We start from the raw sequence: 557,891 nt of genomic DNA on the forward strand, positions 1-557,891 counted from the left end.
AATTAATACACAACCCTGTGTATCACAAGAGATCAAAACATATTGATGTAAAATATATGTTTATAAGAGAAAAAGTTGAAGCTGGTATAATGTCTATTAATTATGTAAGTACGGTGAATCAAATAGCAGATTTTCTTACTAAAGCATTACCAGTAACTAAATTTGTCAAAAATAGAGACCAAGTGTTAAGTTGTTTTGAGTAATAGTTGATTGATTGTTGGTTTGTTTAAGATTAAGCATAGGGTTGTCAAGTTTGTTAATTTTTTTTAAGCATAGGGACATAAAATTTAAGTGGGAGTATTGATATGTAAATTTTATCTGTATACATTTATTTGTCTATGCCCTATGCTCTCTTGTGCTCTTGTCTCGAACTGTCAAAGTGCTGAAATATAGTTGCTCGTATTTAATCAGAATTCTCGTTTTAATTCAAGTACCTAAACCTGCGACTCTGCCTGTTACAACAGTTCCCTTTATTTTGAGATTACGGAATAATATAGTGTTTGGGAATTCTCTTTTGTTTTTGGAATGAGAGAAAAAGATATTATACCTATCTTTTCCTTTTAGATAGTATCTAAATACATATAAAAGGAAAAGCTGACTGACTGACTGATTGATCTATACTGTCTATCTGATAGCTAAAACTACTGGACGGATCAGGCTGAGGCAAACAAATAGCTATTAGGTATAATGTAAGACATCCGCTAAGAAAGGATTTTTCAAAATTCAACCCTTAAGAAGGTAAAATAGGGGATTGAAATTTGTGTACTCTACGCGGTGGAAGTCGCGGGCATAAACTGTTATAAGATAAGACTATGATGCTCGGGACTTCGTCCGAGAGAATTTAAGTTTTTAAAAATCTTATTGGCACTCTTTGATTTTCCGAAATTTTTTAATAAGATTTATTTATTTATAAAAATACGACGCGCTGGCCAAGTGCGGATTGGCAGACTTTCACACACCATTATGGAGAATGCTCAGGAATACAGGTTTCCTCACGATGTTTTCCTTCACAGGTGAGTGCCTATAGGATCGAACCTCCGACCTACCGAGTAGGAGACGGATGTCTTAATCATTTAGCTATCACGGCTTCTTGTATTACAACTTCAAAAATCCGCTGGCTAATGTTGCGTAAGGTGTATGATATAAACCTGCAAGAAAATAGAAACACAGCCTCTTTGTTTTGCACGTCGTCAGTGTCACACACAGTTGTAAATATATGTACAGTAAAATGTACACTATGTCTGTATGTACAAGTTCATACATAGACACTATGTACGCACGTGTGTGTACACACAGCCACCGTGCAACCGCTGTCTGGCTTAATCTCACTTGTGCTGCGCTCAAAGTCTCCTTCAAAATGTGTCATCACACTGAAAGGCACTATTTTCATACGTGCATAGTAAAGCCACAGTGGATTGGCTACTTCCACAATTCACGACTATTATGAATCCATTCTAATATTATAAACGAGAAAGTGTGTCTGTCTGTCTGTCTGTCTACTATCCTTTCACGGCTCATCCGTTTAACCGATTACGAGCTCGTTCACATAGGCTGCGTAAGTGTAGACGTAGCGCGTACCATTGCGTTGTAATGTATGGAACTGTATGAAACATGGCATAGGTACCGCTTGCGTGGCGTGAACGTTCTCGTAGATGTAATACGTGCAGTTACGTCTATGGGTTCACGCGCGTCACTACGCACGTGTCACGTGTACGTGCTGCATACGCAATTGGTGTGAATCAGCCATTAGGTACATGAAATTTGGTAATTTTATCCCGGAAAATCAAAGAGTTCCTACGGGATTTTTATAAAAGCTAAATCTCCGCGGACTAAGTCGCGGGCATCATCTAGTAGTAGAATATCAAATGTTACCTATATTTGAGGCTAGGTAGACTATGAAACGACTAGGTAGGTCGACGACGAATCTTTGATTTCACGTTACCCCTCGCAAAATATTTGACAGATGTCGATTAAGATGCTCACTGTAGTTCACTCTGCTACTTCGCTTTTTGAAACGAAGCTTGTCGTATGCTTGTCGTTCATTTTATTTTTAGGGTTCCGTACCTCAAAAGGGAAAACGGAACCCTGGTAGGATCACTTTGTAGTCTGTCTGTCCCCATGACTTTTAGGTCCCCATCTTGAAAGTCCGTTGAGAAATAAGCTTTCATAATAAGCATTTGAATTTCGGAAGCAACGGCCATTTCTCTAGCGCCTTACCAAAGCCGGGAGTACATCCGGGCGCGGGAAGAGATCCGGTTTATTTGCGCTTATATTGTGTGGACACAATACTTGAGGGGATAACGTCGCGACTGTACTCCGGCTCTCTCTTGCGCGGGTGTAACGACGTATGAGCTGGCTGTAGCTAGGCTGAGTATTGTGCTTTGTCTCTATACAATTCTTTGACGATTACGGCTTATACCACCTCTGTAGAATAGGCTATGTGTTTCATCTTTATATACCTGCCTACGTTTATTTATATCTCTTATCTTCAACACGGTTCTCTGACTATGCCATAATTCCCAACGAGGGTATTATATAGTTTACCATCCATCCATTAGCTTGGGTCTACTGCTGGACATTAGGTATTTTTGAGAGCGCGTCACCACACACGGTCCTCCTTCCTTGTCTATATCCGTTTCTATTCCTATCACATAGACTGACCACCTCTAGGTCACGTGATGACTGTTGTCTTCTTTTAATTGGGAGGTTCTGAGTTCGATTCCTGACAAGGGCTATTTGGAAATTTCAATATATATTTTTATACATTTAAATTCGACTTCATCGGCGTAGAATCAGGTTTTATTTTCTAGGATAAAAAGTAGCTTTGTCTATCCTCGGGATGCACGCTAACCCTGTAACAAATACCGTTATAATCGCTAAAACGGTCGGGCAGTGAAAATCTAACAGCTAGACTAACAGACACACATACCTACACACACTTTCGCATATTTTATGATATTGTGGATTAATTTCCACTTTCTTAACGTAGATTCACTTAGATATTTCAAAAGCACAAATAAATGGTTAAGAAATTGGTAGTGCCCGTACTTACTCCGTATTTTCGTTTCCCGCAATACCGTCGGTTGGGAGAACGGCGCGCAATTATAAATATTTCAATTATAAACCAGACGGATTCGCACTCCTGCCAGTATTTTCAGGAGGCATTCAGATTGCGCTACGGAATTTACCTGAAATAATAAAACGATCTGTCGTAGAAACTAACGCGACGGCCGATAGGGCAGCCGTGTTCTGGAACTTCTAAAGTGGAGACCGCGTACTGGTTAAGCGCAGTGTAGGATGACTTCCAGCCCGTTGGACCGATGACCTGAAAAAAGCGACGTAGAGCGGGAGGATGAGGAAGGTGGAGGACCGTGTTCACTGTTCAGTTTTAGCAGACCTCCGAAAAGTCGGAGGTGCGCACTGGGAACGATTTGATGTGCAGCTCGCTCCAGCAATGCGCGGGACTTCAATTACTTTTATACATGGCTGTATATCAAATCTTTGAAAAGAGCAACCACCGAGTTTCTTGCTGGTTCTTCTCGGTAGGAAAGGCATTCCGAAGCAGTGGTAGATGCTTTTGACGATTCAAAAGTATGTACTTACCTCTAAAAGTTTTAATTGAATAACAAGTGTAAATTAAAAATTTATAAGACCCCCAACAAGTGAAGGTTACAGAAACTAGAAAAGAGCTGATAATTTTCAAATGGTTTAACCGATTTTCTTGGATTATAGCTAGGAACACTCTCTATCAAGCCACCTTTCAAATTAAAAAAAAAAACTAAATTAAAATTGGTTCATTAATTTAGGAGCCATGCCGATGCATGTCACGATGCCACAGACAGATACACAGATACACACGTCAAACTTATAACACCCCTCTTTTTGGGTCGGGGGTTAAAAAGGAAGGGGGATGAATAATTTTCATTATCCGCGAGTTAACACTTAGCACGGATCCGGCTCTGGCGGCTGACGCTTAATTTATTCCCTCAGTTACGCTTTTACTGCATTTCCACTTTTTATTTCATTATGGATGAATGCTTAATAAGTTTTTGTCTTTCAAGCGCCAATGGCATGAGCGTGGTATTTTATTGGGACTTGGGAGCGACAAATTTATTGATGACGGAACCACTCCGGCAAACTCATCTTGCGGATTCAAATTATACCTTCTTACTTTTAGGAATACTTAAGTTACCTACAACAATAGCAATTTCGAACAAAGCCTAAGACGCCTAAGAAAGTCTAAACGAGATAAGACTGCCTAAAAAAGTAAGTATCGTAAGTATACTTATTACGTTTCAGCTCTCGTTAGAGAGTACATTAGGTAGGTACATTCCTTGGTTTTCAGGGTTAATGTAAATATGTGAGTTTCTTTATTCCACCATTAGGGGTTTTCTGGGATAAAAAGTAGGTAGGTATGTCATTCTTAAGATCTTTATACATACCTAACATATATGACAACTCATCTAAAATTACCTCATTCTGTTGGTCCCTTGCGATGTTATTAACAGGGCTCTCTCCGTCACTCGTTTCATACAATCGTAGTTCCAATTTCATTTGAATATTAAGCAACCAAAGTCCATGAAATTTTGCAGACATATTCTAGAAACCTGTGTATGTGGTGTTTTAGATTTTTCTCAAAATATGTAGTTTTAAAATTACAGGGGTTCAAAGATTTGTATGAAAATTTTAAGACCGCGTAACTTTGAAACCAAATATTTTAACAGAAATCTGGAAAACCACAGACATAGATATTAGTTTCTAGAATATGTCTGCAAAATTTCATGGACTTTGGTTGCTTACTGTTCAAATGAAGTTGGAACTACGATTGTATGAAACGAGTGACGGAGAGAGCCCTCTCCACCAAAAAAACTTTTTTTCACAATATATAGGTTACTAGAGGGTGCCCACGGCTTCGCCCGCGTGTATTTCGGTTTTTTAAAATCCCGTAGGAACTCTTTGATTTTCCGGGACAAAAAGTAGCCTATGTCCTTCCTCGTGATGTATCCCATGTCTGTACCACATTAAAATTGGTTCAGCGGTTGGGTTGGCTCGTGAAAACGTAACAGACAGACAGACAGACAGACAGCCACACTTTCGTATTTATAATATTAGTATGGTTGATGGACATACATTATAATAAAGAATTAAAAAAACACACTCTGCATTCGTAAAGGGTAGTGAAAGTGATGTAAATAATAGGCCATAAAATTCTAGGAGTATTTATTTATTTATTTACAGAAATTAAGTAGGTACATCTACACAACGATACAACGTCCCCCTACAATATTGATATCAATTACAAGTATTGTAATTAGAAGCGCCGCGTGGCGCCGCGGGAGTGTTTGTGATTCACACTGGATTTTTGTCTCTGCTCTAGCTCTGCTTTCATAGAAATATGTATCTACGTGTTGAACTTAGTTATTACCTACTAGATGATGCCCAATTCTTCAAATACTCGGGCCAAATTTAAGTTAACGTTAATGTCCAACAACGCCATAATTATCGCGATAATCAACGCGTTAACTGAATGGCCACACTTGAACCGTCTAATGCCGATTGAGTTGAGGTTATAATCGTCTAACGCCAAACAGCAACGTGAATGCCATTGTACGTTGATCGTGGTTACATCTACGTTACGGGAAACGCCGTTGAACATCGCGTTGTTGGTTGTTAATATGGCCGTGATATAATTAATATGATATGGACGAACTCCCTGTGTGAGCGCTGTGGTTTATCAGTAGGAGGTCTCGGATTCGGGTCTGGGGAAATTTGGAATTTTACAATTTCTAAATATCCTGGTCCGGCACTGCCGTACCTACCACCAAGCGATTTAGTGTTCCGGTATCTAGGAACCAAAGCCTGCAACTTTTCATTTTCACGAAATTTCTTGAGTAAATACTTAAGTATAAAGATAAATTGGCTTCCCAAGAAAGGAGATACTGTGAATTTGTGATCAGAAAATAATTAAAAAAAAGTGCTATTTCTTCAATGATGGTACGGAACTCTCCGTGTGCGAGTCCGACTCCCACTTGCCCTGTATTTTGTTTATAGTTCACAACTACTTGCTAGGGTATCACGCTCTTAACATAATGAAATATTTGCGATGTGTTAAGCAAGTGATAAGTATGTGTAGACAAACAGATCGAGTGCAGAACGCGTGAAGACTACCCGTTTGATGTGTCGCGTGTCCCCAATCGTGTTCAATCGACGCATTCCATATTGACACACAGACGCGATTGTGTTTGTTATTAGATTTTTGGATGTACTTATATACTTTTTACTAACTGATCATCCTTCAACCCATCACCGGTCCATTACTGAGCACGGGGTCTCTCTCAGAATGAGAACGGCTATAGTCTGCCACGCTGGTCAATCCGGTGTTTGATAATTGGTCAAATCGGTATCTTTTTAACAAACGTCACAACATGCGCTTAATATGCGAGCTTCTATAAAATACTGGCATGTGATATCACAATGGTTTTTTGGGGCGACTGTGACAGACAGGCGGACGGACGGACGAAGAAAGTCGCATCAAGGGTTCCATTTTTACCATTTTGGTACGGAACCTTAATAAATTTAAAAGCAAAATATGTAGCTACTTAAAAAGATAATTTTAACATTCCACCGAATCCAACACTCGAGTGTGTTATCACAAAACGCTCTAACACGTATCCCGTCAAATTAAACGACAATTATCTCAACACCATCTCAATATTGCCGCTATCAGACCCCGTGGCACGTGCCCAGACCTGTGTCGATATTAGTTTTTTATTTGACTATACGACCCCCTTCAAAAGTTGTCAACGTGTATCGAAAACTACTATCGCCCACCACTTACATTTCCACTCCACTAACTCTTTACTAGCATCTATTATAAAGGTTATAAAGACTAGTTTAAAGTACGTTTCAATTTAGGAATAGTAAAGTTAAGTTGGTGTTTGTAATGTTTGTCGTTTGCTCATCGGATATTAGGGCTGGGATTGAGTGGCGTACTATTTGACAATGTTCTTTGTAATGGCTGTCCATTCCCATGGAAATTGTATTACGTACGGATTTTGTTGTTCTTTATACACCGTTTTGAGTCTGGAGTACCCCCGGGTATTGCTTTAGGCGATGAGATTGATATAAGTAGGTACGATGTTCGTATTTTAATAACACTTATTAGTTTTTTTTAAAAGTCTAAAACATAACTAGAAACATTAAGACATTGAAATTATGACCATACTTACTTAATAATAATAAATTTTGACATATTGTAAATAAATGTACATATACATACTGATCTTTTGAATTATATTAAATATAATAAAATATAAAATAATAATAGTTTATAGAAAAATTAATTAATAGTGTGTAATTACTTGCCTAATTTATTTTAACAATTAGTAATTAAGTAGTATGAATTGTAACAAAATAATAAAAATAATAATTGTGTCTACTGAAATATATGAATTATTGTATTTAATGAACAAATGATTGGAAATAAAGGCTTTATTTATTTTATTTTATTTATTTATTAGTTTTTTTTTATACAAGTTAGCCCTTGACTGCCATCTTTTTTGGTGGTAAGTGATGATGCAGTCTAAGATGGAAGCGGGCTAACTTGGAAGTGGTATGGCATAACTTACCTACCTCAGATACCAGAATGCTTTTTAATTGCTATATAATAAACGGATGGTAGTAATTAGCCACGGCCGAAGCCTCCCACCAGATCAGCCCAGTGACAATTTAGAAATTATAAACTTTCAAATTGCCAGAACATACCACTTATAAGAGCACATCACTCACCACTACGTCAGAGAGTAGCTACTTACCTGCTCTAGAGGACTTTTTATATTTTTATGTAGGTACAGGCATTTTATTTACATTTTGTTTTAAAACATAGTGGTGCCAAGTAAAAACGGCCAACGGCCAAGTAAAAAACAATTAGAAGGCCCCTATTCAGGTATCCAGGTTAGCGCATTTTTGTATAGAAACGTCTCCAAGCGATCAAACCAACAATCAACAACAAAATTAATGACAATCAATAAAGATAAGATAAAGATAAAGATAAATTTATTTGGCTCAGAAACAAATGTAACATAAACGTAACAAAACACAATTAGTTATAATAATAAACATTACTGCATGTGCACCTGTTTCCTGAACTAGTAAAAATTGTGTCTCGGAAAACAGGGCTTCCAAAACGGAGAATACAAAACAAAGTAAAGCACAAAGTAAAATAAAGATTTTTTGTGAGTGCTTTGGCACCCGTACTAGGAAAACCTGTGTTACGGGCACCGCAGCCTTCCCTCGGATCCATCGATTAGAACTTAACTATATCTATACTTATCAATAATATCAAATACTAACATGCATCTTGTCATCGAATGTAAAGAACGGAATTGTAACCGCGTAGCAACGTAGCGTGTAGCAGCTTCGTAGAGCTGTGGTAAAGCATATTATTTTCTCATCTTCTATGATAGGTTGTATGATGTAATGATAAAAAACCGGCCAAGTGCGAGTCGGGCTTGCACACGAAGGGTTCCGTATGAAACTCCCTAAAGTTTTTGTAACATCAAAGTCAGTGTTTTTTTTTTTTTTTGAAAACTTAAAAGTAGTCCTATCTAATTACTGTACTAATCAGCTTGCGCGGAATAGTGGCAAAAATACTAGCTGTATTCTTGCGCAAAAAATGAGCCAGCCCTTCTCTTATCAGATGAGGCTAGTAGCCGCGTTAAAACGTCTCGTCAAAAGCATTGAGACTCCATGGCTTCCATAGTCCCCCCGGCAAACGCAACAAATATTAATTATTGTTTGATTATTCATTTGTTATAAACAACTGATTTAACAAAAATACCGGAAAAATAAATATACTGAAAGTTATTTCAGTACTCTTTCAGAAGCACGAGGGTACATTAATTCTCCTCCTAAAAAAATTCTACTACGGCTTCATCAAAAAGGTATTTCATTAAGTCGTCGGCACTTGAAAGAAAAGATCGCACATTCTAGGATGCCATCGACTTTTCTAATGAAGAATGTCCATTTTAAAAAGGCCGCGACGTCTTTCTTTAGAAGTCTTTGTTTTTTTTGTCTCCGTCTTCGACAATTGACTGCGCTTTTCTTTTTGTTCCAATGAAAATCTAGCGAATGATATTGATATTGATTTTATAGATTTCTCTACGTATCACGAACACGTACCTACAAAGCGTTTGGCTTTCGCATTTGATTTTGAATGCCGTTCTAGCTCTCGTTTTTCCGACGAACTTTACTTTAGCCTTTAAATCAACTTAGAATAAACAAGTTCTAGGCTTACCTAAGCATGTAAAAAACCTAACGAAAACTTTAGGTATTAGTAGTTGGGTGATTCTATTGTTAGACTGTAAACAGAGAAGTACAACTAAGATACATCACGAATTAAACTAACCTAGCTTATCTTAGCTTACGAGCTTAGCTTTCAAGCAATTATGCGAGCTATAAATATATTGGTTCTAATATAATATAATAGAAGATAATATTGTAATGATTACGCTCGCAGCGCGAGGGTGAAGAGAGGCAGAAAAGCAACGTAGTTCGCTTAGCTTGGCTGGAATCGTCGGGTAGAGCTTAGATTACTCCTACCTACATTAACAGAGCTAACTCACAATTTAGCTTGTTTAGTTTAACTCTGTAGGTACTTAGTTCGCGGTATGAATTGAAATATGAAAAGATGTAGTTGTAGTTAAAAATAATACGGAAAATAAAAACAAGGTTATAAAATTAAAATCCATATCCATACTTCCTGCATACTAATATTATAAACACGAAAAGTGTGTCTGTCTGTCTGTCTGCTGCCTTTTCACGGCCCAACAGTTTAACCGATTCTGAGGGGTACACGGTTAGCTTATATCCTGAGGACGGTTATAGGGTTTTTGTCCCGGAAAATCAAAGATTCCCAAAAACCCATCCGCTTAAGCAATTTGTATGAGGTACCGAAGTAGCTTGCATCCATGTTATTGACATAGGCAACTTTTTGTCCCGGAAAATCAAACAGTTCCCACGGGATGTTTAAAAACCTAAATCCACGCGGACGAAGTCGCGGGCATCCTCTAGTATCTGTATAAAACTTAGAACTACAAACTAGGCATGGTGAAAATAAATAATGTTCAACGGCATCGGGCGGCCTTGCACCGTCCATCGGATTGCATTAAACATGCATTCGGCCGGTCGTTTAAATTTACAATTATTGCTAACAGAAAACAAGATGGCATTCGTTATTCAAATTTGGGATAAAAATCTTTAACCCTATAGATATAAAATAATGACTGAAATATACCAATGAAGTAAGTAGGTAGGTTCGCCGAAAACCAATTCAGAAATTAAAATTTTGTTTCTGAATTGGTTTTTGCCAAAAGGTTCAAAAATTGATCAAAATGTTTTCGGTTTTGGTTACACAGCTTCTGAAAGACGTTTATTTTTACTAAATTTTCAGTTTTTATGCAGGAATAAAAGAACCAGAAAAATTACATGATACAATAAAATGAATAAAAATTATTTTCTCCATCCTAGCAGATAAATTATTATTATTATGACTAGTTCTTCCCGGTAGCTAGATATGATTACAACCGGATTCGGATATATTACCGGGTATGATTACCCGGTTTTGGATAATCATAAAGCGCTATTGGTTCCGACATCAATACTGATAACAATAATTCATTCGATAATGAAAATCGCTTTGTATAAAAGTTGTATTTGAGTAAAAACTACGCCATTCTTCACATTCATTGCTTTTTATTTTAGCTTAGCGTTTTATACTGATTCAGAATTCCTATGTAGAATAAATCTATCTAGGTATAGTTAATAATATAGGCATACCATTTCGTTTCGGGTGTTGGTAAATTGCGATAGAAGCGGGGAGTATGGCGCATCAATAATGCAGGCAAGCGGACAAATCACTTAACGGACTGAGCGATTGGTACTCTCTATATAACTGTACATATGTATTGTAGATGTAGGGTGTATAGGGTAAACACATTGTCTATCGACCACTGGAAAGTAGAGTACCTTAATAATATTTTATTGGAATATATTCGCGTTTTGAAGGGATAGGGAATAGGGATTGGAAACTCAAAAGCACCTTCGTTTAGCAAGCTTGAGCTTTGTATTATAAAAAAAAAATATACCTACTTAAAAAAAATATTTGAAGCAACTAGGACTCATTAGTTAGTAGACATACTCACTTATATTTAATACTTATGTTAGTAACTACTGTACTTAATTGTGACAAAAAGACAGTTAAAAATTTAACACTTAGATATAAATGTGGTCTCACAAACACTTGAACAATTTGTATAGACATTGGTGAGTTAATGTTGCTCGCAAACATCTTCAGACTAGCTGATGCAGATTTATAGATGAATCAGTATTTAACTGCCATGTGAAATCAGCAAAACCTACATTCCAATAGAATCAATGTCTGCAAAATCCATAGAAATTAGAAGCAATATGTCTGTGTACGTATATTATCTATATTCTATGCCGTTTGCCAGCAGAGCGCCAAGTGTTCCGAACAAACAACCGCACAGCTTCATCGGATGAAGCTACGCAATGCAGTTCCAGCGAATTCAATTTGATAGTGGAGGAAGAATGGGGAGGGAGAGACGGTATACATTCTCAAATCAAACTCTAGATGCCCCTGTAAAAACGTTATGCCCTCTACACACTCGTAGATAGAACGGAATATTTTTTTATAGTTAAATGACGCAGAATTTTTTGAAATACAGCCAAATTTTTCTGTAAAAAATAGTTTAAAAAAAAAAATTAGATTAATAAATCACAATGAATGCATTGGTATTGGTACTGCATGATGCCCACGACTTCGACCGCGTGGATTTAAGTTTTTTAAATCCCATGGGAACTCTGATTTTCCGGGATAAAAAGTAGCCTATATCACTCTCCCAGTCTTTGATTATAAACATGCCAAAAACACTCTGATCCGTTGCTCTGTCGCAATATGATTGAAGGCCAAACCAATAAACCAACAAACAAACACACTTTGGCATTTATAATATGGGTTGTATTGACTGCATTACAGTAGGTACCTACTCCAGACAATCGACAGTAATCACCTTGAGTATTAAATTACATGTAATAACACCTAATGATTCACATTGTGATTCAAGTGACATCACAAGCGCATCGCGGTATCGTACCGTATAGAATATGAAGATTGAAGGTAGTAGCATAAGTGTGAAGCTAGTAGTATAATTGCGAAGATAGTAGTACGTAGTAGCAACGCGCAGTTGACGCGGATGCAACTGGATTCAATTTGATGAGACAAGTGGTGGGAGGGGGGTGCGACTGACGACGCCACGCTGATGGCTAAATCGTGTTCGATTTGCACCTGACTTGCGACTCTAACTGAGATATGCTCTACTTTACCATGTTTTTTTTATTTGTACTAGCAAGTTGTAACAGTAAAGAGAAAAGAAAGAAAAAGTGGACAGGGAAGCACTTATATAAGAGATCTTTACCAGTGACCCTTGGCAGTGCGAGAGGTTATAAAGCGAGTAGGTAGAATAGGTACACTAAAGATAGAAAGTGTTCATGAAAAATGCTTAATTTAGTCTGTTTGGAATCTCCAACCAATTTATCAGTGGGTTTCTGCGTAACTAAATCCAGCTACAAGTCTTTACCAGTTTGTAAATATATTATATGTACTAGTAACTAGCTGATTGATTGGGAACTCTTTGATTTTTCCGGGATAAATAGTAGCATATGTTACTCTCTTGGTTTTTGAGACTACTCATAAAATAGTCACGTCGATCCATTGCTCCGCTGCAACCTGATTAAAGGGCAAACCAAAAAAACAACAAACAAACACTTTCGCATTTTTAATATGGATGGTGTTTTCAAGGTGGAGTGTTTTAAGCATTTCTAAAGATTTCAAGCTCATTGCTGCAACGTTTACAGCGTTACAGCTCTTTTTAGTGAGATAGGTATTATTGTTTCGTAATATGTACGTAAATTATAATTTATAACCCAACTATTTACTAAAAGTTTTGTATGTGATACATGTTTTATAAGGATTATTAAAAAACTGAATATTGATTGAACCACCACCTGATGAACAATAAGTAAATAAGAGTAAAATAGTTTAATTTTATGAAAACGTTTTCTAAAATGCTTGTTTTAATAGAATTAAATGGCCAACTACTAATTTTAATTGTATTTTATTTTAATTGTAGTCTTGTTTTAATTTAATTTTAGTTATACTTAGTTATACGTATACCTTGATAATTATTTATTATACTTTGTTTTTTACTTATTTACGTAATTGAACTTACCAACGTATGACTATAGATGCAGTAGGTATGTATCTTTAATTGCAGATTTGCAAATATAAGTAGTTCCATAAATATTTAATGCAATCGGTTGGGCTGGGGAGGATATCGATAGGCTCAGTGAGGGAGTCCTTAAGAAGTTAAAGGAACACTTACTTAGGGACTCTCTAACTGTCTATGCATACTTACATACCTACATGCTTCTTAATGATTTATTTGTTTTTGTGTTTTCTTTGGTTTTTATTAGTAATGTGTTTTTCTATTCGAAAAATAATAATGTGTTACTTTGTGTTTGTTTATATTTCAGTAAGGTAGGTAGCTTTAAATAAATATATGTAGTATAAAGGTGTACCTATGTGAGATAGCGTTAATGAAATAGTAGTAAGATATGTACATATTAAGAGCGTCGCCAACAAACTGGCCCACCAGTTTGGCGGGTTAGTAATGTTAAGAACCTTGTAGAATTAATATTATGTAATATGAATAAATAAATTTAAAAAAAATTTCTAAATTTCCTTTAGAAAAATTGTTACTATTTCTCAATACAAAATAGAACTGAACAATAAAATAGAGCATCCTCCGTTTGATACCCCGCTACCGCAATATTCTCTACAAAGTTGCCATCACCTCCTAGCCTAACCGAGGCCGCAAGTTTGCTACACTCAACTCTCAAGTCGGGAGTTTTTGAAACTTCAGGTCACTTCCACCTTGCAGTTGAAACTGTAGTGGGATTAACATGTTCTTAACACTTGGCTTTTGAAATGCGGATTTATATTCCAGTTTAGCGAATAAGAAAGTTTACTTCTCTTGAAGTTGAGAATGGAAAAATTATAACCGTTTCAGAACAGTAGGTACCTAAAATGGTTTATGTTATAACTAGGTTACGATTTAGCTTATAAGCTCTAATTGGTTAGTTGCATATCATTTTGGTCTAGCTTACGACTTAGTGTGCATAACATTTTATTAACATTAGATTGAAGTGATGAAGATTTAGGTATATTACAGTTTAATGAATAAGTTTATAACGTTTGAAGTTGGGAATGAAAAAAATTATAACCGTTTCAGAATAATTACATACATGGTTCGTCACTCGGTGGACACGGTTTATGTTACGAGGTAATTACGATTTACCTAGTTCATAAATTGTTCAGAACTGAATAACAAACGTATAGCTAAAACTTATTTTTAATGCAGATGTGTACCTACTCTATTTTAGCCAGTATTTATTTTATTCTGGAATTGGAAATGAAAAAAATTGTAACCGTTTGAGAAATATTCTTAGTTGTTACCTACTTATACGGTTATGTTTTGCTAATAAGTCTACAATTTAGCTTGTTAACCGTATCATAACATATTTTTATCACGTGATTTTTAAAATGAGAATTTATTTTGAGTTAAAAGTGAAAGTGAATAAGAAAGTTTATTGCGACCAAATTGGGCAAGGAAAAGGTAAAACCACTTCAGATTTTTTAGTAATATTGTTGCCATGTCTGAAAGTCAGTTTTCAAACCATCCATACATTCCAACCATAACCTAGGTAGGTATGTCAACCATCATACTGAAAACATATTTACCTATAATAAATGGTAGAAAAACAGAAAATATTTTAACCAATTTTTGTATACTTACCTATTCCTTTTAGGTAAGATAGATATGAAATCGTAGATATACCTATTTACTTAGGTATTATTTTTCAAGAAATAATAAAATGTTTAATAAAATGTTTCCGTATTTTTAAACAAATAGAAATAAAAAATTCCTAAGCATATTCTGAATCGACTTTTATGATAAGTTTTATACCTAATGTTGTAAAAGCACATGTGTGTGACATACTTACCTACCTATTATAAAATTATGTTAATGTTATATGCAGTAGGAAAGTAGGTATACTTATTCAGTGAAAAAAACAAATCAAAAGAATTATCTTTAAAGTAACAACGAGTAATGACAGTTATTAAATAAAAACGCGTTTCATTACACTTACACTGTCTACCTATTAAATATTAATTCATAACGGCTACCTCCATTTCCGCTAAAAGGAACAAAATGCGGGAACGCTTGAAGCAAAATTAAATTTCATACCATATTATTTTGTTCACAAAAATCATTATCCGTTTACGCTTTCGCAGGCAATTATTTTAATCCGATAGCTAGCGCGGCCCGATGCGGAATGAAATAATTTAATAGCCCCCCAACATCCCCCGCACGGATTCAAGATGGCGCCGGGGCGGAGCAGGGGGTGGGGCGTGCCGCCTCATTTGAATTTCGAACCCGAGCTTTTCGAACGTGTGCTTGAATTTCCAAACGGGTTTTCGGCCAATTAATTTCAGAATAATTCGGTTTCAACCGCTTCTATTTGGCTTTATTGTTGTTTAATTGGTAATAATGTGGGGCCCATTTTTGTGGTGGTTCATTGAAGGACGGAATAATAAAATAATGTTACATTGTTATACCTAAGGTTTATTTAATTACTTAGGTAGGTATATTCTCCAGCATTTATCAGAGTTAACTTTTTTTAAATAATATTTTTGCCTTCAATTCGAACTTTTGCTTACAATCACCTATGTATTTTCCAGCAAATATCTATTAAGTTATACCTACCTACATATTTTTAGTCTAATATAAATATGTATAGCTAATTCTAAGATTTTCTCAAGTTATTTTGTACAGTCCACTACATAATTTTCTATTAGGGACGTAGGTAGGTACCTACCTACTCTTGAAAATAATACCTATCATCTACCTACTTACCTACTTCTATCATAATATCATAATTTATTCATAAATGAAAAAATCGTTACACAAAAGTATCTAGTTAAGTATCTATTTTTTACTCACTCACTCGCTGCATTAAGAAAAAAAAACTATTGTCCACATTAATTAAGGGATACCTGCTTAGTTCCTACAATTAAAAAAAAAATACTTATCTTTTTGATTTTCCACAATAATTAATACGACAAAAATAGATTTAGGTAATCCACAAATAAAATCACCCTACCATATACCTAAAAGCCCTTTAACCAGTACAAAAGACGCGAAACTACTACCAACTCGCAACAGCATTATAATTACCAAGACGCAAACACGAACCTCAAAGTCGGAAAGTTCCAGCATCCAAAACTAATCATCGGCGGCTCACGGCCTCAGAAAGATCCAAACAAGTCGCGATTCCGAACAAAAAGCCTCATAATACGTTCGCTGCAAACAGTGTATTGTTAGAACTTTCACAATATTATGTAGAGTGGTGTAATGCGCCACAAAGGCCCTCCCCGCTCGGTAAATAACGCTTTGTTCTACGAAGCCAAATTTTGACAATCACTAGCTCACTCGCTATATCTATGTTTGGCGGATTGTTGCCAAAGAGTAACCAATTCACGCAGAACCAGCAGATTTTAAAGCTTTGATAAAGCTTACGCGCTACTTGAAAGCAACTCAGATTTCAAAATGGCCGCCAAATAGAACAGAAGTTTTGAAGCCACTATCCTTTATCGAGGTGATCTTAACTACTTAATAAGTAATTAAGATACATCGGAAAAAGATGGCAGCTGTTCTATTTGGTGGCCGTTTTAAATTCGGGTCTCTATTGTTTCCTCATTTTCAAATACTAATTCTGAAGTTTGTTGCTGAATTTAAATTTAAGCTTAGCATTTTTTAACAAAATAGCGCTAAAACAAACAAATAAATAAACAAACGCTGTTAAATATTCCTTAATACCTGCCTACCTACACGCTCGGAAATAGCTACAGAAAGCGTTGGAAAGATTTGAGGAAGGCCTACGCCATAGAGGCGACTAATACCTATTTACGGGAATTGAAACATCCTTATAATTATTGCTGACTGACACAAAATTGTATTTTTTTTTTATCTATCTATTAAAACATGATTTGTAATTTCTAATAATACTATTTCTTCTAACTATACTATTCTAATTTTAATTCATGATCACTATTTGATTACTAATAAAATATTGTATTGTAATGTATAAACTTAATAAATAACCATTATAATTCATAACGTATTTAAAAAAAAGGCTTTTCATTATTTTATTTTTACTTTGTATTTTACTGTTGAAGAACTGTCATAGTCTCGAGATGCTGACGACAGATACGTACCTACCTATCAGACGAGACGCAAGAAGCCGCTGGATTCAGGCGGTACAATACCGTGGCGTGTGGCACGAGATTCCTATGTCGAACTCTGGGCGTCTTTAAATTGATGACTGCAACAACAATAATAACCTTATTCTATCCTATACCCCCATTATGATACATACTCTTCTTATTCTGATATGAGACCAGTGCTCAGTAATTGACCGGTACGGCTATGGATTGAGATACAGTTAATTAATGATGACAAATATAGGTAGGTATTCATTGTATAAAATACAGCCAGTGACTGTCGAAACATCGATACCACTGTCTACTCTATGACGATTTTCCGCTGTGTGAGTAGGGAGGCGCACCCATTGGGGAGCGAGGCAGGGCCTCACCCCGCCAGTCCAATGTTGACAATTGATGGATATCTCTTGTCTTCTAAAGGCAGGATTAATGTCCTGCAGCAGACTGACAATGGTGACGATTCCTTGAGGATTAGGCACTTGAAAGCGCGAACATTCACTCCAAGATGAGAAATGTTTTACGGACAATGGCTCGGATACTTTTTGTGAACCTTTCCGGTTTCATTTGGGCGGAATGGCGAGGATGTTTTTCAGCTTTTACGCATGACAAAGGTTTCAGAGGTACTAATCCTAGACTAACCATAAGTACCTACTTATTTAAAGGAAGTAAGGAAATAATTATTATGATAGTAGGTAATAAGAAACAGTAAAAACTTTATTTATTTTATTTACTGATGAGATCTTATATCAATGTTGCCACACTTTTAGTTTTGGTCTTAGGTTTTAGTTACTTAGGTAGTCTTAGGCCATCGACTTCGGAGAAATCTAATAAGTAGTTTAGGCCGTCTATTCATCTAAAAAATAATGTTCGTTATATTATTTACATATGTCGCTATAGTAGTTACGTACCTATGTCGATTATTTACATTTTCCTGCAATAAGAACATGCTGCTTATACTTAATACTCATAACATGAAGTAAAACAATGATAACCGTAGAGATCTATGGAGTCTGCATTCATTAAAATGAAACCCTAAAGTAAAACGCACTAGTGTGTAATACGGAACCACGCACTAGTGCGTAAAACGAAACTTTAAAGTCCTGTCAACGATGACATAAGAGATTCTTTACCAGTAGATAGTTGTAAATATTTTCTTACATAATGTTCATATTGCTCATAACACGTAGTCACGGCACAACGGTCAGCCCCTGGGGAGGGTTCACGTGTTCGGAACTCGTCAGCAATATTGCGATAGCCGGCGGCGGCTCATTTAATCACGCGACGGAATGTGTCCACATAGTCCACTATGGAGTCGGCATTCCATAAAATTAAAGAAAAAAGGTTGAAAAAAATAAATTGAAAAAATCACTACTGTATGAAAAGCTTTTTTTTCTCTAATGATGACATAAAAAACTGTTTAGGTGCCTACCGACTATTGTAAATATTTCCTACATATTACTTAGGTGCTCATAACATATAGACACGGCATAACGGATAGCTCCTGAGTAGGGTTGACTGAACTAACCTATACCTGAACCAAATAGATGCTCCCGCCCTCGCTCCGCATTGTGTACCACTAAAACTGCCTACTGCGCAGGTACAAGGTCACTAGTCAAACATGAAAAGAAATTTGTCCATGAGCTTTTGAAATTTATTTACCGTCAAACAAAAGGTTGACTGAATAAGCTATAAACCAAATAGATGTGTTCCCACCATCGCACTAAGCATTGTGTACCACTAAAATTAAAAATAATTAGTTAATTACCTACTGCGCAAGTACAACATCAATAGTTTTTTAAATGAAAAGAACTTTGTCCATGAATGTTTCTGCCATTTATTTACATTTGAAGTGTACTAAGGAAAAATAGATTTATAGAAGCAGTTTCCATAGGTGTCCGCAAGAAACTGGCACGTGGCACGCGGCGATCGCGCGCTTATTGGACGAGTCAATAATGTCGTAGCCGGACAGCGCATACTTGTGTGTAGAGGCGGCAATAACCGATGTCAACCATAACGTTGGCGTGTACATGGAAAATTATGTTCGGGATTTTGTATTTGTAGATTGTCCTTTATTGGGCTGCTATCGTTTGCTGGAACGTCTTAGAGAAATCTACTAAGGAGATACCTAATTAGAAACTAAACTGAATGGATTTTTTAACCCCCGAACCAAAAAGAGGAGTGTTATAAGTTTAAGTTGTATCTATGTATTTGTCTGTGGCATCCTAAACTAATGAACCGATTTTAATTTAGTTTTTTTTGTTTGAAAGGTAGCTTGATCGAGAGTGTTCTTAACTATAATCCAAGAAAATCGGTTCAGCCGTTTGAAAGTTATCAGCTCTTTTCTAGTTACTGTAACCTTCACTTGTTAGGGATGTTAGGTATAAATTTTTAATTTACACTTGTTTTAAGTTTGTACAAGATTGAGCTTTTTTAGTCATTTTTTGACGACTGAAAAGTTCTGTTGTTTTATTATGAAAATTAGAGGGCCGTGTGTGGTGTGGCCTAGTAGGTACTATGTGACAACGCATATCAATCGATTGCGATTGTTAAATAATAATAATAAAGTTTTTATTAAAGGCATAAGAACCCGGTATACATACATTACAAAAATATACAATTGTAAAAAATATAATGTAAGTAGAATAAAATAAGCTATAGGTACCTACATAAAACTTAGAAACTAACTAGGAATGTTAAAAAACACTTTCCAGGCGTCCCTGTCAACAAATATAATTCTATTTCTTATTACTATTTTGATGCACAGATAGCCAATATGTAAAAATATTACTAGGCATTCCGTCATAGACCATCTTTAGAATACTGTGTTAAGCAACCGACGACATTTTAGTCAATAATAATAGATTTCCTTGACTAAAATATCCGTCGGTGTTTCCACCTCACTTGCTCCGTCCCTTATACTAAGGTATATTACGGTAGTAGGTACAGTTAGTGGTCAGCATTTTCTCCGGTCAAATTCATTAGCGACCAAGTAATTTATTTAGGAAAAAACAATTCCGACGGGCGTTCGGGGGAATTGCTTTAGTCGGGGGAACGTTGTGTTTTTCTGATGACAGTATTTAATGGTCTTGTGGTGTGGCGTACACATATTATGCGGGTAGGTATTTTATAGATTGTAATTTAAAAACCGGCCAAGGGCGAGTCAGACTCGCGCACCGAGGGTTTCGTACTTGGGTATTTTTTCCGACATTTTGCACACACAAATAAAAATCAGTTTTAGAACGTAAGTACAGGTAAAGCCCTTTTATCTGGTGTAGTTACCTTACTTTGAAAATTGAAAATACTAGGTAATTATTTGTTGATGAACACAATTTTTTTTTTTGTGATGTAACCACAAATTCAAGTACAAGTAAAGACTAGCTATAAGACCTACCTACCTACCTGCCAATATTGAAATGCTCATAAACCTCTGAACCTAATTAGAACTTAAAATAGCCTCAAAATCAAAAAATGTCGGCTGGAGGTATTTTCCTTTCAATCGATATGCATAAGATAAGAACTAAACATTTGAGTTTTCTGCTAGAGAAATTAATATTTAGCTTTTTTATTTTATTTTTTTATTGGCTTAGCGGTCAGAGCGTCAGGCGAGAACCCAGAAGACGCAGGTTCGAATCCTGCCAGTTCCGAAATTTTTGATATGTAGAGTGTGTAAAAAAGTAATTTAGAATTAATATTTAGTTTGAATAATAATAAAAGTATCGAACAAACCGTTCACGAAGCGTCCAAAATTGGGCAACTTTATAAATATTCGCCCATTTTACGGCACAAAAAATGTATTTATTATAAAGCCAAACACAGATAAAGTAGACGCGAACGGCTAACGGAACATTTTTCAGAGTAACAAAGCGAATATTGGAGAGCTCCACAAAAGCCACCCGCCGGGCGAGGCTCGGGTAGGCCTGTGCCGAACCGTCTTATTATTTTATCGATAATAATATGAGTTAATAAAAAATGCAGTAGGTAATATCCTAGTTCTCAAAGTGTGGAGTTCGATCCCGGGCATGCACCTCTAATTTTTCGGAGTTACCTATTCGTATGGCTGTTTGAAATTGCCTCGATAGTGAAGGAAAACACCGCAAGGAAATCTCCCTGCCTGCGATTTCTTCATACCACTAAGTCTACAAACATATACCTAAAGGTTATTTCTGTAACTTAGACCCCCGCTTATAGAAAAGATTTTCCACTAAGAGAAATGATTTTCACATAAGTATACCCCACTCGAGTGAAGCTGGGTTAGTTATTAACACTGAGAGTTTAAAATTGAGAGTTAGGTTCCATAAGGTAGAAAGTTTAATAATTTTATATGATAGTGTTCTACATACTTATATTTAAGTACATTCATTTATTTGATACTGCATAATTAAAAAAAATCGGCCAAGTGCGAGTCAGACTCGCGCACCGAGGGTTTCGTTCTCGGATATTTTTTCCGACATTTTGCACGATAAAACAAAAACTATTATGCATAAAAATAAATAAAAATCTGTTTTAGAATGTACAGATAAAACCTTTTCATATGATACCCAGTTTTAATTTTTTTCTGTGATATAACCAGAAATTCACGGTTTTCGGATTTATTTCTTTACTTGTGCTATAAAACCTACCTACCTGCCAAATTTGGAGAAGAGAAGCCAACGAGAAGTACCCTATAGATTTTCTTGACAGACACGATGGACGGACAGACGGACAGACAAAAAAGTTATCGGTTAAGTTTGAGGTACGGAACCCTAATTAGCTAAAAGATTTTTAATCTACACTAAATAATGCAATAAGTATAAAATCAATGCTATCAGCATTGATTTTATACTTATTGCATTATTGCAATGTAAATGTAATTAATTAATTATTAGTAATTAATTTTGTAATAATAATGCAAATATATGTATATTTATATATGTATATTTAGTATAGCGTTAAAATTCTGCAATAAGCATAATAAACAAGATAGAAGAAACAAATAAGAAGACAAGTTGAAAACTAAAACCCGACTGCGATCGTCTTAATAAACGCTGAAATATTATGGTAAAATTGTTTTTCTGTCGATTGGTATATTTTAATATTGTAGTACATTTATATTTATAAACTCAAAATTTTCTCCTACAATAGCAAAAAAAAAAATGTTCGTATAAAATGTAGCGTAGGTAGGTATGTCTACCGGACCCTTACGACGAATCGATTGACACCTCATTCATCAAAACCGGCCCAGTTGTTTAGGCGCTACGGTGGAACACACAGAATCTGGATACAAACATACACACTCACATACATACACACATACATACATAGATTGCTAAAATCATAACCCTTCCTTTTGGCTTTGCCGCAGTCGGGTAATAAGAGTTTTAGAGTGTCACTATAGACTATAGAGACTACAGAGAAGCATCGTATTTTATTTAATTCATCGACAGCCTCCCAACCCTACCGACTGAGTCAGCTCAAACCAAGTGCCTCATAGTTACATACGTAGGTGTAATTGTTTGTAAGTACATTTTTCTTTGAGGTTACTCTCTATTAAACGCTCAAAGTCAAATAGGACGCAATGGGCTTAACCACAAAGGTGTAAGAGATGAAAGGGGACGTTAATTGTTCCTCAAATTATTATGAATTTGATACACGACCGAGTCAAAGGGCTATGTTAAAATTGCGGGCCCATTTGCCGGCGAAAGTAGATGTAAGGCAGCCTCTGAACTTTGATCTTAGGGTAGGTAGGAGTTGCCTCGTTGAGATGCGGGTTTTATTAAGTGTTTCATACTAATTTTCTATTTTTAAAATTGACTTTATAATTCTCTTATAATATTAAATGCCACGTAGGTATGTGCCTTCAGATTCGTCCGCTTTTCACTGAACTGAAAAGTATTTAAGTACCTACCTATTTTATTTTATCTAAGCATATTGTATCAAGCGATTTGCTTCCTCATTTCTGATTCGAATCGCTAGGGGCAGAACGCCTTTTCGGTATCAGTTTTTTCCTTCACTTTTAATAAAGGACCTTCAAGTCAAAAGTGAATAGGCATCTTTTAGGCAAACATGCTCCGTCTTAGACTACATCATCATTGCCAGCAAGTCTGATTGTAGCCAAGCGCTATGGTCTATACCTAAATTTAAAAAAAAATTGTAGGTTCCTTCCTATTTCTTACCTAAGTACCAACCAGCAACCTGGATAGTGCCTAGAAAGACAAATCATAACATGCTGTTCTTATAACTACGGTTTATGACGTCAACTATGAAGTCAAATAATATAATTACTTAGCTACCAAAAGATATCATAGATATCCATTTATATAAAAGGAAAAGCTGACTGACTGACTGACTGACTGACTGATTGACTGACTGACTGATTGACTGATCTATCAAACCACCTCAAACTAGCGGACGGATCGGGCTGAAAGGCATGCAGATAACTAGGTAGGTACCTACTTATGACGTAGACATCCGCTAAGAAAGGATTTTGGAAAATTCAGCTCCTAAGGGGATAAATTGGGGTTTGAAATTTGTGTAGGTACCTAATCTTTGCGGGCATAAGCTAACTAGTTCTATTCATAAGAATTGAAATCATATGACTGTCACAATTTTCACCCCCGACCCAAATCGAGGGGTGTTATAAGTTTGACATGTGTATTTGTGTATCTGTGTATCTGTCTGTGGCATCGTAGCTCCTAAACGAAGAAAATCGGTTCAGCCGTTTGAAAGTTATCAGCTCTTTTCTAGTTACTGTAACCTTCACTTGTCGGGGTGTTTTAATTTTTTACTTATAACACCCCTCTGTTTGGGTCGGGGGTTAATAAATACGAAAGTAGTGATGAGAAGAATGAAGATAACTTGAGAATGTTATAAGTTCTAGAAGCCGCGTTGGATTACCTATTATTTTCCGCCGTAAGCTAATGCCGCGTTTTGTACTTATCTGCCCAAGCCTTGGCAGAAAAACGAATATAAAGACTTATAAGCACACAGCTGCACAAGAGGCCATCAAACAAAATACTCTCTTAATAGCTCAATTACGATTAAGTTTTTATATTTGCTCACTTTGTTTATCCTACAACAGTTGTATCCCCCTAAACAACTGCCTTAGTACGTGCTAGCGCATCACGAAAACGATGATAGATTACGATGGTACGATAAATGGGCGTAAACGGCATTTTGACGTGACAACGTCTTATAATTCGATAGAGCCGGCTGCACGCACGAAAAAACATGACTCATACGGCGTTACCTCGCTCTGAGGCGTTCCATGTAAGGCTTGAAGTGCAAGCGAGAGCGCGGAACGAGTGACAAAGAAGCACAATCGGCCTTTGTTGTCACGTTCAACTATCGTCAGTAAACCGACTTTACAGACAACCAATTTTTTTAACAATAATGTGTTCGTCCATACAGTTACTATCAGCGTAAGTGATAACTTTTCTAAAGAAAATTACTACATCCTTATTACTTACTAAAAATGTACAACATAAAAACAATGGGAATTAGGTCCGTTTGAATCTGATTCCTTAATATCCTTTTCTCATTACAGGATAGGCTTGCGCTTGACAACAATCGTGCCACATAGAAAGTAATGATGAGGTCTATATTGGACCGCGCTTGTCTAGAAGATGCCTAAATTCGCTCTTGCCACGTGGCAGGAAATACGGATGCCGGAAAGGCATTCCAATTTTCCAAATCTTAGCGGTTCGAACAAAACACTTGATGCTAGTAGATGTCTTGGTCACGATTTCTCGCTGTTTTAGTGTTTCGAATAACATCGAAAGTTTCGATGTTCGAAATCCGTCAACGTTGTCGACATTTGCAAACTTGCACTAAGGGTAAGGTTATGAGCTATGGAGGTTCACACAGTAAAAATTCCATAATCCCCGCTAAGACGCGGACGCTAACCCCTACTGTAAATATTTACTGAACGTCATCTGTTTGCCGTGATTTCGTTAGATTACAGCTGATTTTAATGTTGGTGCCACTGAATTTTTGTTTCATAAGGTCATAGCTATTGTTGTTACTGTTTTTATGTTGCAGATTCCAGGATCTATTAATTTCTTGGAAACGATATTATGTTCTTAAGAGAGATTTGCGTAATTACAAAGTCACTAAGTATAGAATAATTATACGTATTCTACCTTGACGCTTTTTTATTTTATTTATCGCTTTAACACGATATAGTTATAAAAAAAATATTGATACTTTTTTAAAGATTGACTAATAATATAATTAATAGGACATAATTAGTTAGGAATTTCCATAACATTTTTTTTTTTATATATACTTGACATTTTATTTATGAATATGTAATCACTTTGCAGCGCCCTGACGGGGCTTCGTGTTGTAATATTATAATTATTTTTTTCTATTATGATGTAAAACATGAATGCAAATAAATAAAGAATAAAGAATAATTTTTAGACTAGCGCTTGGTCACTTCCTGGCAATTGATAATGCAGCTTTTAAAAAGATGCCTATTCATTCTTGCCTTGAATGTACCTATATTACCGAAGGTCGGTGGGAAACTGATGCCGGAAGGGTGTTTCATATCCTAGCGGTTCGAATTAGGAACGAGGAGGAAAATCACTTCGTAGGTAGGTACGTAACGTACCCATGAAATTTCGACTACGGTTAGATTACGGTTCGATAGTCGAAAATGAGGAGGCACCAGGTCAAAAAGTTCTTGGGATGAATACTACACATCCTGTGGGATACCGAAAGAGAGTTGCTCTAGATACTCCAGATGGTTCAAATTTTGATGTAACAATAATTTTATTGACGCTTGCTGCCCTTGTGCGGAAAATAAACATTTTAGTCTTTAAGAACCGCTAAGGTTTGGATTTTGGAATGCCCTTCCAGGTGCTTCCAGTGTCCTTGTTTTCTGCCACGTATAACTTAGGTGCGTTCAAGGCAAGAGTGAATAAGTATCTTCTAGGCAAGCGGGCTCCAAATTAGACCTCATCATTGACAACCTTAAGAAGGTAAGTAGTGGGAAGTGGGTGGATAGGAAGCTAGAACTGGTTGGAAGGTGAAAGACCATGTAATGTAGTGAGCTCTCTATAAGACAAAAATCCCCAACTTTGGACTCAAACAGGTTGATGATCTTTGCGATTTCGGAAAGGCGGCACTGCAGTCTGAGGCGTAGTGGAGACCAATCCTTAACCTAAGCGTCCAACTATCCGGATCATCCTTCGATATGCCCATATCTCCTTTTTACGCAACTCTTCCACTCAGGTTCATGCATTGCACGCAATTTAACCTCATACAAGTGCGCAATAAAAACTACTTAAGTATCAGCACTTGCCCAATCGGTTCATCGAATAAAACACCCACCAGTCATATCGATTAGAAAACAAACAATATTTATTGCTCATAAAGAATATACGCCCTATTAATACGTGCGGTATTATCCTCAGCCGCGCCATCTGTTGGCAAGACCGAAAATACCATGGTAAAAAACAAATTCACATAACTAAAATTAAGGAAATATAATCCTTAGTCGTATGTAATAAAAGTGTGTATAATATTTTTGGGGGGTAGTAATAATTTGGAAGTAAATGTAAAGTCAAATCGTGGTGAGCTTCCTACCTCGCGGGTGGCCGTTTGCAGCTGTGATGTCATGTTGAGGGCCACTAAAATGTTCAGTTATGAAGTCTAATCATAATTTCAGAACCTGTGAAATTAAATGAAAATATGTTTATTTCGTCGCATCGGGAAGCGCAGCGTTAGAAGAACCCAACATCAAAAGAGTCGCAGGAAGCCGCTGGATTTAGGGGGCGCAAAAGCGTAGCGTTTGGAAGTCCTTACAACTTTAAGTATAAGAAATTTATGTTCAGCATGGACGTCTATCAGTTGATAATGATCACAATAATTAATCACACTAATCACACTATCACACTAATATTATAAAGGCAAAAGTTTGTGTGTATGTGTGTGTGTGTATGTTTGTTACTTCTTCACGCAAAAACCACTGCACGGATTTGGCTGAAATTCAGAATGGAGATAGATAATATCCTGAATTAGCACATAGGCTACTTTTTATCCCGGGTAAAATCAAAGAATTCCCACGGGATTTCGAAAAACCTAAATCCACGCGGACGAAGTCGCGGGCGTCAGCTAGTATAGATATATAAGCATGGTAATACTGGCTGTTCCTATTAGGACTCATTAGTATTTTAGTACAGTATCTCCGCGGCGGCAAGTTCCTTACAATTTTGATACTTAGGTACCAATACTAGATTAGCAAGGCCAATTTATGGTGCCCAGGACAAAACTCCCATTCGGTAGCAATTTTTACCTAGTCTACGAGTAGGTAGGTAGACTCTTATATAATCTAAAACAATACTTATTTTAAGTATTTGTGGGCTGTAGGGGTCAAGCCATGTAAAAAACTTGTAGCTTGTCAAAATGTGGTTCGTCAGTGGTTCAACATGAGTAGGTACAAGGTTACCTACTGTATAGGGCAGCGATGAACAAAATCCAGTTAGCCTTAATGATTGCCAACCTTCGGTAGGAGATGGCAGTAGGACAAGAAGAAGTCAAAATGTGGATAAAAGTTACAAGGAGACTAATTACAAGAAATAGTTAGGTGTGAAAAAAATACCCAAGAAATTCTAGGTACTTTTAACGGATGCCCAAAAAAAGGCCTTCGACAACGCATCATTCTAGCGCTCCCTCGCAACTTAGGAATTGATGTCGCTATAATCTGATTCATTAAGCAGTTGCACAGGACAAGTGTGCTGTGCAGTAATAGGATTAGGTGTTTTGAAGCGATTATACGCGGCGAAGGGCGCTTACTGTCCGTTGGATGTCTGGACAAACTATTAATAAAGTAGCAGGACTTGCCGAGGTATTTGCATATAACAAATTGCTAGGTAATTATTATTAGTTAAGTTATTGCATATTAAGATACAATGAATAATACCGTATTATTACAGCGATACTTACAGGTTTTAGGAGTTTTCTTGGGGGTAAAAATCTGAAATGAGGAGATCCACAGGAAAACCCAGACCACATAACCAAAGTCAGCTTGCTGTCAGCAAAAGTCAGTAGCAAATTATTAGCAAGCTGAAACGGCAGTGGGCAGGCCATGCTTGTCGTAGAAGTGATGGCCGTTTGAGCCCAAAAATCCTAGCGTGGAGACCGTACTGTGGGGTAACCTCCGATGGATCGACGATGTAAAGAGGCTGGCGGGTAGTGGCTGAAGATCGGATGTGGCAGTCCACATTAGGGAAGGCCTATTGCTATGTAGGATGCTTAGGTCTGATTATAGCTCATAGTAGAAACAACTTCGTCAACAGGCTGACAAAATAATTAAGAAAGGCTAAGCAAAGTCTTCAACTTCAAAAGTAACTACATGTAAAAGTTTAATTCAATCAAAATATTTTGATTTCGATTTTGATTTTGAACTCTTCAACGAGTGTTTCCTTGCCGACCTACTTACCTATGGAATGGAAACATAAACACGTCCACGAAAAATAAGTACTTAGGTACTTATAAGTCACTGCGTGATATGGAGTAGGTAAGCTTTTAAAAGTCAAAAGTAAATAGGCAACTTCTAGGCAAGCACGCTCCATCTTATACTGCATCACTTGCTACCAGATCTTATTGTAGACAAGCGCTAGTCTGTAAATTTAAAAAAAAAAACTTTGTTGAGACTTGGGAGCTGACAGGATTTATATTCATAACAGTATTAAATTAATAGTTTACCCACATGCCAATATTTCAATAGGTGAAAGCAATATCGAATGACAAATTCTCGTAATGTAGATCCTGATAATACCACAATTTATGAGTTGTGGTGACATCGGAATATGCAAGCATTATCCACCCCTGTGCGTCTCATCTCCAAATGGTTAGGGCGTGAGTCGTGATGTTCAAATGGTGTGAGATCATTATGGGTTTATTGGTTATAATTTTAATGGTTTCTGGCTCGTTCAGTTATTAAAACATTTAAAAGTTTAAATTAAAATTTTAGGGATTAAGCAATCTATGATCTCTACCAGGTGTTTGCTTTGGGTTCACTAATCATGATCTGTGATTATCTGTATTCTAGCCCTTTTTTTTTGTTTTAATTCACAATAGGCTTGAAAAAAGCGCTTGACCACAACCACACCTGATGGAAAGTGATGATGCGGTCTAAGATAGGACGCGTTTACCTAGAAGGTGCCTATTCACTCTTGTTTTAAAGATACCCGGATTGTAATTGGTAGGAAAAACAGATCGCGGAAGAGTATTTCAAACCTTATCCATGCGTATGAGGAATGAAGACGCAAAACGTTTCGTGTGTGTAGATGGAATGTCGACGACATAAGGATGGAAACTCGCCCAACGTCTTGCGGTCTTGATTTTTAGATTTATTAACTTAGTTTAGTACACAAACCCTGAAACATGTCCAAAGTGACTCAAACGCAACATGGCCTGTAACTATGAGCCCCATAAGAAACTTAGAGCATTAGAGATAGAGAGAGCAGGTTCGAGGTTTCTCTACGCGATCAAATCAGAAATGAGGATATTCGTAGATAAATCAGGGTAACCGACGCAATAGTTCAAAGTATTGCAAAGCTGAAGTGGCAATAGGCGATGTTTGTTAGGCGTTTGGAACCCTCGTAGCTTTAGTTTTAAGTTTACGTAATTAATTATCACCACTATTACGTACAAATATAACAATTCTGACCCTAAAGTTGCCTAAACTACGGAAATATAATATATAATAAAATGTAAATATCGCTCACCCTACTTTGAAATGTCACTGTTCACACTTAGATGTAATAATATTACATCTAAGTGTGAACAGTTTAAAGGCAACTTCAAAGGGAGTAAAATAGTACCTACTTTGAATAAATTATTTTGACTTTTTGAGGTACAGAGTTCGATGATCCAATAGAATAGGGGTCCCAACTCCCAAGGTGTTGGAATAGCGACCTTGCACCGGGTCGCAGCAGAGCGTCGCAGGTAGGTAACTAGATCAGACGATACAAGACCGTTGCATGTGGAAGTCTCTACAAGAGATCTACATCCAGCGGTAGACGTCTATTGGTCGATGACGGCGACAACCACGATTGGTAGGCCCATTTTTTTTAATTGGAGGTTTTAAAAACAAACCAATGCGTTCGGAAACTTTAAATGGCATAAGTAGAAATGCAATAAAAAACAGCGATACACAAATAATTGCGTTAAACTCGCTGCACTTGAGTTAAACAATAGGTTTATTGGCGCCAAAATCGGGGTGCATACGCCACTTGGCCATCTGTGTGATTGCGGGAGTGAATGCGATTCGATTTTTGAATTATTTTATTCCAATGTAAAAAGGTTTGTGTACAAAAAAGTTCTTATTTGAAGTTGTGCATTTATGCTCCCTATATTATCTGACGTAGTACCTATTACTTAGGTAGGTAAACCATATATCATTATCATAATCAACCCATTGCCGGCCCACTAATGAGCACAGGTCTCTTCTCAGAATGAGTAGGGTTTAGAGTAGACCATAGTGGAATAGAGGCAAATTGGCAGACTTCATATTATCAACGACACCTTTGAGAACCTTATAAAAATCTCTCAGGTACGTAAATTTCCTCACGATGTTTTCCTGCACTGTTACCAAAAGTAACATTTTAAAAAGGACATAGCTAGGTAAAATTATTTACTCCGAATAAGTAGTAAGAGCGTGCCCGGCAGCGCTCGGCTCGAACTTTCCGAGTAGAAGGCGGACGTCCAAAAACCACTAAGTAGGGTATCACGGTTGATCATGATGAAATGCCTAAGCCTAAGGTAAATCATAATTGCCTATTATATTACTAGATGTTGCCCGCGACTACGTCCGCGTGAATTTAGATTTTCTCAAAATCCCGTGGGAACTGTTTGATTATCGGGATAAAAAGTTGGACGCAAGCTACCTCTGAACCTTCCATGGTTAAACGGATGGATCTTTAAGAATCCCATGGGAACTCTTTAATTTTCCGAGATAAAAAACAGCCTATGTCCGTCCATGGTATATAAGCTACCTCTACGTACCAAATTTCATCAAAATCGGTTAAACAGTTGGGCGTGAAAAACTTGCAGACAGACATATAGATACTAAGACAGACAGACAGACACACTTTCGCATTTATGATTAAAGTAATTAAAATAAAAATAAAAGTTCATCCAGTAGCCGTAGGTACATAGTGGTAAGCACTCTATGAGACTATGGTCAACCATTAATACATTTTATAGCCGGGTCTTTACGGCGATTTGTAGAGCCCATTCGTAACGGAGGGTTATCAGGGGTCGGAAAGGATTAGGGCATTACAATAAAGGGTGGTTAGGTTTAATCACCGTTCGCGATGCGCCCCGAATACTGTAGTTAGTCAACACAATTTATTTCTATTGAAATTAAACTGATATTAGTTTATTGATTTTATAAGTTTGTCGGTTTCGGAATGCCTCTGCAACTAAAGAGATCAGTTGGTAAGTAGGTAGGTACTTAGGTTGTAGGTCTTTTTAGGTAGAGGCGAGTATTTTAGGTCTATGGTAGAGGCACAAAAATAAGTGGACTACCTATACAGGATGTTTGGTAATTAAACTAGCGGCACGCTATGATGGCCGGTTTGACGTTTGTCCGCTCATGAAGTTCCGTATTAATTGATAACGACTTTGAAGGAAATAATTGTATTACTTTATTGACGATAGTGATGTGCAGAGATTCATAAATTTTATCGAATGTAGTTTTAGGTTTAGGACTCAAAATTTATTTATTAAATTGATTTCTTAAATGTATACAAGTGTAGAAAAATCAGTTTGCACCATTTAAGGGGTGAATGTACTTGTGAATATGAACAATTTTCACTATGTGGACAAACCTCTGAAATCGCAAAAAAATATCAACAAATTTTTAAAAATGGAATCTAATACGATCGTCACATAGGATCGCTGGCTAGCACAACTACTACCTCCGGCAAACTCGCGTCAATGCTCAATGCAAAACAAAGCAGTTTCGAATTGACGTTGCTTCGAAAAGTATAAACTGTCAGTGCAATGCGATTGTGATATAGTTTTGACCTGGCTTTGGATTTCAAATATTGATACTGCATTACTGTTGACCCTTGCTCGTTAATTTGGACTCTGTTCAAGCCCTTTGTTGTGGATTTCGTCGATATGACCGAACGTACGCAGAGAACTGTTCTAAATAGTCAGACACGTGAGTTCGTAATACGCCTTCGTAACTATTTCGATCGTGAAGCTCAAAATGGAGGGCCAATTTTACCTATAACGTCAGTGGTTGAACGCGTAGCTGATGCGCTTAATATTGGACAACGAACTGTTAGACGGATAACTAAAAAAAAATATGGCGAGACTGGCACAGAAGAAAATAAACTTCACACACCAAAAAAGAGAAAACGAGCAAAACCAGTCGTAGGCATCGATAGCTTTGATGCCGATGCTATCCGAAGACATGTTTACGGCTACTATTTACAGAAGGAGTATCCAACAAGAAAAAAGTTGGTGCATTCACTGAAGGAAGCTGGATTATTCTTCGGTGGGGAAAGTTCTTTAACGAAGATTTTGAAGACCATTGGATTTCGATACAAAAAATGTAACAAACGCAAAATATTGATGGAAAGATTTGATATAGCGATGGCAAGGTATACTTTTTTACGGCAAGTGAAAGAAATCAAAAATTGGCAAAATGTTGTGTTCTTGGATGAAACATGGCTTAATGCTAACCATACTGTAGGCCGTTCTTGGAACGATGACACAGCAGCATCTACTTCCAAAGTTCCTGTAGGAAAAGGATCGCGACTTATAATTTGTCACGCCGGAACCATCAACGGGTTTGTCGAAGGTTCTCTCATGGCTTTTGCGTCAAAAACCACTGGAGACTATCATGAAGACATGAATGGAGAAAAGTTTACTGAATGGTTTACCTCAATGTTGTGTAGCCTCCCTGAACCATCTATTATAATTATGGACAACGCCCCATACCACTCGATGCAAATTGACAAGCCACCTGCCCAATCCCAAAAGAAAGCTGATATCGTCGCATGGCTTCGTAAAAATGGCGTAGATGCAAACATGAATATGTTAAAAGCGGAATTAGTACGTCTTTTAAAAGAAAACAAACCAACCAAGATCCGATACGTCATTGACGAAATAGCATTAGAACATGGGCACAGAGTTATACGGTTACCGCCTTACCATTGTGAGTATAATGCGATTGAGTTGGTGTGGGCTCAAATTAAGGGATATGCTGCAAGACACAATACAGAACCCCCATTTACCACAAAAAAAATGCTAAAATTATTAGAAGAAGCTTGTGAACATGTGACTAAAGGAGACTGGGAAAAGGTTGTGAATAGAACTGTTAAATTAATAAGGGAAGATTATGAAAGAGATGTGAAAATAGATAATATTATAGAAAACGAACATATAATTATTAATGTATGTGATGATAGCAGTGACGACAGTGAAAATAGTAGTATGGACGAATCTGATTAATTATGGCCTTTTGTGGCACCTTTTTTGGTATCTTTTGTATTCATATGTTTCTTGTGTGCATATAAAGTATGTATATTCATTTTCGTTCAAATATTCAGTTCGTTCAAATAAATTAAATAAACATATACATTTTTGTTTTATTAAACCTATTTAATCAGGTACAAAAACAAAACTTAATTGTTTTTTGTTCGAGAATAAATTGACATTCCACATCACTATTGTAATGTGTCAAACCGGCCATCATAGCGTGCCGCTAGTATAGTATATAATGACGACACGTACCCATTCTACTTTGATCTGATAAACACAATGCTGAAGTATGATGACGAAATAAAATTATAATTATAATAAGATATAAAATTATATTATAATTATAATGGTTAGTTAATCATCCTAATCCCTATCTATCGTTAATCGATCGTTTTTTTTAACATTACTAACAGCATCGTTTGCTTCAGACAGACAGTTAGGGAGTATTGAGGGCGGAATAGTCATAATATTAAGTAATATATACGGTGTATATATATATGGTCTACAGGAATCGTAATTAGGATTTTTGTGGGTAGATCTTGGATTATTTCTATGGGGTAGATCATTGATTTTGAAAGAGCCACCCCTGGGTTATTCTAGGGAGTAGATATACCCACTGCCATCTCTTGACCGTTTTTTTATTGTTATAACTAGTTTTAGTACAATGATATGAAATGTAAATACATACATTTTGTGGTCATTTTTGGTCCCAGAAAAATAAGCAACCAATGTTTTTTGACGAAATTAATAATTATTTTTAAAAAATATTATCATTTTCACGATACGAATACCCGAACAGTTTTGACATCCATTTGTATGGCATTGACGTTTGAACTTTGACAGATTTGTCAATTGAAACTGACAGTTAGGTGAATAACGTAATCTAATTAATTTTCAGCGTAAAACTTTCGTGTTATCAATAAAACCATGAAAATTACTATATCTATTCACCATTCGTAATAACTACAACCACAAAAATGTGGCATTTACTACACGCAAGTTCTTGTAACATTATACGACAAAGGTTTATCTTCCTAACCTATTACGTGATAATATTTGTTATTTATCCTGTTTCATGAGGAAATAATAGTGTTATAATGATGTTTCCAGGTTACTTACGTTTAAAAGTAGTGGTTACTATGTAAATTTGGTGAAAAACAAGCCGTCTCAAGCAGTGAAACAGTATGTATTAAATGTGAAAAATTCCGCTGAAAAAGATGTTTCAAAAGGATTATTATTACTCTGTAGCCCATGGAAGCTGTGCTCAGGCATCAGTTTAGGGTTAGCTGCTCGTTTGTTATATAATAATTCGGTATATTGTAAAGCCCTGCCCTCTAGGGTTATACAGCGTAGACCAAACATAAATGAGGATAGTGCAAAGTTTGATTGGAAGCGGTTTTGGGAGTATCTCCTACCGCATAAATGGCTTTTGGCTGCTGCAGTTGCTGTAAGTAATAATTTAGCTGTTATACATCTCTTTTGTCTATTAAAATTATGAAAAAATATGTGTAGAAAAAACATTACATTAGAGAAAAAACAAATAAGTATAGAAATCTTGAAAGTTATGGCAAATAAATATCACTTACTTTAACAGTAAGAAAATATTGTGAGAAAATCTGCATGTCCGAGAGTTCTCCATGATGTTCCCAAAGGTGTGTGAAGTCTGCTAATCTGCATTTTGGCAATAATAGACTATGGCCTAAGCCCATCTCATTCTGAGAGGAGACCTGTGTTCAGTAGTAGGCCGGCAAGGTCATGATGTTGATATTATATGAAGTCCATTTTACCTAATTCTCCAAGCAATTAAGTTTCATTCATACTGTGGTAAGCTGAAGCTAAAACACTTCTAGGGCATATATTAATAATACATTTGGCAATAAATTCTTTCTATTTCATTCCAGTCAGCCCTAGCAGTGGCATTCCTGAATGTCTACATTCCAGCGATGTTGGGTGTCATAGTGAATATTCTAGCTGGTATGAGGAACAATCCCAATGCCGATTTTATTGAAGAGATAAAGTTGCCTGCTCTCAAGATGATTTCACTGTACATAGGACAGGTTTGTTGACATTGTACAAAATTCCACAAAATGTATTTTATTTATACGTACTTACATAATTTCCTTAAACTGTTTTAAACAGATGAATAAAATGTTAATATACAGACAGAAACACACTTTCACCTATGATTATTACTAGCTTATGCCCATGACTTTATCTGTATGGATTACTCAAATTTCACAACCTTAAGGCGGTATTAGGGGTTGAATTTTCAAAAATCCTTTCTTAGCAGATATCTATGTCATAATAGCTATCTGCATACCAAATTTCAGTCTGATCCATCCAGGAGCTGTGCATTGATAGATCAATCAGTCTCTTTTTCCTATTTTATATTTGGACTTAGCTTAATGATGTTATGCTAAAAATGGGTTACATGGATACACAAGTGTAAATTAAAAATTTATAACACCCCCGACGATCCAAAGTATTTGAGTTTTCCAAAACATCATTTTCAAATAAATAATTATGTATATTTATTAGGCAACGTCCATCTTGACAGCTTGACATTTGTCTATTGACATAATATTATGAACCTAACGGTTATCTAACCTTCTTTTCTACAAGAAAACTAGAAAAGAGCTGATAACTCTTAAACGGCTGAACCAATTTTTTTAGATTATAGCTAAGAACACTCTCGATCAAGCCACCTTTCAAACAAAAAAAACTAAATTAAAATCGGTTCATTCGTTTAGGCGCTACGATGCCACAGACAGATACACAGATACACAGATACATAGATACACAGATACACAGATACACAGATACACAGACACACAGATACACAGATACACACGTCAAACTTATAACACCCCTCTTTTTGGGTCGGGGGTTAAAAAATGATAATAATGTATGTATGTTTGCATGTTCCAGGCAATCTTCACATTCTTCTACATCCATCTGCTAGCCCAAGTGGGGGAACGAGTTGCAGCACAAATGAAGCAGGACCTGTTTGTGTCAATACTGCAACAGGATATGGCGTTCTTTGACCAGGAGAGAACTGGGGAACTTGTAAATAGGTATATTTATTTAGAATTTTAAACATGTTTGTAGTTGAGCTTTTTGAATCACTATGTAAATCCAATACAGTGCATGCATTTTGAGAAAGGTCTAGCCATAATTATTGCTCTGCGTCAACTGACAATCAAGAGTAATGATATACCCATATTACTACTCGTAGTAGGATTGGTTTTAACAATAAACGAATTCTAGTCCTTAATCTAAGGTCTGGTACTTTGAACATGACAGTTGATACAAAGAGTAAATATGGAGATAATTTTCTTAAAATTTGAGAATAATATTTTATTTAAAGGAATATCCCATTCCTGTTTCAGGATAACTGTTGATGTACAAGACTTTAAAAGTTCTTTCAAGCAAACTATATCAGGTGGTTTACGAGCAATTACACAGGTGACTAAGAATTATTTCTAAAAAAAATAGGTCTCAGCCCTAATTCACACGTAAAAGCATTGCGTTAAAATCCGGTGTTGGCGGGTATAAACGTTGTACGCGTTAAAAAAGCGTCGTGTGAACGGATACTTGGGAATACATGTGTTCTATTTGAACGCTTTTTAACGGACGTTAAAAAAGCTCTCGTATGAATGAGGCCTAAGAGCAGATTTTTTAATCATCAAATAAATCTTTAAATGAAGAACAAGCTTGATTTTTGATAGTTTTAGTATGAGAAATCTGTCTGAATTGCTATTTTATGAGATGCATGTAATTTACATAAGTTGGTAAAATTAGTTTTCACTATTTTACATAATAGATTTAGTAATATCCATAATAATATTTGAAGCCTCAATAGCTCATCAGTTAAAAGAGCGGACTGAAATCTAAAGGGCAGAGGTTCAAACCACTATTGTTGCACCTACTAGTTGCACAAACTATATGCTTGGAGGAGAAAGGAAAATATTAGACATGATTAACAGAGCTATATTCCTTTTTTTAAACATGTCCTATATTTTGTTTAAAAATTTCAGGTAGTGGGTTCAGCAGTGAGTCTGTTGGTCATATCACCACATCTAACCAGCTTGACACTTGTATGTGTACCGTCCGTGGTTATTGGAGGAACGTTCATCGGCTCGCTGTTGAGGAAGCTTTCCAGGGAAGCGCAGGCTCAGGTAATATTGAAAGAAAGAAAAGTATTGTTTACTAGCTGATGCCCGCGACCTCGTTCGCGTGGATGTAGGTTTTTTAAAATTCCCGTGGGAACTCTTTGATTTTCCGGGATAAAAAGTAGCTTATGTGCTAATCCAGGGTATAATCTATCTCCATTCTAAATTTCAGCCCAATCCGTCCAGTAGTTTTTGCGTGAAGGAGTAACAAACACACACACACACACACACACACACACACACACACACACACACACACACACACACACACACACACACACACACACACACACACACACGCACGCATACAAACTTTCTCCTTTATAATATTAGTGTGATTCACCAATGGTGTCACAGACAAAATATTGCACATAATATTATTATACAAAACAGTATTACAACTTTATAAGTTGCATCAGTAGAAAAGTGCAATCTCTGACTAAAACTGAATGTACTCCAAGGAAATATAGACCTTATTATTATGTATATTCTTTATTCTCTTATGTAGGAGTTATAGCATAAGTAAAGGAACAAATCCAAAAACTGAATTAGTGGTTTTAAAAATTAAAAAGCATGGCCAAATAATTACTATTTTCAATTTTGAAAGTAAAATATCTATGCCAAGTGGGGTATTATATGAAAGGGCTTTATCTGTTAATTTTAAAAGAGATTTTTGCATATAGATTGCATGCATAATAGTTTTTGATTTAAGGCCGATTCACACCAATTGTGTACACGTGACACGTGCGTGGTGACGCGCGTAAACCCCTAACACACCGGGTTACGCATACGTCCACGCTTTACGCAAGCGGTGTGCCATGTTTCATACTACATTACAACACAATGGTATGCGCTACGTCTACGCTTACACAACGCTTAGGCAGCCTGAGTGAACGAGCTATTATCGTGCAAAATGTCGAAAAAATATCTGAGTACGGAACCCTCGGTGCGCGAGTCTGACTCGCACTTGGCCGGTTACTTAGATACCTATACAAAACATTCTTTCCAGATAGAAAAAGCCACGCTAGTCGCTGAAGAAGCGATAGCAAACGTTAGAACGGTGCGGGCGTTCGCGGGTGAAGAGAACGAAGCTAGAATGTTTGCTGAAGAATGTAATGCCGCTGCGGATCTTAGTATGGAGCTTGGGTTAGGAGTTGGGATGTTCCAAGCAGGAACAAATTTGTTTTTGAATGGGTGAGTGTGTATTTCTAAATATCTAACTGTCTTTTACTCCATTCAGAATGGATTATCAACCTTTGGTTTCTTTTTAATAGTGAAATGCATTACATACCATATAAAAGAGTATTACTGGTTCACATTTACCACAAATGAATGCCTAAATGACATACTGAAATGCATTTTGCAGGGGTAAATGTAAAGTTTGGTTTATTTTGAATACTTCTGACTCTAGACTTCTAACTTCTTACTTTATGCATTATACATATTACATACCTTATATTTTGTCATTTTATATTATGATTTATCAATATACAATATTGATAAATGCAAGAAGCACAGATATATGCAAGCATATTCTAATAATCGCAATATATTTTTTTCACTCAAGCCGTGTGTTACCGTGGTTGACCATGGGTTGACCCTAATTTTTTTTAGTATGGTGCTAGCGACAATGTTCCTTGGTGGTCACCTGATGTCAACGGGTCAAATGACAGCCGGTGACGTCATGGCGTTTCTCGTAAACGCACAGACGGTTCAGCGATCGGTCGCGCAACTGTCGCTGTTGTTCGGCTCTGTTGTTAAAGGAATTAGTGCTGGAGGACGAGTTTTTGAGGTAAATCTATATACATATAATAAAATTGTAGAAAAGTGGTGTCTGTACAATGGAAATATATAAAAAAAAAGTAGCAGGGGTTGTTATTATATCGATGCCGAACCCGAAATTGTAATTAATTTTTTTTTTGTCTGTTTGTCTGTTTGTCTGTGTGTTTGTGCACGCTAATCTCAGAAACGGCTTATTAGATTTAGATACGGTTTTCACTAATATATTGTAGTAAGCTTCACTTAGGATTTAGTGTTTATTTCATGTCAATCGGTTCATAAATAAAAAAGTTATGTCAATTTAAAGAATCACGGCGAACATTTTTAACGTACAGAGTACGTACTACACGCCTCGCGCCTGAGCGTCCGTGGCTATATAAAGCGCGGCCACTATTCCACGCGAACGAAGTCGTGGGCACAGCTAGTAATAAAAATATCTGTAGACTAGCTCATGCCCGCGACTTCGTTTGCATGGAGTACACAAATTACAAAGACTTATATTACCCCCTTAGGGGTTGAATTTTCAAAAACCCTTTCTTTGTGCATGTCTAGTGTCTACTGCATAATAGTTGTCTGTATGGCAAATTTCAGTGTGATCCATTCAGTGGTTGGAGCTGTGCGTTGATAGATCAGTTAGTCAGTCAGTCAATCAGCTGTCAGTCAGATAGCATTTCCTGTTATATGATTAGATTTGCCCTAAATACCAATGTACTCCTTAAAATGTAATTGACGTGTATTACGAAATTTTAAAGTGGGGTACCTATATCAATTATATGAAAGAAAGAAAGAAAAAACGTTTAATTTGGATTTGTTTATTTTCCCTAAGTATTCATGAAATATAAATAGAAAGGCTTTCTATTCAAATAGTCTTTTAAAAGTACTTTTGAATCGTCAAATACATCTACAACTGGTTCGGAATGTCTTTTCTAGAAGAACCAGTAAGAAACTCGGCGGTTGCTAATCCTGTTCTTCTCCGGTTGATTCTTTCTTTGTTTCTAGTGTCAAAGATTCAATTTACGATAATATTATGCCACGTATAACAGTGATTGCAAGTATATACTATATTGTTTCAATTTTCAACAGTACATCAACAAAGAACCAAAGATGGACACTTCTGGCACTAGAATAATCAAATACCACGAGTTCCATGGAGACATAGAATTCAAGGACGTCACCTTCGCGTACCCGACGCGGCCTGAAGCGGTTAGTATCATCAACATGTACTCAGTAGTGGGCCATCGCTGGTTCGCTGAGGGTTAAGGCTATAGTCCACCACTTTGGGTAAGTGTGGATTGTCAGACTTCACACACCTTTGAGAACATTATGCGGAACTTGCACCCATGCAGGTTTTTTGACGATGTTTACCTTCGCTGTTAAATCTAGCAATAAATAATAATAATTAATTAATTAAAACGAACATTAACTCCGAATAGTTAGAGGCGCTTGGTCGGGATCGAACCTCGAATCCTCCGAATGGGACACTGAAGTCTAAACCACTAAGCTATCACCACTTATTATCGTTAGTATCGCAAAAACTTTAACTATATGACTAACGCGCTCGCTTCGCTCATTCTTCGCACATTCTTTAAGTCTTGTCCGTGATTTGTTTAAGTATACTAATTTCAACCGTATGCTTACGTTTATAAGGTTTAAATTGTTATCAAAAAGAATGTTCAACTCCGCTCCGTGTGTATGGGCCGGTCCTAAGGGCGACTGTGTTAATAGTTAATACAAATGTTTATGTTTTCAGATAGTGCTAAAGAATTTCAACTTGAAGATCCCAGCGGGCAAAACTGTTGCCATTGTTGGAACGTCTGGCAACGGAAAGTCCACGATTGCTGCTTTATTAGAAAGGTAAGGTTCTTATAAATTAATCTTAGTGGTGATAGTCTTGTGGTTAAGACTTTGGTTTCCTGTTTGGGTATCCGGGGTTTGGTCCAGTCCGCGTACCATTAACAATTTTATTGCATTGCTAGATAATGCCTGCGACTTCGTCCGCGTGTATTTTAAAAACCCAGGGGAACTCTGCTTTTCTGGGATAAAGAGTTACCTATGTCAATTTCCGGAATGCAAGCTACCTCCGTGCACGTAAATCGGTTTAACGGATGAGTATGGGTATGGCAGTTTTTATTAAATCCATACTCCTTTGGTTTCTACACGGCATCGTACCGGAATGCTAAATCGCTTGGTGGCACGGCTTTTGCCGGTAGGGTGGTAACTAGCCACGGCCGAAGCCTCGCACCAGACCAGACCAGAAGTTTACAAATAAAGCTCCAAATCCCTGCCGGGAATCGAACCCGGGCCCTCCCACTAATAAGACCTATCAGCGCTTACAACTACGCCAGGGAGGTCGTCAAAATCGTATATGACTTTGTTACAGATTCTACGATGTAAACGGTGGGTCAGTGACGATAGACGGTATAGATTTGCGTGAGTTTGATTGCCGTTGGTTAAGGGGCCGGGCGTTGGGCCTTATCAGTCAAGAGCCGGTGTTATTCGCTACTAATGTCAAAGAAAATATACGATACGGCCGACCGGAGGCCAGCGATGCTGAGGTTAGTATGTTTCAGGGTACCTCCCGAACATAGAAATAACAGACCAAAAACACTTTTTTACTCATCCTTTGGGGATCTCAAAATACATTTTTTTTAGATTTTTTATTTTTCGGAAACATTACACACAAATTACAGCTGCAGATAAAATGATTTAAAAACTTTCAAAGTGTATTCCTACTTGCATCAATGAGCATCTCTCTTAAGTAAAGATTTTCATTTCATTTTAGGTTTTGGGCATTTACAATTTGCGTATTATGTGAGAACTAGCCGATGCCCGCGACTTTGTTCGCGTGGATATAGGTTTTTAAAAATCTCATGGTAACTCTTTGATTCTCCGGGATAAAAGTAGCTTAAGTTTTAATCCAGCGTAGGTATAATCTACTTCCATTCTGAATTTCAGCCAAATCCGTTCAGTAGTTTTTGCGTGAAAGAGTAACAAACATCCATCCATACATACAAACTTTCGCGTTTATAATATTAGTAGGATTAAAAGTAATTATTATTATTTACAGACAGATGAATGGGCAAATAGACGGACCTATAAAGTGCCAATACATAGATTTGGAGAGCTCCCTTTGCTTAGTCAAAAAGTTATCACATTCTTTTCCAGGTATACCAAGCAGCTAAAACAGCAAATGCAGATGATTTCATTCGGGGTTTCCCCGAAGGCTACAATACGATGGTCGGAGAAAGGGGCATGTCTCTGAGCGGCGGACAGAAACAACGCATCGCCATCGCTCGAGCTGTGTTGAAGAACCCTCCCGTTATGATACTGGATGAAGCCACAAGGTAAAGCTGAACCAACTAATGCAGATGACGTCATCTAGGGCTTCAATAGGCACAATGGTCGGAGAAAGGGACATCTCTCTAAGTGGTGAACAGAAACAACGTATTACATTCCAGGCGTCATCCGGGGCTTCCTAGAAGGCTACAATACGATGGTCGGAGAAAGGGACATGTGTGAGCAGCGGACAGAAACAATGCATAAGTAGCGTTCGAACTGTATTAAAGAATTGGCCAGTTTCGATACTTGACGGAGTCCCGATACAACTAAGGGCTCTATTATTTAGGTCATAGGTTCTGAATATTTCTTTAAGAAGGTGTGGTGCATGACGATATAGCAAAAAATTATCCAGACATTTGTTTCGTTAATGTGGGTACCATTGGACAGAGAAAAATTGCATGAGTTGTATTTGGTTAATAAATATTTTTTCATTTTCATATAAGATAATATACTTGTACGTTAATTGTAGGTTATTCTTGTTGCTAGTATGCAGCAATAACTGGTTGTTATTGCACAAATAGTGTTCCAAGAAAAAAATTACAAACTTTGTTTATGTACTTCAATTTTCTTTCTCATTGTGAAGTTTGATCCTTGTATAGGTCGGCAAAATCTCATCAAGCAATTGTGATGGGGTATTTTAAAACACTTTTTGATAATTTCAGTGCCTTAGACTCAGCCAGCGAGAAAGTAGTCCAAACAGCATTGGAAACGGCGTCAAAAGGCCGCACGGTGCTGGTCATAGCGCACCGATTGTCTACCGTCATGAACGCGGACCTCATAGTCGTCCTGAGCAAGGGGAAGATTGTCGAGGTATCTATTTTTAACGTCCGACCCAAAAAGAGGGGTGTTATAAGTTTCAAGTGTGTATCTGTCTGTGGCATCGTAGCTCCTAAACTAATGAACCGATTTTAATTCAGTTTTTTTTTGTTTGAAAGGTGGCTTGATCGAGAGTGTGCTTAGCTATAATCCAAGAAAATTTTCAGCCATTTGTAAGTTATCAGCTCTTTTCTAGTTACTGTAACCTTCGCTTCGTCGGGGGTGTTATAAATTTTTTAATTTATACTTGTATTTCCTTTTATCTATTTAATATCCTATTAGAGGCGCCGGCAGCGCTCGAAGCGTGAAAGCGATTCGCGCGACGCGAATTTTTTCAGCATGACCACATAATAAATGCGGCATCCAAGTTTATGACATATCTAATTATCCGACTGCGGCAAAGCCAAAACAAAGGGTTATGATTTTAGCAGTCTACGAGTATGTATGTATGTATGTATTACTGAAATTACCAGCGGAAAAAAAAGGGTTTACTATGAAAATCGTAGTCGGGTTTTAGTTTTTAACTTTATTCGAACTGTGTGCCCTGCCCATTGCCACTTCGGCTTTGCAATCCGCTGAGACTTTGCTTAGGAATAAAAATATACGGATTTATTAATTTGACATAATCTTTGTGTTTTCGATCGAGATTTATGTTTGATTTTCTTATTATTGGTAGAGTCTTTATTAGTTGAGTAGTGGCACGTGAAATGAATAAATTGCATTTCATGTCATAATATTATTCCTATTGAATTTAAAATTTAGGCTAACTCGTGACTACCTTATTAAAATATATGACAAATAAACATTCAAAACATTCTTCACAGATGGGTACACACGATCAGCTGAAAAAACTAAAGGGTCATTACTGGAACCTCATAAAGCAACAGGACCAAGACGCCGAGGACTCCTCTAGGTCGTTATGAAGATAGTTGTGTGTGCTAGCCAAAGTTATTAGTTCAATTCCTTAAGTGCAATTAGATACATATTTAAGGCCGATTCACACCAATTGCGTATGCAGCACGTACACGTGACACGTGTGTAGTGACGCGCGTAAACCGGTAGACGTAACTGCACGCATTACGTCTACGAGAACGTTCACGCCACGCAAGCGGTATGTCATGTTTCATACAGTTAAATACATTACAACGCAATGGTACGCGCTACGTCTACGCTTACGCAGCCTGTGTGAATGAGCTCTTCTTCGTCGTAACACTCTTGGCAGAGCGGTCGTGGTTATCACGAAGCAACGACTTTGAGGGCAGATGTTATACGCCTAACAAGCATTCGCCACTTCTCCCTGCTGGCCTGGTACACTCGTGCAAGGGACCACCCACAGCAGCCTTAATTTGGTCGGTCCATCACATGGGCGACCTTCCTTGCCCTCTGATTCTGGTGCCTGGTTATGAGAGTGAGGGAATAGAGAGTATCATGTACACTTAGGCGCTTTAATATCTTCGCGGTTGACTAGTCTCCAATGGGAATGGCTGTTGTAGTTGGAATTTGTTCAAGAGAACATTATAAGTACTGGTTGCCAAATGCCAGTGGAAGGATAGGTTTAGTTGAGAAATTATATTTATTAAATTCGCTCTTGTAATTATGAAAAATAATTTATGGTAATTGTTAAAATACTAAGTTATTAATTTTATTGTGACTTGAAGTCCCTCAAAGTAATAAATATTTATTTTTGTTATAAACATGGTATTTTATTGTAACCTTGTAATTTCATTATTTTATCTAAGACAATATTCTTGATAATTCTAAATCTTGGGATTGTGGCCGAATTATGCTGTACACAATCTCTTAACTAATGAAAATGTATTACTATCCTTTTCTACAAGGAGCGTTATGAAAAGGATAGCAAAAGACCTGGCATTTTGGTTTAATTAAAAGATTTTGTACCTACAGCAAGAATTGGCCAAATTTTTAGCTTAGAATTGAAAATACATACGAGATAAAATCGATTTAAATACTCCGTTTCGTTCTGTAAGTAGTGCTATCCTATTTAAAAGGGATCATTTTGAAAGGGATAGCATTTAATTTCTGTCCTTCTAGTTTTGTCATTTTCGTTTATAATTTTTTTAAATAAAAAATAGCGAGCACTAGTTTGCTCGCTATTTTTTAGGCGGGTCACTTGATGTTAAGTGATTACCGCCGCCCGTGAACATTTGCAGCGCCAGAAGAACCGCCGCCGATGCGATGCCGGCCTCATATTATGCCCCATTTCAGTTGCTTTAGGAATATTACAACTAATAGTTGTAAAAATTAATAGTTATATAAAAAAAACCAAAAGTCCGAAGAAATATTTATTGCATACAGGATCACCAAAAATGTTTTTGTACAGAGTAATTTTAAATAACACTGACAATTTATTTACATAATAAATTATTATTATAACGTACCTATTACACTATTGCCTACGTTTAATTTTTACTGTGTAGTCGTATGTTTATTATAATATTTACAGATTAACAAATTTAGAATTACCTCTTAGAATTCAAATAGGTATACTTTTAGTTTTTAATTCTATATTCTCTATGTTTTATCATAAACATGTATCGTCTTATAGTTCATAATTACTAAAATATTCATCATGATCATCATGATCAACCCATTTCCGCCCCACTACTGAGTACGGGTCTCCTCTCAGAAAGAGAAGGGTTTAGGCCATAGTCTGCCACGCTGGCCCAATGCGGATTGGCAGACTTCACACACCTTTGAGAACATGGAGAACTCTCAGGCATGCAGGTTTCCTCACGATGTTTTCCTTCACCGTTAAAGCAAGTGATATTTAATTGCTTAAAACGCACATAACTGAAAAGTTAGTGGTGCGTGCCCGGGATCGAACCCCCGACCTCCGATTAGGAGGCGAACGTTCTAACCACTAGGCTATCACAGCTAAAATACTAATACTATACTAAAATATTACTCCTAAATAATATTCAGAGTATGCTACTCAGTAGTGTATCAGTAAGTATTTTTTCAAAATCGACTTTCGAAATAATCGATACTTCGAAGTCGAAACATAGGTATGTTACTTAGTTAGTAGGTACTAATTCTTATGTTATTTGAAATTTTATGAAGAGTATACGATTCATTTTATTAGTTATTCAATTTTAGCGTTTAAAGTTTAAACTGTCGTGTGCAATATCCATTAAAGGACTTCGTCTGTGTTGGCGTTTGCTGGCGCGCGTGCTCTGCCTTTTTGGAGTGTTTTTTTGTTAAAAGTGGCCGGTTTTTGTGTTTTACTGGTGTTTTTGGTGGTGGAACTGACTGGGTAAGCGGTCTAAAGGGGTGCCACGCGTGTGTCAGCGAGCGCCGGCACAGACGAATCCATAACTTATATAGTTTCCCTAATTTGTAAATAGCTCCAAACTTGACATTGGCTAATCTTTGTAAAACCAAACGAGAGAGAAAAAAAAATTATCCTTAAATAGATATTTCCGAAGTAGCTTAGGCCAGCGGCTTTGGGGGGAAAAATAAAGGGTAGATTTTAATGGTGGGGACAAGATTTTTTTTATATTTATAAGAACGATACATATTTATGGCAGGTATATAATGACCAGTGGCATGTTATGTTTTTGCAAAATAGTAGGTATTTTTTAAATGTGTTTGTGAATGGTTGTAAAATACATAATTATGGATAGTTTGTACAATTAAACGGTAGGGTATAGGCAAGGTATAGGCAGTGATTTCTGTCCTAGATGGATACTACGCCACTGGTCTAACCATAGCTTTATTTATCAAGACGTCATTTTTGTAAATTTTGGTATTTTACATTTTTAAGAGGGGTCTCTCCGTCACTCGCTCCATAAAAAAGTAGTTTTTTCTCATTGGAATACTAACCAATCATACCCAATGGAATTTTGTAGAAACGTTCCGGGATCTAATATCCATCTATGCCTGTGGTTTTCCAGATTTCCTTTAAAATATTTGGTTTCAAAGTTGCGCGGTCTTAAAAATTCACATACAAATCTTTGAGCGCCTGTAATTTTAAAACTACATATTTTTAGAAAAATCGAAAACACCACAGGTACAGATATTAGTTTCTAGAATATGTCTGCAAAATTTCATGGACTTTGGTTGCTTAATATTCAAATGAAATTGGGACTACGATTGTATGGAGTAAGTGACGGAGAGAGCCCTGTTAATGGCATAATTTATGAAATAGATACATACAAGTACGTTAGAACTGGTGTGACATACAAAATGATAGTTATTTTTTATTCAGATTCGAAGGTACTGCTAAGGTAAATACAATTGACAATTGTGTGAAATGGTCTTCGTGTTGACAGAAATGTGTCATTTAGTTCCGAGTACGCTAACAATATTATGTCGCTTACTGCTGCTATCAGCGCCAAAATGGCTAAAACTAAGTTCCTTCAAAAACAAGTATCTACCTATTAGTAGAGGGTTCGGGGTTACTATATCAGGCAATAGATATACCTATCTTTTCATTTGCTCGTTTGGTCTAAATCGACTTTTAGGTTAATAATTCGCCCACGCTTTTTTAAATATTTCATACAAACATTTACAAAAATGACACACGATAGTTAAATGTAACAAAGCTTTTTACAGTAACGCCAACTACGCTATATTAAATAATTTATACCTAAATCCGACTTATGTTAAGTTTTAATTCCATGGAATTTAATATCTTACACACTAAGAAAATAATTCTTTTGATTTGAAATTTTTTGCTCAGAGAGATTTAAGATATTTAAATTTTGTAATTGTAAGTTTTAACTTTCTATACTTAATATACTTAATATTTTGCCTATCAATAATAAAATATATAATTAATTGATAGAAAATATAACCTGCTGTAGTAAACCCAAAATTTAATTACTTAGGTAGATAAGTAAGTTTTTTTAACTCCTCTGATAAATATAATCTATTTTGAAAATAAATATTGCATAGAAATATATTTAATTGACCACGATTCGGAATAATATTTATTTTGTTGGTTATTATTATTACTAAACGCGAACATAAAATAATTCTGGTTTAAAAATAAGTTTAGATTTTCTTACATTGAGCTGTTAACCCTTCGACTCCCCTGTTAATAAGAAAATTAAAAAAAAAAAAATTATACTATTAATATTATTAATCATAATAACTAAATTATTCAAATATTGTTTTTATATTTTATAACGATATAACATTTTTATTTGATAAATAAACATACCAATTTTTGATGATTAAGATCTACCAAGATGGTTCAATAAGAAATTAATATAGGTACCTTTGGTGTTAATTTTAGAGGTTTTGTAACTGGTAAAACTTCAACTTAGATTACTTCTATTTTTTTATTTTATTTTATTTTCTATAATATAAATTCGAATACTTTAAGTGCTTTTAACTACATAGATATTTAAGTAATTATAATACATTTTAATTTTTTAACAATTTAGCCAATAATACCGAAGTTTATTTTTTGGAAAAAAATGAAAATTAACTATAAAGTTCCTACAATTATTTTTAATATCCAAAAAAATAAGTAAATGTAAAAATCGATAAAATAAAAATATAGAGCATAGACTAACGATCCAAAACAATTACGAAATAATTATTTCCTTATCCGTGCCGCATTTGGCTTAGCTACAGATAAAAATATGGGCTATGACTTGAAACGTACAGCAAATTCGATTTTAGAACTGTCTCTATCCACGGAAAGAAGTTAGTAACGCACATACAAATGATAGCCAAAAATCTCAATGGCATTAAGCATTTTGAGACACCAAACAATCACAGGCGAAACCATATTTTTGAATTTAACTTCTAATGTTTTTTGAAATCATTTTCGAATTGAATGTGGAATGTTTTTTGAAAACATGCTTGTGATTGGTTGGTGACTCAAAATGGTTAACAGTTAACACCCCCTGAAATTTTTGGCTCTCTCATTTGTATGGGATTAGAGAAAGTGCTAGCCTAACTTCTTTCCGTGGATAGAGTATAGATGTCGCTGTACGGATTTCAACCACGCTATACAAGTTTTCATGACCAGTCCATAGATTTATATGAGCCGCATATCCTACTTACATTTACGTATGGTATTGAAATGTTTAAAAATAAATCGTATTCTATGAGTGATAGAGCTTCTATTCGTCTAACGTCATCGCAGGCCGAAGTGTATCATCACGGAAGAGAAGAGGAGCAGGCAAGTGATGCTTGAGGTTATGCCGTGGATGGCGCTAGTGTTGCGACGGAGGATCGCTGCCATTTTGTTACCTGGAACCGAAAAATAGCATGTATTAATAAGACAATCTTTCCATAGGTAAATATTTCAGTGTTGCTAGTATAATAAAATACGTTGGTACTTTGACTGATCCTTTATTCTATTAGGTATTACATGTTCTAGTTAGTAGTTACACGTTAGACTCTAGGACTTAAGTATCGACTCCTAATTCTAGACATTTCTTTTGGTATGTCTGACATTGACAGATGACGTACATAGACTATAGACTACTTATAACATCTCCCTTTTTCATTTTTTTAAAAAGACATTAATATCTATCATCTATGAACATATCAGGACTAACCGAATGCGTGACAATTTTTTATAAAACTTACATATTGACAACTGACTTAATATTTACTTTAAACTTACAGACTGACAATGGTTTGACTTTTTTATAAAACTTAAAATCTACTTAAACGCTTATGATTAATTATTTTACATACAATCTTGAAATCTAACTGGGGCTTTGACCTGTCTACCACTTATTGTTCTCTTTATTCCCTCATCTTTACTTTCTTTAGACTCTTCCATTCTCATTTCCATCTTTGGACTGACATTCTTACTACTTACTGGACTTTCTCCTTTCTTTTCTTGACTTATATCCTTAGTTGGACTTGGAAAATGCGAAGATATGTGTTGACGATTTCTCCTGTATGTTGACCCGTCTGGAGCTTCAACTATAAATGATCGAGGTTGCTCACATTCTTTGACAATCTCTCCAGGTTGCCATTTTGACTCTGGTGACTTTTTAAACATAATTTTATCTCCTTTCTTGACATTAGGCAAAATTTTTGACTTTTTATCATAATAAAACTTTTGTTTATAATTATTCTGTTGTTTTATTTTCTTATATATCCTATGACTCATTACTTTAGGTTCCAGATGTTTTATAATAGTAGGTATGAGCGTTCTGAGACGACGGGACATCAGTAACTCAGACGGAGACGGTAAGTTGTTTCTAGGTGTAGTTCTGTATTGCAATAAAGCAAGATATGGATCATCGCCTGACTCTGCACATTTAGTAAGTATGCGTTTTACAATTTTTACTCCAGACTCCACTAATCCATTAGAACGAGGCAGGTATGGACTAGATGTGGTATGAGTTATACTCCATGACGCTAAGAACTGTTTGAATTCCTGGGAATTATACGGAGGTCCATTATCCGAATTCAAAAATACAGGAATTCCGTGACGACTGAATATAGATTTCAGCGCATTAATCAGAGCTTTGGCTCCTGTTGAACTGACATTAGCAATTTCAATGTAATTTGAATAATAATCTTCAATGACAAGTATAGTTTGATTTTTAAATTTTAAATAATCTACTCCAACTTTTTCCCAAGGAAAAGAACAAATTTTGTGTGACATTAGAGGTTCTGGTGGATTGGCGTTCCTGTGTGACAAACATGTTTCACAATGTTCCACACACTGCTGTATATCATGTGACATCAATGGCCAATACACAACTCCTCTGGCGAAATTCTTTGACTTTTCAATGCCTTGATGACCACTGTGTATTATTTTTAAAATTTCTGACCTTAATTTTGTAGGTATTATAAGACTGTTACCTTTAAGTAATAAATTACCGACAGCATGTACTTCATGACGACAGTTCCAATAGGGTAGTACTAGTTTATTGACTTCTGACTTTCTATCAGGCCATCCTTCCTTATAGTATTTCTTAAGTAGCTGCAAACATTCATCATTTTCTGTAGCCTGGACTAGCCACTGAAGACGCTCTTCTGAAATAGGTAAGTTTTTTACTAGCATGTTGACATGAACCATGACCTCTTCATCCAACTCATCTTCACTAGACTCGGGTAAAGCTGCACGTGATAATGAATCGGCAATGTACATTTTTGTGCCAGGTTTGTATTCAACCTTTAAGTCGTAGGACTGTATTCTCAGCATTAACCTCTGCAGACGTGTTGGGACTTCAGCTAAGGGCTTTCTAAATAAAGTAATTAAAGGACGGTGATCTGTTTCAACTGTGACTATTTTACCATAAAGATATTGATGAAATCGAATACATCCAAAGACAATGGCATACAGTTCTTTTTCAATCTGTGCCATGTTTTTCTGACTTGACGTTAATGTTTTAGACGCATAACAAATTGGATGTTCATCTTGAAGCAAGACTGCACCGACTGCTGACTGACTTGAATCAACTGACAAAACTACTGACTTTTTGACATTATAGTGTGACAAAACTGGTGCTTGACAAATAATATTTTTTAAACGTGTAAATGTAGCTTCATGACTCTCATTCCATGACCATTCACTTGACTTTTTTAATAACAGACGTAGAGGTTCAGTTTCCTCTGCCAAATTCTTTATAAATCCTCCCAGATAATTTAAAATTCCTAGAAATCTTTGTAGATCCTTGAGACAGACAGGAGACGGCATATCTTTGATAGCCCGGACTTTATCTGGGTCAGGGGACACTCCATTTTTTGAAAATATATGCCCTAAATATTTAACCTGTGTATGACCAAATTTACACTTACTTTTATTGAATTTCAGGTTGACTTCTTGAGCTTTCTTAAAGACTCTTTGTAAATTTTCATCATGTTCTTGACGACCCTTGCCGTAGACTAAAATATCATCAGCATACACCATGACTCCAGGTAGTACACCGAATGTTTCTGTCATAATTCGATGAAATATTTCAGGGGCACAGTTGATACCAAAAGGTAATCTTTTAAACCTGTAGCGGCCAAATGGGGTGTTGAACGTACACAACATTGAACTTTCTGTATCAAGACAAATAACCCAAAATCCACTGCTGGCATCCAGAGTAGAAAAATATGATGCTCCATGTAGCTTAGACCGCACAATATCAATAGTAGGTATTGGATAATGTGATCTACATATCGCTTCGTTCAAATTTCTTGGGTCAAGACAGACTCTAAGTTGACCATTTTTCTTTTCGACTAATAAAAGTGAACTCACCCATGACGTTGGCTCAGTAACCTTGGTGATGACATCCAGACTTTCCATGTGGTCCAATTCCTTCTTCAGTCTATCATGTAATGAGAATGGAATTTTCCGTGGTGGATCAATTTTGGGACGGACATCTTTATTGACAGTAATGTGACACTCACCAGGTAGACAGCCCAATCCATCGAATACAGATTTATACTTAGACAAAAGACTCTGTAAATTATAATTTTTATTGATATAGTATGATTTTGACTGAACATGACAATTATTCCCTTCATATGACTGTGACTGACAATTATTGTTGTTAACAAGACAGTTATTAAACTCTGACCTTTGACTTTGACTTGTGACTAAGTTTGACTCATAATTCTGACCTAGACTTTGACAATCATCTGACTTGACAATATTAAAGACTCTTTTAATAAGACCTAACTCTGAACATGTATTTTTACCAATGACAGTTGGAGACGACACATTTGCTATAGTAAAATTAATTAATTTTGACTGAGGTTGACTATTTACATAATAGGTACATTCAAGCTTTTGTTGACCTAATATTGGTATACTATTTCCACAATAAGATGTTACTTTGGCATGACAAGGTGAAAAATTTTCAATGACATTTAATGACTGAAACAAATTATATGACATGACATTAGCATCACTTCCAGTATCTAAAATACATTGTACATTTATATTATTAATTGAGAAATTGACACTCCAATCTGAATTTGTAGATAGACTTGAATTCAAATGTCCGACAAACAAATACTTTGAATCATTACCTTCATATGTATAATTTTCCTCTTGTTGTACATACTTTACTTGTTTAGACTTACACAATGCTGCATAATGACCTATAATAAGACACTTTCTACATTTTGCATTGCGAGCTGGACACTTAAATCGATGAATTTGACCACACCGAGTACATTTGTTCCTATTTTGAGACTGTGACCTTGTTCTTGACTGTGACAATGACTGTTTGACTGACTGACGTTGGAAGAAGACATTAGTAGACTCTTTGAATTCTGCTGCATGAGACTTGGCTGACACTATGCTTTTAGACAAATTTCTAGCCCGTTCTAAGGTTAAATTGTCTTCAAGTAAAAGTTTTTCCCTGACATGTTGATAATTTTCATGCATATTTGTTATGTAAATATCTTTAATCATCCTTTCTTGCAGACTTTCAAATTCACATGATTTACTTTTATTTATTAAGCGTGTTAAAAAATCTTCCAGACTCTCATCTACTTTTTGTTTAGTAGTAAAAAATTTATAACACTCATAGGTTATGTTTCGTTTTGGAACAAAATATTCTTCAAATTTATCAATTAATGCACTATATGTGATTTTCTCGATGTCTAGACCGAAAGTGTTGAATATTTCCAAGCTGTCAGCGCCTATGAAGTGTAATAAGACTGCGACTTTTCTTTCATCAGATTCCTGGGAAATGCCACTTGCCTTTAGAAATATTGTGAACGTTTGGTGCCATTTTCTCCAGTTGACAGCCAGATTGCCTTCCAGGCTCATCGGCTTCAGGTTTCCTACGATGTTTAGCCTGTTTGAAGTCGCCACCTCAGGTCGCCCACCATGCGGCGTGTCTTTTTTAGTGTCGGGCATGGTTATATTTCGAAGTCACTTCGTGCTCCGCTTCTGGCACCATATAATAAAATACGTTGGTACTTTGACTGATCCTTTATTCTATTAGGTATTACATGTTCTAGTTAGTAGTTACACGTTAGACTCTAGGACTTAAGTATCGACTCCTAATTCTAGACATTTCTTTTGGTATGTCTGACATTGACAGATGACGTACATAGACTATAGACTACTTATAACAGCTAGAACTGTATAGTCAGGTATGATTTTCCGAATAAACTGCCATACCCCTTCCGGGTCAGCCCGCTTCCATCTTAGACTGCTTCATCACTTACCGCTAGGCGAGATTGTGGCTAACTTGTGTATCTGAATAAAAAAAAAAACTTACTGCCTTCAGACACGAAGACGTGTATAGACGCCGGCTCAGTGTTGCTAGCACTGCACGTATAATTTCCCGAGTCTTTGAGCGTGGCTCCGCGAACTGTGAGCCTAGACTGCGTCCTAGCCCCCGGCTCCGTCTCCACCGTGATGCCGCCTCGCGTCGCATCGTAGTTAATCATGCGGTCGTTGTGGTACCAGAACACGTACTGTGGCGGCGTTGGGCTCTGGAATTTGAAACAATAATAGTTATAAGTAATTTGAAGCCTCGATAGCTCAACGGTTGAGGAGCGGACTGAATTCCGAAAGGTCGGCGGTTCAAACCCTACCCGTTGCATTTTTGTCGTACCCACTCATGGCCCAAGCTTTACGCTTAATTGGAGGGGAAAAGGGAGTATTAGTTATGATTAGGGTGGCTAATATTCTTTAAAAAAAAACTCATTGAAATATTTAAGGGAACCTATACTTACCTACTGTTTAAATAACTGTACCTACATTATGTACTATAGAAAGGCTGCTCCCTTGCAGCTGTCCTGAATAAAAGTTTTGGGTCTTGAATTTGTTATCCAGATTTCCCTTAATATGGCACAGACCTTCAAGTTACCTATCTATAGGAAAAGCGAGTTGCAGTCCATAAAAATGGAGAATGAGGTCATTGGTTTTTAATGTTTTTAATCTTGGAAAATATCACTGTCTAAACCTCTGAATATAACAGAACTGTATGTACCTGCTCCTCTTTATACAAGGAAAATGTATCAGGTAAACCTATTCAAAGACAGATATATAAACGCTATCCCTGTGGATTCAAACAACTCCATTATCCTTTAAAAACTTATAAAATATTCACGACTGAGATGGATGGGTTTATATGCAATACATGATCTTCGAGAATCCCACTGTGAATGAGCATAGAGTAGACCAGAGCGGTATTATGTCCTGATTCGATACAAGATTATCCGGTGCGGATACAAACAAACAGGACGGTTGATTGAGTACACATTGTATAGATACAATACATAACAATAGTATTATAGTGATGGATTTGGATACCATTTACTAGTAGGACCTATAATTAATTATTCCTTACCATTTACGTTAGGTAGGCTACGTATCACCGCAGTAAGGTGGCCGGCTTATTGATGTTTTATAGGATACTAGAGGATGCCCGCGACTTCGTCTGCGTGGTTTTTAAAGATCCCATGAGAACTGTTTGATTTTCCGGGATAAAAAGTTGCCTATGTCAATTACAGGGACGCAAGCTACCTCGGTACAAAATTTCATACAAATCGGTTAAGCGGATGGGTTTTTGGGAATGACAGACAGACTGACGGACAGACACACTTTCGCATTTATAATATTGGACTAGATGATACCGCGACTTCGTCCGTGTGGATTTAGGTTTTTGAAAATCTCGAAGGAACTCTGATTTTCCGGGATAAAAATTGCCTGTGCCCTAACGAACCTATCGAGCTATGGGTCCACTTTGAGCCTCAATCATCCCGCTCGTCCCGCTCCCGGGTCAAAAATCAATCTTAGAATGGAAACGCTAAGTAGCGTCCCTACCTGAACTAGACCTCTATAGTTTAATCAAGGACCTACATACAAGGTACAAGGACCAATGAGACCGAGTTTTTTTTTTTAAATAAATTCAAATTCAAAATATTTTTATTCAATTAGACTTTTACAAGTTCTTTTGAATCGTCAAAAGCATCTACTACTGGTTCGGAATGCCTTTCCTACCGAGAATAATTTAACTAAATAGCCTTGCGCTTGACTGCAATTGCACCAAACATGAGATGATGCAGCCTAAGGTGGACAGCACCTGCCTAGAAGGTGCCTATTCACTGTTGAAGGTACCAATGATTATAGCTAGCGGGAAAAATGGAATCTGGTAGTTGAACAAAAGTTAAGTACCCACCTTCTCAACGATGCAGATGAGGTGAATGACGCTGCCCAGGTCGACGTGATGTTCCCCAGAGCCGAGGATGAATGCCTCGGGCACCACTATCTGCAGCCTCACGTAGTGTGACACAATGCCTGTTCGAGTTGAGACCTGGAACATGTCAGATTCAGGAATGAGAAATACTAATTGGATAAATAAAAAAAAATTGATTTTGACTGAAAAGACCAAGGAGTTACATCATGATCAACCTAACGCCGGCCCAGATAACACTAATATTATAAAGGCGAAAATTTGTGTGTGTGTGTGTATGTTTGTTACTCCTTCACGCAAAAACTACTTGACGGATTTGACTGAAATTTGGAATGGAGATAGATAATGTCCTGGTTTAGCACATATGCTACTTTTTATCCCAGAAAATCATAGAGTTCCCATGTGTTTTTTTAAAAACCTACATCCACGCAAACGAAGTTGCGGGCATCAGCTAGTGCTTAATATAATAGTCGTAAAAAAATACAATACCTATCGTTCTACGTTAGAAATGTCGTACAAATTTAGAAAAAAATATTTTTTCGTTGAATATTTGCAATATGTATTTTGGATCCGCATTTCGTAGGCTTACAAATAAATAATATGGGTACTACGACTCATAACAAACTAAACCCAAAGGTTTATTTATAGGGGTCCAAGTCTTTCGTAAAAGCCTTGCACTAGTGTTCCACATTGCTCGCGAATTTATTTCCTTTTATTTCCACGTCACTATGTGTTCCCAAAAAAACTCTGAACAGCCCTTTAATACTTGAAATCATTTCATTTATGTAAATAGGATTATTCCGAACAGCAATGTCTCTCAACAAGGGGAGAAGCCAATCCCTTTTTTCACAGTATCTGACCACTGGGTCCATTTAAAGTGCAGCAGCAGGTGTAGGGCAGCGGCAGTCTAAAAACTATCAAACTTTACCTACCTACTTTTATTTTAATTTTATTCTATTACTATTTTTAACACCAGCTATGTGTTGATGCATGTACCAGTATTGCGGTTATTTGTATTTGTTTTATTTTATTCAGTAGCTTTTAATACTTAATTAGTAATATTTGTCAACTTCAGCCTCTCTTTACTCATGCTGTGGTAATTTGAAGTAGGTTTCAACTTTCAATCATATGTAAGTTTGTAATCTATTAAGTAAATCTATTTCTAATTTTAAGTTTACTGATTAATAATTAGTACGACCCAAAAAATAAATAATACATAAAAAAACTGATCTGTTTGGCGGCCATTTTCGGCGGAACTATGGACGTTACTTTGATCCAAAAAATGATTTGAGTTACTCTAGATTATAGGGTTATTCAAGGGCCGGACCAACAAATTCCTGAAAGGCCGGTAACGAATTGGCGGCACCCTGGTGCTGCATGTTCATGGGCGGCGGTAATCACTTAACACCAGGTGACCCGTCTGCTCGTTTGCTCACTATTTTTATATCTAAAAAAAAAGATTTTTTTTCAAAAAAAAAAGATTTTTTCAAAAACATGTATCTACCTACTTCTCGATGTGTCGCTTGACGTCTATTCCATGTGCATACAAGGGGAGGATACGCTGAAAGATTCAGGCTTGTTCCCGTTTTATCTCTCTTTGTTCTCTGTCGACTACAAAAATAGATCTAAATCGTTTTTAAGGCTTAGGTGACACGTTACCCGCTTAACCTTTTGGTACGGAGCGCTTTTGTCGATATTTTTAAACCCCAGACCCAAAAAGAGGGGTGTTATAAGTTTGACGTGTGTATCTGTCTGTGGCATCGTAGCTCCTAAACAAATGAACTGATTTTAATTTAGTTTTTTTGTTTAAAAGGTGGCTTGATCGAGAGTGTTCTTAGCTATAATTCAAGAAAGTCGGTTCAGCTGTTTGAAAGTTATCAGCATTTTCTAGTTACTGTAACCTTCACTTGTCGGGGGTGTTATAAATTTTTAATTTACACTTGTTTTCATGTAGGTACATTAGGCCAATCAGACGTTGATACTTTAAAAAGACTACCTTTATGTAACCAATTTTTAAATACATATCTATTAACAAGTGTAAATTGAAAATTTATAACACCCCCGACAAGTGAAGGTTACAGTAACTCGAAAATGCTGATAACTTTCAAACTAACTACCTAAACTAACATAGCTAAGAACACTCTCGATCAAGCCACCTTTCAAACAAAAAAAACTAAATTAAAATCGGTTCATTCGTTTAGGCGCTACAATGCCACAGACAGATACACATATGCACAGATACACAGATACACACGTCAAACTCATAACACCCCTCTTTTTGGGTCGGGGGTTAAAAATATTCAAGAAGAGTCAAAATAAAAAGTATGGAAAATGGAAAAACATCTAAAATTCATAAAATAATGAATAACAATTTATCTTTCTTTTCTAGAATCAACGTGAATCTTATAAATTTTTCACTAGAAGAAATTGTAAAACATTTTCAGAAATAAAACAGATACCCAACAAAAGGAATGATTACACTTTTCCACGATATTCCTTTACAATACGGGCAATATAATTGGCATTGGTGAAAATAAAGGCTGTTCTTTTTATTTGTTCGAAAGATTTGGTAAAAGAAAAGATATATTTTTACGTTTTTGCAAATCCATACTTCCATACCTACTAATATTATAAATGCGAAAGTGTGTCTGTCTGTCTGTCCGTCTGCTACCTTTTCACGGCCCAACAGTTTAACCGATTCTGACGAAAGGTATAGAGTTGCTTATATCCCGGGGACGGACATAGGTTATTTTTTATCCCGGAATATCCAACAGTTCCCGAGGGATTCCTAAAGACCCATCCGCTTAACCGATTTGTATGATATTTGGTACCGAGGTAGCTCGCATCCCTGTAATTGCCATTGGCAACTTTTTATCCCGGAAACTAAAACAGTTCCCACGGGATCTTTAAAAACCTAAATCCACGCGGACGAAGTCCATTCCATCTACACGCACGAAGCGTTTTGCGTCTTCATTCCTCATACGCATGGCTTTGGAATACTCTTCCGCGATCTGTGTTTCCTACCAATTACAATCCGGGTATCTTTAAAACAAGAGTGAATAGGCACCTTCTAGGTAAACGCGTCCCATCTTAGACCACATCATCACTTTCCATCAGGTGTGATTGTGGTCAAGCGATTACCTACAGTGAATAAAAAAAAAAGTCGCGGGCATGCTCTAGTACTTTGATAATCTTGCTTTTTAAAGCACTTCATAGATTATTAGTTTATTTTATGATACCTTAAGTTTATTACGTAAGTAGGTAAGTACTTAATTTACATTCAATTATAAGTTCTAGTAAGACGTGGGTGGGTTAGACAGCTAATTCAACTCGTTTAAACTAAATACAACCTAAATAGCATAAACGATCATAAAGCACCTTGTATGACCCTTGAGCCTACACTGAAGACTGGAGGGTCACACAAGGCGGTCCTTTATACCCACACACTTTCTATACTCTAGAGAGCCACATAAATACTATAACTAGGTATGAGGCTAATATGACGAACTGTATGGTTATTGAAATGTGACTTCTTACAGTTCAATTAGATACAATATTTAGAAACATCCATAGCAATTATATAATTACCTAGTATTAATATTATGTAGACCTAGTATGAATTAACTAGTAAAAATTTTAACTCTAGGTACATACTTCATGAGATAGGTACATCCCGTAATAGGGTCCTTGGGACCCTCAGGGTACGGAACTTTAAAAAGAAAGCTGAGTTTGTTGTGGACTCTTCTCTGACTTGGGCGCGTTTGGAACCCTCATATCTTTATTTTTAACTTTTAAGTTTAAGTAATTAACTATCACCATTACATCATTATTTGACAAATTCAACAATTGACCATCAAAAAGTGTAAAATGGTGCCGACCCTATAGGGGTGGCTCTTTTAAAATCAATGGTGCCAACCTACCTAATATACTTTGAATAAGTGCTTTGAATTTGACTTTGTAAAACTATTATCACTACTCATACTATTATTCATTACTCATACAAGTCCGTCCGTATTCACATTAATTTCTATATCACAACTTATGAATCCACATAAAATAGATTTAGCGTGGCGTATGATCACAATAAAGGGTCTTGTATTCGGCTCACGTAGCGCACTGATTGTTTGTGTATCTCTTTGTAACGGATATCTTTTTTGGCGGGATCTTTGCTCGGGTTATTAGTAGGCCGTTTAAGGAGATAGAAAATTGTAGGACCAACGTCCATCGGCAGTGTTTCCGCTAGATTTAAACATGGGTGTGAATAAACAAATTCCTGAAAATTCGGCACGCATTAAGAGGGGTCTCTCCGTCACTCGCTCCATACAAACGTAATTCGTCTCTCATTGGAATACTAACTAATCATACTCAATGGAATTTTGTAAAAACGTTCTGGGAACTAATATCTATGCCTGTGGTTTTCTAGATTTTCGTTAAAATATTCGGTTTCAAAGTTACGCGGTCTTAAAAATTTACACACAAATCCTTGAGCCCCTGTAATTTTAAAACTACATATTTTTTGAAAAATCTAAAACACCACTGTCTGTGATAATCTATACTGTCTGTGATAATAAATATCTGTGATATTAGTTTCTAGAATATGTCTGCAAAATTTCATGGACTTTGGTTGCTTAATATTCAAATGAAATTGGGGCTACGATTGTATAGAGTAAGTGACGGAGAGAGCCCTGGCTGTTAACATTGGGTGACCCACCTGCTCGTTTGCTCGCTATTAAAAATGAACTTCGGAAAGTATGCAATTCATCAGAATAGCCATACCCGACTACGGAAAGGTTTCCCAAATGGTTTGCAAATACGGTAAAACCTTACTTTCTCGAATTTTCTAAATGTTGTATTAATTCACATCGCTCGTAAGTAGCTATAATAATATACCTTTTTATTTCCACGTCAGTTTGTGTTGCCAAAGAACTCTCGAACACCCCTTCAATACATGAAGTCATTTTCTTTATGTAAATAGAGCTATTTCATCTACATACAACGCAACGGTTTAAGAGATTCAAGCTTCAGTCTCGTTCTTTTTTCTTTATTTTCTCTCTACTCCGGAAATGGGACATTTCTAATGGGTTGAGCGTATCGCTTAGTTAACTGTATACATGTTGTGATAGTAAGTAGGTAAATGGCCAAATAAAATAATGATAAATCTATGACTTGTAAGCCTCGATAGCTCAATGGTTGAGAAGCGGACTGAATTCCAAAAGGTTGGCAGTTCAAACCCCACTGTTGCACTATTGTCGTAACCACTCCTGCCCGGCTAGCATGGGCAGTAGATAAACATTATATCCCCTATATCCACTGATTTCTATGACATCAGTGGATATAATCGGGGGATATAATTTTTATCTACTGCCCATGCTAGCCGTGCTGGCACAAGCTTTACGCTTAATTGGATGGGAAAGGGGAGTATTAGTCATGATTAGCATGGCTAATATTTTCTTATATTAAAAAAAATATATACCACGCACTTTCTTTCTACACGGCTGAAAATTCTCCATAATGTTCTCAAAAGTTTGTGACGTCTGCCAATTCGCACTTAGCCATCATAGCGGATAATCATGGTAACCCTTTAGACAAGGTAAGTAACAGAAATGGTGGTAGCTTAATTGTTTAGACCATGATGAAAGAAAATTAGATTGCCTAAGACTAAGATCATTTAGGCAGCTTTTCGGTAACAATAGCTATTTTTCATTACAAGTGAGAAATTCAATTATTTCCAGTAGTTAATTAAATTTATTTCGTATTGGTTGGCGTGGAACACGCTAACGCTCGGATGAATTCAATTATTCATGTTGTAAATAAAAACAAAGCAAAAATTATCTCACGGATCCCTTGATCATCCTTTTACCCTTTTTAGGGTTTAAAACAAACAAAAAAACCATTAAGGTCAGTGTCGTCTCGACGTCCACTGCTGGACATAGAGGGAATATCAATATACATACTACTTGCGAATCATTAAGTAATTTACATCTGGTTCAGAATGCCTGTCAACTATCCTATGGAGTAAGAAACTCGGCAGCTACTCTTTAAAAAAATAAATTATGTCAGAAAAGGATTTCCACATTCCACAGTCTTGTGCGTTTGGATCCAACTTCTAATTTGATGTTCTAGTCTAGTCAAGACTAGTCCGGTGTGAGGTGCCCATTTTACTTACTTTTCTCCGTAGGACTGCTTTCTAAACCAGTAGTAGTATCTTGACGTAGCATTAGAGTCACAAGTTGTAAGAAATATTTTTGACTAGCAACCGCGGCTTCGTTCAAAATATAAAGCCCCTATCCCGTAGGAATTTCAGGTTTCGCTTAGTGAAAATATAAAGCCTCATTATTCCCTATCCCGTGGGAATTTTAAGGAATCGGCGTTATTCCTTGTCTACTTAATTGTAAAGAGAAACTCTGAGCAAAGCTTTCTAGATTCAAAGGTCGGGACTGGGCGTTGATGACTCAGTCAGTGAGTGAATCAGGACTTTTTTTTTTATAGGTATACAGTTATAATGATGTATCTGCATGAAATTGGAAAAGTTACCACGGGACAACTTACTGTTACTTCTCTTAGGCTTAGAACTTTTTAAATTAGTAGCCGATTCATAGACTCTTCACAATTTATAATACTTTGTAAGTCTAATCTTGTAACATGCAACTTACAGTTTCAGTTTCCATTTTTGCGGAACCCAACATTGGCCATCCGAGTCACGCTTTCCATGTTCCTTTTATTTGTTTTATTTTGTGATCAAAAATACGGTCTTCATTACCATTGGTATCATATCATGCGGATTCGTATTCAAAATACACAAAATTGCTTTATCCGTGTTTCTGTTTGTGGGTTTTGGACAGGGGATAATAATATTTGTAAATACGTGCCTGTTGGCGATTGCGAATGCCGACATTTTTATGACGGTCGAAATTAAATTCCTTTCTAATTATATTTTTTGTATTTAATTCCATTACATTGTAAGGATAAAAATTTCCTTTGATGCCTACCCATGCACGAGAATTTGTGACTGAAAGTAATAGAATTTTTGAAATACCAAGGTTCTTGCTGGACATCAAAATTTAGAGATTCATTAGTAGACCCTTATATTTTGTACAAGTAATTGGGTTTTATGCAAAACAGCTCCTTACTCTAATCTCTCAAGATCTCACAAGTTATATCTACTATTGTCATAGCTTTTTAATACGTCTAATCAGGTTGATCCTATGTTTTACTGAAGATCTGATGAATAGTTTCAGAGATGAAGGATGACACCCCTCAATGCTTAACAGATAATAAATAATCAATCGTAATCAGTAAGTAGGTATACCTATACTTATTATACAGTATTTTAATTTCTTCCCTATCAGTAACAAGTTCGATTTTAGTAACAACTTATGTCGGGAATAATGAATATTTAAAAATAACTATCCTGTAAGGTTATTTTTAAAAATTGATTTGAGTTGTCAAAAATAATATAAAATTATTAATTTACCTAATGCAGGTAGTTTGATAAAATCGATATTTGGCTCATTCGATGTCATACAATCTGTTGCTAGGAGGCCAACAAGATTGAACTTGCATAAATACGGGTGTTTCGAAGGTTTTAGTTCAGTCTCCTTCTGAGATTCGGAGCGATATCGCATATTTTCGGTATTTGGATTGTGAACTGAATAATTAGATGTTGTGATAGCAATCACGCTCTAATTAAATTATTTATTTTGGCATTAGTTTGTTTAGATTAAAACTCTCGGATAACCTTACACATTAAACTTGTGTTTTTTTGTGTTGGTTTTTTGGAGAGGACATTCCAATAATTCGATAAAAATATTTAAATAATACCTGCTTTTCTGAGTGACGCCAATAATCCTATCAGAGAAAAAATTAATTAGTGCCGGAAATTACTACCCCACCACTTGGTATAGTTATCCTACTTTGAAAATTGAAACACATTTTAAATTTTTTTAAATGATGTAACCACAAATTCGCGGTTTTCAGTTTTATTCCTTTACTTTCCTATAAGACCTACCTACGCGCCAAATTTCATTCCAGGTCAACAGGAAGTACCCTATAGGTTTCTTGACAGACACGACACGACGGACGGACGGACGGACAGACAGACAGACAATAAAGTGATCCTATAAGGGTTCCGTTTTTCATTTTGAGGTACGGAACCCTAAAAACTCCTTAAATTAAAAATTAAAAAAAAAAGTCTTCATAACATTTACCACCTTAACGAAAGGTAAGTACGAAACGTGAGTGCAAACTGACGTTTGAAACGGAATGCCGTCGCGAAATTCATTTTTCTTTCAAGACCCTCAAGAGTTCACTACGTAGAACCTCTTTGAGGAAGAGGTCTTTGGCCTGTGCGCCTTGGATATAAAACGTAGCTTGTATTTTCTCGCCATTTTTATAGCGTTTCTATACCCTATGGAGTCGCAATCAGCATAAGTTTTAATTGCTTTGATTTTAAAAGTCAAAACTAAGTGTTTTTAACAAATTAAGCCGCCTAATTGGTTTCTACTGAAAAATGAAAGCTAAGTTTATTTTATTTTATTCGTTTAAATGCTTTTTTCTTATATAAACTGTATAGAACCTTTTTTTTCCGACCGACAGAGGAGACCCGTTATCGGTAGTGGGTTGGCGATGATGATGATGATGATGAAATGTTATTTTTATCGCTTTTTTATTGATTAATTGTATTAATTATTTAACATCATGAGTATTTATAATATCAGTAGGTATGTTTGTCTACTACATCACCATAATTAACTCAAAAGAGTAAAAATGGGCGAATACAATAATTACTTACTCGTATATTTTTCATTTACACGAAAAATCCCAACCCTCAGCAGTCTGCCTTTATTTTCATACTAGCTGATGCCCGCGACTTCGTTCGCGTGGATGTAGGTTTTTTAAAAATCCCGTGGGAACTCTTTGATTTTCCGGGATAACAAGTAGCCTATGTGCTAATCCAGGGTATAATCTATCTCCATTCTAAATTTCAGCCCAATCCGTCCAGTAGTTTTTGCGTGAAAGAGTGTGCGTGTAACAAACATACACACACACACACACACACACAAACTTTCGCCTTTATAATATTAGTGTGACACTATTTGTAAATTGAACAATTGAAAAGAGCAACCGCCGAGTTTCTTGCTGGTTCTTCTCGGTAGGAACAGCATTCCGAACCAGTGGTAAATTATTTGACGATTCGAAAGCACTTGTAAAAGTTTATTTGAATAAAAATCTATTCTATTCTATTCTATAACTCTTTTTTTTAAATCAAAAAAATATTACAATGAAACTTAAAGCTTTCCAGTTTCCTTATCTAATTATTAGTATAAAAATCATGCTCGCATGGAATGGTGCCAAGAATACTGTTTGCATTTCCAGGCTGGACAGCCAGGCTGATCCGTTGCCCAAAAAATGAGCCAAACTCTTCAATATACATAATATTTTACATAGGTACTCTCACAATATATGTAACATTTTCCTTTTTCCAAAATAATCTTTTATGTTTGTTTTGCTTTGAACTCCGAGTTTGAGCATAACAACTCATACTAAGACGTAAAGCCTGTAAGTTAAGGGTTGAGTCAAAATACACCTCCATTCACTAATTATTCCAATGCTTGTCTAATAAGGGACTTTTAGTTTTACCCCGGGATAGAAACTCATTAAAAATACAACGTGTAAAGTCGCCCCCGTTATTATTTGCTCAAATCCAAACAACTTAGAGCTCCCACTCAAACACTTTGTAAGGGATCAGCTAATGGAAAAGCTAAGGCCCCTTATACATGTAGATACATAGGTAAAGGTGTAAGTTTAAAATATTTTGAGCATCAAGAACGAATAGGCATCTTCTACGAGGAGGTAAGCGGGTTTCAATTTAAGCTGCATCATCACTTGCTGCAGGTCTGATTGCAGCCAAGCGCTAGTTTGTAAATTAAAAAAAAAACCGGCCAAGTGCGAGTCAGACTCGCGCACTGAGGGTTCCGTACTTGGGTATTTTTCCAACATTTTGCACGATAAATCAAAGACTTTTATCCATAAAAATAAATGAAAATCTGTTTTAGAATGTACAGGTTAATCCCTTTCATAATGACACGACACGACGGACAGACAGACAGACAGACAGACAACAAAGTGATCCTATAAGGGTTCCGAACCCTAAAAAGAGCGCGGCGGACGTTCATTATAAGCTTGACGATCTTGGCGCAGTAGTGAGCGCTTTGATCTTATGAGTGGGAGGTCCCAGGTTCGATTTCCGGCAGGGGACATAGACACCGATAAGGGGTATGGGGTGAAACTGCCATAGCCCAAGTTAGTCCGCTTCCATCTTAGACTGTTAATCTGAAAAAAAAATTAAAATTGTACGATGGGTACAATAACAATTTTAAATTTTTTTTGGCGCCCATTTTGTAATTTTAATTTTTTTTTATAGCAGCAATATAAAAATACATATTTTGTGAAAAAAAAAACCAGGTTTTAAGTACTTATAACGGTTCACGGGATACAGTCCACTGACAGACAGACGGACGGTTAGCGGAGGCTTAGTAATATAGCGTTGGCACCCTTAGGGTACGGAATCTCAAAAGCTTTAAAAATTTACGCCGAAGCGACAAACAACAGAAGCATACAAATTTTGTTCATGTCAACCGAAAACTCATTTCATTATTTCCTTCATGTAAAATCAACCTGCAATCGTGTATGATTTTTCAGAGTTCAGACCCTTTTACAGAATAGCCGTCCTAAGAGCACATGCATACGTTAATTTTTTCATGCGCCACTCCGTCCCCTACATACAAGGGGACCACCCTCAGGGCGTTCATCCATGGACCGACGCACGACAAGGCACAATGCGATAACGACTCCATGAGTTCCATGGGACATATTAAGTTATTTCTAGGTACTTATTGTAAGTGCGCTGTTGTGTGTAGAAGTCTCTACAAGAGACCTATGCCCAGCTGTGGACGTCTAACGGTTGATAATGATAAAGATGACGTATACCTATACTATTTACTCATTCAGGTTTTATACATTTTGCACACAGCACAACGGACGTTTTTTGAACGCCTTTTTAGCTATGTCGTTGTTGTGAATGATTTTTCGAGTTTTTTGAAGTGACGATATTTTAAAATAGGTACAGCACGGAACAAAGATGTTGAAGATACACCGCAAGACTCGGATAGATGCCTTCAGATAAAAATTCTGTACGAAAACATTAAAAGGGGTATGGCTGCGCATACGGCCGATAACGCATCGGCGGCGGTTCTTCTGGTGCTGCAAAATGTTCATGGGCGGCGGTAGTCACCCGTCGCTTCGTTTGCTTGCTATTTTTAACCGACTTCCAAAAAAGGAGGAGGTTCTCAATTCGTCGGGATCTTTTTTTTTTTTATTTTTTTTTTTATTTTTTATGTATGTTCCCCGATTACTCAAAGACCCCTGGACCGATTTGGAAATTATTTTTTTTGTTTGAAAGGGTATACTGTGCAGGTGGTCCCATATAAATTTGGTGAAGATCTGATGAATATCTTCGGAGATGGAGAACAGAACTCCTCAATGGATAGGAGCAAATTGCTCGCGATCAGTGTAATAGCTTAGTAAACAGTAGGGTTTTAACTGGGCACAGCATATTATAGTACAGTAGGGCCACTAAAAATTGTGAAATAAAAAATTTTCAAAAGAAAAATAAAACCGACTTCAAAAACGACAAACACTAAAAAGTAAAAAATAACTTTTGTTTAGCTACACGTGTAATGTACCTAGGTATGAAGTCGGGCGAGCTTCACTCTTGGATTTCTAATTTTGTTTTAATATGCTCGCTCGACTTCATACCTAGGTGCATTACACGTGTAGCTAAACAAAAGTTATTTGTAAAAAACGCCCCACGGTTGCGCCTCATTTTGTACCACAAACTAGATCTGGTTCAATGTAAGCTATTTATTTGACAGAATGTATAACTAAGCTACATGACGTACTAAGCATCCTAAGCTACGTGAACTATCGTTGCTAGAATCACCGCTGATTAAAAAACGAACCATCAAAATGTCGTGTTACTTGTGTTTTGCATATCGTGATCGCAAATCGTGTCGTGTGGTGATCCGTGGACACAGTCACGGAATTAATGTAACAGTCGACAGTCGTCACATTAGCGCCGAATTGCAAATTGCGGTTTTATGAATTACAAGCGCTGACCTTTGTATTATGTATGTTTGTATATGTAATTTGGACGTCTGCATTCATTACATAAAGCGGCCTGTACACGATACAAAAAAGCCGTGAGATATTCTCAGTTCTTATGCATCAGACTCACTGGTTTGTTATATATTTTAATAAACAACACTAAAACCCATCGATGTATAGGTACTAAAACCCGACTACAAGTTAGATTTATTTATTTTATTACTTTTATTATTATTTTAGATGCGATGGATATACCTAGTGTAAAATTGTTTGTTTGTCGTTATAATATTTTATCTTTGTTTTGTACTATATTTGTATTTATGAACTCAGAATTTTTCCTTCTATCACTAAACTTATTTGATATCCCACTCGATAAATGCCAAAAAAAAAAAAAATTCGGTGTCCCCACATTTTGGATATAACGTCATTTTGATTTTTTCGTATAAAATGTAGCATATGTCACGCGGTACATAATAAGGAATCGACTGACACTTTTTTTTTCTCATTTAAAGAGCTGGGTCACTAGTGTGACCATGTGGCTCTGGTAGGTCCACACTCTCTTATTCTAACACTTAAAACTATATCTACATACTATTAACAATTACCTGCTAATTAACTGCTAAAATCATAACCCTTCATTTTGACTTTGCCGTAGTTGGGTAAAAAGTAGAGCTTTTAAAAACATTTTGAAACAAAATGCTCTTTAACTAAACCGTAATCGATACTACGTTTCTTCCAACAGAGACAGACTAAATCACTAATCGCGTTTAAGCCGCTTCAAGCGTATGGGCGCCTTTTGTTCTTAAACGGAAAAGGCTTATAGAGGGATTTTAGCATAAAATTTTCGTACGTTAATTTTCACGTTCTTCTACGAAATTCTGAGGATATTTACAAAACTTTTATTGTTCTTATTATTGTTATTGAATAGAAAATAATATTTTTGTCTGTCTGTTTGTTTGTTAGTTCCCACTATCTTAGGAACGGTTGAATCCATTTTGACGAGGCTTTCACAGGCATTTTGTGCAATCTAGGCTTCTTTTTACACCAAAAATTAGGTAAATACTTACCTAATTATGGCTATAATATGAGTCCATATTTAATCGTATTAGTATAATAATCTCTTTCTCTCTGTGTCGTATTTCTCATTGTAGAGGGTCATTAATCACATAATGGCAGGGGTTTTCTTGAGATAATTATGCGGTTGGTGTCTAGGTCCTTCCGCGTACCTATGACTACTATTTCAACTCGGATTTTCACGATTATTGTAAGATGTTAGTGATAATAGTTGATATCGAGCGCCAGCTTAATTTGCACGGAGTAAACAAAAAACGCCAAGGAGATTTGGACCTCCAAAGTCAGTCACCCATCCAGATATCAACGTAGGTCAACGTTGCTTAACAATCGCAACCGACTGATAAGTATGCGTTGTCACAACTATAGGTCTCCCGCTCCACAAACATTCGGAATTCTATCGCCGAAAATACTGTAGGTAAGTACAGTTTGTCGTACAAATCGTATATCGGAACTAGTCAATGATATTATTATGTCCAACTCTCCAAAGCCACTACTGAAGCAAATAAATTAAGTAACCTCGACTTCCTGGAAGTCGATTTAAAAACGAAACGTTTTATGAATTTAACATGAGTTGGCAGAGATCTTATGACGTATCCCGCGGTCCCTAGACACCGCCGCGCTATGCATGCAGAATTCGGATCTGAAACATGAATATGATAATTTGTAGGAAACCTTAAGTAACCAGGCACTATGTGAGATGAAACACCCAATTATGCAACTGTATGTATGCATAGCAGCAAGATAGTTTGACTTTTACTATGGGTTTTAATAAAAAGTGCCATACCCCCTCCAGGTTACCCGCTTCCATCTAAGACTGCATCATCACTTACAGGTGAGACTGCTTAGGTAACTTGTATCTGAATAAAAAAAGGACAACTAAAAAAACCGGAAATCCACTCACACTAGCTGATTGTTTTTTTATTCAGATACAAGTTAGCCCTGGACTGCGATCCCATAATTTGTTTGACGCTATGGTGGTTATGGAGCACCTAGGGTGACGAAATTTTAATTCACCTTAGAATTCACGAATAAGTCAATAGATACTATCACTTTACTACCCATTTTATAAATGCGAGAGTAGGTACTTAGTATATTATAAACTAGCTAATGCCCGCGACTTCGTCCGCGTGGATTTAGGTTTTTCGAAATCCCGGGAGAACTCTTTGGTTTTCCAGGATAAAAAGTAGCCTATGTGCTACTCCAGGATATTATATATCTCCATTCCGAATTTCAGCCAAATCCGTCCCGTGGTTTTTGCGTGAAGGAGGAACAAACATACACTTTCTTTTCTTCGCCTTTTTAATATTAGTGTGATGTGAAACTACTCCGCCTGGACAGAGGTAAAATTATAGGAAGGTGGTGGGACTCATAACACGGCATAGCCCACTAAACAAACACCTTTTCTAGGTGTCACCGAAAGTCCTCTGTGTAGGGCCTGGAAGTCGATGAAATACCGACGCAACCTGCTCCTGGAGTGCACCATTTGAGATCCCCAATCTCACTCCACGAAGCCCTCGGCAACTTAGACGGTCTACTCGCCTTCTGGACCGAACTTGGATGGCTGGAGTGACGATTTCGGCGGGGAGGGGCAACGCACGCACAACAGACAGAAACGTTTAAGTGCGGAAACCAGCCCTGAGAGAAGAAAGAAAGAAAGAAAATGCGATAGTAACAATTTCGCGACTGTTTGTCTGTTGGTTTGTTCCTCAATAACGTGGCAACGGAGAAACGGATCGATATTATTTTTTGCAAGAGTATAGTAACCAAAGACCTGGAGAGTGACATAGGCTACAACAACTTTCAAACAAAATTATACACACACTTTTTCAAGCCAATTTTTTCATATCTGAACTCTGAAGTCGATTAAAAAGAAAATCCCATGAATTAAACACAAGAAGTTAGAGAAGATCTTAAAATGTAACTCACTGCTTCCCTGAACATGCACGCTGAATAATTTCACCAAAGGCCATTTATTTATTTATTTATTTATTTATTATGAGGTACGCCCACAGCATGTTCACAAAACACTTAAAAAATACAATAGTATAGTCTTATTCAGTGTGACACACCACTTACGGGCACACACAACTTATGCGGGTAACACAATGTAATATAAATGACCGATCGCATAATATTAGTATATAATAAATTTGGAAAAATTATATAGCTCCGAAGGATAATAAAACAAAAACAAGATAATATTAACAAATATTTCCTAAAAATAATGACTGAATTTACTTATTTCTAAATATTTATTATCAGTTTTTAATTATTAACTATGCAAATAAATGTGATTGAAATAACTACAAAATTAATAAAATTAATAACTGGCCGATTAATTTCTCAAAACAGAGACAGCCGCCGCAATACGTTTTTTAAAAGTAATCAAACCCTGCCGAAAAATGTCGACTTCCTCTTGAGCGCAGGTAAGCTCATTGTAGATACGGCTTAAGCGATTTAAGGCCGAGTTGCTACCCAAGTTAGTTTTATACACGCTAATCCTAAAAGTTTTCCTAGAAGGTGTTCTTTTAGACTTCTTTGGAATAATGAAGTAAAGAATTTGTAGTAGGTCGGGAGCATCTACTATACCATTTACAAGTTTATGCAAGAAGGACATGTCGGCAATACAGCGACGATCACTGAGAGAGAGAGCATGTGGAAGTGCTCAAGCCTAGCTTCATATCCAGAACGATAAGGACAGGTGCGATCTCGGTAGGCTAAAAATTTTGTAAAATTTCGCTGTACTTTCTCGATTCTTGCGACGTGAACTTTATACATAGGGTTCCATATTGAAGACGCGTACTCGAGCTGACTACGTACCAATGTGTTGAAAAGTAATTTCATAGTGCTAATATTATTAAAAGTACTGCATTGTCGCTTAATAAAGCCGCATGTCTTGGATGATTTTTTAACTATGCTATCCACATGCTCCCTAAAGCTGAGTTTTGAGTCAATTAGAACACCGAGATCTTTTATAAGATTTACCTCTTTTAAAGTTATATTCTGGCCGAGGGAGTAGAAAGACCGAATGATATGCTTATTCCTGGTAAACTTGATGTGTAGGCATTTGGAGGCATTTAAGAGCATATTATTATCTTGACACCATTTCACTAAGGCATAAAGATCCGTTTGAAGCTTAGAAGAATCCTCCAGTGACCGAATGATATAAAATGCTATGTAGGAAAACTTAACGTATATTCAAATATTGTATGAACCTTCATTTTTGTCTAGGTACAAATTCTCCTTGCAATGTTGTAACATTTAATGTGCACTTACCTATAATATTATGTAAGTATCACCGAATTGAGAATAACCATAGAAATACTAGGGGCCCAACAATCTATAGAATAATACTGTACACCATAACTTTTAACTGTCATTTAAGATAGAGAATAACAGTTACATTTTCCTAACACAGTGATCAAATAGAATGTTACGCGGGAATTCAAGATGGCCGACACGTTTCAGAACATTATATTTTATTTGCGTTGTTTATTGTTTCCATTTGCATATTTTCATTGTTCAGAGAATAAGGTAAAGCGTTGGAAATTCATTTAAAATGTGGGCAAAATAAATATGATTAACTTGCTTACTTAAAAGTCCTTCAAACACTTTATTTGCGACCAAAAAAAAAAAAAGATCCCGACGAATTGAGAACCTCCTCCTTTTCTGGAAGTCGGTTAAAAATTGGCGCATGTTGGCAAAGGCAGCTGTTTAGTTATATCAATGGTTTGTAAGCTGTATTAATTGGCAACACATTTTCACTGGTAGAGTTATAAGCCTCCCTGATTAGACCAGATCAAATATCCGGCCAAAACTCCGGTCGTGCTGCACCGAACTATGAGAGTGACGGAATAGAGTGACAGTGCTGTCCTCCTGTGTTTGTTAGTCTCCACTAAGATTCGATTGGGAAGAACAATAGGTACCTACTTTATCTTTGAGTTGCTTTATCTATACATATAATAAAATTGTAGAAAAGTGGTGTCTGTACAATGGAAATATATAAAAAAAAAGTAGCAGGGGTTGTTATTATATCAATGCCGAACCCGAAATTGTAATTAATTTTTCTTGTCTGTTTGTCTGTTTGTCTGTGTGTTTGTGCACGCTAATATCAGAAACGGCTTATTCGATTTAAATACGGTTTTCACTAATATATTGTAGTAAGCTTCACTTAACATTTACTGTTTATTTCATGTCAATCGGTTCATAAATTAAAAAGTCATGTCAATTTAAAGAATCATGGCGAACATTTTTAACGTACAGAGTACGTACTACACCCTTATATAAACCAAACGACGGTATATGTAATTCAAAATATGCTGCCCGAAAAGTCACTATTCCACGCGAACGAAGTCGCGGGCACAGCTAGTTCGCAATAAGTAGGTACATTTTAGGTAGGTAGGTATATTTTGGCACACTCACTAATTACGATGTAGAAGCGTCAACGTCCATCTTGAAAGAGGACATTTTAACGCCAATGTAAACGGCATTGTAAATGGCAGTAGACGTGAACCGTTAGAGTGGCCACTCAATTCAACGCGTTGTTTACGGGCGGAAATTGTCGCATTGTTTAAGGCGTTGTAGGTATTGACGTTAACCATAATGTAGTCGCAGGATTACGATTTGACAGGAGTGCGAACATGTTGGTTTTAAAAATCCCGTGGGATTGATTTGTGGGAAATTGAATTTTGGGATAAAAAGTATCCTATGTCTTTAACTATAACCATTAACAACAACAAGTGTAAATTAAAAATTTATAACACCTCCGACAAGTGAAGGTTACAGTAACTAGAAAAGAGCTGATAACTTTCAAACGGCTGAACCGATTTTCTTGGATTATAGCTAAGAACACTTTCGATCAAGCCACCTTCCAAACAAAAAAAATTAAAATCGGTTCATTAGTTTAGGAGCAACCATGCCACAGACATATACACAGATACACACGTCAAACTTATAACACCCCTCTTTTTGGGTCGGGGGTTAAAAAATCACTTCAATCCGTTGTTCCGTTCCGACTTGATTGAAGGACCAACAAACAAACATTTTAGGTTGGTAGGTATTAATTTAATTCAATGAATGTAATTAAGTCATGACTGCTTAGCGCGTTAGGTTTCCCGTATTTAAACGGGTAAGTGTGTCTGAGTGTGCCGGAGCGGGCAACTGTTATGTTCACTTGATTGCAAAGAAACCCTTGCAAAATTATTTTAATGCGTTTAATTTAAAAGTGTTTGTTGGTTTTTGGCGCCTTCTAATGATTTAATATCTTATACGCAATTCAGAGTCATGAATTTTATACCGTGTTTATAAAAACCTAAATTGATAAACGTAGAAGAAGTCGTATTTACTATTTCCTCATGATCATTATCATCATCATCACCATCATCAGCCTGTGTACATCCACTGTTGGACATAGGCCACATTCCATCCAGCCACTTCCCGCCAGCCGCTTTAAGGTGCCCTCGCACTTGAACTGAACTGCGCGTCGGTGGCAGCGCCCCGCACGATATTCTCTCCAGCCGTGACGCGCGGCAGTGACGCGCTACGCGGTATGCGCGTCGCGGTTGGAGAGAATATCATGCGGGGCGCTGCCGCGACGCGCAGTTCAGCTGCAGTTCAGTTCGAGTGCGTGGGCACCTTTATATCGTCAGTTTCCTCTTAAGGGTTCTCTCCAGCCGCGATACGCATCTACGCGGTACGCGCGTCGCGGCTGGAGAGAATATCGTGCGGGGCGCTGCCGCGACGCGTAGTTCAGCTGCAGTTCAGTTCAAGCGCGTAGGTACCTTAATTCTTATCTTATCTTCTCAATTAGTATCAAATTAGTGCAGTTGTCAGACGGTCGGAAGAAATTGGTTGAATTTTGTAATATCAAAGCTCGGCAACTCTGATCTTTGACTAGTATTTCTTGGACAACACTTTCTGATTTTTTCCTTTACTTGTGCTATGAGATATTTGCTAATTGCCAAATTTTATGATCCTAGGTCAACGGGAAGGAAGAATAGGTTTTGAATCACTTGATAGGTCTTGACAAATACGACAGACAGACAGCCAAGTGATTTTCTAGGGTTCCTTTTTCCTTTTGAGATACGGAACCGTAGATCTGCCATACTCCTTCTAACTTGCTCGCTTCCATGTGAGATCGATCTTATTAACGGCTAACTTTTAATCGAATAAAAAATAAGATGAGATCGTGTTCAAGCGAAAACTTGTTATCGGTAAAAAAGGAGAAAAAAGCGAGCTTTAAAACGAGGTCGATGGATTTTTTAATAAACGCTGTGGAGAAACATTGGTATGTCCTTGACATAGCTGTCTGTGTTCCTTTCGAATTTTTGTGTGAAACATTTTCAATTGGAAGTGCGGGGAAACGCCAATAAAACCGACAAACAATGAAACTGGTGACAATATCCTCATACAGGTTGCCAATTTCGCAGATGTGTTCCGCGCCCGGCCTTATTTACCCAATTTCATATTGTTTTTACGCTACTGTTACAAAAAGGAGTAGGTAGGTATAGTTTTCGACAGGTCAACATGGCAATCGGAGTATGAGGCGGGACGTCTCCACCCCGATTGCCATGTCAACCCGTCGTGAACTACTTATAGGTTTACTGTTTTGAAGGGTGTATGTATAAGAATTTCTTTAATCAAGGTGGATCTTCTAAATGCTTGAACGAATTTGGATGTATGGGCTATGTATGTCCACCATAACTTTTAAATGCCTGAATGCATGGGCTATACTTGTTAGAATCCTAATAAAATCCACGTAAGAAGCATCATGAATGTACCTATACATGTGCATTGGAGACTAAGTGCCATTTAGGCGTTTTGATTTGTAGACGAATAATATCTAGGCAATTAGAAATTAGGCAAAGGTGATTAGGCAGGTGGGCAATCTGCTTTTTAGACAAAATCGCGTCATACAGCAGTAGCATCTTTCATTTTAAGTACTGAGCTCAGAATAGCGAAGTTTGTTACTACCATAGACATAGCATTAGACAAAATAATTATAGCAGGTAGGCACGCTAGGACATAAGAAGTTTAGGTAGGTACCTAATAGTAGGTCCATAACCATAGGTAGGAACGATTATAATAAAAGCTATCACTCTATACTACGGGTATTTTTTAATATCTGTTCAGGTGTAGGTAAATAAGTGTACCTATGTTTTACATCTGTCTCTTTATATACTATGCTGTAAATACTTTGCGTTTTACTTATAAGTGCAAGGTATTGAGTTGTAGGTACCTATACTTTTCACGAAAAACTTTGCGAAACTCCGGTTATTGATATTGGAATTGAATACTTGAAAAGAGCAACTGCCGAGTTTCTTGCTGGTTCTTCTCGGTAGGAACATCATTCCGGACCAGTGGTATATTATTTTGACGATTCAAAAGCACTTGTAAAAGTTTAATTGAATAAAAATATTTTGAATTTTTGAGTTTTGTATTGAATCCGGAACTTGTTTGCCATTATGTATCTACAAGTAAGGTATTTAAAATTGCTTCGTCAGGGAGGTTTTATGAATTAAAATACCAACCCCTTTTACATTAAATTTAATCGTTGCGTAGTAATAATAGCTCCTTTGTCATTTTCTATAGTGCCTTTTACACTTAATTGCATGTTTTTAATCCTACGGGAGCTTTTATTTGACTATCATCTAATTGCGAAATTGTAATTAGTTTTAAATGAGCATGTTACATGTTTATGCCAACGAACTAAATTATGCATGTTGAACAAAATTAACCTTACGTAAATAAAATTAATTAGGTACTAACTAATTTACTAAGCTGTGATAGGTTAGTGGTTAGAACGTCCGGCTCGTAATCGGAAGTCGGGGATTCTATGCCGGGCATGCACCTCTAATTTTTCAGTTATGTGCGTTTTAAGCAAATTAATATCGCTTGCTTTGACGGTGAAGGAAAACATCATGAGGAAACCTGCATGCCTGAAAGTTCTCCATGTTCTCAACGTTAGTAAAGTCTGCCAATCCGCATAGGGCCAGCTTGGCAGACTATGGCCTACATCCTTCTCACTCTGAGAAGGGACCCGTGCTCAGCAGTGGGCCGGCAATGGGTTGGTCATGATCATGAAGATAATGCATTTACTATAACTAGTAAAACTACTATATACTAGTAAAACTGCGGCTTCCTGTTCGGGGATCAAGGGTTCATTTTAGTTAATTTAATATAACTTGTTTTACTGTGAAGGAAAATATCGCGAGGAAACCTGCACCCCTGACAGGTCTCCATAATGTTCTCAAAGGTGCGTAAAGTCTGCTGATCTGCACTTGGTCAGCGTGGTGGACGTATAGCCTTAACGTTTCTCGTTCTTGTGTAAGACCCGTTCTCAGTAATGAGCCGGCGAAGGGTTGAGAAGATGATGATGGTGATGAAAGTTTCATTATTACAGCAGTTAGGGTCCCAAGTTGCTAGAATAGCGAACTTGCACGGAAAATGCAGCAAAAAAACATCATTTATTCAAAATAGGTACTAATGTATAGGTATACCTTTTGTTTGTCCGATTTTTTAGATTTGAAAGATGATATTATAGTGGGTATAATTAATTACGTAAACTTAAAACTAAAGCTACGAGGGTTCCAAACGCGCCCAAGTCTGAGAAGAGCCCACAACAAACTCAGCCGGGTATTCAAATTGCCAGCGTTGGAAGAGTCCCCCATTAGATGGACAGATGACATCAACCGAGTCGCAGGGAGCCGCTGGATTCAGGCGGCGCAAGACCGTGGCGTGTGAAAGCCCCTACAAGAGGACCTATGCCCAGCAGCGGAGGTCTATCGGCTGATAATGATGATGATGAATGTAATGAAGTCTTAATTTACTAGCTGATGCCCGCGACTTCGTTCGCGTGAATGTAGGTTTTTTAAAGTTCCCGTGGGAACTCTTTGATTTTCCGGGATAAAAAGTAGCCTATGTGCTAATCCAGGGTATAATCTATCTCCATTCTAAATTTCAGCCCAATCCGTCCAGTAGTTTTTGCGTGAAGGAGTAACAAACACACACACACACACACACACACACACACATACAAACTTTCTCCTTTATAATATTAGTGTGATAGTGTGATTCAAATTTCTCTCTAGTAAATAGGTATACCTATCCACTGTACTTAGAATAGTTTTATCTCAAACAGTGCCGCCTTTCCCGAGAGCACTCTAACATTTGCAATTTAAATTGCATGAATGTAAAAACCCCTTTTTAGCGACCATTTTCAAGGAATTCCTTTGCTTACGTATTATTATAATATTAGGGAGGTAAGAAGACAAGAGATTTATTTAATTTAAATGTATTAAAAGCTCTTCCAAAATTAGGAAACGAATTTTCCAGAATTTAAGTTCACAGGAAATGTTATTGCAGTGAACTTTTGCAACACCCTTGTTTGCAATGGATCAGCATTTTAGATGTTTCTCTCATCCTCTTTTCATCCTCTTTATTGCATATTCTGATAAATTCAGATTTTCAGTAGCCCACAAGGTAGTGTAATAGTTACTTGACTTACTGCATATTTCATTACATATTTGTACTATTTGTTTTTTAGGATTTCGTAACTCAAAAGGAAAAACGGAACCCTTATAGAATCACTTCCGTTGTCTGTCTGTCTGTCTGTCAAGAAACCTATAGGGTACTTCCCGTTGATCTAGAATCATGAAAGGTAGGTAGGTATATTAGCACAAGTACAGGAATAAATACCGCAAAGTTAAATCATTAAAAAAAAAACCTGTTTCAATTTTCAAAGTTAGATAACTATACCAAGTGGGGTATCATATGAAAGAGAACCTGTACATTCTAAAACAGATTTTTATATATTTTTATGATTTATGTCTTTGATTTATCGTGCAAAACTGTTGGAAAAATTCCCGAGTACGGAACCCGCAGTGCGCGAGTCTGACTCGCACTTGGCCGGCTTTTTTTAATAACTAATATTCTGGCTATAGGCTCTTCTTAATAGAATCTCCATTCCGAACCGGTGGTAGAGTCTTGACTTAATCATAAGTGGTTCATGATTATACGAAATAAATTAACCTCATTTCATAGAGATATTATAACTTCAAAACTTACAGACCTTCATAGAAAGTACAAAAGTTATTTTATCTCCTTGGTAGATGTTTAAAAAATCCTTTGATAGCGGATGCCTACTATATGTCATAATATAGCTATCTGTATCATGTATGCCACAATCCGATCAATCCAGTGCAAGGGGTTTGAGCTCTGCTTTGATAGATAAGTCAGTCAGTCAGTCAGTGAATCAGGACTTTTCTTTTTATGTTGATGACCTAGGTAGCATGGAACACTATATACATATTATATTAATATATATATGTAGTATTCATACATATGATGAGATATAATATGTAGGTCGGCAAACCGTAAGTATCGCCCAGTGACAGTAATCAGGTTAGTGTACTTCCACCCACTTCACTTACAATCAGATGAGATTGCAATATAAGTACTTACCTACTTTTCCGTCGAATAAAAAGTTAACAAGCATCTCTTACTACCATCCTTTTACTAAAAAGCCGTTAACCGCAAAAAATTTTTTTTGAGCTATCGACAAAAAACGTGGATATTTTCATAAACTGATGTTTAAAAAAAAATAATGCTATGTAGGACCAAAGTTATTTTTTAGAAGGTTTTTGGATATTCCCACATTTTTTGGCTTTAAACTTATTTTTTTTTGCAGACTTGGACGCGATTGGAACCCTCGTAGCTTTAATTTTAAGTTACGTAATTAATTATCACCACTGTATCGTACAAAAACAATTTCGACCATCAAAAGGAGTGCAATTGTACCTACTTTGAATAAATGATTTTGACTCTGACTTTAAGTGGCTTTTTAATTAAAGGTCGGCAGCCTAGAGGTTATTTAAATTTCATAGTCTAATGTTACTCTGTTTGTATATAGTACCTATAACCATTAATTGCTGCACTTCTGTGCAAACTGCACTCTAATCAATTACTAGCTACCAGCTATTATAGTAGAAAAGTGTTCCATAATATTAAGTGATACTGGAACATGGTAATGGAAAATCAACTACGTATGTAGGTTTCTACCTACATATAAGGTAACTCAAATAAAATAATATCTTCATTATCATTTACAAGGAACTAAAAGCTATATGGTACCACGCACCATCACAAATATTCCAAAACCACTCGACGTACTATGAGCCCTGCCCATTGCTATTTCATCTTCGTAACTCGTTGAGATGTGTCGGTTACTCTGGTTCTTCTACAAAATGAATAAGTATCTAGTAGTATCTAAGTATATACCTGACATTCGTAGGTACCGTTGTCTCTCTTCTGAACGAACTTGATTTGCAGAGTCCAGTCCTCCGAACCCTCCCCATGGAGTACCTGAAATAACATTAAATAAAGACTTTTGGTTTCACAATCAAAAATATGATCTGCTTTAACTAATTTTGCAGGCAAGATACTGGGCAAACGAAGGATAAAACAAGTCTTAGATACTTAATAAAAAAAAAATTAAAAATGGGCTAAAAAGTAAAAATGCAGCCATATTTAAATTTTTTCAAAAAAATTATAGCCAGTGTCACTTGGGAGTATGTAAGGATTCTAACGACACCCAATAAATCCAAATATATTCAGGCATTTAGAAGTTATAATGGAATAAAGACACTCACATACACACATACATGAACCCTGAAAAAATTAGTACACTCCTTTTTTTACCCGACTACGGCAAAGCCGAAAGGAAGGGTTATGATTTTAGTAGTCTATGTATGTATGTAATATGTATATATGTAAATATGTATGTATGTTTGTATCCAGATTCTATGTGTTCCACCGTAGCGCCTAAACTACTGGGCCGATTTTTTAGTTATCTAGTAATAAATACATCGACCTACACTTCGCAATTCATTTCACTGGATGGGTCGTGCTGAACGGGATATTATTGTTCGAAGAGATCTCGAAAATTCCATCCTGGTTTACCCACAGAAAGTCAGTCAACCATGTTTTCCTCGGCACACTTTAATAAACGAAATAGAACAGAAAATCTCTGGCGTGAGTTTGACATCTCTGGGGTCGGTGGGTTCTGTGTGTCTGTATGTGACAAGTACGGATATAAATCTCTCATTTGTTTATTATCTCATCCATACTAATATTATAAATGCGAAAGTGTGTCTGTCTGTCTGTCTGCACCTTTTCACGGCCCAACAGTTTAACCGATTGTGACGAAATTTGGTACAAGGTCAGCTTTTATCCCGGGGAAAATCAAAGAGTTCCCACGGGATTCCTAAAGACCTATCCGCTTAACCGATTTGTATGAAATTTGGTAGCTTACGTCCCTGTAATTGACATAGGCAACTTTTTATCCCGGAAAATCAAACAGTTCCCACGGGATTTTTTTTTTCACGCGGACGAAGTTGCGGGCATCCTATAGTATCAAATATATTCTCAGATAAGACTTATTTTACGTTGGTGAAATCGGCGTTTAATGTGATTTTTGGTTTGGTTGTTATTGCTGGGGTTATATAGTGAGGAGTTTGAAGCTTGCCGACGATCTTCCCAATTGAAATGCATAGTACACATGTAATCGGATGTAATTTGTCTGTTAAGATTGATTGAACCTGATACATTGTGCGTATCAGATTTGCGTGTTATTTACGATCAGTCAGCCTTCCTGATAACAATACACCTCCTCCTCCTGATAGTTACAGACTACAGTATCGTTAATAGTATTGGATTTTAATCGGATTGTGAAATATCAAACCTACAATATATTGAACTACACTCTAGTTCAATTATGAACTCATATCAACTCAATAATGAAGAACTGTTTTATTTATTTATTTATTTGTACCAGAAAGTTGTAACAATATAAATAAAAGGAAAGAAAAAGTGGACAGGGAAGCACTTATCTTAGCTTTTATTTTCTGGGATAAAAACTTGCCTATGTCAATTACAGGCACGCAAGCTACCTTGGTACCAAATTTCTTACAAATCGGTTTAGCGGATGGGTTTTTGGGAATCTCGTGGAAACTCTTTAATTTTCCGGGATAAAAAGCCGGAAAATCCTTAAGTGGAGACCGTGTATACGCAAGCGTGTAACCGACGACCTAAAGCGGCTGGTGGGAAGTGGCTGGATGAGGAAGGCTGAGGACCGGGTGTGGTGGCGCTCTATAGGGAAGGCCTGTGTCCAACTGTGGACTTCCACAGGCTAATGATGATGATGATGATGGTTTTCCCTTTGGGCGCCTCAACCTCAAACTATACAATAAAGGTAAAGTTAAAACTATAGGTAGTGAAATAGATGAATGTTGCACTTGCAATACACCCTCACACCGACTAAAGCAAAATTAATTAGCGAATACGGGAAATTAGACACTTCAGCACTATACCGTGAATGGGCACGAATCGAAAACCGCGAAATTAACGCTTCGGAGCACTAATGAAAACGTTAACCCGTTCCGCGGATTTTAGATGACTGTCGAATTAACTAATGCTGACTCGGCCCACTAATTCCGTCAAAATTCTCTATTTGTGCACTGGAACTACGTACTGTTTGTTCGATTTATGTTTTAGTTAGGTTAGTTTTGTTATATGCTATGTGGTATAACGACCCTTTTATTTTCTGCGTGAGTTAATTGTTAAAATTTTCTCCTAAGACACCTTAGAAAATGCGCTCCGAATTAGGACCTCCTCCTTTTTGAAAGTCACAAAAAAAGGAAAGGTTCAAAAGTAGGTACTAGCACCATAGCAACCTTACAAAATACAACTAAAACAAAACTAATTATTGGAAACAGTAAATTAGACACTTCACCAGTAAACCGTGAATGGGCACGAATCAAAAACCGCGAAATTAACGCTTCGTAGCACTAATGTAAACGTCAACCCGTCCCACGGATTTTAGATTACTATCAAATAAACTAATGATCACTCAGCCCACTAATTCTGACTAAATTTTCTATTTGTGCACTGGAACTACTATAAAAATCTGCCATAAGCAAATAAAAAATTAGGACAGTTATCTTAATATTCAAATAAATTTGGTTGGAAATAGAATTTTTTCAGCTACGGTTGCAAGTTTTGACTGAAGTAATTAATTATGTTCTTATTTAAAACTCCGTTTAGTGATTTACTTCAAGAGTTGCGTGTGTCGGTGTTCACAAGTAATCTTTATATGCTATTTTGTTATTATTATTATTTATAATAGACTAAGCAGCTTTCGCTGATGCGTCTATATCAGAAGTGCTTCGAGTTTTTCAAATGTTTGTACAATCTATTCTTGAACTGGTTAACAGAGCTTGATATAACAATATCCTTGGGCAATTTATTCCATACCTATATGAACAACTCTGTTGGTCAGTTGGTTGTTTTTATCATTTCATCCTTAGGCAGTTAAAGAAGTAAAGCTTCAATTTTGTTGTACTCGACATGCAGCAGAGTGAAACTAGAGTAGAATTAATTATCAGCAGAGACAGGACATTAGACACTCGAACACTAAACCTTGAATGGGCACGAATCGAAAACCGCACGCTTCGAAGCACTAATGAAAACGTTAACCCGTTCAGCTGATTTTAGATGACTACTGAATTAACTAATGATGACTTAGCCCACTAATTCCGACTAAATTCTCTATTTGTGCTGGAACTACTGTTTGTGCGATCTATGTTTTAGTTGGGCTTGCCATAAGCAAAATAAAAACCAAGCTTTAATTAGATCAGATTGCAAAAGGAATTTCATTTGCAACGTAATATTATGAGGACGGCGGTAATATTAGGAGGAATAATAATAAAAAAAAACAAAAAAAAAATAATAAAAAAAAAATGCAAGCAAATATGATCTTAAATTTGTTTCTTTGTATAGAATTATAAAAAAAAAAATTGCAACCCATCGTATGGAATATCAAATGAAACGTCTTTTCGAGCTGATTATAAAATACTATCTACATTATAATAACTCAACATTGATTTCTAAAAAGCAAAATATTTTCAAAACTCTTTCATTTTCAACGTAATTAAAACAAGTTGTTTAGTTTTAATTATTATACTTACTGTATTTTTTAATTAAATTTTGATATTTTGTAGATCTCAAACAGTTTAGTACTTGTGCCTGGTTATTATTTGTGGATTTAGGTAAGGATAATATTCTTATTGGCTAACCCAGATCAAGTTCTAAGTAACAAGCGAGACTAGGTATAATTAATAATATCGACCGGTCCAAATCCAATCTACAAACTCGAAGGACGTGATCTATTTCTAACAATGTTGGGTCCGCAACAGAGTTACGAAATTGCTTTTGATTATTTTTGCTACACCTCTCGGAAATAATGAAACGAGAATGATGAGATGAGGTTTTGAAGAAGGTCAGTGAGGCGAACAAAACTCCGTAAATCATATTATACTAGATAATGTCCGCGACTTCGCGTCATATTTTATCCGCGTGGATATATTATGTTTAAAAAATCCCACGGGAATCATGGACTTTTTGGCCTTATTTACACGAGAGCTTTTATAACGTCCGTTAAGAAAGCGTCCAAATAGAACAAATGTATTCCTAAGTATAATGTTCACACGTCAACGCTTTTTCACGTGTGAACAGTTAATTGGGAATACATTTCTATTTGGACGCTGTTTTAACGGACGTTAAAAAAGCCTCATGTAAATGAGGCCTTATGGGATAAAAAGTAGCCTATGTGCAAAAACGAATACTTTTTCGCATTTATAATATTACGTAATATGGTTAGTAAAGAATGGAGGAACTGTTATGTTTTTTCTTAAAATTATTATTTTATGTACCTATATTAAGAAAGACAGAATGACAGCGTTGATGATACATTTTGTATCCTTGCATTTATAGTATATAGTTATATAGTTCGAGCCTTTTTAACCGACTTCGAAAAAAGGAGGAGGTTCTCAATTCGTCGGAATCTTTTTTTTTGTTGACACATTTTAGACGCAGTTTAAGTTAAGTTAGATTTTAAGATGTACTTAATTTCTGTGATTGTTTATTGTGTGTTGAATCAACAAATAAAACGAATTCTATTCTAAAACAAATTATTTGAATTCAACTCACCTGAAACCTTTCATCGTTCGTGTAAGTGAACTTCCCCGAGCTCAGGATGTGCCAATCCCGCTTCCTAATCCACGACACTTGCTGCGAAATAAACAGGACGATATTAGTTCCACGTTGCTCTAGTACAAGAGTTACTGTACTGAATAATTTTCTAGGACATTATTTCCTAGAAAATATATACAAAACATCTAAATGATTGCATAGACTTTTCAGAGCTCAGGATCTACCAATCCCGGTTCTAATCCAGGACACTTGCTGCGAAATAAACAGGACGATATTAGTTCCACGTTGCTCTAGTACAAGAGTTACTGTACTGAATAATTTTCTAGGACATTATTTCCTAGAAAATATATACAAAACATATATACAAAATATATACAAAAAAATAAAAAATAATTACATAGACTTTTCAGAGCTCAGGATCTACCAATCCCGGTTCTAATCCAGGACACTTGCTGCGAAATAAACAGGACGATATTAATTCCACGCTGCTCCAGTACAAGGGTTTCGTTATTGCATTATTTTCTAGGACATTATTTCCTAGAAAATTATCTTAGACAAAACATAGTAATTACATAGACGTTTCAGAGCTCAGGATTTACAATTCGCTTCCTAATTCACGTCACTTGCTGCAATATGTACAAGACAAAATTAGTTCCACGCTGCTATAGAACTAGGGTTACGATACTGTATATTTTTATAGGATAATTATCATATTTGCAATTGAAATTTATAACGGCGTCTTAGAGCTGCCATAAACAAACATTTCGGGCAGTAGGTAACTGTTATTGCAGTCAGTGTCAATCGCTCAAACAGCTGTGCTCGAGTGGTCTGTTTATGACAATGAGCGCTAAACAACGTATACTGACCGCTCAAGTAGCCATTGCCCACTGTCCTTGCAGTTGGCGTCTACCGCTTGAGCAGTTCATGTATGACAATGAAATGAATATTGTAGTGCACTATGGTAGTCCCAGTTTGATGCAGTCAGTCTGGACTGCTTACAACTTTCCCGAGCTGTGTCAATAGTGCTTCTTGAGTCATATGGTGATGCAAATAGTGCAAAATTAGTTCCACATTGCTCTAATACCTATAATGAAAATATATTTGGTATATTTTATAGGGACAGTTATGTTTTATCTAATAATAAAAAACTTTGTTGTTCACGCTCTATGCTCTATTTGAATATTGCCTCTAAAACGTTGAATGACAGTTAATTATACGTATAGGCGACTAAATTATCGCTTACCATCAGATAAATTCTGCTCCAATTTAAGTACGCAGTCTCACTAGACGTATAAGCTGCTGGTTGGCTTGGAAATACTATAGCAAGCTATTCATCCAAATAGTCAGCCAAAAACTAACAATACCTTTGTGAAACTGAGTAAATTTTTATACAACGAACTAGCTGATACCCGCGACTTCGTTCGCGTGGATGTAGGTTTTTTAAAATTCCCGTGGGAACTCTTTGATTTTCCGGGATAAAAAGTAGCCTATGTGCTAATCCAGGGTATAATCTATCTCCATTCTAAATTTTAGCCCAATCCGTCCAGTAGTTTTTGCGTGAAGGAGTAACAAACATACACACACACACACACACACATACAAACTTTCGCCTTTATAATATTAGTGTGATTACCTTTCCTTGAACAGTCTTTTATCCCGCCTGCGTATGTAGTTCGGATAGATACCCTTTTAGATATTTTGTTCTCGAGTCTTTCTCGAGTAATAATTTATAGGAAAATCCTAGAAACTCAAATCACCTGGTCGCCCTAGTTAATACCAAACACAATATAGCATACGTTCCCTTTAACAAAGACTGTTGTGACTCCTACAATCTGCATTGCGACGGCGTGAGATTACGATCAGCGAAGTTCGTAATTAGCTATTTTCTCTTGAAGTCAAAGGATTTTCTTAGATTTTTGCGATAAGTACACATTTCGATATAACTTTTTGTTTTTTTCGTGCGTTTATTACTAAGACTTGAGCTTTGTTTCGGCATATTTCGTCGCGTAGTTTGGAACACTTTTGCTGTTCTAATAAAAGTTTTTCTTTGTCATAAACAGCTTGAAAAAGGAGACAGGTACTTACGCTTTCGGCAGGTGTTCAAGCTTACGGAGCGATATAATTAATGTATTTATATCTGTGTCGATGAGCTACCGAAGTGCGCTGTTGCATATCTGAGTTTTTCATTGTGACGATCTTTAGCTGCAGAACGTACGCGGTACAAGACGGTGTTCTTTGGAGATCCTTGTTAGGGACTTTAACTATACTTAAGTGGACATCTATCGGTTCGGACGACAACAACCACGTTTTCAGTATGAATGTATGCTTTGCTTATGAAATCTTTATAAATGGTACTTACGCCTCTTTCGCTCGAGTGTCCGACGAGACAGTGTAAGTAAGCCGTCCCGCCAAGCTGTACTATCATATCACGACTTACGTATCACGTGGTTCACGAAGGTTAGGGAACTTCAAACAAAACATCGCGGCGTCGACGTCACTGCCAGGCGCCAAGGTAGGTAGCCCTATTATAGCCCTATTTTTCTATGGTTTCCACCATAGCCTAATATTTGACATATCATCGATTCAGGATCTGGTACTTACGCCTCTTTCGCTCAAGTGTCCGACGAGACAGTGCAAGTAAGCCGTCCCGCCGAGCTGCGCTGTCACGTTGCTGACGGAGTTGTGTATTATGTCTCAATAAATGGTACTCGGTGGCGCTCTTTAGGGAAAGCCTATGTCCAACAGTGGACGTCCACAGGTTGATGATGATGATGATGATGAAATGGTACTTACGCCTCTATCGCTTAAGTGTCCGACGAGACAGTGCAAGTAAGCCGTCCCGCCGAGCTGCGTTGTCACGTTGCTGACAGAGTTGTGTATTATGTCTCAATAAACGATACTTGGTGGCGCTCTTCAGGGAAAGCCTATGTCCAACAGTGGATATCCACAGGCTGATGATGATGAAATGGTACTTACGCCTCTTTCGCTCAAGTGTCCAACGAGACAGTGCAAGTAAGCCGTCCCGCCGAGCTGCGCTGTCACGTTGCTGACGGAGTTGTGTATTATGTCTCAATAAATGGTACTTGGTGGCGCTCTTTAGGGAAAGCCTATGTCCAATAGTAGATGTCCACAGGCTGATGATGATGATGATGATGAAATGGTACTTACGCCTCTTTCGCTCAAGTGTCCGACGAGACAGTGCAAGTAAGCCGTCCCGCCGAGCTGCGCTGTCACGTTGCTGACGGAGTTGTTGGCTGTCACGTCGGCGGGCGGGGCATTGCCTCGCCAACCGCGCGCTCGCGACGTCCCGTGATGCCCTATGGATTTTAAATTGATGTAAGATCATTAATGTTTGCTAGTGATTTTTTAATTTTTTTTACAACTACCTACATAGCATTTTTTTAAACTTACATTACTAACAATTACGTCTTTAAACGAAAGCTTAAAATCAATGTCTGCACACTTTCAAGTTTTCTCAAGCTGTGGTAAAGGTTGCCTGGTGGAGATTGTTCTAAGCAATAAGGCCACCTTTGCATACGATTGTTTTTAGTTTTTAGTTTCTTTGTTTTGTCTTGATTATTTCATGTCTTGTGTGCAATAAAGTTTTCTATCTATCTATCTACATTCTACACTATAGTGATAAGATGTAACCACAGTAAAAATCTGAAAGATTTCAGCACCTTATCATTTTTACTATCGAACTCATACTCTAGTCAAGTTAAAACGATCTGGGTGCCCACCGCACGATTACCCCAATGGGAGGGATTATGAGCTTCAGCAATCAGAAATAAGACGTAGAGAGGCATAAAACTTGGTGCTCACGTATGTCTCCATTGGACGATGTGAAGAGGGGCAGCATGCAGAACACAGCAGCGGCGAACGGTATGCCCATCCCGCCAGCCACTCGCCATTTCATCTGAAACAACGACATCAAAAATTAAATTAAAAATTTAAAAACCCTCGACTCTAAAACCTCTAAAAATAAAAAGTAAGTATGTGTTGGCCGTATAAGTTTAATCTAATTAGTAAAGTTTTATTAGAATTGGCCGGATACCAATTGGGCGGATAGTAATACCTACCCGGTCTAATAAGAAAACTAGAAATAAAGCGCTGATAATTTCCAACGGCTGAATAGATTTTCTTGGATTACAGCTAAGAACACTCTCGATCAAGCCACTTTTAAAACAAAAAAAAAAACTAAACCAAAATCGGTTCATTCATTCGTTTGAGTGCTACGGTGCCACAGACGATATACAGATACACACGTCAAACTTATAACACCCCTCTTTTTGGGTCGGGGGTTAAAAATTATATATTTTTTTCTTTGTACCTAGTATGTATAATATTACCTTTATGCTTTATCTTTATCTTATCTCTATTCTTATTAATTATACTTTGTTCACCATCCCATGCTCTGGTAACTAAATCCGTACAGCAAAGGTTGCCTGTAAGAGTTTGCTATAGCAATAAGGGCGCCTTGTTGTTTTTATTGAAGACATCTTGAAAATTAAAATACGTCATTAAAAATTCAACCATCTTGTAAAGCATTTTAAAACGAAATTGAAATTCTTTCTAAGTAAAAAAAAAAAACAAATTTTAGGTGCGGCTTTGTAACTTTTCGTTTGCATAAAATATAAAGCTAAAAGTCCAAAAATTTGGTGTTTTCGTCAAAATACAAAAAGTTCTGGAATTTCTATGAGTTTGAAAAAATATTTTAGTATCATAAATGTGAAAATTGCAACTGTGTTCTTATCTGTTCATTACCTTTTAATGGCTTAATCAAATCCATAGACTTACGATTACGCTACGCTCAAAATCTATAATTTTTACAACCCTGTATATTGTGTTTGTTTATTGGGTTGTCCTATAACCACACCGCAACGAAGTAACGCATCGACGTATTTTTTGATTGAAAGAGTGACATAGGTACTTTTTATCCCGAAAAATCAAATAACTCTCACGGGATTTACAAAAATCTAAATCTGCGGACGAAGTCACGGGCATGAGTAATTGATAAATGGATTTTAATAAATAAAAAAAATGTCTTACCTACTATATCTTCAAAAGACAGTAAAAAAACTACGCGTACAAAGTTACCAGCAATAGCTAGTAGCAAGTATCTCAATAAAAATTTACGCACTTCAATATAAATTTGACCCAATGGCCCAGCATATTGGCAGAAGAAAACCTTCACCATAGTCTCTCCCCCTCAAGGAAAATGTCTTCGTCACTTTTTGATACAAAATAATTGATGGACTTTAATAGGACGGGAAAACATTTTTGTGCGTTCATCAAAAATGGCACAAAAGTTTTGTGTTATTGTTACGCTTCTGAAGTCAAACGAATTCAGTTTTGATGATTTCTCTTTTCGACTTTGGAATATTATTTTTGTCCTTTCTTGAGATAACTTTTGTGAACCTCTCTAACGCGGCGGAGCTTACCAGCACGAAGTTTTGGTTCGATTACGGTCAGAAAATACATTAAACATTTGACATACGGTTCAGAAAAAGGGCCGCTATGAGCTTATATATAAAGGATCTTGGAGGCATGAAAACTTTCACTTCCAGAAACTCCACGCATCAGGTGATCCCAGTGTTGGCTCTTATTTAATTCAATAATGGCATTCCAAACCAGTGGTCACTATTCAAAAATACTTGTAAAAGTTTATTTGAACAAAAATATTTTTATTCTAACAGCTAAGTCATAAAAGTATCAAGTTTGATGGCGCGCGTGCGGTGCCTTTTTGGAGTGTTTTTTTGTTAGAAGTGGCTGGTTTTTGTGTTCTGCTGGTGTTTATTGGTGGTGGAACTGACTGGGAAGCGCTCTAAAGGGGCGCCGCGTGTATGTCGGCGGGCGCCGGCACAGACGAAGTCCATACTTATACATATAGTTTTCCCAACTTGTAAATAACTACAAACTTGACATTGGCTTTACACTGATTACCAAGCCAGACTAGAGAGAAAAAAAAGTCATATAACTAATATTCTTTTTAAAATCCATTTGTATTAATAAAACTCGTTTAATCTAGTATATATCTTATCGATGGAATCGCTGCCAGACTGTCGGTGCTTTTACGAACGAAAACGAATCGAATAACTCGATTTCTCTTCAAAACTCCGAAAAATATTTTTCCATTTTGATGCCACATAACGATTCCATTGTACTCGGTGTTTGCTTTAATACCTTTTTGTGGGGCGGGAGAGAAATTTTGTTTATTTAGGGAAATTATTTGCCTTCCAAGTTCCCTGTTTTCTCAGAAGATCTGCAGGGATTTTCGTATTTTATGCAAATTCTGACACATCTCTGTTATTTTTATGTTTGGTAGTCATAGACATGGCCTCATCATCGTCAACCTATGGATGTCCATTGCTGGACATAGGTCTCTTGTGGGGACTTCCACATGCCAGTAGACTCCCCGCCACACTCGCTACGACTCGTTTAATGTCCTGTCCACCTAGTGGAGTACTAGTTCTTCTAATGCTGTGCCTTCCAATGCGAGCACCTTGGGACCCTCGTCTATTGGCTTTCTTAACTAAATACCTAAATACCCCCCTTTGACGTCCGCTAAGAAAGAACTTTTCAATCAATCAATCAATTATTTATTTATTTCTGTTTAGGGTACATGAGCGAGTGTTCATGAAGAGACTAATGTCTTGTGAAAATAATTTAATTTGGCGATATTTTCCACTTTTTTTACAAAGATTTGTCAGAATTTATCTTACCTTGTAGATAATACATAACAGAATAGTATAATTAATTGCACAGGCGTAATCACTGATATTAAGTAGTTGTTTCGAGTACCTACTTAAGCAAAGTACCTTAATTAGCTAATACATAGTACATACTTCACTAAAGTATTAAATAGCAGTAGATATCTAATTAGGTAAATATAATAGTAGGTAAATAGTATTGAATGAGTTGGGAAGATATTTTGTGATAATAATATCTATGTGAAAACAAAGAAAATACCTACTTATACTAATTATTTTCGTACCCATACCATAAAATAAATAGGTTTTTTATTCCATAGTTCGTAGACTAATTTTTAAAACTTGGGGACTACCATTTCAGCCTAATTTGTTCATCGAAAGTGTCTCAATATTTCAATATGTAATAGGTAAGTACCTATATTTGTTATTGCAAATAATTAAGTAATAATTTAATTAATGTTTTTTCCCCCGTCACTTTAGTTTTCTGTTATTTTATTTTTCTGTTGCTTCTGTTATTTTATTTTTGTAAACATTTTTATTAAATATGGCTAATTAGTATGAGATAATAAATAAATGAGAGTTAAATTAAGTAAATAAAATAATTTAGATAGCAGAATTTGCAGTAGGTAAACAATAAAATATTCATAAGTGTTAATAAAACATTGTGTAGCGATTCGTTCATTATTCGGTGCAATGGTTTAAAATAAGTTTTTAGGTTAAGGGTCTGTAGCAAAAAATATCGGTCAAATGCCTCTCCGGATTTATACTGTGCACAAATCTTTTGAATAGCCTGGGTAGGTACTATAATATTATTTTTCTTTACATTTCCCGGACTGTAACTGGGTCAGGACTTTCTATTCTAAGGAAAATGAGTGTTTAGAAAAGCTACTAAAGAAATATTTATACGTAGATATTATCTCATTTCGAAGTGCTTTTGCGGTTGCTAACTTACTTAAATGATAGTTGTAGATTTTTTATTGCAATTTTAATCAATTAAGTAATTAAATTATTTACTTGGTACGTGTACGTAATTGTCATTGCCCCCTTGAGAAGGGCTTCCGAGCGATAGGTACGGGGAATCTCGCTGGACCCCGGACAAACTGCATCTCTGAGTATCGAAGTTATTATCACTTATTTTAACGATAAAGATAATATCGTATGGGAACCTGCATGTCTGAGAGTTCTCCATATTACCCTCACCACCTGGGTCCTTGGTGAATCTCTACCACCCGTTGTGCCAGATCCTTTTTTTCCACGCACATGCAAACTGTGGAATCAACTCCCATCGGCGGTGTTTCCACTGGGTTACAACATGGGGTTATTCAAGAGGCAGACCAACAAATTACTGGAAGGCCGGCAACACATCAGCAGTACCTTTGGTGCTGCAAATGTCCATGGGCGGCGGTAATCACTTAACACCAGGTGACCCGCCTGCTCGGTTGCTCGCTATTTTATTTAAATAAAATATTATAATATTGTTGACATAATAGGTATTATATAATTCACACGCCAAGGCACACGTCACCGCCTGAATTCAGCGGCTCCCTGAGACTTGTTTGACGTCCTGTCCACCTAGTGTCTGGTTTTCTTACGCTGCACTTTCCAGTACGAAGTCTCCATTTCAGCACCTTGGGACCCCAGTTTCTAGCGGTTTTTCACTTCAGCTTCACAACTCGCTGAGTTAGGTCCTTCTACTCAACTAGTAAATTCTTTTCAATAACAAAAAATACGACTTTCCAATTGCATACGATTCCGTTAATTAAAATAAAATTAAAATGTAATTTCGCACCACTCTACAATTTCGGAGAGCTTGTCCGTCTCTCGTTGTGAATTGACATTATTTTCGTTGCGTTAATTGGATTTTTAACAACGGAACTTTTAAATTAAATTTAACTAAAAGTAAATGAGATTGTTTTTAATTCCATTAGAAGACAACCATTGACTGCAATCTCATCTGGCGGTAAGTGATGATGCAGTCTAAGATGGAAATGGGTTAACTTGGACGGGATATTATGTCAGTTTTATTAAAACCCCCCATCGGTTTCTACGCGGCATCGTACTGGAACGTTAAATCGCTTGGCGACACGGCTTGGCCGGTAGGGTAATGACTAGCCAAGGCCGAAGCTTGAGCCAGTTCAAAAGTAATAAATTCTCCAAAAGTTGAACTTGAGGCCTCTGTCATATTATAAGACAACACCGCTGAAAGGGACGAACGATTTGAATAAATGATTTGATTTTGACTCAAGGTCAGTGGTTTTTAGTTAACTAGATGTTTTTTTAAAAGTCTAGTGGCAACTGAGATTATAAAGACAGAGAGATAAAGTAGGTAAGTCTATGATAGGTTGTGATAAGGTAACACACAGACAGATAGATACACATTCTCATTATTTATAAGTATTTTTTAGTATTGATTAGTATTTAGTATTAGATTAGTATACGAGTAGCATCGATGTATAGATTTAGTTAGATTAAGTGGGACATGTATCTATTACGGAATGCAAATGTAAGCACAAAATTATGATAATATTCACAAGTAGTTATATTGTTTATCGCATACATTAATAAATTAATAGTACTCTGCCATAAGCTGTGATAGCCTAGTGGTTAGAACGTCCGCCTCCTAATCGGAGGTCGGGGGTTCGAACCCGGGCACGCACTAACTTTTAAGTTATGTGCGCTTTAAGCAATTAAATATCACTTGCTTTAACGGTGAAGGAAAACATCGTGAGGAAACCTGCATGCCTGAGAGAGTTCTCCATGTTCTCAAAGGTGTGTGAAGTCTGCCAATCCGCATTGGGCCAGCGTGGCAGACCCAATCCCTAAACTCTTCTCAGTCTGAGAGGAGACTCGTACTCAGTAGTGGGGCGGAAATGGGTTGATCATGATAATCTCTGCCAATTCGCACTTGGCCAGCGCGAGCGTGGTGGACTATCATGCTGGAACCCTGACCCTGAAGAACGACGGCTTCAAAGAAATAGAAGTATTTGTTTGTTCATCCGCTTGATACAAAAACAGTTTTTTTTTTTAAATAAGAAGATCACAAGACATCTAAGCAAGAGTGTTAAAACAACATTAATTCTTTTAGTAGAAAATCGGTTGATAAAATAGGTAATTTTCAATTAACCTTCGCGCTTGTTTATAACTTCTTGGTAATTTACCTCGACGATACTTCGATGAAAATTTCAACACAATAATTTCTAGTACTTACTTAGCTCAAAAAAATTACTTTAAGTACAAATATGTTACATTTGGTATCTAGTATCTAAAACAATTTCTTGTTTCAAATATGTATTCAACAAATCATTTCCACGAAATAGGTAATTTCGTTTAAGTGTATGTTTAAGACAGGATATCATTATACACACAGGATGTTCCTAATCTTTAAAGATTAGGAACTATATTATATAACTATATAAACTTAGGTTTATCACGTGAACTCCTTCGTAGGAACTTGAGATTGTCGCGTTGAAGAGTGCAGTGTAGCGTCATTGTTGGAACATTTATTTCATACCTATTTAATTTCTGCAGCATTATACTGAGGCAGTAGCCCCTTTAGCTCACCCACGAAATCGTTTCTGCTCTTTGTATTTTCTAGCTCGTAGTTTTAAGTTTAGTTGTAATTTTGTAGTTTTAACATCTTTTGTATTTTGTTTTCTTGTATTGTCCTGTGAGCTCAATAATCTTTTATTTATTTATCATTTATTTATTTATCATTTATTTACTTAACTCTTTGATTTTTCTGTATAACAGATAGCTTATGTGATATGTACGTTTTTGGAATGCAAGCTATTTGGTAAAGCGCTCATGTTATCTTACTCTCGTATCCTGTGGTGATTCTTTTGACAATCTAGAAGCAATTGTACCTAAAAGTTATTTGAATAAAATATATTCTATACTATTCTCGAACGGCTAAGTTAAATTTCGTCAAAATTGGTTATTCGGCTGGGCTGCAAAAAGGGTACAGACAGATAGACAGACTTTCGTATTCATAATATTTGTGTCCTGGTTGTGCACAGTTGAAAGAATTATAATATACAAAGTATGAAATTATATCACATAGTTTATGCTAAAATGTATCGCACCTGGTGCTCCTTTTGGGCGTAATTGTTTTGCTAACTCTACAGCCTTAGCACGGAAGAGTCCATGCATAGTATGGAATAAATCAGACATTACTGTGGTTGTGTGTTTTATTGCAATTCCCGCTTTAAATAAATTAAATCGCCGATTCAATTTTAGTCGAATCAAAAAGTTCATAATTCACTATCGCTCTAAGACAAGTCGGTAAGTTATTCATTAAATATTCATGAATAATTTAGCAGATAAACAATAAACACCCTGTATACAGCCCGCTGGAGCGTGACGCTAAACTAAAATAGTTGCCTTCAAGCTGTCTTATACTTACAAACAAACTGGAAAGTTCAACAGAGCAATTATCTTGTCTACTCAAACTGTTGCTTTTGTTCTACGTTTTGTTCACTCTGTTATTGATAGATGGAAATACCTATATTGAAACAAGCAGAACAAGGAGTGCCTAGTGGTCAAAGAAGTAGTGACAGCCTCGAAAAACCAAGCACCATACAGATGATACAGATCATTCAAAAACTTCGTTCGCATATAATAATTTATACCTAGCCTATCGCACTCTGGGATAACGTATGTCTATCATCTATCAATGAAAGAATTTCAGAATTGGATCGTTCGTTTCGGAGATTTCTCTCTACATCCAAACTATAAAGATGAAGAATATTATTATCATCGTCATTAACAACCCATCGCTGGTTCATTACGAAGCAAGAGTCTGCTCTCAGAAGTAGTCAGAACGAGTAGAAATGAAGACTAATATTATCACACTTCAGACTCACACTAATATTATAAAGGCGAAAGTTTGTGCATGTGTGTATGTGTGTGTGTGTGAGTGTGTGGGTATTTGTATGTTTGTTACTCCTTCACGCAAAAACTACACAATGGATTTGGCTGAAATTTGGAATGGAGATAGATAATATCCTGGATTAGCACATAGGCTACTTTTTATCGCGGAAAATCAAGGGATTCCCACGGGATTCCTAAAGATCCATCCGTTTGACCGATTTGTATGAAATTTGGTACCATGGTAGTTTGCGTCCATGTAATTGACATAGGCTACTTTTTATCCCGGAAAATCAAACAGTTCCCACGGAATCTTTGGAAACCTAATTCCACGCGAACGAAGTCGCGGGCATCCTCTAGTAATATTATAATTTATAATCTAGAGTGGTATGAAATCTGTACATAGTTTATAGCGAGCGACGGTAGAAAAGTCTTCAAAAGATCATCAAAATCCCTAGATGAAATTTGAATAAAACTTAATTAATGAGAGTGCGATTTGGTCGCCAGCTTCAGTTTAATATTCCTGAAACGTATCCATTATTATCGGATTTTCTTTTATATGCTAATTGCTCGCTCCGTTTCATTATGTAACTGAGAAAATGCTGAGTTATTGCCGGGCAGCTTTTATTTCACGGCGCTTGTTATTTTACTGCTTATACTTTGGAAAATTCTTTTTCAAGTCTTTGTATTGGCGTTTTCTTGGTAATTAATCAGAGCTGGCTCATAATTGTAGCTTTGGCCTTGAAAAAGACAACGACCGTCAAAAGAAAGTACTAATCCTATAGGTATATAGTAACATGCTTTTATCTTTTGAGTATTTTTTAAGCATGACTTGAGACTTGAGAGTAACTCAGATCTTTTACGAACGAAAGTAATGTTCGAGTTACTTTTACCATGATTGTCAAATAGAACAGCTATTTTGAGGCCGCCATCTTTTATCGAGGCGTTTGCTTTAAGGACGTCTTTGCAAAATGAATAGGTATCAAAATTGCACTACTACATAAGTACACTGCCCACACGCACACAGCTGCGTCAAAATGAATGAATCGACTTGATTTTGATACTTTGATATTTTTATTTTATTTTATATTTGGTCATCTATTTTTTTTTAACAGTTTTTTTTTTAAATATGTATCTTGACAATAATACAGTAAGTAGAACAGTGCCTACAGACTAAGGGTCTGATGATGAAATATTTCACCATGACTTCTTGGCAATGAACAACATTTCCATGCTTATGAAATTATGAGCTCCTACTATGACTAAAATAATCTGAGAAGGATAGCATTACATTACCTCCCGACTTGATGAAATTGCATACTTTGGAACCTACTACTGGAACTCAGAGACGAATAGAGCTAGGTGTTTCGAGTTTGGGCTCATTTTCTTAGTCATGATGAGATCTTACCTCCGGATTTGTGGAGTGACCTGATGGTATACCTCGGAAGTCACTATTGGAACTCGGAGACGAATAGAGCTAGGTGTTTCGAGTTTGGGCTCATTTTCTTAGTCATGATGAGATCTTACCTCCGGATTTGTGGAGTGACCTGATGGTATACCTCGGAAGTCACTATTGGAACTCGGAGACGAATAGAGCTAGGTGTTTCGAGTTTGGGCTCATTTTCTTAGTCATGATGAGATCTTACCTCCGGATTTGTGGAGTGACCTGATGGTATACCTCGAAAGTCACTATTGGAACTCGGAGACGAATAGAGCTAGGTGTTTCGAGTTTGGGCTCATTTTCTTAGTCATGATGAGATCTTACCTCCGGATTTGTGGAGTGACCTGATGGTGTACCTCGGAAGTCACTATTGGAACTCGGAGACGAATAGAGCTAGGTGTTTCGAGTTTGGGCTCATTTTCTTAGTCATGAAGAGATCTTACCTCCGGATTTGTGGAGTGACCTGATGGTACACCTCGGAAGTCACTATTGGAACTCGGAGACGAATAGAGCTAGGTGTTTCGAGTTTGGGTTCATTTTCTTAGTCATGATGAGATCTTACCTCCGGATTTGTGGAGTGACCTGATGGTATACCTCGGAAGTCACTATTGGAACTCGGAGACGAATAGAGCTAGGTGTTTCGAGTTTGGGCTCATTTTCTTAGTCATGATGAGATCTTACCTCCGGATTTGTGGAGTGACCTGATGGTATACCTCGAAAGTCACTATTGGAACTCGGAGACGAATAGAGCTAGGTGTTTCGAGTTTGGGCTCATTTTATTAGTCATGATGAGATCTTACCTCCGGATTTGTGGAGTGACCTGATGGTATACCTCGGAAGTCACTATTGGAACTCGGAGACGAATAGAGCTAGGTGTTTCGAGTTTGGGCTCATTTTCTTAGTCATGATGAGATCTTACCTCCGGATTTGTGGAGTGACCTGATGGTATACTTTGGAAGTCACTATTGGAACTCGAAGACGAATAGAGCTAGGTGTTTCGAGTTTGGACTCATTTTCTTAGTCATGACGAGATCTTACCTCCGGATTTGTGGAGTGACCTGATGGTATCATCGGAAGTCACTATTGGAACTCGGAGACGAATAGAGCTAGGTGTTTCGAGTTTGGGCTCATTTTCTTAGTCATGAAGAGATCTTACCTCCGGATTTGTGGAGTGACCTGATGGTATACCTCGGAAGTCACTATTGGAACTCGGAGACGAATAGAGCTAGGTGTTTCGAGTTTGGGCTCATTTTCTTAGTCATGATGAGATCTTACCTCCGGATTTGTGGAGTGTCCTGATGGTATACCTCGAAAGTCACTATTGGAACTCGGAGACGAATAGAGCTAGGTGTTTCGAGTTTGGGCTCATTTTCTTAGTCATGATGAGATCTTACCTCCGGATTTGTGGAGTGACCTGATGGTATACCTCGAAAGTCACTTTTGGAACTCGGAGACGAATAGAGCTAGGTGTTTCGAGTTTGGGCTCATTTTATTAGTCATGATGAGATCTTACCTCCGGATTTGTGGAGTGACCTGATGGTATACCTCGGAAGTCACTATTGGAACTCGGAGACGAATAGAGCTAGGTGTTTCGAGTTTGGGCTCATTTTCTTAGTCATGATGAGATCTTACCTCCGGATTTGTGGAGTGACCTGATGGTATACCTCGGAAGTCACTATTGGAACTCGGAGACGAATAGAGCTAGGTGTTTCGAGTTTGGGCTCATTTTCTTAGTCATGATGAGATCTTACCTCCGGATTTGTGGAGTGACCTGATGGTATACCTCGGAAGTCACTATTGGAACTCGGAGACGAATAGAACTAGGTGTTTCGAGTTTGGGCTCGTTTTGTTAGGTATGACGAGATTATACCTTGAAACTTGTTGGAGTGCTCTGAAGGTATACTTCAAAAGCCACTATTGGACTTTCGAGTCGAGTAGAGTTAGATGTTATGAGTTTGAGCTTGTTTTGTAAGTTCCAATAGTGACTTCCGAGGTATACCATCAGGTCACTCCACAAATCCGGAGGTAAGATCTCATCATGACTAAGAAAATGAGCCCGAACTCGAAACAGCTAGCTTTATTCGTCTCCGAGTTCCAATAGTGACATCCGAGGTATACCATCAGGTCACTTCACGAATCCGGAGGTAACATCTCATCATGACTAAGAAAATGAGCCCAAACTCGAAACACCTAGCTCTATTCGTCTCCGAGTTCCAATAGTGACTTCCGAGGTATACCATCAGGTCACTCCACAAATCCGGAGGTAAGATCTCATCATGACTAAGAAAATGAGCTCAAACTCGAAAAACCTAGCTCTATTCGTCTCCGAGTTCCAATAGTGGCTTCCGAGGTAAACTATCAGGTCACTCCACAAATCTGGAGGTAAGATCTCATCATGACTAAGAAAATGAGCCCAAACTCGAAACACCTAGCTCTATTCGTCTCCGAGTTCCAATAGTGACTTCCGAGGTATACCATCAGGTCACTCCACAAATCTGGAGGTAAGATCTCATCATGACTAAGAAAATGAGCCCGAACTCGAAACAGCTAGCTCTATTCGTCTCCGAGTTCCAATAGTGACTTCCGAGGTATACCATCAGGTCACTTCACAAATCCGGAGGTAAGATCTCATCATGACTAAGAAAACGAGCCCAAACTCGAAACACCTAGCTCTATTCGTCTCCGAGTTCCAAAAGTGACTTCCGAGGTATACCATCAGGTCACTCCACAAATCCGGAGGTAAGATCTCATCATGACTAAGAAAATGAGCCCAAACTCGAAACACCTAGCTCTATTCGTCTCCGAGTTCCAATAGTGACTTCCGAGGTATACCATCAGGTCACTCCACAAATCCGGAGGTAAGATCTCATCATGACTAAGAAAATGAGCCCGAACTCGAAACAGCTAGCTCTATTCGTCTCCGAGTTCCAATAGTGGCTTCCGAGGTATACTATCAGGTCACTCCACTAATCCGGAGGTAAGATCTCATCATGACTAAGAAAATGAGCCCAAACTCGAAACATCTAGCTCTATTCGTCTCCGAGTTCCAATAGTGACTTCCGAGGTATACCATCAGGTCATTCCACAAATATGGAGGTAAGATCTCATCATGACTAAGAAAATGAGCCCGAACTCGAAACAGCTAGCTCTATTCGTCTCCGAGTTCCAATAGTGACTTCCGAGGTATACCATCAGGTCACTCCACAAATCCGGAGGTAAGATCTCATCATGACTAAGAAAATGAGCCCAAACTCGAAACACCTAGCTCTATTCGTCTCCGAGTTCCAATAGTGACTTCCGAGGTGTACCATCAGGTCACTCCACAAATCCGGAGGTAATATCTCATCATGACTAACAAAATGAGCCCGAACTCGAAACAGCTAGCTCTATTCGTCTCCGAGTTCCAATAGTGACTTCCGAGGTATACCATCAGGTCACTCCACAAATCCGGAGGTAAGATCTTATCATGACTAAGAAAATGAGCCCAAACTCGAAACACCTAGCTCTATTCGTCTCCGAGTTCCAATAGTGACTTCCGAGGTATACCATCAGGTCACTCCACAAATCCGGAGGTAAGATCTTATCATGACTAAGAAAATGAGCCCAAACTCGAAACACCTAGCTCTATTCGTCTCCGAGTTCCAATAGTGACTTCCGAGGTATACCATCAGGTCACTCCACAAATCTGGAGGTAAGATCTCATCATGACTAAGAAAATGAGCCCAAACTCGAAACACCTAGCTCTATTCGTCTCCGAGTTCCAATAGTGACTTCCGAGGTATACCATCAGGTCACTCCACAAATCCGGAGGTAAGATCTCATCATGACTAAGAAAATGAGCCCAAACTCGAAACACCTAGCTCTATTCGTCTCCGAGTTCCAATAGTGACTTCCGAGGTATACCATCAGATCATTCCACAAATCCGGAGGTAAGATCTCATCATTACTAAGAAAATGAGCCCAAACTCGAAACACCTAGCTCTATTCGTCTCCGAGTTCCAATAGTGACTTCCGAGGTATACCATCAGGTCACTCCACAAATCCGGAGGTAAGATCTCATCATTACTAAGAAAATGAGCCCAAACTCGAAACACCTAGCTCTATTCGTCTCCGAGTTCCAATAGTGACTTCCGAGGTATACCATCAGGTCACTCCACAAATCCGGAGGTAAGATCTCATCATGGCTAAGAAAATGAGCCCAAACTCGAAACACCTAGCTCTATTCGTCTCCGAGTTCCAATAGTGACTTCCGAGGTATACCATCAGGTCACTCCACAAATCCGGAGGTAAGATCTCATCATTACTAAGAAAATGAGCCCAAACTCGAAACACCTAGCTCTATTCGTCTCCGAGTTCCAATAGTGACTTTCGAGGTATACCATCAGGTCACTCCACAAATCCGGAGGTAAGATCTCATCATGACTAAGAAAATGAGCCCAAACTCGAAACACCTAGCTCTATTCGTCTCCGAGTTCCAATAGTGACTTCCGAGGTATACCATCAGGTCACTCCACAAATCCGGAGGTAAGATCTCATCATGTCTAAGAAAATGAGCCCAAACTCGAAACACCTAGCTCTATTCGTCTCCGAGTTCCAATAGTGACTTCCGAGGTATACCATCAGGTCACTCCACAAATCCGGAGGTAAGATCTCATCATGACTAAGAAAATGAGCCCAAACTCGAAACACCTAGCTCTATTCGTCTCCGAGTTCCAATAGTGACTTTCGAGGTATACCATCAGGTCACTCCACAAATCCGGAGGTAAGATCTCATCATGACTAAGAAAATGAGCCCAAACTCGAAACACCTAGCTCTATTCGTCTCCGAGTTCCAATAGTGACTTTCGAGGTATACCATCAGGTCACTCCACAAATCCGGAGGTAAGATCTCGTCATGACTAAGAAAATGAGCCCAAACTCGAAACACCTAGCTCTATTCGTCTCCGAGTTCCAATAGTGACTTTCGAGGTATACCATCAGGTCACTCCACAAATCCGGAGGTAAGATCTCATCATGACTAAGAAAATGAGCCCCAACTCGAAACACCTAGCTCTATTCGTCTCCGAGTTCCAATAGTGACTTTCGAGGTATACCATCAGGTCACTCCACAAATCCGGAGGTAAGATCTCGTCATGACTAAGAAAACGAGCCCAAACTGGACACATCTAGTTCTTCTAGTCTTCAAGTTCCTGTCGCAGCCTTCGAAGTTCACTATCAGATCACTATCATGCTCAAGAAAAAAATCCAGCTAACGATAAAATGTGATAATAGGTACATAATATTATCATTATTATCTTACCTTGCCAAAATATCAGCACAATCACGGAATAAGTACCTATAAATATCAGTTAGGGTTTTGTCGAACTATTTTGTGTTCGTACAGCGATCTTTTCCACATCAAAAAATTGTAGCAACCGACGCAGAGACCACCCACGAAGGCGGCTGGCCGCTGACTGATATAATTTTGAAATCATACCATTGCCTGCCCAATATCAAAATAACCCTTAGTGCACTGTATTAAGGTTTGCGGTTGAAGCAAAATACGTGAAAAATTTATACACGATGTTTTTATTTATTTTTATACTATTATTAATATAATAATGCTATATTTTGAGGTGCACATTATGTGCTAACGGAAAATATTTATTAGAAGAATAAAATCCGTACGTAAACTGAGAAAAATGTACCTAAACTTGACCCTAAATCGTTAATTCTGCGTGGAAGAGGTGAAGGAAAATCGTTCTTATAGTATCAAAATTAATGATTTTATCAAAAAATTACTCGATCTCTGGAGATAAAGGACCAATCTATTTTTAGCAATCTGTAGTTCCAATTTACTTAGTATATTTTAGCCACAAAGCGTACCGAAAATCTATACAAGTGTGCAAATACGTCCTTAAAGCACCACGTAGTTAAAAAAGTAGTATAGCGGTGGCATAGAAGAAAACTTCTATTTTTTGAGTACCTACATTATTTTTACTTAAAGTTTACTTACCTACGAAGCTTGACCAATGATCGAGAAACTGACTATTCTCTTTGGAAAGTAACGGGAAATCTAAAAAGACCCATCACACATATACCACCACTTAAAGATTCAAATGGAAAATGGGCTATCAATAACATTCAAAAAGCTAATAGATTCGCTCAGCATCTGGAAAATATATTCCAACCAAATGAGGGCCATCCACTTGATCTTAGTGAAATTGAAGAAAGACTAGATGATCTGCAAAATATCAGACTTGTGACACCAAAAGAAGTATCTGAAGAAATAAAGTTCAATTTAAGCATAAAAAAATCTCCAGGATACGATCTCATTACTGGAGAAATTCTAAAAAACCTTCCTCGGAAAGCTTTAGTGAAACTTACCAATCTCATAAATGCATCATTCAGACTGAGACATGTACCTGAGTTATGGAAAGTTGCTGAAGTCATTATGATTGCCAAACCGGGGAAACCACCCCATGAAACAACATCATATAGACCAATCTCTTTACTACCAGTTATTTCAAAGTTGTTTGAAAAATTGTTACTTAAGAGACTAAAACCCGTACTAGAAGATAGAAAATTAATACCAGATCATCAGTTTGGATTCCGAGAAAAACACTCAACGATAGATCAAGTCCACAGAATTACTGATATAATAGAGAAATCATTAGAAAATAAGAAAGTGTGTTCTACAGTTTTCTTAGACGTAGCGCAAGCTTTTGATAAAGTGTGGCACGAAGGGCTTATCTATAAACTCAGAAATATGCTACCAAAGTCATTCGCAGATATCCTTGAATCATACAGTACAAACAGATGGTTTAGAGTTCGTCAAGAAGATGCGTATTCTGAACTCAAGGAAATTAAAGCTGGGGTACCACAAGGAAGTGTCTTAGGTCCGGTCCTGTACTTATTATACACCTGTGATATTCCAGCACTAGAAAATAATACCATTGCAACATTCGCTGATGACACTGCGATTATAGGAACTGGTGAAAGTCACGAAGAAGCAGTGGAAAAAGTTCAAGTTGCCATAAATAAAGTTAACGAATGGACTATAAAGTGGCGAATTAAGCTTAACGAATCGAAATCAATGCATATAGATTTTACGAATAAGCGACCGAAATATCACCCGATTTATCTTAATCGGCAACTTATTCCATATGTAAATACAGCAAAGTACTTAGGTATGACGCTAGACGCAAAGCTTCGATGGAAAGCTCATGTTAAAAAGAAACGCGAGGAGCTGGAACTACGTTATAAAAAAATGTATTGGCTGCTTGGAAGGCACTCAACACTCTCAATAGATAATAAACTTATGCTATACAAGCAAATTCTGATGCCTGTATGGACGTATGGTATACAACTCTGGGGGTGTACTAAATCGACCAATGTACAAGTAATACAAAGATTCCAGAACAAAGTACTCAGGGAAATAACAAATGCACCCTGGTATGTAAGAAATCACGATCTCCACAGGGACCTTAAGATAGAGTTCGTATACAAAGTAATCCAAAAGTTCGCAGAGGCTCACCAACATCGACTTCACCATCATGTTAATTTCGAGGCTGTGAAGCTTCTAGATAACTTGGACATAAAAAGAAGACTCAAACGAACCAAGCCGTTCGAACTAGTGTTAAAAAGTGCATAAATGCAGTGATTGTGTAATAGTGTTTGTGCTACTTTATTTTTATCTAGGTCACAATAACATAGTGGACTGTAAGCATATTAGAATAAACTAAGGACAGTTATTGGACTGAAATTAGACTTAGAAATTATTCATAAGTAGAAGTTTAAGCTAGAATAAAATTACTTATTAGCCCATAGGCTAGATCGTAGTAGGAATAAAGCTACCATTATATAATGGAGCTTTATGGAAAAAAAAAAAAAAAAAAAAAAAAAAAACTTAAAGTTTACTTAAAAACTGCACACAATAATATATAATTATTAATTATTATAATGAGAATCTTCAAGACTGTTTTTTTTACAAAATCGGTAGTATCCAATAACCATAATTAACAAAGTTAGGATTGCTACAGGCTTTATGCAAACTAGCCTAGAAAAAAAGTGAATAGGGATCTTCTAGGTAAGCGCACTCCAACCAAGACCCCATCATTGTTTTCCATCAAGTATGATTGTCATCAAGTACAGACCTTACTTGACATAAAAAAACCGGCCAAGTGCGAGTTGGACTCGCGCACCGAGGGTTCCGCACTCGGGTATTATTTGACATTTTGCACGATAAATCGAAAACTATAACGCATAAAAATAAATAAAAATCTGTTTTAAAATGTACAGGTAAAGCCTTTTCATATGATACCCCATTTGGTATAGTTATCTAACTTTGAAAATTTAAACACATTTAATTTTTTTTTGATGATTTAACCACAAATTCATGGTTTTCGGATTTATTCCTTTACTTGTACTATAATACCTACCTATCTGCCAAATTTCATGATTCTAGGTCAACGGGAAGTACCCTATAGGTTTTCTTGACAGACACGACGGACGGGCGGACAGACAGACAGACAACAAAGTGATCCTATAATAGGGTTCCATTTTTCGTTCTGAGGTATGGACCCCTAAAAACCTGCTACAGAATCTCTATTTATTTTTGCAACAAAAGCATGATGAACCTGCTCAGACAAAGAGCAGTTTTAAAAGCTTTGTAGAAGTAGCTCAGTGATAATGTCCAAATTGAATCATCTAGGCGTCAAAATTGAATAATGGTGGGTAAGATATACTTTAAGACGGGTCTCTCCGTCACTCGCTTCATACAAACGTAGTTCCAATTTCATTTGAATATTAAGCAACCAAAGTCCATGAAATTTTGCAGACATATTCTAGAAACTAATATCTATGTTTGTGGTTTTCCAGATTTCTGTTAAAATATTCAATTTCAAAGTCACGCGGTCTTAAAAATTTACATACAAATCTTTGAGCCCCTGTAATTTTAAAACTACATATTTTTAGAAAAATCTAAAACACCACAGACACAAATATTAGTTTCTAGAATATGTCTGCAAAATTTCATGGACTTTGGTCGCTTAATATTCAAATGAAATTGGAACTACGATAGTATGAAGCGAGTGACGGAGAGAGCCCTGTTAAGCGGTAAGCTCATTGAATCGAGATGTAGGTTATCTGGGTTAGATACCTAGAAACTTGGATCGAGTTATTTAGAGAAAAAAATTATATCACTTTGCTTTGAAAGCTTTGAAAGGTTACCGTGAAAGCTTTCTAGAATTGAATATTATGTAGAAATATGTATGAATGTAGGATAACGGTAGTAATATTATGAAGTACGTGATATGATAATAGCACAGAGTAAGTATAAATCCATATCTATACTAATATTATAAATGCGAAAGTGTATCTGTCTGTCTGTCTGCTACCTTTTCACGGCCCAACAGTTTAACCGATTCTGACGAGATTTAGTTCAGGGTTAGCTTATATCCCGGGGACGGACAAAGGCTACTTTTTATCCCGGAAAATCAACCAGTTCCCACGGGATCTGTAAAAACCTAAATCCACGCGGACGAAGTCGCGGGCAGCCTCTAGTTATTACATTTTTTAAATTCAGTTAGCCATTGACTTCAATCTCACCTGGTGGCAAGTGATGATGCAGTCTAAGATGGAAGCGGGCTAACCTGGAATAGGTATGGCAGTTTTTATTAAACCCATACCCCTTTCGTTTCTATAAGGTTTTTGCTATATATACGGCATCACATGCCGGTAGGTTGGTAACTACTTCAGTTATGTCGGTTTCTTTGCTTCTTCTACGGGTCTCCTTATTTACGGATTGATTTAATATTACGAAAATATTCGCTATTTTAAATATTATATTTAACATTATCGAAATATTGGTCATACCATTTTTATTTTTAACCCCCGACCCAAAAAGAGGGGTGCTATAAGTTTGACGTGTGTATCTGTGTATCTGTCTGTGGCATCGTAGCTCTTAAACTAATGAACCGATTTTAATTTTTTTTTCTTTGAAAGGTGGCTTGATCGAGAGTGTTCTTAGCTATGATCCAAGAAAATCGGTTCAGCCGTTTGAAAATTATCAGCTCTTTTCTCGTTACTGTAACCTTCACTTGTCGGGGATGTTATAAATTAGTTTACACTTGTTAAGTGTGAAAGGATGCTGTGTTTTAATTTAATTTGTCTAGAAGTAACAATCTCGCTCGTTAAAATGTACCTCTGCTCGTAATTCTATCCGAGATTGTGGAGGTAACAATAAACCTACTCCATATCCTTTTAAAGAAATTACATTGACAATCGATACATCAGCGTCCCACCCACATCTCTCTTCTTAGGTACCCGTTATCTTAACCAAGTTTATAAAGACGTTTTTGTTAGGTGTTTTGTTCCTGAATTTCGTTATTTTTAACCCCCCACCCAAAAAGAGGGGTGTTATAAGTTTGACGTGTGTACCTTGTGTATCTGTCTGTGGCATCCTAGCTCCTAAACTAATGAACCGATTTTAATTTAGTTTTTTTTGTTTGAAAGGTGGTTTGATCGAGAGTGTTTTTTAGCTATAATCGAAGAAAATCGGTTCAGCCGTTTGAAAGTTATCAGCTCTTTTCTAGTTACTGTAACCTTCACTTGTCGGGGCCGTGTTATAAATTTTTAATTTACACTTGTTTTATCAGTAACAGCCGGGACATTCGATAGGTCGAAGGTTCGATCCCGGGCATGCACCTCTCTTTTCGGAGTTTTATTAATTAATATCCCTTTGCTTTAACGATGAAGCGCTGTCACTAAATATAATATATTAGTTTAAAACTTCACTAAATATTTTTAAGAAAGGCAATCATTTTTATTTTACAACTTTTTAGAATTTTTCCTATTTTACGTGTTCAAAACAATCAAGTAATTTTTTTTAAAGAATATTAGGCAAGTTTATCAATATTCCCTTTTCCCCTCCCACTAAGCAAAGCTTGTGCTAGGAGTAAATACGACAACAGTGCAACGGGTGGGATCGAACCGGCGACTTTCAAATTTCAGCTCACTCGTTTAACCGTTGAGCTATTGAAGCTCTAGAGAAATTTTATTCTGTCATTTTTGCCGTCGCAGTCGAAAAATCGATACACTTATTCGAGTATCGATATCCTCCAAGCGAAATTAGAGCGACAATCGATACATCAGAGTTTCACCCACATCTCTCTTCTTAGGTGCCCATTAAGTTAACCAAGTTACGATAAGGCGTAACATTTTATGGCGCATCGTTTTCCTATTACCGTGTTCGTAGGTGATTACTGATATCTCTGCTTTAGTAAGTATTGGGAAGAGCCTCTACCTTTTCGCCTTTTGTGGGCGTTTAGTGAGGTGACGATAAAATACCTAGGCACGTAATAAAAAGATAGAGTTTTATCATTATTTCATGTGATTCTTTCTCTATACGATATTCCGGGAGCAATTTTAGATTTCACGACGTCTCAGGCTCCTAGGCATAGTGGTGAGGGGCCTTAGTTCAATGCCCGGTAGGGTTAAATTAGGAATTTATAAGTCTAGTCTGAGATCTGTCTGAGGAGGAGATCTGAGGGTCGTGTGGCCTAGTTGTGGCATATCAATCGATTGTGATTGTTAAGCAACGTTGAACCAAGTCAGTCACTGGATGGGTGCTCAACTTTGGAGGTCCAAATTTGGATTTTTTAATTCCGCCGTTGTCGGTCATATTATTATTATTCCACATTTATGATAATAGATTGCAATCTAGGACTAACTTGTAATGGAAAGAAATACACTTTTTAACCCCCGACCCAAAAAGAGGGGTGTTATAAGTTTGACATGTGTATTTGTCTGTGGCATCGTAGCTCCTAAACTAATGAACCGATTTTAATTTAGTTTTTTTTGACCTATCCAAGAAAATCGGTTCAGCCGTTTGAAATTTATCAGCTCTTTTCTAGTTACTGTAACCTTCACTTGTCGGGGGTGTTATAAATTTTTACTTTATAATATTAGTATGGATCACACTAATATTATAAAGGAGAAAGTTTGTATGTATGTGTGTGTGTGTGTGTGTGTGTTTGTTACTCCTTCACGCAAAAACTACTGGACAGATTGGGCTGAAATTTAGAATGGAGATAGATTATACCCTGGATTAGCACATAGGCTACTTTTTATGCCGGAAAATCAAAGAGTTCCCACGGGAATTTCAAAAAACCTACATCCACGCGAACGAAGTCGCGGGTATCAGCTAGTATCATCATATTTCCACTGGAGTAGTACGAGCCTTAACCTATCTCTCGAGCCGTGAACTAGATGTTTTAGTGGAACAAACCCAGGTCATTACCCGCGGTGCATTGATGCCGGACCTTTGTTCGCGCGATTAACTGCTTTGATCGCTCGCGCGTGAGCCCTGCTCACTTTTATGTTTTATGAGAGTAAAATTTTCATAGGATAGCCCGGAAAATATAATATTTCATTCAAATATGAATAGGCATGTAGGTTAAAAGGTAGTATAATCTCTTCTCTAAATAAATATAGGAAAAAGCTGACTGACTGTACATATCCTATTGTACGGATCGGGCTGGGCATGCACAAAAAATGATTTTTGGAAATTCAACCCCTAAGGGGGTAAAATAGGGGTTTGAATGTGCTAAGGCAGACTTATACAGTATTTTCCAATGATATTTTCCTTGCTAAAATAAACGTGTACTAAAGGAAAAAATACTAGAGAGTTGTAGAAAAGTTCGAATGGAGTTAATTTTTTTATGGCAGTTCGTTTGTACAGTTGGGTTCGTGAAGTTTTTTATACTAACTTTTAGTCATTCCGCTAAAGCGACATCACTCCGCTCGTGCTCAAACCATATTAGAAGTTAAACGAACTATTCCAATATTCCTATTACTAAAGTGTAAACTTTTACTCAATTTAAAACCAGTCACGGAAATTCCAGTCTCTAACGTGTAAAATCGCCTACCCCGTGCCTACTGCCTACACTCTATGTTCAAAGCGATGACGTCGCCTCCTGGCACTGTAATGGGAACAAAAAGACCTTTCGTAGTATCTACGTACGTTATAACTAGCTACTAGAGGTGGGCAAGGAGGGGAAACTGAATGGAAAGAGATGCATATCTTTCAGAGTGAAAGAACCGTATCATTTTGTCTTTGGTTCAATACGTCAATATCTACCTATACACGGCAAGCGGCGCAAGTATGCCTCTCTTATCGAAAGTTACATTTTTGTTCCATTTGCCGTGGAGACCCTTGGGCCATGGAGTCTTAGACATTTCACCGCGATTAAAAGCCTTATCGGGTGACAGAAGGACTGGCTCATTTTTTGCGCAACGGATCAGTCTGGCTGTCCAGCGCGGAAAAGCAGCCAGTATTCATGGCCCCATTCCACGCGGGCATGATTTGTATAGTAATTAGATAAGGCTAGTTTTAAATTTTATTGTAATGTTTTTAATTAAAAAAAAAGTACTAATCTAATAGTAAGTTAATATCAATTGAGAAGTTGGCAAATAAAACGGTATAGCTATGTACCTTATATACCGTTTTATTTGCCAACTATTGCACGAAGCAAAAGTTTATAGAAGAAGCAAAAAACTCAATGAAAGCTGTTGAAACTTAACAATTATTGTACCGATTTGATCATGGCGAACTTTAAGACTCAATTTCAGTACAGTTTTTAGCTGTTTTGCTTGAAAATGATTTCGGATGTGTATTTAGTTGGCCGAAAAAAAGCAAAGCAATCTAATTATTGTATTGAAATAATTATATATATTTATATTTTAAATTTATATTATATTATAAATTTCAGCCCACAAAAACAAATCCGAACTAATTTTCACGCAAAAAGAAAAAAAAACGGCTTAAAACTGATTCTATGAATAGACTAGTACGATATATTATTATTTTGGTGGCGTGATAGATATATAAACGTAGTGAGTGATTTAGTTCATTTTTATCGCTCACAAAAAATTATATAGTTCATTTCTATCTTTTGTTACCTACTAGTTACTACTTAGCTATAAAGCTAGTCACGCTCTTTTCACTCTCCATAACTCCTGTGAACGGCGAAACCGTTAAAAAATCGAAACCGAATTGTTTCAACGACAAAATCTAATAATGTCGAATGAAATTTAGTTTATTCGACGAACGAGCCCACTACTGTCTCGTTTGTGTTGTTTGTTCTGTATGGCTAGTATAAGATTTCACAGTTTTTAAAATACTAAACTCGAAAACGAGTTTTTTCATACATCTACAGCCAGCGACACAGGCGGAAACATTACGAACTAAAGTTGATCGAGCAAATGCGAGTATATCTTTTATTTTACCATACCAAATACCACATTAATACGTCACCATCGAGAATGGCAGCCGTTTTCGTCGACACGAATACCAATACCACATCAATACCAGCAAATCCGAACCACGAGTTCATCGTTTGACACCAATTTGACACGCTAAAACTAGTAAATGACGTCATTTTCACGTAAGTTTACGAGTCGGTGGTCGAATTGTAACTCACCAAAAAATACTCAGTGAGAGAAGCTTGAGAGCAGTGATAAATAAACAAAATGATGAAATTTTATAAGTCCCTGGGCCTTAATTTGCCCACGGGAGGCGAGGATAATGATCAAGCAGACTGTGAAAGCTAACCGTCGTGGTTGTGTAACTAAATTTGACTCAGCGGCGTTATTTGTGATGTACATAGTGCATCCGTCAAAGAAAAGTTCTAACATAGCCCAAACCACCAGCAAGTTGAAGTGGCAATGAACAATCCATGCCTGTCGTATTGGGCGGAGATTGGGTACAAGCACAGCGTACCTCAGGAACCTACCTAAGTGTAGTGTGGGATACCGTGTCATTGACTGGCGATATTACAGAGTAACGTTAAGTGACTGGATGAGGGCACAGGAAGCCTCAAGGCTGGGTGTGGTGAACCTCTTTGAAAAACCCTACATTTAGAAGTACCTACCTACCTAGACGACAGACGTCCGTAGACTGAAATGATAAAAGTGCATCTCGAACGATCCATTTTGTGCAGCGATAGCCATCGGCTCGCAGAATGCATTTAATAATGCTAAATGATAAATGCTAATGGTAGAATAATTGTAATGTTAGAAGATCGACCACAAAGAGTACCTACCATATCACCCTCACCATTGAGGCTAAGTTAAGAAAGTCTATGCACAATAGGTAGGTACGCTACCTACCTATATCTACATAATATTATTCTAAGCCTTATAGTAGGTACATAATACGTGTGACTCCAAGTATAAGCAGGTAGGTACTTAGGTGTTACTCTGTTTTTTCAATTCCTGAGTGATAGATTCATTAGTACTTGTCTCTTTATCAGAATATTTAGTTCTATTCTATTTAAATTTCTTCATTGCAGTTGTTTTTACCATCATTTACTTACCTGGAACATTTTGCCATGATTGGATTCACTTATAGAAAGTAGGTACTACCTATCATAAAATTAATCTATTAAAATTCCACCAGAATAGTTACCTAGGTAGGTACTTGTGCAAAGCCATAGTGAGTTGGCTTGTTGCACAGCTGGGTAGTTGTTTAAAAGTATTCACCTAGGTAGGTACCTAAACACTCAGTACATGTTCTTCAAACTTATTACCTCACAGAGGTGAAGTAGGTAGGTATACTTATACAATTGCAAACAGTACCTATAACACCTACCATTCCTTGCATTCATTGATGATGAGCCACGCCAGCTTGCATCCACTCAGACAAGCAAGTACCTACCTACCTAACATGGCATAAGCGTAGCATAAGTTAGTGAAATGTTGTGTTAAATGAACCTCCCTATGTAATTTTATGTAGCTTATATTAAATATTTTCTGAATCAATTTTTTTTTTCAGGTTGCAGATCACCAGTATTATTACCAGATTATGATGCCTGCCTCCCTGATCCCAAGTACCTACCTAACTCAATTCAAGACTAACCCGAGGTCATCAATCTTGTAGAATACCTATACATATATTAAGAACTGTTTATGTAGGTGCTTAAATACATCTTATGTAATTTAATTATACAGGTGTATGGTACCTACTTATGCACCTATTGGTGCCTAATACCTAGGTATCTAAAAGTATCTAGGTATTAATATTATTTCAGGTGTGAGGTATAGATCTTTAAGTAATAGTCATTAAATCTTTATTGTTTTAATTTGTTTTATTTCATTTTAAAAATAAAAGTTCTTAGGGTTTAGATAAGTAACCATTTGCATAGTTAAAAGGTATCCTGGAATTTGCCTGCCTGGATAGCCTGAAATCTATGTTCAAAACTAAATTAAAGCGACAGGTTTCAATGCTATTTCTTTTGTAATGCTCCCTGCACTACGGAAAAGGACAGCACTAGATTTAGAACCTGTCATTCTAGTTTAAAGATAGCGTCTCACCCCAAGTCCCAACTGCTTGTGAAAGTCTCATCTAAATTGGTTCTGTCAATTCAAAGATTAGCACACCAAATTGATTACTTATAGCTTAACGATTACTACAGTAACATACAGACTTAAATTTTGTTTATTTGTATGGCTCAATATTTTGAAACATGCCGCCTCGATAGGACGTAAGTGGGGGTGGGATGGGCAAGAGGGAGAGGAGGGTAAGTCAATCCCTCTCCTTCCCAGATGGATTATTTTATTGAATTTTTTAATTTTGATAAAATTGATATTGGTAAAACTTTTACCCTCGATAGGGTGAGGAGAAAAGGGGAAGGTCATTCAAGAAGTGGTTATAAAAAAATAACAATGAAGACTGGCATGCCTGCCACAGCTCTCTAACCTAACCAATAACTCATTCAGTATATCAAATCTTTGAAATGAGCAACCGTCGAGTTTCTTGCTGGTTCTAGCTATAAAAAACAATTTATTTAATTTTAAATTTTTATATTATTACAAAATTATACAGGAGTGTTACTGCACTGACAGCTTATGGGAGCTTATTCTGTAGAATGTAGTCTTAATGCAGGAACACCACAATGCAATCTTCTAGCAAAGTGGATTAGGCACTAATCCACAGGCTTTCAAGCTCAGGTTTCACTGAAAAAGGAATTATTGATCTTTAATTTTCTAAATTGCTAATTAGACAATTAGGTAATATTCTTCTTATTTTACTATTTATCTACTAAGATAGATAGTAGTCTTAGTGTTATTTATAATATTTAATAACTACATGATGCCCTTTTAAGTTTTAAAAATCCAGTGCTAACTCTTTGATTTCCAGGATACCTAGTCTGATGTAGTCCAGTATGACACCAAATACTCCATACCAAATAAATGATAATAATGACAACTTAATTTGCACGGATTTATCCAATAGGAACTGTTTTATTTTCTGTAATAAAACATCAGCAATGTCCATCTCCGCGAAGAAGATCCGCCATACAAGAACTTTGTACCTTTCGTCAAAATTGGTTGAACAGGTGGGCTGTAAAAAGCTAGCAGACAGACAAACAGATACACTTTATTCTGACATACAGCTTAAACTCAATGTCCTGATTCTGCATATTTGTAAGTTACTAAGCATAAATATTTAAAAATTTATAACAGCCCTGACAAGTGAAGGTTACAAGTAACTAGAAAAGAGCTAATAAGTTTCAATTGGCTGAATATAACTAGTTATTTAAGTAGGTACAAAATAATAATGAAGTTATGATTTCACTATAGGTGGCTAGATACTCTTGAAACCTGACCACTTGCTTGCCTAATTCAAATCAAGGTATGTAGATAGTTATATCTCTAGTCTTTTCTAGTTACTGTAACCTTTACTTGTCGGGGGTGTTATAAATTTTTAATTTGCACTTGTGATTTCTCTATAGGTTGGGTCACTACTCACTTCCCTTATCCAAAACAAGAGATTGGTATGTAGATAGTTATATGTACCTATTAAGTACATACTAATCTAGTTACTAAGTGCTATTATTCTAAAAAAAACCTATGTAGACGTGATATCAAGAGAGTAAACGTACATATAAAGCTGACATACGATATTATTACTCATTGCATTTTATTTAAATAGTACCTACACACCTAAATACAATATATATTATAATCACTAGTTCTTGAATACCTTTAAATGAACTTCTGTATATTAAAATCCTTTCATTCAGTTTGCTTTTATTTATTTTCACTTTAACAGACAACAGAACGGTAACTTTTTTTAATCTGACGAAAATTTGGCTTTGGATACCAGTGTTTTAGTGATTTCAGAGTGAATATAGATGAATTACCATAGACAAACATACCATAGAGTGTGGCGGTGGGTGTCGCTTGACTGTCACTGTCACGCTGTTAATCATCTGTCAATAGCGTCAAAAAACGAAATAATATATGCCAAATTAGACAAAATGGCAGCGTATATCTGTCCCACTTTTTTGTGAATGTGTAAGTGAGACAAAAGTTGGACCTACGTTTCCACATGTTAGTATCGTCGTTCTGTCGAAAACTGTCCGTTTGGACTAGCTCGTACTATGAAATAATACGTTAACCTTGGCAGTCGGGAGTAGTCGATACTATTAACCATGTATGCGGTGTTCAATGTTGTACTAACGCTGGTTACATAACAGACCTACTCGTATGTAATACCAAATAGTTGTATTGTCCTTAAAGTTGCATATTTCTTCTTTCGTACATCACACTTCACACTAATATTATAAAGGTGGAAGTAGGTGTGTATGTGGGTGTATTTTGTGTATGTATGTGTGCATGTGTGTATGTTTGTTACTATTTCACGCAAACTATTTTCGCAAACTATTTTAATGCTTTTGATGATTCAAAAGAACTTCTAATTGAATGAAAATATTTAGAATTTAGAATTTTTGAATCTAGACTCATACGTTTTATTTTTTTAGTATTTTAGTTTAGTTAAATTAAAAAAAAATACTCAAGAAAGTTTTTAGGTCGAAAGTATGGATATTTAGCCGCTAGTAACTTTCAACATAAGCAATATTTCTTAAAATTAAAACGTACGAGCATAGTTCTTCATTCTACAACATTTCCAAAAAAATATTAAAATTGGACTACATTTACGGGTAGAAAAACGTTATCACTTTCTGTATGAAAATTTACAACTAGACGATTCTTTTAACTAAAGGTAGGGGCTCTCTTGGTATAGTAACGCGATGATTGGTGCTCCCAGATACATTCTATCAAGAGTATGACTAAGTAAGTATACCTATTAGATCATTTTATTCATTTAGGATCTTTTTATTACTAATTCGTAATCATCTTGCAATTACTATTTGACCCACATATTTGTGTATGGATCTATCTGTAATAATTAAAAAGCAAAAAGCGGTAAGCGATTGCTCATTTCCAAACTGGCGAACATAATTATCATTAAGCGGCAAAGTTTTAATTTGGGCTCAAACACGCAACTTCCAAATTCACGTAATTGCGCCCTCAAAGTTTATTCTTATTTGATTCCTAAAATGGAGTTTATCATTTCCAATGGAATGCTTTAGCATATATTATATTAAGTAAAATATTGGTACGCACTTCTTTTTATTTATTTTTAGGGTTCTGTACCTCAAAAGGAAAAAGAAACCCATAAAGGATCACTTAGTTGCCTGTCTGTCGGTCTATCTATCTGTCTGTCTGACTGTCTGTTTATGTCGAAAGGAGCGGACTGAAATCCGAACAAACCTACCGTTGTCGTACCTACTGCAAGCACAAGCTTTACGCTTAATTAGAGGGGAGAGGGGAATATTAGACATAATGATAAACTTGGTTGATTTTCTTATTAAAAAATAAAAAAAGGCCACTTTATAGTCCTGAAATCACATACTTATTTAGGCACTATTTTCAATTTCCTATTGGCTATTTCGCGTATTTGGCTCCCTTATTCTATTTTATAAGTCAAATTACTTTTGCAGTTTAGAATAGCAAACGACTCCATCAAACGCTAAAATAGCTAGCACGACTGTTTGTGCCGCTAATAATGTCTGGAATCAAACTGGGACGCAATTGGGGCGTAATTTGTGGGCGAGTTGTAATTGTGGCTTGCGTAGATAATTCCTGAAGGCAAACAATGATTCATTACCCAAACACCCTGTAGCTACCTACTACATTCAAGTAGGTTTCCAGTATTCCATTTGTTTGATTGAATTTTTTTTCTCATAACGAATGGGTTCGTGATTTCATTTACTTTGAAAATACCTACTATATCATATTTTATTATCAATTAGAATATTAAATAAAATTTTTAAAAATCCCATGAGATCCCATTAATTTGCTGGTATAAATGCTTGTCATTTTTGAGATCAATAAAAAAAATCACGCCGATTCATTGCACCGTTGCGACACGGTTGAAGCAATACACCAACAAACTAAAACTAATAAACCAAACAAACACATTCGTGCATTTATGGGTAGTGAAATAATAATAATAATTAATTAATCTAACAATACTTAATTAACAAAATCCAAGGTTTTTTATTTTACTTGATGTGCTCTCTTGATGTAAGTAAGCCCTTGGCTAAGTGGCGATGCAGCTGTTTTTTTTAATTCACTATAGGCAAGCGCTTGACCACAATCACACCTGATAGAAAGTGATGATGTGGTCTAAGATGGGACCAAATACTAATGTTTCTTAAACTAAATTAAATATTGATACCTACTCGTATACAACGAATATATTTCATATGTATATTACTATGAAACAGATTACATATTATATCTATAGACATACGCCTCGTACTGTTCTTTTAAAGAGCTCTTAACAGGGCTCTCTCCGTCACTCGTTTCCACTCGTTTCATACAATCGTAGATCCAATTTCATTTGAATATTAAGCAACCAAAGTCCATGAAATTTTGCAGACATATTCTAGAAACTAATATCTGTGTCTGTGGTGTTTTAGATTTTTCTAAAAATATGTAGTTTTAAAATTACAGGGGCTCAAAGATTTGTATGTGACTTTTAAAGACCGCGTAACTTTGAAACCGAATATTTTAACAGAAATCTGGAAAACCACAAGCAATAGATATTAGTTTCTAGAATATGTCTGCAAAATTTCATGGACTTTGGTTGCTTAATATTCAAATGAAATTGGAACTACGATTGTATGAAACGAGTGACGGAGAGAGCCCTCTTAATAACATATGTACATTGTACCTACATGATATTTCCCAAAATATAAAATATTTTTGACGTAACATTATGTTCAATAAAATATTATTGCTACGGGACCGTCTAAATATACGCCCTTTTGCAAACTTGACCGTTTTTCTTCCAAACGATTAGAGTTTACTTATTAATCTAATCTATATTTCATATATTACGTCGTATTCCCGCGCAATGATTGATGGTTCGAACATTACGCTTGCGTGTAGGTATAATTTCTCGTCAAGGTACTCGTAAGTAAACAAAAACTTGGAACAAGTGTAAATTAAAAATTTATAACAACCCCGACAAGTGTAGGTTACAGTAACTAGAAAAGAGCTGATAACTTTCAAACGGCTGAACCGATTTTCTTGGATTATAGCTAAGAACACTCTCGATCAAGCCACCTTTCAAACAAAAAAAAAAACTAAATTAAAATCGGTTCATTAATTTAGGAGCTACGATGCCACAGACAGATACACAGATACACACGTCAAACTTATAACACCCCTCTTTTTAGGTCGGGGGTTACAAATGAAAATGTGTGTGGTTTCTACATGAAACTCGACAATCTAAACAAGGAACCATAAGCGTAATTGGCTATAATCCACTAGTACAGACAAATCTGTATGGTGTAACTCGTAGCATGCGATGTGAACCGCCGCCCTCCTACTGCTAAACCTGCAGGAAAACCGAGTCACCAAGCAAGCAATATTAAACACACGTTCTACTCCAACACGAAGTATCTGCAGGAGATAAAGACACATTGCATTAATAAGCAATGCAAGTACCTACGTAACATAATACAAGAATAAGTTTGCTAAGTCTGTTAATCCGAAATTGGCCAGCACGGTAGATTATGACCCTTATCATTCTGAGTGTTCAGTAGTGGGCCGGCAATGGGTTGAGATGACTATGACGAGTAAGTTATGGTTTTGGCAAGAATAAGGATAATTTACTACGCAAAACCGTTGGAACTTGTACCGTAAAATATTCATTCTAAAAATGTATTCATAGCAAAATGAAGTAATAAAAAAGTTGATAGCCAATCTACGGGGCAAAGAGTTCTTTGATCACCGACGTATCCGATACGGCGTAAAAGTTTATGAAGCGACTTTTAAAAAGTGGGTTCTCGATTCGATATTACCACTGTAATGTCGACTTTTGACGACCTCCTGGCGCAGAGGTACGCGCTGTGGTCTTATTAGTGGGAGGTCCCGGGTTCGATTCGTGGCAGTCGTTTGGAATTTATGATTCCTAAATCTCTGGTCTGGTCTGGTGGGTGGCTTCGGCCGTAGCTAGTTACCATCCTACCGGCAAGCGTGCCGCCAAGCGATTTAGCGTTTCGGTACGATGCCGTGTAGAAACCAAAGGACCCCTTGGTTTCGTACTGGGGTTTAATAAAAACTGCCATACCTTTTCCAGGTTAGCCCGCTTCTATCTTAGACTGCATCATCTCTTACCTTTGAGATTGCAGATAAGGTCTAAGTATCAGAATAAAATTGAAAAAGTATCATCCCGATCTCGTATATGGGGATTTTTCCGGGATGGGTCCGACTCCCACTTGCCCGGTTTTTAGACCTCATACGCAAACTGTTCTTAAGAGAGGCCATCAAGTTTTTTAAAAATACCGTACAAAATTCCTTCCTAAAAATAATCTTGATACAACAAACGATATTAGATTCTTATCCAAAGGTCCAAATTCTTTAAGAGACCTCCCGATCGCTTTGTTTCGCATTAATCTTGGAGATAAGACGATCCTGCGGCCGTAACGTCTGTTTGAAAAGAGTATTTAAGGGCCGCAAATACGAGACCTGAATTGATGATATCCTGGGAGAAAGGACAATCTTCTTAGGGTTCGAATGAATGAACATATTGGTAAGAGGTCACGTTTTGCTTGTATTTATGGCATAAATGCAAAAGCTTGATTAATTTGTTTTTCCATCTCTTTTTTGTATTAGGAGGATCGTAGCTCCACCATTAATTGCATAATGGTAGGAATTTTTTGGGAAAATGATGCGGTAGGCAATTCCTACCAATTACAATCCAGGTATCTTTAAAACAAGAGTGAATAGGCACCTTCTAGGTAAACGCGTCCCATCTTAACTCTAACTTTCCATCAGGCGTGATTGTGGTCAAGCGCTTACCTATAGTGAATAAAAAAAAAAAGGCATTGAAATGCTTCTGCGTAGCATTTTTTTTATTTTTGCCACGCATTTGCTAATTATATAAAACCAGCTCCTCCTATTGTTACTCTAAATTACTATTTTAGTTAAAGGAATATGTATGTGGCTGCTAAACAAATTTCTTTCTGTCAGTGAATCGACGGCCGATGGGGCAGACATGTTCTGGAGTGGAGACCGCGTACCGGTAAGCGCAGTGTGGGACGACCTCCAGGATGCTGGACCGATGACCCAAAGAAGGTGGCGGGGAGTGGATGGATGAGGATAGTGGAAGCGTAAAGGCTTATGTTCTGTAGTGGACGCATACAGGCTGATGGAATGGAATGAAAAAAAAAATTCTTAAGAGCTGGCTGGCAGTTCCGTTCCCCTGATGCTACAAATTAAATGGGCGGGGATAATTATCGTCCCTGGTGCTGCTGCTGCTGTTTGATCGTGCATACTAATTATTTTGACCGGTCGTTTGCAGCTAATCGCTGCATCGTAGACATACGCTACGTCGTAGCAATACGCTACGTCGTCGTATCTTTTATAATGATCATCGTACATTATACTAGACAAGTGTAAATTAAAAATTTATAACACCCCCGACAAGTGAAAGTTACGGTAACTAGAAAAGAGCTGATAACTTTCAAACGGCTGAGCCGATTTTCTTGGATTATAACTTTCAAACAAAAAAAAACTAAATTAAAATCTGTTCATTAGTTTAGGAGCTACGATGCCACAGACAGATACACAGATACACAGACACACAGATACACAGATACACACGTCAAACTTATAACACCCCTCTTTTCGGGTCGGGGGTTAAAAAAAAAACACCGCAAGAGAGGAATTTTTTATAATAAATTCAATAATAATAATAATTAATAGAGATAAATGACTTCATCAGTATGCATTTCCAGAGTACTAAAAATTATATGACTTAGGGTTAATTTACACTAGCAGTGAATTCGCGTTATTTTTTTTTTAATACAGCATATTGACCTTTATCTCCATCACGTAAAACACAAACTTCTAATAAAACACAAAATTTGCGCGACCTCCTTGCGCCCATAAGCGGGTCGTAATCTGTGATCACCTTAAAAACATCTGCATTATTCTATTCATATAACTGATATTCTATATTAATGTACAGCTCAAACCAGTCTTTAAACTTGAGATATTGCATGTAGAATTCTCTGTAACGTAGACCCCAATAAGAAAAGATTCTCAAAAATGTCACTGCTCGAGCAAACCCGGCTTGGCACCCAAGCTAGTCTATCTATAGTATAGTATGATCGTTGTCAAATTGAAGAAACTAATAATACAAGTGTAAATTAAAAATTTATAACACCCCCGACAAGTGAAGGTTACAGTAACTAGAAAAAAGCTGATTACTTTTAAACGGCTGAACCAATTTGCTTGAATTATAGCTAAGAATACTCTCGATCAAGCCACCTTCCAAACAAAAAAAAACTAAATTGAAATCTGTTCATTAGTTTAGGAGCTACTATGCCACAGACAGATACACAGATGCACACGTCAAACGTATACACCCCTCTTTTTGGGTCGGGGGTCAAGAAAATTCGTTTAAACATCGAAGATAAAAATCCTTCAACTTCAAAGTTTTGATTGAATCTTCAATCATTATCAAGAAGGTATTTTTACATCGACGGATCGGATAGACGAGTGAAATTACTCTCAGCGGGATTCTAAGGATTTGACGTCAGCGTAAACAAGAATAACCCCGTTGTTTTCCCCATTCCCGACAAGATAAAAGACCCACTTTCCTTTCTTAACCCGGCAAGAGACTCGTTCCTATTTAGAACATAAAAGGGTGCTAGCGGGTAAAAAGTGCCCACGGCATATATCTGTAAATATTACTGTTTGGTTTGTATACTTAAAATCATCAATCAATTATCAAAACATTATTGAAACGCACGCATAATATACAAGTAATAGCAAGTGTATACTCTATATAAGTTGAAATCTAAACATAGATTTAACTTTAAATCTGCTGAAATCTATGAAATAGCGGAGGATTACAAAAATCTGGTACCAAGCTTAAATCAAAATAAAAATTTTGCAGTACAGTTTTACTTACAAATGAAAAATAAACTGATTGATTAACAAATTATCGTGCAGCTCAAAACCACCGGCTGTAGAAACTATTGTCAACCTCCACTATGAAAGGATTTTTTTTTTTGAATGAAGCCAGGCTGGATCAGCTAGTCTTACAATACCAAAACTTCTACAGAAAGTACTAAAAAGTGTTAAGGAGTAAGCAAAAAAAGTTTCTTTAAGATTTAACACCTCTGTGGTATTTTGTACCTAGATGCGCGTAGTACCGGGTTAATTCGACCGTGGAAAAACCTAAAGGTCATCGATCTATCTATCGGTTCGCATTTATTGTCTGTTTGCGACTTATTTCGTCGTTGGGAATGTTTTTTACGCAAATCTATAGCCACTTACGATTTGCTTGGCCTTCGGAGTTTTATAGATCGATGAAAGCTTTGAAACTAAAGATATGCCCGATACTGATAGTTCTGTATTATGCTCGTTTTATTTTGTTTTGTTAAAGATATAAAGAAAGCGTTTTTAAACTGATTTAGTGGTTAGTGTGGTAAATATGGCAATATGCACTGGTAAGTTTTAGGCTACAAAAGAGGTGGTAGGAGTTTTTAAAGATTAAAAATTTCTATAAATGTGTTTTAAATATAAATAAATAATAATTACTGTATCGACGGGAACACTCAAAAATTATAAAAACGCTAGATATATTAACTTACTTTAAACAATTGTAAATTAAAAATTTATAACACCCCCGACAAGTGAAGGTTACAGTAACTAGAAAAAAGCTGATAAATTTCAAACGGCTAAACCGATTTTCTTGGATTATAGCTAAGAACTCTCGATCGAGCCACCTTTCAAACAAAAAAAAACTAAATCAAAATCGGTTCATTAGTTTAGGAGGTACGATGCCACAGACAGATACACACATACACAGATACTCACGTCAAACTTATAACACCCCTCTTTTTGGGTCGAGGGTTAAAAATCAAAAGAGCATTGAAAGGATGAACTGACAGTATGAAAAGTACAACATTTTGCATGTTTAAAAAAAAAGGAAAAATACATACACAAGAAAAACCGCAAATAAAGTAAAAGAACCGTCCATATTATGCACAGCTGGCTTATTCGCCTGCCAACTGACCTCTTTCGCCTACTTTTGGCAATGGATCCGAAATAATATGCCTAATTAACAATGCTACTTTTCTGTCCCAGTTTACATAATACATCTGTTAAAAAAAATATTTGTATGTGCTGTACATGACATGGTTGTTATATATCTAGTGAGATAATAGCCTAATATAGGTGATGTTTTGTACCGCGGTAGTTTATGGGGCTAGAATTCGTTACTAAAGAAAAAAAAACGAATTTTTTAACATACCCTTGGATCCCGGAAACATACACAGGCTACTTTTATTTCAGAAAATGAATAAGTTCCACGGGGAGGAAATCAAGGGCATCATCTTCTAATTGTTTAAATATTTAAAAGGAAAAGGTGGCTGACTGACTGACTAATCTATCAACGCACAGCTCAAATTACTGGACGGTCTTCATCACTTTTCATCAGGTGTGATTGTGGTCAAGCGCTTGCCTATAATAGTGAATAAAAAAAAACGGATTGGGGTGCAAACACCCCGATCCGTTGTTTTTGCCAAAGCATACAGATAACTTTTATGACGTAGACATCCGCTATGAAAAGATTTTTGAAAATTCAATTGTTTATATTTTGTGTAGTACATCTGGACGAAGTCACAGGTCTAAGCTAGTTAGTAAATAAAAGGAATAGTTTAACAGAATGCGCAATGGTTTCACATTTCTAGGTAACTTAGCTATTGTAAGGCTTATTGTAAGGTGGGAAGTTGGAAAACAAGATTTCTATGTAACACCCACTTCTGTCCAGGCTTCTCAGCCTATTGTACTAACTTGAAGTCGGTTACAATGTCACAGATGAAAGCTTGAGGATACTGGATGGTATTTTTAGACTTTAGGTAACTTGTCTAAATACTGTACTAGGAATTGAATGAAGGTCTTGTAAGTTTAGGTAACAGTTTTAAAAATTATTAATTTATACTCATTTTCTTTTATTATATACTAGACAGTTTTTTTTAATCCCGTAGGAACTCTTTGATTTTCCGGGATATAAAGTAGCCTACGTCCTTCTCCGGGATGTATCCCAAGTCAGTACCAAATTTCAATAAAATCGATTCAGCGGTTGGGCCGTGAAAACGTAGCAGACAGACACTTTCGCATTATTATATTAGTATGGATTAATTATATTACGATGCCCACGACTTCGTTTGCACAGATTGAGATATTTAGAAATCATTTTTGATGTCTAGGGAGAAAAAGTAGCCACGTCCCTCTCGGAGATACAAGCTTTGCCACGTCAAAATCGGTTAAATGGGCGGCTTTGAAGATTCCGTGGGAACATTTTAATTTTTCAGGATAAAAAGTAGCCTATTTTTTTCCGGGATGCAATCTCTGTTCTTGTGTATATGTCGCATTGTCAAAGCCGTGATATTACAATTTCACTAGTGATATTATAATTAAACGGTAGATTGTCAATCAACTTCATTTCTTGCAATTTATCGGCCTGGTTTTAGTGACATTGTAATACCTGCCCACTTATAGTTTGTAATACAACTATGTAAGCTCTATAAACTCTACCGTCATAAAATCCGTGAGAGCTGAATGATGTGTGCTGACTGTTATGTTCTCATCAATACGTATCGAGGTTAAGCTAGGCTAGATCGTAGTTATGAATATTGCGCTTTGTGATACAACGCTCCACCGGTACTGTGGTAGGTATAACGAGTACAAAATTATGCCGAAATTAGTGAAACAGTGAAGCGCGCTGTGGTTTTAAGGGTTCCGTACCTCAAAAGGAAAAACGGAACCCTTATAGGATCACTGTGTTGTCTGTCTGTCCGTCGTGTCTGCCAAGAAACCTATAGGGTACTTCCCGTTGACCTAGAATCATGAAATTTGGTATGTAGGTAATTATTATAGCACAAATGGTTACATTATTAAAAAAATAATTTAAATGTGTAAAAAATTAAACTATACCAAGTGGGGTATCATATGAAAGGGCTTTACCTGTACATCCTAAAACAGATTTTTATTTATTTTTATGCATTATACTTTTTGATTTATCGTGCAAAATGTTGGAAAAAATACCCGAGTACGGAACCCTCAGTGCGCGAGTCTGACTCGCACTTGGCCGGTTTTTTTTTAAATAAATCCAAACTGCCACAAACACATCCACCGATAAATGAAACGAATGAAATGATTATATAGAATTGGTTGGTGCTAATTTCACCTTCACCACCAGTGTGCCTGGCAAACTTTGACCAGTGACCACCCAAGTTCAGTGGGTACATTATTGAACGGAGTTGTTATTATAATTTTGTGAACATGAACGTGAAAGGAATGATTCTGGCTTTACAAGTGGTCGAAGTACACCCAGGCATCCATTATTTCTAGTATAGTAGTATGTTAGTCGGTATTCAAGGGGTTGAAGAACAAATTCCTAATAACAACACTCTGGCGGTTCCTCTGGTGCTGCTGGTGGTAGTGGTCAAGTCAGGGGTGGTAAACTCTACCTAAAGATTAATTAATGACCCGCTTGCTCCCTTGTGTAGAAAGGAAAGAGGCGACATTTATTTTGCGCCAACTATTTTGTATTCTGAGGTTGCGCCAAAATTGTATGGAAGTTTTTTGCTTGAGACAATAATTTAGACTTTGACTTAGACCTTTGGTGCTATCACTGCTTCATACTAGTAAATGCGAAATTGTGTTTCTATGTTCATTTGTCCTTCAATCACGTCGGAACGGTACAACGGATAGATGCAATTTTTTAGCATGAGCTGAAGACTGGCATAGGTTACTTTTATCCCGAGATATCAAACAGTTCTCACGGGATTTTCAAAAATCTAAATCCACATATGAACTCGCGGGCATCCAGCTAGTAAGCAATAAATAGGTTAAATGATTTCTACTCTTCATTGCTAACAATGAGAGGAAAATGATGTAGGTATTTTAAAATTCCCTCTATATTAGAAACACAATAGAGCTAGACAATGTGTGCCTATAGTGCTGAATCCATCGGCTCACTGGATTACAATAAGCGATACTCATTACCGACGGGTAATGGTATTGATGAGACTGGATTATACGAATACTTACCTACTGTATTTACTGTACCATAACGCTTTGAACCATCGGAGCTAGTTTTAAGTTGGCGTAAAAAATATCAACCTTCATGTTGTCAAATTCTTCTATTGTATTATCTTGAATTGTACCTAAATACAATGTGTAAAGTACACGATACAAGTGTTAATTAAAAATTTATAACATCCCCGACAAGTGAAGGTTACAGTAATTAGAAAAGAGCTGATAACTTTCAAACGGCTGAACCGATTTTCTTGGATTATAACTAAGAACACTCTCGATCAAGCCACCTTTCAAACAAAAAAACTAAATTAAAATAGGTTCATTGGTTTAAGAGCTACGATGCCACAGACAGTTACACAGATACACACGTCAAACTTATAACACCCCTCTGTTTGTGTCGGGGGTTAAAAATAAATGAAAATGGATTGATGTCACATGAATAAACAGGTCAGGGGTCTTAAAAGTGAATTCAAATCTACGATCTGAGGTCTCAATCACCGCGGGACTCTAATAAAGTAAAAAAAAAACTGGTCAAGTGCATGTCACAACGCATGAGGTAGTGTTCCGTAGCCACGCAAGTTGCTAAGAACTTTTGGTGGCCGTTACCTACTTCTTAAACGTTAGCTAAAAAATATCTATTTAAGTACTAAGACATCACTGGAAAGGAGAAAACCACAGAAATCCAAATTAGTATTTTAAATCTATGGGGAAAACGAATTTTCGTTCAACTAGTACACTGAATTTTTTTTTTCAAGATTTTGAAATGCTTCTGTATAGCGGTAATAGGTTTCTGTTACTATTCTAAATTACATCAGTTCTTATATTTGGATGTAACAATAGATATGACACACACGCTTTACACCAACCACTACGTTATGTAGGAATTAGTCCATAAAGAGAGAAAACTCATGTTCATTCTCCATCCATGCGAAGGGAGCTCCATTTCTTTGGACATTTACAGAGAGGAGCCCAATTTCCATTCACAAAGTTAGTGTTGTAAGGAAGAATGAAATACAAAAGGGCTCCAGGAGCCCAGTTCTCATTCACAAGGTTAGTGTTGTAAGGAAGAATTAAATGCAAAAGGGCACCGGTCGACAAAGATGCATATGGTTGGACGATTATAAGGGTTGGACAGAGCTTAGTTACCCGAAGTTAAAAGAGGCGGCTTTATAGAAAAGCTTTTTGTGTGATGATCGCCAAACTTCATTTCCAAAAGGTCACGCGATTATGAGGATGACACACAGACAGACGTACGGACCGGTTGAAAATATAAAATATGTCAATGATTTTTGTTTTCCTAAGGAACCCTAAAAAAAGTAGAGCAACTGCTCATATTTCGACCAAACATTTAATTACTTAAAATATGGGTTAATGATATGAGTGTGTACGAGTACGTGTTTTCATTTACCAACGAGATTTCAAACGAGTTTCACACAAAAGGGTGCTGCGTTAAAAATATTTTAAGCATATTTTGCTTTAGCACTTTTTGTCGTATTTTCATATTAATGTTTTGTCCTCTAATTCTATTTACATTTTATTATGAGACCCATACTATTAATATTATTGTAAATGTGAGAGTGTGTGCATATGTCTAACTAAATCAATTTTCAGTAAGTAACTAGTTAAAAATAATAGAAGCAGACTAGGTACGTGCTTATAAAAGTAAAAAGGAATCTTTTTTGTGGTATTTTTGATTAGTGGTATCTTTCTCCAGAAAAAAAATCCAACAATATAAAAGTCAAAACTGAAATCCAAGTACCCGCCTTTCACGAACGGTTTATCACAGCTTCATACTAATATTATAAAGGCAAAAGTTTGTGTATGTATGTATGTTTGTTAATCTTTCACGCAAAAACTACTAAGCAGATTTGGCTGGAGAATGGAGATAGATTATACCCTGGATTAACACACGATATGGGTATCCCAATCCGCACTTGGCCAGTGTAGTAGACTACGGCTAAACCCTCATTCTGAGAGGAGACCCGTTCTCGGTAGTGAGCCGGTTGATCATGATGATGATGATTATGATTATTATATTGATACGCACACTGATTGCGTATGCAGCACGTACACGTGACGCGTGTAAACCCATAGCCGTAACTGCACGCATTACGTCTACGTGAAGGTTCACGCCACGCAAGCGGTATGCCATGTATCATACAGTTCCACACATTACAACGCAATGGTACGCGCTACGTCTACGCTTACGCAGCCTGTGTGACGAGCTCTTTAACGAGTTACTCTTCCTCCCGTAGTCGGGTAAAAACTAAAACAGACCATTAGAACTTTAGTAACTGAACTTTATCTTGTTAAAGATAAGATTGTAAAATTTGAAAAGCTCTCAAAGTTTAAAGTTACAAAAACCCTCGACGTTTTCGATAACTCAACGATTTTGCCGACTTCGTTAAAAGCGTAAATTAATTTTAGTGGTCTGCCCGAAATTGCCTTTTAGCGCGAGCGATGAGAAATCAAATTAATGAAAGGATTTTGTTTGTTATTTAGACTGCCTGTGATTCATGCTGGGATGATTAATAAATTGAGATAATAACGCCCTTTAAATTAAATTATGTTATCATACGCCTCAATAACAAGGCATTGTTCGTTAAGAGGATCGTCTAGTTGTAAATTTTCATACAAAAAGCGCTAACGTTTTCTCCCATTAGGTAAATGTAGTCCAACCATAATTTTTAGCCGACTTCAAAAAAATCTCTTACCAATATTTATTACTAGATGATGCCCGCAACTTCGTCTGCGTGGATTTAGGATTTTTGAAAAATCCCGTGCGAACTCTTTGATTTTCCGGGATAAAATAGCCAATGCCAATCCCCGGGATGTAAACTAACTTTGTGCCTTTCATCAAATTGGTTCAATTGACAGACAGACAGAGACACTTTCGCATTATAATAAGTATTAGTATGGATTTAATGGTGGGGTCTACAACCAACATCAATAAGGTACACTTCACAGAGAATAAAGCTTGCTTTACCATGGTAAAAATATCCAAGTAAAGAAGAAATTGCAGGCCGCTAACTTAATGTATTTCATGGAATATTGATAAGACATAAACCGCTCTCAAAGGATATAAAGGCCAATCTGAAATTATAATGAGCGGTAGCCGGGGGCTGACGAATTGCCTCTAAATATTTACCTAGTCGGGCTTTTACTGAATATTTCGGGAATTTATTTTTCATTAAAACTGTCCAACTTTGATCGTATTTCTATTTTAGGGTTCCGTACCTCAAAATGGACAAGTGTAAATTAATAACACCCCTGACAAGTGAAGGTTACAGTAACTAGAAAAGAGCTGATAACTTTCAGACGGCTGAACCGATTTTCTTGGATTATAGCTAAGAACACTTTCGATCAAGCCACCTTTCAAACAAAAAAAAAAAAAACTAAATTAAAATCGGTTCATAATAGTTTAGGAGCTACGATGCCACAGACAGATACACAGATACACACGTCAAACTTATAATACCCCTCTTTTTGGGTCGGGGCTTAAAAATGGAACCCTTATAGGATCATTTTATTGTCTGTCTGTTAAGAAAACCTATATGGTACTTCCCGTTGACCTAGAATCATGATTCTATTTGGTAGTTAGGTAGGTGTTACAGTACAAGTAAAGGAACAAATCCGAAAACTGTGAATTTGTGCTACCATCACAAAAAAAAAATGTCTTTCAATTTTCAAAGTAAGATAACTATACCAAGTGGGGTATATAATATACATAATTATATGAAAGGGCTTTACCTATACATTCTACAACAGAATTTTATTTATTTTTATGCACAATAGTTTTTGATTTGTCGCGGAAAAAAAAAACGGGTACGGAACCCTTAGTGCAGGAGACTGAGAGAAAGTGATGAGTGCACTGGGTCGGTTTTTTTTCGTGGAATTCACAGAACTCTATCTAGATTCCGTATGTTCACTAAACTACGGAACTCTGAAACGTCTCATGTGAACACGCCCTAAATAATGAAGCTTTCAACCAAATTTCGCTGCAATTACGTTAAAATATTAAATTGTCTGGCAACAATAGACGTTTTCGTTTTCTTTCTCAAAATTGAACACAAAGTTACTAGAATTCTTGATAATATTTCATGTTTGAGCGGCCAAGGCCTTCTTGTTAACTACTAAGGGTTGTTACTATGCATAGACTCAAAGATAGGATTGCAGACAGGCAAAGCTCATACAATTGTATTAAAGTGAAGACAAATTCGAACGCTTGTGTGTGTGAGACATACGTGTAGCGACACAGACTACACAGATATTGACGCGAGGTTAACGCACCTTTTGACACCTAAGAATGTGCTTCAAAAAATGGCGATCCGTTAGTAGGGTTGCATAGCACATCGACTTTTATCACTGTATCACGTTTTCAAAAATTTCAAGCTCCTAGAACCACAAGTAGGTATAAGTTGTGCGCTGTTTGTCAAACAGTTGAAGGAATTTAGTAAATATGCCAAGTTTATTTATTAACCCCCGACCCAAAAAGAGGAGTGTTATAAGTTTGACGTGTGTATCTGTGTATCTGTCTGTGGCATCGTAGCTCCTAAACGAATGAACTGATTTTAATTTAGTTTTTTTTTGTTTGAAAGGTGGCTTAATCGAGAGTGTTCTTAGCTATAATCGAAGAAAATCGCTTCAGCCGTTTGAAAGTTATCAGCTCTTTTCTAGTTTTCTTATAGAGGTTTTTGTGTCGGGGGTTTTTTAAATTTTGAGTTATTGTAATAACAGTATTCAAGATCTTATATAAAATTGAAAATACCTACATTCAAGTTATCAGAGCCTCATTAAAATATACACGAACAAGCAGAGAGAACTCCGATAGTCTTCCTTCAGAATTTTGTTTATTTTTAATTATATAATTTCCACTGATAAAGTATGCCGGTGTTTTACAAACACCCCTGTACAAAGACAGCTCAGCGCTCTTGGTGAAAACGTGGAATGAATAAAAAAAGTCCGATTGAAAACACGACTCAGCGAGCTACGGCAAATATTATAAAAAAAAACTGGAACATCTGCTTTTATTCTCACGAAGCATTTAATTAAGAAAAATATGAGGTAATGGTGCATTTCAATGTGTGTACTATTTTTTCCACCAACCTGGACGTGTGTACTTGCGAATTTTAATCACATCTACATCAAACACGGTTAAAGCTTTACATTAAATACACTGCCTGTGAGTCAAACGAGGCATATGATTTTGAAAACCTACTAAGCACTCGACGTAGTACGTACTTATTAGACTTTGTGTGTGTCAATTTAAGTCAACGACCTTACAATCCGGTATTTGACAATAAGTCAAATCAGTATCTTTTTATCAAACGTCAAAACACACGTTTAGTATGCGAGCTTCTATGAAATACAAGATTTAACGTGCTTTTTTAGTTGATATAATAATTTAAAACGGTCATTACACTTAAAACTAACAAAGAACTTGGATTTTACGTATTTTGGAAGACTTTTTAATACGAGTAATAACTGAAAATAATAATTTATATTTGGACATAGTCCAAGTCCAAGGCTATCACACTAATATTATAAAGGCGAAAGTTTGTGTGTATGTACGAGTATGTGTTTATGTATGTGTGTGTGTGTATGTTTGTTACTCTTTCACGCAAAAACTACAGAACTATTATAACCCTGGATTAACACATAGGCTACTTTTTATCCCGGAAAATCATATAGTTCCCACGAGATTTTTAGAAACCTATATCCACATGAACGAAGTCACGGGCATCAGCTAGTAATATATTATATCAACCAATATCACAATCGTAATAGTTGAGCTGAATTTATGGTATCCTCGTTGCAACAATGCATTGTAGCCAATAGTGAGTGATCGTCAATCAATCAGAGGGGATTGCGATTGTCACACTGCAAACGGAGTGGTAGGGCTCCTGATGTTCTATAAAACTGTTCATTCTATCGCGCACTTACGCCTAGGTAGCGTCCTGTGGTCTTAGGACCGGAAAAACTAGTTAATGATATGGGTTTAATAAAACTGCTATATCCTGTCCAAGTAAAGCGCCGGCCACACAGAACGCGTATACGTCGCGTAAGCGTAAACAGCGCGTATCATTGCGTTGTAATGTATGGAACTGTATAAGACGTGTCATACCGCTTGCGTGGCGTGAACGTTCGCGTAAACGTAATGCGTGCAGTTATGTCTACGGATTCGTGTCACGTGTAGACGCTTGGTGTGAATCGGCTTTTAACCCGCTTCCATCTTAGACTGCATTATCATTTAGGTATACTTTAGTTTTCTAAAAATAAACAAATTGCAGAAAGCTACTTCGAGAAACGCGTAAGCGACACTATTTAGCTTCTGGAATTAGGTATTTTATTCGTATCGTATGATTCGTATAATTTCATTGACAGTTCGGCAAAACAAGGTCGCATATTATGCATTTCACGAAGCTAATTATTTAACTTTTAGGTAAACGAATGAAATAACCATCGAGTGAGATCGCAATCAAATTACTTGCATCTGCTTTAAAAAAGTATAGCTTTATGTGACTCTAGCCTAATAAATATTTTTTATTACTATTTTGAACTCCAATACCTCTAATGTCAACACGAACTGCAAAGTCGCATTATTCGACAGCATTCCGTGAAAATATCGGGGGCAAAAGTTAGCTGGAAATAAAAGTTATCGTCGCATCGCTTGAAAATGTTTTACGATACATTAAGAACGCGTCAAAACTTCAACGTTAGCTGCCATTCCGCCAAGTCATTTCCGATAAAATTTTGCCGATATCGCCGGCTTCATTAAAAATGTGAACGATTCGCTTAATTTTAGGAATTTACGTGAAATTATCTCTTGAATGCCATCCACGTTATCCATACTAACTATCCATATTGCGAGGTTATATAAATGCGAAAGTGTCTTTGTTTGTTGATTTGTTGGTCTGGGGCCTTACTACCGTCGCTTAAAGTAGTAATGTTTTAATATTGTTTTGACATTTTCATATAAAACTTGTATGAAATCATCAAAACAATATTGAAACCATAATTGAAACATTATTACTTTTAGCGGTGGTAGTAGGGCCCCAGTCCTACAATAATTACGTCACAACAGAGTAACGGATTTTTCGTTTTTTCCTTACCATAAAGCTCCATTATATAATGGTAGCTTTATTTCTACTACCATCTAGCCCATGGGCTGATAAGTAATATTATTCTAGCTTAAACTTCTACTTATGAATAATTTCTAAATCTAATTTACAGTCTTACTATCCTTAGTTTACAATAATATGCTTACAAGTTCACTATGTTGTTGTTGTGACCTAGGAGTAGTAGGAGTAACGGATAGACGTGAATTTTTTGCATGAGTATAGTTAAGCTACTTTATATTCCGGAGAATCAAAGAGTTTCCACGGGTTTAAAAACTAAATCCACACGGACGAGTCGTGGGCAACAACTTATAAATGCGAAAATGTGTCTTTCTATCTGTTTGTCTGTTATCTTTTTATGGCTCATCCACTTAACCGATATTGACGAAGTTAAGTGTAGAAATAACTTGCTTACTGGATACTGACCTAACCTACTTTTTACTATCAATAAATCCACATAATTTTCGCTCAAACGGCATTGTCTACAAGGAAATTTAAATCCTCTAAAATTAAGTAGATAAATCGTTTACGGCGTGAATGAAACGAAGTCGGGGATAATCGAGAAATTTTATCGGAAATGACTTGGCGAAATGGCGGTTCTTGATGCGAAGTTAGACTTCCGAAGCGATCTTAACAGGGCTTTCTCCGTCACTCGTTTCATACAATCGTAGTTCCAATATCATTTGAATATTAAGCAACCAAAGTCCATGAAATTTTGCAGACATATTCTAGAAACTAATATCTGTGTCTGTGGTGTTTTAGATTTTTCTAAACCTATGTAGTTTTAAAATTACAGGGGCTTAAAGATTTGTATGTAAATATTTAAGACCGCGTAACTTTGAAACCGAATATTTTAACAGAAATCTAGAAAACCACAGACATAGATATTAGTTTCTAGAATTTGTCTGCAAAATTTCATGGACTTTGGTTGCTTAATATTCAAATGAAATTGGAACTACGATTGTATGAAACGAGTGACGGAGAGAGCCCTCTTAATGTATCATTTTCAAAAAGTTCTCAAGTGATGCGATGACAACTTTTATTCTCGACTGACTTTCGAGTTTCGACCATTAAAGAAATGTTATCATACTAAATTACACTGGAAATGGTTCGCAATTGAAGTAAAATTCCTTTAGGCAATTGTCTCACCGCCGATAAGGAAGGGACTGTACTTATCCACGGATGTTACGTAATCCCATGCTCCCATGCAAACGACAGAATCAAATATCTCAGTGGGCCTTAACCATTTTGAATCACCAACTATGCTTTCAAAAACATCCGAAATTGAATTCGAAAATGATTTCAATTAACATTCGTAGTTCATTTCGGAAATATAGTTTCATTGTTGATTATTTTTAGCTCAAAAATATACAATTTATGTCCGTCTTGTAGTACTTGTAGACTTGTAGGAGGCTTCAGCGTGGCTAGATACCACTATACTGGCAAAACCGTTAACAAATTAGCATTCCAGTACAATGCCGCGTAGAAGCCAAGGGATATGGGTTTAATGGAACTGCCATACTCCTTCCACGTTAGCCAGTTTCCATCTTATCTTATCTACATCATAACTTATCATTACTTAGCACCAGGTGAGAGCGCAGCCAAGGGCTAACTTGTATCAGAATAGTAAAATTATCGACAGATCGTATATTACAGCTACTGGTACTATAATAGGGTTATTCCACTAATCCCCATTTACAATCCCCAGCAAAGAGGACTTGTGAACTTTTCTATTTGAACCCCATTGACATTTGTGAAAGAAAAGTTCACAAATCCTCATTGATGGGGATTGCCAATGGGGATTAGTGGAAGAATGTATAAAGACACCTCCCATTAGATAAGTACTTGAACTAATTAATCTAGAGGGAATATTATCGATCTATATCATAGGCATCTAGAGTCCTGTTTTTTGGCACCTTTTGCTATAAATAGCGTCTAAAAATACCTAAACGCTGAATCGCTTGATATAACTTTGCCAATATGAATATCAATTACGAAAATAATATATACGCAAATATTCAGTAAATTCCCATCTAAATATTCGGGCGTGTAGAAAGCCTAAATAGTATTCTCAATTGTGTAGACATCCGACATATTTATCAACATAGTTATTTATAGCTTTTAGCATTTAGACCGTTAATGGAATTACCTAAGTCTAGAATTTGTATAAAATAATCATATTTGAATTTTTTGTTATCGATTGATTTTACGCTTTCTAACCGCCAACCCAAAAAGAGGGGTGTTATAAGTTTGGCGTGTGTATCTGTGTATCTGTCTGTGGCATCGTAGCTCCTAAAGTAATGAACCGATTTTAATTTAGTTTTTTTTTTGTTTGAAAGGTGGCTTGATCGAGAGTGTTCTTAGCTATAATCCAAGAAAATCGGTTCAGCCGTTTGAAAGTTATCAGCTTTTTTCTAGTTACTGTAACCTCCACTTGTCGGGGGTGTTATAAATTTTTAATTTACACTTGTGTTATCATTCATGCCTACGATTTATTAAAAACTTAAATACACCCGGACGATGTCACAGGCATCAGCTAGTAACTTAATGAAGATTTGAGAAAAAGAAAACGGACGCAATGTTAACAGCCCAGTTTCCGGTCATTTAAAATTATCACGCATAACTTCCCTGCTTGTTTTCCCATATGATTGCCAGAAAAAGATAACTTCAAGCGAGAAATATAGGGCTCTTAATATTTTATGAAGGAATATCATGTAGACCGAGAGAGACATGCGTGGTACAAAGGCAAGTTATTTAGTTATGGATAACTAGAGGATGCCCGCGACTTCGTCCGCGTGGATTTAGGTTTTTAAAGATCCCGTGGGAAGTGTTTGATTTTCCGGGATAAAAAGTTGCCTACGTCAATTACAGGGACGCAAGCTACCTCGGTAACAAATTTCATACAAATCGATCAAGCGGATGAGTATTTAGGAATCCCGCGGGAACTATTTGTTTTTCCAGGATAAAAAGTAGCCTATGTCTTTCCCCGGAATGTATCCTAAGTCTATACAAAATTTCATGAAAATCGGTTCAGCGGTTGAGCCGTGAAAGCGTAGCAGACAGACAGACAGACAGACAGAAAGACAGACACACTTTCGCATTTATAATATTAGTATGGATTAATTATGTAACTAGCTTTTTTTCCGCGACTTCGTCTGCATGATATAATTTATAGCCTCTACCTGTCCTCAACGTTTCCCTAGAATTCGTATTCAATGTAGAAATGACAAGTTAAATTAAAAACTTATTAACACCCCCGACCAGTGAAGGTTACAGTAACTAGAAAAGAGCTGATAACTTTCAAATGGCTGAACCGATTTTTTTGGATTGTAGCTAAGAATACTCTCGATCAAGCCACCTTTCAAACAAAAAAAAAAAACTATATTAAAATCGGTTCATTAGTTAAGGAGCTACGATGCCAAAGACAGATACACAGATACATAGATACACAGATATACACGTCAAACTTATAACATTCCTCTTTTTGGTCGGGGGTTAAAAATGAATCTATTTATTTTACGTAGGACAGCATGTGCCACTTATGATATGTCAAGAGTCAAGACTCTACCACTGGTTCGGAAAGAAATTTCTACATAGAAGAGCCGGCAAGAAACTCACCAGTTGCTTTTTTTTGTAATACATACAAGAGTTGCATAAGCAATGTAACTGTTACACTATGTTATGGGCTGTACATTAGATAAGAATGTATGTATATATTAAAATTTACCTATTACGGTTCATGAGATACAGCCCGCTAGCTAACACACATCGGATGGATAGACAGATGACGGACAACGGAGGCTTATAATTTACAAGTGTAAATTAAAAATTTATAACACCCCCGACAAGTGAAGGTTACAGTAACTAGAAAAGAGCTGATAACTTTCAAACGGCTGAACCGATTTTCTTGGATAATAGCTAAGAACACTCTCGATCAAGCCACCTTCCAAACAAAAAAATACTAAATTAAAATCGGTTCCTTCGTTTAGGCGCTACGATGCCACAGATAGATACACAGATACACACGTCAAACTTATAACACCCCTCTTTTTTGGTCGGGGGTTAAAAATAGGGTCTCGTTGGCACCATTCGGGTACGAACCCTAAAAATTATAGCAAATTATACTTACCTACACAGGATAATATTCCATTTATGTTCCTATTTAAAACAAACGTGAGTAAGCAAATTTAAAATTCAAATATCGAAATGGTTTACGGTAAAATGCCACACCATGGTTAGGTTTTTATCGTGTACCCAAGTTGAGATGTAAATCAACATGCGTATCTGCATACCGCAGTCCGTACGTTCGTTATGCTACTTTAAAATACCCAAACGCGTAAGGGTTGTTACACACTCTACCGGTCTATCATACCCTCAGCTGCAATACCCATGGTTGTATAATATTTTTTTTCTTCGGGGAGGAAAAAATCCCTACGGACTTTTGCCGGCTGGCACGGTGTGTCCGTCGGACTAAAATAACCTCCCCATGTCTTCCAAGGTGAGCACGGAGCTGCATGGCATTACTTCGTGCTGACCTCCCATATCTTATGGGACCTCCCATATCATATTACGACTTCAACCATGCTTCCACAATTGTGTACCTATATAACATATGGTATAGATGCACACCTAGATTTTGTGCATCAATTTACATGGAACATGGTTCAATTTATACCAGAATTCGAAATAGCCTACGGGGTCTATATGATTGGAATTTCTGACGATTTATTTCGCGAATTCCGGACAACATGAAGCCGAATACGAATCGTTGTATTGGTCAATCAGGCTTACCGGTCGCCTTGTTACCAATCAAAGCTCTGTTATCTCTTTATGGCCTTAAGGGCAAAGGGTGTAGAGAATTTTTATCTCTTGCATTTATATTTGCACAAACCAAATGCATGTGACTCTACTTCTCGTGTAAAAAATAGTAGGATTACATTCATCATCATCGTTGTTACTGTAAAATGTATATGTCGAAGGTATATTGTCAAAGACGTGATATTACAATCTCACTAGTGATATTATAATTAAAGGGTAGATTGTCAATTAACTTCATTTCTTACAATTTATCGGTCTGGTTTTAGTGACATTGTAATGTCACGGGGTCTTTATAGTGACATTATAAAAAATCTAGGTATATTATGCACCGATTACGACTATAAGCCCATATTTTAATGATTATTCTATCACCGCGCGGGAGCTGTGTTGTGTGAGTGAGTTACGACCTTGACATCAACTGCTATGGTCTGTTATAGAGAGTCTACACGCCACGGTCTTGCGCCGCCTGAATTCAGCGGCCCTTTGCGACTCGTTTGATGACATTCGTCCACTTAGAGGTCCATCTGGCAACGTTGCGCGTTCCATTACGAGGTAACCATTATAGCACCTTGGGACTACAACGTCTATTGGTTTTTCAAATTATACTACTTATTCATTGCCGCTTCAGCCCTGGAGGCAACGTAATATTTAATATGAAAGCCCGCCATGAAATCTCTCAACGCTTATTACTTGATCTCAAAAGAAACTTCCTTCACATCAACAGCTTTATATCCCGAGCGATGTCCACTGATTGAACTTAATAAATACGTATCAAGGATCAAACTACGCAGTGATAGACAAATATTGGTAGGGAGAAAATTAGATTTTGTTTTGATATGACTGGTCAATAACCTTGACTTTTCTTTGATGTTTGAATAATAAATACATTTTCAGGGTTCCGTACCTCAAAAGGAAAAACGGAAGCTTTATACTTCCGGTTGACCTAGAATCATGAAATTTGGCACGTAGATAGATATTATAGCACAAGTAAAGATAAAATCCGAAAACCGTGTTCATGAACAAATAATAATTAGTATTTTCAACCAAAGAGCTTGGGTAAGTAAACTCATGACTTTACCCGTAACATATCGATTTTGTGTACATCTTAAGATGACGACTATTATCTGAGCCTAGAGTAACTTGTTGCATGAAAACTTGCCGCTGGAGTTAGCGGGAAATGTCATTAATTATTACGCATGAGAAAATGAACAGTGCCTCAAGTGGAATATTTGAAAAGCTCTGAGCCCGTATAGTAAGTTTGCAAGTAAACTAACTTGATATTAGCTTTGGAGTAAAGTTCAAGCACATTGCGGCAGAGAAGAAGCGAAGCAATGCATCTTTTAAAATCGACGCCGTCAACCACCCACTACCAAGATACCCACTGTTAACATTTTTTTATACAAGTTAGACTTGTTACTTGGTGGTAAGTGATGATACAGTCTAAAATGGAAGCGGACTAACCGAAGTAACAAGGGCATGGGAGTTTTATTTAACCCATACCCCTTTGGTTTTTACACGGAATTTTACTGGAATGCTAAATCGCTTGGTGGCACGTTTGCCGGTAGGGTGGTAACTAGCCATGACCAAAGCCTCCCACAAGACCACACTGTAGGAAATTTAAAAGTTATAAGCTTCCAAATTTTCCCTGCTGAGACCGACAATCGAACCCGGGAACTCCGACTGATAAGACCACAATGCTCACCACTGCGCCAGCGAGGTCTTCAAAATAGGAACTTCTCGTTTGATACAAGCTGTGATAGCCTAGTGGTTAGAACGTCCACCTTCTAATTGGAGGTCGGCGGTTCGATCCCGGGCACGCACCACTAACTTTTCAGTTATGTGCGTTTTAAGAAATTAAATATCACTTGTTTTAACGGTGAAAGAAAACATCGTGAGGAAACCTGCATGCCTGAGAGTTCTCCATGTTCTCTAAGGTGTTAAGTCTGCCAATCCGCATTGGGTCAGCGTGGCAGACTATGGCCTAAACCCTTCTCGTTCTGAGAGGAGACCCGTACTCAGTAGTGGGGCGGAAATGGGTTGATGTCGTCTGATACACTGTCAAATTTAATTTCGCGGAATAGACTGTACGCCAGCTCCTCAGTTGGGGTCGTTTATTCAGCAAAGAATAAACTCACAATAGACAGTTTTCCCACGATGAAATAAAAGAACACAACAAAAACCTTTACACAATACAATTGATATGAACTCCGAACAAAAAAAAAAACAGAAAACTTTTGCTGCGTACGGACAGACTAACTTTAGAGGCCGCGTAGACTACAAACTTTTGATCGGACTATAGTTTTCGTTCGCTCTATAGTATACAAGGTTTAACCAGAACGCTAGCAAAAACGAAGACAGGTGATATTACTGATGATTACTGATAAAAGAAAAAAAAATCCTGAAAAATACTAAATCTCTAAAACTACAAGATAAGGCAAATGGTTATTCGCATTGTATTGTATGTAGGTATTGTAGGTAGTATAATAACCCTAAGTTTTTGCTAGCGTAATCTATTTTTCCTAAGCTAGTTTAAAAGGCAAATAAATCGACAGTCGTAAAAACGTGTGAGCGACTTAGCACGGTGCATGTGCATGGAATGAAAGTTAGTTTAAAATCACACTAATATTATAAAGGCGAAAGTTTGTGTGTATGTGTGTGTGTGTATGTTTGTTACTCCTTCACGCAAACACCGCTGGACGAATTTGGCTGAAATTCGGAATGGAGATAGATTATATCTTGGATTAGCACATAGGCTACTTTTCATCCTGGAAAACCAAAGAGTTCCCACGGGATTTCAAAAAACCTAAATCCACGCGGACGAAGTCGCGGCCGTCAGCTAGTCAAACATAAGAACGTCATAACACATACAGTCAGAGTACAGTGGAGTCTCTTACTTAAATAGGTAATAATCACTTAAACTCAGCTTTGTACACTTTGGAATAAGGTTGAAATTGGTATGCTGAAAACAAAACATTAAACAAGTAGTGCTAAGCTAAATAAAGCTTCAGGACGTGTGTGTGGTGTGTTTATAGAAAAAGGTCATAACTGCGACAGGTTTTTGATACAATAGTTTCGCGGAATTGCTACCCGAATTCTGAGGCCGACTATTAATTTGGGGTTCGGGTTTCACTCCACTTTCGGTGTCTCGGTGGCACTGTCGGTATGCGTTGTACTTAAAGCTGAATTATACATGAAAATTTCTCGTCGAACATGACAGTGTTTGAGTCAGGAGCTGCATTAGTAAAGCCCGCGTACCATCGTGGCTGAATAGTTTACGAGTATTTGCTGAAGTTTGCACGGTTACAAGCGACAGTTGCGCGATTCTACATAAGGTTACGCTTCATACGCGATTCTCCATACAAATTATTGTTGTTTTAGTTAGATATAAAACTAAGTTCACCTAAGGTTGCCTAGTGGAGATGGCTCTGAGCAATAAGGCCGCCTTTGCATATAATTGTTTTTAGTTTTTTTGTTTTGTCTTGGTTATTTCATGTTTTGTGTGCAATAAAGTTTTTTATCTGTCTATCTAAGCCAGTTATCGACTAATTTCTTCATTATTACTGAAAACATAAAAAGTAAAATTAAAGACAGTTATAACACTCAAAAAGTATCTGTTTTCTGGTCTTTTCAGGCAACTTTGCGCGTGCATAAACCGTGTAAAAATAACAAAACTCCAAAATTAACAGCTTTTAGACAAACTTTACTGAATGTTACGAGTAATTTCAAATGTGTTGAGTTTGTTAAAAATATTGACTGGTTTTTGGAATAATAACGTAGTAATACACTGACTTGCGTTGTTAAAATATCGTCCACTCACTCTTGAGTATCTATTTTTCACCCCAAATCTTGATTGGTAGGTACAGCATGCACGACTAGAAGCGACCATGGAGTGCACTCTTAACTATCGACTGATCAAAGTATGAAGTCTACGCAAGCCTTTACCGTCCCTACTTCGGATAAACTAACTTTTACATGACAAAATAAATGTTAGATCTCTTTTAGGGATAATCCCACGGACAAAGACGAATCGTGCCAAGGTCGTATTTATGTCTCCTTTTTGTCTGACCAGGGGGTACTTTTGAAACTACAATACGATACATCAGCTGTCACCCTTTAGGAAAACAGCCTAAATAAATATTGTACTTACTGAAAGGGTTTAAAAACTGGGGAGGTTTTCATGACAGGCGTCTCTATCTTCTAATGTATAAAACTAGTTGATCAGCCCCGCATTCGCTCGAGTAAGGTAATCGGCGAGGGGGTGGAATTTCCGAAAATCCTGAAACACGTAATTTTTCGTTTTTGAAAGTCAAATCGGGATATGAGGCGGAGAAAATTTAGTGAAAAGTTAGGTTTAGCACCTGAATAAAAAGAGGGTAGGTAATAATAATAGAGTTTTGAAATCAACAGACCAGCCAAGCGGTCAAACTCTCAACAACGGTAAAACCACAAATCGGTCAAACCGCGTCCCAATTTCATTTTCGGTCCACTGGAAACCGGTCACGCATTTCCTCTCCATAGAACAGGAAAAGATATTAAAATATAATTGGTTAAGTGCGAGCCAGAAAACGTTTAAGTAAGTTCCGTAGCCTTGCTAGTTGTTAGACACTTTGATGGTCATTATTTCTTATACGGTAGCTTTTTAATAACAAGAAAACATTCAATAAATTTGTTATAAAATGTTTACTAACAAAACGTTCAATAATATTTTTTAACTACTGTGTGGACGCACCTTTCCTTCAAATTTTTTTAACGATTAGCATTTCCCAGCAATTTTTCGGTTTACCTATGATATAAAAAACTTTCAGACTTTTCAAATTTTCAGAATCGGATCAATAATTCCGGTTTACATCCAAACTTACAAACTTTACATCATTAAATAGTATTTATTGTAGATATAAGTTAATAGAAACGTTTTTAGCAAGGGTTACTTTTTACAGAGTACCCTAAAAACTAAGTACCTCTAGTGTTATTATAATATTTTCTCATAGCGTTTTCCATCCTAACGAGCTTGTGTATTTTGTTGTATTTTTACGATATCATAAATTACTTAGCCGGAAGTTTTCTTCCGATCGGCGAGGTTGCTCCGCGGGGAAAATGAATTTCACTAACAAAAGCGAGGGAATTAGTGGTGCTCTGTGGTTAAGTGCTTGCTTTCTTTTATTCAATTGAATCCTTTTGCGAAAGTTTGCTTACATTTGCTTTTTAATTTTGTCCTTTTTTTGCTTCATTGATATTCATCTCATCTTTTTACCGTGAATTTACATTATAATATGCGCCCTCTCGTCTGACTCGCTAGATACTCCGGACTCCCCGTTAAGGTCGTTTAAACCTCGATAGCTCAACGGTTGAAGAGCGGACTAAATTCCAAAAGGTCGGCGGTTCAAACCCCATTACCCCAACTATTGTCGTACCCACTCCTGGCACAAGCTTTACGCTTAGTTGGAGGGGAAAGGGGAGTATTAGTCACTCCGCTACACGCAGTCACTAGTTAAAAAAAAGTCACCATACTTTGCGCGGCGTGTACTGCGTGAGTGGTAGAGTAAGTTCAGAGACGAATGTATGAGCACTGATCAGCGTTTCATGTCTGTTTGGCACTAACACAGCGCATGTCCTGAAAATGTGCGGTCGGCTTCAGAATTCGAGTAGCAATTCCGCGAAACTATAGCATCGAAAACCTGTCACACTTATGACCTTTTTTAACCCCCGACCCAAAAAGAGGGGTGTTATAAGTTTGACGTGTGTATCTGTGTATCTATCTGTGGCATCGTAGCGCCTAAACGAATGAACCGATTTTAATTTAGTTTTTTTTTTGTTTGAAAGGTGGCTTGATCGAGAGTGTCCTTAGCTCTCATCCAAGAAAATCGGTTCAGCCGTTTGAAAGTTATCAGCTTTTTTCTAGTTACTGTAAACCTTCACTTGTCGGGGGTGTTATAAATTTTTAATTTACACTTGTCTATAAACACGCCGCACACGCCTACCGCATGTGCTTTGTGCATTGTGCATGTGCCACGCGAATATGATCATTGAGGTGCTAATCGACTTACGGCCTTTGACTGTATATGGCACACGTTTTATCCTGAATTGAAGTTTCAATTCACACAAATGAAGTTGCAGACTTACAACGATCTCAGCACTGTAAAAAAAACATCGGTTAGTTTTAACTATTAAAAAAATCAAGTTCAAAACTTTGCACAGAACGGTCATTATTTCAATTCATTTTAATAAAGGGGATATTCGCATAAGGGAAATGGTTCCACCATCGATTATAAAGGCAACGTGTTGTGACCGCTCTGCCCCAAAGTTATTAATGTGGGTAACGCCCTAAACTATTATTGCGGTGCGAACTTTCATTGAAATCCGTTGACAAAGTCGCCAACTGTTTACAGATAATGGGTGCAAAATAAAATTGGAACATTACTGAACTAGATTTGCATAGAAGCAGGCGTTATTTTGCGGAAGTCCATGATATACAAGGAACCAAAAGCTTAACTTGCTATAATCTGCTAAACCAGACAAATCTGTATGGTGCAACATACAGCTTGCGATATGGACCCGCCCCCCACTACTAAACATGCAGGAAAAGCAAGCAATACGCAGAACCACACAAATCCCAAAACTGGTGTTTCGCCCCAATACCGGAGCACCCAACTAACGGAACTAAACTTGACTATGTAGTGCAGTAGTATTATGTAAGTAGCGATGCAGTCTAGATCATTCCCAGAACCTCATTCCCGGGATTAAGATTTTGTAAGCTTATTTTTGTTTATTAAAAAGTAAAATAGTTTCAGTTTTTAATAGATTAGCTGTTTATGGGTGATGCTGTATTTTTTAAAGATATAATTTGATTGTTATAATGTAAACTCGCCAATCTGACATAAAGTTTTATAGTTTACAGAGGATGGCTATTTAATATTTATGCATAATATAATTTAATAATATTAAATTTAATATTATTAAATTATATTAATTAAATATTAAATATTATATATATATTATTAAATTAAATTAATAAATTTAATATTAAAATTAAATAATTTAATAATATTAAATTATATTATATTATAAAAATATATAATGTTGTGAACAATAAAGAAACAAGAGAATCCCATGGGAACTCTTTGATTTCCCGGGATAAAAAGGAGCCTATATCAAGGCATACAGAATTTATGCTGAGTTGGGGCCTTTTTTTAACCCCCGACCCAGAAAGAGGGGTGTTATAAGTTTGACGTGTGTATCTGTGTATCTGTCTGAGGCATCGTAGCTCCTAAACTAATGAACCGATTTTAATTTAGTTTTTTTTTTGTTTGAAAGGTGGCTTGATCGAGAGTGTTCTTAGCTATAATCCATGAAAATCGGTTCAGCCGTTTGTAAGTTATCAGTTCTTTTCTAGTTATTACTGTAACCTTCACTTGTTGGGGGTGTTATAAATTTTTTTCGGGTTATGCCACACATGACACAGTTTATTACTTTAATGCTCTATACCTATTAGAGTTGCCGGCGAGGGATTTAAACTTAGTATCTCTATTCCATTCATACAAATCGTTTCAAGTGATGGTTCGTGAAAAGCTAGCAGGCAGTCAGACACACTTTTGGATTTATAATATTAGTATGGATATTGGATATGGTTATGGATATTACCTACCGATAGTTTTAATTCTACTGCGGTTGCTGGCCGCTACGTGGGTACCAGGTAAGCTTATGCAGATGTTTCCGCAATAAAAGCGGATAATAGCGCTCATTTTCCGCAGATTAAACCCGCTTACCGCGCAGGTTGGTACGCTTGTATTGTTCCAACCTCGCTTGTGCTTCGCGTGATCAACTGTACAAACTTCATAACTCGCTGACTAATGAAAGTCTGAATACATCGTTTAGTTGAAACAAGAAAGACAAAACAGTAATTGCCTTTGAAATGGTCTATTGTATTGTTACTTTCCAAAAGTGTCCCCATTTTCTTGTACAAGACTTATCTACGGAGTCAATAAGTTCAAACAAATTCATTTTAGATAGTGGTTTCTGAGTACTCTTTGCGTCTATTGAATGCAGCGATAGTAGATAGATTTAATGCGTACCAAAACCTCAATGGCTCAACGGTGAAGGAGCGAACTGAAATCCGAAAGGTCGGTGGTTCAAACACTATTATAACCACCCCGTTACGCTGTTGTTATACCCACTTCCAGCACAAGCTTGAAGCTTAGTTGGAGGGGAAAGGGGAATATTATTATTCCTGATCAACATAGCTATTTTAAAAAAGGAACCGGCACACTATACCTACTAAGTAATATCATGAATTCCATAGTATTCAGTGTCTTCTTTTTACCCGACTACGGCGAAGCCAAAAGGAAGGATGTATGTTTGTATTCAGATTCTGTGTGTTCCACTGTAAAGCCTAAACTACTGGGCAGAGTGAAGTGTCAATTGTGGGGGTCTCCAAAAATTATTCTTGCTATTGTATCGTAAGATGTCAAATGAAAGAAGAGAAATTTCTGCGTTCATGAATATAAATGTACTACAACATTGAAATATACCTAGCGACCGAAAAACAATTTTACTATAATATTTCAACGTTTTTTAGACCATCGTAGTCGGGTTTTAGTTTTCAACTTTATCGGTGTAAGTAATACATTGCGTGTTTGCCTATATCCTAGAAAAATAAGTGATGGACCTGACTTCGCGTGTATTTAGGTTTTTAAAAGTCCCGTGGAAACTTTGATTTTCCGGGATGAAAAGTAGATTATGTCCGTCTTTTTTACCATTCCTGAATTCTTAAAGAAACAGCATTACATCCTGAAAAGTTCATGGACTCACAAATTAAGAACGTATTATGTAAGGTGTTCTTTAGAGAATATTGCTTTTCTGGCGTAGATTGGACATTTGTAAAAGATACTTTACGACTTATCCGTACAAATAGGTTTTAGCAAGCGAAATCCAATCCTGTCTTCGTGCGAAGTAATCTGTTTAGTTTTTTATTATTGTGTTGTTTTCAGCAGCGCAGCGTCTATTGATAGATGGAACAAAGGCCACCAACTCTGCAGATGGCAATTGGCTCGGATCTATCTGTTTGTTTTATCTATCTGTCGAAAGATGCAGGCGTTACTTTGCGGGATTTCCTACAAAAAACAACAAGCTTTATTTACTATTAACAATGCTCAATGTGGTAAACAACCATTGGCTACTTTTAAATATACCTAAAATACTCTTTGTTTTTTTGGGATAAAAGTTTTTCGGATTCAAGTTATTTATATAATCGATTTCTTGAACGTTGCCCATGTGGTTTTTTTTTTTAAGTTAGTGGGAATCTTGGATTTTCTGGGATAAAAAAAAAACATAACATGTGCTTTCACGGGATGCAAGCTGTCTCTGTACCAAATTTCATCAAAATCGGGCTATGAAAAGCTATCAGATAGGTACACAGATATAGTCACACATTCGCATATTTTATAGTATCATAGTAAATGTGGATTAGTATAGGTAGTATATCTATACTATAAGTATGACACGTTGTGCGTATTAAATACTTGAGTACCTATATTTTTTGATACTACAATAATTATAATATCGAAAAAACAGTGTTTTTTTCATAGTTTAAGTTTTCACTTCAGTCGGCGGGCGTTACCTACTGACTGCCAACTTTTTTTAAGTCGGTTAGTAACAAGTGGCATATAAGCCTAGCCTTGCAGAGTCATTCAGTACGAGACAGCTATTGAGGCTGGAACAATGACAGGTAACAGTGAAAATATCCGCGGGCGTCGACGCGCGCCGCCCACGCGTTCCATTTAAAGACACCCCTGCTTTTCATTTTGCGGTAAAAATTAGCTAGCAAACTCAAACTCAACGAGCTGACTACTGAACACAGGTCTCCTCTCAGAATGAAAAGGGTTAGGTCATAGTCCACAACGCTGGCCAAATTCGTATAGGCAGACAGCACACACCTTTGACAAAATTATGGAGAACTCTTAGGTATGTAAGATTTCTCCATAAAATACTGTAGAACATGAGAGTAAAATAAGAAATACTTAGTGCCAGTTGTAAATAGAGTATGGACGTAGAGTATTTGTAGAACTTTACGTCCATGATACACAAAAAAGACAAGATAAAGTTTAAAGCTCACTAAAACCAGCGAATTGCCGATAGATAGCGTAAAATTAGAGATTAAAAATAGATATAGTAAAATTGTTTTTCTGTCGCTTGGTGTATTTTAACATTGTACTAATTTATATGAGCTCAGCAGATACTATAGCAAAAAAAATTATTTGGAGACCCCCCCCCCCCTTTTGGATGTAACATCCATCAGGCATCGTCAGGTCAATTTTTTTTTTCAACTGTTAATTGTAGTTATATTTTGTGTGTACCCTTAATTTTATTTTTGCTCCATAAAATAATGTAGAACAAGAGAGTAAGAAATAGCGCGAGTCTAAATAGGGTACACTATGGGCAATAGACGGGCCGTCAAGTATAGCCCACTTTCTCTGGGACAATGTTAATCATCCGAAGCAGGTTGATCTCCGGCGTTGTAGTCTCGCCATAATAAATGGCAGCCGTCACTAATTTTCAGATTATCTCAGAGTTTATTTGACATTTAACGCTTTTAGCACGTCTTGAATAGAATGGAATTTCTATTCATAAATCATAGTATATAGGGCCAATTTAGTTTAAAGTTTAAACCGTAATCAAGTCATGCTGTCTCGTGGCTGTGTGTAAATTAATTTACGCCTATACTAGACGGGACATGGCACGGACGATTAACTTGATATCATCCACATATGAAAATCAAAATACCCCGCAAGAACCATGGATTTTTATAGGATGAATAGTAGCCTATGTGTTAATCCAAAGTATAATCTATCTCCATTCCGAATTTCAGCCAAATCCAACCAGTAGTTTGTGCGCGAAAGAGTAACAAACAATTAGTTTTCTTAAAACCTCTCGAGGGAACTCTTTGATATTCCGGGACTAAAAGTATGCCTATGTTCTTCCCCGGAATGCAAGCTATCATACTTATCATATTATATCAAACGATACCGTGAAAGGCCGTGAAAAGCTAGTAAACACACACTTTCGCATTTATAATATTAGTACGGATGGATTCAATATAATTTTCGACATAATAACAAGATAAAATTATACACATGTTCGTGTGGTAACAGGAGAGGTTTCTTTTCCCTCATTAAATCGTTTCGCCTCTTGTTCTCCGTTGAAAGTATTAAAAATCCATCAATGTGAATATTTACAAAGGCGCTAGTGTAAAAAATGTATAAAGTCTACTGTTTCAGAAGCTTTTATTTTTTGTTATTTCCTTCGCAAATGAAATAAATTATGGTGTATCTCTAGACTAGCGGTTGTCGTTGACTTCGTCCTCATCTTGTTTTTTGGATTCCGTTAAAGTTGACTGTGATCTCATCTGGTGGTAAGTGATGATGCAGTCTAAGATGGAAGCGGGCTAACTTGGAAAGGATATGACAGTTTTATTAAGCACCCTATCAGTTTCTACGCAGCATCGTACCGGAACGCTAAATCGTTTGACGGCACGGCTTTGCCAGTAGGATGATAGCTAGCCACGGCCGAAGACTCCCACAAGTAATCTATACATATAATAAAATTGTAGAAAAGTGGTGTCTGTACAATGGAAATATATAAAAAAAAAGTAGCAGGGGTTGTTATTATATCGATGCCGAACCCGAAATTGTAATTAATTTTTTTTTTGTCTGTTTGTCTGTTTGTCTGTTTGTCTGTTTGTCTGTGTGTTTGTGCACGCTAATCTCAGAAACGGCTTATTCGATTTAGATACGGTTTTCACTAATATATTGTAGTAAGCTTCACTTAGGATTTAATGTTTATTTCATGTCAATCGGTTCATAAATAAAAAAGTTATGTCAATTTAAAGAATCACGGCGCCTCGCGCCTGAGCGTCCGTGGCTATATAAAGCGCGAAAAGTCACTATTCCACGCGAACGAAGTCGCGGGCACAGCTAGTCATTAATATTTTTAAAATATCAGTTTATCCATTTATATACTCGATGCCAGTGAATTCGTTCGCATGGATTTAGGTTTCAAAAATCCCGTGGGATCTCTTTAATTTTCCGGAACAAAAATTCCCAGAGATGTAAGCTTTTTCAGTACCCGTCGGAACCGGTTAAACGGATGGGCAGTAAAAACATAGCAGACAGAAAAACAGATAGGTACACTATTGTATTTATAAAATTAGTTACGAAGTTACCAGTATTATTAAATATAAATATATAGATGAATTTCTTCCCACAAGTATTGTTTAAGAATGTTAAACAGCTAACACAATAGGTACAAGGAAGAACTTAAAATAACTTTCTACTTTCCCAATACAAATGTCAAAAACACTTTGTGGAGGACAAAGCCGACTTAATGTTCAAGTAAAGTATTCCCTTTGAAACTTTCAAAGCTCTACCACAGTTTGACGATCATACAGACGGGAAATATTACGAGGTTGGTGTAGCGTAGCTTAGTTGCGGTAGCGCATATCAGTCACCATAAAGTTCAAACTGTCACGCAGTACAGTGGCAATGGGTGAGGCATCTAACTCGAAGATCCGACTGATGTTGGGATCTCCAGGCGCTTCAATATCGACCCAGTATCTGAAAACGCAGCTATGGAGCCCTATAAAGATGTACGAATGACCTCAAATAACCTGGGAGCTGTTGGATACAAGAAGCACACGACCGTCTTCTTTGGATATCTTTGGAAGAGATCTTCTAGCAGTCAAGTGTACGCCTATTAGTTGAGACGTCGCTATCAGTTGTTCGTTGGTACTCTAGCGAGCAAGTTAGTGTTAAATACATATCTAAGTCCACGATTTCCTACATTTTTCCCATACAAACATTATGTTATGCTACAAAGACGCTATAAAAGCTCCGAAGGAGTTACGAATGCGCTAGGATGGTTTGCTGAAATAGTTCTCGCTCATCATGTTTTGGAAAATATCATGACGAAATTCTTGTAGCCAAGTTAACTAACATGACATACAAGACGGCCAAACGTCGTGAGGACAATTTCATACAAGTGTAAATTAAAAATTTATAACACCCCCGACAAGTGAAGCTTACAGTAACTAGAAAAGAGCTGATGACTTTCAAACGGCTGAACCAATTTTCTTGGATTATAGCTAAGAACACTCCCGATCAAGGCAACTTTCAAACAAAAAAAAAACTAAATTAAAATCGGTTCATTAGTTTAGGCGCTACGGTGCCACAGACCGATACACAGATACACAGATACACACGTCAAACTTATAACACCCCTCTGTTTGGGTCGGGGGTTAAAAAAATTTGCAGATTAACCTACCTTGTGTCACGGTTTTAACTTAAAGAACACTTTAAAAGCTGTGTTCGCTTGCTAAACTGTGACGCTACCTTGAGTTTTGTTACGAATAGATGAACAAAAATTTTGAAGTCGTGTTTAGAATTTTGTTATGGTATAATTATTAAGGGGAAACATTCAAACTTGACTGCGCAATGTTATCTCGTTAACGTGGCTAATTATTTCTTGGGAAATAACAAAAGCTCGCCTTTGTTAACGTTGTTCAAATATTAAAGTAAAAGTAAAATAAGTAAAATATTCATTATTGCACACACCTTAGTAAATAAAGTAATAAAAAATAAAGTGAAGGTTACAGTAACTATGTAGAAAAGAGCTGATAACTTTCAAATGCCTGAACCGATTTTCTTGGATTATAGCTAAGAACACTCGATCAAGCCACCTTTCAAAAAAAAACTAAATTGAAATCGGTTCATTAGTTTAGGAGCTACGATGCAACAGACAGATACACAGATACACACGTTAAACATATAACACCCCTCTTTTTGGGTCGGGGGTTAAAAAGGTAAGACATATTGGAAAAAAATGTGAGTTTATAAACACCGAATATTTTTGAAAATGCGCATATCCATTGGTATTTGGAATATCAAAACATAACAAAGTCTTTCTCTATTTACAGTAATGTTTCTTTTATAAACATTCACAGAGCAACGTGTGAATTTTTAATACTCACAAAGGAACGAAGCGAATCATTTTAATAAGCGATGTTTGCATACCATGCTTGGAAGGCAGAAATACGCTTAGGGACTGAGATTTCATATTTGTTTTAATTAAAAGCAATGTGCCGATGTAGGGGGATGAGATTGTTATTTACAGCTTTTTTGCATATGTTTGTGGTTTCATACGAGTTGGATCATTGGAATTTTTTACTCACAACTGGACTATCTCAGTCAAGTAGCTGGATACCACTGAGGATTTTATATAGGTTATCTATGGAGTTTCTTGCAATTTCAATTGACAAGAAAGTTCTATTATACCTATATAGACATTTAAAAAAAATAAGACAAATGTAAATTAAAAATTTATAACACCCCAGACAAGTGAAGGTAACAGTAATTAGAAAAGAGCTGATAACTTTCAAACGGCTGAACCGATTTTCTTGGATTATAGCTAAGAACACTCCTGATCAAGCCAAGCCACCTTTCAAACAAAAAAAAACTAGATGAAAATCGGTTCATTAGTTTAGGCGCTACGGTGCCACAGACAGATACACAGATACACAGACAAACAGATACACAGATACATAGATACACACGTCAAACTTATGACACCCCTCTTTTTGGGTCGGGGGTTAAAAACGAGATACTGTGCTCATTCTATGCCTCTTTTCTATGCTTTTACTAAACTATTCGGTGTCGGCCTTAATTCCTGCCATGATGACAAGAGACTGAACAATCGCAGATCAACAGTTTATTGCGCTGGGTAAGTAACGTCAACCTAAGTCAGTAACTTAATGGGTGACCGATTTTAGGGACCCAAATTTGGCACCCCATACCCTGAAGAGCACGTCCAGCTGAATATAAATCCTGTTATTATCACTTACGTTATTACAATATTACCCTATTTTTAAAGTTTTGCATGTATATTCTATTTTTGTCGTCTTTTGCTGGACTGGGGCCTTACTATAATATTGTTTTGACATTTTCATATAAAACTTGTATAAAACTGTCAAAACAATACTTAAACATTATTACTTTGAGCGGTGGTAGTAGGGTCCCTGTTATCATTGTCCACGAAAGTGTTAGTATCAGTAAGAGTTAGCTAGTATAATAATAACTAGCAAGAGAGGTATTTTAAATAGCTTTGGAAGTATCATGATCAAAATACGAACTAAAACATTTGCCCAAAACACAATGCGCAATAAGGCCTAAATACAAACGCTCGCAAGTTTAGGAATGTCAATAATTCCAAGTAAAGCTACAGTGAATTAGCTTCGCCTGTTAAATTTATTCTTCGCTTAAAATTCTGCAAGCGTCGACCGTAAGCGCTACAAACTGGACGGTATTTCTGGTGTTGAGAAAAAGCAACCGCCCCCTTTGAGGGGAGGAGAGTATGCATAACTTACGCTTTTGACAATGTACCAGACCATTAGGTCATAAAAGAATGTCATAAGGAGTTATTATAGTAGTATTCTTGGTTTTCAAAGTTAAGTTCTATTCTTTATAATATTTTCTCTTTGTTGCGGTATAAGATTCGGTTACATTACATCGTTACTAATTGTGCTAAATTGAGCCCAAAGTCCATAATTTCGATCACTGATCATTTCCAAGCAAAGCGGCTTAAGCTGTGCTTAAATTAATTGAGTCCAAAATTCGTGATTTCGTAGTTTAAAGCAATAAAATTTTCAACAGTTTTCATTCAGCGTTTTGCTCCTCTTGTAAAATTTAATTTAGTGCAATTACACTGTTTTGTTCGCCAGCTCCTCAGTTATGAATTTGTCTGAATCGCATAAAATTCCAGCAATGTGTTTGACTATAATAATTAGTTGTATGTCTACTCCTATGTGTATAACTTGATGTTGAAAACGCTACAAACTGGGGGGTATTTTTGGTATTAACAGGGCTCTCTCCGTCACTCGTTTCCACTCGTTTCATACAATCGTAGTTCCAATTTCATTTGAATATTAAGCAACCAAAGTCCATGAAATTTTGCAGACATATTCTAGAAACTAATATCTGTGTCTGTGGTGTTTTAGATTTTTCTAAAAATATGTAGTTTTAAAATTACAGAGGCTCAAAGATTTGTATGAAATTTTTAAGACCGCGTAACTTTGAAACCGAATATTTTAACAGAAATCTGGAAAACCACAGACATAGATATTAGTTTCTAGAATATGTCTGCAAAATTTCATGGACTTTGGTTGCTTAGTATTCAAATGAAATTGGAACTACGATTGTATGAAACGAGTGGAAACGAGTGACGGAGAGAACCCTCTTAAGTTTCAAGTGGAAAAAACAAAGGAACAAATTTGCGGACGCCAACTTTGCCGGCGGCATTCCAGATAATCCTAGGAATGAGGCCATGGAAAATGCTGAGATATTGTAGAGTATTATCAAATAACAGTTTATTATTTTCCAAACTAATACTGTTCTTGAGGAGTTCTTAAAATATAAGTATGAGCTAATATTATGTAAAACGTTGTTCTGTAAAGATGTCATTGTTGACTAATTATATTTTCCGGGTGAATTTTTTTACAAAACCAAAGCATTTTAATCTTTGTTTTTGGCTCTATTTTATTCCAAAGTTACATTATAACGTTTCCTTTTTTCTTCTAATAATCCTAATCATACTCCATACTTGGATGAATAAATCTCCATACTAATATTATGAATGTGTGGATGTTTTTTACCTACCCATTAATGCGAAAATGACTGTTTGGATTGGAGACGGAAACGTTCAAGTGCGGTTACCAGAGAGAATAAGCTTAAAATATCCTGAATTCATACAAAGGCTAATTTTCATCCAGGAAAATTAAAAAGTTCCAAAGGGATCTTGAAAAGCCTATATCCACGCGGATGAAGTCGCGAATATTAGGTATTTAGTAATAAATAAAATTAAGCTACGTTATAATTCGATGGTAAAATTATTCTAATAATTTAAATTTTCACCTTTAGGTATAAATATTATTACCAGCAAATGTATCAAAAAAAAAAAAAAATTTACATACGAAATTAATACTTTATCACACTAATATTATAAAGGCGAAAGTTTGTATGTGTGTGTGTGTGTGTGTGTGTGTGTGTGTGTGTGTGTGTGTGTGTATGTTTGTTACTCCTTCACGCAAAAACTACTGGACGGATTGGGCTGAAATTTAGAATAGAGATAGATTATACCCTGGATTAGCACATAGGCTACTTTTTATTCCGGAAAATCATAGAGTTCCCACGGGATTTTTAAAAAACTACATCCACGCGAACGAAGTCGCGGGCATCAGCTAGTTTCTAATAAATTATTAGTAACTAGCTGACGCCCGCGACTTCGTCCGCGTGGATTTAGGTTTTTCGAAATCCCGTGGGTACTCTTTGGTTTTCCGGGATAAAAAGTAGCCTATGTGCTAATCCAGGATATTATCTATCTCCATTCCAAATTTCAGCCAAATCCGTCCAGTAGTTTTTGCGTGAAGGAGTAACAAACATACATACACACACACACACACACACACACATACAAACTTTCGCCTTTATAATATTAGTGTGATTTTATAATACCTATCAAGTAATTCATCATTAGTATTATTCCGGTGGTCTCATTATCTATTACCAATACCACAAAACCGTGAATCGAACGGATTCAGCGAAACCCTTTCCACTGATTTTGTATTAATTTATGCAATCGCCATACGCGCAGGATGAAACACTAATTACGCAAAGCGGATTACACGGCGATTTCCACTCATTACAAAATCGCTGCTTTGCTGGCCTGAAAATTACTTACTTACTTCACAATTGCGTGCGTTAAAAGCGCAAGCTCACGCAATAGGTACGTTAAGACGTTTAAATGTATTAGTTAGGTAGTCCATACTAATATTATAAATGCGAAAGTGTGTCTGTCCGTCTGTCTGTCTGCTACCTTTTCACGGCCCAATAGTTTAACCGATTCTGACGAAATTTGGTACAGAGTTAGCTTATATCCCGGGGACGGACATAGGCTACTTTTATCCCGGAAAATCAAAGAGTCCTCGGGATTCCTAAAGACCCATCCGCTCAACCGATTTGTATAAAAGGTACCGAGGTAGCTTGCGTCCATATTATTGACAAAGACAACTTTTTATCCCGCAAAACCTCACAGTTCCCACGGGATCTTCAAAAACCTACATCCATGCGGACGAAGTCGCGGGCATCCTCTAGTGCATAATAATCCCATCTGTACACGAAGAAAAAGTGCAAATATGTGAAAAAGAGATTTTCTTCGTTAGGATTTTTCATAAATCGAGCTGCTCTATCGGAACCCTTTCCACTGATTTTGTATTAATTTATGCAACCGCCATACGCGCAGGATGAAACATTAATTACGCAAAGCGCAAATGAATACCAATCGCCGTGTAACCCACACGGCGATTTCTACTCATTATTATCAAATCGCTGCTTTACTGGCCTGAACATTCTTTACAACTGCGTCCTTGCTGAGGACATAGGCTCACGTAATAGAACCAAATGTTTGGTCGGTGTAGCCCATAGATAAATAGAACGACGGAAAAGTGCAAAATACGGCGTTATCAAATTATTGATCCTTAGAACCCAAGGAAGGATTTAAGAAGTGGATTTATCAAGACTATTGATGTAAATCTTTTGATTTTTCCAACAAACTCCATTGAAAATATTATATTGAAAGTGTAAATTAAAAATTTATAACACCCCCGACAAGTGAAGGTTACAGTAACTAGAAAAGAGCTGATAACTTTCAAACGGCTGAACCAATTTTGTTGGATTATAGCTAAGAACAAACTCTATCAAGCCTAAATTAAAATCGGTTCATTAGTTTAGGAGGCGACGATGCCACAGAAAGATATACAGATACACACGTCAAACTTGTAACACCCCTCTTTTGGGTCGGGGGTTAAAATACATCGAATCTAAATATTTTTTTAGCTAAGACGTCACAACATGGCGAAAATATTTTTCCTATGTTAGTTCAGGTGAATTATAACTAGTATGATCATTAAAGCAATCGCGGTTGGTTTTATGCACAACCGCTACACGCTTTATCATATTACATTAATTAATAGTAATCCGCTTACTGCTCATCACAATAAATCTATTTTAATGGCTCCAGCTTGCAAATATAATATTCGCTTATGCCGGCTATCACGCTGAATTAGTGGCCGCAGTTTGTGCGGATATTCGGTTAATGCGTTGCAAATTGGATCATTAAACATTTAGAGCTTCAGTTCTATGCTGGTTGCAGTTAAAAAGCATTGTTAGTTTTTGGGTTACAGCTAGGAACAAATCTAGTGGAATTCTGCGACCGAAAAAATGTATAGATTACGATTTCTATACGATACGATACGAATCGTATACGATATACGATTTCTTTAGCACTCGTCTTTTCGATATTTTTGTGGCATAAACCGAAGTCGTGGCCTTAACAGGGCTCTCTCCGTCACTTACTCATACAATCGTAGCCCCAATTTCATTTAAATATTAAGCAACCAAAGTCCATGTTTTGACCAGATATTCTAGAAACTAATATCTGTGCTTGTGGTGTTTTAGATTTTTCTAAAAATATGTAGTTTTAAAATTACAGGGGCATTCAAAGATTTGTATGTGACTTTTAAAGACCGCGTAACTTTGAAACCGAATATTTTTACGGAAATCTGGAAAACACAGGCATAGATATTAGTTTCTGGGACGTTTCTACAATTTCATTGAGTACGATTGGTTAGTATTCCAATGAGAGACGAAGTACGTTTGTGTGAAGCGAGTGACGGAGAGACCCCTCTTATGGGCTACGATTGTATGGAGTAAGTGACGGAGAGAGCCCTGTTGAACTAAGCACTAAGGATTGCTTTAACTAATCGTGACATGCAAGTATTGCAGCTTGAATAAACTAGACCGTATATCATATTAAAATATAACTTTATAAGTAAGTATTAAGATTCAAGTTAAAAAAAATCAGGACTACTTTATTTTTAAATACTTACCATGCAAGTTATTGAGTGTATCGGATAAAATATGGACACATCATCGTAATAATGGCCATTAAACGCTTAACAAACAACGCGAGGGCGGCGCTTGTGTATCGACACTCGATAATTATCGACTGAGTGTTGGGCCAATATTTTTGATGCGATTAAAGAAGGCTTCTTGTTTTTGGACATCACTTTATTAATGAGGTCCATTTTTAACCCCCGACCCAAAAAGAGGGGTGTTATAAGTTTGACGTGTGTACACAGATGTGTACTCAGACGTGTGTCTGTGGCATCGTAACTCCTAAACGAATGAACCGATTTTAATTATGTTTTCTTTTGTTTGAAAGGTGGCTTGATCGAGAGTGTTCTGAAGAAAATCGGTTCAGCCGTTTGAAAGTTATCAGTTCTTTTCTTGTTTTCTTATGGAGGTTTTTGTGTCGGGGGTTTTTAAATTTTAAGTTATTACGATTTCGTTTATTACTCTACTACAACTTCTCCTCTCCAATTAGCAACTCCTAAGCTCCGCCTCGGGAAAGTGGGAAAGTCATTTGTGGGAGTAGGTGTAATATTTTATAATAAAAAAAAATCCACAGTCAATAATTGTAGACTTGCCATTACACAATTTAAAAAATCTATTAAAAATATCCTTCTAAAAAAAGTATATAAGTATACAGACGAAGATTGTGTAAATGGTAAATAAACGGCCAAGTGAGAGTCAAAGTCGTGCACCGAGGGTTCCGTATTCGGGTATTTTTTATGCTTAAAATAAATAAAAATCAGTTTTAGAATGTACAAGTAAAGCCCTTTCATGTGATATCCCACTCGGTATTAATAGTTATCTTACTTTGAAAATTAAAACACATTTTATTTATATTTCAGTAAGTAAGTTTTCACCTAAGTAATAAACCTATTACTTAGATTTTCCAACACATAATATTGTATATAGTAGATTTAGATTTTGCTGGTGTCATACATATTATATTCGTTTCGAATAGGTACCTATTCAACCTCTCAATGCCTTCATTGAGGTTCACTCAAGTCCACGTACAGAAGAAAGCTCTTATAAATAATTGGATGAGGATAATCGTTTGCTATAGTACCTATATGGTATATAGATGGTGTATTTACATAAACCTTTGGTATGTTGTTATTTTTGTTCGTAGGTATAACGCCAAAGACATATCTAACGGAATTCCGCTAGTGGAAATTGACGTACGAAAATACGCTACAATGTTGTTACTTACATTGAATTGTAACGTTGTAACACTGTACTTTATTAACAAATTACAAAGGTGTAGTATCCTAGTGGTTAAAACGCTGACCTCTTATTTAGAGGTCCAGGGTACGATCTCGAGCACGCATTTTGAAATTTTCGGAGTTATGTGCGTTTTAAGCAATTAAGTAAAAATCACTTTGTTGAAAAAAAACATGGTTAAGAAACCTGCATGCTTAACAGTTCTCTATAAAATATTCTCTAAGATGTGAAGTGTGTATGAAGTCTGCTAATTTGCACTTGGTCCGCGTGGTACACTATCAAAACCATAGATAACCCTTCGAAAAAATTAGAGATGCGTGCCTGGGATTGATTCCTAGACCTCTCGCATGGGGACCGACGTTTTCACTAGGCTATAATCACTCTAAAGGCATGTATAGATTTTTCAAATAGCTACAGAACTCATATAGTAAATTCACACATCACCAAGTTTTTTGCCCGACATTGTAATAAATAGGAGTTTCGTTTGTGATGCGACGCGCTGAAGGAAGGGCTTACACGGCGTTATTACGGGGCCTTTTTCATTTTTCCACTCGACTGTAGTCAGTTTTTGTCTTAATATTTTCCGAGTTGGCTTGACACCGTGTTATTAGCTTGTCGACAGAAGACAACTTTGATTACTTTTTATGATGATGATAATATTTTGATGTGTTGGTCTGTCCAACTTCTTTATTTTATTCATAACTAGAGGATGCCCGCGACTTCGTCCGCGTGGGTTTCGGTTTTTTAAGATCCCATGGGAACTATTTGATTTGCCGGGATAAAAAGTTGCCTGTGTCAATTGCAGGGACGCAAGACACCTTGGTTCCATATTTCATGCAAATCGGTTAAGTGGATGGGTATTTAGGAATCCCGTGGGAACTCTTTGATGGGATAAAAAATTGCCTATGTCCGTCCCCGGGATATAAGCTAACCCTGTACCTTTCGTCAAAATTGGTTAAACTGTTGGGCCGTGAAAAGGTAGCAGACAGACAGACATACAGACAGACAGACAGACCGACAGACAGACAGACAGACGGACACACTTTCGCATTTATATTATTAGTATGGACTAGTGAACCGCCCCGGCTTCGTACTGGTAGCTCTATAGTATTACAATTTTCGTAGGGATATCTCTATTTTTTCAAAATAAAATATTGCTTATGTTACTCAGGAATAATGTAGCTTTCTACTAGTGAAAAAATTTCTCCCATACAAACAAACTTACAAACTTTATCATCTCATATATTTTATTAACCCCCGACCCAAAAAGAGGGGTGTTATAAGTTTGACGTGTGTATCTGTGTATCTGTGTATTTGTCTGTGGCATCGTAGCGCCTAAACGAATGAACCGATTTTAATTTAGTTTTTTTTTGTTTGAAAGGTGGCTTGATCGAGAGTGTTCTTAGCTATAATCCAAAAAAATTGGTTCAGCCGTTTAAAAGTTATCAGCTCTTTTCTAGGTTCTTGTAACCTTCACTTGTCGGGGGTGTTATAAATTTTTAATTTACACTTGTTATTATGTAGTATCTTTGTAATTAAGTAAAATCACATTTATTTTACTCTTTTATTAGTTGTTTTTTATGACAAAACTTTATAATAGTGTTTATCCATAAAATAATTATCGGTAATCTATAAAATAACTTTAGCCAATCAAAAAGTTTCGTATAAAACTCTGACCATCTTACTGTAATAAAATAAATCGGGAGTAAGATAAAATAACGCATATTATCGACTTTCGTTTGTTTAAATAGGGTGCTGATATTCGTGCTTTGTCTAATAGAATATTAGTTAAATCTACTGTGATGATCCTACAACCTTAAAGATTTTGACTCAGCATTTATGCCTAACATTGAACTCAGATGATCGCATAATAAGAGACATTGAGCACAGAAACCTACGGCAAAGGACTTAGATCCAAGGCACGGTGTCTTTATTGCTTACTAGAGGATGCCCACGACTTCGTCCGCGTCGATTTAGGTTTTTAAATATCCCGTGGGAACTGTTTGATTTTCCGGGATAAAAAGTTGCCAATGTCAATTACAGGGACGCTACTTCGGTACCAAATATCATACAAATCGGTTAAGTGGCTGGGTCTTTAGGAATCCCGCGGGAACTGTTTGACTTTCCGGGATAAAAAGTAGCCTATGTCCGTCCCCGGGATATAAGCTAACTCTGTACCAAACCTATTTCCTTATCAAATTACCTATCAACTTTTCAAATTACTTGGATCTGCCTGAAAGCGTACACTTCTCCTTTTTAACAAGAAAATAATAAAGCGGGGAGCAGGAAAAAGTGTCGCGGTGATCAATTGACGGTGACGCGTTAAATGAATGAGATGAAGAGCTATATTCCGGTATCGGAAGAGTTACATCTCCACAGATTTCCTTCATAGATTAGGTATGTCTATTTGAGCAAGTTTTGTAGACCTCCCCAGCGCATTGAGGGTGGTGGAAGTGCCGGGATCAATTCCCAATTTGGGAATTTTTAAAACCTAAAAAACGGTCAAGTGCGAGTCAGACTCGCGCACTGAGGGTTCCGCACTCGGGTATTTTTTCCAATATTTTGCACGATAAATCAAAAAATATTATATTTAATAACAAGTGTAAATTAAAAATTTATAACACCCCCGACGATCCAAAGTATTTGAGATTTCCAAAACATCATTTTCAAATAAATAATTATGTATTTAGGCAACGTCCATCTTGACAGCTTAACATTTGTCTATTGACATAATATTATGAACCTAACGGTTATCTAACCTTCTTTTCTACAAGAAAACTAGAAAAGAGCTGATAACTCTTAAACGGCTGAACCAATTTTTTTAGATTATAGCTAAGAACACTCTCGATCAACATTTCAAACAAAAAAAACTAAATTAAAATCGGTTCATTCGTTTAGGCGCTACGATGCCACAGACAGATACACAGATACACAGATACACAGATACACAGATACACAGACACACAGACACACAGATACACACGTCAAACTTATAACACCCCTCTTTTTGGGTCGGGGGTTAAAAATAAATAAAAACGTGTTTTAGAATGTACAGGTAAAGCCCTTTCATATAATACCCCATTTGGTATAGTTATCTTACTTTGAAAATTAAAACACATTTTAAGTTTTTTTAAAATGATTAACTACAAATTCGGGGTTTTCGGATTTTTTTATTCTACTTGTGCTGTAAGACCTACCTACCTGCCAAATTTCATGATTCTAGGTCAACGGAAAGTGCCCTATAGGTTTTTTTGAGAGATGAACAGACAGACAGACAACAAAGTGATCCCATAAGGGTTCCGTTTTCCCCTTTGAGGTACGCAACCCTAAAAACTGCCGTACCCCTTGCAAGACTATAATTAGATCTGTTTTCTGCGCATCCAAGTAGAATAGAAACGATTACCGGACTTGTCTAATTAATAGGTTCCACAAATACCTAGTGACTCTAATGCGCTTTGGCACCGGATATATCTAAATAACATGTATTTCCACTCTGGCTTTCGTGAGCCGGTAAAGCTTTTCAGGTTAAAATCATAGACTAGATGATGCCCGCGACTCCATCCGCGTGGATTGAGGATTTTAAAAATCCCGTGGGATGTCTGCTTTTCCGGGATAAAAAGTTGCCGAAGTCAATTTCCGTATGTTCACGTTCAAGTATGGTTAAACATAATATAATAATTAGATCATTTGTTATCGTATCAAAATATCGTTTGATAAAATCATTGATTTTGAAAGAACCACCCGGATAAAATAGTATGAAGCAGTTGTAGAAAAATCCTTACAGAAAAATCTATGTTGGTTAATTACCTGGTTACTCCTAATTTTTTTAGAATAAATAATTACTGTATAAGTAATTAAAAACCTTATTCCACACGAACAAATGAGCAGCATCTATTAGTTTACCTGAAAAAAAAAAAGAATATTATAGTAATCTCATAAATTGCAATTTTATCTTGAAACTGGACTTAACTCCTACTAAGTCACTTTTTGAACAAATTCCTGTACAAAGTGTAAAGTTAGCGGGTTCTATTTAAGACGCTTTCTATATAATAAAGTTTCCGTAACATTGGTGCGAGTTGGACGTGACTTTCGCAAACTTGGTACCGATTGTAATTCAATTCACGCAGGGTTTATTATGCCCGTAGATCTAATATTACACAAAATACTATTACGTACTACTGTATCGTATTAACAGGGCTCTCTCCGTCACTTACTCCATACATTCGTAGTTCCAATTTCATTTGGATACTAAGCAACCAAAGTCCATGAAGACATATTCTAGAGACTAATATCTGTGTCTGTGGTGTTTTAAATTTTTCTAAAAATATGTAGTTTTAAAATTACAGGGGCTCAAAAATTTGTATGTGAATTTTTAAGACCGCGTAACTTTGAAATCGAATATTTTAACAGAAATCTGGAAAACCACAGGCATAGATATTAGTGTCTAGAATATTATGTCTGCAAAATAGGCACCGAATAGGCACCGAAATCAATGTCTACATACTACGTTACTACATAAGAGGGTCAAAGTGTTCAAAGGAAGCGACTCGAGGGTCCCTGGTCGTTCCTTGAGACTCTTGAGATCCATTGTAGAGCCTTGCTCACTTCTCCGGTCTTTGACGCTTTATTATGGTGTAGGTAATAGAGGATCACTATTCCAAGTTTATAGGTTTCAATATTTTCAAGTTTTAAGACTCTTAAATCTACAGAATCAAGCATTGAACGTGCGATAGATATATTTATAAGATAATAACTAGCTGATGCCTGAAACATTTGAAAAAAATTGACGTCCTTGTTTATTTAAATCGATAATTTAAAACAAGTGTAAATTAAAAATTTATAACACACTCGACAATTAGTGAAGGTTACAGTAACTAGAAAAGAGCTGATAACTTTCAAACGGCTGAACCGATTTTCTTGGATTATAGCTAAGAACACTCTCGATCTTACCTTTCAAACAAAAAAAAAACTATATTAAAAATCGGTTCATTAGTTAGCTAACGGTCGGTTTATTAATTAGGTTCGGTTAGGAGCTACGATGCCACAGACAGATACACAGATACACACGTCAACCCTAACACCCCTCTTTTTGGGTCGGGGGTTAGTGATACGTAAAACTAACAGCGGATATCACAAATTTATTTTTATTTTAAATAAGTTATTAGTATTATGACAGCTTAAATTATATTTTTATTATACCTACTTGATTTAAAAAAATGCACTGTCATAATTAAAATTCTATTGGTATATAGGTCGAGAGGGAAACATGGGCCATCTGTTTCAACAGCAATAGGCGTTAGTGCCCAGGCTCAAATTGTACGTCAATAAATTCCATACAAACAACCCTCACATTAATCGTACAGCAAGTCGCAATAATTTGTGACGTATTAATTGTTTGGCCGTACGCTTAGGCTAGCTCGCAATATATCTAGATAGATTGTTACCCATTAGTTATGGTATTGGCTAAGTTTACAGGCATGCTATTTTGACAGACGGTTATAGTTTGAGAATAATGTAAATTATAAGTTCAAGGAATAACTAGCTTGTTCTACTATAACACGTTGAGCACCAGTTCATTGCGTTGTCATCTTCCAGCCCCTCGATTACGGTAAAATGATACCGCAATGGCGCGACAACATTTACATAGGTTACGGTAACAATGGTACAGACAAGTCTACAGTTATCAAAATTAAAAATTATCATAAACCCCATCACTGAGCCATGATGTTTGAGTGATACTCATGGCAGTCGCTAAACCAGATAAATATTTTATGACTAGATGCCCGCAGCTTCGCCCGCGTGGATTGGTCAGATCTCCTGCAGCATCAGGGGAGGAGTTGGAATCCACATTTTTGATGGAACAATGTCGCAAAGTTCCTCTATCGATTAAAAAAAATACGCAAATCGGTTCAGAAATCTCGGAGATATCAGTGTACATAGGTAGAAAACACAATTCCAATTTTTTAAAGTCGGTTAAAAAAGTAGCCTCTTACTCCTTGGTTAAATCTCTACTTGTCTGTGAAGGTCCCGTCAAAATAGGTTCAGCCATTCCGAAGATTAGCCCGTTCAAACAGACAGACACTTCAATTTTATTTATTAGTATAGATAGATATCTCTATGAAATAATCTATATGGTACATTAAATAATAATAATAAGTTAATAGAGATTTTTAACCCCCGACCCAAAAAGAGGGGTGTTATAAGTTTGACGTGTGTATCTGTGTATCTGTGTGTCTGTGTATCTGTGTATCTGTGTATCTGTCTGTGGCATCGTAGCGCCTAAACGAATGAACCGATTTTAATTTACTTTTTTTTGTTTGAAAGGTGGCTTGATCGCGAGTGTTCTTTGCTATAATCCAAAAAAATTGGTTCAGCCGTTTAAAAGTTATCAGCTAATTTCTAGTTTTCTTGTAGAAAAGAAGGTTAGATAACCCTTAGGTACATAATATTCAAGTGTCAATTGACAAATGTCAAGCTGTAAAGATGGACGTTGCCTAGATATACATAATTATTTATTTGAAAATGATTTGTCGGGGGTGTTGAAAATTTTTAATTTACACTTGTTCCTATTATTTTCCGGATTAAAATTCCAAACTAGATATTAATATCTACTGCTGGTCAAACTTTGATATAATCGGTCCGTTATAGATGTACAGTCTTCCCAAATTTCATGCAGGAAAAGCCGCAAATAAAAGCACTTGTATAAAATATAGAAACCTGGTTGGTATATATTGTACACACTGCGACACTGTTCATACCAGTTGGAAATGCCAGTATTAGACTACAGGCCCATGTTTAAAAATGGGTGGGTCATATGAACCACCAGGTGACGTATACAGGACGATATAAGAGCATAAAATAATAAGTTTCAGCACTATGCCGTCACTTGTAAGCTGTCCAACAGAGTGCTGGTGAGAATTGAAAAGTGCAGGTAGAGTGAGTACATTTTGGTCATATATTTTTGTACGGCATTTTTACCATCGATAGATCCATGAAAAATAATAAGAAAGCGCGCAGTGCCGTAAAAAAATGGTGCGCCACAAAGTCAGTAAATGTTTTGATTTTCTGACAATTTCCGGGGTAAATTTGGTCATTTAATTCTGTACGGCACTAGTTTCATACTGTTTCAATACAGCCTCTAATCCATTATTCCGCAACGCCGTACAAAAATCATGCGACAAGGGGAAAAAATTGAGGGTAGCAACCCCCTCTCTTTCCGTGGTCCGGGGGGTGATTTGAAACAACATAAAATTAATTTATTTTGAAAGTGTTTTATGCATAGATAATATTTTTTTACATGCCGTACATTTTCGTTGGTCCAAAGGTTTGTAGGGGATGTGGATATTATATACACACCCGTTCACTTCAGTTAGACGGCATAGTGATTTTATCATATTATCAATTGTTCTCTTCAAAAATATGTTAATGCCGTACAGTATCAGATGGCCATAAAGTACTACCCTTAAAATGGTAGCGTCATTTTCATCAGCCTAAAAGATATGGTCTGCATTAAAATGTACGGCATAATTTTTTCCTAATTTATTTATCTTAATACTATTTAAAACAAGGGAAAAGCGTAGAAAATTGCTATATTTTATTAATCTATGAATATTTAAACTTTTGCAATAATTTGAAAAATTTCAGTTTTTGTATTTATCTATAATTTTTTTTAGAACAGTTTCTTTTGAACGGCAATACTATATAACAATAGTATTTTACACTATCATGTTAAAAAAAAAGTTGCCGTACAGAGTCAAATGATTTTACAGCTTTAAAAATTAAGTATACCATGAAATTAAGATAATTATTGATACACATTCAAATGAACACTAATTTTTTTACGGCATTATTTTTAATAGTACTTTTGAGTGCTAGATAATGTTTTGGAACCAAAGCCGTACTTTCTCAAATCACCCCCCGGACCACGGAAAGAGAGGGGGTTGCTACCCTCAATTTTTTCCCCTTGTCGCATGATTTTTGTACGGCGTTGCGGAATAATGGATTAGAGGCTGTATTGAAACAGTATGAAACTAGTGCCGTACAGAATTAAATGACCAAATTTACCCCGGAAATTGTCAGAAAATCAAAACATTTACTGACTTTGTGGCGCACCATTTTTTTACGGCACTGCGCGCTTTCTTATTATTTTTCATGGATCTATCGATGGTAAAAATGCCGTACAAAAATATATGACCAAAATGTACTCACTCTACCTGCACTTTTCAATTCTCACCAGCACTCTGTTGGACAGCTTACAAGTGACGGCATAGTGCTGAAACTTATTATTTTATGCTCTTATATCGTCCTGTACACGTCACCTGGTGGTTCATATGACCCACCCATTTTTAAACATGGGCCTGTAGTCTATATAACACACCTGGCGTACGCCGCCCGCGTCCCAAGCCGGGACAGCATCCATTGCTCACTGAAGTATGAAACTCAATTTTGAAACTGTTATCTTGCCCGCTTTTATGAAAGTTTCCAACAAAATATTGTTTTAAACTTTGTATTTTATATCCTATGTAATGTCAAATTCAATTTTGTACGCTAGATCAAGTTATTTTGTACGTAATAGTCAAGAGTTTTTTACTAAGTGCATCTTATTTTCATTCAAACTACAAACCCCAAACTCCATATAAGTGAATTGTTTTAATTACCTATTACTATTATCGGAACACCGGCCTGCCCGCACTCGATTTGTATGTGTGGTTAAGAATATGTAAGCAACATCAGAAACATCAAAACCCTGCAGTGATGTCAGCATGGCAGTGCCAGTAGCCATGCCATTACGTGCTGGGTGCCGATAAATTGACGGGGCCAACGGAGTGTCGTTACGTAGTAGTTAATATACTGTGATAGTGCTCATCGTTGCTCAAGGAAGTCAAATATTTATATCACATAAGCCAACTTCAACCCTACCACCCAGGACGGAAAGTATATTATACTGAGATAAGCCAGCAAGAAACTTACTAAACAAGTATAAATAAATAAAATACGACTGCCCTTCCAAAAATGCACCAAATAAGAATAAAATACATTTGAAAAAATGCACCAAATCTGTTCAAGCATTTAGGAGTTATGGTGGAATAAAGAAACTCACACATAATACAATATACATACGTAGATACATACATACAAGAACCCTGAAAAAACCCTATAATAAACCTTTAATGAACTAGTTATAGTCAGAGCGGACTGAAATCCGAAAGGTCGGCGGTTCAAACCCCACCCGTTGCACTATTGTCGTACCCACTCCTAGCACAAGCTTAACGCTTAGTTGGAGGGGAAAGAGAAATGTTGGTCATGTCATGATGGCTAGTATTCTTTAAAAAAAATAAAAATATGTAAGGCTACCAAAAATAGGTAAGTCTTCTAAGCACGTAAAGTTTCTTATCGTTTGGTCACTAAAGTATGTGAAATCCGAAATCACTTGGACGCGATAAACTTTTATCCCACAAATCCCTGGCAGTAAATTGATGAGCTATCCGTAAACGGATCTGGGGATGTCTGGACATATCGGACGGTATTAGGGAGGACATTTTCTAGAGGGAGGCTCCTGTAGATGAGAGTACCTAAATTAAGATCTGTTTAAAAGTACTTTTGGTTAGCTTTTGGTAGACGAATATTAGTCTACCTTAAATTTTAACTACGACTTCTTTTGAGTAGATGCAGTACACAGGAATTTCGCTCCACAATCTATACCTACTTCCAAACTTGGCATAATTTTGTCTTTCCGAATACAAGTTTTACCCTCACCATTCATCTCAAATCATCACCGGCTGATTACTGAGCACCGGTCTCATCATACTCATACTTACTCTACTAATATTATAAAGGCGAAAGTTAGAGTGTTTGTGTGTGCGTATATTTGTTACTCCTTCACGCAAAAACCACTGGACGGATTTAGCTGAAATTCGGAATGGAGATAGATAATACCCTGGATTAGCACATAGGCTACTTTTTATCCCGGAAAATCAAAGAGTTTCCACGGGATTTTTAAAAATCCTATATCCACGCGAACAAAGTCGCGGGCATCAGATATACTTTTATAACTAAGAAGACCAGAGTTCAGACTAGCGTTTCACGAAATTGAAATTTGAATGTATTGTCAATTAAGTGTGAGGATCTTCAACTAACAACTGACTTCATATTACGTGATACCTCGCCGCTTTGTGTGCAGTGAGTGGTTAGTTCCGAAGTTCCTACGTGACCGAAAAAGGAACTCGTTCACGCTCTAGAAAATTTGTTCCATCCCTCGATTTCATAGTCCAGTAATCTCGCCTGGGTTGATCCTTATGGACTTGGGTCGTTTATTAATCGGGTTTCTTTTATATATGTGATTTTTTAGGGTTCCGTACCTCAAAAGGAGAAACGGAACCGTTATAGGATCACTTTGTTGTCTGTCCGTGTCTGTCCGTCCGTCCGTCGTGTCTGTCAAGAAAACCTGTAGAGTACTTTCCGTTAACCTAGAACCATGAAATTTGGCAGGTAGGTAGATCTTATAGCACAAGTAAATGAATAAATCTGAAAACCGTTAATTTGTGGTTACATCATTAAAAAAAAATTAAAATGTATTTCAATTTTCAAAGTAGGATAACTATACCAAGTCATATGAAAGGGCTTTACCTGTACATTCTAAAACAGATTTTTATTTATTTTTTGCATAATAATTTTTGATTTATCGTGCAAAATTTCGGAAAGAATACCCGAGTACGGAACCCTCGGTGCGCGAGTCTAACTCGCACTTGGCCAGTTTTTTTTAATCATAAGAGTGCTATGTTTAGGTCATAAAGGAATTAGGAAGAAAAAGCAAGTGATTTTACTCTTAACTGCGAAAAGTTGCAGGTGCGTGCCCGAGACCATGACCCTGACCTCCCGAATTATAAAAGGCCGACGTCTCACCACTCTATCTTTATTGCTTGAAAAAACCGGCCAAGTGCGAGTCACACTCGCGCACTGAGGGATCCGTACCCCGATTTTTTTTCCGGCTTTCACGATAAGTCAAGAGCTATTATGCATAAAAATAAATAAAAATCTGTATTAGAACGTACAGGTAAAGTCTTTTCATATTATGACACAATTTGGTATAGTTATTTTACTTTGAAAGTTGAAAATATTAATCGTATGTTCATGAACACATTTTTTTTGTGATGTAACCACAAAATTTGTTTCGGATTTTTTTCTATACTTATGCTATAACTTGGGTCACCTACCTGCCAAATTTCATGAATCTAGGTCAACGGGAAGTAGGTATCCTATAGGTTTTCTTGACAGATAAACAACAAAGTGATCCAATAAGGGTTCCGTTTTCCTTTTGAGGTACGGAACCCTAAAAATTAAAAATAACACTGCGCCACTGAGCATTTATTGTAAAAATAAAATAGAAACTAAACAAGCTTGTACCTAACTGATGCACAGCGAATAATCACGAGTGCCTATAAAGTGTGAAGTGATTTTCATTATCGCAAAAACCAGTTTCGGCACGTTCCTCGCGTTTCGCTGAAAATATTCCGTGTATTATTAGCTATATTGTCAACAACTAAGTTTCATTTTACCCCGATAGAGAGAGAGCCAGCGCGTGCCAGACCTTTGTTTTTTTATAAAAGCTGAAGTTTGGATCACGGTGGCTTTGGGAGATAACAGCTAAATCATACGTCAACCACATTGCCACGATACTAAGTGTCTGGCATGACGTGATTTCTTATACTATCCCGGAGAAAATATAATAATTAGACTTTGTATTGTGAGGTAAGACTTTTTTACACCTTTATTACCTGTTATCTAGAATAGAATATATTTTTAATCAAGAAAACTTTTGCAAATGCTTTTGAATAATCAAAATAATTTACCACTCGATCTAAATGAAGTTCCTACCGAGAAGAAATCTTATATCTCCCAAATCTACCATGAACCAAACTTCATAGTCACTAATCGTTCCTCCCTGTGTTGGAGGCAATACGCAGAGAAACTTTCAGCTCTTATAAAATAACGAAGGCCTGTCACGGGCTGGCTCTTATTCCATATTGTCAACATTAAGTTTCATTTTACCCTGAGCAGATAGAACGTCAGCAATACGGCTTTGAACTGTTATTTGCTTGAACTTTGTGTTTTAAGTAATCACTGTTCTGTAGGATTATGATGCGTGATGAAAATTAGTCGGGCATAGGAAGGAGCTTTGTCTTCACGTTTGAGCATTAACATAATATAATGTTTGATTAAAACCTCTTAGTATTTTGAACAAAATAATAAGGTAAATAATATTATGTTTCACGTGAAGAATATAACAACTAGGCTTGGGAATAAAATTCTAGATACATTTGGTAAGTACCTATTTATTTTTGTTGTTTAAACTGCTGTATTTTGTGGTCAATAAATGTAATGTACTTATGTACTTATTATTTATTTAATAATGTATATCCATACTATCCATACTTAATATTATAAATGCGAAAGTGTGTCTGTCTGTCTATCTGTCTGTCTGTCTGTCTTGCACGGCCCAACAGTTTAACTGATTCTGACGAAATTTGGTACAGGGTTAGCATATATCCCGGGGACGGACATGGGTTACTTTTTATCCCGGAAAATCAAAGAGTTCCTACGAGATTTAATAAAATCGATATCCACGCGGGCGAAGCCCACGCGGGTGATGATAAGTAGGTAAGTGTTAAATATAATAATACCCGGTTGAGTATATGTAGGCTTCCTTCAGAGAGCGTCTGAAATCCTCGTAGCTTTTATTATAGTTCACCTGAATAACATAAAGCGAACATAACGAAAATGAAAACCGGTCAAGTGGGAGTCGGACTCACACGGGAAGGCTTCCGTACCATCATACCAAGGTATAGGTATCTAACACTTTTATGTAGAACTCTGCAAATTAGTAACGGTCTGCGCCATCCATATTATGTGATTTAGTGAATTAAGTTTCTGTGACCACATTTTAATATTTTCTGTGTGATATAACCACAAATTCACGATTTTCGGATTTTCTCTTTCTATATCTACGTACGTCAACGGGAAGTACCCATTTACTGGTTTTCTTGACAGACACGACAGACGGGCAGACGGACAAACAGACATATACACAGACAGACAGCAAAGTGATCCTATAAGGGTTCCGTTTTTCCTTTTGAGGTACGGAACTCTAAAAAACTATGATTTTCTTTTTTTTTATGTAAATCGAGGGCAAAAAGATATAAATCACACATTTTGGACACGTTTCAAAAGATAAAAACAGCTACGTGCGACAAATGAAGGCTCACGGTCCCAAAAGGCAGGTAATCCTACATTAGATCGTAAACCGTTAAGCTGGCAAGTGGAGTCATAAAATCGGGGAATCTGCTCTTCCCGTCATAAAACTCCCATTCTCGCGAAATAACTCCAGCATATAAATAGGTCTTTCGGCATTAGTTTTTATGCTCAGGCCTTGATCCTTAATAAAGATGGCTGCGCCACTTAATGCCGTTGATTGAATTACGCAAAAACACATTATTCTGTGTCTGTTTTTGGTTTATGATCATATAGAAAACTATTTAGGAACTAGCTAATATCCGCGTCTTCAATTGTATAGAATTAATAAAGATAAAAAAAAACTCCGTGAGGATCTTCGATTTTGAGTTGTATTTCAAACGATGTGCCTCCGTATAGGTATCCCTCACAAATCTTAATCAGTTTTCTGATGGATCCGATTGTACCGCAGCGCCAAATCATCTTCATAGTTAAAACAAGTTTCACCGACACCCAACGTGTGTGCTGCTGAGCCTCACAATGAGATCAATTACGTACAATTTAAATAACAAAGGGGACGTTAACCCTCCTTGTCTCAGACCACATGTATTTTAACTATAAAATATCACTTGCTTTACCGGTGAAACATCGTGAGGGAACCTGCATGTCGAAGAGTGCGAAGTCTGCCAAACCACACTTGGCCAGTGTGATGGACTATGTCCAAAACCTTCTCGTTCTGAGAGGAGACCCGTGCTCTGTAGTAGGCCGGCGATGGATTAATTATGATGATGTTATAGTGGACTAGAGGATCCCCACGACTACGTCCGCGTGGATTTAGGATTTTAAGATCCCGTGGGAACTATTTGATTTTCCAGGATAAAAAGTTGCCCATGTCAATTACAGGGACGCAAGCTACCTCGGTACCAAACATACAAATCGGATGCGGATGGGTCTTTAGGAATCCCGCGGGAACTGTTTGACTTTCCTAGATAAAAAATAGCCTATGTCCGTCTCCGGGATATACCTAAGCTAACTCTGTACCAAATTTCGTCGGGATCGGTTAAACTGTTGGGCCGTGAAAAAGTAGCAGACAGACAGACAGACACACTTTCGCATTTATAATATTAGTATGGATTAGTAATTAAATAAATACCTCAAAAGCTCAGTTACAGTATGGAAAAGACAGACAGCACTCTGTATTTAATCAAAGACCACTCCAATCAGTGGTGGTTGATTAAAACAGAGTTATGAATCTCCAAAAAGAACCCATACGAAAATCTCAATATTCAAATGTATGTGGGTACCTACGTATGACCTTTATAAAAATTTGTATGAGCCCTTTGTTCGTGTGTACCAGACGTTAAAAACTTATTGTGCTTATGGCCTTACAAAAACTGAAATAGTCTGTGGCGAATGACAAATGTCACGTCTGACGTTTGTCACTTTGATTTTTATATATTCGAAAAAGGATTGTTAATTTTGCATCAATGTAGCAATTATTGTTAAAATAAACGTTATTATACGTATTCGCAAAACAGTTTTACTACTAAAGTCAAAAAGACCAAATACCACCAACAATCAAACAAATTATTGGTCAGCTTCGAACCAAATAACCAGCGGGGACAAGACTTGTGGCGCGACTTCGCATCACCGCAAAGCGACTCGGTGAGACGTGCCAGCCAAGACATCCCATCTAAATCCTTATCCTATATTCCTAATTCCTGTGTTAACACAGTGTTCAACAATCTAACGCTATTTATCTACGCGCTACAACATTTACATGTAAGTACTTTGCTGTGACTTTACTTCTCTTTTACAAACTACAAAATGTCTAAAACTGATCTTACTTTGCCTAAATCTCCATTGTTAGACCCATCTGCGCAATTATTAAAAGAGTTAATCAAACAAAGGGGGGTTTTAAAGGGCAGATTAACTAAATTATCTGCATATGTAAGTTCCTTTGAAAATCAGGTTTTAGACCGCAGTAAGCGGGCAGAATTAAATTTAAGAATACAAGGTGCATCTAACTTGTTGTCTGAATTCAATCAAGTTCAAATGAAGTTAGATGGACTCCTTCCAGACTCAGAGGATGATGAGCAGCTCGAAGAGAGGGAATGCTTTGAAAACAAATATTATGCTATCATAGCTCAAGCAGAGTGCATCTTAGGTACTGAGTCCGTGCCATCTATTGTGAGAAATGAGTGTAGGGACAATCATGATGCGTATCAGGCGGTAAAGCTGCCGACTATCAACTTACCTTCCTTTGATGGTTCGTACGAACAGTGGCTCGAGTTTAAGAATACTTATGTGTCTCTTGTTCATGTGTCAAATACTATAAGTATAATTCAAAAATTTCACTATCTTAAGTCTGCACTTAAGGGCCCTGCCGCACTAGTTATTAATTCAATTGAATTTACACCAGATAATTATTTTGTTGCCTGGGAATTACTTATGAATAGATATAATAATAGTAGGCTTCTGATACATAATCATGTTAAAGCGTTGTTCACTATTCAACAAATATCGAAGGAGTCGCCTGTATTGTTGCGCAAACTAATTGATGTTGTGTTAAAGAACCTAAGATCCCTGAAGTTACTAGGCGAGCCCACAGAACATTGGGACACACTTATAATTTACATGGTTGTGTCAAAACTAGACGACTCAACGGAGCGAGCGTGGGAAAAACATAGGAGTGAGTTAGGATTAGGCGAACAACAGAAGGATGGCAAAGTGCTAGTACAGGTGACTCATTTGTTGGAGTTTTTAAAGGCAAGGGCTGACATGTTGGAAACACTACACGTGTCACATAGTAAAAATAATCAAGATTTTAATAAGTTTACAAAAAATTCAAATAATAGTCCAGGCAATAGGGATACTTCGGGTAACAAGGTACGCTGCAATGTGTCCACTTCTAATTTGGACAAACAGTTTAAGAGATCATGCCCGTACTGTAAAGACATTCACAACCTATATTCATGCCAGACCTTTTTGGACTCCACCATAGACAATAAAATTAATTTTATTAAGAAAAATAAATTATGCGTGAATTGTCTCCGTGCCGGGCACGGACCGGACGTTTGTAGGTTCGGGCCCTGCCGGAAGTGCAACCTCAAACATAACACAATTATCCATCGCGAACGCAGCGCAACTGAAGGTCAAGTGGCACTACCACTAGCACCAGCGCAGAATGAATGCATCAGTGACTCACCTCAATGCACATCGGTTCAGACCTACTCGTCACAGGTTATTAGTGGTTCAGACGTCAAATGCGCGCAGGCGTCACTCACACAACCTGTATTGTTATCGACCGCGCTAGTCAGAGTAACAGATGATTCGGGAAAAACTATTATATGCCGCGTCATGCTTGATAGCGGGAGTCAGTGTTGCTTTATACGAAAGGCAATCTGCGACCAAATTAATACGCCATTAATACAGTCCACACGAAAAATACAAGGAATAGGAAATTCCGTCACACAATGTTTTCAATCGTGCAAAATTAACATTCGATCATTAAATGACGATTATTCTACCCATGTACAATGTTTGGTGTTACCGCAAATAACACCACCAGCGCCATCTATACCTATTAATTTCAATCAAATTAAAATTCCGCATCACATAACGCTAGCTGATCCCTCATACCTGGACGGTTTTGACATAGACATCTTAATAGGTGCTGATCACTTTTGGGACCTGTTAAGCGAAGGGAAAATTCCCCTTGCGAGTGGCCCCTTCTTACAAAATACAAAACTAGGTTGGGTCATTTCAGGACCGATAAATAACTTACCGGTTATTTCTAATACTATCCTTTGTAACTACACACAATTACATTCAATCGACTCCCAGTTACGCAAATTCTGGGAGCTTGAAGAAGTTTCCCCTGGCTTTCATGTGCAGTCTGAGGTGGAGCGCGCTTGCGAAGAAGACTTTGTCCTAAATACTAGGCGCGATCCTCAGGGACGATTTATTGTTAAAATACCATTCAGCGAGTCTCCCACCTTACTAGGTGACTCGTATACACAAGCATACAGGCGTTTAGTCGCTCTGGAAAAACGACTTTCTCGTTCAACGAATTGCGCGCAGCTATACAAGGCTTTTATTGACGAATATATTAGCCTGGGGCACATGGATCGTATACACGATTTTCCAACTCCACATTACTTCATGCCACACTTCTGTGTGTTTAACGAAAATAGTACCACAACCAAATTACGCGTCGTTTTCGATGCAAGCGCCAAATCCACCAGTGATAAATCCCTAAATGACTTACAAATGGTTGGCCCACCTATTCAAGGTGACTTATTTGCAATTTTACTGCGGTTTCGTGAAAATGCCTACATAGCTTGCGCCGATATAGAAAAAATGTACAGGCAGGTCTTAATAGATGTCAGTCAGCGTGACCTTCAACTTATCCTATGGCGTTCTAATCCTGCGGCTCCATTGGAAATTTATAGGCTGAACACGGTGACGTACGGGACGGCATCGGCACCTTTTCTTAGCGTTCGATGCTTACGGCAGTTGGCTATGGAATGCAATGATGTGGATGTAAAGCGAATTATTACACATGATTTCTATGTTGATGACATGATAACAGGGTCGGACGATAAAGATGAATTGTTAAAGTTATGTGAAAAGACAGCGAACGTTTTATCTACAGGATGTTTTCCACTTCGAAAGTGGGTCTTTAATTTCAAAAACGATTCTTTACCGTCGTCTCATACGCTCAAAGATTTGTCTTTAGGAGAACCAGGAATCGGATTGACTTATCCTCCTCAATCAAAGACGTTGGGATTGAGTTGGATAAGTCAATCCGATCAACTTAACTATCAATCTAAAGTTCGATTACCTTCAACTAAAATTACTAAACGCGTGATTTTGTCTACGATTTCACAGATTTTTGACCCTTTAGGTCTATTAAGCCCTACTATCATGACCGTCAAAATTCTGTTACAAAGACTGTGGCTACTTAAAACTGACTGGGATACGCAATTGCCAGAAGAGGTAGCTGACGAATTTAAAAGGTTTCTTAGTAATTTAGACGTGCTTAGCTGTTTAAGAATACCGCGTCATACGTTTACTAAGCACCACATACGCGCGGAATTGCACATATTTACCGACGCCTCGCAAAAGGCATATGGGGCGTGTGCATATATACGCACATTAACACAAAACGGCAGCGTATCGGTAAGGTTATTATGCGCAAAAGGAAAGGTAGCTCCTTTGAAACCTTTAACCGTTCCGAGGTTGGAATTGTGTGGTGCCGTAACAGGTGCTAAACTTTGCGTTAAAATAATAGAATCATTGCGTTGTGAGTTTGATGACGTCACTCTGTGGACCGATTCGACCATTGTACTAGGGTGGCTACGTATGGCGCCCTATCAACTTAAAACTTACGTACAAAACAGAGTAGTTGAAGTGCAAGAGATGACGCGTAATTATGCGTGGTATCATGTAGCGACTCAGGATAACCCAGCAGATTTAGTATCGAGGGGTGTTGATCTCAAATCACTCGAAAAATCAAACCTGTGGTGGGAAGGCCCACAGTTTTTTCGTGATCCTAATTTCAAGCCGCGCGCGATTAAGACTCCTACGGCTAGTAAGGTTGCTGACCTACCGGAGGTTAAAGTTTTACACACCCAAAATGTTAATCCTCAGGAAGGTCAGTACATTGATCCTGTTATCACGTTTTCCAGATTCTCCCAGTTCAGTCGCATTCAGCGCGCTATGGCGTATGTTAAGCGTTTCATACACAATGCGCAATCACCGAGCAACAAACTGTCCGGTGCGCTGGATGTGGATGAGCTGAGAGAAGCGGTAAATACTCTTGCTCGGTTATCGCAACAGGAATCATTTCCGGAATATAATACTTTGCGCAATAATAAACCATTAGCAAAACGGAGCCAGTTAATGAAGTTAAGCGTATTCATTGATGAAAATGATTTAATTAGAGTGGGCGGTCGTTTATACAATGCTTCCGAATTCAATTATAATAAGAAACACCCCATTCTTTTATCAGCAAAGCATCCTTTCACCTATTTGTTATTCCGATATGAACATTTACGGCAACTGCATGCAGCTCCACAGTTGCTGCTATTTACCATTCGAGAGTCGTGGTGGCCTATCGGTGGTAGGAACCTCGCAAAAAAGGTTGTGCACGAGTGTATAATTTGCACACGGTTAAGCGGTAAAACTCTAACGCCAATAATGGGCAACCTCCCAGCCGAGCGTCTAGCTCCAAGTTTTCCATTTGCAGTTAGTGGAGTTGACTATTTTGGGCCAGTATTCGTACTGAATCGCAAAGGAAGAGGCGCTAAATTAATAAAGGCGTACGTTAGCCTGTTCGTTTGCTTTGCAACACGAGCTATTCATCTCGAGTTAGTCGGAGATTTATCGACTGATGCGTATCTGCTGGCGCTAAAGCGTTTCGTCTCGCGGCGTGGCAAGCCAGCCGAGATCTTCTCTGATAACGGAAGGAATTTTACAGGTCTAATGACAGAATTTTCAAAATTTTTAGCTAATTGCGCAGATGAGATTAAAGAATTCGCTATAAACAATAACATTAAGTTTAAGTTTATCCCTCCATATTCTCCGCATTTTGGAGGGCTGTGGGAAGCAGGGGTAAAGTCATGTAAGCACCATATTAGACGGGTTGTAGGCAATGCAAATTTTACATTTGAGGAGTTTAGCACGGTGTTGGCACAGGTAGAAGCCGTCCTTAACTCCCGTCCCCTATCTCCTATGTCGACTGATCCGAACGATTTCACCCCTCTCACACCCGCACACTTCTTGGTTGGCCGTCCGCTGACGTCGCCTGCCTGTGAAGACTACGAGCAAGTACCAGCGCATCGACTCACGCGCTATCAGCGAGTCGAGCAAGCCCGACAGCACTTCTGGAGCCGGTGGTCCAAAGAGTATGTCTCCGAGCTCCAAGTGAGAACCAAATGGAACAAGGCCGGTGACAGTTTAAAAGAAGACACACTTGTGCTCATAAAGGAAGACAACAATCCCCCTCTGAAGTGGAGTATGGGCCGCATCGTCGCCATCTTCCCCGGAAAGGACGGAGTCTCTAGGGTAGCATCCATACGCATGGCTAATGGCAACGTGGTACGGCGAGCGTTCTCGAAGATCTGCCCCTTACCAGTGACGTGTGGTCCGAATTCAACTGCTCCAACCAGTCCAACCGGTACCAAGTGATTGAGAACCTTTGAAAGTGATGCCTTTCAAGGCCGGGGGAGTGTTCGTGTGTACCAGACGTTAAAAACTTATTGTGCTTATGGCCTTACAAAAACTGAAATAGTCTGTGGCGAATGACAAATGTCACGTCTGACGTTTGTCACTTTGATTTTTATATATTCGAAAAAGGATTGTTAATTTTGCATCAATGTAGCAATTATTGTTAAAATAAACGTTATTATACGTATTCGCAAAACAGTTTTACTACTAAAGTCAAAAAGACCAAATACCACCAACAATCAAACACCTTTTTTTCACGTTTCAGCATGGCTTACGGCGATTTTTTAACCTAACCTACATTCTACAGAAACAATTTTTTTTGGCTAAATGGCGACTCTACCAATTCACAACGTACCTACTCTGTAAATATAGGTACGTAAACTAATATTATTTTGTCACACAAGTGTAAATTAAAAATTTTTAACACCCCTGACAAGTGAAGGTTACAGTAACTAGAAAAGAGCTGATAACTTTCAAACGGCTGAACCGATTTTCTTGGATTATAGTTTAGAACACTCTCGATAAAGCGATCTTTCAAACGAAAAAAACTAAATTAAAATCGGTTCATTAGTTTAGGAGCTACGATGCCACAGACAGATACACAGATATACACGTCAAACTTATAACGTTCCTCTTTTTGGGTCGGGGGTTAAAAATGTACAGTGAAAAGAAATCTACCTACTCGTACCTACTATAAAATGCGATATATAATCAGTAAGACAAGGGTTTCTCGCGTCTTTATCATCGACAAGAGATGTGTCGCATTAACTGTGCTGAGGTCGATTGCGAAAATGTTATTTTACCGCTAAATCGCAACCAACTCTAATTGGCTGAAATGGATTACTGCAGCAAGAATTCAGTTAAACCGAACAGTTTGAGAGATTGTGGCAGTGTATGAGGTGTGATAGTTTTATTAAACCCGTACCTACTCCTTATTGGTTCCTGAACGAAATCCTATCGGCACGCTAATCCGCTTGGCGGCATACTTTATTAGTAGCGTGGTAACTAGCCACGGCCGAAGCCTTCCATCAGACGATTTCAAAATTATACCTAAATTGCCCCTTCCGGGAATCGAAACCAGGAGCCGCTTCAGATCGAAGTATAGCGCTTACCAGTGCCAGGGAAGAGTTTCCACAATCGATAAATATCTTCAAGGCAAAAGTGAATAGGCGTCTTCAAGGCAAGGGCGCGTCATCATTGTTTTTTTATAAAGCACTAGATGATGCCCTCGCCTTCATCCGCGTGGATTTAGGTTTTTTAAATCCCGTGGGAACTCGTTGATTTTCCGGAATGAAAAGTAGCCCATGTCAATTTCCGATACCCAAGCTACCTTTATACCAAACATATCAATCGGTTAGACGGATGGGCTTTTCAGAATCCCGTGGGAACTCTATGATTTTCCGGGATAAAAAGTAGCCTATGTCCTTCCCCGGGATGTAAGCTAACTATGTGCTTACTAAATTTCATCAAAATTGGTTAAATTGTTTGGCTGTGAAAAGCTAGCAAACAGACAGACAGACGCACTTTCGCACTTATAATATTATCAAGTATGGATAATATGGATGATTGTCGTCAAGCGCAACCATATTATGCAATTAAAAAAAATCGACTTGCTGGCTACTGTAGTAGGTACTTATTTTCATAGATGTATCCTATGTATTGAATATATTTGTTTCATATTGTAGGGTGGAACCCATTGTGAATTGTACCTAATTGACATAACGTTAATTACAGGAATTGCACCCGTCTGTTTACGTAAGCAACAATAATGTTCCACGCAAAACCCTGTAACGAGTACAATACCATTCAAAATTACAAAGGAGAATAAACAACGCATTATCAGGGTTAATTTATATTTGCATACAATTTACAATTCATACTAATATTCCGTATCCTAGCTGCGCCCTTGCTGGGAAACGGTATTTTACACCAAGTGAGAAAAAATCAAAAAATTTATAAACAAGAAGTTTGACGTGTGTATCTGTGTATCTGTCTGTGGCATCGTAGCGCCTAAACGAATGAACCGATTTTAAATAAGTTTTTTTTTGTTTGAAAGGTGGCTTGGCTTGATCGAGAGTGTTCTTAGCTATAATCTAAAAAAATTGGTTCAGCTGTTTAATCTATTCTACAAAATATTTGAAACGCACGAAGCTGCAGCCGCCATGACGAATTCCGACTGTGACGTTACGTGGATTGTAGTTGTAATGTATTTAAATGCATTTTTCTTGCACTTGTAAATTGAAATAACGTTTTACAGGATACATACTTACATGGCACAGTCTAGCATGAATTACCTACTTAGTTCATACGAATTTGTAAGCTCTGATCTTTGGCTTTGGTACGGATGGGGTTTAGCACTATTTAGTACCAAAGTTTAGAAACTATCACAGCTTCTGTGTCTCGCCCTCTAGTTCTTAAACTACAGTTTCTAGAACCGTTAGGAATTCTAGCTCTGCCCTTTAATTTCAGTCTAAGATGGAAGCGGGGGGTGGGGGAGTGGGGGGAGGGGGGGTATGGTAGTTTTTATTAAAGCCATACCCCTTTGGTTTCTACACGGCATGCATCGCATCGGAACGCCAAATCGCTTGGCGGCACGGCTTTGCCAGTAGGGTGTTAATTAGCCACGGCCGAAGCCTCCCACCAAAAAAAAATGCTAAGGATTTCTATCGGTTGATAATTAAAAAAAAAGAAAAATTGGTTGTCTGTAAAGTCGGTTTACTGTTTAGTTGAACGTGACAACAAAGGCCGATTGTGCTTCTTTGTCGCTCGTTCCGCGCTCTCGCTTGCACTTCAAACCTTACATGGAACGCCTCAGAGCGAGGTAACGCCGCATGAGTCATGTTTTTTCGTGCGTACAGCCGGCTCTACCGAATTATAAGACGTTGTCACGTCAAAATTAAAAATTCAGTTATAGGTTGAAGTCGCATGAAAAAAGCAAGTATTAAAAATATATTTTTTACTTGTAATCAACTTCCAGATGAGCGTGCTAAGGACGAAGGATGAAATATTCCATTTCATTCCAAACGGAACGTGACAGAGCGTCGGTTTCCTAATCTACACGAGTTGGGGGGTCCTTTTGATCTTTTATACTGCGCACTTCCTTTGACGGCTGGAAATATTGGTGGAATCAGGTTTTATGGTAGCACGTAGCCCTCCGCACTTGTAAATATCGGACCTTCGTACAAACTATTGAAATACCGTGAATCTTTCTTTTTAGGGTTCTACAATAAGACAAGGGACAAGGTCTTTGAGTCGCACGCATTTAAAAAGCAATAAAATCTGTCCTAAACCGAACAAGTGTCTAAAATAGAGGGCCAAGGGGCGCAAATATAAAAATATAGAAAATAATTTCATATTTTTGCCTTTTGGGTTGAAAACCATGGGTTGGTAGGACAAAGATGCTAGATCATTTTTTCCATCCTGTCTCACGTAGCAAGGTAGTCAGTCCAAAGGTGACCGGCAGGCTGGCAGTTACTTTGTTCAGCATGTCATTCTGGTCATTCAACGAGGTAATGCTGCCAGCATTCATACCCCATTACAGTGAAGCCAAATTTCATGCTTCTAGGTCAAAGGGAAGTAAGCTATAGGTTTTTTGACAGAACGACAAACATGCGGACAGACGGACAAATAGAAGGACAGACGGACAGACAGAAAGACGGACGGACAGACGGACAGACAGTCAGATGGACGGATGGAGGGACAGACGGACGGATGGATAGATGGACGAATGGACAGACGGACAACAATGTGAAGGGTTTCTTTTTCCTTTTCAGGTACAGAACCCTAAAAAATCTGTTCAAATCATAATAATAATTATACTGCTTTAAAAGCTATTAATGCAGCTTTTATTGTAACAATAGTTCAAGGCCTCAATCCAATATCTTTCAGTTTACCTCAACAAAAGGTCCACGTACTCACACAAAAAAACCTCAGTCACGCTATCACAATATAACCTGAGGGTCGTCCAAACGAATCTATAGTGATATAGATACTAGATATAGCTAGATCCAGCTTTCCATTAACTATTGTAGAGGCAACCATCAATCAAACGCGTAATATGAAACGCCTACAAAGCATTACGTATGGTAAGGCCTAGTGCTCATAGGAGGAAAGATACCTACGCACCAGTTCCTTATTCTTTTTCTAGCTGACCCGCCACGGCTTTGCTTTCGATGAAATTTCTAATAATCCTTTCTTAGTGCAGGTGCTATATTTTTTTTTCAATCTAAGTAACTTTATACTTATAGGCTTGCACTTGATTGCAATCAAGGTGATACTGCCACTGATTCGGATTAGAGTTTTCGCATCTTTTTCTTACTCATGTAATATGAAAAAGATAGACATAGTTTGACAGTTTTAAGGTGCCAGTCGGGAATCTTTTGTTGGTAGAGTACCTACACTAAAAAGAGTGTTTAAATTTAATTTTCCGTCTTTTTTTAGTAATATGAAATAGAAAAAGATGCAGATACACATTACATTTGGTTTAGAGAAAAACATCAATTAATGTAGCCTTAGATGGAGCGCGCCTGCCTAGGTTCTTATTAAGTAACTCTTTTTTTTAAAAGTACTAATATTACAGCTAGCGGGAAAATTGAAGGCAATTCTATATTTTAGTAAAGAGTACTAGAAATCTACGTGAAGTTTTTAGACGCAGCAATTTTAATTATACTTTGATATTTTGTCAGTCAGTTTCTCGTTCTGCGTCAGTTCTACTGAGGGTCTATGTTTTAAAAAATCTTAATCAGCTGTCCATCCTTTCATACAAATATATAGTTGATAAAATCAATAATGTTATGCAATTTTACCGCCATTACAAAATCTAAGGAATATTTTAAACAGAAACATCCATTTGCACTGTAAAAATTTACGTCCCTCAGTCCTATTAAAATTAGCAATGCAAATTTTAAAGTCCGAGAAAATTTTATCTTTCTTGTGAATTACACTGTTGGATTTTGTTACCACAGATTTATAGAAAATTGTCGCATTTGTTATGACAAAATTAATTTTAACTCTAACTTTCTCATTCTTGCAATATTTTTATCATAAAAAGAAAAAATGTCAGTGTGTGTGCTCGGCCTTACATTATCTAGTTATAAAAAACCAATATGGGTATCAGTCATTAATAATAATAATAGACGATACTATTTATAATGCTTCACATTTATACTTAAGTTTCAGTTAAAACGAGATGGATTTATGTCAGCCATATAACGTTGTCTCGTTTTAACAGTGTCTGAAGTCTAAGCAAAGTCAAAGTTCACTCTATAGATCTCAGCCTAAATTGCTTGAAATGCACAGAACTCCGAAAAATTTGGTGTGCGTACCCTGGATCGAACAAAAATATATAATGCATCTCCATACTATATATAGCCAATCAAAATCGTTAAAGAATAAGAAGTAGACTTAAATTTAAAAGAATCATAAGCGAAAGGGGAATAGAACTCTGTTTTTAACAAGTAGGTACGTTGGCTGTAGCTTGAATTCAAGATTCAAGATTCTTTATTTGCAGAAACATTTTTTACAATGAGATGTTATTCAAATTCAAATTCAAAGTGTTTTTATTCAATTAGACATTTACAAGTGCTTTTGAATCGTCAAAAAAATCTGCCACTGGTTCGGAATGCCGTTCCCACCGAGAAGAACCAGCAAGAAACTCGGCGGTTGCTCTTTTCAAGTAGATATTCAATTTACAATAATATGCCATACTGTATACAAGCAAATGCAGCGCCGTGTGCTGCTGGAGCGAGTCAAATCCAAGCTGTTTTGTCATTTAGATAGACTTCGATTGTATAATAAGCTTTTTTCAGGATATTACATATTGTAGAAATGTTTCATTACATAACCAGGCATGCAAAATTAGTACAAAGTACAATTCATATTTAACCTATTTTTTTAAACAAAAATTCATCTATTGTGTAGAAGCACCTTTCCATTAGCTCCGTTAACAGCCTTGCCTTAACAGTTAATAAATACCTATGGACGTTGCCGGTCGTTTCTTAAAACTAGCATAACTCCAATAGCATTCCGAATGGCTCCCAAGCCGCACTTTGTATATAAATTCACTGTATTCTTAATTATATTGCGTAGCTTCAGCCAATTTTCCCCCTAAGAGTCGTCTGGAGTCTTGGACCGCAATACTCATAAACTATGTTGGAGTAAGGACTTAATTTATTTATCGTTTCTCAGCTTAAAGTGCTTTTTGTTTACGCTACAAACTGTACGCGACTCCGCGCGTGACTCGTTATATTGTCTTAAAATATCTAGCTGATGCCAGCAATGTTGTACGTGTGTATTTAGTTTTTTAAAATCCCACGGGAACTCTGACTTTTAGAGACAAAAGTAGCCTATATCACTCTCCAATTCTGCAATTATATCTATCCAAAGTCACGTCGATCCGTTGCAGCTGATTGAAGGACAAGCCAACAAACTAAAACACTTTGGCATTTACAATACGGTTAGTGATCCAGCTGTTTAAATCTATACTACTGACTATTATTAATGTGAAAGTCTGTATGTCTTGTTTTTTCCACAACGTTTCTGATGCCCTTATTGCCCTTCTGGACTTTGTATACCAAAGCAAAAGAATAACCTTTTTTTAAATGAGCGTACCCTAACTTAGACTGTATAGTGCGTTTCAACGAATAGTACCTATGGCGTTATGTTGGCTCCCCTGTCTGTTGGGTGGTCATTGGGACCATAATGGCATGAGAAGACGCAGATTTTGTTTATTTTCATTTGATTTTCACTTCATTCATTCAGGAAAATCAAATGAAAATAAACAAAATCTGCGTCTTCTTATGCAAATATGGTGCCAATTACTTGGATAGACAGGGGAGCCAACATAACGCCATAGGTACTATTCGTTGAAACGCACTATAACATTGCTTTCCATTAGACTGTCGTGAATTGTAAGTCTATTTTGCAAAAAAAAAATATGTGTTAATAGGCACCAATACCTACTCACTACAAGTTAATAGTGTTATCCTGATGATATTTCAGTGCAAGCGATCGTACTCAAATTCCATCCATTGTTCCAGCTATATTATCTCGGCGACACCATGATAAAAGTTTCCGGTGGCAGAACAAAAGAGACATGGAGACGTATATTTTTACAAAAATAAATAAAATAATAATAAATAAAATAAAATGGCGCAGCAAAAAATGCAACCCATATTATAATAATTATGAAAGTGTGTTTGTTTGTTGGTTTGTCCCTTAATCACGCCACAACGCAATGGAGCAACGTTATTTTTTAAAAATTGTAGAGTCGCTCAAAGTCGTCCGTGTATCCGTCGTCCGTGTGTCCGTGTCAGTGATACGATAATATTATTTATTCTAAATACTTAAAACGAAAAGCTGACTGACTGACTGATCTATCAACGCAAAGCTTAAACTACTGGATGGATCGGGCTGTTTGGCATGCAGATAGTTACGACGCAGACATTCGGTAAGAAAGGATTTTTGAAAATTGAATTTTATGGAGTCCACGCGGACGAAGTCACGGGAATAAGCTAGTATAAGCATAAAAGTAAAATTATTTTGGTATATTTATGGATATATTTTATTATACTTCCCGCAAGATGACACTAACATAAATATCGATTTTCAACTGTAAACTTATTGATGTTTATAATAACAGGAATAGGTACTGAACTGAATATTTGAACTTCAAAATATATATAATATTAATTAAATATATTTGAACTGCGCTACTCCATTGCATACCGTGTCCATAATATATACTAATAAAAACTGACTTATACAGTATTATGTTTAATCTAAACACGGAGGTTCCGTAGGTATTTTTACTTCTTTTATTTTTAATACTTTTGATGAAAAAGTACACATTCATAGTACCTAGTACTTACCTATATCTTTTCAATTTTCATGGTATTACAATGGTATCCTGTAGTTGCCCAACTCACCTCTGTCGCCTTTTTTAAACAAAAGTATTAATTCAATAAATAATTTCAAAATAATTTCAATTTTCATGGTATTACAATGGTATCCATGACCTCATCCCATAACCCAGATATCAAGTCAAAGCTAATCACAATACTGAAGCATTTTTGTGCCCTTTCTTTGAAATAGTCATGCACATCACATACCACTGACAGCATTATGAAAAATTCAGGCATACAGGTTTCCTCACAATGTTTTCCTTCACTGTTGAAGCAAGTGATCCCTCGGCAACCTGGGCGGTCTACTCGGCTTCTGGAGCGAGCTTGGATGGCTGGAGTGAACTCCGGCGGGGAGGGGCAACGCACGCACAACAGACGGAAACGTTTAAGTGCGGAAACCAGCCCAGAGAGAAGAAGAAGAAGAAGCAAGTGATATTTAATTGCACATAACTCCGAAAAATTTGAAGTGAGCGTCCAGAATCAAACCACGAAGCGCTCGAATAAAATGCCGACGTGTTAACCACTAGGCTATTACTGTTTTCATTGTACTCATATTGAAGTATAATATTCAATCCATCTTCACTCATGAAGCTTCTAGGTGTTAGACCTTAGGACAACCCTTGGGACCCTTAGGACCTCAGACAAGTTTAGGACCGGACTTTGTCCCGTGAGAGTTTGACATAGTTTGCGGGACCCTAAACTATTAATATAGTGTTTATTCATATTGCAATCCTTATCACTCATTCAGAGTTTAGGCGATGGCACACCTACTTGTTTCGACATTTCGTCAAATCTGTGGATTTAATTAATAATGTCATAGAATTAATAGGATCTATTGATATAATTCATTTCCAAAATGGAGGACAGGAGTGCTCTTATTTGTAAGTAGATATATATGTATTTTATTGAAAGTATTTTTTAGATAATTGGCTGCAGCTTTTGCTATATAATTATCTTTTGTTCAATTTTTATTATTTTATTTTTGACTCTGATATGTACAAGTTAGCCATTGACTGCGATCTGACTTGGTGGTAAGTGATGATGCAGTCTAAGATGGAAGCGGGCTAACTTGGAAAGAGTATGGTTAATTAAACCCATACCCCTGATCGGTTTCTATACGGCATCGTAATTGGTACTGGAACGCTGAATCGCTTGGTGTCACGGCTTTGCCGGTACGATGGTAACTAGCCACGGCCAAATAGTCCCACCAGAGCAAACCAGAGCAGAGACAATTTGGAAATTATAAGTTACCAAATTCCCTCTACCAGGAATCGAACCTGGATCCTTCCACTTATAAGACAACAGCGCTCACTAATGCGCCAGAGGGGTCGCGAAAAATATATGTGTCCCAGTTGTTTACTAATTAAACAGTCAGCTACTTTTGAAATTTTATTTCAAGAACATTACTCGTGATTTTTTAACCCCCGACCCAAAAAGAGGGGTGTTATAAGTTTGACGTGTGTATCTGTGTATCTGTCTGTGGCATCGTAGCTCCTAAACTAATGAACCGATTTTAATTTAGCTTATTTTGTTTGGAAGGTGGTTTGATCGAGAGTGTTCTTAGCTATGATCCTAGAAAATTGGTTCAGCTGTTTGACAGTTATCAGCTCTTTTCTAGTTACTGTAACCTTCACTTGTCGGGGGTGTTATAAATTTTTAATTTAGACTTGTTTCAGTTTGCACATGTTAGGCCTTTAGACATGAAAATATTTTGAAATTTCAGATTTCCTTGTCACCACTTCAGTTTTTTTGGGCGTACATCCAACACATATCTGCGACATCGAAGATAGAGTCTCGAACTGTATTTTCACAGTTGTTTGTGAAATCTATGCTGGAAGTGCTTCAATCTCAAGTTGTAGCTCCGAGCCTTATGTCACGTTTGTCATAAAGAAATCTACGGCCAACATTCTCAGTGCAGGCTTTTTTGGAGCAACCAATTTTGACTCAAGAGTGAGAGTTATTAATGCAAGTGAAAATAATTGGAACACTATTGCAGAATCAGTTTTCAGGTACTACTCTAAAGTTCAACACATGGATATTTCGAATAACAGGATTAAAGATGTGCAAAATATGGCATTTAAAAATTTGATATACCTCGAATCACTCAATTTATCGAGAAACGAAATCAGTTATCTTGGAGTGAGCTCACTATACACGCATGACAACAAAGATTCAGAAATAGTTTCGTTGGACCTTTCCTACAATAATTTAGAATACCTACAAAGTGGCTTGTTTAAATACATGAATAAAATAAAACAGTTAGACCTGAAATGCAACAAGATAAATGACTTGCCCGACGATGTGTTTATGAACTTAAGAAACTTAACAAGATTGGACTTACAAAATAATAATTTAACAGCGTTTAATATGACTTTGATTAATTTTAAATCTTTGGAATACTTGGATGCGTCAATGAATAACCTTATACGGTTGTCTGGATATGAATTAAATAGATTAACATCTTTAATTTCAGCAAACTTCTCTAACAATGTTATTGAAACATTGGATTCTAATTGTTTCAATCAAGCTTTTAACTTAGAAGTTTTAGACCTTAAAAATAACAAAATAAAGTCAGTTATAGAAAACATAATGCTAATTAACAACGTCAAGTTAAGATATTTAGATTTTGAAACTAATTCTATCACTACGATAGAAGATAATGCTTTTAAGCATAACAATCTCAACTATTTGAATTTAGAACAAAATAATATATCAGGACCAATTACGGAGTCAACATTTGCCGGTTTGACAAATATAAATGAACTTAGATTGAATGATCAAAGTATTACATCACTAAAAGCTGGTGCTTTTTCAGACATGGCAGCTTTAAGAGTTCTTAACCTTAGCAGAAATAACATATCAAGCATTGATAGTTCCTGTTTTGGTTTAATGAAAAATTTAAGTATTTTAGATCTATCACATAATTCCATATCGGATCTACTTTTTATTAAAAACTCATTGATGAATTTAACAGAATTGATACTGAACAACAATAAACTATTAAAAATAAGTTCGCATCAATTTGCTAATCAGACTCAGTTAAAGAAACTAGATCTATCTATGAATAGCATCAAAACTATTGAAAGTTTTTCTTTGCCACTTGAAAATTTACAATATTTAAATGTAACGGGAAATTATTTAACAGGAACAATAGAACCAGATACTTTTAGTCCAGCTAAATATTTGAGATATTTGGATTTAAGCAACTTTAATTTGAATAAAGTAAACAATATGTCATTTGTTAATTTGCCAGTGTTAGCGCGAATGAATCTCTCCCACAATAAAATAGAAAATATAGAATTTAATAACTTTATTGGTGTAAATAATTTGTATTCCTTAGATCTTTCTCACAATCAGCTTCAAACGTTAGAACTGACAAATGAATTAAATAATTTGAAGTCTCTGTATTTAAACAACAATAATTTGAAATGTCTCCCAAAAGTTAATGTCTCTAGTGTTCTGTATTTAGATTTATCCTACAACAGTATTGCAAACGTGTCCGACACATTTTTCAAAAAATTACAAAATCTTAAAGCGTTACATATGTCCTATAATAAAATAACACGTTTTAACAATAATCATACGAATTCCCTAGCAGAACTTACAGACTTAAGTTTGTCTCATAATGAAATAAGTAGTATAAATTTAAGTTTTTTTAAGGAGTTAATTAGTTTGGACATAAGTGATAATAGATTCAACAAAATTGACAAACATTTCTTAAAATATATGGATAACTTACAAGCTTTGGATTTTAGCAAAAATAATATCACAGAGCTACCACCGGGGACATTTCAGAATATAAAGATTTTGAAAATGCTCAATTTATCATCAAATCATCTATCCAACTTAAGATATGGCAGTTTCAGAGGATTGCATAGAACTGAAGTGTTAGATTTATCTAAAAACGATATAACAGAACTAGATGTGGATATTTTTCATGAATGCGTAGAACTCAAGAAACTAATCATAGATTACAACCATATTAAATATATAGATTTTGAGAGATTATTATTTGTCACCCCAAAATTGAGTTCAATAAGTTTGGGAGGAAATCCTGTATCCTGTAAAGAGATTGTCCGAAATATGAGATCGGTTAATCACACTTTTTTCCGTTCGATGGAAGTGACATCAATGGATAAGATATATCACGAAGACAACGTTCACGGAATTAAGTGTGGTAATGCCAATAAAAGCGTCACTCCACACAACACTAGATCTAAGGACAAAGAAGCTAGTTCTCCACAACATTCATCAGCCTTAGTATATTTTATTTGGTGTGCAGTCATAATAATCATTATTATTTTAGTATTAATAGGATTTATTTATTTTAAGTATTACAGGAATCAAAACAGCGATAATTTTAATGCTTTACGGTTACGGAGATCATTAGAACTCAGTGATTCTAACATTGACAATGATTTATTAAGTTAGATTTTTATTTTATTTTGTTAAAGCTTCTAATAAATAAATGTTTTATAATTTTGTGTCTTTTCTCATTAGTGTCTTTAAAACGCAATATCATAGAAGATTTTCCCTCGATTAGTACAATCTATTTTGTGTGCTGCTCAAACAAATAATGCACAAGTGTAAATTAAAAATTTATAACACCCCCGACAAGTGAAGGTTACAGTAACTAAAAAAGAGCTGATAACTTTCAAACGGCTGAACCAATTTTCTTGGATGGAACCTTTCAAACAAAAAAAAAACTAAATTAAAATCGGTTCATTAGTTTAGGAGCTACGATGCCACAGACAGATACACAGATACACACGTCAAACTTATAACACCCCTCTTTTTGGGTCGGGGGTTAATAAATAGATTAGGTGTACAATACTGTAGTACTTTATTTTGATCTATCTCGTAGGGTTCAGCGTTTGCAATGTAAGTGCAAAAAAAAATGTGTTTATTTACAACATCACATTAGAAACCTCTAAAATTATCAGTGTTTCTCTACTATATTATGCATGTGTTACACATATAAACCTTGCTCTTGAATCACTCTATCTATTAAAAAAAATTGCATCAAAATCCGTTGGATAGTTTTAAAGATCTAAGCATAGGTACATAGGGACAGTCATCGGGAAGCGATTTTGTTTTATACTATGCAGTGATAAAATATAATTTTATTATATTAAAATATTAGTAAAAAAAGACGCGGACGCAATGCTCAGTTTCGAAATAAAACGCTCACAAGTCGGACCAAAACAATGAAATAGCGAAAAAAATCGAAAGGGAAACATTTTTTCCTTCGATGCCACATTTGTCACGGTCTAAGTACGAAGGTTCGCAAACATTTGCCTTGCTCTGTTAACACGCTCGGAATTGCGGACGAAATTCTATATAGAGACAATTTTATTCGTAAACAGCGTTTTGGCTGACACTTGCCGAATGTATGGTGCAATGTCACTATATACTTTACTAGGTGATACCGGCAACTTTGTTCGCGTGGATTTAGGTTTTTTCAAAATCCCGTGGGAACGTTAATTCAGGGTATGACTATCTCCACTAAACTTCAACCAAATCCGTCCAGTAGATTTTGCGTGAAAGAGTAACAAACATACACACACACACTTACATACACACAAACTTTCGCGTTTATAATATTAATGTTATAAAAACATTACAAATGTCCAAGTATGTTAACTCTGTTTGTTATCTTTACAAGGCAAAACCGTTGAATCGATCTTGAAAAAGTTTAAAGGGTCGCGTCGGTAGGTAAAGTGATAGCTGGTTTCTACTACAACCCGGCATTCAAAATTTAAATATGCCAGATCCTTTTTTAAGGACCTGTCTCCTGTCTTGTGGAGTCCACGGGTGACCGGAGGTCTGGCAGTTACCTTGGTCAGCATATTAGTCTGGCCATTCAACGAGGTAACGCAGCCAGCATTCTGGGCACCATGCCTCGTTACAGTGATTTGGATGACATTTTCGTTTTATAATTTTTATATTTAAGTATTTTTAGTATTTGTGAATATTGGTTTTAAATAATAAAAAAAAAAAATATTAGCTAATTATGAATAACATGTTTTCCAAAAAAATTAAATTCATTTCTTTCATGTAGGTCAACTTGTGGCACTTATGCTACGTCAGATCAATACCATTAGTTTGGAAAGAAAATTCTACTGAGAAAAGCCAGCTGTTTTTTTTTGCCTAATGCACCCACCACACTCAATGGACTGAAGCCTTAGCTGTAACCGTCATTCCTCCCGCATGGTTTAGTCCAGAGACTCTTTATGTCAAACGGTATTTTAAAGCCATACAATGTTATGTATAAACATTTTTTACCATGTTGTATACCAAAATCTACTTACTTATAACACGCGAGAACTTTTTCGCGAACAACACAATAATATAGACCATCAATCATCTCGAACATCGAGGTCGGTTTTTTCGAATATTTCGCACTTGACGTGAAATATGCCTGAATAATTTGTGACTACCTATAGCCCAAGCACAATCAGCACGACAACGTGACTCTCATGAGCTTTTTATCGACAAAGCGTTGCAAATGCGAGAGAGAACCTTGTCAGCCGCGAATGATGGCATTGGCGGTATTAACTCAGTCGTCCCGACTAACGACGTTTTGGTCTTCAGCACAACCCTTATAGCTCGTTCAAACAAGCTGCGTAAGCGTAGACGTAGCGTGTACCATTGCGTTGTAATGTATGGAACTCTATGAAACATGGCACACCGCTTGCGTAAAGCGGGGACGTATGCGTAATCCAATGTGTTAGGGGTCTACGTGCGTCACTACGCACGTGCCACGTGTACGCAATTGGTGTGAATCGGCCTTTACTATTAGACAACTGAAAAATGTTATTACAATGTAAAGGATTATTTAAATGATTAGAAAGCTTGGGATTTGCCACACAGCTTTGATAGTTCTAATAAGTATAGGTAAATGATTTTGTAAAGTGGTAATGATAAAATAGAATACCCGGCTGAGTTTGTTGTGGGCTCTTCTCAGGCATGGGCGCGTTTGGAACCCTCGTAGCTTTATTAATTAATTATCACCACTATATCATCTTACAAATCTAACAATTTGACCATCAAAAGGTGTACAATAGTACCTACTTTGAATAAATTATTTTTAGTTTCGAGATGCTCGTAAAGATCAACTGTCGAATTTCTTACTGGTTCTTCTCGGTAGAAAGGGCATTCCAAACCAGTGATAGATTCACTTACGATTCAAAATCACTTTTGAAAGTTATTAGTTAGTAAAAGAAAATAAAAAAACCATTCCATTTCTATTTCTATTTCATGACTTTATCAAGTACTAAAGTCAGTAACTTCTTACCTTGTACAATTCAAACTGGAATCGATATTGACTCCTAAGTAAGCGCCATTTCGAATGCTAATGTAAATTCGTTACTGAGAACTCTTGTTAATGTAGTCGAAGTTTAATCGAACTGGGTACCCTTCGATGTAACTTAAGCTTTATAAATAGTCATTATGCTTATTGCAATATATTAATATTAATATATTAAAATCTTCTAAGCGTACGGAATATAAGATTTAATAGAAAGAAATATAAGAATGGCAGGTTGGAAGTGGAAGGCAGTTAGTAGCCAACGTTGTTGGTAATAGTAGCAACTACCTATAAAAGGCGCAAGAAATACTATATTTTTCAAGTCTGAAAGCGTTTCAGGTAAGTAACAAGATTCACCCGCAGCGGGTTGTCTAATCCATACTTAATATTATAAATGCGAAAGTGTGTCTGTCGGTCTGTCTGTCTGCTACCTTTTCACGGGCCAACAGTTTAACTGATTCTGACGAAATTTGGTACAGGATTAGCTTATATCTCGAGGACGGACATAGGCTACTTTTTATCCCGGAAAATCAAAGAGTTCCCACGGAATTCTTAAAAACACATCCGCTTAACCGATTTGTATGAAATTTGGTACCGAGGTGGCTTACCTCCCTGTAATTGACATAGGCAACTTTTTATCCCGGAAAATCAAACCATTCCCACGGGATCTTTAAAAACCTAAATCCACGCGGACGAAGTCGCGAGCATCCTCTAGTAATGTTATAATTTCGTTGTCATCGATGCTGCTGACTTCACTTGTATTTTCAGTATTGAAAAATGTTTCTTTTGCATCTGATCCTACGGCATTTTCAAATGCTAATGTTATTTCGATACCATTAATCTTACGCTATTACGTAATAACCTTTGGTATACGTGCGCCGTTAAGTATATCGTTGACCTATTGATGGTTCGACGACATTATGAAGTTCTTAGTATGATAAGTACATACTTAGTAAGTTCTTGCCTTGTACGGTTGGCTTCAGAATTCGAGTAGCAATTCCGCGAAACTATTGCATCAAAAACCTTTCGCACTTATGACCTTTTTCTATAAATACACACACCTAACGCATGTGCATAACCGTGCCACGTGAATATAATCATTAAGGTGCTTAACGACTTACGGCCTTTGACTGTACATTTCAGACGTGAATCGATATTGAGTATCAAGTTAGCTCCATTCCAAATGCTAATGTAAATTCGATACTCAACTGTCGTTATTGTAGTCTAAGCTTAATCCAACTCTAATGCCTTCATTGAAACGTATTTAACTTTTTATTCGGTCTTTCAACAGGAGTTTTATTGTATATTGTTTATTTTTATAACTTGTTTTAGTGTGTTTACTAAGTATTTAACCGATCAATCTTTACGTAGTCGATCACTTGAGTGTAATTTTGAATTGAGTGTAAAGTAAAATGAACCTTAACACGTGTATTACTGTCGACGAGCCTTGCCCACGTAACTTTGAAACTACACATTTTGCGGAAATCTGGCAAACTAAAAAAATTAATTAAATTAATTGGTAATTTAAAAAAAAAATATATATACACATAGGTATTTGTTTTGCTTGCTTGCTTTATGTCTATTAAAAAAAATGAGCACCAAATAACATTTTGTATGGAAATCGCTGGGAAGCCCGCTTGGAAAACTTAAGGTAACTTTCCCTCAGCTGGCTGGCTGGCTTACGACTGGCTGGCTGGCTTCCGGGAGGGGGGATGCGTAAATTCCTCAGCGTTAAAAAAAAGCTAGGTAAACTTATGTATATTCAAAAATAGGTTTGTTTCCACGAATCTATAATTTATCTTTATCAATAGCATCAATTTCAATTCAATCGTCAGTGATACACGCTCTCTAAGAGGATTGAAATCACGGCGATTTTCCTCTCCCGTGGGAATGAGCCCTTAGTTTGGTGAATAAATCCCAGTAAAAACCAAAGGTAAAGCTCAAGTTTCATTAGCGACGGTCCAGCGGTTTGCGGTTGGAACGGACAGAAAGAAAGAATGTTAGGATGAAAAGTTGGATTGGAAAAAGAGGTCAACCGACTGAGGTCCTATTTTTGTATTCATTAACGAGTCATTAAGAGATCCAGCTTTGCATTCATCAGGCCACAAGATAGTGTCATGACTTGTATATTTTTTATCCCCTTAATAAGTATCTCCAATCAGTCCAATATCTCAACCCATCTTTTTGTAGTCCTGTGTACTATAAACAGATGAGTTGAGCTGAAAACGAAGGAATCAGTGATCCAATTAAATCATTTTTAACCCCCGACCCAAAAAGAGGGGTGTTATAAGTTTGACGTGTGTATCTGTGTATCTGTGTGTCTGTGTATCTGTGTATCTGTGTATCTGTGTATCTGTGTATCTGTCTGTGGCATCGTAGCGCCTAAACGAATGAACCGATTTTAATTTAGTTTTTTTTGTTTGAAAGGTGGCTTGATCGAGAGTGTTCTTAGCTATAATCTAAAAAAATTGGTTCAGCCGTTTAAGAGTTATCAGCTCTTTTCTAGTTTTCTTGTAGAAAATAAGGTTAGATAACCGTTAGGTTCATAATATTATGTCAATATACAAATGTCAAGCTGTCAAGATAGACGTTGCCTAAATACATAATTATTTATTTGAAAATGATGTTTTGGAAAACTCAAATACTTTGGATCGTCGGGGGTGTTATAAATTTTTAATTTACACTTGTAACTACATTTATCAAAAAACCTGCGTCTCCCCTGGGTGACAGCCTCAGAGCGCCTTTTATTTTATTATTTAACTTAATTTTTGGTGTATATTTGAAATTATTTAGAAATTTTCTTGCAGTTTAGGTAAAACACTATCATAAAAAACCTACCAAGTGCGAGTCTGACTTGCGCACCGAGGGTTCCGTACTCAGGTATTTTTTTCTATATTTTGCACGATATATCAAAAACTATTATGCGTAAAATAAATAAAAATCAGTTTTAGAATGTACAGGTATAGCCCTTTTATAATATGATACACCACTTGATATAGTGATCTTACTTTGAAAATCGAAACTCATTTTTTTTTGTGATGTAACCACAAATTCACGGTTTTCAAATTTCCCCATTACTTGTGCTATAAGACCTGCTAACTTGCCAAATTGCATGACTCTATGTCAACTTCAAGTACCCTATAGGTTTTCTTGACAGACGCGATAGATGGACAGACGGACAAATAGATAGACAGACAGACATACAGACAACAAAGTGATCCTATAAGGGTTACGTTTTTCCTTTTGAGATATGCAACCCTAAAAAAAGACAAAGACGACAGGATGAGTAAATATAACGACCTTTTGACTTTTGAAAATTTATTTACTTATTCATATTCATTCTACAAGGTTCTTAAAATTACTTAGGTACTTCTAAAGTTGGTTACCAATCCATTTACCAACTTGGGTCAACGTTGCTTTACGAGCAATCGATTGATAATGAATGCTTTCTCCACATTGGGTGCTAAAAAATACCACACCCAAAAACATACGGGTGTATGGGTCATGTGATAAAACATTACATTAGGTAAATCTGACGTATAAATCGGATACACTTTAAGTATTCGATCCCTCTCGTTCAATACGGGATAAGAGGGATTCGATGCCCGAATCCATTCGCATCAATCAACTTTGACTGGCTAAAGCTAATTTAACACACAAACGTACTTACATTTCAAAAGGAATTTCAGAAGGCCTGATGGGCTTATACTATGTAAAATATAGTAACTTTGCATAAGTACGTAATGGAAATGTGGCGCAGTATTACAAAGATTTCGAATTAACATCAACTAATAGGTTTTTTTCGCCTTACTTTATTATTAGAACTTATTAGAACAATGAATCTAAAACTAAAAACCTTAAACAAGTGTAAATTAAAAATTTATAACATCCCCGACAAGTGAAGGTTGCAGCAACTCGAACACCCTCGATCAAGTCACCTTTCAAACAAAAAAAACTAAATTAAAATCGGTTCATTAGTTTAGGAGCTACGATGCCGCAGACAGATGCACAGATACACACGTCAAACTTATAACACCCCTTTTTTAATCCAAGAAGATTGTTTCAGCCGTTTGAAAGTTATCAGCTCTTTTCTAGTTACTGTAACCTTCACTTGTCGGGGGTGTTATAAATTTTTACTTTACACTTGTTTATTGTATAGGTAAATTCAATGTATCGAGCTCATGAGTATCTTGGAAAAGTTCGACTGAAGTTACATCAATGTTTTACATTCAAGGAATACCGACTACAAAATTAAGCAAAAGCCGTAGGTAACTTATTACTTAATCAAAACTTGGCTTTGATACAAGTTGTGAATGTCTATCCATTTTAACGGGAATTCTGTTATAATTTGTTGCCTAACTGGAGGGATCTATCTTTGCAATGTTTCAATACGCTCGTTTAGTTCAACTTTTGGAAAACTCGAGTACAGAATAAGTTGACTTTACTTTACTTGGCCGACTATTTTATGTGAAAATATCTTTATTATCTCTATCATTACAAAATTGGCTGATTTCCATCTCATTAACATATAACTACAATATAAGATGATTTCTTTATATCAAAACTCAATAAGTAAGGTTTATTTTTTCATTTAATTCAAATCAGAATCAGAATCAGAAGTGTTTATTTGCTAGAATATGGTAAAATATAGATTGTTCTTAAAAATTAGGTAGAATCGCATATTCTGCCAAGCATAATATCAAGGGCATCAAGGGTTGATTTATTAAAAATACTTAGTTTCAAATTATTTAAATAACCTTATGTTTTTGTTACAAGCAATAATACTACTACAATATAACAATAAACTGTACAAATACTAGAAAAGGGAAATTGTAATCTATTTGTGTGATTGTTACATTTTCGCGGTTGACAAAAATAGGTCCTAAATACCTAGCATCATTAGGAAACGGAATTAAAGTACATATTAATCCCGAAAAAAAAAATTAACATTGGTTTCTTTTAAAGCCTTAAACCATTTAAAGATAGTAAGTATCTACTGAAATATGTATAAGTTTCTAACATCCAAAAACAATAGTTATCTACTTATCGACGGCTTAGAGTGAAAACCTCGTAAGTGTAAAAGAAGTAACTTTTCAGGAGGAAGAAAAAACTGCGTGCTGTAAAATTAGAAGCGAGTACTTACGAGTTTCTCATTTAATGTCATAGATGGCGTTACGAGTATCGAATGAACAAATTAGTCAGATCAGGATGTGCGTTGCGAGGTTCTCTTCCTAGAAACGCAATAAAATAAATTTGAGCAAAAATGCATTCCCGAGGTTTTCGCTCTAAGACGACGTTATGCTCTCAGTTTTCATCCAAAATTCCTGCACGAGTTAGCCCCGTGTTTTCTTGGCATGATGCCTGCTCTATGTACTGTAACCACATATTTTTATTTATTCAACAAACATACAGGATAACATTGACTTAACTTTCAGAACTTTGTTTGTCGCAGAACCGATGGCTCAGCAGAAGTTCTCTGGAGTAAATACCGCGAACCGGCAAGCGCAGCATAGTCGACCACAACTCGCAGGACAGACGATATTATAATCACACTAGCTGATACCCGCGACTTCGTTCGCGTGGATGTAGGTTTTTTAAAATTCCCGTGGGAATTTTTTGATTTTCCGGGATAAAAAGTAGCCTATGTGCTAATCCATGGTATAATCTATCTCCATTCTAAATTTCAGCCCAATCTGTCCAGTAGTTTTTGCGTGAAGGAGTAACAAACATACACACACACACACACACACACATACAAACTTTCTCCTTTATAATATTAGTGTGATAATACTTTATGTACCGTCTATGTACAAAATGATCACTCTGCAAAGACGTTTTTGTTGCGCCACAATAAAGTGCAATAATTCAGCTCGCTCATCGCTGCAGCCTAAAATTTAATAAACGGTCTCTGTCTATCGCGTAATAAACCTTACTTACCTCTTTCTGATAAGATAGGTATTGAGTTACGCGAGAACTGTAAGAGAGTGTTTCCGTTCACGTATCACATCACACTAATCACACTAATATTATAAAGGAGAAAGTTTGTGTGTGTGTGTGTGTGGGTGTGTGTGTGTGTATGTTTGTTACTCCTTCATGCAAAAACTACTGGACGGATTGGGCTGAAATTTAGAATGGAGATAGATTATACCCTGGATTAGCACAAAGGCTACTTTTTATCCCGGAAAATCAAAGAGTTCCCACAGGAATTTTAAAAAACCTACATCCACGCGAACGAAGTCGCGGGTATCAGCTAGTACTTTATAAAGAAGGTGGCGGGAAGTGGCTAGATGAAGAAAACTGCAGATCAGATGTGCGCTGGGAAAGGCATATTATGTGCAATAGTGGAAGGTTGATGCGATGAATCATATATTTCAATTAGAGTAAAAATAAACTGAAATATCAACGCATCCAAAATTATGCAACTTGATGTAAACACTCTTTCTTCATGCATAATTAAGTAAAAATCCACCATCAGTGAGCATCGCGCTTCAATAGTTACACTAACGGCTGGTTTACATAATGCTAGTTGACCTGGTTAGTAACTGGAACAGCTATTTGCGTACATTGTTCGAATCAAATTTGTCGCGTCGTAGTTAGATATTACTTATGTCTATCTCTGTGCCGATCGTCAAAATCGGTTGAACCGAATGGGCCGTAAAAAGGTAATAGGCTGCAGGTAGACATACTTTCGCATTTATCACATCACATCACACTATAATATTATAAAGGAGAAAGTTTGTATGTGTGTGTGTGTATGTTTGTCACTCCTTCACGCAAAAACTACTAGACGGATTGGGCTGAAATTTAGAATGGACATAGATTATACCCTGGATTAACACATAGGCTACTTTTTATCCCGGAAAATCAAAGAGTTCCCACGGGAATTTTAAAAAACCTACATCCACGCGAACGATGTCGCGGGTATCAGCTAGTAATAATTATTTAGCATGGATTCTACCCGAGCAAAGCCGATGCGGATCAGTTAGTAGTCAGTACGTTTGTACCCAGATTTACACGCCTGTGGTGTTCATACGAATTACTTCAGTAAAACGTCATATTTACATCAATTAATATTTCCCGCGCATGATCGGGTATAGGTAAGTAAATCATACTATATTGATCACTGAGCTAATGGTAAGGTTTTGACATAGCAAGCACCCCTGTCACACGAATGAGACGATGTATCCTTGTAGACGATAAATATATGGTGCACTATGAAACGAAACGGCCACATGGCGGATGCTTGTTGTATCTCGTGTCGTAGAGAGCTATACATATCATCGTCATAACATCACACACACACAAACTTTCTCCTTTATAATATTATATAGTGTGAAGTGTGATAGTGTGATTCTCTTACGTTAACGTAAACGCTGTCTAGTCTCAATTCAGCAGCTCGCACTATGTATACAAGCCTTAAAGTTCTTAGTTCTCCGTTAAAATACACAAACTCGACAAGTGTACCCACTTCTCTTGCAAGCGTTCCCATTTTGTTTATTCTTGCTGAAGGTTTTTATTTATTCAACTGCTATTTCAGAATTATTAAATGTGTTATGTTTATTTATTAAAAGCTTAAAGTATGATTTAAATTAGTAATTTCAGATTACTAACCTCACCTGGACTTACTAATTTAACCATTTTGAGTAACTAACCAATCACAAACATGTTTGTGCGGTTCCGTACGACTCATTCCGTACGACTTAGTGGGAAGTGTTCCAATCTTGCGCTTTCCGGTACGAAGGCGCCATCCTATCTCATCATGGCCAACCCATCGTCGGCTCACTACAGAGAACAGGTCTCCTCTCAGAATGAGAAAGGCTTTGGCCATAGTCTACCACACTGGCCAAAGGCGGATTGGCAGACATCACACACCTTTGAGAACTTTATGAAAAACTCTCAGGTATGCAGGTTTTCCTACGATGTTTTCCTTCACCGTGATATTTAATTACTTAAAACGCACAAGACTCCGAAAAGTTAGAGGTGCGTGCCCGGGATCGAACCCCCGACTTCCGATTAGGAGCCGGACGCCTTAACCACTAGGCTATCACAGCTCCACTAGGCCATTCCACCTCAGTAAACTCCAATAGCTAATAAATATGATCCACGAGGAAAGGGTAGATAAATAAAAACTGTTGACTACCAGAGCCAGTACACCGAGTAGGCAGGCTGCCAAGAGAGGCTGCACAAGTTTGTATATTATTTCAAGGCAAACTGTGCAAATTAATGTAACCACTGATTCCTGGTTTGCCTAACTAGATGATAGAATTTTACAAGTCTTATTTAAAATACATACATACATAGACTGCTAAAATCATAACCCTTTCTTTTTGGCTTTGCCGAAGTCGGGTAATAAAAATATGTATTTACAACAAGATAAAGTTGAAAACTAAAACTCGACTGCGATCGTCTTAATAAACGCTAAAATGTTATACTTAGTAAAATTGTTTTTCTGTCGCTTGGTATATTTCAATGTTGTAGTACATTTATATTCGTGAACTCAGAATTTTCTCCTCTTTCATTTGACATGCCACTCGATACAATAGCAAAAAAAACTTTTGGAGACCAACAATTTTTTTTTTCGTATAAAATGTAGCCTATGTCACCCGGACCTTTACGACAAATCGATTGACACCTCATTCCTCTAAATCGACCCAGAAATTTAGGCGCTACGATGGAACACACAGAATCTGGATACAAACATACATACATACATGCATACACACATACATAGACTGCTATAAAATTATAACCCTTCCTTTTGGCTTTGCCGATGTCGGGTAAAAATAACCTACTTATAGTCTATCCACGGAAACAAGTTAGTAGGGAAAACATACTCATAAGCTCGTTAAATAACTTTGTGATGAGTTTGTCAAATCACTAACTTTTACACTACTGTTACTCACTAACTTTTTGTCTTTATCATTTGTATGGGATTACATAACAGAGAGAACTCTATATTAACTTCTCTCTTTGGATAGAGCATTGGTATCTCAGAAAAACAGAACATTTACGGGATTTTAGGAAGCTTTAATCCTCTGGGTATAAGTTCCAGGCAAAAGCTAGTACCTACTAACTAGTAGAAATCTTGGCATCAAATAAACGAATAGCAGATTTATTAAATCGTTTGCGTATTGCGCCTGATTTTTCCATATTGATAGTGACGTACCCGCTTTTGTAATGGATATTTTTATTTGTCGAGCGTATCGATATTGCCCCGCTGTGTTTAATCGTCTATAACAGCTTTAGCTGCTTTTATTTTGAAATTTTAAAATGCAAGCTGCATGAGTTTAATTTTTATGCGCTGCTACTTTGCGCTCGCTTTTATGTTTTACTAGCTTTTCACCTGCTGTCCGTGTTTTGTGTTATCTTTTTATACAGGGTGTGTTTAGAAAGCTTACAAAAAATATTCTACTACACTACAGTATTTGCTTTATACTTGTAGTTTTAGTGATAGATTTTATACTTGTGTTGTTTTATTTTTGCTTAATACTTGTAGTTTTAGTAATGATTAGTATTTGTCAAAGCCGCGGTGTATAGCGAACAAAACTCGGGGTCAGTGCCTACGACGTGGCATTGATCTCGTGGCACTTATCTACGCAACGTTCGTTGACCTCTAGTGTCAGTTTAGTGTTTTATTTGCAATACATTGCGAACGTTTAAAAATACAGATTATTTGTGGTATCTTATCAATACTATCAAAAGAACTTGTAAAAGTCTAAAAGTCTAATTGAATAAAATATTTTGAATTTGAATATCACCTGCCTTAGTTTTTGGTAGCGTTCTAATAACAACAAGGTGTTCCGCCTACCAGTGTAGGTGAACCCTTGCACGTGTCAAAGGGCTGCAATTTCTTGTAAAGTGTGGCATATTATTGTAAATTGAACAATTGAAAAGAGCAACCGCCGAGTTTCTTGCTGGTTCTTCTCGTTAGGAACGGCATTCCGAACCAGTGGTAGATTATTTTGACGATTCAAAAGCACTTGTAAAAGTTTATTTGAATAAAAGTATATTCTATTCTATTCTATTCCAAGTTCACAGTCGATATCTCGCAATGATCATGCTTGGACGACTGATTATAAATAAAATTGTCAGCATCATTATAAATAAGTAATTATGTGACAAGTAGCTTTCATTATAAAAGTTAGCACGAATAGACCAAATTCGAATTAGACGTCTAAAACTTTCGGACACTTCCATCCCGTGTTAAGCTAATACTTTCCCGGATATTCTTAAACTTGTTTGGTCCCCAGGAAAGGCTATTACCGATTCCATCTACGTACGGGCACCAGGAAAGTAGACCGTGGCAGGCGTTGGCAAAATTGAATTTGGACAACTCAATGGACTCGGTTAAGTAGACGAATGTACCTACGCTCGAAAAGTTGTGAGAGGAAATAAATACTATTTTCACTCGACTACCGTCGGCGAAACCCAAAACGAGGGTTATCTGTTTCACCATATGTATGTCCGTTCCTATATTCGCTCGTAACTGCACAACGGCTCAACCGATTTTGATAAATGATACGTACATTATTAGATTTGTGTCAATGACGCGAGTGTCATTGATAAAATTCTTAAAAAATCTTTTTTAAGAATTTTGTCTTTGATCTTTTTCGCTTAAAATGTGCGGACTGAAAAAGATGCATAGCAAACCGCATTCGGGTTTTTTTGAAAACTTATAATTACTTGTTCTAATTCCATACTAATCCACGCTATTCCACAGTTTTATACTGTGCTAATTTATAAATGCGAAAGTGTGTCGGTATTGAACTTTTTAACGGTCCATCCGTTGTCCGATTTTGACAAAAGATAAGAGATAGTTTGCAGTTGTACCTATCCAGAGACGAGCGCAGGCTAACCACTGTGCCAGGGAAGTCAAAATCAAAATCGTATCTATCAAAGTACTTCCGATCTTTAATTAAACTTGGTAGCGCTTTTTAAACTCCCTGAGATAAGACGAGATTTCCATTCCTTATTCCTCGGGGTATATAAGATGATAAAGTTTCGAATAAGTCCTTTGATATTTCATCTTCAGTAAATAAATCTATACAAATACTATTAGTTTTAGCTTTGAACTTGTACTTCGTGTAATTTTCTTAACAAGCGTATTTAATAATTAATAATAAAAGCGTAATAATTTTTTTTTTAAATAATTTACCCTATTGTTTACTATCTGATGCCCGCTATTTCGTCTATGGAATTAAAAAAAATCTTTGAGTTGCCTCAAAAGCTTTGAAATAGAGATTTTTCAAGGGTTATAACTTTCTAAATCATAGTTATTTTACAACCTTTATTGTCATTTTGCAACAAAAACTTATTTTTCTAAAACGTTTGTATAGAGAATCGCGTATGTGGGGTGGCGTCTTTAAGCAGTTAAGCTGGGGGGAAAGTAACATACAGCAATAGTAATTATTACAAAATATTAAAATGTAATACAACTTGTACACACATATACATACACATATCATATACATACATACTCGTATACATATTCAACAAATGAAGCAGTTGCAACAGGTCTAAAAATAAAACGAATTCAAGAAAGCAACAATCATAACAATGCAATAAATGCAATTCATAAAAATCGTTTTACATTTGCGATTTTTCCAATATCCGAATGACGTTCCCGTTTTGTATTGCGACAGCTTTTTATTTGCATTTATGTTATTGGACTGCTGTTTTTAATTGTCTATAATAGAATTTTATTTTATTTTACTACCGAGAGATAATTTTCACTTCAATAGTTTTAGTTTCAGCTGTCGAGATAATTTGTTTGTATTTATGGTATTAATATGTGGTTTATATAGGCAACAGTTATTTTAAAGTCATCGTCACCATCATCAAACCATTGATGGCCCACTACTGATCACCGGTCTCCTCCAGAATGCAAAGGGTTTGGTCATAGTCCACTACGATGACTAAGTGCGGATTGGTAGACTTCGTACACCTTATGGATAACTCTCAGGCATGCAGGTTTCCTCACGATGTTTCCCTTCGCCGTTAAAGCAAAGTGATATTGCTTAAAACACGCACATAACTCCGAAAAGTTAGAGGTGTGTGCTCAGAATCGAACCCTTGACCTCAGTATTAGAGGCCAATATCTTAATCACTGGGCTATCACCGCTTTTCAGGTACTTACTCATTTTTAAGGTTCCGTACCTCAAAAAAAAAAAAACGGAACCCTTATAGGATCACTTTGTCTGTCTGTCTGTTCGTCCGTCCGTCCGTCGTGTTGTGATGGTACGGTGTGATCGTCTATACTAGTGGTTAAGATTAGGCATTATGAAGAGATAAATAAGAAATAAACTCAGCTGAATTATAGAAACACCTAGGTATTTAAAGTCATGAGTTATTTACAAGTAATTAATTGGTACAGTACGTTGGGTGAACACGTAGACTTCTCGACCAGCTAACAGGTTTACACGGATTGAATTATAAAAAATTAATGTAAAATTTCAACTCCTCAAAATAGATATAATGAGTGGAGAGGTTTGCTAATTTAGAACGTCCTGTTAGTGTGGAAAATCAGTTGATACGTGTATTTGCCTTATTTAGGCCATCGGTTTGAGACCAACCGGCATTCCTCAAGCACGGGGGGAGCCCTACACTGAAATCTCAGTCTTTTAGCATTGTTATCGGGGCACAGCACTTGGACTCTCCTATTTCGCTGCGAAGCGTTTTCAATTTGCCTAGGTACGGAAACCTAGGTTCTTTTCAATGAGCTCTGGGCTCGCCCCAAAACCATGGTATTTTTGTATATTTATATATTTGTTTGATTGATTGTCAATAAATTGGCCAATTTATTAGTTCGGAGAGTCCAGCTGTATAAAGACATGACGTGTTTGCTTTGTGCCGGAATCTCGCTGCTGGTACGTCACCAATCAACCATGTACCATATAATATCAAGCAAAGGAATTACAAAGTACAGCAAAACTAGTATTTTTATCTATTCAAAAACTCGGTGATTCACAAATTCAGCTGGCGTCGGTTTTAACAGATAATGTTACCTAAAATGCTGTTTGGGAAAGATCGGTACACCATAAAAAAAAAGGTACCTACCTGCCTCGCCATCTGTCCTCCGGAGGCAGCGTGTATTCCATTGTCTCGTTCAGGGTATTTTAGTAGGTAGATGAAATTTAGCTGTTACTCGAAAGTATCCTCGACAAGGTCCCTTTAAGGTGTCTTTAGCCTGGGATTCGAACCCAGCCAACCCTATTATCTTTAGTAGTGGAGAGCATTCTTGGTATATTAGTACTAATCGTTTTGTGATAATAAAAGTATAAGGAAAAACCATCGTGAGAATTTCACATAATGGTATAAAATACCATATGATGAAGGTAAACTTGATCGAGAGTTCTCTATGAAGTCCGCGCTCAGTAGTGAGCCGGTGAAAGCTGTTCATGTTGATGAAGACGATGTTTATACCGCGGTAGCTAGTAGTTTATAGCACACCACCTTATTTTAGCTATTGAGTAATTTTTCTACCAAATCTATAATTGTAACGACAAGTGTCATTCCATCAGACTGCATTAGACTGCTAATTCAATTTTATTCCCTATTTAATGCTGAATAAGAGCTAGTATTATAAATAGGTGCACTGCTGAAAAAAAAACCTAACCTAATTTTTACTTAATAATAGGAATTGTGATTGGTAAATAGGTCATATGAGAAAATCTTAATATTGGAGCTCAAGTTAGTTCGATACATGGTTTCTTCGTATCTTTGGCTTTGTTAATATTACAATACGATAGTCTAGCCTCCAAACAAATTGAATCTCCATTATTAAATGTCTAGGAAAATGTATCTAAATATAGCAAATAAAAGATGATAGTTATACCCAAGTGCATTTATTTCTGGTAAATAATTGTTTATTTACTCATACAGTTGAGTATTTAGAAAAAAAGAAGAGAAACTGAATTTATTATTTAGACTGGGAATTAAGTAACTTTATTACATTAATTAATTCCCGGCCGAATATTTGCTTCCTAAGCCATACTAATTATTGAAAGGGAAAAGCAAATATTCAAACAAAAAAAACCCTTTCGGCTTTATATAATATTATGTACACCATTTTATCTAAAATACACACATGCCCACATAATCAATAGAGATATTATCTATAATTCTTACTTCCATAATAAAGTAAATTTTAAGGACACACATTATGCGTAAATTATAATATATTCATTATTTATTCTAGATATATTTGAATCCTAGTTCCACAAAGAGAAATGTCCCATTTCTATAATTTTGGATGCAAATCTAATAGTTATACACAATATTGTAACACCTCCTAATATCCAAATAATAATATCATCTCTAATTTAGTTTGTAAAATAATTCTTTACTCAAGATTTTTGGAACTGATTTTCAAATAATCTAGTTTAAAATTAAATGTAAATTAGTACATCACCATATATCAGCTTCTGCTGGCCCGGATACACACTATTTTATTCTATTTATAATTTTTCTATTATTAACTATACAATTGCAATATATTTCTACACTTAATTAATATTCACTGTTAGGCTCTACTGCACGTTGAGCCAGACCTCAATCGAATGTCCCTCTCGGTCCCCCAGTGTAGCCTTAAAACGTCCACACGGATATCTTTTGTTCACGCCCATGATCTGAAATGAAAAAAAACCCAGCGAAATTTCGGTTTCTGATTGGTTCACTCTTGCGCACAGAATTACCCTGGCTGATGGCTAATTGGCTGAAAATAAAATGTATTTCGAACATCCCTTAATGGGCCGTACCTTTTGCTTTCTCACGCTCTTGCCTTGCCTAGACCACTCGCATAACACGTGATTACAATTTTGTACACTTGTAGAGATTTCTAAGTTAAAATTTACGACTTTTATCTAATTTATGACCGACCCTAACGCAATTTAGCTTTAGAGCAATTTATTTTGCCCTTTTGTTTTTTATACTTCCTTTCCTACAATTACTCAGAATCTTAACTAATTTATTTCTTTTCGTGCGAGATTTTTGTTTTTAAGAGCAAGGCTTCAAATTTCCGACAGTCATAAAACCGTATGACGGATGGCAAGGCCATCTCACGCTCCCCCAAAATAGATTTTTAATACACGTAGCTCCTTTTGTCCCTGCAGCTGTACTAGTCGTTTCAAAATCTATTTTTCCCCTTATCTGTATTAGAACGCTAGTATCAGACCTCCTACGCCTATCTATTATACCCTCGGGCATGACCATAACTACTTAACTCAGGTATCTCTTTGTTTAGCGTACCCCAAACTACCTGTCTTCTGTTCCTTTCAATACTCTAGTTTTACCTATCTTTCTAGTTATCTACATAGTACCTAAACAAATGAATGGCATTGTAGTTACCCTTAACTTTACCAGTATGAACGTCTATTAATGTATATACATTATTATATGGAACTGCCCCTATTATGTACGGTCCTTCATATAAGCGCATGAATTTTTTTGTCAACTTTTTATCAGCATCTGACTTTGTAAAAGTCTTAAGTTTCACTAAATCTCCGATTTCGAATTGTATTAACTTATGATTTTTGTTATAATGTAATTGCCTACTTTCGGCCGCCTTATCTATGTTTTGTCGTGCCTGCTGTCGAATCTGTTCTAACGGTTCACCCTGTAAGTCTGCCCTCACCGATGAGTCAGTGTTGAAATCGGTCGATAGCAGAGTACGTTTTCCATATATAATCTCGTTTGGCGAATATCCCGTTGTAGTATGTATTACCTGATTGTAACAATCTTCTATATCCGATAATAGATCTACCCATGACCGATGTGATTTGTCGCAATACGTCCTGAATAATCTACCTAACTCTTTATTAACCCTCTCTGTCGAATTTGGCCGTGGATTTCTAACAGATGTGTGCGTTAATTCGATACCTAGTTGGCGAATACCTAACTCGAAAACTTTTGAAGTAAAGTTCGCGCCTCTGTCTGAACATAATGTCTTAATTGTGACCTGCTTATGAAACTTTTTTACACAAGTTAAAGTAGCCTTCCCACTAGCCTGGCGTAGTGGGTATAGTCTGATTAACTTACTATAAGCATCTTGCATTACGAATATGTATTTAAAACCAAATCGTCCTGCCGGTAAAGGTCCAAAAATATCGCAAAAAACTCTCTCCCCTATTTCCTTCGCTATTACAGTTTTTATCGGCCCCGTGTGCGTTTCCAAAGCATGCTTTGACTTTTGACATGCCTCGCAAGCTCTTACAACACGACCTATTATACGAGACATATTTGGGAAATAATATTGACGTTTCATCAGAGCATAAACCTTGTATCGCCCGAAATGACCTACTTCTTCATGTATGCTAACTATCAAATCCCTTAGTATGTTCTCGGGAACATATAACCTTAAGATATCCACTTTTATGTCTCTTCTATAAAGAATCCCTTCTTTAAGCACGTAGTACTTTGATTCAGAAGTGTCTGCTGTTTGCACGCGTCTAATTATCTCACTAACAGTCTTGTCGCGACTTTGATAACTACCTATCTCTCTCCATCGCTCCCGCACTAATCGTCCTAATGATGTTTTAAATAGATTCATTTCAGGCCCCGTGACCTTGTTAGTTAATACATCGGTGGTCCCCTTTAAATGTCGAGACAATACGTCTGCTACAATGTTTAGTTTACCTTTCACATGTTCGACTGTGTAATTAAATCGCCCTATATAATGTACCCAACGTATCATCCTAGCGCTCAATAGTTTGCACGTCTGCAAGAAAATCAGACTTTTATGATCAGTCCTAATGACTAAATTCGCTCCTCTCAAATATGTTTCAAACTTTGACAAACTGAAAATGATGGCCCATAGTTCTTGTTCAGTAACTGTCCATTTGCGTTCTGTCTCTGTCAATGCTTTACTACAGAACCCTAATATTTGTTCTTCACCTGCTTCATTCAATTGATAGACATAACCCGAAACCCCCAAATTACTGCTATCGGTTTGTAAATAATAAGTTCCCTTAGGATTTGGGTGTACAAGAAGTATCGTGTCTATAAACAATTTCTTGACCCTTTCAAAACAATCGTTAATTTCCTCTGTCCATGACCATTTCGTATTTTGTTTTAATAGGTCACACAGTGGTTTAACCTCTTCGCTATATTTTGAAATAAATCTTCTGAAATAATTTATTAATCCCAGAAATCCTCGTAATTGTTTTATAGTCCGAGGTATAGGGAAGTCTAATATGGCTTTAACCCGTTCAGGATCCATACGTACCCCGTTAGTATTTACTATGTGTCCTAACAACTTTACCTCTACACATAAGAACCGACACTTCTCTAATCTTCCAGTTAAACCTGCGGTTTCTAATTTATCTAACACTCGATCTAAATGTTCTAAGTGTAACTTTATGTCCCCCGTAGTGAATATGACTATGTCGTCTAAATAGTTTACGCAAAACTCTCGTACTCCTACTAGGATATAATCCATTGCTCTCGAGAACCCTGCTACAGAAGTCTTTAAACCTTGAGGTAAAACATTATAAGTATACGTCTTCCCCATGAACGAGAACCCAGTATACTTCCTAGAATCTTTATGCAAAGGTATTTGAAAATAGGCATTATTCAAATCAATTAAACTGATATAATTTACTCCATGAAAGGATTGTAAAATCTCAGATGTGAGTGGAGGCGCGCCCGCGTCACCTACCATTTTCTTATTCAACTCTCGTGCGTCCAATAAGAGTCTTATTGATCCATCTCGCTTCTTAGTGAAAGTGAGAGGACTACAGTAAGGAGTCGCTTCCTGTCTGATCACGCCTAGTTTTTCTAACTCTTCTAATTCGGTTTTTACCTGTTCTCTATACGCCAAAGGTACCGGATAACTGTGTTTTACAAAAGGTGTTTCGTCTAATAGCTCAATAACGTGTTCGTACTTGTTTGTCAAACCTAAACCTACCGTAAATACCTTACAGTGTTTGTTTAACACAGGTAGTAATAATTCCTTTTGTTCATTACTTAAGTTCGCGTCATCTAATTTTAATCCCTTAAATTTCTCATTATCTAAATTCATGTCTGATACACTTTGTTCCACTGGCCTAGAGTTTTGATTTAATATTAAATTAATCGTGGCTGCGTTCGTCTCTCCCCCTAACCTTTCGATTTTGCAGTCCGAATTCAGCCTAACACAAGACCTAACGCCCATATGTTCAATAGTCAAAGTGTGTTCACCATTACAGTTCACTATTCCTTTTACCCGCTCTAACCAATCGTATCCTAGAATCAATGACCTAGGAAGACGTCGCATAACTAGTACAGGTGCTTCAACTAAAGTACTACCTAACTGAAACTCTATTAGCACTAACCGATTTGTGCTTTCACTTCGCGATCCAAACGCGCCTTGTATTTGAATTGCTGGAATAGCGATCTCTGGCAATGTCCCATGTTCTCTTAGAATAGAGTCGTACAATTCCCTAGTTATTCCACTAATCTGACTTCCCGTATCTATGAGTGCACTCATACTTCTTCCATACAGTCTAACACATACTTCAGGTAACCTAGGTAAAGAATAATCAACACTCACATCGGTTTGTTCATCTAATTCATGATACATTGTGTACACATTCAAACCTCTCCTCATACAAGTTTCACAAGTCACGCCTAACTCATTACACTCTGTTACATTTTCAAACTGGTTTTCCAATAAGATTCCTATACTCCTAAATTCAAATTGACTACTATACTCGTTATAATCAACGCCGCCTCTTAATAACCGCTTAAGTCCCTTATCTCCGGTCCCCAAACTCTGTCCTGGCTTCCATCCACTATTAATTAAGATTCTATAGACTACACCTGTCCCTTCGTGATCTGAGGTCTTTCTGACGCCCGTGCCACACAAGACTAACTGACTTGACCTCGTTTGTGTTGGGCATTCTAGTTTTTTGATGAACCCTCCCCCACATTCTTAGACACAGTAAGATTCTCGCCCTCTTTCACGAACGTGATAGCCGGCCTAATTTGTTTAGATTCGGATACCGTAGGCCTGTTAAAGTTAACCCTAGAACCTAATCGACCACGATAGCCGCGTCCCCTCGTCGAATTTCCCCTAGCTCTCCAACTTCTTGTTGACATTGTTGCTACAATAGGTCGTCTCGATGATGACTCATTGTATCGTCTACCTCTGTAATTATTACTAACGCTACCTCTCGTAAATTGCCTAGGTTTTTCAACAATATTTTGCTCTATGTTTCGAAGAAATTTCGCTCCGTTCATGATGTTAACTTCCTCTGTTCTAGTAAACCATAATCGCTGTATATCTATAGCATAATGTCGCATAATAGAATTGACCAAATCTCTCTCACTAAACGCAATAGTTAATGACTGCATTGATTCTGCTTGCTCAGCAAAATGTTCGGACATCGACATTCCCGAATCGCTTGAATATACCGCATTAATCAATTTATATCTTATAGATTCCTGAATTTGTTCGGTCCAATAATTTCGTCTAAAATCAATCTCGAAGTCAGCGAACGTAGTCCAGCCCTTCGAATACAAGTCCATAACCTTCCGAGCATGCCCCGAGATGCAACCTAACGCTATATCTATTTCGCGATCTAATCCATTTACCGCCCTTATATATTTCTTTAATCGTTTTAGAAAAACGATGGGGTTAGTGAATGGTTTTCCGTCGAAATTTGGTTTAGTTACTGACGGCTGTACAACATATAAATTCCGGGTCTCAGATAATGTACTTGTGCTCGCGGTTTCAAGATTTGACCCCTGCCTATCAGATTTTTCATTTTCATTAATCCCGTTCGACTCGTGTGAAGAAATGCTCGCGATTTCATTTGAACCGGTATTTGAATTTAACTGTTGTAATTTTGCTTCGAATTCGGTGATTTTTTTCAAAATCAACTCTAATGTAGCATTCCCTAAGGTCGTTGTTTGCTCGCTCGATTCTACGGTACTAACATCGCTTTGCCCCGCACCTACTTGCTTTGTTCTACGTCCTTTTCTACCTGAAGACATCCTTTTTTTTTTTTCAATTTGACCCTATTTCTTTTACCTACCCAAGTGCCAACTTAAATTTTATTTGAATAACTTTCATAAGTCGCGAAGCCGTATTTTTAATACTAATATATTACTGATACTAATTGCAATCACGTTTGGGTCTGCTTCGATTATATGTATTCTCAGAGTTTGAAAAAAATTAAGTCTGAGAAATAAGCAAGGAATAATAGCTCGATCTCTGTAGTATCTTCTGAAAACCTGTAAATTTTACATTTATAAGACATACAGCTTATTTCTGCTCTCCTGCTCCCCCTATACATAAATAAATGTAAATGTACAACATATAAATATAAAACAACATGCAGTGTGTCCTTAAAACTTATAATTTATAAATAGCAATGTAAGTTTATAAATTTTTCTCTCTCAAATACCCAATCACAATTTCTACGTTGTGTTATTTTTATGTTAATGTAAATCTAGTCATATCGTTATTTCGAATACGTACATAGATCCCTGGTCACTCGGCATCAAATTTCTGTGATGGTACGGTGTGATCGTCTATACTAGTGGTTAAGATTAGGCATTATGAAGAGATAAATAAGAAATAAACTCAGCTGAATTATAGAAACACCTAGGTATTTAAAGTCATGAGTTATTTACAAGTAATTAATTGGTACAGTACGTTGGGTGAACACGTAGACTTCTCGACCAGCTAACAGGTTTACACGGATTGAATTATAAAAAATTAATGTAAAATTTCAACTCCTCAAAATAGATATAATGAGTGGAGAGGTTTGCTAATTTAGAACGTCCTGTTAGTGTGGAAAATCAGTTGATACGTGTATTTGCCTTATTTAGGCCATCGGTTTGAGACCAACCGGCATTCCTCAAGCACGGGGGGAGCCCTACACTGAAATCTCAGTCTTTTAGCATTGTTATCGGGGCACAGCACTTGGACTCTCCTATTTCGCTGCGAAGCGTTTTCAATTTGCCTAGGTACGGAAACCTAGGTTCTTTTCAATGAGCTCTGGGCTCGCCCCAAAACCATGGTATTTTTGTATATTTATATATTTGTTTGATTGATTGTCAATAAATTGGCCAATTTATTAGTTCGGAGAGTCCAGCTGTATAAAGACATGACGTGTTTGCTTTGTGCCGGAATCTCGCTGCTGGTACGTCACCAATCAACCATGTACCATATAATATCAAGCAAAGGAATTACAAAGTACAGCAAAACTAGTATTTTTATCTATTCAAAAACTCGGTGATTCACAAATTCAGCTGGCGTCGGTTTTAACAGATAATGTTACCTAAAATGCTGTTTGGGAAAGATCGGTACACCATAAAAAAAAAGGTACCTACCTGCCTCGCCATCTGTCCTCCGGAGGCAGCGTGTATTCCATTGTCTCGTTCAGGGTATTTTAGTAGGTAGATGAAATTTAGCTGTTACTCGAAAGTATCCTCGACAAGGTCCCTTTAAGGTGTCTTTAGCCTGGGATTCGAACCCAGCCAACCCTATTATCTTTAGTAGTGGAGAGCATTCTTGGTATATTAGTACTAATCGTTTTGTGATAATAAAAGTATAAGGAAAAACCATCGTGAGAATTTCACATAATGGTATAAAATACCATATGATGAAGGTAAACTTGATCGAGAGTTCTCTATGAAGTCCGCGCTCAGTAGTGAGCCGGTGAAAGCTGTTCATGTTGATGAAGACGATGTTTATACCGCGGTAGCTAGTAGTTTATAGCACACCACCTTATTTTAGCTATTGAGTAATTTTTCTACCAAATCTATAATTGTAACGACAAGTGTCATTCCATCAGACTGCATTAGACTGCTAATTCAATTTTATTCCCTATTTAATGCTGAATAAGAGCTAGTATTATAAATAGGTGCACTGCTGAAAAAAAAACCTAACCTAATTTTTACTTAATAATAGGAATTGTGATTGGTAAATAGGTCATATGAGAAAATCTTAATATTGGAGCTCAAGTTAGTTCGATACATGGTTTCTTCGTATCTTTGGCTTTGTTAATATTACAATACGATAGTCTAGCCTCCAAACAAATTGAATCTCCATTATTAAATGTCTAGGAAAATGTATCTAAATATAGCAAATAAAAGATGATAGTTATACCCAAGTGCATTTATTTCTGGTAAATAATTGTTTATTTACTCATACAGTTGAGTATTTAGAAAAAAAGAAGAGAAACTGAATTTATTATTTAGACTGGGAATTAAGTAACTTTATTACATTAATTAATTCCCGGCCGAATATTTGCTTCCTAAGCCATACTAATTATTGAAAGGGAAAAGCAAATATTCAAACAAAAAAAACCCTTTCGGCTTTATATAATATTATGTACACCATTTTATCTAAAATACACACATGCCCACATAATCAATAGAGATATTATCTATAATTCTTACTTCCATAATAAAGTAAATTTTAAGGACACACATTATGCGTAAATTATAATATATTCATTATTTATTCTAGATATATTTGAATCCTAGTTCCACAAAGAGAAATGTCCCATTTCTATAATTTTGGATGCAAATCTAATAGTTATACACAATATTGTAACACCTCCTAATATCCAAATAATAATATCATCTCTAATTTAGTTTGTAAAATAATTCTTTACTCAAGATTTTTGGAACTGATTTTCAAATAATCTAGTTTAAAATTAAATGTAAATTAGTACATCACCATATATCAGCTTCTGCTGGCCCGGATACACACTATTTTATTCTATTTATAATTTTTCTATTATTAACTATACAATTGCAATATATTTCTACACTTAATTAATATTCACTGTTAGGCTCTACTGCACGTTGAGCCAGACCTCAATCGAATGTCCCTCTCGGTCCCCCAGTGTAGCCTTAAAACGTCCACACGGATATCTTTTGTTCACGCCCATGATCTGAAATGAAAAAAAACCCAGCGAAATTTCGGTTTCTGATTGGTTCACTCTTGCGCACAGAATTACCCTGGCTGATGGCTAATTGGCTGAAAATAAAATGTATTTCGAACATCCCTTAATGGGCCGTACCTTTTGCTTTCTCACGCTCTTGCCTTGCCTAGACCACTCGCATAACACGTGATTACAATTTTGTACACTTGTAGAGATTTCTAAGTTAAAATTTACGACTTTTATCTAATTTATGACCGACCCTAACGCAATTTAGCTTTAGAGCAATTTATTTTGCCCTTTTGTTTTTTATACTTCCTTTCCTACAATTACTCAGAATCTTAACTAATTTATTTCTTTTCGTGCGAGATTTTTGTTTTTAAGAGCAAGGCTTCAAATTTCCGACAGTCATAAAACCGTATGACGGATGGCAAGGCCATCTCAGTGTCTGTCAAGACACCTATAGGGTACTTCATGTTGACCTAGAATCATGAAATTTGGCGGGTAGGTAGGTCTTATAGCACAAGTACCGGAATAAATCTGAAAACCGCGAATTTTTGGTTACATCATTAAAAAAAAATTAAAATGTCTTTCAATTTTCAAAGTAAGATAACTAACTATACCAAGTGGGGTATCATATGAAAGGGCTTAAAGACCTGTACATTCTAAAACAGATTTTTATTTATTTTTATATATGACAGTTTTTGATTTATCGTGCCAAATGTTGGAAAAAATACCCGAGTACGGAACCCTCAGTGGGCAAGTCAGACTCTTGGCCGGTTTTTAGTACGGAAGAAGGTGATTCAACTATTTTACTATCAACTTTGTTAGGTAGGTACCTACTTATTTAATTTATTGCATAAACGATAAATTGGGTCAAACCAATTTCAAATTCATGCTTTGTTAAGTAATCTATTTAAGATGTAAATGAACTAACAAACCGAAGCCAACCAAACTAACCTATAAATAGTTACTTGAATATAGAAGGCTGGAATACATTGCCAAATTCCAGAGTCTGGAATCCATACTTAGGGTTATCGCTCACACATACCTACACTCGGAAATGTGTTGTTGGTATCTGGAATCTGGCATGGAAGAAGCTTCATATAAATTTTATATCAGTTTTCTTTGTATGTCACTTATTACGCATTGGAAATCAAATTACCTTTGTATCTTTTGTGAATCCCACTTTGACATTACCTAACTGATTAGTTTAGAAGTTTACTGAAGTTAGATTCCTAACTTTGGAATTGGGTCTATCATTACAACTTTTTCTATCAATTTATACATCTCCTTAGGCTAGACGCTATATTATCTACTAGCTAATGCCCGTGACTTCGTTCCCGTGGATATAGGTTTTTAAAAATCCCGTGGGAACTCAATGATTTTCTCGAGTAAAAAGTAGCAGATGTGTTATCTATCTAATAGTATAATCTATCTACACACCAAATTTCAGCCAAATCCGTCCAGTAGTTTTTGCGTGAAAGAGTAACAAACATACACACACACATACATACACACAAACTTTCGCCTTTATAATATTAAGTGTGATCTATCTAGTATCTTCTCTATCCAATGAGAGAAGTTACAATATGCTCTCTCTGCTGGATTGCCAGTCATATAACCTCCCCGCCTGGTTCCTCTGGTCAATTTTGGATGCGTCAAGTGGTGAGAGCTGTGGTATAATTATATTATGATACCACATACTATTATATTATACCACATAATATGTTATATACATATAATTTGTATAACTTTTAAATTACCTCTGACCTATTGCTAGACTTTGGTCGTGTCTAGGTAGTTATCACCTTTCCAGCAAAACCGTCTTGCCAGGCAATTCGGCTACGATGTCATGTAGAAAGAATTAGGAGTATGCATCATGAACTGCATCATCACATACCACCAGTTCAGCTCGTTGTCAAAAGCAAACTAATATTTGAATTTAGATAACTCAAAATTTAAAAAACCCCCGACACAAAACCTCTATAAGAAAACTAGAAAAGAGCTGATAACTTTCAAACGGCTAAACCGATTTTCTTCGATTATAGCTAAGAACACTCTTTATCAAGTCACCTTTCAAACAAAAAAAAAACTAAATTAAAATCGGTTCATTCGTTTAGGACCTACGATGCCATATACAGATACACAAATACACTGATAGACACGTCAAACTTATAACACCCCTCTTTTTGGGTCGGGGGTTAAAAATATATAAAAAACCATATATAATAGTAAACTACGGTATAAAAATAGAGAGCAAGTAGAAAAAAATACTATACTGGCTGCACCGAATCAAAAAGATTTGATATATTCCCATTTTTAACTATTGACATCGGATTAAACGTAATCTACTCTTAACCAGTGGCCTAGTTAAAATTCATCTGACGGAGATTAAACTATTGTCCAGTCATGCTACAAATATTTATAATACCCATTTACCGCTTTACCTGAAAAAACCCGGCCAAGTGCGAGTAGGAGTCGCACACGAAGGTTTCCGTACCGTATAAGACATTCTATGTCAACGGGAACTACCTTAGGTATACGTTTTCTTGACAGACAAGCCGGACAAACGGACAGACGTCAACACGAACGAAGTCACGCGTAAAAGATAGCTATTATTATAATGTCTCCCTGGATATCTTCAAAGTCCCCATAGAGCTTCTTCTTCTTCTTTATGTGCCTCTCCATTACTGAAGGTCAGCAGTCAGTTTTTTAAACTTCTCCTTGTCCATGGCTAGCCGGAATAGTTCTCCTACTGTTTTTATGCCAGTCCACTCCCTTATGTTACGTAGCCATGACTTCTTCCTTCTTCCAACCCCTCTTTTTCCAGCAATTTTTCCCATCATAATTATCTGCAGCAGGCGGTACCTATCGTGTCGCAAAATATGGCCCAGGTACGAGATCTTACGCTGCTTGATGGTTTTAACTAACTCGGTCTTCTTCTGCAACCTGGCAAGAACCTCAGCGTTGGACACCTTAGCCGTCCAGCTTATGTGAAGCATCCTGCGATACGTCCACATTTCAAAGGCGTCGATCTTTTTCCTCAAGTCCTCCACTAGGGTCCATGCCTCACAACCATATAAAACTACGGGCCAAATGTAGCATTGTAGGAGTCTGATACGGAGTTTTAGAGAAAGTTGACGACCACAAAGAACTTTCTTCATCTTCATAAAAGATTGGCGAGCAATTTCAATGCGAACCCGGATGTCAGTGTCACTTTTCCATGCGTCTGTTAGCCATGACCCAAGATATTTGTATTTGTCAACTCTCTCTAAGGTATTATGTCCGATTTGTATTTGTGACAGCAATTGTGGCTTCTTCGAAACAACCATATACTTTGTTTTTGACACATTCATGCTTAACCCCACCCTATTACTGCACTCGTTTACTCTATTAACTATTTCTTGTAGGTCTTGCTGCGTGGAAGCTATTAGGACAGTATCGTCAGCATAACGTAGATTATTAATCACTTGCCCATTAACAATAACTCCCAGTGCAATATCATCTAGAGCATCTTTAATAACGTGTTCCGAGTACAAATTGAATAGTAGAGGCGAAAGAATGCATCCTTGCCGCACACCTTTTTCGATTTTAATGGCGTCTGTTTCTTCACCGTCTACCCTGATTGTTGCAGTTTGTTCCCAATACAGGTTCATGATGATACGTATGTCCTTAGTGTCTATGCCTGTATCTACAAGAAGTTTCATAAGTATCTCGTGTTGAACACGGTCAAAGGCTTTTTCATAGTCGATAAAACACAAGAACACATCTTGTTGCATATCTCTGCATTTCTGAACCAGTACGTTGAGCGCAAACTGCGCCTCCCTTGTTCCCATACCCGCACGAAATCCAAATTGGTTATCACTCAGTTGGTCTTCACATTTTGTCCTTATACGTTTATGTATGATCTTCAAAAAGGTTTTTAGCATGTGACTCATGAGACTTATAGTACGGAACTCCTGGCATTTTCTTGCATTTTTCTTTTTAGGTAGAGTGATAAATGTTGACTTAAGCCAATCTTCAGGGATTTTGCCAGTACTATAGATATAATTATAATACTGTACGAGTATGGAAATATTTTCTGGCTCTAGCAGTTTCAGAATCTCTACATTTACATTGTCTGGACCAGTTGCCTTTCCACTTTTAGCATTCTTTAGTGCCCATAATACTTCAGATTTTAAAATGTCAGGTCCATCCGCTTCACTCATGCTATTTGTTAACCTGCGGGTGTTGTCACTGTACAGGTCTTTTATGTATTGTTCCCAATGACATTTCTTAGTAGCAGCGTCCAGAATAATGTTCCCCTGATTATCTTCCAAAAGTGAGTGATGGCGCTTTTTGTGAATACCTGCCATATCTTTGACTTCTTTATGGAGACTAAACAAATCATGCTTCTTCATAAGAGCTTCTATGTGGTCGCAACGCTGTTCGTACCACTCATTCCGAGCCCAGCGTGATTCACGGCGTATTCTCTTATCTAAGGCCTGATATTTAGCTGTATCTGTTGATTTATACAGGCGCCGCTCTTCTATGAGTTCCATAATTCTGTCAGTCATCCAAACTTCCTTTTTAATAGTCTTCGATGCTTTTAATATAGTTCTATTTATATCTGAAACTTTCTCCTTGAGACTATCCCAAATTCCTTCTTTATTTTCGCCAAATTGCTGTCTTTTTTCGACTGCCCACTCATTAATTTGTGTGTGTACTTGTCCTTTGATGTTCAACATTTTTAATTTACTTATGTCTACCTTGATGTTACGCTTTTTAGGTCTGTAGTATTTTAGATGACATGCCAAGTCGATGATCACAGGATTATGGTCAGACCCTATATCTGCACCTGGGTAGGTCTTAGCTGTAGCAATGCAGTTCTTAAACCTGGTATTGATTAAAACATAATCTATTTGGTTACGTACTATGTTGTTAGCAGTGTGAGCTGGTGATGTCCAGGTGTAAAGCCTTCTTGGTGGCATTTGAAATAATGTGTTTGTTACGACCAAACTCTTTTCTTGACAGAATTGCACTAACAAGTCTCCACGCTCATTTCTTTCTCCAAGACCAAATCTTCCGACGACTCCGGGTACTTCACCTTTGCCGATTTTTGCATTGAAATCCCCCAAAATAATATTAATTTCCTCATTTTTTGTGAGTCCTAATAGTTGATTTATTTCTTCATAGAAATTTTCTATGTCAGTCATCGGTTTATCCGTGGTTGGTGCATAAACTTGAATAATATTCAAGGGTCTTGGTGTTGTTTTAAATTGTAGCATCATCGCGCGATTAGAGAGCGGTACAAAGTTGGATATAGAAGATTCTACGCATTTATCAATCATAATAGCAACACCATATGTTTCCGCGGAGGTATCAGCTCCTGAGTAGTACATTATCTTATCACTATTCGCTACATGTTTTCCTGTATCACTCCACTTGACTTCGCTCAACCCCAAAATCGAAACACCTAATCGTTCCATTTCTATAGCTACATTTATTACTTTTTCTGGTCTTCTAAGTCCTCTTACATTCCATGTGCCAATTTTTATTTTCTTTTTAAGTTTCCCCCCGGAGATTCTTAGCACCCCTGTCCCATTTAAGGGACGCCGGGAACTCGGGGCCATACATTTTGTTCCTTCTTCCATATTAACTGACTAACTAGGGAAATTAATGTCGGTGGTATCCCGTTGCCTTCCGACATCGCAGCTTGCCGCCGTTTATACCCTAGGGGTTACGCCTGTGCAAGTGCTAGATTCCAAACCCTACCTGACTCCACGTCTTCGGCCTCAGAACCCTACTGAAACTACTGCTGCCTAGTTTCAGGTTACAACTTACGCTCTGCAACTGAGCGTGCCTCCTCCGCCAAATGTTACCGTTCCGATTAACTAAATCTCCGCTAACACTGCCGTTAAGGTCTTCACCTGTAACCCTAGGCAGGGGACCGCGATATACCCCGCAGTACTGGGTCCCCCTCTGAACTTCGCCACCACGTGAGCCGGCCTACTAACTCACGTGATGCCCACCCCCGCGACGTGGACGCGCCAGAGAGGAGTCGCCCAAGTGAAACACAGAGAAGATAGCTCTGTCCTTCCTTGTGCCGAGTTAACGGTCTTGTGTGGCCCCAAGACCGAGGGCAGAGGATAGAGCTTCAGAGATGCTCAAAAATGTGATCATCATAATTGCAGAAAAAAACTATAATATCACAAAACACTAAAATGAATAATCAAAGAAGTAAAATACCAAACATATCGGAAAACCAAAAGTAGTAAAGCACCCAATCAAACATCAATCAATTCACCAACTCTAATGATGTAACATCGAAGTCAGTCCCACAGACACTTCAGAATATCCACAGATATTTAAAGGTAGTGACAGATTTGGCACGGCACGGCAGTTAGGGAACTTGTAACAAAACTTCGAGGCCTCGACGTCACTGACAGGCGTCAATTGTTGCCTACATTTGACGCTAGGCCTACGAAACGTTTATTTTTCTTTGATTCCACGGTCATATTCGTCGATTCAGAATCAAATCGAGAGTTCCCTCAGTCTAGTTCACTCTGCTTGTAGCATTAATTACTTACAAAGAAAACAATACCGGGCTGAGTTTGTTGTTGAGGCTCTTCTCAGACCTGGGCGCGTTTAGAACGCTCGTAGCTTTAGTTTTAAGTTTACATAATTAATTATTATCAGTCACCTTACAAATCTAACAATTCTGACCATCAAAAGGGTACAATAGTACCTACTTTGAATAAATGATTTTGAGTTTGAGTTTGAATACAAAGAGGGGAATAGCTTGCCTGTCGCTGCGAGTCCTGGACTCATGATTTTTAGAAGCTTTCTATTTGAAAACTAAATACAATTATTTTGTATTTTTGTATATGTCCTTTTTGAGTTTTTAATCTAGATTGGAGGTGAAATAGATACACGACAGGATCAAATTTTTTCAATAACAAAAAAATTCAAAAACCGATCCAGATTTTCCGTTTTAAAAATTGAATACTAAAACGTAAAGCACAGCCAAATGGAGCTACGAACTAATGCTACGCGAATTCTAGTCACTCAAGCTCGCTTTGGTTATATTTGCTACGGATGCAAGTCAGACTCCACCTTAACCTTGGTCCAAAGGAAAAGTCCGGCATACAAACTTTGTAGGTACATATTTTATCTGTAGCAAAAATTCTTATAACTTCGCCTCTTGCCAAGTTTGTGGACATCGTCCTTTTTGATCTTTCCTTCATAAAGCCTTATATGAAGTTTTTCTTGTATATTTTGTGACGTATCTTTCCAACAATATTAAGTTTTTTGGGGGTCCCTTGACATAGAAAGTTGAATGTTTTCTTTTTTTTGAACAATGTTTTGTTTGGTGAAGTTCGTATTCTCGTCACATTTTCGAAGTTTCGCTCATATTTTTGGGTACTTTGTTCTAATCAATGGTAAAGAGCTCTTTATTATTTAGTCGTGAAAAAAGCTCGGTCTTTGGAAGAGCCAACGTTTGCTGACCACATCCCTTTACAGCGAGTCGTTAGCTCTTATTGCTTCATTTATTGATATTTAATACCAATTATAATAAATAATTTATCATAATCTTTACCTACTGTAGGTCATGCTGTAGGTATACTTTTTGTAGCGTGTTCCAAATGGTTGCAATCCAAACAGTGTAGTTTGGTTGTCATTTGAATATTAACCTATTAAATTCAATGAAATTCCGTTGATATCTTTGAAAAATTAATATCTGTGTCTGTAGTTTCAAAGATTTCTGTAAAAAATGTGTAATTTTAAAGTTACACGGGCTTAAAGATTTATGCACCAATCTTTGAGAGGGAAAATTTTAGAAATATGGTTTTTTCTTTCGTATGTACCTACAGACAAAAGAATAACTAAATGTTAATGTTTTTTCATAAGACAAGCAAATAGAAACTCTTTAACAAACAAAACATGTACGATCTTTTATGTGACAAAGAGAAATGTCCCTTAGACAAATCTATTCGTAGGCTTTGTGTGACCCGAATATATTGGTGTTATATTGGGAAAGCTATCTTGGGTTAACTTAATGTGTACTTAATGTTGGGGATAAGTTTTTTTTTGTAAAATATTTCTAGGGCTGATTTTTCAGTCGCTGAATAAATTTTGACTAGCGTAGAAAGGTTTTGGCAAATGTACTTAGGTTCCTTTTATAACGTAGGTATCTACTAAGAAAGGAGTTCTGTATATACTCCGAAGGGGATTAAATAGAAATATAGGATATATAGGATAAAATGAAAATTGGTATTTAGGCTTTTGGTTATAAATAAAAAATGCATATTTTTAACGATTTTTGAAAATTTGTTCTCCCACGAGGGTTAAATAGGGGAAGAAAGTTTGTATGAAAGTTCGTTATTTTTCAAGTTATTTCCATGAAAATTGGTATTTGGGCTTTCGGGACTAATGAAGAAATACTTATGTCACGGTTTTCGGAAATTCTACCCCCACTCCGATTTCCTAAATTCTACCCGAGCGAAGCTGGGACAGGTCAGCTAGTTTCAAATACAAATACTGTCAAAACGTCAAGCAAACAAAATTTAGTGATTTTCGTCAACGCGTCAGTAGTAATAGGTACCTTATACTATAACTGGGTTTTTCTTTCCCAGCCCGGATGTAGAATCAACTGATAAAACAAGCGATAAATAATACGTATTACCTAAACTTACAAAGTACATAGTATATACCTAGCGTTAATAACAAATTCCGGAAGAAGCTATGATAACAGTAAGTATATATTTTTACTGGAGTATATGATTATCTAAATACAATCTCACAGTAACGCGGTACGTGATGATAAAGTAAAAGATGAAGAAGTCTTAAACTGGAAGTATGGAAGAAGTATGGCAGTTTTATAGACCATATTCGCTTAGCCACACGAATTTTCCTATAACGTCTTATCTGGCTGCAATTGAAGCCCTGTCTCTATCTTACCTAGAAAATGCTATAATCTGTTTATTTATCTTATAACTACCCACTGTTGAGCAAATACCTGTATTTCCACACTATTCTGTGCCTTTTCAGGCCACTGAACTGTAATTTTATAATAATGTACATAACATCACACCATCGCGTCGCGTCGCATCGCTTTGTTCCTCCGGACCACGAAAGCTGAAATTTTGCACAGTTATGGCGTAGACAAGGAATAAGATCCAAATTTCGTAATTCCTTCGGAAGCAGGGCTAAAGAGACTATCCAAAAGCTAGGATGAGTCCCTACTATGTATGTTGAAAGTATTCTGGTATTCAAAACGCAAATAGAAATAATTCGAAACGCGGCTGTATGCCTACCTAGTTGTAAAAATTCCTACATCCTATTTGAAAAGCAATATCCAGAATATTGAAAAAAATATTTACTAGGCTAGACTGGTGGGTATGTAAGTGAAAATTCGATAGAGTTCACCTCAAAACGCGAAATGAATATTCGATAGAAATACCTCTTTTTAGGGTTTTGGGAGCCCTATTAATGTTACTCTGCTGTCAGTCCGTCTGTCTGTCCGCGTGTTAAAGTCTCTAGCACGTCGAGTAAATGAGTTACAATACAAGCCTTAAATTTTGGTATTTGGTGTAGAACGTAGACCCAATTGTATTGGAAATTGAATTAAATTATTTTACAGTGGGGCTCTCATACCTACATAAAAAAGGCGCTGAAGTTTTATTTCTTACCCTAGCATATGGGTTATCATTGTTTAGAGCTCACTAAGTAGAGTACGAATACAGTTTTTATTATTTTTAGGGTTCCGTACCTCAAAAGGAAAAACGGAACCCTTATAGGATCACTTTGTTGTCTGTCTGTATGTTTATGAATCTGTCTTTTTTTAAATAATTTAAACTATTACAATAAAATGTAAAGCTAGTCTAAACTAATTACTGTCTGAATCATGCCAGGCTGAAAAAATATTAACTTAGTTAAGCAAAATAATCCTAGAAAGAATACTTTTTAACACAAAACTTTATTTTACATCTACTCGAAATAAACCGCAATCCTCGTCATGGATTTCAGCATTTTCAGGTTTGGTAAAAAACCGACGTGGCCCGTAAAGTGGCCAAGAGTCATCGATTGTTTTCCCTAGTGAAAGGCCCTTGAATACGTAATTTGACAGGCGTGAATAAAAATATTGTGAACAACCACTATACAAGTCCCGGTAACCTACTTCTTGAAAACATACGAACGGATAAAGTTATTTGCACCGCCAAGTTTTATAGGTCAGTACTTGCAAGCAGGTGAATTAACGTCGTAAATAAATATAAATATCCGCATATAACGCACTTACTTTGACGTGTGGTTTGAATTGGAAACACACGTCAGTCTAAAACGGCGTAAAAAGCTGCGTTTTCTATTTGAATGTGTGTCGGAAAAAGGCATAATTAGAAGTAAAGTAATTAGAAGTCTTTTATGAAGGAGTTTATAAAGTTTTATAAAATAAATATCTATATAGGTTGTTAGAACGTAGGTTATTGACCTCAGTAGTAAAATGAGGACGCACTATATTTACGACTTTGTTTGTAAAGCTTTATTAGCAATTTTTTTTTAACTTCATTAAATAAAACTTTCTTAGTCTAATTTTACGAAAACATTTGATTATTTAAAGTTCCTATTACTTTATGGTGATCGCTTACAAAGAAACTTTATTTAAAGTTTTTTGAACTATGTGCTCTGCACATTGTCACTTCAGCTTTGAAACCAGTTCATATCTGATTTGATCACGTATAGAAACTCCAAGCATAGTTCTCTCTATCGCCCGCTGAGTGATTCTGAACTTTCTTAAGAGATCTATAGTTTGCGACCATATCTCGAGTCCATTTATTATGTAATCACTAGCAACATGTACTGTATGAAAACTTTGGTCTTCAAGCATTGAGGAATTTGGGACGAGAGGACATCTCGAAGATTTCCGAACTCTGCCCACCCGAGCCTCTTTCTCGGAATTGGACCTACCTAGCTAGAGTAGTATATTGTGACCCAGGTATACCTACATACCTACTTGATTACAATTTCGAGTGCAGAACTATCAACGACGGTACATGGCCATTAGATATGATTTTATCGTACTCATGTTCATTTTTAGGCCCACCTGTTGAGAAACTCTGCTAATATTACTGCATTGTATTCAAATCTTCTTGAGACTGGAAGTTTTGATTACATACTTAATTTAATTTGACTTGAAGAAGATAAACTTATTCAATACGATAAACGTCGTCACGTTAAAGGAACTCAGATCGAAAAGTTAATCCCAAGCGACAGTACCTTCAGTATAAGATTTTAATTCTCACCAACGTTGATAGTATTTGACAGTCGAAACACTTTAGCGTTAAAGTAAAATGGCCCTTAACTGCCTTGTTTTAATGCTTAAGTTTGTACATATAATTACAGCCAGCGTTCCAAGCGGAAACGTTGCGAAATTAAAATCAATGGTACTGAATTTTTGACTTTAAACAAAGGATCTTTAGGTCTATTTTACTTTGATGTTATTTTGTTTCGACTCTCGAATACTATTAAAATTGGTGAGAAGTAAAATCTCATACTGAGGGTACTGGAGTCTCCTGTAGCATATTTTTCATGTAAATCACCAGGGATCCTGTGAGCCAACTGACAAACTTGTCGCTCTGAGTTTGATTGATTACGTACTTATCTAAGGACTTGTGTAAGCGGATATGTTGCCAAGGCAGTCTTGCGATAAGCGTAAAAGATTCCGGTTTTTAAAAACGATTTAAATTTACGCTGTCCGCTATGACTGGAAGACAAAATCATCATTATCAACCCATCGTTGACTCACTACTGAGAATGGGTCTCGGGGGCTCGATCCTGATCATGCATTTTCTTTTAAACTTTAGAATCTTTTTTTTTTTTATTCACTATAGGCAAGCGCTTGACCACAATCACACCTGATGGAAAGTGATGATGTGGTCTAAGATGGGACGCGTTTACCTAGAAGGTGCCTATTCACTCTTGTTTTAAAGATACCCGGATTGTAATTGGTAGGAAACACAGATCGCGGGAGAGTATTCCAAACCTTAGCCATGCGTATGAGGAATGAAGACGCAAAACGTTGCCAAGGCAGTCTTGCGATAAGCGTAAAAGATTCCGGTTTGAAAAACGATTTTTTTACGCTGTCCGCTATGACTGGAAGGCAAGATCATTATCATTATCAACCATCGTGGACTCATCACTGAGAATTGGTCTCGGGGGCTCGATTGTGATCATGCATTTTTTTAAACTTTAGATACAAGTTAGCCCTTGACTGCAATCTCACCTGGTGGTAAGTAATGATGCAGTCTAAGATGGAAGCGGGCTAACTTAGAAGGGATATGGCAGTTTTTACTAAACCCATAGGTACCCCTTTGGTTTCTACACGGCATTGTACTGAAAATAATAATATGTCAATCACAATAAAACTTAGTCACCTATACCAAACTTAGTCGCCTATCCAGTTTTTTTGTTTCAAAATTGGGATGATGCATTTGTAAAAATAAATTATTTTTAGGAATTATTCAATAGAGGGTCTTTCAAAATTCGTGAAATCCACGTCTGCTGTTAGTTTTTTTGCTAACCATATTAAATTATTGATTTAACTAAAAAAGTATGTCAAATTACGTCAAATGTTTATGACGGCACATCTATGTATTTCTTACAAGCTCCCTAGCGTTTCGCCGTCTGATAAAAAGTCGCTGATTTGACTAAGTAGTCCTCATCCCTATTCAGACGATCTTGTCTTATGTGTATAGGCGCCTTTACATCAGCAGCGTTCCAAGCTATCTTTATCGCTAATGTCGTGCCCTTAGAGAGGACGTATTTCCGTGTTCTTGTAAACAACTTTATAAAATACGCGGGCAAATAGTTGGTGCATTATAAACCTTGTGTTCTGTTCTTCAGGAAAAATGTATTTCTCTTGTCATGGTCTATTAGTATTTTAATGGCACAATTGAATAGGGCTGTAGCACTGTAGTGTCAAACGGTACAGAGTTTTTAATAACCGATTTTAAAAAAAAGAGTAAAAGGCACATCAGTAGTTAAATTCTCAATTTAACTACTAATTAAAATGATTTTTTTCGCTTTTTTTAAATCTTTTCTTAGGAATAGTTCCTATTAGAAACCCATATTATAAATGTGAAAATTCGTTTGTTGGTTTTTCCTTTAATCACGTGGCAACGGAGTAACAGATCGACGTGAGTTATATGAATATCCCGAAAAATGAAAAAGTTCCCACGCCATCACTTAGTTTTTAGGATGCCATGGCGCTCAAGATATTATGTGAAGACTATGTCACCGATTGGGAAAGCAATCGATGGCAAAAACTACTGGAGTACTGGGTCATAATTACAAAGCCTCCAAGAGTTTTAAGTCTATCTGTGTGTCTACGTCAACCGCAAATTGCTTTAGTTAATTTCCAACTGTGTCCCTGAATTTGGGTCACTCCGAGCAGTTCCCTTTTGCGCCCACAGGCTAGGCTTCGCAGGTCTTACGTAAGCACTTGTTTAATGAAAACGTACTGTTTAAAATAGCCTTTTAGCCTAATGTGGCAAAGCCCAACAGGATGTTAGGTAATGTTTTAACCTGTGTGTTAAGTATGTAAATTTTGTCTATTTTCCTTATAAATTATACTTAGACTTAGGTATCTATTTCCCTACATGGCTCTCAGAATGAGAAGGGGTTTACCGAAGTCCACCACGCTGGCCGAGTGCGGATCGGCAGACTTCACACACCTTTGAGAATAGTATGGAAAACTCTGAGGCATGCAGGTTTCGTCACGATGTTTTCCTTACTTACCTACTTACTCAAAACGCACATAACTCCGAAAAGCTAGAAGCTCGTGGATTGAACCACGGACCCACGAAAAATAAAAATATACTTCGTAGTTAGGGAAAGTAGGTATATTTTGTAAAAGTTTAATTAATATAATTTAGTTGTTCAATTCAACTAAAATTTATTCAAAAGAAATTGAAGTTTCTAAGCAATGGCAACCTAATTAAATTATCAAATTATTCACACAGAAATTTCGAGATGAAACTTTAAATAGGTCATCGCCCACACCTGTTTCAATTCCCGAATTCAATATTTCACCTTCGATTGAACAAAGCTTTCATTTTTCTTTTCGGCTTCCCTTTTTGCTTCTTTTTTGCTTACTATATCTAGTGTTAAATAGGTCAGCTTATGGAGCAAAATATCTAGTATGATGTAGAATAAATTTTCCAAGAATTATTCATATTAGAAAAATTTATGATATGAGGTCATGTTTTAATTTATTGAAAAGTAATTTAATATACCTATTATCAAGACGAAAGAATAAACAATTTTCAAAATGAGCAAAGACTTAGTCGAAATTCCACGTACACATACGAACAGATTTGCCTCTTCCTTTCTAATTTGAACCGCTAGGATATACTTACACCCTTCCGGCATCAGTTTCCTTCTTCAATTTTAATATGGGTAGATACCTTCAAGTCCAGAGTGAATAGTGCAAACATTTTTGCTCGGAATGACGCGTCTAGCGCATATGGCTTTAGCCCAGTAATCTGGTCGTCAAAAAGGGGCTTATCTGGAAAGTTTTTAGAAGGTTATGCAAATTGGTGGTTTTATAGATTTCGATGTGCTCTTTCCGAATTTTTATTTTGCCACCTCGTACCTTTGCCGCTCGCGCCGCTATCTTGGAAAAATGGCGCCCAAAAACAGTTTATTCACGATAACTTCTTTCCCACTCATTTTGAGATAAAAATGGCTTTATAACAATTAAACTAGAGACAATTTCAACAAGTGCAAGCCCAACTTGCACACGAAGGGTTCCGTACTATCAAACAAGAAATAACATTACTTTTTTGTTTTTTTTTTTTTCATGTCAGCCATTTTGAAATTTTTATTATTTGTTGTTATAACTGCAATAAAAATACACATTCTGTGAAAATTTCAACTTTCTACCTATTACGGTTCATGAGATACAGCGCGCTGACAGATGGACGGACGGACGGACAAGCAAACGGATGACAGCGGAGGCTTAGCAATAAGGTCCCATGGGCATCTTTTGGGTTTAAAACCCAAAAAAAAGGCTCATATGCACGTGAGATCGAAACTGCGATGCTGTATATTTACTCTTATCTCGAGCAGAATTCTGAAGAGTGTTAGTATTCTCTGGACGAACTGATGGCTTAAATTAAAGGTGACTACCGTCTCCTGGAGATACCATAAAAAAAAATCACGCCACTCACTCTACCACATGGTGGTGTGGAAATGAGTTATTTAGCCAAAACGAGTGTTGGAGTGGGCTTTGTGGCGCTCGTATGCTGAAACTATTGAGTCTACAAAAAAGGTGACTACACAAATTGTAGGAAATTGTCTCTAGTTTAATTGTTACATAGCCATTTTTATCGTAAAATGAGTGGGAAAGAAGTTATCGTGAAAAAACTGTTTTTGGGCGCCATTTTCCAAGATGGCGGTGCGAGCGGCAAACGTACGAGGTGGCAAAATAAAAATTCGGAAAGAGCACATCGAAATCTATAAAACCACCAATTTGCATAACCTTCTGAAAACTTTCCATCTCATATTACCAAATTACTGGACTACTTGGTCTGATGAAAATATGCTCGTCCAATTCTCTTCCGTTCAAAATAAAAACAGATTGTTAACAATGTATGCTCTCAAACGTAAGTTTTTCTTTTAATCGAATATTGCTATGAATTTTCAGATAAATTTTGCGTTGATTGATTATAACCCGGTTTTGTGCGAAACAAATATTTTAAATTCTTTTAATTTAAAATATTTGTTTCGCAGTTGGAAATAAAAAACAGAAGGAATACTTTTACCAACCAACATGCAAAACCTTAAATTTGTAGACCCAGAATTGCATTTTGGGATTCAATTAGACTTTTACAAGTTCTTTTGAATCGTCAAAAGCATCTACCACTGGTTCGGAATGATTTTCCTACCGAGAAGAACCAGCAAGAAACTCGGCGGTTGCTCTTTTCAAATATTTGATATACAATATTATGACATGTAAAAAACAATCGAGTTCCGGACGGATGGTGCAATGGTGCAACGGGTGGGGTTTGAACCGGCGACCTTTCGGATTTCAGACACATAATATATAAGTACTTGCCCCATAACAAGACAGAACACCGTAAGCTCTAATGAACCCCATGGTTCTTGTGGTTCTATCGTGTGCGAACTACGAGAGACGCGCTGACCAACTGACCTGATTAATTTAGACTCCTCCATTAGGGCGCCCTATTACTGTACAGAGAGAAGCTTCCTGTAGGCGCTACGTTGAAAATTGCACCCGCTTTTCTGCATGGGTGTCGGAGAAAAATAATTAATTAATTGCATTTAAAAGGAATTTTTCATCATGATCATTACTAAGGTCTAAAACGCAAATTTTACCAATAGTTGCCATTTTTGGTTTACATCAAAAACAACTTGTGACAGGAGCTTTATAAAAACCTGTAAAATTGTCGGCTTTGTCGCATTGTTGTGTAACCAAATATGTAGTAGACTGACTATTTGGTTACATAAAAGTACGACCAATTGGGAATATGTAGGTATGCTAAAACAATGACAATAAAAGTTTGATATTAATTGAAAAGTTTTTTTACAAGTATACTAGTATAATATCAACTTGTTTCTAAATAATATTAAATATAAAATTTATTTATTCCTTTTACATTTAAGTCATGATTTAGATAATTTAGCTTAGTTTAACTTAAATTTACTTTAACTTAATTTTCATCTTATTATATTCTTTTAAAATTTATAACTTAGGTATTTTTTCATAGTCCTTAGGTTAGCTATTATATTATATTTTACTGTACGACTTATGTTTATGTTAATGCACGCTGTGACTGCCCGTAAGTGGAGTTGCATAAGAGCAATAGAAAGTAAGGAACAACATGTATGATTAAAATGTGTAACTCTGTGGGCGGTACTATAGTAAATAAATAAATAAATAAAAGTTAGCTGTTGCCCTGGCTGCCTAGTAAATACTTACTTAGAGTCTTAGACAAGAGCTGGCTTGCTATGTCTATGACTCTACCACCGACCGGTAGGAAAACAGACTCTATTGTTATAGTGTTTATTACAGTAAATTAAAGGTTTGACGATAGGTTCCGTATCAGTTGATTCTATCAATCATGAAGAAATGTACCTAGATACTTAGTTAACGTCTGGAGAGGAATTTTTAGTTTGAACAACTATTTTCCCGCGAGACTTTTCGTAACGTGACTCGTGACATTTTCTCGATAAAAAGTAACCTTTACAACTTTTCATCAGGCTAAGAGCATCTCAATGCCAAAAACGAACTAAATGTTTTATATTTTATTCCGAAGTTTGCCCTTGAAAAGGATACATACAATAGGTATAGAGAATATAGACAGACACACTTTTGCATTAGTGCCTAAGAACCTACCTATTGATTAACCCATTAATTATTACCATACCACTAAAGCTATTAAAAAAAGAACCGGCAAAGTGCGAGTCAGACTCGCGCACCGAGGGTTCCGTACTCGGGTATTTTACCGACATTTTGCACGATAAATCAAAGACTATTATGCATAACAGTAATCTGTTATAGAATTTATATATACCCCATTTGGTATAGTTATCTTGCTTTTAAAATTGAAAATACTAATTATTTGTTTCTGAACACATTTTTTTTCGGATTTTTGCCTTTACTTGTGCTATAAGACCTACCTATCTGCCTGTCATGATTCTAGGTCAACGGGAAGTACCCTATAGGTTTCTTGACAGACTCGACAGACAGGCAGACGGAAAGACAGACAGACAGATAAGGGTTCCGTTTTTCCTTTCGAGGTACAGAACCCTAACAAATGGATACTAAGAAAAAAATTAAGAATTGCATAATATTCCATCTCAAGATAATACTCCACAGACAGCATCCCGTATCATTAACAAGGAGGCATCTGAATAGAGTCGTATATAGCCACGTGTCATTAACCCTGAGTGAGGGCAGACTGATATCAAGTCCCAACCCGCGTCGGGGGTAAAGGGAAATTGAGATATAAAACTGACAGATAAAAAGACTCACCTAAAAAGAGGGTACAAAAACCGGTCAAGTGCGAGTTGTATTCGCAAACGAGGAGTTCCGTACCATCGCACAAGGTATACCTAACACTTTTATGTAGAACTCTGGAAGCTAGTGACAGACTGTGCTATCTTTAATTACCTATGTGATTTAGTAATTTTTTTAACACACTTTTTTGTGATGTAATCACAAATTCAAGTTAATCGGATTTTTTCCTTTACTTATGTTATAAGACTTACCTAGCTACCTGCCAAATTTCATTATTCTAGGTCAACGGAAAGTACCCTCTAGGTTTTCTTGACAGACACGACGCGGACAGATGGACAGACGGACAGACCGACAAACAACAAAGTGACCCTATAAAGGTTCCTTTTTTTGAGGTACGGAACCCTAAAAAATGTTTTACATAATATCGCATACATTTTTGACAACCTCCTTCTACCAAGTTTGATTTTCACTTACCTACTGAACCCTAAAAAGACTTTAAACTAGTGGCTAGGTAGTTAGGTACCCAATCTCATCACCAACTAAACTAACCAAGATTACAGAAGGTATAACTTGGTGCTAGCAAGTACTAGATTAGTATGTAGTACGTGTTTTTGTAGCCTAACTCGCTGCAATTTATGGTGCAGATCGTTCTTGGAATAGGGGTACCATTAATTCTGGTTATCTTGGACATTTTCCTGTATTTTGTAAAATATTGGGCTTGTTTTTAACCCCCGACCAAAAAAGAGGGGTGTTATAAGTTTGACGTGTGTATCTGTGTATCTGTGTATCTGTGTGTCTGTGTATCTGTGTATCTGTGTATCTGTGTATCTGTGTATCTGTGTATCTGTGTATCTGTGTATCTGTCTGTGGCATCGTAGCGCCTAAACGAATGAACCGATTTTAATTTAGTTTTTTTTGTTTGAAAGGTGGCTTGATCGAGAGTGTTCTTAGCTATAATCCTAAAAAATTGGTTCAGCCGTTTAAGAGTTATCAGCTCTTTTCTAGTTTTCTTGTAGAAAAGAAGGTTACATAACCGTTAGGTTCTTAATATTAAGTCAATTGACAAATGTCAAGCTGTCAAGATGGACGTTGCCTAGATATACATTATTATTTATTTAAAAATGATGTTTTGGAAAATGTTTGGAAAACTCCAAGTTTTTGAAAGTTATCAGCTCTTTTCTAGTTACTGTAACCTTCACTGGTCGGGGGTGATGAAAATTTTTAATTTACACTTGTTACATCATGATTAATGTTTTCCTTCCCGTCCAATAATTAAGCTTAACGCTTGGCTTAAGAATAAAATATGGACGTATTCAGTTTGATTTTTTAATTTAGAATCTACCCATCATTGTAAGCATTTTACAGCATTTTTTTTTACTTCGGAACTACTAAAGTAAAATAGAAATCGAATGGGTTTTTATTCAAATAAACTTTTCAAAGTGCTTTTGCCATAAGACTACGTAAGACTTAGGTAACTTTATGGTTTAGGTACAAGATAATATGATAGCCTACTGAATTATTATTATAGTGATTATATTAGTTCGAGGGTTTCGGGGTTAAATTCAGGACATGCGTCTTTAACTTTTGGATGTATTGCTAAAGAAGCCGTTATCTTGACTATGAATTATGAGTTAGTAGTTTCGAAAAAAACGGTTTCTGTATTTGTATTTCTGGCGTATGTGCGTGTTTGTGTGTGCGCGTGTGTGTGTGTGTGCCAGTATCCGAGTAAGTTGGTTTCAGAAGCCAATTCTTTACATATAGATCTTTATAGATCTCAAATTAGTATCAAAAGGTTTCATAATGGTTTGTCCTATATTTTCTTAAAACTTGGTCTCACCAACAGCACCGTAGCAATTCTAGCTAACACGTACAGTATCAGGTGGTACCTAGGCATCCATTATGTAGCACCTACCTGCTACCTACATTAACAAATGATTAATTCCAACAGAATTATTTAGTTCACGAATTATTTAGGTATTCTGCTACTAGGAATATATGGGCGAGAATTTCCATTCTGTTGATTTGATACTATTGGTACATAAGACTTATTCGGTATTTGCGAGAATTGTGAATATTTACATTTTACACCTAAATATTATTATATTCTAGACTTCATAGATAATAATTTTATAAATTAAGACAGATAGATCGTTAGCATTTTTTAAGAAATATTTTTACTTATTTTTTAAATTCGGGAGAAACTGAATTCAATTTTTCCAAAGGATTTTAGAATGAACCCCAGGCCAGAACTCACGATTCAAACACGATTTATTTAATTTATGGTTAAAAGTTATCAGGAAATCGGAAAAATTGAACGTATTTAAATTTAATTAAAAAAAATTTTATAACGAAATCAATTTATTGGGCAGATTAACATAATGTCGGGTCAGCAAGTGATATTAATTAAATTCATTCAAAGTTAATTTCAAATTGAATTTGAAGTTGATACAATGATAAATTTTCAGTAAGTAAATGGAAGATAAATAGAGTAATATTTGTAATAGCCTTAAAAATCTAATCAAGAAGTAGTGTATAACAATGTTAACATTTTATCAGTAAGTAGAGAAACTGGGTCTGAAACTCAACAAGGATTAACTAACAGCTTTTCCATCACTTAGTAATTACTTCGTAGTAATATTCCTAATAACTAGTATTTGTGGTGTGTATGAATTAATGTTTAGAGCATGACTTTCTCATTTCTTGGAATGGTATGTGTGGTAAATAGTGTGTCAAATATGTCAGACTTATTAAATACCTTGTATTATACTGTCAAGGGCGAGAATATGATTTTGCATGGATACCTAACATAAAAAGTTAATAGAAATATCACAAGAAAGTTCAAGCAAAGTTCACGACAGTTATGAAACTTGGAACAAAACGTCAAGGCTTCACCTACACTGGCAGGTGTCAAAATGTTAACTTAATTTGAAGCTAGGTAAGTACGCTACGAAACGACTAGGTATCTTTCTTCTTAGACTTCACGTCACCAGAGTGAACTAGAGTGAGAAAACCATAGGAGGAAACTCTCGGTTTGATCCTGAATCGACGTCTATCAATTATTAAGCCAAGGATTAATAACTTTTAGACCTATTATTTATTTAGAAGAAAAGCCAAAGAAAGTACTATATGGAGAATCCTGGAGAAGGCCTATGCCCATGGGCAAACTGATTGAAAAGAGAAAATAGAAAAAACAACAACACCCGTGTAATTTTTTTTTAAATATACGAGTATGTACATAGTGTATATTAATGTACCTATAGCATGTAATTCAATAAATAAAGGTTTATATTATTACTATAACTATTATTTTAATAATATTATCTAAAATATGAACTATGCAAGAGCACGGGTAAGCAGTTAACGAACAGTTGTAATTAATCATAGTTTGTTAAACACTGCAGTTCAAGAGAATCATAATTAAATAATAATATTATGATAGCGAGTTTAATCTGCAAATTTATGATATACTGCTCTAATATCTCTGTTAAGGTCCAGCAGAGCGTGGAGTAATTTAATTCACCCGCTTGGCCATGAATTGCTTACTCTGAATACGAGTAAACTCCAACCGCTTAGTAATATTATTATCTTTCGTAACAACTAGCCCGAAATAATTGCTTTTTGTCTAACTAGATATGGAACAGGTTGTATGCTTATCAAATAATTTTAGTCCCACCACATTTTGGGTGCATTTTCGTACGAATTTGACTCGTACGAACACGTATACTTTAGTTTCCTTGGTTTATTTAGGGCTGATTTCACCAACTTAAAATAAGTCTTATCCGAGAGTAAATTAGATATATTTTCAATACAAAACTGCCATTAAGTACGGCCAATTTACTCCTCGGTTAAACGTTACTCGACGTTGGTGAAATCGGCACTTAAAAGGTAAACACATAGCTTCTCGTTGAAATTCATGAGAGGGTTAGTATACGCGGTCCATACGACAATATAATTTACCATGAACTGACAATGAAAATACGATACAAGTGAACTCACTACACAGAAGCTCCAGAAGGTCTAAAACGCCGGACCAAATGGTACTTATCACTTACACGTTCCTCCGTAAGGGTTTCTGCGATTTGTTGGCCTATTACGTAAACTAAGGAAAACTAAAGTAGGTATTTAGGTAACTTACGAATAAAACTTGTAAACACTATGATATCGCGCAGACTAGGTGCTAGTTATCGTATTAAATTGTGCATGTAGTTTCGACGTCCGAAATCAATCCGAACTTGTTGAGATTTTTATTTAGGCACACGTTCGTGCATTGCACATAAAAAATGGATTTAGAAAAATTGGTTAAGTTGGTTTACAGACAAAATATGTTTATGGGATCAACGTGAGATCAAGATGGGAATAAAAAAGAGAATTATCTACAGGTTATTTATCACGCGCCAAAAGCTTCACGAAAGCAATATCACTGGGATGCTACCTACGTAGCTATTTGACGGAGAAAAACGTATTCAGTGATCGCACTTAATTCCTACGACCAGTATTCGTAACCTTAACAGGGGTCTCCCCGTCACTCGTTTCATACAATCGTAGTTCCAATTTCATTTGAATATTAAGCAACCAAAGTCTATGAAATGCAGACATATTCTAGAAACCTCCATACCAACGTAGTTCGTCTCTCATTGGAATACTAACCAATCATACTCAATGGAGTTTTGTAGAAACGTTCCGGAAACTAATATCTAAGCCTGTGGTTTTCCAGATTTCCGTTAAAATATTCGGTTTCAAAGTTACGCGATCTTAAAAATTCACATACAAATCTTTGAGTCCCTGTAATTTTAAAACAACATATTTTTAGAAAAATCTAAAACACCAAAGGTACAGATATTAGTTTCTAAAATATGTCTGCAAAATTTCATGGACTTTGGTTGCTTAGTATTCAAATAAAATTGGGGCTACGATTGTATGGAGTAAGTGACGGAGAGAGCCCTGTTAAGTACGGTGTGCGGTTACTTATTCAAATGACTAGTTCTAAAGATAGCATAAGTAATTATTATGATTTAGTGATATTGCAGTAATATTGTGACTGTTTAAAGTAATTTACATAAGAATAATATAAATTGACTATAGCTTCTTGCCGCGACTCCGTCTGCATGGATTTTTTTAAAGATCCCTTTGCAATTTCTTCTCAAACCCTTTATTTAAGTATACTTAAGAGAAACAATAACACAAAATCTACCAACCAATCACAATCGAACGTATGTTTTCGAATTGAATTTCGAATGATTTTTAACCCCCGACCCAAAAAGAGGGGTGTTATAAGTTTGACGTGTGTATCTGTGTATCTGTGTATCTGTGTATCTGTGTATCTGTGTATCTGTGTATCTGTCTGTGGCCTCGTAGCGCCTAAACGAATGAACCGATTTTAATTTAGTTTTTTTTGTTTGAAAGGTGGCTTGATCGAGAGTGTTCTTAGCTATAATCCAAAAAAATTGGTTCAGCCGTTTGGAAGTTATCAGCTCTTTTCTGGTTTTCTTATTACTTTTATCCCAGGACCACCAGAGGTTACGTATTTTCTGACACAGGAAATATGTACGATTGAGTAGTGTTAGTAAGTACTAAGAAAGCATGCCTAGCCTACGTGCTAGCTTGCTTAGACGGCCAATTTTCAGGTATCTGATAATCAAGGTACATAAAAACATTACTTACCTCACGTAAATTCGCCAAACTGATTTTTACGTATATTTTAGGCAATATCCTTAAAAATATGTCGCCAATACTCCCAGACACTTCCCGCGTCGGCCGTATTGCTTTGCAGACGCTTTAAAGCTCCCAAAATAAGTAATTACTTAACTGCACGTAAATTCTGATGCTCCATTTTTATATATGTCCACCAGACAACTATTTTAAAACCTTTTACAAGAAGACAGACCGATCCAGAGGGCCAATCATCCCCTAAATTCAATTTTAATGCCTCTGTGGGTTTGAGCGCGAGGGCATCGTTATCTACGCGCATGAGACTGAGTAAGACATGTATTAGGATATATTGACTTCTCTCTCACTCTCTTATAGTTTACTTATGTCAATTAATTATTAATATTAAAAAAATCTGCTAAAAATTAAAAAAATTGGAGAATTTACGTGAGGTAAGTAATGTTTTTATGTACCTTGATTACCTGATACCTGAAAATTGGCCGTCTAAGCAAGCTAGCAGGTCTGTAGGCATGCGTTCTTAGTACATAGTAACACTACTCAATCGTCCACATTTCGTTCGTCAGAAAATACGTGACGGCTGGTGGCCCTGGGATCTTTCACTATTGTAACAGAGGTTCATAATATTATGTCAATTGGCAAATTGTCAAGTTGTCAATATGGACGTTGCCTAGATACATAATTATTTATTTGAAAATAATGTTTTGGAAAACTCCGATACTTTGGATCGTAGTCGCGGAGTTTCTAATTTATAAAATATTATAATCACAGTTAAACGAGAAAACATTAATTCAATTATAATATCCAACAGTCAACCAAAGGCCACGAACAATCAACCCAAACCCAAACCATAGTCAAACTATTTTTAGGGTTCAGTAGGTATCTGTAGAAAAAAAAGATGTTGTACGTAGCCTCGACTGTTGTAGTCGCGTAGGTGTGCATGGCACCATTAAATATCGTAGGAGGCGATGACCCTCCGCGCGGCTGAGGTTCCCGCATCGTAGTCGCTTTGTCGCGCAGGTTTGGATGATGCATTAGGCGCACCTTCTTTTTATTTTATCTGCTTGAACTCAGCTTATTTACTTTGACAAAATACGTTTAAAATTCATCATCATCAGGATCGACCCATCGCCGGGTCACTACTGAGCACAAGTCTCCTCTCAGAATGAGAAGCTACCACACTGGCCAAGCACGTATTGGCACACCTCACGCACCATTGAGGGAGCATTATGGCCAACTCTCAAGCATGCAGGTTTCCTGACAGTGTTTTCCTTCACCACTTCGTTGTCTGTCTGTGTGTCATCTTTCAAGAGAATCAAAACTTATAAATTGGGTACTTCCCGTTTACGTAGAATCATGAAAGGCAGGTAGCAATATCTTATAGCCCAAGCACTCTACTCCTGTGGCCCAAGTAAAGAGTAAAATCCGACAACTGAATTGTCATTACATAAAAAAAAACTTGTACGGAACTCTTCATGTGTGAGGCAGACTCGCACTTGACCGGTTTTTGAAAGTTATGTCAAATAAAAATTTGACATGCAATAACAAACAAAATGAAATACAAGCCACTTTATTCCTTATTTCATCGGGTGAAAGTCGATTTCAATTTAATCGTAGGTATATCTTGAAAAGCGAACTATTATACGACTACGTAAAATGGGTACATTTTTAAAGCAACGACATGTTAGAAACAGATATTTCTTTTTGGTCGTTTTAAACTATGTGAGTCATTCAGATAATTCTTGATTTAGTGATGTTCGGTCAAAAATATTTCATGGAACGTATAATTAACATAACATTGATGTTACTTTTGAAGAGATATTAGCTGCCTTATTGGATTTATATTATTATAGAAATTGGGTTTTAGAATGGCACAAATAAACGGTAATTTATGAATAAAGTTTAAAAAGCGTGAAATAAAAATTAAATTAAAAATTTAAAAAACCCCCGACACATAAACCTCTAAAAAATAAAAAAATAATAGGTAAGTATGTATGGGCCCTTTAAGAATAGTATAAATAGTAAAGTTTTTATCCAAGCGCTCGTTGCGCCAGGGGACCGCTACCTATCATAAACTATGAAAGTCATCTGTTGTAGGAAGAATAGTTTTTTTAACTTTAGCGGTCCCCCGACGCAACGAACGCTTGGATAAAAACTTTACTATTTATACTATTCTTAAAGGGCCCATACATACTTACCTATTATTTTTTTATTTTTTAGAGGTTTATGTGTCGGGGGTTTTTTAAATTTTTAATTTAATTTTTATTGATAACATAGGTTCTCTAATAGTGCGGAAAACGTAGGTTTGTTTGTGAGGTTGGACAATGGTCAACTAACGCCCACTGACTTTTTGTCTTTGTCATATGTATGGGAATATGTAACAGAGAGAGCACTATATTAACTACTCTCAGAGGACAGCGTATCGGTAGAGTGTAGACTGTAGATCCAATTACAATTTTATTTGTATTGTATAATTTTACCGTTAGGCCGGACCTGCTATTTTAAACTGAATTATGTTTTACTATTATTCTGTGAGATATAGTACTTAATAATCGTAAAATAAAATTTAATATGAAAATATGCCATTGAGAATCATTATTTTGTGTACATTCAACAAAACGAGACGAAAAGTAATTTCGACGCGCGTTAGAATATTGTTTCAATTTGAAAGCGAATGAACTTTAAAACGACTTGTTATTGTAGATAAATATTTACTGAATACTATAAAGGTCGAAAGTAATAAACTTTTATACATACAATAAATATATCTTTCTTAAAGGGAAAGTTTAGAAAGTTAAATATAGTCATGTCTGAAGATAAGTAACTTTTGATGTTTTCCCAAATAATAAGTATTTCTGAAATTGTAAGTTATAATCAATAGAGTTAAAATTAATTTGACAAGACATGATGAAAAGCAATATTGAATTTGAGAAAGTGGTGATAGCTAAGTGGTTAACAAGTCAGACGTTTGGGGGTTGGAATTCAACTCCGGACACGCACTCTAACACGCACTCTGATACAATCTCAGCCGGGCATTCTTTTTATTTCAGACCTGCAGTTCATGTGTTCAGTAGTGGCCCAATGACGGGTTAGGTGAGAGAAGGTGAAGCGAGGGTTTTATCTGTGAGTTGACATATACTGCGAATCGTTGACACCCAACAGGGTGTGGTTTAATTGAGTCGGCGCTCGTAAATTGCTTTGATGTAAAGACGAACGAACTTGCTAACTGCTTTATATTGTGCATCTTGAGTAATACCTTTGACCTAGTAAAATGTTCCTGGAAGCTAGATTTAAAGCTTGGCTGATTTAAGGCTCGCAGGGAGTGTAAGTGATAACGATATGAGACTTCGTTCATATTAAATGGTTGAAAGTCTATATTTTTCTAAACTTTTACATCAATCGCTATAATTTGCTGTTACCCGTTGAAGAGTTTTATTGTCCAACTAGATTTTATCAAATTTCCAGTTAATTTACACAAAACTTAAAATAACTTTGTGTAAAAAAAATACTTAAAACAAACTTTGTTGAACTTATGGAACAACATAGACGAAAATTTCTATTCCTTATCCCGAACGAATCCTATTGTTTTTCGAAATGAAATCTAACTTACTTGTTAGCTAAGTGTATCTATAAGTAAGCCAAGTTGCACTCAAATCCATTCAGTAGTTTCATCATGATGCGTGTACATACAAACAGAAACACAAGTAGACAGACAGACAGACAAAAACATTGAATAATCCTGATTTGGGTTAATATACATATTTATCGTCAGTATATCCTCCGACAAAAATTTTCAAAATAAATATAAGTATTAATATTATTTAATGTACAGAAATCGTTTAGTTACGTTTTTAACCCCCGACCCAAAAAGAGGGGTGTTATAAGTTTGACGTGTGTATCTGTGTATCTGTGTATCTGTGTATCTGTGTATCTGTGTATCTGTGTATCTGTGTATCTGTGTATCTGTCTGTGGCCTCGTAGCGCCTAAACGAATGAACCGATTTTAATTTAGTTTTTTTTGTTTGAAAGGTGGCTTGATCGAGAGTGTTCTTAGCTATAATCCAAAAAAATTGGTTCAGCCGTTTGGAAGTTATCAGCTCTTTTCTGGTTTTCTTATTACTTTTATCCCAGGACCACCAGAGGTTACGTATTTTCTGACACAGGAAATATGTACGATTGAGTAGTGTTAGTAAGTACTAAGAAAGCATGCCTAGCCTACGTGCTAGCTTGCTTAGACGGCCAATTTTCAGGTATCTGATAATCAAGGTACATAAAAACATTACTTACCTCACGTAAATTCGCCAAACTGATTTTTACGTATATTTTAGGCAATATCCTTAAAAATATGTCGCCAATACTCCCAGACACTTCCCGCGTCGGCCGTATTGCTTTGCAGACGCTTTAAAGCTCCCAAAATAAGTAATTACTTAACTGCACGTAAATTCTGATGCTCCATTTTTATATATGTCCACCAGACAACTATTTTAAAACCTTTTACAAGAAGACAGACCGATCCAGAGGGCCAATCATCCCCTAAATTCAATTTTAATGCCTCTGTGGGTTTGAGCGCGAGGGCATCGTTATCTACGCGCATGAGACTGAGTAAGACATGTATTAGGATATATTGACTTCTCTCTCACTCTCTTATAGTTTACTTATGTCAATTAATTATTAATATTAAAAAAATCTGCTAAAAATTAAAAAAATTGGAGAATTTACGTGAGGTAAGTAATGTTTTTATGTACCTTGATTACCTGATACCTGAAAATTGGCCGTCTAAGCAAGCTAGCAGGTCTGTAGGCATGCGTTCTTAGTACATAGTAACACTACTCAATCGTCCACATTTCGTTCGTCAGAAAATACGTGACGGCTGGTGGCCCTGGGATCTTTCACTATTGTAACAGAGGTTCATAATATTATGTCAATTGGCAAATTGTCAAGTTGTCAATATGGACGTTGCCTAGATACATAATTATTTATTTGAAAATAATGTTTTGGAAAACTCCGATACTTTGGATCGTAGTCGCGGAGTTTCTAATTTATAAAATATTATAATCACAGTTAAACGAGAAAACATTAATTCAATTATAATATCCAACAGTCAACCAAAGGCCACGAACAATCAACCCAAACCCAAACCATAGTCAAACTATTTTTAGGGTTCAGTAGGTATCTGTAGAAAAAAAAGATGTTGTACGTAGCCTCGACTGTTGTAGTCGCGTAGGTGTGCATGGCACCATTAAATATCGTAGGAGGCGATGACCCTCCGCGCGGCTGAGGTTCCCGCATCGTAGTCGCTTTGTCGCGCAGGTTTGGATGATGCATTAGGCGCACCTTCTTTTTATTTTATCTGCTTGAACTCAGCTTATTTACTTTGACAAAATACGTTTAAAATTCATCATCATCAGGATCGACCCATCGCCGGGTCACTACTGAGCACAAGTCTCCTCTCAGAATGAGAAGCTACCACACTGGCCAAGCACGTATTGGCACACCTCACGCACCATTGAGGGAGCATTATGGCCAACTCTCAAGCATGCAGGTTTCCTGACAGTGTTTTCCTTCACCACTTCGTTGTCTGTCTGTGTGTCATCTTTCAAGAGAATCAAAACTTATAAATTGGGTACTTCCCGTTTACGTAGAATCATGAAAGGCAGGTAGCAATATCTTATAGCCCAAGCACTCTACTCCTGTGGCCCAAGTAAAGAGTAAAATCCGACAACTGAATTGTCATTACATAAAAAAAAACTTGTACGGAACTCTTCATGTGTGAGGCAGACTCGCACTTGACCGGTTTTTGAAAGTTATGTCAAATAAAAATTTGACATGCAATAACAAACAAAATGAAATACAAGCCACTTTATTCCTTATTTCATCGGGTGAAAGTCGATTTCAATTTAATCGTAGGTATATCTTGAAAAGCGAACTATTATACGACTACGTAAAATGGGTACATTTTTAAAGCAACGACATGTTAGAAACAGATATTTCTTTTTGGTCGTTTTAAACTATGTGAGTCATTCAGATAATTCTTGATTTAGTGATGTTCGGTCAAAAATATTTCATGGAACGTATAATTAACATAACATTGATGTTACTTTTGAAGAGATATTAGCTGCCTTATTGGATTTATATTATTATAGAAATTGGGTTTTAGAATGGCACAAATAAACGGTAATTTATGAATAAAGTTTAAAAAGCGTGAAATAAAAATTAAATTAAAAATTTAAAAAACCCCCGACACATAAACCTCTAAAAAATAAAAAAATAATAGGTAAGTATGTATGGGCCCTTTAAGAATAGTATAAATAGTAAAGTTTTTATCCAAGCGCTCGTTGCGCCAGGGGACCGCTACCTATCATAAACTATGAAAGTCATCTGTTGTAGGAAGAATAGTTTTTTTAACTTTAGCGGTCCCCCGACGCAACGAACGCTTGGATAAAAACTTTACTATTTATACTATTCTTAAAGGGCCCATACATACTTACCTATTATTTTTTTATTTTTTAGAGGTTTATGTGTCGGGGGTTTTTTAAATTTTTAATTTAATTTTTATTGATAACATAGGTTCTCTAATAGTGCGGAAAACGTAGGTTTGTTTGTGAGGTTGGACAATGGTCAACTAACGCCCACTGACTTTTTGTCTTTGTCATATGTATGGGAATATGTAACAGAGAGAGCACTATATTAACTACTCTCAGAGGACAGCGTATCGGTAGAGTGTAGACTGTAGATCCAATTACAATTTTATTTGTATTGTATAATTTTACCGTTAGGCCGGACCTGCTATTTTAAACTGAATTATGTTTTACTATTATTCTGTGAGATATAGTACTTAATAATCGTAAAATAAAATTTAATATGAAAATATGCCATTGAGAATCATTATTTTGTGTACATTCAACAAAACGAGACGAAAAGTAATTTCGACGCGCGTTAGAATATTGTTTCAATTTGAAAGCGAATGAACTTTAAAACGACTTGTTATTGTAGATAAATATTTACTGAATACTATAAAGGTCGAAAGTAATAAACTTTTATACATACAATAAATATATCTTTCTTAAAGGGAAAGTTTAGAAAGTTAAATATAGTCATGTCTGAAGATAAGTAACTTTTGATGTTTTCCCAAATAATAAGTATTTCTGAAATTGTAAGTTATAATCAATAGAGTTAAAATTAATTTGACAAGACATGATGAAAAGCAATATTGAATTTGAGAAAGTGGTGATAGCTAAGTGGTTAACAAGTCAGACGTTTGGGGGTTGGAATTCAACTCCGGACACGCACTCTAACACGCACTCTGATACAATCTCAGCCGGGCATTCTTTTTATTTCAGACCTGCAGTTCATGTGTTCAGTAGTGGCCCAATGACGGGTTAGGTGAGAGAAGGTGAAGCGAGGGTTTTATCTGTGAGTTGACATATACTGCGAATCGTTGACACCCAACAGGGTGTGGTTTAATTGAGTCGGCGCTCGTAAATTGCTTTGATGTAAAGACGAACGAACTTGCTAACTGCTTTATATTGTGCATCTTGAGTAATACCTTTGACCTAGTAAAATGTTCCTGGAAGCTAGATTTAAAGCTTGGCTGATTTAAGGCTCGCAGGGAGTGTAAGTGATAACGATATGAGACTTCGTTCATATTAAATGGTTGAAAGTCTATATTTTTCTAAACTTTTACATCAATCGCTATAATTTGCTGTTACCCGTTGAAGAGTTTTATTGTCCAACTAGATTTTATCAAATTTCCAGTTAATTTACACAAAACTTAAAATAACTTTGTGTAAAAAAAATACTTAAAACAAACTTTGTTGAACTTATGGAACAACATAGACGAAAATTTCTATTCCTTATCCCGAACGAATCCTATTGTTTTTCGAAATGAAATCTAACTTACTTGTTAGCTAAGTGTATCTATAAGTAAGCCAAGTTGCACTCAAATCCATTCAGTAGTTTCATCATGATGCGTGTACATACAAACAGAAACACAAGTAGACAGACAGACAGACAAAAACATTGAATAATCCTGATTTGGGTTAATATACATATTTATCGTCAGTATATCCTCCGACAAAAATTTTCAAAATAAATATAAGTATTAATATTATTTAATGTACAGAAATCGTTTAGTTACGTTTTTAACCCCCGACCCAAAAAGAGGGGTGTTATAAGTTTGACGTGTGTATCTGTGTATCTGTGTATCTGTGTATCTGTGTATCTGTGTATCTGTGTATCTGTGTATCTGTGTATCTGTCTGTGGCCTCGTAGCGCCTAAACGAATGAACCGATTTTAATTTAGTTTTTTTTGTTTGAAAGGTGGCTTGATCGAGAGTGTTCTTAGCTATAATCCAAAAAAATTGGTTCAGCCGTTTGGAAGTTATCAGCTCTTTTCTGGTTTTCTTATTACTTTTATCCCAGGACCACCAGAGGTTACGTATTTTCTGACACAGGAAATATGTACGATTGAGTAGTGTTAGTAAGTACTAAGAAAGCATGCCTAGCCTACGTGCTAGCTTGCTTAGACGGCCAATTTTCAGGTATCTGATAATCAAGGTACATAAAAACATTACTTACCTCACGTAAATTCGCCAAACTGATTTTTACGTATATTTTAGGCAATATCCTTAAAAATATGTCGCCAATACTCCCAGACACTTCCCGCGTCGGCCGTATTGCTTTGCAGACGCTTTAAAGCTCCCAAAATAAGTAATTACTTAACTGCACGTAAATTCTGATGCTCCATTTTTATATATGTCCACCAGACAACTATTTTAAAACCTTTTACAAGAAGACAGACCGATCCAGAGGGCCAATCATCCCCTAAATTCAATTTTAATGCCTCTGTGGGTTTGAGCGCGAGGGCATCGTTATCTACGCGCATGAGACTGAGTAAGACATGTATTAGGATATATTGACTTCTCTCTCACTCTCTTATAGTTTACTTATGTCAATTAATTATTAATATTAAAAAAATCTGCTAAAAATTAAAAAAATTGGAGAATTTACGTGAGGTAAGTAATGTTTTTATGTACCTTGATTACCTGATACCTGAAAATTGGCCGTCTAAGCAAGCTAGCAGGTCTGTAGGCATGCGTTCTTAGTACATAGTAACACTACTCAATCGTCCACATTTCGTTCGTCAGAAAATACGTGACGGCTGGTGGCCCTGGGATCTTTCACTATTGTAACAGAGGTTCATAATATTATGTCAATTGGCAAATTGTCAAGTTGTCAATATGGACGTTGCCTAGATACATAATTATTTATTTGAAAATAATGTTTTGGAAAACTCCGATACTTTGGATCGTAGTCGCGGAGTTTCTAATTTATAAAATATTATAATCACAGTTAAACGAGAAAACATTAATTCAATTATAATATCCAACAGTCAACCAAAGGCCACGAACAATCAACCCAAACCCAAACCATAGTCAAACTATTTTTAGGGTTCAGTAGGTATCTGTAGAAAAAAAAGATGTTGTACGTAGCCTCGACTGTTGTAGTCGCGTAGGTGTGCATGGCACCATTAAATATCGTAGGAGGCGATGACCCTCCGCGCGGCTGAGGTTCCCGCATCGTAGTCGCTTTGTCGCGCAGGTTTGGATGATGCATTAGGCGCACCTTCTTTTTATTTTATCTGCTTGAACTCAGCTTATTTACTTTGACAAAATACGTTTAAAATTCATCATCATCAGGATCGACCCATCGCCGGGTCACTACTGAGCACAAGTCTCCTCTCAGAATGAGAAGCTACCACACTGGCCAAGCACGTATTGGCACACCTCACGCACCATTGAGGGAGCATTATGGCCAACTCTCAAGCATGCAGGTTTCCTGACAGTGTTTTCCTTCACCACTTCGTTGTCTGTCTGTGTGTCATCTTTCAAGAGAATCAAAACTTATAAATTGGGTACTTCCCGTTTACGTAGAATCATGAAAGGCAGGTAGCAATATCTTATAGCCCAAGCACTCTACTCCTGTGGCCCAAGTAAAGAGTAAAATCCGACAACTGAATTGTCATTACATAAAAAAAAACTTGTACGGAACTCTTCATGTGTGAGGCAGACTCGCACTTGACCGGTTTTTGAAAGTTATGTCAAATAAAAATTTGACATGCAATAACAAACAAAATGAAATACAAGCCACTTTATTCCTTATTTCATCGGGTGAAAGTCGATTTCAATTTAATCGTAGGTATATCTTGAAAAGCGAACTATTATACGACTACGTAAAATGGGTACATTTTTAAAGCAACGACATGTTAGAAACAGATATTTCTTTTTGGTCGTTTTAAACTATGTGAGTCATTCAGATAATTCTTGATTTAGTGATGTTCGGTCAAAAATATTTCATGGAACGTATAATTAACATAACATTGATGTTACTTTTGAAGAGATATTAGCTGCCTTATTGGATTTATATTATTATAGAAATTGGGTTTTAGAATGGCACAAATAAACGGTAATTTATGAATAAAGTTTAAAAAGCGTGAAATAAAAATTAAATTAAAAATTTAAAAAACCCCCGACACATAAACCTCTAAAAAATAAAAAAATAATAGGTAAGTATGTATGGGCCCTTTAAGAATAGTATAAATAGTAAAGTTTTTATCCAAGCGCTCGTTGCGCCAGGGGACCGCTACCTATCATAAACTATGAAAGTCATCTGTTGTAGGAAGAATAGTTTTTTTAACTTTAGCGGTCCCCCGACGCAACGAACGCTTGGATAAAAACTTTACTATTTATACTATTCTTAAAGGGCCCATACATACTTACCTATTATTTTTTTATTTTTTAGAGGTTTATGTGTCGGGGGTTTTTTAAATTTTTAATTTAATTTTTATTGATAACATAGGTTCTCTAATAGTGCGGAAAACGTAGGTTTGTTTGTGAGGTTGGACAATGGTCAACTAACGCCCACTGACTTTTTGTCTTTGTCATATGTATGGGAATATGTAACAGAGAGAGCACTATATTAACTACTCTCAGAGGACAGCGTATCGGTAGAGTGTAGACTGTAGATCCAATTACAATTTTATTTGTATTGTATAATTTTACCGTTAGGCCGGACCTGCTATTTTAAACTGAATTATGTTTTACTATTATTCTGTGAGATATAGTACTTAATAATCGTAAAATAAAATTTAATATGAAAATATGCCATTGAGAATCATTATTTTGTGTACATTCAACAAAACGAGACGAAAAGTAATTTCGACGCGCGTTAGAATATTGTTTCAATTTGAAAGCGAATGAACTTTAAAACGACTTGTTATTGTAGATAAATATTTACTGAATACTATAAAGGTCGAAAGTAATAAACTTTTATACATACAATAAATATATCTTTCTTAAAGGGAAAGTTTAGAAAGTTAAATATAGTCATGTCTGAAGATAAGTAACTTTTGATGTTTTCCCAAATAATAAGTATTTCTGAAATTGTAAGTTATAATCAATAGAGTTAAAATTAATTTGACAAGACATGATGAAAAGCAATATTGAATTTGAGAAAGTGGTGATAGCTAAGTGGTTAACAAGTCAGACGTTTGGGGGTTGGAATTCAACTCCGGACACGCACTCTAACACGCACTCTGATACAATCTCAGCCGGGCATTCTTTTTATTTCAGACCTGCAGTTCATGTGTTCAGTAGTGGCCCAATGACGGGTTAGGTGAGAGAAGGTGAAGCGAGGGTTTTATCTGTGAGTTGACATATACTGCGAATCGTTGACACCCAACAGGGTGTGGTTTAATTGAGTCGGCGCTCGTAAATTGCTTTGATGTAAAGACGAACGAACTTGCTAACTGCTTTATATTGTGCATCTTGAGTAATACCTTTGACCTAGTAAAATGTTCCTGGAAGCTAGATTTAAAGCTTGGCTGATTTAAGGCTCGCAGGGAGTGTAAGTGATAACGATATGAGACTTCGTTCATATTAAATGGTTGAAAGTCTATATTTTTCTAAACTTTTACATCAATCGCTATAATTTGCTGTTACCCGTTGAAGAGTTTTATTGTCCAACTAGATTTTATCAAATTTCCAGTTAATTTACACAAAACTTAAAATAACTTTGTGTAAAAAAAATACTTAAAACAAACTTTGTTGAACTTATGGAACAACATAGACGAAAATTTCTATTCCTTATCCCGAACGAATCCTATTGTTTTTCGAAATGAAATCTAACTTACTTGTTAGCTAAGTGTATCTATAAGTAAGCCAAGTTGCACTCAAATCCATTCAGTAGTTTCATCATGATGCGTGTACATACAAACAGAAACACAAGTAGACAGACAGACAGACAAAAACATTGAATAATCCTGATTTGGGTTAATATACATATTTATCGTCAGTATATCCTCCGACAAAAATTTTCAAAATAAATATAAGTATTAATATTATTTAATGTACAGAAATCGTTTAGTTACGTTTTTAACCCCCGACCCAAAAAGAGGGGTGTTATAAGTTTGACGTGTGTATCTGTGTATCTGTGTATCTGTGTATCTGTGTATCTGTGTATCTGTGTATCTGTGTATCTGTGTATCTGTCTGTGGCCTCGTAGCGCCTAAACGAATGAACCGATTTTAATTTAGTTTTTTTTGTTTGAAAGGTGGCTTGATCGAGAGTGTTCTTAGCTATAATCCAAAAAAATTGGTTCAGCCGTTTGGAAGTTATCAGCTCTTTTCTGGTTTTCTTATTACTTTTATCCCAGGACCACCAGAGGTTACGTATTTTCTGACACAGGAAATATGTACGATTGAGTAGTGTTAGTAAGTACTAAGAAAGCATGCCTAGCCTACGTGCTAGCTTGCTTAGACGGCCAATTTTCAGGTATCTGATAATCAAGGTACATAAAAACATTACTTACCTCACGTAAATTCGCCAAACTGATTTTTACGTATATTTTAGGCAATATCCTTAAAAATATGTCGCCAATACTCCCAGACACTTCCCGCGTCGGCCGTATTGCTTTGCAGACGCTTTAAAGCTCCCAAAATAAGTAATTACTTAACTGCACGTAAATTCTGATGCTCCATTTTTATATATGTCCACCAGACAACTATTTTAAAACCTTTTACAAGAAGACAGACCGATCCAGAGGGCCAATCATCCCCTAAATTCAATTTTAATGCCTCTGTGGGTTTGAGCGCGAGGGCATCGTTATCTACGCGCATGAGACTGAGTAAGACATGTATTAGGATATATTGACTTCTCTCTCACTCTCTTATAGTTTACTTATGTCAATTAATTATTAATATTAAAAAAATCTGCTAAAAATTAAAAAAATTGGAGAATTTACGTGAGGTAAGTAATGTTTTTATGTACCTTGATTACCTGATACCTGAAAATTGGCCGTCTAAGCAAGCTAGCAGGTCTGTAGGCATGCGTTCTTAGTACATAGTAACACTACTCAATCGTCCACATTTCGTTCGTCAGAAAATACGTGACGGCTGGTGGCCCTGGGATCTTTCACTATTGTAACAGAGGTTCATAATATTATGTCAATTGGCAAATTGTCAAGTTGTCAATATGGACGTTGCCTAGATACATAATTATTTATTTGAAAATAATGTTTTGGAAAACTCCGATACTTTGGATCGTAGTCGCGGAGTTTCTAATTTATAAAATATTATAATCACAGTTAAACGAGAAAACATTAATTCAATTATAATATCCAACAGTCAACCAAAGGCCACGAACAATCAACCCAAACCCAAACCATAGTCAAACTATTTTTAGGGTTCAGTAGGTATCTGTAGAAAAAAAAGATGTTGTACGTAGCCTCGACTGTTGTAGTCGCGTAGGTGTGCATGGCACCATTAAATATCGTAGGAGGCGATGACCCTCCGCGCGGCTGAGGTTCCCGCATCGTAGTCGCTTTGTCGCGCAGGTTTGGATGATGCATTAGGCGCACCTTCTTTTTATTTTATCTGCTTGAACTCAGCTTATTTACTTTGACAAAATACGTTTAAAATTCATCATCATCAGGATCGACCCATCGCCGGGTCACTACTGAGCACAAGTCTCCTCTCAGAATGAGAAGCTACCACACTGGCCAAGCACGTATTGGCACACCTCACGCACCATTGAGGGAGCATTATGGCCAACTCTCAAGCATGCAGGTTTCCTGACAGTGTTTTCCTTCACCACTTCGTTGTCTGTCTGTGTGTCATCTTTCAAGAGAATCAAAACTTATAAATTGGGTACTTCCCGTTTACGTAGAATCATGAAAGGCAGGTAGCAATATCTTATAGCCCAAGCACTCTACTCCTGTGGCCCAAGTAAAGAGTAAAATCCGACAACTGAATTGTCATTACATAAAAAAAAACTTGTACGGAACTCTTCATGTGTGAGGCAGACTCGCACTTGACCGGTTTTTGAAAGTTATGTCAAATAAAAATTTGACATGCAATAACAAACAAAATGAAATACAAGCCACTTTATTCCTTATTTCATCGGGTGAAAGTCGATTTCAATTTAATCGTAGGTATATCTTGAAAAGCGAACTATTATACGACTACGTAAAATGGGTACATTTTTAAAGCAACGACATGTTAGAAACAGATATTTCTTTTTGGTCGTTTTAAACTATGTGAGTCATTCAGATAATTCTTGATTTAGTGATGTTCGGTCAAAAATATTTCATGGAACGTATAATTAACATAACATTGATGTTACTTTTGAAGAGATATTAGCTGCCTTATTGGATTTATATTATTATAGAAATTGGGTTTTAGAATGGCACAAATAAACGGTAATTTATGAATAAAGTTTAAAAAGCGTGAAATAAAAATTAAATTAAAAATTTAAAAAACCCCCGACACATAAACCTCTAAAAAATAAAAAAATAATAGGTAAGTATGTATGGGCCCTTTAAGAATAGTATAAATAGTAAAGTTTTTATCCAAGCGCTCGTTGCGCCAGGGGACCGCTACCTATCATAAACTATGAAAGTCATCTGTTGTAGGAAGAATAGTTTTTTTAACTTTAGCGGTCCCCCGACGCAACGAACGCTTGGATAAAAACTTTACTATTTATACTATTCTTAAAGGGCCCATACATACTTACCTATTATTTTTTTATTTTTTAGAGGTTTATGTGTCGGGGGTTTTTTAAATTTTTAATTTAATTTTTATTGATAACATAGGTTCTCTAATAGTGCGGAAAACGTAGGTTTGTTTGTGAGGTTGGACAATGGTCAACTAACGCCCACTGACTTTTTGTCTTTGTCATATGTATGGGAATATGTAACAGAGAGAGCACTATATTAACTACTCTCAGAGGACAGCGTATCGGTAGAGTGTAGACTGTAGATCCAATTACAATTTTATTTGTATTGTATAATTTTACCGTTAGGCCGGACCTGCTATTTTAAACTGAATTATGTTTTACTATTATTCTGTGAGATATAGTACTTAATAATCGTAAAATAAAATTTAATATGAAAATATGCCATTGAGAATCATTATTTTGTGTACATTCAACAAAACGAGACGAAAAGTAATTTCGACGCGCGTTAGAATATTGTTTCAATTTGAAAGCGAATGAACTTTAAAACGACTTGTTATTGTAGATAAATATTTACTGAATACTATAAAGGTCGAAAGTAATAAACTTTTATACATACAATAAATATATCTTTCTTAAAGGGAAAGTTTAGAAAGTTAAATATAGTCATGTCTGAAGATAAGTAACTTTTGATGTTTTCCCAAATAATAAGTATTTCTGAAATTGTAAGTTATAATCAATAGAGTTAAAATTAATTTGACAAGACATGATGAAAAGCAATATTGAATTTGAGAAAGTGGTGATAGCTAAGTGGTTAACAAGTCAGACGTTTGGGGGTTGGAATTCAACTCCGGACACGCACTCTAACACGCACTCTGATACAATCTCAGCCGGGCATTCTTTTTATTTCAGACCTGCAGTTCATGTGTTCAGTAGTGGCCCAATGACGGGTTAGGTGAGAGAAGGTGAAGCGAGGGTTTTATCTGTGAGTTGACATATACTGCGAATCGTTGACACCCAACAGGGTGTGGTTTAATTGAGTCGGCGCTCGTAAATTGCTTTGATGTAAAGACGAACGAACTTGCTAACTGCTTTATATTGTGCATCTTGAGTAATACCTTTGACCTAGTAAAATGTTCCTGGAAGCTAGATTTAAAGCTTGGCTGATTTAAGGCTCGCAGGGAGTGTAAGTGATAACGATATGAGACTTCGTTCATATTAAATGGTTGAAAGTCTATATTTTTAACCCCCGACCCAAAAAGAGGGGTGTTATAAGTTTGACGTGTGTATCTGTGTATCTGTGTATCTGTGTATCTGTGTATCTGTGTATCTGTGTATCTGTGTATCTGTGTATCTGTGTATCTGTGTATCTGTCTGTGGCCTCGTAGCGCCTAAACGAATGAACCGATTTTAATTTAGTTTTTTTTGTTTGAAAGGTGGCTTGATCGAGAGTGTTCTTAGCTATAATCCAAAAAAATTGGTTCAGCCGTTTGGAAGTTATCAGCTCTTTTCTGGTTTTCTTATTACTTTTATCCCAGGACCACCAGAGGTTACGTATTTTCTGACACAGGAAATATGTACGATTGAGTAGTGTTAGTAAGTACTAAGAAAGCATGCCTAGCCTACGTGCTAGCTTGCTTAGACGGCCAATTTTCAGGTATCTGATAATCAAGGTACATAAAAACATTACTTACCTCACGTAAATTCGCCAAACTGATTTTTACGTATATTTTAGGCAATATCCTTAAAAATATGTCGCCAATACTCCCAGACACTTCCCGCGTCGGCCGTATTGCTTTGCAGACGCTTTAAAGCTCCCAAAATAAGTAATTACTTAACTGCACGTAAATTCTGATGCTCCATTTTTATATATGTCCACCAGACAACTATTTTAAAACCTTTTACAAGAAGACAGACCGATCCAGAGGGCCAATCATCCCCTAAATTCAATTTTAATGCCTCTGTGGGTTTGAGCGCGAGGGCATCGTTATCTACGCGCATGAGACTGAGTAAGACATGTATTAGGATATATTGACTTCTCTCTCACTCTCTTATAGTTTACTTATGTCAATTAATTATTAATATTAAAAAAATCTGCTAAAAATTAAAAAAATTGGAGAATTTACGTGAGGTAAGTAATGTTTTTATGTACCTTGATTACCTGATACCTGAAAATTGGCCGTCTAAGCAAGCTAGCAGGTCTGTAGGCATGCGTTCTTAGTACATAGTAACACTACTCAATCGTCCACATTTCGTTCGTCAGAAAATACGTGACGGCTGGTGGCCCTGGGATCTTTCACTATTGTAACAGAGGTTCATAATATTATGTCAATTGGCAAATTGTCAAGTTGTCAATATGGACGTTGCCTAGATACATAATTATTTATTTGAAAATAATGTTTTGGAAAACTCCGATACTTTGGATCGTAGTCGCGGAGTTTCTAATTTATAAAATATTATAATCACAGTTAAACGAGAAAACATTAATTCAATTATAATATCCAACAGTCAACCAAAGGCCACGAACAATCAACCCAAACCCAAACCATAGTCAAACTATTTTTAGGGTTCAGTAGGTATCTGTAGAAAAAAAAGATGTTGTACGTAGCCTCGACTGTTGTAGTCGCGTAGGTGTGCATGGCACCATTAAATATCGTAGGAGGCGATGACCCTCCGCGCGGCTGAGGTTCCCGCATCGTAGTCGCTTTGTCGCGCAGGTTTGGATGATGCATTAGGCGCACCTTCTTTTTATTTTATCTGCTTGAACTCAGCTTATTTACTTTGACAAAATACGTTTAAAATTCATCATCATCAGGATCGACCCATCGCCGGGTCACTACTGAGCACAAGTCTCCTCTCAGAATGAGAAGCTACCACACTGGCCAAGCACGTATTGGCACACCTCACGCACCATTGAGGGAGCATTATGGCCAACTCTCAAGCATGCAGGTTTCCTGACAGTGTTTTCCTTCACCACTTCGTTGTCTGTCTGTGTGTCATCTTTCAAGAGAATCAAAACTTATAAATTGGGTACTTCCCGTTTACGTAGAATCATGAAAGGCAGGTAGCAATATCTTATAGCCCAAGCACTCTACTCCTGTGGCCCAAGTAAAGAGTAAAATCCGACAACTGAATTGTCATTACATAAAAAAAAACTTGTACGGAACTCTTCATGTGTGAGGCAGACTCGCACTTGACCGGTTTTTGAAAGTTATGTCAAATAAAAATTTGACATGCAATAACAAACAAAATGAAATACAAGCCACTTTATTCCTTATTTCATCGGGTGAAAGTCGATTTCAATTTAATCGTAGGTATATCTTGAAAAGCGAACTATTATACGACTACGTAAAATGGGTACATTTTTAAAGCAACGACATGTTAGAAACAGATATTTCTTTTTGGTCGTTTTAAACTATGTGAGTCATTCAGATAATTCTTGATTTAGTGATGTTCGGTCAAAAATATTTCATGGAACGTATAATTAACATAACATTGATGTTACTTTTGAAGAGATATTAGCTGCCTTATTGGATTTATATTATTATAGAAATTGGGTTTTAGAATGGCACAAATAAACGGTAATTTATGAATAAAGTTTAAAAAGCGTGAAATAAAAATTAAATTAAAAATTTAAAAAACCCCCGACACATAAACCTCTAAAAAATAAAAAAATAATAGGTAAGTATGTATGGGCCCTTTAAGAATAGTATAAATAGTAAAGTTTTTATCCAAGCGCTCGTTGCGCCAGGGGACCGCTACCTATCATAAACTATGAAAGTCATCTGTTGTAGGAAGAATAGTTTTTTTAACTTTAGCGGTCCCCCGACGCAACGAACGCTTGGATAAAAACTTTACTATTTATACTATTCTTAAAGGGCCCATACATACTTACCTATTATTTTTTTATTTTTTAGAGGTTTATGTGTCGGGGGTTTTTTAAATTTTTAATTTAATTTTTATTGATAACATAGGTTCTCTAATAGTGCGGAAAACGTAGGTTTGTTTGTGAGGTTGGACAATGGTCAACTAACGCCCACTGACTTTTTGTCTTTGTCATATGTATGGGAATATGTAACAGAGAGAGCACTATATTAACTACTCTCAGAGGACAGCGTATCGGTAGAGTGTAGACTGTAGATCCAATTACAATTTTATTTGTATTGTATAATTTTACCGTTAGGCCGGACCTGCTATTTTAAACTGAATTATGTTTTACTATTATTCTGTGAGATATAGTACTTAATAATCGTAAAATAAAATTTAATATGAAAATATGCCATTGAGAATCATTATTTTGTGTACATTCAACAAAACGAGACGAAAAGTAATTTCGACGCGCGTTAGAATATTGTTTCAATTTGAAAGCGAATGAACTTTAAAACGACTTGTTATTGTAGATAAATATTTACTGAATACTATAAAGGTCGAAAGTAATAAACTTTTATACATACAATAAATATATCTTTCTTAAAGGGAAAGTTTAGAAAGTTAAATATAGTCATGTCTGAAGATAAGTAACTTTTGATGTTTTCCCAAATAATAAGTATTTCTGAAATTGTAAGTTATAATCAATAGAGTTAAAATTAATTTGACAAGACATGATGAAAAGCAATATTGAATTTGAGAAAGTGGTGATAGCTAAGTGGTTAACAAGTCAGACGTTTGGGGGTTGGAATTCAACTCCGGACACGCACTCTAACACGCACTCTGATACAATCTCAGCCGGGCATTCTTTTTATTTCAGACCTGCAGTTCATGTGTTCAGTAGTGGCCCAATGACGGGTTAGGTGAGAGAAGGTGAAGCGAGGGTTTTATCTGTGAGTTGACATATACTGCGAATCGTTGACACCCAACAGGGTGTGGTTTAATTGAGTCGGCGCTCGTAAATTGCTTTGATGTAAAGACGAACGAACTTGCTAACTGCTTTATATTGTGCATCTTGAGTAATACCTTTGACCTAGTAAAATGTTCCTGGAAGCTAGATTTAAAGCTTGGCTGATTTAAGGCTCGCAGGGAGTGTAAGTGATAACGATATGAGACTTCGTTCATATTAAATGGTTGAAAGTCTATATTTTTAACCCCCGACCCAAAAAGAGGGGTGTTATAAGTTTGACGTGTGTATCTGTGTATCTGTGTATCTGTGTATCTGTGTATCTGTGTATCTGTGTATCTGTGTATCTGTGTATCTGTGTATCTGTCTGTGGCCTCGTAGCGCCTAAACGAATGAACCGATTTTAATTTAGTTTTTTTTGTTTGAAAGGTGGCTTGATCGAGAGTGTTCTTAGCTATAATCCAAAAAAATTGGTTCAGCCGTTTGGAAGTTATCAGCTCTTTTCTGGTTTTCTTATTACTTTTATCCCAGGACCACCAGAGGTTACGTATTTTCTGACACAGGAAATATGTACGATTGAGTAGTGTTAGTAAGTACTAAGAAAGCATGCCTAGCCTACGTGCTAGCTTGCTTAGACGGCCAATTTTCAGGTATCTGATAATCAAGGTACATAAAAACATTACTTACCTCACGTAAATTCGCCAAACTGATTTTTACGTATATTTTAGGCAATATCCTTAAAAATATGTCGCCAATACTCCCAGACACTTCCCGCGTCGGCCGTATTGCTTTGCAGACGCTTTAAAGCTCCCAAAATAAGTAATTACTTAACTGCACGTAAATTCTGATGCTCCATTTTTATATATGTCCACCAGACAACTATTTTAAAACCTTTTACAAGAAGACAGACCGATCCAGAGGGCCAATCATCCCCTAAATTCAATTTTAATGCCTCTGTGGGTTTGAGCGCGAGGGCATCGTTATCTACGCGCATGAGACTGAGTAAGACATGTATTAGGATATATTGACTTCTCTCTCACTCTCTTATAGTTTACTTATGTCAATTAATTATTAATATTAAAAAAATCTGCTAAAAATTAAAAAAATTGGAGAATTTACGTGAGGTAAGTAATGTTTTTATGTACCTTGATTACCTGATACCTGAAAATTGGCCGTCTAAGCAAGCTAGCAGGTCTGTAGGCATGCGTTCTTAGTACATAGTAACACTACTCAATCGTCCACATTTCGTTCGTCAGAAAATACGTGACGGCTGGTGGCCCTGGGATCTTTCACTATTGTAACAGAGGTTCATAATATTATGTCAATTGGCAAATTGTCAAGTTGTCAATATGGACGTTGCCTAGATACATAATTATTTATTTGAAAATAATGTTTTGGAAAACTCCGATACTTTGGATCGTAGTCGCGGAGTTTCTAATTTATAAAATATTATAATCACAGTTAAACGAGAAAACATTAATTCAATTATAATATCCAACAGTCAACCAAAGGCCACGAACAATCAACCCAAACCCAAACCATAGTCAAACTATTTTTAGGGTTCAGTAGGTATCTGTAGAAAAAAAAGATGTTGTACGTAGCCTCGACTGTTGTAGTCGCGTAGGTGTGCATGGCACCATTAAATATCGTAGGAGGCGATGACCCTCCGCGCGGCTGAGGTTCCCGCATCGTAGTCGCTTTGTCGCGCAGGTTTGGATGATGCATTAGGCGCACCTTCTTTTTATTTTATCTGCTTGAACTCAGCTTATTTACTTTGACAAAATACGTTTAAAATTCATCATCATCAGGATCGACCCATCGCCGGGTCACTACTGAGCACAAGTCTCCTCTCAGAATGAGAAGCTACCACACTGGCCAAGCACGTATTGGCACACCTCACGCACCATTGAGGGAGCATTATGGCCAACTCTCAAGCATGCAGGTTTCCTGACAGTGTTTTCCTTCACCACTTCGTTGTCTGTCTGTGTGTCATCTTTCAAGAGAATCAAAACTTATAAATTGGGTACTTCCCGTTTACGTAGAATCATGAAAGGCAGGTAGCAATATCTTATAGCCCAAGCACTCTACTCCTGTGGCCCAAGTAAAGAGTAAAATCCGACAACTGAATTGTCATTACATAAAAAAAAACTTGTACGGAACTCTTCATGTGTGAGGCAGACTCGCACTTGACCGGTTTTTGAAAGTTATGTCAAATAAAAATTTGACATGCAATAACAAACAAAATGAAATACAAGCCACTTTATTCCTTATTTCATCGGGTGAAAGTCGATTTCAATTTAATCGTAGGTATATCTTGAAAAGCGAACTATTATACGACTACGTAAAATGGGTACATTTTTAAAGCAACGACATGTTAGAAACAGATATTTCTTTTTGGTCGTTTTAAACTATGTGAGTCATTCAGATAATTCTTGATTTAGTGATGTTCGGTCAAAAATATTTCATGGAACGTATAATTAACATAACATTGATGTTACTTTTGAAGAGATATTAGCTGCCTTATTGGATTTATATTATTATAGAAATTGGGTTTTAGAATGGCACAAATAAACGGTAATTTATGAATAAAGTTTAAAAAGCGTGAAATAAAAATTAAATTAAAAATTTAAAAAACCCCCGACACATAAACCTCTAAAAAATAAAAAAATAATAGGTAAGTATGTATGGGCCCTTTAAGAATAGTATAAATAGTAAAGTTTTTATCCAAGCGCTCGTTGCGCCAGGGGACCGCTACCTATCATAAACTATGAAAGTCATCTGTTGTAGGAAGAATAGTTTTTTTAACTTTAGCGGTCCCCCGACGCAACGAACGCTTGGATAAAAACTTTACTATTTATACTATTCTTAAAGGGCCCATACATACTTACCTATTATTTTTTTATTTTTTAGAGGTTTATGTGTCGGGGGTTTTTTAAATTTTTAATTTAATTTTTATTGATAACATAGGTTCTCTAATAGTGCGGAAAACGTAGGTTTGTTTGTGAGGTTGGACAATGGTCAACTAACGCCCACTGACTTTTTGTCTTTGTCATATGTATGGGAATATGTAACAGAGAGAGCACTATATTAACTACTCTCAGAGGACAGCGTATCGGTAGAGTGTAGACTGTAGATCCAATTACAATTTTATTTGTATTGTATAATTTTACCGTTAGGCCGGACCTGCTATTTTAAACTGAATTATGTTTTACTATTATTCTGTGAGATATAGTACTTAATAATCGTAAAATAAAATTTAATATGAAAATATGCCATTGAGAATCATTATTTTGTGTACATTCAACAAAACGAGACGAAAAGTAATTTCGACGCGCGTTAGAATATTGTTTCAATTTGAAAGCGAATGAACTTTAAAACGACTTGTTATTGTAGATAAATATTTACTGAATACTATAAAGGTCGAAAGTAATAAACTTTTATACATACAATAAATATATCTTTCTTAAAGGGAAAGTTTAGAAAGTTAAATATAGTCATGTCTGAAGATAAGTAACTTTTGATGTTTTCCCAAATAATAAGTATTTCTGAAATTGTAAGTTATAATCAATAGAGTTAAAATTAATTTGACAAGACATGATGAAAAGCAATATTGAATTTGAGAAAGTGGTGATAGCTAAGTGGTTAACAAGTCAGACGTTTGGGGGTTGGAATTCAACTCCGGACACGCACTCTAACACGCACTCTGATACAATCTCAGCCGGGCATTCTTTTTATTTCAGACCTGCAGTTCATGTGTTCAGTAGTGGCCCAATGACGGGTTAGGTGAGAGAAGGTGAAGCGAGGGTTTTATCTGTGAGTTGACATATACTGCGAATCGTTGACACCCAACAGGGTGTGGTTTAATTGAGTCGGCGCTCGTAAATTGCTTTGATGTAAAGACGAACGAACTTGCTAACTGCTTTATATTGTGCATCTTGAGTAATACCTTTGACCTAGTAAAATGTTCCTGGAAGCTAGATTTAAAGCTTGGCTGATTTAAGGCTCGCAGGGAGTGTAAGTGATAACGATATGAGACTTCGTTCATATTAAATGGTTGAAAGTCTATATTTTTAACCCCCGACCCAAAAAGAGGGGTGTTATAAGTTTGACGTGTGTATCTGTGTATCTGTGTATCTGTGTATCTGTGTATCTGTGTATCTGTGTATCTGTGTATCTGTGTATCTGTGTATCTGTGTATCTGTGTATCTGTGTATCTGTCTGTGGCCTCGTAGCGCCTAAACGAATGAACCGATTTTAATTTAGTTTTTTTTGTTTGAAAGGTGGCTTGATCGAGAGTGTTCTTAGCTATAATCCAAAAAAATTGGTTCAGCCGTTTGGAAGTTATCAGCTCTTTTCTGGTTTTCTTATTACTTTTATCCCAGGACCACCAGAGGTTACGTATTTTCTGACACAGGAAATATGTACGATTGAGTAGTGTTAGTAAGTACTAAGAAAGCATGCCTAGCCTACGTGCTAGCTTGCTTAGACGGCCAATTTTCAGGTATCTGATAATCAAGGTACATAAAAACATTACTTACCTCACGTAAATTCGCCAAACTGATTTTTACGTATATTTTAGGCAATATCCTTAAAAATATGTCGCCAATACTCCCAGACACTTCCCGCGTCGGCCGTATTGCTTTGCAGACGCTTTAAAGCTCCCAAAATAAGTAATTACTTAACTGCACGTAAATTCTGATGCTCCATTTTTATATATGTCCACCAGACAACTATTTTAAAACCTTTTACAAGAAGACAGACCGATCCAGAGGGCCAATCATCCCCTAAATTCAATTTTAATGCCTCTGTGGGTTTGAGCGCGAGGGCATCGTTATCTACGCGCATGAGACTGAGTAAGACATGTATTAGGATATATTGACTTCTCTCTCACTCTCTTATAGTTTACTTATGTCAATTAATTATTAATATTAAAAAAATCTGCTAAAAATTAAAAAAATTGGAGAATTTACGTGAGGTAAGTAATGTTTTTATGTACCTTGATTACCTGATACCTGAAAATTGGCCGTCTAAGCAAGCTAGCAGGTCTGTAGGCATGCGTTCTTAGTACATAGTAACACTACTCAATCGTCCACATTTCGTTCGTCAGAAAATACGTGACGGCTGGTGGCCCTGGGATCTTTCACTATTGTAACAGAGGTTCATAATATTATGTCAATTGGCAAATTGTCAAGTTGTCAATATGGACGTTGCCTAGATACATAATTATTTATTTGAAAATAATGTTTTGGAAAACTCCGATACTTTGGATCGTAGTCGCGGAGTTTCTAATTTATAAAATATTATAATCACAGTTAAACGAGAAAACATTAATTCAATTATAATATCCAACAGTCAACCAAAGGCCACGAACAATCAACCCAAACCCAAACCATAGTCAAACTATTTTTAGGGTTCAGTAGGTATCTGTAGAAAAAAAAGATGTTGTACGTAGCCTCGACTGTTGTAGTCGCGTAGGTGTGCATGGCACCATTAAATATCGTAGGAGGCGATGACCCTCCGCGCGGCTGAGGTTCCCGCATCGTAGTCGCTTTGTCGCGCAGGTTTGGATGATGCATTAGGCGCACCTTCTTTTTATTTTATCTGCTTGAACTCAGCTTATTTACTTTGACAAAATACGTTTAAAATTCATCATCATCAGGATCGACCCATCGCCGGGTCACTACTGAGCACAAGTCTCCTCTCAGAATGAGAAGCTACCACACTGGCCAAGCACGTATTGGCACACCTCACGCACCATTGAGGGAGCATTATGGCCAACTCTCAAGCATGCAGGTTTCCTGACAGTGTTTTCCTTCACCACTTCGTTGTCTGTCTGTGTGTCATCTTTCAAGAGAATCAAAACTTATAAATTGGGTACTTCCCGTTTACGTAGAATCATGAAAGGCAGGTAGCAATATCTTATAGCCCAAGCACTCTACTCCTGTGGCCCAAGTAAAGAGTAAAATCCGACAACTGAATTGTCATTACATAAAAAAAAACTTGTACGGAACTCTTCATGTGTGAGGCAGACTCGCACTTGACCGGTTTTTGAAAGTTATGTCAAATAAAAATTTGACATGCAATAACAAACAAAATGAAATACAAGCCACTTTATTCCTTATTTCATCGGGTGAAAGTCGATTTCAATTTAATCGTAGGTATATCTTGAAAAGCGAACTATTATACGACTACGTAAAATGGGTACATTTTTAAAGCAACGACATGTTAGAAACAGATATTTCTTTTTGGTCGTTTTAAACTATGTGAGTCATTCAGATAATTCTTGATTTAGTGATGTTCGGTCAAAAATATTTCATGGAACGTATAATTAACATAACATTGATGTTACTTTTGAAGAGATATTAGCTGCCTTATTGGATTTATATTATTATAGAAATTGGGTTTTAGAATGGCACAAATAAACGGTAATTTATGAATAAAGTTTAAAAAGCGTGAAATAAAAATTAAATTAAAAATTTAAAAAACCCCCGACACATAAACCTCTAAAAAATAAAAAAATAATAGGTAAGTATGTATGGGCCCTTTAAGAATAGTATAAATAGTAAAGTTTTTATCCAAGCGCTCGTTGCGCCAGGGGACCGCTACCTATCATAAACTATGAAAGTCATCTGTTGTAGGAAGAATAGTTTTTTTAACTTTAGCGGTCCCCCGACGCAACGAACGCTTGGATAAAAACTTTACTATTTATACTATTCTTAAAGGGCCCATACATACTTACCTATTATTTTTTTATTTTTTAGAGGTTTATGTGTCGGGGGTTTTTTAAATTTTTAATTTAATTTTTATTCATAATAAAGAGGGTTTAAGTTGGCACGAAAATTCAGTGAAGTGGTGATAGCTTAGTGGTGAAGACGTCGGCCTCCTCTTCCGTAGTCCGGGGTTCGACCCTTGGCATGCACCTCTAATTTCTCGGAGCTATACGTATTTTATCAAGGCTCTCTCCGTCACTTCTTCATACAATCGTAGCCCCAATTTCATTTGAGTATGATTGGTTAGTACTTAGTATTACCAATGAGAGACGAACTACGTTTGTATGGAGCGAGTGACGGAGAGACCCCTCTTAAGTAATAAAATGTCACTTGATTTAACGGCGAAAGGAAAACATCGTCTGCTCACAACTGAGAAGGATCTCGTCTCAGAATGAGAAAGGTTTGGCAATAGTCAACCACTCTGACCAAGTGCGGGTTAGCAGAGTTCACACATCTTTGAGAATATATTGGGGAACTCTCATGCATGCAGGTTTCTTCATGATGTTTTCCTTCGGCGTTAGAGCAAGTTTACAAATAACTCCAAAAAGTTCGAGGTCCGTGGCCGGAATCGAACCCTCCACTCCCCGGATTGAAGGCCAACGTCTTACGAAGGCTTAATCACCTCTCGTTTTATAATAATAGCTTGTTTAATTAAATTATGTTTTTAATTCAGCTGTCCTTAATCAGGAACTATTGTAATTACCGACGTACAGTACAGTTTCTACTAAAATAAAAATATTGTGCATACGATAACGGGTCACCTGATGTTAAGTGATTACCGCCACTTATGAGCATTGAGCACGAAGAATCACCAATGCACTGCCGATCTTTCAGGAAATTGTTGATCCGTTCCTTGTATAAGCCCGTGTTGAAATCTGGGGCGAAACTTTACTTTATAAAGTACTAGCTGATACCCGCGACTTCGTTCGCGTGGATGTAGGTTTTTAAAATTCCCGTGGGAACTCTTTGATTTTCCGGGATAAAAAGTAGCCTATAGTGCTAATCCAGGGTATAATCTATCTCCATTCTAAATTTCAGCTCAATCCGTCCAGTAGTTTTTGCGTGAAGGAGTAACAAACATACACACACACACACACACACATACAAACTTTCTCCTTTATAATATTAGTGTGATAATCTACTTACCCTTTCTACACATCCACAACCTATTCGCCGAAATAATCATTGTATAAACAAAAATAAATTGATATTAACATTACATAGCATTATCACAAGCCGGTAGTCGGTAGGTACCTTCTTATATTTACCGACACCCAAACGAACACAAACAAGGTTAATTAACAAGTGCGCTTGTTTCAAGTTAATTACTATCTATACACGATATACTTATAATAAAAACGTAACTAAACGATTTCTGTACATTAAATAATATTAATACTTATATTTATTTTGAAAATTTTTGTCGGAGGATATACTGACGATAAATATGTATATTAACCCAAATCAGGATTATTCAATGTTTTTGTCTGTCTGTCTGTCTACTTGTGTTTCTGTTTGTATGTACACGCATCATGATGAAACTACTGAATGGATTTGAGTGCAACTTGGCTTACTTATAGATACACTTAGCTAACAAGTAAGTTAGATTTCATTTCGAAAAACAATAGGATTCGTTCGGGATAAGGAATAGAAATTTTCGTCTATGTTGTTCCATAAGTTCAACAAAGTTTGTTTTAAGTATTTTTTTTACACAAAGTTATTTTAAGTTTTGTGTAAATTAACTGGAAATTTGATAAAATCTAGTTGGACAATAAAACTCTTCAACGGGTAACAGCAAATTATAGCGATTGATGTAAAAGTTTAGAATAAAAATTAAATTAAAAATTTAAAAAACCCCCGACACATAAACCTCTAAAAAATAAAAAAATAATAGGTAAGTATGTATGGGCCCTTTAAGAATAGTATAAATAGTAAAGTTTTTATCCAAGCGTTCGTTGCGTCGGGGGACCGCTAAAGTTAAAAAAACTATTCTTCCTACAACAGATGACTTTCATAGTTTATGATAGGTAGCGGTCCCCTGGCGCAACGAGCGCTTGGATAAAAACTTTACTATTTATACTATTCTTAAAGGGCCCATACATACTTACCTATTATTTTTTTATTTTTTAGAGGTTTATGTGTCGGGGGTTTTTTAAATTTTTAATTTAATTTTTATTTCACGCTTTTTAAACTTTATTCATAAATTACCGTTTATTTGTGCCATTCTAAAACCCAATTTCTATAATAATATAAATCCAATAAGGCAGCTAATATCTCTTCAAAAGTAACATCAATGTTATGTTAATTATACGTTCCATGAAATATTTTTGACCGAACATCACTAAATCAAGAATTATCTGAATGACTCACATAGTTTAAAACGACCAAAAAGAAATATCTGTTTCTAACATGTCGTTGCTTTAAAAATGTACCCATTTTACGTAGTCGTATAATAGTTCGCTTTTCAAGATATACCTACGATTAAATTGAAATCGACTTTCACCCGATGAAATAAGGAATAAAGTGGCTTGTATTTCATTTTGTTTGTTATTGCATGTCAAATTTTTATTTGACATAACTTTCAAAAACCGGTCAAGTGCGAGTCTGCCTCACACATGAAGAGTTCCGTACAAGTTTTTTTTTATGTAATGACAATTCAGTTGTCGGATTTTACTCTTTACTTGGGCCACAGGAGTAGAGTGCTTGGGCTATAAGATATTGCTACCTGCCTTTCATGATTCTACGTAAACGGGAAGTACCCAATTTATAAGTTTTGATTCTCTTGAAAGATGACACACAGACAGACAACGAAGTGGTGAAGGAAAACACTGTCAGGAAACCTGCATGCTTGAGAGTTGGCCATAATGCTCCCTCAATGGTGCGTGAGGTGTGCCAATACGTGCTTGGCCAGTGTGGTAGCTTCTCATTCTGAGAGGAGACTTGTGCTCAGTAGTGACCCGGCGATGGGTCGATCCTGATGATGATGAATTTTAAACGTATTTTGTCAAAGTAAATAAGCTGAGTTCAAGCAGATAAAATAAAAAGAAGGTGCGCCTAATGCATCATCCAAACCTGCGCGACAAAGCGACTACGATGCGGGAACCTCAGCCGCGCGGAGGGTCATCGCCTCCTACGATATTTAATGGTGCCATGCACACCTACGCGACTACAACAGTCGAGGCTACGTACAACATCTTTTTTTTCTACAGATACCTACTGAACCCTAAAAATAGTTTGACTATGGTTTGGGTTTGGGTTGATTGTTCGTGGCCTTTGGTTGACTGTTGGATATTATAATTGAATTAATGTTTTCTCGTTTAACTGTGATTATAATATTTTATAAATTAGAAACTCCGCGACTACGATCCAAAGTATCGGAGTTTTCCAAAACATTATTTTCAAATAAATAATTATGTATCTAGGCAACGTCCATATTGACAACTTGACAATTTGCCAATTGACATAATATTATGAACCTCTGTTACAATAGTGAAAGATCCCAGGGCCACCAGCCGTCACGTATTTTCTGACGAACGAAATGTGGACGATTGAGTAGTGTTACTATGTACTAAGAACGCATGCCTACAGACCTGCTAGCTTGCTTAGACGGCCAATTTTCAGGTATCAGGTAATCAAGGTACATAAAAACATTACTTACCTCACGTAAATTCTCCAATTTTTTTAATTTTTAGCAGATTTTTTTAATATTAATAATTAATTGACATAAGTAAACTATAAGAGAGTGAGAGAGAAGTCAATATATCCTAATACATGTCTTACTCAGTCTCATGCGCGTAGATAACGATGCCCTCGCGCTCAAACCCACAGAGGCATTAAAATTGAATTTAGGGGATGATTGGCCCTCTGGATCGGTCTGTCTTCTTGTAAAAGGTTTTAAAATAGTTGTCTGGTGGACATATATAAAAATGGAGCATCAGAATTTACGTGCAGTTAAGTAATTACTTATTTTGGGAGCTTTAAAGCGTCTGCAAAGCAATACGGCCGACGCGGGAAGTGTCTGGGAGTATTGGCGACATATTTTTAAGGATATTGCCTAAAATATACGTAAAAATCAGTTTGGCGAATTTACGTGAGGTAAGTAATGTTTTTATGTACCTTGATTATCAGATACCTGAAAATTGGCCGTCTAAGCAAGCTAGCACGTAGGCTAGGCATGCTTTCTTAGTACTTACTAACACTACTCAATCGTACATATTTCCTGTGTCAGAAAATACGTAACCTCTGGTGGTCCTGGGATAAAAGTAATAAGAAAACCAGAAAAGAGCTGATAACTTCCAAACGGCTGAACCAATTTTTTTGGATTATAGCTAAGAACACTCTCGATCAAGCCACCTTTCAAACAAAAAAAACTAAATTAAAATCGGTTCATTCGTTTAGGCGCTACGAGGCCACAGACAGATACACAGATACACAGATACACAGATACACAGATACACAGATACACAGATACACAGATACACAGATACACAGATACACACGTCAAACTTATAACACCCCTCTTTTTGGGTCGGGGGTTAAAAATATAGACTTTCAACCATTTAATATGAACGAAGTCTCATATCGTTATCACTTACACTCCCTGCGAGCCTTAAATCAGCCAAGCTTTAAATCTAGCTTCCAGGAACATTTTACTAGGTCAAAGGTATTACTCAAGATGCACAATATAAAGCAGTTAGCAAGTTCGTTCGTCTTTACATCAAAGCAATTTACGAGCGCCGACTCAATTAAACCACACCCTGTTGGGTGTCAACGATTCGCAGTATATGTCAACTCACAGATAAAACCCTCGCTTCACCTTCTCTCACCTAACCCGTCATTGGGCCACTACTGAACACATGAACTGCAGGTCTGAAATAAAAAGAATGCCCGGCTGAGATTGTATCAGAGTGCGTGTTAGAGTGCGTGTCCGGAGTTGAATTCCAACCCCCAAACGTCTGACTTGTTAACCACTTAGCTATCACCACTTTCTCAAATTCAATATTGCTTTTCATCATGTCTTGTCAAATTAATTTTAACTCTATTGATTATAACTTACAATTTCAGAAATACTTATTATTTGGGAAAACATCAAAAGTTACTTATCTTCAGACATGACTATATTTAACTTTCTAAACTTTCCCTTTAAGAAAGATATATTTATTGTATGTATAAAAGTTTATTACTTTCGACCTTTATAGTATTCAGTAAATATTTATCTACAATAACAAGTCGTTTTAAAGTTCATTCGCTTTCAAATTGAAACAATATTCTAACGCGCGTCGAAATTACTTTTCGTCTCGTTTTGTTGAATGTACACAAAATAATGATTCTCAATGGCATATTTTCATATTAAATTTTATTTTACGATTATTAAGTACTATATCTCACAGAATAATAGTAAAACATAATTCAGTTTAAAATAGCAGGTCCGGCCTAACGGTAAAATTATACAATACAAATAAAATTGTAATTGGATCTACAGTCTACACTCTACCGATACGCTGTCCTCTGAGAGTAGTTAATATAGTGCTCTCTCTGTTACATATTCCCATACATATGACAAAGACAAAAAGTCAGTGGGCGTTAGTTGACCATTGTCCAACCTCACAAACAAACCTACGTTTTCCGCACTATTAGAGAACCTATGTTATCAATAAAAATTAAATTAAAAATTTAAAAAACCCCCGACACATAAACCTCTAAAAAATAAAAAAATAATAGGTAAGTATGTATGGGCCCTTTAAGAATAGTATAAATAGTAAAGTTTTTATCCAAGCGTTCGTTGCGTCGGGGGACCGCTAAAGTTAAAAAAACTATTCTTCCTACAACAGATGACTTTCATAGTTTATGATAGGTAGCGGTCCCCTGGCGCAACGAGCGCTTGGATAAAAACTTTACTATTTATACTATTCTTAAAGGGCCCATACATACTTACCTATTATTTTTTTATTTTTTAGAGGTTTATGTGTCGGGGGTTTTTTAAATTTTTAATTTAATTTTTATTTCACGCTTTTTAAACTTTATTCATAAATTACCGTTTATTTGTGCCATTCTAAAACCCAATTTCTATAATAATATAAATCCAATAAGGCAGCTAATATCTCTTCAAAAGTAACATCAATGTTATGTTAATTATACGTTCCATGAAATATTTTTGACCGAACATCACTAAATCAAGAATTATCTGAATGACTCACATAGTTTAAAACGACCAAAAAGAAATATCTGTTTCTAACATGTCGTTGCTTTAAAAATGTACCCATTTTACGTAGTCGTATAATAGTTCGCTTTTCAAGATATACCTACGATTAAATTGAAATCGACTTTCACCCGATGAAATAAGGAATAAAGTGGCTTGTATTTCATTTTGTTTGTTATTGCATGTCAAATTTTTATTTGACATAACTTTCAAAAACCGGTCAAGTGCGAGTCTGCCTCACACATGAAGAGTTCCGTACAAGTTTTTTTTTATGTAATGACAATTCAGTTGTCGGATTTTACTCTTTACTTGGGCCACAGGAGTAGAGTGCTTGGGCTATAAGATATTGCTACCTGCCTTTCATGATTCTACGTAAACGGGAAGTACCCAATTTATAAGTTTTGATTCTCTTGAAAGATGACACACAGACAGACAACGAAGTGGTGAAGGAAAACACTGTCAGGAAACCTGCATGCTTGAGAGTTGGCCATAATGCTCCCTCAATGGTGCGTGAGGTGTGCCAATACGTGCTTGGCCAGTGTGGTAGCTTCTCATTCTGAGAGGAGACTTGTGCTCAGTAGTGACCCGGCGATGGGTCGATCCTGATGATGATGAATTTTAAACGTATTTTGTCAAAGTAAATAAGCTGAGTTCAAGCAGATAAAATAAAAAGAAGGTGCGCCTAATGCATCATCCAAACCTGCGCGACAAAGCGACTACGATGCGGGAACCTCAGCCGCGCGGAGGGTCATCGCCTCCTACGATATTTAATGGTGCCATGCACACCTACGCGACTACAACAGTCGAGGCTACGTACAACATCTTTTTTTTCTACAGATACCTACTGAACCCTAAAAATAGTTTGACTATGGTTTGGGTTTGGGTTGATTGTTCGTGGCCTTTGGTTGACTGTTGGATATTATAATTGAATTAATGTTTTCTCGTTTAACTGTGATTATAATATTTTATAAATTAGAAACTCCGCGACTACGATCCAAAGTATCGGAGTTTTCCAAAACATTATTTTCAAATAAATAATTATGTATCTAGGCAACGTCCATATTGACAACTTGACAATTTGCCAATTGACATAATATTATGAACCTCTGTTACAATAGTGAAAGATCCCAGGGCCACCAGCCGTCACGTATTTTCTGACGAACGAAATGTGGACGATTGAGTAGTGTTACTATGTACTAAGAACGCATGCCTACAGACCTGCTAGCTTGCTTAGACGGCCAATTTTCAGGTATCAGGTAATCAAGGTACATAAAAACATTACTTACCTCACGTAAATTCTCCAATTTTTTTAATTTTTAGCAGATTTTTTTAATATTAATAATTAATTGACATAAGTAAACTATAAGAGAGTGAGAGAGAAGTCAATATATCCTAATACATGTCTTACTCAGTCTCATGCGCGTAGATAACGATGCCCTCGCGCTCAAACCCACAGAGGCATTAAAATTGAATTTAGGGGATGATTGGCCCTCTGGATCGGTCTGTCTTCTTGTAAAAGGTTTTAAAATAGTTGTCTGGTGGACATATATAAAAATGGAGCATCAGAATTTACGTGCAGTTAAGTAATTACTTATTTTGGGAGCTTTAAAGCGTCTGCAAAGCAATACGGCCGACGCGGGAAGTGTCTGGGAGTATTGGCGACATATTTTTAAGGATATTGCCTAAAATATACGTAAAAATCAGTTTGGCGAATTTACGTGAGGTAAGTAATGTTTTTATGTACCTTGATTATCAGATACCTGAAAATTGGCCGTCTAAGCAAGCTAGCACGTAGGCTAGGCATGCTTTCTTAGTACTTACTAACACTACTCAATCGTACATATTTCCTGTGTCAGAAAATACGTAACCTCTGGTGGTCCTGGGATAAAAGTAATAAGAAAACCAGAAAAGAGCTGATAACTTCCAAACGGCTGAACCAATTTTTTTGGATTATAGCTAAGAACACTCTCGATCAAGCCACCTTTCAAACAAAAAAAACTAAATTAAAATCGGTTCATTCGTTTAGGCGCTACGAGGCCACAGACAGATACACAGATACACAGATACACAGATACACAGATACACAGATACACAGATACACAGATACACAGATACACACGTCAAACTTATAACACCCCTCTTTTTGGGTCGGGGGTTAAAAACGTAACTAAACGATTTCTGTACATTAAATAATATTAATACTTATATTTATTTTGAAAATTTTTGTCGGAGGATATACTGACGATAAATATGTATATTAACCCAAATCAGGATTATTCAATGTTTTTGTCTGTCTGTCTGTCTACTTGTGTTTCTGTTTGTATGTACACGCATCATGATGAAACTACTGAATGGATTTGAGTGCAACTTGGCTTACTTATAGATACACTTAGCTAACAAGTAAGTTAGATTTCATTTCGAAAAACAATAGGATTCGTTCGGGATAAGGAATAGAAATTTTCGTCTATGTTGTTCCATAAGTTCAACAAAGTTTGTTTTAAGTATTTTTTTTACACAAAGTTATTTTAAGTTTTGTGTAAATTAACTGGAAATTTGATAAAATCTAGTTGGACAATAAAACTCTTCAACGGGTAACAGCAAATTATAGCGATTGATGTAAAAGTTTAGAAAAATATAGACTTTCAACCATTTAATATGAACGAAGTCTCATATCGTTATCACTTACACTCCCTGCGAGCCTTAAATCAGCCAAGCTTTAAATCTAGCTTCCAGGAACATTTTACTAGGTCAAAGGTATTACTCAAGATGCACAATATAAAGCAGTTAGCAAGTTCGTTCGTCTTTACATCAAAGCAATTTACGAGCGCCGACTCAATTAAACCACACCCTGTTGGGTGTCAACGATTCGCAGTATATGTCAACTCACAGATAAAACCCTCGCTTCACCTTCTCTCACCTAACCCGTCATTGGGCCACTACTGAACACATGAACTGCAGGTCTGAAATAAAAAGAATGCCCGGCTGAGATTGTATCAGAGTGCGTGTTAGAGTGCGTGTCCGGAGTTGAATTCCAACCCCCAAACGTCTGACTTGTTAACCACTTAGCTATCACCACTTTCTCAAATTCAATATTGCTTTTCATCATGTCTTGTCAAATTAATTTTAACTCTATTGATTATAACTTACAATTTCAGAAATACTTATTATTTGGGAAAACATCAAAAGTTACTTATCTTCAGACATGACTATATTTAACTTTCTAAACTTTCCCTTTAAGAAAGATATATTTATTGTATGTATAAAAGTTTATTACTTTCGACCTTTATAGTATTCAGTAAATATTTATCTACAATAACAAGTCGTTTTAAAGTTCATTCGCTTTCAAATTGAAACAATATTCTAACGCGCGTCGAAATTACTTTTCGTCTCGTTTTGTTGAATGTACACAAAATAATGATTCTCAATGGCATATTTTCATATTAAATTTTATTTTACGATTATTAAGTACTATATCTCACAGAATAATAGTAAAACATAATTCAGTTTAAAATAGCAGGTCCGGCCTAACGGTAAAATTATACAATACAAATAAAATTGTAATTGGATCTACAGTCTACACTCTACCGATACGCTGTCCTCTGAGAGTAGTTAATATAGTGCTCTCTCTGTTACATATTCCCATACATATGACAAAGACAAAAAGTCAGTGGGCGTTAGTTGACCATTGTCCAACCTCACAAACAAACCTACGTTTTCCGCACTATTAGAGAACCTATGTTATCAATAAAAATTAAATTAAAAATTTAAAAAACCCCCGACACATAAACCTCTAAAAAATAAAAAAATAATAGGTAAGTATGTATGGGCCCTTTAAGAATAGTATAAATAGTAAAGTTTTTATCCAAGCGTTCGTTGCGTCGGGGGACCGCTAAAGTTAAAAAAACTATTCTTCCTACAACAGATGACTTTCATAGTTTATGATAGGTAGCGGTCCCCTGGCGCAACGAGCGCTTGGATAAAAACTTTACTATTTATACTATTCTTAAAGGGCCCATACATACTTACCTATTATTTTTTTATTTTTTAGAGGTTTATGTGTCGGGGGTTTTTTAAATTTTTAATTTAATTTTTATTTCACGCTTTTTAAACTTTATTCATAAATTACCGTTTATTTGTGCCATTCTAAAACCCAATTTCTATAATAATATAAATCCAATAAGGCAGCTAATATCTCTTCAAAAGTAACATCAATGTTATGTTAATTATACGTTCCATGAAATATTTTTGACCGAACATCACTAAATCAAGAATTATCTGAATGACTCACATAGTTTAAAACGACCAAAAAGAAATATCTGTTTCTAACATGTCGTTGCTTTAAAAATGTACCCATTTTACGTAGTCGTATAATAGTTCGCTTTTCAAGATATACCTACGATTAAATTGAAATCGACTTTCACCCGATGAAATAAGGAATAAAGTGGCTTGTATTTCATTTTGTTTGTTATTGCATGTCAAATTTTTATTTGACATAACTTTCAAAAACCGGTCAAGTGCGAGTCTGCCTCACACATGAAGAGTTCCGTACAAGTTTTTTTTTATGTAATGACAATTCAGTTGTCGGATTTTACTCTTTACTTGGGCCACAGGAGTAGAGTGCTTGGGCTATAAGATATTGCTACCTGCCTTTCATGATTCTACGTAAACGGGAAGTACCCAATTTATAAGTTTTGATTCTCTTGAAAGATGACACACAGACAGACAACGAAGTGGTGAAGGAAAACACTGTCAGGAAACCTGCATGCTTGAGAGTTGGCCATAATGCTCCCTCAATGGTGCGTGAGGTGTGCCAATACGTGCTTGGCCAGTGTGGTAGCTTCTCATTCTGAGAGGAGACTTGTGCTCAGTAGTGACCCGGCGATGGGTCGATCCTGATGATGATGAATTTTAAACGTATTTTGTCAAAGTAAATAAGCTGAGTTCAAGCAGATAAAATAAAAAGAAGGTGCGCCTAATGCATCATCCAAACCTGCGCGACAAAGCGACTACGATGCGGGAACCTCAGCCGCGCGGAGGGTCATCGCCTCCTACGATATTTAATGGTGCCATGCACACCTACGCGACTACAACAGTCGAGGCTACGTACAACATCTTTTTTTTCTACAGATACCTACTGAACCCTAAAAATAGTTTGACTATGGTTTGGGTTTGGGTTGATTGTTCGTGGCCTTTGGTTGACTGTTGGATATTATAATTGAATTAATGTTTTCTCGTTTAACTGTGATTATAATATTTTATAAATTAGAAACTCCGCGACTACGATCCAAAGTATCGGAGTTTTCCAAAACATTATTTTCAAATAAATAATTATGTATCTAGGCAACGTCCATATTGACAACTTGACAATTTGCCAATTGACATAATATTATGAACCTCTGTTACAATAGTGAAAGATCCCAGGGCCACCAGCCGTCACGTATTTTCTGACGAACGAAATGTGGACGATTGAGTAGTGTTACTATGTACTAAGAACGCATGCCTACAGACCTGCTAGCTTGCTTAGACGGCCAATTTTCAGGTATCAGGTAATCAAGGTACATAAAAACATTACTTACCTCACGTAAATTCTCCAATTTTTTTAATTTTTAGCAGATTTTTTTAATATTAATAATTAATTGACATAAGTAAACTATAAGAGAGTGAGAGAGAAGTCAATATATCCTAATACATGTCTTACTCAGTCTCATGCGCGTAGATAACGATGCCCTCGCGCTCAAACCCACAGAGGCATTAAAATTGAATTTAGGGGATGATTGGCCCTCTGGATCGGTCTGTCTTCTTGTAAAAGGTTTTAAAATAGTTGTCTGGTGGACATATATAAAAATGGAGCATCAGAATTTACGTGCAGTTAAGTAATTACTTATTTTGGGAGCTTTAAAGCGTCTGCAAAGCAATACGGCCGACGCGGGAAGTGTCTGGGAGTATTGGCGACATATTTTTAAGGATATTGCCTAAAATATACGTAAAAATCAGTTTGGCGAATTTACGTGAGGTAAGTAATGTTTTTATGTACCTTGATTATCAGATACCTGAAAATTGGCCGTCTAAGCAAGCTAGCACGTAGGCTAGGCATGCTTTCTTAGTACTTACTAACACTACTCAATCGTACATATTTCCTGTGTCAGAAAATACGTAACCTCTGGTGGTCCTGGGATAAAAGTAATAAGAAAACCAGAAAAGAGCTGATAACTTCCAAACGGCTGAACCAATTTTTTTGGATTATAGCTAAGAACACTCTCGATCAAGCCACCTTTCAAACAAAAAAAACTAAATTAAAATCGGTTCATTCGTTTAGGCGCTACGAGGCCACAGACAGATACACAGATACACAGATACACAGATACACAGATACACAGATACACAGATACACAGATACACAGATACACAGATACACAGATACACACGTCAAACTTATAACACCCCTCTTTTTGGGTCGGGGGTTAAAAATCTAATTAAAAATAATTATGAATCACGAACAAACGATATAAAAATAACTTTTATGTAGGTATATACTAGCAATTTAATTACCAGTTATTAGTCACGGTTTTTACTGGTTTTGAAGACATAACAATAAAGTCAAGACTCGGTGGCGTAGACGTGGTCATATAAAGAAATGTTAGGCTAACTAACTACTACTCTATCAGCCAAGGCATCGTCAAAGTCTGTACCCGTATGTGGTAAGTATACTCTAAATTCCACAAACAGATACGCACTTTCCACGTTTCCGATTCGAGGATATGGAAACCCTTCCACTTTTAATAAAGGTACCTATCTTCAAGTCAAGAGTAAAAGGCATTTTCTATACGAAGGCGCTCCATTTTAGACTCCATCATCTTTTACTAACATGTCTGAAATCAGGCAATAGCTAGTCTATAAATTAAAAAAAGAATGCTAAAGTGAAGTTAAAAAGTATAATGTCCCTTCCGCAATACCTAAAACTATTATAGATACAAGACTTTACGTCTATTAGCTCATGATAAAATTGTCGCAACTTATCAAGGTTGATTTAAGATAAAATTAGTTAAAACAAATTGTGATCTTCATGATGAAAACGAATTCAGTAGCTCTGATGTGGGCCTAGCTATGAACCCTCTTAAATTGAGGTTGATTAATATTTTTCTTGTGTTTTTGGTACAATGAAAATGAGTGAAGTGAATGCACAGATGCCGGCAGAACGTGGTATGTACCTACTGATATGATCTATTAACTTTCTCTAAATGTTATGCAATCATTACGACTTGCTACTCGCTGGCTTCTTATTTAAAGGGTCCAGTAGGTCCAGTGACCAGTCCGAAAAACCTGTATCAATCAAACAATCGCAATCGTTGTGATTGGTTGAACTTATGGTACTCTTGTTGCAACAATGCGTTGTAGCCAATAGTGAGCGAGTGTCGGCCAATGAGGTGATTGCGATCGTCACACTGTAGCTGTCACTTTACCGTAATCATGCCCCTCTAACTTTTTAGTAATGTGCGTTTTAATTATTAAATACTAGAGGATGCCCGCGACTTCGTCCGCGTCGATTAAGATTTCTAAAGATCTCGTGGGAACTGTTTGATTTTCCCGAATAAAAAGTTGCTTATGCCAATTACAGGGACGCAAGCTACCTCGGTATCAAATTCCATACAAATTGGTTAAACGGGTGAGTCTTTAGGAATCCCGTGGGAACTCTTTGATTTTCCGGGATAAAAAGTAACCTATGTCCGTCCCCGGGATATAAGCTAACCCTGTACCAAATTTCGTCAGAATCGGTTAAAATGCTGGGCCGTGAAAAGGTAGCAGACAGACAGACATATTTTCGCATTCATAGTATTAGTATGGATGACTCTCTTTAACGACGCAGGAAAACATCGTGAGGAAACCTGTATGCCTGAGAGTTCTCCATAACATTTTCAAAGGTGTGTAAAGTCTGCTGTCGTACTTGACCAGCGTGGTTGACAATGGCATAACCCTTTTTCATTTTGAGAGCAGAACCGTGCTCAGAAGTGGGGCTGGCGATTTGTTTAAAATATTATGGCGATGATGAAATCAAATTACTAAACATTTTTTTTCGGTATCAACACGCCTACAGCTGTTTTACAGCAATACAATTAACAGAGTTCAATGACTATTTGTCGTATCGATATAAAAGTCAGTTAATAGCTAAACCCATACTATTAATGCTTCTGAATAGATTAAAATATAATTCGTTTTTCATTTATATGAAAACAGGTAAATTACGACTGAACTCGCACACGAATACCATCGTACAAGATATAACGCTATACCTACTATTAACCCCCGACCCAAAAAGAGGGGTGTTATAAGTTTGAGGTGTGTATCTGTGTATCTGTCTGTGGCATCGTAGCTCTTAAACGAATGAACTGATTTTAATTTAGTTTTTTTTTGTTGGAAAGGTGGCTTGATCGAGAGTGTTTTCAGCTATAATTCAAGAAAATCGGTTCAGCCGTTTGAAAGTTATCAGCTCTTTTCTAGTTACTGTAACCTTCACCTGTCGGGGGTTTTATAAATTTTTAATTTACATTTGTTATTATTTTTTGTTTGTTTTAGCGTGTCCGCTATAACAACAAGAAATAACAACTAATCCACACTGTGAAAATTGCTACTCTCTCGTCTCTTCCTATTACAGTGCCTGCTATCAGACAGACGGACGAACAGCGGAGGGTTAGTAGGTAATAGGGTCCCTCCCATTGGCACTCTTCGGGTACGGAACCCTAATAGATTAAAAATAAAACAAACAAAAAATAGAATGCTATTTTCACTTTTTATTTTCAACTATCAAATAGATCAACCACTGGTAGATAAATCATAAATGTAAGAACGCAAAATTTTTAAAACATCTAAATTTTTAAAACTGCGAAGCGGTAGAGTGAAATTTAAGCCGAATAAATCCTTGGGACGCTGGCAACGCCGGCATTTTGTTTCAACGCATCCCATTTTGTGAAAATATGAGCGGCCATTGTTCACAGCTCAAAAATCGGTTTACCCACTCGAAAACCAAAAAGGTTGTTACGGGTATTAAGAGATATTGTGGAACAATGCAATGTAGACATGCAAAGTTAATGCTTCACACGTATTTCAAATGCAAGTACGATATGTTTCACAGTTTCTTAGGGTTCCGTACCTTAAAAGGAAAAACGGAACCCTTATAGGATCACTTTGTTGTCTGTCTGTCCGTCCGTCCGTCGTGTCTGTCAAGAAACCTATAGGGTACTTCCCGTTTACCTAGAATCATGAAATTTGTCAGGTAGGTAGGTCTTATAGCACAAGTACAGGAATAAATTTGAAAACCGTGAAATTTTTGGGGTTACAGCATTTAAAAAAAATTAAAATGTTTTTCAATTTTCAAAGTAAGATTACTATACCAAGTGGGGTATCATATGAAACGGCTTTACCTGTACATTCTAAAACAGGTTTTTATTTATTTTTATGTATAATAGTTTTTGATTTATCGTGCAAAATTTTGGAAAAATACCCGAGTAATAGGGTTAGATAAGAAGATTCGCTGCGTCGTTGTCCCTTCATTCAGCTTCATCTACTCGATTTTTGTTCAACAGATATCGCCGGCTCGCTTAGGAACACGTTAAGTTAAAGAAGAGTAGGAGAAACAAAATATTTAAGAGGATTTTATTCATAGCACGCTCCAAAAGACGTAACTTGGTTTTCATTTAGATAACTAACCAATCAGGCTCAATGAAATGTTCATACATCGATGAATGTTGTAGACACGTTCAAGAAATTAATATCTGTGTCTTTGTTTTTCTCCGTAAAAATGTGTAATTTGAAAGTTTCACGTGCTCAAAGATTTGTTAACCCCCGACCCAAAAATAGGGGTGTTATAAGTTTAACGTGTACTATCTGTGTATCTGTCTGTGGCATCGTAGCTCCTAAACTAATGAACTGATTTTAATTTAGTTTGTTTTGTTTGAAAGGTAGCTTGATTATAGCTATAATCCGACAAAATCGGTTCAGCCGCTTGAAAGTTATCAGCTCTTTTCTACTTACTATAACCTTCACTTGTCGGGGGTGTTATAAATTTTTAATTTACACTTGTATATAATTCTTTGAGTCCATGCTACACATTTTTTCGTGAATTCGGCTTTTATAGAACGCAGTGGGAAGCGCGCTAGGGAAACTTCTCTTAAAATATTTATCGTTCTTGTATGACCGTAGTTTATTTTCATTTTCAGACAACGATGAGCCTGCCAACGCTCCCACTGCAATGCAGGAAGTCAATCTGGCGCTAAAGGAATGCGGCTTGGGCCTCTTCCACATACGACTGATGTGCACATCCTTTTTCGGTGTCGCAGCCGGAGTCGCCGTGTTGAACAGCACACCTTACATATTGCCTATAGCGGAGTGCGACCTTAATATGAGTTTACTACAGAAAGGAGTTTTGAATGCTATGCCTTTTGTTGGTGAGATTTTTTTATTAGAGTAGATACCTACTTACAGTTCTAATGATTTTTATCACAGTAGATACTTAGGTTGAAATCTATAGAGTGCACTTTGACTTTGCTTAGACTTAAGTTTCAGTTGGAACGAGACAGATTTATGCCTGCGGTATGACGCTGTCTCGTTTTAACAGTGTCTTAAGTCTGAGCAAAGTCAAAGTATGCTCTATAGATCTCAGCCTTACAGTTATGTAAGTTCTTAAGTATGGAAGAGACCACTGGATATAAGGTCACCCTTTGTTTATAAGTCTATCCTGTATTTTTAACCCCCGACCCAAAAAGAGGGGTGTTAAAAGTTTGACGTGTGTATCTGTGTATCTGTCTGTGGCATCGTAGCTCCTAAACTAATGAACCGATTTTAATTTAGTTTTTTGTTTGAAAGGTGGCTTGATCGAGAGTGTTCTTAGCTATTATCCAAGAAAATCGGTTCAGACGTTTGAAAGTTATCAGCTCTTTTCTAGTTACTGTAACCTTCACTTGTCGGGGGTGTTATAAATTTTGAATTTACACTTGTTGTATAAATAAATAAAATAAATACTTACCTACTGTAAAAAAATTGTTTTAGGAAACAGGCAGGTTGTAAAGATTACCTACAGTTTTAGTCACCACAAGATAAAATTCTTTGTCGATTTTAACGATAAATGATGTTATCATCTAAACCCGTTCACGTAGTACCAATTATTTGAACTTGGAGTTTTTAAATAATACTAGTTGATGCCCGCGATTTCATCCGCGTTGATTTATGTTTTTAAATATCCCGTGGGAACTCTGACATTCCGGGATGTAATAGTAGCTCCAAGTCTGCAAGAAAACACGTCGATTAGTTGCTTCGTCGCATGAAATTGAAGGGCAAAGCAATAACCCAACATACAAACATACTTTCGCATTTATACATGGGCAACTGATGTCTCAAAACACCACAAATAATAAATTTAATCAAAGAATATTATGGGTTAGGTACAACAACGTCTAATGCTGTTACTTAGTATGTCAGTCGTCATTATTAAAAGCAGTTGTGACCGCGCATTAACTGTGTATTAATTTCCGTGGGATTAACGCGTTAATTTATTAACGTCATGTATAAAGACGCATGCGACCGCTTGGGCGGTCTTATTGCCACATCAAAAGGATTTAGCACGTCACACGGGACGACATGAGGCTACGCCCTAGTTACATTTATATGTAACTGGGGTGTAGTTTAAGCGTACGTGAAATATTGTTTAATTAAGAAGACTTCCTGACGAGTAGGTCTCAGAATGAACGTGGACAAAACGAAAGTCATGTATAATGGGCAAGTAATCCCGAGATCCGTCTCCATCAAAAATGTCAGCATCGAAGGTCTGCTGTTCAAGAATACAATTACCTAGGACAGGTGTCTACCTGTCCTACCCTACCTACCTAGGTAGAATAGGTAGAGTAGGACAGCTTGGTAGAAACAACTTCGACAAGGAGCTGACAGAAAAATGTACAGTATGCGTATGTTTGTTACTCTTTCACGCAAGAACTGCAGGACGGATTTTTGACTGAAATTTGGAGACAGTTTATACCCTGTCCTAATCCATAGGCTACTTTTTATCCCAGAAAATAAATCAGAGTCAGAAAAAAAGAGTTCACTTGTGTTTAAAAAAATCTAGGTTAAGTATATCGGACAAATTCACGGGTATCATGTAGTTAATAATAAATGTGCACGCACCAATCAATAAATTGGTTTTTAACCCCCGACCCAAAAAGAGGGGTGTTATAAGTTTCACGTGTGTATCTGTGTGTCTGTGTATCTGTGTATCTGTCTGTGGCATCGTAGCGCTTAAACGAATGAACCGATTTTAATTTAGTTTTTTTTGTTTGAAAGGTGGCTTGATCGAGAGTGTTCTTAGCTATAATCTAAAAAAATTGGTTCAGCCGTTTAAGAGTTATCAGCTCTTTTCTAGTTTTCTTGTAGAAAAGAAGGTTAGATAACCGTTAGGTTCATAATATTATGTCAATAGACAAATGTCAAGCTGTCAAGATGGACGTTGCCTAAATACATAATTATTTATTTGAAAATGATGTTTTGGAAAACTCAAATACTTTGGATCGTCGGGGGTGTTATAAATTTTTAATTTACACTTGTTATTACCTATATTGTAAAATATTATTATTTTTTCAGGTATGGTATTAATATCGGTGGTAGCAGGTTTTTTAACTGACATATTCGGTCGTAAATTTTTTATATTGAGTGGATTTAGTGGCCTCTTCATATTTACGGTTATAAGTGGAACCAGCCAAACTTATTTAGTGCTAGCCATTTGCAAATTTTTCGAAGGATTATTGTGAGTATAAATGATTTTTTATCCATATCTACTTCCTAGGTATTCTGTGCTAGTATTGTAAAAGTGAAACTATGTCTGTCTGTCAGTTTGTTATCTTTTCATGGCCAAGACACATTTACATATAACACAAATAGCACGGTAATATTATGTATCAGTATTCCAACTTCATACAAACGGACGAAACGCGAGCTATACCTACGCACCTCGGTGTCGGCAGGCGCTCGACACGCAGACAGTCGCGACTGTGCCGCAGTGACGAACGGGCGGTGTTTTGTTTTTCTAACAATAACCGCGCGATTTTTTCGTTGTATGTGAAACCCGATCAAAGAAGCCACAATTTCAGCTCAGAATCTCGGTATTTAAGGTACCGGGACTACAATAAGATTAATTCGCAAATTTTTTGATTGTACCCAGCGATGATTTTGTGGAATATATAGAAAAAATGGAGAAAATATTCCGAACTTCATTTAAAACCAAATATATAATTGTAAAGTAGCTGTAGGTATCTATAACCAATTAAAAGATATTCATTTTTCTCCATCTTGTCCATGTTTCCCAAAACAATTTTTAATTAAAAGCTTTATACTAGAATGCGGATTTTTTAAACTTTAAAATTTAATAATTCGTAACGTTCGTTTAATTTCCTACGTCTCAGTCGAGGCGCAAATATTTTTCGGTCTCAAATGTATAAGACCGATTTGTTATTCAATCATAAACATGGTTTTTTAATTAAATCTACCAATCAAAAAACAACACGCATTTTTATTGAACATTTCCTATGCAATTCACAAAGTATTTTATTTGTTTATATAAAAAAGTATATTTACATTCACAAAACTAGATGGAAACACAAAGTAGGCAAATGTAATTAAACTGCTGGAGGCGGGCAGCCCTACCGCATGTTTACGTACCGCGCAACTGTAGGTATCTATTTCGAAGATACGGCCGAGTTAGAATACTGTATAGATAATATTACCGTGCAAATAGCTTGTTCTCAGAGGTGAGCATAGGGTATTTTATTCCGGCAAATTAAAGAGTTTTAAGAAAAATTCCACGGGATTTTCAAAAACCTGAATCCAAACGATGGACGCTCAGCTGTCGGTAGTACCTAACTAGCCATGGATGAAGCCTTCCATTAAACGAGACCTGAACCAATATGAAAATCATGAGTTACCAAATTTATAATTTCTGGAAACTGTACCTTAAGACGACAGCGCCAGAGTGAACTAGAGTAAGGAAACTCTTGGTTTGATCCTTAATCGACGATATGTCAAATATTAGGCTTATTGGTGAGGTGAAATCAAGGAAAAATAGGCGTTCCATATAGCGTCAAATGTAGGTAACATATTTTGACGCCTGCTAGTGACGTCAAAGCCACAGTTCACGACAGTTAGGAAACTTTTTAACCCCCGACCTAAAAAAAGGGGTGTTATAAGTTTGACGTGTGTATCTGTGTCTGTCTGTGATATCGTAGCTCCTAAACTAATTAACCGATTTTAATTTAGTTTTTTTTTGTTTGAAAGGTGGCTTGATCGAGAGTGTTCTTAGCTATAATCCAAGAAAATCGGTTCAGCCGTTTGAAAGTTATCAGCTGTTTTCTAGTTACCCTAATTTACACTAGTAACAATATCTTATCAGTATCTTTTTATCAAACCTCAAAACACGCGCTTACACAGAACTCCTTTTTCCTAAATCTGTGCGCGCTTGGTATGCGAGCTTCTATGAAATACTTCCATGTGACGTCACATTGATTCAACGTGCTTATTTTGTTTAATCGATAATAATTTACAATGGATCCTTATTACACTTAGAACTAACAAAGGACGCGGATTTCACGTATTTTGGAATACTGAGAACCACTCACCGCTGAGTAAAAGTTTTATAGATACCTGGTTCAGCCTCAATTAATTTTATTTAAGTATACTCTTTTTCCAGATCAGCCACCTCGTTCTCAGCTTTGATAACACTGACGTCAGAGTTTTGTCATAGTGACATCAGAGATCGAGTAATGCTGTTACAGTCTTCATTCACCGCAATCTCTCAAATTGCTATTGCTCTCATGTCATGGGCTATATTGCCTCAACATTGGGAATATACTCTGTTCAATGGAGCTATTGGTAAGATGAAAAGTTTCTAAGCTTCTAAGTGTGTGTGTGTGTGAAAACACATAGCTATACGGTTTATTTGTTCCATGTCATATCCTATAATTATGCCATACACTATAATATATTTTACTACTGTTACATGTTATGGTAAACATACCATAAACATACAATGCCTTTTAGTAGTGCCACTATTTTCAGTTAGTATTTAACCTTTCTCATCGAATCGATACTACTATTACTCTCTTGATATCTTTGCTCCACCAAGTCGGGAAGTACCCTAACCTGTTTGCCAATCTGTACTCGATGACTTTTAGACTCTATTTCAAAGATCTCTACTAAAACAGTGGTTCTCCTCTGAAATATTCGAACTTACATACTATTAACTTTAACAGCTGAAGTTTGAATAGCCATTGTGGCTAATTCTGTTGTACAGTCAGCAAAAAAGCTAGGTTTGCAGGTAGGTACAGGCTGGTACCTATACAATCTCGAAACTATAATTTATTGCTATCCCTTTTTGTAATGCTCCCTGTGGAAAAGGATAGGAAATTAACCACCTCCCTGATGCAGTGGTAAGCACTGTGGTCTTATGTGAGAGGTCTCGGGTTCAAATCCGGGCAAGGGTTAGGAATTTAATAATTTCTAAATCTCTGGTCTGGTCTAGTGAGGGGCTTCGGCCGTGGCTAGTTACCACCCTACCATGCCGCCAGGTGATTTAGCGTTCCGGTACGATGCCGCGTAAAAACAAAAACGAAACAAAACTGACTAGTGAAGCTAGTCAGTTTTGTTTAGTAGTTTAATTGTACAACACAATTAGCTACCTTTCCTGACCATAATAAAAAAAAATCCTACCTGTCTATATTTCGTTTTGCTTTGTATGTGTGTTTTCTGTATTCATTATGTGGTGTACAATAAAAGTATTTATTCATTAATTCATTCATTCATAAAAACATTTTATTTCAGTTTTGCACACATGGAATTTTTACCTATTCATCATGTCGTTATGGTCACTAACGGCCACTCTGCTTTTCGCATTCCTACCCGAAAGTCCCAAGTACTACATAACGCAGAAACGATACGAGGAAGCGAGGGATATACTCATTAAAATTTATAAGCAGAATACACGGAAACCGGCTGATACTTTTGCCGTAAGTATGCCTACTCCAAGATAGCCTGTGCCACAGTATAGCGATCATACAGATGCATGCATCTAATACACAAAAATCTACAACCAACCTAACCAAGTGATTAGGTTATCGACAAAAGTCCAATACATAAAATCACTCTATTACCGCAGGATTTTAAAAAAGGCTTTATTCCTTGCTTACATTAAAAGGAACCAGAAGGTGCAAAATACAAGTTTTCTAGGTCCAAATGTGTGGGGCTGGGCGTTAATGAGTCAGACAAATCAGGACTTTCATAAATTGTATTGATTATAATATTATAATACTAAACAATATTACATTGGTAACAAATGATGATTTATTTTGACCATTGCATAATATTATGGAATTTATATTACGTTACAAAATGAATCCACTTGGTATTTGTGGAAACAGTTTCTGATCTGTATGGTTACTAAACAGTGGTCATATCATGTTGGAAGTTGGACCCTCGAAGATTTAATTTAATATTTAAGTATGTTTTTTTACTTTGAAATTTCTTCTTCGAAAGTAAAATGTTTATTTAGTCAGAAGCCTTCCTATTTATTTAGATGACTTTATAATATTACCTATCTACTATTTACCAAGTGAAATAATAAGTAACTATCAATTAAGGCGTCATCTCCACAGGCGAGAGTATCGCGGCGATACGACGAGTGACTCTGGACGAGTATAACGTCACGTCTTGCAAGATATCGTCTCGTGGTGATACCGCCACGTTACGCCGTAGTTGAGAGGCCCAACGAGACGTTGCGGTCACGTCTCGTGGCGTATCGTTGTGAGTGGCGACGACACGCTGGCAGATTTATCGTTGTACCGTGGAAACTATCCGACTATAGTAGGACAGACTCGTCACAATACTCTCCCCCGTGGAGATGTCGCCTAAGGCCTCATTCGCACGAGAGCTTTTCTAACGTCCGTTAAAAAGCGTTTCGAATAGAACAAATGCATTCCCAAGTAACTGTTCACACGTCAACGCTTTTTTAACGCGCACTTTGTATGTTCAGCGCAACGCAGCGTTTTAACGCAACGCTTTTTAACGCTCGTGCGAATTAGGGCTAAATCATTTATGGAAAGTTTCTTTCTTTTTAGTATAAAAATATTTGGAAAGCGAAGACTAAACAAGATATAGAAGAGTCTTCAGGGCCCGTTTCAAGGAAAAATCTTGGGCCCATGCTGTCGGCTGGTCTACACAATGTTAAAGCTATGTTGCATAAACCTCGGGGACTGTATCTGTTACTTTTTTGCACTCTCAACTTCTTTTCAATGCTTTTGTGAGTATTATTGAATAATTTTATTGTTGTACTTGAAGGGTGTCAACGGGACTCTAAATACTAAGTCTCCGCTGTGCATCCGTCAGTCCGTCTGTCTGTCAACGGGCAGTATCTCATGAATTATAATAGGTAGAGAGTTGGAATTTTCACATAATGACTAACTATACGCTGCATAGTCTTAGTAGGTATAGACCGTAGCGTATATAGCGTCATCATCGTCATCATAATCACACTAATATTATAAAGGCGAAAGTTTGTATGTGTGTGTGTGTGTGTGTGTGTGTGTATGTTTGTTACTCCTTCACGCAAAAACTACTGGACGGATTTGGCTGAAATTTGCAATGGAGATAGATAATATCCTGGATTAGCACATAGGCTACTTTTTATCCCGGAAAATCAAAGAGTTCCCACGGGATTTCGAAAAACCTAAATCCACGCGGGCGAAGTCGCGGGCATCGGCTAGTATAGCATAAGCACAAGGCTACAGTCGTGAACTCAATAAAATATTTCAGACCCTAATTTCAGATACAATGTAATAAGGATGTGGTTCCCTCAGCTGTCGACGATTGTAGAACATTACAGTAGTACAGACAGTCAAGATCTGTGTGTCATGTTAGATGCCTATACGCATGACTTGAGTGTAATGAGCTCAAATGTTACAGTGGACGAAGTTTGCATACCAGTAAGTACTTTTTACTTTGATTTACTGGATGTGGAGAAAGTAGGCGGTTTGTTGTGGGCTCTTCTCAGAGCTGGGCGCGTTCAGAACTCTCGTAGCTTTAGTTTTACGTAATTAACTATCACCACTAATATCATCTTACAAATCTAACTATTCTGACCATCAAAAATAGTACAGTAGTACCTACTTTGAATAAATGATTGACTTTTAAATTTGGCGGTGTTTTACCTATCCCGTGCTTTGGAGAGCCGTCGATCCTATGGCTGATCTTTCTCCGTTCATGTCCAATTGCCGTCCCATAGAGCAATGAGAGTGAGGAAATAGAGAGAGCACCCGTGTTTGTGTTGATGTTTTCTAAGAGATTTAACCTTCTCTTTGATTTCAGGTGGTTAGTGGAACAGAGACTTATATAAACACCGTGATCCTTGGCTGCGTATGTATAGTACCGTACATCGTCACAGGCGTGCTAGTGAACAAAGTTGGGAAGAAAAACCTGTACATAGCGTGTTGTCTCATCTCTGTGGGTGCTACGTTGGGGCTTAGATGGGCGAGTTCCAAGATTGGCTTTGTCGCTCTATTCTCGTTCGACGTTTCAATCTCGCAGACGATGAAGAGTCTCAATCAAGCTCTTGTTGTGGAGCTTTTTCCGACCACTATAAGGTAGGTATATCTTTTTAACCCCGGACCCAAAAAGAGGGGTGTTATAAGTATGACGTGTGCATCTGTGTATCTGTCTGTGACACCTTTCAGCTCCTAAACTAATGAACCGATTTTAGTTTTTTTTTTGAAAGGTGGCTTGAGCTAGAGTGTTCTTAGCTATAATCCATGAAAATCGGTTCAGCCGTTTGAAAGTTATCAGCTCTTTTCTAGTTACTGCAACCTTAACTTGTCGGGGGTGTTATAAATTTTTAATTTACACTTGTTAACCCTGAAATGTGACGTAATAAAGTTACCTTTAATTTTCAGATCTCTTTCACTTGCTATGATAATGACGATTGGTCGAATTGGAAGTGTAGTTGGAAATGTCTTGTTTCCTATACTACTGGACATGGGCTGTGCTGTACCATTCTTCACTTTAGCTGGGACTATGATAGGTAAGAAAATATATCATACTTTCCTCCAGCCATCTATCTTTAGGGCCATAGACGGTAGAATTGTTGTAGAAGCCAGTGAGTCTCAGATTCCTTTTTGTGGAATGTGTAATTGTATTTTTCACAGCAAAAAAAGTCTGACTATTATAAAATGAATGAATGAATTAAATAATATTTAATATTTATTAATATTTAATGAATTAAATAATATTTAATTCATTCATTTCATATACCATTTTACATAATATCATTGTATAAAGCATATTATGCTTTATTGTACACCAAAAGAGAACACCAATGAACAATAAAATAAATATAAAAAAGATACAATTGATGGGCTTCTGGATTCTGTTTTATTATGTACTACGAGTAGCTGATACCCGCGACTTTGTCTACGTAGATTAAGAGGGGTCTCTCCGTCGCTTGTTCCATACAAACGTAGTTCCAATTTCGTTTGAATAAAGAAGTCCATGAAATTTTGCAGACATATTCTAGAAGCTAATATCTATTGCTTGTGGTTTTCCAGATTTCTGTTAAAATATTCGGTTTCAAAGTAACGCGGTCTTAAAAATACACATACAAATCTTTGAGCCCCTGTAATTTTAAAACTACATATTTTTTTAGAAAAATCTAAAACACCACAGGCACAGATGACATATGAAACGAGTGACGGAGAGAGCCCTCTTAATAATGTTTTACTGTATAGTATATTATGATAATTATAGATGATAATTTATTAAATTATGCATTTTAAATTTTTCAGGTACCACGTTATTGACACTACTGATACCAGTGAAGAAAAAGTGATTTACCTACTATAAATTTTCTATTTAACGTAAATTTTTAATAAAAGTTTATTTTCTACCCAGTTTTTAATTCAATGTTTAACCCCAATGTATGTACCTACTCGTAGGTATGCCCCAACTCAAATATGCAATTTGATGGCTTCATTGCATACATTACTAGCTGATATCACGACTTAGTCCGCGTGGATTTAGGTTTTTTAAAATTGGGAAATGCCCTTGGGAACTTTTTGATTTTCCGTGATTTTTGATTTCCAGATCTTTAACGGATTGACATAATAAAAAAAAAACAATCCTTTGCTCTGTTACGACGTTATATAAAGACTAACCAACAAACACACTTTCGTATTTATAATATTATGGGTATAGATTTATAATAAATTAATACCTTATCTAAATTTTACTAATTAAAATTTGGCACATCATATAAAATATAAATAGTAAGACAAGCAGATAAGATAACTGTTCAACCATTCATTTCAAGTCAACAAAATAATGTAGGTAAGTAAGACATCTCAGCTACATAATATATTGCTTAGGCCAATCGTATGAGCTTTGTCTATGCAAATGTACCTACTTTAGCTAATAAGTGACAGGGTATCGGCCAATTAGAGGGATTCTGATCGGCACACTATAGCTGTATTACAGCGGTAGGCGCCTAGAGAGACAATCACACTATCACACTAATATTATAAAGGCGAAAGTTTGTGTGTATGTGTGTGTGTGTATGTTTGTTACTCCTTCACGCAAAAACTACTAGACGGATTTGGCTGAAATTTGGAATAGAGATAGGTAATATCCTGGATTAGCACATAAGTCACTATTTATCCCGGAAAATCCAAGAGTTCCCACGGGGTTTCGAAAAACCTAAATCCACGCGGGCGAAGTCGCGGCCATCGGCTAGTAATTGATAAGAAAGAAATCTCTCGTACAGTCGTATGTGGTCGTACCATTAGATACGGTTCGCGATAAAGTTGTTTGGCAAAACAGTATCATTGTTGACAAAAGATAAAATATTATTTAACAGGCACGCATCTCTCATCTTAAAATGAGTTAGATCAGTAACAAATAACCTAGATATGCATCTGGTTATGCAAAATATCATGGAAACTGAAAATATTGCCTTTTGTTGACGGCACTTAATTCAAAATGAGTGAAATTAACCTACAGGCTCTAGCTGGAAAGGGTGAGTCCCTTCAATTGTTAACTACGTGTACGTCTGCGACTTTCCTCCCGTCGATGTAAGTTCTTAAAAGTCTTGTGGGAAGTCTTTGATTTTGCAGGACTTAAGTAGCCTGTGTCCTTCTTTCGGAATGCAAGCTATCTCTGTATCAAATTTCGTAAATTTCGGTTAAACGGATGGACAGACAGACAGACACTTTTGCATTTATAACATTAATCTGGATTTAGCTTGCATCCATGTTAGTACTTCTATCAGAATTTCAAGCTTAAATTGTAAGTCCTTTCTTTACATGATTTGTAGATCATGGTTCTTATCTTTTTAGTAGGTACCCTAATATAAAAAGAAAATTCACTTCTCTATTAATTCTTACTGAAATATTAAGTGAGATTTTCAAGTGTAACGAACCGTTTTATTATTTTATCTACATAGATACCATATAAAATTAATTTACCTAAGTAGGTACGTTTTCTTACAACGGTAATTTTCCTAACACCAGACCAGTTTTAGTAATATTATTTTTAGTCTAAAATATCATAGAAATGTGTAGCATAATTCATTTCGGATGAATATATTACTTGGTTCGCTTGTTTTTTAACAAGGGACTCTCCGTCACTCGCTCTTCATACAAACGTAGTTTCATTCTCATTCGAATTTAAGCAACCAAAGTCAACGTTTGGTGGAGAATTGTGTTTACTCGTATTTCTGAACTAGCTGTGCCCGCGACTTCGTTCGCGTGGAATAGTGACTTTTCAGGCAGCATATACTCTGTACGTTAAAAATGTTCGCCGTGATTCTTTAAATTGACATAACTTTTTTATTTATGAACCGATTGACATGAAATAAACACTAAATGTTAAGTGAAGCTTACTACAATATATTAGTGAAAACCGTATCTAAATCGAATAAGCCGTTTCTGATATTAGCGTGCACAAACACACAGACAAACAGACAAACAGACAGACAAACAGACAAAAAAAAATTAATTACAATTTCGGGTTCGGCATCGATATAATAACAACCCCTGCTACTTTTTTTTTTATATATTTCCATTGTACAGACACCACTTTTCTACAATTTTATTATATGTAAGTATAGATAGATGAGGATGCGAAATCGAACATGAGTATTCCACGCGTTCCAATGTACGTATTTGGTTACATCTTTCATCGTTTCTCTTTTGATGCGGATAAAAGCGATTATATGTTTTCCAGATATAATTATAAAACAAAAAATATATAACCAAGTATAAAACAAAGATAATCCGAGTTTGTCTGTATATTTATACATGTATAATATCGAAACTTATTAGTGGATTACAATGAGGGTTTGCATAATCATTTAGATTTTTTTTTTGAGAAAGTTCACAACACATTTATATTTAGTTCATGGAATAAGTAAACCCATCCATGAAAAACCGGAGTAGATAAGCTAGTTTCTCATTTATATTATAATCGGCAGGTACCTAATAGGCTCACAAAAACTAAATATTTTAGCTACATCCGCTACAAGTGTAAATTAAAAATTTATAACCCCCCCCCCCCCCCACCCGACAAGTGAAGGTTACAGTAACTAGAAAAGAGCTGATAACTTTCAAACGGCTGAACCGATTTTCTTGGATTATAGCTAAGAACACTCTCGATCAAGCCACGTTTCAAACAAAAAAAAACTAAATCAAAATCGGTTCATTATAGTTTAGGAGCTACGACGCTACAGACAGATACACAGATACACACGTCAAACTTATAACACCCTTCCTTTTGGGTCGGGGGTTAAAAAGACTGCTATTTCACAATACGAAAGTTTTATTGCGTCAAAATTGTTCTTAGTAAATATTTGTTAGTGTTAGTTTGGTCTTAAAATATCTGTCTACTGTTTGCAAATTATTTACTTATCAGTCGAAACGAGACAAAATGTTACAAGTGTATCAAGATAACATTATTATCAAGATAAATATTTGAACAGTCTTTTACATCATAATAGAGATAATTTTGGAGCTAGGTTGCGTAAGTTTCTAATTTAAATTTTATAACCTTTACAATTAAAAACCGCACCCGTAAAGAGCAACCGCCGAGTTTCTTGCTGGTTCTTCTCGGTAGGAAAGGCATTCTGAACCAGTGGTAGATGCTTTTGACGATTCTAAAGAACTGTAAGAGTCTAATTGAATAAAAATTTGAATTTGAATTTAAATTTGAAATATAGCGGTCTTGGACTGTAGCAATAAAATGACGTGGTGTTTTGTATACCTACCGGTAGTCATTATTAAAGAGAAAAGATAAAAGATTAAATAAAAATCATGATTTTTATTTATTTTGAACATAATTATTAATAAACTTCACGCTGTACGGAAGGCGATCAATGACGTCACAAGGTGATAAACGACAAATATTGAATGAATGAATGAATGAATGAATAAATGAATGAATATACTTTTATTGTACACCACAAAATTAGTACAGAAAAACACATACAAAGCTCAACAAGATATAGGTACAATTTGGCGGCCTTATCGCTACCTAGCGATCTCTTCCAGGCAACCAAAATGGTCCAAAGGATATAGCTATAGATATTAGAGGTAGGTGGTGCAAGTATACATTTATATGTAATATTAGAATAAATAAATACATAAATATATAAATAAATAAATAAATACATAAAAACATCTTAAAATTTTTATTATTGTTTATTTTTTAACATTAAAATATTTTCCTGCAGAAATTACTGTATTTTCCTACAGAACCTGAAAATTGACTAGTTAAAATCTACCTAACAGAGAAAACAGCAATTTGCAACACCAAAATTAGAAGACCACCTGATCAGCATTGCGTCCCATAGAGATAAAGTAAAGTAGTTGAGTAGGTGTGTAGTTTGTTTTAAGTAGTCATTTTGTTGTCTAAGCCAAGTACCTGAACTAAAACCACAAACAAACATTTCACAACACATAGTTTTGGATTAAAGCTTTCGTGAATGGTACATAGTTATGAATTTGTTTCACAAAATCATACCAGCTATGATCTACCTCACATAAACTTTATCCTTCTGATGTGGAGGAATTTGCTATCACTACCCATAAATGCGAAAATGTATTTGACTGTTTGTTTGTTTATTGGTTTGTTATTCAATTACGTCGCAACGGAGCAACAGATTGGCGTGATTTTTAGCATGGATATAGTTATCACTACCCATATCCTAATTAATATATTGTGAAAGTGTGGATGTTTGAATGTTTGTTACTCAATCACGTAAAAACTACTGGACGGATTTGGAATTTGGAATGGAGATAGATCATACCCTGTATTAACGCATAGGCTACTTTTTATCCCGGAAAATCAAAGAGTTCCCGCGGGATTTTGAAAAACGTAAACCAACGCGGACGAAGTCGCGGGCATTAGCTAGTTATAAATTTGAGCAAATGCGTTCGTTGGTTTAATAGTTTGTTGATTTCTTGTTTCAAAGAGTTGGCATTGGGATTTTAACTTGATAAGTCGCGGGTATCAACTAGTTATTTTAATAACAAGTGTAAATTAAAAATTTATAACACCCCCGACGATCCAAAGTATTTGAGTTTTCCAAAACATCATTTTCAAATAAATAATTACGTATTTAGGCAACGTCCATCTTGACAGCTTGACATTTGTCAATTGACATAATATTAAGAACCTAACGGTTATCTAACCTTCTTTTCTACAAGAAAACTAGAAAAGAGCTGATAACTCTTAAACGGCTGAACCAATTTTTTTGGATTATAGCTAAGAACACTCTCGATCAAGCCACCTTTCAAACAAAAAAAACTAAATTAAAATCGGTTCATTCGTTTAGGCGCTATGATGCCACAGACAGATACACAGATACACAGATACACCGATACACAGATACACAGACACACAGATACACACGTCAAACTTATAACACCCCTCTTTTTGGGTCGGGGGTTAAAAACATTAAGGTTTTACTTATATCCAATTGGAGCTATTTAAATCAGTTTCACGTTTTAGTTCTAAATTTTCTAGTCGTTACAGCGCTGCTAGAATAAATTTGAATACATTCGCACTTACTCGAACATTTGCAGTTTTAAGTCGATTTATTGAATTCGTTATCTATTGAACTAGTATTTTGGGGATTTTCTCTTAGTAACAATACTAAGAGAAAATCCCCAAATACAAATACAAAATACAAAAATATTTATTTCGGTATAAAACAAGTTTACATATAACATAGAAATTGGGACCGTCCCAGTAAGTGACTAGTATTAAACTAGTACTTGTGGCGGGCGGCCCCGCTCTTCCATAGCATATTCTGTTACAATGGAAATAAATAAGTAGTTTCTAAAAGTAATAAGCAAATTAATTATTAAACAAATGAGAGTAAAAAATAAGCAATAATAGGTAATTTTAGAGTTACAGTTATATAAAATTAAATAGTAAATCTACTGCTAAATACAAGATGTGTGTGTGTGTGTGTGTGTGTGTGTGTGTGTGTGTGTGTGTGTGTGTGTGTGTGTGTGTGTGTGTGTGTGTGTGTGTGTGTGTGTGTGCGCGTGTGTGTGTGTGTGTGTGTGTGTGTGCGTGCGTGCGTGTGTGTGTGGGTGGGTGGGTGGGTGGGTGGGTGTTTGTGTGGGTGTGACCGTGTGCATGGATGTGTGTAGGTACGTGACAGTGCTTGGGATTTAAAGCTCAGTGCTTTAAAAATAAATAAATGTGAATTTAAATTTTGGACATGAAAGTACGTGCACTTTTTGTTAAGTATGCACTTGTTGCATCAGATCTTCGGTTTCATGATAATTTAATTTAAGCAACCACTCAACAAGAACTTTTTTGCAATTATGAAATGATAATGGATAAATATTTAATTTATTATTAACTATGTTGTAAAGATGACTCGATTTCCTATTAAATTGCTGTGACGCAAATTTTGTTTTACTTGGAATTGAATATAAAACCTTGTTCCTTCTCGTCTTTTTAAGTTTGTCAGTGTCAAAAGGTACATTTTTATGCACTTTCAATAATGAGAATAATATATACAATTTTCGAACCGTTAGCAATTCACTTTGTCTATACAGGTCTAAAGTTGGAAATCTATATGGTTTGAAAAACATTACTTTCAGTAAGGACCTTTGACCTCGTTCCACTTCAAGAAACTTTATTTTTGAAGCTGCACCCCATACTGGGATGCAGTATCCCAAGATGGATTGACCCAATGTTACATAAATCTGCGTTAACAATTTTTTCGTCGTCACATGCCTCAGAGTTTTAAAAATCCAGATAAGTTTCCTGATTCTGCCATTTACAAATTCGACATGCGGATGCCACGAGAGTCGCCAATCTAACATTATGCCAAGATATTTGATTGTGCTTACTTTACTAAGGACAGGACAGTTACAGTTTACAGAACTTAGATTATTACATTTATGAATCTTAACTTGGAAATCATTGCTAGGCTGAGTTTTTGAATTGATTGTAAAACATATATAATTAGATTTTTCAGTATTTAACGTTAAAAGGTTAGACTGTAGCCATTGAGAGATTTTTGAAAGGCCTGATTCAACCATCTTTCTAACAGAGTTCCATGACGTACTTGAGAACACTATAGCAGTATCATCTGCATAAGAGAACACATGGCCACCGTCAAGTTTTAAATTACACAAGTCATTTATGTATATTAGAAACAGAGTTGGTCCTAATACACTACCACTACCAAAATACTAGTTCAATAGATAACGAATTCTACAAAGAATTCTGATAATATATACCTACTTCCTGATTTCTGACATCCATATTATAATCGCGAAATTCTGCCTGTCTGTTTGTATGTGCATCTATCTGTTACCTTTTCACAGCATTTGGTACAGAGATAGCTTGCACCTCGGAGACGGGCATCAAAGAATTCCCACGGGATTAAAAAAAACTAAATCTACGCCCACACATTTGTAACTTTCTCTATCTAATGTGATATTAGTTGCATACCTCCTTGTAATCCCCGACCCAAAAATAGGGGTGTTATAAGTTTGACGTGTGTATCTATGTATCTGTCTGTGGCATCGTGGCTCCTAAACTAATGAACCGATTTTAATTTAGTTTTTTTTGTTTGAAAGGTGGCTTGATCGAGAGCGTTCTTAGCTATAATTCAAGAAAATCGGTTCAGGCGTTTGAAAGTTATCAATCAGCTCTTTTCTAGTTACTGTAACCTTCACTTGTCGGGGGTGTTATAAATTTTTAATTTACACTTGTGCAAATAGGGTTCATTTCTCTCCACTTATGAAAGGAATCACGCAGATGAATAAGCAGGCAAAATGTAGTTAAATGAAACCGTTTCCTCAAAAAGTAATGTTGCTTTATTCAAGATGCTCTTCCAATGCGTACAGATTTCCCATGGCAATCCGGCGCCATTAAATATTCAATCTAATGCTTCTTTTATGTGTTCGCAACGATCAGTGCCTAATGAAATTGTCTAATGAAAATAAATTTACTTTCAGTTTCTCTTTCCAACGTTCTCTAATTTAAACTTCTTTGTAATACATATTTGATTTTGTTGGTTTTCTTTGTTAAGGCTTTTTAAAAGCTTTTTACTATAGTTTAGCTTGTTCGTATGGTGTCATTCCGTTGAAATCTATTTTTAACCCCCGAGCCAAAAAGAGGGATGTTATAAGTTTGACGTGTGTATCTGTGTATCTATCTGTGGGATCGTAGTTCCTAAACGAATGAACCGATTTTTTTTTTTGTTTGAAAGGTGGCTTGATCGAGAGTGTTCTAAGCTATAATCTAAGGAAATAGGTTCAGCCGTTTGAAAGGTATCAGCTATTTTCTAGTTTTCTTATAGGGTGTTGTGTCGGGGGTTTTTAAATTTTGAGTTATCGATTGAGTTGATGTAGATACGTGTGGTTTAAATGAGAATGGATGATAAACTGATAAACTTCTTTCTAATTTAGCTTCTTCTACTGACTGATCTATCAACGCACAGCTCACGTGTGGTTTGGATAACAAAATATAGAGGATAATTTTCTATCTAATAGTAGGTATATATCATTTTAGAATTTGTATTTCCTCGTAATCGTTCTTTGTAATGGTTTTTTATTGCTTTGACTTCTTCGTTATAACATCGAAATTGATGACTGATTTTTCGGCTGGTTCTGTCCAATTGAGTAGAAATTTTGCACACATTTGTGGTTTGATGACATAAGTGCTTGGATGAAATTCATCCAAGCATAACTGATTATGGTACCAATAATCGTCTCTTATGGAGGAGGTGGGATGTGGATATTGAAACTTACTGGTGGAACTCGTTTGCTTTGTTTTTATGAGTAACTAGAGGATGCCCGCGACTTCGTCTCTTTGATTTTTCGCGATAAAAAGTAGCCTATGTCCGTCCCCGGAATATAAGCTAACCCTGTACCAAATTTCATCAGAATCGGTTAAACTGTTGGGCCGTGAAAAGGTAGCAGACAGACAGACAGACAGATAGACAGACACACTTTCGCATCTATAATATTAGTATGGATTAAAAAAAATAGAATGAACTGATAATGGTAATGGCATAGGATGATGGGCACTGAAACTTCCAAAACAGACCTAATGGCATAAGACGGTAGTAGTTTTTAGAGTTTTGGCATACTGACTATAATTTTTATTCCATGAGTAAACAATCATTTCAAGTGGTACAAAAAAAGTTTTACTTTTTTTAAAGTAAAACTTACGTTACGGTTTTTTTCAGTTCACTTTATATTTTTTTCACTTATTTCTGTTTTCAATATCTTTCTTTTTCTTTCATTTCAAAGAAAAGTAGTATGATTTTCTATCATTTGTGCATTGAGCTTAATATATTGTTTGAGATAGCAGAAACTTTTGAACAAGCAAAGCGGAAGTATCGCAAATTTCCGCCTAAAGTATCTTTTCAATAAAGATACGCAGAAATTTTGAAATTTGAATACAAAGAGCTCGCAATATGATACAATTTATTGATTCCTTCATCTCGTGACCTACTTCGGGAGACTTAGCTTATCAAGCAATAATGTGAGAAGGAAAATACTTTGTTCCAAAAGAAATGAATATAAACTGTTCATATTAATCTAATTAGGGAGATAAAAGATGTTGTTAAACCTAATGAGGTTTTTGATTTGTTTTATGTCTTATCATAAAAAGTTTTGGGATCATGTTTGCTATCCGTTTCGTTCACTATGGAAACCATAAAACCTTACTCTTGTTAATTCATTTTTGCGCAAAGAATCAGTTTGGTTGCTTATTGGAAAAATGCAGCCAGTATTCTTGGTGGTATTCCACTTTAATATGATTAGGTTAGGTATGGAATTTAAGTTGAGAACTATTTTTTTTTAAAGATTATTATTTATCATGATTATTGAGTAATATTCACCTTTCCCTTTCCGACTAAGCGTACCTATAGCTTTTTCTAGTAGTAGGAACGACAATAGTGCAAAGGGTTGGATTTGAACTGCTTAGATTTCAATCCGCCTCTTTATCTGTTGAGCTGTTGATCAAACAATATTTTAAAGTTTAAAATTTAAAAAAGTTCTGTTTCACCGCGCTTAATGGCCTCATCGGGTGACATTTAAGGCTACTACTAGCTCATTTTTTCCGCAACGAATCAGCCTAGCTGTCCAGCGTGGAAATGCAGCCAGTATTCTTGGCACCATTCCACGCGGGCATGATTTGTATAGTAATTAGATAAGGTTAGCTGTAAGTTTTACAGTTATGTTTTACTAAATTTACTTTTGCAAAACCCAAACTGCACTAGAAACTCATTTTTTTGATCATGATTTTTATCGTCAAATGACTTCATATTTTAATTCAGAGTCAGCGACGTTTATTTTCTCTTTGATCACGAGATTTTTTTCCATTAAACATTTTATATAAGCAATAGAGCAGAGAACAGGATCTCGTCTCAAATGATCTGGTTTGATTAACGTTTAAGTCTGAGAGCCAGTTGTAAAATTCTGAGAACGCGATTTATATAAGCTCGAGGTTTGTGGCGATTCTTCTTGCGTTATTTTTTTTTATAGTAAACTAGCTTTAAGCTCCGATTTCGGCCGCGTGGACTACACATTTATTTCAAACCCATATTTTCCCTTTAGGGATTGAGTTTTTAAAAATCCTTTCTTCTTCTTCGGTTCACATCAAAATAGGTATCTGCCGGGTATTCAACCCGAGCCGTCCAACACTTGGAGCTGTGCGGTGAAAGGTTAGTCAGTCAGCCAGTCAGTCAATCAGCTTTCCCTTTTATATATTTAGACTAGCTTTTTTCTGTGTCTTCGTTCGCATATAGCCTGTAGAACTGGGGTATAATGTAGCTAAGTATCTATCAGTGAAAGAAATTTCAGAATTGGATCAACCCCCTTACAAACTTTATAATATTACTTCCAATCAAAGATTCCAAACTTACAAACTTTACCTCTTTATAATATTATACTAGCTGATACCCGCGACTTCGTTCGCGTGGATGTAGGTTTTTTGGAATTCCCTCGGGAACTCTTTGATTTTCCGGGATAAAAAGTAGCCTATGTGCTAATCCAGGGTATAATCACATACACATACACACACACACACACACACACACACACACACACACACACACACACACACACACACACACACACAAACTTTCCCCTTTATAATATTAGTGTGATCATCACGTTTAATAGGTACTTACCCTTTTATTGATAAACACAGATAAAGGCATCTATCCTTTATCAATTGATCAGGATAACAAATGCTTACGAAGACAAAACGGCAATCATTAGAGACGTTAAGGGAAACTTAGAGAAATTGCATCATTATGCTCCGAAAGAATTGGAGCTCTCTAATAGATTGAAATTGCTTGTTTTTGCACATTTCTCGTTATCTTGCTTGTTAGCTTTTCTCCTTTGTAATGGCTTAGTAATCCGTGAGAACCCAGTACGTACGGTAGGATTTGTGAGCTGATCTAAACGCACGTTCACCAATCTCTTTTGTCGTAATTCCCAATGTTTTCTACACGGACTCATACATCGCAAAAAAAATCAAAACTGGCCAAGTGTGAGTCAGACTTGCGCATCGAGGGTTCCGTACTCGGTACTACCCGAGTACGAAACCTTTATTTACATCTAAACTTTTTATAATATTACAAGCGGCTCGTTAGTAATATTATAAAGATTTAAAGTTTGTAAGTTTGGATGTGCTTAGGGGTAATTTCCGGCAATAGTGATCCGATTCTGAAAATTCTTTTACTGATAGATAAAATTGAAATAAATAAAATATTTTAATACTTATAAAATATTTGAATTTCGATGCTATGAAATTAAACATAAAATAAAAAAAAATTGAATTTATCAAATTTTGCCATTTGAGTAAACACAAATCAGAAAAAAAGGAAGAAAAAAATTGCAACTTGCTCAATCTCAAAAACTAATCATAAAAATACATCGTACAAAAATCTTTACGGCGAGAATCTAAAAAAATCAACTAACTTGATGCCGACTAAAAGTCCACTTAAATAAAATTTCGGAAAAAAATGCAAAAAAATATTGAACGATACTCCACGCTTCACTAACAGCACTTGAATTGGCTTTGAGAGCCGCAAGAACCCTCGAAGTTTCCGTTTAAAATGAAAATCTAAATAAATAGCATTTTTTATAGCTAATTTTGAAACTGGATTTAACTTCGACATTCTTCCCTTAAAATGACCTTTGATGTAGAACTTTAATCCTCTAATAAGTTACCTAATAATTTTGGATTCATTTGACTTTCTCTCAGATTGAAAGTTCTAATCTAATATATAAAGGCGAAAGTTTTTGTGTGTGTGTGTGTGTGTGTGTGTGTGTGTGTGTGTGTGTGTGTGTGTGTGTGTGTGTGTGTGTGTGTGTGTGTGTGTGTGTGTGTGTATGTTTGTTACTCCTTCACGCAAAAACTACTAGACGGATTTGGCACACGCGGGCGAAGTCGCGGGCATCGGCTAGTGTGGGATAAAGCTAAAGAATTAATTTATTTACAGATAGCGATGAACACAAAGCGCCGACTGCGATGCAAGAGGTGAACCTCGCATTGAAAGAGTGTGGTTTTGGTCTTTTTCACTTCCAACTATTATGCACCTCTTTCTTCGGCTGCGTGTCCGGCATTGTAGTGACTAACAGCGCACCTTATATACTGCCGATAGCTGAATGCGATCTCAACATGAATCTTTTAGCGAAAGGAGTGTTGAATGCAATACCTTTTTTTGGTAAGTTCTTTTCATTGGTTGTACGTGGTCCGACAAAGGTTTTAATAATATTCATGGAATTGTGATGCGACAGATTGGTTAAATTGAAGGTGAAGGAGTACCTATACAATACCTATTATACGAATATCTACATTTTCCTGTCATACAGACAAAGCCTCCGCTGTAACTAAATCGTCGTGAGCAACGACGATCTGTACTGTAGGTACTGTATGTAATGCCGCTCACTGTTTGACGCATCAACCGATCATGAATCCATAGGCCTCATTTACACGAGAACTTTTTTAAACAGAACAAATGTATTCCCAAGTATATGTATGTTAACACGTCAACGCTTTTTTACGTGTGAACAGATACTTGGGAATACGTTTGCTCTATTTGGACGCTTTTTTAACGGAGGTTAAAAGCTCTCGTGCAATGAGGCCTTGGACCTATGAAACTTAAAACGTTGCACAGAAGTTCCCTCCATAATAAAGGATAAGTTTGGATTTTTTGAAATTTCTATGAACAAAGAGGATTTATTTTTGTGCCAAGCAAAGCCGCGGCAGTCGCTAGTTATTCAAATAAGAATCATACTTCATTTGTATTGGGCGCACCAAAAAACATTCCTTGTAAAGGTGAACGCACACTTATCTGAGCCGAACGCGTCGAACGAGTTGAATGAAATCGTCTGAATTTTTGACGCGCGGAAGTGTGCAAGGTTTCATGAGATTTCATATACAGAATTCTAAGGTACGTTTCGTTCGACTCATTCGACGTGTTCGGCTCGGTTAAGTGGGCATTCACCTTTAATTGTTTGATGTTTGATAAGGCAAATATGCTACTGATGTTTATTTAGTGGATGTTTTCATTATACTTACTTATTAATAATTTTATCTTATTTGTATAATCTCACATTGTGTTCTGATATGACTGCTAACTCAGTTATTACCTGGAACAAAAAGTCAAATATAATAATATATCATGTCAGATACGCCCTTATCAAATGAGGTGACTATTTAAAGGCTCCTTCACGCCAGAGCAATATAATGCGACATTGAAGTATTCGCTACTCTGAAGTATTCGCTACTCTGTGACAGAACTGCATGCAATAAAAATTTAAAATGTAACACTAACAACATTAGGCGGCAGACTGTCGTATCGTACCTGATGTTTCAATTCTACAGAACAATGTTTTCTTGGCATAACAAGATACAGTTGAAAACTAAAACCCGACTGCGATCGTCTTAATAAACACATAGTCTTAACATCCGTTAGGTCAATCTTTTTCGTATAAAACATAGCCTATGTCACCCGGAACTTTACAACGAATCAATTGACACCTCATTCACCAAAATAGTACCACCATAGTAAACCCAGTAGTTTAGGCACTACGGTGGAACACACAGAATTTTAATACAAACATACATACATAGACTGCTAAAATCATCAATCAATCAATCAATCAATTTATTTATTTGCTGATACAGGTATTACAGGTGTAATTATAAAAATAGTCCAGCTGTATCACGCCAAGCTGGCATGCAAATACATTAATTCAAAATAGTGAATAAACAAATTAAATTAAAAGTAAAATTTTCGTTTGTTAACAATAAAAGGAATTTACAATTCTGAATACTTAATATTAAAAAAAATAATAATAATAATAATAATAATAATAATAATAATATTACAGGTCTTAAAAATATTACAAGATTACATAATAAAACAAAAAAGTCATCTTAGATATTCATCAACACTATAAAAGGTATTCTTAGTTAAATATTCAAATAATTTCTTTTTAAGGCCTTGTATTTTATTTACGTTTACAAGTTCTCTTATTTCCAAAGGTAATTTATTTACAATTTTTACTGCCATAACGTTAAAACTATTACTGATGAGAGCGGTTCTATGTGACGGGAATCTTAATTTATGTTTTTGTCTTTTATTATCAAATTCTGTAAACATATTTTTATTATTCGCTACAAACAAAATAATTTCATAGATATATAATGATGGTACAGTTAATAAACGAAGTTTTTGGAAGTAAGGAATGCAGCTATCTGTCTGGGATAATCTACATATAACTCTCACGCACCTTTTTTGGGCCAGTAACACTCTTTTTATGCCAGATCCATTGCCCCAAAATATTATACCATATCTTAATACAGAGGCTACATGACCATGATAAGCTGTCATTAGTACTTCAGGGCTTACTTTTTTCGCTAAAATGTTCAAACAGTACGCTGCTTGATTGACTCTTTTACAAACATATTCGATGTGTGTTTTCCATGTCAAATTTGAATCGATTTGTAGTCCTAAGAAATTTGTTGTCTCAGTATTATCAATTTTGTTGTCCCTATGGTTAATATTTATGTGATGTTTTTCCTTTTTGTTCCTTATATTTTGGAATGTCATTAATTTAGTTTTACTAAAATTCAATGTCAGTTTATTCGATGTCAGCCATTGTGTTATATTACTTATACTATTATTTATTATGAATTTATGGTCATTTATTGTTTTGTTAATGTATATAACGGTACAGTCATCTGCAAATAGAACCATGGGGTTATCAGTTGATCTTGGCATATCATTTATATAAATTAAAAAGAGAAGAGGTCCTAGTATACTACCTTGTGGAACTCCTTGTGTAAGCAGTTTAGGTTGTGATAGGTATTTCTTTTCTGTTTTACTTTTTTCGCATATTCTATCAATTTGTGTTACTTGACTTCTGTTACTAAGATAGCTTTTTATAAGACTCAGCGCGTTACCTCTAATACCAAACGAGTTAAGTTTGTCTATCAATATATAATGATCCACGAAGTCAAAGGCCTTTGTAAGATCCATATATAATGCCGATACAATTGATTTATCATCAACACCTTTCCCGATTTTCTGGAGGAAGTGGAAGATTGCTAAGTTTATGTTTTTTTTCTTTCTAAATCCAAACTGTTGTTCTGCTAGCATATCGTGTTTCTCTAAGTAGGAGTATAAGCTGTTATAGATTAGTTTCTCAAATATTTTTGAAAATATTGAGATAAGCGCTATAGGTCTATAAAACGCCATATTTTCTTTGTTTTCTTTTTTGAATATGGGTTTGACAATCGATCTCTTTAGTTTTTCAGGAAAGACACCTTCTACAAAACATAAGTTGACTAAATGTGAAAATATTGGGGAGATTATGTTAGCAACTTCTTTGACAACTTTAGTATAGATATCATCATAACCCGTGCTTTTAGTATTCTTTAGGCCTTTTATAACAGTAGCGACATCAGTAGGGATTACAGGTCCGAGAAAGAATGAATTGGGACTGTTAGTGCTTAGAGTAAGACGATAATTCCCGTTATAGTTAGAAGAGAACGAGTAATGTGCAAAATACTCATTAAAGGCTTCTGCTATTTCAGCTGGTTCTGTAATTACTTTGTCGTCAATTTTTATCTGTCGAATATTTTCTTTTGGTAGATTGGTTTTGCTGCGATTTACAACATTCCATATTGCCTTTGATTTATTTTTACTGTTTTTAATATAGTAATCATTTCGCGACTTTTGTGTTAAATTTATTATTTTATTTAATCGTTTAGAGTATATTTTGAAAGATAATTTAGTATTAGTATTTTTAGGTTCTAACCTGTAAGACCATAAGAGTTTTCTCTTTTTTATGCAACATTGTTTTATACCTCTAGATATCCATAGGGGTTTTTTATTAACGAGCACTTTTGTGCGTACGATGGGAAAACAGAGATTATAAAACAACAAAAATATATCATAGAATTCATCAAAAGCTTCATTTGGATTTCCGCGGTCCTCTATTTCAGAGTAATTTAAAGCTAGAAGTGCCGACTTAAATTTTTGTATATTTTCTTTACTGTAGTCACGTTTTTGAACATACCAATATTTTAAATTCATACTTTTTTTGACAGGGCATTTTAGTAACTGAGCGGTGTGATCTGATATTGCGAAATCGATTATTTCTACTTTACTATTATGTACATTATGTATAATGTTGTCTATGCAAGTCCCGCTGGTTAATCTAGTTGGCTGTCGGATTGATATTTTAAGGTTATGGCTAGTCAGTATATCTTCAAATGTTTGAGATCTATAGTTCTTCTTCAGGTAATCTATGTTAAAATCACCACACAAAATAATTTTTTTTGTTTTTGAAGCAAATTTTACCTAAATTTTTACCAAATTTTATCATAAATAACCCTTCCTTTTGGCTTTGCCGCAGTCGGGTAAAAAAGACTACATACTACATGTTGTTTAAGAGCGTGTCCAGCAGTCTATCGGATGATAATAATTTTGATAATGATTTTCATCATCATAATCTCAACTCATCCCCGGTCCACTACCTACTGGTACAGTTTCTCTCTACCTCTCAGAATGAGAAAGGTTCAAGCCAGAGTGCGAGTTGGTAGCAGTGGTGTACTGCACTAAGCCAGGGTAGGCATTATTTAGTTATGTTACATCTTTTTATTGACTGCCATGATGAAAAATGAGCGTAAAGCTATCTCAATTAGGGTAAGCAGTGCTTTTATGCATCTATGAACTGCACGCCACTGATTGGTAGGCTTCACACTCCTTTGAGAACTATATGGTGAACACTCAGGATGCCTTGGTTTCCATTAAAGTAAAAATTTGAGGCAAGGAAGTCAGACAGTTTATTTTGAAATTTTTTTTTTTTTTTTTTGATTTCAGGGTTGATACTTATATCACTATTAGCAGGATTCTTGACAGACACGTTTGGTCGCAAATATTTTGTGCTGCTCGGTTTTGGAGGATTATTTGTATTTACATTAATAAGTGGCACTAGTCAAAATTATATTGTACTGATAACTGCGAAATTCTTCGAAGGAATGTTGTAAGTATTTGATCATCATCATCACCATCTTCATCTTAACCCATCGCCACCATTACACACTCGAATTGGTAGACTTCAGTCGCCTTGCAGGTTTCCTATGTTCCTTTACTATTAAAGCACTATCTACAATTTCGAAATAGAGGTGTGTGCCTGGGATTGGCCCCTGGATCCTCGAATAGGAGGTCGATGCCTTAACCAATAGACTATCACCATCGATTTTGAAGCGCCTAGGTTTTATTTATTTCTATCGACTATCACCGCATATATAAAGATGTATGATAGGGATGATCACAATCAGTGACTTTTTACCAAACGTCAAAACGCTCGCCTAGTGAGAGAACTTGTATGAAATTACAGATGTAACGTCATAAGCATTTCCTATTAGTTTCCACTCGTATATAGTTAAATCGTATACTCGTTATATCAAACTGAATGTACTTATATTGTGTATGAGCAATAATTTAGTGGAGCACCGAATATGGTTCACTTATTCTGTTAGAAATTTCAAACACAATGAACAAGCTTTATTAAACTGGTGTTGAATGCCAACTTGACCGCAGGCAAAGACTGTTTTAGAGAACATTTAAGCTGTTCTGTTTAGCCTTTGAAACATGGCTTGATGTGTTTGGAAGCCTCAACTTTAATTAATTAAGTCCATTGTATACACTGCGGACTTAGAACAGGAAATATCTAGCTCAAAAGTATAAATGGGAAAATGAAATTGAAATGGCAATTGTGGGTTCGTGGGTCACCCAAATACTAATCACTACCAATACTACCCATAATATCACCCATATTCATATAATCCATATCCATAAATCCGGAAGTGTGTTTGTTTACTGGTTTGTCCTTCAATCACGCTGTAACGGAGCAACGGATTCACCTGATTTTTTTAAAAGATGATGTTTAAAGGAGGAAAATAATGTTCTTTTTTCCCGAAAAATCAAAAAGTTGCCCCGGAGTTTTTGAAAATCTAAATCTACAGGAGCGAAGTCACGGGCATGAGCTAGTATTGTATACAGAGAATTCCTTAGGTATTCACCGCCCAGCTCTACTCTACTACAGCTCTAGGTACTCTAGGTACTCTAGGATCTGGAAATTTCTAATTTTGCACAGAAATTTCTTTTATGATATAGGTACAAGGTATGAATGATATATGTAAGTATATGAATTCCCAAGAGAGAAAAGGATTTATAATATTATCATCGAGCGAAGCCACGGCAGTCACTATTTAGATTGAAATATTGTGTCATTTTACACTACCTGATTAAGAAAAATATTTTCATCGCTTTTTTCTACTTGCCTAATAATATTATCATCATTACATTTTCGAAATAACCACCCATGGAAATTGGAATTTAGTCGAGCATACTTTCGAAACTGTTTTAAATTCTCCATTATATCGGATTATAGGTATATCAGTAGGAACTTATCTACAAAACAGCTGAACCAATTATGATGGCAGAATTAAAACTATAAACTTTATAATGGATATTGTACGAATAGGACCTACACCACTTTTTTTTAGAAACTTTTGCCCCAAGCGTAACTATGGGCTATTTATATAGGCCCCAACATTTATTTCGCGCGTAAAACATATTCCTTATTTGCTTCGTTTTAAATTTTAACTTTCCTTTCGTCTTCAATAACTCAAAAATTGTTATTCTTCTTCCAGATTTGGGACTTCGTTCTCTTCCCTGATAGCTTTAACGGCAGAGTTTTGTCACAACGATATCAGAGACCGTATAATGATACTGCAATCCTCTTTTACGTCAATCGCTCAAGTTATTACTGCCTTATTATCCTGGGGGATATTAACACAAGATTGGAGTGTATCATATTTCAATGGAGCTATTGGTAAGTAGTAGCATAGTATAGTAGTAGTATAGTATAGTAGTAGCGTATGCTACTACTTACCAAAGTAGTAGCATAGTTTAGCAGTAGTATAGTGCAGTAAAGTAGTAGTAGTAGCGACAGGATCAAATCAGAAATAAGGAGATGCGTATTATAATCAGAGTAACCGATAAAGCTTAACGGGTTGCGAAGCTGACAATGGGTAGGGCACATAGCACAAAAACGATATATCGTCGATGGTTTGTAGAAAGGGTGGATAAGCCATTCGTAAGGTCTCATACCTCAAAAGGAAAAATGGAACTCTTAAAGGATCACTTTGGTGTCTGTCTGTTAGTTTTTCGTATCAGTCAAGGAAACCTATAGGGTACTTCCCGTTGATCTAGAATCATGAAAGGCAGGTAGGTAGGTCTTATAGCACAAGTAAAGGGAAAAATCCGAAAACCGTGAATTTGAGGTTATATTAAACAAAAAAAAAATAACATATAGCGCAGACCACTATTAATTTGCAGAGTTCTACATAAACGTGTTAGACTTGACGTCACTTCAAGAAAAAGAAGTCAACATACACCATACCATCTTAAATATTCTTCACCAAAAAATTTGTAAAACAGATAAGTGAAGATTTTGTAGTAAGTTTAATATGCCAGTAGGGAAATACATAAATAGAGTCACTCTTACATGTTTCGCAAGGTCTCAGAGTCAATTTCCGTTTGTGTAAATGTAGGAAACTAGTTTATCTAAATTGGCGCAGGTCTGAGAATTTCCTCTGGTTTCCAATTCGGCTCTAAATAGTTAATGCCCTACGGAATACCAAAACTAGAAAACTACTATGCTTTAGAACTCCATGATAATCTTGTTTATTCCATACTAGCCGATGCCCGCTACTTCGCCCGCGTGGATTAAGGTTTTTTGAAATCCCGTGGGAACTCTTTGATTTTCCGGGATAAAAAGTAGCCTATGTGCTAATCCAGGATATTATCTATCTTCATTCCAAATTTCAGCCAAATCCGTCCAGTAGTTTTTGCGTGAAGGAGTAACAAACATACACACACACACACACACACACACACATACAAACTTTCGCCTTTATAATATTAGTGTGATGTGATAAGATATTTTTGTTAAATTTTTATTTTTAACATGATGAATGAATCCGGTTTCTAAGCGTAAGTTTTGCAAGGTAGGTAGGTATTTTTCCGGAAAATACGAGAGATGCAGGTGCCTTAGACTTGATTTACTTGGGTTAATTCACCATGCAGCTAAGTGAACTGAGCATACTGAGTAGTAGATCAATCAATAATCAAAGATATAAAACTCCAAATAGATAAAGCTTACGCATTCATATTTAAAAGCCGATTCACACGCGCGCACGTACACGTGACACTTGCTTGTGATGCGCGTGAATCCGTAGACATAACTCCACGCATTACGTCTACGCGAACGTTCACGCCATGCAAGCGGTATGCCATGTCTCATACAGTTCTACACATTACAACGCAATGGTACGCGCTACGTCTACGCTTACGCGACGCATACGCGGGCTGTGTGGCCGGCGCTTTAATAAGTAAAGACAAATTCGTATGCTGAAATGTTTTGGTAGGCAAGGCATTCCGAACCAGTGGTAGATGCTCTTGACAATTCAAAGTGCATACTTGTAAAAATTAATTTAAAAAAAAAAATGAATTTTGTATTTTCCTACCCCGTGTTCTGTTTTCTTTCTACCAATTTTATCCATCCTGACATTTAGAAGCACTTTCTTTAGTATTTAGTGACTGATAATAATAATTAATTATTAAATTTTCTTTTTCAGTTCTTCATAATTGGAACTTCTACTTATTCGTTATGTCATTATGGCCATTATTGGCAACTATCCTGTATTGCTTCCTGCCTGAAAGTCCGAAGTACTACATAACACAGCAGAGGTACGACGAAGCAAGGGAGGTCCTCATCAAAATCTACACGAAAAACACAGGGAAGTCTGTTGATGAATTTCAGGTAAGGTGTTTTCTTTTTATTGAAGAGATTGTGGTAATATGGTTATTCTTATCGGAATCGAATTAGGTTTAGATTTAGGTATAGTAATAGCGCTAAATTTAGCGATTTAATTACCCTCTGTATTTAATAAATATATCAACTCTTAGTATTAAACTCGCCTATGTAAACCAATTTCTACATGGTATATTAAAATATTTAAAAAAAAAAACAAGTGTAAATTCAAAATTTATAACACCCCCGACAAGTGAAGGTTACAGTAACTAGAAATGAGCTGATAACAGTCAAACGGCTGAACCGATTTTCTCGGATCATAGCTAAAAACACTCTCGATCAAGCCACCTTTCAAACAAAAAAAAACTAAATTAAAATCAATTAATTAGTTTAGGAGCTACGATGCCACAGACAGAATATACACAGATACACACGTAAAACTTATAACACCCCTCTTTTTGGGTCGGGGGTTAACAAAACATTATTGACCGTGTTTACCCATAAAATACTTATCACAATCTAAGTACTAAAAAACTAGTAAACTTTTTGCACTAATAGATCCAAAGTACTAGACGAGCCAAATGGGTCACCGACATTCATTTTGGCCGCCGTTGCAATTATGCAATCAGAGGTGCCATTGGACCGAGGCCAAGTACTAACTGGTATTAGAACCTACGAGACATTACAGCATTAAATTTTTTTATCACAAAAAACACTTTGGTCTCTTCGATAATATTAATCTGATTTTAAGATATTGCGGCATTATGACAAAAAATTGTGTAGCTTTATTAATATTTATTTTTATAGACTAGCGCTTGGTTACTCCTGGCAAGTGATGACGCAGCCTAAGATGTTTAGTTATTTGAACCATAAGGCCTCATTCATACGAGAGCTTCTTTAAAGTCCGTTAAAAAACGTTCAAAAAAAACAAATGCATTCCCAAGTATCTGTTCACACCGCAACACTTTTTTTAACGCGTACAACGTTAATACCCGCCAACACCGCGCCGGGTTTTAACGCAACGCTTTTATAACGCTCGTGTGAATAAGGCCTAATAAAGCAAACTTTACGTCATTTTAAATCAATGTGGTTTGGCACATTTTGGTATAACTGGGTCCAAATGATTCAGACGAATAAGGATTATAGAAAGAGAGCCAGCGAGGGCCAGAACTTTGTTATTTTATAAAAGCTGAAACTTCTCTGCGTATTATCCATTGCTTTTAAAATATAAAAATTTACACTTCATACAAAAAAATTCACACCTTTTTACCTGTTGTCTTCCAAAGCCACCATGATCCAAACTTCATAGTCGCTGATCGTTCTTCCCTGTGTTGGGGACAATACGCACAGAAACTTTCAACTTTTATAAAATAGCGAACGAAGTACCTATAGCTTTTCTTCGAATTAGTTGTTTTATGGCCATGAAGGATTGAGGTTGATTACCTAAAACCCTGTACATTTTCTATATTTGCCTACTTATTATGTTTTGAGACTTCTAGGGCAAGGTACTTTGCTGGTCCTATTACGTTATGCAAAAAAGCCTCGGTTTTATAGACGTGTGTGTGACAGCTGTGTTCCAGCGATAGTTGGTGCGTGTGTGTGTGCGTAGATCCCTAGTAATTTATTACCCCTTCACGGAGGTTTACGAAAAATGGCAGGGCAATTTTCCCCATATTTTCCCTTATTTTTTGCACTGTTTTTGTAATGAAAGAGCCTGTATTATAGAGTTGTATTTAATAAAAGATTAACGTAATAAATCTTTGTGGACTTCGTCTTTTGCTAAGATACTTAATTAATTAATATTTCACCAAAAGATAATCGTTTGGCACACCTGAAAACGATAAATCAAAAATTTAAATCGAATGAAAATAAGATTTGTGAAGAAAACGAAGTAAAATAATAATATTTAAGGCAGAGTTGGAAAAAAAACAGTTAATTTTATTTGTTTAAAACGTGTTTAAACCTTGTTTTGTTTAAAATATGTTTAAATTGATAAGTGCCTTACCCTTACTTGAATAATGAATATACTTAGCTAATCTTCCTAGAATTTTTCAAATAAACGTCTAAAATACGTACGACTCCTAGTGGCGTAAACAACTTAATCTGCAACTGACGTTTACCCCAACCCTCTCAACATACAACATATAAACACATTACACCTTTTCTTCCACCGTGTTCTCAAACATAATATGTCATCGTAACATAAATACAGGGGTATTATGAATTTATGTGGCACACTTCTTTACCCACCGATGGCATACAAAGAGATTTAGGTAAATGATAGAGTCACTATTTGGAACATTTTCTTTTAAATATTTTTTGGATTCTAACAAATGCCTCACGTTGTAACTTTGAAATTGAAATATATGAATAGGTAATATTTTAGTTCAAGTCTCGACACGGGCGTGCATAATCACGTTTTTTTGTGGAGATTTTATTAATGGTCATGATATACGAACGATCTTAAAACCCATCTGCTAACCAGATGAGAGGTGCTTTTATACTTATACATTAATTAATTTTTATTCCAGTTCACATGAGTTGCGTAATGAAATCAGGTTAAAGTTATCACTAATTAAGTAATTCCAATTTGGTTTCGATTTATCCCACCTAATACTATAATCGAAAAAATTCCGAACATAAAACGATAGTGTTATCTTAGGTAAATCGTGCAAGGATCAAGGTTGTCGAGTTTTAAAGTTTCAGAATTCAGGCGATATTAACACACTTTTACATGTCATACCAAACAGGCCTTAAGATAAAAAAAAAAACGTGCCAAATGGTAACAAAGTCAAAGTCATTCAAATTACTACTACTACAATAAACTTTTTATACTATTATAGTACTATTGTAAACTTTCTGGTTGTCAAACAATGATGTAGTGGTGATGATTACGTTAATTTAAAACTAAAGCAACGAGGGTTCCAAACACACCCAAGTCTGAGAAGAGCCCACAACAAACTCAGCCGGGTATTCTTTTTTCATTATTATAATATTATATATTTGCCTTGCTTGCAACTTTTGTTGTTTTATCCTATCTGTCACTTATATAAAATTTAAATATCGTTGGGGCGTATTTTTTGAGGCCGATCAACGACATCGTTCAGTGAATTATTAATGCGAATCGCAAAGTTAAAGGCATAAAGGCAAAAGAAAAGATTTATGTGCTCAAATATTCGTCGCCCGTACGTCGAATGATCATTATTTGTTAAACATGTTGCCAGCTGGGGTTACGATGGTTATTGATGATCGGGGCTTATAGGGATTTATGACTGTGAGGCATGCAACGTTAATACTTAAAAAGTTCGTAGTTTCCAAATTTGGCTAAGGTAGCGTAGAATATGAATATTAATCATGGAAAAGTCAAAGTTAACTAGTCATCACGGAACTAAGCTTCAATGAAAAGACACACGCCGGCAGAATTAGCGGAACACAAAAAAAAGGAAGAGTTAATGTATTTTTTTCACAACACTAGCTAGTTACATTACCTTTTTAAATTTTTAGGTCTAATTTAAAAACGGAAAATTAGTCGACATTAATTTTTATCATTCGTTTGTTTTAATTTTTCACTCATACATCTCTATGGACTGTTTTGAAGTTGATTTTCTGTTAAATAGTCATCACGGAACTAAGCTTGAATATAAACAGAAGAATTTTTTTTTTATTTAAATTAACTTTGGCAAGTGCTTTTGTTTGCAATAGTTAAAAGAATCTACCACTGATTCAGAATGCCATTCCAATCTTCAAATAGTAACTAATTTAATAGATTTTTTAAACACTATCATAGATGAAGGCATGGTGTAAAAAATCATTTTCGCACAAAAAAAAAAAAAAAAGTAAATTTTATCATATTTAAATATTTAAACTATAACATTCTTTTTGATAATAAGATAATTTTATGTTATTTGAAATTCTTCCATTCAGTTTTCTCATTAAGAGGGCTCTCTCCGTCACTCGTTTCATACAATCGTAGTTCCAATTTCATTTGAATATTAAGCAACCAAATACCACGAAATTTTGCAGACATATTCTAGAAACTAATATCTATGTCTGTGGTTTTCCAGATTTCTGTTAAAATATTCGGTTTCAAAGTTACGCGGTCTTAAAAACTTTCATACAAATCTTTGAGCAACTGTAATTTTAAAACTACATATTTTTAGAAAAATCTAAAACACCACAGACACAGATATTAGTTTCTAGAATATGTCTGCAAAATTTCATGGACTTTGGTTGCTTAGTATTCAAATGAAATTGGAACTACGATTGTATGAAACGAGTGGAAACGAGTGACGGAGAGAGCCCTGTTAAACTGGTTACAAAATACAAGCAACGAATTCGTGTTCACATAAAATGCGTCCACCATTTCCCATTTAATTAAGTAATTGCATTAAATGGGTAACAAGATACACAGTTTCATACGTAATTACAGAATAATGATATGAACAATTTATAGAATCAATTGCATTTAATTAGCTACGAAACTATGTTTTATCAGTTTATACAGAGTGTAACGCTAGCAAAAGTGAAGACAGGTGATAGTACTGATAAGATACCAAAAAAAAATAAGTGAAAAAAAACCTGTAAGTACTTATTTAAAAAAAGTTAATATTGCAAATAAAACATCTGGCTGACGCTATAACTCAATGGACGTTGCGTAACTAGGAAGTCAATGCCGCGACGTTAGGTGGGGCATTGAAAAATACTAAATTACTAAAACTACACAGTAAGGCCATATTTATTAAGGTTATTAGCATTGGATTGTGTTTAGGTAGTATAATCTAAGATTTTGCTAGCGTTCGTTCGTTCACACCCTGTACCATTAAAATCATTGGTCAGAAATGCACTACCCCTCTAGGTCCAGTTGCATGACAGGTGGTTAAAGTTACGTTACGTTCCCGTTAAACTTTATTTTTATTCAACATTTTTACCTGCTGGCTATTATATTCGTAGTTAATCGTAGAAATTCGGCGACTCCTATTCAGTTCAGTTAGTTAGTCGAGCTTTCTATTTAATAAACAGCATTGAATAACGTAGATTTTGTAAATTTATTGTAACACTTGTAATATGTAGGTTGCTTACGAGTTGAATTTGAACAAAAGGCGATACAAATTATTTAGGTTAGATTAAGAAATATTATTAAAACAATAGCATGTAAGATTTCATTATAATTAATATTAGTTCATAAAAGAGTCGATCATAAGCCTTCACCAATTAAAGACGTCTACCACAACGCCGTCGTACAATCATTTAACACAACCAAAAGTTTAATATTTCACACTAAAGATACAGTTTAGTCAGAGCAGGTATGAATCAGATTCAGTAGAACCCTTCTCTTATAATACCTGACATTTGACCAAGCGTCAATATATGTAAGTGTAAATAAATAAGCCAAATGGCCTATTTTTTGGCTTATGCGTATTTGTACCTTTGTCCTTTCTATCATAATTATTATTGTCTAATATCTTTGAATTATCTAATAAATTATTGCGTTAATTCGTTACGTGACGGTGTGACAGGCGGCCTCTTTGATTACTTCCTTCACGCAACGTGGTTCATTACGAAAGGGGGCGCTAAGTAATAAAATTAAATTAAATGTAAACAAAATTATCGCTGATGCCTTTAAACGGCGTGAAGACTTCAATATAATTTTACGAGTGCTGAATAAAATTATAATAATACTAGCCGATGCCCGCGACTTCGCCCGCGTGTATTTAGGTTTTTTGAAATCCCGTGGGAACTCTTTGATTTTCCGGGATAAAAAGTAGCCTATGTGCTAATCCAGGATATTATCTATCTCCATTTCAAATTTCAGCCAAATCCGTCCAGTAGTTTTTGCGTGAAGGAGTAACAAACATACACACACACACACACACACACACACACACATACAAACTTTCACCTTTATAATATTAGTGTGATTTTTCCTCTTGAGTAGCGTGTTAATGATGATTTTTAACCCCCGACCCAAAAAGAGGGGTGTTATAAGTTTGACGTGTGTATCTGTGTATCTGTGTATCTGTGTATCTGTGTATCTGTGTATCTGTGTATCTGTGTATCTGTGTATCTGTGTATCTGTCTGTGGCCTCGTAGCGCCTAAACGAATGAACCGATTTTAATTTAGTTTTTTTTGTTTGAAAGGTGGCTTGATCGAGAGTGTTCTTAGCTATAATCCAAGAAAATCGGTTCAGCCGTTTGGAAGTTATCAGCTCTTTTCTGGTTTTCTTATTACTTTTATCCCAGGACCCCCAGAGGTTACGTATTTTCTGACACAGGAAATATGTACGATTGAGTAGTGTTAGTAAGTACTAAGAAAGCATGCCTAGCCTACGTGCTAGCTTGCTTAGACGGCCAATTTTCAGGTATCTGATAATCAAGGTACATAAAACCATTACTTACCTCACGTAAATTCTCCAAACTGATTTTTACGTATATTTTCCTTAAAAATATGTCGCCAATACTCCCAGACACTTCCCGCGTCGGCCGTATTGCTTTGCAGACGCTTTAAAGCTCCCAAAATAAGTAATTACTTAACTGCACGTAAATTCTGATGCTCCATTTTTATATATGTCCACCAGACAACTATTTTAAAACCTTTTACGAGAAGACAGACCGATCCAGAGGGCCAATCATCCCCTAAATTCAATTTAAATGCCTCTGTGGGTTTGAGCGCGAGGGCATCATTATCTACGCGCATGAGACTGAGTAAGACATGTATTAGGATATATTGACTTCTCTCTCACTCTCTTATAGTTTACTTATGTCAATTAATTATTAATATTTTAAAAAAACAGCTAAAAATTAAAAAAATTGGAGAATTTACGTGAGGTAAGTAATGTATTTATGTACCTTGATTACCTGATACCTGAAAATTGGCCGTCTAAGCAAGCTAGCAGGTCTGTAGGCATGCGTTCTTAGTACATACTAACACTACTCAATCGTCCACATTTCGTTCGTCAGAAAATACGTGACGGCTGGTGGCCCTGGGATCTTTCACTATTGTAACAGAGGTTCATAATATTATGTCAATCGGCAAATGTCAAGCTGTCAAGATGGACGTTGCTTAGATACATAATTATTTATTTGAAAATAATGTTTTGGAAAACTCCGATACTTTGGATCGTAGGCGCGGAGTTTCTAATTTATAAAATATTATAATCACAGTTAAACGAGAAAACATCAATTCAATTATAATATCCAACAGTCAACCAAAGGCCACGAACAATCAACCCAAACCCAAACCATAGTCAAACTATTTTTAGGGTTCAGTAGGTATCTGTAGAGAAAAAAAAAATGTTGTAGCCTCGACAGTTGTAGTCGCGTAGGTGTGCATGGCATCATTAAATATCGTGGGAGGCGATGACCCTCCGCGCGGCTGAGGTTCCCGCATCGTAGTCGCTTTGTCGCGCAGGTTTGGATGATGCATTAGGCGCACCTTCTTTATATTTTATCTGCTTGAACTCAGCTTATTTACTTTGACAAAATACGTTTAAAATTCATCATTATCAGGATCAACCCATCGCCGGCTCACTACTGAGCACAAGTCTCCTCTCAGAATTAGAAGCTACCACACTGGCCAAGCACGTATTGGCACACCTCACGCACCTTTAAGGGAGCATTATGGCCAACTCTTAAGCATGCAGGTTTCCTGACGGTGTTTTCCTTCACCACTTCGTTGTCTGTCTGTGTGTCATCTTTCAAGAGAATCAAAACTTATAAATTGGGTACTTCCCGTTTACGTAGAATCATGAAAGGCAGGTAGCAATATCTTATAGCCCAAGTACTCTACTCCTGTGGCCCAAGTAAACAGAAAAATCCGACAACTGAATTGTCATTACGAAAAAAAAACTTGTACGGAACTCTTCATGTGTGAGGCAGACTCGCACTTGACCGGTTTTTGAAAGTTATGTCAAATAAAAATTTTACATGCAATAATAAACAAAATGAAATACAAGCCAATTTATTCCTTATTTCATCGGGTGAAAGTCGATTTCAATTTAATCGTAGGTATATCTTGAAAAGCGAACTATTTATACGACTACGTAAAATGGGCACATTTTTAAAGCAACGACATGTTAGAAACAGATATTTCGTTTTGGTCGTGTTAAACTATGTGAGTCATTCAGATAATTCTTGATTTAGTGATGTTCGGTCAAAAATATTTCATGGAACGTATAATTAACATAACATTGATGTTACTTTTGAAGAGATATTAGCTGCCTTATTGGATTTATACATCGATGGATTTATATTATTATAGAAATTGGGTTTTAGAATGGCACAAATAAACGGTAATTTATGAATAAAAGTTTAAAAAGCGTGAAATAAAAATTAAATTAAAAATTTAAAAAACCCCCGACACATAAACCTCTAAAAAGTAAAAAAATAATAGGTAAGTATGTATGGGCCCTTTAAGAATAGTATAAATAGTAAAGTTTTTATCCAAGCGCTCGTTGCGTCGGGGGACCGCTAAAGTTAACAAAAACTATTCTTTCTACAACAGATGACTTTCATAGTTTATGATAGGTAGCGGTCCCCTGGCGCAACGAGCGCTTGGATAAAAACTTTACTATTTATACTATTCTTAAAGGGCCCATACATACTTACCTATTATTTTTTTACTTTTTAGAGGTTTATGTGTCGGGGGTTTTTTAAATTTTTAATTTAATTTTTATATTACCTGAAATTATTCTTGTTTGGTCAAAATTGGTTTCGAATTTTAGAGCAAATACGGTCAAGTGCGAGTGAAGCAAAAAAAACATCGTGAGGAAACCTATATGCTCGAGAGTTCTCCATAATGTTCTCATAGATGTGTGAAGTCTACTATGCTAATTCGCGGTTGGCCAGCGTGGTAGACTGTGGCCTAACCTTTATCATTCTGAAAGGAGACTTCCTGTGCTTGCTAGTAAGCTGGTGGTTGATGATGATGATGATAATCATGCTATTTGGAGCCAGTTATATCTAATAGACGTAATATAATGTATATGTAACGTAATATAACGTAATATATATATATATATATATGTAACGTAATATAATGTAAATAGTAAGTGCTAGTCAATTAGATTATTTTGTAATTTATAGACTGGCGCTTGGCTGCCCTTATTATAACTGTAGGGTATAGTAAAAGCTTTATAATCACACTAATATTATAAAAGCGAAAGTTTGTGTGTATGTATGTGTGTGTGTACTTTTGTTACGCCTTCAAAAACTACTAGACGGATTTGGTGGAGATAGATTATACCCTCGATTAACACATAAGCTAATTTTTATACCGGAAAATTGAAGAGTTCCTGCCCGATTTTTAAGAAACCTATAGCCACGCGAACGAAGTCACAGGCATCAGCAAGTAGCTTTATAATAGTTAGATAGTTTTGTTTTTCTAGTTCCATTTTTCTTTTAAAAGGACTAAAATTCCAGAATAAAGACTCGTATGTTCTTCACAGCGGACAGTGAACGACAAAGAAACCTCCCGCTTTTACACTTTTTTCCCATCCCCCTATAATCCCTGGCTTATAACGAGATTGTCTTAAGGCCGACTGCGTCACAAAGCACACAAATGAATATTAAATAACGCTTTTAACAAGGGAAACGTTGTTCTCGTTGCCTGGCGTACATGCAAAGTGGCGTATTTATTATTAACAAGTTGATTAGATTCTTCTTCAGGAACTCCTTTATAACTGATTGGTAATTCTATTTGCGAGCTTTTACGATCTTTGAGTCTTGAGCCTTCCGAGTAGAGGAGATTTGTTTCTTTGACACACGCGTTACATAATGAATGTATATAAAATTTATAGCTATTTAAACGCGCTTCAGATTTTTGTCATATAAACATAGGATGTGAGTCATACTAGATGTATGACTCACATCCTTATTAGAAAAGCAACTTGTATACTTGGTCTCAATCCGTCACATGCAAAATGATAGGTATCTTGGCCAAAATACATCAAAGTTTTACGTCTCCGCGGTAAAGGCGCGAACACAATAACTTGGCAAACAAACCCCTTAAGGCTGCCAACAGGGTTGTGTAGTGAGGGATTTGATACTTACAAATAGATTCGTTTCATTTTCAAATCCTAGCTCACTCAACTCTTCCATCAGATCTGACATTACCTAAGCTAAGCTACGAAAATGACTCGAGTCTTTTAGTTAGTTCCGCTCACATCACTTACATCACACGCCCCTTTTGAAATGGCAACTAGTATACTTGATCTCAATCCGTCAGATGCAAATTTGTATATTGGCCAAAATACATCAAAGTTTTACGTCTCCTCAGTAAAGGCGCGAACATAATAAATAACCTGGTAAACAAACGCGTTAAGGCTGCCAACAGGGTTGTGTAGCGAGGGATGTGTTTGATGAGATTCTCACAAATAGATTCGTTTCATTTTCAAATCCTAGCTCTCTCAACTCTTCCATCAGATCTGACATTACCTAAGCTAAGCTACGAAAATGCCTCGAGTCTTTTAGTTAGTTCCGCTCACATCACTTACAATTCAAACGCAATTCGTATACATGATCTCAATCCGTCACATGCAAATTTATATATTGGCCAAAATACATCAAAGTTTTACGTCTCCTCAGTAAAGGCGCGAACATAATAAATAACCTAGTAAACAAACGAGTTAAGGCTGCCAACAGGGTTGTGTAGCGAGGGATGTGTTTGATGTGATTGTGATTCTCAGAAATAGATTCATTTCATTTTTAACCCCCGACCCAAAAAGAGGGGTGTTATAAGTTTGACGTGTGTATCTGTGTATCTGTGTATCTGTATATCTGTGTATCTATCTGTGGCATGGTAGCTCCTAAACTAATGAACCGATTTTAATTTAGTTTTTTTGTTTGAAAGGTGGCTTGATCGAGTGTGTTCTTAGCTGTAATCCAAGAAAATCGGTTCAGCCGTCTGAAAGTTATCAGCTCTTTTCTAGTTACTGTAACCTTCACTTGTCGGGGGTGTTATAAATTTTTAACTTACACTTGTCAAATCCTAGCTCATTCAACTCTTCCATCAGATCTGACATAAGCTGAGTTGCGAAAATGAACTGTTCCATTTAGAGAGTTACATCCCTTTCTTCTTCTTTCACATCCCTTATCGATGAGAAAGACGTAAAGGCTCCTAAGTCTAATCCATACTAATATTATAAATGCAACAGTGTGTCTGTCTGTCTGTCTGCTACGTTTTCACGGCTCAACCTGAACTGATTTTAATGAAAGGTACAAACTTAGGATACATCCCGATTCCCGAGGAAGGACATAAGCTACTTTTTATCCTGGAAAATCAATGAGGTTCTACGGGAGTTAAGAAAAACCGAAATCCACGCGGTCGAAGCCGCGGGCATCCTCTAGTAATACTATAAATGTAAATGTTTAGATGTTTGTTACTCCTTCACGCCACAACCGATTTGGCTAAAACCTGGAATGGAAATAGCTTATGACCCTAAAATAATATATAAGCTTTTTATAAACTTTTATCCAATAAAATCAAAAAATAGATTAAAAACCTCATATCAATGCATATCCACACAGACATCGTCTAGATTGTATGTAAGAAAGAGAGAGAGAGAGAGAGAAAGAGAGAAAGAGAGAAAGAGAGAGAGAGAGAAATGTGTCGCATGATTGTGCCTGATTGGCTGTTAGAAAGGCAGCCTTGGATTTGATCCAATCCGTAAGAAACAAATCATATATTGGCCAAAATACATCAAACTTTTACGCCCTCCCCATAAAAGCGCAAACACACATGCAAAACAATAACCTGGCAAACAACCCGTTAAGGCCGCATAAATCTTTGGCGTTCTATCGCGGCCGGAGAAGTTGAAACGTTCGTATAAATTCTAAGAATATTGCCGCCATTCGATATCGGTATTTATGGCTGGCAACTTTGAACTTAGGGTTACCACTTACCACCTTACCTTATTTAGAATGTGGTTACCAACTTTTAATTCTTATTTTAACGGGACTGCATTGAAGCCTGAAAGGAGGGCCTATATACGCTGTGGGCCTATATACCCTATATGGGTGTGACCTGTAGGCATGTATAAATGTCCGCCCATAATTACTCTAACCGATTATGATAAATGATACGTCATACTAAAAATTTCAAGAAATCAAAATAGCTGATTTTACTCGTTTTAATGAGCGGGCTGAAAAAGATGCAATGCAAACCGCAGTCGGGAGGTTCCAAAAACTTTTTAATCCATACTATCCTGTCATATAGTCTGCTACGTTTTCACGGCCCAACCACTGAACCGATTTTAATGAAATTTGGTGTAAACTTGGGCCACATCCCGGGGAAGGACACAATAATCATCTGTCACAGCTGGGTCCTATAACGTAAATTTATACAGGTCTTGCAGAAAAAGCTGTCAAGATAGACATCACATAGAGAGTCCAGGCCCTGAACAATCTTTGTCCTTAATAGTTTGCAGTTTAGCAACACACTGACAAGTGACAACCCTAGTTGTGACGTCATAGCACCTGATACCATCTCCCAATATATTATTGTTTAGTGTCTTATTGTCTTGGTGCTATAATTTTCGTGAAATAGGTTCTGTATTACTTTTGCGGTGGAGATCATGTATTTGTTTCAATGCATGGAAATGAGGTAAACTTATATGATTCAAAAGAGAAAGAAAATCAGGCCAATTTCAACACGGCCGTTTTTTCTTGAATTTTGGTGGACTTTCTACAATTTTTTTTTTCAAATTTGAAATGGTTTATTGTTCTCCTAGTTATTGTAAAAGCTCTTACTTAAAGCCATCAAATTATGTCTTATAAACTCATGAAAATACATGTTTAAAATTTAATTATTATCTTATACTTATTAGAAATTAAAAACCACGTTTAGATTTCGGTGGGTACGTTTTTATGTCGTATATAATCTAATATATAATATATAATATCGATTGCCTTATAATGGCCTCAAGACGAATGACGATATAATACAGTGCGTCGGAATTGGTCCATTTGGACCAACCCGCCATGTAATTTATGAATATTTGAATTCAACGTCGTGTCTATGGTATCGTCATCATCATCAGTCTATGGACGTCCACTGTTGGACATATGCCTTCTAAAAGAGCGCTACCACATCCAGTCCTCAGCCTTCCTCATCTAGTCACTTCTCACTAGCCTCTACATCGGAGTCCATCGTACTGTAGGGCGTCTCACACTACAGTATGTCAATGATGAAAATATGTCGGTGATTTATCTATATACCTACTAGGTGATGCCCACGACTTCGTTCGCGTGGATATAGGTTTTTAAAATCGTGTAGGAACTCTTAATTTTCAGGAATAAAAAGTAGTCTATGAGTTAATCCAGGGTATAATCAATCCATCTCGATTCTAATTTCAGCCAAATCCGTCCGTAGTTTTCTGCAAGAAAGAGTAACAAACATACACACGTACCCACACACATACATACACACAAACTTTCGCCTTTATAACATTAGTGTGATGTGATTTTTTGCAGTATAAAGACTTATGGAAAGACAAGAAAACGTACGCAATAGACGAGACACCGGAAAATAGTCCGAATAAAAACTTCGCGGGCATGCTCACAGCCAGCCTGCACAATGTCAAGCCGATGTTCCAAAAACCCCGCGGCCTATATCTGCTGCTTTTCTGTGTCATGAGCTTCTTCACTTTGCTATTGTGAGTACACATTTTGTATGTACGAGGAAGTATTATTGTTTTTAAGGTAAAGAACTATAAACATATAAACAAACTTTTATTTCAGGCCGTAACCCATAATTATGTGTTAGTACAACAACAATCACTTAATCTATGTTAGTACTTATTTCTAGCTTAAATTAATTTAACAACTAATCCTACTAATGGCCGATTCACTCCAATTGCGTATGCAGCACGTACACGTGACACGTGCGTAGTGACGCGCGTAAACCCGTAGACGTAAATGCACGTATTACGTCTAAGTGAACGTTCACGCTACGTAAGCGGTATGTCCTGTTTCATACAGTTCCATACATTACAACGCAATGGTACGCGCTACGTCTATGCTTACGCAGCCTGTGTGAACGAGCTATAAATTAAAACTAATCCGGACTGTCCAGTTTAAAATGCACGTGTAAAATGACTGGCAGTAAGCTTTAAGTAAGGTCAGCTTTACCTGCCCAGTACAGCCCAGTACTATGTCGATGACAAAACAAAAAAAAACCAAAAACTTGTTTAAGTACGAACGATTGTTGTAGAAAATAACACCAATTTGTCTTAATTGCGACAGTTATTAATAGATATTATTCACAGATAATTTGTATGTATATTTGAAAGTTCAATTAACATGAAATAAAGCACAATTATTATGGTAATTAAATGGCAGCCATTTAATGGGAAACACAATCACGATAATTGCTTCGTAATTCGGTAGGTACTTGATGGAATTCAAAATAACCTGACTGATAAAATGGACATATTCTTTTTTTGAAAATAACTTAAACTCCCATTTATTTTGTTTGACGGTTACGGTTGAAAATGACGTCATGAAAACAAAACATGGAGGAGACTCAAAGGCCTTCATCCATCCATCAATCCATCCATCCAAAATCTTCCATCTCCAACATTACTCTTTTGTCATTTTCTTTAACAGGGCTCTCTCCGTCACTCGTTTCATACAATCGTAGTTCCAATTTCATTTGAATATTACGCAACCAAAGTCCATGAAATTTTGCAGATATATTCTAGAAACTAATATCTGTGTCTGTGGAGTTTTAGATTTTTCAAAAAATATGTAGTTTTAAAATTACAGGGGCTCAAAGATTTGTATGAAAATTTTTAAGACCGCTTAACTTTGAAACCGAATATTTTAACAGAAATCTGGAAAACCACAGACATATATATTAGTTTCTGAATATGTCTGCAAAATTTCATGGACTTTGGTTGCTTAATATTCAAATGAAATTGGAACTACGATTGTATGAAACGAGTGACGGAGAGAGCCCTCTTAAAGTACTCATGAAAACAAACTAAATGAGTCTAATTCAACTGTGTTGCCATATTATGACACCAGAGTATTCTAATGCCCACTTCACTTCCCACTTTCTTCATTAGAGACTCAATGGCACTATAGTCACCTATTGTCATCCACACGACACGTGTCTCCTAAAGGTCATGACCTTTAAGACTGCTTTTCAATTCAGTTAAATGCGCAGTTTTATAAATTAATACTTCAGTTTATTTATAGCTTCCACTTTCCCCTTTAGGCATTACCCCATTTTGTACCCTCTATTTTGTCCATGCCTATGCTCTATCCACGGAAAGAAGTTAGTACAGCGCTCTCTCTGTTACGTAATCCCATACGAATGACAGAGACAAAAATCTCAGTGGGCGTTAGCCATTTTGAGACACAAACCAATCAAAATCAAAGACTTCGTCTGTGTTGGTGTTAACTGGCGGGCGTGCTCTGCCTTTTGGAGTGTTTTTTTTTTGTTAAAACTGACTGGAAAGCGCTCTAATAGTACAGTCAATTTGCAAATTGCCCTCCGAAAAAAGACCTACCGCAATTTGACATAATGAATCGTTAGGGGGCATGTCAAGAGGTCACAGGAAAAATAAAAAGGTCGCGCTGATTGCTGATTTTGAGAAATTCAAAAATGAATAAAAAAAAAATTGAAATGCTTTTTCTTGGAAACTATTGGTTTTAGAAAAAAAGTTTTTTAAATAAAAATGTAGAGGGCATTACGAACTATATTTTTTGTCATTGGAGTGACGTCATCCGACTTGAAATACAAAGAGGGCGCTAATGGATCAAAAAAGTGTTTCAACGCTATTTTCGATAGGAAAAAATGATTTTTTTATAATAATGTAAACTGGAAAGTTGTTCGTCACAAAATTAGCTACAACTTTTATTTTAACAAAATTTTTATAAAACTTACCGTTTTCGAGCTGGAACTTGTCGAAGTGTACAAATTGTACATTATGTACCGTGCCGTTGCACAGTTCTAATGCCATTCAGTTTTTATCTTTTTTAACCCCCGACCCAAAAAGAGGGGTGTTATAAGTTTGACGTGTGTATCTGTGTATCTGTGTGTCTGTGTATCTGTGTATCTGTGTATCTGTCTGTGGCATCGTAGCGCCTAAACGAATGAACCGATTTTAATTTACTTTTTTTTGTTTGAAAGGTGGCTTGATCGAGAGTGTTCTTAGCTATAATCCAAAAAAATTGGTTCAGCCGTTTAAAAGTTATCAGCTCTTTTCTAGTTTTCTTGTAGAAAAGAAGGTTAGATAACCGTTAGGTTCATAATACTATGTCAATTGACAAATGTCAAGCTGTCAAGATGGACGTTGCCTAAATACATAATTATTTATTTGAAAATCTTTTTGAAAATGATGTTTTGGAAAACTCAGATACTTTAGATAGTAGGCGCGGAATAGTCCAAGAAAATCAGTTCAGCCGTTTGAAAGTTATCAGGTCTTTTCGGTCTTTTCTAGTTACTGTAACCTTCACTTGTCGGGGGTGTTATAAATTTTTGATTTACACTTGTTTTAATTCAAATGAAATAGCAGTAATTGTTTTCTTACTTTTTTATCAAAAAATTTGAACTTTTGTTTAACAAAAATTTGAACTTAGGTGAATTTATCTATGTTTTGCATCACGTTTATTTCTTTCTTTTGAAACAAACACATTTATTCGACAATTTTGTTTTTTCATTTAGTTAACTAAATGCAATAACGTTGCACTTTTTCACCTGTACCTCGAGAACAGTAAGTTTTATAAAAATTTTGTTTAAATAAAAGTTGTAGCTAATTTTGTGACGAACAACTTTCCAATTTACATTATTATAAAAAAATCATTTTTTCCTATCGAAAATAGCGTTGAAACACTTTTCTGATCCATTAGCGCCCTCTACTTTTTGTATTTCAAGTCGGATGACGTCACTCCAATGACAAAAAATGTAGTTCGCAATGCCCTCTACATTTTTATTTAAAAAACTTTTTCCTAAAACTAATAGTTTCCAAGAAAAAAGCATTTCAATTTTTTTTTATTCATTTTTGAATTTCTCAAAATCAGCAATCAGCACGACCTTTTTATTTTTCCTGTGACCTCTTGACATGCCCCATACATACATACATTTGACATACATTATGTCAAATTACGGTAGGTCTTTTTTCGGAGGGCATCTAATTATTCCTTGCATATTGACTGAACTACTAAGGGGGTGCCGTGCGTATGTCGGCGAGCGCCGGCACAGACGGGGTCCTACCAACTTGTATAGTTTAACTAACTTGTTATAAATAACTACAAACTTGACATTGGCTAATCTTTGTAAAGCCAGACGAGAGAGAGAGAAAAAAAATCAAAATCATAACCCTTCCTTTTGCCTTTGCCGCAGTCGGGTTAAAAGCATTTAAAAAGTGCTGCGCTTTTAACAATAAGCTGTATGCATCTCAAACTTTTGTCTACTTATTTATTGATTTCTTAGCTTTTGTTCCAGATACAACGTAATAAGACTATGGTTTCCTCAACTGTCGACAATCGTAGAACATTACAGTAGAACAGACAGCCAAGATCTGTGTGTCATGTTGGATTCTTATACTCATGACTTGGCCTTGATAAGCACCAATGTTACCGAAGTTTGTGTACCAGTACGTATGCTATATTTTACGCTTATTTTTTTTTGTTAAAAGAATATTAGCCAGGTTGAATGACTAATATTCCCCTTTCCTCTCCAACTAAGCGTCAGGCTTGTGCTAGGAGTAGGTACGACAATAGTGCAACGGGCGGGGTTTGAACCGCCGACCTTTCGGTTTTCAGTCCACTCCTTTACCGGTTGAGCTATTGAGGCTCATTTCTTGTAGAACAACCGATTGTGCTGGAGATGTCGTGCTGGAGACCAATTCTAGGAGTCTCATGGATTGAATTTTGCACCAACGTCCCTATACTTCAAGAACTCTGTATTAAATAACGTCTTTCAGGTCCTCTCCTCATTTACGAAGTTCACCAATTGAAAAACCTGAAATAATTATGGTCAACTAGCTGATGCCCGCGACTTAGTCCGCGTGGATTTAGGTTTTTCAAAATCCCGTGGAAAATCTTTGATTTTCCGTGATAAAAAGTAGCCTATGTGCTAATCCAGGATATTATCTATCTCCATTTCAAATTTAAGCCAAATCCGTTCAGTGGTTTTTGCGTGAAAGAGTAACAAACATACACACACACACACACACACACACACTCACACACACACACATACAAACTTTCGCCTTTATAATATTAGTGTGATAGAAATTTGATAGAAATAGTAAGTTTCGTCATAATCGGTTAAGTGGATGAATCGTAAAAGGTAACAGATATATGGTCTGTCCGTTTATGTATTTGTTATCTATGGACGGACAGGCAGACATCGCATCGTATTATTAGTATGGATTATTTGCAGTATAATATTATTTACCCCTCTTTCAGGTCGTGGGCGGTGCAGCAACGTACATAAACAGTATGATACTAGGATCTGCTTGTTTGGGACCAGTCATCATCAGTAGTGTCCTAGTAGTAAGGGTGGGGAAGAAGAACCTCTACATTGCCTGCGGTCTGATATCTGTGGGGGTGACCTTAGGACTTAGATGGGCTAGCTCGAAAGTGATCATGGTAGCTCTGTTTGCGTCGGATATGGCGATTGCCCAAATGATGGTGAATTTGAACCAATATCTGGTTGTGGAGTTCTTTCCAACGACTATGAGGTATGTTTAGTATTACATTTTGACCCCCTTGTACATATTGGCCTAACGTCCACAACTGGGCATAAGGCTCTTAAATAGAGACCTCCACACGCCACGGTCTTGCGTCGCCTAAATCCAGGAGCTCCCTGGAACTCGTTTGATGTCGTCTGTCAACCAAGTGGGAAGTCTTCCAACGCTAGGTTTCCTAGTGCGAGGTTGCCACTCCAGCATTACCATACCTATTACAGTTCATGAGATACATACAGCCCGCTAACAAACAGACCGACGAATAGATTGACGGACAGCGGAGGCTTAGTAATAGGGTTTCTCTGGCATCTAGAAATTAATATAATTAGGTACAAGAGTATCATAATTGCAACAGGTATGGACTAAGACAAAATTCCTGGTAGCTTCCACAAGGCGCCGTCGTAAGTTCGAGGATGCTCAGGCAGATGTCAGCAAAGCTTAGCTTAGAACTTCTAGTAAATTAACCAACAAGCAATCGATATTAAACTAGATTTTGCTCGTGTCTTCATCCGCATGATATAGGTAATGTGGTTGTCTAAATGACTAGATTTTTTTAACAAGATAAAGTTAAACAAAGTTAAACAGCACTAACCTCGACTACTACCCGCGCACTACCGAAAGATAGCGATAGATATAGTATAAAACTGTCGCTCAGGGCATTTTAACATTGTATTACCTAAACTAATTCAGGTGAATGTGACCATTCATAGTGTTTAATAGTGAGTTAGTGGCTATAATTAGTGGGGTTTTTATAGTAAATTACACATTTTATTTCGTAATTATTAGGTTCGCAGAAACAATCAAATACTCGTTAACAATACGTACTACATCATGTCAAATGTTGGAATGGTTTCCAGTGATAGCTAATTATTATGAGTAGGTACGATAATAGTGCAATGGGTGGGTGTTGAACTTTGAACGATCGGAATTTCGTAAAAATAGGAGTTTAGTAGTTATTGATTTTTTTCTGTAGTTTTGTTAACAGAATTCCGAAAGTTCAAAGTCATCCCAGGTTTCCCAATGCACACAGAAGTAACTTAAAAAGCTGTTTTAGTAGAAAAATCCTTCCATCATATCTTTTAGGAAGAGTACCCCTTATGACTAATAAAAAGTCTATGCCACAGGAACATAGAATATGAAACGCTTCGACCAGACAGACTGGTCTAGACAGATGCTTTTGTATAGACTAGTTTTGTTTAGACTCTATGCTTTTGTACAAAGGAACAAAGGCTTATGCGCTGTGAACCACGATCGTGGTCTACTTTCAAACAATTTTTTACTTAAAACCTCAAGCTGAACTGATAAAGTCGCTTGTGGAGCTTTGCTTAAAACATCAGCTGCTTTCATTTGAATCGAATAAAAGGCAAAAAAGGAATCCCTTTGACGATTATTTAATTCCTTTTCACAATTCAGTAGAAAGACATTTACTAGCCACTAATCAACTTAAATATTTCATTCTTTCGTATCATTTTCCTTTTTTCGTCGGATAGTATAAAATAATTGGGAGAAGACTGTTTTGTCGTGGCATTGACCTTTTATTATATAGGACTCTGGACTGACAGTCTGAGGAATATAAATAGCTTTATTAAATTAACGCCATTTTGGCGCCATAGTGATGAGCCGAAGGAAGTATATATTATTATTTTAACTATTTAATATACTTACTAAATAATTATTGCTTACATTTAGTAAACTTTTCAGTAATTTTTGACATTTTCGCAAGATACAACAATTGTATGATTTATTTATTTATTTATTGTCAACCAAAACAGATTACAATAATTACTTTAACTTAATTCTTAAATTGCTACATTTTGACCTTATTGTAATCCTATATGGTCGCACAACATGACTATGGTTTTTAGGCACGCTTAGTTATTATTTAATATTAATAAATTAAATTTAATATAAACACTTAATAAGTACACTTATACTACAATAAATAATAACCTAAGAATTCGACGAAATAACAATGTTATTCTATTATTTTACTTAATTTAATAAATTTAATTGTTTACTTAATTTTAATAAATTTAATTGTTTATCTTTGAATGGAAAATATTAAACTTTTGAAAGTTATGGAAGCTTTTTTGTAAATAAACCTTTTGTACCCTAAGTATTATTTTTTTATTGATAATTTTTGTAGAAACATTTTGTTTTTAATAAAAAATAACTTCTGAGTTTCTTATAGGCTCTTTTCAGTAGAATTAGTTAATAATTAGGAAGGTTTTAGGCCTAACTTCACGTTGACCAAGTGATGATTGGCAGACTTCAACACCTTTGTGAACATTATGCAAGACTTTCAAGCATGCAATTTCCAATGTTTCTTTTTCACCGATAAACCAACTACATTAAATTGTTCAAAGCTCGCAAAACCTACAACAATATGGGAAACTAGCTGATGCCCGCGACTTCGTTAGCATGGATGTAGGTTTTTTAAAATTCCCGTGGGAACTCTTTGATTTTCCGGGATAAAAAGTAGCCTATGTGCTAATCCAGGGTATAATCTATCTCCATTCTTAATTTCAGCTCAATCCGTCTAGTAGTTTTTGCGTGAAGGAGTAACGAACATACACACACACACACACACATACACACACATACAAACTTTCTCCTTTATAATATTAGTGTGATAAAATCAACACGTAGGTAGGTACCTATTTCCAGTATGAAACATTGCTATTATTACTCGTTTACTCAACGTTTATTAAACGCTAATTTTAATACCTAATTTATCATGATAGCAATCGCTTGTGTACAACTTACAGCAATAAATAGGGTAAAAGGGAAATATCTTATTTTGCATCAGATTTACATAAAGAATGTTGTAATAGTTTCGCCAAGCGAAGTAGAAAAGTGCCTGTATTACGAAACTTGTGATTGAAACATTGTGACCATCACTTAGAGCTATGGTAAAGGCTGTCATCATGGCTGACTCACTACTGAGCACGGATCACCTTTCAGAAGGGTTTAAGAGGGGTCTCTCCGTCACTCGCTCCATACAAACGCAGTTCGTCTCTCATTGGAATACTAACCAATCATACTCAATGGAATTTTGTAGAAACGTTCCGGGAACTAATATCTATGCCTGTTGTTTTCCAGATCTCCGTTAAAATTAACATACAAATCTTTGAGCCCCTGTAATTTTAAAACTACATATTTTTAGAAAAATCTAAAACACCAAAGGCACAGATATTAGTTTCTAGAATATTTCTGCAAAATTTCATGGACTTTGGTTGCTAATTTTTAAAATAATTGCTAAAACAAATTCTAATGAAATTGGAACTACGATTGTATGGAGTAAGTGACGGAGAGAGCCCTGTTAAATAATAAAGTATAATAATATATAGCAGGGGTGGAAAAGGGGTATGAAAATTTGTGTTCCATATTAGGTAAGACTGTTCCAGATTTATGATACATCGCCGCAATATGTTATAAACAAAGCATGTTTATTGCGAGCTAATTTTATTATGTGATTAATCACGATAGCTATCGCGCTCCACTCTTGCAGGCGTAAATAACGTGGAATGGAACGTCTAAGTTTGTTTATGAAAACGTTAACTTACAGTTTAACGTTGTTTATTATTAGTCAACTATGTAAAAACAAAAGGTAGATAAAGGTCTCAATATCTCAAACGGTAAAGGAGTGGACTGAAAACCGAAAGGTCGACGGTTCAAACCCCGCCCGTTGCACTATTGTCGTACCTACTCCTAGCACAAGCCTGACGCTTAGTTGGAGAGGAAAGGGGAATATTATTAGTCATTTAACATGGCTAATATTCTTTTAAAAAAAAAGGTAGAGACCTTTCAATGAATCTTTGAGTCTATGATATATTATGAATAATATTGTGTCGACTTCTATAACACACTCGTATTACCCCTATTTATAACAGAATCTACGAAAAAGCAAAACTTCTAACTCAATAAGTTGCGCTTAATTTAGACTTAAAGTTTTATGAAGTTGCAAACAAATAAAATGATGTGCGATAAATATAAAAAAGATAAATTAGATATTTCACGTCCAATCACAATAGTACCTCATAAGCTTACCCGGTAAATAATAAAAAAAGTAAAAAGTAGCAAAAAATAAAATGGCATGCGATTAAAAGGTCTCAAAAAATTGTGGAGTCTTATAAAACTAAAATGAGTTTGAAGAAAAGTCTTGATGTGTCTATAGTTCTAAAAATAAGACTCAGCTTTTAAAAACGCGAAGATCAAGCGAGTGATTGAGATGAAAAGTCCATTTGAAAAGCTGACACCGTCGCCTCGACTTTGCCGGGCCCTATTTGAGAATGTCAGAGTTACTTCACGGTCGAGGGCACCTTCGCATTATTAAAATTAGACAAGCAAAAAGGTGTCTCATTTTCTAAGACAATGTATACCTGCCCGGCTAGCATGGGCAGTAGATAAAAATTATATCCCCCGATTATATCCACTGATGTCATAGAAATCAGTGGATATAATCGGGGATATAATTTTTATCTACTGCCCATGCTAGCCGGGCAGAGGTGGGTTGCTACTATGAAATCATTTTCATTTGGTGAAATTATTATTTAGTGATTTCGCAGGCAAGGCTCGATAGCTCAACGGTTGAGGAGCGGACTGAATTCCGAAAGGTCGGCGGTTCAAACCCCACCCGTTGCACTATTGTCGTACGCACTCCTCGCACAAGCTTTATGCTTAATTGGAGGGGAAAGGGGAGTATTAATCATGGTTACTATCATGTAACCTTCCCGTATTTAGATAAAAAGGAAAACGCCTGTGAACTGTCGAGGACAAAAAGGGGGCGTATAACAGAGCATAGCAATTTATATGTAACAAAAGACCGTCTAAGATAATTATATTGTAGCATCGCCACATAAGTCACGGCTAACCAAGACATTAGATGCAGTGTACTCTAAATGTATTCGCACACACAGACGACACTAATCCAACACTGTTCTAACTCTAACTTTCGGTTCTCAAGCTACTCGACACTGGCGAAGTGCATTGTGCTGGGCTGATACAACAACAAGTGTACTAAATTAAAAATTTATAACACCCTCAAAAAGTGAAGGTCACAGTAACTAAACGGCTGAACCGATTTTCTTGGATTATAGCTAAGAACACTCTCGATCAAGCCACATTTCAAACAAAAAAAATGGTTGTCTGTAAAGTCGGTTTACTGACGATAGTTGAACGTGACAACAAAGGCCGATTGTGCTTCTTTGTCGCTCGTTCCGCGCTCTCGCTTGCACTTCAAGCCTTACATGGAACGCCACAGAGCGAGGTAACGCCGTATGAGTCATGTTTTTTGTGCGTGCAGCCGGCTCTATCGAATTATAAGACGTTGTCACGTCAAAAAACTAAATTAAAATCGGTTCATTAGTTTAGGAGCTACGATGCCACAGACAGATACACAGATACACACGTCAAACTTATAACACCCCTCTTTTTGGGTCGAGGGTTAAAAAGCCACCAGACAAGAAAAGAAGAAGGAAACTTTCGGTTCAGTATCAACAAGTCTTTGACCAGGAGATTATAAGCCTGACGGTCACCAGTGGACAAAATAGCGTCAATAAGCGTCGTTAACGAGTGGGTACATCCTCTCTGCGTCAATTAAGATGGAAACAAATTATCGGACGCAGCTGACGGTTGCGACTGGTCACCTCAACTTATAGGTATTTGGATAGTAAAATGTACACTGAACTGTGCAAATTATCGGACATAAGTAGCGGACGTAAGCTTTGGCCGTCTCGGACGTCCGACAGAATTGAGGCCACAGCGTCTTGAACGACTGTGAACACCTATCTGTCGCAACTGTTAGCCATGGCTTACGGATAAGTCCTATAGTTTGATTCCGTTTTGACATGGCAGTGCCACCAGTCATAAGAACGTTGTCAGCAAAGCTCGTTCAACGGAAGATAAACGGATCGGAGTTGGCCATAAGTGTACGACGCGTGGACCACGTATGGTCTCAGAGTTGGCCATAAGTGTACAACGCGTGGACCACGCCTGGTCCATGCCTGCTTTGTTGTTTAATTAATGTTGAAACTTCCATCGTAACGAACAGGATATAAAGCTCACATTTCCATGCTTTACTGCGTCGGCATTGAGTCTGTATAATGTGCGAAGACCTTTAATGTGTATGTGTCATCTTAATGGGTCGGCAGAATAGGAGCCTAGAGGAATATTAAACTAGATACCAACTAGTTCATATGAATCCAGAGTCGCCTTGCAACTATACGATGGGAGAATTTAGTGGATGCTATTTCATCGAGATTATTACTTGTAGACTACTGCAAGTAGGTTCTATCATCGTTAGGTACGAGAAGTAATAGCGAGTTCTGTTTTCATAGAAGTTTCTCAGCGTATTGTTTACTAGCTGACGCCCTCGACTTCGTCCGCGTGGATTTAGGTTTTTCGAAATCCCGTGGGAACTCTTTGGTTTTCCGGGATAAAAAGTAGCCTATGTGCTAATCCAGGTTATTATCTATCTCCATTCCGAATTTCAGCCAAATCCGTCCATTAGTTTTTGCGTGAAGGAGTAAAAAACATACACACACACACACACACACACACACATACACATACAAACTTTCGCCTTTATAATATTAGTGTGATGCTTTGTACGAAATTAATTCCTGCTTCACGTTTCTACAATCGACTATCGTATACCGCAAGGCATCGTCAATGCATGACAAGTCAAGATGGCAATCGGTGACGAGGCGGGGAGACGCCCCGCACACACGCACATCACCCGCGCTATCCCGCACCGGGCCAGCACGGGTGCTGTGCGGGTGCGTGGAGCATCCCTATCCCGGGTACTATTGGGTACATACGTAGTCGAAAGACTACGGACAAGCACGAAGCGATTTGCTCCTCGTTTCTGATTTGAAACGCCTTTCTGGCCTCTATTTCTGCTACCAAATATATTCCTTCAAGTAAAGAGTGAATAGGTATATCTTCTAGACAAGCGCGCTCCATATTAGTCGGCATCATCACTTGACAGTCGTTTGTTTAAATTAAGTTAACTAATGCATGCTCTTGACTGCTATCATACCAAAGTAGGTGATCATGAAGCCCAAGGTGGAGCGTGCTTACCTAGAAGGTCACTAAAGAAGAGTCTTTTGAAGGTCCCAATATTGTGATTGGTGGGGAACACGGAAGCCGGAAGGGCATTCCATATACTAGCAACGCGTACCTATTAGAAACGATGACGTCCCGATAATAAAGGTCTGATTGCAACCAAGCGCCAGTCGGTAAATTAAATTTTCGGCGCTTTTTCTGCTAGAGGCATCGATGTAGCTAGAGGTCTTCTTAAATGCTTAAGTTTTACCAACCTTGACTAACTGGTGTTTGTTACCCAGTTCTCAAAAAACAAACGTTTTTCTCTATCTATTAAAAAAGTTGCTTAATGCAACATATGCCTTACCTGCTTTGTTACTTTTTTTCAGATCCTTGGCAATTGGAATGGTAATGATGTGGGGTCGAATCGGCAGCTTAGTAGGAAACGTGCTGTTTCCAATACTATTGGATATGGGGTGTGTTGTACCCTTCTATACTTTAGCAGGGACGATGGTAGGTAAGTATGTCAATTTTCTCAAACATGCATGGGAATATTATCATTATTTTCAAAAAAAGAACACGCGAAGTATTGACTTTTCGGACAAAGAAAATCAAATCCATTGCAGAAGCGTTTTTTGAATTTGGAACATTACAACGCCACTGCAATGTTGTATGAAACAGTAGGTTTAGGAGCTACGATGCCACAGACAGATACACCCGTCAAACTTATAACACCCCTGTTTTTGGGTCGGGCGTTAAAAATGGGACCTTCCACAAATCGGTACAACAGCGCGCAAATCTGCAGTAAAGTCGTCAAAACATACTTTGCAATTGCTAAATTATCTTCGTAATCTGATTTAAGTATTAAAGTATTAAAAAATCTCTTTTTTCCGTTTCAGGTATTACTTTTTTAAGTTTTGTTATACCAGTGAAGAAGAATTAGTTATAATTAATATACATATAGTATTATTCTATGTTTTTGTAAATATTAGTAGGTAATTTTAGTTTTTTATATTAATAAAATAACGTAACAAAATATGTGTATTATTTTTATTTTTTCTGTTTCTTAAACCAGATTTTTCTATAGTCTCGATAGATCGATAGATCATTGAAAAACCGTTAATTTCAATTGATCGAATAGTCACAATTAACTGCTCGAGCAGCAGACTACGCAGCATTGCTCTGTTTAGACGTCCCCGTCATATCCGTTAACAGGGCTCTCTCCGTCTCTCGTTTCATACAATCGTAGTTCCAATTTCATTTGAATATTAAGCAACCAAAGTCCATGAAATTTTGCAGACATATTCTAGAAACTAATATCTGTGTCTGTGGTGTTTTAGATTTTTCTAAAAATATGTAGTTTTAAATTACAGGGGCTACAAGATTTGTATGAAAATTTTTAAGACCGCGTAACTTTGAAACCGAATATTTTAACAGAAATCTGGAAAACCACAGACATAGATATTAGTTTCTAGAATATGTCTGCAAAATTTCATGGACTTTGGTTGCTTAATATTCAAATGAAATTGGAACTACGATTGTATGAAACGAGTGACGGAGAGAGCCCTCTTAACCAACTGTATCAAGTATTGCTAGGCTGTGACACCGGTCACAATCTTCGCAATTCCAACTATGTTCAGTAAGTCAAGATGGATTCAGATTAAGCATTTCAAACTCGAACTTGTAAACTTGTTCTGTATTTAGAGTCAAAGCCAAAGTTAGAGTCCGCTGAATTCAGCTTTGATAAATAAGTAAGCTCAGACAACTGTCGAGCTCAGGTACACCGAACAAAATGTGATGTTACACTAAAAATTCCTAGGATTTTAGCCCCTATTTTAAGAAGCTTAAGATCTAACGTAATTTCTTCTTTTTCTGGATGCGAATTGGGATACTGTATCGGGGTCACCGAGATCCAATTTCTTTGAGGATATAGTTTCAAGTTTATTGTTTCAAAGTGCCTGGGCGAATGAGAAACTAACTTTAGTTTCTTTTAATGAAATTGCTTGTACATGCAAAAGGCTTACGCTTAACTTGTCCACTTTATTTCTCTTGGCATTTTGTTTCTTTAATTTTTAAGCGTCGTCGTCGATGTTAAGTTTGTGAACTAGTTTCAGTATTCCGTTATTGAAGATAATGAAATTTATATAATTTTCTCTATCACTACCTATATTCAAAATGCGAAAATATGTTGGTTTGTTGGTTTATTGGTTGGTTGGTTTATTCTTCAATCACGTCGCAATGAAGCAACGGATCGACGTCATTTTTTGCATAGCTGTAGTAGAGTGACATAGTCTTTTTTTAAAGAATATTTGCCATGCTAATCATGACTAATACTCCCCTTTCCCCTCCAATTAAGGGTAAAGCTTGTGCCGGGTGGGTTTGAACCGCCGACCTTTCGGAATTCAGTCCGCTCCTCAACCGTTGAGCTATCGAGGCTCTAATAATATTAGTGTGCACTATGATTAAGAAATGTTTGGTAGGAATCTATTTATGAAGGCTTCACTAAAATATTTACTTTAACTAACTTGAAACTATGTGAATATTTGTAGGTAACATCAACCATAAAATTGCTCTACCATCCTTGGGTTGAATATCGTTTGCACATCATAAAACTACAAGGTCTATTTTCATTTACGAGACCTACTCTGAGCTTTGGCGAAATTTTGATTTACTGGATGTTGTTATCGACATTCGTACTCACCTAAAGCAATTTTAAGGTCGACTATTTACATAGAGACGCAATGCGTCACGATTCACGTAGATATGTATTTACAGCTATTTCAGGTAAGTATCCAAATAAAAAGGCTTAAATTTTACGTTTTTTTTTACCCAACTGCGGCAAATCCCAAAAGTAGAGCTAGGTATTTGACCTGTATACGTATGTATGTCCGTTCTTATGTCTGCTCATAGCTATTCAACAGCTAAACTGATTTTGATAAATGATACGTCATTAGATTTGTCTTGACCACACGAGTGTCACTAGGTACATACCTAAAATTCTTAAAAACCAAAATGTAGGATTTGTGCAAACCTCAGTCCAAGTCGACGTTTTTAAAAACTTTTTAAATTACTAGGTAGGTACTTGTTCAAGTTATCCATACTAATAATTATAAATGTGAAAGTGTGTCTATCTGACTGTCTGTCTGTCTGCTACCTTTTCACGGCCAAACAGTTTAACCGATTCTGACGAAAGTTATAGAGTTATATCCTGGGGATGGACATGGCTACTTTTATCCCGGAAAATCAAAGAGTTCCCACGGGATTCCTAAAGACCCATCCATTTAACCGATTTGTATGAAAGGTACCGAGGTAGCTTGCGTCCCTGTAATTGACATAGGCAACTTTTTATCCCAGAAAATCAAACAGTTCCCACGGGATCTTTAAAAACCTAAATCCACGCGGACGAAGTCACGGGCATCCTCTAGTTAATTATAAATTTGAGCTTTCGGTTAAATGAAAAAGTGGGTAGGATGTGTTTCAGGATTTTCAGAAATCCCATCACCTCACCGATTTTCAAAAATTCCACTTGAGCAAAGCTGGGGCGGGTCAGCTAGTTACAATTAAGAATAGCTTAGACTACCTTAAAAGGAATGAGACTAAAGAGATTTCACCATTCCATTACACCCACCGTCTCTTTAAACAGAATTTCGTCGGAAAGGTTACCTAAATTACGCAATCCTGGAACTGAAGTATTTTTGCCTTCCAAGACATTTAAGGAGATCCAAGGGAACTTGGGGCCCTCAATTAACATAAAAGCTTTTCTTTTTCATTAACCTAATGATTGTTTTGTTAAATCTTCGTGAATGTTTGTCCGTTTAGGACGACGTCGACATGAAACTTACGAAGTTCAGGATTAAATTACAATTTTTGACGTGACAACGTCTTATAATTCGATAGAGCCGGCTGCACGCACGAAAAAACATGACTCATGCGGCGTTACCTCGCTCTGAGGCGTTCCATGTAAGGTTTGAAGTGCAAGCGAGAGCGCGGAACGAGCGACAAAGAAGCACAATCGGCTTTTGTTGTCACGTTCAACTATCGTCAGTAAACCGACTTTACAGACAACCAATTTTTTCGTAGAAATTGTAGGCAAGAAATTGGGTAGGTACTTCTAATGGAAACTGATTGTTAGAGTCTGAATAGAAGCAGACGTTATGATGTTATTGACACATTTTACCCTTTTAATATTTTCTACATACAACTACATTAGTAGAGCAGTACCTAACACAAAAAAAAAATCTACTCTTAAAATAACATGTCAATCCCTTTGGACGAAATGAAGTTAATATAGTGCTCTCTCTACCTAATTCCATACAAAATTCAAAATTCAAAATTCAAATTATTTTTATTCAATTAAACTTTTACAAGTGCTTTTGAATCGTCAAATAACGTACAAAAACAGAGAGAGCGCTACATTAACTTATTCCGCGGATACGGTATAGTAGGTAATAGTAGGTACCGATCTGGGGTACGGATTTAATGAAAGTGCCATCGATCTGGGGTACCTACGGATTTAATGAAAGTGACCCCCCAAACCCCTTCCAAGTTTGCCCACTTCCATCTTATACTGCATCATCACTGACCAGCAGGTGAGATTGCAGTCAAGGGCAAAGTATTTATTACTGGATCCATATAGTAATAAGTAGTCTTAAGGTCCGTATAATAAATTATTAGTAAATAGTAGTAATAGTAAGTATTAAAACATGTGGTAACATTCACTCAAAAGAAGCTGAAAATAACTAACCTATTTAACTGAATAGAAAGCCTCTCAAAGACTCTGGGAAGTCTGAAAGCACATCGAAGTTTTAATCGATTTGTCGTTTGCCCGAACCCAAACTAAATGATAAGAGGTAACAACTTCACTAACGAACTTTAGGAATTAAATTTGAAAGCTGCTAAAACTAGTCATACTTCTAAGTTTTCATAATATCTATCTATTATAATACTAAAGGCAAGAGTAGAATAGATATCTAGGCAAGCACGCTGAAACTTAGACTTTATTATTGCTTTCCACTGACTTTTGACGACTTGCCTGGGGGTCTCTCTGTCACTCGCTCCATACAAACGTAGTTCCAATTTCATTTGAATATTAAGCAACCAAAGTCCATGAAATTTTGCAGACATATTCTAGAAACTCAACATCTCTTCTCAGAATGAGAAGGATTTAGGCCATAATACGCCATCATGCTGACCCAGTGCGTATTGGCAAATTTCACATGTTTGAGAACTTTAAGGAGAACTCCCAGGTACGCAAGTTTTCTCGTTGTTTGTTCCTGAGTTTGTTGTGAGCTCTTCTTTGACCTGGGCGCATTTGGAACCCTCGTAGCTTTAGTTTTAAGTTAACGTAACTAATTATCATCTTATAGGTAAGTATATCATCTTACAAATCTAATTATTCTGACCATCAAAAGGAGTACAAAATAGTACCTACTTTGAATAAATAATTTCAGTTAAGTTTGAGTTTGATATTTGATTGCTTAGGTAAAACGCACATAACTCCGAACAGTCAGAGTTACGTACTCGGAATCGAACCCCCGATCTCTCGAATCTTATTAACCACTAGTCTATCACGACTCTGACAGATACCTACTACCTAGTGTACTTTGCATTTTTGACGTGACAACGTCTTATAATTCGATAGAGCCGGCTGCACGCACGAAAAACATGACTCATGCGGCGTTACCTCGCTCTGAGGCGTTCCATGTAAGGCTTGAAGTGCAAGTGAGAGCGCGGAACGAGCGACAAAGAAGCACAATCGGCCTTTGTTGTCACGTTCAACTATCGTCAGTAAACCGACTTTACAGACAACCAATTTTTTGTTAAAGTATGGAGAACGAATATTTTTGCAACAGTAGGTATACCCTTATAACCAGGCTAAGAAAAGGTTCACTGTAAATAACGTCAGAGAATATTTTCCAGGGTCTCTCTATTTTAGATGACATATAAATAATGTGACATAACGTAATATGAAAGCGTAATCAGGATACATGAAGGGACGGACGCTGTTATTAAAGGACGTAGGATGATGGTATGCAAGATAAATACGACCGAATATTATGAAAATACATGATACCATCTCCCAATCCAGTTATAGGGATTGTGATATGGGATCGCATCCATTTAGGGAGGAATCGCTCTTCGGGTACTTTTGTTTCAAAATCCCCACGACTACCCAAAAAATTCAGAGTGTATGTGGCCACAGTAACCTCTCAAGACTAAAATATAGCAATGCAATAGTGTATGTGCAAAGATGCACAATCTATTCCCTCGCTTGATAGTCCGATGGGATGGCAATCCGACACGACGCTAGTGAAATCAAGCGCAGGAACGACGACTTTTCATGCTTATATTGTAAGGGGGAAACACTAAGGAGGCACTACTAGAGTTAGATAGTGACTATCTGTGTGTTTTCTTTGTATTATTTTGCGGCTAAAAAAATGTTTGAAGGCAGTAGTTGAAATGAAATTAAATAATATGCTTTATTTTTCAACAAAAATGCAAAGAAGCCACTTTGAAGCGATCTGATCTCTTCATTATTGGCCTTGCTAATATGATAAAATATGTGAAAGTGTATCTGTCCGTCTTTCTGTCCGTCTGCTAGCTTTTCACCGCCTAACAGATTAACCGATTTTGATGAAATTCAGTACAAAGTTAGCTTACATCCCGGGGACCCCCACGGGGGTTACTTTTTACCCCAGGAAATCAAAGAGCTCCCACGGGATTTTTAAAAACCTAAATCCAATCGGACGAAGTCGCGGGCATCAACTAGTTAGGTTAGAAATAAAAGAATGTTTCCTTTGAGTGAAGTACTTTTCCTTCATGTCCCGTTTGTTTTTCCACCCTGTATATTATTATAGTAAGTGGGTAATACAATGATGAAGTCAGAAAATAATTTTCTAGAACAACAAAAAGATTTGAATATCTGATAACACGGGCAATAAAGCCCCTAACTTTTATTTACTTAGAACTGTCTGTGACGCAATCCCCAGTAACTTATCGAGATCAATTCCGAAAGTTGCCAAAGATTGGGGCAAAACGAAAATAGATTTCCATCCACATGATTTCAGGTTTTTGGGCAAGTTTTCGCCCATTTGTATCCTATCTCTCGACCGTATATATTACAGGTAAGTGATATACGAATGTCGTGGCTCATGGGCTATTTATTTTCGGACTATTTTTCTCACTTGTTCACACAGTGTAATAGTTATTGGTCTTGGTGTAAGTACCATATCTTGCTAGTTTTTTTTTGTCTGGCGAACAATTTCAAATTCATTAAAGGATGGAATTATTTCGAAAGGAAGATTTTTTTTTAAAACTGTGTCACACATCACGTCATGTTATGCATAATGCCACATTTACATGAAAGCATTTTTATCGCCCGTTTAAAAACCGTCCAAATAGAACGATTAATGTATTCCCAAGTATCGGTTCACACGTATAAATGCGTAGACGTGTGAATATATACTGGGTTGGGAATACATTTGTTCTTATAAATAATTTTTAAATACATACCAAAAATAGCGAAACCAGCAGGAATCGAACCTGCGTCTTCTGGACATTTGTTCTGTTGGGACAGCGTTACAATTGTATGAAATGAAGTTACATTTGAAACTTTTGTTCACGTGATTTGCCTCATTTTTACGTAATCAAGTTTTACGGATAAACCTCAACAAGACACCCCAAAAAATGATCAATTATCACACACTAAAGAATGACCAAATAGCCATAACCGATTTGGTTTAATTCTCTAATTTGCCCCTCAAAAGTAAACCTCATATTCAAAATTCATTATTTACGTCACGCGTTCGTATTTGGGTCACAGATATTTCTAGTATGTATAACCAAATTTTAACGAATAGATTTGGAGCAAATTGACTGTGACAAACGGAAAAACAGACAGACAAACAAGTGATCCTATAAGGGTTCCGCTTTTTCATTCAGACATACAGAACCCTAAAAAGCCTGTTTATAAGGAAAGAGCAGATTTTAACTTTGAAATAATATCACTCTTAGTCATTAATTCCGACTTTGCACCTTGGGACGTAAAAATGCTTCACATCACTTGCAAAGTCTGCATTTATAACTTCCCTGCAATATAGCGCTAAAATCTCCATAGACTGTAGTCATAACGGTGAACGACCTTAGTTACTTATTCCTGGCTCCAGGGGACACCTGGCTGGCTAGATAGCTTAATACCCTGAATCTTGATTAACTTGAGATGAACTTCCATTCCAAGCGAAGATATTTGCATGAGATCATTCTAGGCAAGCGCGCTCCACCTTAGGCTGCATCGTCACTTGTCACATCAGGTCTGATTACAGCCAAGTGCTAGTCTATGAATTAAAAAACAAGAGATATAAAAAAATAAGTAAATATATCAGGTAAATATATCAGCTAAATACAGAAAAACAACAGTTACAGGTAAATTTAGAATCCAAGAAAATGCAAAAATGATTAAAAATGCAAAAAAACCCACTCAACATTATGTACACAAGGGATAACTGTGACAGTTAATTTTTCAGCTGATCGAAACCCTTTCGTTTCTGGGGACTGAACTTTCGTTTGTGGGAAACGCTTATTTTCATCTTATTAGTAAATAATTGTATTATTTTTATAAACAACCGATTTTATTTAATTGAATAAAACTCCGTCATAATAATATCCGAATATTTCAATTTTTTTTCGATTAGAACCAGACCAATGCACCCGTAGAAAGAGCCATATAAAGAGATGTCGCTGTACTCAAAAATATTTTTTTAAATAAATGTTGTTTATCGCATTGGTATAGCTGGGAACTATCAGAAGGTTCAAGACCTAACTTTTATTGGTGCAAATTCTATGACTTTCCAGATAAGCTATATGGAATATTAAACAGGATATTCCAACACAAATTGAATACCTACGCGCAACTGAAAATTTCTCCAGTAAAATATTTGTCGTCTTTGCTATTTAAATAAAAATGTGTTTTTAATAAAATGGTAGGTTTCCCGTTTATATTTAATTACAGGATGCCCGCGACTTCGATTTAGTTTTTTACAGATCCCTTGGGAACTGCTTGATTTTCCGGGATACAATGCCTATGTCAATTACAGGGACGCAAGCTACCTCGGTACCTTCATATAAATCGGTTAAGTGGATGAGTTTTTAGGAATCCCGTGGGAACTCTTTAATTTTCCGGGGTAAAAAGTAGCCTATGTCCGTACCCCGGGATATAAGCTAACCCTGTACTAAATTTCGCCAGAATCGGTTAAACTGTTGGGCCGTGAAAAGGTAGCAGACAGACAGACAGACACACTTTCGCATTTATAATATTAGTATGGATTGTTGATTACTCGTAACTTTAGAATTATTTAACTTCTGAAAACTCTCCTCTGTAAATCTATCTGCAGATTGCTTGAGATTTGATCGCAAAGTTTTTTGCTCTCCTGTAAAATTGTTCATTTTAAAATCATCTAGTTTAACATAAAATATTATTTTACTAGGTACCAGCTAATGATGCCAGAGATATGAATTTGTCTCGTTTTAACTCTAAGTAAAGTCTTGATTAAGTCAAACAACGCTCAATAGGAAGAGGGACAGGTACAGGTTGTAACAACACCCCCGACAAGTGAAGGTTACAGTAACTAGAATAGAGCTGATAACTTTCAAACGGCTGAACCGATTTTCTTGGATTATAGCTAAGAACACTCTCGATCAAGCCACCTTTTAAACAAAAAAAACTAAATTAAAATCGTTTCATTAGTTTAGGAGCTACGATGCCACAGACAAATACACAGATACACACGTCAAACTTATAACACCCCTCTTTTTGGGTCGGGGGTCAAAAAGAATATTACTTCCGTAAACAGGATATCCTCATCAAACATCTGGCAACACTATTCGCGATGCAAAAGTTTAGCTGAATTGCCGTTGAATAATCTAAAACGTACTTCCGTGCATTTTACATGAGGCGAAAAACAATGAAAAATGCCGGCATCCGTTTTGAGTTTCCGCCATGTTGTTTTGTTTGTTTTCACTGTTTATGGCTTGCTCTCCTTTCTGTTACGATTTTATGTGAAATGATAAATTATAAAAGTAGCTAGTAGCGTAAGGCTCTTTTCTACTGCATCCGGTTTTAATCCGAGAAAATTCAGATCTAGTAAATTCGGATCGAAACGGGATGTCGATTTCACACTACGTCCGCTTCAACTTGCAATTTTTTTTTTTAAAGAATATTAGCCATGTTAAATGACTAATATTCCCCTTTCCTCTCCAACTAAGCGTCAGGCTTGTGCTAGGAGTAGGTACGACAATAGTGCAACGGGCGGGGTTTGAACCGTCGACCTTTCGGTTTTCAGTCCACTCCTTTACCGGTTGAGCTATTGAGGCTATATATTGCTTGTGTATTCTTGAGACTGGGCGCCACCACATGACCACACCACCCATGACGAAACAGATCGGTTTTAACATTTATTAAGGTACTTATTAATAATGTGCGATTTTTTATTTATTTATATATTATAATGCTCTAACACGAATTAATTATAATTTCATCTCGCCAAACTGCACAGCATCTGTTGGCGAAGGCAACAGCGTGGCAGCATTACACCGTGCCCTGAACTTATCTATAGGTAATACTTACCTTTTTTAACCCCCACCCAAAAAGAGGGGTGTTATAAGTTTGACGTGTGTATCTGTGGATCTGTGTATCTGTCTGTGGCATCGTAGCTCATAAACTAATAAACCGATTTTTTTGTTTTTTTTTTGTTTGAAAGGTGGCTTGATCAACAGTGTTCTTAGCTATAATCCAAGAAAATCGGTTCAGCCGTTTGAAACTTATCAGCTCTTTTCTAGTTACTGTAACCTTCACTTGTCGGGGGTGTTATAAATTTTTAATTTACACTTGTTATTATTTACCTACTCTAATGTATTATCTAGTAATACAATAAACGAACGTCTCTACGCCAATAAACGAATACCTTTCTGTTTTCCTTATCACCCGTCATTAATACTAGATACCGGATCAAGTCTATAATTTAACAAAATAATTGTCTATACTCGTACGTGGAGCTTATTAACTCTCCGCAAACGGACGTACAAAAATATACCCAGTTTATAAATCCCGAATCAGTTTCTGTCGTAAAATGAGGTCTCTATCCACCAAGGCAGGAATAAGTTATTCATAACGTCGGGCGTTGTCAAGATTCCCCACTCTAACGAGACAAAATGCCCTAAAAGGCAGTGACATATTATGAGACAGAGTTTTTTTATTTATCTTCAACCTTTCCCTGTGGAACAAACAACCTGAAAACCCGTACACTCCGTACGCGCTTTTATTATGGGAGGATATATATCTTAGACTTCTTTAAAAAATTAGAAAAATTATATAGTGGGTACTTATCGCGGTTTATCCATTAATTGTATTATTTATTTAAACAACTTTATTGCTTAAAACTATGACAAAGAATAAAATACAGGAAAGATTTACAAACAAAGAGCGACTTTATCACTATAGCGGTTTATATCAGTTACAAGTGTAAATTAAAAATTTATAACACCCCCGACAAGTGAAGCTTACAGTAACTAGAAAAGAGCTGATAACTTTCAAACGGCTGAATAAATTTTCTTGGATTATAGCTAAGAACACTCTCGATCAAGCCATCTTTCAAACAAAAAAAAAACTAAATTAAAACCGGTTCATTAGTTTAGGAGCTACGATGCCACAGACAGATACACAGATACACATGTCAAACTTATAACACCTCTCTTTTTGGGTCGGGGGCTGAAAATGAGATTTGAGGATCGTGTGTCGTGCCGAGTGATGCGAAATCTCATTTTGGGGAAATCTAGCAAATGAACTTATTATACGACCCAAAAAAGTACTGAACCATTGGTTAACTCTCTTTTGTTGTATTTGTAATTGTCAGGAGAAGGTTTGCACGTAATAATTTTTTTGGAAAATCCACGGGGAAATACAGTTCCCACGGGACGCGGACGAAGTCGCGAGCAACAGCTAGTGATATACTAAGTGTCGGAAATATAATTATTTTGTATAGAATATAGTAGATTTGTATTGTATAGAAAATAGTAGATTTTCATTCAAATAAACTTTTACAAGTGCTTTTGGATCAAACAAATCAAAAGGAAGAGGAAGGATACAACTCGAAGGACGTATTAATATTGCACCTTGCTCTTTTAGTTACAAATCTTACTTGACAACATAACATATCCCCCAGCGCATTATTGCGTATATGAAGGGTTTCAGTACCTCTGCTCTTTTGGGACAGCTTGTGCGTAAATAAAAATGCATACCTTCACACTGTATGTTGTTCAATATTTTACTGGATTTTTGTTTTGAAATATCACATTACCTACCGAAATATCGCTAGGTAGTTCTAGTGTTATTATATACTCAAAGCATGGCCTCCTTACGACCTCCCTGGTAAGTGCTGTGCCTGTCTTAATAGTTGGAGGTCCAGGGTTCGGTTCCCGGCAGAAATTTGGAATTTTATAATTTCTGAATTTCTGGTCTGGTCTGCCGTCTGTTGGGAGGCTTCGGCCGTGTCTAGTTACCACCCTACCGGCAAAAGCCGAGCCCCCAAGCGATTCAGCGTTTCGGTACGATACCGTGTACAAACCAAAGGAGTATGAGTTTAATGAAAACTGCCATAACCCCTTTCAGGCTACCGCTTCCATCTTAGACTGCATCATCACTTCCCATCAGGTGAGATTGCTGGCAAGGGCTAACTTGTATATGAATTTAAAAAAGCATAGTATATGTCTCGAAGCAGCATTGTCACACGGATTGCGCTTGGCTGCAGACAAACAGTCTGAAGGGATCACACAGTCGGTCGATGGGCACATCTAAAAAAAACAATCCTGCGGCATTTTATTTTGGAGGTTTTGATTACGTAGAAAAATTTCAAGCACAGATCTTTACATCGCCCGAATTGCTGAAAGACTCAGCTGTCTTATTCCAAAAGTCAAAGTCGAAGTCAAAATCATTTATTCAAAGTAGGTACAATTATACCTACTCCTTTTGATGGTCGGAATTGTTAAATTTGTACGATATAGTGGTGATAATTAATTACGTAACTTTAAACTAAAGCTACGAGGGTTCGAAACGCGCCCAAGTCTGAGAAGATATATCCACTCTACCACTTCTACATTCTAAATTCTGTGGATACAACGGACGGTTATGAAGTGCTCTCCAAGGTACAAAGTAATCGTAAATAACCTATGCTAAAGTCTACGTCATTTAAGCACAAAATATTATTTTATTTATAAAGTTTGTCAAGATTTTCTCGACCTTGAGCAATAAAATATCGTAGAGGAGGGTCTCTTGACACTTTCTGTTAGGTTTGAAGTACACTACCGATTATTTAGTCGCCAACCGGTTTTGGTAATTCAAGTGCAGGTAATCAAACTCAAACTCAAAATCATTTATTCAAAGTAGGTACACCTTTTGGTAGTCAGAATTTGTAAGATGATATATTGGTGATAAATAATGAATTACGTTAACTAAAGCTACGAGGGTTCCAAACGCGCTCAGTTCTGGAGAAGAGCCCACAACAAATTCAGGCGGGTATAACATATACCATATTAATACATTACTTAAAGATCTGCCGGTTTGGCCGGATCAATTTAATCGATCTTCTGCGCTAAGCCTTAGCCTGATATTTTTTATTCGTCCCCAAGCTGTCTCAACACGGCAAAAGGCTGAAGTATGGCTGAAGTGCTTAGAGTAATATAACTCGTAGTGTGTGCGAGGGAATATTAGACGATCTTATATGCTGTCATACAAGATTTATTAGTAAAGCGCATAAAGCAGGTCTAGGTACCTATTTCATCTTTGTGAAAAGATACAAAATAAAGCTTCGACTTTAATTTATCTATAATAGACCTAAATATAACTCAAAATTTAAAAAAACCCCAACACAAAATCCTCTTTAAGAAAACTACAAAAGAGCTGATAACTTTCAAACGGCTGAACCGATTTTCTTCGATTATAGCTAAAAACACTCTCGATCTTACCTTTCAAACAAAAAAAACTAAATTAAAATCGGTTCATTCGTTTAGGAGCTACGATGCCACAAACAGATACACAGATACACACGTAAAACAAATAACACCCCTCTTTTTGGGTCGGGGGTTAAAAAGCTACAACCAAACACACAGATTAACTAACACAAATTACTACTTAGTTTAATGCTACTCAGGGAAGATGTCGAAAGCTCAAATTTTACCATGCGTGGCTTAGCACGTGGGTCGGGGGGTTAATAAAATAAGTGTTTTAGAAGCAAGATTTAAATAATCTGAAAGTTTCCTGTACCTACTTATTTGGCGTCAAATGAAAAACTGAACTAAACAACTGCAAGAAATCACCTGAATATGAGGCCGCCTTTACACCTTAATTTATATACTATAAAATTATGTAAATAATATATTTTTCATTGTAAATTAATTAACTTATTTTTTTCTATGAATCTAATTACAAAAGTTTCACCGGTCAGTGCAATTCATGCAAAAACCGGTGCAAAAAGTTGTTTTTGCATACCTACAACAATATTAATTTTATTATAATAATAAAGATGTTATCAGAAAGTACTTAAGAGAATTTTATTGTAGATTACAGTTTGAATACTCTCCAAAAGCAATAAAGAATTTTATAAATCTCTCCCCAGTTTAATTATTCTTGAACAACAGTCAAGTAAGTACGAATGGGACTTGCACACGAAGGGTTCCGTACCATAGAAATAACATTTTGTTTTCTTGGCGGCCATTTTGAAATTTTCATTATTTTTTAATTTTATTTTTTAAAATATTATTATAGACTAGCGCTTGGCTGCAATCAGACCTGCTAGCAAGTGATGATGCAGCCTTAGATGGAGCGCGCTTGCCTAGAAGATGCCTATTCACTCTTGACTTGATTTTGATTATGATTATTTGGTTTTAAAGCGGCAATAGAAATACACACTCTATGAAACTTTCAACTTCTACTAATTTTATTTATTATTGTTACGAGATACAGCCCGCCGACAGACAGACAGATGGACGGACAGACGGACGGACGGACGGTCAGCGGAGGTTTAGTAATAGGGTCCCGTTAGTTTTCAGGGTTCCTTCTTCGCGTACGGAACCCTGAAAACCAACACTTGCGAACGGTTAAGCATCGGGCGATGATAAAAATATAAATAATGGAGGTAAAAAATATTCCTCAAACTGCTTCATTTCAATATGCAATGATCATGGAAACCGTGGGATTACGTAAAGACCAGTGACATTTAAATATTGTGATAGAAAGGACAATGGTCGAAGTAATAAGTTAAATCTCTTAGGCTGCGTATTACACATTAACTTTTCAACGTAGTTATATGTCAAAAATTGTATGGCCTTTATAGACAAATAATAACGTTGCTAATTAGTACCTAACTTATAGACAGATTGCAGATAGACTGATTATTTATTAATTAATTTCGGCCATTATGTATTAATGTAAACGTCTCTAAAATATTACTATTAAACACATTCGTTACGTAAAGTCTGCAAGAGGAAAAAACTTGTTATTTTTATTCTTTATATAAATTTCAGCATTTTAAAATAAAAACTGCTCTACCATTTTTTTAAATATCTTTGGTTAAAGACATTGAAAGTCGCTGGCTGGGAAATTTTTTAATTGCCAGCTAAATAAAACCTGAGTGGACTCCAATTATAAATAGCAAATTGCGAAATAAGAAAAATTATGAGGACAAAATGGAAGAAGCGTCTGAAATTCAGAAATTTCATCAAAGAAATTACACTAATTAATTTTTAAAACCGCTCTTGATGTATAAGCCTAATTAAAACATTTTTGGAAGTGGTTGTGGCAGAATGGGTTATTTTCTTACTACCTAGCTAAATCACCCCCGCTTCACACAAGTTGTCTTATTTCTTTTCAATATACCCAGTCTTCTTCTTTATGGGTTTCTTTTCCGCAGATATAGCCGTCCACTGTACGTGAATAGTCATTAGTTCTAGAAATAATCCATACTAATATTATAAATGCGAAAGTGTGTCTGTCTGTCTGCTAGCTTTTCACGGTTGACGAAAGATACAGCGTTAGCTTACATCCCGGGGAAGGACATAGGCAACGTTTTATGGCAGAAAATCAAAGAATTCCCACGGGATTTTTTAAAAACCTCAATCCACGCGGACGAAGTCGCGGACATCATCTAGTATATATGATTTTAACTACCAAGCAACTCTGATAATGGGCTGCCATTTTTTGAACCAAACTCGAAGATGCCAAAATGTGCATAAAGTGCTGCACCAAAGTGTCCACGGGATTTTTAAAACCTAAATCCACTTAGACAAAGTTGCAGACATCATCTAGTTTTGATACAGGTGTAAATTAAAAATTTATAACACCCCCGACAAGTGAAGGTTACAGCAACTAGAAAAGAGCTGATAACTTTCAAACGGCTGAACCGATTTTCTTGGATTATAGCTAAGAACACTCTTGATCAAGCCACTTTTCAAACAAAAAAACTAAATTAAAATTGGTTCATTAGTTTAGGAGCTACGATGCCACATACAGCGTCAAGCTTATAGCGCCCCTCTTTTTGGGTCGGGGGTAATAATTATGCCGCATTATGTATGGTAAGGTCGATGAGATAGTACTTAGATGGATTTAATTTTAAACGTTTACGCTTTGTTATACCTACTTAATGGTTTTGTAATATTAATAAACGATATATAGAGTACAATTTACAGTTTCAAATATTTGTTAACCTATAATATAAACACCGTGCAATATGTTACAGATCTAGTAATCGTAATTGTTTGTTTAATAGAAATCCCGTGTTAACAATCACTACAATTTGCTATCATAATGTTTGAACTAGCAAATATTAATATTGGCGAGATTGAAACAAATTTTATAATAGCTGTTAATAAAATAAAACAATTTGCTTTGTTTCGGGCCAAATATTTTATCGGAAAAATGTGGAAACAATTTCATAAACAGCATCAGTATCACTTACCCAATATTATAAATCTGGAAATAGGATATTTGTGTTAGTTTGTCCTTCAATTACGCTGCAATGCAATTGCAAGGGAGCAACGGATGAACGTGATTTTTGGCATGGATATAGACCTGGAGGTTAATTAAATACTAGGTACTACTTTGCACTTTGTATTACTATTACTTGGCTGCTATTTATCCCGGAGAGTCAAAAGTATCCCACAGGATTAAAAAAAAACTGATCATGTGCGAGTCAGATTAGCACTTCTTTCTGCAATACAGAGTAGCCTATGGCCATCCCCAGGATATAGTTTATCTTTGTGCCAAATAGATGATGTCCTTCATCCATATGCATTTTGGTTTTCCAAAAGGCCCGTGGGAACTTTTTGATTTTCCGGGATAAAAGTAGCCTAGATATATCTATTCCCGTTAAGCTACTCTGAACCCTTCGTCAAAATCTCGTATAGCAACTATCACTAAAATTTCCTTTCACAGTGTTTCAACTAGCAATACGGTTAAACCGGTGGACCGTGAAAAGTTAGCTTACAGATAGACACTTTTTCGCATTATTATATTATCTTATTAGTATAGATTTTAGTTAATAAGAAAGGCCTTGGCCCTTATTCCGTATCTTGGAGAGCAAGCAAAACCGTTTTCATTAGTCTGGAGGAAATTTCGCTAACCGGTAGAAACTGCAGTTATTTTCACCGGAAGATAGATACGCACCTGTCTAATATCACACGATATGACATGAACAATACTGTAAACGATTATAGTCCCTAACTCGTCTGTTTAGGTTTCAAATTTCCCTGCACATATTCGAATATTACTGATATTTCATCATGCTCGATATGATGTGTCCCCTCTGGTGCCACGACAAACGTTTTTGAAGGTTTATCGCAATTAAAATGGCGACCGGAATATGCCGACATTTCCGCTCCAAAACGAATGCTACTTGAAACCTTTTGTAATAATATACCTACCTAACTGAAGCACAATAATTTTAACTTTTTAAATTTCTGGATCATATTTCTATCATAAAAACTGCATATTAGTATTTTCCATAACGTTTTGAACAGAAAACCCACCCAACCCAGTAGTTGTGGAACGAACTCCCCTTGGTTTCAACATGAGGGGTGGATCAACAAATTCCTGAAAAGCCGACTTTGCCCGTTCCTCTAGTGCTGCAAATGTATGGGAGCCAGTTATCATAATCACTTAACTCAAATGAACTGCCTACGGGTAGGTATGCTCAAAAAATGTAGGCAAAATGAACTTGAAATAAAGTCTTGGTAAAAAATTTGTGCTCCTGACAGCTTTAAAGGATAAAAATACTTAGGTAATAGAGTCTGCTTTTGAAACTTCGAATGAATCATGAAAAGGATTAAATTTGAAATGGGTGATATAATTTAGAAACCCTTTTAAGAATCATTTATAATACCTCTGGGTGAGACATTAACCGCTTATGTAAACTCAGTTTTGCCATTTCATACTTAACTTAGGGTCATGAGTCATGACCTTGTTACATGGCCAAAAGCTTAGCGCTGGGGATATTGTTGAGTGTAGTGTTATTATTTTTCGGATTCTGTACGTAAAGAAGCGATGGTAGCCTAGTTGCTAAGAACCATTAGGCTATCGTTAGTATCCTTTTCAAGGGGTTGAGGATTTGATTCCGGGCGCGCACCTCTATGTTTTCGGATTTATATACATTTTAAGCAATTAAATATTGAACTTATTGTATCGGTGAAGGAAAATATCGCGAGGAAACCTATGCAGGTTTCCTCATAATATTCTCAAAGGTGTGTGAAGTCTGCCAATTCGATAAAACGGGCCATAGATTCTGTCACTCTGCCCGTCCGTCCGTTTGTCATAGATCTCTAGCTCTAAGTATAAATAAAATTGTAGATCTGTAATTTGGATGTTTGGTGTAAAATTTTGTTTCAAAGCCGAATATGGAATTAGATATTCAATGAAATATTTTTTCCGGGAGGGAGGGAGGGATTTAAATCTCATACACTCCACATGTTAGTTCATTTAACGCAGATAGCCCTAAAGTAGCCCTATTTTTCTCTGATTTTACGTCACCATAGCCCAATATTTAACATATCGTCGATTTAGGATCAAACCAAGAGTTCCCTTACTCTAAGTTCACTCTGGTAGAAGCGTAGAATAAAATGAAATAGGCAGACATAACAATACAAAATAATCTAACAACGCGTACTTAGGCAAAGTTTTAAATAAATACACCAACAATGTCCCACTATAACACGTAAGCACATAAAATGCCCATACAAATTCGAAAGAGGCCCTTCCCAGACCACAGGTAACCGCATGCAATTTACCCTCACTTTTATAAGCAATAGAACGCGTATAACATTATACGGATGACGCCGAAACTGTGTGTAAGCGCCTATTTTGGGTTATTTCATGTAATTTCACGTCTTTTCGTTTCACGAAACTTTACGATAGACCACGGCCTGTATTCACGAATGACACAAGTGTGAATTAAAAATTTATAACATCCCCCGACGAGTGAAGGTTACAGTAACTAGAAAAGAGCTGATAACTTTCATACGGCTGAACCGATTTTCTTGGATCATAGCCAAGAACACTCTCGATCAAGCCACCTTTCAAACAAAAAAAAAAAAATTAAAATCGGTTCATTAGTTTAGGAGCTACGATGCCACAGACAGATACACACGTCAAACTTATAACACTCCCCATTTTGGGTCGGGGGTTAATAATAATTAGACGCACAAGTCTTTTATTTTGTAGCTATACTAGTTTTCTTTGAATAATTCAAAGAAAACTTGGTTCATCATCATCATGATCAACATATCGCCAGCTCACTACAAAACACGGGTCTCCTCTCAGAGTGGAAGAGGTTTTGACCATAGTCTACCACGCTGGCTAAGTGTGGATTAGCAGACTTCACGCATATTTTAAAACATTATAGGGAACTCTCAGGTTTTTTTTTTTAAAGAATATTAGCCATATTAAATGACTAATATTCCCCTTTCCTGTCCAACTAAGCGTCAGGCTTGTGCTAGGAATAGGTACGACAATAGTGCAACGGGCGGGGTTCGAACCGTCGACCTTTCGGTTTTCAGTCCACTCCTTTACCGGTTTTGCTATTGAGGCTCTATATAGGTATGCAGGTTACTTCACGATGTTTTCCTTCGCAGTCAAAGCAAGTGATATTTAATCACTTAAAACCACATAAGTTACTCCGAAAAGTTTTGGAATCTTCATGGGAGGGAAGACTTTTTACTGTTATAATGTTTTGGGCTCGACACGACCAATGGTTTATTAGTATAAGTACGGTTTAGTATAAATCCACTCTTAATCGCTTGGTAATACAGCTCTACCAGTCGATGCTTGCTGCGGCATTAGCCTAATAACCAGACCAAAACTAATTAAGAAAAAAACGGTTTCTTTGTTTCCAGTCAAATGTTGGATTTAGAATTGTTCAGAATTAAATACACGCTCTTACCTTCATTGGTACATACATACAAACTTGTCTGTTAATTACATTACCCTTCCTTTGCTTCAGCGTAGTCGGGTAAAACCCTTTAAGTCCAAGAAATTTTCTTAGCTTTCATCTCAAATTAAGTATCCCTGGGGTAGAGATAAGTGCGCATGACAGCTAAAAGGATTACTTCGCTCAAGAAAATCTGCTTTCGAAATATTGAATGAAGTATGCGAGGATCCAATTTAAAATGGCTATTTGAAAGTCCCTTTCAGGGATAAATTAATGTTTGGTTAGCTCGGAACCGCTTCTTTGGACTTTGTTTTAGCATTATAGCTCGCTAAGGAATATTTTATTACTGTTCATAATTTCCATAATTTCGAAAGTAGGTAATCTCTTTGGAATTTCTTTCTTTGAGTATCCATACTAACAGATATTATAATGCAAAAGTATGAGCCTGTCCACCTGTCTGTCTTTTCACAGCCCATCCGCCAAACCGATTTTGACTTTTGCGTGCGACACTGACCTCTTTTACACGAGAGCTTTTTTGCGTGTGAACTGTGAACAGATACTTGGGAATACATTTGTTCTATTTGGATGCTTGTTTAAAGGACCTTAAAAAGCTCTCGTGTGAATGAGGCAGTACCCATGCCACAGTTAACGTCAGTTAGGTATGAGGCTTTACCTACATTGGTAGGCGTCAAACGTAGGTAGGCTAGGTAGGCTATGAAACGACTAGGATATTTGATTTCAGGTCAACCCCTGCCTAATATTTGACAGATGTCGATTCAGGATCAAACCGAGAGCTGCTTCACTCTAGTTCACTCTGCTTGTGCGAAATCGGGGCGGATCACTAGTACCTACCTCCACTTATAAAAGTCTGACTCTTTAAAGAAATTTTGATTTATTGGAAGTTTTTTTTACTCACGCACAAGTTAGCCCTTGACTGCAATCTTACCTGGTGGTATGTGATGATGCACTCTAAAATGGAATCGGGCTAACCTGGAATGGTTATGGCAGTTTTTATTAAACCCATACCCTTTGGTTTCTACACGGCATCGTACCGGAACGCGGCGGCACGGATTTGCTGGTAGGGTGGTAACTAGCCACGGCCGAAGCCTTCCACCAGACATTCTTATTATTATAGATTATTGTTAGAAATAATACTTAAAGCAATTTTATTGTCGACTAAACTTTAAAAAAAATTGTCAAAATATTTCATGCAAAATACTCTTAGAACAGTGATATTTATATGTGTAGTATTCATGAGTAGATAAAGATTGTATTATTGTAGACTCGAAATTCTATTCCGGCATGTCAAAGTGAAAACCAAATTTTCATTCAAAGGGTATGCATAACGATGAGTTCAAATTGAATTCATTTTGGTGCGGAAACAAAGCATCCATATTGTGGGACTCCATTTTAATTGCGAAGCGTCGTGTATCGAGAAACATCATATCGAATGGTGGAATATCAATTATATTTTATCTACCAAGGGATATTGAACTCTATGTAAATGGTATAAAGTCCACAAGGGATCTAGTATTGATAAAACGTCGCATGTCGTTGGGTTGGTAGTTGGTAGGAGTAGATGTGTCAGTTTCCCCTGAGAATAAACGATTTGGTTTGGAACGGGCGAATATTTGCTTACGTAGATACTGTTCATTAGTAACATCAGAGTATTTTTCTGCTTCACAACCATAACGGATTGCAAAGCTGGAGTTGCTAACACTGTGTTCCCCCGTGGCCGGTGGTATCCATGACGGATTTTCCTCACGAGAGAAAAAACCGGCCAAGTGCGAGTCGGACTCGCGCACCGAGGGTTCCGTACTCGTGTTTTTTTTTCAACATTTTGCACGATTAATCAAAAATTATTATGCATAAAAATAAATAAAAATCTGTTTTAGAATGTACAGGTAGAGCCCTTTCATATATACCCCACTTAGTATAGTTATCTTACCTTGAAAATTGAAAGATTTTTTTTTAAATGATGTGAGCACAAATTCGCGGTTTTCAGATTTATTCTTGTACTTGTACTATAAGACCTACTTACCTGCCAAATTTCATGATTCTAGGTCAACGGGAAGTACTCTATAGGTTTCTTGACAGACACGATGGACAGACAGACAGACAACAAAGTGATAAGGGTTCCGTTTTTCCTTTTGAGGTACGGAACCCTAAAAAGGCGCATAGTTTAAAGAAAAATGACGTTGAGGTCCTAAGTTACAGAAATTATGTTATGGTTCCTTGTTTTGCTTTATAACTACGAAACCCTAAAACCACTCAATCAATAAATACACATTTTTTTAATAATAAATATTATTGGTCGAAATTGTTTTAATTATTTATCGACTAATTAAAAACCTTACGCCCATTATTGTAATTTATTATTGTGTAGAATAAGGTTGATCGGAGTCGTTATAGCGGTAGGAATGAAATAATTTATTGAATATGTTGTTTTCTGTTGTATGGAATAATTAAAAAAATCTAGCGACTTTAGTTTTGTTGATAAATGCAAATAAAAGCAATAAATAATATCACATCAAATTCAAAGCAATCGTTGTGTCGTACCTACCTAAAAAATCACGTTTATTGATATAAAACAATACGAATTATCAATGATAATGCAATAGAAATAAAAAACAATAGGTATCTTCAATATGAAAAGAGTATAAATTAATTTGAGAATAAAAAAAAAGTTAATTTATTTGAAACTAGATGATAGCCGCGACTTTGTCTGCGTGGATTTAGGTTTTTTTTTAAATCCCGTGGGAACACTTTGATTTTCCGGGATAAAAATTTCCCATGTCAATTTCCACGACGCAAGCTACCACCACATCTACCACTTTGCCTAAACATATAAATTGGCATTTAAGAATCCCACGCGAACTCTTTGATTTTTCGGGACAAAAACTCTGTACCTACCGAATTTCATCAAAATCGGTTAAACTGTTTGGCCGTGAAAAGCTAGCATACAGACAGACACACTTTCGCATTTATAATATTAGTTTGGATTTTTGTTAAAGTGATATTAATTTATTTGAAAATCACAGATCACCCTGTTCTGTGTTGAAATCTAAGTTCTTAAATCTAACCTAAATCTAATCAAGATCTGACTTAGTGGTACTATGCAGTCTAAGATGGAAGTGGCTAACTGTGCGGCTAACTAGTAAGTAGAGCAGTAAAACTAAAACTAACTGAGTGATAGCTAGTGGTTAAAACTTTGGCCTGTTATTTCGGAGGTCCGGTATTCGATCCCGGGTACGCACCAAACTTGTTGGAGTCACGTGCGTTTTAAGCAATCAAATATCGTTTGCTTTATCGTTGAATAACATAATAATTTAAGTATTATGTAAACTGCTATAGCTAGGTAAGTATGTACTGTAAGGTTATTTTTAAAAATTGATTTGAGTTGTCAAAAATAATATAAAATTATTAATTTATCTAATGCAGATAGTTTGATAAAATCGATATTTGGCTCATTCGATTTCATACAATCTGTTGCTAGGAGGCCAACAAGATTGAACTTGCATAAATACGGGTATTTTGAAGGTTTTAGTTCAGTCTCCTTCTGAGATTCGCAGCGATATCGCATATTTTCGGTATTTGAATTGTGAACTGGACAATTAGATGTTGTGATAGCAATCACGCTCTAATTAAATCATTTATTTTGGCATTAGTTTGTTTAGATTAAGCTAATTAACCTTTACACATTGAACTTGTGTTTTTTGTGTTTGTTTTGAGAGGACATTCCAATAATTCGATAAAAATATTAAAATAATACCTGCTTTTCTGAGTGACGCCAATAGTACTTAAATAATATGGTCTTAAAACTTCTCATTCTGAGATGAGATACGTGCTCAGTAGTGACTCAGTGATGGGTTGAATTTTATGAGGCTTAAATCGATTTATGTAACATTGGTAAAGATTGGCCAAAGAAAACGGGCAAAGTGGGATTAAAAATTTGATTCGTTACCACAAGCATGTTAAGTATAATTAAATAATAAGCTAGGGACGCCATTTCTCATAATTCCTCGCCCCGTGGCCCTACCTCCATAATTTACTTTTGTTTCAATTGTAACAAGTTTAAGAAGGAAAAGATTTATTCGACAGGCCCCTCAAAGTTTTATCGTAAAAAAATGTTCCCAAGATTTGATGAGAAATTTTCACAAGGGATATTACTTAGAGGTAAATTTTGGTTAATTTATGATGTATGGTTTCAGCAGTTCTTTTTGAGAAGGGTATGGGCTAATTGGTACAGTTGGCATGATTTAACTTTCAGAGGTTTATAAATTATTAGCGACCCGCCCCGGCTTTGCACAGGATAGGATACCTACTAATCTGGTGTCAGTGAGGAGTGATTTCAGTCAGCTTGTTTCTTCTGATATCTTGAACAATTACTGTCGTATTTCAAAAAATTAACACAGAACAATATTAAGGCCGTTTCACACCAAGCACGTACACGTGACACGTGCGTAGTGACGCGCGTAAACCCCTAACACACCGGGTTACGCATACGTCCACGCTTTACGCAGGCGGTGTGCCATGTTTTATTCAGTTCCATACATTACAACGCAATGGTACGCGCTACGTCTACGCTTACGGAACGCTTACGCAGCCTGTGTGAACGAGCTATTAAACTATACGTATAAAGCGTAATCTTGAATCACTCTATATGTTGCTAAATCCTTCACGAAAGAAAAGGAACAAGAATAGGTACATTATTTTTTATAAAGCATATTAGCCATGCTAATCATGACTATCCCCTTTCCCCTCCAATTAAGCGTAAAGCTTGTGCCAGGAGTGGGTACGACAATAGTGCAACGGGCGGGGTTTGAACCGCCGACCTTTCGGAATTCAGTCCGCTCCTCAACCGTTGAGCTATCGAGGCTCTAACGATTTGCTTGGTCAACGATTAGACCGTTCTTTACTTCGCAACATAAACGTTGAGTGTAACGTAAAACAACAAGTTTTAAGCCCATTAAACAGTGAAGTTATTTTCAATGGTCCAAGTTGTTCAGTACTAAGTATTACCTAAGAAACTGGGAAGTCCTTTTGCCTGGATAACTTTCAACAACGGCCTCAAGTACGGACTTATTGTTTGAATGTGTTCTTTACCGTGTAGTTGGGTCATGAAAAGATCCAAAGAGAGTAAATTTCTTCAATAGCTGGAATAATAGCATTGTCTTTTAATAAAAACCAGATGACGCCCGCGACTTCGTCCGCGTGGATTTAGGTTTTTGAAGATCCCGTGGGAATTGTTTGGTTTTCCGGGATAAAAAGTTGCCTTTGTCAATAACATGGACGCAAGCTACCTCAGTACCAAATTTCATACAAATCGGTTGAGCGGATGGGTCTTTAGGAATCCCGTGGAAACGTAAGATAACACAGATAAGTAACGTTCATATTAGGTACATGGTGTATAAAATCTATCCTCACTGTTTTTTAAGATACTAGAAAAACGCACGAGAGTAGAAAAGATAGCTAACTATGAAACGTCCCAAATACAAGTAGCCTCTAGAACTCTAAATAATATTCTGGTTATGAAAAGACCAAAAGTAACTAATTCTGTTACACACGATTTCTAAACTAAACCAAATAACATTTCTAAATCTAATGATATCCTTTTCTGCAGGGAGAATTTTGAAATATACAGCAATACATTTAGAATTGTTATTTTAAGTAGTATAGTTTCGAGATTATATAGAGTATTTTATGAATCAAGATATAAATTATGAAAGAACATACCACAAATGAGTTGTTTAATGAATTAGGAGATTATGTTAAAGTTAGAGGAACAGTTTTTTTAGTATTTAAGGTGATCGTACCAGTCCCAAACCAGTGATCTGTAGTTGACCACTTACACCAAAAAGTTTAGATATTATGTATCTGTGCAAAATATTTATAGTCGATTACCTATCTGATTTCAGGACTTTGTCTGTGGTGGCGTTTGCTGGCGCGCGTGTTGTGACTTTTTGGAGTGTTTTTTTGTGAAAATTGGCCGGTTTTTGTGTTCTGCTGGTGTTTATTGGTGGTGGAACTGACTGGGAAGCGCTCTAAAGGGGCGCCGCGTGTATGTCGGCGAGCGCCGGCACAGACGAAGTCCATACTTATACATATAGTCTCCCTTACTTGTAAATAACTACAAACTTGACATTGGCTAATCAGTGTAAAGCCAGACGAGAGAAAAAAAAAATCTGATTTCAGTCAAAACGTGTCTACTTTGGTAAATTTCGTAAATCCCAAAACGCAATTCACATTAAAAGTTTAGCTTTAATAACTTTAAACATTAAACCCATTAAGAGCACCAACCTGTGAATTGTGATTTCAATGGTCCCGAATTACTTAGCATTACAAATACCCGAGCAACTTGGAAGTCCTTACACTTGGGTAACTTAGATCAACTTTACCTGGCGATGTAACAATTCGTTACTTATTATTTCACCGGAAAACTTCTGAAGCAAGTTACTGAAAGGTTATTTGACCAGACCAAAGACAACAGAAAGGGTGGGCGGGTAAAGAAAAATGGCCTTTTATTTAACTAAGAACTTTCCTTGCCTAATGGAAAGTAATGAAGAGTAACCTTTTTTTTTGATGCTCGAGTTGTATTAATATGTGTTACAGGTCTGATTGCAGCCAAGCGCTAATCTATAATTTAAAAAAAAAAATTATAACTGCTACAATTTTATTTTACTAAGAAGGTAATGCATATGCGTGATCAAGCAATAGACATTCATTATATCTTTGTATTTATTGTATTTCTCATTGATGAAGGTCGTTGCCTTTGCTAAAAATTTGATAGTTACAATAATTATGCTGCTGGTTTTTATATGAAACGCATAGTTTACATTAGATTAAGGTTTTAGAACTATTTCGTGACCCAGTAGATAAAGTGTTAAAAATTAAACTCTCAGATAGTAAAATCAACCCGTATAATGCAATGTAAATCGGTCGGAGCGCAAACAGCAACTGAACTTGTCGTTCCACGCCACGTCCTCGCCCTAGCGCCATCTTTTCCGTCTCGATGGAGGGGGCTCTGACGTCACGACCACAGCATAACGACCAACACCAAGCAACACCGAACGTGAGAACGAGTTGTTGCCAACACGGCCATGCTGCATGGTGCCCGCCCCGGGCACCCCACGAGTCGGGATAAAATTACTGCAAAATAAACAACCGTTAACACCTGATTCCCATTACCTACTTGTAAGGATCCTTCCTAACTTCCTAAGGAATATTGCCCATTCATTGTCACTTATCACTTAACAATCATACGACGCTCGCAACTTAACAAGATACCTCCACTATGTACTCGTAAGATCCAGGAATATTGTCCATTCGTTATCACTCATCACAACAACAGCTTTGAATTTAAAGAACAAAACAACCGCATCTAAAGGGACTTTGCCACACTTAGGGGACCAGATTTGTCGTAGTTGAAAACCAACTGCACTTAAAGAGCGTTTCGCTCACTTAAATGCAGCAAGTTGGTCAAAACCACTTGCACTTAAAGAACATTTCGCTCACTTAAGCATACCAAGTTGGTGAAGACCACTTGAAGATCACTTGCACTTAAAGAACATTTCGCTCACTTAAGTGTACCAAGTTCACCTTCAAGTTCCAAGCATCATAGAAGACCACTTGAAGACCACTTGCACTTAAAGAGCATTTCGCTCACTTAAGCGTACCAAGTTCGCCATCAAGTTCTAAGCATTATAGAAGACCACTTGAAGACTACTTGCACTTAAAGAGCATTTCACTCACTTAAGCGTACCAAGTTCGCCATCAAGTTCTAAGCATTATAGAAGACCACTTGAAGACTACTTGCACTTAAAGAGCATTTCACTCACTTAAGCGTACCAAGTTCGCCATCAAGGTCAAGTATCGTAGAAGATCACTTGAAGACCACTTGCACTTAAAGAGCATTTCACTCACTTAAGCGTACCAAGTTCGCCTTCAAGTTTAAGCATCGTATTCCAATGTGATATTTTATATTCATGGTACAATATTCCCAATTATCTTTCGAATATTTTATCAAAGTTCAAGCTTCGTATCCCAGTGTGATATCTTATATCCATGGTGCAATATTCCAACTAATTAATCTTCCAAAATTTTATCACGGCTCGCTGTATCAATTATGTTGCTATACATACTTAATTTTAAATAGATTACTCAACATAATACACAAGGTAGCCTTGCCAACACGGTTTTTAATACTCCATGAATATTCTTTAAAGAAGCAATGCATTAGCACTCGCGATTAAAATCAGATCATACCTCTTTACTAAATCTCAAAATTCTTTACTAAATTCTGAACACATACTCAATGCCATAGCATCGTGCACCCACACAGTGCTCCGACACTATTCAACCACGTATGCAATCACCACACTATCTTTATCTACCGCGCATCCACGCAAGGGATCACCGGTGCCTAGTTCACCATAATACCAGGTATTTGATCTCATAAGAATCATATTTGATCTCATCCATTTTATTTTAACTATCAAGGCTTTATTATTATAAACGGATCATTTGATTGTAAAGCTGGTGCTATCAAAGTTAACTTTAAATAATTATTATCATACTAAAACTATCACTTTTTAAACTAATCAATATCTTAACTGCAGTTATATTAATGATTTCACTAGTTCACTGCATTATTAATTACGAGGGTTGGTCACCAAATATAATCTTATAACCCACAAACTATTTTAATTCATGAATTACTGTAGTATCAAACAATAATAATAATTGGTATTTCATATTCCATATATGCAAATATTAATTACGCTATCTCAAATAATTATTAGTCTAATTAAAAATGATAAACAGAGAGTCATGGATTATGAGCGACACCGATGCATGCCACTGCCAAAACCAAGACTTTGTTTTTAACTCATTCATCTGTCCATTCACGCAGGGAATTCATCTACTGCCACTGTATGCTATCTAATATTTCTATTCGCACAATATACTCTTACTGTCACTCTTTATTATTTTCGGCCTGTCCTGATTATAGCACAGAATTGCAACTGAGAGCATAAAAATGTTGCATTTGTCTACCCTCTTATTGTAATCTTTTAAATGAGAATTTCTCAAGTTAATAATACCCACTTAGCTATCCGGACAAGAATATTTCTTTGTTCAACGCAAATGTGAAGCTTTTACCCAAATTTGTAATATTAGGTATTAACTACCAACATAAATCATAGTTATTTTTTTTTTTAATATTATTCTAATTTGCCTTATTAATGATATACTATGACTTTACAAACTAAATAAAGCTTCATTATCATATTATACACACCACAATCCGTAATTATTATTTGTTTTTGAAGCAGGTACCCAACAAATGCAACAAAACTTTTGAATTGAACAGACTACAGGCAATAGTTCTAACTCTGAAGAGAAATATTACTTTCATCGTTACTAGTCTGTCTGTGTCTATTTTATTAAAATATAATGTACAATCCTTTTACCTTCGTTCTAGTTCAATCTAATCGACTTGTACATGTATACAAAACGGTTCTCTGTTTGGATGGACAAAAAATAGCTAAAATGCTTTCAGAGGTCAATGTGTATACGAGTCTACTACTATTACATTACTTTTCTCGGGGATAAACCAAATCGGATCACTCTGTTACATTCCGTCCAAGCAAGTTATTACTCCCTAGTACCCAATAGGTACATACCTATAACGTAAAAATAAATTCGCTGAACGCAATTGAATCAAAAGGAATGTTAACACATTTTTTTTTTTATTACCTTTTTGTAATTCTGCTAAAAACCCTTGTATCAACAAAAAAAATCAGCTTTATCTTTAAATAGAAACCTTACGTAAAATTATTCATCTTGTATGCCAAAAGTACGCCCTAATATTATAACGATCTAGTCAAACATCATATTGTAATGCATGGTAAATTATTTTGACGATTCAAAAGCATTTGTAAAAGTTTACTTGAATTATTATATCATATTCTATTCTAGTCTAGTCTATTCTATTCTATTGTATATTGAATAGTATATCGAAAAGGGATGCCTATGTCGATGAGCACGCAGAATATAAAAAATAAAACTAAAACTTCATATGTAAATAATCTTTACTGTAATAATTTAAAGTTATTATCTATCTAATTAATTATTTACTTAGGTAGCACTAAGGTAAACCTGTACAGTACTTATTTAAAATTGCAACAAAGGCTCTTTTTTAAATATTTACTGATTTAAATAACCTGTATAGCAATAATAATAGATGAAACAAAAGAAACAATATTTAAACAAAACTAAAAATGGCTAATCAAAAAATGTTACTACAGTGTGCATGAACTATTGAATGAATATACCTCAATAATATGATAATACGATATAAGAAGATTGTAATAACTTTGTTAACCACTTTTTATTTGTAAGTACTTTTTTTTTTAAAAGTCTGATTATAATAGGACATAATTTGAAAACTCCCATAATCTTTATTTATATGTGACCTTTTTATTTTATTTTTATTTAATGACCATATAATTAATTCATAATTTTTGCTATTCATATTTCATATTTCATAAGAATTGTAATATTACCTTTGATTATTTACATATGTTTTACTTTGCAACGCCCCAACGGGGCTTCATGTTGTAATATTATGATATTTTTTTATTTATGATGTAAGACATGAATGCAAATAAAGAAAGAATAAAGAATTACCTCTATAAAGATACGAAAATTCTAAATATAAGTCACTCGTACGCGCTTCAAACTTGTATTCCTATCAGGAAAATAATAACAGGATATATACACTCCCAATTATGCTTTAAAAGAAGAACAATTACGAAAACTTCCCTAAAAACTAGTATTATAAACGTATGGATGTTATTACTTACCCACACAATTATTCAATGTAGATAATATGAAGTACTAAAATGGTACTTGATATCATGTGCGTAAGTACCTACCATTGTAAATGTAAATAGCTGTAATTCCTGATATCTAAAAGGACTGTTATGCTCTTTATTGATAAATAAATGTTTTTAAACTGAAATCCCTTTACTAACGATTTTGATATGCGCGGACAACTACTTCCGGTATCTATAAACGCCTCGTGACATGTATCAAAAATACACACTTTTTAACCCCATATATTATGTAACATTTACTTATAATTAATATAATAACTTATTATTATAATATTAATATTGACATTTAATTAAGAGACATGTTACCATAGAAATTAATTCACTTTTTGGTCTCATCGGGATTATTTGTACGGATTATTCCTGATGAGTATTAAATATTTGCATGCTTATGAAGTAGAATATGAAGGTCGCTACTTAGTTATAATTTTGAACTCAACAACTGATATTCAGCAAATAAATAAATTTCATTTCATTTCAGTATACGAGTTCGGGATTGGTTATCATGATTTATATCTGAGCTAACATTTCACTTGTGAAGTTTGACTAACCTAAGACATTCTTCGATTACTTTTACCACTACCACTATAACATTTTAACTTGTTCGTCACGTATACTACCCACATGTTTAATATTTTATTATAAAAACTTCTATGTAAATAACTAGCTCAATCGTCACACGTTTTTAAATTATTATCTTCTAAGGACGTATATTACTGATGCTACTATAATAATTGACCCACTATAATTTAAATAATATTTTGTTCGAAAAAAAAAATTGAGACAAACGTGAATTTAACATTTAGTTCCAAAATAAAATTCGAACAAACTAAAAATTAACCATTTTAAAAACATATTCCTTTGAATTTGGAACTAAAAGACAATTTCGTTTACCGATCACTATTCCCACGAGGACCACTTATAGACTGTACGCAATATTAAATCGTGCCAGACTTTTAGCTGATACCTTCAACTTAGTTTAGTAATGAATTATCTCACCTGACTATACAAAAGTTTGAGAATACGATTTAGTAATTTAAACCATATTAACTTAATCTTTAATAATTATTCAAAGTACTCACAGTTTCGGTATCTTTACGAGATACCTTATTACGTGTCCATCGCGGCCGACGGTGTCCTGGCACTTGAAGACCTCTAGGTGGAAAAGTACGTTTGCGTTTCGACCGATTTTTCCTCAAAGCGTAAGTTACTACACACTTCTGATGTTAAAAATTAAACTCTCAGATAGTAAAATCAACCCGTATAATGCAATGTAAATCGGTCGGAGCACAAACAGCAACTGAACTTGTCGTTCCACGCCACGTCCTCGCCCTAGCGCCATCTTTTCCGTCTCGATGGAGGGGGCTCTGACGTCACGACCACAGCATAACGACCAACACCAAGCAACACCGAACGTGAGAACGAGTTGTTGCCAACAAAAGCTAGTTTTATAAAGCGATTGCATGTCAGAAAACATGCAAAATAAATATTATTTACCAGAAGGAAAGCAAACAGTTATATATCTCGATTTGTTATCTTTCAAAACTGTAATGATTTCCATGTATCTACCAAATGATATTAAGTAGGTATAGATATATATTTATATCAAAAGAGAAGTAGATAAATTGCATATATAATATTGTATCAAAGTGAAGACATAACAAGTGTAAATTAAAAATTTATAACACCCCCCGAAAAGTGAAGGTTACAGTAACTAGAAAAGAGCTGATAACTTTCAAACGGCTGAACCAATTTTCTTAGATTATAGCTAAGAACACTCTCGATCAAGCCACCTTTCAAACATAAACAACTAAATTAAAATCGGTTCATTAGTTTAGGAGCTACGATGCCACAAACAGATACACAGATACACACGTCAAACTTATAACACCCCTCTTTTTGAGTCGGGGGTTAAAAATACGACACTTGGGTCACATTTGTATAGTGCTAACTCTTCTACTCTTGTGAGGTTTGATCTTCTTCTGTCCTACTCACCATCGAGCAAAAAAATTATATTCCAGTACCTATGAACGTCATGTCTAATATATTATAATTTCCTTGTTTGTTTTGTACATTCTCAAAAGACATCGTTGTCTCAAATCTCGGAATGTATAAAACAGTTTGGTATTGCCATGTTTTATAAATTATGTATGTACGTGCATGCATTTTGCAACCTACCTGAATCTTATCATTGGTATTCATCATGCAGCTAAGCGCAAGTCTATCTTGAATGAAAATAGTTCTAGTATTACCTTAAACAATAAAATAATATTATCAGACGGATATTTCTTGTTGATTTTATTCTCTTAATAATATCAACGACAACATTCATCGCTTTATATTATTACTAGCTGATACCCGCGACTTCGTTCGCGTGTATGTAGGTTTTTTAAAATTCCCGTGGGAACTCTAGCTAGTAGCCTATGTGCTAATCCAGGGTATACTCAATCTCCATTCTAAATTTCAGCCCAATCCGTCCAGTAGTTTTTGCGTGAAGAAGTAACAAACACGCACACACACACACACACACACACACACACACACACACACACACACACACACACACACACACACAAACTTTCTCCTTTATAATATGATAGAGACTATTTATTCAAAACATAATAAAAAGTATTGTACACATTAATAACAAACACAGATGTAGTATAGAAGCAGGCGTTATTTTGATGAGTCCATGATTTACAAGGAACCAAAAGCTTAATTTACTATGATCCGCCAAACCAAAGTTTGTATGGTGCAACATGCAGCATGCGACATGCAACTGATGGTGCACCATACAGATTTCGTTGGTTTGGCGGATTATAGCAAATTAAGCTTTTTGTTCCTTGCATAACGAACATATACTTATAACATACTAGCTGTTGCCCGCGACTTCGTCTTTCTTTTCCCTTGGATTTTCAGCGTTGGAATCCCACTAGGTGGATGACATCAAACGAGTCAAAGAGAGACGCTGGATTCAGGCGGCTCAAGACTGTGGCGTGTGGAAGCTCCTACAAGAATCCTATGGCCAGCTGTGGAGTCTATCGATTGAGGATGATGATGATAGCATGGAACAATATCGTTATCCTACATAGAATAGGCACCTTCTAGGTAAACGCATCCCATCTTAGACCACATCATCACTTTCCATCAGGTGTGATTGTGGTCAAGCGCTTACCTTTAGTGAATAAAAAAAAAAAAAACTTATTTTATTTCAGTGCAATAAATATTGTGATAGGTACGTTCAAAATCTTAAACAAACATAATTTACGAAATATGACGTTACATACAGTACGATAAGGAGAACAAAGGGTATCTCTTATAAATTATTTGAAAGTGCTTTAATTTTAAGGGACGCGTGTGATATACGGTATTTTGAAAGGGGAAAATAAATTGCCATTTTGTCGCGTGTCGGGAATTTTGAAATTGGCTTATTTAATTTACGTTGTTCCGGCGTACACGGGTCTTAACTAATTATATTATTAAAAACATCCTATCTACCGCTAAATAAAATCTCTCTTTCATTGAAGAGTGAGATTTCAAAAATTTCCATGTATTTTTTTCTGATAGACGTACTAACTAGCCCTTGACTGCGATTTCACCTGGTGGTGAGTGATGATGCAGTCTGAGATGGAAGCGAGCTAACTTGAAAGAAGTATGTTAGTTTCATTAAACCTTGGCCGGTTTTTAAATTTTTAAATTTTTAGACTAGCGCTTGGCTGCAATAAGACCTGCTGGCAAGTGATAATGCAGCCTAAGACGGAGCGCACTTGCCTAGAAGATGCCGTAGTCCCTATAAGTAGAACAAACGGTCCTGACAATAAATTCTAAGGCCGTTAACTTTTTGGGGATGTTTGTAATACATTACGATGTAACGGCCATAAAATAATTATTAATTCCACTTTGTTGCGTGTCGAGAATTTCTTAATTAATTGGCTTCCATCATCTTTGTTACTTTGAAATATCATTTTGGGATAATTAATTTGTGGTTGTATCAAAATGATACATGTTCTGTTTACGGATTGGGAGCCAGTTGCATGACAGACCGTTAAAGTTACGTTAAATTTTGACCACCATTCAAAACAATCCATTGATCGAACTAATAGATTGAATCATCGTGTGGCCTTGTTTTGCGTTAATTGCATAAGTCATTATCCATATCTCTACGATTAAAGTTACGTTACGGTTACCGTTGTTAAACTTTGACCACTATTAAAAATTTATCTATCGATCGAATCACAGCGTGGCCTTGTTTTGCGTTGCATAAGTCAATTATCATACCTTCATGATGCAAGTTAAAGTAATTTTTTTATTCAATGTTAACAAACTTTGACTTGTGCAACCCATTTTGCTTTTATTAAGCAGTCTAATGGCCGGCAATGCAACGGTGGTTCCTTTGGTGCTGCAAATGTGTTTTGGCGGCGGTAACAGTTAATATCAGGTGACCCGCCTGCTCGTTTGCTCGCTCGTTTACTTTTGATATCACAGTTAACAGAAAGTTCTTAAAGAGATATACATACTTATTATGTCCTTGTGCAAATGGGCCTAAAAATCCAAAAGCGACGCAGATGAAGTCGCGGCAAAAAGCTAGTTTTGAATTATTACGCATCTGCACATATTGAAATAATAATAATTTTTCAACGAACATCACCAAATTAATTAATGAAATGTTACAATATTGTGTTTCCATCCCATTCGTATCATTGCGGTTTGAAGAAATCATTTCAAAATTGCAAACCAATTATATCGCTAAAGTGGGTTTCAACAAAATAAAAACTAATAGCGCGTTAAAATATTGTACTTTTCACGAAATGGGATCCTAAATCGTCCGACTATTACACGGGCTGCTGCACTTTGTATTGGTAAAGTATTTTATTTTAGTTTGCGAACTATTGGGAATAAAACTTTTCTTATGTTACAGAATGTAATAAAATGCTAACTTTCTGTACTAAAAAAAAGATTTATGCTGTGAAAAATGGAAATCATATATTTACTTACCCAATGGCATTAATTATTATTAACTGGGTGTTAGATGGGGTCTATGCGATTTCATCCGTGTAGAATTAAACTTTTCAAAATCAATAGGGAACTCGGGGATTTTCCGCGTTGGAAAGTAGCCTACTTATGTCATTTCCCAGTCCTAATAATCCTACTAATCCTAATAATATTACTTTCCCATTGTAAAGTATTATTATTAGGACTAGCTAATGCATAGCAGGCGCAATTTGTTGAACCTACATCGATGACAGTGACACTATGTCAGAATACTTCACGCAAGTGCATCAACAACTGTACAAAGTTTTAACTTAGCCGGACTAACGCATATGTAACGAATAGGCCGATAGACAGACAAAAAACATAATTATTTCATAACTAGCTGATACCGCGACTTCGTTCGCTTGGATGTAGGTTTTTTTAAAATTCCCGTGGGAACTCACTGATTTTCCGGAATAAAAAGTAGCCTATGTGCTAATCCAGGGTATAATCTATCTCCATTCTAAATTTCAGCCCAATCAGTCCAATAGTTTTTGCGTGAAGGAGTAACAAACATGCACACACACACACACTCACACACATACAAACTTTCTCCTTTATACACACACAGACCTACACTTACTCCTATACAGCTTTCTAATAAAATATACAAAATTTCTAATAAATACCAAAAAAACTCATTTATGTGCTTTCTCTAATTTATACAAACAAAGTAGGTATTTTTTAATGCAAATTATTTATAACAGAACCCAATTCTATTAGGGTCCTTCTCTCAAATACAGCATTTCTGTATTCCAAGCTCATAATATAACAATAATTATAAGCAACCAGGGACCGGGCAAAGGGGAGGTTGGGGAGAGGTAGACATTTTCATAACGGCGTCGAATTAATTATCCAACATGACCTAACCTAACCCTTTTATGTTTTACGGTGCTCTCTACAGGTAACGTGGCAGGCTGTCATATAAAATTAATTGTTTTGTAAAGTAGATTGCTCGTTTGCCCCCACTTGATAACTGTTACATGACGTTATTGACATGCTTTTTTTCCTCTCTCGTCTGGCTTTACACAGATTAGCCAATGTCAAGTTTTTAGTTATTTGCAAGTTAGGAAACTATATAAGTAGGTATATGGACTTCATCTGTGCCGGCGCTAGCCGACACACGCGCGGCGCCCCTTTAGAGCGCTTCCCAGTCAGTTCCACCACCAAAAGACACCAGTAAAACACAAAAACCGGCCACTTTTAACAAAAAAAAAAAACATTCCAAAAAGGCACAGCACACGCGCCAGCAAACGCGAACACAGACGAAGTCTAATGACATTCTTGATTTCCTTATCATGAAATTTGGGGTAATTTCAGGTTCTATTCAACCAGTTTTTATAAGACTTAATGCATTATGTAAGAGGTTTCATCGCATTCGGAATTTGAAGTAATAGAATCGTGTACCTAAAATACACCTAGTTTATAAAAAAATATTAAAAAATATCTTTATTTTCAAAAAATTATGACAGTGTCGTTTGCTTGTGGTCTCCACACTAGGAAATTAGTGGCTAGGGACTAAAAAGAGCCGATTGACGTTTTATTTTGTTTTAAATAATGACGTAATTACGAGCAAGTGGGGAAAATAGTATATTTCATTACAAGTGCGGAAAGGCTGTCATTGCAAAGAGTTCCGACAAATGTCTACCCGAGCCGAGGCGTAGCTGAAGGCGAGGGTTGACAGTCGGAACGAGTTGTAATGACGGTTCCGCACGTGTACTGAACGACTATTTTTAATACAGTTGCGAAAAAATGAAGCAATTTAATAAAATAATAAAAACACAATGAACTCAACTAATAATAAAAACACAATGAACTCAACTAATTTAATTTAATTTAATTTAAAACAACTTTATTGTTAATAGATATAAAAAACTAGGGTCGAAATTACTCATTTTAGGCAACCAACAACTAAACTCGCAAAGAAAATTTCTGAAAAATGGCGCCAACCGCAGAGTTTTTTTTTTCTTCACCCATTCTGGTAGGCAAAGGGAACTATGCCCATACAGCCAAGTCTTCAGTAGAAGTTTTTTATTGATATGAAATGAAAATGAAATTTAATGAGATGAAATGAAATGAAACCTAATCAAACTCATTCAATCAAATCATTAAATCTGATATTGAAACAAATTACCTAGTAGCTTCTTATTAGAAATACGTATTTGCATGAATCATAAAAACTTCTATGAATTTTTTTAGTAAAAACTTCATGGTTGGTTTTTCTTTTTAATATTTTGACAGTTGGGAAAGAAAAAGCACGAGTGCGGGAAAGGTAAAGAAAAAGCACGAGTATGTAATAGCCCACATCCCGAACGCTATACGTCCCTGCAATACGCCACTTTTTGAGCAACTGTATTAAAAAATTCTTTGCGTAAGACAAGCGATGACCCTTTTGCCTATATTATGAAACATCACTTTCAGCGACACGTCTGCTTGAATCACAGGGGTGTGATTTATGTACAGTGAACTTACCTATAAGGGAAACCCTGTAATCTAACATAATCCCATTAATTCCATAACCCTAACCCTTGTAAACCAATGGGTAACTGAGTCCCTAGACGCTATAATATTATTTATTAATAACGCTAAAATATTATAAAATGAAACGAATTTGACCTGTATCTTTGGTTCTCCTTTCCAGATTTTTATCAAGCTTATAAAAATCGGTCAAGTGTGAGTCTGACACCCACACGAAGGGTTCCGTAGCATCGTATAAAAAATATCGTTTTATTAATTTTTTTAATTTTCATGGCATCCATTTTGAAATTCATATTATTTGTTGTTAAAGCAGCACAGCAATACACATTTTGTGAAATTTTCAACTCGCTACCTATTACGGTTTACGAGTTACAGCCCGCTGACATACAGACAGACGGACGGACGGACAGCGGGGGCTCAATAATAGGGTCCCGTTTGCACCCTTCGGGTATAGAAACCTGAAAATACTCAGTAGTGGGCCGGGAGAGGGTTGTGATGATTTATGATAGTAATGACAGTTTTATTTCATAGTAATCTATAGATTAGGGCATAGTTAAAGGGTTTATCCGGATTTAAAATAAGAGGATTATACTTGGAATTATACCCAGTAATTATTAATTATTGCAACTGGATATGTCAATGATATTAATAGCTTAGTTGTTAATGCACTTAATTGTTATAATTAGCCTGTATTAATATGCTTATTGATATAACATACTAAAATAATAATAATTATATTATAGCATGCGAGAAAGACGTTCTCTTTTGACTTTCTTATAATAAATTGCCATACATTTACTAATCTACCATCTTAGACTGCATCATCACTTACCATCAGGCGATTCACTTACCACGGTCAATGGATAACTTGTATTCGAATAAAATAAAAATACCTATTAAATTTTTGAGTGATGATTAAATTATATTAGGTTAAATAAGATTCAAAAATTCCATAAAAAGCTAACAAGAAAGGTGCTTTTAATAAAGAAATAAAAAATATACAAGATAATATATTATTAATGCAAAAATCTGGAGAATACATGTAAATAATATTGTACTCATCAGTAATTGTTTAAAAGGAGTAAGTAAGTAGATAAGTAGTTACAAAAATACCTCAAGAAAATAATATTCCTTTTATAAAAATCTGTAAGACGTACCGAAATCCCCTCTGATTTTACAGATCAATGCACTTTGTTATTGAAAAGATACTCGTATAGTTACTTTATTTATAGCAACGTTTTACCTCACGAATATGAATAAAAAAGTAAAAATCGAGACGTAAAGAATTTCGAATGAAAAAACTTAGCTTATAAATAGAGATATTTTTTTAAAATCCTTACCGTAGTCATAAACAAAAACCGGCCAAGTGCGAGACATGCCTCGCTCTTATACATAATAATTATTATGTATTACTAGCTGATACCCGCGACTTGTAGGTTTTTAAAATTCCCGTGGGAACTCTTTGATTTTCCGGGATAAAAGTAGCCTGTGTGCTAATCCAGGGTATAATCTATTGCCATTCTAAATTTCAGCCCAATCCGTCCAGTAGTTTTTGCGTGAAGGAGTAACAAACATACACACACAAACACACACACACACACACACATACAAACGTTCTCCTTTATAATATTAGTGTGATGGATATCATATCATGATGTAGGAAATATTAATCTTTTCCGAGCTAGAACATCGCAATAAACCGTGAAAGAAAAATTCAAAAAATATTCGCGGAATGAGTGCAAAAATGCTCTAACTCTACTTTATTCATGTAAATTCTAAATCATCAAAAAAATCAATATGACGGCCATGTGGCGCCATTGTCAAATATATATTTTTTTAAACTTTTAGTTAAGTTTTTGGTAATGTAATTTAAAAAAAAAAACACGTCTTTTTTTTAAAATTACGACTTATTACGCCTGTATTTGAACTGCGCTGCAAAAAATCGCCGCGGGCGTTGGCTCTAAACTGTAGAGTATTTTGTTATTTCCTGTTTGATTGATTCGGGACCGTCAGCGTAACAAATATCCTATACTTCAGAGCCCCCAATTCAAATATTGGTGGCAATATTTTTACCCAATACCTACATGTAACGGGCGAGCTTTTAAATTTACCTGTTTTATATTATGTCAATATTTAAACAAATCCGTACACCAAAGGTTGCCCGTAAGAGGTTGCTATAGCAATAAGGCTGCCTTTGCACCATCTAGTATAGTTTCTTGTCCTGATTCTCCTGAAGCGTAAGTCAATATAATAAAGCCTCTATAGCTCAACGGTTAAAGGAACGAACTTAAACCCGGAAGGTCACCGGTTCAAACCCCACCCGTTGCACTATTGTCATACCTACTCCTAGCACAAGCTTTACGCTTAATTAAAGGAAAAAGAGGAAAATTGATCAGGGTTATAAACTTGGTTAGTATTTAAAAAAAAAATATGAGTGCTTGTAGATATTTTTTAATTTCTATGGAATGTAAATCACAAAAGCATAGCTATAAAACATGTTCCATGAAAAATAACATAATTCGTAGATACTTGTGACTATTTTTTCGCTCCGCTTGCCATTGTACGTCTGACATCCAATCAAGATAATAAAGCCGTATGCCGACATCGCGTGACCAAAATATTTCATACTTTTTAGGGATCCGCACACGAAAAATGCTAACATATTTTTAAGCCTCCGTCCGCCTCTCCGTCCATGTGTGTCAGTGGGCTGTATCTCACGAACCATATGTATGTATGTATGTATATATTTTATTTACACAAAACAACAACAAAACAGGTTATAAAAAAGAAAACTTAAAATGTAGGTACAAAAAGGCGGCCTTATCGCTAAATAACGATAATACCGTAATAGGTAGGGAGTGGAAATTGTCACAGATTACTATGTATTTCTATTGCCTAAAGATCATGGTCCTGGCAAGATTTCAGCCTGGAATGGATTAACTGTTTCCATTTACTTCTGGCGCGGTGGCTAATTTGAAAATAGTGTAGAACTGGTACGAATCGGACTGCTTCAGTAGCTCAAACCATCGTGTGTTGCTTGTAACAATCACCTCCTCTAGACTGTTATTCCCACGCCACTGGTATAACAACAAACTATAAAAAACCGAGATGGCTAATTTCAAAATGTTTTTTTTTTTGTTTTTTTTTTTTTTAAAGAATATTAGCCAAGTTTGTTATTATGACTAATATTCCCCTTTCCCATCCAATTAAGCGTAAAGCTTGTGCTAGGAGAAGGTGCGACAATAGTGCAACGGGTGGGGTTTGAACCGGCAACCTTTCGGATTTCAGTCCGCTCCTTTAACCGTTGAGCTATCGAGGCTATAAATGGCCGCCATTCAAATTAAAAAATAAATTAAATTTTGTGTGATGGTACAGAACAGTGCGTGTGCGAATTCGACTCGCACTTGACGCGTTTTTAACTGTTTCTAAAGACTTTTCTTTTGTTGAACGTTAATGTTATGAAGGCACTGTGAAGGTACATTCCTGCTCATTGCCGATATAAATTTGTGAAATGGAAAATTGTATTTGAAACAGCTTATTTAATCCTGAAAATTTTAAACAGCATTGCGACAATTTCTTAAGTAACTGGCAAATAGCTTCACTTTAAATAGGGATTTGCATAATTCCTAAGCTATGTTTTTACTGGTTCTATTAAAAAAATTACTAAGTTAATGAACATGCCTTCAAGGTGGCTTTGCTAATCGAAGCTTTTGACCCAATTGAACTAAGTTGGTAACTTTGGAAATCCAAATTTGGCCTTTTCGTTTCCTCTGTGCCTCGGAGAACACATTAACAGGGCTCTCTCCGTCACTCGTTTCATACAACCGTAGTTCCAATTTCATTTGAATATTAAGCAAACAAAGTCCATGAAATTTTGCAGACATATTCTAGAAACTAATATTTCTAGAATAAGTCTGAAAATATGTAGTTTTAAAATTACAGGGGCTCAAAGATTTGTATGAGAATTTTTAAGACCGCGTAACTTTGAAACCGAATATTTTAACAGAAATCTGAAAAACCACAGGCTAGATAGCATGGCATAGACATTAGTTTCTAAAATATGTCTGCAAAATTTCATGGACTTTGGTTGCTTAATATTCAAATGAAATTGGAACTACGTTTGTATGGAGCGAGCGACAGAGAGACACCTCTTAAGCAAACACCAATTCAATTTGTCATATAATATAGGTACCTACCTACCTACTCGTGTTTTGATTTGGTCAGCATTGAATAGTTGATTTGTAGTAAATTAATAATAATTTATTTGATAATTCAATAAATAACTAATTTGAATCCATAAATTATTCAGTTACAAACATCACACATAATAAACAATTGTTTATTTGAACTGCACCATTTACATGATCGAATTTTATTCGTTCATGTAAATGGTTCGTCATTATTGCGGTGAACCACTACTAAAAGCCAGTCTATGAAATAAATTCCTAACAATTTAGAGCTAAATGGGACACAAGTATAGAGACATCATGGAGGTCATGCCACATCGAAAAGTCATGCAAAGCTATTAATCTAATGACTGTGTAAATAACAGCTGAACAACTGTACTGGTCTACAGCTATTAATGGTCTCTTGTTATTCAGAATTTGTCACTTATATTTTTCAAATCATACTTTATGATACTTACTTAATACAAGTGTAAATTAAAAATTTATAACACCCCCCACAAGTGAAGGTTACAGTAATAACTAGAAAAGAGCTGATAACTTTCAAACGGCCGAACCGATTTTCTTGAATTATAGCTAAGAACACTCTCGATCAAGCCACCTTTCAAACAAAAAAAAACTAAATTAAAACCGGTTCATTAGTTTAGGAGCTACGATGCCACAGACAGATACACAGATACACACGTCAAACTTATAGCACCCCTCTTTTTTGGTCGGGGGTTAATAAATATGAAAAGTCACTAAAAACTGCCCTAAATTAACATAAAGACAAAATTAAATAAGTATTTTGTATTTCTGGTAGTCCTGTTGGTTTGGTTAGGTTTAGAGCACAAAATAGTGTAGTCTTTTTAACCACCGACCCAAAAAGAGGGGTGTTATCAGTTTAACGTGTGTATCTGCTATCTGTGTATCTGTGTATTTGTGTATCTGTCTGTGGCATCGTAGCTCCTAAACTAATGAACCGATTTTAATTTAGTTTTTTTTGTTTGAAAGCTGGCTTGAGCGAGAGTGGTCTTAGCTGTAATCCAAGAAAATCGGTTCAGCCGTTTGAAAATTATCACCTCTTTTTTAGATACTGTAACCTTCACTTGTCGGGGGTGTTATAAATTTTTAATTTACCTTAAATAAGAAACCATTGATTTCAATTTTATTTGCATAAAGGATATTCAATTGTTCTAAAAACACAATCTATCTGTACCATTAATTTTATTAATCCGGTGATGGCCACGTCTTCGTCCGCGTGGATATAGTTTTCTCAAAATCCTGTGGGAACACTTTGTTATCGCGGGATAAAAAGTCTATTTCATTTTCCAGGCCTACTCCAGGTCTTTGACTATAAGTATCTATCCATGCAGTTTGGTCGCTGCGTTGGGATTGAAGGATTTAAACTAACTAACAAAAACACTTAGTTATTTATAATTTTAGTAAGGATATCATTAGAGTATCATCCCTCTTTTATTGAAATTTAAAACTCGTCTCGTTAAATTTGAATACAAAATATGTAAATTATGCTGTTCGCATACCAAGAAAGTCATTTAACGAAAACGAGAAACATTAATACATCAATAACACGGAAAATACCTACAAAAATACATTTTCTTCGTGTAACATGTTAATTACTGCATACATAACGACTGTTTGTATAATATTGTACTCGTATCCATAAAACTAATATTTCCACGACATCCTACCTTTACACGGCAGTTGCCAAGTTCTAATTATGGGTTTTAGCAGCGGTGCAAGCGTGAACAAGTTTAATAATTGAGTTTAGAACTACGACTTGTGTGTGGTTATAGCACACTTTCTGTAGCTACCTGCTGTGTTGTGGGTGTGGGGTTGCACGTTCAACTAAGTACCTACGACTAAGGCATGACTAAGGTAAATTAATATCTCGCTTACCACTACCTTAGTTAGTTACCTACCTGTTAAAACAATTACTAAATAATATCCATCATGATCAACCCATTTCCGCCCCACTACTGAGTACGGATCTCCTCTCAGAATGAAAAGGGTTTAGGCCATAGTCTGCCACGCTGGCCCAATGCGGATTGGCAGACTTCACACACCTTTGAGAACATGGAGAACTCTCAGGCATGCAGGTTTCCTCACGATGTTTTCCTTCACCGTTAAAGCAAGTGATATTTAATTGCTTAAAACGCACATATATGGCCTAAACCCTTCCCATTATGTGAGGAGACCCGTGCTAAGTAGTGGGCTGGCGATGGATTGATCATAATGAAAAATAAATAAAGATAAAAATAACATCAACATGTACGAAACACATAAAAAAAATTCACAGACTAGCGAAATGGTCTGAAAAACTAACCTAAAATGGAACGGAGAAAGTTGGAGCAAAACGAAATGAGCTTGACTGGCATCCAAAGGCAATAGAAGGGGCCGAGAGAATTCGCGAAGTGAACCGAGAGCGTGAAGTAATGAGCTGAATTGAGAGTCTTACGGAAATGAGCCACGAGTGTAGTACTTACTTACCTACCTAAGTTTTATATAAAAACAGTTGACAGAAGCTAACTTATATACTTATTCTATTAACTGATGTTCGCGTTATTTTTCATGATAAAATTAGCTTAAATCACTCTCTAAGTCTTTAACTGTACCCGTTGCGACGTGATTGAAGGACAAGCTAAGAAACCAATAAACCAACAAACACACACTTTCGCATTTATTAGGTATACCTGTAGCGATCGGTAGAATTTCTAATTTACAAACACATAAAAAATGTTTCAGAAACTAGCGAAACAAGCCTAAAATGGAACGAAGAAAGTTGGAGCAAAACAAAATGAGCTTGGCTGGCATCCAAAGGCAATAGAAGGTCTGATGTTAAGGGTTCGCGAAGTGAACCGAGAGCGTGAAGTAATGAGATGAAATTGAGAGTCTTACGGAACTAAGCTTCGAGTACTTGCTTGCTTACCTAAGTTTATTACTTAGTTAATAATAAAAATAGTATTTATTCCGAGTGTAGCCGCTTAAAAAATTTAAATCACCTTTATTCCCGATCCCGTTGGAATTAAAAAAAATTGTGGTCTTATTCCTTGTCTATTAAATAATATTATAAACGGAAGCTCTATTAAATACACGATAGTGATACACAATAATAAGCTATGCTAAATACACGAGAAAATATCGGGAAATAAGATTTTTTTCTCAAGAAAAAATCCCTATATGAGATATCCTAAGGTACTTGATATACCAGGAGAGCATCCTCCGATGCTCTCCTGGTATATCAAGTACCTTAGGCTCAAACACTAAAGAAATTTCCACACAACACTCCAAAAAGCAGTTTTACTCCGCTTACACTCGACACAAAGAAGAATGTTACGAGCATGAGAAGAGAAAAATCATTATCAATTTTTAAGTCCACTCAAATTCATCTCGTTACTCCACATTTTACACTTGGCCTGGTAAATATTCCGGCCCTTGATATTACACTTGCAATTGTCTTTGGAGAGTTGCCAAGTTTCTTTTTGTTCGAACTTTCTCGAAGTATTACTCCAGTTTTATTTTCCAGTTGTGAGAATTTTTAATAGTTTTATTATTAGTTGTTATCTGAACTAGACTGTTCGTTTGAGGATATGGATCTTACATGCACGTAGAGCTCTAGGCGAGTGGATGATATGAAGGCAAAAGGCCAAGCGTATGCTGAGACATATGCAAAAACTTGTATAGAAGCATGCGTTACTTTGCGGAAGTCCATGATATACAAGGAACCAAAAACTTAATCCATACTAATATTATAAATGCGAAAGTGTGTCTGTCTGTCTGTCTGCTACCTTTTCACGGCCCAACAGTTTTACCGATTCTGACGATATTTGGTACAGAGTTAGCTTATATCCCGGGGACGGACATAGGCTACTTTTTATTCCGGGAAATCAAAGAGTTCCCACGGGATTCCCAAAACCCATCCGCTTAACCGGTTTGTATGAAATTTGGTACCGAGGACCCAATGTTATTGACATAGACCACTTTTTATTCCGGAAAACCAAACAGTTCCCACGGGATCTTCAAAAACCTACATCCACGCGATCGAAGTCGCGGGCATCCTCTAGTTTGCTATAATCCGCTGAAAATGGCAAAAATAGACAAATCTGTAGATATGGTGTAATGATACAGCAAGCAAGATGCACCGCTCGCCCTCCCACTGCTAAACATGCAGGAAAAACCAACCACCAAGCAAGCCCCAAGTACTACTACGCAGCACCACAGAAATCCACCAGAACACACTCGACGCACGTTTCGCTCCGGCACCGGAGCATCCTCAGGAGATGAAGACCTTACAATGCACAAATTAAGAGTTTTATTCCTTGAATATTAATATTATAAACAAAATAAGGAAAATGTGAAGAGAATACCTACGCATGGAAAAGTTTTGAAGCATTAAAATAGGTAAATTAAAAATGAAAGGAATTTAGTAATTTCTCAGGTTCATCGCTTTATTTCCTTCTTATTTTGCAGTTCACGCTTCCACCTCGGTGGGCAAAGCTCTCGGCCCTTGATATCAGACCTTCCATTGTCTTTGGAAAGCAGCCAAGCTCGTCTCTTTTTACTCTAACTTTCTCGAGTTCTCATTGCAGTATTATTTTACCCTCGGGGCGTTTTTGCAACCGTTTTGATATTTTGTCAAAATTAAGTATTTTAAAGAATAACTATTTTATTTTTATTTAGATACAAGTTAGCCCTTGATTGCAATCTCACCTGGTGGTAAGTGATGCTGCAGAGTCGATATTTTATAACTTCAAGGCAATTAAAAATTGTGCAAACATTTTCATAAAGTGTTTTTTCCTAAGTTCCTAAGATCAAATACCTATACGTGTAAAGTTTTCCAAAATAGAATTTGAACTATGCTTTGTTTGATAAGGCTAACGTGTAACGGTATTTTCCTTTGATGTTTTCGTCAAAGCGGTTTTTGACAGGCCTTAGCACTAGGCGATACGCGATGGCGAGAAAATTGTCATTTTTTGAACGTGTGGCTTTGTAAATTACTTCACTTTGAGTTTTATCTTTTGGATATATACTAGTTCCAAGCGCAGGGACCTTACAAGACTTGTATGAAAATGTCAAAACATTATTAAAACATTACTGCTTTATGCGATGGTAGTTGGGCCCCGAATCAGATTACCGGTACTTTTTCGTAGCGTTACGTTGTCGTTATGTTAAGAGGGGTCTCTCCGTCACTCGCTCCATACAAACGTAGTTTGTCTCTCATTGGAATACTAACTAATCATACTCAATGGAATTTTGTAGAAACGTTCCGGGAACTAATATCTATGCCTGTGGTTTTCCAGATTTCCGTTAAAATATTCGGTTTCAAAGTTACGCGGTCTTAAAAATTCACATACAAATCTTTGAGCCCCTGTAATTTTAAAACTACATATTTTTAGAAAAATCTAAAACACCACAGTCACAGATATTAGTTTCTAGAATATGTCTGCAAAATTTCATGGACTTTGGTTACTTAATATTCAAATGAAACTGGGACTACGATTGTATGGAGTAAGTGACGGAGAGAGCCCTGTTAAGGTTCAATAGCAACGATAAAATTAAGGATACGCATATTATAATCATTAACGTTATCAAGGTACAACACCACTAACTCTTCGGATTTATGTGTGTTTTGATTAATTAAATATCACTTGCTTTAACGGTGCAGGAAAACATCGTGACTAAACCAGTATGCCAGACAGTGCTCCATAATGTTTTCAAAGGCGTGTGAATCGGCACTTGGCCAGCGTGGTAGACTTTGGGCAAACCTCTCTTACACTGAACGGAGACCCGTGCTCTGTAGTGACCCGGCGATTAATTGATTATGATGATGATCATGATGGTTGGAGTAGGGGGGTGTGCCATCACGACAATAGCAATCACTACCTATGTTATTAATGCGAAAGTGTGATTGTTTGTTGGTTTATTTCTTTTGTTGGTTGGTCTTTCAATCACGCCGCAACGAAGCAACGGATCGACGTAATTTGATAGCATGGATATATTTTTCAAGACCTGGAAAATGAGATGGTACTTTTTCCTGCAAAATAAAGAGTTCCCAAGGGATTTTTAAAAACCTAAATCCACTTAACAGGGCTCTCTCCGTCACTTACTCCATACAATCGTAGTCCCAGTTTCATTTGAATATTAAGCAACCAAAGTCCATGAAGTTTTGCAGACATATTCTAGAAACTAATATCTATGCCTGTGGTGTTTTAGATTTTTCTAGAAATATGTAGTTTTAAAATTACAGGGGCTCAAAGATTTGTATGTGAATTTTTAAGACCGCGTAACTTTGAAACCGAATATTTTAACGGAAATCTGGAAAACCACAGGCATAGATATTAGTTCCCGGAACGTTTCTACAAAATTCCATTGAGTATGATTAGTTAGTATTCCAATGAGAGACAAACTACGTTTGTATGGAGCGAGTGACGGAGAGACCCCTCTTAAACAAAATCATTACATTCGTGTAGAGCGATCTACAGACTTTTAAAACAATGCCAAGAATACTGCTTTATCTAGTAATATATTATTGAATCCAAAGCGATTCAGAAAAATAATGGCTTGCGGTGGCGAAGCGCAAATGAAAATTCAATAACACTTTATCATATTACCATTTCGTGACACAGGGCCCTCCTTAACGCGCTTTATGGATTTTTACTCCACCTATAATTTCGTATCGATCGATTAACTTGCGTGTCATTAAAATACGTATTCATTTGTTATAATTTGTACGTTGATATACTACTGTGTGTTATTTGAATTTCGATAATTACACTCACTAAAATAAAAACTAACGGTACATTTCTCAAAGCTCGAGTATTACGATTGATAAGAAAATAAATAATTAGTAGTTACTGTTAACAGTTATTTTGATTATCAATAAATTATTTCAATCTTATTGCAGAAACGAAAAATCATTCCAGTTTACGTTGGAGCAATATAGATTGTTCTTTTTTAACCCCCGACCCAAAAAGAGGGGTGTTATAAGTTTGACGTGTGTATCCGTGTACTTATCTGAGTAGGTATTATGTCTGTGGCATCGTAGCTCCTAAACTAATGAACAAATTTTAATTTTTTTTTTGTTTGAAAGGTGGCTTGATCGAGAGTGTTCTTAGCTATAATCCAAGAAAATCGGTTCAGCCGTTTGAAAGTTATCAGCTCTTTCTAGTTACTGTAACCTTTACTTGTCGGGGGCGTTATAAACTTTTAATTTACACTTGTAAGTAAATATTTTCTTTAAAATGAAAGAAACCTTTAAATATAGATTGACACTTTATTAAAGCTATAGATCTTACATAATATTATTCTAACACTAAAAATGACTTCGTCTGTGTTGGTGTCAGTTGGCGGGCGTGCTCTGCCTTTTTGGAGTGTATTTTTTTTGTTAATACTGACTGGAAAGCGCTCTAAAGGGGTGCCGTGCGTGACAGACGGAGTCCATACTTGTATAGTTTCCCTAACTTGTTACAAATAACTACAAACTTGACATTGGCTAATCTTTGTAAAGCCAGACGAGAGAAAAAAAAACACTAAAAATTCAGATACATAGAGAGAAAAACACGTGTTACCCTTTCACGTCTGAAAGGTCTCAGCAAAGGCGCATAACTACATCAACGGAACACTAGTGAGAATCCAATAATACCTAATCCACATACTCAGCCCTCCTCTTGCGATCGTACGTGATCAGGTGTATATTATGGATTTTTAGCGCACCTTTAATTTTCTACCTGTCGAATAGAACTTGCGTATAAACCTTATTTCAAACTACGGAATATAAAATATTATATAAATATCGCTCACCCTACTTTTAAATGTCACTGTTCACACTGTTAGATGTAATAATATTACATCTAAATGTGAACAGTGACATTTAAAAGTACTGTAATTCAATGTACTGTACACTCAAAGGCCGTAAGTTGTTTAGCACCTTAATGGTCATATTCGCGTGGCACGATTATGCACATGCGTTAGGTGTGTGTGTGGGTGGGTGTGTGTGGTGTGTTTATAGAAAAAGGTCATAAGTGCGACAGGTTTTTTGATGGTATAGTTTCGCGGAATTGCTACTCGAATTTTGAGGCCACCGTACCTACGGGACAGTGATAAGCTCGATTGTAACAATAGCAATAGGAAGATTTTCCTCCGAGTGGGTGTTATTGTTCGGGGACCAGTTAGGTCCGACTGTTGTATCTTGGAAATTGTATAATTTTCCGAAGTTAACACTTCGTTAGCGTGATTCAGACTTCCGTAGCCAAAAGCCGAATAAATAGCCACACTTTCAAAAGGCCCTTACTGTGGTTGTATTCTAGTGTCAGCTATGATAAAAAAAATCATAATCATTCATCTTTTAAGTTTCATAAAATTACTAGAGTATTATTTTCGCAAGGTATCAAGCGATGTACCTATTGGAATAGAAGATGGATCACGTGCTTGAAGAATCTAAATAAGTATAGTAAAATATATTCTTATAAAAATATGTGTTATAAATTTTTTTCTTACTTTTTTTATCATTCAATATAGTATAGAAAATAGTGCCGTTTCAGACATGTATTGAATTACTATCGTCAACTTGAACTCAGTGGTCAAAATATACGAAAATGTTATTTAAGTTTCCAATGAAAAGAATTAAAATGATTTTTTTACCTTTTCGTTTTGACGAATCGAGTAGAAATCGAGACAAATATTTGTCTGACGCATTTTGCCATATACTTGGCGTACAAAAGTGGAGACCGGCTCAAATACACGTTATTACCTTTTTCTTGACATAGAGAAATACAAGTGTAAATTAAAAATTTAGGTATAACACTCCCGACAAGTGAAGGTTACAGTAACTAGAAAAGAGATGATAACTGTCAAACGGCTGAACGGATTTTCTTGGATTATAGCTAAGAACACTCTCGATCAAGCCACCTTTCAAACAAAAAAAAAAAAACTAAATTAAAAGCGATGCATTAGTTTAGGAGCTACGATGCCACAGACAGATACAAAGATACACACGTCAAACTTATAACACCCAACATACATACATACCTTTTGGGCCGGGGGTTTATAAAAAACGTAAAATTATAATCATAGAAACAGTCACTATATCACGCCAATAGGCGCCACTACATCCACGGAACACAGTGGAAAATGGAAATCCAATAATACCTAATTCTCATACTCAACCCTCCTCTTGCTCACCGTACGTGATCGGGCGTTTATGGATTTTTACCCCACCTTTAATTTCGTACGACGCGATGAGGTGCGTGTCATGTAATTGAATTCTGTAATGATTGTCATGTCAATGTATTATAGGCATATTTATTATGTCTTTAATATAATAGGGTTTTAGGGTTTTCCTAATATCCCTAGTAACACACTTTCTCATTTATAATATGTGTAGTGATTGGATTCCATGGAATTTAGTTGTGCCATTTCTATCAAAACATTTCTTGTGAAAATAATTTCACAAATAGATAAAACTCTTCAGTTAAGCTCCGAAAGTTAAGCGCTTTATACTTAAAGCCGATTACGTCTTAATATTGAATGTAACAACTATTAAGGGTTCAGTGTATTGAAGTTACTTTGAATATCACATCAAAATAATAAGCAAGTAGTCTATTTTAGTCGGTACCTTTGTCGTCGTAAATATGATGGCAACATCAAAGGACCTGCTATACTGTGGCCTTGTACAAACTAGGCGAATGCAAATTCTGCTCTACAAGTTTGAAATACACCGTAGGTAATAAATTCAATTTTCTATACCTCATGTTGTCTATGAACAACTATAGGTAACTGGCTGATAGTTGATGCCCGCGACTTCGATCGCATTGATTTAGGTTTCTATTTTCAACCCAAAAAGAGGGGTGTTATAAGTTTGACGCGTGTATCTGTGTATCTGCCTGTGGCATCTTAGCTCCTAAACTAATAGCCTCAATAGCTCAACCGGACTGAAAACCGAAAGGTCGACGGTTCTAACCCCGCCCGTTGCACTATTGTCGTACCTACTCCTAGCACAAGCCTGAAAAAATAAAAAAAATGAACCGATTTTAATTTATTTATTTTTTGTTTGAAAGGTGGCTTGATCGAGAGTGTTTTTAGCTATAATCTAAGAAAATCGGTTCAGCCGTTTGAAAGTTATCAGCTCTTTTCTAGTTACTGTAACCTTCACTTGTCGGGAGTGTTATGAATTTTTAATTTACGCTTGTTAAAAAACCAATACTCATAACCGTACCTACTACATGCCCACACGATAAAACAAAGATTTATTTAACATCCCATAAATTTTTGATTAATTCCACCGCTAGGCTTTTTATGTGGGACGTAAAATTTCTACATGAAGTTGTAACTTTCGAAGAGTTTTCAACTTTGAAGAACTTACTACGTCATCATAAACTTCTATCAACGCTGCGATAAAATTTATGAACTACGTATTTGGCGCAGTTGCAGAAACGTATAGTGTAGAAATTTTCCTCCTCTTTATTAAATTTTTTCATGAATAGATAGTATAACTATACTCTAGTCCCGGAACGAGGTTAGTAATTAGTAATTAGTAACTCTCTGTTACGTAATCCCACACAAATTACAGAGACAAAAATCTCAGTGGGCGTTAACATTTTGAGTCACCAACCAATCACAAACGAAACTTATGTTTTCGAATTTAATTTCGAATGTCTTTTGAAAACGTTTGAATTGAATTTCGAATATTTTTAAAACCACGTTTGTGAAATAGTACCTACTTTGAATAAATTATTAGACTTTGACTTTGACTCAAGGCCATCGTACATCGGGTCGAAGCTGGATCGTGTCATATATTATACACATTGTAGACGAACGACATTTTATACATAACTTCTCCCACTTGCGCCATAAAACTGCGATCTTAAATCTTTCGAAATAACTTTGAACTTTGTAATTTTACCGAGTCAGTAATTTTCAAAGAGCTCACAAACTTCCTAAGAACTATGGGTCTGTGCATAAAACATTCGTAGCCACAAGCTTCTTACTGCTCAAAACGTCGGGATAAAATTTTAATAGCTGCATTCGCAAAAGCAAGTCCAATTTAGTTACTGCCCGTTGATCCAGCAGAAGTAGAAAAAGAAAGACTTTTATTCAGATAAACTTTTACAAGTGTTTTTGAGTCGTCAACTGAATCTACCACTACGCTAACAAAAAGAACCAGCATCGAAAAGATAAATCCACAAGATAACCAAATCCACGATCCACAAGATAACCAAACTCCAGTGAGCTGATGGGATGAGCTAGGTTATAAGTGGATTTCGTCATTGCGGATCTTATCCTTCAGGAAATAAAACGAAGTGAAATGAAATATGCCTTATTGTACACCATCACAAAAAGGAGAGACATAAAAGTAAAACAATTAACAACATTGGTTTTTTTTTCAAAAATATAATAGCCAAGTTTATCATGATGACTAATACTCTCCTTTTCCCCTCCCACTAAGCGTAAAGCTTGTGCTAGGAGTAGGTACGACAATTATAGTTCAACGTTTGGGGTTTGAACCGGCGACTTTCGATATTCAGTCCAGTCCATTAACTGTTGAGTTATTGACCTTGAAAACACCAAATTAATCGTAGTATGTACCCGTTATTTACAATCATCATCATCATCATCATCTTCAGCCTGTGTACATCCAGTGCTGGACATAGGCCTTCCCTATAGAGCGCCACCACACCCGGTCCTCAGCCTTCCTCATCCAGCCACTTCCCGCTAGCTGGAGGGCGTCTAACACTACGTTTGCTTAAACGCGGTCTCCACTCAAGGACTTTCCGGCTCCAACGGCCATCGCCTCTACGACAGGCATGGCCTGCCCACTGCCACTTCAGCTTGCTAATAGTTGGGCTATGTCAGTGACCTTGGATCTCCTGTGGATGTCCTCATTTCGGATTTTATCTTATATTAGTGGTTAATACCTTAAAATCATTAGTTTACAAAAGTTTCATGTACAATGTAACGCCACAATGGTTTTCCAAAAATTATTACCAAGTGCAGCCGTTTCGAGGTTTTCTATTAATTATCGCTGCAATAAAAACAGAAACATTGCAGCGGAAATGCAAGCGGCGGCTGATGGTTAATTAGTTAGTGTTCGAAGCTCACGCAATTAAACTCATTGAAAGCTATTTCACGTTTAAAAGTTTATAACAGTAACGCTTATTGGTTTTCTGCTAGTTTGTTGCTAAAATGTTTCGATGAAGAACTAAAATGAGTGGAACTTGGTATCACACTTAATATTATAAAGGCGAAAGTTTGTATGTGTGTCTGTGTGTGTGTGTGTGTGTGTGTGTGTGTATGTGTGTGTGTGTGTGTGTGTGTGTGTGTGTGTGTTTGTTACTCCTTCACGCAAAAACCACTGGACGGATTTGGCTGAAATTCAGAGTGTAGATAGATAATATCCTGGATTAGCACATAGGCTACTTTTTATCCCTAAAAACAAAGAGTTCCCACGGGATTTCGAAAAACCTAAATCCACGCGGACAAAGTCGCGGGCGTCAGCAAGTATTATAAAGGCGAAAGTTTGTATGTGTGTGTGTGTGTGTGTATGTTTGTTACTCCTTCACGCAAAAACTACTGGACGGATTTAGCTGAAATTTGGAACGGAGATAGATAATATCCTGGATTAGCACATAGGCTACTTTTTATCCCGGAAAATCAAAGAGATCCCACGGGATTTCAAAAAACCTAAATCCACGCGGGCGAAGTCGCGGGCATCGGCTAGTACTTAAGTAAAAATAAACTCTATTGAAACACAAAATACTTATGCGATCTCAAAATATTTTTGAAATAACGACTATACTACGTGTATACCTACAGCATTTTCAATTATAGCTTTCGGTTTGCTTGATTTCTTCCGACATATATCTTGAACAATTATTTGTCGTCATATTTCAAAAAATTAACACAAAACAACATTAAACCTACTTCTTAAATTACTCTATATTCTGTAGATGAAAACTGTATTAAAATCCGTTGTGTAGATTATAAAATCTAAGCGCACAGATACAGACAGCTGGAAGCGACTTTGTTTTTAACCCCCGACCCAAAAAGAGGGGTGTTATAAGTTTGACGTGTGTGTCTGTGGCATCGTAGCTCCTAAACGAATGAACCGATTTTAATTTAGTTTTTTTTATTTGAAAGGTGGCTTGATCGAGAGTGTCTTAGCTATAATCGAAGAAAATCGGTTCAGCAGTTTGAAAGTTATCAGCCCTTTTCTAGTTACTGTAACCTTCACTTGTCGGGGGTGTTATAAATTTTTAATATACACTTGTCATTTGTCAGAATTCCTCAATATTTTAAACATTTTCTCTTAAACTGAGCTTTTCAATCTTTTGTAGACACGCAAGGCATTGATCGATAGGAAATTAAAGAGAGGGGTAAAAATTCTCAAAGCGCGGGCACGTACGCAAGTACGTACTAGACTCGAGTCGAGTATCAAAATTGGATATTATTGGATTTTCACTGACACCCCCGCCGTTGTAATCTTGATATCTCTTTGCTGAGTCCCTTTAGACTTTGGAAAAAGGGTAACGTCTGTTTCTATGACAGGTGGATTTCATGGGTAAGCTTTCTTTTGTTATAAATACTTTTTTCTAACCTGCGACCCAAAAAGGGGGGTGTTATAAGTTTGACGTGTGTATCTGTCTGTGGTATCGTAGCTCCTAAACTAATAAACCGGTTTTAATTTATTTATTTTGTTTGTAAGGTGGCTTGATCGAGAGTGTTCTTAGCTATAATCCAAGAAAATCGGTTCAGCCGTTTGAAAGTTATCATCTCTTTTCTAGTTACTGTAACCTTCACTTGTCGGGGGTGTTATAAATTTTTAATTTACACTTTTTATGGGACTTTTGTTCGACACGGATACGTCAGCATGAATACTTAGGGTATAATAATTGTGTGTGGCATAGGGTATAACGATTTCAGTTGATGTGAGAAAAATGAACACACTTATTAACACTGGAATTCATAGTCAATATAGGGGCTTTATTTTTGTTTTGCTTTTTGCGAAAATTAAATTAGTATACTAATAAATACTTTTATTAAAAAAAATACCTTTGATAGGTACCTACTTATAAGCTACCAGAAACGCTAAAGTTAAATATGAGACGTTAGGTAGTTGTGAAAATGTTTTAAAATTTTCCTGCACTTAGCAATTTTACAAAGTCAGTAGTTTTTCCGAGTTGCCAACTTCCCAACAACAATCCCTCGGTTGCATAAAATATTTAACTCGTGAACTCCATATATTCTGCAAAACGTTGAAATTAAATTTAAGACTAGCTTTTGCTTACGGGTTTACCTCTTTCACTTTTCTTCCATCGTACTGCAAGGCATCGTCAAGGTCCGCATCTTATTATAGCTAAGAACACTCTCGATCAAGCCACCTTTGAAACAAAAAAAAACGAAACTAAAATCGGTTCATTAGATTAGGAGCTACGATGCCACAAACAGATACACAGATACACAAATACACACGTTAAATTTATAACACCCCTCTTTTTGGTTCGGGGGTTAAAAATAGGGCTACATTAGGGCTACCTGCATCAAATGTAGTAACATTATTTTGACGCCTGCTTGTGACGTTGAAGCCTCGACGTTTTTTTAGAAGTTCCCTAACTCTTGAGAACTGACTAACTAACTGTGCTAATGACAACATACGATCACGTGAAACTAATAAAAAGCTTTTAAAATATAGCCATTTAATTAAAAATTATTATTACAAAGGCGCTTTACATTTAATATACTAAGTTTCAAATGAATAACCGCTGACAGGAACCCATATAACCAGCTGGCTGTTAATAAAACATTTTTGAACGAAATAAAGCAATTGTCAAAAAGATAAATCGTTGTAAATTTCGACACAACGAGCCGTTTGATGTTTTAAATTTAAATAAATTTATTTCACATCGAAGTTTACGTCAGCGAAAATTACGTTTGAAAACATTACAACGGCGTTTTTATGATCTTATATTATATAAGTATTGGACACTCCAATTCAGCACTCCTAACAAAAGATTCAAGGTGTAGAGAATGGAAATTTTTGTATTAAAAATACAAGTCGATTTGAGAATTTCGTCTTTTTAATGTCAGTTAAAAAAGAACTATCTTAACTACGGAATCATATGAAAAACAATGATTAACTTTACAATAAAACAATAAATTATATTTGTTGTTATATGACTGTTAAAAATAAAAACGTAAGTATATTCTTTATTATTGTTCAGAAATGCGGAGGTAAAACTAACTTCTGCATATTATGATGTAATTCTTATATCACACTAATATTATAAAGGCGAAAGTTTGTATGTGTGTGTGTGTGTGTGTGTGTGTGTATGTTTGGTACTCCTTCACGCAAAAACTACTGGACGGATTTGGCTGAAATTTGGAATGAAGATAGATAATATCCTGGATTAGCACATCGGCTACTTTTTATCCCAGAAAATGAAAGAGTTCTCACGGGATTTCGAAAAACCTAAATCCACGCGGACGAAGTCGCGGGCATCGGCTAGTCAATAATAAATTTAATGAAAAAAATAATTAATGAAATAAAAAGAATAAAGCTCTATTTCTTAGGGATGTTCAATATAGGGTCTTCCAAAATACGTAATTTCAGCATAGTTTTAAGTTTGATAATCATTGAATATATAAATAACAAGTAATTACTTACCTACGAATTGAATTATAACCCGTCGCGCATTTCATTATTTCAAAGCGCGCGTTTTGACGTTTGATTAGGAGTTACCGAATTAATTATTTTGACATCCCTATTATTGTATCACTTAATAAAGTTGACTAGAAGCGTCACCTGTTAAAAACTTAAATAAAAAAACTAAAATTTTTTTCTTAATTTTAATTTATTTTAAATTTATATAGGTAAGTAAGTATAAAAAATATTCATTCAAATTTAAATTTGAATTTAAATATAATAGGTATTGGCTGACTTAAATAAAACGGATTAAAGATTTTTGTATTAAAATAAAATGATAAATATTCGTAGACATACAAATTCCCACAAAATGTATTCATATTCCCAGAACATTTAACAGTATGTCAGACTGGCTTTCTTTCCCCCAGCTTTTTATTTACTGTTTTATGAACTTGGGGAATAGAATAAATTATTCAAGACTGTCTTTGTTACGATGTATTAAGAAAGATTTTGCGTCTGATTCTATTTTTGAAACGATTTTATTCGGGTCCTTGGAATAAATCCCTAATAATAAGTAATTCATATTATATTTAAATTCAATGATCTTCATTCTGATTATATTACCTCTGCAGAGTTCATATTTATGACTCTTAATATTTTCTAAAGAGACAACTTTGCCTTAAGCCTTTTTCTATGCGAAGTTGTATTTGGGGCTTCTGCGTAGTAAAACAAAATTCAGTTAACAGGGCTCTCTCCGTCACTTACTCCATACAATCGTAGCCCCAATTTCATTCAGCATTTATTTTTCATTTCATTTCATAATGCAACCAAAGTCCATGAAATTTTGCAGACATATTCTAGAATATATTCTGTGCCTGTGGTGTTTTAGATTTTTCTAAAAATATGTAGTTTTAAAATTACAGGGGCTCAAAGATTTTTATGTGAATTTTTAAGACCGCGTAACTTTGAAACCGAATATTTTAACGGAAATCTGGAAAACCACAGACATAGATATCAGTTTCTAGAATATGTCTGCAAAATTTCAGGGACTTTGGTTGCTTAATATTCAAATGAAATTGGAATTACGTTTGTATGGAGCGAGTGACGGAGAGACTTCTCTTAAGTTTTATTGTAATATTTTCAAAAAAAAAAATCGATTACAAGTAAGCGGTGATAGTGTTTTTAAAACTTCGACCTTCTATCTTGGAGGTCCGGGTTCAATCCTGATCAGACCTCTAACTTTCGGAAGACAACATTTAAGCTTTTAAATATCACTTGTTTTAAAGATGAAGGAAAATATCGTGACAATACCGGCATGCAGACGGAATCCCAGTGGTAAACGAATTATGAAACGGTTTACCCTGATTGAGAGCGGCTCGGGGCAAAAACAAAAGGTGTTAGAACAATTAGAACGGAGCCGGATGTGTTTCTACCGAATTCCTTCGGTGTGAACACGCACATCCGGGTTCCAACTTCCGTCTAAGCACACAGTTCGATTTTGCGACAAAAAAAAATATTTTTTGAGAAAAAAAAAATGTTATTTTGTTTTAATTCGATTACAAATGATCGATGATAGTAACATAAAAAAATTTAAAATTGCTTATTTCCAATAACTTATGTTTACAAATATCTTTAGGAGGTTGGAGCCTTCTTTTAGATGTAGGAGAACTACCTCTGTGTCAGAAGACACAGCTCTTCTATAACAATATCAGTATTATCATGTGTGTATGTGTGTGTGTGTGTGTGCGTGCTGTACGTCAGTTTATAGTACCAAACAAAACAGTCAATAAACCTATTATCAGTACTTATTTTTATATAATGCGAAACAATAGCGATTCCACTAACCTTCCTAACCACGAGACTATCACGGCTCTCTCCATCTCCCTCCTACTCATATAGCAACTTTACAAGGCACCAAAAAGGTCGATAAAAAAGAGTTTACCAGGCAATCAATCAAAATGCACGACCGATAACCGTTCAGTACTAGATATCTAATATTTATTGAATGCTATCGTAAAATACTGTAATATGAACTAGTGTTCATTGAAAACGTTTCAATAGATGTTAGTTTTCTGTTTTGAAATAAACACAACCCTTTTATGTAGAAAATGTAATTCATTCCGCTTATTACCTTTTATAGGTTCGTATTTAATAACACTTAAAAGACATGATCGTAAAGTCAATGTGATTTCTAGGGTTCCGTACCTCAAAATGAAAAACGGAACCCTTATAGGATCACTTTGTTGTCTGTCTGTCTATCTGTCTGTCTGTCTTCTGAAACTTACTTAATAATCCCTTGATTGGTATTCCAATCTATCTATCTAAGTGATATCTGGGGTTTGATCCCGGGCACGTACCTCTAAGTTTTCGAAGCTATGGGCGTTTTAAAAATTAAGTATCAGTAGCTTTAACGGTGAAGCAAAACAACATCGTGAGAAAACCTACATACTTGAGAGTTCTCCATTATGTCTCCATAATGTGAAAAGCCAGAGTCATCTTAACTCTACAATCAACTTAAAAGTGTTTATTGAAGTAACTTAAGTACACTAGGTAAGTTCCGGTACTAAAGGAAAACATATTACTGGGAAATCCTTGACGTTGAAAGGAGCAGGCATGCTTAAAATAACTATATTTCATTTTACTGCATATTTTCTTGGAAGGAATTTTGTTACAGTTAAATAAAGTAAGCACAAATTTCCAAACAGCAAAAAAAATGGAGTAAACCTGTACTAATCACACTAATATTATTATTATAAAGGCGAAAGTTTGTGCGTATGTGTGTGTGTATGTGTGTGTGTATGTCTGTTACTTCTCACGCAAAAACTACTAGACGAATTAGGCTGAAATTTAGAATGGAGATAGATTGTACCCTGGATTAGCACATAGGCTACTTTTTATCCCGAAAAATCAAAGATTTCCCACGGGATTTTAAAAAAACCTACATCGACGCGAACGAAGTCGCGGGCATCAGCTAGTCAAAGAATAATATAGTATGCTAGTTTATCATTTTTAACAGATGGAAACTCTTTGATTTTTTGGGGGTAAAAGAAGCATAAATATACCCCTCCAGGATGCAAGCCATCACTGCACCAAATAGATGATGCTAGCGACTTCTTCGGAGTGGATTTAGGTTTTTTAAAACACCTTGGGAAAAGTTTAATTGTTCTTTCTTAAATTAAATGTTCTTCTTCGAAAAGCAACGTACTAAACGTCAAAATCAGTGAAAAATCTAGACTGTAAAAAGTTAGTTGACAGACAAATAGACACACTTTTAATACTAGTATGGATTTCAAAAAAGAAACCCAAAATTTTAATAAATAAAGTTATTGCGCAGATTGATATTAAAGCTCCTTGGTAACTCCTGTTAAAAACAAATCAATTCAATAATGAAATAGAAACAATAAACTTATTTTTTCAGATCAATGTAGAGCTGCAGTCATTAGTTGCGCCAGTAAATTATTTATCATTACTAAATTAGACAATCCGAATTCAAATTTCCACATAAAACCATACATTATAAATTATCCATAATAATTAATTTATGACTCTATTATGACTGAAAAGTGAATTTATAGCATTTATAAAATGCTACGTTTGCTACGTTATTTATTGATAAATCTTAATTATTTTACCAATATTCCGTTCGAAATTGCCAAATTTTCATAAGAGGAACGAAAATTAAGAACCTCTTGGAGCGGCCCATGAAAAATTAAGGCACACCACTTAGCAAGTAATCACGCTAGGGGATGAAAATGTAAATATAATTTACCATTTTTGCGCACCATCAAACGGGCCGATCGAAATCCTTCCGTACACTGCCACTGCACATGGTGTTAATTACGATCACAGAAAAAATTCGTCGCGCACTCAAAATTATTCACAAATCGAAATAATCACAATCACCGATGATTTTCTCCCGTTTTTGTATGAAACGAGCGTGATCGCGGCGTAGCGGGTTCGCGGTGACGGCTACGTAACTGCCGCTACGGCGCTACGAAGTCACCCGAGGGCGCCCGAGTTTTCTCGACGACCGTTCGGGGTGCCGATGCCGGGGCGAAATTCGCTCAGTGTTTCATATTTTATATCGGTTGGGACGGCGCGGAATTACGGAGTTTGCTCGGGTAGGTTTTTATAGCGTAGCGGAACCGAGCGCGGCTGGCGCGTATTCTATTTGGGAGGTATTTTTTCGACTTGTGTGCTCGCCGCGAAATTTTTCATTGTTGGTATGGCCCTCGCTAGCAGGTGCTGTATTTATAATGCCCTGGTGAAAAAGTTTGCCAGTAATTTACGCAATATCTGTTTTTAGTGCATTCCATTTGATCCTGTAGCTGTTTTTGAATATAGGTGGTGTAAAATTACTGACGAAAACAGCTGAATACATTCCGTCTGTTGAAAAAATCTATGGATAACAGTGAAAGTGTCTACGGCGTAGTTCAGAGCAGTGCAGATGAGGAGCAGATTTGATAATGCATGAACGTACTGAGAGCTGCGTATGCTACGGCGTAGGCACGTGCGATGCAGAGATGTTTCTGTGCTGCTCTGGGTCGCGCTGCAGTGCTGGCATAGATCGTCTTGAAGTCATCATGTTTGATGTCATCTGCCCAAATAACAACCAATGACTACCAATTCCTGCCAACCACCAACCAATCAACGACAAACCAATCTACTACCAACCAACCAACGACGCTGTGCTTGAAATATTATTACAATATAATAGCAGTAGCAATTATTTTAGCAGTAAAATAACCTATTCATACAATTAATTATAGAGAACAGAAATATCCCCCTTACTTATTAATTAGCGTTCCAATGGTCGGCCGTAAAACTCTTTGTTTGCAAGCGTATTGGGGCAACGAACAAATTCAACGACCGTAATGACATCACCAAAGTATACGGTCTTAGTCATCGAGATACTTCTATGAAAAGTAAACAGTATACATCAGGTATCGAAAAAAACTCCCTCTTATGATTTTGTGTAATTTTTTTTTTTATTACAGACTAGCGCTTGGCTGCAATCAGACCTGCTAGCAAGTGATGATGCAGCACTAAACAAACACCTTTTCGTTATAGGTGTTACCGACAGTCTTCTGTGAAGGGCCTGCATGGAGGTCAATGAAACACCGACGCACGTGCTCCTGGAGTGCACGAGCGTGACAGAACAATGAAAACGCCATCTGGGATCCCCAACCTCACTTCACGAAGCCCTCGGCAACCTGGGCGGTCTACTCGGCTTCTGGAGCAAGCTTGGATGACTGGAATGAAGACGGCAGGGAGGCGCAACGCACGCACAACAGACGGAAACGTTTAAGTGCGGAAACCATCCCAGAGAGAAGAAAGAAAGAAAGAATGTGATGATGCAGCCTAAGATGGAGCGCGCTTGCTTATAGAAGTCGCCTATTCACTCTTGTCTTGAAGGTGCCTATATTTAAAGTGGAAAGGAAAACTGATTCCGGTTGTAAGCTAACTTTATACCCATTTAAATCGGTTTAACTTTTGGGTCGTGAAAAGCTAGCAGACAGACAGACTTTCACATTTACAATATTTTATTATAATGCATTTATAATATTAAGTATGGAATGGATTGTAAAAGATAATATTCTATTAACCACAGACCTTGAAAGTTTATTATAATAAAAGACCTTATAAAAAAGTTCCCCATTTCAAATAGCAAAAGTGCCAATATGTAGAACTTCATTGCAATGTTAAAGCTTGATCAATGTTTCAATTAGTATGATTACTAACTGCAATGTAAAAATGTTTATATTGAGAGCTAACTTTATTCACACAATTTGCTATTTCATCATGGAAATGAAATGATCTTTTTACTAAATTGCCTTTAATATTATATACAATTATTTACATTGGTAACTGTCGAGAATGGATTAACTTTAATAAAAACATTTATATAATTAAGTACGAGGATAGAAAGGACAGGCTTTTTTTTAATTCCATTATAAGTTAGGCCTTGACTGCAATCTCACTCGGTGGTAAGTGACGATCCAGTTTAAGATGGAAATGGGCTGGCTTGGATAAGGGATGGTATTTTTGCTAAATCCATACCCTTATCGGTTTCTACACAGCATGGTACCGGAACCTAAATCGCTTGACGGCAAGGTTTCGCCGGTAGGGTGGCAACTAGCCACGGCCGTAGCCGCCCATCAGACCAGACCAGAGACAAAATAATATAAATCTCGAATTGACCCGCCAGCAGTCGAACCTTGGCTTGGGAAGTTATTCATAGTCAGTTCGTTTCATTCGAAACTCCAGCATTTTATAGGTCAAGGTAAGCATCCAATAATAGGAATAATTATGAAAGTATGGCTTAAAATTTGTTGGAAAAAATGTATAGTTTAACTTTTTCTGACTGACTGATCACTTAACGCGCCCTAAACCGCTGGGGTTAGAAACTTGAAATTTTGCCAGTAGGTTCCTTTTATGACGTAGGCGCCCACTTTTTGTTTTTTTCCCCTATGAAATGGGAATGGGTATAGGCACGCAGATAGCTATTATGCCGAAGACATCCACTAAAAAAGGATTTTCGAAAATTCAACCCCTAAGAGGGTAAAATAGGAGTTTGAATGTGTAGTCCACGCGGACCAAGTCGCGGGCATATAAGCTAGTGAAATTATAAAACTGAAAACTCTGGAACACCTTGTTTGCAGTGTAAGCAGCATAATAAGCCGCCATGTTACTTTTATCGCTTGTAGCATATGCACGGATAAATAAAAAAGCTTTTAGGCCTGTCTTAACCTTAATCTGCTGGGGAACTGTGTTTAACTTTCACAATGGAGGATGTTTGCATCTGCTTGCTTATGTATAACTGGCTTTTGCTCGTGACTTTGTTCGCATAGTTAATATTAAGATCACTTTCAGTACCGTAGTAGTAGTATTCCGTACCTGAAGGTGTCCGTCCGTCCATTGATGCGTCTGTCTGTCAGCGGGCTGTATCACATGAACTGAATGTATATATCTATTGGCGCCATAACAACAAATAATAAAAAATTATGCCGCAAATAATATAGGCCGCCATGATAATTTAAAAAAATTAAGTATTATTTCTTGAACGAGGGTATGGAACCCATCGTGACATCTTAAATTATTTATTGGTTTACTAGTGCGATTACGCGGGACTTATGGCTTAGTTGAATCAATGCATATCAATCGATTGCGATTGTTAAGCAAAGTTGACCCCAGTCGGTAACTGGATGACCCACTTTGAACGTCCAAAATTGGCCTATTCGTTTCCTCCGTGCCCTAGAGAACACATTCAATCATCGGTTCCGTTTATTATCACCAACATCTGATACTGAAAAACCTAAGAGTCGAAATCTGGTTCTCTTAGTCGAGTTGTATTCGAAGGATCAGGAACCCACCACATTATAACTCCAAAAGAACTCTTACTATTATGTGATTAATCACATCACCCTATATCACACTATAATCACTCTAATAATATTACAAAGGTGATAGTTTGTGTGTATGTATGTGTGTACGTGTGTATGTTTGTTACTCTTTCACGCAAAAACTACTAAACGGATATGGCTGAAATTTGGAATGGAGATAGATTATATCCTGGATTAATACATAAGCTAATTTTTATCCCGGAAAATACAATAGTTCCTACGGAATTTTGAAAAATATAAATAGCGGGCGTCAGATAGTTGAGTTATACGACGCTGCGAGAAAGTGATTACAATGAACCCACAATTCGTTATAATTAAAAATTATTTAAAAACTTTTATATTACATGGACAAATGAAAATAGATAGATGTATGTATGAACAAACCTTTTTACGGACTTGAAAGAGGCTCTATTTACTCTATATAAGAGCCGTCCGAGATTAGAAAAGTTACTGGTTTGAACTTCAGTCGACCGTATTAGGTCAAACCTCATCCGGCCGACTATTGTTGTACCAACTTCTAATACAAACTGTTCAGTACCTTTTCTTTAGAGGACCAAGAAATATCATCTAAACCATGTTGAAGCTAATTTCAAATATTTATTCAAAATTTCGATTGGCGAAGGCTTAAAAATATTCTCACTACTTCAACGGTCAAACTAATCAGTTGAACTAGTGGGAACGAGCGAATTTTTCTTTCTCATTTTGTGTAAGTAAGTATTCATAAGTTGTTTACATGTCACGAATCCCGATTAATTCTATTTTTACTTAAATATCTACCCTATAATTATTTAAATAGAGATCCAAACAGATTTGGAATCTACGAGGAATAAATACATGTAAAGCCGTAAAAATTTATATTCATACTACTACGAGTATTATAAATGTGATATAGTGTCTGTCATCTTTTCACAGCACATCCGTTGAACCGATTTTGTCAAAATTTGCTACAGAAATGACTTGTATCCTAGAGACGGATATAGGCTACTTTTGATCCCCGCACGGGTTCGAAACTACTCAGGTATTAAAAGAAAAACTGACAAGCTGACTGACTGACTAATCTATCAACGCACAGCACAAACTACTGGATTGATCAGGCTGTTTGGCATGCAGATAGCTATTACGATGTAGACATCGACTAATAAAGTATTTTTGAAAATTCAGTCCCTAAAGGGGTCTGAAAATTGTGTAGTCCACGCGGATGGAGTCGTGATCATAAGCTAGTACTTCTATAAACAAAGGGAGTTTTGCCAGCCATCCTTATCATATAGAAGGTACCCGCGACTTTGTCCGCATCGATTTAGGTCTTTTGAAAACTTTTGAATTTTTCGGGACAAAAAATAGCTAAGGAATTAAGCTATCTCTGTATCAAATTCTGTCGAAATTAGTTGGACGGATGGGTTATAAAAAGTACACAGAGACACACAGACAGACAGAACCATAATTTAGCAATTCAATAATATTAGTATGGAAGTTAGATTCTCTTGCATTGCCAAGGGTCACTGGTAGAGATCTCATGTAGAAATTAGTGCTTCCCTGTCCACTTTTTCTTATTCTTTCTCTTCGTTGTTACAACTTTCTGATACAATAAAAAAAAAACACTCGCGATAGTTTAAGAGCTAAAATACATTTTACTTCATTTCAATGCGAGTAGAACATCATTCATATTAATATTTTATGGGCCCTAAACAATCATATTCTGACAAAAAAAATATGGCATCAAGCGAAAAACAGGAATTATAAATTTGCTGGGCAATAAAAGTGAATGAATCAAATGTTTCCGTCGCTACGTCATTGTCAGGCTCGTTCACATTTTTACAACGCTATAAAAAATGGCGTTCAGTTCGTTTCTATGAATTGGGTGGTGTGAAGGGGGCATAATAACAAAAATTGGGCGGTATATTACAGGCTTTACAGACTTTTTGCATACAGAATAAACGGTATAAGAAGCAGGCGTTATTTTGCTGAAGTCCATGATATACAAGGAACCAAAAGCTTAATTTGCTATAATCCGCCAAACCAAAAGAATCTGTATGGTGCAACATGCAGCATGCGACAAGCATTGCCTGCCCTCCCACTGATAAACATGCAGGAAAAGCCAGCCACTAAGCAAGCCATACGCACCACCACCACGCAGCACCACACAAATCCCAATACCACTCGACGCACGTTTCGATTGGTAGGTCTACTATCTTATTCATCGGATTATAGCAAATTAAGCTTTTGGTTCCTTGTATACAGAAAAAGCTTTAGAACAGCTTAAAAAAGCTTAAAGGTAAACTAAAACTTTCAAATTTTTCGATTTTTTTGTTCTAATATATTCTTCTTCTTCAGGGCTTCTGTTAGAAAACTTTACAAGAGTAAAGAAGAAATTTATTTCTACATCATAGCTTACGAATCTAATCACAAGTGTAAATTAAAAATTTATAACACCCCCGACAAGTGAAGGTTACAGTAATTAGAAAAGAGCTGATAACTTTCAAACGGCTGAACCAATTTTCTTGGACTATTCCGCGCCTACGATCCAAAGTATCTGAGTTTTCCAAAACATCATTTTCAAATAAATAATTATTTATGTACCTATCTAGGCAACGTCCATCTTGACAGCTTGACATAATATTATAAACCTAACGGTTATCTAACCTTCTTTTCTACAAGAAAACTAGAAAAGAGCTGATAACTTTTAAACGCCTGAACCAATTTCTTTGGATTATAGCTAAGAACACCCTCGATCAAGCCACCTTTCAAATAAAAAAAGGTAAATTAAAATCGGTTCATTCGTTTAGACGCTACGATGCCACAGACAGATACACAGATACACAGACACACAGATACACACGTCAAACTTATAACACCCCTCTTTTTGGGTCGGGGGTTAAAAAGAGAAAAGTTGTCCTTGTGCATGTACTTTCAGTGTTTATGTTTTAGTATTTAAGTTTTAAGTGCAACATGAATAAAATAAAACACCAGTCAAGTGCGAGTCAGACTCACGCACCGAGGATTCCGTATTTATTCCGACATTTTGAAAGATAAATCAAAAACAAATTTCTATGTATAAAAATAAATAAAAATCGGTTTTAGAATGTGCAAGTAAAGCCCTTTCATATTGTGATTGTAATTTTTTTGTGATGTAACCATAAATTCACAGTTTTCGAATTTTTCCCATTACTTGTGCTATATGACCTACCTACCTGCCAAATTTCATGATTCTAGGTCAACGGGAAGGACCCTATAGGTTTTCTTGACGGACAGACAGACAGACAACAAAGTGATCCTATAAGGGTTCCTTTGAGGTAAGGAATCCTAAAAACTTGTTAGCGTTGAAAGCCAGTTGGTATTGCACGATTATATACTTTCTACACATAAAGATGAACTGGCTGACTGACATCATACTTAAACCGCTGAGTCTAGCTAGAATCGTGTTATTTTGCATAAGAAAGAATTTTCATAAATTCCACCGGAGAGAATAAAGCTGGATAGTATGTGTTAAAATGTTTATCATTTTTACAATTCTGCAGCTGATATGGCATTTGCGTTTCTTCGATGCGCCCATTGCGGTTGAATCTCTCTACTGATGTCACACGCTTTATTTTAGGATTCCGTAGTAAAATAATGAACCCTTATAGTTTCGTTGGTGCGTCCCAGCCATTTTATTTTACAAAGTATGGTTATTGGTTAAACATTCAAACCTGGTCACGCAATTTGAATGAATGGGTACAGTGAAATGGATTTCATTGTTTGCAGGTAAGTGCCATTTTTCAAACTAGGGCTTACTCACACAAAAGAGTCGATCAGGCTACAATTTAGATCCGGTAAAATATTTTTCTATAAAAAATCTATGGAAGAATTAAATCCAACCACCGCCGGTAAAATTGTTTTTTTTTAAATCTCTCTTTCTCTTTCTCTCTCTCTCTTTTCTCTTTCTCTCTCTTTGCGTCATATTCCTTCCACATAATTGGTAAGAGTTTTCCTGTAATAATAATGTGGTGGGTTCAGATTCTCCATGACTCCATTAAGAAAACGAGATTTCATATAGAAATGCCATAATTGAAACGGCTGGACGTGTTTCGTATTGATAATATATTTTAGTTTATGGCAGCTTTTGGGAACTTTTTACATCAAGTCTTCTCATCCTCATTCTTCAGTGCCTGAAAACAAAAGTGTGCCCTTCCCGTCCTCACCTATACAGCTGAAACGTGGACACTGACAAACGGCCTTGTCCACAAATTCAAAGTTGCTCAGCGAGCTATGGAGAGGGTTATGTTAGGAGTTTCCCTGAGTCGTAGAGCCAATGGCCGTTGGAGTTGGAAAGTTCTTGAGTGGAGACCGCGTATATGCAATAGTGTGGGTGTTGGGATGTCCTCCAGTACGATGGACTGACGATATAAAGCGGCTGGCGGAAAGTGGCTGGATGAGGAAGACTGAGGGCCGTGTGTGGTGGCGCTCTTTAGAGAAGGCCTATATCCAACAGTGGATATAGCCACATGCTGATGATGTTTAGTTATATTTGATACCTTTTGTAGATTCTAAAAATCTTTCTCGCTTCTCACGTCTCTTGTTGTAATGTTCACGGTAGGTACTGTCGGAAACCTTCATGGAAGTGCTAACAAGAACTGTACAAAGTTTCACCTTAATCAGACGCACAATATACGAGTACCTACGTGTACCTACGCACTAAGCTTAATCTGCATATGAAAGAATTTATAATATTACCTACCTATCGTAACAACATTTTCTTAAGTTCACCTCAACTGAATCCGAAGTAAAAATATTGTATTAAAAAAGAAAAGAAGCTGAAAAACGCGGGGCAATAAAAGAAAATTCTCCCTCTATCTAGTTAAGCAAATAGATTCAAAGTTAAATTGTACGTGAAGCGGCGAAGAAACTTTTGTTTTTTAATTCGACTTCTCTAATAGGGACCGCTTGTAAACTAGAAAAGCTACAATATTTGTTTGTTTCGGACAACTTTCGAAAAATATTGCGGTACTTGCTTAGGTATTAAAAAAGTGGTATACGACAAATGTAGCTACACGCCATTACTAGCTTTATTGCTTTGAAAATAGTCGCGGAAATTGCTTGAACACATCTCAATGTTACGGTCGTGTTTGTGACGTGCGAAGTTTGTTTAGTCTCAACAATATTGGATGTAGGCCATTATAGCGTATATAAAAATACATAGTTATTTCCATACTAAAGCATTTTTGTATGCCGGGTCCAGACTCGAGGTAGATTTTCAATCGTGCTCGCCGAAGGAACAGTACGAAAACATTACGAATAAAAAGCTGCGGTGGGGAAGAAAACCAAAATTATAAGTATTTACTAGGACTTCGTCTGTGATGGCGTTTGCTGGCGCGCGTGCTGTGCTTGTTTGGAGTGTTTTTTTTTTGTTAAGAGTAGCTGGTTTTTGTGTTAGTTGGTGTTTTTTGGTGATGGAACTGATTGGGAAGCGCTCTAAAGGGGCGCCGCGCGTATGTCGGTGGGCGCCGGCGCAGACGGAGTCCATACTTGTATAGATTCAATAACTTGAAAATAACTACAAATGAAAAAACTACAATGACATTGGCTAATCAGAGTAAAGCCAGATTTAAAGAAAAAAAAAAGTATTTACTAGTCTACCTATACCTAATTATTTACTTACTGTCTATGATAAATAGTTAACTATTTATTAGATAGAATAAATCCATACTAATATTATGATTGCAAATGTATGTCTATCTGTTCGTTATTATTTTATGGCCCATCCGTTCAAGATGTATCTCGGGATTTTTAAAAACCTAAATCCAAATGGAACAATTTGAACTATAAGTACCTACAACTTTACTGTTTAACTTGAGTTTAGTCAAAAACAGGCTAAGTTGGTACAAAGTGTTACGCGTAACCTCAAACGCATACAAAATGCGAGCAAGGTAACTCGCCTAGTGTGAACCCAGTTTGTTTTATTACTTTTCGCGCAGGCTTTCGCGAGATAAAATATTTATAGGTATAATAACCTAAATTCACAGTCTCTTTTAAAGAGAGTAGCTCACGAATCTATGTCTACGGAGTGAAAATAGATTTTCTTTTTGCGGATAACGCTCCGAAGTAAGCTGTTTCTTGTAATACAGGTTCGTCTATACTTCTATACTAATATTATAAAAGAGGTAAAGTTTGTAAGTTTCTTTGTAGGAAATAATCTCTGCAACTACTGAACCGATTTTGAAAATGCTTTCACCAGTAGAAAGCTAGGCTATATTATTATATTTTCAAAAAATTTGAGAGACCTCTAGAGCCCTCGAAAATTGTAACAAGCTACCTGTGTGGAGCTAAGGCCTAGTAGTAAATAAGCCTTGATATTCTAATGCTAAAAGCTTGAAATCTAGTTTGATATTTGAATCCTTGTTCCCTAGAGTAAAGCTACATACAACTTCTGTCATAATATAAATGAAATTTCTATGGTTTGTGTCGTATTCAAAACTTCTGAGGGTCGTGGCCTCTTCCAATAATCATCCATACTATTATTATAAGCTAGCTGATTCACCCGACTTCACTCGGGCGGAATTTGATATAGGTAAGTACTTAATATCAAGTTATGATTATTTTGGGTAACAATACCCCCACAACAAGTCCGTACAAGAGAGCATGTCCAGCTGTGGTGTCTATTGGTTGACGATGAGATAATGATCCTTATAGGACATTTTAATAGGGTCTTTTATATAGGTACAGGAAAAGATTTTTTTCACCTTATCACTTAAACAAATAGGCAGCAAAGAATTTATAGTGAGGTCAAAACAATGGCTTCGTATTACCGCTCTCTTGTCCAAGTGAATGTAATAAAAGCCCGCCGGCCATTTTGTCGATGCGCAATGACCTGAAAAAGCAAATGGCGGCCGCGAAGTTTTTTCAACAGCTCCAATATTACGTCTGATTCAATGCGTGCCAAAAGGTCCGAGCAGAAGGGAAACGGAGATAATTAAACTTTATGTTTTTTTTGTGCCGTGTTAAAAGCCGTGATAGCCTAGTTAATCTACTACGCCCCTTATTCGGGAGATCTGGGGTTCTATCCAGAGAACCAAGCACAAAAAAAATCGTTCTACTCTATTATCTTGGAAATCATAGTGCTTCATTTACTTTAGTAGACATTTAATTAGTTTGTTGTAATTTTATATAATTCTGTTTTTAGTTTATTAGTTGTAATTTTATAGAATATAATTTGATAGCATTATTATGTAAGGAATATAATAATATAATTGACATTGAATAATATATTCTACATTATTTGTTATAGTACAAATTACCTGTACAGTATATTATTAATATTTGCATGCTGAAGCTTCAGTTAATAATGCAGGGACTATTTAAATTTATAAGACCTTTGTAAGCCATCCATATTTAGCAAATAAATAAATGTCATTTCATTTCACAATATGAACTATAAACATTAAATATATAAACACCCGTAAAATGAACATTTTTCTTTAAAAGAAAATCGAACCTGACTTTCTATTGTTAATTAAGGTGACGCTTTTAAAATAAGTTGTACTGTAATGTAAGTAGGTACTGAGGGTAGAAGTAAGTCTAAAGTTAAATGTAAAATTACACCATAATTAAGGTTTCTGAGTAAAGCCAGTCTTAAGGTAATTGCTATTTGACAAATCGCAAAAATGCTGTACTTTGAAGTAAATTGTTTATTTTTCTAAAGCATTAACAGCTATTAAATACATGCAATTAAAAACTTCAGTTTGTGAAGATTATAAGGGCCTCTTTTTATTTAGTATACATTATCCCAATAAAAAAAAAACACCATGTTGAAAACATTGCTGTTCGCAACTTGTTCTGTAAAAGTTTTCTTTAACATCTTGATACTTTGAAGCCAACCTCCAGAAAATGATATGTTTAGGTTTAGCAATCAATTTTAACTGTTAGTTTTATACTAAATGTTTTTCGTTTCTTAAATAATCTAAAACTAACCAAAAAACTTCCTGTGCTATTTATTTTCTTGCAGGCGCTCTATGGAATTCAGTGTCCACTGGACTCTAATGGCGGACGGACTGCGCGCGTCATTTCGTCGCAAAATATTATTTAAAATGAATTTAAGCTTATTATTTTTGAATGAAAGTTGTGTTTATAATCGTTGAAAAATAAAATAGGGATTTTTTCATTTCTAAATGAAGCCTGCTTATATACTAAATTTTATTCTAAAGTTACGGTTTTACCAGGTAAATACTCGGAGGTTGTCATAGATTATGATGACAGATAGTAAGTGTTCTAAATAGGTATTATACCTATGTTAGGAGATAGCGCGCCTCGTTCCGGGTGCCGTGTTCCGAAATGGATTTCGTAGTAGTGCAAGTTTGGTGCAAGCCCCACATGACGGAGGGGTATGCGTCAGGCATTTCCTGTGTACAAAAAAAAGACCTATATTTCGGATCCATATTTCATCACTGACAATATGCACTATTCAAAGACTGTTCTTCAAGCATTGAGGAATTTTGGACAGAGACATCTCGAAGGTTCCCGAAGGCTGCCTGAGTTAGATTTGTCGGCTAGCTAGCTTTTTTCGAAATTGGACTTACTTAGCTGGATTGTGTGTTAGAGCTTTCTTATGAGATATTATATGTACATAATATAACCATGGGTCTCATAAGAAAGCTCAGATTCATGCTGCGGGCAATGGGGAGAGCCTAAAGGTTGGAACGCCATTTCGGCGGCCGTGTTTCCTGCCATATATACCTTAGATACCTGCAAGCCAAGAGTGAATAGGCATCTTCTAGGTAAGCGTGCTCCAACTTGGACCTCATCATTGCTTTCTTTAAAGCATGATTGTCGTCAAGCGCAAGCGCAAAGATTCAGGCGGCGCAAACCCGTAGCATGTGGAAGACCCTATTAAAGACCTATGTTCACTGTGGACGTCTGTCGGTTGATGTTGATGATTATGTCTTTAGTGCAAGTAGTTCAATAGTTTCAGAGTTTATCGATAACAAACAAACAAACCTTTCCTCTTCATAATATATGTAGTTAGTAGCGCAAACTTGTAAAAAAATCTCGTGGACACTCTTTGATTTTCCGAGATAAATGTCATTTTACCTGACAGCCCTAATCAATTTTATCACTGATATTAATAACTAATTCATAACCGTTAAACCTAAGTGTCAAAATCTCGTTTTTCTAGTCGAGTTCCGTAGGCTCTTTGAACCCACTGCATTATTATCCCAAGAAAACCTACCATTAGATGTAGGAATAATGGAAAGAGGTCACAACCCTCAGCAATAAAGAATACGATGCGGAGAGAGATGTCACTCTCAAGGTCTTTAAATGTATCCATGCAAAAAACACGTCGACCGGGCTCTCCGTTGCAGCGTGATTGAATATTAAACCAACAAACACACTTTCGCATTTGAAATATGGCCAATGATTATAAGAAACAGTTTAAATCTCTCTCTGCTCTCCGAGAGACGTTAGGCAAAGTGAACACGAATTATGACACTTCTGTGTTCTTATACAAGCTTAGGTCTCTCAATTTTGTCAATTAATGTCAAATTTCTTTCTCAGATCAAAACCTAGTAAGTGGTTTAAATTCAAAAGAAGTTTAGGCCGTAGTTCTTTCTGGTCCAATGCGGAATGGCATACTTCACACACCTTTGAGAACATGGAAAACTTGCAGGTATGCAGGTTTCCTCACGATGTTTACCTTCGCCGTTAAAGCAAGTGATATTAAATTGCTTAAAACGCACATAACTGAAAAGTTAGTAGTGCGTGATTCCGGGATCGAACCCCCGACCTTCGATTAGGAGGCGGACGTTCTAACCACTAGGCTATGACAGTTTTTAAATTAAAGGGGTTTAAATATTTTAGTGTGAAGACTGGCCAACACATTTATTCATTACATGTGCATCATTTTCTTTTTTAGGGTTCTGTACCTCAAAATGAAAAACGGAGCTCTTAAAGGACCACTTTGCTGTCTGTCCATTTGTCCGTCCGTCCGTCAAGAAAACCTATACAGTACTTCCCGTTGATCTAGAATCACGAAATTTGTTCTCGGATTTATTCTATCTACCTGCCCATAATTCTAGGTTAACGGGAAATACCCTATCGGTTTTCTTGACAGACACGACAGACGGACAGACGGACAGAAAGACAGACAACAAAGTGATCCTATAAGGGTCCCGTGTTTCCTTTTGAGATATGGAACCCTAAAAACATTATGTAAGTATGCAAAGTATTTCCCTTGCAAACCATATTTTAACAGTTGACATGTAGAGGTCATTGACTTTTCCTATCTTACTTTTAAGTTTTAATGCATTATTAAGTATTTACTGTTTTGACATGGTATTTAGATAATGGGTGATATTTATTTTATTTAATCTAATTCCTTTTAAAAACTTAGTAAGGCGCATTAATCTATAAAAACCTAGCCAGTTCAAAGACTTACTATGTTTTAAAATGGTCAAAGCGACTTACTAGCTTTTAATTTTACTTTAATGTGGGTGTCCTTACAATACAACGGAACATACTATGAAAGTTAGGCTTATGACATAAAACGATTTTCGGAAAAATGACATTTACTTTGTTTTGATATGGGGCGGTCGATATAATTAGGTACTAGGGTAAAGGCTCGAGTAAATGAACAGATTGGACGTTTTTACATGTATTAAGAGCTGGAATAAAAAACCGGCTGATATACCTTTTTTAAATATTTTCTTACAAATTCTTACACTTTTTTCAATTTCAATTTCAAAACCGTGTTCCGTTCAAACCGTTCAAAAGTGCGTGTGCGTGCGTCCATGTGTGTGTGTGAGTGTGTTGTATGTTTGTACCGAGTGTTTGTGAGTGTGGTATTGCGTTGTATAACCACATGAGTAGCGAACAGAGTCAAAGCTTCATACAAGCGCGCTACGATAGGTACACTACTACAAGCTTGAGGCGCGTGTGTGCGTGAGCACAGGCGCTACGTCGCGTACGGAGAGAAATCGGTTTATACCGGCTCGGCCTGTGCTCAAGCTCAGGGGCTGCAGTACACGTCGCGCGTCGTGTTTTCATTTAATTTAATGTTAATGATAATAATTTAAATAGTGTTTAAAATCTATTTTCTTGAACTGTCATAGATTTTGTTCAAAATCAATATCTGAGGATCCCTAGGATCACAAAACAGGAAATTTTTACCAAAATTTAAAAAAATCGACGCCATTTTGAAATTCTTTGTTAATTGACCGATTTCGTTCAAAATCGATATTTAGAGCTCCCTGGGATCACAAAATAAGAAACTGTTACCAAAATTTAAAAAAGTCGACGCCATTTTGAAATTCTTTGTTAATTGACCGATTTCGTTCAAAATCGATATTTAGAGCTCCCTGGGATCACGAAATAAGAAACTGTTACCAAAATTTAAAAAGTCGACGCCATTTTGAAATTCTTTGTTAATTGACCGATTTCGTTCAAAATCGATATTTAGAGCTCCCTGGGATCACGAAATAAGAAACTGTTACCAAAATTTAAAAAAGTCGACGCCATTTTGAAATTCTTTGTTAATTGACCGATTTCGTTCAAAATCGATATTTAGAGCTCCCTGGGATCACGAAATAAGAAACTGTTACCAAAATTTAAAAAAGTCGACGCCATTTTGAAATTCTTTGTTAATTGACAGATTTCGTTCAAAATCGATATTTAGAGCTCCCTGCAATCACAAAATAAGAAACTGTTACCAAAATTTAAAAAAGTCGACGCCATTTTGAAATTCTTTGTTAATTGACCGATTTCGTTCAAAATCGATATTTAGAGCTCCCTGGGATCACAAAATAAGAAACTGTTACCAAAATTTAAAAAGTCGACGCCATTTTGAAATTCTTTGTTAATTGACCGATTTCGTTCAAAATCGATATTTAGAGCTCCCTGGGATCACAAAATAAGAAACTGTTACCAAAATTTAAAAAAGTCGACGCCATTTTGAAATTCTTTGTTAATTGACCGATTTCGTTCAAAATCGATATTTAGAGCTCCCTGGGATCACGAAATGTAAGTAGGTACTGAGGGTAGAAGTAAGTCTAAAGTTAAATGTAAAATTACACCATAATTAAGGTTTCTGAGTAAAGCCAGTCTTAAGGTAATTGCTATTTGACAAATCGCAAAAATGCTGTACTTTGAAGTAAATTGTTTATTTTTCTAAAGCATTAACAGCTATTAAATACATGCAATTAAAAACTTCAGTTTGTGAAGATTATAAGGGCCTCTTTTTATTTAGTATACATTATCCCAATAAAAAAAAAACACCATGTTGAAAACATTGCTGTTCGCAACTTGTTCTGTAAAAGTTTTCTTTAACATCTTGATACTTTGAAGCCAACCTCCAGAAAATGATATGTTTAGGTTTAGCAATCAATTTTAACTGTTAGTTTTATACTAAATGTTTTTCGTTTCTTAAATAATCTAAAACTAACCAAAAAACTTCCTGTGCTATTTATTTTCTTGCAGGCGCTCTATGGAATTCAGTGTCCACTGGACTCTAATGGCGGACGGACTGCGCGCGTCATTTCGTCGCAAAATATTATTTAAAATGAATTTAAGCTTATTATTTTTGAATGAAAGTTGTGTTTATAATCGTTGAAAAATAAAATAGGGATTTTTTCATTTCTAAATGAAGCCTGCTTATATACTAAATTTTATTCTAAAGTTACGGTTTTACCAGGTAAATACTCGGAGGTTGTCATAGATTATGATGACAGATAGTAAGTGTTCTAAATAGGTATTATACCTATGTTAGGAGATAGCGCGCCTCGTTCCGGGTGCCGTGTTCCGAAATGGATTTCGTAGTAGTGCAAGTTTGGTGCAAGCCCCACATGACGGAGGGGTATGCGTCAGGCATTTCCTGTGTACAAAAAAAAGACCTATATTTCGGATCCATATTTCATCACTGACAATATGCACTATTCAAAGACTGTTCTTCAAGCATTGAGGAATTTTGGACAGAGACATCTCGAAGGTTCCCGAAGGCTGCCTGAGTTAGATTTGTCGGCTAGCTAGCTTTTTTCGAAATTGGACTTACTTAGCTGGATTGTGTGTTAGAGCTTTCTTATGAGATATTATATGTACATAATATAACCATGGGTCTCATAAGAAAGCTCAGATTCATGCTGCGGGCAATGGGGAGAGCCTAAAGGTTGGAACGCCATTTCGGCGGCCGTGTTTCCTGCCATATATACCTTAGATACCTGCAAGCCAAGAGTGAATAGGCATCTTCTAGGTAAGCGTGCTCCAACTTGGACCTCATCATTGCTTTCTTTAAAGCATGATTGTCGTCAAGCGCAAGCGCAAAGATTCAGGCGGCGCAAACCCGTAGCATGTGGAAGACCCTATTAAAGACCTATGTTCACTGTGGACGTCTGTCGGTTGATGTTGATGATTATGTCTTTAGTGCAAGTAGTTCAATAGTTTCAGAGTTTATCGATAACAAACAAACAAACCTTTCCTCTTCATAATATATGTAGTTAGTAGCGCAAACTTGTAAAAAAATCTCGTGGACACTCTTTGATTTTCCGAGATAAATGTCATTTTACCTGACAGCCCTAATCAATTTTATCACTGATATTAATAACTAATTCATAACCGTTAAACCTAAGTGTCAAAATCTCGTTTTTCTAGTCGAGTTCCGTAGGCTCTTTGAACCCACTGCATTATTATCCCAAGAAAACCTACCATTAGATGTAGGAATAATGGAAAGAGGTCACAACCCTCAGCAATAAAGAATACGATGCGGAGAGAGATGTCACTCTCAAGGTCTTTAAATGTATCCATGCAAAAAACACGTCGACCGGGCTCTCCGTTGCAGCGTGATTGAATATTAAACCAACAAACACACTTTCGCATTTGAAATATGGCCAATGATTATAAGAAACAGTTTAAATCTCTCTCTGCTCTCCGAGAGACGTTAGGCAAAGTGAACACGAATTATGACACTTCTGTGTTCTTATACAAGCTTAGGTCTCTCAATTTTGTCAATTAATGTCAAATTTCTTTCTCAGATCAAAACCTAGTAAGTGGTTTAAATTCAAAAGAAGTTTAGGCCGTAGTTCTTTCTGGTCCAATGCGGAATGGCATACTTCACACACCTTTGAGAACATGGAAAACTTGCAGGTATGCAGGTTTCCTCACGATGTTTACCTTCGCCGTTAAAGCAAGTGATATTAAATTGCTTAAAACGCACATAACTGAAAAGTTAGTAGTGCGTGATTCCGGGATCGAACCCCCGACCTTCGATTAGGAGGCGGACGTTCTAACCACTAGGCTATGACAGTTTTTAAATTAAAGGGGTTTAAATATTTTAGTGTGAAGACTGGCCAACACATTTATTCATTACATGTGCATCATTTTCTTTTTTAGGGTTCTGTACCTCAAAATGAAAAACGGAGCTCTTAAAGGACCACTTTGCTGTCTGTCCATTTGTCCGTCCGTCCGTCAAGAAAACCTATACAGTACTTCCCGTTGATCTAGAATCACGAAATTTGTTCTCGGATTTATTCTATCTACCTGCCCATAATTCTAGGTTAACGGGAAATACCCTATCGGTTTTCTTGACAGACACGACAGACGGACAGACGGACAGAAAGACAGACAACAAAGTGATCCTATAAGGGTCCCGTGTTTCCTTTTGAGATATGGAACCCTAAAAACATTATGTAAGTATGCAAAGTATTTCCCTTGCAAACCATATTTTAACAGTTGACATGTAGAGGTCATTGACTTTTCCTATCTTACTTTTAAGTTTTAATGCATTATTAAGTATTTACTGTTTTGACATGGTATTTAGATAATGGGTGATATTTATTTTATTTAATCTAATTCCTTTTAAAAACTTAGTAAGGCGCATTAATCTATAAAAACCTAGCCAGTTCAAAGACTTACTATGTTTTAAAATGGTCAAAGCGACTTACTAGCTTTTAATTTTACTTTAATGTGGGTGTCCTTACAATACAACGGAACATACTATGAAAGTTAGGCTTATGACATAAAACGATTTTCGGAAAAATGACATTTACTTTGTTTTGATATGGGGCGGTCGATATAATTAGGTACTAGGGTAAAGGCTCGAGTAAATGAACAGATTGGACGTTTTTACATGTATTAAGAGCTGGAATAAAAAACCGGCTGATATACCTTTTTTAAATATTTTCTTACAAATTCTTACACTTTTTTCAATTTCAATTTCAAAACCGTGTTCCGTTCAAACCGTTCAAAAGTGCGTGTGCGTGCGTCCATGTGTGTGTGTGAGTGTGTTGTATGTTTGTACCGAGTGTTTGTGAGTGTGGTATTGCGTTGTATAACCACATGAGTAGCGAACAGAGTCAAAGCTTCATACAAGCGCGCTACGATAGGTACACTACTACAAGCTTGAGGCGCGTGTGTGCGTGAGCACAGGCGCTACGTCGCGTACGGAGAGAAATCGGTTTATACCGGCTCGGCCTGTGCTCAAGCTCAGGGGCTGCAGTACACGTCGCGCGTCGTGTTTTCATTTAATTTAATGTTAATGATAATAATTTAAATAGTGTTTAAAATCTATTTTCTTGAACTGTCATAGATTTTGTTCAAAATCAATATCTGAGGATCCCTAGGATCACAAAACAGGAAATTTTTACCAAAATTTAAAAAAATCGACGCCATTTTGAAATTCTTTGTTAATTGACCGATTTCGTTCAAAATCGATATTTAGAGCTCCCTGGGATCACAAAATAAGAAACTGTTACCAAAATTTAAAAAAGTCGACGCCATTTTGAAATTCTTTGTTAATTGACCGATTTCGTTCAAAATCGATATTTAGAGCTCCCTGGGATCACGAAATAAGAAACTGTTACCAAAATTTAAAAAGTCGACGCCATTTTGAAATTCTTTGTTAATTGACCGATTTCGTTCAAAATCGATATTTAGAGCTCCCTGGGATCACGAAATAAGAAACTGTTACCAAAATTTAAAAAAGTCGACGCCATTTTGAAATTCTTTGTTAATTGACCGATTTCGTTCAAAATCGATATTTAGAGCTCCCTGGGATCACGAAATAAGAAACTGTTACCAAAATTTAAAAAAGTCGACGCCATTTTGAAATTCTTTGTTAATTGACAGATTTCGTTCAAAATCGATATTTAGAGCTCCCTGCAATCACAAAATAAGAAACTGTTACCAAAATTTAAAAAAGTCGACGCCATTTTGAAATTCTTTGTTAATTGACCGATTTCGTTCAAAATCGATATTTAGAGCTCCCTGGGATCACAAAATAAGAAACTGTTACCAAAATTTAAAAAGTCGACGCCATTTTGAAATTCTTTGTTAATTGACCGATTTCGTTCAAAATCGATATTTAGAGCTCCCTGGGATCACAAAATAAGAAACTGTTACCAAAATTTAAAAAAGTCGACGCCATTTTGAAATTCTTTGTTAATTGACCGATTTCGTTCAAAATCGATATTTAGAGCTCCCTGGGATCACGAAATAAGAAACTGTTACCAAAATTTAAAAAGTCGACGCCATTTTGAAATTCTTTGTTAATTGACCGATTTCGTTCAAAATCGATATTTAGAGCTCCCTGGGATCACGAAATAAGAAACTGTTACCAAAATTTAAAAAAGTCGACGCCATTTTGAAATTCTTTGTTAATTGACCGATTTCGTTCAAAATCGATATTTAGAGCTCCCTGGGATCACGAAATAAGAAACTGTTACCAAAATTTAAAAAAGTCGACGCCATTTTGAAATTCTTTGTTAATTGACAGATTTCGTTCAAAATCGATATTTAGAGCTCCCTGCAATCACAAAATAAGAAACTGTTACCAAAATTTAAAAAAGTCGACGCCATTTTGAAATTCTTTGTTAATTGACCGATTTCGTTCAAAATCGATATTTAGAGCTCCCTGGGATCACAAAATAAGAAACTGTTACCAAAATTTAAAAAGTCGACGCCATTTTGAAATTCTTTGTTAATTGACCGATTTCGTTCAAAATCGATATTTAGAGCTCCCTGGGATCACAAAATAAGAAACTGTTACCAAAATTTAAAAAAGTCGACGCCATTTTGAAATTCTTTGTTAATTGACCGATTTCGTTCAAAATCGATATTTAGAGCTCCCTGGGATCACGAAATAAGAAACTGTTACCAAAATTTAAAAAAGTCGACGCCATTTTGAAATGCTTTGTTAATTGACCGATTTCGTTCAAAATCGATATTTAGAGCTCCCTGGGATCACAAAATAAGAAACTGTTACCAAAATTTAAAAAAGTCGACGCCATTTTGAAATTCTTTGTTAATTGACCGATTTCGTTCAAAATCGATATTTAGAGCTCCCTGGGATCACAAAATAGGAAACTGTAACCAAAATTTCAAAAAGTTGGCACCATTTATAATTCTTTCTAAATTGACTGATTTCGTTCAAAATCGATATTTAGATCTATTGATCGATATTTAAACTAGGCAATCACAACAAAAACAAACTTTACCATCTTGTTGAACAAATAACTATTGTTAATTAAATTGTATCCTCCAGTGCCAACCCTACCAAAATAGTTATAAAATTTGCTCGCTTCTTAGAAGCTTTGCCTCTGTTTGCTACTCTGTGGTATAACACCATGTTAGTAAATCTTAGTATATTTTTAACCGACTTTAAAAAAAGGAAGAGGTTCTGAATTCGTCGGTATCTTTTTTTTTATGTATGTTCCCCGATTACTCAAAGACGCCTGGACTGATTTGGATTTTTTTTTTGTTTGATAGGGTATACTTTGCAAGTGGTCCCATATAAATTTGGTAAAGATCTGATGAATATCTTTGAAGATGGAGAACAGAACTCCTCAATGGATAAGAGCAAATTCAATTTTTTTTTAATGTATGTTCACCGATTGCTCAAAGACGCCTGGACCGATTTGGAAATTATTTTTTTTTGAAAAGCTAGGTATACTTTGCAGGTGGTCCCATATAAATTTGATGAAGTTCTGATGAATATCTTCTGAGATGGAGAACAGAACTCCTCAATGGATAAGAGCAAATTGCTCGCGATCAGTGTAATTGCTTAGTAAACAGTAGGGTTTTAGCTGGGCATGGCATATTATTATAGTACAGTGGGGCCACTAAAAATTTTGAAATAAAAAATTTTCAAAAGAAAAATAAAACCGACTTCAAAAACCACAATAACTTAAATTATTTTTTACTTTTTAGTGTTTGTGATTTTGAAATCGGTTTTATTTTTCTTTTGAATTTTTTTTATATTTATTCTGGTATTCTTCTTTCTTGGATATGGATCCCTCTTGGGTATCCCCATTTCTCTCTGTCTTTGGTACTATCAAGCTAATTTTCTCTCGCGATTTGCACAATAGCATTAGACCAACGCGTCTTCGGTCTACCTACCTGTCCTTCTTTCATCTGTAAAAATCGATACAATATGACCATTTGCATTGCAGTTTTAGGGCATGTCTCAAGGTGTCTGTAGGCTTTGTCTTTTTTCTTATGTCTTCAATTCTCACTTTGAATATTTTTTGCTTAATTTATGCAACTTGCCATCGCCCTTTAGCAAGTTACTATTTCTTTTTATATTCTTTGTCTGGACCCATGTTTGGCTGGCATAGGTAAGGCATGGCAGGATGCATGTATCTATAACGGATCTTTTAAGATGTACTGGGTAAGCTCCTTTCATTCTTTCCTTTTGTGCCCAGTAAAACAAGCATACTCGGGCTACTTTGAGAACCCATTAGCAGCTAACAGCAAGGCCTGGACTCCAATTTTTATATGTGGAAGCTGTATTTCCTCGTTGCGTTTATGAGCAAATAAGAATAGAATAGAATAGAATAGAATAGATTTTTATTCAAATAAACTTTTACAAGTGCTTTTGAATCGTCAAATAATTTACCACTGGTTCGGAATGCCATTCCTACCGAGAAGAACCAGCAAGAAACTCGGCGGTTGCTCTTTTCAATTGTGCAATTTACAATAATATTCTATACTATACAAGCAATTGCAGACCCGCGCATTGCTGGAGCGAGTCAAATCCATGCTTTTTTATCATTTACATAATCTTCGATTGTGTAATATGCTTTTGCCAGGAGCATACTTTTAATGGATTTTTTAAACTTTGGTAAAGGCAAGTCTAATATTGACTGTGGAATTTTATTATAAAATATTACACTCATTCCCACAAATGACTTTCCCACTTTTCTGAGGCGGAGCGTAAATAGTAAAGTAAGAATAGTTAACTACTTTTACTAAAAAAAAATTTTATTATTTGGCGCGAACCATCTAAACACCATGATGATTATTATTTCTGCGTTGTGAATATTACCAGAAGAAACAGCAAAAAAATTGTTCCAAGCGGCTCTATTGTAACTTGCAGTCTGCAATTTGAACGATTCTGACTTCTGGTGATAAATCTGTACCTCAGCCCCAACCCAGTACCTCTAATCTACCATTTCAAGAACTTTCAGAAGGTAGTGACGATGTAGTGACTTTTTTACATCTCAACTTAGACCATTCAATCAAAATTATTTGGATCACTTAATGAGAGATCTTAGATTGTCTAAAAAGCATCAGAACATGTGGCTTCTCGGCTCAAAGGAACAAATCTGATAACATCAGACACTTGTGTTACGGTATATTATTCTCACTACTCTTAACACATTCAGTAGCTGATGTTGCACTTCCAGCGACTTGGATGCAACAAGGGCGTTAAGTTTCATTTTCTCTGTAGTCATTTGGACTGTTTTCCAGAAAATTTAGGTGACTTTCAAACTAAGATAACTATACCAAAAGGGATAATATCATATGAAAGGGCTCTATTATACATTCTAAAACAGGTTTTATTTATTATTATTATGTAAAAGAGTTTTTGATTTATCGCGCAAAATGTAGAAAAAAATATACAATAAGTCAAAAACTGAAAATCTGACATTTTTTTTTAAATTCCAAGCCGAAAATATACTTAAGAATTTATTAATAGGAATCGAGAGTTTATGCACTAGATAGAGTTCGTTCATTCACTGAAATTTCCAGTTCATTTACTGGCAATTTATCCTTTTGTTAAATAAAATAATTTATAATAATTAATACCACGCATTTTATTTGATTTTTTGATATACTGTGTACAGATACACAAAAAATAAAATTATATATAGAACAATTCTCATATATCTTAATTTTAGGTGAAAGTCAGGGTAATCCTTATTCGTTCATGTACTGGATCTTTTACCCTCCTACGTCAAAATACTAAAAGTCCGCGTAAATTTCGCAGATTGAAATGTCTGCTTGATTAATTGTCAATAGAGGGTCATGACATGTCAAAATTGCTAGTTTGAAGGTGAAATCGTCTAAGTCATTCGAGATGGTTTTCCTCTTAATGAGGGCTTTAGAAAGACTCGGTTTTGTAGGGCTGTCGACTGTTACAGTATTTAGACTAATACTTATCTTAACTAAATGATGGAGTCTTAGTGCAAAAATTTTTTTACGAGACATTTCACCGCGTTTAATAGCCTTATCGGGTGACAGAAGGGCTGGCTCATTTTTTGCGCAACGGATCAGCCTGGCTGTCCAACGCGAAAATGCAGCCAGTATTCTTGGCACCATTCCACGCGGGCATGATTTGTATAGTAATTAGATAAGGCTAGCTTTAAGTTTTATTGTAATATTTTCATTAAAAAAAAAAAACTAAATGATATCCGCGACTTTATCAGTATCCACACTGACTGACTGCTTTCAAAAACCCATGATTTTCCGTGAAGAAAAGAAGATTTAAAAAAGTGATCGTTTACGGATTGCAAGCTATCTCTGTACCTTTCGTCAAAATTGGTTAGACGAATGGGCCTTTAAAGTCCTGTAAAAATTCTTTGATTTTCGGATAAAAATTAGCCTATGTCTCTGTGCCATTCAATTTCATCTAAATCGGTTAAGGGGATGGGCCGTGAAAAGCTAGCAGACAAACGGACAGACACATTTTCCCATTTATACTATTAATGGGCATAATATTATGGGCATATATGGGCATGGTAGGTATTTATGGGCATAAAAATTAATGCTTGTTTATCTGTCTGACTGTTTATCTATTACCTGACGAAACCTCTATTTTTTGTCATTTTATTGTACAACCAATCTATTAGGATCTATTAGGTAGAAACATTTTTGTCTTTTATACATTACGATTAGCGATATTAATAATGAGTATGTAGCATACCCCTTAGATCAGTCCGTTTTCAAGTAACTCGTGTTTACGCCATGGAAGTTGAAAGGAAAGCGCTTTCTAACTTGTGATGACAGGCGCCATCAAAAGGCACTTTTTCATTGGCCGACACGGTAACGATTACATCGTAGCCAATAGGTATATGGAAGAAGGCTAAAAATTAAAAAAAAATTATGCGAAGTTATGCTGAAATATAGTATTTATTACCAATACACTTTTTACTATCACTTTCATATTCTTCCTGTAGCAAAGGATGTAGACCTATCAATTTAATTTGAGTTTAGAGATTACTGTACAAGCCACATCAAGGCCACATTGTGTCTTGAACTAGTGGCATCTTTTTCATAATATTACGTGTGGAAAAGGATAGCACTAGAAGACCAGTCAATTTAGGTACTTTATCAAGTTTGTAAAGCATTTCTTTGCAACCGTATATAAGCACCACTGTCAAAGTTTAGAACCCAACTATTTAATTCCACTCCGCATAGCCGTACTTTTTTCATTAAAGTCGTTTGCCAAAACGGTTTTCGGAATTTACAGCACGGAAACACATTTCTAACTCCAACTGACAGCCGCTGTCAAAGGACCGTTCACGCCAGGAGGCTTTTTCTGACGGGAGAAAACGGTCCCGTTTAATAGGTACTGTTTACCGTTATAATAGTACCACCTATCTCCGAAGAACTAAGCGTGCCGGGGATCAAAGCCTGGACCTCCCAAATAGAGGTCCAAGACTTTATACTGCTGTGCAGTTTGGAGAGATATAAATTATAAGGAATCTTGTGCATTATGATAAATAAATTAAAAAAAAACATCACTAGGCTATCGTTACTTAATAGGATGTTTTAACTCCAACGTATGAGTTTATTAAAGACAAGTTACATATCCAATGGTTAACATCGAACTTTGACCACCAATAAAATCCAAATTGGGTTACACTAGTTAATACTACCTAAATACCTCCATGATTAAAGTTAAGACCATGGTTAAGTTTAGGTCAAAAGTTAACAAACCCTGACTAAGGTAACTTTAACCGCTTGTTATGCCACTGGATCTTAAAGAAATTCAGCATAAGTTAAAGAGTACGTCAAGCAGGAAAAGTTTCAAGTACAATTTAAGTTTAAGTCTATTTACTGAACTGCAGAGAAAATTTTCTCTCTGACTTTGCTGTTTCAGAAATTTTCAATTAGTTTCATACAAAATTTAACATGGTGCTTGGTGGTGGTGAAAGTCAGCTATGCCAAATATTTTATACGCTAGTAAGCAAGTGTATTTTATTTTTAAAAAATCAAATATATTAAATTTCAACAAATGGCACAAAAGACTTATGGTAACTAAAGTACTAAATAATAGAAGACACTATTATATAATGTAATCTCGGCTGGAAAAGCGGAGTGGGGTGGAGTGGAGCTGAGCTGAGCAGACTAGATTGCATTGAGCCGCTGAGTCTTTGTCTACCCCCGTCCTTCATATATTTTATTTGAAAGGCCGCTCCGCTCCACTTACACAGTTTTCACTGTTGCGGTGCGGAGATTTCGAGCACTGTGATTGGCCAATTAACGGTCCGCACCGCTCCGCTCCGTCCAGCTCCGCGTCAGTGGAATCGCACTTTTATTCCTTTAATGTTGTTTCTTTTTTATCGAGTTCAAACCACAAGGATACGAAAGAAGTTTCCACTTAAAATAGCAATGTCACAGGAAAAAAAATTAAGATCACAGAAAATTGTTATACCTACCCTAAGTTATTACAATCATTTAGCAAATTTAAAACGCTATAAATCCCAGCAACGAAGCCGGCGATTCCCAAATAGCCCCATACATCTTATTTCCTCGTCTCACGTTTACATGCCCAGACGCACACTAAATCACGAACCAGCATAACCGCACCGAGCTCTGCAACTCGTAACCCGTTCACATTCAATGTATTATTGTTATTGCCTTTGCTACATCTATAGGACCATACTACGTAATACCTATACTAGTTTATGCCTAGGCTTAGTTTCCTAAAAGTCTAGTGGGGAATCTACGATTTTCGCAGATAAACGTAGGTTATATTCGTCTCCAAGGTGCAAGCTATCAAAATTGGTTAAATAGATGGGCCTTTAAAAATCCTATAGGAACTCTTTGATTTTCTGAGACGAAAACTAGCTTTTACCATTGCCTGGTTGCCAGCTATCTCTGTATCAAATTCCACTTAACTCGTTCAAACGTATGGGTTGTAAAAAGCTAGAAGCCAGCCAGACACACTTTTTCGTTAATATTTAAAAAAAAATCAGTAACAAAAGAAGCAAAACCATATAAATCCCAGCAACGAAGTCGGAAATACCCGAATAGCGCCATGCATCTTGTTTCCTCGTCTCACGTTTATATGCCCAAACGCACACTAAATCACTAACCAGCAAAACCGCACCGCTTTCAGATTTCAGTCCGCTCCTGTAACCGTTGAGCTTATCGAAGCTTAAAACGCGTTTTGCGTAGTAGGCATAAAATTATATTTTTATTATATTATACAATATTAAAATTAAAATACACAATCCGTGCATCACGAGTAAGCCACGAGCAAACTCATACACATTAATATTACTAACAGGAACACCCATAAAGGGAATAAAGAGTAAAAACTCATATATTTTGCATGCCAGGGGTCACAAAAACAAATGCCATTAGAAGCTTAATATTTTAACTGAATTTAATCCTTGCTAATATTATAAACGTGCAAGTGTATTTTACCTCTTAACGGTCCATCTGCTCAACCGATTTTTACGTTTGATACAGAAATAGATCCCGAAGATCGACATAAGCTACTTTGTGTTCAGGGAAATAAAAGAGTTTTCCAAGACCTTATCATAGCTATAAAAATAGAAACGCAACGCGCAGTCTGCTTTACGCCGCGTCCCGTGGATTGACCCATGTACATATATTATGTATAGAAAGAAAAAAAGAAAAAAAAATTTAATTTTGAAAGCTATGCCCCACATTACAAGGGGGTACGGGTTAGGTTATGGAGCCTCTAATACTTGAGTATTAAAGTCAAAAGACCCCAAGCAGAAGAAGCGCCGGAATAAACTGTCATGTGTGGCAAAACCCGAAAAAAAGGTCCCAACTCAGCAAAAATCAGGAATCAGCAGAATAAGGACCAGCATCTTTTAGGCAAGTACCCTCCTTCTTAGGCTACACGATCAAGGCCGTTTGCAGCCAAGCGCTAGTCTATAAATTAAAAAAAAAAACGGCCAAGTGCGAGTCAGACTCGCGCACCGAGGGTTCCGTACTTGGATATTTTTCCCAATTTGCTCTATAAATCAAAAACTATTATTCTTAAATATAAATAAAAATCTGTTTTAGAATGTGCAAGTAAAGCTCTTTCACATGATACCCCAGTTGGTATATTTATCTTACTTTGAAAATTAAAACACATTTTAATTATTTTTTTCTGTGATGTAACCACAATTCACGGTTTCAGATTTATTCCTTTACTTGTGCTATAAGACCTACCTACCTGCCAAATTTCATGATTCTAGGTCAACGGGAAGTACCCTATAGGTTTTCTTGACAGACACGACGGACGGACGGACGGACGGACGGACGGACGGACGGACGGACGGACGGACGGACGGACGGACGGACAGACGGACGGACGGACAACAAAATGAACCTTATAGGTTCCGTTTTTCCTTTTGAGGTACGGAACCCTAAAAATACGCTAAAAGTCAAAATAATTCGCACCCCCAAAGGACTATTCTGAAAGAAACATGTACTTTGCGCAAGTTACTGAAAGTTCTTTAGTTTGCTATTTTAAATTAACTAACTTTACTCTTTTAAACTTTTGGCTCATTAAAATGCACAATTGTATCTTAAAATTAAATATCGCAATTAGTGTAATATCGTACTGTAGCGTAGAAAATATAAAACAGAAACTTGCAGTATTATTGAGGTTGCTCAACGAAAGCCGGTTTTAATGAGCATTTTTAGAGCAAGAGCGGTTTAAACCGTAACTATTGCAGGACAATATTATAGAGCATCCAATTAAATCTCCTTTTGAATATCTACTCGTAATCTATACTTACAAAATATCTAACTGAACGAAATCTCTACAGCATTTATTTTATTTTTGTCACATGGATTTGAATGTTTTATTTTATTATTTTTCAGATAGTAGTCTGTTCGTCTCCGGAATGCAAGCTATCCGTGTACCAAACGTCAAAATCAATCAAACAGATAGGTCGTGTATAGCTAGCAGACAGACAGACACACTTTCGTTTATAATATTAGTATAACATAATATATATAACTATTTAGTTTATGGCATAAGTCAGCTAATACAATACTCAGTAATACCCCAGTTTTACGATTTAATAACTCTACCCTTATAGTAGGTATAACTTAATTTCAATGACTCATCAATGCTTCGTCAGTATAAAAATATTTAAACTACACAAATATAAGACTGCAAAAAGTATAATTTATACTCAAAAACTTCTTTCGACTTTAATTTTCCTGGAACTTTGTTAAGAACTAACTACATTTAATTCTTTGTTACAAAATTGCTATCTTTTAATGCTTTTTGAAGTATAAAATGAAAAGTTACGAATATTTACATCCACAAACTTTCATAGTTGGGCCGTAAATTAAATTCTAACGTGTGTTTAAACTGCAGTTACGAGTATGAATTAACCATAGTATAAATCACGGAAGCTGAAACTTATCATTTTGTAATGGCGCTATCAATTCTCAAGCTGCAAAGTATCTCATAGATCTTACTTTTATAAAATGTATTTATGTTTTGAAATACCTACCACAAAAAAAACTCTGTAAGTGTGGAGTGTCTTTAGTAATTTCCTTTAAATTAAAGTAAGTAATTAAAATTAAAGTAAAGGAAAATCTCGTTATGAAACCTGCATGATAAAAGTTTTTCATAAAATTTTCATACACAGATAGAAAAATACATTGAAGACAACGCACCATGATTGAATCAAATATTTCGTAGAATATACACAATATTTCATTTTATAACAGTAACAGCTATGAATAAGTGTTAACAATTAGAGAATGCTTATCATTTTAAAATGACGCTATCAATTCTTAACCTGCAAAGAGGCTCATACATCTCGCTTTTATATTATAAAAGGTGCCCAAACGCACTCTAAATCACGCCCCAGTATTACAACCGCACGAAACTCCACAACTCGCAACCCATTTACATCGAACGTAATATTCTCTTTGTTGCCAAATCACGCCGTAAATATACACCACTAGCACTCTATTTTTACTTTGAAGACATACGCATATTATAAGTATTCAAATCCGCTTTATTATCACTTACTTACAAGACTTTGGTATTATACCAGTAACATCTACGAATTAATGTTAATTACAGCAAGCTTATCGTTTTAAAATGACGCTATCAATTCTCAACCTGCAAAGAGGCTCATACATCTCGCTTTTATATTATAAAAGGTGCCCAAACGCACTCTAAATCACGCCCCAGTATTACAACTCACTCACGCACGAAACTCCACAACTCACAACCCATTTACATCGAACGTAATTATTCTCTTTGTTGCCAAATCACGCCATAAATATACACCACTAGCACTCTATTTTTACTTTGAAGACATACGCATATTATAAGTATTCAAATCTGCATTAATATCACTTACAATACTTTGGTATTATACCAGTAACATCTACGAATTAATGTTAATCACAGCAAGCTTATCATTTTAAAATGACGCTATCTATTCTCAACCTGCAAAGAGGCTCATACATCTCGCTTTCATATTATAAAAGGTGCCCAAACGCACTTTAAATCACGTCCCAGTATAACAACCGCACGAAACTCCACAACTCGCTACCCATTTACATCGAACGTAATATTCTCTTTGTTGCCAAATCACGCCGTAAATATACACCACTAGCACTCTATTTCAGCAATTACGCGGTTATTTAAAACTTCTTTAACAGTGACGCTTTCTGAATAAATATTATTGTGAAACTCTAGAAATTCAGTTCATATTATTTATCGTCACCCAAGAAATAAGCAAGTTTATACAAGTTCATGGACTCGTTTTTAAAATGAATATACGCTTGAATATTTTGTAAAAAAGCCAACCGTGACTTTGTGGATGTAACCACATTTTTTGGATTTTTCCTTTACTTGTGCTATAAGACCTACCTACCTGCCAAATTTCATGATTCTAGGTCAATGGGAAGTGCCCATAGATATGTAAGTGCCCTATAGGTTTTCTTGACAGACACGACGGACAGATGGACAGACAGACAACAAGGTGATCCTATCGGGGTTCCTTTTTCCTTTTGAGATACGGATCCCTAAAAAATCCTGACTACACTAAACTAAGCTAACAAATATTATATAATAGGTAATTGTTTAATATAATGTAGGCGTGTAGATAAATGATAATGGTGCTGATTCTGATAACAACAAAATTTTAGACTATTCGCTTCCTTTTCTTACTAATGTAATACAAAAATGACAAACACAGTTTGACGGGTTTAAATTTAAATCTGTCAAACTTCGTGACTTTAGCTGCCAATCGCGAGCCTGTTGTTTGGCGTGCACTATTATGTCTATAAATGTAAAATTCGTGTTCCTCCTTTACATCCTTTTTTAGTTATATTAAAAAGAAAAAGATGCAGATACACTAAAGTTTAAACACAGTAAATTGGCGCTATTGTCGTAGGAAATATACCAAAATAGTATGTTAGTTTAACCAACCTTGGCCACATATTTTGACTAGTACCTACTACTCACCCTCTTAAGGGAACTGGGTGAATAGTTACTAGTTTCTCAAACAGGTTAACATGTACCCGCCCATCTTGCGGTCACAGCGTCCACTACAAACTGTGTAATAAGGAGTTGTAAGCCGACAATTAAGCCACCAACCCACAACGAATTAACGGAACACTTGTTCTTGTAATTAGTAACACGTTAACCCTATTCATTCTCAAGGTTTCCCTCATAAAATATAACACAATACTAGAAAATGCCAACGACTTCGTCCACGTGGATTTAGGTTTTAAAAATCACGTGGGAATCTCTTTATTTTCCGGGATAAAAAGCCTATATCACTCTCCAGGCTCTTCTCAGACTTGGGTGCGTTTAGAACCCTCGTAGTTATTAATTATCACTACTATATCATCTTTCAAATCTAAAAAACGGACAAACAAAGGGTGTACCTATTTTGAATAAATGATTTTTTTTCAGGTCTTCAACTATAGGTATCCATGCAAAAAAATCACGTTGATCCGTTGCTCCGTTGCGACGACCTCCCTGGCGCAGGATAAGCGATGTGGTCCTATTAGTGGATGGTCCCGGGTTCGATTACCGGCAAGAGTTTAGAATTTTAAGATTTCTAAATCTCTGGTCTGGTCTGGTGGGAGGCTTCGGCCGTGGCTAGTTATCACTCTACCGGCAAAGCCGTGCCGCTAAGCGATTTAGCTTTTCGGAACGATGTCCTGTAGAAATCAAAGGGGTATGGGTTTAATAAAAACTGCCATACCTCTTTAGGTTAGCCCGCTTCCATATTAGATTGCATCATCACTTACTACCGGGAGAGATTGCAGCCAAGGGCTAACTTATATCTGAATCATAAAAAAACTTGACCGGTAAACTTGATCGAGTATTAGAATAGAATAGATTAGATTTTTATTCAAATAAACTTTTACAAGTGCTTTTGAATCGTCAAATATAATAAAATTTACCACTGGTTCGGAATGCCGTTCCTACCGAGAAGAACCAGCAAGAAACTCGGCGGTTGCTCTTTTCAATTGTTCAATTTACAATAATATTCCATACTATACAAGCAATGTTAGTCTAGAAAAACATAAGCTCCAGGTATCTGTACGGGACGCTGGCAGTCAGCAAAGAGCGTCCGTTACCGTACATCATGCGGTCACGCGCCGTCACACATCGCGGGGATAAATCCTGTTTTAGCACCCCGTAACGATCTCATATAACGTGTTTGTTTCAGGCAAAAGTGTGACGGCGCACGTATTTTATAGTTCACGTTTTGGCTTTGGTTTGTATGAAGGTTTAGAATAACATTGTATTATAAAACGTATATTTTAGCGCCATGCATCTTGTTTCCTCGTCTCACGTTTATATGCCCAAACGCACACTAAATCACTAACCAGCAAAACCGCACCGCTTTCAGATTTCAGTCCGCTCCTGTAACCGTTGAGCTTATCGAAGCTTAAAACGCGTTTTGCGTAGTAGGCATAAAATTATATTTTTATTATATTATACAATATTAAAATTAAAATACACAATCCGTGCATCACGAGTAAGCCACGAGCAAACTCATACACATTAATATTACTAACAGGAACACCCATAAAGGGAATAAAGAGTAAAAACTCATATATTTTGCATGCCAGGGGTCACAAAAACAAATGCCATTAGAAGCTTAATATTTTAACTGAATTTAATCCTTGCTAATATTATAAACGTGCAAGTGTATTTTACCTCTTAACGGTCCATCTGCTCAACCGATTTTTACGTTTGATACAGAAATAGATCCTGGAGATCGACATAAGCTACTTTGTGTTCAGGGAAATAGTTAGTAGAGTTTTCCAAGACCTTATCATAGCTATAAAAATAGAAACGCAACGCGCAGTCTGCTTTACGCCGCGTCCCGTGGATTGACCCATGTACATATATTATGTATAGAAAGAAAAAAAGAAAAAAAAAATTAATTTTGAAAGCTATGCCCCACATTACAAGGGGGTACGGGTTAGGTTATGGAGCCTCTAATACTTGAGTATTAAAGTCAAAAGACCCCAAGCAGAAGAAGCGCCGGAATAAACTGTCATGTGTGGCAAAACCCGAAAAAAAGGTCCCAACTCAGCAAAAATCAGGAATCAGCAGAATAAGGACCAGCATCTTTTAGGCAAGTACCCTCCTTCTTAGGCTACACGATCAAGGCCGTTTGCAGCCAAGCGCTAGTCTATAAATTAAAAAAAAAAACGGCCAAGTGCGAGTCAGACTCGCGCACCGAGGGTTCCGTACTTGGATATTTTTCCCAATTTGCTCTATAAATCAAAAACTATTATTCTTAAATATAAATAAAAATCTGTTTTAGAATGTACAAGTAAAGCTCTTTCACATGATACCCCAGTTGGTATATTTATCTTACTTTGAAAATTAAAACACATTTTAATTATTTTTTTCTGTGATGTAACCACAATTCACGGTATCAGATTTATTCCTTTACTTGTGCTATAAGACCTACCTACCTGCCAAATTTCATGATTCTAGGTCAACGGGAAGTACCCTATAGGTTTTCTTGACAGACACGACGGACGGACGGACGGACGGACGGACGGACGGACGGACGGACGGACGGACGGACGGACGGACGGACGGACGGACGGACGGACGGACGGACGGACAGACGGACGGACGGACAACAAAATGAACCTTATAGGTTCCGTTTTTCCTTTTGAGGTACGGAACCCTAAAAATACGCTAAAAGTCAAAATAATTCACACCCCCAAAGGACTATTCTGAAAGAAACATGTACTTTGCGCAAGTTACTGAAAGTTCTTTAGTTTGCTATTTTAAATTAACTAACTTTACTCTTTTAAACTTTTGGCTCATTAAAATGCACAATTGTATCTTAAAATTAAATATCGCAATTAGTGTAATATCGTACTGTAGCGTAGAAAATATAAAACAGAAACTTGCAGTATTATTGAGGTTGCTCAACGAAAGCCGGTTTTAATGAGCATTTTTAGAGCAAGAGCGGTTTAAACCGTAACTATTGCAGGACAATATTATAGAGCATCCAATTAAATCTCCTTTTGAATATCTACTCGTAATCTATACTTACAAAATATCTAACTGTTTGAATGTTCTAACGATTTGAATGTTTTATTTTATTATTTTTCAGATAGTAGTCTGTTCGTCTCCGGAATGCAAGCTATCCGTGTACCAAACGTCAAAATCAATCAAACAGATAGGTCGTGTATAGCTAGCAGACAGACAGACACACTTTCGTTTATAATATTAGTATAACATAATATATATAACTATTTAGTTTATGGCATAAGTCAGCTAATACAATACTCAGTAATACCCCAGTTTTACGATTTAATAACTCTACCCTTATAGTAGGTATAACTTAATTTCAATGACTCATCAATGCTTCGTCAGTATAAAAATATTTAAACTACACAAATATAAGACTGCAAAAAGTATAATTTATACTCAAAAACTTCTTTTGACTTTAATTTTCCTGGAACTTTGTTAAGAACTAACTACATTTAATTCTTTGTTACAAAATTGCTATCTTTTAATGCTTTTTGAAGTATAAAATGAAAAGTTACGAATATTTACATCCACAAACTTTCATAGTTGGGCCGTAAATTAAATTCTAACGTGTGTTTAAACTGCAGTTACGAGTATGAATTAACCATAGTATAAATCACAGGAAGCTGAAACTTATCATTTTGTAATGGCGCTATCAATTCTCAAGCTGCAAAGTATCTCATAGATCTTACTTTTATAAAATGTATTTATGTTTTGAAATACCTACCACAAAAAAAACTCTGTAAGTGTGGAGTGTCTTTAGTAATTTCCTTTAAATTAAAGTAAGTAATTAAAATTAAAGTAAAGGAAAATATCTCGTTATGAAACCTGCATGATAAAAGTTTTTCATAAAATTTTCATACACAGATAGAAAAATACATTGAAGACAACGCACCATGATTGAATCAAATATTTCGTAGAATATACACAATATTTCATTTTATAACAGTAACAGCTATGAATAAGTGTTAACAATTAGAGAATGCTTATCATTTTAAAATGACGCTATCAATTCTTAACCTGCAAAGAGGCTCATACATCTCGCTTTTATATTATAAAAGGTGCCCAAACGCACTCTAAATCACGCCCCAGTATTACAACCGCACGAAACTCCACAACTCGCAACCCATTTACATCGAACGTAATATTCTCTTTGTTGCCAAATCACGCCGTAAATATACACCACTAGCACTCTATTTTTACTTTGAAGACATACGCATATTATAAGTATTCAAATCCGCTTTATTATCACTTACTCACAAGACTTTGGTATTATACCAGTAACATCTACGAATTAATATTAATTACAGCAAGCTTATCGTTTTAAAATGACGCTATCAATTCTCAACCTGCAAAGAGGCTCATACATCTCGCTTTTATATTATAAAAGGTGCCCAAACGCACTCTAAATCACGCCCCAGTATTACAACTCACTCACGCACGAAACTCCACAACTCGCAACCCATTTACATCGAACCTAATATTCTCTTTGTTGCCAAATCACACCGTAAATATACAGCACTAGCACTCTACTTTTACTTTGAAAACATACGCATTTTTAAGTATTCAAATCCGCATTAATATCACTTACAATACTTTGGTATTATACCAGTAACATCTACGAATTAATGTTAATTACAGCAAGCTTATCATTTTAAAATGACGCTATCTATTCTCAACCTGCAAAGAGGCTCATACATCTCGCTTTTATATTATAAAAGGTGCCCAAACGCACTCTAAATCACGCCCCAGTATTACAACCGCACGAATCTCCACAACTCGCAACCCATTTACATCGAACGTAATATTCTCTTTGTTGCCAAATCACGCCGTAAATATACACCACTAGCACTCTATTTTTACTTTGAAGACATACGCATATTATAAGTATTCAAATCCGCTTTATTATCACTTACTCACAAGACTTTGGTATTATACCAGTAACATCTACGAATTAATATTAATTACAGCAAGCTTATCGTTTTAAAATGACGCTATCAATTCTCAACCTGCAAAGAGGCTCATACATCTCGCTTTTATATTATAAAAGGTGCCCAAACGCACTCTAAATCACGCCCCAGTATTACAACTCACTCACGCACGAAACTCCACAACTCGCAACCCATTTACATCGAACGTAATATTCTCTTTGTTGCCAAATCACGCCGTAAATATACACCACTAGCACTCTATTTTTACTTTGAAGACATACGCATATTATAAGTATTCAAATCCGCTTTATTATCACTTACTCACAAGACTTTGGTATTATACCAGTAACATCTACGAATTAATGTTAATTACAGCAAGCTTATCGTTTTAAAATGACGCTATCAATTCTCAACCTGCAAAGAGGCTCATACATCTCGCTTTTATATTATAAAAGGTGCCCAAACGCACTCTAAATCACGCCCCAGTATTACAACTCACTCACGCACGAAACTCCACAACTCACAACCCATTTACATCGAACGTAATTATTCTCTTTGTTGCCAAATCACGCCGTAAATATACACCACTAGCACTCTATTTTTACTTTGAAGACATACGCATATTATAAGTATTCAAATCTGCATTAATATCACTTACAATACTTTGGTATTATACCAGTAACATCTACGAATTAATGTTAATCACAGCAAGCTTATCATTTTAAAATGACGCTATCTATTCTCAACCTGCAAAGAGGCTCATACATCTCGCTTTTATATTATAAAAGGTGCCCAAACGCACTCTAAATCACGCCCCAGTATAACAACCGCACGAAACTCCACAACTCGCAACCCATTTACATCGAACGTAATATTCTCTTTGTTGCCAAATCACGCCGTAAATATACACCACTAGCACTCTATTTTTACTTTGAAGACATACGCATATTATAAGTATTCAAATCCGCTTTATTATCACTTACTCACAAGACTTTGGTATTATACCAGTAACATCTACGAATTAATGTTAATTACAGCAAGCTTATCGTTTTAAAATGACGCTATCAATTCTCAACCTGCAAAGAGGCTCATACATCTCGCTTTTATATTATAAAAGGTGCCCAAACGCACTCTAAATCACGCCCCAGTATTACAACTCACTCACGCACGAAACTCCACAACTCACAACCCATTTACATCGAACGTAATTATTCTCTTTGTTGCCAAATCACGCCGTAAATATACACCACTAGCACTCTATTTTTACTTTGAAGACATACGCACATTATAAGTATTCAAATCTGCATTAATATCACTTACTCACAAGACTTTGGTATTATACCAGTAACATCTACGAATTAATGTTAATCACAGCAAGCTTATCATTTTAAAATGACGCTATCTATTCTCAACCTGCAAAGAGGCTCATACATCTCGCTTTTATATTATAAAAGGTGCCCAAACGCACTCTAAATCACGCCCCAGTATAACAACCGCACGAAACTCCACAACTCGCAACCCATTTACATCGAACGTAATATTCTCTTTGTTGCCAAATCACGCCGTAAATATACACCAATAGCACTCTACTTTTACTTTGAAGACATACGCACATTATAAGTATTCAAATCCGCATTAATATCACTTACAATACTTTGGTATTATACCAGTAACATCTACGAATTAATGTTAATTACAGCAAGCTTATCATTTTAAAATGACGCTATCAATTCTCAACCTGCAAAGAGGCTCATACATCTCGCTTTTATATTATAAAAGGTGCCCAAACGCACTCTAAATCACGCCCCAGTATTACAACCGCACGAAACTCCACAACTCGCAACCCATTTACATCGAACGTAATATTCTCTTTGTTGCCAAATCACGCCGTAAATATACGCCACTAGCACTCTATTTCAGCAATTACGCGGTTATTTAAAATTTCTTTAACAGTGACGCTTTCTGAATAAATATTATTGTGAAACTCTAGAAATTCAGTTCATATTATTTATCGTCACCCAAGAAATAAGCAAGTTTATATAAGTTCATGGACTCGTTTTTAAAATGAATATACGCTCGAAAATTTTGTAAAAAAGCCAACCGTGACTTTGTGGATGTAACCACATTTTTTGGATTTTTAAATGTAAAATTCGTGTTCCATCCTTTTTTAGTTATATTAAAAAGAAAAAGATGCAGATACACTAAAGTTTAGAGAAAGACATCAGAATTGGCGCTATTGTCGTAGGAAATATACCAAAATAGTATGTTAGTTTAACCAACCTTGGCCACATATTTTGACTAGTACCTACTACTCACCCTCTTAAGGGAACTGGGTGAATAGTTACTAGTTTCTCAAACAGGTTAACATGTACCCGCCCATCTTGCGGTCACAGCGTCCACTACAAACTGTGTAATAAGGAGTTGTAAGCCGACAATTAAGCCACCAACCCACAACGAATTAACGGAACACTTGTTCTTGTAATTAGTAACACGTTAACCCTATTCATTCTCAAGGTTTCCCTCATAAAATATAACACAATACTAGAAAATGCCAACGACTTCGTCCACGTGGATTTAGGTTTTAAAAATCCCGTGGGAATCTCTTTATTTTCCGGGATAAAAAGCCTATATCACTCTCCAGGCTCTTCTCAGTCTTGGGCGCGTTTGGAACCCTCGTAGCTTTAGTTTTAAGTTTATATAATTAATTATCACCACTATATCATCCTTCAAATCTAAAAAACGGATAAACAAAGGGTGTACCTATAAATAGTACCTATTTTGAATATTGTTTTTTTCAGGTCTTCATCACGTCGATCCGTTGCTCTGCTGCGACGACCACCCTGGCGCAGTGGTCTTATTAGTGGGAGGTTTCTGGTTCGACTACCGGCAAGAGTTTGGAATTTTATGATTTCTAAATCTCTGGTCTGGTCTGGTCTTCGGCCGTGGCTAGTTACCACTCTACCGGTATAGTCGTGCCGTCAAGCGATTTAGCTTTTCGGTACGATGCCGTGTAGAAACCAAAGGGTTTAATAAAAACTGCCATACTCTTCCAGGTCATCACTTACCACCAGGTGAGATTGCAGTCAAGGGCTAACTTATATCTGAATCATAAAAAAACTTGACCGGTAAACTTGATCGAGTATTAGAATAGAATAGATTACATTTTTATTCAAATAAACTTTTACAAGTGCTTTTGAATCGTCAAATAAAATTTACCACTGGTTCGGAATGCCGTTCCTACCGAGAAGAGCCAGCAAGAAACTCGGCGGTTGCTCTTTTCAATTGTTCAATTTACAATAATATTCCATACTATACAAGCAATTATTGTTAGTCTAGAAAAACATAAGCTCCAGGCATCTGTACGGGACGCTGGCAGTCTGCAAAGAGCGTCCGTTACCGTACATCATGCGGTCACGCGCCGTCACACATCGCGGGGATAAATCCTGTTTTAGCACCCCGTAACGATCTCATATAACGTGTTTGTTTCAGGCAAAAGTGTGACAGCGCACGTATTTTATAGTTCACGTTTTGGCTTTGGTTTGTATGAAGCTTTAGAAAAACATTGTACATGAAACGTATATATTTTTTTTAAATAAGAATAGCGTGCAAACGAGCAGGCGGGTCACCTGACGTTAAATGATTACCGACGGCCATGAACATTCGCATCACCAGAGGAACTGCTATCAGGTATTTGTTGATCCGACCTTTGAATAACCCCATGTTGAAATCTAGTGGGAATGCCGTAGTTGATGTCGGAAAACCGGTTATTTATTGAGCTTAGTGCTTTCAAAAACATCTCATTATAAATAGATCACACCCGCGACTTAATAAACATCCTGTGGGAACTCTGATTTTCCAGGACAAAAAATGACTTATATCCGACTCCAAGATGCATGTATGTACCGTACCGTACGTACCTACCATGACTAAATTGATTGAAAGGATGGGCCGAAAAAAGGTAACACTCGTATACTCTTCCGCAGTTATAATATCCATACTAATATTTTTAATGCGAAAGTGTGTCTGTCTGTCTGTCTGTCTGCTACCTTTTCACGGCCTAACAGTTTAACCGATTCTGACGAAATTTTGTACAGAGTTAGCTTATAACCCGGGGACGGACATAGGCTACTTTTATCCCGGAAAATCAGAGAGTTCCCACAGGATTCCTAAAGACCCATCCGCTCAACCGATTTGTATGGGTACCGAGGTAGCTTGCGTCTATGTTATTGATATAGACAACTTTTTATCCCGGAAAACCAAACAGTTCCCACGGGATCTTCAATAACCTAAATCCACGCGAACGAAGTCGCGGGCATCCGCTAGTTATTAGTATAAATTGGTTTGGATTGAGTGGGTTATTATTAACACGAGGTAAGTGTGTGGGTATTTGAATGTGAGAAGTAGTTATAACCTGAAATAACTATATAGGTACCAAGGTCACCCACTTTTTTTTAACCACTTGCTATTCTGTGTCTCTTCTGTCCACCTAAAAATTAAAGTTACTACTCTGATGGCAAGGGTACGCAAACCTGGCTTCTCTGAGCTACTTTTCACTTCCTCTACCTGCTCTCGTTAAAAGTATTCCTACATCCCAAACCTCTTTGTCCTGAATCACAATTCCTAGATAATAGATATATAAATAAGATTCTGTGTATGGCGTGTTGGTATTATACAAGACACCTAGTTTATCCTTTCAAGAAAGGAGAAACTAGAGCCTGATGGAGATTGCTCCGAGCGAAAAGGCCGCCTTTGCATATTATTGTTTTTAATTTGTAGTTGCTTTGTTATTTCATATTTTGTGTGCAATAAAGTTTTCTGTCTATCTATCCTACCTTTATTTATTTAACTCCTATGCTTTTTAGGACTTAAAGCACATCAAACTTATCAAAATACCTGTATGAATCAGTTGATATCCAAGCAGGATAGTTCAGATGCGTAAGAATGCTAAATGCATCAACGGCAACGCTGGGCTATGGATCTTTCTTGTAGTTCTACCAATACTCTTGTAGTTCCACATGTGAGATATGTTTTGTTCGATTACTCACTAACACATACTGAAAAAGCATGGGGGGTCCAAACACCTCACACGATATACAAAAGACCATTTTCACCCGTTGGCTCCACATGAGCAAGGAGAGCTAATAATTTCTTAGGTTAAAATAAAATTCCAAAAGAGTTAAAAATGAGGTATTTCATACGTGTAACGTGAGCGTAATGTTGTTATGAATAAATGGCCGCCCAGATACCTCGTAATATACTTTAATGTTTCAAATTTATGGCCGAAATTGAAAGTCATGTGCGCAACGTAAATTAACTTTAAAATGTTCCTTCGCTTCTATGAAAGAGTGACTTATTTTTTATTCAAGGAACGAAAACTATATACAGAAATATTTCAAACTGAAGTTGTAGGTTTATTTCAATTACCATAAAAAAATGTTTCTATAGGTACTAGATGAATTCATCCGCGTGGATTTAAAAATTTTAAAAATCTGTTAAGAATTCTATGAATGATGACCTATGTCTGTCTATTATGCAAGCTATTTCTATGATATATCTTGACACACGAGTATACGCTTCACAAGTTTTCTTACACGAAATAAATTATAACTTCAAAATTTAAAAACCCCCGAAACAAAACTCTCTAAAAACTAAATAACTTTCAAACGGCTGAACCGATTTTCTTGGATTATAGCCATAAGCCACCTTTCTAACAAAAAAAAAACTAAATTAAAATCGGTTCATTCGTCTAGGAGCTACGACGCCACACACAGATACACAGATACACACGTCAAACTTATAACACCCCTCTTTTTGGGTCGGGGGTTAATAAATAAAATCATTTTATCGAAGAAAATATTCGCAAGAATTGTGTTAGATCAAACGGGCAAAAGCTCGCTCTGTCTCCACTCTATAAAATTCTGTTTAGGTAAACAGAGACGGGACAGTCATATTCTATCTCTTTTCATCGAAAAAGAGAAGAGAAGAGAATATAGAGCGAGCATACGCTCATTGATTGGTCTAAATTCTAAGTTTATAAAGGGACTGCTAAGCGCTAGAAATTCTGATTTCCCTAGAATACACTTTTATTTTCTCCAGCTGTGGACTTCTATGACGACAACAATGCTTGACTAGTTTCACACTCATTCGATTCTGGTTTCTGGTTTAAGACATTTATTGTTCTATAAAGGAATTTCAACTTAAATGGAACTTACAGGCTATGTTACAAAGTACAAAATTATATCGAGCGCACAATAAATAGATGTTAGTAGGTAATTAAAATAGGTTATTTAAATTTCTTATCTCTCGTACATATCTATACATATAATAAAATTGTAGAAAAGTGGTGTCTGTACAATGGAAATATATAAAAAAAAGTAGCAAGAGTTGTTATTATATCGATGCCGAACCCAAAATTGTAATTAATTTTTTTTTGTATGTTTGTCTGTGTTTTTGTGCACGCTAATATCAGAAACGGCTTATTCGATTTAGATACGGTTTTCACTAATATATTGTAGTAAGCTTCACTTAACATTTAATGTTTATTTCATGTCAATCAGTTCATAAATAAAAAAGTTATGTCAATTTAAAGTATCACGGCGAACATTTTTAACGTACATGCTGCCCGAAAAGTCACCATTCCACGCGAACGAAGTCGCGGGCACAGCTAGTTATTATAATAATATAACACTAGTAGGTAGATTTATACTTTAAAACTTAAATCCTGAGTTTAAGGTTACATTTCAACACCTACGCCGTTAGACAATTTGCATATCTTAAAAGAAAATTCCGAGATAGGTACGTGTAGCTTGTATCAGATACATATTTAGCTTTCAGGTCACGAGTCACCTTTACGTTCCGCGATCTCATGTAAATGAGAGTGTCGTTGTTTCGACTTTTCCGACTCATTTGGTTGAACCATAGAGAATTTTGTATACGTTCGAACCATGGTTTGTGGAAATCCCTATAAGGCACTTTAGTTTTCTCCAGCAGTGGATGTTTCTCGAATAAAATGACAGCGATGATACTTGACTAGTTTCAGACTCATCCAATTGCCAAATTCTATTACAAAATCTTGGACCTTGGGTCACATTTTAACATATACAACATTAGAAAGTGCTTTGAATATTTTGGCCTACTTAGTAGTCCGCCACTTTACTTTTTTCCAAAATAGCGGTCAAGCATAATACCTGTATTTATGGTAGGTATAACCAGGTCTTTATGCGTGGTCGCTATTTTGAAAAAAAAAAATGAAAATGGTGGACATGTAGTGGGAGTGGGGTGTAGTGGGGGGGGGGGGCTCCCTCCGCCTCATACCACGATTGCCATCTGGTCTTGTCGCGAACTACATGTAGGTAGGCCAGGCTCCATACTAAAATATTCAAACGACTTTGCATATTTTTGTTTTGCTTTGTATATGTTTTCTGTATTAATTTTGTGGTGTACGAAAGAATATTCCGAGATAGGTATAGTACGCTACAGGGAGGGGGGGGGGGGGGGGGGGGGGCGTCCCTCCGCCTCACACCACGATTGCCATCTTGTCTTGTCGCGAACTACACGTGTAAGGTAACATGTATCAGATACATATTTATCTTTCAGGTCACGAGTCACCTTTACGTTCCGCGATCTCATGTAAATGAGAGTGTCGTTGTTTCGACTTTTCCGACTCATTTGTTCTCGGTTACCTTTCGTGGGGAGCCGGCTGCCGATGAGAAAGTAAATGGGCTTGAGAAGGGTCCAAAGTACTGTAAGTTGAAATTCATGCTCAATCGATATACAATTGATTGCTTATTGGACATTTTGGATTGACATACAAAAGTATTTAATTGAATTGAAAATTAAAAAAAAAACCTCCCACATGACCGTGGCCGCCTTGCAAATAAAAACAATGACAAGAATCACAAATACTTTTGTACCATGGTACAGAATCCTTCGCATGCGAGGCCGACTCGCGCATGACTGGTTTTTTGTTTTGTTTTTTTTTAGAAAGAATATTAGCCATGCTAATCATGACTTATACCCCTTTTCCCCTCCAATTAAGCGTAAAGCTTGTGCCAGGAGTGGGTACGACAATAGTGCAACAGGTGAGGTTTGAATAGCTGGCCTTTACAGAATTCAGTCCGCTCCTCAACCGTTGAGCTATCGAGGCTTTTTACGTAGTAATAACTTAGTTTTCTTTGGCAGTAGCATGTTTTCTACCGGGCCTGCGCCTGTGGTGTACCTATATAATGCACACGCCCCTAAAAAAGTTTGAAACACGTAGACGTCAGAACGGCAGTCTCAAAGCGTTGAGCTCGGTTACAGAATGAAATGTGTTCATCCACGTAACCCCACTGTTTGTCGTCTCTACACACGAACGTACTAACACCAGGATCGTGCACTTTGCACTTACTGTGTAAAGTCGATGTTCCATATAAAGCTAAGCTGTGCTCTTTTTTTGACATGCCAATACTATTACACAGGTAATGCAGCTATTACTAATTTCTCATGCGTCAATAGCACAATGGTTTAGGGAGCGGACTGAAATCCGAAAGGACAATGGCGGTTCAAAACCCACATATATTCATATTTTTATTCATTTAGACTTTTACAAGTACTTTTGAATCGTCAAGAGCATCTACCACTGTAGTAAGTACTATCGTACTTACCCTTAGCATAGGCCTTACACTTAGTTGGAGGGGAAAAGGGAATATTAGTTATGATAAACACGGCTTCTAATATTTTTTTTAAATAGTCGGGGAGAATAAATAGAGAAGGCAGGTTTTAGTCCATAGGTGTTCGTATTTCAGCTTCGCAACTCGTTGAGCTATGTCAATCCCCTCCTGAGCTAGGCAGCAGATGACAAATTGCCAAAGAAAGAGCAATAGTAGGTTTTCTTTTTCTCATGGTTATTTTTACTACAAATATATTTAACTACTATTATCGCATTCGATAGAACAATGGCCTTATATCTGCCACCTTGCCACATCCGATTGGTATACACAACGTGAATTGTGTTCCAAGCGGCTTAGATTCCCAGTGGTTGCCTTTGCAATTTAAAATTTTCATCTAAGTAAACGTTTGCACAATAATACCGAAAACCGTTTAAAATAAAATAGGATAATTGTGAAATTCCGCGAAATCTTGCTCCACCCAGTATTTGTTTATTAAAAACTAGCTGTGCCCGCGACTTCGTTCGCGTGGAATAGTGACTTTTCGGGCAGCATGTACGTTAAAAATGTTCGCCGTGATTCTTTAAATTGACATAACTTTTTTATTATGAACCGATTGACATGAAATAAACACTAAATGTTAAGTGAAGCTTACTACAATATATTAGTGAAAACCGTATCTAAATCGAATAAGCCGTTTCTGATATTAGCGTGCACAAACACACAGACGAACAGACAAACAGACAAACAGACAAAAAAAAATTAATTACAATTTCGGGTTCGGCATCGATATAATAACAACCCCTGCTACTTTTTTATATATTTCCATTGTACAGACACCACTTTTCTACAATTTTATTATATGTATAGATATATATTGTAGCTCTTTACGACAGTATAGTACGGTACGGTGCGGTGCGGTGCGGCGTGATGCGGTGCGGAGCGGTGCGGTGACCTACTGGCAGAGTTCACATATTAATCTTTGACAAAATTATGGAGAACTTTATACCCACAAGTTTCATTATGTTTAACTTCACTGTTAAAGCAATTGATATTATTAATTGTTTAAAAGGCACTCTGAGTTAGGTACGCCAAGTTAGAGGTGCGTGCCCGGTTTTTTTTGATTAATTTATTTATTATAATAATCACACTATCACACTTAATATTATAAAGGAGAAAGTTTGTATGTGTGTGTGTGTGTGTATGTTTGTTACTCCTTCACGCAAAAACTACTAGACGGATTGAGCTGAAATTTAGAATGGAGATAGATTATACCCTGGATTAGCACATAGGTTACTTTTTATCCCGGAAAATCAAAGAGATGGAGAAACCAGATGATGTCTACGACTTCGCCTGCATGGATTCAGGTTTTTAAAAATCCCGTGGGAATTCTTTGATTTGTTCGGCACAAAAAATTGTCTGTCTAACTACGAATTCATAAATACTAAAATTAAAAACATCTAATTCTTAGTGCTGAGCAAGCAGGTCGTTGAGCAAGAAAACTCATCGCAAGGTTGGCGCATTTTCGGCAAAAATTGTACGTTTTGTTGCCAGATGAAATAAGTGTAAATTAAAAATTTATAACACCCCCGACAAGCGAAGGTTACAGTAACTAGAAAAAAGCTGATAACTTTCAAACGGCTGAACCAATTTTCTTGGTTTATAGCTAAGAACACTCTCGATCAAGCCACCTTTCAAACAAAAATACATTTCTATGCAAAAATCTAAATTAAAATCGGTTTCTAAGTTTAGGAGCTACGATGCCACAGACAGATACAGATACACAGATACACCGATACACAGATACACACGTCAAACTTATAACACCCCTCTTTTTGGGTCGGGGGTTAAAAAGGGCAGACGTCTACATGAATGAATAGTCCTATCCATGTTATATTAATCTATTCAAAACATAATAATTTATAGGTATGTATGGCAGTGGACGGTAGGCGTGCAGCCATTTTGAGCGGCTTTAAGCTTCTGCATGCAAAGTAGGATTTAGAATTGACAAGGTGCCTATTCGGCTGAGGGATGGAAGCGATATTTCTGCAAATTGATAGTCTATTGTGGAGTCGAGTAGAAAGCGAACAGTTTGCTTTTATGGGAATTTATGTAAAGTTTGCAAATGTCAAATGTAACTGTAGTCTATTTTATTAAGGGGACGGTATATTCCAGGTATAATTTCAAATCTAGAGATGGCGATACACATTGTATCGGCATCTCTCTTAGACGCCCCTGAACCGGTTGCGCATCGCCACAGTGTAGATTATTATTTTCACATCGCTCCTGCATTTAATCATTACGTCACCCGACTTCAGTGTTTACGATGGAGTAAAAAGTCAAGTTATGTATAAGTTTAAAATTCAAAGTTATAGTGATAAAAAATATTTATTATGAAATAATTAAAAATTTATTTAAAAAAATTAATCTGTAGGTATCATCAGAATCGATTACATTCGACTTCGCTGGGTTACTTTATTGTAATATATAACATTGCGTATCTATAAAAAATATTTGTACAAGTTAAATATTGTTTTATATACTACTAGAGGATCCCTGCGGCTTCGCCTGCGTTGATTTCGGTTTTTTTGAATCCCGTAGGAACTCTTCATTTTTCCGGGATAAAAAGTAGCCTATGTCCTTCTCCGGGATGTATCCCAAGTCTGTACCAAATTTCATTAAAATCGGTTCAGTGGTTGGGCCGTGAAAACGTAGCAGACAGACAGACACACTTTCGCATTTATAATATTAGTATGGATTTTAATGCACACTGTTGCCAAGTTACTATCATTAGTTAGTAAACAGTCACTGATAAAAAAAAAACAATATTATAATGTACTTTTATTTTTTTGTCAACAACGAGAAATAATGAATGAGATCTATTTACAATCATGCTAATAGGTGTCTTTTTCAACCTGTATGCTTATTATAGTAGGAGATTTAACATTTCACCAACTTTCATAGAATGAGATCACACACACACAGTAACATTAAATTAAAATGGGCCTAAATAACCTTGACTTAAGGTCCTAAATTCAATTACACCGATTTTAATTTCTGGTTCTGTCTGACTGGCTATACATGAATGGATTAATTTGAGCTATAAAATAAGGCGGTTAAGGTCTATTTTACGTTAACGTTCTCATTATAAACCCCTATCTGCCAGTTTTGGTCATTACTGTGGTGACCATTACATTTGGCCTTGAAAGAAGATACGTCACATGGATAAAAGATTATAGCATGGACAAGTCCAAGTTTCTGAAATTTTCACTTATTGATAATGATAATACTGTCATTCCTAATTACTTACATTTATAGGTAAATCTTATATTTTCTATATCTTATTGCTATTATAGATGCTGAGATTATAGAAATTACACTCAACTGAAATTCAATGAAAATATAGTTAGCACGGACATTACACAAGTAACTATTTATTGCATTTCACTAATTACCGAGATCGTAAAATCCTATTTTTTCATATTATCAAAACGTTTACAGTAAAAAAATATCACACGCGCTAGGCGTGCAAAAACACCTGAAAGAGATTATATGCACCTGCAGCCATAACAGGATAACATTATAATATATTTCGTGTTGTATAAAAAGCTGTTTTGTTTATAATCCTTGTTTTTGTTTATTCAATATGGTTACAGTCAAACCGGCCCGCTCGGAGCTAATAGCCATAAAAGTTAACTAATTAGGTGAAATATTCCAAAAGAGCATAAGTAGGTATGTACACATTCAATACGCTAACTTAACTGTTTACGTTAAGGTTCAAAGTCAAAGCGCTGGAGAAATGTTTTTATATGATACTGAACAAAGTCAAGACAGAGATTAAAATATTTTATAGCTTTTTTGTTATATTCAGATTCGGGCCATTGATTCAAATTTTAAATTTGTAGTAATTATGTTCTCTAATTCAGAAGCTGAGCTCTTTTTCTGGATGCCTATCATTAGGCATCCAGAAAAAGAGGTCATTACCTTTTCGCTAAAAGACAATTTTACGTTGACTGGCATGAAAGCAAAGTGCCTAGTAAGCCAATAGACAATTCAGCTAGATGACATCAAAGCAGATTACCCAGTCAGCAGAGAGTCAACTTAGCTGTACGCCATAAAAACAAAATGCACAAGTAGCAAAACGTCTGGAATTGTGAATAGTCTGTATGATTAGAACACCTCATTAGCCAGACGTCAAATTTCATAGTTGGATGACATAAACGCTGAATGAGATAGTATCTAAAACGTCTGGAAAAGTAAATAGTCTAAATGGTCTGTTGCTTGCTCCCTTTTTAATTTTTAACCAACTTCCAAAAAGAAGGTGGTTCTCAATTCAGCCTGTTTTTTTACCCCATTGCGCCAAAGCCTAAAGGAAGAGTTATGATTTTAGCAGTCTGTATATGTATGTGTGTGTGTTTGTATCCAGATTCTGTGTGTTCCACCGTAGCGCCGAAACTACTGGGCTGATTTTGATAAATGAGGTGTAAATCGATTTGTCGTAAAGATCCGGGTAACATAGGCTACATTTTATACGAAAAAATTGACCTAACGGATGTAATATGAAAAAAAGTGGGGGTGAAAAGGTACTACCACTAACTAACAATTGTGCCAGGACTGGTCCTGATGGGATTTTGAAGTGATTTTGAAAAGGTGCAGTTGGTTCTCTATATAACGTAGACCCGCACTAAGACAGGATTTTGAGAAATTTGATCTGTAAATTGACCAAATTATCATACAACAATACTACTTCTCACGAACCTATAAAAGCTACGATTTCAGTAGTTACATTTTATTACTGTTCTTACCTTTCGATTCAAAACAAGAAAAATTGATACACTGATTTGGCATTCCAAAACGAAGCAACTCTCGTCCCAATAACAATTTAATGTATACTTTAAGAATAACTGCATAAGGTAAGTTTTACAACGAATATTTTAACATCGATATTTTAATGTTAGTATACGTGAGTGGGAACACAAAAGCCACAAAGATCCTTTGTATTGACAAAGGCAAACACAATAGGATCTTTCATTTCTTGTAAATTGAACTAGTTTTATGAGAAAAAGTATTAAGTACGTATGAAATTTTGTTTTGCACATTTTCAACTTTTAAGCTGTGACAATAAGGTCTAAGTTGAAGGAATATTTAATAGTATGATTATTTTTTTGATCTATAAAACATTTATGACACTGCAATTTTTGATCAAACTTATTATTGACTACTTAGTGACGTATATACATAAAAAAACCAGCCAAGTGCGAGTCAGACTCGCGCACCAAGTTTCCGTATCCGTACTCAGGTATTTTTCCGACATTTTGCAAGATAAATCAAAAACTATTATGCTTAAAAATAAATTAAAATCAGTTTTAGAATGTTCAGGTAAAACCCTTTTATATGATACCCCACTTGGTATAGTTATCTTACTTTGAAAATTAAAACACATTGTTTTTTAATGAACCCATAAATTCATGGTTTTTGCCAAATTTCATGATTCTAGGTCAACGGGAAGTACCCTATAGGTTTTCCTGACAGACACAACACACACGGACAAAACAGACTGACAGGCGGACAGATAGACAGACATACAGTTAGATAGACAGACAAACAGACAGCAAATTGATCTTATAAGCGTTCCGCTTTTCTTTTTGAGGTACGGAACCCTAATAAATGATATCATTGCATAGCAAGTGAAGAAACTAAAAATTATAACACCTTGGATAAACATCTCGGACTTGAAAGTGGATGTCATTTTCATAATAATCATGATCATCATCATCATCATTATGAGCCCGTGGATGTCCACTGTTGGACATGGGCCTTCCCTAAAGAGCGCCAGCCGCTTTATATCATCAGTCCATCGTGCTGGAGGACGTCCTACACTACGCTTGCTTATACGCGGTCTCCTCTCATCCTATTTTCATAATAATTAGTACTTTCCCCTAAAAACCTTTAAATTGATATCAATAAAGTTTTTTTCCATCTTATCTTCTAATACTTATGCATTTTACAAGTTTGGTTTTTGATCTTTGAGCTACCGGGATAGAGCACTCAGATTAATTAATTTTTATTTTCAAATTATAAGTCCTGGTCTATTATGACCTAATATTAGCTTCACTACACTGCAATGTACTGTTTACTGCATTCTTTTTAAAATAATTAATTTTTTAATGTAATAAATGCACAATATAAACTTATCTTAAAATCTAGAAAAATCCTAAATAAAAATACTTTATAACATAGTACTGAATTTACTACTCTATGGCATTCTGTACAATTACAGTATGACAAAATGCTTATGAAACCCGAAACAGGTCCTGCCGCGCTGAGGCGACGGGTATGACTGACAAGATAACGTAATTACGGCCCATAAGACTCAACAATAGGGTCGAAAATTCTTTGTACTCGCTCTGTACGCGATTTGAAGAGAATAAGCGAGGAAGCGTGAAATCAAATAATTTAGAATATAATTTGAAATATAGCACTTACTGTGAAATGATCGGACCGAATTATTTATTTGATTGTTTTACACCAATGGTGAAAGTTACGTCTTTAAGAGCTTTGTCATTAAAGAGAAAAACCCAAAAGCCTAAGGTTTTAGACCAAACTTCTGATTTTTTTTCTATCGAGGAAAGTTTGTCCAATCATGTTTTTATCGGACCAAATCCAAGGGGATATAATGAAAAATATTATATATTAATTTCAAATTTTTCGATCCATGCGTTCCTAACCTATTTCCATTTTAGTAAACTTTAGTATCGACGAAAACGGAGACCGCCGCGTTAACCCCCGACCCAAAAAGAGGGGTGTTATAAGTTTGACGTGTGTATCTGTGTATCTGTGTGTCTGTGTATCTGTATATCTGTGTATCTGTGTATCTGTGTATCTGTCTGTGGCATCGTAGCGCCTAAACGAATGAACCAATTTTAATTTAGTTGTTTTTGTTTGAAAGGTGGCTTGATCGAGAGTGTTCTTAGCTATAATCCAAAAAAATTGGTGCAGCCGTTTAAGAGTTATCAGCTCTTTTCTAGTTTTCTTGTAGAAAAGAAGGTTACATAACCGTTAGGTTCATAATATTATGTCAATTGACAAATGTCAAGCTGTCAAGATGGACGTTGCCTTGATACATAATTATTTATTTGAAAATGATGTTTTGGAAAACTCTGATACTTTGGATCGTAGGCGCGGAATAGTCCAAGAAAATCGGTTCAGCCGTTTGAAAGTTATCAGGTCTTTTCGGTCTTTTCTAGTTACTGTAACTTCACTTGTCGGGGGTGTTATAAATTTTTAATTTACACTTGTAATCCCAGAGATCAAAATGACTACTAGAAATTTCAAACTTAAAAATAATGATACCAGCTTAACAATAGTGCTGTTCTCATGGTTCCGTTTCAGGTTAAAATCGTTAATAAAATAATATTTTGTGCAAAACGAGTAAAATAAACATATTAAATGTGTGTGACGCGAGAGCTCATTGATTCGTCAACTTGTGACAACTTTCACTACTCCACTACCGCAGGAGCCTTTTTTTTTTTTTTTTGTTGACGGGGGGGAAATCTTCACAAGATACCCTACCTCTTTGAGGAGAGATCGGGTTATGTGGGATTTGTACCCACTAAAACCCCCTCGATGGCCATCCTCAGCGCATATTAAGAGGCTCCGGGAACTCTTACGAACGTGCGCCGGTGCCTCCCCTGCGCGACGCCCAGTGGGCTCATCCTGAAAGATGCACTCCCCTGGCCTCGTGCACTTTGCATGTAGCCACGACAGCTTGCGCCACAGCAAGCGGTCGTCCTTCCAGGGTCGCCAGCCAGAGCTCCGCTCCAGCTACTACAGCGGCCCGGTCCCAGCGCCTGGGACTACTGAATGGAACGATCAGAGCGTTGATCAGCGCCGCCCTGATGTCTCCGCCTCCGAGAAGGATCGGCTCGCTCGCGGTCCCGCTCAGCGGCCTCCTTCTTGCACATTACTACTTCACAGAAGGAGACCACTGCCCTCCATGCTTCACTGTCCTCCAGCATTGCCGCTATGACAGCAGGTGGTGACAGGTCTCTCCCAACGTAGCTGACCAGGATGTGCCGCTCAGGTTCCCAGGCAGGGCACTCTTCGAGCGTGTGCTGAGCGGAGTCCCGGACCTCCCCACAGTGATGACACCGCGGTGTCACCTCGCGACCGATCCGACACAGGTACTCGCCGAAACAACCATGTCCGGTAAGTACCTGTGTCAGCCTGAAAGTTAAGCTGCCATGTTTTCTCCCCAGCCAGGCTTCGAAGTTTGGTAAAATAGCCCCGACAACGCGTTGACGTGCGTTCCTATCCTCTTCCAAGCGTATACGCCAATTTACTAAGGCTTGCCGGTGCGCTTGCCGTCACAGGGTACCAGTGTCCGGCCCGTCTGCAGTCCTCTGTAAGACTGCGCGGGTCTGGGTGTACACCCTCGCATCCATGTCCGCCAGTATATCCAGCGGTGGAAAGCGAGCCAGTACAGTAGCCGCCTCAAAGGATATGGTGCGGTATCCACGCGCAACCCTTATAGCCATCTTTCGCTGTACGCTATTAAGTTTCGCTCTGAGACGCTTTACACCAGAAAGCCTATGCGACCATACAGGCGCCCCATAGAGAGCTATCGATCGGACGACCTCAGCGTAAAGTCGGCGAACTCCTTCTTGTGGTCCCCCGAGATTAGGCAGCAGACCATGCATTGCTCCAGCTACTTTCTGAATTTTAGGGACTAAGCGCTCGAAATGTTCCTCAAATCCCCATCGGCCGTCCAAGGTAAGACCCAGATATTTGAGGTATTGCCCTACCTGGACATCTACGTCACCCACTCGAATCGATGAGCTGGGTGGTTCCAGTCGCCTAGGAAGCCCATGGAACCATAGTGACCGCAGGAGCCTACTCAGTTATGCGCTATACCTATAGTATATTGAATTCACTTAGAGTGCAGTATAATAACGCATTCAGAATGCTGTTGGGGCTGCCGAGCGACTGTAGTGCAAATGGGATGTTCACTGAGGCCAGGACTGATGGCTCTCATGCTATCATTCGTAAAAAGATGGCCTCACTCCTACAGCGCGTTCATAGTAGTCACAACGGCATTTTGGGTGCAATTAGGGATAGGTTAGGCTGCCCAATAACCAAACATTTGGTAGCTGTGGCCACCTAGCGACTAGTTGTCTACTTTATTTACTTTGTACTAACATTACTAACATAATATTATAAGGATTATTGTTACTAACACACGTGTATGGACTTGTTTGTATATACATACTTATGTGCGTCTGAAATTAAAAAAAATGTTGTATTTAATTACGAGTTTGTCAGTAGGTACTCACCATGCACCGGTGTGGAATGTGCGACTGAAAAGAACCAACCAGAAACTTTATATATCTACCTATATCTAGGTATATTTGTAAATAACTCTATCTGATATTAGGTATATACCGACGGTAGAAGTTATATAAAGTTTGGTACAGATATTTGGTTTCTAAGCACAATCGATCTCACTATGCAAGTTAAGTGATTCGTCATTCATGAATTCAATTTCCTATACCTAGACAGATTTCCATTTTCGGCTGGATTTGTATCTGAGCTCAACCTAGCTTTAAATATTTTAAAAAATTGTGAGAAAATAGATGATGATGTCTGCGACTTCATCCGCGTGGATTTAAGTTTTTTACAAATCCCGTGAGAATGGGGATGCTTGCCTTGGTCTAAAATAATAAATGAAAAAATAAACGTACCTACTTACCTACTGTACTTTTTATACAAATTGGTTTAACGTACAGGAAGCTTTTGATTTTCAAGGATAAAGAGTAGCTATTTTCTATCACCGTGATGTAAGCTAACTCTGGTTAGCTGGTCTGGTTAGGTGGTCTGGTTGCTGGTTGTATATTTTCGAATTTTCTTGCAAATTACTTACAGTCATAAATTGAAAAGAAAAAAAAATTGTAACAACCAACCTGCAAAATATCTGTACCAAAAATCATCATTATTCCTAGTAGCAAACGATTGTAAATGCTAAAATTGAAAAACCACTCTCCTTAAAAAATCGCCTGTGAAATCACTGAAGAATAAATAGTACATAATAATTTTACCAAATACAAGTGTAAATTAAAAATTTATAAAACCCCCGACGATCCAAAGTATCTGAGTTTTCCAAAACATCATTTTCAAATAAATAATTATGTATTTAGGCAACGTCCATCTTGACAGCTTGACATTTGTCTATTGACATAATATTATGAACCTAACGGTTATCTAACCTTCTTTTCTACAAGAAAACTAGAAAAGAGCTGATAACTCTTAAACGGCTGAACCATTTTTTTTAGATTATAGCTAAGAACACTCTCGATCAAGCCACCTTTCAAACAAAAAAAACTAAATTAAAATCGGTTCATTCGTTTAGGCGCTACGATGCCACAGACAGATACACAGATACACAGATACACAGATACACAGATACACAGACACACAGATACACAGATACACACGTCAAACTTATAACACCCCTCTTTTTGGGTCGGGGGTTAAAAATGATTTCAAATTAGCAATTTTGGCCATCACTAGACATAACTATAAATACCATGATAGTACCCAAAACCTTAACTGAAATAATAAACACGCCGCTACCAAAATGTCCGCCGCCGTTCCAGACAAGTGAGAACAACGCAATTTAGTTCAAGCTGAATGTAATTAACGGGAATTTATGTGCTTTTGAGGAGCTAATGTTGTGTAGTCTGACCATGCCATGTGCGTACAGACTACAGTATAATATCCTTAGTATGAGATTTCACATCTCGGCATCGTTAATTTGAAGATCGATACTTAATAACGTCAAAGTACAAGTGTAAATTAAAAATTTAAGTAACGATTTTATTTAACTACATTTTGCCTGCTTATTCATCTGCGTGATTCCATTCATAAGTGGAGAAAAATTAACCCTGTTTGCACAAGTGTAAATTAAAAATTTATAACACCCCCGACAGGTGAAGGTTACAGTAACTAGAAAAGAGCCAGATAACTTTCAAACGGCTGAACTGGTTTTCTTGGATTATAGATAAGAACACTGGATCGGCTTTCAAACAAAAAAAAACTAAATTAAAATCGGTTCATTAGTTTAGGAGCTACGATGCCACAGACAGATACACAGATACACACGTCAAACTTATAACACCCCTCTTTTTGGGTCGGGGGTTAAAAATGGACCTAAGGCGTCGTCCTAATACGCGACTACGTGATCATTGCGTGAGTAAGCGATGCGACTATTACGTGCTCGCGCCTAATACAACGCGAATACATATCATCACGCGAATGCCAATCGGGACACCTATTCGAGATCAATATGTTTGATCGCGCGTTCGGACGAGTGAAATTCGGGTGAATTTGCGATCTTCGCGCATTTTTGTTGTATTAGGAGTTAGGACGACACCTAATACTTAAAGTGAAAAATTAAGTACCCCTGATTTAAATTTCACAAATGCTTGAAGCGCTGGCTGTAGTTGTATGAACGAATATGAGCTTTAAAATAAGACAGTCACGGTCCATTTTACTTCAGCGCAAAAGTATTTCGACGCTCGAATTATATCAACGTTGGTAAGATGTAGAAACTCATACTAAACGCACAATTGTGCTGCGGTAGACGCGTAGTGTTTTAGACAATTGAATTTGAAGCTACAAAAGCTCTTTGGTAAAGGATTCGAAATGAAATCTAACAAGATAAAGTTCAAATTTAAAGCCCGACTACTCCTCATTAATGCTGAAATATAGTAAAATTGTTTTCTATCACTTGGTATTGTTTAATAATTTACTCTATTATTTTTATTTATGACCTCAGAATTTTCTCTTATTTCATTCTTCCATTCAATGCAATAGCATTAAGGATGATTTAGAGACCCCCACTTTATTGGGTGTAACCTCAGCCATATTGACTTTATTCATATAAAATGTAGCCTGTGTCGCCTGAGCCCTAATAACAAATTGATTAACACCTCACTCGTTAAAATCGGCTCAGCAGTTTAGGCGCTGCGGTGGAGCATACATAAATACAAACACAGACATAATACATACATACATAAATACAAACACAGGCATAATCTAAAATCATAACTTTTGGCTTTACCATAGTCGGGTAAAAAGTCGTAACTTTGTATCCGAAGTTAACCAGGTATACGTACCTAGTCAAAATAAAATTATTCTTACATAAAGAACTATACCTATATGAACCCAAATACCTATTGAATAAGGTGTCACAGCTGGTGGAGGTAGACAAATTTTTTTTTCGACTCATGTTTTTCATGTTTGGGTACTCTGAATACTAAAAAATATCACAACTCTTGTCTTTGGTTATTTCTAAAATGGCTGTGACAGATGGACAGAAGGACTGGACAAAATCTTCTTCTTTTAGGTTCTTTGTTTTACTACATAATCCTAAAAAAAGACAAACCCTTAAATTATCATAACTTCACATTTTTGCGACAAGGGTTAAAAACCTTCTGGTATTATTTCAATTTCCTGGGCCTTGAAAAATACTTGAGCTGCACTTTCAACCCTGTAATGCGGGTCCCGTAGCTAGAGTGCTCATTAAAAACGGCTTTTGCTGAGTAACCTTAATGACGCCATAATTTTTTTATTCCATTTTGTACACTATTAACCCGACGTGACTTTTAAACATAAACAAAATGAACGTATAGAAATATGGTCCACAAGTTTTTAAGTAAAAACCAGAGCTAGAGAAGCTTTTATATGATTTTCATATAAAATACATATACATATGACTCAGATGTATACCTACATCTCATTATTGTCATCATATTTTATGTAACTCCACTAAGAAATTTCTTTTGTATTTCAGAAGTGAAACTTCTTCAGGCGCGACTTGATATTTTTCGTAGCTTGAGAGTAAAAAATTCTTGGTACGGAAGTAACTTACATACGTAAAGAAAAAAGCCACCAAACAGATCAGCTGTTATGATGCGATCATCTATTATTGACGTGCTTCCAATTATGCCATAGATTAAAAGCTTTAAGAGGGCTCTCTCCGTCACTCGTTTCCACTCGTTTCATACAATCGTAGTTCCAATTTCATTTGAATATTAAGCAACCTAAGTCCATGAAATTTTGCAGACATATTCTAGAAACTAATATCTATGTCTGTGGTTTTCCAGATTTCTGTTAAAATATTCGGTTTCAAAGTTAAGCGGTCTTAAAATTTTCATACAAATCTTGGAGCCCCTGTAATTTTAAAACTACATATTTTTAGAAAAATCTAAAACACCACAGACACAGATATTAGTTTCTAGAATATGTCTGCAAAATTTCATGGACTTAGGTTGCTTAGTATTCAATTGAAATTGGAACTACGATTGTATGAAACGAGTGGAAACGAGTGACGGAGGAGCCCTGTTAATATATAAAGATGAATATCGCTCTAGTTTTTTATTTAACAACGCTACAAATATACGATATTTGTTTTGAGGAAAATTTTACAACAGATTTTTCAATCACTTCTATTGAACCGATTCCATGAGTTTCATAAAAAGTTCAAAAACTAATTTTATTCTAACCATTCGTTCGTTGAAACAAAATAATATAGAGGTACGAAAGTGAAGTTTAATATTGTTATAGGTGGATACAATTGTAACTTTTATTTAAATCATGACAAAGTGGTAACAATGAAACAATACATTGCAAGTATACTTTGTTCTAGTAAATGAGGGTTGTCGCTCGTCCAGGATTTGGATTTGGTCCTAATTTGGAGAGTGTGCGGAGAGCTTCCAGGCGGGGTTTTGCATATTGTCCAACTATCTATAGGTACATTAGCTATCCATCCAAAGCGGCGCGGCGCGGCGCGCTGAATTCACTTTTCTTTATTTTCAAGTAACATTTTCCAAATTTTCAGGTATTTTACTTGTACAAAAATTAAATAACAATATAAACCTATTTTTAAAAGTTACAGCAATTGTATCACTTGCTGAAACGGTGAAGGAACGGTGAAAAACGGTGGAGAGTACTCCATAATGTTTTCGAAGGTGTGTAAAGTCTGCCAATGAGTACTTGGCCAGCGAGGTATACCTACCTACTATGGCCGAACCCTCCTATTTGAGAGGAGACCAGTGCTCAGTAGTAAGCTGGTGAAGGGTTGATGATGATGACGTTGATGGACAATATAATGTATATTTATTTCATTTTATTTGTGAGCCAAAAATTATAAAAGATTGATATGCCGGTGCTGTACGCTCGAAATTTTTCGGATTTTTGCGACCCTTCTCTTATAGTTCGTAAATTTTAGAAGTGGCAACCCTACTGTAAGGCACTAACCCTGCTTTTAAACAGGCAAGAATACTACAGTATTTTTCCATCCCTCAACTAAATAGGCCACTTGTCAATTCCAAATCCCACTTTGCATGCAGAGAGTGACAGCGCCGCAACGGCTGCACTCGCGTACCAAATAAACTCTGAGAAACTGACGAATCTCTGAGCTTGAACACGTCAAGGATATTCTCTAGAGTTACTACTGGTTCTCGAATATAAGTCACTGCTGAAGAAAACTGTAAGTCTACACGCCTATTCTATCTGTCGGTGCCCCTATACGAATCGCAAATAATAATGATAATTAATAATAATGATACATTTTGAGGCTGAAATATTTTACTGAGCGTACGTCTTGTAATTTGACACTGCTCAGACTTTACTCTGAATTAAAATGAGATTTAACTTTGACTATCAAGACAAAGTTGAAGAACGCTCTATATTTTTTTTTAAATAAAGAGTTTGTGTAACGGAATAATTAAATATATAGAATCTCTACATAGGTTCTATTTGAGTTTGAAAAGCCTTAATCAATTTTAAGAGCTACAAGAAAGACAGAGACAAAACACTGGACATACTATATACATATTAGATACTAATTTAATGCAGGCGTAGCACAAATAAATAATCCTATTCTCACAAAACTCGAAGTAAGTATGATCAACTCCACAGATTTTTGTCGATCGATTTTTGTTAAGGAGAATGGTCAATATGACTGCATTCGCACTGACACAGATTTAATTCCATTGAGTCGACATAAAATTGGCTATTTGTTCCTTCACATTGTCTAAAAAATGGATGTAACTCAGTCTCATGAAATGGTTGTCTTAATTGAATTTTCGTAGTATCTGTTTCTGTTATATCTTTTTCGCGTTTCGAGAATATTTCGAGAACCCGTGGTAGTGTTAAAACAGTAACTACAGTAGTATAAAAGCTGATTCGAAATATCATCAGATACATTTAGCTTGCGGGTCACGAGTCACCTTTACGTCTCACGCCCTCATGTAAATGAGTCTGTCGTTGTTTCCGAGTATATTCGACTCTTTGCCGGCTCATTCGTTTGCAGTTACCTTTTGTGGTGAACCTTCGAACATACCTAGTCGCTTAATTTATCACTACTGTAAACGAGAAAGTATGTTTGTTTGTCGGTTTATTAGGGTTCCGTACCTCAAAAGGAAAAACGGATCACTTATAGAGTCACTTTGTGTCCATCTGTCTGTGTGTCTGTCTGTCTATCAAGAAACCTATAGGGTACTTCCCCTTGAACTAGAATCGTAAAATTTGGTAGGTAGGTAGGTCTTATAGCACAAGTACAGGAATAAATCTGAGAACCACGAATTTGTGGTCACATCATTTAAAAAAAATTTAAATGTGTTTCAATTTTCAAAATAAGATAACTTTACCAAGTAGGGTATCAGGGTATAGGGTATGAAAGGGCTTTTTTCTGTACATCCTAAAACAGATTTTTATTTATTTTTATGTATAATAGTTTTTGATTTATCGTGCAAAATGTTGGAAAAAATACCCGAGTACGAAACCCTCAGTGCGCGAGTCTGACTCGCACTTGGCCGTTTTTGTTTGGTTTGTCCTCCGATCACGTCGCAACATAACAACAGATCAATGTGTTTTTAGGAATAGTTTGCAGATAGAGCTGACAATCGGGGTACGAGGTAGGGGACGCCCCGTACCGGGTGTACGGGGCGTCCCCCACGTCACCTGCGGTATCCCGCACCGGGTCCCCACCCCGACAGCCATGTCGACCTGTCGCAAAATATACATGCCATTGCGCTAAAAAGTAGCTAAGACAGCAAAGTAGGTAATTTCTACCAACCTATTTCTGAACCCATACATAAAGTAAAGCAATGAAAAGTTCTGCAAGTAATCATATCGCAGCTACACTGATTTGACAGAAGTTTTATAATAAGGAAAATGTTTTTGCACGAACACGGGTTTGCGGTAGTTTAGAATGATAGTCCGAGAGCCAGCGTTGCATTTTGATTGGTGTTTTCATCCCTCTCATTTTCGTATTAAAGTACAGTTTAAGTATAACTTTAAAATACATAGGCACAAGTTTAAGTATGACTTTAATAAACAAATAGCGTCAGTTATTTGTATCTACATAGGTGGAGCTGGCTAGCTGGTTCACTAATTTTTAAGAGTATTGAAAGATATTTTAGTTTCCAATTTTTTAGGAAAAAACGCTGGTGCTTGGATCCTTTAACCCTATTTATTTCTTGTTATCTCCGTTTGTCAATAATATGCATGGGATGGTGCACTCGTGTACTTTACTAGACGGTCACGCCTTTTTAATAGGTCCATCGATTAAAATACTTTTTAAGTGCACATCGGTTATGCTAAGCAAAACACTGTAAAATTACCTGAAAAAAAAATATCCACATTTTCAATTGAAATAGAAAATCGGATTGAAATATGCTTTAATATTGTACACCATCATAAAAGAAACATAAAAAAACATTGCACAGCAAAAAATAGTAAGTAGTACAATTTGGCGGCCTTATCGCTTTGAAGCGATTTCTGTCAGGCAACGTTACAGAGGATAAAGTGACTAGTGAGAAAGGGTAAAAGGGTGTATGTAAAGAAATTGTGAGGAATCGTCTTCTTTACAACGCTGACTCCCAGACTATTATTTTCTAAATTGAACTAGCTGCGAGTCAAATCCAGGGCCTTTTTACAGCGTGAATATTAGCATCGCTATAATAGAAGGTCGTAAGGGCCAATGACAAAAGTTTACCGTAACCGTAGATTCTAGAAACTTAGCTACGTATTATTACTACATAATATTGTAAACATCTTCTTTATCAAACGATAGCTGTTTTATACCCACGACTTCGTCCGCGTAGACTACACATAATTTCAAACCCCTATTTTACCCTATTTTACCCCCTGAGGGGTTGAAAAACATTCAACCCCTCAGGGGGTAAAATAGGGGTTTGAAATATGTGTAGTTCAAAAATTCTTTCTTAGCGGATGTTTATGTCATAATAGCTATCTGCATGACACATTTTAGTTCTATCCATCCAGTAATGTGAGCTGTGCGTTGATAGATCAGTCAGTCAGTCAGCTTTTCCTTTCATATATATAAATGTAGCTATGTATCTAAAGATTTGTTTTGGCATCATCCTTCGAAATGTATACCTAAATCACAGCCAAGCTAACAACAAAAATAAACTTTTCACACCCCTACAATATAAAACAACGATAAATAAAGCGAAAAGAATTTCATTTCACAACAAAACAACAAATACGGGTTGAGTGTTGACCGCTGGACGCTTACATAAGATTTATAAGCTCGTATTCTTCGTCCCCAAGAGGTTTAGGCATCGGGAATCACGACTAGCGCAGACGACCGACAATAGCTGTTGATCTGGTAAAATCGGCGAAAATTAAAATTATGAATATGACTAGCTGATGCACGCGACTTCGTTCGCGTGGATGTAGTTTTTTGAAAATCCCGTGGGAACTCTTTGATTTTCTGGGATAAAAAGTAGCCTATGTGCTAATCCAGAGTATAATCTACCTCCATTCTAAATTTCAGCCCAATCCGTCCAGTAGTTTTTGCGTGAAGGAGTAACAAACATACATACACACACACACATACAAACTTTCGCCTTTATAATATTAGTGTGATGTGCCGGCTATACTCACGTATTTAGTCGATGTAAGCCCGACTTGTTTCGAATCTATCCGAGGTCCTTTTTCATAGGAACTCGGCTCGCTGCGAGCCGAGTCTCCGTGACAAAGGACAACGAAAGGGTTCAAAACTAGAAGGTAAAATTATTGTATAACTAGTCGTCCAAAGAAAATTACTCAGTATTACAAAAATAAGTTCAATTAATAGAATTCACTGCTGACGTTTCTAAGTGGTTTACTACTTTAAAGCAAACTAGAGAGATTCACACAAATAAAGCAAAAAAAAATTGAATAGAATAAAACTCTAATTATTTTGAAAATGCATATCAAAACACTATCACAAAAAAAAAAAAACAAAAAAAAAACTCGTCGAAGTAGACTATATAGCGTTGAGCCATTACAAAATAGAAGACTTCTTCGAACTGTCTAAAGAGAGCCGTTTTCGTACAAATATCGGTCTCAGGAAACCACGACTGTCTACGTTAGGCCTCAAACTAAGGATTGCCCGGGCCTCTGACCGCATAAATTTTACAATAAGTAATTTTATAATAAATATTTTGTTTACTGAATTTTTATACATCGATGAATTTTTCTTATTTAAAACATTTTATTTTTTTTAATTTATATATGAGTATTTAAATATGAAAATGTTTATTTTATATTCTAAGTCCTAAGAGGTCCTAGGTACTTTAACCATGATGATTCGACAGTTTGCATTTTTCACAAAATAAACTTAGTAAAAAAATCCCTGTTGAACCACTAGGTTTAGGATTTTCACTAGGATTTTCCTTTAAACCTATACTATAACTAGATATTTTTATATGAATATGAAAAATGGCAGGTCTGCACTGTCAAACTTTTAATTTTTTAATATTCCCAAAAGTTACATGAATATGTAATATTCTGTAAACATCCACTACTTTTAATAATTGCGGTGCATTTTAGAACCTTACCTAACATTTTTAATTATTCGACAAAAAATCTCGTTACAGTAATGGTGCTCCATCCTTCAACACTAACGAAATTATACATACATTTGCGACATAATGTCGCTCAATAAAAAGTCGTTAAGAGGATCATTGTCAACGATCCCCCGTCGATTTCCTACGTATGATATTATTGTTCTCATCTCTATCTGCCCTGGTTCGTGTATTCTCGGTTCCTAGATCGGTGCATTTGTGATAACCAATTCTAATTGCTGTGATTGGCTGAATTTACCATGTTCTTGCTGCGACAGTGAGTTTGAGCCACTAGCGGAACAATGTTAGCCGGTCAGAAATGATTGCAATTAGTCAACCTGTATGACGTCCGTGTTCTGTTTTTGATTACAAAAAAGAAAAAATTGTTGTTGCAATCATCAATTTTAGCAAATAGTGAAAGAGAGTCGACCAATCAGAGGTCACAACTACCGTCACACTTTCTGTGAAACTATGGCAGTAGGCTTACCGAGTAATGAAAACAATTTTTCATTCTGTAATGTCATGTGGCAAGTAGGGTTGCCACCTGCCTCTTTTTGATTTACAGGCTACCACCATCAAAAATACGGGGTTTAGATTTGAAGAAATTTAAAAATTTGAAGTATTTGAAGAAATAGGCGGTGGTTCTCTCTGAAATGCATGGAAAGCCTATTTAGATATTTCAGTTTATTTGTAAGTTTTGTATTTTTTCTCTGTATGTTGCCGTGTCTTGATTGGTGAACTGTGTTTGCAATGTGATTTTAAATAAAAGATTTATTTATTTAAATAGCTTTTAAAAACTCTAGTTTTGTAAAGCAAAATGTTATACATTTCATGCATACAATCTTTGCATTTTAACTTAAATTTACATTTAACTTGTGATTCCACCTTCACAGTATCAATACTATGGCCGTAGCCAGGAATCGATTTCGGGAGAGGTTTTATCAGGGCCGGAACTGAATCCTGTCATGAGGAAAATAACATTCGCTCAACTTTATGGGCTAATTACCTGGTTAGTGGAATTTCGCCTTTCAATTTGACAGTGAGATAAAATACAACAATAAAAAAGCGCGAGCGCAGTGAGCGTAAGTGTTTTTGGTTCAATTACAGAAAGAATTAAAGTGAAAGGGAAACGAGTTTAGCCATAGCAAGATTTTATTTTTAAAGCTCCCTATCCATACTAATATTACAAATACGACAGTATATCTATTTGCCTATCTATTTGTTACCCTTTCACGGCCCATCTTCTTTACCAAAATTTTGGTACTTACTATTCAGAGGTAACTTGCATCCCAGACATAAACTTTTTAGCCCGGAAAATCCCCCACGGAATTTTTAAAACTCTAAATTCATGCAAACGAAATTGCGGGGCTTACACCAAGTAATACAAATTCAAAGCGCGAGTGAAGTGAGCGCGAAATGTTTGATATATTTCCAAAAAAAAATTGGTAAGCAAATGCAAGAAATAGTGTAAGTATTATTTTAGGCTTAGGTTTTTGACGGCTTCCCAGGCGCAGTCGCCATTTCTAAATTTCTGGTCTGGTGGGAGGCTTCGGTCATGGCTAGTTATATGGTTAGTATGGCCCTAACGGCCAAGAAATTAGACTGCATCATCACTTACCACTAGAAAAGATTAAAGTCACGGGCTAACTTGTATAAAAAAAGGCTAACATCCTCAAACCAAGCCCCGCCGCCTTGGCTACGACCATGATCAATATCGAGTGGGTTTCGGCTACGCATTGCCGCAAAAGGAAAATATTCTTTCTACTGGACATAACGTCAGTGTTCGGTTTCGCCAGCCAAGTGCGAGTCAGACTCACGCACCGAGGGTTCCGATTCGGGTATTTTTTTCGACATTTTACACGAGAAATCAAAAACTGTTATGCATTAAAAAAATATGCATAAAAATAAATAAAAATCTGTTTTAGAATGAACAGGTAAAGCCCTTTCATATGATAACCCACTTGATATATGTAGTTATCTTACTTTGAAAATTGAAAATACTAATATTTGTTCATGAACACATGACAGACGGATAGAAGGACAGATGGACAGACGGACAGACGGAAAGACAGACAGACTGATAGACAACGAAGTGATCCTATAAGAGTTCTTTTTGCTTTTGAGTTACGGAACCCTAAAAATATTTAGTTTTATTTGCCCCGTATTTTATTTTCATAATTACCGGTTTCTCTATCCTGACATACGGGGTAACCAGTAAAATACGGGGCCTCTGGCAACCCTATCACACATCTTCACAACACTGTCACATTCAAGTTAATGTCAAATATTTTGTTTTCAATTACAGAAAGCTGCATCAATCATTATTACAATATTTTCTTTGTTGTGATTGGCTGAATTTTTGAGTTTCAGCCAATAAACAGACTGTTTGCCAATTAAACGTCATAACAATATAAATGCCAGAAAGTTTAACCAAATAAAACAAACTTAATGAGAACCTAGTGAGAATGCAAACGGCACACAATTTATAATACATATTATGTTAGTCGTATATAATAGATATTATAGTAGTCGTTCACTTTGGTAATAGTCAGATTGTCATCAGTAAAATTGATATTGGTCGATGTATCGTAAATTATTGTTTCGGTGACAAATATTTTTATTATCTATTTATCTTTGAACAGAATGGAATAGAATGAAATGGAATGGAATACAATGATAAATTTTTATTCCTGTAAACTTTTAGGTAAACTTCAAAGTGTTTTTGGATGGTCAGAAAAATTTACCACTGGTTCGGAATGCCGTTCCTACGTTTTCTAGGGTTTCGTACCTCAAAATGAAAAACGGAACTCTTATAGGATCACTTTGTTGTCTATCTCTCTGTCTGTCTGTCGTGTGTGTCAAGAAAACCTCTAGGGTACTTCCCGTTGACTCAAAACCATGAAATTTGGCAGGTAACCTAACTGCGTAATTTTGGGTAGTTTTTTTAATCGATAAAGAAAGTTTGCGACATTGTTCAATAAAAAATTTGGATTCCAACTCCTCAATCCTGATGTTGCAGGGGACCTGACTACTAAAGCTAATGGGATTTAAAAAGTGTCGATTATTAATTGATATTGAAGGTATCTATACCAAGTAAACACTTTGTCGTTGACCTCAACCCTGATGCTGTAAGAAATTGCATTCCTAAATCCTGGTGATCCCTCGGGATTTGAAAAGGATAATCCGTTTAAATATTCTTACGTGATACAGAAACAAGTTGCATCCCGGGGACGGGCTATTACGGAGAGGCAACTTTTGTTCTGGGAAATGAAAGGATCGGGATTTTTAAAAACCTAAATCCACGCGAGCGAAGCTGCGGGCATTAGCTAGTTGTAAATATATTTAGAAGCTACTATAAGATAATAGATAAGGTACTTATTTCCTTATATTTTTATTGTATGGCAGCGCGCGGTTTTAAATTATAAATTGCACGTCCTGTCCTTTTCTGTAATACATTTTTTTCTCAATATCTACCGCTTTATCTCATAGCAAGAGTCCGTAAGACATAATACAGTGAAAATAGGCAAAATATACAATTTTTGCAGTTTCCACGTCAGTACCTGTCGAATTTTTCTAACAGTGTAAGCAGCAGAGCTGAGTTTACCATCAAGTGTTGATATGTGGGTGTTCCATAGAAGCTTTGCATCTAACATTATACCGAGAAACACGGGGTTCTCCTTTACTTTCAACATATGATTATTTATCAATGAATTTATGTCATTTAAGGTCCTGGTATTGGGCAGTGTGAATTCAACACACTTAGATTTCTTTGCATTTGGAAGTAAATTGTTAGCAATAAATCAGAGAGTGACCTGTGATATGGCATTACATATAGTATACATTGTCAAAAATTATAATATTAAAGCTGTGCGTATTGCGTGAGGAATAGGTTGCAAGAGAGTTGCAACTTGCAGGGTTTGATGCATACGCTATTGCCAGCAAACATGAGACATATTTTTATCTACAGGCAACGTCTGAGTAGGTAACGCATACGTCTAACGCAAGTTGAAATGTATTTAGTTAGACCTATCGACAAGTTTGGAGTCGGGTGCAGTCTAAATGTGGCCCGTGTGTTTAGACTGTCCGTTTCTGTCAGTTTCACGTGTCGTCCCCCGCACTTCACCACCCCGCTTGCACAAATCGAGACAGCACGAAATTTTCAAGATTTCTGGGTGTAATTTCTGGTTTTCGTAGTTCCCACATAATTATAACAATATAAAATATATAACGATAATTTTTTTACTACATAATATTCATTAAATTTTCTAGGTCTGTGGTTTTTCCAAATTTCATTAAATTGCTTCGTTGTCTAGAAAAACGAGCACAAAGTTGGGCCTTTTTTTAAAGAAAAATACAAATCTTTGAGCCCCTGTAATTTTAAAACTACATATTTTTAGAAAAATCTAAAACACCACAGACACAGATATTAGTTTCTAGACTATGTCTGCAAAATTTCATGGACTTTGGTTGCTTAATATTCAAATGAAATGGGAACTACGATTGTATGGAGTAAGTGACGGAGAGAGCTCTGTTAAAGCCTAGAATCAGTCTAGAATCAATAGTCTAGAGTCAGTAGAAAGTCAGATTTACTTACAAATCTTTGAGCCGATGTAACTTTTAACTATACACATTTTTATGGAAATTTCGTTTGCAACAGACAAGGATATTTTTTCATTGAGTTTGATTAGTTAATATTCAAATGAGAATCGAACTACATTTATATGGAAAGCACTGGAGAGCGCAATATAGGGTTACTTCCCTTAATTGGCAATTAAATGTCTTTATTAATGGCTATAAGACCCATGTGAGGCACTATAGTGATGTCAGTAGCATCATGCGCGTCTTACAAAGAATCCGAATAAGGAATAGATTCACTTGACGATTGGCTATTTGAATTGGCGATTGGAATAGGCTATGAAGGCTATGAAATTTGAAATAACTAAGTTGACTAGACAAAAAGTTTTAAAACAAAATGTGTTTAATGTGCCATTACTCTATCACTTCCGTGCCCATGGGGATCGCAGCATCCGCAACACAATGTACCACTAGGCAGTTACTGCCTTGTAAAGGGGATGGGCCATAAAGTTGATCGTCAATACACTTCGCAAGGGAAAATCGACCTTAATGCAACGATGATAGTGATTCGATTCTCGACTTTAGTGGTGGTTTACTAGTGCTATGTGGGTTCAGCGAGGGACTGTTTTACACCGACGCGACTGAACTTGAAGACTGAAGCTTTTCGTTTTAATTAATATTCGAAAAATTTTAGTTTTTTTATTTTGAAGATGAGTTACGCTTGAGCACTCGCCTGATATTAAACGATGCTGTGGGTATAAAAATGGTATGAAACTAACGCATAATCTATCATATTAATTTTAACCGACTTTAAAAAAAGGAGGACCGGGCCGAACATGGGAAAAATGTAAGTAAGTAACAAAATCACTACCAATCGACTTTTTTTTTTATAAAGATAGTTAAAAGTACGAAGAGTAACATAGTAACATAGGCTACCTTTTATCCCGGAAAATCAAAAAGTTCCCACGGGATTTTCAAAAATCTAAATCCACGCGGATAAAGTCGCGGGCATCAGCTAGTAATCAAATATCACACTAATATTATAAAGGAGAAAGTTTGTATGTGTGTGTGTGTGTATGTGTGTGTATGTTTGTTACTCCTTCACGCAAAAACTACTGGACGGATTGGGCTGAAATTTAAAATGGAGATAGATTATACTCTGGATTAGCACATAGGCTACTTTTTATCCTGGAAAATCAAAGAGTTCCCACGGGAATTTTAAAAAACCTACATCCACGCGAACGAAGTCGCAGGCATCAGCTAGTCTTTAAGAGCACACAAAGAAAGGGGTTTTCAATTTTTATTCAGATCTTACAAAAATAGGGTATATTAGATAATAATAATTAGTTTGAATCTCATAAGAATTTAAGTTTACTCTGACTAATTTCCTATACGAAGAATTTTTAAATACCTGTTATAGATTGAATCGTTTTAATGTAAACAAAATTTAGTCGAAAACAAACAAATCGGGCACCAAAACGAGATTTATTTCTACATCGGTTGACCGCATGAAGTATGGTAAAGCGCTCTTTGGTACCCTAGGGACGATTGTGCGAAGTTTTGGTTTAAATTTATTTTATTTGTTTCGGCGAGAAAACTTAATTTGTTAAAAGGACTCAATTCACCAGCAAATTACACACGAATTTCGAAACCTCATACAAACTCGAAAACATGCGTCATTGTTGTGTTTACTTTTGGAATCACTTCGATGTTTGTCTGTCTGTCTGTCCATCTCGCCGCTTGTCATGTCTTTCAAGAAACCTGTCTGGCATACCCGATTTAACTGTAGAGGTTATGCAGTGTCCTACGGACTGAAAACCTCCACCATTCTCCGATATCTACGCTCATGGCTTTCCGGTATTGCACGAAGCATTGCATCAAGTAGACAGCTATTTTTAGGGTTTGGTTCTTTGTCTATCCCTTGTATGTCTACGTCTTGTAGGTGTATCGGTTGCATTCGACGGACTTCGCCAGATTATTCGCTTTATCGTCTCTTCATTCACCTACTCGACCTTCGTTTTGCGGCTCGCTTCGCTCACCACTTTCGCTATTCGCTTCACCTGGCCTCTAAAGGCTCGCTTCATTCAACATCAGCTTCGATAAAAATCTGAAATACCTAATTTACTTTATGAATAGATATAATTAATAATTAAATCTCAAAATTAAGTACTTACCGCTAATTATTCATTATATCATACCTAACTAGCATAATATTTGAAATCTATAATGTTCTGAATACCAAATAGAATATTATGCGATGAGATAGTACCTAGTTATATAAATGTTAGTTTAGTTAGTAGGCATAAATGCAAATGTTATACAAATCAAATGTACGCTCAATTTTGGAAATTCAATTATGTGATTTATAGTTTAAGTTAGTATCAATTTCAGTTGATAACACAATTTCTTTTAAAATTGTACTAGATTATGCTCGTGACTTCCACCGTGATTTGGAGTTTTTAAATTTCCCGGAATTTTTTACTTTTCCGGGATAAAAGGTAATCTGTGTCACTCTCCAGGTCCTTATCATGTCCATGTAAACAATCAATTGGGTCGGTTGATTTGTTGCTGCCTGATTGAAGGGCAGAAGCGTGAAAAATGGCATGCCATCCAACAGGAAACGTTTGTTTTCCCGGGATAAAAATAGCTTCTATCACTCTTCAGGTTATAAACTATAGCTAACCATGCAAAAACTCACGACAATCTGTTGCTCTGTCGCAACGTGTTTGAAGGCAAACCGACAAACCAACAAACAAACACTCTTCCGCATTTATAATGTTAGCAGGGATAATATCAGCTCTTTTCAGCACCTTATCAGTGTGGATTTTAGGTTTTTCAATAGATCCCGTTGCAGTAGTAAATAAAATCCTACTCAGCAGTCAGCATCTATATAAAATCACAAGTTAAACCCAGCGGCTTAAGTTTTTTTAAATTAGCCTTCTTCTTCTTCCAGCCCTTATCCCATGCTACGTGGTGTCGGCACAACATGTCTTCCTCTTCCACTCTCTTTTGTCATCAATCAACGTATCATCTACCCCTTTTAATTAGTAGCAGGTTAACAGGGCTCTCTCCGTCACTCGTTTCATACAATCGTAGTTCCAATTTCATTTGAATATTAAGCAACCAAAGTCCATGAAATTTTGCAGACATATTCTAGAAACTAATATCCGTGTCTGTGGTGTTTTAGATTTTTCTAAAAATATGTAGTTTTAAAATTACAGGGGCTCAAAGATTTGTATGAAAATTTTTAAGACCGTGTAACTTTGAAACCGAATATTTTAACAGAAATCTGGAAAACCACAGACATAGACATTAGTTTCTGGAATATGTCTGCAAAATTTCATGGATTTTGGTTGCTTAGTATTCAAATGAAATTGGAACTACGATTGAATGAAGCGAGTGACGGAGAGACCCCTCTCAATATCATGCTATATTCACTCGTGGGTTAAGTAAAAACTGGCAAGAATAAAATATATACGAGCAAGAAAAACTAATTACTTTAGCACAAGGAAACCTTTTAGTCGAACGAGAGATACACCACGACACGAAAAATCGATCTCTTTATTAAATCTGATCATTAGTCACGGACGCTTTTACGGGATTATCCCGTTGCTCCATTAGCAAAAACGTTGCTAAGCCACGCATGGTAAATTTTGAGCTTTCGACATCTTCCCTGAGTAGCATTAAACTAAGTAGTAATTTGTGTTAGGTAATCTGTGTGTTTGGTTGTAGCTTTTAACCCCCGACCCAAAAAGAGGGGTGTTATAAGTTTGACGTGTGTAATGTGTATCTGTATATCTGTATGGGGCATCTTAGCTCCTAAACGAATGAACCGATATTAATTTAGTTTTTTTTTTGTTTGAAAGGTGGCTTGATCGAGAGTGTTCTTAGCTATAATCGAAGAAAATCAGTTCAGCCGTTTGAAAGTTATCATTTTTAATCTTGAGTTATAAACTATTTAATGCTACTGTTAGGTACCCGTTGAGGAGTTTTAGTTCATAACTATTCATCAAATCTTCATTTTTACATGAGATCTACTAGATTCTGTAACAAAACAATTGTCAAAATCGCTATAGCGTAACACTGACAATAATTATAATTCCTTATCCTGAAATTCGTGATAAAAACTACCCTTATATTGACCCGAAGTAGGTATTAGTTCTATACCTAAATACTTATTACGTTCAAATCCATTTATTAGTTTAATTGCGAAGACAAAGGTCTACATCATTTAGTAGCAAAAGCAAAACCAGTTGCTCCAACGCATGTTTGTCATCCTCTCTACAGCAACAACTCTTAAAATATGTGCAGCAATGTTCTATTTATTTTCATTAGCAAGTTCTCTACAACATGCACTATTTCCCAGAGCTATACATTTCAACGTTTCTCACTCGTACCACGAAACTTGGTTTTTTGTACTTATCTACATTTTATTTATCGGACGGCAGCCCGCTCGATCGTTTGACTGCGCCGATTTGTGTGTAGTAGGGTAACCACATTTGTGTGGTGACCGCGAATGATTGTGGATATGACGTCATTACTTTAATTTTATCATTTATTTATTATTTCAGGGATGAAGAGCAGAGTAACCAACAAAGTTCAACAAGTGGTGAAGCTGAAGTGGTAATGCTTTAATTCTCAGTGTCTCTACGTGATCAAATCAGAAACAAGGAGATCTGTTGAAGAAGCAGAGTAGACAAATGGAAAATGAAACAAATTCTGCCATAGAAGACAGTAGAAATTAATCATTCTTAACTGTAAATGATGTCTACTATTTAAATTCATTATATGGTACATAATATACCGAAAGGAGATTGGCTAAGTTGAAACCAGCTATTTTAAAAACCATACAGATTCACAAATCATTTAACTTTTATAAATTTTTTCAAAGTATTTTTCTGAGTAAACACCATACTTTTAGAAGTTGGAAATCTATAGAACAACATAAACAAACTTGATAAGATATGTAGGTAGGTACTTCTTTTACATTAAAATAGTAATTAAATAAACCAAATAAACTCTAACTTAACAATAAAAGGAACTTTGTTTTCATTACAAATATTCCTGTAACAATACCTAAATAGTAATAATCACAATCACTATAGGATATGTAGGTACTTCTTTTACATTAAAATATTCTTTTACATTAAAACTGATGTAATGTCAATGTCAAAATGTCCATAGATAATAATTAAAAACTAGTCGAAGTCGTACAATTTAAAAAGTCTTACATTTCTACTACGCTACCTGTCAGGCAGAGATATTTAATTTGGCCATATAAAGTCGATAAAATACGCTACTATGTTAATGTTGGCCAACTGCCAAGTGTTAGATACTCGTTATTAGTTAGCCACGCATTCGATACGGAATAGAAAAACACGTGACCTAAATTTCATGGATTTCTAACTGGACTCAATGTCTAACGAAAACTTTCAAAGATACAGAATAGCCCTGCAGTACATCATTATTACCTTGGAAAATAGACATGTGCTTGGTAATTGATGAAATGATAGGGCAGGGTACGTACGGAGAGTTGTCAAATTAATAGAGCAGCAATATCCCACAGAAATAGATTCAACCTGACCTGTTTACAAGTTCACCAGTGTTGGTTTTTATTTCAGTAATTTTTCGAAATTTGTTGTTGTTCTCTTTCTGTTGATAATTTGCTTAATTTTGAAAAATAACACAAGTTTTAAAGTAAAGTAAGAAGAATAAAAAGATAACTTTGGGATTACTTAAACAATGTTCTATAATAAGTCCAAACGCACGTCCTCGTTATATTTAGGTAGCGGCGTTTTTTTATGACTGATACAATAATATTACAAAGGTTAGTTGTTGGTCACATAACAGCTTATTGAACAAACTGGGTGAACATACATATCTCGAATTTCAGCACTGATAGTGAGGCGGACTGTGGCTTAATGTTCAAGGCATCGAGCGCGATTCCCAGAAGATGCAGGTTCGATTCCTGTCAGTCCCGCAATTTTTGATATATATTAAAAAATTATTTAGAACAAATACATTTTCGTTATTTTGACTCTCTAGTGAAGTTACAGAAAATTGGCACATTTTTACCGACCAATCTTAGTCGAGTCTCTTTCAAGCTACTTAACACTGGTAAAATGCATTGTGCTGGTCTAAGCACTACAAAAAGCCACCAAACAACATAATAAGAAGACATAATATGTTTGAAAGGAGTCATAACTCCAGCCGAAAAAAGGATACAGCGTAACAGAAAAATCGGTCCATTTGACGTGCGCCGAATCAAGCCGAAACGCGTTTGATATAATATACCAAACAATTTGATTCGGCGCAATGTGGCACGTCGCTGATCAGCGCAGTTCTAAAGTAAACAATGTATAAGTGGCAAATTATTGCGATCCTATTCAATTGAGCTCGGCAAGCCTAGTGGCAGCCTTTGGACGGAAACCTATCCAGAACCTATTATATAAATGTGACGAAGAAGAGTAAGATCTGCTACTCTATAGTCTAACTCAATGGGTACGTATCCATACTTTGTAGCAGAGAGGAACCCATTGTTTGAGAGGAAGCCGTGTATGACACGACCATAATGACGTCAAGTATTCAACCTACCTAGAAGTAGTGATAGCCTAGTAGTTAAGACATTGACCTCTTATTTGGGAGGTTGGGGGTATAATATCGGGCGACTCCTAACTTTTAGAAGTTATGTACGTTTTAAGCAATTAAATATCACTTGCTGTAACAGTGAAGAAACTAACTGACTGAGAGTGCTACATAATGTTCTTAAAGGCGTGTAAAGTCTGCCAAACCAGTTGCCCAGCGTGGTAGATTATGGGCAAACCCCTCTCACTCTGAGAGGAGACGCAATGATGATAAACAGGTTTCCAGCTCCTGGATTAAAAAAACTTTAGGTTTTTTATGAAACGTTTCCTTACAATGTGGTATAAATTAATGAATTTTCTCTCGTATTATAAAAAATGGGCACATGTTGAATCGTTCCTTTGACACTTTCAAAAAGCCTTTTCCCTACCAGTAAGTAGTTTTCCAAACCCACAAATATGTACTTACACCTTCCGCAAAGAAATCCGAAGTCTATTCACTCGTGTGAGTCAAAACAGGCCGTGATCCTATTTCCTCTAAGAAATGCTCGAATAAACGAAGGATATCTAAATATATAAAAGGAAAAGCTGACTGACTGACTGACTGACGATTTATCAACGCACTGCACAAACTACTTTAAACGGATCGTGCTGGGCATGCAGATAGCTAATAAATAAATAATAATTATGGCGTGGACATCTTAAGGCTAAGAATATGGCCTAAGAGCCAGCGCGTGTCAGATCTTCTTTATTTCATAAGAGCCGAAAGTTTCTCTTCGTATTGCCCCCAACAATGGGAGGAACGATCAGCGACTATGACGTTTGGATCATGGTGGCTTTGGGAGATAATAGGTGATAAAGGTGTAAAAAATCTTACGTCAATGTATAAAGTCAATAGTATTAGAAATCACGTCATGCATTTCTCGTGGCAACCCCTGCCAGACACCCTTAAACTTTAACAATTAATTAAAAATTAATTATTTGTTTAATACTTAGGTAACAACCCGGTTTCCTTTATAACACTACTCGCAAATTATAGTCATATTAGCACAGTAAATATCGAACTCATTCGTACTACATTGATTAATTCAATAACACGTTAGCGTTTGCTTAGTATAAATGCAAATGCTATACAATTAAAAGCTGAATTATGTAAACTCGATAGTAATAAATCATCTGGCTCTCGGTTATTAATGAAATAGCTACCCGCTTGTGCAACTGTTGATTTAATATGCTATCTCTGGAATGAAAACGTTTGTTTGTTTCATAACGAAGTTAATATCATAGACACGGATTTGAGAGAGAATTTTTATTAAAAAAACCGGCCAAGTGCGAATCAGACTCGCGCACTGAGGGTTCCGTACTCGGGTATTTTCGCCAACATTTTGCACGATAAATCAAAAACTTATTATACATAAAAATAAATAAAAATCTGTTTTAGGATGTACACTGTACAGGTAAAGCCCTTTCATATGATACCCCACTTGGTATAGTTACGTTACTTTGAAAATTGAAACACATTTTAATTTTTTTTAAATGATGTAACCACAAATTCGGGGTTTTCAGATTTATTCCTGTACTTGTGCTATAAGACCTACCTACCTGCCAAATTTCATGATTCTAGGACAATGGGAAGTACCCTATAGGTTTCTTGACAGAAACGACGGACAGACAGACAGACAGACAACAAAGTGATCCTATAAGGGTTCCGTTCTTCCTTTTGAGGTACGGAACCCTAAAATCTCAATTTATGAATTTATTTATTTCATGTAAAACAGTCTGTGTCATTTATAGTATGTCAAGACTCTACCACCGGTTCGGAAAGAAAATTCCACTGAGAAGACCTCAGAATAAAGTTAAACAGCACTAAAACCCAACTACTACCCGCGAACTGGCCGATAGATAGCGATAGATATACTAAAATTGTTTTTCTGTCGCTCGGTGAATTTTATATCCCTATTTATATTTATGAAATCAGAGTTTTTCCTCTTTCATTTGATACCCCACTTGATACAACAACAAAAAAAATTTTGGAGAACTACTTTTTTGACCTAAATACGTCAGATCGAATTTTTCTCGTATATAAAATGCAGCCTATGTTATGAATAGAATAGAATAGAATAGATTTTTATTCAAATAGACTTTTACAAGTGCTTTTATATCATCCAGTAATTTACCACTGGTTCGGAATTCCTACCGAGAAGAACCAAGAAGAAACTCGGCGGTTGCTCTTTTCAATTCTTTAATTTACCATTACATGGCCAATGGCCATCCATAATAACAAATCGATTGACACTTATTCATCAAAACCGGCTCAGTAGTTTAAGCGCTACATAAGTACAAACCTACATACATACCTATTACATACATAGACTGCTAAAGTCATAACCTTTCCTTTTGGCTTTGCCGGAGTCGGGTAAAAAAGATAATAGGTAGGAATTTACCATCAGGGTTACATTATTAAACTTAGTCAGGCACCTAAGTTCGCCAGTTTTTTGATCGCATATTTTACCATTGGTCCGCCATTAGATGCATAAATAAAATTACTATCAGGAAAACGCATAAATATCTTTCACTTCCTCAATAATATTTATTTGATAATGCCGAGGAAATATTAACGGGAGTACATGAAAAATCCATCGCGACATTACGTCTCGATCATTAGTCACGGACGTTTTTACGGGATTATCCTGTTCAATCACTTCGCTGCTCAGTGATTTGAGTAGGATGACCACAAGGACACATTCGTTAAATATTCGGATGTCAAGCTTTTTTCCATTACGTTAAGTTAACCCTTTTTAACCCCCGACCCAAAAAGAGGGGTGTTATAAGTTTGACGTGTGTATCTGTGTATCTGTCTGTGGCATCGTAGCTCCTAAACTAATGAACCGATTTTAATTTGTTTTTTTTTGTTTGAAAGGTGGCTTGATCGAGAGTGTTCCTATAATCCAAAAAAATCGGTTCAGCCGTTTGAAAGTTATTAGCTCTTTTCTAGTTGTAACCTTCACTTGTCAGAGGTGTCATAAATTTTTAATTTACACAGATATGTATAATTTACACTTGTATCATATATTAAGCACCCGTGTGAAGCTGGAGCGGGTTGCTAGTATTTACTAATGCTCTTTTTAAGGATTGCTTTTCCAGAAATCTCGGAAAATCTCTCATGAGAAATTTAAAAATCTAAATTCACGCGGATCACGGGCATCAGCTAGTTTATAATACTAAGTAATATTTCATTGGAGAAAATCAATAGTTCATCAGTCAGCCATTTTGTTGGTCAGCGATTTGTAGAAAGACCACAATTCTGCCGGGAGCAGATAATGGCGGATGTGACGTCAGTAGTATCTGACCGCATTCGATTCGCTTGAAATCAACTTGAAATCCAACAAGGACTTCCTGACATCGACGTTTGCGACACTTGACGTCCTTTGTATCTGTTCTAACTAACTTTTAGATGTTATTAATTCAGTATTAAGCTTAGTTACTAACTAATATCGCTGTTCATATTATTATGAATGCAAAAAAGTGTTCTGTGTTGGTTTGTGAGTTTGTCCTTTAATCACGACGCAAGAGAGCAACGGTTCGACGTGATTTTTTTGCATGGATACATTTAAAAACCTGTAAAGTGATATAGGCTACTTTCTAACCCGGAAAATCATAAAATTTCCACGGGATGTTTAAAAATCTAAATCCATGCGGATGAAGTCATGGGCAATATAATATTAAGTAGATAAGATTTCAGTTGAGAAATCAATAGTTCATCAGTCAGCCATTTTGTTGGCTAGCGATTTGTAGAAAGACCACAATTCTGCCGGGAGCGGATAATGGCGGATGTGACGTCAGTAGTATCTGACCGCATTCGATTCGCTTGAAATCAACTTGAAATCCAACAAGGACTTCCTGACAGCGACGTTTGCGACACTTGACGTCCTTTGTATCTGTTCCAACTAACTTTTAGATGTTATTAATTCAGTATTAAGCTTAGTTACTAACTAATATCGCTGTTTATATTATTATGAATGCAAAAAAGTGTTCGTTTGTTGGTTTGTGAGTTTGTCCTTTAATCACGACGCAAGAAAGCAACGGTTCGACGTGATTTTTTTGCATGGATACATTTAAAGATCTGGAAAGTGACATAGGCTACTTTCTATTCCGGAAAATCATAAAATTTCCACGGGATTTTTAAAAACCTAAATTCATGCGGATGAAGTCGTGGGCATTATAATATTAAGTAGGTAAGATTTCATTTGAGATAATCAATAGTTCATTAGTCAGCCATTTTGTTGGCTAGCGATTTGTAGAAAGACCACAATTCTGCCGGGAGCGGATAATGGCGGATGTGACGTCAGTAGTATCTGACCGCATTCGATTCGCTTGAAATCAACTTGAAATCCAACAAGGACTTCCTGACATCGACGTTTGCGACACTTGACGTCCTTTGAATCTGTTCCAACTAACTTTTAGATGTTATTAATTCAGTATTAAGTTTCAAGTTACTAACTAATATCGCTGTTTATATTATTATGAATGCAAAAAAGTGTTCGTTTGTTGGTTTGTCAGTAACCTTTGATCACGACGCAACAGAACGGATCGACATAATTTTTTGCATGGATACATTTAAAGACCTGGAAAGTGACATAGGCTACTTTCTAATCCGGAAAATCATAAAATTTCCACGGGATGTTTAAAAACTTAAGTCCATGCGGATGAAGTCGTTGGCATTATAATATTAAGTAGGTAAGATTTCATTTGAGATAAACAATAGTTCATTAGTCTGCCATTTTGTTGGTCAGCGATTTGTAGAAAGACCACATTCTGCCGGGAGCGGATAATGGCGGATGTGACGTCAGTAGTATCTGACCGCATTCGATTCGCTTGAAATCAACTTGAAATCCAACAAGGACTTCCTGACAGCGACACTTAATGTCAATCGTATCTGTTCTAACTTTTAGAAATAATGAAATATAATGAAGGATAGTTATCAGCTAAATATATAAAACTCTATAATTTACAATTTGATAATTACAGCGGGGTTTACGTACCTTTTGACATCTATACGAACATGCTTCAAAAAATGTTTACCAGGGTTAACTACCATCAGTAGGTACTATGAATTCCCAAAATGTATTTTTTTTAAAACAAAACCAAAGTTTACGCCTAGCCGGTTGAAGAAATTAAAAAAATGTATGTAGGAATCTACGAGGTATGTTATGTGATTCCTGCAACAATGTACTCATAATTTAAATTACTTGTACTTGCACAGTTTTAGCATTTTTGTGAAATAAATCTACCAAACAAAAACACACGATTTAAGAGGGGTCTCTCCGTCACTCGCTTCATACAAACTTAGTTCCAATTTCATTTGAACATTAAGCAACCAAAGTCCATGAAATTTTGCAGACATATTCTAGAAACTAATATTTCCAGATTTCTGTTAAAATATTCGGTTTCAAAGTTACGCGGTCTTAAAAATTCACATACAAATCTTTGAGCTCCTGTAATTTTGAAACTACACATTTGTAGAAAAATCTAAAACACCACAGGCACAGATATTAGTTTCTAGAATGTGTCTGCAAAATTTCATGGACTTTGGTTGCTTAGTATTCAAATGGAAGTGGAACTACGATTGTATGGAATAAGTGACGGAGAGAGCCCTGTTAAAACTATTCACATGAACATGCAACCGTTTATTACGCATAGATTAGTAGCAAGCGAGCTAGATTAGTTTTTACGCTGCCATAAATCGACTGTTACACGGGAAATCGATGGCGACATTAATTTTAATCATTAGTAATGGGTGGTTATGCTCGATAATGGCGTTCAATCATTTTGCTGTGCATCGACTCGAGTAGGGAGACCACAATTCCACAAAGAGAGGACAAACTGTATATACCCAACTTCGAGAAAATAGTGTCATATCGGAAATCTTAGAAATCTGTACGAATGCGATTTAATTTAATTTTTATTAAGACAAGAAGATGCCTGCAGCTTCGCCCGCGTGGAATTTGGTTTCTTCGAAATCCCATAGGAACTCTTTGATTTTACGGGTTAAAAAGTAGCCTATGCCGTTCCCCGGGATGTATTCAAAGTCTGTACCAAATTTCATTAAAATTGGTTCTGCGGTTGGGCCGTGAAAACGTAGCAGACAGACAGACCCCTACTAGGTTAGCCCGCTTGTATCTTAGACTACATTATCACTTACCACTACGTGAGATTGTAGTCAAGGGCTATCTTGTATCTGAATAAAAATTAAAAAAGATATTAATGATTTTATTTAAAGCACATTAATGTCACAAGTTAAAATGCAGTGTACTTATTTTTAAAGTCAATAAAATCAGGAATGAAATTCGATGTAAGCTCGCTCGTAATGAAAAAATAATGAATGTAAATATTAATATTGCCATCGTCATTATAAATTCTGCCCTCTGTTGCCTCTGACATACAGTTCGGTGTTTACAGATTCATGTGGATAAATGTATCATTTTATCCAAAAACTCGGCTCATGTCTCTCAATTTGGAGGTGCCTTACGGAGCGCATACCTATTGTCCTTTAGCATGACCAGTGATCGTGTTAAATGGTGTTAAATACTCCACGTTTATGACAAAATACGTATACACATAAATAATCGGACAGCAGAGTCGCTTTGACTTTTTTAACTCTATGTATACTCGCGACAGGTCGAGATGGCAATAAGGGTATGAAATGGGGGGACGCCCCGCAGACCCACACGTCATCCGCGCTATCTCGCACTGAGTTAGCGTGGGAACTGTGTGGGTGTGTGAGGCGTTCCCACCCCAAATGCCATCTCAACCTGTCGCGTACTAAAGTTACCTGACTACGCGCTTTGACATAGGGTTGATTTAAAATTGATATTATAATGATGATGATAACGGATTCCTTTTATTCCCTTATGGAAGCGCTGCAACATCTATTTTCCATGTCCTCCTGTCTTCTGACATGGTTCCACTAAAGAGTCATTATTTTAAGGTCTGCCTCATTGGACCTCCATTCCATATCCTGTCATTAGAACGTCACTTGAGCTCATTTTCATCGGCATTTTCCTCTTTCCTTCTCAAAATATGCCTGACTCATCACCATCGCCTCAGAGCTAAGCTAGAAACTGGTATAAAGAAAATAAAACACGGAGGAGAACTCTTGGAAATAAATAATGTCTTCACCTAGGCTTGTAGCTCGATGATTTTCACGGAAAATGTATGGCTTTACACTTATTCATGTTGGGAAAATTGAAATTAATGTAGCGAAATACCGTCCTGAAAAGGTATTTACCTATTAATAAAGTAATTAATCGTATGATTGTAAAAAAATTAACATCAACTTTCAATAAACGTACGCACAACTGATTATGACAGATATACGTTATCTGCTACGTTATAAAATCGAACTTTAAGTGGTGGTTACCCTGTTTTTCAACAAATAACTCCGACTATAAAAATAGGACAAGTGCGAGCTGGACTCGGCTACGAAGGGTTCCATACCATCGTTCAAGAAATAACACTTTCTAATTTTTTAATTTTCATGTCGGCCATTTTGAAATCTTTAGTATTTATTGTTATTTGATGTTGGCACCTTTCAGATACCCTAAAAATGACAACGTCAGAATTCCACCGAATTAAAAATTAGAATATATACACAAACATACAGATTAATATATTCAGTACTAACATTATACCTTGCTTATATATTGCAAATGGAAAAATTCTATAAACTAACCTATTTCTATTAACGTCACAGATAAGACGCCGCAGCCCAACATTTCTGCACTGATAGCATCTATGCACCGGCATTCACTACTTAATCAACCGTGGAAACTGCCCTATACAGGAAACCTTTGCTTTCCATACACTTTACTTTCCGTATTATGTTTATAGATTTTAATGGCTTAGATTTTTATAAACCGGTGGAAACTCTTTGATTTTTCGAGATTTTAATCTATTTCACTCTCCACTTAACATAACTATACCCATCCAAAAATTCTTGTCGATGCGTCGCTCCGTTGCGACGTGATTGAAGGACAAACCAGCAAACTAACAAACAAACACTTGGCCGCGTGGTGGATTATGGCCAAACCCTCATATTCAAAGAAGAGACCCGTGCTCAGTAATGAGCCGGCGATGGGTTAAATAATGATGATCATTATGTTTATAAGTTTACTGTTTAACTTAAACCCTTCTCAGGGCAGATGTATAAGATCTGCATCTCTATGTTCTAAATATCTCAATGGAAAAATACTTGAATAAAGCATGATTTAATTTCCTACGGAGCGGCCAAATTGAAAATTCCTTCTTGGCGATACGAAGTTATTGAAGTATGTTCTAAGAAGCTTATTATAAAACGCTTTATGAATTTCTAAGATACGATAAGACGCGTTTGGTTTTACTCTATTAGTTTTATCTCTGTGTACTGTGAAAACTTCCCTTCTCTTCTCTTGTAATTAGGTATTCTGAGCTTTTAGTATAAAATAAAGTTGCAATCATTTCGACGACCTCCTGGCGCAGTGGTGAATACTGTAGTCTTTTAATGGAGGTCCTGGATTCAATTCCAAGCGGGGGTGATTTGGGAATTCATAATTTCTGAATTCTTTCTTGTCTGGTCTGGTGGAAGACTAAGGCTTGTAGCTTTTTGCTACTCTACAGGCAAGACATATATTTAATAATATTATGAAGGAGAAAGTTTGTATGTGTGTGTGTGTGTGTGTGTATGTTTGTTACTCCTTCACGCAAAAACTACTGAACGGATTGGGTTGAAATTTAGAATGGAGATAGATTATACCCTGGATTAGCACATAGGCTACTTTTTATCCCGGAAAATCAAAGAGTTCCCACGGGAATTTTAAAAACCTACATCCACGCGAACGAAGTCGCGGGTATCAGCTAGTATTTAATAAAACTTCCATACCCCGTCCAAGTTAACCCGCTGCCATCTTAGACTGCGTCATCATTGGTAAATGATGGTGATCTCACAAGGTTAGATCACAGTCAAGGACTTGTAATGGAATAAAAAAAATGAATATATAAATAATTTTGATGATGTGATGATAAGATGATGATATTAATCATAATTGTAAAACCCATTGTCGACCAACTTTACCTGATCATGGCATCTTCTCTGAAGTACATACTTTAGTAAGAATAAGTAAAAATCTTACTAGGATAAGTAATAACCCTTACATCTTTATGTTCATAACTTCAAGTTTTCTAGCTTTTAGCTAGACTCAAGCTAGACTTACAAATTTTCATTGCATTTCCTTATAAATTCTATTGCAGTTTGCGGTGTTTTCTTGTTTAGAAAATGTATTTATTTTCTTATAAAAGTGTTTTCATTTCTAATGGTTTCTAGGTTAAGTATTCTTTTTCTACATTTTAGTTTTCTTGTCTTCTAGTTTTCTTTTAGCTTTCTGGATAACTATGTTGTTTCATCAAGCTAGTGTGGTTTTTTTTATCAGTAAACCCCCTGATAGTTTTATTTCAGGGCACTGAATATAATATTATCAAACTCACAACATCACTACACATAATATTATAAATGCGAAAGTGTTTTTGTGGACTTCCTTTGTATTGGTGTTAGTTGGCGGGCATGCTCTGCCTTTTTGGAGTGTTTTTTTTTTGTTAAAATTGACTGGAAAACGCTCTAAGGGGGTGCCGTGCGTGTGTCGGCGAGCGCCGGCACAAACGGGGTCCATACTTGTATAGTTTAACTAACTTGTTACAAACAGCCCGACGAGATAGAAAAAAAAAGTGTTTTTTGTTTTTTGGTTTGTCCTTTAATAGATAGGTATAGTTAAAAACGTGGAGAGTGACATAGGCAACTTTTTACTTTGGAAAATCAAAGAGTTCCCATGGGATTTTACCTACCTCAACCTAAATCCATGGACAAAGTTGCAGTGATCATCTAGTTTACGTATAGTTTACTAGCGATCCGCCCTGGCTTCACCCGGGTAGTTAAATACAATTTTCATAGGGATCTCTAATTTTTTTTTTAAACAAACTATAGCCTATGTTACTCAGCAATAATGTAGCTAACGAAATCGGTTCAGTAGTTCCAGAGATTACCCCTTACATACAAACTTACAAACTTTAACTCTTTACTTATAATATTAGTACTTAACAGGGCTCTCTCCGTCACTCGTTTCATATAATCGTAGTTCCAATTTCATTTGAATATTAACCCATTCTTGACCGCCGTACCAATTTGGGAACACTTACTTATTGAAGTGAAATAAAAAAAGTGTTGACATTAGTTAATATATTATTACATTTATGAGTAGTTGAAATTGCAGTGATTGAATATAAAATAAAATAAAAAAATTATCATCGGTATTATTTTAGTAACGATCCATCAAATTTCGTTATCGAGAGACATGTGGAGGTATGTATAGTTTTATAATTATAATTTTATATACATAAAATATTTCATCAATAATAATTATATTTCGTCAAATTCAATAAATTCCTAAATATTTGCAAGCTTTTTTAGATACTTATACTAAGTATATAAAATTTTATAGGACTTGAAATATTACTGTACCAATTTGGGTACAATGGCCACAAGTATAGTACTGGAACACTAAATATATCAATTTTTACAGATTATCAAGATGACCTGAAAAGGCATTATAGTGCCAAATACAATCTTTGAAGATTAGAGGAAGCTATTAATTCGATCTTAGAAGATAGAGATAACAGTTTGAAGTATGATTTCGCTATAAATCTACGAAAGGTTGACGCCGTTACTGATGAAGAAGTAGGGTCTGATGACAACGAGACTCCATCAAGCTTGCCAAATGACGTTGTTGGAAATATAGAAATACTAGCGACCACTTGCGGCTTAGCTCCCGTGGGAATTTTGCAAAATACGACCTTATTCTTCATCAACGTTATAAAAGAAACATTTATGCAAAATTTCAGCTTTCTCGATCCAAGAGTTTAGGCTGGGCGCTGATGTGTCAGTTGCTGAGTGAGTCCGAAGTTTTCTTTTTTTTATTATTTAGATTTGTTCACAATGTTGGTAGGTACTCTTTCTGGTGCTGAAGGCAGAGTGATGACGAGTCGTTGGCTGTCAAAAGAGTTCTAATTAGAATCAGTTCGCCACAAACTGAAAAGCTTAGTATTGGACCAAATCAATCCATTTTGAATGTTTCAGTTTTGCGAAAGTGCACTGCAAGTTATTGGAAAACTAACACAGAATCTTACGATTGAATTCTGAACGAAAATCGTATGAAAAACTCCACATTTATTCCAAATCTTCAACAAGGGCATGAATGGAGTGGACGAAATGGACCAATCAATATTGCTGTATCGAATCGGCATTCATGGCAAAAATAGTAGTGGATCTCATTCACTTACATGATTGACATGACAATATGAAATGCCTATAGCGATTGCCTATAAAGACTACCCCATGGATCGAATTATTATCTCGACGAAGTTTAGCCAGAATCGATCTCAAGGAATCAATCCAAAGCCACTCTGCTCGCCCATCGTCACAACTAGACGGCGCTGATCACGTTCCTGAGAAGCTTCCTCAGAATATTCCTTGTATCATTTGCCAAAATTACTCCGTTGGGGTCGTAAAAACGCAAGAAAACAGTTCGCTATGACAAAGCTTGTACTACAAATTTTGACTCTTAAGTGGCCATTGTGCCAATTTGGGTACACCCCTGTAAAATCCTGAAAAATATTTATTAAGACTTTTTTTTTATTTTTTTGTATCTTTGTGTTGCTAATAATTAATAAACTAAAAAAAAATCTAAGGTTACCCTTCTAGTTTTTGTTTGGCCTCAAATGGGTTAAGCAACCAAAGTCCATGAAATTTTGCAGACATATTCTAGAAACTAATATCTGTGTCTGTGGTGTTTTAGATTTTTCTAAAAATATGTAGTTTTAAAATTACAGGGGCTCAAAGATTTGTATGAAAATTTTTAAGACCGCGTAACTTTGAAACCGAATATTTTAAAAGAAATCTGGAAAACCACAGACATAGATATTAGTTTCTAAATGATGTCTGCAAAATTTCATGGACTTTGGTTGCTTAATATTCGAATGAAATTGGAACTACGATTGTATGAAACGAGTGACGGAGAGAGCCCTCTTAAGATTGAGTGAACGAAAACTCGTTCTAAAATTGGTATTGTTTGACAATTAAGTACTTTGAATAATTAATTAAGTAGATACTAGATAGCAAATATAGGTTAACTTTTCTCACTTATTAACGGAAAACTTTGCTTGCTAACCGATCTTAGTCTTCGCAAAGAAATAGCTTGTATTCTTCTTAGCTTAGGAATCGGATAGTCAATTTTTTCCACGGTACGTAATCGCGGATACTTAGCAAGAATTTTTAAATAAAGCTAACCTCCGCTATTATTTATTCTCTGCCATAGTGCCATAGATAACATTATATATCAAAGAAAAAGACATTAAAATCGGGTCGCCAATTTTAGTGCTAATAAAAGACATAATATCCGACACACCAAGCGCCAAATGTACGGGAAAAAATCCGCGCAGTTAAGCTGAAAATTTTAGTCCTTCAGTTTTATGATTTCGCGCGAAACTGACGTTATTTATGATACTCGGTGTGGTTTTTTCTAAAAATAGTTACACAACACAATATATATCTCACTTTATTCGTGCATATCAAGTTAGTAGTGACACTGCTTTGCGGAATTTAATTTTTAGGGTTCCGTACCTCAAAAGGAAAAACGGAACCCTTATAGGATCACTTTGTTGTCTGTCTGTCTGTCTGTCCGCCCGTCCGTCCGTCATGTCTGTCAAGAAACCTATAAGGTACTTCCCGTTGAATAAATTATGAAATTTGGCAGGTAGGTAGGTCTTATAGTACAAGTACAAGAATAAATCTGAAAACCGTAAATTTGTGGTTACATCATTAAAAAAAATTAAAATGTGTTTCAATTTTCAAAGTAAGATAACTATACCAAGTGGGATATATATAAAAGGGCTTTACCTGTACATTCTATGCATAATAATGCATAAATATGCATTTTAATTTATCGTGCAAAATGTTGGAAAAATACCCGAGTACGGAACCCTCAGTGCGCGAGTCTGACTCGCACTTGGCCGGTTTTTCATAACACGCCATGTTGCATATAGACGGTTAGCATTAACTTAGCATATATCAACCCATGGGATAGTGCAATAGTTACATCGCTTATGTAAATATTTATCTACACAATAGCTGATGCCCGCAATTACGTTCGCGTGGATATAGGTTTTTTTTTAAACCTGGGATAACTTTTTGATTTTCCGGAATAAAAAGTAGCCATGTGTTAATCCAGTGTATAATCTGTGCCATTCCAAACAGCCAAATCTGACTAGTGGTTTTAGCGTGAAAAAGTAACAAACATACACACACACACACTTTCGCCTTTATCACACTTCACATTTAATTTTATAAAGGCGAAAGTTTGTGTGTATGTGTGTATGTTTGTTACTCCTTCACGCAAAAACTACCGGACGTTTTGGGCTGAATAGTACGGAGATAGAATATACCCTGGATTAGTAAATAGGCTACTTTTTATCCCAAAAAATCAAACAGTTCCCACGGGATTTTTGAAAAAACCTACATCCACGCGAACGAAGTCGCGGGCATCAGCTAGTAATATTGTAGAGTGAGATTTGATTATAACATTTTCCTTTTTAAAAGAGCTACTGAGTTTCTTATTCTCCTTGTCATTGCGGCCCGTTACCGCTCTATACAAGTCGTTCGTTGCTTTTACTCAGCTACCTAACAAGCTGAATTAAACCCAGCGTAGCAAATTACTATCGATTGATACTGAACACAATATCTCATAAACCTTCTATTCTACGTGAAACCCTTTGAGACTGAACTACACAGTGTACTGTGGTGCCTATAAGGAAGATCAAAGGTGTTTATTATTAGATGGGAGGTAACCGTCTGTTCAATCCCCATCGACTAGATAATCTTATTTCGTTTAGTTTTAGAATTTAGTTTTAGTTTTAGATAGGTTCATTTGAATTTAGCGGCAGATCAATTAGCTGCAATAGGTATATTGTTAGAATCGTTCGTCGGGTTGATAGAAATATAGTCGCCAGTGAGGGTAGATAGGTTACCGCTCATTGGCAGAGTCGCTCGCGCGTGAAGACAGACGACACACGTCGTCGGCGCTCCAAGCCCCGAATCCATCACGCTGGGCCCTGGGGCCATCCCAAGTGCTACAGGGAAGTGCTTAGTGTCGGTACCGACGGGAGGAGAGACTGCGACGGCGCTGGTGAGTCGAGTTTTCTTATTTTCTCCTCACTGGTGTCGCGTCAAAATTAGGTATTCGTTTTGAAAAATACAGTCCATCAGGAAGCGATTCAAACCCCTTCACCCATGCCAACTGGCCGGACTGAACATTGGTCCTTCGAACCGGATTTGTTTCGTTTGAACCACACCAACTCTCGTAAAACTCGGCCATGTTGGCAATTTGTTTGTAAGAATATTCGATTCTTATAACCAAATTCTCGAATCGCTTCAGTGTTTAGGCGTTGATCTGCCGTTAAAACTTATTTCGCATAGTAATACAATATAATAGGTCCCTAATTGTCGTAAAACCTACGAAAGAATAGAAACTACGCATGAAATTGTGTCGTGTCGTTGTGTCGTTATTAGTATTTCATCGTAGTTAATATTCGCGTAGAAGTTCGTTTCTAGACCTAAAACTTCTGTAGCACTTGCATTTCGTATCGTATTATAAAATATTGTGTCGTATTTCGTAAATTGTTTCGTATCTCATTGAATAAAGATCGTTTAAATTCCATTTTATCTTTCACGCGGTATTGGATATTATGCGATCAAATAAAATTGTCGTTGTTCTCGTATGCATTTAGTAGTAGTAAATGCTATCATACTTGGTCGCATAATATTTCATAATCCGCCATATTTGTCGTTTTAGTCATTGGTCGGATGTTATGCAGTCAAATTAAGTTGTCGTTGTTTTCGTATGCGTATCGTGATAGTGAACGCTCAATCATACTTGATCGTATAACACTGCATTCGCCATTACAGAAAATAACAATTAATTGCGTAAGTAGGTACCTTTTGTTCTCGTCTCGTTTTAGTTACTACTTACCTAATTAATGTTTGAAAATCGATTTTGTTCCTAAATACCTAGTAGGTACAGTAAATAAATATACTTATCTACCTAATAGTTGTCGGATTGAAATACTTAGTTGTAGAAATAGGTAGGTAGGTATCCACTCGTATTCGATTCAAATTGTTTTTCGGTATCGAGTATAGATATTAGCCCCTACTATTTGTTCGATTGTCGCTTTGTTGCATACAATCAAAGTTTCGTTCGAGTATCGTTAGTTTCGTGTTGTGATTACGTTTTAAAATAGTTTGTTAAGATGCCTCGATCGGAATTAACTGCAGTAGGACGTCGTAGTCAGCAATTAAAACGCGAAATAGCCTTGAAGCGTATCGATGAATGTTTGACAGCGGGTTTAGAGGCAAAGGATGATGCATCGAGATTACCATTGTTTCTATCACGCTACAGTAGACTCGAAAGTTATTGTACGAGTTTTGAATCACATCACTTGAAACTTTGCTCGGAAATATCGGACCCTAAGGAGTTGGATGAGGAAGATGAGGTTCGTAGTGATTTTGATAATAAATATTTTAAGATAATTGAAATACATCAATTATTAACTTCGAATGTCGAATCACGTCCACTTAACGAATCGCAATGTTTTGATACTACGGTAAAATTACCTAAACTTAACTTGTTGAACTTCGAGGGAGACATCAAGTCATGGGGTACATTTTATGACATGTTTAATACTATGGTACACAAGAATAAGAGATTGTCTAACATTGAAAGATTTTCGATACTTTTGTCACTTCTACGTGGTGAACCATTGGAGCTATTAAAGGGTTTTCCACTTTCTGAAAACAACTATTTAGATGCATACGCGGCTTTAATTGACCGTTACCAATGTAAACGTAAATTAGCATTTCACCACTGGGAAGAACTACAACATTTCAAGTGCACCTCCACATCTCCTCGCGAGTTACGTCGTCTCGTTGATACTTTTAAGAAAAACATAGCGGTTCTTAAGAACTTAAGATTACCGGTCGACGATTGGGATTTTCCATTGTTTTATTTGATGATAACTAAACTCGATCAAGATACTCGTCGTCGCTTTGAACTCCAAAACAATAAAAAGGACATTCCTTCGTTTGACTCGTTGCTCGAATTTCTTGATAAGGCAAGTCGGGCGCTCGAGCTAGCTGAACTCGAGCCTACTAGTAGCGCGGTCGCAACGTCCGCCACATCGTCGTCATCCCCGCGCCAACCGAGAACGCCTGCTGCCAACATTCGTGTGCCGCGTGAGAGGAATTCGAATCCTCACACAAAGGCCTTGATTACCAATACTACAGTCTCCTCTGACTCTCCATGTATTTTGTGTCGTAAAATTCATTCGCTCTCGCAATGTTCCGAATATCAAAACAAATCACCTCGAGATCGTTTTACTCTAGTAAAGGAACATAGGTTGTGCGTACTTTGTTTACGCCCTGGCCACGTCCTTAGACTTTGTAAATCTAAGGCTCGCTGTTCAAAGTGTGACATGTCTCATGCAACGAGTCTACATTTTGATGACTTGTACCCTAAGCCTTCCTTCGATGGTAGTGGAAGTTCACCTGTTGTCAGCACTTCACCTCAAGATACTCTGAATGTCTCGAAATCTGCGTCCAGCACTGAGACAACGAGTGTCTCTCTTTTAAGTGATTCAGTGCCATCCCACACTTCTCTGTTAGCTACAGCTGTCGTCGATGTCGTCAACAATTTCGGTTGTCGTTCTAAAATTCGTGTCGTAATCGATAGTGGCAGCCAATCAAACTTCATTACGGAGGAGTGCGCTCGCCGCCTCGGACTTCAGTTATGCAAAACAAACATCTCTGTTGAAGGCATCGGGCAAGCCTCTTCTATCATATCTTGTTCCACCAACTGTCGTATCGTGTGTCCGGATGTGAACATGGATATTGAAGTTCAAGCTTTGGCCGTGCCTACAATTTGCAGCCAGATGCCACCTGCTAAGTTTGATAGTAAGCAATGGCCTCAACTTAAAGGTCTTAAGTTGGCAGATCCGAATTTTAATGTACCTGGACCAATCGAGGCTCTTATAGGTGTAGACGTTTTCTGCAAAATATTCTTAGGTGATCGTATCGCATGTGGTGAACAGGGACCCACAGCATTTAACACAAAGGTAGGCTGGATCGTGATGGGTAACACCTCACCAACGATTTCTCGTGCCTCCTTACCTTGTCGTCTCGATCCACATGACTCGCAACTTCGTAAGGTCTGTGATGTTAATGATCTCCCTAGGTCGTCAACCATGAGTGAAGAAGAAGCTTTATTGGATAGCATCTTTACCAACACTCATACTCGTTCAGATGTTGGTAGATATGTCGTTGAACTACCTTTATCTCGTAATGCCCATCTCCACCCTGAGTATAACACGTTCGTGAGGGACTATGTCGAAAACTCTTTGCATAGTGAACAACTTGTTATCGAACCGAAGCTACAGGCTGACATCCTTTCGAACGATGTCTCTCGACCTCTCCATGATGTCGCTACTCGCGCTGATTTACCGGAGCCAACGCCGAACTTGTTAAATCATATCATCGAGGTTCTACGCCGTGGTTGTTTTGAGCTCAGGAAGTGGGCCAATAATTTCTCGTTGTTGTTAGACAATATTTCTTGTGACTATCGTGGTGGTCAATTGTTATTGTTCATTGTCGAGAGCCAACTCTCAGTTAAGGTTCTAGGCCTGGAGTGGAGTCTATCCCTAGACAATTTCTCATTGTCGTTAAGACTGAAGCATGAAGTTTGCACCCAGCGTAATGTAATGTTAGAATTCGCTCGTACTTTCGACTTTTCGAGACTCCTTGAACCTCTTATTATCGCTTTCAAGTATATCGTCAAACAAATTTGGGCGCCTGGGCTAGAGTGGAAGTCACCATCCTCTCGTTGGAAGACATACGTCGCTAATTGCATTGATCGCATTCAGGAGACAATCCCTCCTAGTCATTGGCACCTCATCAGGACCGAGGATAATCCGGCTGACTGTGCCTCTCGTGGCCTATCGGTTCAGCAATGTATCGATCATCATCTGTGCTGGTCTGATCCTAAGTGGCTGTCGTCTTTTGAACCCGTTTGGTCTAATGCTCGGATCATCGAAGAACCCGCTACTGCTAAAGCAGAACAACGCGATTCAGTTGTGTCGTCATTCGTTGCAGTCGATCAACTCAATAACTATCCTTTGCTTCCCAAACCGTTACGCAAGTTACATCCCTTTTTGGATGAAAACGGTTTAGTCAGGGTGGGCGGTAGACTAGTTCATTCGGAACTAGATCACGGTTGTAAACGCTCTTTGTCGTTACCCCGACAACCACGTTTAACTTCGCGTCTCGTCAATCAAATGCATCCTGATAACATGCATCCTGGTCTTAGAACACTAAGCTACTTGCTAGCTCAGAATCATTGGATTCTTTCGTCTCGTCGAGCTATTAGTAGTCAGCTATCTAAATGTGTGAAGTATTATCGCGATGATCCTAAATTTTTAACATTTCGTATGAGTGGCTTACCCAAATTGAAAGTTTTGCCACTTAAAACTCGTTCGTGGTACCCCTGGTGGGACCCTGGCGGTTATCAGAGTCGATTTCGTGGGACCGTTTCCCTCGTACATTTAGCGTTGTCGTGGATCTCGTACCTATCGTCTCGTAGAATTGCGTTTCTCGTGTCGATCTCGCTACCAGGACTAGGTCGGGTCGACTACAAAGACCATAGAGTCCGCTACTATTTATCGATATTTAAAATACACGTATTTTGGTGGGCGGAATGTTCAATCCCCATCGACTAGATAATCTTATTTCGTTTAGTTTTAGAATTTAGTTTTAGTTTTAGATAGGTTCATTTGAATTTAGCGGCAGATCAATTAGCTGCAATAGGTATATTGTTAGAATCGTTCGTCGGGTTGATAGAAATATAGTCGCCAGTGAGGGTAGATAGGTTACCGCTCATTGGCAGAGTCGCTCGCGCGTGAAGACAGACGACACACGTCGTCGGCGCTCCAAGCCCCGAATCCATCACGCTGGGCCCTGGGGCCATCCCAAGTGCTACAGGGAAGTGCTTAGTGTCGGTACCGACGGGAGGAGAGACTGCGACGGCGCTGGTGAGTCGAGTTTTCTTATTTTCTCCTCACTGGTGTCGCGTCAAAATTAGGTATTCGTTTTGAAAAATACAGTCCATCAGGAAGCGATTCAAACCCCTTCACCCATGCCAACTGGCCGGACTGAACACCGTCTAGTTTTAATTAATTCCTGATAGTCTAAGGGTGTTGTACGCTTTGGTACAAGCCTGTTAAGTTAACTTTTTTTTTTAATTAACGGGCAGATGTTTAAGATAGAGCTTACAAGTAAAAATTAAACATTAGTAAAAAAATTTTGGAGACCCTTACTTTTTTGGATGTATAACATCCGTTATTTTAATTTAAAAAAATGTAGATTATGTCACTCGGGCCATAATAACGAATCGATTGACACCTCATTCATCAAATCAGCCCAGTAGTTTAAGCGCTACGGTGGAAACTTTGAACCGCCGACCTTTCGGTTTTCAGTCCACTCTTTTAACCATTGAGCTATTGAAGCTTAAACATTCTATAAACGTTGAAATGTACTTCATTATGAAAGTAAATTGGTAAAGCAATGTAACGATGTTGAAATAGTCATACCATTATGAAACACACAGAGCTTTTTTATAATGTGAACTTCGCTATTCAACAGTCTGTCATAATGTCTCCCTATTAACCCATCTCAAAATCTTACTCGACAAAGCCTCGGAAATATAGCAACAAGATTTATATTCTTAGAATTTCCATTCCACGATGTGCCACTGTCACTTAAAATTCTTAGGAACCTCCTCAAACGGAATAGATGTTGTTGGGGCCACTGTTTCTTTGTAAGAATGTTAGACTAATTAAATTCCGCCTTCTATCTTTTGACCTCTATCGTACCGGACGGGAGACCAGCCTAAGCTGGATTTTAACACTGTCTATTTGCCTCCCAACTTAGATCCTCGGGATACTAAAGCCTCGCTTCTGATCGACTCCATGGCTCTATGTAATCTTAAGCAACATAATTATTTAGTCAACAAGAATGGTAGAATCCTCGACTTGGTGCTTTCACGTCAATTGAATTGTTCACTTGCGGATACAGAACCCTTAATAAGTCCTGATGATCATCATCCTCCATTTGAGGTAGATGTAGATATCGATAGTGCTATAAACAGGCGACAGTTGAAACATAATATTGGTGCTAAGCGTCTCAACTTTCATAAGGGTAATTACGTAGAAATTAAAAAGGAACTAAGCAATATTAATTGGGAAGCGAGGTTGTCCAATAAAAGTCCAGATGAAATGGTGAGTGTTTTTTATAATATAGTGAACAAAATAATCCTACGCCATACGCCATTTTCCAAGGATCCTACTTTAGATTATCCTATTTGGTATAATTATCCGCTGATTCGCTGTATTGAAGAAAAGCGCCAATATCATTTACGTTATAAAAAATTCAATAATCCGCGTGACTATGATACGTTTAGCATGCTTAGAGCTAGGTGCAAGAGACTTATGACTAAATGCTATGCTAATTTCACCAGCAATGCAGAAGAATCTTTAAAAGAAAATCCTAAAACATTTTGGAGATACCTTAATGCCAAAAAGAATGTCAACTATGTTCCTGATACTATGACCTATAATGGCGAATCTGCAAGTGACGGGGGGGAAATTTGTGACTTATTTGCTGCTTTCTTTAACTCTGTGTATACTCATAGTACTACTTCTTATATTGACCTAGATCCAAGTATCGCCAATACCAATAATTCAGTGCTATCTGACTTAAAAATAAATCGAAAGCAGGTTAGCAAAAAGCTACATCAATTGGATGGCAACAAAAGCACCGGTCCAGATGGATTACCGCCACACTTTATAAAATTATGTGCTAATGAACTGTCTATGCCACTCAGTATTATATTCAACGAATCACTTAATACTGGCATTTTTCCAACAGCTTGGAAAACGGCCTATGTAATTCCTGTATTTAAGTCGGGAGATAAAAACAATTGTGAAAACTATCGCCCTATAAGTCTGCTTTCATGTATAGCAAAGGTATTTGAATGCTTTGTGTATGATGCTTTATACAGCCATGTCAAGCCAGATATATGCATTGAACAGCACGGATTCTGCAGGAATAGGTCTACCGTTAGTAATCTTTTAATCTTTAAGAATTATATTTGTAAAGCATTTGCAAAAACTAAGCAAGTTGATACTATTTACACAGATTTTTCGAAGGCTTTTGATCGCGTGAATCATGAACTGTTGTGTTTAAAACTTGCTGCACATGGTATCCATGGTAATTTGCTCAGATGGATAAAGTCTTATCTCACGAGACGCAGCCAAATCGTTGCTTTGAAGGGATATCTCTCAGCTGCTGCTCTTGTTCCGTCTGGCGTACCGCAGGGCTCGCATCTTGGACCTCTTCTGTTTATTATTTTTATAAATGATATTAAGAAAGCTATAAGCAATGAATGTCTTTTATATGCTGATGATTTAAAAATTTTCAGTGAGGTCACAAGCATTGAACAGTGTGTAGCTCTACAAAATGATTTGCATAGGGTGACGGAATGGTGCTTTAAGAACCATATGACACTAAACGCCAATAAATGCCAAGTAATAACTTTCTCTTCCAAAAAACATAACATTCTATATGAGTACAAGGTGGACCAATGTACACTAGAACGTAGGAACTTGGTAAAGGATCTGGGTGTACTCATGGACAGTAAACTCACATTTCGGGATCATTATGACCATATAATTAAAAAAGGTAATCAAATGCTTGGCTTTGTGTTAAGGAACACTGCAGACTTCAAAAATCCAAATACCTTGCTAATCATATATAACTGTTTCGTAAGGAGCGTAGTTGAATATGCATCTGTAATCTGGTCACCTTTTTATAAAATTCATTCAGACCGCATTGAGCGAGTTCAACGACGCTGCCTCAGAACTTTGGCTTGGCGAAATGGTCGGTATCGTTCTCTGAATAGTTATTCCCGTAGGTTACAGTATTACAAGGTTGATTCCTTAAGAGTGCGCAGAGACATTTCAATGCTGGCATACTTATATAAGATCCTGCACTCACATATTGATTCTCCTGTGCTACTGTCTTTGATTGACATTAATATTAGATATCGGAGTCGCTATCCGGGGAATTGTAAGACGTTTTCTCTCAACGTATATAAAAATAATACCTCCTTTTTTAACCCAATAGTCAGAATGTGTAGATTTTATAATGAGTTGGTCTCCACTAACGATATTGATATATTTAATAGCAAAGCTACTGTGTTTATTAAATCTATCCGAAGCTGTGATGCTCTAAATAATATATAATAATATCTCAATAGTTCTACTAATGTCTTAGTTTTTAGGTTAAGTTATTTACTTAAGTTTAAATGTTACGATACAATTAATTTATTTTCGATTTTTGGTATTGTTTAGTTCTGTTTTCTAGTTTTCTAAAATTTTAGTTTTTTGTGTATAGCTGTTCTAAGCGACACGTCCATTATCTTATTGACTGCGTATGTACACACTTTTTTTTGGAGAGTGGCTAGTTTTTTTTTCATGGCTTTATTGTAATATTGTATTATTATTGTCATTATCTGTATTGTGTGCTTAATAAACAAAAACAAAAACAAAACAAAACTTGAAGCTCGTGGAGAGCGTTTGAATAGAAGCCGGGGGTCAAGTGCCGTTGGTGGAGTTTAGCTTTAAAATATAAAACTGTTTTTTCTCGTAACAAGAGATGTTTTCACTGTTTACCGGAGATAGCTAAGCTTGAACAAGAGCGGGTATGAAAATGGATAAAGGTAATGAATAGGGGAATAATTCGGGGTGTTTTCTTTAACACCATTCTGCAATGGATAAGGCAGAAGATTTATTGTATTTGTTTTCATTTTGGAATTAGAATATAAAAATTGAAACTAAAGTGTTATTTACCTAGATTAGGTAAATAACACTTTAGTAGTTTAGGTTCATTAGTTTAGGAGCTACGATGCTACATACACAGATACACACGTCCCCTCTTTTTGGGTCGAGGGTTAAAAATACCATAACTTTAGACAATCACAATAGTTGAGACTGTAGCAATGATTGATGCAGTTGCAGTTATACTGTAATCGACCAACCGAGTTTGAAAAGCAAGCCAAAAATTTAAGATTGTGACTTGTTCGTTTTCAAAAATTCGTTTAAATTCGTTTCGAACAGGCTCTATTAACTTTTTACGGTTACGCCATGTTGATGGATGAAAGTGATTCTATAGGTAAGCGACCTATCTGGGTAATACTGGACTAAGTTGCAAACCACATCTGTCTTATTTTGCAGTCTAATGATAACTGAACAGCGAAAGCAAACCGCATTAAATAGTGAGTACAGTAATTATACGAGTAAACAATATGTAGGCAGTTCTAGCATAGGTTGGGTTATTGCTTTGCCTTAGGTATGCTACTGATATCAGTCATTCAAACGATAAATGCAAAATTTCTCTGTATAAAATACCGTGGGAGTCTTGCTAGTTCAACTGATACAATTGTGAAGGCATTTATCTAATGGTAGAATGTACGACCGTAAATAAGGACTCAGAGAAATTCCAAGGAACTTAAAACTGTTTCAGCAGTTGAATTATTGCCGATCGGGACGCGTTGCGGAAAATATAAGCGGATTGTTTTTGAAACGTTCAAGAATTCCCTTTTACAAACAGAACGTTAGTAAGTACTTTTAGGTACATCTTACCAATAATGATATACTTACGGCATTATTAACTAGATAGTCAGGCCACTGAAATTAACGTAAACAAGTACCTATAGTTCGCGACAGGTTGACATGGCAATCGGGATGGGGACGCCTCAAACACCCGCCCAGCCCCTGCGGTAACCCGGTGTGGGATAGCGCGGGTGAAGGTGTGCGGGGAGTACCCCCGCCTCATTCCCCGATTGTCATGTTGACCTGTCGCGTGATTTTGTCTGAATAATACTAAATATTATTTTAAGGATCGGAGCGTAAGTACAAGTGTAAATTTAAAATTTTCAACACCCCCGACAAATCATTTTCAAATAAATAATTATGTATATCTAGGCAACGTCCATCTTGACAGCTTGACATTTGTCAATTGACACTTGAATATTATGAACCTAAGGGTTATCTAACCTTCTTTTCTACAAGAAAACTAGAAAATAGCTGATAACTTTTAAACGGCTGAACCAATTTTTTTGGATTATAGCTAAGAACACTCTCGATCAAGCCACCTTTCAAACAAAAAAAAAGTAAATTAAAATCGGTTCATTCGTTTAGGCGCTACGATGCCACAGACAGATACACAGATACACAGACACACAGATACACACGTCAAACTTATAACACCCCTCTTTTTGGGTCGGGGGTTAAAAAAGAGTAATTTTATGTAAATGGAACACAAGTCCGGATGAATTACGTTTTACTTAGAACATTTCGGGTGTTTTGTTAGGGCCTGCAAAGAAATAATAGATGAAGACTTGTTAAACTTTCTCATTTATTTTAGTTTCAAAGGCATGGCCTACTATAATTCATATCATCATAATTTAAATGAAACGAAATAAAAACTATTTTACTTGGCGCTTAAGATAACTTTTAATAACTTTCGAACATAGTCCAACACGCTGGCCAAATGTGGATTAGCAGACATCACACACCTTTGAAAACATTATGGAGAACTCGCAGGTATGCAAGTTTCCTTACAATACTTTGCTTCGTCGTAAAACAAGTGATATTTAATTACTTAAAATCATTGACATGGATTTACATTTATATTGCTACTTAAAATAAATAATTTATAAATATGCTTATATTCTTTTATTTGGAACCATAGCGCAAACACAAAACGCACATTATAACTTCGAATAGGTAAGCGGAATTTACATTACGAAATTAGTGGCACGAAATTAGTTTCACGACATTAATTTCATCATAGATTGCACGTGTAGATGTCTAATTTCATAACGCATGCATTGTGATTAAGTATATTATGCACTACTTTCGTAATGTAAACTCCGCTTTAGAGTGGCCTCCTAGTGGGTGATCCATATCTTCATTGCGATTTCCACTGCAACGTTGCCATTCTAGACCTTAGGACCCCTATCGGGTTTTCGAGCTCTGAAACACAATAAATTAATACTTAAATGAAATATTATATGAATGGAAATTTCGAAACGACCAAGGTTTACGGACCAACTCCATCGTCGCGTTATCTTATCACTTGAGCTATGCGTTAATGGACTAACTCGTTAGCGAAGGCAAAGATTATCAACAAATCATATTTCATACTGTGAAATATATCTGTACTTGCCATAAATCCCTGATACTAGCGTTTCTGGTACTGGTCATTACTTTGACACTAATGTCAAGATACACACAGAGGCAAAAAGATGAATTAAGGTCATCGCTCACTTATACGACAACGCTCCCGCATGGTAAAAGAATGTTCAAAGTCTTACTATGTACACATTTTACAGTGACAACATACAATTGCAAAACACCGCCGCCTTTTAGGGTTCCGTATAGGGACCCTTATAGGATCACTTTGTTGTCTATGTGTCTGTCAGTCGTGTCTGTCAAGACCTATTAAAGGAATCAAAAACTACAGGGCTACGTACTTTCCGTTGTCTTAGAATCATGAAATTTGGCAGGTAGCGATGTCTTTATACACAAGTAAAGGAAAAAATCCGAATCGGATTTTATATAATCGGATTTTATATAATCGGATATATTGTAATCTAACCGCAAATTCCATGAATTTGCGGTTAGATTACAAAACAAATTAAAAAGCCCGACTCGGCCGATTTTTTTTCATAGGTATTCAAAAAGAAAGTTAAACTCAATGAAAATAATACTAGCTGATGAGACAAATAATATTATGTATCATACACACAGAATATTGTAGTATCTCTACCATACACGGTAACATAAGATTTTTATGAATAATTTATGTTACACCTTTTTATCGCACTCGGTACGCTCACAATGTACTCGAGTTTTCTCGAAGGAATTTTTGCTGGAACATTCTACGAAATTTCGTCACCTATTTTCTGTGTTTATCTTTATCAAAAAGCAGCACGGTTCTTATGGAAAGAAGTTATAGAAGTGTGTTGTTTTGCATATTACTATACAAAAACTAAAGAACGCAACTCGAACGCATACGAATGATTCTATAGAATCTTTCACGCGCAGCGACCCAGTAACTAACATATTACACTGCACAAATTAGATGACGCCATGGGATCTTCAATCCCTCGCCAAAGGTCTTCAATGATTATACAAATTTCTAGATACAACGCTTCGGTCAGCTGGATCCCCGGCCATAACAACAAACCGAAGGAAGATCTTTATAGATTTAGGTATAGCTTGAGTTAACATCGCCTGTTCCCGCACTGAAATTATTAGTAACGTTCCACTCTGCTAAAGTACCACCCACTAGACCACTGGGTCTAAAAGTATATACTTTGAATTGGGCATAATTGTTTGTGAGTTGGTTTTTGTCAATATTATGTGCTGTAGATATATGTTATGTTTAAAAAAAAATATACTTTGGAGAAAAATAAGGATTTAATAGCATTAAAATGGAAATCCAGATAAGTAAACTAGTATAATCTATATATAAGGTAATCTATTCGCAATTTCATGTACCTAGCATGACATAAACTTATTGTTCACACGCTGTCTTCTTTTAAACGTGTTGCTTGATAAACTTTACAGGTCTTTAGAAGTACTAAAAGCCCTAAAATAACAGCTTTCGCAGCGTATTTTCCATTGTAATAGCTGAAATAAAAGAAAAAATTAAAGTTCGTCGAGTCTTATCTGTGTTGGTAAGAATATCTACCGAAGTTCTCAAACGTATTTTAGTTTAACGAAAAGAAAATACAATACATCTTTTTAGTACAAACGTACTTTTAATTATTTTTTTAGGATTGATACTAAAAAAGTTTCTCGCACATTTATTATATAAACTTTTCTATTAACTATTAACAAACTATTAACAATTGCCATCGGATCACATCGATGTATTTTTAACCCCCGACCCAAAAAGAGGGGTGTTATAAGTTTGACGTGTGTATCTGTCTGTGGCATCGTAGATCCTAAACTACTGAACTGTTTTCAATTTAGTTTTTTTTTTGTTTGAAAGGTGGCTTAATCGAGTGTTCTTAGCTATAATCCAAGAAAATCAGTTCAGCCGTTTGAAAGTTATCAGCTCTTTTCTAGTTACTGTAACCTTTACTTGTCGGGGGTGATATAAATTTTTAATTTACACTTGTTTTAATTTATGCTCATGCTTATAGTAGGTAAATTTAAAGTGTGATAAAAATTGTCTTAAACGTCAACCATTGGTGTAGGAGTGTACCAACCAAATCAGATTTAACTCAATTCAAGAGATATCCAGTAAGTAGGTACTTCCCGCATTACACAAGAGCATTATCGGGTCCACTTTCCAATACTTAGGTACTATGTTGGCGCTAAGGTGCGAGGTAAAAGGCGCTTGGATATCCCGCACTCTCATGTTACTTTTAGATACCTGAACTGTACTTACTCGTATATTGGCCGATTTGCTTAGAATTCCGTACCCGATGGATGACAACGGAATCCGTGCCTCCGCTGTCCGTCCGTCTGTCTGTCAGCGGGCTGTATCTCATGAACCTTAATAGATAGAGAGTTGTTTCACAAAGAGTCTACTCCTATTGCCGCTCTTGCAACAAATAATAAAAAACAAAGATGACCAATATCACACAAAATTGTAAAGGGGAAAGTTTGTATGTGTGTGTGTGTGTGTGTGTGTGTGTGTGTGTGTGTATGTGTGTGTGTGTATGTATGTTTGTTACTCCTTCACGCAAAAACTACTGGACGGATTGGGCTGAAATTTAGAATGGAGATAGATTATACCCTGGATAGGCTACTTTTTATCCCGGAAGAGTTCTCGAGGGAATTCCAAAAAACCTACATCCACGCGAACGAAGTCGCGGGTATCACCTAGTTAAAAATAAAAGTACATAGCATATACATACAATGATACGGAACCCTCCGTATGCCAGTTTGACTCGCACTTGACTGTTTTTTAGCTATCTCGTCCTCTCTGTTCGTGCTAGCTAGTATTAAGTGTCGAACCAAATCAGAATCAACCCAATTCAAGATATAGGTATATCCAGTAGGTATGTACTTCCTCGCATTACACAAGAGCATTATCGGCTCCATTTTCCAATACGATGTTGGCGCTAAGGTGTGAGGCAGGATGGGAACGACTCTCGGATATCTTGCACTCTCGTGTTACACGTAGATATCAGCTGAGCTGTACTTATATTGGCCGATTTGTTTGCTTTTCCAAATTTTTCGGGTTGCCTACCTCAAAAGGAAAAAGGGCCCTTATAGGATCACTTTGTTGTATGTCTGTCTGTCTGTCCGTCTGTCCATCTGTCCGTTTGTCCGCCTGTCAAGATAACCTTTAGGGTACTTCCCGTTGAGCTAGTATCATGAAAGTTGGCAGATAAGTAGATCTCATAGCACAAGTAAAAGGAAAAATCCGAAAAACGTGAATTTTTGGATACATCACAAAAAAAAATGTGGTCATGAGCGAATAATAAGTATTTTCAATTTTCAAAGTAAGATAACTATACTCAATGGGGTATCATATAAAAGGGCTTTACTTTTACATTCCAGAACAGATTTTTATTTATTTTTATACGCAAGAGTTATTGATTTAACGTGCAAAATGACGGAAAAATACCCGAGTACGGAACCCTCGGTGCGCGAGTCTGACTCGCACTTGGCCGGTTTCTTTTCTATGTAAATTTTCTCTCAAGGAAAATCAAAAAGTTTTCACTTCACGACTACCCAAAAAAAGTAGTGACTAATATTTTCAAGGTTCGTGTATGTAGGTATGTGAGTTAAGTACTCACTTGTAATAAAATCTAAAGCTAAAAAAGTTTGTTTTGTTAACCTAGAACCAAACTTTTATAAATACGACGAAAGGTCTCTATATTTTTTAAGAACACCTGAAACAAAAATGCAAAATGTCTGTTTCTATCTTCATTGCTTCTGTGATCTGTCTGATTCCAATTTAGAATCTTACCTGAAAAGCTAAAGCTATTTAAAAAGTTTCTATTTTTTCAACTGCTGAGAACCTACCTACGACGAAAAAATTACTAGCTACATTTTAAAAACGGCTTTCTTAAAACCCAAAATGTCTGATTCTAAATCAAGCTACAACAGATAGGTAAGTACATGGCAAAGCACTTTATCAATTACGTAAATAATGTCCACTTTGTACGTAATAATGATGAGCTGACCTGTTTGATGGGTATCTTTGCTTAAAGAATTTATACTTTAATCCGTTCACATGAGGTTCACAATTGCTTGGCTGGTGATAATGATTAGTAAAGTTTGTCGAGTATATCAAAGGCATTCCGTTCTGATATCCCAGGTATGTGATGCGAATATTAATCAATGCAAATAGGTTTACGCTAAACGGGAACAAATCGACCAATCAAACTATATAGGTAGTACAGACTATATGGCCCAGTAGGACAGACACTTATTTTTTTGACGTGACAACGTCTTATAATTCGATAGAGCCGGCTGCACGCATGAAAAAACATGACTCATGCGGCGTTACCTCGCTCTGAGTCGTTCCATGTAAGGCTTGAAGTGCAAGCGAGAGCGCGGAACGAGCGACAAAGAAGCACAATCGGCCTTTGTTGTCACGTTCAACTATCGTCAGTAAACCGACTTTACAGACAACCAATTTTATTTTATTACACAGTAGATTCACACTAAAACTGGATTAAGCTGGTTAAACAATTTTGATCCAAGTCAGTACTAACTGGATGGACTAATATTCCCTCTAACTTCCTCCGCAATAAGGATGTCGCCTACTAGTCAAATCAGCAACTTTTTATCAAAATGTCAAAATGCGCGCTTGGAATGGAAGTTCTCATCTTTATCTCGTGCTTCTCCACTGTTGGAGGCTGGCAGGTATCTCGCCATATACATAAATTCTTATCTTTCACTACACGGAAAATTTGTGCTACGACTTTCCTCTTCTAGCGACGCTGTTTCCTTCACTTTAGCTCACTAAAAGTTGATAGGTAGCTAGAAGATGCCCGCGTCTTTGCCCGCGTGGATTTCGGTTTTCTAAAATCCCGTAGGAACTCGGGATTTTCCGGGATAAAAAGTAGCCTATGTACTAATCCAGGATAATATTATCTATCTACATTCCAAATTTTCTATTAATCCATTCAATAGTTATTGCGTGAAAGAGTAACAAACATACACACACACACACACACACGCATACACAAACTTTCGCCTTTTATAATATTAGTGTGATGATCGTTAAATATATTTATCTACAAAATGGTACTCTTACTCGTATATAGTTCATTCTGGTTGAGTCGAATGCTTGAGGATCTGGAAGTAGTTACGTATTATGACCCTCAGGAATGAAGTTGGGGCATACCTATACGACACAAAGGGATATAGTGAGAGAGAGACCCCTAAGTAATAGTCTAATCGTATGCTTGTGCAGAAAGTTTATCTTTTCCGTACTAACAAGACAACTGTTAACTGGGACACGTTTCGGCAAAGGCAAAGCAAACGGGGCTATAATATCCGGCCGCGCAAACTGTAGGTAAATAAATCTGTTTGTAGATCCTATAGTAGTGTTAGTACGATTTCAAAATCTCGTCAACGTGTGCCGACGTTGATAAAACATCGGATTTCGAAACGCTATGAATTCAGAAAGCGAAAAAGAAAGTAAAGTAAAAAAACGATGATAAAAACCTAGTGGTTAAAACTACAGACTCTTATTCAGAGGTCCTCTAACTTTTTGGAACTATGTGCTTTATAAGCAATTAAATATAACTAATATGACTTACATTAATGGTAAAGAAAAATGTTCGAAAAAAATGGTATGCCTGAGTGTTAGCCATATTGTTTTCAAAGGTACGCGAAGTCTGCCAATTGGTAGGTATTTGATCAGCATGGCGGACTAAGGCATAAATCCTTCTCACTCTGAGAGGAGACTCGTGCTCAGTAGTGGGCCGGTAGTATTGATCATAATGTCGTCAGCACCTCAATAAAAAAAAAAAACAATAAAAAATGAAACAAAATCAATAGTACTTTAAAAATTACTTTAAATAGCCCTTAGGTTAATATTACTCTGAATAGAAAGTGTTTCAGTGTTTGATATTCTATCAACGTTGACGAATTGTTCAAAATCATACTAATCCTACAACCATAACGTGAGGTAGCTATGGTAAACACCTCTTGTACATTATACGACTAGCCGTACCGGCTCAAGATTTTTATGTTCTCATTAACACCTTAAAGTATACTTTATACCTTCTTATTATTATTATAAGGTAGCTCTTTGATTAATTATTTATAATTCGACAAAGGCAAAGTGAACAGCACTATAAATAATATCAAACCGTCCAAACTGTCGGTAAATAATTCTGTTTGTATAACAAACCGCACAATGCTTTGCTACTGTGAGAAATGTTTCAGACTCTAGAGTCTAGACTATAGCTTTTATAGTCCAAAATTATTGTGTCCTTGACCCGCTCGTTTACGCACAACGCCAAAAACACAGATATCAAAATCACAATTGTGGCGTTTTGCGATAGTGAATAAAATAGTTTGAGTAATAAAACACAGTGCATAGTATTTAAAAATGAAACAAAAAAAAAAGTTGAAAAACTATATCCCGACTACGGAAAAATGAGACAACTTGAACGCGACTTCGTAGTAAAATAAACTAAAAGGAAAGAAACAAGATAGGCTTAGTGATATCATCGTCTTGAGTAAGATTCAATACAAATGCCGTGGTCGTGCGTTGTCGACAGCGTATTTCTTATACTTGATTGATGGCATTCCCAATGATTTTTACTTTTTGCTGTCGACAACACAAATTATTTCCATATAAATCAGTGTGTAAATCAGCCTCTATATTGCAGGTTCGGCTTAGTCTTACTTGGCAAGTGCATTGTTAAATTCGTTGTAAAACATTAAATACGGTCTGTCGCTGGAAGCTTCACAACGATGCGGATCAAACGTAGCCTTTGGACGACTGATGTGTCTGCCTGAATGGCCTAAATCCTAAATAGAGAATAGCTGAAAATTAACGTTCATTTAGAAAATAGCACAATTTGTAACTTTATCACTGTACAGTGTAATACCCAGCTGGAAAAATTACGAATGGAAATGAAATTACTGGAAAAATTGGCGAAAGTTTATATGTGTGTATGTTTGTTACTCTTTCACGCAAAAACTACTGGACTGCCGCTAAAACTGGTAGTGTGTGCAACAGCTTTCAAAAATAAACTTTTTTTTATTTCTTTCCATTCATCCGCTATATTGATTTATTTTTTCAAAATTTTTATAGGGTACAGAGTCACTCGGGATTGTGTTATGATTCTTACGATATCTCTTACATCCAAATCTGTATAGGCATTTCAAAGTTATGGCGGAATAAAGACACTTACATACAGACATACATATACAATTACATACATGAAATCTGAAAACATTACACTCCATTTTTAGGCAGTCGTGTAAAAACACCAACATTTTTGTTCTGATGTAAACATTCAATCAATTGGCCAGTGGGTTCGTGGGGTGAGGATGCCAGATCCTTTTTTAAGGACCTGTCATCCCGTCTTGTGGAGTCCACGGGTGACCGGAAATCTGGCAGTTACCTTGGTCAGCATGTCTGGCCATTCAACGAGGTAACTTAGCCAGCGTTCTGGGCACCCTGCCTCGTTACAGTGATTTGGATGATATTTTTGTTTTATAATTTTTATATTTAAGTATTTTTAACATTTGTGAAAAGCTGTATTATTACTTTCTGAACAAACAGTTTCATAATTGGCCAGTACAATTATATTTAGTACCTACCAATTGCTTTGTTCTTTCTTTTTGAAACGTCTAGTGTTTGACTACATCATCATCATCATCATCAGCCTCTGGACTTCCACTGTTGGACATAGGCCTTCCCTAAAGATGCCTGTGATGGTGGCGCTCTTTGGGGAAAGCCTAGTGTTTTACTACACAGAGCTACTATATACCTAGAGGAAAGACAATGAAAAAAATTAAGGAATCTTATGTACTTAGTTTTTCTCGAATGTTCCGAATTTCCCTACGATCTCAACTCTAGAATTACATTTCGACAAAGAGTTTCAGCAGTTTTAGGTTTCAATCCGAATATTTAGATGAGTGTTCAGGTATGCAGAAAGTCTGCCTTGTTTTAAGTGGATCCCTCCTTTTACTAAGGCTTCAAAGGAGATGAATTATACGAGATTTTACGCCGTAAAAGGATTTCCAGGCAGGGCTGAGATCTATGATGAGTACGTGAGTGGCTTTGTAAGCTGATCCTAGAATATCTTTTGTTATACCAGCGACTAGCATTCCCCCCGGCTTCGCTTGTGAGGTCAGAAAGTGATGATAGCCTAGTAGTTAAAATGTCGGCCTATTTGGGGAGTCTGCGATTGAATCTCGCGTTCACACCGGGAACGCTCATTAGCAATTATAAAACTGGATTTATTACTGAAGGAAAACATTGTGAAGAAACCTTCATGCCTGAGAGTTAAACCTAATTGGGTTTATAACTGAGATACTTGGAATTTTCCCCGCTGGAGAAGTTGTCTTTGAACGCTAATCTATCTTTCAACCAATCTGTCCGTAGTCTAATGACTGATCATACTATAATGAGATAAAACAAAAGGAAATCAATGCCTAATTTGATCATAATATCACGTTATAGTTTTGAAAATACATAAAACTTTAAAAAAAATCATAGAAGCACCATTTTTTGATTTTGCCTCAACACGCGTCGAGTAGCGTTTTTAACCCCCGACCCTAAAAGAGGGGTGTTATAACTTTGACGTGTGTATCTGTGTATCTGTCTATGGCATCGTAGCTCCTAAACTAATGAACCGATTTAATTTTTTTTTTTTGTTTGAAAGGTGGCTTGGCTTGATCGAGAGTGTTCTTAGATATAATCCTAAAAAATCGGTTCAGCCGTTTAAAAGATATCAGCTCTTTTCTAGTTACTGTAAACTTCACTTGTCGGGGGTGTTATAAATTTTTAATTTACACTTGTATAAGTATATTTTTGCCCAGTTAAAAGGTTTTTTAATGGGTTTGTTTTGTGAAATATCGTAAAGTAAGACTGTTAGCCCATTAGCGTCGCCCAGGAGTCTTCCCATAATGAGAGGGTCGTTAGTAGAAGAGGCCTTTTAACTACAATTTATGTATTGTAGAAAAACTTTCTTTCACTTTCCCCTACATTTTGAGATACTTAATGGAATAATGATGTAAAAGAGAGAATGGATTTTATTTAAATTGTTTACTTTTACAAAACTTTTTTATAGTAATGTTATTCTTTTAATCGATAAGACGGGTATTGCAAAATGACGAAAAAACATGTGTAAAAGTTTATTTGGATAAAAAAATCATTTTCAAAGTAAAAGTCAAAGTCATGTGTTCAAATTGGTTACTATTGTACACTTTCTGACTGTCAAACAATGATGTAGTGGTGATAATTAATAACATTATCTTAAACTTATTTAACTTAAAACTAAAGCTACAAGGGTTCCAAACGCGCCCAAGTCTATTTCTATTATTTAACGTAATCCCCAAGGCACAGACGATTTGAAAAGGCCAGATTCGGATTTCCGAAATTGACTCATAATATTTGCTGTAACAAATAGGCTGCATATCACTGAGGTTTGTAAAACATAGATCCAGGATCAAAAGTTTCAAAAAATGTAAACCCGCGTTTGAAAGTTTGTTTCAAAACAATGTGTACGTTTGAATGCCGGACTGAGCGTTTTGCAAAATTTGAAAAATTGTTTCAAACATACATATCGAGTTTGGCTGGAGCTGTGGTAGAACAAAATGTCATGCTCGCATTTATTTTTATTATATTTTTTAGAGTTCCGCACCTCAACAAGAAATAAAAAAACCCGCCAAGTGCGAGTCAGACTCGCGCACTGAGGGTTTCGTACTCGAGTATTTTTTTCAACATTTTGTACGATAAATCAAAAACTGTTATACATAAAACTATACTACTATATAAACTATATACTGATAAAAATCTGTTTTAGGATGTACAGGTAAAGCCCTTTCATATGATACCCCATTTGTTATAGTTATCTTATTTTGAAAATTTAAACACATTTTAATTTTTTTTAAAATGATGTAACCACAAATTTGCGGTTTTCAGATTTATTCCTGTATTTGTGCTATAACACCTACCTACCTACCAAATTTCATGATTCTAGGTCAACGGGAACTACCCTATAGGTTTCTTGACAGACAGACAGACAGACAACACAGTGATCCTATAAGGGTTCCGTTTTTCCTTTTGAGGTACGGAACCCTAAGAGTGTTATTTTTTGTACGCTGGTGCGGAACCTTTCGTGTGAGATTCCGACTCGCACTTGACTGGTTAACTAAATACAAATGCTGTTTTTTTGGTCTAGAGAACATTATTATTGTTTTAAAAACGTTGCAATTAGAGCGTATCATCTTCAAAGTTATAACGATTCCTAAAATAATAATGACAAGATGAAGATTCCCTTTAAAAAATATTTTTCGAGTATTACGTCAGCTCCAAAGATGCTAAAGTCACTTGAGATACCTAGGAGCCCGTGTCAAACGCAATGGACACTGTTGGATTGTCTGTTTGTCTTTCAGATGTTGCTTTATAATTAAAATTCCACTCGCTGTCTATCTTCTGGTCCATGTACCTTGAAATCGGTCTGAAGCATTTTGTGTAGGTACATAAGATTGGATATCGCAGCATAATCATTATATATACTATCACTTACTATATTTGCTTCAGGATACGTACTTAATATTTCAATTCTATTCCGTTTAATACAATCTGTATCCTTTGCTGTTGCTACAACGTAGCTACTACGCTGTAGCTACTACGCTGTAGCTAGGTACTACGCCGTAGCTGCTATGCCGCAGTTTCATTATAGTATTCAAAATAGCATTTTTGCGTCCACTGCTGGACATAGGCCGTCCCAAGTGCGCCACCACACACAATCCCCCGCCTTCCTCATGCACCCACTTCCCACTATCTTCTTAAGGTCGTCCATCCAGCGCGTTGGAGGTCGTCCCACACTGCGCTTGCTGATACGCGGTCTCCACTCCAGAACACGTCTACCCTAGCGGCCATCAGTTCTGCGGCAAACGTATATAAATATAATTAAATATACAAACTAATACTTGGAAAGAAACCTCGAAGACCGAAACGAGAGAGAGATTCAATAATTTTAATCACCAGAGCGAGCTAAGCGAAGAAATCCCACAGTTCTGAAGATAAATAATGAAATAAACTTAGGTAGAGTAACGCAAGATTTCAATTAAAACTTCTCATTTCGAAGTTTTCTGCGAATCCACGGACCGCACGGTAAGTACACAATGCTATTAATTTCTAAGTGTGATTTATTAAGCTATACTGCTATACTATAATATATAAATGCGAAAGTGTGTCTGTTTGTCTGTCCGTCTGTGTGTCTGCTAGCTTTTCACGGCCCAACAGTCTAACCAATTTTGATAAAAGGTACAATTTGGTCTCGAGGTTGCTATTCTAGCACCTCGAGACTGCAACGTATATCGGTTTTTCAAACTATGTGCGAAGCGCAAGCAAGTACCTACCATTACGTCTCATTAAATCGATTTTATAACCAATTTCCCTCTATCTCAAATGGAAATCTCCCATAATTTTTTCCTGGCCGCAACTCCCCGGTACTCGGAGTGCAGAACTCAGCGCAATAAAACAGACACTAGGTACCTGGGCAGTAGTTGCGCCATACATAACCCGCTTCCGAGTTCCGAGTTACCGATAACGCTAAACCAGTAATACTGTGATCATTATCATCATCATTAACAACCGTTAAACGTCCACAGCTGGACATAGGTCTCTTGGAGGGACTTCCATACGCCAGCGTGAATTCCCTGTGACTCGTATGATGTCACCTATCCACCTAGTGGGGGGTCTTCCAATGCTACACTTTACGGTGCGAGGTTGCCATTCTAGCACCTTGGGACCCCAATGTCTATCACTTCAGCTTCACAAGCAAGTAACATTACGATTCGTTAAATCGATTTTATAACCAATTTCCCTCTATCTCAAATGGAAATCTCCCATAATTTCCTCCTAGCCGCAACTCCCCGGTACTCGGAGTGCAGAACTCAGCGCAATAAAACAAACACTAGGTACCTGGGCAGTAGTTGCGCCATACATAACCCGCTTCCGAGTTCCGAGTTACCGATAACGCTGAACATAATGGCTCTATAAAATTTCACAGTCGCATCCAGCGGTTTTCAATTAAAACTTAAGCTGCGCTATCTTCGATAAGTGCGGTAGCCATACTTGCTTGCGGTATAAAATTAAATAACTTGTACTTAATACTGTATTGTACAAGTATTGATTATTTAGTTCTAAGTACGTAAGTTTCCAGTTTCAATCTTCTCTTAGCGGTTCGTATCAGTAAGATTAGTATATCTCACCATGAATGCTGATAGATAGTATTCGAACGATGAAACACTTCAGTGTTAAAGTAAATTGGACTTTAACTGCCTTATTTTAAAGCTCAAGTTTATCTATACACGTGCAGCCAGCGCTCCGAGTGGAGACGTTACGAAATTATAATCAGTGGTATTGAATATTTGACTTTAAAGGCCAACTTTCAAACTGTCAAATAACTTTTATCTGAGGAATAAATTTGAGGGTTTGACAGTTTTTGTATAGAAAATCTGTCAATACGTCAAATTCTCAGATGAAAGTTATTTGGCGTTTGAAAAATCGGCCCTTAATCAAGGATTTTTAAGTTCAGTTTACATAGACGTTACTGTGCTTCGACTTTCAAATTCTATCAAAGTTGGTGAGATGTAAAACGGCACAGTACCTACTTTGTATGGAAGGCTGAAAAAAAAATTTCATACAATAAAATTGGATGTCGACCACACAAGGATGCTTAAGTAAGTAGTAAGTATTGAGTAATGTGTTTGTAGTTCATGGTTACCCTACAGCTAACTAGGGATTTCATGGCACAGTTAGCACTAACTTATTCCATGTAATTTACTCACATAACTTAGCTGAGCTTAATCATAACATTGCGTTATAATTAACGCGATTTGAGCTTCAATTAACAACAGCTATTGTTGATTAATGTGGTGAACTATATCTCTAAGCTTATTAATATTAATAACACAATATTGTTGTCTATATGAACATTGAACTATAGTTATGACTTATGACCTTATAAAAGGGCTATTTTAAACTAAAATTGTGTTTTATTAAGTTGGGGGTTTGATTCGGGGCACGCACCTCTATGAGCAATACGGTAAATTATTTTTGACATAGGCAAATGTCAAAAATGATTTATTTCTCAGTGATTATTAAGTAGAGTCTTCCATACGTAAAATTGTCCTTTGTCCTTTGTTACTTTTAAGTGCAATAACCATTTAAAATCATCGATTAAACTAAGAAAACAAATCATTGTGACGTCACATACCAGTATTTCATAGAAGTTCGCATACTAAGCGCGTGTTTTGACGTGTGAAAAAATTATACTGATTTGACTAGTTGTTAAACGCCAGATTATGTATCACTTGCTTTAACTATGAAGGGAAATATCGTGAGGAAACTTGCATGCCAAAGAGTTCTGCATAATGTTCAAAAAGGTGTGTGAAGTCTGCTAATCCATACTTGTCTAGCGCGAGCGTGCTGAACTATAGCCAAAAGCCTTCTCCTTCATTCTGAGAGGAGACCCATGCTCAATAATGGCTGGCGATGGCTTGATAATGATTATATTGCTATATGTAATGGGCTAAGAGCGCTATAGAGAGAGAGCCAGTGCGTGCCAGACTTTTGTTGTATTATAAAAGCTGAAGGTTTCTCGGCGTATTGTCGCCATTGCCTTATAGTTTAGGTGGTTTCCTTATGTTTAAGGGTGGTTCCCTTAAACTTTTTAACTTTAATAGTGTCTGAGCGTCTGTCTGTGTGCCTGGCAATGCATATCTGATTTCAATATTCCAAAGAAAATACATAAAAAATTGACTTTATACTTTGACGTGAGTTTTTTTACACCTTTATTACCTGTTATCTCCCAAAGCCACCATAATCCAAACTTCTTAGTTGCTGATCGTTCTTCCCTGTCTTGGGAGCAGTAGGCAGAGAAACTTTCAGCTTTTATAAAATAACGAAGGTCCGGCGCGCTGACTGTCTCTCTTTTTAACCCCCGACCCAAAAAGAGGGGTGTTATAAGTTTGACGTGTGTATCTGTGTATCTGTGTGTCTGTGTATCTGTGTATCTGTGTATCTGTGTATCTGTGTATCTGTGTATCTGTGTATCTGTGTATCTGTCTGTGGCATCGTAGCGCCTAAACGAATGAACCGATTTTAATTTAGTTTTTTTTTGTTTGAAAGGTGGCTTGATCGAGAGTGTTCTTAGCTATAATCTAAAAAAATTGGTTCAGCCGTTTAAGAGTTATCAGCTCTTTTCTAGTTTTCTTGTAGAAAAGAAGGTTAGATAACCGTTAGGTTCATAATATTATGTCAATAGACAAATGTCAAGATGGACGTTGCCTAAATACATAATTATTTATTTGAAAATGATGTTTTGGAAAACTCAGATACTTTGGATCGTCGGGGGTGTTATAAATTTTTAATTTACACTTGTTAATTGAATTCTTTACATACTTCACTTGTTCATTCACAAAGTTAATAATAAACGCACAGAGTAACAAAATATAAAGAGCCCGCAGGGTTGAATCAAGAGGTCAAGTCAGACGTAATGGTTCGCTTTCATCCAACATAAATAACAGTTCTTTGAAGCTCACACCGGAAACCGGGGCATGCCCTGGGGCGGGTCAATGACCTTACCGGCTACGTGCTGAACAGCTTAGTTCAAGTTTATCTTTGGTTTAATTAAATGTGAAGTTGCGCTAGAGAGCCTGGGTAAAGGCTGTTTTGCGCCTGCGCAACCACTTGCGATAGTGCGATGTGCTACAAAACGAAACTTTTTTTGCGGCCTTATGAGAATCTTCTAGTTGTTTTCATACATAAAGCGATAATGTTTTTTTCCCCGTAACTGTAGTTCAATTTTCATAATTTTTAGAAATGCTGTAGATAATATAATAAAGAACTATCCTCGGAAATTATACTTATGTTAAAAGTTACTAGCGCCTAAATATCCATATTATCTGCATGCCAAATTTGAGCCCTATCCGTCTAGAACTTTGAGCTTGATAAATCAGTCAGTCAACCACTCAGTCAGTCAGTCAGCTTTTACTTTTATATAATATTAGATATTCAAGTGTTTGAATGGAGGTACGGATGGTACTGATTACGAGCCATAAAAAGTAAGTGGGTACGGTACACACTACTTTTTCAGGCTTTTGCGGTGACCAAAGCATCCCACTTTCAAAATTACAAGAGATACTTGCCGATTATCCCAAAATCCGCATCCCAATGGTTCATCGACAACCATCGAATATTTAACTGCTTATAAAATAATCATGAGCGTAATGAAAATATATTTTGTGATTCACAATTTGCGGTTTTCATTTTATTTGCATCAATGACCAAACCGCTTAATGCGATCCTGTTGTTTATTGACTATATTTTATACGTGAATTTATAACACACTACATTAACAGGGCTCTCTCCGTCACTCGTTTCATACAATCGTAGTTCCAATTTCATTTGAATATTAAGCAACCAAAGTCCATGAAATTTTGCAGACATATTCTAGAAACTAATATCTGTGCCTGTGGTGTTTTAGATTTTTCTACAAGTGTGTAGTTTTAAAATTACAGGGGCTCAAAGATTTCTATGTAAATTTTTAAGACCGCGTAACTTTGAAACAGAATATTTTAACAGAAATCTGGAAAACCACAGACATAGATATTAGTTTCTAGAATATGTCTGCAAAATTTCATGGACTTTGGTTGCTTAATATTCAAATGAAATTGGAACTACGTTTGTATGAAACGAGTGACGGAGAGTGCCCTCTTAAATCGTAGTGATTCCTATCAATATTTCAAATGAAATTAGTATAACATGCACAATTCACGTTTCAAAATTATATTGTGAATTATTTAGTAATTTGTTTATTTTATAATATTCAGAACTTTTTAAATGTTGTGTTGTCCATACTTATATCATATGTGTAAATACGAATATCTGTTTTCTGTCTGTCTGTTCGTCTGTTTGTCTATCTGTTATCATCTCACGGCCAATCCTTTTAGTCAATTTTGACGAATTTTGATACCTACAGAGAGATTAAGTTTGCAAATTGCCTTCACTTTATATTAATTAACTTAATAGCCAATAGTGCAAGATTCCGGGGCCACCAGATCTTACTTATTTTCTGAGAAACAAAATGAGTGTGATGTGTTAGTGTTCTGTGTACCTACTATTAATGTACGCATATCTGCTAATTTATGCCGTGAGCTAATTTATAGGTATCAGCTGCTAAAAGTACCTAAGTATGTGAAAACATTACTTGCTTTTATTAAAGTCGGGAGTGTAGATTTTTATATTTATTTTACAGAAGGCCAGATACTTTCCCTTGGCGGTTATTTCCACCAGACGCTTTAAAGCTCGTGAATAGAAAACATGGGATAGTATCTTACTTATAATCGGAGTTGTAATATTTACATAATTATTATTAATAGTAAATAACAAAACACATCACCTAGACTAAAAAAAAGTGAGTAATGTTTTTACGTACCTTTAGCAGCTTATATTTTTAAATTGGCCATTGGCACAAGCTAGCTAATACGCATACGTCTACTCTGTTACAGACATTCAGATTCTCAGAAAATAAGTAACGTCTGGTGATACTAGGATCTTGCACCACAAGGCTTTTGAACTGTAACTGAAACACTCGTATGGCTTGGAATGCTCAATCAATGTTAATATGGATGTCTCATTCGCAGTGAGAGGCTTCCAATTAATAATCGAGGCACTACAGATATTTCAGCGTTTCTAATTAATTGAGTAGGTATTTCATTGAATATTTGATGAACTGTGAAATATGAATAATGGATTTTTAACCACTGAAAGCACCTGACTTTGCCTACTACTTGTTTCTGAGTGAATAAAACTTATACTTAGGTACTACTACTATGAACTTAGATTCGGATTGTAAGACCCGATAATATAAGAGCGATCCAGAGACCAGAACTTAGCAGGAAAGCACTTTGCAATAAACAGATGAACTAGTCTGCTCTGGTAATCCTTCGGCAGTGGCTATAGTTATCACCCTACTATGTGTAAGTACTTAAAAGACCAGTAGGTATCACTTGAAAAGCTCGAAAAGATCACGCGGCCGACCGCGTTCTTTTTCAGACATAATAAAGTGCTATGATAACAAATCAAATAATTTTTGAGTTTCCTTGCTGAATGTAGAAACTAATCTAGTCAAGGGGAAACTAGGCGCGTGATATCCGGCCGAGCCGTCCGAGCCTGCCGCGGACCATCGCTGCCGTGTTCTAGTGTGAATCGGACCTTAGAGATCGGATGGGTATATTTTCTTTTAGGACCTTAGCCAATTTATTCGGAAAAACAAAATTCCCAAAAATTGCTCAGGTAAGGACCTTCCAAGAAATATAATAGATATAAGACGGCAAGATGGCGACGCTGTGTGCTCTCATTTACATACAAATGAGGCGCGACTACGGCGACCAGCTCATAATAGATGACATTTCCGCTAGATATATATTACAAGCGGGTAGTTGCGGAACGCACTTTCAATATAGTAGCTTCAATATTAGTAAAGTCACTATATTACTATACTAATATTATTACTTAATGCAAACGTGTATCTGTCTGTCTGTCAGGTATCTTTTCACGGTCAATCCGCTGAACCGATTTTGATAAAGTTAATTCTAAACTATCGTAAGTGATATCTATTATAAATACCTATAGATGATACCAGCTGTACTCACGTGGTTTGTCGAAGTATCTAAATCCGACTAGTTTCGAATCCATCGAAAAGTAACCTAACCAAAAAAATTGGTTTTTGTAAAGTCGGTTTACTGACGATAGTTGAACGTGACAACAAAGGCCGATGTGCTTCTTTGTCGCTCGTTCCGCGCTCTTGCTTACACTTCAAGCCTTACATGGAACGCCTCGGAGCGAGGTAACGCCGCATGAGTCATGTTTTTTCGTGCGTGCAGCCGGCTCTATCGAATTATAAGACGTTGTCACGTCAACGTAAGACGTTGTCCAAGAAATTACCATTGAAAAGCCTAAATAATGTCAGTTAATTTTTGAGGAGATGTAATTCTAACTACCCCGTTACATTTTTGGAATTTTTCGAAGTCAGTCGCGATTGTGTTACGCAATAAACCCCTGTTCATGAAACAATGAAGTTTAAAATATCTTCCTTCCATCTTAATTAAAGTCATACTTAAATCATAAGTTAATTTAAAACCCTGTTTTATACTACTACTATACGTTAACAGCTTATTACTAGGACTTATGAATATACTAAATTAATACACAACTTTTCCTTTAATATTTGCTATAACATGAATGAAGTATACTTTGTAATAGGATTTTTCAGTTAGTTGCGTTTTATAGATCTGATATCTGCAATGTGTCTTCTAGGAGTTTATTATAATAATAATAATAAAAACCGGCCAAGTGCGTGTCAGATCGCGTACTGAGGGTTCCATACTCGGTTATTTTTTTCGGCATTTTGCACGATAAATCAAAAACTATTATGCATAACAATCTCAAAATCTGTTTTAGAATGTACACGTAAAGCCCTTTCATATGATACCGCACTTGGTATAGTTATGTTACTTTGAGAATTGAAAATACTAATTATTTGTTCATGAATTCAATAACACATTTTCATTTTTCTTGCGATGTAACCACAAATTCACGTTTTTCAGATTTTTCCCTTTACCTGTGCGATAAGACCTACCTACCTGCCAAACATGATTCTAGGTCAACGAGAAGTACCCTATAAGTTTTTTTGACAGACACGACAGACGGACAGACAGGTAGACAGACAGACAGACAACAAAGTGATCCTATAAGGGTTTTTCCTTTTAAGTAAGGAACCCAAAAACCTTTAAAACAAATAGTCGACCTGTTCGTAGTCTACATTTCTAAAAGCATTTTTGCTCCATAATAAGGATTAAACTAATTAAAGCCAACCAAGATTAGCATCGTTAAAACACAAACACTTCTTTGTCTCGACGCCAAAAACGACTAGATTGCATAAAATTATGCTGCTGTTTATATGTGTACACTGGCGCGCAAAAAACGCGACTAACCATAAAATTTGCATGCGATTATCTTCACAGGAAATACACGTCGTTTTCTTCTAAAAATCCTCACTAGCGAAATATCCCTGTTACGTTATAGGGCTGCTTAGAACACGCGATGAAATCGGGACATTTGTCCCTAAGCCGAAATTTTTATGCTTGGAGTTTCTGTCTGCCTGTCTGTCTGCTACGTTTTCAACCGGCCCAACCGCTGAACCAATTTTAATGAAATTTGGTACAGACATGTAATAAATATATCCCGGGGAAGGACATAGGCTTCTTTTTATCCCGCAAAATCAAAGAGTTCTTACGGGATTTTATATAACCGAAATCCGGCAAAGCCGTTGGCATCCTTTAGTTGCAAATAAAATATCTGGTTGACGCTACAGGTCAACGAACGTTGCGTACTGCGTAAATAAGTGCCGCGGGGTGGTGTCGCGTCGTAGGCGGGGCATTGACTCCGAGTTTTGCACGCTTTACACTGCGGGTTTGAAAAATACTAAATCATTAAAACTACAAGAATCTATACTAATAAATAAAATTGGAGTGTCTGTCTGTAATTTCGAAATATCTACCTCATATTAAGCTCATATCGTTATTTGAACGATACCAACACTGAATCACACGTTTTTAAAATTTTTGTCTGTCTGTCTGTCTGTCTGTCTGTCTGTTTGAAAAGGCTAATCTTTGGAACGGCTGAGCCGATTTTGTCGGGATTTTCACAGACAAGTAGAGGATTGACCAGGGTGTAACATAGGCTACTTTGTTAACCGACTTTCAAAAAGGGAGTTGTGTTTTTCTACCTATGTACACCGAAATCTCCGAGATTTCTGAACCGATTTGCGTCATTTCTTTTTTAATTGATAGAGGAACTTTGCGACATTGTTTCATAAAAAATTTGGATTCCAACTCCTCAATCCTGATGCTGCAGGGGATCTGACCAATCCACGCGGGCGAAGCTGCGGGCATCAGCTAGTAAAAAATAAAAAAATGAAAAATCTTTATCTTTAACTCTTTGCAATTCCTTAACAGTAAAGTACGATAACAACTGCATAAGTTTCAAAACTGTGTTGCATTGGATTGTGGTTATTTAGGTAGTATATAATAGTTAATAGCGCTTAGGTTTTGCTAACGCTCTAATCACACATTGTATAGCCGCAAGAATGAAGGGGGCCATGAGAAATGGTAGAGGTAGTAGTGGTTTTCAAACAAAAATAACTAAAGCCCATGCTCTAAAATCCCATAACTACAACCCTGAATTGAATACGTAACAGGATTTTATGCCGCGCTATTACTCTCGGTGCCTGAAGAATTTATTGTCACTAGATCACAGTATTTTAACTGGTTAAAATAGATTCATATTTAACAAGATAAAGTTTAAAACTAAAACCTGACTGCGAACGCTAAAATATTAAAGTAAAAATATTAAAGTAAAAATTGTTTTTCTGACGCTGGGTATATTTTAATGTTGTAGTACATTTATATTCATGAATTCAGAATTTTCTCCACTTTCATTTGATAGTTAAAAAAAATTTTTTTTTTACTATTCTTACTCCTAGGTTAACTTTACTTTATTATAGTTTTAGATTTATTCAATTACCATTGCACCTTGAATAATTTTTTTTATGTTTTCACTAATTCGGAAAGTTTTTAGCTACTTTTTGTATCATTTTACTAATGTGATTAATATAACTGTTCCATGTTAATTTGTCTGAATGTGCATGTAGTGTTTGCTTTAAAATGATTTTACATACAACGTCATGTAATTTAACTTTATTTAATTTAAGATTATTTTTGTAAAAATCGCTAGCGAACCTTATTAATAAAAAATAAAAAAATAAAATAAAAAAAATATCCCACTGGATACAATAGCAAAAAAAAATTTGGAGACCCTCACTTTTTTGATGTATAGATATCCCCAGAAAATTATAGATATCCAACGAGATTTAAAAAAAATCTAAATCTTGACGACGAAACTAGTAAAACTAAAACTAGTATAACTAGTAAAAACTAGTAAAAAGTATCAGCTAGTAACAAAATAAATCATAAGCTCCATTATAATTTAAGAACAGCCGTTAAAATATTCATGAAGACACAGCCTAGCAATCAAATTTTAATCTGTTAGAGGTCTACCCAAATAAATTGTTCGAGCGAAGTCTCTCCGGATTTGGTCTTGTTAGAGTACTCGTATGAATAACGTATGATACACGCTGTGACTTCCTAATGGGTAGGTATGAGGGAGTTATTTTATTTAAAACGATTACTTTTTAATTACTTAAAAGTTTTAAAGGCGAATACAGAAAATGTTTATTGTTTTAAATGTGCAATCAAGTTTTTTATTTTAATTTAACAAAGTTTATTGTTTTTCAAAATAAAGTGGGCATACTGTACTTACGCTACGAATAGATGGACTGATGGACAGACAGACAGACGGACAGTGGAGGCTTAGTAATAAAGGGTCCCATTGGCACCCTTCGAGTACGGAACCCTGGAAAGCATGAAAAAAAAGAAAAAACCAAAAATTTTAAGCTTTCTTTAGTACTCTCGGTTAAATTCTGAATCGACGATATGTCAAATACTAGGCTATAGTGACGTAAAATAAAAAAAAACCTGCGACAGGCGTCGCAGGCCTGTTAGTGATGTCAAAGCCTCGACGTGTTGTTAGAAGTTGCCTAACTGTCAACAGCTGTTAAAACTGCAATTGTGAACAGCTGTTAAAAAGAAACATATGGACGATGTTTGATCTGCGATTGAAACACAAGTAGAGAATGATCTAGAGTGAGGAATCGATTCAGAATCAAAACCCAGAGTGGGTTTTGATCCTGAATCGACATCTAAAAGAATATACAAAATAATAATATCAGAGAAGATTGTAATATTTTTTAAATATCAACTAGAGTATTATTAATAAGGAATGTTACAAAATTTTGCATGAAAATTACAGTTTAATTAGTTCACCACAACGCTCGTTTTATTTCAGGCTTTCCCAAGAGGCGAACCTCTTTCAAAAAGCTGATAACTGACACAGACTAAAGCAAAAAGATAGATGGAACAGATTCTGGGTCATAAGTACTAATATCAAAAAAAAAGATTCCGACGAATTAAGAACCTCCTCCTTTTTTTGAAGTCGGTTAATAAATACGAAACTGTGTCTGTCTTTTCACAGCCTATCCATTTGAACAAATTGGTTGGAAATTGGTACAGAACTAGCTTACATCCCTGGTACGGGCATGGGCTACTTTATGTCCCGGAAAATCAAAAACTAACACTGGATTTTTAAAAACCTTAATCCATGTGGACCAATTCATGTACTCATTTATTTGACACTGAGATAGCTTGCATCCTGAAGACGGACTAGCGACTTTTCATATCGGAAAATCAAAGAGATCCTTCGAGATTTTTAAAAACCTATATCGATGAAGTCCCGCACATCATCTAGTAGGTATTAGGTAATACTATAATGTAACAACAAATACGTACCATGATAAATAATATAAATGAGACTCAGTTACATGCATTGTGGCCAGGATGGGATTGTGGTGCTGTGAGAGGTAAAGTTATGGGCAGAATTAATCTACCTACTAGTATGCTGTTCTATTCGCAGGAGCTTCGTACGAGCTTTCTTGAAAGTTTTGCGTCGAGAACGCCTTGCCGCACTGATTCTTTTAAGGCTGCAAAGTAAATAAAAGCTTCAGTATTATTATCGCACGCAAGTTATCTGTCTATTATTTACCTAAAGTCTGTGTAACCGTGCTACGAAAACAAAATTAGGTAAGTAGGTTAATTCTACTTTGAAACTTTACCCCAAGGTTGTATGTGCCAAATTATAATCCCGAATTTTTATGTAAATTATACATAATTACTTAAAGTTGTAATATGTTAACTAGAATTGTAAATTCGGTTATCCAGCCTGTATTTTTATAAGGATAATCAACACCAATCCGGCAATACGTATCCATAATCATCTACCATCACAGAGTTATGTAAAAATATATAAAACCATTGCATTTTTAAAACTCAATAAACCTATTTAATTAATAATAATTAGCTTTATTATAAATTAAAGCTCTTATCGCGTTCTTGACTCCACAGCTTAATTAATTTCATTCCGTAACGTTGTTTTAAAGCTCATATAAAATGTAATTCGTCTATTAGTCGATCGTAAAATAAAATTGAGCATAAAATGTTATAATGTCGTATTTAATATGGATATTATGTTGTAACAAGCTTTATTTAATACGACCGACTTTACCAGCGTGGGATAGGCTTACAATATTAGCGTATTAAGTTTTGCCCAATTTAATCGCAGTATACTTGGTTAAAATTTAAAATTGGAGTTACATTAAGTACCTAAATTATTCACATTAGTAGGGCCCCTGTGCCCTAAATGTAAATTTTCATGGTGAAAAACGTGACACTCCAGTTAAGTTAATTTGTCTTTGTATGGACGTATCAAATTACGTTTAAACAAGTGTAAATTAAAAATTTATAACACCCCCGACAAGTGAAGTTTACAGTAACTAGAAAAGAGCTGATAACTTTTAAACGGCTGAACCGATTTTCTTGGATTATAGCTAAGAACACTCTCGATCAAGCCACCTTTCAAGCAAAAAAAAAAACTAAATTAAAATCGGTTCAATAGTTTAGGAGCTACGATGCCACAGACAGATACACAGATACACACGTCAAACTTATAACACCCCTCTTTTTGGGTCGGGGGTTAAAAATTCATTATGAAATCAAGTATGAAATAGGTTTGCCTCATCGCTCATCTACACTAATAATATGTACATATAAAGACTGAAGAAAATCTGAATACATCCAGACTAAATGTCTGAACTAAACTTAATAACTTAGATAAAGTTTGCAACTCTGGATGTACGAGTATTATCTCCGTTACTAATGATTCGATTAAGAGAATTCTTTCACCAATAGCTTCCAGTTCCCTGAGTGTTATTGGCTATAAATTATATCACACAGAAAAAGTCGCGGGGAAAAAGTAGTGTCACATAAACTGGTCACGCCACGTTAACTTTAAAAGTTACTAGGACCTCAAATAAGTGAATGGTTTTCATGTAAGGCCTAAATTTGATTTCAAACTACGGAATATAATATAATACATAAATATCGCTCACCCTACTTTTAAATGTCACTGTTCACCCTGTTAGATGTAATAATATTACATCTAAGTGTGAACAGTGACATTTAAAAGTAGGGTGAGCGATATTTATATATTACTAGCCGATGCACGGGACTTCGCCCGCGTGGATTTAGGTTTTTTGAAATCCCGTGGGAACTCTTTGATTTTCCGGGATAAAAAGTAGCCTATGTGCTAATCCAGGATATTATCTATCTCCATTCCAAATTTCAGCCCAATCCGTCCAGTAGTTTTTGCGTGAAGGAGTAACAAACATACACACACACACACACACATACACACATACAAACTTTCTCCTTTATAATATTAGTGTGATATTTCCGTAGTTTGAAGGCAAATTTACGAACACTTTCGACTATATATCATAATTTTACATTTAATATTAACTTTAATCTCTAATATATGGACATGAAAAATGCTTTTCACAACGCGCAATCTCATCCCAATATGCAAAACGAAATACAAAGAATGACAGAACATATTGTAAGCTTACACTTCACATACGTCCAATTTCATACAACGCCGCGCCTCAAAAATCTTTTGGATATAACAAATACTCGTAAAATCTCGTATTACGGGATTATGAGTCTTATGTGCCGCATATAAGGACTAAAGTGAATCATTGTTGTAAGCGTACAAGAATCAACAGAGATTTATAGTTTCTAGAAGTGAAAAGTTAAATGCAAAAATGTTTGTGGCGACATTATGATCACAGAGTTTTAATTTAAAAAAAAAAATTGCAAAAGTAGTCTACTATTTTTCGTAAGCATACTAAATTTGCTAGGATCTGGAATGCCCTCCTGGCTTCAGTTTTCCATCTTAATTTCAACTTCAGTTTCGATTTGTTTAACAATTTGTATAAATATATTTAAGGAATGTGCACATCCATATAAACTCAAGAGAGTTTCAGGGTGTCAAGTGGAAACAATATGTAAAACTATACTTTGGTTTAAATAAATAAAAAATAAAATAAATAGTCTACTTTCAATATACTTCCTATTTTCTAATCAAAATCATCTTCTAGGCCATCAACACGATCTATCGTAGACTGTATCATCACGTCTTACTAGCAGGCTTGATTGCAGCCAAGCGCTAGTCTATAGCTATGTTAACCGTTAGTAATAGCCATGTTAAGATGTCCTCATCCTACTCCGGAGGTCGGGAGTTCGATTCCGGGTATGAAACTCTAAATTTTCGGAGATATGTGCGGTTTTTTTTTTATTTAGTCCCCAAAACTGACTACAATTGAAAAAAAATACAAGATGATACATGGACAAAGATACATGTACGCATTTTATTAATGCGTACATGTATCTTTGCATGGACTTTGGTTGCTTAATATTCAAATGAAATTGGAACTACGTTTGTATGAAGCGAGTGACGGAGATACCCCTCTTAACGAGAAGGAAAACATCGTGACGAAACCTATATGCTTGAGAGTTCTCCATAATGATTCTCAAAGGTGTATGCACACTTGCTGCGGGCTGATTCGCTAACTCAGTATCTAACAATGAGTCACCGAGGTAATTTTTTAATCTATTAAAGGTTTTCTACGAAACAATATTTTCATATCACCCAATGATGCGGCAATGTAGAACCAATCAACCTCGGTGGTTATCATTCAGTGTTAGACACTAAGTTAGCGAATCAGCTAGCTGGCCAGCGTGGCGGGCTCTTCTCATTCAAAGAGGAGACCTGTACTCAGTAGTGAGATGCTAATCTATAAAAAAAAATCAAGAATATCTAGTAGCTATAAGTCTTCGGAGAAATATTAAATTTAACTGTATATCTCGGCTAGACTCGCCCATTCTCTGGTGCGCAGAATGCTGATTCAGTGTTTAGCCTTGCTGAGTTTGAAACGGGTTAAACTTAATATATAACAGCTTAAGGGGCGATTGAAACTCGTCTGCTGTAAGACATACTCGTAACTTGTTAGCACGATGTCTTCGTCGAACTAAAACTGATCCGTCGCAATCGATAGAAGTGGCTAATTCATTTAAAGGCCGATTCACACCAATTGCGTACACGTGACACGTGCATAGTGACTTGCGTAAACCCCTAACATACAGGGTTACGCATACGTCCACGCTTTACGCAATCGGTGTACCATGTTTCATAGAGCTCCATACATTACAACGCAATGGTACGCGCTACGTCTACGCTTACGGGACGCTTACGCAGCCTATGTGAACGAGCTAAGGTTAAGGTTAGCCTTACACCACCTTACATGGGCAGCTCGAGCAGTTAGCCAGTGATCAAAATAAATAAAATTTTTAAATCTGTGAATTCAGTTTAGAGATAGTCTAAAACACCTGCTTCTATTCTAAATAAACTGGTTGCTTGAAAAACCCATGCATCGAAATAGACAACCATAATAAGTATTAATTTTTCTTTGTAATAATCATAATATTATGTAAAGTTTAAAAATTGAGAGAAAAATGTGGATTACGCAACGAATCTTTTACTGGGTATTGGACTAGAAGGAAAAAAATCACATTGACCTATAAAGAAAGATACTGCATCACATCCAAACGGGGTTGAAGTGTGAAAAGTTTCAGTGCTCAGCGCACCCGTAGGTACGAGATATAGCACTGAGAATTTTCTCGCCAATTCGTTATGGAGAAAGTTCTTCACCTTACTTAACATAAACTATGAACTAACCAATACCTGCGATTTCACTCCATTATTATCATTATCAACCAATAGACTTAAACCACTGGACATTAGGTCTCTTATAAGAACTTTTACATGCCACGGTCTTGCGCCGCCTGAATTCAGCGGCTCCCTGCAACTCGTTTGATGTCATCTGTTCACTTACTAGCGAGTAGCATCTTAGCAGTAGATTTCGTTTTTTATTTTTACTGGAAGGCACAGCGTTGGCAGAACCCTTGAAAAAGGTAGCCAGTTGGAATCAAACGAGTCGCAGGGAGCATTGAGGCTGTCCTACACTATCACACTAATTTCTAACTTATCTTCTTATCACACGAAAGTTTGTGTGTATGTGTGTGTGTGTACGTTTGCTACTCCTTCACTCATAAACTACTAGACGGATTTGGCTGAGGAATGTAGATAGATAATATCCTGGATTAGCATATTATGCTACTTTTTATTCCGGAAAATCAAAGAGTTCCCACAGGATTTTGAAAACCTAAATCCACGCGGACGAAGTCGTGGGCGTCTGCTAGTAATAAAAAAATTAATTTCATTTCTAAAAAGGCGAGAGTGGCGGTCAAAATGTGGTGATTGCAATCGTCACACTGTACTACCTCAACTCTCAAGGGATTTTGGCTCAAAATGAGAGAATGCGACGCACAGATATTAAGAGAGAGAGAATTATAAAGTAATGTTTCCCATCTGCTGCATAATACAGCTTTCCATCTCAATGAACGTTTCAGAGTGATCCTGCTCAGTAAAAAGCCTGCGTAAGGGGATACGGCCGATCTGCATTCTATTGTAAACAAACCTACGATGCTTCGATACATCAGCGCGTAAAACATTAAATAAGGCACGCTACAAGTGGTCGACCAGTGGTAGCTAATATTTATTGGTATTTCTTTTTAGACTTTTATTGCACACACAAACATAACAGAAAACACTAGAAGAAACTGTCCTAGATGGTCCAAGGGCGGCCTTATTGCTACAGCAAACTCTTACAGGCAACCTTTAGTGTACGGATTACTGTTAACTATTTAAACCTACTAGTACTCAGATAAGCAGAACCTTGGATAAAACTTGTTTCTTCTAGGCGTGTACTAAAATTTTTATTTTACATAATTCCGCGAGAGTTTTCTCTTAACTGATTCGGGTATATTAGCGTAATATATCAATGGACACGTAAACAGAAAAACGATTCAAATATGAGGGGGGAGGGGGTTATTTGGCTGCAATCAGACCTGCTGGACAATGATGATGCAGCCTAAGATAGCGTGTTTGCCTAGATTCTAGAAGATGCCTATTTCCTTTCGACTTATATTTTTTTGAGTGCCCCAAACGACGAAGAAAGTTGCCCAAGTGATGGATCAACCAAATTATGTCAACTGTGTTTGTTTGGTACACTCGCTGCTGGCTATTAGCCACCAAGGAGAACTGGCGAAGCAGATAAAAAACCTTCAGTAAACGAATAATTGGAAGCCAAGCCACATTAAGAGAATAAAAATTGTGACCATAACTTTTGACAAATGATAATGTTTTAATTTTTCCATAGTATAACCTGCCTTATTTCTTCCAGCTGCGAGTTAGACCCAGTCCCCTGTACGTCCGGGCGTCACGTTTTTTAAATCATCGCTCCCGGCTCCGCATACAAATTGTGTTTCAACTGGCAGACTGTGGGATTAGTGGAGATAAAATCCGTTCGAGAGCTCTGCTTACTTAAGCATAGTGCTAATTTTTACTCAGATTCGGCTTGTTAAGTTATACGAGCTTAACTTAGCTTTCCTTGCATTTTACGTGAACCTTCAAATATATTAACTAGATGATGCCCACGACTTCGTCCGGGTTGATTGAGGTTTTTATGCATGACAAAGCGACAAACAAACAACCAGACAAAAGGACCACCAAACAAGACAAACAAGCAAACAAGAGGCGGACTAACGAATTCCTGAAAGGCCGGCAACTCATCTCGGTTTCTCTGGTAGGTACTGCAAATGTGCGGCGATAATCACTTAACATCAGGTGACCCGCATGCTTGTTTGCTCGCTATTTTTATTTTATTTTTAAATCGGCTTATTGTAATCTCGACCTTTTAGCGGTAAAATTAATGCGTTACCTATTTAGTGCGCCTCTAGAAAATAAATTTTAGCGTTTGATGTCATCAGCTATCTCCCTAGTGCACGGCCTAAATGCATTCAGTGAGTATTTAAGAACGACCCGACTTTAAGGTTGTAGCACCCACATAATATTCGAACGACCGATCCAGTACTAAGCATAACTCAAAATTTTAAAACCTCCGACACAAAAAGAGCTCATAACTTTCAAACGGCTAAACCGATTTTCTTCGATTATAGCTAAGAACACTCTCGGTCAAGCCACCTTTCAAACAAAAAAACTAAATTAAAATCGGTCCATTCGTTTAGGAGCTACGATGCCACAGACAGATACACAGATACACATGTCAAACTTATAACATCCCTCTTTTTGGGTCGAGGGTTAAAAATAATCAAAGACCTGTGAGTCCATAGATTATTTAGATGTCGCCATGGGTTGACTGTATGAAGCACTCTTGGCGGTGGTAATAAGGTAATAATTTCACATACTTGTTTCTTATTGTTATATTTTGGCAACACAACATATGGGGATATAGCTCAGTGGCAGAGCAATCGACTGCAGATCGATAGGTCCCCGGTTCAAATCCGGGTGTCCCCTGACACTTCCTTTTACAATATTTAAACTTTATCATTTTTTATACAAGTGTAAATTAAAAATTTTCAACACCCCCGACAAATCATTTTCAAATAAATAATTATGTATATCTAGGCAACGTCCATCTTGACAGCTTGACATCTGTCAATTGACACTTGAATATTATGAACCTAAGGGTTATCTAACCTTCTTTTTTACAAGAAAACTAGAAAATAGCTGATAACTTTTAAACGGCTGAACCAATTTTTTTGGATTATAGCTAAGAACACTCTCGATCAAGCCACCTTTCAAACAAAAAAAAAGTAAATTAAAATCGGTTCATTCGTTTAGGCGCTACGATGCCACAGACAGATACACAGATACACAGATACACAGACACACAGATACACAGATACACACGTCAAACTTATAACACCCCTCTTTTTGGGTCGGGGGTTAAAAAATGGGTTTGAGTATGAACGATACCTACCTATGATTATTATTAATTATTTATTATAATATTGGTAAGGAAAATCATACTTATTGAAGAAAAACAATACAACACGAACTTACAACAATACAACAAGAATTTGAAAATTTCACAAAATAAATTATTAAATACAGAAATATAGTTTTGATCTAGAGGTGCGAAATAGAGTCAAGGAAATAGAGAGAATAGAGTTGGAGAAACTAAAAACCCTTCAATACATTTAGCTAGTTGAACCAATGTTTGAACAAATTGAAACCAATCAATTGGCCACACGTTGTGAGTCTAGATAAATTGGGTTATTTGAACGAAATATTTTCCACTCGTAGCTTCTCGGTCCGTATCTACTCGGTAGCGGTTTGAATACCCCATTCTACGGGTAAATTGTTATCGTCAATCCCAAACCACATTCTAGCAAACATTTTATGAAGTGTCAAGTAACTATTATAATATTCAAATCTTTCGATGAATTTCTCAATAATTTCTACTGATTTAACCCCCGACCCAAAAAGAGGGGTGTTATAAGTTTGACGTGTGCTTAGAAAGTCATTGTGTGTATCTGTGTATCTGTGTGATCGAGTGTTCTTAGCTATAATCCAAGAAAATCGGTTCAGCCGTTTGAAAGTTATCAGCTCTTTTCTAGTTACTATAGCCTTCACTGGTCGGGGGTGTTATAAATTTTTAATTTACACTTGTCTTCTTTATATCGCTAAGCGCTAAGTTTACACTTCTCTCCCACTTACCCGGTCACCTCCCCGTGGACCCCCCTTAGCCTAGTGGTTAAAATATCCGCCTCCTTTTCGGGAGGTCGGGCGATCCTAGCACGACGTCAAATCCGTACCTACTTCAGCAAATACCTACCCATGAAAAAAATAACGCCGATACGTTGCTCCGTTCCGTTGCGACGTGAGTGAAGGACAAACTAATAAATCAACAAACAAATACACTTTCGCGTTTATATTTTCGTAATAATACGGGTAGCGATTGCTAGCGTTTGTTATTCAACTTTATCTAAACCAATGTTCTGTTCAAAACCACAATTTCAAATAGTGAAGAATTTCGGACGGTCGAATTTTTGTGGTCACTCGTAAAGTTGGCAAGCGCTAACAAAACGCAGCGTTCTGTTGAATTGTGCATTTGTATTGGCTTCTACTCAAAATGAATATTTACATCCGAGTTTGCGTCGCGAGCTTTCGATATTTTGAATTTTCATGGTGCTCGAAATTTGCATTTTAAAGTGGAAGATTCATATTCTGATAACATTCAAAATGCGCTTTTAATATTAACAGCGTCTTTAAAACCAAATTATTCACTGTGTTCTTATAAAAGTACCAACCTATTCGTTTGACCATGATCTCAGAGCAACAACCTAAGATGCATATTAATTATATTATGCAGACGTTATTCGGTGCAAAGAGATACCTACGAGTACTACAACACTTCTAATATCTATCGATTCTTCAAAGTTCAAACTATATGACCGGCCCAATGCCACTCCAGCTTCGCAACCCGTTGATATAAGTATGATAATTTGGATGCTCTACGAATCTCCTTATTTCTGATTTATTCACGTAGAGAGACTCCGAGCGCAGCACTCTCCATTGCCCGCTGAATGACTCTGAAGTTTGACAGACTTCCCACTAGGTGGGCAGACGACATCAAACAAGTCGCTAGGAGCCTGCTGGAAGGGTTCCATACCATCGTACAACACTGTACTTCTTAGTTTTTTAATGTACGATCGGCCTCAGAGTTGGAGTAGCAATTCCGCGTAACTATTTTCATCAAAAACCAGTCGCACTTATGGTCCTTTCTATAAACACGCCACACACATTATATTATTATTATATATACATCGATGATTATATTACATTGTATGCGTTGAAGTAGTGCTCACACAGAGAGCACATAACCGTGCCACGCGAATATAATTCATTATTTATCATTATTAATCAGACTGTACATGGTGGCTATTTTGAAACTTTTATTATTTGTTGCTATGGAAAATAACTTTACCTCTCTAATACCACCATGATATACCCGCTGATAGACAGACGACCAGACGGACGTGCGGACGGGCAACGGAGGCTGAAAAGCATTGAAAAACTAAAATACGAACACAGAAGCGCAGTCCTCATAAAATATAAGTTGAGCTGAAATATTGAAGTAGGAAGTTGGATTGAATGCCACAATCGTATAGTCAGCCGGGAAATTGGCGAAGAGGCAGTCTTTGCATTGGTTTGCCCATTTGAATTGGCTGCTATTCAATATGAATACTTTGGTCCAAAGTTTTCGCCTATTATATAAACGCGTTCTAGGCCAATGCAATGCAACGTATTGATATATAACACATATATATTGAGCGCATATCTATGTACGGGCAATATTAATATGTTTTATACCTAGTTCGTTTTTAGGGTTCCTCCTAATGAATCGTTCTGCCAACTGCGTTTTCCGGTGCGAGGTGGCCATCCTTCGAGCTTCGGTGTGGATTTAGGTTTTTTTTTTAATTCATGAGAATTCTCCGATTTTCTGGGATAAAAAGTAGCCTATCTTTGTATCCTTTTTCTGGGATGCAAGTTATATACGTAGCAAAGTTCACCAAAATCGGTTAAACAGATGGGCCGAAAAAATCTATCAGATAAACAATTAGATAGACCTATTTTTGCATATACCATACCATTTTCGCGTACCATAAATGGGAAATTGTGTTGGTGTGTTGGTTTGTCGATTTAATGGTTTGTTGGTTTGTCCTTCAATCACGTCGCAACGGAGCAACGGATCGACCTGATTTTTTACATGTGTAAGTTAAAAACCTGAAGAGTGACTAAGGCTACTTTTTATCTCGGGAAATCAAACAGTTCCCACGGGTTTTTTAAAAACCTAAATCCACGCGGACGAAGTCACAGCTAGTAATTATATTATAGTATAGATTGTGGTGAGTAAAAAGCTTTTGCTAAATTTTATTGATGAAATTTCACGCATTATAAACCCTCGAATGAATACATGCTTGATGTTTGATTTAGTGTTATTAACCTGTCACTCGCGGTGCGGTCTGAGAGACCGAACAATATTATCGACTAACTATCGGCAGCTATTTATGACGATAAACTCCTGATAGTTTTGTAAACTAATATTTACTAGTATTTACTAAATATGAGGTGAATATGTAAGGTGAAACATTTCTACTGGACAATATGAACTTAATAACATCTCATTGTAAAAAATGTTTCTGCAAATAAAGAATCTTGAATCTTGAACAATCTTACACATAAATAAAATATGTGTTTTCTTTGCCTAGCTAGCCTTTGTGTGTGTCGTGTTAAATTTATATATCCTGTCGTACAAATAATTTAAACTAAATACAAACAGAGCTACTGATACGGGCAAAACTCTGTTAAACAATATATAGGTAAGTAGATGATGTCTGCGACTTTGTCTGCATGTATTTAGGTTTTTAGAAAATGAACACTATACCTACTTAGTTACAACTTAAAAACTAATCTTACTTAGTTGATAATATTATAAACTTGCGGACAATGAGTCCGGGTCTGTTACCATACTTTTTATTTCAATAACCGACCCGAGTTATTTGCTCGTGACTTTGGACACAAGAAAATATCGGTTTTAAAAGCTTACTAAGAAGTTGTTAAAATACAAAAACAAGATACAAGACTGAGAAAATTCAGAAAAGCACGCTGTAAAATGAAAAAGAAGTTACGTATACGTAAAACATTGAACGCTTTAATACTTTTGCTGCAGTTACCAAGTAAATTCCAGTTAAGAGGGATCTCTCCGTCACTCGCTTCATACAAACGTAGTTCCAATTTCATTTGAATATTAAGCAACCAAAGTCCATGAAATTTTGCAGACATATTCTAGAAACTAATATCTATGTTTGTGGTTTTCCAGATTTCTGTTAAAATATTCGGTTTCAAAGTTACGCGGTCTTAAAAATTTACATACAAATCTTTGAGCCCCTGTAATTTTAAAACTACATATTTTTAGAAAAATCTAAAACACCACAGACACAGATATTAATATGTAATTTGTCTAGAATATGTCTGCAAAATTTCATGGACTTTGGTTGCTTAATATTCAAATGAAATTGGAACTGCGATTGTATGAAGCGAGTGACGGAGAGAGCCCTGTTAAACTTTAGCTGTACGTAACAGACAATGGGCGATAGAAAAAACTGTGGCTATTTTGAAAAGTTTAAACAAAAGACGGGAACAAGTGTACCGTGAAGCTTAGATAGTGTATTGAAACTCGTTCTAGTATGTGGTCCGGTTTATGTGGCAGCTTCCCTTTTACTACAAATCTATGTGACTTCAGTTTAATATGTTGTCAGGTCCAGTTATCTGGGGTGACAGGGGAGTCTCTGCCAGAGATTCTTCGCACATCAGACATTCTTTGAAATGTCTTCTTTTCCAAAATTCTTCAGTGCTTGAAAACTAAAGTCTTCGAACAATGCGTTTCGCCAGATGACACATGGATCCGAGATATGATCGCTAGCTGTGTGCTTCATAAGAGAGCTCAGAGACACTCAGCGAGCAATGGACAGAGCCACGTTTGAAGTTATTATATACCTACTTTTACCTAAATTAAAGCCATCAAGTAATAATAAAAAGTACTAAGTGAGTAAAAAGGAAAAAAAATTAATAACTATTAATAAACATATCCAAGATCAATGGTCACCAAAGTGCTTAAGAGGGGTCTCTCCGTCACTCACTCCATACAAAACTAGTTCCAATTTCATTTGAATAGTAAGCAACCAAAGTCCATGAAATTTTGCAGACATATTCTAGAAACTAATATCTATGTCTGTGGTTTTCCAGATTTCTATTAAAATATTCGGTTTCAAAGTTACGCAGTCTTAAAAATTCACATACAAATCTTTGAGCCCCTGTAATTTTAAAACTACATATTTTTAGAAAAATCTAAAACACCACAGGCACAGATATTAGTTTCTAGAATATGTCTGCAAAATTTCATGGACTTTGGTTGCTTAATATTCAAATTAAATTGGAACTACGATTGTATGGAGTAAGTGACGGAGAGAGCCCTGTTAAAAACAATTTATTTCTTAAATTTGTTTAGTTTGTATTATTGAATACCCATGATAAAACACTGTTCATTTCTTTTGTTGCAGTTCTCGCATGAATTCTAGTTAGAGTTTAGCTGAGCGTATCGCGGGATGGCAGATACGGGAAAAAACTGCGCTCCCACCGCTGTTTGGCAAAGTTTAAACAAAAGATCACAACAAGTGTAGCGTGAAGCGCAGATACAGTGTATTGGGCTCAGTGAGGTACGAGCCGGTTTATGGGACAGCACCCGATTTACTGTGGGTGCACAAAAGCAAGCTGGTTCTTTATTAATTTTAGGATAACGGAACGTGGATTTGAATTTCATGAACTTTATACTAGGTATGCAAGTGTAAAGGTATTACTTTATTGCATACTGGATGATGCCCGAGATTTCGTCTGCGTGAATTTCAATTTTTATTAAATCCCGTGGGAACTCTTTGATTTTCTGGGATGAAATGTTGCCTATGTAAGTTTCTGGATCGCAAGGTACCTCTGTAGCTTTGATATGAATCGGTTGAACTGAACTTTACGATAAAAAGTGGCTTATGTGTTAATCCATGGTATAATCTACCTCCATTCTAAATTTCAGCCAAATCCGTCCAGTAGTTTTTACGTGAAAGAGTAAAAACAGACACACACGTACATACACACATAGATACACACAAACTTTCGCCTTTATAATATTAGTGTGACAATGTGATTACGATATAAAAAGCACCAAGCAAAGCCATGGTTAAACGGTAAATCTCGTTCTTTCCTCTGACGTTAATAATATTGCAAAGTTTTGTTTGAAACTAATAACTCGATAATATTAACTTGAAAACTATCGCGGGGTGGCTAAAGCCCCGCAAATAGCTGACCGTTAATCGATGATATTGTACGGTCTCTCGGGCCCCGCGGCGAGTGACAGGTTAATAACACTAAATCAACTACGAACGATGTACTCATTCGAGGGTTAATAATGTGCGAAATTTTAGTTATTCAATTAAATAGAAAATAATATAAATAAATATAGGAAACTAGATGTTACCCGCGACTTCGTCCGCGTGGATTTAAAGTTTAAGGATTTAAAGAAAAGTTGTCTATGTCAATAACTCCTGGGATTATGAAATAAAAATCGGTAAAACGGATGGGCCTTTAAGAATCCCGAGGGAACTTTTTGATTTTCCGTGGTGAAAGCTTAGCCTCTGTCCTTCCCCAGATAAGCTAAACCAAATTTCACTTTCGCATTTATAATATTAGTAAGTATGGATATGATCCCGGCTGTACTCATGTGGTTAGGCGATGTAAGTGAATTACGGTGCCATAAAATATATGTCGTCAAATAAGAACAGTTATCAATCACTCAACCAATCAGCCTGTTTGCATCCACTGTTGGACACAGGCTTCCTCAAGAGCGTGCCACCACACAGGGTCCACCGCTTTGCTCATCCACCCACTTCCCGCCACCTTCTTAAGGTCATCAGTCCAGCGCGGCAGGTTAGAGGTCCCACACTGCGCTTTCTGGTACGCGGTTTCCACTCCAGAACACGTCTACCCCAACACAATGGCCACTGGGTCAGACGTGTGCCGTTAACTTAATCTAAATGTTCCACCTTATGCCAGCAATGGTGGTTTAATTTTAAATTTCTGCCATCTTGGACGCGGCCGGGGCATGAGTCGTTCTGAGATAATAAATAGTATAATAAACAAGATTAACGACGCATAAGGAGGCACGTTTCGTGGACAGTGATGTAAATGCACATGGCGACACCCTGTCACACCGAAGCGTATCATATCGCTAAATGTATACTAATATTATAAAGACATAAAGTTTGTAAGTTTGTTTGTAGGACGTAATCTCTGGAACTACTGAACCAATATTAAAAATTCTTTCACCGGTTATAGAAAGCTACATTATTCCTGAGTGATATAGCCTATATTTTTTTTTCAATTAGAAATCCCTGCGAAAATTGTAATAAGCTACCTGTGCGAAGCGGGTGGATCATTAGTAATATTATATAAAAAAACATTCCGACGAATTAAGAACCTCCTCCTTTTTTGAAGTCGGTTAAAAAGGACAATCCATCCAGAGCAAAATTAACTCAAAGTTTCTTGATTTAAACTCAAAAATGCAGCACCACCGATTTAAATTTCGCAACGCAGAAACGCTGGTTGTGGATGTTGGAAAACTTGAGTTTTAAAACAAGGCGTATAGCGTTGATATGATGTAAAATAGACATACTAAGCATACTGTTAGCGCGATCAACATCAACGAAAGAGTTCAGACCCAAAGCCGAATTACGCAACGGTGTAAAACTGTTACAATTTTCAGTCGCATCGCGCATGCTCCGTGTGCAGCCTGGTTTAGTTCAAATATTTATACCGACGGGGTTTGGTCTCAGCTATAAAATTTACATTTTTACAAACGTGCGGTCTCGACGCGATCCTTTCGTCAACTCGGACTTGAGAAACTCGCCCGCGCGGCCGAGTTGGGAAGATTTAATTATACCTATTATTTTATTATACATCTCGGCCGTAGGCTTAATTACTATGCGGGCGAGTCAATACAATTCATTTTTGTGAATTTGTTTATTCGTCATCTCGGCCGAATACAAGAAGTACATTCACGTTATAAAATATTTAAAACAAACAATTATTTTTTTAGCCAGAATAAGTTGAACGCTATGCTACGTTGCTATAGATGCGTCTGATATCCACCAATCATATTCATTGCTGCACATAGCATAGCACTGGCCAATGAATATGATTGATGGAACGTAGCATAGCACATCTCTGGTGGAAAGGCACCCTAAGAGCTGGATTAACCTAAGGACAAAATTTTGATAATAATTTATAAAAAAATGAATATCGAACAAACATCAAATTTGATCGAACAATCAAGAACAAACGACGAACAAACGATTTAGTAAAAAAATAATTAAAAATGAATATTTTTCGCCGCCAAGTTAAGGGAGCTTGCTCTGAGTGTGTAATACAGCGTATCGATGAAAAACGTCAAACCAATGTCAAACAGACAGGGTTACTGTAATTAACCTATCAAGATCACGCGTCACAAAATGTATGTATGCCGACGCTGCGCCAAAGTAACCGGTTTCTATAAGGGCGTTAATAATCAGTATTATTATTGTGATAAGGAAGACGAGAGGTTTGGTGTGCAATGTTGTAAGGCTTAAATTAAAAATTCAGTTTAATTAATTATTTACAAAAAATATTGAGAGAAACTCCTACCTGCAGAAACTGTTTTCATATCATATGAAATTACTACATTGTAATTTCTAAAATTGACAAAACTGAGGTCTTCGTCATTCGCCTTTAATTTTTCTTGAACGAGACATCAAATTTTCATTCTTTCAATATACTTGTACACTTGGTTAGCTTTTCTTTTTTAAAACCAATAATCTACTACCATAAAACCGATCTACGCCTAATATTTGTCGAAAGAAGACTGTCCACTTTGTATGGGGGTTTTGGCTTGAAGTGGACAGTCACTGAGAATAATAATTACATTGTAAGATAATAGCACTAACAAGTAGAAATTAGAAAATTAATAAAGTTTTGTGTCCAGGTGTTCCTAATTTTTTTTATGGAGGTTTATGAGAAGGGGTTTCAAATTAAAAATCCATTTATTTTATTTTATTTATTCTGATTCGTATGTTAATAGAATATTATCTAGGAACTGGGCAGGTGGATTTATTGACTCTTGATACCTTGCCCAGCTCATAAACCAAATTATTGTCATGACATGGGCACAGCAACCTACTGTCTGTCGACCCACAATGCAGTTACAACAATATTGTTTTATGGCTTCTCTGCCTGACCTATTATTTTCATATAAAATATAAACAAAATATATTTTTCTACTGATGTGCCTGCTGTGGATCTTACCTCGCAGTAATGATGAATTCTCAGTTACAGTAAAACCTTCCAATAGGTTACCCGCCATGTCTCTACATACTTCAATTGTATAGGAACCATCACCTCTAATGTGCTCCCCATAGTAGGACCGGGCTTGCTTTAATTGATAGGTCCCGCAAGCTATAAGAATTAAATCGCTTAGCTCCAGTCTGGGAAAGGGTACATTGTTTATGTCAACATTGATATTTAAAAATTGTGTTCGCCTTCTATTTAAATTATTTCTGATAACATAATCTGCTAGGTCATTGTTCATGTAAAGCTTTTCATTTATGATTTCAAGGATTTGGCTTGCATCATCCCTATCCCTTATCCTTTGGTGAAACTTATTTATCAACGCTGCAGCTACTGTAAAATCTGTCATGGCATGTCTTGATGCAACGTTAAAAAATTCATGCCTTAGAAGCTTAAAAGATTGTTTAAAAATGCTATTTACTGCTTCAACAACCCATCTGCAAATGGTAACCATTCTAGACTGGTTAGCTGCTAGTGTTGATAACTGGTTTTCACCTTCTTGCAAGGATGCAGGGGTGTGGACAGAATAATTGTTCTGTTCTAACAATGGCAAACAGTCTCTAAAACCCCTATCCAGTATGAAAATATCTCCAGGTTGAAAATATTGCCGTAATGGTTTTGTCTCATCGCTGAATTCATTTGACATTATATTAGCATCAGACGTTGTTGCTGGATATGGGCCTATTACATCTACAATGTACCCATCGCAGCACACTATTATAAAAGGTTTCATTAAGTTCCTATACTTATGTAAGGAGTAGGTATCTTTTTGATACATATAGTTTGAACTCTTTTGTACATATAGATAGGTACCATCCATAATAACAATGGGTTTCCTATCTTCTGCACAAAAGAGTCCATTTGGTATTAACAAATTCCTTGCTGCAATTTCAGCCCTAGTAATATTATTTATGCCCAAGTTTCTTGTAACAAAATCTTGCTTAAGTGCATTACGTGCTTTATTCATATATCTCAATAATGTTGTTCGGGGCATATTAAACAATGTGGCGAGTCTTTCATCACTGTCACCTGTTCTTAATTTAACTAAGTATGCAGCAAGTGCTATTGAGCCCTTCTGCATGTTCCTTAAGCTAGGTACATCAAAAATAAGTTGCCTAAACTGAGATTTTGTTAAGCCTACCCAAAAATGTACAAAATCTTCCGACATATCATCTATATTGGAAAAATCTAACATAGTGGCCCTTTCATTTATAAATGATGCAAAATCCTCAATATGGTCTGTAGTAAAACTTTGTATTGGTTGTGCAATATCTTCCAATTGCTGCCAATTATCATTTTGCAAATGGAATGTACAAATTCTACAATTTGGTGGAACATAAAACTTAAAATCTGCAAAAAGCTTTACCCTCAACCATTTAGGAACTGTTAGTCTTTCCAGTAAGTTACAGTCTGGGAAAAAACAATGTGCTTGGGTATCTACTGCTCTTTTAAGGTTCGGTAGAATAATGGTTGATGCTCCTTGTTGAGGTGGCTCAAGCGTACGACTTGACAATCGATCACTTCTCTGCCAGCAGGGGTGGCAGATTTCATCTGATCCATGCAGCTGAAATAAAGTTCACTTATATGAACATATTTTTAATTTGCTTAGAATACATAATGTATAATATACTAAGAGTATTTGTGTATTATGAGGACAAAATGAAGTTCAAGACTTTTTAACTATGATAAACTTATCATATCAACCTCATCGCTAGTAACAAGGTTTTGGTCATAGCCAAATAAAAATATAGCAAACGTTTGTTTAGTAATTATTATATGAGATACAAAGCGAATTCATGTACATTAATGCTAACAATATTAAGAAGATATATAGAAGCTATAAGTGACAAATACTAAATATAATAATTACCTGACGGGGCATAATCCTCTCCATTATTATGTTTCGAATGCGTGCCTCACGTTCAGTATCAGTACGTAGCCTGTGAGATCTTGTTCTCATCAAAGAGCATCCACAACTAATACAAACACGACGATGGTGACCACCACTAGTAGAAGGTTGATCATCATTAGTCGTAGTGGAGTGGTGTGACTGGTTGAGAGCTAAAGTCCAGCAAGAGTGGCATACTATAGTGCTATCAGTCACCTGTTAAGAATGAAAATATTATATATAAATTGCTTTATTTTGAATCTATACTTAATATTATAAAGCTGAAGAGTTTGTTTGTTTGTACGCGCTAATCTCAGGAACTACTGGATTGATTTCAAAAATTCTTTCACCGTTGGATATGTACGTGATCCCTGAGTGCTATAGGCTATATATTATGTACCACGGGCGAAGCCGGGGCGGACCGCTAGTAATGAATAAAGATGATGTTACTGCACACAAGTACAAAATACATATGCTTTCAAAATTGAAAATGTTACTAGTATTATCCCCTGACAATAACCATGTATTCATGCACAGCTTATGCAGCAACATAACTACGACTTTATCCTAAATAAACATTAGCGCGAAATAGCAAATAGTGCATTGAACACTTACCGCTTGGGGTGCAATCCAGTGTCGTATTACGGACATAACCTCTACAAGTTCAAGGCTATGCCTTCTCCTTTGAGTTACATCAGTACCACAATTAACACAATATCTCAATTCAGTGAGAGTCGTGTGTTCCGTGTTCAGTCCGGGGTCAACATTAGGGCTTCGATCGGTACCGGTAGGAATGCCAGGGTCGTCGTAAATAGCGTCATCGGTGTCCATTATAAATAGCAAAAGTCGAGATAAAAAACGGGAAACGAAACAAAAATGACAACAATTAATATTCACTACGATTAAATAGTAAACACAATTCAACCACAATGAGTGAAAGCGAAAGCCGAATGTCGAATGCGGAATGACATTTAGTTTGTCAAAATGACAAGTCAAAAGAGTAAAGATAAGTAAAGTCTATAGCTAGGGTTGCCATAAAAGTCATTTTCGAGAAACAATAAAATAGATTATTAATGAATAATATCGATAATCGAAGTTATTACAATTAATCGAGCAATATTGATATTGCTTTTTATCTATTCAATAGCAATTTACCTAAGTATAACTGTGTGATTTTTCGCCATAAGTAAATGATTTTTACTAAAAGCACTTTGGGAAATAACTTTTTCTTTTTGTTTTCGATTTAACAATATTTTATATAAATAATCAATTAACAAATAATCGATTCAAAAATATATGTATTGAAATCGATTATTATTTGTTTTTAATAATATTATATGTTTTTTAGACTGGCAACGTGACATAATCAAATTACCAACCGGAAATAAACCGGAACTAAATAATTAATGGATTAAAATACTTAATAAATAAACATTTTATCAGTTTATATTGATACAACTGAAAATCACAAATAATCATGATTTAATTTATGATAATTTTTGGTATAATTGTTTTTTTGTATGAATTCTGTCCACGCCAAGCCAATATTGGACAGTTCCCTTTATTACTTTTATCCCCATTTGTCTTGAAAGATATTAATTTATTCCCTCATATATAATTATTTTAAATAGGCAAGTATTTAATTTTCCTAGCTGGCAACTTAATCACCACACCCAACATCAAAGTGAATAACGGAAATTAAACCTTCGTGCCTTAAGATTCAGTACATATTCGCATGTGGTATATTTTATATATTGCGCCCGCGTCAATGATCCATGTCACTTTTACTCATCAGGCCGCCATCTTAAAGGCTGCCACAGAGCTTGTGTTGTGTTAAGTGAAAATTGTGAAGTTTTATAAAGGTAAGTAAGCCAAATCATACTATTTTATAATATTAATTTTATAGCAATATTCCATTATAGCTAAGTATCTATTTTTTTTCATACTCCTGTTAACCACGATCGTATTTTTTGGTAATCCTAACTAATAAACAGTAATTTTGAATAGCAGATGGCCGCCATTTTGACTGCTTTGTTGTAACGGCGTCTGTTTTAATTTAAACTAAAATACTCTCTTGATTTCTATACAACTTATCTAAAACAAAATGTATAGTGTATCCAATTTTTTTTACAGCTAATGCAACCAGTCTTCTGATTTTTATTAAGTAGCAAATATTATAAACACAATGAATGCAGGTGAGAACAATAAAAAATTAAGTTTAGCGAGGTTAACGCTAGGGTTTATTAACCATCCACGTTGCATTTGTCTCTAACACTTTTTGTTTGCTATTTAAGGCTCCGTCCTAAAAAATCTCATATTAGCAACAAGTTTGTGCTTTTTTGTGTGAGGAAAAGAAAAATGTATTTTAAGCAATCACGTATGACTTTAGTACCTAGATATATATATATATATTTTCATATTAACTCGAAATTTGAGCGGTTCAAACCATGACGGTCCCTTAAATGCTTGCTTATGATTAAAATATAAAAGAATGTGCTTTATTTTGTTCATGCAGTAATAGTTTGCGTATAATAATCTGTGGCAAAAATTAAATATCATGCTAAAATCTCATGTAATGTAATTACTTTTCATTGTAATTGAAAATAATGCTATTTTGCTTAAGAAATTTCTATAATTAATTACTTTTGTATTACAGGCGATGAATCACAACCAGGGCCATCTGGCTTACAAAATCAACCCCAATTACAAATATTGACATCACAAAGGGGTAAGCGATTGCTTCTTCGCGCGGGGCATAAATACAACGAAAAAAGAAATAATAAAGATGGTACTACCACTTGGTACTGTATAAAAAGGACCACGTGCAAGGCGGCACTAGTTACTTCTACTGACAACTCAATTAAAAGAGAGGATATACACAATTGTGAGCCTGATTTCGCATCCAACGAATTAGAAATACAACTTGGAAAGTGTATTGATAAAATTACATCGGACTATACTATTCCAGTGCCGAGTGCTTATAGAGAAACTGTATCAAAACTTAAAGACAGTGGAATTAATTTGATTAAAAAAATACCTGACTTTGTGAATGTTAAAAATAAGCTTTATAAAAAGAGAAATAAATCATTGGACGTCCCAAAAGTCTGTTTTAAATCCCCAAGTGAAATTATTGTTTCTGAAAAATTTAAAAATTTTGTATTAGCTGATTATAATTATAAATCAAACAGAATTCTAGTTTTTGCTAATGAAAATTGTAGAACAATATTATCTCGCTCAAATTTGACTATTTTATGTGATGGAACCTTCAAATGTTGTTTAAGGCCTTTTCAACAATTGTACACCGTGCATGTTGATTTAGGAAGCAATGAGATGTATAACAATATTATGCCAGTGGTATATGCCTTGCTGCCAAGTAAAACAAAAAATATCTATAACACTTTGTTTAACCTTATCAAAAGCCAAATCCCTCAATTTAATCCAAAATTATTTGTACTAGACTTTGAGCAAGCAGCATTGTCCGCAATTACAGAAACATTCCCTGAAACACAAATAAGTGGTTGTCATTTTCATTTTTCGAAAAGTTTGTGTCAAAGAGCTGACAATTTAGGCCTAACCAAATTTAAATTAGCCAGAAAACATATAAAACGTTGCTCTGTTTTGGCGCATCTACCTAAAGAAGATGTAGAAAGTGGTTGGTTGTATATAATGTCACAATGTCCAAGAACTCCAAATATAGTCTCATTCAATGATTATTTTGTAGAAACGTGGTTAAGTGAAGAATCATTTTTTTTTAATAAATGGAACTGCTACAATACACAACATCGTACAACCAATATGATTGAAAGTTGGCATTCTACTATTAACAAAAAAATACCAGCCAAACCCAAAAGTATAGCACAATTTTTAACAATATTACAAAAAGAAGATGATTATTTTAATGTATTATACCAAAAAGGGTCTAACATAACCAAAAAACTTAAAGAAACACAAGAAATTGATGAAAATATATATACTACCATTAATGAATATAAACAAGGGAAAATAAATATAGATCTCTGTATCGAACGACTTGTTTTATAATTTTGTTATTTATCTATTGCATAATTATGACAAATAATACTAGTCAGTTGATTGTAGTGATTTTTCAAAAAAGTAAGTTTTTAATTAATCTGTGATGTTTAAAATGATCTGTGATTTTTTAAGTGATTTATATGATAGTATAAATATTAGTGTGTAAGTTAAATGATTTATGTGATAATAAAAACATTAGTGTGTCTGTCAAACATGTACTTTAATAATTGTCCATACCGATTGTTGAATCCTATTAGACTAAGCTTATTTTTTTATACATCTATGTTGATTTTTTAAATATATACATGTTTTTATATTTTTAAGCTTGTTTTATTTTACCTATAGAAAAATATATTTAAAATCGAACCACTTTTGTACTTGACTGTACAATAATGCTTTTTATTTTCATTGACGGCCGAGTTGACGAATACAATATACGAAAAAATTACTTCGGCAACTCGACCGCGTGGCGCGGCCGAGTCGCATAATAAAAGAATAATTAATATTTTATTTTCCCAACTCGGCCGCGCGGGCGAGTTTCTAGCGTCCGAGTTGACGAATAGGTCCTCGACGCCCCAATATTACGTTTGTATGTTGGTTCCAACGAAATTGTTGAAATCGTAATTGCAGATTGTATCTAACGTGAAAATAACTATTAATGTTACAGTTTTGCTGCGGTGGGGAACGTAACTTTAAAACTTAGTAGGTATATTACTGTTTTTGCACTTGCAGCCTTTTTTAATATTTTTATCTAGCTACTTACGAAGCAATCTGTGGTAGGAAGTACTTACTTAGATGTGTTTTTAGGTTTTCTTATCTCAAAAGGAAAAACGTAACCCTTATAGGATCACTTTTTTGTCTCTATGCCTGTCTGTCTGTTTGTCTGTCTGTCTGTCCGTTCGGTCCGTCAAGAAAGCCTATAGGGTTGACGATCCCATTCCCGTTGATCTAAAAACATGAAATTTGGCAGGTAAAGGAAGTAAAGGAATAAATCCCCAAACCGTGAATTTGTTACATAATTTAAAAAAAAATGAGTTTCAATTTTCAAAGTAAGATAACTATACCAAGTGGGGTAATATATGAAAGGGCTTTACTTTTACATTCTAAAACAGATTTTTATTTATTTTTATGCATAACAGTTTTTGATTTATCGTGCAAAATGTCGAAAAAAATACCCGAGTAAGGAACCTTGGTGCGCGAGTCCAACTCCCACTTGGCTGGTTTTTTCCTTTTATAGTTTTGAGAATGCCATTTTCTTCATCTTTAGTGTGGGATATATGATAACAATTATGATAGTTACCTATTACTATGGTTACTCTATAAAAAACTACGCCGTTCCCGTAGGTAAACTAATTGATCAACGTTACAATCGGCCGCTATTTTAAGGCACCGTTTTCATATGAAACCGTAGCTCTAGAAAAGCAGTATTTTTAAAAAGGACACGTCCACAAATAAAACTGAATACCGTTTATAAATAACGGCAAACGAGTCTGGCTAACTCGCTTGAACTTTTATTTTACTGCCGAGCGGGGAGTTTCATTTCAAAGAACATCTATTCAACTTTTTCACGGTTATTGGTCACTTTACCACAGATTAATTAAAAAGAGGTGCCAAAAAGATAAATTGACAAGTATTATACCTACGCAGTGTGGATTGATGTTGAAAAGCTGTCACGTCCCGGCTTTGCTCGTGGGCATTTCTGAAAGTTCTGTCTTACTGCCATGAAAATTAAAAAAATTAAAAGTGTTAAGTATTTCTGATACGATGGTACGGAACCCGTTGTGTGCGAGACCAACTCGCGCTTGACCGATATTTTTATATGTTTTAACCGACTTCGAAAAAAGGAGGAGGTTCTCAATCCGTCGGAATCTTTTTTTTTATGCAATATTGTACTTGGGCTGCAGGTATTGATACCGTATGTGAAGTTTCGATTGGGAATAGTCAGTTTAATTTTAGCAAGCCATTTCTAGCAATAGATGCCTACTATGATAATTGTAGTCCAAACTAGGAATTGTAGTGTAAATACGTAGCTCCCTCCAGCGTGTCTGCTGATTGGTGTTTCGAATTGCATTTAATATTCAAATGCATTCGATGTAACGTGCAACATCTGTCAGTGATAGTACTCTTGGATGGCTCTCATTTACATTTACGTACGATAATTATGTGGACTTACAATGTTATAATAGGTACAAGTACCTACTGTAGCTATAATCCCCGCAACTATATCCGCGTGGATTGGGGGTCCTTAAAAATCATGGAAACTCTTCGATTTTCCGGAATAAAGAAAGAAAAGAAAAGAAGTAAGTTAAAAAACGTATATTTTTTTCAAAATGCTTGAATACAAGTGTAAATTAAGAATTTATAACACTCCCGACAAGTTTAGTGAAGGTTACATTAACTAGAAAAGAGCTGACAACTTTCAAAAAGAAGGGGTTATAAGTTTGACGTGTGTATCTGTGTATCTGTCAGTGACATCGTAGCTCCTAAACTAATGAACCGATTTTAAATTAGTTTTTTTTTTGTTTGAAAGGTGGCTTGATCGAGAGTGTTCTTGGCTATAATTCAAGAAAATCGGGTGCCATTTGAAAGTTATCAGCTCTTTTCTAGTTACTGTAACCTTCACTCGTCGGGGGTGTTATAAATTTTTAAATTACACTTGTTACTTTTCATCCATCTAGAGGTGCCTGGGGCGCCCAAAAAAGAGTTTGAACGACCCAAGTATGCTCTTCATAAAGCACTAATTCTTTAGTACAAGTCAATTCTCATCAAGAACGTGAAGAAGTTTAGTAGCAAAATATCATTGCCGCATTCTGAATAAAATAATATCAGTCCGCGTGCTGAATAAATAAAAGCTTACTAACGAACCAAGAGCCCGTGCGGAAGGTAAACGTTATTGTTCGGATAACAAACATTGTGTTACACAAAGGAACTCTGGGGTCACTTCCGTGCAATTACACAGCTTTGCACAGTGAAAGAGTACGGTGATTATCGTGCAATTTATTTATTTGGCCACTTAACAAACAAGACAAGAATAGACAGAAATTCATTACACGTTTTCCTTTTACTCTTTTTTTTTAGTCATGTTAACAATGAAAACGAACCAATAACATGATAAGTTTCTTTCTTAACAAAATATCGTTGCTTTCTTTATATTTAGTCCGCGTGCTGAATAAATAAAAGTTCACTAACGAACCGAGACCCCGCGCCGTGCGGAAGGTAAACGTTATTGTTCGGATAACAAACATTGTGTTACACAAAGGAACTCTGGGGTCACTTCCGTGTGCTTCCGTGCAATTACACAGCTTTGCACGGTGAAAGAGTACGGTGATTATTGTGCAATTCATTTATTTGGCCAATTAAGAAAGAAAGGCCTTATGTATATAGGTAGGTACCTATATACATAAATTATAAATATAAAAATATATAATAAATGATAAATCTTTTGGATTAAGATTTATCCGCGTTTAACCGCACTTAGTCGAATAAATGGCAGCCATAGAAATAGCAGTCACAAACTATTTTACACAGATAATAATCCCGCTTACCCGTGCCTTTTGAGCGGTAAAGTTGAAGTGAAACTGAAAAATATTCTAGAATGCATTGTTAGGAAACTTGGCGGTACCGCGGCAAGGTAGGGCATTGTGTATTGTGACGTCACTTCTGTTTCCATTGTGAACGTCGGAAATGACTTAACATTTTAAGGCGTTTGGAAGTCGGAACGTTTTGACGTTTCCATTCTTGTTGATTGTTGGCGGTTTCCAAAGAGTTACGATTAAGTAGGTCGTGGCCTCGTTTTAAAATCTAGTTGAAGGATATAATATTTTATTCAGTTAAAAGACGATGACCGGCGCAATATAAATACCTACAGGCATGCCCCTAACATAAACTGGTGCGACCAAAAGCCTAAGTAAGCGACAAAAAGTACCCATAGTTTATTTTAAAGCTTATAACACCTGTATTTTGAATTAATATTTTGTTTTTCATTTAAAGCAGCGGTTTTTTTCTATACTTGACAATTTAAAATATTACTTTTTTCTTAAAATAAAACTAACATTTATCGTCAGGCGTTTTAAATACAAAAAAAAAAATGTATTTATCCTACTAATATTTTAAAGGTGAAAGTTTGTTAGTACGTAATATTATGTATGTTTGTAATTACTGTCACGCAAAAACTCCTGGACGGATTTGGCTGAGTTTTGGTATGGAGACAGATTATACCCTGGATTAATACTTATGCTTTTTATCCCGGAAAATTAATGAGTGAAGTCGCGGGCATCAGCTAGTTAAGTAAATAATCATGAACGCTTTATTAGTTCTTGACTATTGTTAAAAATCATAGTTTCAATAAAGTTCGTTATTTCAATCAAAACGTTACAATCACATACAGCTTCAAAAGCTTTCATTCGGTTTTTTGCCCCTCTTGTAAAATTTTAGTTCATGCAATTACACCGTTTTGGTCGCAAACTCCTCATAAACTGAATGAGTTATCTAATTCGTATTGTGGGGTCCAACCTGAAAAAAAATTAATGATGCAAGTAATTACCTGTTAAAAATTAAACGCACAAACTATTCTAACTTCATAATAGCAAACGATAGAAAATTCTCATGTAATCTACAATGTGGTAAACTTCAAACAAGGCATGTTATGTGGACACCTTGGCGTTTGAACAAGGTTCCCGAAATTACAACAACAGGCGAACTTTGGATAACTCAACAGTAATTTATGAGCACAACTATGTTCAAACTTCAAAGGGTCGTAACTCGTATAGTTAGACTCTAGTTTTTCCTGCGGATTCAATTTAATCCGAATTCGGGTGCGTTTTCAATACAAAAATAAACTATTTTAATCGAACGCTCGAAATGAACACGACATTTGATCGCGCGCGTACGCGTGAATGATTTCTAATAGAAGGAAGTTAGTGGCGTGCAAGAGGCAAAAAAGTACTGTTTTTTTTCTTCTTGCAGAGGGGTAAAAAACAAATGGCACTAAAGGAAGTGCATGTGTGTACAGCCAGCGAGTACACGGTGACTAAAGATGTGCATTTCCAACACACTTTGATTTTCCGGGATAAAAAGTCTACATCCATGCAAAAAACACGTCGATTTATTGCTCCGTTGCGGCGTGACTGAAGAACAAACCAACAAACAAACACACTTTCGCATTGATGATAATATGGGTAATAAAATTGCGCACAGAATACGCAAAATAGTACTTTTTAAAGGACCCGTAATATTTTACAGCTATCACAGACAGCTTTTCAATAAATTTTCATATTATAATGTAACTACGTACGACATTTAACGGCGCTATAGTTATATACCAGTAAAACGTAAGTTCAAAGGATCGTCTTATAGTTAGTGATATTGCTTGCCCCCTTCTCATACCCTGGTTTAGGGTTTAGGGGTTTAGGGATAGGTTTAGGGACTTAATTACGATCGCATCATCCGCGATAAGACGAGGCAGTGTACTGTGAATTATTTGTTACCAAAGTTTTGTTACAGTTACGATAACAAATGCCCTGTGTTATTCTTTTTATTAATCTCTTCTCTTCTTTAAATAGTATAACACAAATGCCGCAAAAAAATCGTTCAGCGGAGTTTGCTGTCCATTGTATTATGAATACAGAACCTAGACAAGACCTTGAGACAAACCCAAGACAATACCAAGACAAGATTAAGATAAGACCAGATAAGACCAAGGTACGACTAAGACAAGACCAAGAAAATACAAATACAATACCTAAACACGACCTAGAGAGGTTTTGACGAAAGGTGCAGGTAGGTAATACATATTTTAACTAATACTTACTAAATATTGTTTACGACACTTCTTAAAGGTGTAGATAAACTGATTAAATCCACTTCAATTGAGTCTCTTTTTAGTCACAAAGTCAACTTTAAAGAGACGAGCCATGACGCGTTCCCATAAAACTGAACTTGTTAACTAAAAAAGATCTCGTAAACCCAACTTTAACTCGCTCTTCAAATTGGATACAAAGTTTCACTTTGCT

At 36.3% G+C, this 557,891-nt stretch overlaps 8 protein-coding genes, 1 long non-coding RNA gene and 1 other non-coding gene across 20 annotated transcripts; 7 read left to right on the top strand and 3 right to left on the bottom strand.

Moving 5' to 3' along the window:
- Positions 1-34,764: 34,764 nt before the first annotated feature.
- On the top strand, positions 34,765-45,110 carry LOC123875798 (mitochondrial potassium channel ATP-binding subunit). 2 transcript variants are annotated; one of them, XM_045921829.1, is made up of 14 exons: positions 34,765-34,931; positions 35,018-35,354; positions 35,809-35,964; positions 36,836-36,981; positions 37,297-37,372; positions 37,945-38,085; positions 39,089-39,273; positions 39,694-39,871; positions 40,942-41,061; positions 41,609-41,712; positions 42,239-42,413; positions 43,024-43,202; positions 43,860-44,007; positions 44,838-45,109. In XM_045921829.1, exons 1-14 carry the CDS (start codon positions 34,885-34,887, stop codon positions 44,934-44,936), a joined length of 2,091 nt encoding a protein of 696 aa, XP_045777785.1. In that variant the 5' UTR covers positions 34,765-34,884; the 3' UTR covers positions 44,937-45,109. The 2 variants fall into 2 exon arrangements, with proteins under 2 accessions (XP_045777785.1, XP_045777786.1); XM_045921830.1 differs by lacking the exon at positions 34,765-34,931 and having other exon boundaries at positions 35,028-35,188; positions 44,838-45,110.
- A 4,087-nt stretch (positions 45,111-49,197) lies between these two features.
- On the bottom strand, positions 49,198-406,419 carry LOC123875801 (hemicentin-2-like). Of its 3 annotated transcripts, none has more exons than XM_045921841.1 (8): positions 406,225-406,419; positions 90,216-90,309; positions 89,562-89,710; positions 86,391-86,471; positions 81,624-81,707; positions 57,093-57,227; positions 55,185-55,401; positions 49,198-50,241 (listed from the first exon to the last, which is right to left on the bottom strand). In XM_045921841.1, the coding sequence occupies exons 1-8, from the start codon at positions 406,225-406,227 to the stop codon at positions 50,126-50,128; spliced, it is 879 nt and encodes a 292-aa protein (XP_045777797.1). In that variant the 5' UTR covers positions 406,228-406,419; the 3' UTR covers positions 49,198-50,125. The 3 variants fall into 3 exon arrangements, with proteins under 3 accessions (XP_045777797.1, XP_045777799.1, XP_045777798.1); XM_045921843.1 differs by lacking the exon at positions 406,225-406,419 and adding an exon at positions 165,896-165,917; XM_045921842.1 differs by lacking the exon at positions 406,225-406,419 and adding an exon at positions 98,293-98,303.
- On the bottom strand, positions 115,881-117,496 carry LOC123875802. The gene is made up of 2 exons (XR_006798221.1): positions 117,436-117,496; positions 115,881-116,803 (listed from the first exon to the last, which is right to left on the bottom strand). It is a non-coding gene; the product is annotated as an uncharacterized LOC123875802 (long non-coding RNA).
- On the top strand, positions 177,316-182,729 carry LOC123875672. The gene has a single exon (XM_045921639.1). The coding sequence runs from the start codon at positions 177,316-177,318 to the stop codon at positions 182,452-182,454; it is 5,139 nt and encodes a 1,712-aa protein (XP_045777595.1). The 3' UTR covers positions 182,455-182,729.
- On the top strand, positions 191,141-194,878 carry LOC123875797 (toll-like receptor 3). Its single transcript, XM_045921827.1, has 2 exons — positions 191,141-191,275; positions 192,118-194,878. Exons 1-2 carry the CDS (start codon positions 191,251-191,253, stop codon positions 194,823-194,825), a joined length of 2,733 nt encoding a protein of 910 aa, XP_045777783.1. The 5' UTR covers positions 191,141-191,250; the 3' UTR covers positions 194,826-194,878.
- On the top strand, positions 283,629-297,031 carry LOC123875799 (synaptic vesicle glycoprotein 2B-like). Of its 7 annotated transcripts, none has more exons than XM_045921833.1 (11): positions 283,634-283,772; positions 284,243-284,274; positions 287,286-287,513; positions 289,696-289,858; positions 291,794-291,975; positions 292,924-293,108; positions 294,216-294,397; positions 294,923-295,079; positions 295,462-295,736; positions 296,043-296,170; positions 296,931-297,031. In XM_045921833.1, the coding sequence occupies exons 1-11, from the start codon at positions 283,768-283,770 to the stop codon at positions 296,972-296,974; spliced, it is 1,581 nt and encodes a 526-aa protein (XP_045777789.1). In that variant the 5' UTR covers positions 283,634-283,767; the 3' UTR covers positions 296,975-297,031. The 7 variants fall into 7 exon arrangements, with proteins under 7 accessions (XP_045777792.1, XP_045777789.1, XP_045777791.1 ...); XM_045921835.1 differs by having other exon boundaries at positions 284,248-284,274; XM_045921834.1 differs by having other exon boundaries at positions 283,635-283,772; positions 284,259-284,274.
- Positions 297,995-344,799, top strand: LOC123875800 (synaptic vesicle glycoprotein 2B-like). 2 transcript variants are annotated; one of them, XM_045921840.1, is made up of 10 exons: positions 297,995-298,156; positions 309,128-309,355; positions 314,027-314,186; positions 315,862-316,043; positions 317,851-318,035; positions 331,494-331,675; positions 335,473-335,623; positions 336,441-336,715; positions 344,158-344,285; positions 344,668-344,799. In XM_045921840.1, the coding sequence occupies exons 1-10, from the start codon at positions 298,120-298,122 to the stop codon at positions 344,709-344,711; spliced, it is 1,572 nt and encodes a 523-aa protein (XP_045777796.1). In that variant the 5' UTR covers positions 297,995-298,119; the 3' UTR covers positions 344,712-344,799. The 2 variants fall into 2 exon arrangements, with proteins under 2 accessions (XP_045777796.1, XP_045777795.1); XM_045921839.1 differs by having other exon boundaries at positions 309,128-309,352; positions 314,024-314,186.
- Positions 406,420-494,780: 88,361 nt separating the features above from the next.
- LOC123875867 lies at positions 494,781-500,395 on the top strand. Its single transcript, XM_045921924.1, has 2 exons — positions 494,781-494,793; positions 495,411-500,395. Exon 2 carries the CDS (start codon positions 496,880-496,882, stop codon positions 500,393-500,395), a length of 3,516 nt encoding a protein of 1,171 aa, XP_045777880.1. The 5' UTR covers positions 494,781-494,793; positions 495,411-496,879.
- A 36,016-nt stretch (positions 500,396-536,411) lies between these two features.
- Trnac-gca lies at positions 536,412-536,483 on the top strand. Its single transcript has one exon. It is a non-coding gene; the product is annotated as a tRNA-Cys (tRNA).
- Positions 536,484-544,464: 7,981 nt separating this feature from the next.
- Positions 544,465-548,679, bottom strand: LOC123875562. The gene is made up of 3 exons (XM_045921452.1): positions 548,464-548,679; positions 547,831-548,064; positions 544,465-547,524 (listed from the first exon to the last, which is right to left on the bottom strand). Exons 1-3 carry the CDS (start codon positions 548,677-548,679, stop codon positions 545,671-545,673), a joined length of 2,304 nt encoding a protein of 767 aa, XP_045777408.1. The 3' UTR covers positions 544,465-545,670.
- Positions 548,680-557,891: the final 9,212 nt, after the last annotated feature.

This window comes from Maniola jurtina, chromosome 20 (genome assembly GCF_905333055.1).
Source record: "Maniola jurtina chromosome 20, ilManJurt1.1, whole genome shotgun sequence".
NCBI lineage: Eukaryota > Metazoa > Arthropoda > Insecta > Lepidoptera > Nymphalidae > Maniola > Maniola jurtina.

Excerpts from the sequence above, each read along its gene's own strand:
- LOC123875672 (XM_045921639.1), top strand. The coding sequence starts at position 177,316 with ATGAAGTTAGATGGACTCCTTCCAGACTCAGAGGATGATGAGCAGCTC.
- LOC123875562 (XM_045921452.1), bottom strand. The coding sequence starts at position 548,679 with ATGGACACCGATGACGCTATTTACGACGACCCTGGCATTCCTACCGGT. Across the intron at positions 548,065-548,463 it reads ACTGGATTGCACCCCAAGCG|GTGACTGATAGCACTATAGT; the intron begins GTAAGTGTTCAA and ends CATTCTTAACAG. Across the intron at positions 547,525-547,830 it reads AGAGGATTATGCCCCGTCAG|CTGCATGGATCAGATGAAAT; the intron begins GTAATTATTATA and ends ACTTTATTTCAG.
- LOC123875867 (XM_045921924.1), top strand. The coding sequence starts at position 496,880 with ATGCCTCGATCGGAATTAACTGCAGTAGGACGTCGTAGTCAGCAATTA.
- LOC123875798 (XM_045921829.1), top strand. The coding sequence starts at position 34,885 with ATGTGGCATTTACTACACGCAAGTTCTTGTAACATTATACGACAAAG. Across the intron at positions 38,086-39,088 it reads CCAGGGAAGCGCAGGCTCAG|ATAGAAAAAGCCACGCTAGT; the intron begins GTAATATTGAAA and ends CATTCTTTCCAG. Across the intron at positions 44,008-44,837 it reads GCAAGGGGAAGATTGTCGAG|ATGGGTACACACGATCAGCT; the intron begins GTATCTATTTTT and ends CATTCTTCACAG.
- LOC123875800 (XM_045921840.1), top strand. The coding sequence starts at position 298,120 with ATGAGTGAAATTAACCTACAGGCTCTAGCTGGAAAGG. Across the intron at positions 331,676-335,472 it reads AGCTTCTTCACTTTGCTATT|ATACAACGTAATAAGACTAT; the intron begins GTGAGTACACAT and ends CTTTTGTTCCAG. Across the intron at positions 336,716-344,157 it reads TTCTTTCCAACGACTATGAG|ATCCTTGGCAATTGGAATGG; the intron begins GTATGTTTAGTA and ends ACTTTTTTTCAG.
- LOC123875797 (XM_045921827.1), top strand. The coding sequence starts at position 191,251 with ATGGAGGACAGGAGTGCTCTTATTT. Across the intron at positions 191,276-192,117 it reads GGACAGGAGTGCTCTTATTT|ATTTCCTTGTCACCACTTCA; the intron begins GTAAGTAGATAT and ends TTGAAATTTCAG.
- LOC123875801 (XM_045921841.1), bottom strand. Across the intron at positions 81,708-86,390 it reads CGAACGATGAAAGGTTTCAG|GTACTCCATGGGGAGGGTTC; the intron begins GTGAGTTGAATT and ends ATGTTATTTCAG. Across the intron at positions 50,242-55,184 it reads CGTCTTCGTGTCTGAAGGCA|GTAACAAAATGGCAGCGATC; the intron begins GTAAGTTTTTTT and ends TTTCGGTTCCAG.
- LOC123875799 (XM_045921832.1), top strand. The coding sequence starts at position 284,232 with ATGAAAATGAGTGAAGTGAATGCACAGATGCCGGCAGAACGTG. Across the intron at positions 289,859-291,793 it reads AAATTTTTCGAAGGATTATT|ATCAGCCACCTCGTTCTCAG; the intron begins GTGAGTATAAAT and ends CTCTTTTTCCAG. Across the intron at positions 295,737-296,042 it reads CTTTTTCCGACCACTATAAG|ATCTCTTTCACTTGCTATGA; the intron begins GTAGGTATATCT and ends TTTAATTTTCAG.